The following is a 526,445-nucleotide window of genomic DNA, read 5'->3' as shown; positions in this document are numbered from 1 at the left end:
TCTCAGGGGGTAGGTGAGGAAAGTGCAGGAACTTTGCAGTCTTATAAATTACTCATTGTGGAAGCTATCACCACACCTGGCAGTTACGTATAAAATGCATTACCAAAAATGAGGAGAAGGTGAATTTTAAGGCCCGGTATAGATAACCGGCCCGGCAGGTATTGTCTGTGTTGGTGACTGGGTCGAGCTCCCATAATGGACAGCACGACGTCGAAACGGCTAATTTTGGATCGGTTCGACATCTAAGCGCCACGATGACTAGGAACATTGCTCCGTCTGCTGCAGCTGTTTAGGAGGAGGAGGATATGAAGCTCTTTATCATCCGCTCCTACGGCGAAATAATGGGGGCAGGTATAACATCTTGTTGCACCAGAGATTCGTCGAGCGTTTACCACAATTAAATGTGCAGCGAGTTGCAGACCAGCACCGCTTTATTACTCGCAGCGACACAATCTCGACCATCATCAGGGAGCGTGTTCGACTTGAGATTATCGCAGAAACTGGTCACAAAGAGTCAATGGAGGCAGAAGCGGTATCAAAAACACCACGCCGCACTGCAGGCAACAGTTTTAGTACTCGCCGAAGCACTCTCGTTCACCGTCCCACTGAAGTCTCCGCTGAGGTTCGGGACAAATTCCGAAGAGCCTGTATAGAACTCTCGGAAATTTATGCTTTGCATAGAACATGTATTCCTAGGTTCTATGCATCTCCCGCAGCTCCGAGAATTCTATCTCAGATCAATGCATCTCGACTGTGTATGCCGCTGCTGCAACTACATTACTTGTGTATTATGGTGCAGTTGTAGCAGTCAAATCGCACGGCCAAAAGATTCGCTTTCGCGTTATTGGTTTGTGTGACCGAAGAGATCCACAATGGAAAATTCGTTCGGAGCGTCGGGATTCACTAAGGCAGGACATTGCTAGAGTGATTCAAATCAACACTGGCAATGCCAGTAAGCAGGTGAGGAATGCAGGGTCTACAATACCATCCCCAGTGGAACAGTCGTAGTTAAAATTCTGGACACACTAAAACACAGGCTTTCTATCGTCTGCAGTCGGTTACGACGGTATGACGGAAGTCACTCCAGATATGTCTAGAATGCAACTTACGCGAGGAACCAGCGGAGTTTTTTCAGACCACTCAACGAATCCGAACAGAGCGTCCAGACAGTTCAGTTTCCGGGGACGGAAGCGAGAGAATATTGGGGTGGACTTTGGGTGGATTACCGCCGAAAGTATCCGCCATGCCAGTACGCCTGGAAGTTCGACGAGCAATAAACAGCTCGGAGTAATGGAGGGGCCCTGGTCTGGATCGGGTGCAGGATTTCTGGTATAACGAATTTACCAGTATACATAGTCCATTGGCACGGACTATAGCATAGCATAGCATAGCCTAGCATTGATGATCTCCACATCCAAGCTATGACCGAGATAGACTTCTACAAATACCTAGGAATTCTGCAACGAAGTAATGTTCGAGTTGGTGATCTGAAGGATGCTCTGCTATCCGAATTTCTATGACGTATAAAGCTGGTACTGAAATCGCATCTCTCGGGGAAGATTAAAATAAGCGGATTGATGTATTCGCTATCCCTTCATTGGCTTATGCATTCGAAATATTGTGGTGGACAAAAACCGATCTAGAAAACGTCCAAAATTCCGAATGTATCATCCAAACTCTGGCGTTAAGCGGATGACCCTGCCTCGTGACATCAGAGGTAGGGCATGGTTGGCCCAACAATAGTAGTCCAAGTCAATTTGCTAGGCGCTTATTTTTACAGTAAAAAGCAGGTGAGTCCATTGCATGCGGCTGTCTGTAAGGCAGACTTAACTTAAGGATCGATCTTTTAATCCTCTGAGAGGGGTTAAGTCGGACCAAAAGCGGATCATGAATTGGCTTTGACAGCCATTTGTTGATTTGCTTTTGTCGATTAGATGGCTGTGTGCTGGGGAGCTCCTTACTGAGACGAAGGGACCATCTCATTTCTGGCTGCACTGTAATGGAACCGGTGCAATACACGAACAGAAATAAAGCTAAAACTCTTGATATAACTCATATGCGTATACACTATTCAAACTGCCGGCGACTTTTAGTTGACACGCAGTCCAAGCAACGATAAATTAACACAAAGTTGTCGAGCGAAACAATTTGGAATCAACTTCAAGTTCCGACCATTCTTATAATTTTTTAATGAAGTACTGTCATCTCACTGTCAAATCTTCCTAATTGATTGTACTTAGATAAATAGTCCGTCCACAATGCGCTGGAGGTAATTAAGAACAACATATAGGGCATCAATTATAGATTCAACATTATATCGACGGCGGTTAAAGGGTATTATAGATTTCAGAGCGAAAAGGTGACTTGGTACCCACGATGGAGCACAAAACCTGGGAAACGCTTGTTGAACTAACACTACCTGCTCTACCACCAAACCCTACCTTCACCTCCACGTTCGCTGGGAGTTTTTTCTTAGCAAAAAGCTGGAGACGTACAAGGATGAAAATCGGTCTCCCGCGCTTAAAAACGAGACAGGTGGGGGTTGGGTAGGGCTGACAATCCTAAATGGAAAACAATTTGTTACGAAGCCAGAAAACGAGCCTCGGTCTGGTTGGATATTACAACGACAAACCTGGCCTTGTGAAACGTGCACACCATGTACAGGTTGAATGCTGTTGTTACACGAGATTCACTCGACAGGAACCGGTTCCCTGGGGAAGAGCCTAGACCATATATTATTGTGGCCATCCAATAGACCATGTGTTACCATTGCTGCCGAAACGTAAAATAACTTGAAGAATTGTCCATTAAAGCATCAATTTCCCACTTTCATGTTAAAAACTGATTGATTACTTGAAAAATAACAAGTAACAAACACACAACCGGATGCCTTCACGTAGATAAGATTCAAATTGCTCGCTCGAAGACGTCACCGCGTTTTCCTTTCAGCCTTATGGGAATTCAATTTTTAAACCATTATAATTAACAAATGAGCGTTCCGAATTGGTTTTTTTAACGGATATGGTAATTTAGCAGGTGAAACTACTATTTCGGCGTAAAAAAACTTATAGTCATTTTCTAATACAAGGAGTCTATTAAGAAGGCTGTGAAGTAGCAAAAGAATTGCAGAAGCTAAGAAGTGAAGGAACGCTGCCGAAAAAAGATAACCTGAGCTACGTAAAAACAGCTCGGCGCGCGTTGTTAAATCTGAAAAAATAAAATATCTGCGCTAATCAAAAATAATGACAATGGTAATCAAATGGTGACCACTATTTTAGAAAGAACACTTGACGAACAACAAATAGTAAACAAACAAATTTTTGAAAAATTTACGCAGTACAACGTGAGGAGACCAAAAAATAATAAGAAAACCAATTGACAAATGTCCGGTAACAGCACCTACAAGAGGTAGAAGCCTTTCTTAATATTGAGAAGATAGACACATGTCCTATTTCAGAAAGCCAACTTACAGGATCCCAATGGTAAACTTCACTGTTTTTGTTTATACCACGCAACACGGGGACTACAATCTTTGTTAAAGAAGATATCAGACACCACGACTAACCGAAAAGTCAAGCTGACAAAATTCAGCTTCTGACTATTGTTGGACAACTTTTTAACAAAGATGTAACGATCTCCTCAATATGTTATCCGCCCCGATCTAGTGTAAGTCGAGAGCCGAAAGCTCGGCGCTTCAGGTATGAAAGGTTTTGTTGATCTTGATCGATGGTTCCATTTAAATACAACTAGTATTGTATATCAGGTGAATATATCTGATAATCAATTGGATCTCGTATTGATATTTTATCTCTAAGGGGCAGTAATTTGACAAAAAAGAGACAACTTTGACCTACTATAACTTTGTTAATATTAGTATAATTTCCAAAAAACTTTCCGATATGATGCAGCATATATATAAATGCAATTTTACGAATCTATGATGAACTTAAGAGAGGTTTGCAGTAAATTTTCAAAATATAATAAAATGCTATTATTAACTTCATTTGGGCAGATATCGTAACGAAGGGTATTTTGAGGCCTATATACCATGCAAAGCGACCACCATATTTTTTTTTCAGATTTTTCGGGTGGGTACTTTCTGAGAACGAGTACTTGAAGTAATTGACATCCCAACTTTGTAATCAATGTTAAAACTAAGGTTTGCTTCGGAAAGTACTAACCGAATCCTATCATTTGATGCTCATGTGGCTATATTTGGTGAAAAAAAATGTTGTAACTTTTCCTTTAAGTTCAACGTGGAACAATGTAATTCACAGTTCCAACTTTTTTGCATGAGGTAGACCGACAGGCAGACGGAAATTAAGAGGTGCAATCTTCCTAATGAGCCGGAAAAAGAAGAAAGGAGAAGCCCATACCGGCGCAATCTTGGAAATCAGTTGATGGGAGCTTATCTGGTCATGCGGAAAAGGCCACTAACAGCACCGAAGACTTCATTTGGACGAAAGTCGAATCTATTGAAAGATTGCAAAAGAAACCAAGGTTGGACACACTGATCTATACAAAAACCAACTACCTGACGTGCACGGAAATCTTACGCAAAGCCGAAGTAAATGCCTCCCCGGCTGATCTAAGTGGAAATGTTACGCGAGTAAGACGTATACAGAAAGGCTGTTGCTAGAACTTAAAACTGGTAAAGATTGTGGTGAAGACCCACGGAAGAAAATCGAAGCGACCCTAGGTGATACTGCGGCGGTAAAAATGAGTAAGGATTGTGATCGATTGAAAGGACCTGGATGAAATCACCACAAAGTCCGAGATCCGCAAAGCCCTCCAGGCCCAATTAGGGTTATAATCAGTGCACTTGTTGGTTGTAACTAATGTGCTAATGTGGCGATTGCAGCACGCAAAGTAGGCATTGGATGGACAAAGTATGCATTGGATGGCTGGCAGGAAGCAGTGAATGCCCAGTATTCAGATAGGCACTTATAAATAAGTTCAAATGAAGTTTGTACAACTAAATCTGAGTCATTGTCGCAGAGCTCAAGACCTTATTTCTCAAAGCGAGTTCGAAAGCAATGTATTGGCTGCATATCGTGTACGAACAATGCAAGCATCTGCATAGCAGAGTATGAATAACAGAAAAACAGTGAGGCAGGATATGAAGCCGCGGAAGTTGAGCTACAGAATATGCGAAAAACATCCGGCGGCAGCTTTCCACATGCCAAGATACGAGGGATATATATCTATAGCTGTTACGTAGTACCGAACCTTACATTATCCCAACTTATGTCATGGAAAAACTATCCTTCAATGCAAATTGCTACAATCCAAAAGGAATATCGGGCGACTTCAACACATCGGCAGAAGAATGAGGTAGCAGAGAAAACAGCGAAGAGGTCTAATACTGCTGGAGGCATTCTCGCGCTCGAATGTGGCACCTGCCAGCTCTGGGCAAGTCAATACATTTCCGAGGGGAGAATTACAATCCATTGTAGACCTCACCTTCGTCAGTGATACCCTAATCAAGAACTCACAGTGGCGTATCAGCGGATGAAATTCCTAATATTGCCCTGAAAGTGGCCGCCAAGACAGGGCCAATTATGTTTGCTTTCATGGCATGCCTTAGAGAAGAAGAATTCCCCGAGGAATAGAAGCTGCAAAAGCTGAGCGGGGTGACTCCTCCTCATATAGACCGAAGTGTTTGCTCAATACCATTGGTAAACTATTTCAATGAGTATTATACAACAGACTGCTCGTAATTGGGGAAAAAGAAAGGAGGCCTTTCTGACAAGCAATTTAAATTTCATAAGGCGAAATACGTAAAAAAATGCATTCAAACCTACAAAATTGAAAAAACAAATTCGTTGAGACACTCGTCAAACTAAAGGTACTTAAATACATTGTACGCGTTGTTGAATTTCTCCTTACGAGAAGACTGTACTGCTACTCAGACGATGGACTGAAAGTACTCTTGACCTGTCTGTCCTAGGCCCTTTATCGTGGCTAGTTATGAATGATGGAGTGCTGGTGCGACTGCCTGACAACGTGACAATCACTGGCTTTGCGGAGTTTATAACAATAATTGCAAAACCCTACGACTAGATCGAGATCTACGTAAATGAAGTGATATGGGAGATAAAAAATCTCTGCCTCTCACTTGCTGAACATAAAACAGAAGTAATTCCCATCAGAAAAAGCAAAAAAGGACAAAACCGTCAAAATTAAAGTAGGCACAACACATTGAGTGAGCAACGACTAAAGCGTCTTCCATCGCTGTAATGCTCTCGGGAATACCATCGAGCATTGGTGGGCCAGGACAAAATCGACGTCTTATTATTTCAAGGATAGTTAGTTTAAAATCCTAAAATCTTATGGATCCGAGTGTCTATTCAGAGTGAAATACGAAGAAACATACTCTCAATTGGAAAAAAAATTAAACCTAGAAAAAGCTATTGACTCCATAACAGAATGAACTAAGAAATGAAAAATCGAATTCAACTAACATTAGCTTCGCTATTAAAAAAGAGAATTCAGCTAAAATCATCAACGGACAAGAGGTGTCACATGCGAATGACGTTAAATATTTAGGTATCACACTAAGCTAAGCTAAGCTCAGCTAGAAAAGATACATTAAAAAAAAACAAAGAAGAAAATGCCAGATTTAGACAAATGTACTGGTTGTTGGGGAGAAATTTCCAGCTCACCGTCAGCAACAAGTTGCTAATTTACAAGCAGATCTTAAGGCCCATATGGACGCACGGCCTACAGCTCTGGGGCTGTGTCAAGGAAACAAACTTGAAATTTATGCAACTTTTTTAAAAATAGGTGCATAAAAGTGTAGTAGATCCTTCCTGGTACATTGGAAATGAAGATATGCATTGGGATCTGGTTGCTGGTTAGTGAGGTTATCAATGAACGTGCAATTAAGCATAAACAGCAACTACGTCCAGATGAGAATAATGCAGTCCGAAAATTGACCGATACTTCAACTAAGACCAGACGGGGAAAAGAGTAAAACCCAATGACTTACTTCTTAAAGGATAAACTACCTAAGTACATAAGTTTTTAAGGAGCAGGTGGTTCCTCAGTATATCTAACTAAGGTGCTGGGATTAACCACAAGAAACTGACATTTACGAAGGAACCTGTTGGATGGGGAAATTTCAATCCTAGTTAGCGAGAGGTTCATAAAATCTAAAGGACGTGACCCCTTACCTGCCATTTTAATGATTCCCACCTCATAACAACAAGATTATAGAAAGTGAGCATGCTGTAAATTGTTTCCAGCTCTTCCCAATGACCCTCTGCTTAATTCAGTTTTCCAGGAATGTGGTTAATACTTATTAGGGTAGATAATGATTATTGATGAATCAATGTTTCAATGTTATAGCTGTACTAAACCATGTGTGGTTAGATTTACGACTTACTATTGAAAATCGACTGTAATTGCTTTTTGAAATGTACGCGCGAGTTATGTCCCCATAACAAATCGCATAGACACCTAATTTCCCACAATCAAATGTAATCAAATACACCAAATGCACCTAAATTCAAATGTAATCAAATACACCAAATGCACCTAATAAAAGCAATATTGCACTTTAACAGTAATGAAATAAAATACATTCATTCCGGCTAACAAACTCTATGTAGCACATGCCGGATGTGCATTATCAAAATCAGCATAATCATGTTATAAAATATTGTAAAGAATGAAATGAAAGACACTAGTCTTTTTATCACGGGAATAAACGGTTCTTTTTCTGAACAAAATTCTGTTTCATTTATTTTTTTACTCGACGTGTCTATCAGACACATAACTCGCGCTCCTGAAAAACGGGAGCGAGGGTCTTCAGAATGCTCGCTATCTCCAACTCAAGCGGGAATTCCAACTATATAAACTGGACATACTGGGTCTAGGCGAAGTAAGATGGTGGGATTCTGGCGAGTACCCCTCTCTCTTGTGGCAAGGTGCTTTTGTACTCTGGAAAGCAAAGTGGTAGCAGACGCGAATCCGGTGTTAGGTTATTTCCGACAGACTTCTGACTGCAAAATTTTGGTCCAGATTAAGGATCATCACAATTGTACAGTGCTCTGAACCAACGGAGACGATATAGTGGAGAAGGATGCTTGCTACGAACAATTATATGCAGTTCAGGGGAGGCTTCCTAAATGTGACTTGTGATCCTGATCTGAATGTAAAGGTGGGCTCTGACAACACCTTGTGTACACTTGGTCCAGAAGAGTAGAGGAGGAGTGCAAGCGCCTCAGGAAATCGTGCGATTAGTTCAAGCGCATTTCGGGCAACAGCGAACGATGGCACGTATGATTGACGTACAATACCTCGTCAAAGAGTAAATGGCAACCATGTATTAGTATAGGCAATTGAATGTGCCAGCCAAAGGAGACCCTGCGATGTACAACTCCAATATTCAAATTGACAATTTTAGTTCAAATGCCTAACTTCTGTTAAGTATAATATATTTATTCAAAGCAGTCTTGAAAACACACAAATCAACTGTAGTGACAGTATAAACACCAAACAAACAAAAAATTTAGTTAAACTTGCATATTATAATAACTATGGATAATAATTAACGGCTATTTCCATTTGCAGCAACATTTGATTTCTGATTAGCGATTATGAAGCCAAGCAAATTTTTGGATGTCACTACTCCAATGAGATCTGAAAATATGTAATAGTTTAGTTGCAGGTAAAGGTATAATATCAATGGACCTTACCATCTTTTTGTGAAAGGATGAAAACAAAAGGTTCAGTTTCTAGAATGCGTCCTACTTTACCCAGATTTACATCTTCGTATACTTTAATAGATTTTTTGTAGACAGCCTTTTTCACGGAATCAGATGGTTGCATATTTTGGCTAACAATTTGGGACGTTAAGGCTGAGAGTGTAACAGCACCCATAATTGCTCTGGAAAGATAAGTTTTCATTAAACCCGTAATTGCAAGATGCCTCAAGAACTTACCCGTCATCCTTAAGAATTGGGATTTGTTCCAAATCGTTTTCCTTCATGTATTGCAAAGCTTCCGCACAGGTGAGAGCTGTTGTGAATGTTTTTGGAACTTTCGGGCTCAATTCAGTTACTTTATGATCCCACCACCACGAATTGAATGTGTTAACCGGTTCTTTGTAACCACGAGCTTCCATCCAGTTATCTGTGACGAATTTAGTCATGTAGTTACGAATGCCATCAGGGAGCAATACAACACATGTTTGATCTTCGTTTAATTCTTTTGCCGCTTCGATGGCAGCGTGCATTGCAGATCCGCTACTACCACCACAAAGCAAACCTTCTTCAAGGTTCAATCGCCGAGCCATTAAAAATGATTCCTTGTCTCCGACCTTGATCCATTGATCAACAACGCTACGGTCAAGAACGTCAGGCAAGAAATCATAGCCGATGCCTTCAACTTCATAGAATGGTAGTTCCATGTGGTTCAAATGGTCAGGTTCGGCAAGGATTGAACCATGTGGGTCAACTGATACGATCTTACAATTAGGGAGGGCCTCTTTAATCCTCCTACCAGTTCCCGTTACAGTTCCTCCAGTGCCTGCTCCCATTACGACCATATCGACATTATTATCGCATTGCCATAAAATTTCAGGACCAGTTCCATCGTAATGAGCCAATGGGTTACCACAGTTTGTGTACTGATTCAGGATCACTGCATTTGGTATTGTTTTTTGGAGACTGTAAGCAACAGAAAGCAAACTTTCTGGATGATCGTGCGGAACTTCAGTAGGTGTTCGAATGATTTCAGCGCCAAGGACACGAAGAGCGGCTACTTTTTCGTTAGACATTTTATCGGGCATGACAATGATACATCTGTAGCCCTTCACTGCACAAGCCATTGCCAACCCGATGCCTGTGTTTCCCGATGTAGGTTCGATAACAGTAGAGCCAGGCTTCAAAATTCCTCTTGACTCCGCTTCTAAAACCATTCGGAATCCAATGCGATCCTTGACCGATCCACCGGGATTCAGGAATTCACATTTTGCAACTGAAATAGTGAAGGTTTATTAAATGGAAATTAAATGACCTTTCTATCATAATTATTAAAATTTATCATTTTCTTGCATTGGTCGGTTTGACAAAAACACCTTCAAATGCTTGGTAATAATTCTGAATTACTTACACATGCGGCATTTTATCCCTTCCTCCTTTGGGATTTTCTTCAGTTCAACAAGGGGTGTGTTTCCAATAGTATGCAGAATGTCGGGATAAACTTTCACGCGTTCTGCCCTGTAATTCGTAAATAAGACGTCACATAGTTAAATGTAAGAAAAAAATGAACGCTATCAGTGCAGACGACACAACCCAAATGATATTTTTTGCTGTTGATCTTTACGCGTCAGTTCATTTCCTTGTACACATTAATTATTTGAATCTTAGGAAAAAATATCGGGGTTGTGCGACCCCACGCGAATTTGATAATGGTCAGTGATTGCGGAATTTTTTTTTTAAATTGTTACAGAAAAACTTTGTCATTTTCTGAAACTTACATTTGTTTGGTATCAACAGGGTCTTTATTCCAGCTGCAGTGTGCAAGCCTGTCCGAAAGCCTTTCAACATTTTTTTTATCTTCGGGGATTGTATTTGGACCCGAACTGGCTTCTTTGGTTGCTGGCATGTTTCACTCTAAGGTGCAATTGGCGATGATTAAGCGGGTATTCCGTCTGTTGCTGAGTTGGTTATCTATATAGGAAGAAAAAAATTAATTTAGATTATTCCGCTAGAAAATACCATTAGACGCAATCAGCAATATTAAAAAAAAAGAGTTGGAAACGTGTCTTTAGCGCCAGTTTTTTGTTGTTGTTGATGAGCTACTGAACAACCAGAACATCGGCGAGTTGGAGGTCCCGCCAACTGAAGACGACGGACAAATACTGCCACCACCAAGTTTAGGAGAAACAGTCCGTGCAATTCATCGGCTAAAAAATCATAAGTCGCCAGGAGTCGATGGAATTACAGCCGAATTGGTTAAATATGGAGGCGACCAGTTACACCAAGTGGTTCATCAACTTGTGCTCAAGGTATGGGACAGCGAATCAATGCCTGACGATTGGCAGCGAGGCATAATCTGTCTCATACATAAAAAGGGAGATATCACACAGTGCAGCAATTATAGAGGTATCACGTTGCTGAGTACCATCTATAAGATATTCTCCACTATCTTGCTAGGCCGGATAGCCCCATACGCCCAGAACATCATTGGCCCATACCAAAGAGGCTTCACTCCAGGCAAATCAGCAACAGATCAGATTTTCTCTCTGCGGCAGGCGATGGAAAAACTGTTGGAATATGGACAACAGTTGCACCATCTGTTCATCGACTTTAAAGCCGCCTATGATAGCATAGCCAGGGTAAAACTGTACACGGCCATGAGAGAATTCGGTATCCCGACGAAATTAATAAGACTGACTAGGCTGACCCTGACCAATGTGCGAGGCCAGATAAAAGCAGCAGGATCACTCTCAAGACCATTCGACATCAACAACGGTCTACGACAAGGGGATGCGCTATCATGCGTCCTCTTTAACCTGGCCCTCGAGAAGGTGATCCGTGATGCTGAGGTGAATGCAAGAGGTACGATCCTCTTCAAGTCCACCCAACTACTGGCCTATGCTGACGATATCGACATCATGGGAAGAACCACCCGAGACGTTCAAACTGCCTTCATCCAGATCGAGCAGGCGGCGCGAGATCTTGGGCTGCACATCAATGAAGGCAAGACAAAATACATGGTGGCAACGTCAGCACCGAAGACGAATCAACCAACAACATCAAACCGCACTGGTCAAACACAAGCACGAACAAGAATAAGGATAGGGGAATACAACTTTGAGACCGTTGACAATTTCTCCTATCTAGGGTCGAAAATCACAACCGATAACAACTACGATGAGGAAATCCGCGCACGGTTGTTGTCAGCCAACAGAGCCTACTTCAGCTTACAAAGACTGTTCCGCTCGAAACGTCTCACCATAGGGTCAAAGCTCTTACTGTACAAGACTATGATCTTGCCAGTCCTCATGTATTCCTCGGAAACTTGGGTTCTTAGCAAGAAAAATTGCGAACTCTTGGCCGCGTTCGAGAGAAGAATCCTCCGAAGAATTTTTGGCCCCCTACATGAGGATGGACGATTCCGTAGCCTACACAATGACGAAATCTATGAGCGATACCATGACCGTACGGTTGTGGATAAAATCCGGCTCAATAGGTTACGGTGGGCGGGTCACTTAATCCGTATGGATGAAGATGATCCCACCCGGAAAGTCTATAAGGGCAATATCTATGGTAGGAAAAGAAGACGAGGCAGACCCTGCCTAAGATGGAGCGATGGCGTGGGCCAGGACGCCAGACAGCTTTTAGGGATATCGAATTGGTGGAACTCGGCGCAAAACCGGGATGTCTGGAGTTCCTTATTAAGGCAGGCCTAGACCGGATACCGGTTGTTGCGCCGTTGATGATGATGATGATGATTTTTGTTACCAACTTAATCAACAAAGTGAAGTGTAACTCCATAATTACGTAAGATTGGGGGATCTGAAGAATTACGAATAAATATAATTCTTATCTAGGATTTTTTCATAGCTTGATGCTGATACTGTTCTTATAGGGCTACGTAAGGATTTCCACATGATAACGCCAGCAGCAATGAATTCTGGGCAAGGTGGAAAATGGCCCCAAACTGAACCTCCGGAAAAAAGTGTTCCGATTACTTTTAACTATTGGTATCGTTAATTTGGCATTAAATCTAGTAACGCTTGTATTGTTGATCTTTTATTAGTTGTTGTCAACTTTTGTGTAACAGATGGGTTTTGAATTGCCGCTATTAACTTGCTATATTTTGATAGTCGGCAAAGGCCACTAGAGGTTCAAATGTAACTTAAAAGTTTGCAACAGTCGACAACAAGTGGGCAACTCGTACTGGGCATAGTGCATGCAAATGTTTATACAGAAACATCAGTTAAGGAAGAAAGAGACGTTTTAAATAATCGGCAATGAAATGATTCAAAAACATGTATTTTATACTGGGAAATAATTTTTCCAGTCATAAATTATTATTTCACTTTAAATCATTCATCTGTACGAATTACTACCATTGCCGAGCAAAAAGGTTAAAATTTAGAGAATTCGGCAAAGGAAACGAGTTTAAGCCTTGACGAGCCATGACTTAGAGGAGCCATCTTGGGCTGCTATATATTCCTTTGACAATATCCTGAAATCGTTATAACTGGAGCTCTAATTTTTCGGTTCAAATTTCATTGGTGACAAAAGAATTTCTATTAAATCAAGTGAATACCTGAGTCAAATTGAAGTAATAATCTTGGGCAAGCGCAGTGCAGACAGAATTTCTGTTTGCTGGGTAATATAGGTAACTTAGGCAAACTGATGAGACTTTTGCTCGTAGGCGCAATCCTGACAAGAAGATAGCCTCCAAAAAATGCTGTACTAAATCTTCCTCTAATGCAGTTAACGTTTTTAGTCAGTTGAGGCTTATAAACTCTAATAAGGACAATGGGTTCTAGATCATCCTGCTTTGCAGCTTACAAAAAAAATTTATGACTTTTACGCTTCTCTTCAGAGCGAATTTTTATGTTTTCTATTTAGTCCTTCAAGCGAAGGAAGTTCTGACGAACGAGAGGGGAGGAGGCAGGATTGAATATTTCTCAAAGGTCCGGCAAAGAGACTTTAAAACGATTAGGTTTATTTAACAATATAGAAGGATTTGTATTTACTTCGGGCTGGGATTTTCTCTGTACAGTCATGCACGCACTTCACGGAAGTATATAAAAGGATACTAATCGGTTTGATTGAAGCAGAAGCAATCCTGATTTAGGTCACATTGTGAAAGAGTGCGGCAGGATCTCAAATTCATGTTGTGAGAAGGAATGGAGGGTTTACATAATTGTTACATTGAAGAGGGCACCTAGAATTGAGATAGATATTAACTGGAACGGAAAAATAAAATTAACGAAGTTAACTCAACTCTTGAAGAGTCACTCAGGATTTGAATTTACAAACCGTGTCCGTAGTCGACTCTATAGAAGCCCTTTGAAGAATATATGGATCACGGATTAGAATGTGATGTACATTCTCTCTCAAAAAACCTAAATACTCATAGAATAGATGATTGTCCAGGAGGTGACAGTTTAGACTGCACGAAGTAGGACCTCAGGCTAGCTGCGCAACGAAGTAAATGGCACGCTTGGAGGGGCTCTGCTGAGAGATGAACATAAGTTTTTCGAAATCATAAAATTGGTTACTTGGTTTGGTTGAAACAATATATGTGCATTTGAGAAATACTTTAAATTCGACCAACTAGAATCAAATTGTGTTTGGTTGATATTCCAGTCCTTCGTTGATCTTTTCGACAGTCGCTCAGGGGAAAAAAAAGCTTTGGTACGACACTGATGATGGACTCATCGCGTAATTTAAGCCCGGGCCTGGATTTTCTCTCCACGGCCATGCTTAACACAAATATATGAAGTTGCTACTTTTTCTCATTCCTTTGAAGGTTTTTCGTAAAACACAATCTTGTTAAAATCGGTTCATTGTCTGAGGATATCGTCCCAGCTTGGCTAGTTTAAGCTCATGCAGGCATCTGAATTATCCTCCATGCGTCGTGACAAATTGAACTAGCTTTTGGCGTTCGGCATATTACGAACGACTCCAAAACATGCAGCGCCTCAACTTTATGGCTGGCCTGAGGGATATTGGGTATTTCGTTGAGAGTCAGTGCTTTGTTGTCTCCAAGTCCTGCCTAAAATACCTGACAGTTGCTCCTTTCTCATTGCAACATTTAAGGATCCCTGGAGGCGGTCGTCGAGGCATGTAATCTTTGAATCACGTCATTACAATTCTATAAGCGCTTCCCTATATTGGTCTCTAAACAGAGTTTTCTGATACTATATAATTGGCGGTTTTGGAGGCTCCTTGTACTCCGTCTGGTCAGTCTCGGCCACTCATATAGTACGGTGGCATGTGGATCGAAAGTTGGCCAATTTCATATTCCAAACTAGGCCCAAATCGTACTTCATTAGGAAGATAGTGCTAAAGAAGGATGCAATTCGTTGCCGTTTTCAGTATCGCGAATTCCGAGCTAGTGCAGACGATTGAGTAGCTTATTTTTATTTCAATTTTATTGGTTCCGTCCAAACCGGCCCATTCATTCATTTTACGTCGGATATAAGGCAATAAGGTGCTAAAGATTCTGTGCAACTTTCAGAACTTGCTGTAAGGGCATGTTTACGATTGGTGACCGTTGACATCAACAACGGTCTACGACAAGGGAGGCCCTATCATGTGTCCTCTTTAACCTGGTCCTCGAGAAAGTGATCCGTGATGCTGAGGTAAATGCAAGAGGTACGATCCTCTTTAAGTCCACCCAACTACTAGCCTGTGCTGACGATATCGACATCATGGGAAGCATGACCCAAGACGTACAAACTGCCTTCATCCAGATCGGGGGGCTACACATCAATGAAGGCAAGACAAAGTATATGGTGGCAACTTCAGCACCAAAAACAAACCAACCAACAACATCAAACCGCACTGGTCAAACGGGAAGAATAAAGATAGGAGAATACAACTTTGAGACCGTTGATAATTTCTTCTATCTAGGGTCGAAATTCACAACCGATAACAGCTACGCCGATGACATCCGCCCACGGTTGTTGTCAGCCAACAGAGCCTATTTCAGCTTACACAAACTGTTCCGCTCGAAACGTCTCACCATAGGGTCAAGGTCTTACTGTACAAGACAATGATCTTGCCAGTCCTCATGTATTCCTCGGAGATTTGGGTTCTTAGCAAGAAAAATTGCGAACTCTTGGCCGCGTTCGAGAGAAGAATCCTCCGAAGAATTTTTGGCCCCTTACATGAGGATGGACGATTCCGTAGCCTACATAATGACGAAATCTATGACCGATACCATGACCGTCCGATTGTGGATAAAATCCGGCTCAATAGGTTACGGTGGGCGGGTCACTTAATCCGTATGGATGAGGATGATCCCACCCGGAAAGTCTATAAGGGCAATATCTATGGTAGAGAAAGAAGACGAGGCAGACCCTGCCTAAGATGGAGCGATGGCGTAGGCCAGGACGCCAGACAGCTTTTAGGGATATCGGATTGGTGGACCTCGGCGCAAAACCGGGATGTCTGGAGTTCCTTATTAAGGCAGGCCTAGACCGGATACCGGTTGTTGCGCCGTTGATGATGATGATGAGGATACCCTACAAATTATTAATTGACAGTATGTTTGTAACTACCAGTAATTTTAAAAACTATTATTAAATGTGTAGGCAGACTTTTTTCGCCTAATTTTCAATGTTTGTTGTAAAATTTAACGATTTTTTAAAAACTGTTAAAGTTAAATTAATAAAATTCTGCCCACAGGCAGTAATTTAAGTATGTAGTAAATGTATTCAACTAAATCTGGAAAAAATTGATTTCGTGTTGGTTTTTTAACAGTATGATTCTATTGAAAGCAGGTGTACACAGACTTTTTCTGCTAAATGTACGAACCAAACGTTACTACTTAATGATATTTTTCGCTTTGTTAGAGGTAATGCTAGTCATATAATTCTAGTCTTATATATGCCCTTTTGTCCAGCTTGTTTTTAGTAAGAAAGACTAAAAAGAAAAGACTAAATTTTCGTGAATTGCCGAGTAAGAATTTATATTTTTAGTTACCGATATGGCTGCGTATCCTTTCCTTCCCAAGGATTAAATTGAATTGTGGAAACAAACTAGTCAACAATTATCCTGGATTATCCAATTCTAATAAATAATTTGGTAAGAGACGGTCAATTAAGTTGCATACAAATGTAGGGAAATGAGTAATCCAGGAGCCAACTAACGAGACCTTATTTTGATATTAAAATATATACTCAATTTGGCATTTGAGAGGGGGTCTTACTTTCAATTAATGATTCAATTAATTTTTCTCAAATTATCACTGCTTTCCTGAATAAACCTAATTATTGGTACCCTTCATATAGTTCCCCGATTTTTAAACCACATGGGGACAATCTAATCTTTTCTTTGACATCTCTTCCATTTGTCTACTAAAAATGGAAAAATTAGCATCTAAAAGAAGTGACTACATAGATAAGATATTGCCATTGTATCTGGCGACTTCCAAACTGTAATCACCTGATCGGAACGAGTACTTTCCCCGAGCGATTTGCAACGTGACGGTAGTGATAACGTGGCGGAAAATCTGTTTTCATTCGTTATGGAAATGAAAATGATTAACTATCTACGCTACATATAAACATCCTAAACATCATTAGATTTGCATGTTTGGTTATCAGTTGTTACCTGTCGAATAAGAGCGAATGATCGAAACTTTACGGTAGGTTGCTATTAATAGAACTATCGTGTTCTATTTGAATGAACAATGTGTTATGTCAACATTCGTTAATAAGAGAGAGAATATTTACTTTTTGTGCTCAAATGAAAGCGGTTCTAAAACCGATCAACAGCCTTAAATGGTGTTACTGGATAGGCAATTATACGAGTACATGTCAATTTAGTTGCAAGTTGTATCCACATAATACAATGCAATACAATACAATGTATATATTAATACAATAGGCAGATGGAGGTTGGGTGCAGTTAAACAGGGTCTCTGACTGTCAACTAAAAAAGCATGTCGAGATCAAATAATAATAGAACTAGTAGACTTAGGAATGCATTGAAATCAGATTAAAAAAAACAAAAAAAAAATAAAAAGTTGAACTATTGTTAAATGTTAAGATTTCCGCGAAATACCTACCTACTCAGGTAATTCAATTATATCAAAACTTTCGCTTTCCAAAGTATACAAACAAATTGACCAGTATAGCAGCACTTCTTATGTGAGAAACTTTGGGCGCTCCAATATTCTATTTGTATATAGATTGTGCATTATTATCAAAAACCCATAAATTCCACGAGCTCGTTCTAAATTTACACGAAAAACTTTTGAGACATTGTAATTTCGTTAAGGAAAGTATGATATTCATTAAACTTTCTAGTAATATGCTCTATGTTATGATATACTCCTAGAGTTGCTGCCAAATTTAGTGCTTCGAGGTTCAACTTTAGTCTTTTTAACTAGCAATATGCATTTCAAGGAAGAAGTGGTCAAAACTTGTTTTTCGACAATTATTTTCCAGCACTCCAGCGGTTTTAATAGAAAAATCGATAACGCACCTGGAATAGTTAGTGCCAATCCACCTCCTTCAGATACCAAAGCGATAGCTAGCTTTTATTGGTTTAACAACGAGGTAGTCAATTTTGCTTCTAACTTGATCTGGTTATCATTGCTGGTTGGATGGAATGTGTAGGAAGCCTCGTTGCTCATCATGCGCATTTTGGATTCAATGATATACCAACCACACACATGTATGTACAATATACATTGTACATATGTCAAGCGGAAAACTGACGCATCCAGCTAACGTAAGATCGCTCAACGTTCTTTTTAGATACTTCACCAAACGTCACCATAAATACGAGCGCCAACGCTGAATAAGCAGTGAAGGGAATCGAATGACTCCTCGTGCGTTTCACCAATTAGGAAGAAAGAAGATCACCCAACCATGCTTGAGAAAAAGGTGCGAACATACAACACCATGCAGCAAATGTAAAAAGTCGAAATTGAAACCTCACTCTTTTAGAAAACGCTTTGTTTTATGAAAGAATATGTGACTGCTGGACCTTCCAGGTAGAAAGGTTTGGTGTTCATCTTGCGTGAGAAATATTTCGCGTATACCTCCAATTCAAGATATTCCTTGATATACATATGTATTTCATCTCATATGATAATGACGTCATACACGTCTTCTGACTTTCAATAACTTCACTGATAATAGTTAGATTTTTTCCATGATTGCGAACTATATTATTGCTTATAACCATACCAAATTTTGTACTTCTAGCATGAACTTCAGGGGGGTTTTCGGATAAATTTCTAAAATATGGTAATATTCTATTATTAATTTTATTTAATTAGATATAAGAAAGGGGATTATTTTGAGGCATATATTTTGTATGGATGTGTTGTGATTTTTTTCAGATTTTCTGGAGGACACATTTTAGTTCCCCACTCCCCTATGTATCATGTATGTATGGGGAGCCCCCTTAAATTCAACAGAAAATGGTGGACCTCGCTGTATATAAAGGGATTTACAGACCACATGTTCTCACCAAATTTCATGACAATTGGTTTAGCCATTTTCGAGTAAATCGACAGACACGCAACCTTGAAAAGAGTGGAGAACTGACAACGCATTTATTTAAAGAACCAGTGTCATGGAAGCAGGATAGAATCCTCAGATCGAAGTGAACCACTGGTAAAGACTGCGGCGACGGAAATTGAACTAGTCTTTCGCAGCTGAAAAGTTAGACCATTAAATATAGTGTGTTCGGTGAAAAAAACACTTTCGCTAAGTACTGTGTTTGCATTTGAAGAAATGAACGGCACAGTTGGGAAATCGATGATATTGGACCATACACAATTTTTACCAATGGAAAACAATTCGGTTAAATGGAATTCGGATTCACCTTTATAATGGATAGCATATTCTAGCTATAAGTGATTATATCAATTCTTGCGCCTACTTACGATAACGTAGATTTTAACCTAGAATGGATGAATTTTATTCCATCTAAAGACAACAACGGAAAAATATTGTCTGCATATGAATGCAAATGGTGAAGGACAGCATCTTATCGATTTCACTTCTAATTCGATAATCGGCTCTACTGGCTCCAGATTATAGCTACCACAAAGGGACATGATCATACTTAGATGGGACTACTTTCAGTCGTTCATGTTACAGTTGGAAAAAGGGCAGAAGGCCAGTATCACAAATGTTACGTCTCTTCGCTGACAAAATTGCAATGCTGGCCAGTAGTCCATCAAAAACAACCGTCGATGTAGCTGAAGAGAAGCCGGGCTTCCCAGATTCAATATGTCAAATTTTCAAGAGGATGAGGTATTAAATAATTACTCGTCTACATTAGGTCAGAGTAGTTAGAACATCATTTTAACATCGGCGAACTTAAAACTCATTATGCGGAGGATTAAAGACGGAGTCAAAATGATGGCTGAAGTAACAAGATTGGGATACCAAAACATGGGGAAATCCAATGAATGCTGACACTTTTTACACGTTCGTAACGTGAACGCATTTAGTACGTTAAACTATTCATTATAATGTGGTACGGATATTTACGCGATGGAGACAACTATGCCTTACTATAATTATGGTAGTAATAGTAGGATTTTTAGCGAACTTCATTAACTAATTATTAATTAAAGCCCATACCACTGCATTTCTATGATTCATTTCTCGCCCATGTCTCCGTGGTAAAGCATGTTCCGCCCGCAGCCATCAGCAAAATACCTGAGAGGGCTGTTTGACTTAAATCTGAGTTTCAGATCCCATTTGAAAGATGTTGTACATATAGTGTGTACCATAAGCTCAACGGGAGTGAGGAAGCTACATATTCAGCAACTGCTTCTATCACGGGTTGCTAGCTCAATTCTTTCATATGTAATATGGATGCCATTGTTCAGAATCCTAGCCAGTCTAGTCAGTCGCAGGTGTCAAGATCAGATTAAGCTCACTGGGAGTATCCCGGTGGGTTTAGACAGTACCACCACTGATTTAACTTGGGTGACATGCCACTCTGTCCTACTTCAGAAAGTGTGGAGGAATATGGAAATTATGTTTTCTTTATATGCCGAAAGTTTGGAGTCATAACAAGAAACTTTGACAAGGAATTAGGATTCTGCCTTTATGCGACCACATGGTGTATTGTATGATGATGTGACGAAATCAATAAACCATCTATGAAGTAACTTGAAATTGAATGGAGACGTTCAAGGGAGAGTGCAGCAAACAGTTCCATGCAAGACGTCTCAAAGATTGGGTACTTATAAAGAAGCTAATCCTGCGGGAATTCCTTGGAGAGGTTGAAGCCCGTAGGAGTATGACATGCGTGCGCATGACTACTTATATGTATCCATGAAGGATTATCTCCTCCTATGTATCCTTGCAGTAAAGTCAGAACAGAGAAATAGTTTCCAAATAAAAATGACTTTTCTCTTACTTTTCAAGTTTTAGCATATGTACTAAAGTATCCTTTCTTTAGAATGTGCTGGTTCCTTTGAAAATAAAACCTTTTAAAGTAATAATGTCATCTACTCAACTGAAAAATCTTTTTAAGCACTCCACTAAAATGTAATTTTAATGGGGGAATACAGTGTAAAAGGCCAAGTCGATTTTTTTGGTCCTAAAAAAATCTTCGTTTTCCGAACAAAGCGCGGGCACTCTGGGCGCTGAATTCGAAACATTCCCGCCGCTACAGTCGTTTGTTTGCAAGCGCGGGTTGTCTGCTTTGATCTTTCTGCTTGTCAGCTGGTCCGCTGTGGATTAGCTGGCGGGCACTTGCTTCCCTTGAGTAGGGGATTGAAGGACGGGAACTTGGTGGTGGGAATTCTACACCTCTTGTAAAGCAAAACTAACCGAACTAGGTGTTCGTGCTATTTATTGAAAGGCTGCTATTATTGTTTATTGACAACTGTTTGGTTACGTTGTTAACGCTTGTAAAGTACCTTCGTTTTGGCAAATTTTTATTATTCCGCGAATAATAAAAATGTTCCAAGGAAATAAAATAAGCAAGCAGTGCTCCAAAAAAAAAGAAAATTCTCCTGGAATTAACATTCCAAGGATGACGAGAAAGAAACTAACCAAGTTCAAACTTCAACCTCTGCAAGAAAACTTCATATAAGCAAAGAATTTGTTCCTTCTCACAGAACTTTGTGTATCTCATTTTTGGGTTCTTCTCGGTGTTTAGTGTACTTTTGGAAGCAGTTTGTTGTGGAAAGTGTCTTGAAAAAGTGCAGTTCGTGATGTCTCAAGAATATGGACTAGAATTTAAAATAAACGTTCAGTGAGTTTTGCTATGAGGTTGCTTGGAATAGGTCATGCTAGTGTTACTTTGTTTTGTGGAATTATGGACATGCACATGCCAGTCGCGAGGTAACTACGAAGATATGAGAAACTTCTAGTGTAGTTGCAGATTATTGTAGGAACAAAGCTGCTACAGAGGAAAAGGAGGAAACTGTACTCAGACCAGGTTATAAGCTAGTAGACATTGCAATTTCAATTGACGGATCCTGCATCAGGAGAGGATTTTCTTCTTTATTTGGTGTTGTTGCTATTATAGGAGTGCGTTCCAGTGACTAGCATGTTTTGCAAAGCATGTGAAATTTGGGAAAAGAAATTTGGCACTGAAGAATATAAGGACTTCATGGATACCCATTGACCTGAGTGCAATGCTAACTTTGAAGAGAGCAGTGGAGGAATGGAGGTCAAAGGCATTCTTGTAATTTTTAAAAGGTGGACTTGGACTTGAGAGCTGTTCGCTATCTGGACTACACAGCTGATGGTGGCATAAAAATCATAAAGCAATCTTTGTGGCTAAACCATATGGAGAAGAGCATCCTGTTAAAAAAAAAGAATGTGTTAACCATGTTAGCAAAAGAATGGGCTCGAGACTAAGGAATTTCACTTTTCACCTTTCTTTGAAAGGAAAAGTAAATTGATTGGAGCGCAGATAGGCAAGTTGTCCAAATATTATGGAAATGCAATTTTGTGGTAGAAGAAATGAGGAAGGATCTAATACCCACCTATTACCACTGTGCTCCAACTGACAATGGCCCTTAGCACTTTTAGTGTTTGCAAGGTGAAATTTCATGGTGTGGCTGGCAGCAGGCTGTGGCAAAAAAAAGAAAAATACAAGCATCAAGATGTCCTTCCCTATGAAGTTGAAACTGCTTGCAATATTACTATCTGCCTGTTCGATGAAGAGCACTTCAGTCTCATGAAGATCATTAGAAAATATGTGGTGAAAAAATGGTATTTGTATCTCTATCCAGTTCTTCACAAAAAATTTCTAAAAACAGCAAAAAAAATGGCCTTCACACGGGATGGGGGAGTTAAATGGAAAGTTTACACGATATTCACAAGTGTCCTGAGTACTCAGAGGGCTGTAATCATATCCGCCAATGGACGCCGTTTTTTACACACCAAACGGTTTTATGATGTAGAGGGGGCTAAGGAGAGGCTAAGAAGGCCTTTTTTTTCTAAAATTCAAGCCAAAGATATGGTCAATAATGCTATTTAAAGAACAGATACCTAATTTGCCAATTTTAGCTTTGATTTACTTGCGAAAATATACCTCATTTGGACCCTTCTACGCTGTATTCCCGCCGTAACGAATATTCACAACCCCGTGAATAATCTATCTGATTTTTGGCAAAGAATGTGAGGGTATATGTTACAAGATGAAATCAGGCTTTTTATGAGTGTGAGTACATCTTTAGAAATATGATACAATTTCTTCGATAATTTTTTGTCCCAGCACTGGCTATTCTAATAAAGGTGAGCTGAGACCAAAAGAAAAAAATATTATAAAAAAATATTTATTAAAATAAATCCAACGTTTTGCCAAATTGCCAAGTTTCCCTGATGATGTCTCGGCAACTTGGCCAAACCTTAGATATTTTTTATAAAAAATTGTTTCTTTTGATAACATTACCTTTATTAGAATAAATATGGTGCCGATGTAAATAATGCGACTCAAAAAGGATTACAAAGTAATAATTTTCCTTTCTCTAGGCATTTGTGCCTTCCACGAAAATACCGGAGTACTATTCCTGATTATAAACATTATATAGTTTGAGGTTTTGATATTTATATTGATGATATTGAAGCTGTTTTCCCGGCCAAATAACAATTCCGTTAAGATTGACGTAGCTCAGTAATGGGTAATCAGATTTGTATGACCAGCTATCAATGAATCAAACTTTTATTAATTCACAGTAAATACGCGGCTTATTTTCGTATTTACTGGTCAAAACATTAGCAATCACGCGTTCCATTCAAATTATACGGACATACATATTTGCACACATCAGTGTTCACGTTGATATTCGCTCTGCCAATTTAGCGCAATCTTGGGACATAATTTCAGTAACTTTGCGCATGATATAAGATATAAATTCATGTGTGATCATTTAAATGTTGGATGTTAATTAGATTCATGTGTATAATTCGCCGGTGGAAAACTTTTATTGTTAATATGATATGAGATATATCACGAACGTGTGCCGTATTTTACGTGTAATCCAACTAAGGGTAGTTGTCGGCGGCTGGTATTTCTACTCCACCACTGAGTTCTTACTCAATCTATACAACTTTTGGAGAATTAAAACGTCCACTTGGTCCAGTTCAATGCCCTTATGTCAATCATCACTCAATCCGGTTCTCAATCATTCGATCTGATGTATATAGTAAGGCAGCTGTATTATAAATAATAATACCCTTTTCCGAGACCAATGCATTCGTGGTATCACGGCTCACAGAGAAACGTTCATACGTGTGCAACATATGGTGTACTTTATAAGTTACGATATCTTAATACTGGCAAGCACATGGTTAACGTATTATTAATGGATTCATTTCACTAAGTGTAGCTTTAATTTAGTACCCTAGATTTACGGATAGATGGAACAAACGAACTCACTTTACCAATTTCACTATCTCGATCTTGTCACACGGTTTTTCCCTCCTGGCACTAACTTTCGAGCGAATAATTTGCTATGAACGTAACTATTATAAAACAGTTTTCACACTCTCCTATTGACGGGTAGGGTAGTACTGATCCACGTTCTGTTCTGCTGGAAATTTATATTTATATGACGGAGGGCACTGTCGACTATATCACAGCAGTAATGTGTTTCCTAATGAAAAAAAACCTGTTGGAAAATTTGGCTGTGATTTGACCACAACCACAATTCCTCATGAATTGAGAACACACTGTAGATACAATAATTTATGTTGGGAGCATAAAAGATAAGTTGATAATGGCTAAGTTGGGGAATGGTGGCTAGCGCTCTTTCTGATAAAGAGACATCACCACGTTGGAGTACTCTTCGAGTGTGAGGGAATCTTAACGTGCTAGAATTAGCTAGAATTACTTCAGCCGCGCTAGAATGAAAGTTAGTTCAGAAGAGATTTCCACAGCCACAGATGTGCATAGTGGTTCTCTTACCTTGAGGCATATATATGTACATAAGTATCTTATATACCCATTCATCATTCTACCTGCGATGATGGAACCCGAGTGCACATCGAATGCACTCCCACATGGCAGAGGAAAATAGAACGCATGCTCTGAAAATACTCAAGAACGTTTCAGAAAATTTCCCTCTGCCACGATCGCAATGGAAATATACTTTTTGTTGCAAAACGCAGGTAGGTCTGGAAACGAGATGCAATTTCCGAAAAGGTGCTAGAAGAGAGGTTGAAATTAACGTAATTATAGTCTATATATTTGTTGAGCCAAGCCTGTTTGATTTGGCTCTTCTAAGTAAATTCTCCTTTCTAAATTTCACCCTTGAATACTGACTAATTCAGAGCATTGATTAACAAGTTCTGCAACTTCACAGTTTGACTGGAACTTACTTTCATCTTTTGCTTGTGGATAATTGATCCGGGAAGAAACAATTTCTTACTGTTCTTTCAAATTCAAATTCCGGAAGAAGCCTGAGCATTTCAGCTATGTATTTTCTAAGGCTGATCAAAATTAGTGCAAACAGACGTCAACTCTGGATTCGAAGTTAGAATCTGAAAATGATGTGATTAGAAGATTGTCAGAAACTTATACGTAGATGAAGTAAGATAATGCGTTAAATCTGCATTTTCGATTAATTAAGTATTTTGCTCGAAACGAAACCCAATACATTTTGAAACTTTAACTCCGGTAACATAATCTCCAAAGGAACAAGTCAGTTAGTTTAGTGGTGGGAGCCGCAGATCCAAGCACTCAGACCTTTGTTAGGCCCATTGTACTATCCCCGGAGATCGCCTATTCATCGGCCTCTCGTCTTCGGCGTTTGCAGGCTTTCGCAGATTCTTCGTTCAAGAAAACCTTACCAAGGTATCTTCGTTTAAGGTCTCAGGAGGCCGGGTAGCTGCATACGAAGTGCAGGACTGTCAATTCATCCTCCTTACATTGGCTGCATATGACCTAGTCCAACACTCTGATTTTTTCCATGTGGTAGTTTAAAGAGCAGTGTCCCCTCAAAAGTCCTACTAGGAACAAAAATGCCGCATTAGCGGCTCCGATTCCCTTCACAAAGAGAATCCTTGCCATTTCTCCCTTCAGAGTAGACTTGGCAGTAGATGGCCGGATGCCAAAAGCAGGTTATAGCGTCACTATTGGGGATCAAGAACCTTGGCGAACCAGTCTGTCAGCTTTCCCATTACCAGCGATGTTTGAGTGCCTTGGCACCCACATCAGCAATGTTATATTATGTTATGTCATTCCTGTTTAGTATTGATAATGCTGCCTGTCTGTCGGAACAGATTTGACTAGTGCGACTCCCCCCCCCCTCCCACATTTTCGTTGCAAACCTTCTTCTGCTGCCAATAAAATGGCATATATCTTCGCCTGAAATGTGGTGGGAGGGGGAGGTCGACCCATAAACGGATTCCCCGAAAACACCTCTGCGCCCGATCCATTTTCCATGATTGACCGATTATTAAGTCTAGAATCCGATTATTAAGTCTATCGAACATTCTTCTCTGTGATTACGACGGAATATGTCTTTTCGAAGACGAATCTGGAAACCATATGATCGGCGAGCATCAGAGCGACTAATGTTTGCCAATCAATTTTCAAATGAACGTATGATCGCCTTTGCACGCACCAATAGTATTTATCCTATATGCGTCGTTAGCTGCTTTCTGTTTCATCTACAAATGGATTGGGGGTAAATTTAGATAGCTTCAAGTGCCGCGGTCGGCGTATTACTCATTGATTGAGTAATACTTAGGCAACCGAGCCTCTAAATCTGCGACAGCAACTTCCTGCTGTTATCAGGGCACAGTCTCGACCACTAGACGATGGGTAGCATTTAGCTGCCCCACCTGACGCTCTTAGCGAACATAACTAGTCCAGTCTTCCTAACGTTCACCCTGAGTTCACTGCGGAGGCACTAACAATGCGCAAAAGTGTGAAACGATTCTGTTTCGAAATTCCTTGGCGTATGCCAGTAGGAACTTGAAAAGGAATTGGAGAGATTTCCACATTGTCGCGAACGAGGATAGTTCTGAGCGCATTCCTCATAAGAAGTGCGTTAGATACCTGGGTGTGCGTCTTGACGAGCGTCTCCAATTTAATGAGCACGTTAAAGTCGCGCTAGAGAGCGCTCGCAAGGCATTCATGTCTCTTCGAAGACTTTTTTATGCTCCACATCTTAGCCGGAAGGTTAAGATTATTTACTATCTTACTTTGGTTAGACCGGTGCTCACCTACGGGTGTGCTATCTGGCTTAATTTGAGTGCTAGCCAAATGGAGACAATAAGGATCTTTGAAAGAAAATGTCTGTTTGCTTGCACGGGGCTTAATAAGACTGCTTCGTCAAACTATGAGCACTATGTAACTAATGAAGTGATGTATGCAGCTGCTGCTGTGCCGAGAATCGACACAGTTATCGTCAGATTGATTCGGAATCATATAGTGCAATCTGCTTTGCATGGTGTGAACCCTTGGGTTTCGCAGCCGTTCTACCCAAATGATGGGTATTTTGAGAAAACTCTCACAACAGGCTTCATTCCTCCCGAAGTGTTCGTATATCTTGACAGGAATGGTCTAATTCTTGATTCTGCCGGTGATCCGGTTATGTATCATATACATAGACGGGCCACGGACAAAAGGATAGAATACCCCCCGAATTTGGCAGTGGTGGCTCCGGGATTCGACTGCAGATACTCCATAGCGAGAGCAATTGATATTAAGCGGGATGAAAAAGAGAAATGCTGGTACTGGTGGCTGCGGGATGACGGTTAGCGGTGGCCGTGCTCAGTTCTGCCATTTGTTTCTTGGTGGGCTTTGTAAATATGTACATATTAAACGGGTGCTGTTTTTGCCTCCAGTTGTAACTTATACATATAATAATAATAATCGTTGGCGCAACAATCCATATTGGATCTAGGCCTTGAAGTGGGTTAGAGCACTTCATTCAAGACCGTAACGGTACACTACAGTAGACTGTAGGAGGCAATGTGGTCAGCATTGCGCTCGCCCGAGATTATTACCCTGATTTGACTCAGGTACTCATTCACAGCTGAGTCGACTGGTATCCGACGTCAAATCACGATACAAATTCCACTGTCACCAGTGAGATTTGAACCGCGATCTTCCGTACGGTAGCCTAGTGCTCTAACCACTCAGCTACCCGGACCCAAACTTATACATACATACGTTATTATTCTTTTTTTCTTTGTGAATATTAGAACTGTTATTATTACCTTTTCTCCCTATGAATGTTATTGTAAAAAAAGAAAAAATATATAATATAAAATATATAATTATGATAGTTTTAAGAACAATAATTTAAGTTAAAAGTATCTTTTGAAGCGATCAAATATTTGTTATTACTTTTATATTTCTTTATTTGCCACTAAGGCCAAGTGAATTCTGTTGGCATTTCGACCATTCCCCGACAACTTATTGTAAAATTAGATTTTTATTTCTTAATGTTTCTCTTCTCTGCCTGAAAATCGTTATTCGAAAACTTTGAGAGCCCACAGTGGCCATTAGATTTAAGTTATTTTTGTTACTTTGCTTTTTATTGTTCATTTTTCCAATCTATATATTATTCTTACCTATATCTTAAAAATAAAAAATGATTTTAAAAAACAAAAACAAGGTACCTTCGATGTCCATGAATGCGCCTAACGTGTATTCTATGTCGAACTTCGTCTTTTCAATTTTTGCCGTTAGTTCATGGAGGAGCTGTCTTCGTGAATTTACCTTTCTGGTAGGCATGTTGCCTACAGTTAAGTATCCCTTATGAACCAATCCATTCCAGTCCCTTTAACAGAAATGAATTTTTGCGTCTGTGTAGGTGGGTTTCCCTGGTTTGGGAATAAATTACCTTCACACGCCAGCTGGTTGGAATATAAGCGGGTGCTAGGTAAGCAAGTTATGTATACGCCAGCACCTATAACAAATAAAGTACACATGCCTGCATACTCCGCTAGATACAGAAACTTTAGACTTAAAGAAAGAAAACACCGTCTGGAAAGAATTTGCCGCATTTTTGGAAAAATGTAAGCAGCCAGACGCTTAGTCAGCATTTATGAATGCATAAATAGAAGTATCCAATAACATCTGGCCCAATTGTGGCGAATTACCCGTTTCGAGAGTTGATATAACTTAATTATTGTCTGCCGTGTAAATTAAAAAGTAATAAACCAGATTGTACACTAAAATTCTGGGCGTTTCCTCTAAAAATCAACGTGTTGAAAGATAAAAGAAATATTTTTTTTGTCCCTGCTCGGAGCCCGGGACTTAATTAGCATCATTTTTATTCCGAATGTCTAGACCCAGGGCATCCATTCCCTCTATTACTAGAGCAGGAGTAATGTCATCCGGACCTGCAGACTTGCAGTTAAATGCCCACTTCACTCGTTCCCGTGAAACTACTTTGCATGCCAGAGTCCAATCATCCGGTTGAGGGTGTATGTATCTGTCGGTCCCAAGATGAGATTTTTAATGCGGCCTAGAAAGTGGACTTCAAGCAAATGGTTTGCCATTTCTTTATCGCTTCCTGTGTACCTCCCGCTCTGTAAATATAGATAACCCAATTGTCGGCTACATTCTTTGGCAAGGATCCGCTTTAGCTTTGAGGTTGCCTCAAGAGAGTTGGTCCCTTCGCAAAAGCGTCATCATTTCGTCGACCTTATTCTCTTCTTTAGAGCTTTTTAGCCTCTTTGTACCGATTCCAGCAAGCGGCTGATTAGGAGTTTAGAGCTCGGTTGAGGAGTACCACCTCTAGTTTGTTTTCTTAATTTCAGCAACGGATTTGAACCATCTCCCAGGGGTCGTAACTCAGGCGCTCAGTTTTGTTTTGTACGTTGCCCAATCTGTATTATGTAGACTCCGAAATGAAATCAACGCGCCTGTGATTCGAGAGCGTGATATTGTTTGATATTCTCCACTCTCGGACAAGAGCCGCAATGCCAGGTGATGCCATTGTGACATCGATGACCTCTCGCCTGACCACGTTGAAGAAAGTGGGTTCATCACCCATCCATTTAGGATGTGCAATTCGGTTCCTACCAGATATTGCAGTAGTCTCGATCCACTTGCTTGATGTTGGAACTCCCATAGCATATATGGTGAGGGTTAACATCACATCCTGCTATTATTCCCGTGCGTTTACTTTTGACATAGTGGTTAGCTCTGATGTGTTCCACCGGGAACTTCGTCTACATCATAAAGGAAATAAACAAACAACCATAGAATTTCCTTATCTACCTGTTGGCTTTTTATGATTAGTTTGATTCTTGTGGTGTCGGCATTATATAGGTTGGAGGTCTTTTGAAAGCGCCTTGCAGGAGCCGGGTCTATTACTTCCATTGGCCTTCAAAGTCAGCGTGTCGGAGTTTTAGGCCCCTAATTTCCCCACCTACCGCTCATGTTTCTTGCATGAGGTATATACATGTCATGCATGATAAGTGCAGTTACCGCTTTACAATGAGGCAAATTTATCTGAGAGATATGGCACCTCATCTACGGTTCAAATGAAGATGCGGTGGGCTGCACGTCCGCTTCAATGATTTTAGGAGCCGATACTTGCACGGTCCCAAGCCCATAGTAGAACCGGTAGCCAGTTTATTCCCGAACCTTCTTAATATCCGGTTCAGGAACGTCGATAGTGAGGAAAGTTCCTGGCCTATTGGCTCTTCATCCTGCTGCACATCGTTGAAGCAGGAGTACTGTCTGAACCACTCGTTCATGCTTTCATCGGCAAAGTTTATCCGGAACGGTATACACCTACCGACTCATAGCGTAGTCTACGTTAGTTTCTTCCTAAGCTGCTCACACTGTTATGTATCGTATCTGGAAGCATTGGTGCCATCATACAAGATCCATCCAACGGCTTCGATAGCCTTGGCTGCAAATGAGCGCCGAGCCTTGTTTGCAGCCATTTGAGCCGAAGGACTGACCGCTACCGCTTTGGTTTGTCCTTTGCGCAGATGCCCCAGACGAACCTTTCCCTTCAGCATTGGCACAATCCGGGGATTGTGTTTTGCCCGGAGGCGGTTTGCCCAACGGCTTTTTGCCCAGAGCCTTTTTTTTCGGAACGCCGTTTGCCCGGAGGCTGTTTGCTGCCCGAAGGCAGATGCTTACACGTAGGTAAGATTTAGCCTCAGCAGCCCAGGGTTAGGAGTGCTGACAGAAGGAGACTTCTTCGGCTTGTCCATTAAGGTCTAGGTCCCAAAAGGGTTGGTTTACATTTGAATAAGTGGAGAATCTGAGAGCTGAAGAGCTCAGGCGTTGGATCTTCATGACCGAAATGCTGTTGTTTTATTTTGTATATTAGGTTTTTAATTTCTTCATAGCTGGCTGCCATGGGTTTGCTTTACCGGGGAATCGATCTCGGCAGAGTCCTTTTTTGCCGGGGACGCCGGGTATCCAGAGTTCACCGTTCGCTGCCACATCTTAACTCCTGTGACTATTTAGCCCTCAGTACGGTAGTTGCACCCTGGTTTGGAGTTTTGATTACCCCTTAGCTTTGGGTGTCACCTCTGATTTCCCGGAGGATCTTCCTTAATGACTTCCCTTACCACGTCAAGGTAGGTAATCGTCAAGGGAGTCCAAAGGGACAAACGTAAATGGACTGAGCTAAATGTTACAGCGAAGTCCGTCATTCGCAGAAGATAGCCATATGTTAAAGAAAGACTTATTTCTCCTCTTCATCAGTAACTCCTAGTCTAGTAACAGTAACTCTTAGTCTATATCATATGTATGTTAGCTTAATATGTAGTTTGTCACAAAAAGCAGAGACCTCCTCCCCAAAGAGTTTGCTGTTTTATACATATAGTTGCCATTTTTCCTAAACAGGATAAAGCGGAAATGTGTTCAGTTCAGCCCTTCCAAGGTCTTCCCCGGAATCCGCCAAAATCATGTAACTCTAGGACCAAACACCTATCAATCATCCTGGGATAACCTTTTCATAATGAGTGACTCAACCTTCGCTATTTCTGCCTTCTGATCAATATATCTGGTACGCCGACATAGTTCTTAATTTCAGATTGTATCGAGCAAGAGTAATCCGATGTTTTTTGTTTTCTTGTGCCGAGCTGGTGAAGAAATTCATTTAATTGTATCCGTCATTGCTATATTCTTCTTACGTAGCATTTTTCTTTATAGTTATAATCCCCACCTCCCTCAATTTCCCATATTCCATTCAGATTTTATAATATTAAAAAGTAACATCTCTAAAATACTAAAAATGATGAAACTAACGTTTTTTTTTTTAAATTTTACCCAAAACTCATCAACTTCAAATGAAATGAAATGATCATTAAACTTTCTTCTAGTGTGTAATTGAATGCTTTTTGCCTAACAGATCGGCATAAGTAATGGATACATTTTGTGGTATTGGACTTTTGAGGAGAGAAAGGTATAATAGCTTTCTGCAAAGCTCGTGATGTGGGCTCTGAATTGAGCGTCCTATCTCGCTTTTCTTGGGCCATTGTGTGTTTGGTGGACAATTGGGGCTCAGTTAACAGTTATTCTGAGATAGGTATCAAATTATTGCTTACATTGATTTAATTTGAGACCAATAATATCGGCATCGCCTCGGTTCATTTAACTCTACGCTTTAGACTTTGCAGTCCTAGATCACGCACTTTCATAAATCCCTCCGTCCCAGCAAAAAGCTTTCCAGCACCTAGCCATCTGTTCGGCAAATGGCTGTCGTCATGAATTCGACTTCCAGTCATCGATCCTTTCTTGGTCTGACTTCATTCCGCTCAGAATATTGGAAGATCGATTTTTCAATATAAGTGGAATCTGCTTTACAAATACCCGCATGCAATGGACTCCTTTGCTCCTTGTTATAAAAATAAACGCATGGTAAGTCGACATCGCGTTAATGTTGTACCGCAACCCCTGCTTCCAATGCTACAAGACAGATTCATCCACTCCACGGCAGAATTTGGGTTATACATTCAATATTCCGGATTCGTTAACGTATCGCAGGATTTCCGTTAGTAGATGTGATGCTACCCGTCACAATGGGAGAACATCGGCACCAAAGATCTGATGCCTGATGCGTCCATAGGCGGGGCATTCACATAGGAAATGCTCGGTAGATTCCGTTTCCTCATTATAGGAGGGACACGTATCATCTTGAGTAATTTCTATTCTGAACATATGCCCAGCTAGTGAATTATGGCCTGTCAGAATGCCGACAATACACCTGCAAGTCCTCCTGATTTTCGACAGGATAAACTTTGCGGTACGTATGTTCGGTTGTGGTAGGAAAAGTTTGGTGTGACGAGCAGCATTTAGGCTCTGCTACCTGTCGTTATGGGAAGCTTGTTCCCAGTTTTTGAAAACAGACTTAGCCAATGCTACTGATACTTCAATTGCTGGCTCCGGTCCAAGCATAGGGGACATTGACCCCTCTTTTGCTAAAGCATCCGAGATTTCATTTCCCTCTACGCCACAGTGACCAGGTCCCAGAGTAGTTCCACCGCATTGAATCTAGAGATAGAGTTCAAACGGTTTCTGCATTCCTGAACGATTTTCGAGCTATCGTATAAACTTCGCCTTGAAAAACCGTTGCATATTGCCCCAAAGGAAAAGCCCACTTCTCGTTTTTATTCGAGAGGTAGACTCCGGCTCCAGAACCCTCTTCTGTTTTTGAGCCATCGGTGTAGAAGACTTCCGTATATCCCGCCACGCATTCCTCTGGGTCTTCCCAGTCCTCTCTACGCTTCAGGGTAACTTCATATCTTCTACCAAACAAATGTATGGGGACACGAGAATCGGAAGGCATTGTAAGAACTGGTTTCAGTCCTCCCAGTTGCTCTTCCAATATTTTGTGCTTCTCATATCCGTTGTTTCCTCATAGATCTAATCGAATTAGTCTATGAGCTGCACTCAATGCAAATATATCCAGGGGCTGCAAATTGAGTAGTGCATTCAGAGCTGTGCCGGGTGTGGTGCTCATGGCACCAGTGATACCCAGACACACAGTTCTTTGCAGTGCGGCTAGTTTACGGTGAAAACCTTTTTGTCTCACCTTAACCCACCACAATACGGATGCATATACGAAGATCGGCCTAATGATGGCAACGTATATCCACATTACCACATGAGGCCTGAGTCCCCATGTCGAGGCAGGTCGGTCTTCGTCCAAGCAATATTCCAAATCTATAAGTCAGTGAAGGGATAGTGAATATATTCGCCGAATTCATTCTTTCCTGAGAGATGCGGTTGCGGGACCAGTTTAACATTCGACACTTATCTAAACCAAATTTTATCCGAAAATTACGGCTAAACATGGCAACTACACTGCAGACTTGTAAGATGGTCATCAATACTAGCTTACAACTTGTCATTTAAGTACATCAAGTGTATCAGCTCGCACTTAGCACCTATGTTATATTTTATTGCAAAACCATAACTTCAAGCATCATTCAGTTGTCATGAAAAGGGATTCATTGTCATACAAAACCGAAGAAGATTCTATTAATTTGCCTCTCGAAGACAACTTTGTAGCCTTATGGTCATCTACTTAAATTCCTATAAAAGAGCGCATTTGAATATTTAAGATTGAAGGCTCACTTGAAAGTCAAAAACTCAGGTCATTACGGAAGTTGGGGTCCTGACGGCCTGCAAAATCTTTTTTTAGAAAATGTTAGCCTTAAATTTCCCTTCCCCTTTCTATCATTTTTAACAAGAGTTTGTCCGAAGGTATTTTCCCGGATAAGTAGAAGCAGGCTCGTATCATCCCTTTACACAAAAAGGATGATGCTATATCCGCCTTCTCGATTTCAAAGGTTCACGAGAATTATGTAAAGACTGCCTTTCTTGTCATATTGGGTACTTTATTGTCAAGGAACCGCATGGATTTCAATCGAAGTGCCCAACTGTCACTAATTTGCTTGAATTTTCTAAGTTTATCGCGAAATCTCCGAACGATAGGAAAGATGTCCAGACAGTTTATGCTGACTGCTACAAAGCCCTTGATTCCGTTGCTCATTCTCTACTTCTCCACAAACTCCGATCGTAAGACTTCCCTTTAACAATTCTCTCTTGGTTGCGATCATACCTAAGTAGCAGGTTATGCACAGTCTCCTTCAATGTTTTTGTCTTGACTCCTCACTCCCTTATCCAGAGTTCCCAAAGCTCCATTTTTGGCCTATTACTATTTTCATTCTTTATTTAGTTGTCCCTGTTTTCTATACGCAGACGATCTAAAATTATTTTCTATCGTTGATTCCCTTATTATTATGGTGACCACCAGACAAAAGAGTTACTTCAAAAAAAGTTTACTGGTTCTCTCTTCCTCAAAGAGAACGCGATACAAACGTAGGACATCAATTAGCCAGGAGCGTGGGATGTTGCCGAAAGTCTTAACGAAATCGATAAAGCAACTATGATAAAAAGATTTCGCTGGTTTCTAGTTACCTGTGCTACAACTTCCGAGCTGATATTGAGTTGCTCTTTGCAATCCGCCGATCTAACTCGACAACCTTTGTGTTCGTCGGGCAGGATGTCATAGTCTCGAGATGCGCATTGATCCTGCTTCTAGGATATATGCAAAGGATCCATTTCTGAGAATTTCTTACACGTTCTTTGGAGGTTGTCCAGAACCTCAGTGGAGACTTCAGCTATACGGTGAAGAAGTTTGCTTCGGTGGGTAATGAAACTGTTACCTGATGTCGTCCCTTCTCCGACTCTTGGTCACCAGTTTCCGCAATGACCTCAAATCGAAAACGCTCCCTGATGACGACTGCGATTGTGTCGCTGCGTGTAATGAAGCAGTATTGCTATGCAACCTGCTCGACAGTCGCGTGACCATATTCCGAAAATTATTCGACGAATCTTTGCTGCAATAATAAGCGGTAAGATGTTGCACTTGCTCGCGTTGTTATAATTTCGTAGTAGGAGCGGATGATACAGAGGTTAATTTTTTTAGTCCATTTGGCTCGCTGCCTACTAAAACCTGCTGAAGTGGTCATCACCGACTGTGGTGAAACGGCTGCAGCAGACGGCGCCATGCTCCTGGTGTTCGTAGCACCTAGAGATCGAATCAGGGACGAAAATGGCCAACGTTTTCGTTCAGGGCATATGCAACTTACCAGACGCTGCCTTACTTTGCTCTTGGAACAATTTGACCGAAGCGGTTCGCACAAACAACAATTAAACAACAATTTTTATTTCCTATAGTGCGTGAATATAAACTTATAGCTAACTTAGGGACTACCTTAACAGTTAAACTTAATCTAAGGTATAACATAGGGCTTAACTTCACTTATTACTAACAAGATATGTACAGAAAATATTTACATTGCATTTTGGAGGAAAAGTTGGAAAAAACCTCCACTCGTTGAGCATATATATTAAAAAAGGGGGGGGGGGGTTGGGGGGGAAAAAGGACTGGGGTAGGATGGGTGAGGTGTGGGGGAGGGATGGTAATTAAAAGCTGGGAGGGGTGCTAATGATGGGGAGGTTTAAAAAATTGGGAGTCGGAGAAGTTGCCGGTGTAGAAGACTACTCTGCCTAGGGAATCGAACAGACGGTTCTGTGATTGGAGGGAAAGGAAGATCTGGGGAAACAGATGAGTCCGGAGAAGGTTATCTTCCACGATCTCAATCTGCATGGCATTGGCGACAAGAGGATTGGGATGGGATTGGCACTTGGTCAGGAAGTTGAGGGCAAGACGGGCAAGGAAGGCATCGATGCGTGGGGTTTGGCAGGATTCATAGAGGATCTGGTTGGAAATGTACTTGGAGCGGTCCTCGTTCTTAAAGATGTTGGCGCAGTGGCGAAGGATCCTGCGCTCTCTGAGGCGGAGTCGCTCCATTTCGGATGGGGAGCAATCGGACCAGAAGATGAAGCCGAAGATGAGGAGTGGGCGGATGAGCTGTTTATAGCACCGAAGCGGTTCGCAGATGTCAACGTTCGTTTTTATATATTTGTAAAACATCACATGAATACGAATTATAACCAGTGTAAGTCACCATAGTTCGCTCAAAATTTGGCGGAAGCTAGATTTTTTGTTTCAGTATTGAGGGGTCCTAAGTCTGCTTTCACTTAATATGCGATCAAATGAGGAACAGCCTAATCCCATTTTGTTGGTCCACAAACCGTCCCACATCCGCCCCCACCGGATTGACCATTGTTGGAACACGACCGAGTCCCCAGGTCAAACAACTCTTTCTTCTCCACATTTAATGAATAGGCACTTTATACCTAACTGCCAGATGTGGTGTTAGATTCCCCAGCGAATAATCTGCAAGGCCACAAAGTTCCGTGATTTGCCTTACTTACGGTTTGAAATGCCGCGGTGGCTTGCATTTTATTATTATTTAGTTTATTTTATTTTCTTTTCATAATTTAATTCTTTTATTATTTTCTTTCTTTTATTCCGGTGATATACATATATGACGGAACTAGCGCTGTTAATGCTTCGAATGACATTGAGTTTGGTGATAACGATACCTGGATATACGAATTGATTAACCCCTTCAATACTTTGTCCATTAATGCAGACAGGAAAAGTATGATGGCCTGGCAGCCTAAGAACTTTAGTTTTGTTGATATATACTTCAGTCCAACTTTGCAATACTACAGGAGGAAGATGTGTTTTCGGCTCGGTCCGGTTCCCTGCAGGTCATAAAGTACAGCGCCTCAAGAGGGGGAGCAGTGTTCCTGTGAGTCCCACAAGAACATTCTGGGGAGCCTCAACATCACCATCGAGGAGCGTTTGTTCTTTCAGGATTTGAGTATAAATCGTTGACGAAAGCAAAAGGTTGTAGCCGAATAATCAGTCCACCTTCGGAAGCTTATTCGAGATTTGCGGACTGTTAGTCCTTGAATATGTATAGAGCCCCTCAGATTACATACTTCTACTAAGTTACAGTATGCGCGACGAGAGAATGCTTTTGTTAATATGTAGCATTTTTTCTTTTTTCTAGTTTTATGACCTCTTAGCTTCTCCAATACACTCCTTCCATATCTCCATATCTCCATATCTTGATATTCATTTATACAAATAAGTTAATTTATTTTTTTTTATAATTTTATTTTTTTATTTTTTTTTCACAATTTTGTTTACGACAGCTTATCACCTAAGTTTTCAATTTTGATGTAAAAATGTTCTAATATTCGAAAACGATCATCAACCTTTTTGTTATTGCTTTCACATAGGCCTGGCCATGGTGTATATTATTAGAGGCATCCCTAATGATTAAAACGAAATGCGCGCGTATATAAATAATTTTTTTCGGTTTAATTAGGCTAGTTCGGGGCATACAATTTATGGAAAAATTTAAGGCAGATTTTGCTATTGTCCGGATTATTTTGGTCGAGTTGAGCTCAGTTGAGGGGTATCTATTAGGTATCGGTTTTTTGTATAAGTGCGAACTTTGAAAAAATAGGCACTAAGATGAAGATGAGATGTAAACCAATCCTTTAAGAGGTCTGAATAGAGAGGACATTTTATTTTCCTTGGTATTTTATTACTTTATTTCAATTTTTTTTAAGTTTTCATTTTTTTAAAGTGCTGTTTAAAACAAAACCTTATTAAAATCGGTTTACAGTCGGTTTGTCTTTCTGTAACACCTATTATCTCAAAAATGGTTACTCCTAATGACACGAAATTTAGTGGAAAGGTGGCATATGTGAATTCCATTCCATGCAGTAAGTAATATAGTTACATGTTGAGTTTAAGTCGGGGAGGGGTCATACATATACAAGGGGGTGTAAAATTTGTTTTCACCGAGTACGTTCATGTGCAGTATCATATGCTAGGTCTCGATTAGTACTTTCCGAGACCGATATTAGTTACAAAGGGGAGAAGTGTGGGGGTCCGAAATGGGTCAATTAATTCAAGGACACGTTATCAGGTCCATGCACATAGTATCTAGGTCCCAGAATGCTCTCTATACCGATATCTGTTTAAATAAAGTTAATAATAGTCTATTGCCACAATCATTATAATTATAGCTTTTTGAAATTAGCTGACCCTTAAGTTTACCCAGGAATCACCACGTTTTGTAGGAATAAAGCATAATACTATCAAGTTTGGTGCAAATCGTGTACTAACACAGTTATAATGGGTCAAAGTTGTCACCCTTAATTCCCCTTAATTCAATGTATTCTAAGCCTTCAAATGTCAATATCATACTAAAGTGAATGGTCTCACAAACTAAATGTATAAACATTTCGAGCAAGGTACAAAGGGAGAAACTTTCACTCAAATATGCTTATATAAGCAGTACACAAAACCTTTAATTCCTGAACCATTATACTTTTTGTTTCCCGAACGGAATTAGAAAAGGAAGACCTCCATTTTTCTTTTACATATCCTCGCCATCCTCTCTCGATCACCGGGTAGGATTGAAAATTTAAAATTTATCATGATGATTATAAAAAAAAACCCACTTTGAGGAGCCATAACCTCTTAGGCGGGGTGATCACCACGAGTTTTCATCGTTGGGGTTTAACAAAAGGGGGGGGGGGGCAACCTCTTTTTCTCTCCATACGCTCTTCACTTCCTCAACCTTTTTCTGAATCAGAATATCTATATTCGCTGTTGTTCCTTCACGCATTTCGCAGCATAGTAAGGGTCGTGGGAACGCATAATTGTGGTAGCCACAATTTCAGTTATGAACCTCAACTTTTAGCGCCCATTTCCAACATGGCGTTGACTTCTTCCAGAAAGAGCATTGTATAAGCGCTGCCTATTCTGGGCAAAGTTTCATGTCGAACAGAGCCAGCCTGTGAAATATTCAAAAAAGATAACTAGGCCTAATTGTATGTAAGTCGTTTGTGGTTTCATAAAATTAAAGGTTCTGCTCTCTTCTACCATTCTATGTAAGTAAATTATCATTTACTTGTGGTCGGAGCTCGCATATCAGATAATGATGCAATATTTTTTATAATGCAGCCATTCGATATCATATCTATTTTACTTACAATTTTTTTAACCTTGTGTTAGTATCAACTTTGTGGTTTGGTTATCTATTCCAATGAGAAACGGAACAGTGAGAAAATAAAAGAGAAAGTGAAATTTCCTGGCGTTATTTCAATATATAAAAGCTACAGTTCAGAATATGGTCAGAATTGAATGTTAATTTGTCAAAAAATGGTTATGTGGAGCATAACTGAACAATTGACTTTAAATTGAATCATGTTTAACATTTGGTCCTAATTACCCTTTGTAATAAATAGCGTACCAATCACACCTGGTTGCCATCGTTGCAGGTTCGCTGAAATGTGTTTCAGTTCCCTGTAGGACTTCCTGAGAAGGTTACATTCCTATTTCACAGTGATGCGCCATGTAACTTTACAACGACCCTATCGGCCTTCCTGGGGTGGTGGATTTACGCGACACTTTATCAAGTGGATCATCAATTAGGGTTGAAAGTATAGACATCGAATCAATGCAGGCATTATTTGCCTCATATACAGGAAAAAAGTATTATATTACCAAGTGGAGCAATAGCAGCGGGTACTGCCTACAATAAGTCTATAGTCTGTCTAGCGGTATACCAAGTCTGCTAACTCTCGTCCCCTGTGACTAGAAAATCATCAACCGACATGATATCCTCCATGCTGCAGTCGATGAAACACAAAGAAAGAAAAAGATCAGTAATTGCACCACTTTTTCATCAACTTCGGGACTGCCCATAATAGCACTGCACTGATGATATTCATATTATGTAAAGGAATAAATGCGCCTTAAAGAAAGCTTTCGTTCAGACTGAGCAGACTACACAACATCTGGGACTGTGCGTAAATGAAAACAAAATCAAATTTTAGCCTGAAAACTGAGCACTCCCACAAAATTTTACATGCTAAAGGAAGGCATGCAAACTCAACATAACATACATAAAATTAGTTGATTTACTGTATTAAGCATGGGACAATGTTTGGGTTCGTTGAGTATTTGTCTCTTGATTTCATTGACCCTGGTTCGGATTTGTTTTCGTTTTCTCCCTCGACAATTATCTATAATACCTGGTCGTGATAAGGAAGCTCAGTAAGGAAGAGCTTCTAGGGAAGAGAGAGGTGACACATGGAGCTAACGGTAGTCAAAACCCCAAGCCAGGTACCAGGCGGCCAGTTTCAAACCGCCTCGGCACAAAGGGTCTTTGTCGAGAGCGATTTTTTCCCCGGTAAAACGATACCAACTATGACAAACTTGAAAACACAAAACAAGAGCAAAAATTAAATTTCGATCATCGCGATCCAATCCTGAGTGAAGGGGCAACCCTGAGCTCATCGGGGTTCTTCACCGAGTTTAGACTCAAATTCTCCACTTATTCAGGTGTGAACCAATCCTATTGGAACCCAGTCCTTAATGGACGAGTCTAAGCCCCTTCTGTGAAGACTCCTGACCCGGCGCCCCAGTAAATACCATTCGATGAGGTTTAAGTCTTGCCTAAGGGAAAGCAACTGCCTTCGACCAGCAAACAGCCAACTCCATTTTAGAACTCGGATCTGGTAAAACAGAGGTGAACTGCAAGGGTGCTCCTCAATCGAGTTCAAAAATCTGATTCAGCCGCTAGCTGGGATCATTACGAAGAGGCTCAGAGAGCTTTAAACAAGAGCATAAGGTCGGCTAAAAGATCATCATGGAGATGCTTTTGCGGACAGACGAAGTCTCTCGAGCAACCTCAAAACTAAAGCGGATCCTTTTCAATGAACGTAGCCAGTAGCTGTATTTTGTATCTTTATAGAGCGAAACGTACACCCAAGCCAATGAAGAAATGGCAACTCATTTACTTTAAGGGGGTCATCCCGTGTGAAGGCCGTTTTTTTACAAATTTTTTGTGAAGAATTGGAGAAAGATACAAATACGAATTTTTCACCATACATTTATTAATATCTTGAGCGTGCATAGTAATTTTTCCGGCCCGATCACATAGTTCGTTATTGAAATACAGAGCAATTTATACACCCATCTCCAAAAAAAGGCGCTTTGATCATCTTAGAGACAAAAAGTAAACGGCATTTTAACGTACAGACTTTACTACAGTCCGTAAACTAGGATTTTTAAAAAATATTAAAAAATAAATTTTTGGTTAGTTGTTAAGCTTTTTTTTTTGAATTTTAGTGTTTTTTTACGGCTTCTTCAATGAATAAAAAAAACATCGATCGACATAAATCTGGGATGTGACTTATCACGTGTTTAACACTAGAATTTCCGAACGACTCCGAATATAAAAAAATCACTTTACCCATATATTCTACACTATATCTAGATACAATTCATGCCGAAAAAAAATTCCATTCCGCGGATCCGACACACGGGATGACCCCCTTAAGTGGATTTCCCAGGAAGTATCCAAAATCTCATCTCAGCCTTCAATAGAAAGATTGCACTCTGGCATGCAAAGTGGTATCATTGGAACGAGTGAAATGTCCAACTAATTCATTTCATAATTACAAACGCATGTTTATATTCCAATTAATTGGCATGATATGAAGGTGATATTTATTGCGTTCACTCTAATCTTCTTTCTACCAAAAGGATTGGAAAGACTAGTAGATCGGTTGATAAGAGATATATGTATCGGTAGGTGGGTATATCATTGCCGAAGAAGAAAGAAGACAAATTTACGGAGCAAGCGCTCCACGAGTACACGCCAAAAATTCAGAAGGTGATGTCCTATAAAGAGTATACCGTAGACATATTCCTTCACATTGAAGGTGCCTTCAATTACGCCTCATTCTTGGGGATTTGTGACGCGGCAAAAAAGCATCACATATTGGTCGGACAGAAGTCTATTGAGGCAGGATGCCTTAGGGATTTCCCACAGAGAGGAGTTCTCTCTCCTCTGTTATGAACACCTTGCTATGCCTTCTGGAGGACACAAAGGTTTTCGCACTAGCATTTGCACACGATTAGGCGTGATATTTATTGGCAAGTTTGCGGTCATAGTAGGTGACCGCTTGAATGCAACTCTGCATGTAATCCACAGTTGATGCCTCCGTAACGAACTCATGGTAAACGCTAGGAAGACTGGGCTGGCGAAGTTCACTAGGAACGTCAGGTGGGGCCGCTACACGCAGCTATATTTAGGAGTACATTTCGGCTCTAAGCTAATGTTGAAGTACCGTATCCAGGAACAATGCTAGAAATCCTGCAGATTCCGCTGGTGGTGTGGGATTGCGATAGGTAAGATCGGGGGACTTTCACCAAAGTTTGCTGGATGTACACATCTAATATAATAAAACCTATTTTAATATACGCGTGCATTGACTGGTGGCCGAAAATAAACTTTGCTCGATGCAGGAAGCTGCTGACGCAGATTCAGTGGCTCGGTTGCCCAAGTATTACTAGAGCAATGAGATGAAACAGAAAGCAGCTAACAACGCATATAGACTCGATACCATTGGCACGTGGACAGGTCAATTATACGACGATACGTCCACTTGCAAATTCCCTGGCAAACATCAGGTGGCTCATGCCGACCGATCAGATGGTTTTCAGATTTGTCTTTGAAAAGATATACTCCGTTGTAATCACCAAAAAGGATCATCGATGCAAACTTGTTTTCTTGTTTGTTTTCTTTTTTCTACGCCTTATAAAGAGTACCAATTCCGTCTTGTGTTCGGCAAGTTTCAGCCCGAAGTTTCCCACCCAAGACTTGATCGTCCGTTTAGTCTCGTTCGTATGGATCTCTACTTCGTCGGGGTGATTGGATGTTATGACCACTCTAACGTCACTTACGAATCCGACGACATCGGCTTATTTATGGTACCTTCAGTTCCATAACAGGGGAGCCACAACAGACCCATGCCGATATATTGTATGCCTTTGTCCTTTCGCCTGAATCGTAAGGTAACTTCCGCTGCCGGAACTAGTCGAAGATTACATTTAATATATAGTTTGATTTTTATACTGCGATGGGCATTTCGATGATACCATTCTATCTGGCAGAATTGAATGCGTTATTAATGCGGAGACAAAGGTTTTCCAGGCTAGCTCAAAAACCATTTTGGTGTCATTAACCATTGACCGAGCTTTCCGGAAGCCAAACTACCTATTTGATAAATAATCGCCACTACGAATTATTTAAGTGCGTGGATAGCTGAGTGGTTAGAGCACAAGTCTTCACTTCAGGACCATAATCCAATTGGATTGTTGTCCCAACGATTATTATTATTAAGAATTATTCGATATAACCGGTTATAGATTATCCGCTCGAGGATCTTGCTTATTATATTCAGAAGACAGATACGTCTATAGGATGTTGGTTCACCTATCGGCCTACTTGGCTTCAGCATTAATACAAGCTCTTGTATTTTCCATTCTGCGGGGACATCATCATCATCATCAACGGCGCCACAACCTGTATCCGGTCTAGGCCTGCCTTAATAAGGAACTCTAGACATCCCGGTTTTGCGCCGAGGTCCACCAATTCAATATCCCTAAAAGCTGCGGGGACATACCCTTTTTTAAGGTAGTCTATGAATATTTGTGCGAATATGCTTGATACCATTCTAATTCTAAATTTCAGTTCCCTGTTGGCAATTCGATCAATACTGGGGGATGTGGTATCCTGGTCCCTTTTTACTGTCGTCCAGAACTCTGTCTGCAGTTACTGGAGGAACATTTTGGGCGTCCATTAGTTTCGTTGGGAAGGTAGTTTTCGGATGTTGGAGAAACAATGTCGAAACTATCTTCCACAACAATCTAAGGCACTTTTTATCGCCAACCGATTTGTACGCGCCTCTCCATGGGTCAGAATCTGCCTTATTGCAAAGTCGTTTTAAGTATACTTTTTACTTCTCGTAAAAATATGTAAGTTTATCCTAGATCCGTAAAATTCAGTAATATAGGTTTTTAATATGAAACAGCATATTGGAATGTTTGGTAGAAATCCCTATTATTAACAAAGTTATAGTAGGTCAAAGCTGCCACTCTCGCATCAAAATTCTACTTCCTAAGAGATCAAATGTCAGTTTCACGTCGAATTCAATGTCGGGTATATTCAACGTATACAAACTACAACCTATATATAAATGAAACCATCGTGTACCCAAATATTCTTACATAACAAATCAAGCGCCTAGCTTCCGGTTTCTAATTTGCTTATATGTCGCTGTAATTTTTAAGGAATAATACTACCTTGTGTGCAAGATATGAAGGGCAATTTTCTACGATTTATAAAAGAAAAACGCATTAATATTTTTTAGTTCTACTATTTGTTCAACTGAAGAATTTGCTCATCCTCCACTTCCACAATCATTTGGATCAGTTCTACTTGCCAGCGCAACTGAAGTCGAGGAGGTAATAAAACAAATGAAATCGGGGAAAGCCACAGGACCTGACGACATCGCATCTGAGCTCTGGAAAGCGAGGAGTCGGGACCCAACACTGTGGCTCAGTGAATTCTTTAATCGGGTTATTCAGGAAGGAAGGACACGATCTGACTGGCAAGAAAGTACCACTGTTCCAATATGGAAAAAGAAAGGTAGTCCAGTAGAATGTTCAAATTACCGTCCGATCCGGTTACTTTCCCATACCATGAAGATTTTTGAACGCATTCTTGACAACCGTATTCGCGATATCGTTGAAATAACCGTGAATCAAGCCGGATTTGTCAACTGCGGAATTACTGAGGCAATACACGCTGCGTGGTTACTCATGAAGAAACACCGTGAGAAACATCGCCCTCTTTACATTGCATTTCTGGATCTAGAGAAAACGTTTGACTGTGTGCCGCACGACTTCATCTGGTGTGCTTTACGACAAGACTTAGTACCAGAAGAACTCGTGAGCTGGGTTCAATTGCTCTACCACGATCCGAAAAGTAAAGTTCGAAATATGGCGGATGTATCAAAACCGCTTCGTGTCTTTATTGGTGTTCATCAAGGAAGCGCCCTCACACCACTCCTCTTTGTTCTTGTTATGAACACCGTCACACGGGATATCCAACATCCAGCGCCCTACACACTGCTTTATGTAGATGATGTTTTCCTAGCATCACATAGCAAAAATGATCTCGAGCAACTTGTCCAAAAATGGATTGATCGCCTCATGCAACATGGTCCCAGATTGAATCTAAACAAAATTGAATTTTTGACGACTGATCCCCGTGAAACAGGCACAATCACTGTCAGCAGTAGTGATCCAGAACTGAGCGAGAACTGCGTTATGAAATTGCTTCACGCATTAATGCAACCTGGATGAAGTGGTCTTCTACAACTGGTGTTCTTTGTGATCGACGTATCAACGAACGTCTCAAATCTAAAATTTACCCCAATGTCGTCCGTCCTGTCGCTCTCTATGGTTCTGAGTGTTGGTCGACTATAAAAGACAATGAACAGCGTCTTGCAGTAATGGAGACGAACATGTTGCGTTGGACTAGTGGCGTGACACGATTTGACCACATTCAAAATGAGGATATCCGCGATCCTTATAGGGTTGCACCGATCGTGGAAAAGTTACGAGAGAGGCGTCTTCGATGGTACGGTCATGTAATTTTTGCTAACGAGAATTCACTTGCCAAGATTGGTCTGAATATCGAAGTCGATGGTAAACATCCAAAAGGGAGGCCGAACCAACGGTGGCTTGATACGCTGGAATGGGCTTTAAAAGGCTCAAGATTGCACCCAGATCAGACATTCGATAGAGCTAAATGGCAAAACCGATCACGACGAGCCGACCCCGTTTGTGAACGGGACAAAGGCTGAAGAAAAAGAAGCAGAAGATTTGTTAATGTTAATGTAAAGCTCAATGCATATGAAAAACATTATTTTAAAATAAAATGGCGGCATTGAAGTCTCTTTTTCTTTAAATGGTCTCCATGGGCAAAAGTCTGCAGGACATCATTTTTTATTTAGAGCAAAAATTTAAAAAGTTTCCTAATGTAAAAAGTCAGTGAAGTACACACGATTTTTTGACAATACTGATTTTCAACAAAATGGCGTTAATCTGAAATAAAACATTTTTTACGAAAAAATTGGTCTAAAATCGGCCATTAAATAGTTAAATTTTAGTCAATCGGAAAAATCTACCTACTTCACTAGGAAACGTCGCTATAGAGCTGAAGTATAAATTTGGATTCGATTGGTAGAAAACTGGAAGCGCCAGTTTTTGGTGGTTTCATGAAAAAGGCGTTTATAGGTTCGAATGTTGTTACGAGGTTTTTGAAACGAACATGTTTATGCTTCTCATTCTTCCTTGCTGAAAACATGCTCTAGAGGCCTCGCAAGCTTGTTCAGTGTGGGGGCGCTCAGACTGCACTATGCGCGTGTTTTATAATAAAATGCCATTGCAATAGTTCATTCATAACATTCATTATACCATTATACCTAGACATCATTGAGATAAATTACTGGAAGGTTCGCAGCAATATTGGGGACAGTTTTGCTATTGGAAGCAGATTTAGGACCCATTGTCCTTTTATCCTAGTTTTGAGTAAATCCGCTCAAGCATCGCATTAGTAACTCATCTTTGTTTAACCAATTTACAATGAGATTTTACTGCCCTAGATATTATTATATATTTGGCATTGTTGGACCATGCTCGCAAATACTTTCATCTTCTTTGATTGGTTCTCAAGCACACCATGAACTCCTCCCTTGAGATATAAATGATTTTGGGGCTTCTTTTAGAAATTTTACGATATCTTCAATTGAGTTGCTGTTTCTACTATAGTTCCTCTCATTTTTATAAAATATTAAAATATAGCTGAGCCGGATAGCTGAGTGGTTAAAACACAAGGCTGTCGTATGGAAGGTCGTGGTTCAAATCTCACTGGTGGCAGTGAAATTTGTATCGTGATTTGACGTCGGATACCAGTCGACTCAGCTGTGAATGGGTACCTGACTCAAATCAGCGTAATAACCTCGGGCGAGCGCAATGCTGACCACATTGGCTCCTACAGTGTATTGAAGTGTACCGTTACGGTCTTGACTGAAGTGCTCTAACACACTTCAAGACCCTGATCCAATATGGATTGTTGCACCAACAATTATTATTATTATTTTCGAGTTGTCACAAACTCGGCAGATGCCGGATTTGAACTAATACTAGCACTAAGTGCCAAGCATTTAGGCTCGGACGATCCTACCGACTTATAAACTAAAGGTCAATGGGAGAATTCGTCGAGTATTCCCCGCAACATCGAGCATGAATGGTGTACTTCCGCATGGTTTGAACCAGACCGTGCGAAAGTCTCAGGACATCACGGGAAGCCGTGAGGGATTTAGGTACAATACCTGTAGCAGACAATATTATGGGAACTACAACCACCCGCTTGAGACGCCAAATTTCTTTGATTTCCCGAGCCAATGGCTCATACTTCACTTTCTTCTCCACGTATTTCCGTTCAATGTTGCTATTATGGGGGATAGCAACATCAATAATATACGCGGAGCGACCTGTCGTGTCAACTGACAGTACGTCAGGCTTGTTGTGTGGAGTATGACGATCAGTCAGAATTTGCCGGTCCCAATACATGCTGTAAGCAGAAGTATCAAGTACTGCTTGCGGCTCATATCGGTAAACTAGACATGTTCCCGTGATCGGCCCATGCTTGTATGCAAGGTTTTGATGGATAACCTTACATACAGCATTATGCCTGGTGATGTATTGCACCGGTGCCATAACAGTACAGCTAGAAATGAGATGGTCCAACGTCTTTAGCGCCGAACCACACATTCTGCACTGGTCGTTCTCCACCCGTTCTTCCATGATGAGCTTTATATAAGCTCGGGTGGCGACCACCCGACCACACATGGACCCCTCCGTCTCAACAAAGACCTCCCCAGCACACAGCCATTTGTTCGACAAATGGCTGCCAAGGACAATTCACGTATTTACCGTGCATTGCCTTCGACTTCCATTCATCGATCCGCTCTTGGTCCGACTTCATCCCACTGACAGGATTGAAAGATCGATCCTTCAAGATAAGTGTAGTCAGCCCAAAGTCTGCTTTATAGACAGCCGCATGCAAGGGACTCCCGTGCCATTTGCTGTAAAAATAAGCGCGCAGCGAGTCGATGTGGCGATGATGTTGTACCGCCACTTCAATCACGCCTATACCTCCAATGTTGCGAGGCGGGTTCATCCGCTCCACAGCAGACTTTGGATGATGCATTTCGAATTTGGACATAGTTGTCCGTATCCGCCGCTGGACTTTTTCCAGATCGGTCTTCGTCACCGGCAATATTTCAAATGCATAATCCATAATAATCCGTAATAAAGGGATAGCGAATACATTCAATGCGCTTATATTATTCTTCCTTGAGAGATACGATTTCAGCACCAGCTTTACATGCCGCAGTAATTCGGACAGCAGAGCATCCTTCAGATCACCAACTCAAGCATGGGTTCCTAGGTACTTGTAGAAGTCTGTCTCGGTCATAGCTGCGATGTGGATGACCTTTGCGGATGGCTTGGATTCGACACTTGTCTAATACAAACCCCATCTGCATATCACGGCTGATCATGTCTATTATTCGCAACAGACTTCTAAGATGGTCAGTACCAGCATACAGATGTCATCTAAGTACATCAAGTGTGTCAGTTCGCACTTAGCACGTAGGTCATACTTTATTGCAAAACTATGCCCTCTAGCATCATTCAGTAGCAATGAAAGGGGGTTCAGTGCCAAACAAAACTAAAGGGGAGTCAACAAATCCGCCTGGTAGACGCCACTGCCAACTGGTGTCTGGCGTCCTGGCCTACGCCATCGCTTTATCTTAGGCAGGGTCTGCCTCGTCTTCTTTTTCTACCATAGATATTGCCCTTATCGACTTTCCGGGCTGGATATCCTCATCAATACGGATTAAGTGACCCACCCACCCTAACCTATTGAGCCGGATTTTATCTACAACCGGACGGTCATGGTATCGCTCATAGATTTCTTCGTTATGTAGGCTACGGAATAGTCCATCCTCATGCAGGGGGCCAAAAATTCTTCGGAGAATTTTTCTCTCGAACGCGGTCAAGAGTTCGCAATTTTTCTTGCTAAGAACCCAAATCTCCGAGGACTGGCAAGATCATTGTCTTGTACAGTAAGAGGTTTGACCCTATGGTGAGACGTTTCGAGCGGAACAGTTTTTGTAAGCTGAAATAGGCTCTGTTGGCTGACAATAACCGTGCGCGGATTTCATCATCGTAGCTGTTATCGGTTTTGATTTTCGACCCTAAATAGGAGAAATTGTCAACGGTCTGAAAGTTGTAGTCTCCTATCCTTATTCTTCCTCTTTGACCAGTTTGATGTTGTTGGCTAGTTGGTTTTCGGTGCTGACGTTGCCACCATATATTTGGTGTTGCCTTCATTGATGTGCAGTCCAAGATCTTGCGCCGCCTGCTCGATCTGGATAATGGCAGTTTGTACATCTCAAAACTGTAAATCTACACCAAGGCTTTATTCACAAAGTGCACTTTTTCTACCTTTTAAAAAATCTCCTTACAGAAATACTTTTTTTTTACTCTTTTACTTTTTTTACTTTTAAATTTTCAAACAAAAAATTACAAGGTGGTATTAAAGAAACGACTCAACCAATCATCATCCATCATCCAAACTTGAACCATGTATTCTACGCACATATTGCTATCATAAGAACTTAAAAAGCCTCCAATTTTTCAAAATGCAGATGTTTTGTGTCAAAATACCACAAAAAAAGAATAACCCTTTTCTCCAAATCTCTTAAGTATCCTTCATTTTGGTATTTTTGAATTTAAATTTATAATTATGGATCGAACGGTACTCACTAACATGACATGAAGCCGTTTGACTCTTTTATTTCAGATTCACCTTTTCCAGAAAATCATTAACACCATAAAGACGTGTATTTCCAAGACATTCTGTTTAAAGCTGCTTTTTGTAAAGAAAACCTTTGAAAAAGAAAAAAAAAATATTTATGTGACCCAATAAGAACTACATACATTAATATATTGTATTACAATTGCTAAAAAGTTATAGTAATAACCCATTTCTAAAGCCTCCTAAATTTGATTCCTCAAAATTGTTCTTGAATTATCCTTTGAGAAATATTTAGACTCTACTATAGTTTCATTTATGCTTTTTTTCATTCAGATACTACGTAGATGCTCTCAATCCCAAAAGTTCAAATTAACCAGTAAAAAGGGGTGGCTTTGGTGTCTATTGATTTCACATATTGGTTTGTGTAAGTGCTCTTTGTTGAAGAACATTTGTAAATAATTTAATTAAATTAAGCCTGAGAAAAAGCGGTTACAAGTATAGAAAAGAACTATGCAGAAGAAAGTTTAATGCTTCTCTGGTCGTCATTCAACCTCTGGTAAATAAAATAATGCGCACAAAGAGACTTAGATTTTCTTTTATCTCTAGTTATTGTAAATTCATTTGATCGGACTGCAATCCAATAACATGACATTTGTTACCAGATTCTTTTCATCAATGCATGTGCAATGTTTTCATCAAATTTTTTCCATAAATACCAGTAAGAATTGATATTATCCTATGATACTATATTATTATTTATATTTGAATTTTGTTTATTTAATTACAAAAATTCAATTTATGTTGTTCGAGAGTTGCAATCGCATCTAACGTGAGAACTTTACCTGAAGATTGCATTTGTCTATACAAAAAATTTAGAATTAGTAAGAGAATAAAGGGAGTCTGTAAGACAGACAGACAGCAGTCGAGAAAAAATCAAATAAACCAGTATTTGATATATACATATGTATTTCTGGCCACAATGAATACAAATAACTTGTTTATTTACTACGATGGAAGAACAGTGATATTCGTTTGCAGGAACTTGAAACTTCACCCTATAACCATGCCCAAATATAATTCTTTCTTGATAATATAGTACTATCTTAATTTCTTGAAATTCCCTTATTGAATTCATCAATCATAAATAAAACCCGATGCCCTTAAATATAATATTTGTGTGTAGCGAAATAAGAGGATTCCATCTAATTCCAACAATTTAAAAGCAAAATTTAATAACTTGAAGAGTCATATAGAGCGTGGGTAAAAGTGCTAATATGAATGATAAAAACCGCGCTGGTTGCGGGATCACAATAACAGCATAAACGAACGTGTGGATTATCCTTGAAATTCCCACAAGTCGGAATAAGTTAATTGCTAGCCAAGGTTCCGGATCAGTTAAGCAATAGAAAAAACCGATAGTGAGGAATGGCAAAATGTTTTCCAAATCATTGCGATGAGCCCTGTAAGAAAAAACACGAAAGTACTTTTTTTTCATTTTTGTATTTGTAAGCTCCATTACCTCCTCACTCTCTCAATATCGTCATCGTCATACTTTACTTTGGATTTTTTGGAAAACAGATCTTCTGGTGAGATAAATGTCTAGAAATTAAAAACAAAACTGTTATCAATAATAAAATGAGAAATTTAGTGCGGAAATGATAATGGGAAATTATTTGTATCTCGAATCACGAGATTTTCTTATCGGCGCGGATGAGTTCATGATCACAAGAAATACGTACGTTTTCTATGTCCAAATTACAACTTTGAGATAGACTGCACGTGTGTTTTAAGGAGCGTTTACACTTGACATTTTTCTCTAGAAATAAATCCCGAATGGCAGACAACAAATACTTTGACTGTTTAAATTACAATTTCTATTAAGGATAAGTATATGAGATAAATTCCTGCAGTACATTTATTTCGAAAATCTTTGAATAGAAAGATGACAGCACTTTGGGTATGAGAGGTTTTGCATACTTTTTTATGTAACAGTATTTAATTTAATGACTATTTTACTTGAACATACATACGTTGTCTCATACATAAAAAGGGAGAGGAGGAAGAGGAGTGCAGCATATATGGAGATATCACGTTGCTGAGTATCATCTATAAGATATTCTCCGCTATCTTGCTAGGTCGGATAGCCCCATACACCCAGAACATCATTGGCCCATACCAAAGAGGCTTCACTCCAGGCAAATCAGCAACAGATCAGATTTTCTCTCTGCGACAAGCGATGGAAAAACTGTTGGAATATGGAAATCAGTTGCACCATCTTTTCATCGTCTTTAAAGCCGCCTATGATAGCATAGCTAGGGTAAAACTAAACGCGATGAAATTGATAAGACTGACTAGGCTGACCCTGACCAATGTGCGAGGCCAGACAAAAGCAGCAGGTTACTCTCAAGACCATTCGATATCAACAACGGTCTAAGACAAGGGAATGCCCTACCATGCGTCCTCTTTAACCTGGCCCTCAAGAAAGTGATCCGTGATTCTGAGGTAAATGAGAGGGATACGATCCCCTTTAAATCCACTCAACTAGTAGCCTATGCTGACGATATCGACATCATGGGAGGAACGACCCGAGACATGGAAACTGCCTTCATCCAGATCGAGCAGGCGACGCGAGATCTTGGACTGCATATCAATGAAGGCAAGACAAAATATCTGGTAGCAACATCAGCACCGAAAACCACCCAACCAACACCATCAAACCGCACTGGCCAAACAGAAAGAATAAGGATAGGAGACTACAACTTTGAGACCGTTGACAATTTCTCCTATCTAGGGTCGAAAATCAAAACCGATAGCAGCTACGATGATGAAATCCGCGCACGGTTATTGTCAGCCAACAGAGCCTATTTCAGCTTACAAAAACTGTTCCGCTCGAAACGTCTCACCATGGGGTCAAAGCTGCACAAGACTATGATCTTGCCAGTCCTCATGTATTCCTCGGAAACTTGGGTTCTTAGCAAGAAAAATTGCGAACTCTTGGCTGCGTTCGACAGAAGAATCCTCCAAAGAATTGTTGGCCCTCTACATGAGGATGGACGATTCCGTAGCCTACATACCATGACCGTCCGGTTGTGGATAAAATCAATAGGTTACGCTGGGTCTCAATAGGTTACGCTGGGTGGGTCACTTAATCCATATGGATGAGGATGATCCAGCCCGGAAAGTCTATAGGCGCAACATCTCTGGTAGAAAAAGGAGACGAGACAGAGTCTGCCTAAGATGGAGCGATGGCGTAGGACAGGACGCCAGGGAGCTTTTAGGGATATCGAATTGGTGGACCTCGACGTAAAACCGGAATGTCTGGAGTTTCTTATTAAGGCAGGCTTAGACCGGATACCAGTTGTTGCGCCGTTGATGATGATGATACATACGTTGCACTATATTTACATTCAGTGAATAACCTCCAGGCAGAAAACTTTAACTTTACTCTATTATAATTTTGTCCTTAGCCTGGTATGAATATGCTTCGCCTTAAGGTTGTGTAATTCGGTAAGTCCTCACACAACTTCCCCGCAGTGACCGCTGGAAACTATTTTCTTAAGGCGTGTATCGCCGGGTTGGGAGTAGGTTCATCCTAGGGCTACGTGCCAATTAGGAGTTGTGTCTCTAGTATGCGGAATCAGAATATCTTGGGCACCTTTAGTATCAAGTTAGACACTTCCCTGTGGGGAAAAAATTTTCCCCGGATTAGCCGTGGGACTAGGACATGGGCTCAACAAACACAAACGAAAATGGGCGACGATAGAGGAAGAAGACGTGGTGATGCCAGACGCATCATCGGACGCGGAGCTCCTGACATCCAGTCAGGAATTAGTTTTCGTCAGTAGAGTCTGTGCTGAAACTAACAACAGGGACCTCCAGGAGCAACGTGGCAGACGAACTTGCTGTTTCCAGCCTGAAAACTACTGTCAACGAAATCAGCATAGTGAGTATCAGCCTACTATCCCGAAACCGGACAGAGGTCAGAGATTCATCAAGGAACAAGGCGGGCAGGGTAAGAATACCACAGGAAGCCAGCGATCAAACGAAAGTTCACTGTTGTCCTGCTTAAAAGCCAGTACTAGTTTAATAACAAATCAAAAGTACATTTCATTTGCATTTGAGTAAAATATAAAATCTTTACTTTAACCGCGCAATTGCACATTTTGCTAATCATGAATTTTTGCTGAAGTAATTGAATGGGTCAATGATTTTGTTTATGGTGTCTTTGCAAATACTTTTAAAAATAATAATTTCTACTTCTGCTAAGCTATGCGTTTTTTTGACCTTGTGATATTTGTATAACACATCATTTGCGATAGTTAATAAACTTGATAGTACATTAGTAGCAACCATAGCGTTTTAATCGTTGCCCGTTCAAAATTTGAGGATTGGTAACGGCTGCCATCAACTATTTGAGAATTCTTGATCTAATTTCCAATAACAATTTTCGGATTGTTTCCAATAATACATATTCTGAACAGAATCGCGACAAATAAGGAGACCGCTACTGTCAACGGGCAGGATGAAAAGGATTTTGCCAAATACCAGGCGATTGTAGAGGAATTCAATAACCAAGGCCTACAAAATCAGCAGCAGGCGAAACGTATGGCCCTCGTGCGCAATTGTTCTCAAGATGAGGTCGGACAAAGAAACAAAAGAAGTAGAGTGTAAAAGGGCTTGAACCCCAAGCAACTTTTGCAAGCAGTGGAACGGTAGCGACCGGCTAACGAGGCATGTACTGCGAAGCACTTTAGCAATGTGGGCAGGAGTCATTTAAGGGAAGCCCTAGTGCATGGTAACTTCGCTAGCGGTAAACCGGCATCGGAGGTATGAACCAATGTTGAGACCAGTGTTCGGAGGTGGTCATCGAGCATCTCCTCGCCGGCAAGGGAAACATGCGGGACGCGTCTCCTGCTTTAATTTCCCACATCGGTTCTACGTAATGGCATACGAGAACTAATTGTACAGAGTTCGTGCGTCGCTATCGTCAGCGACGCCTGCGAGGGCATAAAAGTCGAGGTTGTCCCATATGACGAGATTCCCAGCAGACCGTTTGCTCGTATCTGTTTATCGAAGATCTGTATGAATAACGACAAGCTAGTCCAATCCGTGCATCTTCAAAGCCTCAAGAATTCCAGGTGTACAGCCAATCTTTTCTATTTCGAATAAAAATAAAGTGCCTGGAGACACTGTAAAAGGCCGGCTTACATAGTGCGTTTTGGAATCAAGAACACAAGAGTGAAAATATTCCGTTCTGCGAAACCGAACGACCACCTGCATTCAGTCAACGCTGCCAACAAGCTGCTGGAGAAGATGAAAATCAAGCAGAACATGTTGAGGGTAGCTTAGATCAATTTACAGCATTCAAGGCGCGGCTCAGCTAATCTACTGATCTCCTGCAAAAGGAAGACATCGTCGTCGGAGGAGGCCGAACCATCAAAGAGCTGCAAAGTAAATACTACAATTTATTTCACGGCACAGATCTGGAACCAGAAGGAGATTCCATACCTTTCTTTGTCCAAATCTGAGTTGCAACATCCTAACCGTGGTCATACTGGAACAAATGCGAGCGGCCAACGTGTATATCTCCTCGGCTTACATGGCGCACCACCGAACAGCTTTACCAGAATAACTACAACTTTGAAGGCCAAGGCCATCCTGTTGATAGGCTGCTATGCCAATGCAAGGTATACGCTTTGGAGCAGCTCGGAAAATTATGTCTTTGGTATCCCTATGACAATGTGAATTTCAAGGTGGAGAACTGGAGAAAGTCTGACCAGAGATCGTTCTCAGATCATAGTGGGATACTTTTCAGTGTACATATCATTGTAGAGGTTTTCATTCTTTTAAAATACCTTCGAGGGAGCGACTAGAGTAAAGTTCGGTCAAGTTGTCAAGAACAAACTCTTCGCTGTGTGAATCGGTAACATTGGCGCGAAGGACGAACTGGAGACAAAGGTCGCCGATCTGTAAAACGTATTTGAAACCGCCTTCAAAATCTCGCGCTCTGCTAAATACAGCAAGTAGATAGTGCCACCGTCGTGGAATGAAGATCTGTCCAGCGACAGGAAGATCTACAACATCTGCAACATGCACAAATATTGGTAGCCATATGAGCATTGCCTGAAAAAATACAAATCGCCCATTAAGACTGCCAGGAGGCGGCCTTGGTTGGACTATTGTCAAAATATCGAAAGCACGAGCAAACTTGCGAGATTCACTAAGATTCTGTCAAAGGAAGATAGGAGCCTATTCTTTCTTAAAAAGTCAGAAGGCTCTGGTGAAACCGTCGAGCTGCTTCTTGGATATGAAAGGAGCATTTGAGAATGTTAGTACCAAACCGATTGAGGGGAGAAACATGTAAATTTTCAAAAGCAAGCCAATTTTCAGAATTTTTTTTTAAGGAAATGTTATGTTTTCAATATTTTAAACAATGTGATCATAATATATTTAATATTGAATTCCATTTTTGTTTTGCACTTAAAGTATAAAGAGATCTTGGGCTGCACATCAATGAAGGCTAGACAAAATATATGGTGGCAACGTCAGCACCGAAGACGAACCAACCAACAACATCAAACCGCACTGGTCAAACAGAAAGAATAAGGATAGGAGACTACAACTTTGAGACCGTTGACAATTTCCCCTACCTAGGGTCGAAAATCACAACCGATAACAGATACGATGATGAAATCCGCGCACGGTTGTTGTCAGCCAACAGAGCCTATTTCAGCTTACAAAAACTGTTCCGCTCGAAACGTCTCACCATAGGAGAAGTCTATAAGGGCAATATCTATGGTAGAAAAAGAAGACGAAGCAGACCCTGCCTAAGATGGAGCGATGGCGTAGGCCCGGACGCAAGACAGCTTTTAGGGATATCGAATTGATGGACCTCGACGCAAAACCGGGATGTCTGGAGTTCCTTATTAAGGCAGGCCTAGACCGGATACCGGTTACTGCGCCGTTGATGATTATGATGATGACTTAAAGTATAAAACAAAATGGCGGTAATATTCGCACTCTCTAAGGATATCGCAGTCAGAATGCCAAATCGGTGTACAACTAGTGTTCTTAATAGTTATCCTAAAAAATTTTTAAAAATTCACATTTTGTTATAAACATGTATAATATTATTTCTAATTGAAGCTATAAAATGTGGGGCATGGGCGACGACAAAATGGCCATTGGGGCTTTGCACTCGAGGCTGGTGGAGCAGTGTAATAGTCCGGGCGACATGCTCATAGCCACATTCTTCTGGGTTTTCAGGCACAGGAGCGAAGAGGGGAATGAGCAGACTGAAGGACTTGCCAGGAGCGACTCTGCTCTTGGCAGTCCCTCGGTGGGCGCAGTCTGTGTCCCGTTGGCAACTGTGAATGGTGGATTCGCACAGTCGCTGATTGCGCTGAGTGCGGATGAGGGTTACGGGGGTCTGCGCAGGGCTCTGGCCTATAGAGAACCTTGTCATTGGACTCAGTATACTTTACGATTTGCGTTGCCGAAGCTGCAGAGAGGAGGAAGAAATCCTCACAGACACTAGGTTAACAATTTTTTGAGAATATCAGGGTTTGGGAGTTGTTATCTATTATGAATGTTACGGGCTGGCTTTGGAGATCTGAGCCGATTAGACTTTGCACCCCTTGCTCTTCCCACAGCAGTCATGATCTTAAGAGTTTGTCCCATCAAACCAAGGCAACACAGCGCTAATTGGTCTATGGTCTATGTTATTCCAAGATTTTTGGAACTTAAGGGAGGTCCCAACTAATTCCCAAAAAATAGAGTAACATAGGACTTTTTTTGAACAAATATCAGTTCGGGGTATATTTTGATGCTTACATATATGGATAGTTTCTGGGTCTGAAACCATAACAGTACCCCCGCTCCCTTCCCTTTTCAACCAATTCAAAAACTTTGACCCGTATCGTACTAATAAAGACTTTTCATTTAATATTCCATATGACTATATTCGGAACAAAAGAATTATAACCCGTTCTCCGTGTGTACCTGAACAGGAGTTCGCAATTCCAAATTTCCCATCCGATTTTTTGGGAAAGGTATAACCGTTTTCGAATAAAACGCATTTTCGTGACAGAAAGACATTCAGACAGACAACAACCGTGTGTAGAATTGCCAGACCTCCCACCAGGCACGCCCTTCGTGCATATAAAGAAGTGGTCGGCGGATGCATATGAACATGGAAGAAGGAAGCAAATTGGAAACTCACGTAATTCGAAATTTGAGTCCAGTGGTTTTTGTGAGCAGCAAACAAGCGGTCGCCGATATCCCTCGACTGCAGGGCTCGGTGGTTTACTTAACCACTGATATTACAAGTTGTTTGGAAAAAGAGGCTTTGCAATGAAATAAAATCACTCCCGAGAGCACCTGTGCAAAGACACAGGAAGATGCCTCACATACAGGACATTCATCAGCTCACGGTGGTGTAAAAATATCTGGTCAGCTGATATTGTAGAAACTAGCTCTGGACCCATTTAGGAAAAATTCGGTGATCCAATGTCGAAAAGTTTAAGTCCAGGAAGTTGCCGGAAAACAAATAAATACGGAAGTGCCCAGATGGGAAACTAAGTGGAGGAGCAGAGTGAATGGTGTCTTCCCAGCGCTAGACCTGAATATACCAACGGTTTGTGAATTAGTCGTCATTACAAAAGCGGAGAAAAGCATCCTTATCACCATAAATCTTTTCAGATTGATTTGCTTGACATCCTCCGTATTGGAAAGTCTTGGACAATTGCATTAAAACTAACGTTCTAGTAGATAATCCCCTACATCTATATAAATATATATATATCCTTTATATCTATATATATATATTCTGTATGAACTCGTAAATGTGTTAGTTTTTGAATATCGATGGTGCTTTTGACATCACACACGCGTGCAGCAATATAAAATGCCCTAATCGGTGTGGTAGCGGGGAACATTCTGTCCTTCTGGAGGGGAAGGTGCACGGCGCAGACATATGTAGGGGAGCTACTAAAGTTTTGACGGTTTTCAGATGCATGGTAAAGAAGAGATGAGGGTGCATTCCGAGAATACTACTCTGGATATATACTACAATAATAAGGCCATGGATTGGGGTGGTAATCTAGACAGACAAAAACGAACCTCGGCACAACACTTAAGGAGTTACACAAACTTTAAAGACTGGCTTTGAGTATATTAATAGGGCCATGCTCAAAGGCTTTACTGGAGGTCCCATGTGACTGATTCTTCTCCATAATCCTACAGAGATGCAAACAAGGAACGTAATCCTTAGTTTATCCGGGGTTATCAGCAAGACCGAAGCTGCAGAAATTGAAAGCAGATTGACATTCTTTTTAAGCAGGATATATTGATACAGAGGAATAACAATGAAAACTCATTTCGATAATAAATTTGAAACCCGATGGAATAACGGGGCGTCTAGGAGGGGGTGGCAGTCGTTTTTCTCCTCGGGGTTCCCGCATGTATTGGTTTAGAAGGCAATAAGAGCCCGTATGGCCGTATGGTTAAGAGGTACTCGACTATGATGGTAAGAAGTGGGGATATTCACGGATGACTGAAGGCTAAATTATCAGAAGTTGATACTGCCTGTTGAAAATGAATGAATGAAACCGCCGTTCATATTCTAGGGAAGTATCCGGTACTCGTACAAAGAAGATCAATGCACCAGGTAGAATACTTATCAGACCCAAGCCTAAGACAATTAGAAGCAGGAGACATCCGCAAATTCCTGTCCTTTATGAGATTGATTGACGTGCTATTATTAATAAGCACACTATACCCATCAAAGGGGTAAAATAGTTCTTTAGGACACAGTGCAACTTCTCTTGATATTATAATATAATGTTATTATCTATTAATTAGAAACTTGTTTAGAAGTTATTAGAAAGTTTATTCTTTATTGAACTATTTGGTATATTTATATGTAACACAATTTTGATTGAATTACTATTATTGATTTGGCTATGAAGTTAGTTGCAACAAAATAAAGCAGAATATAGGATATGACACTGGATAGTTTGGTATAGGAACGTCATTTTATCAGTGGATATGTGCTTTTTAAGGTTTTGTGAAAACCAAAAAACCTTATAAACATCGATTTACTGTCTGTCTGTCCGTCTATCTTTCTGTTACACTTGTTACCTCAGAAATGGTTACTCCTAAAGTGAATAGCCTGACAAACTAAATGGATAGTTTCGATGCTTAATAAAAATAAAATCAAATTTTTAAGCAAAGATCACATAAAACTTTGGTGATCATTCTAAAATACTTGAATTTTAATATCCAAGTTAAGATAATCTCTATATCAATTACATGAACCGGTTCTACAGTTGATTTTCAGTATAATTACATGGCAATTACCTTGCATATTGAAGTAGAATGCACAGTTACTGCACCTATTCATTTCCATCCACATGTATATCCAATTTATTTGAAAATTTCTTCAATTTAATTCAAACTCATAATCGTAGAAATATGCATATAAAATCAACACAAAATAAAGATCCACTTCTCCATATTTTCTGCGAACTTCAATGAAATTATTTAATTTATATATTATGTTAACCAGTCATAGATTTTCACTTAGAAACAAGGTATCCTTGATTATGACATGGAAATGATGGTAATTAAAAATTTATAAGATTTGCGATTAATAAGAGCTTTGTTTTGTTATTCTCTTCAAAGCTGTAAATATCAGTTAGAATACAATTGTATAGTTACCATCTTTCTCCAGCGTTGATTTCCAGTCAATATAACCATAGCAAATAGCTTCAAAACCAATATTGCTGACCAGAAGAGATAAGTTATGAAAACTGGGTTCTGAGGAGATATGAGGGTAAACGCTTTTGTAGTCATTTTAAGCGGTGCACTCTCTATTGATACGTTATAACAGAGGATAGTTAAAATTTTAAATACTTATATGAAGGCTGCTTGAAACAAACTAACTTTATTCCAATCCCATTTGCAATTACCCCCATGCCGACTTTAATGATAGCGATACAATGCTGAAGTTCATACAGAGATCTGTGAGCTACTTCAATTCTATAATAGATATGCTACTGGGTTGGGAAAAAAGTAATGTCGTATTTGTGATCGAATTCTAACGTTTTATTTAACATACTTAGAATTATCCGATTTAAGTCAAATATGCGCTGTTTTGTTCGCAAACTTGTTGCCATTTAGAAGGCAACTCCATTATCACCCTCTTATATAACCCCCCTCCTTATTTGCAAAAAACTCAGACAGCCAGTTTTCGCAAGCCTCTTTTGAAGCGAACTTAGTAGCACCAAGAGCGTTTTGCATGGACCGGAAGAGATGGTAATCACTTGGTGCCAGGTCCGGACTATACGGTGGATGCGATAGGATATCCTATCCTAGTTCTCTTAGCTTCTGACGGGTCATTAAAGATGTGTGAGGCCGAGCGTTGTCCTGGTGGAACAGAAGACCATTCCTATTGACCAATCCTGGTCGCTTCTGGTCAAACGCCCTTCAAACGGTCGAGTTGCTCACAGTAGAGGAGCGAATTGAGGGCCTGGCCATAGTTGAGCAGCTCATAGTGGATGACTCTCTTCCAATCTCACCAAACCGGCTCGCCGCGTTTCGACCACGATCTTTTTCGCTTGAGATTTTTGTACGTGATCCACTTTTCATCACCAGTCACCATCCGTTTCAAAAATGGGTCGAATTCGTTCCGTTTCAGCAGTGCATCGCAGGCGTTGATTCGGTCCAAGAGATTTTTTTCCGTCAACTCGTGTGGCACCCAAACATCCAGCTTTTTTTGGAATCCAATCTTCTGCAAATGGTTCCGAACGGTTTTATGGTCCTTACCCAGTTCCTGGCCAATCGAGCAAATGCTCACATGCCGGTCTACTTGGATGATTTCGACGATTTTATCGGTTTCTACGGCGATTGGCCTACCAGTACGGGGTGTATCTTCGACATCCACTACACCAGAACGAAATCGATCGAACCAATGCTGTGCTGTGCGAATCGTTGCAGTATCGGACCCATAAACTTCACAAATTTTTTTGGCCGCCTTCGTTGCATTTTTACCTCTCAGGTAGTAAAAATGTAAAATATGACGAATTAATTCCTTGATGGACTCCATCTTTGACGCTCTATAACTTGAGATTGAAACGTACGATCATAAAACTGTCAAAGAGACACCTGTAGCCCAGATTGTCGTCTTCAAATCGCCGTATAGTATGACCCGATGCGATATGTACAACATAAGATATGTTTAAGTGTCGCCATCTATTGACAAAATACGACATTACTTTTTCCCCAACCTAATATTATGCATAACATTATTGCCAGGTGGTTAAGCTTGAATATATTATCACGACATCTCACGACACGAAACCAACAAACATTTTCATATTATGTTGAACTAGTGGCGTAACACGCCTTGAATACATTTGAAATGAGGATATCTGCGATCGCAATGGGGTTGCATTGATCGTGGAAAAATTGCGAAAGAGGCATATTTATGGTATGGTCATGTAATTCTCGCTAAGGAGAAGTAATTTACTTTCCAAGATTGGTTTGAACTTCAAAGTCGCTGGTAAACGACCAAAAAGCCGGCCGAAACAATGCTGGCTTGATGTGCTGGATGGGGTTAAAAAAACTTCGCGACTGCATCCAGTTCAGGTCAAAATGGCGGAACCGATGGCGATGAGCCGACCAAGGTTATGAACGGGACAAAGAACGGGTAAAGAAAAAGAAGATTATTCAAACAATAACAATATTTTGAGATTTTTGCCGCTTACCATCTGCGTATGCGAATTTCAAATTCCCGTGACTTGTCTGTCCTATGGTTGTGGCGAACAACCTGATATCCACGACATAGGACGGCTACGACAAAATATTAGGAGATCGTTAATTGGCACGAGCCGTGTTTGACACCCTTCATTATTTTTGTACATACAGTATATTTTATATATATCCTCTTCAAAAATGTTGACTGACAGGTTTCGTCCAGAGCAGAGACAACTCATCAGACGATGTCTCACCTCTGCTCTGGCAGCAATGTAAACGAAAGTGGCGACAGGTGATAATCGCTGCGTTTATGTATAATATAATCGCAAACACGGTATGAGTGCGAATTATAGTGAAGTGTAATCCGTCGTATGTTCAGACTTGAACTAGTCCGAACTGATTTTTTTTAGGAAGCAGGTAGTCGTTCCACTCCACTCTGCATCCACTTGATGACAGACCCAAGGCAGAGATGAGGCAGCGTCTGATGAGTTGCCTCTGCCCCGGACGAAACCGACAGTTAACTTTTTTGAAAAACTTGGTTGTTTAATCCAAAAAAGAGGGATCCATGGACCACAAGTGTGGAAGTACGTTGCTGCCGAAGTGGTCCGGTCCGTTATCACGTGGGTGCGGCCACAGGACTCACTGCTTTATCAACCAAAAAGTATTTTATATGTTCAGTGGAAACGCCAATAGCAATGATTATCATATTGTGAAAATATAAAATAATAAAATGTATATGCATACATATGTACTTATGTACGATTAAATTTTACCGCTTCTTTCTTTGAAAATAACAGAAAAGTGTTCCAATAATAGTATTCAAAAAAAAGAAAACTTCTAATTGTTGATTAAAAAAAAATGAAACAAAGTATCAACAGTTTTCTAAATCGAACGCTCAAAAAAATAACAAATTAAAATATTTTTTGAATACACTTAAATTTTATTATATTCAATGAAAAGAAAATGTCAGATTCTAGTTAATATTTCGTTGCATGACCATCACTTTCGATTACGCCCTTAAATCGATTGCTTTTTGAGTAGGCAAGTCGATGGCATCGCTTTGCAAGAATGGCACTCCTTGATTCTTGTAGCGTTAAAATTTCTTGTTTTTAGGTTTTCCAAAAGGAAATGCATGCTTAACCCATAAGCTTTTAATAGAATCAAGGTCTCGTGATTGCGCTGGTCATTTTAACAACTTCAACTTATTATAGTTATCGTTCCGATGCTTGTAGTTCTTCTAAGGTAGCTTAAGTACTGAGGAAGAAAGTAAGTAGCTTTCGAAATACGTATATACTAACTATTCAAATATATTGTAGTAGGAGCAAGCTACCTAGTTTTATTTTTATTCAACTTATTGTTCTCGTTTTTTGGATTTTTGGACCGATACCATAGAATGAAAAGAAACCCCACACCATATTACTTGAATCGCTTAAGGGGTAATACTAGTTGTGGATTCGAGCGGCAAGGGGATTAAAAAAAAAACAAAGGAAAGACACAAGTTCTTACTTTTAAATCGTTTATTGCAATGTTACGTGTCTAATGGCTAATCACGGACTGAGAGAGATGGGCGGATCATATTTCCCTTTTTATGTTAATTTGAAAAAGGAATGAAGTAGAGAATAATGCTGACTATGCGTCTGGCACTGTTGGGTGTAGTATTTCGGTCACGTTGTGGATCAACGTGTTATAATCAACCGTGGGAATATGCGTAACTTACTACTTACTACTTTGTGGGCAAGAAATCAAGAGTTATTTTCTAGGATTTACAAAAGAAAAACGAGTTAATATTTTTTAGTTCTGTTTTTGATTAATATTAACGTAAGCCTTAGCGTATAAGAAAAAAATTTCACATTATTTTAAAACAAAATGACAGCGGAATAGCTGATTCAATGAAGCCCCTTTTTTTGAATGACCTCCATGCGCGAAAGTCTGCAATTTTTTATCAAGAGCAAAAAACTATAAAGTTACTTATAGTGAACATAAAAACCTAGTTAAGTATGCAGAACTATTTGAAAATATTGATTTGTAACAAAATGGCGTCAATTTGAAATTAAAATTTGGTTTTGTTATGAAAAAAATGGTCTAAAATGGATCATAAAATAGGTCACTTTGTGTCAATCGAAGAAAAACTCTAAGTACTCCACTAGAAAATTTTACTATAAAGCTAAAGATCGAATTTTGAGTAGATTTTCACCCAATTCGAAAAGGCTGTTTTCGAGAAAAACGCGTTTAAAGTTTCGATTATTTCAATTTTAAGGAAATTCATATTCTACTTCTAATCTAAAATGCCTAAACCATATATTGTATGGTCTTCAAAAGGAACAAGGAAGGGGGTGCCTTAAGGGGGAAAACCACTTAAGAAAGGTTAATTTCACGTATTTTTTCATTAATTTCATCTTTGTTGACCAGATGATGTAGATTTTAATGTAGTGAGTATAGAATAGTAATTTTAAAGAAAAGGAAAGGGTAAATATAATAAGAAATGCACGGTTGAGTATTTTTTTCAATGAATTATCGTGATATAAAAATTTTCGACGAGAAATTTTAAACTGAAAATGATTAAGAAATATAACAAATGATTTTTTTCTCTATTTGCTTATTGCATTGTTGTTGGTTTTTATTAGTTAGATACATCTATCAGAAATTAATAATGACAATATTTTGCGGTCTTCCCATCAGATAGCAGATATGAACAAACAGTGACTAATCCCTCGCCGAATTGATAGTAATTCTGTTTTGGACGGAGAGCTGGCTACATGAAAATTTACATGACTTGTTTCACGAAAATTTTAACTATAAAGGGTTGAAATGTTGTCGGTGAAACAACAGCCGGACAGTCGGAAGGCCTACTGGAAGACTAAGGTTTTCAAACCTGTCAAATTTTGGTCAGAAACAAACTGACTCTTACATGGCTGAATTTTTGCATACACATAGAGTGAAGACCCACAAATACAGGACAAATATTGTCAGAAGGTTAGGTGGAAGATAAAGGCTGCCAGGAAAGCTTAAAATTGCAAAAAACACATGAAATTTGTATATTAAAAAGTACTCTGACAATGCCCATTTATTTCTCTCAGGTACGCAGGGTGTTTTTTTACCGGACAAACTGTATGTCAACTCTTAGACTATTTCATATTATAATAGATTCTTTATCTAAGTACATTAGGTATCTACTCCGTCCTCATAAAATTTCTTCTGATTTTAAAACCGTGTTTTTCAGTAAACGTATTTTTCTGGACCAGTTTTGTACTATTTCTGCTTCTTTCATTTCATGATATTTCTAAACGAGGACAAGATTATCTTCTCCTTTTATCTTTTTAAGCGGAGAGTGTATCTATGTTAGAACTTAATTAACTATCCATTTGGTGAGTTTTCTGCTTAAATTTCCTTGTATTGTGATATTTGTTACTCGTTCTCCAAATTTTAAAATGAACGGTTCATCGGTTTTTAAGTAGAATTCCCGCAATTGTAAACAAGTCGGGAAACCGGAAGCTTGACGCTTCAGGTATAAAAGGTTTTGTGTTTCCCTATGTGAGGAGCATAATGTAGTCCTCCATTGGCTTATAGCATTGACCCGAGATATTTAAATCACTCAGTTCTTTGGCAGGTTACCGCCATTGCCAGAACTCAGCGATTTAAATATCTGGAGGGGCAGATTACTGCCATTGAAAGAACTGAGCGATTTAAATATTTCGAGTCAATGCTACCAGCCAATGGAGAACTGCATAATGAAATGTTTCAAGCATGAACGCCACCTGGATGAAGTGGCATTCCGCAACTGGTGTTCTTTGTGATCGACGTATCAGCGCACGTCCCAAATCTAAAATTTATTGCAATATCGTCCGTCTGCCGCTCTCTATAGTTTAAGTGTTGACTATTAAGGACAATGAACGGCGTCTTGCGGTGATGGGGACGAAGATGTTGCATTGCACTGGTGGCGTGACACGTTTTGATCATGTCTGAAATGAGAATATCTGCGATCTATATGGATTAGCACCGATCGTGGAAAAACTGCAAGAGAGGCGTTTTCGATGGTGTGGTCACGTAATTCACGCTAACGAGAATTCAAGAACCAGTATTGGTCAGAACATCGAAGTCAATGGTAAGCAACCAAAAAGCCAGCCAAAACAAGGGTTGCATGATACACTGGATGGGGATTTGAAGGTCTCGCGATTACATCCTGATCAGGCATTTGATAAAATAAAATGACGGAACCGATCACGACGAGCCGACCCCGCTTGTGAACTGAAGGCTGAAGAAAAAGAAGAAGATGTGAGGAGCGATGACCCTGACAGTTCCGTGTCACATAGTTAAAAATTCTATTGGCATCTATTTTTTAGAAAGTAATTTAAATAAATCATTTAATGGAAAGCCCTGTATTGAAATAGTCAACCTCATACGCTTCACACTCTGAGTTTAATATTATTAGCAAATGCCAACAATTTAACCAACATCAAATATAAAACAAGTCGGGAAGCCGGAAGCTGGACGCTTCAGGTACGAAAGGTTTTGTGTATTTCTTAGTACGTGGCATGTAATATATGCATATATTACATGAGAATATCCACTTTCGGATGATATTGACATTCACAGTCTTGAATTTGCAAAGAAGCGACAACTTTGACGTATTATAACTTTGTTAGTAATGATGCGATTTCCACCAAACTTGGTAAGATCATGCTCTATGTTATACTCTATATTGCTGCGAAATTTCGTGGTCCTAGCATGAACTTAAGGGGGGTTTCGAAGCGAATTACTAAAAATTATAGTAATATACTATTATTAACTTTATTTGTGCAGATAACAGTATGGAAGGTATTTCGGAGCCCAGGCACCATATAGTGGCAGCCTCTTGATTTTTTTCAGATTTTTCGGTTGAGTGATTTCTGAGAATGGCTCCCGTAAAGGAATGGTCACTTTCAACCCCCCGCACTCCCCACCTTTCCAACAAATGTCAAAACTAAGACCAGCTTCGCAAAGTACTAACCGAGACCTTTAATTTGATACCCCACATGACTATATTTGATGAAAAAAAAATTTACACTCCCCTTTTGCATGTATGGGGACCCCGCCTTAAATTCGTTGTAAAAGGATGTAATTCACTGTATGCGTGAGCGTTCACAGTTCCCATCTTTCCACCAAATTTGGTGTCAATCGCTGCAACCGTCTCCGAAAAAAATGCGTGTGACGGACAGACAGACAGACAGACAGACAGACAGACAGACAGACGGACAGACAGACAGACAGACAGTAAACCGATTTTAATAAGGTTTTGTGTTTGTGATAAATTTGAACTGCTATAACTTTCCCAATAATAGTGGGATTTTCATGAAAGTTGGCATGTGTATGCACGAGGCTGTCCTCTATGTCGTTGCAAAATTTAGTACACTTAGGATGATCTTAAGGGGAGTTTTTTAGTCAATTTCTAAAAGCTGATAATATACTATTAGTAAATTTTTTGAGCAGATACCGGAATAGGACATCTCTCGAAGATTAGATTTCACAGCAGTGTTTAATACAAAATCTTAAAAAGTGCTGCAGATAAGTAGATTCTTCATAAATGCGACTTTAATATTTCACGCGAACGTCAATTATTCCGGGTAATTATGACGTCAGCATCTGATTTGCATAGCTTTGGAAGCGGTAAATTCGCGCGAAATTGCTAAGTTTGAACTGCTATAACTTTGGCGTTAATTGCCAGATTTCTACGAAATTTTGCATGTACATACAAAATATTGTCCTCTATGCTGGTACAAAATTCGGAAGTCCTAGGATGAATTTAAGAGGAGTTTTCCAGTAAATTTCTATAAAGTAGTAATATACTATTAGTAAGTTTATTTGAGCAGATATCGAAATGGCACATATTTTGAGGCCTAGATTTCATTTAGGCGCACCACTCCGATTTTTTCCGGATTTTTAGGTTGAGTAGTTTCCGAAAATGAGTCCTGTCTCACTTCAAGTGCGTACATTTTGACTCATTACTCACGCACTTTGCAATTTATGCCAAAACTAATACTATTAATTACAAACAAAATACAGTTACAACAAACACGACTAGCTCCTGGGCGCTCGAACCTAAGCCTGTACCCAATAATCCCTCCGTTCTACACTTATAAATCTATAGGAACACGAATTTTCCCTTGAAATTTCTGCAGCATATTTTGAGATAGCTGACTTAATGATTTATCCAATAAAAAAATTATATTTTGAAAAGTAGCTGTGTCTGCCACCAAACAACATTCTCATCAGACCATAAAATGTTTCATTTCTCGGTATCCCAAGGGGATTTCAGTTTCGGTCTCTCTGACAAACTGCAGACGTTCGGTAATGTTTTTTGTGAAAAGCAGAATTTTTCTCGGACTTTGGGTTTTTAAATTACTGTCTCTCAACCTGCGGAGAATAGTTTGAACAGTGGCTGTCACATCCAGTCCGCTTTTTAGTTCGTTTGCCGAAGGGGTTCCTCGTTCCCGTTTCTTGGCGATAACAACGCTGTTCTTTTCCAAAGAGGAGTTTTCGGCTTGCATTAAAACTTAGAAGCATTTTCAATCATTTTTGCCGGATACTGCAAAAGATCTGGAATTTCCTTTTGTTCTTCTTTCTTTAATAATTTTCAATATTTTCCTTTCTTCCGGTGTGCACTTCCCATGTCCCACTATTGAAAAAGTAATAATACTTTTTAGTCCTAAATCAATCATTAAATATTTTTACTTTTGTAGTTAAAATCAAATTCTTAAACAAAATATAAATCCAAATGTTAGAAAACGTAAGCGCGGCTGTTATTTTGATCGCTGTTATTTGAAATGACATTTCTCAGAAACCCAGAGCATTATGTATCAAAGTATTGCTCATTGAATCAGGTAGTGGTAGGAACTCCGCCATGCTATTAACATAGTATGCTGGTCCCAAGCCCAGGTAAAGGAGGAGGGTTTGAGGCAACGTACTCTGTACTGTCCTCAGTAAAACAAAAATTAAATGCTGAGACCAGGGAAAGAGATAAATAGAGTATAGTTGGAGTTATTCTACTATGCTAAATCCTACCTGATCTCTCTTGGTGACAGGCCCCGCGACAGGTCGACCAAGAAAATGCAAACAATGTCGTTACAAACATGATGATCGGATTGAGTCACAAGCCTCGGAGAAATGCTAGGGCGTCCACCTCAGCCGACGCGGCAGGACGGGCCCCGGTCCTGTCGAAAAATGGGCAAGGGTTCTTGACGCATAGACGGCGTCAGGACGTAAGCAAGTTAGTCCGCACACAACGAACAAAACAAATACGTGTCTGCACGCTAAATGTTGGTACCTTAACTGGAAAGACCGAGGAACTCGCAAGAACCCTTCGGAAAAGGCGCATTGATATCTGCGCTCTGCAAGAAATCCGATGGTCTGGTGCCAAAAGCTGCGACATTGAACGCGAACGCGGTAAAAATGGCTACAAACTTCTCTATTTTGGTAACCCACACACTCAATATGGTGTTGGCATTGCCATCTCAGAGGGTTTCCGTGATGCCATTAAAGAAGTCGAACGATTTGATGATCGGCTGATGAAGCTCACCATTATATTAGCTGATCGCACTATTCACTTCTTCACCGCGTATGCACCACAGACAGGTCGATGAAAAGACTTGTCACGTGCCTGCTGACGATTATATAATCATTGCCGGCGACCTTAATGGTCATCTGGGTGAAAAGGCAGACGGTAACAGGTGCCATGGGGGAAAGGGGTTTGGAGCGCGCAATGAGGATGGCGAGCGTATAATCGATTTTGCGGACACCCATGACCTTGTACTTATGAATACATGGTTCATCAAAGGATTGTCTCATCTTCCTACATTTTATAGTGGGAACAGTAAAACGCAAATCGATTATATTCTCATAAGACGCCAACATTTTACCACTGTCACTGATTGCAAAGTCGTTCCCTATGAGACCATCGCACCTCAACATCGGCCGTTGATTGCCGTCCTGCGAATTAAGCCACCGGTAAAACAGCGTGAAGAACGCACTGGCCCGCCGCGCATTAAATGGTGGCGATTTGGTGAGAAGAAAGAAGAAAGGGTCTCACTCATACGATTGCCGACCATTTCGAATGTGGAAGAATCATGGAACCAAATGAAAGACACGATCCACAAAGCGGCCTCCGCAACCCTCTGGGTAACCAAGCCGAGTAAGCGGTACATCTACCGAGTTACTTGGCTTTGGAATGATGATGTTGAAATTAAGGTCCGTGAAAAGAAACGCCTCTACCACAAATTTCTCGACGATAAAACGCCTGCTAATTGGCAAATTTATAAGAATGCCAACCGGGAAGCAAAGAAAGCGGCCGCTATCACCCGAGCGAACCATTTCAAAAATCTTTACGATAAACTGGACACTCGGGATGGCGAGAGAGATCTGTATTGACTTGTTAAAAGCCGTAATGAGCGCACACAGGATATCGAACACTTCTGTTGCGTTAATGACAAAAACGGTACTTTGCTTACCAACCGTCGAGCCGCAACGGATAGATGGCGAGAATACTTCGAGCAGTTTTCAACTGAAGAATTTGCTCATCCTCCACTTCCAAAATCATTGCCGACATTTGGAGCAGTTCCACCAGTCAGCGCAACTGAAGTCGAGGAGGCAATAAAACAAATGAAATCGGGGAAAGCAACAGGACCTGACGACATCGCATCTGAGCTCTGGAAAGTGAAGAGCTGGGACCCAACACTGTGGCTCAGTGAATTCTTTAACCGGGTTATTCAGGAAGGAAGAACACCATCTGACTGGCAAGAAAGTACCACTGTTCCAATATGGAAAAAGAAAGGTAGCCCAGCAGAATGTTCAAATTACCATCCATGAAGATTTTTGAACGCATTCTTGACAACCGTATTCGCGAAATCGTGAATCAAGCCGGATTTGTGAAGAACTGCGGAACTACTGACGCAATACACGCTGCGCGGTTACTCATGGAGAAACACCGTGAGAAGCATCGCCCTCTTTACATTGCCTTTCTGGATCTAGAGAAAGCGTTTGACCGTGTACCATACGAACTCATCTGGTATGCTTTACGACAACACTTCGTGCCAGAAGAACTCGTGCGCTAGGTTCAATTGCTCTACCACCATCCGAAAAGTAAAATTCGAAGTATGGCGGGTGTATCAAAACCACTTCGTGTCTCTGTTGGTGTTCATCAAGGAAGCGCCCTCTCACCACTCCTCTTTGTTCTTGTTATGGACACCGTCACACGGGATATCCAACGTCCAGCGCCCTACACACTGCTTTATGCAGATGATGTTTTCCAAGCATCTGATAGCAAAAATGATCTCGAGCAACTTGTACAAAAATGGAATGATCGCCTCATGCAACACGGTCTCAGATTGAATTTAAACAAAACTGAATTTTTGACGACCGATCCCCATGAAATAGGCACAATCACTGTCAGCGGCAGTGATCTGCCCAGAACTGAGCGATTTAAATACCTCGGGTCAACGCTATCAGTCAATGGAGAACTGCGTTATGAAATTGCTTCACGCATTAACGCAAGCTGGATGAAGTGGCGTTCCACAACTGATGTTCTTTGTGATCGACGTATCAACGAACGTCTCAAATCTAAAATTTACCGCAATGTCGTCCGTCCAATCGCTCTCTATGGTTCTGAGTGTTGGCCGACTATAAAAGACAATGAACGGCGTCTTACGGTAATGGAAATGAAGATGCTACGTTGGACTAGTGGCGTCACACGTTTAGATAACATCCGAAATAAGGATATCCGTGAGCGTTATGGGGTTGCACCGATCGTGGAAAAGTTGCGAGAGAGGCGGCTTCGATGGTATGGTCACGCCATTCGTGCCAACGAGAATTCACTTGCCAAGATTGTTCTGAACATCGAAGTCGATGGTAAACGACCAAAAGGCAGACCTAAACAACGGTGGCTTGACACGCTGGATGGGGATTTGAAAGCCTGGAGATTGCACCCAGATCAGGCATTCGATAGAGCCAAATGGCGAAGCCGATCACAACGAGCCGACCCCGCTTGTAAACGGGACAAAGGCTGAAGAAAAAAAGAATCAGGTAGTGGTAGGAAGAAATATTGAATTAATCTGTAAAAGTAATAACTATCCAAACTTCCTCGAAATTTTGCCGCTTAATCCAATTTTTCTTGAATTTTAAATACACAATGTACGAATTTTCTTACAAAAAATTGATCACCTTCACTGTGATAAAATTCATCAACATCATTTTATGCTTAGTACTCAATTTGTGGTAGCTAGAGTAGATTAAATGGAAATCCACTCATTGAAAAAAACATGATTGAAGCTAAGGACATAAAATATGTAAAAATTCATTTAAAAGTTTTTGTGTGAAACAAAATCTTATTAAAATCCAGTCAATGTCTGTCTGTCTGTCACAACCGATTTACCCGGAAACTGCTGAACCAAATTCGGTGAGGAGGTGTGGTCTGTGAACCCCTTTACATATGGCAGCTGGCGCCATTTAATGTTGAGTTTGAAGAGAGGCTCCCCATGCATACGAAAGGAGGGTGTAGCACTCGCTACTCTGTTATGGTTTCAGTTAATGCTCTTATAGGACATAGCACGTTTCAGGTTATTAGTAATGTGTTTTACTTCATTCAGGCAAGCCTACATTCCCTCTTTACCACTACACAGTACATAGCTTTGGGATGGTCGGCCTGTAGACTATCCTACGTTAGTGGTTTTCGCTAATACACGATGGAGCATAAAACCGTCTGCTGAACTAACACCAACAGCTCTACTACCAAACCCTATGTCCACCTACACGTGGTGATCGCTGGGAGTTCTTTCTTAGTAAAAAACTTCAGATGGAGGGGGATGAGGGCGGGTCTCCCGCGACTAAAAAAATTGTATATGTAAAAATGTTCAAATTGTACCAACTGGTCCTCCAGGTTAAGGGAAAGCACGGAAAACTGAAGTTATGGAGCCACGAAAGGAGGCACCGACTGAACGGATTTTACACAACGGACTCGGCATCAGAAACTGACTAAAGATTTGCGCATTTTTTCATTCTCCCAGTACACATTGAATGCTGTCCAGCAGCTAGCCGACACCCTGCCTCAACATAAGGCTGATGTAATGTAGTGTTGCAAGAGATGTCCTGGATAGGGATCGATTTCCTAGAGAAGAGCCACTACATCATATATTAAATTGTCCATATAGTAAACCATGCTCTTAACTTTATTAATATTTTTACATAATTAAATAATATAACGTATGCGAATCGACGTCAATTGACTCAAATAACGAGGATATGGAGGCATTTGATGATGTTCCGTCAAGCACATAAAAATAATATGCAAGTGCAACCCGGGAATTGAAATAACGGTTAATGAAGGCAAGGTGAATACATAGTGGCAACGTCAGCGCCCCAACCAACCAACCAAGAACCGACAGCATCAAATGGCATTCGTACAGTGAGAACAATAAAAAATAGACTACAACTTTCAGACGATGAAATCGGCGTACGGTTGTTGGCTGCCAACAGAATCTATTTCAGCTAACAAACACTTTTTCGCTGGAAATGTCCCACCATAGGGTAAAAGCTCTTACTTTACAAGACAATGATGAGCCAGTTCTCAGCGCAGATCTCGGAGACCTGGGTTTTTAGCAAGAAACCTAGCTAACTCTTGGTCGCGCTAGAGAGAATAATCCTTTGAAGAATTTTTGGCCCCCAACATGTGAATGAACGAGCGATACCACAACCATCAGGACTCATATGGGTCATGATAATCCACCCCAGAAAATTTATAAGGGCAATATCTATGGTAGAAAAGGAAGACTTGGCAGACGCTCCAATAGATAGAACGATGGTGTAGGCCAGGATGTCAGACAGCTTTTAGGAATTATGGATTTGGTGAACCTCGGCGTAAAACCGGGATATATGGTGCTCCTTACTCAGGCAGGTCTAGACGGGATACCGGCTGTTGCGCCGTTGGTGATGATGAAAAGAGGATAATTTCACTTCTACTATTGTTGCATTTTGTGTCATACCCACGGATATCGTATAATATTGTTAATTTTGTTGGTATACTGGTTCTAGGTTCTAGGAGAGTGGAGGTGCGCACATCTAGGCCTACATGAGAAGATATAATGAAAAGACTAAAACATTTATTGAAGAAAGTGAATGTAACCGAGTGTAATAACAGCAAAAAAAAATAAAAGGATTCTGATTAAAAACCAGCCAAATTCAAACTTCCACTCCAATTTGATTATTTGCAACAAACAGTTGCACAACGATACATGGAATTAGAACTACGGTATACCACCCGTTAAGGCCTTGAATGAAGACCCTAATCCAAATGGATTGTCGCACCAGCGATTATTATTATTTTTTGGTAGGTTCACACTTCGATTGAACAGTATCTTTCGTAAAACACTTGTAATAATGTACCCCACGGTGGGTCGTAGTGAAGAAAAATTGGGCCTAGGATGAAATCATGCAGGTCTTTCTGAAATTGCCCAATGATTTAATTTTGTTAAAGTCCTTCTATTCCGAACCTCAAGAAAATGTCTACCTTAGCCAAGTTATAAGCCACCGAGCACTGAGGCACTACGTTCCAGAGATATCGACAACCGGGAAACCACTTGCACACTCCCAGGATTCCGAGCCCCTGTACCATAAGCTTACTGGTTCGCTTGTCCTTCATGTTAATATATTCTGGGCCATTTTCCCACGGTCATTTTTGTTTACACATTAAAGACATACAACACCTTGCATGCATCTGAGACACATATATACACATCAATAGGTATGCCTCTATCCAACACCTCGGGTCGTGTTTAATAGGAGATTTGGCAACCCCTAACGGGAGAAGGTTTTTCCCACTGTTTAACAGAGGGAAATTAAGAAATTGAAATGCTGATAAAACCAAGCTTCTTGAAAATATGTACATAGATTTGATTTTTGTTAGCACATTCTTAAATAGTTAACCACAAACTATTTTTTACTGTATTATTCATTACTTTTCGGTCTTCTTTTTGTGTTGAGATTTGAACACGACGACCTCGACGGTTTAGAACCACCTGACCTTAACGCGACTGCCTCGTCCTCGTATCCTTCGCCTATTTTCTTTAATCGTTGCATTTCGGCCCAACTGCAGTCTTTTTCAAAAGAATTTCATTCAAATAGATCAGTTCAAAGGGATCCTTTTTGTGGAAGAGGTGAAAAATTGTAGTCGATCCTTATTACAAGGCTATGATTTCCAACAAATATACTGAAGCTAGAAAATTCTCTTTATTCTGGTCTTTTCTTTGGTAAGAATAAATAAAATTGATCATAGAAAATAAAAAAAATTGAGGACAGATTAAGAATTTTCCTGTGTAGCTTTCTCCAGCAGGATCTGCTTGAATCTACCTATTTAACGATTTGCGTCGTTGAGCTGGATAGGAAAAATAACAAAGACTTCATTTTTCTATGTTGTGATTTTGTCACTCCTGCTTAATAGCTGATACTCAGAAATCAATAGCTACGGCTCCAAGATGCAGTCTGCGCGCTACTCCAATCTAATGGTGTTCCTCAGCCGTTAGCAAATATCGTTTTAATATTAACAACTAGCAACGAGGGTTTAGGTCAAATCTACGATTATCAAAACTAATCAATTCCTCTCCACGGTATTATCAAATATATTGTTCAAAAATATGTTGTACAACTAAATTCTCATTAACCACAATTTATGGAAACAAATTACAAGCAAAACAGGACGACCCTGACTGCCATGTAGGCTGTTGGCAGAAGTCCAAAGAAGAATGCCAAGGCACGTGCAGGTTGTGGGATAACTACAACAGCATAAACAAGCGTGTGAGCAATTCGGGCAACTGCTACCAAACGGAACAGGTTGATGGCAATCCAAGGTTCGGGATTAATGAGGCAATAGAGGAATCCAGCTGCGAAGAATGGCAAAATATTCTCCAAATCATTCCGATGTGCCCTGAAATTATTTTTATTTAATGTGTTTTCCTATGAGGGAAAGGGAAATAATTTACCTTCTAACTCGTTCTACATCTGGATCGTCAAATTTAACTTTGAGCTTTTTAGACGGAAGATCCTCTGGATTTGCGAATGTCTGGAAAATATAATACAACTTAGCCAAATGACTGCTTTTAAAAATTAATGTAAGATTTTATTTAAGACAGAAAAAGATAAGCGATTAGCAAGTAGAGGAAATCTTTTATACTGTATCCGCTTATAAAGTAAAGTATGTACACATAAATTAAATACAGACTAAAGCTTTTCAACTGTCCAGCCCATATCCTTTATCATTTGATTTACTTCTGTAGGAGCTGATCCCTGGAACTTTGATGGAGGAAGCAATTCAATGGATCAGGAGCGATAAAAATTAAGTAAGAAGAAAAGTGAAAGTGAAAAGTGATTTTTTGATCGGTAGCGTATTAGCTTCCACGTTAGAAGCTAACAAGGAGCTTAAAAAGTATAAGTATTTATATACATAAGTATAATAGCAGTTTCCTTTGGCAAAAAGTAGTGAACTTTTCAGTCGACAGGAAAATGTGACGTTGCAAGGAACATGTAAAATATTACGAGGAACTCACTTGAAGGCATCAAAAGTTCAGGCTCAAAACGCAAATAAGTAGTATAAGTAGTATAAGGATATTGATATGGAGGGTATTTTGAGGCGTGGAAACCATTAGGGGCAAATTCGTGATATTTCCTCACTTTTCAACAAATGTCAAAATTAAAATCGACTTTTGAAAGTATTAATCGAGACCTTTCATTTAATATCCCACACGACTATCTTTGATGAAAAAAAATGTACCGCGCCTTCCATATATGGGGACCTCCCTCAACGTATAACGATGTAACTAACTACATGCGTGGGCGTTCACAGTCTCCACCTTCGCACTGAATTTTGGTCAAACGACATAACCGGTTCTGTGAAAAGTGGGCGTGGACAGACAGACAGTGTGGCGGTAGGCAAATTAGTCTCTAGACGTTGAATTATTAAACAACTAAGTAATTAACCCGGAGTAGAGACGTTTGTCTGAACGCACTTTAGGGAAAGACTGAAAGGAACCCCGGGGTTCAGTTAGGAACTGAGAGAGTCTAATAGAGAAGCGGAATCTCCTCATCGCAGCCAGAAGAGAAAAATGGAGAAATCGTCTCCACGGCAAATAAGTAAAAAAACTGTCAGTTTCAACATTGAAAGACGGTAAGTGTACTGAAGGTTCCACTTGAACTAAGGTGGAAAACAAAGAGAGCTGCTAATGAGAGGCCCAACCCGCTAACGATAACCAAAAAAGAGAACTTACATATCATGATATTCTGCATCAAGTCAAAACAGACACCGCATTGGTAGGTCTAGATGAAGGTGTGAACCGCATAAGGCGAACGCAGAAGGGTTGATTAATTTCCAGAGTTCAAACCAAGTAAGGGTAAGAACTTGGACTTGGCCTTAGGCGGACGTATGGCGGCACACAAACTGCACCGATTTGTCTTACTAAATGGCAAAAAGAACTACCACTTCCACCAAAGTTCGGATCCGTTGGGTTGTCTGCAAAATACGAGCGCTGCTTTTGGGGTTTACAATTTAGGCACATGGCATAAAACTGCACACGTGCACACCACAGATCCGAGCTGTGCCGCAAATGTGTAAAAATAGGCCACATTGCTATGAATTACGAAGAAAGACCCAATTGCTTGCTCTAGAGGCAAATAAATGACCTCGATAGCGCCCATATTCAGAGTTTAGAGAGAGTTTGTCTGCAAACACTTCGAAGATTAAACAGTGGAATTTTTGTTACGGAAGAGTGGCGATATGGACATGCGGAAATCTAACTATAGAAGAAACAACCAAAACCCTCGATAGTAACTTCCCGCGAACGAAAATAGATATGTATATCTACCTGTATTTGCTAAGCGGCCTGAAGCCTTACTAGAGAGGAGTTCTAATCTATGGTGGAGAGGCTAGCGTTGGATGTTTGGATGTAAACGACCATAACCCTATGATTGCAGCTGGCGAGCAGGGTAGCGAAGAAACGAACGCAAGAGGACGTGTACTCCTCGAAGCTTTTTTCGCCTGAGTGATGGGGAAATCTCAGAAGCTGCGAAGAAAATAATCGAAAATAAAGCGCGTGGCATGACTAGCATGCGAAACAAAGTTTTTAGGACAACAGCTATAATAGTAATAAAATATTAAAAGAGGGACGAAGACGGCTACGGTTTCGTACCAGGGCAGATGCAACTCATCACACGCTGCCTCATCTCTGCCTTGAGAGCAGTGTGACCGAACCGGCTAGCAGGTGTAACATGCTCCTTTTTTATAATTCACAAAACACAAGAACGGTGCGAATTATATTGCATAAAAATCCGCCCACAGTCTGAACTGTTCCGTAGCCGTCTTCGTAAGAGGAGTCCGTGGACCGTAAACAGTGGGAGCAAATTGCTCTCCATTTGGCTCGGTCCGACATTAAGTGGATGCGGACTTAGGACTCCCCAATCCTTAACCAAAAACAAAAAAAAAACAAAAGTAACCAAATATGTGCATCAAAGCATTTACCACATGTCATAGAGATGGAGCATTTCCCACACAATGGAGAAACAGAAACTAATTCTTAGGCCAAACAACCTGGATCTGAACTTTTATCCTACAGATGCGTTGTCTATGCTGCTTTATCGCTCGCTGCTCGAAAAGATGATAGCAGCCATCCATAAGAAGGTTAGGCAGGAAGAAGAAATCTGTCGGAAAAAGGGACACACGTGTGGAAAGAAGTCTAATCCAGCCCGCCATCATATGGGAGTCCCGAAAGAAGAGTGAAAGGAGAAGGAGGTGGTTTAATGGGTAAGGGTTCCGCATAACCATCTGGCAGGAGCCAACGGTAGCTTTTAAAGCTTTCCACCTTTCATCGTTAAGAAAACAGAAAGACAGACAAACAGACATTGAACCGAATTTAATAAAGTTCAATAGGCCTGACGAGAAAAAGCAGAGGAAAAGGGGAATCTATTGCGTCCTTAGTTAAAATTACTTTAAGAAAGCATGCAAGTGGTATTGATCGGCAGAAGTTGTGGGGGAAAATCAAGTAACCATGCTGTGCCTAGGAAAAGGGAAGGTTCGCATGATTGCTGCTAGCGACAAATATTCAAAACTGCCGTAGGCTTTGACTGAAACGAAAAAAATAAAATCAATTCGTCGTTAACCTTTGACAAGTCGTTCAAGATTTGAATGCTACGCTCTTCTGATTTTCATTTTGACAGAGTTCAAAAAAATATATTTGCAGCCTGTTTTCCTTCAGTCGCAAGACTTGATGACTAGCGAAATCCTTGGGTTTTTCGTGTTCATTGTTAGGTTTTTACGCGCTCATGGTATTAGCCAACGAGAATGATAATAAGTACTGCGAAGCGCCTATTTGTGCGACTGCCTTTCATTAGCTCTCCGCGGGGCATAACATGTCTTAGTACTTCAATGAGGATTATTTGTAGAGCGTCCACAAGGGAATTTTATTTCTGCTAAGGAGGGAGCTTGCAGGGAATCTACTGATACAAGGCTCAAAAGCTAGAGAGCATCAAGCTATTCAACGAGAACGACAGTCCAGTAAAATTTTGTAAAAGTGTGGTTAAATCAGATATCCGAACCGACGAAGCTTTCTATAGAGTAAAATGCAACATTCTAAATCTAACTATTAGTAGAAAAGTTAATTATCTAACCTTCACTGGGCCAACGTCGAACTGAACAACTGCTCAGACAACGGTAGGTAAAACTGATTAAGAAGAAAAGAATAAGTCGGTAAAAAAGCCTAAAGAAACTGGAAGTAATGTAGGTTTCTAGATTTTAAGGAAATTTCGATTAATATAGGTTTCTAGAGATCTATTCTCCAAAAAGCTATATGAAGGATCGCGTGCATACATTTTATCATTATATAACAAAGGAGGTACCATGATTGCCATAAGAAACTTAGGAGATAATAGTAATATCAGTAGTAACCAGAGTAGTGCTACTGGAGGATATTTGTAGGATGTGTGGAAGCAAAAGTTTGGGCCCGGAAGACAAATGTTAGGAATGAATCAAACTCGGCCAACTTGAATCGAAATGGGAGGTTCTTCTATTGACAACTACCTTGAAGAAAAACGCCTCTGGTACGACACTGATGATTTTGATGTTCTTCGCAAGTATCAAATAGGACTCTGCCCTAAGCCCTTTGTTGTGTGGCCTCGTATACAATCACGTACCCAACCTTCAGGAAAGCCACGGTCGTGGTTCCCGTCAACGATTGTATTAGTTATAGTTCCGAAATATCTTAAGTATGTTTAATTGTACTTTATTGTGTATAGCGGAATAGGCAAAAGATAAATAGCTAAAACTGAGATGATAATAGAGGGACCTTATAATTTGAGGGGGAGGGGTTCTCTCTGCGGCCCTGGAAACGGCTGCTGAACGAGTACAGGCATGATATAGTGATTTGGCTATATTAAGATGCCCGGCTGTGAAAAATTACTTGGAAATGAAATATTTCGATATTAAGGCCTACCTCACCAATTTATCCGGATGGCACAGGTCACAGGGCCTGATTGCAACTCATTTCCATTCTTAGAAAGATGCAACAAAATGGATAGTTTCATAGACGTATCATTTTTAAGACACGAAATTGAAATGCTAGCTAGTAGCTAGCAATGGTCAATACTTCTCAAGACCTTTCTCAAGACAAGAGCATTGGAAGAGCTACTGAGAGGACTGAATCCAGTTCTTACAATGCCCTCCGATTCTCGAGTCCCCATACATCTGTTTGGTAGAAGATATGAAGTTACCCTGAAGCATAGAGAGGACTGGGAAGACCCAGAGGAATGCGTGGCGGGATATACGGAAGTCTTCTACATCGATGGCTCAAAAACAGAAGAAGGTTCTGGAGCCGGAGTCTACCTCTCGAATAAAAACGAGAAGTGGGGTAAACTGGGTAATTGACGAGCGGTTGAAGGGCAGACGCATCCCAATCTGCAGTAACAGCCAAGCTGCATTGAGGGCATTGAGTAGTCCTTTGATCACCTCGAAAATCGTTCAGGAATGCAGAAACCGTTTGAACTCTATCTCTAGATTCAATGCGGTGGAACTACTCTGGGTACCTTGTCACTGTGGCGTAGAGGGAAATGGAATCTCAGATGCTTTAGCGAAAAAGGGGTCAATCTCCCCTATACCGGGACCGGAGCCAGCAATTGGAGTATCAGTAGCTTTGGCTAAGTCTGTTTTCAAAAACTAGGAACAAGCATGCCACATGCCTATGTGAATGCCCTGCCTAAGGACGCATCAGGCATCAGATCTTTGGTGTCGATATTCTCCAATTGCGACAGGTAGCATTACATCCACTAACGGAAATCCTGCGATACGTTAACGAATCCGGAATATTCCGTTAGATAGGGGTAGCGAGTGCAATGGGCCAACACGGCCTGAGTGCTCAGAAGCTGCAATTGGCTCGAATATTCGTTAGCAATGTGCCCTACTATTAGATATAATGTTTTCAAACACAATAATGAATTTCCCCAGAAATTGTTTTCTGAATTGCAGCAAATTTTTGTGACAACAATGAATCTTCACGAAAGTTTGATATGCCATGACCAAGTTAACTGAGCATCAGCCTCTCAGTTGCTTTAGTGATGTGTGTGCTTGGCTTTATTCCTTTCTCTTTGGTGTGGATTTATTACTTGTACAACGTTCAGCATAATGGTAATGGAACTGAAGCACTACCTTATAGAAAATGAAATGACTGTGGGGGTGCAAAGTACACCATAAAGGAGTAGACCGCTACGAACAAAAATCAGATTATGACTCCCATTGGTGTCCTAGATAATAAGCAATCGCAAAGATAATAGCTAAAATAATACTGGAACGCATCAAATAATGCTTAGCAATCTTGATCGATGGCCTGGGTTCCACTCCTTCCCTCAGTATGCGGAGTTTAGATAATCCTTCCACCCATTCTTTATCGATTTCAAGGAAGCATTTTGTTGCCAATATTATTCGTTTTCGTTATTGGCGGCGTTCTGAACCATGACATGTTCCATAGAATAAATAGCTCGACTATGTTAACGATATGGGCAACGAGTAAAGCACCGCGGCTCTTTGCCATAAAACTTAATAAAATTGGTTAAGAAACAGATGAGGGAGAGGCTAATATATTTTCGCTAAAAAAAAACAGTCAAAATATAATGAGGCGGTACTACATTAGCTGGAACTAAAAATGAAACCACAACACAAAACAAAGAAACTGCTATCTTAGCCTCGATGAATATAAAAAGCGCTCTCCAATAACACCTGCTTTGAATCCATGGTATTAACCGCCAAGAAGTACGATATAGAAGAAGCAATATCTTTGATGGAAGCCAGATTAGCTCAAGTATATTTGTGTGGTGATTAAGACGGAAAGAATAGGTCTGCAAGGTGGTCCACAGGAGTCCTATTACCTCTATTGTATTCGCCGTAGACGAGCTGCTAGTCTTCCTAAACAGAGGACAGCACGACCAATGTTAGGCTGATGATGCCAGTGTACTTATATCCGCAAAATTCTTGCTAACAGAGAGAGCTCAAAATTGGCACAGCAAGTTCTGAGCCTAGTAGAAAGATGGTGTAAACGGGTGAATCTCATGATAAATCCAAATAAGAATATTCTTCTAGCGTTCACCACAAAAAAAAGGCAGATGAACTCAAACGCACTATCCCATTGGTGAACAGCTTCATCTAATAAATCAAGCAAAATATCTCGAGTACGATATATAATTAACAAAGGCAAACGACCACTTTTCGTCACAGATATTTCCGTAGACCTTAGGAATTGAAACCAAGCATTATATATAGAATATATCAAGTTGTGGCAGAGGCCGTCCTTACCAATGGAGCACTATAATAGTCAAAGGTAGACCGGACATATACTGTCAACAAATTTTTGTTGGTCTAAAGACTCGTATGTCTCTGCATTATCGCTGCTCTGAAGACGCTGCCATCTTAGACCTTGTGGTAAAAGGTAACCCTGAAGGTGGGTAGTGATTTTACGCCGCTCTAATACTGGAAACAGGATCCCAAACACAATTTGAGCGTGCATGCATTTGGAACCAACAAGCTGAGAGCTAAATCAATTTGCCAACCTATGTGAAACATATTGGACTATAAGGATAGTAAATTAAAACTACAAGATGGAAGGTAGACACAGTCAAAACCCTTAAAGTAAGTAAAGTGGGACTGAGGACATTGGTAAGTCTAATAAGTGGTTACTATCCTCTACGAAAACAATTACACACTGTGGGAATCTATAATAAAAATCCAATATGCAGACTTTACAATAAAGAGGACTTTCAAACTTAGCAATGAAGAGAACACAACAGCCTCCCACATCCCGGTGGATCAGTGAATTACTCCTTAGCCTCGCGACTAGGACGGGATTTTTCATATAAATGAGCTTTGGTAGGATACAATAAGCAACAGATTATATAATAGTATGGGTCAATATATAAATATCAAGCACCCCCTTCCATTATTCTTTCAAACTTCTCGGGATGCTCTAGCGGCTGGAGGGGGGTCTGCCGGGTATTTATGGAAGCCGTCTGCAGGGGAGGTTGGGGAACAACGACAGCCATACATAAATAATAAGGAATTATTTATTTTCTGGGTATTAGAGTCTAAAGTTTCTGTTTTTTGGTGCCCATTAACCAAGAAATGATGATTGGAGAGAAAACGACTTTCATGTTTTTACCGGACTTTCTACTAAAGTAATGTAAAATTATGCACAATTTAAATTTGATAATTTTCAAAAAAGCCGGCTTCATGGAAACAGGTAGGCAGTGAATCAATTCAGAAAAAGCTTTGTCTTGCAAAGAAAGGAAGGATAATCGGTATCGATTTTAAACATAGAATATAGGCTCTTATGGGGTTAGAACAAGTACGATTGTTTTATTCATTTTCCCATTATCACAGGAAAGGGACATGAGCGTAATAGTGCTTAGCGAATAATAACCCAAACATAATAAGCATTACAGGTACCTTCTGGCTAATAAATTAATGGGTAAACTACGACGTTTCAAACGGTCACGCAGTTGAAATAAAATAGTGAGCTGACTTAGAGTATCTCTAACCTCAAGAATGCATTCTTTCAAGAGCCCATTTGCATTGAATAGAGAATTTTTTCTGTACCACAAACTGTGTCATTGAGTCACAATTGTTGATGTTGCATCAGCATACCTGACAGTTATGTCCACTGGAAACTGCAAGCAAATTAATATCTAATAGCCCATAAACTTGTGACAGAACCCTCAACTACCCGATTCCAATGAAGATAGCAAAGTGAAAGTTATAGCAATTACCTTCGTTCTGAAGCGTTGCATTGCTGTTAGCAGCGACATGAAAAGCATTTTCAGGACCAAGACTGCAGACCAGAATAAATACGCCTTCAGCACTGGATTTTCAGTGGATAATAAATCAACAACTGCTTTTGCCATTTTGACACTTTCTAATTTTTTCTAGCACTTTAAATATCGATTTCTCCCAACAAGCAAGCTACACTCCCAACACAGTGGCCGGTCTTTCAGATACTGATAGCCAGAAAAGATACTTTGCACTCTGCCCTCAGTATGGCGACGCTACATGGAGAATAAAATTATGAGTGAGAATCGTTAAGCATGAGGAGTTACGTATATAATCGTGGAGTGACTTGGGAGTTTAGTGCTGTAATCAGTTAGCTTTCTATTCAGATTATTGCTGTATTATTTTTTTAATATTGAGAGCTTCGGAAAATTAATCTGAGCCCACATTCCCGAAACTTTCAATCAGGTCTATGTGTACTGAACGGGAGAAATATTCTCAACTAACACATTTCATTTAAGATTCTCAATAATTTGGAGAGATAACCGAAAAGATTTGAAATAGATGAGAAGGGGGCAATTTCGTCTAACAGATGACGTGGATTATAGTGAAGAACTGGATCAGGCGCTGTGTGACTTATTGGATTTTCAATGAAAACTCAAAAATCCTAATTTTTTTCACTTCATCCAGAATTAATAATAGAGTAGTAGTTAGTAATAGAGTTATTTCAGGTTAAATTTGCATGCTTTTAGAGTAACATGATATCATGATATAGAACTGGAAGCAGAACTTCCGCTTATCACCAGTTAAGCCTGCAAAGATTTTATCTTCTGTGTCACTTAAACAGTCAAATCCTGTATATCTGAACTTATATAGATTATGTAGATAGGATTCGTACGAACTCCGACTCTATGCATAAGATAGCAACGATAGGACTTCTACTACTTTTAAGCACTTTTCTCTCTATACGCTTCCAAACTTTTAACTACAGTAGTCCGTTCTTATACAAACCAAAAATTTCAACTTATGGGTATTGCACAGGTTGATAGAGAGAAAATCTTTGGCCGGGGGTGAACAATATGTGGAAAAATCGGGTGCGGTTTAAAAATAATGCTGATCCTGTATTTAACTGGCATCCCTATTCGGGGCCTCCTGAAAATGCCAGGTCCGCGGGGCATTCCTCCAGGCTAGTTTGATCTTTATATGAAGACCTTTATCCAGCATACTTAGACAGCAAATATCTCGTTTTAGTAACTGGCGTCATGTTCCCCACCTTAACTGCTTCTTCAATTTATATTAATCTACCAATCTCGTTCTTTTCAATAATTGATATTTCTTTCCCGAACTACATTTCCAACTATTATTTTTTTTATTTTCTCTACTAAAGCCTAGCCGGCTCCACTTGTGAACGGGACAAAGGCTGAAGAAAATGAAGATTTTCGCTACTAAAGCAAAACCATGCAAACGACAAATAATTCTTTCAAATACCTCTTTGCGATGCATTATTTGATTCTCATTTTCCTATGTAGATATTGTAGTCAACTAGTGGTTATATAACACATTGAAACGTTTTCAGCCATCGCAGATAGCAGAAAGCTTCTTATATTTGGGCGGCATACTCCCGGCACTCCATATGATTGCGTTTGCTGTTTGGCTCCAAGTTCAAGATCACTGAAATTGCTTACTCAATGAACTTGAAAGCTTTCCAACTTAGTGGGCCGCATATCAGGCTTCCATGGCCCCGCTGGCTGCTTGAAATTTCTAGTAATAGGAAACGCCAATATTTATAATTTTGGGGAGGTATAATGTGTTATATGCAGGAAAGAGTGGAGATGCTCAACTGCTCATTCGCCCAGAAATACTCTTTAGAGAAGACAATCACAACCGGTTTAACTATTTACAGCAAATCTATTGACCCCAGGAAAAACCTGAAATGTTCGGGTCATCTATTTTTTGGACAAATCAGGTGTAGCTAATTCATAGAAGACCCAAATAGGATAGGATGCTGGATGTAAATTATCTCATAGGAATATGGTTGGTGGCATGGTGTAGTGTAGTATACTTATGTATGTATTTTTGTCCCCACAAGTCCTCTCTTGGGATACGTGGAGGAGATAATTCACTTTTATTTCATTTTCGTGTAACGATCTGACCTTGCCTCCCATAACCACCTTGCTCAGAATTGTATCGATTTGCGTTGCCGAACCAACACCGAAATTATCGGTTATCAGTAGTCAAAAACAATGATATTGCGAAAATTACGCGCATACGTGTTGAAAATATTTTCTGAATCATAAAGGTAGAATAAATTTATCATTCTACGGTATATCTAATATTTAAAAACACGTATGCTCAGCATTTTTTGTCAAATCATTGCTTATAACTACTGATAACTGATGATTTCAACCTTGGCTCGGTGAGAGCAAAACTTGATAAGATTCTGAATGAACTTGGAGTTTTGTGCCGAAAATAGAGCAGATAAGCAATTAAAGAGGTTAACTCATGAGGTTTGTAGCTAAAAATGAATCTATTACAAAATTTAAAACTATCTAAACTTTGAAGCGAAATACAGACGGTCAGTGCAGGCCGCAATAGCGACAGTCTTGCAGGAATCTGTCCGGAATTCTGACGATAACTTGAATTCCATCAAATTCAAATAAATTGGATCCAAACGATTCCTGCTGGTTACAACTGGAGGAATTAACTAGCATAACAAATAGAAAAATAAAAGCTCGACGTAGGTATGCAAGATTTTGTATATTTCAGGATATTTGAGTTTATGTTTGCTCCATTTGCATCTGAGCTCATAATGTTTGTGTTTAGCATCTGAGACTATTCACTTTAGTATGATACTGACATTCAGCCTTAGATTGCAGTAAATTTGCAGAAAAAGGACATTTTCGACCTTTGATAACTTTGTTAGTAATAGTGTAGATTATAACCTATAATAAATTTCTAAAAAATATAGCAACTTACTATTATTAACTTTTTTAAACAGTTATCGGTATGGAAAGTCTTTTGCGCTGTGAGTTGGGACTTGAAAATACAATAAAAGTTTTCCCTGCTTGTCGCAAAAGGCGACTAAAACTCCTCGGCAACGGTAGCAGGGGTCCCCAGAATGTTCATTTTCTTTAGCCCGAGCGAGAATTTCAACAATATTAAGGTGGATATTCTGGGCCTAAGCGAAATAATATGGTGGGACTCTGAAGAGTTTCTATCTCCATCTTGGGGCAATGAGTTTTCATACTCTGGAAAGCCGATGTAAATTTGGTATCGGATTGTTACTGACCTGGTAGCCGGTTTCAGACTGACCTCTGACTACAAGATTCCTATCCACGTTAAGGAACATCACAGTTTTACAGTGCTATGAACCACCGGAGATTTCCGATATTGTTGAAAAGGATGCTTTCTACGAGCAATTGTATGCAGGTTAGGAGAGGCTTTCTAAAGGTAACATTGTGATGATAATGAGTGATCTGAATGTCAAGGTGGGCTCTGACAAGAATTGTACAGGGTGCGGCAGCATAACTTCCTTTTTTCAAAACTCAATAAAGACTATTGTACGCATCGGAAAATATTTATTTATTTTTTATAATGTAGGTACATGTCTAAAGTTTTTATTTACATTGTTTTGAAGATCAAATCTGTTAGGTGACGTCCCCCATTCTCGATACATTGCGTAAACCGATTTCTGGCGTTTGTCATGACTCTTATTAGCATAGCAGGTGTTATGTTGGCAATTTCTTCGTGGATGTCGGTCTTCAAATCTTGTAGGGTTCTTGGACGGTTCACATAAACACGGGATTTCAAAAAACCCCATAGAAAAAAATCACAAGGGGACAGATCGGGAGAGCGTGCCGGCCATTCCAAATCGCCTCTAATTGAGATAAGGTGCTCTGGAAAGTGTTCCCTCAAAACAGCCATCGATGCTCTTGAAGTGTGTGCTGTTGCACCGTCTTGTTGGAACCAAGTGTCCCCCAAATCCAAATTTTCTAGCCGTGGGAAAAAAAATTCTGTAGCATGTTTACATACCGGTCCGAATTCACTGTCACTGTGACCTCATTTTCCTCAAAAAACCAGGGACCAATAATTCCACCTGAGGAAATTGCACACCACACTGTGACTTTGGGTGAATGCAAAGGCTTTTGATGCAATTCTCGAGGGTTGGTGTCAGCCCAGTAGCGCATGTTTTGTTTGCTAACCGACCCACACAAATGAAAATGGGCTTCATCGTTAAAAAAAACAATAGTACCCTCGGGAACGACATCAAGAAGAAGCTCACACGCGTTCATCCGAGAATTGAAGTCACGTTCTGAAAGTTCCTGCACTATCGCCATCTTATAGGGATGAAAATGAAGATCATCACGAAGAATTCTTCTCACAGAACGATCGGATAGTCCAAGGGCAGATGCGTGTTTGCGCGCAGAACGCCATGGAGATCGCAACATTGACGCTCTCACTGCTTCAATGTTCTCAGGTGATCTAACGGGCCGAGGGACTCCAGTTCTTCCTTTTGTCGCACTTGCAGTTTGTCTGAATGTAGTGACCCATGTAACAATTGATTTGCGGTCTGGGACGGGAGCCAACGGGGCTAAATTAAAGCGATTCCGAAATGCACGCTGTGTTGCAATAACCGAACATCCGCTTGAAAAGTAAACCTCAACGACAAAGGCACGCTCCTCACTATTCCAACGCATGATGGCGACTGAACCGTGTCGGGACAAAACTTTACAGTATCCCCTCTTGAACGAGACCACTAGCGCTCCGCTATGACATAAACTAACTGAGTGGCGCGCATTTTAAAAAAGAAAGTTATGCTGCCGCACCCTCTATGATCCAGCTTTGGCTCGACAGTGGGCAGATACACTGAGGTTGTCGTCCACGTTTCGAAGGGGCGTCGACTGCAGAATTGTGGAAACGGATCGTTGAACAAAATGAATTGAAAGCTCTATAGTCCGCTGCGAGTGATGGCAGGAGTGACGGACTCGAGCTCCAATATCGAACAAAATCCCGCGCGGAAATTCGTTATTGCGCTAGTCAGGGAAGCCGAAGGTCCCGCAGAAAGCAATAATTTCTGAAGTATATGTCACATCACGAGAGAGCTTGCATATAATCGTAAATATTACGATGATATTGTGAAGGGTGTTAAAGGTCGATTCCTCATCTACGATGACGGGCAGCTGAAGAGGTATAAAGGACACTTCATTACGGTTCTTTGCCCTATCACATCTGGTGAAGTTCTTCCTCTTGTGGAGAAATGGTTTGTCACCGTAATATGCTAATACAGACTGATTCTCCAAGCAAAAGAGAAATCATTTCGGCCAATAATACATTCAAATGGAGTAAAGCCGCTGGGCTCGAGGTTCTCTCCGCAGAGTATTCCGGTGCAACATGTATCACAACATGGAGTGGTAAACGGGGGCCACCAGTGTTGCATATTATTCCTGATATTATTTCTTCTTGTTACCGGAGACGTTCTTAATGCATCCGGTGTTCGGTGGACGTAGGGTAGTTCAATGGTCATCTTTCCTCAAACACCTCAACTACGCTAATAATTGTCCTTTTGCTGGGTCATGGACCTTGGCTAAATGACTCTGGTTTTGGAAAGGGAGGCAAGTAGAACTGAACTGAAGATAAATACCAATAAAATTATTTTGGGGAGTCATCCCACCTATTTGGGTAGAGCATTGAAGGTGTCAATCAATTTTTATAAAATATATACTAAACATGGTTTCTGCCGACGGTGGCACTGGACTGAATGTTGCTCGACGCATTAATAGCGCTCGATCTGGTTTCGCTGCCTTGCCTATATAGGAGTAATATATAGAAACTGACCAGCAATGCCACTCAAAAGCTCCAAGCCTTCGTGAATACCTATCTGCGTCGCATCACCGGAGTACGCTGGTTTGATGCTATTTTAAACGAAGAAATTGGTCATTCTACAGGCTTGTTATTTATATGAGATGTTTTCGAAAGGTGGAAGTGGCAGTCGATAGGTCGCATATTAAGGAGGGATGACAATTTTATTTCTGGTTGCGCAATGCAGTGGAACCCACTCTCCCAAGATGACTGAAGAATGGAGCACGACTGTCCCGGGAAGTCGTTGGGGGAACTGAAGCGCATTTCAGGTGACTGCAAGCGATCGCACGTGACTGACACGCTATACTATAAATGGTAACCATATGTACCCACATGACTATGCAGGGTGTCCCGTTTATGATGGCACAAATTTTAATAGTGGATAGTACAACTTATTCGAGGAAAATTGGTCTATGGAATTGGCACTTCATCTTTTACCGTTACAGGGCTATAGCGTATTTTGTAAATAGTATCAAAAAGGTTCACCTTTTCAAAAAAATTACAATTTCCCACTCCTTTAATCATTTAATCCCAGATTTGATACCATTTTCGGAAACTACATAAAATTTCTTATAAATAGACATTTTTTTAATTGCAAAGCCATGATAATTTCGAAGATATAACAGTTAACATTTGAAAAAAAAAATTAAAATCGATTTTTCATTTAAATTTCAATATGCATTATTGTAACGGTATTTTAAACTTACAAATCTGCATAGTTGATTAAAGTTGCTTAGTTATTTTAGTTTTCAAATGACGTGTAATAATGATGAGCTTAATTATAAAAATTATAGTGTTAACCACGTAATAAGTCATATGCCAGATTTATGTCGTTCGCCGTAATAAAGCGCGTATTTATCGGTCCGAATGACATTTGAGTGACTTCGCTAAAAGGACAAGAATTAAAGCCAAGGCTGTACATGTGAAACCTAAGATTAAGGACTCGCTATAGCAGATTAATGATCAGTTAAGATATCACAGCTAAAAATCACATTCTACTTTCTAAATGCGTTTTTCTCGAAACTGCGTATTGAAAATCTGCTGTCACCATAGCCCAAAATCTATCCAACGAAATTCTTTGAAATTTTTACAACTTATTCAGAACATATTTCTACGGTTCGCAAATTAGGATAATTGCGATTTATTCTGTAGTTTTTTTTTATTCATTAAAGAAGCCTTGAAAAAACACCAAAATTCACAAAAAAAACAACCATGACGAGGGATGACCACCTTAAGCCCATTATTTTTACAAGTCATTTGAAAGCTAACTAAAATTAAGCAACTTTTATCAACTTTGTAGATCTGTAAGTTTAAAGTACCGTTACAAAAATGCATATTGGAATTTAGAGGACAAATCGATTCTGAAATTTCTTCAAGGTTTGAACTGTTATATCTTCAAAGTATCCAAGAAATATTCATTTTTGTTTTAAATCATTACGAGTTTACGAGTTTATCGCTGGTGTGCACGAACTACACTTTTTTGGGAAAATAACCATTGTTTTTCACAAAAGTCAATGACCAATTTGTTTTCGTTCTTACACTTATAAAAAGTGAGTGGTTCGTGCACTAGAATAAAGGTGGCAATTGCTCCTCAAAATCGGTGCAGTCTGCCATCAAGAGGCGACCACTCAATTCTCAAACGAAAACGAATGAAATCGGGGAAAGCCACAGGAACTGACGGCACAGCAGTTGAGCTCTGGAAAGCAAAGAGCTCGGACCCTACACTGTGGTTCAGTGAATTCTTCAATCGAACTACTGAGGAGGGTAGAATACCAACTGACTGGGAAGAAAGTACCACCGTTCCAATATGGGAAAAGAAAGGTACTCTAGCTCTCTCTTGACAAACTTATTCAGGACATGGTTGAAATAAACGTCAATGAAGCTGCGTGTGTCAAGAACTACCGACACAAAGCACGTCGCGCGATTATTCATGGAGAAACACCGTGAGAAGTATCGCCCTCTCTAACTGCAAAGTAAAGATTGAAGTGTAGCAGATATATCGTGCCTCTATTGGTGTTCATCAAGGAAGCGTTTTCTTACCACTCTTCTTTCCTCTTGTAATGAACGCTGCCACATGGGGAATCAAAGTCCAGCACTTTATACGCTTTGTCATGCAGATTATGTTTCCTAGCGTCTCGTTGCAAAGCTGATCTCGAGAAACTTGTTCAAAAGTGAAATGACCGCCTCATGCAATACGGTTTCAAACTCAATCTGATTAAAACAGAATTTTTGTCGACGACTCCAGTGAAACAGACATTATCACTATCAGTGCCAATAGTGCGTTAAGAAGTTCCTTCACGCATGAGCGCAACAAATACAAAGTTAGAGACAGAGGTATTGCTTTGGACCAGCGGCGTAACAAGCCATGACCACATTAGAACTGAGGACATCTGCGGTGGCAGATGTGCACCGATCGTGGAAAAATCTTCAATGATATGAGCATGTAAATCGCACTTGCCAAGATTAGTCTAATTCGATGGCAAGCAACAAAAAGTCCGGCCGAACCAATATTGAGAGCCTTTCGACTCCATTCATATCATCCACATGACCGAGTAAAATAGCAAAACTGGTCAAGACGGTCCGACCTCGTTTCTGAACGGTCCGGAAGAGAAAGAAGAAGGGTGAAAATGATCCAGCTCGGATAATCTAGAAGGACAAGATTCATGATAGGAAAGGAATATGAAGCAGACCCTACCTGAAATAGATTGAGAGGCTATAAAATATATCTAATTTGTGGACGTCCTCACAAAATCGGGATATTTGGAGTGCCCTAAACTGGTTATTGTGCCGATGATGATGATGATGATACATATAAATCTATGGTTGCTAAACCCATAGCATATAATATATAATAGTATAGTACTCAACAGTATTTGAAATAACTCCCTCGCCAATCGAGCATTTATTTATATAGATTCTTTTCTTGGGCAATAAAATCATTTTCAAGAAATTCAGTTCCGAGAATAATCGCAATAGAGTAGATTATAAAACATACTTCAATGGCAGTATTCAACATCCAAATATTGACTTCGAGATTACCTTACGCTTCGAATCATTGAGGACTTATTCTGCCAGAAATGTACGATAGCAACAGCAAAACCTATGCTATTATATTATATTATCTGTCATGCTATGGCAGTTAATGTGGATGATTACTCGCTCCAAACTCGTGCCTATATTTCACCGAACAGTTATCATGACTATGGTCATTCAAATTTAGAAAATTTCTCCTGTCTTTCCACTGAAGAAAGGAGCAACTGATGCTCTTCTTTAATTATTTCACTTGGAATATTGACTACCAAACAACTCTAAAGTGATAAGTATGGTCGTAGGGAATAAGGTTTCAAGAAAGCAATCCACCACGGATCAACCCGAAAAAAGCAGTAGTTTGGAAACGGATGTTTTTACGTGTTTCGCGAATGTGTTTTATTATTTTTTTATAAGGAACAGGAAATGGAAGTGGTAATCAAATAACCACTGCAAAACGCATTCGAAAATTGGTGACTAGTGACGTTTCAGATTGGTCGGCATAAGTTTGTGTCACTAAACTAGCTAGTTCGGGAAAGTGGATAAGGTTTTTGATATTTCCACTCTTCATACAGGGATGGGCCTGAAAACTCAAATACAACTGCAATCATGGCAGTTGTAAACGGTTTGACTCGGAAACGGAAAGATGGAAAAAAATATACGACTTCGCCATGTGCTTGCTATGAACGAGAAGTAATGTAATGAAAAAATATAAAGGAAAATCAATATTAAACTAATTGAAAAAAATCACCTTAATCCCTAGAATTCTAGAAACGAATATCTACCAAAAGTGACACCGTAAATTCAGAAAGAAAAATACATCCAGGTTGACTATTATAAATCCAGCAAGCAGAGAATGCCAAAAAGTTGCTTTATCTCAAGCGTTAAAGAAGCTGTCGGCCACCCCTTAAAAGGGGCGGCATAAGAACTGACTGACTGCGCAAACGGTAGGATGTGAATGAGTGTAAGCAGCTGTGAACCCTGATGATTGCTATGAAGAGAGGCAAACACGACCCATTAGAGGCAACGCAAATCCCCCATAGCTATCCAGGGAGGCAAACGTTGTCACAAATAAACATAATTTCCGAAATACGCTAAGTCAAGAAAAATCTGGCCCTCCGTCAACAGAACCCGAATACAAGAGCAGTAGGGCCAGACAAGGTATACCACGGTATTCATTCGCATTGTCGAAGTTATGAAAATTATGGAGAGATCTTCAGCCACTTCCTTTACGATTATTCAACTTTAGTTAGAGTTAGGCTGCGGAGAGTAGGTAAACCATTCTATGAGGACCTTAAAGAAATTTGTGGTTGTAGGGTAGCACAGATTCTAACCTTTGTAAACGCTATGGACTGAAAATTTCAACCAGCTTAATTTGCTCCCCTTATTCTTACAGCAATTACGGTCTCACATAGGGCTTCGTGGCATTTAAAGGACGCACCACAGCCCTAATGGATCCTATCTTCTAATTTGTCAACTAGTTTCAACTTCTAAGACTCGCAGATGGCAAAGTGCTGTCTCAATCCCTAAATTTGGCGTATTTCCATCAATAACTCACACTCATCTGTAAATCCAGAGATTTCTGGAAGACGTGTGTGTGTGGGTGGGCGTGTAACCCATAACCCCACATGCAAGCCAACTTTCCAAAAAGGATAACTCGACACAATATTGAGGCCTTTCTTTAAAACTGAATGCTGGTAATTCCGGAAATCGGTGTGAGGTGATTGGTAATTGGTAGAAACGCAGATGATGGTGCTGAATACTCAATTTCATCCACCATATTAACTAAAGGCTCGACAAGAGAGAAGGATACAAACGGTTCCTTATACAGTTCCTCATCCGACTCTGCAGTTTTGTAGTATATCTGAACTGCGCCTAATAGGTTTCGGAAGAATGAAGCGGGTACGAATGTTATGAATAATGTTTCCTTGCAGGCAAGAATTAAGTTGCCTGCAAAATTACCACCAATTTCTAATAATATTCTTTCTTTTTTTAATTTAAATAATTTTAGTTCTCTAACCGCAAACTAAATACCCAACTCTCATGAGTAACACGATGAGTTTACGTAAACGATTTTTTACTAATATAAACTTTTCTATGAAACAGAATACACTAACCTGATTACTCATTCGGGATTTTCCTGTCAAGAAAGACATAGCCAGCATTTTAATAACCAAGACAGCTGACCAGAATACATAAGCCCTGAAAACAGGATTCTCAAAGTCGATCAAACTTTTCGCTGCTTCGACCTCCATGTTTCCGCTCTATAGAATTTTCTTCTGAACCTCACCGGCACCACTTTAAACACAACTGCCTTATGCCAACTAAAAGCTCTTCTGAAGAACGATTCATGGGCCTCCCCATGAAGCTCCAAACTGGCCACTACACACCCAGATCTTGATCGTTCTCGCAAGTCATCATTACATGTGGAATTTATTTATCTACTGATAAGAAAAGATAGACCGAGTCACTGAGAACTGAATGATTTATCAGGTTGAAAGCTTAAAATAAAAACATAATCAGCTTCTGGGATAATTGAGATTCAAACATCTTTAATCGATCGGCAGAAACGAATTTCGAATGAGTATATCAAGTCCCATATTTTGTATCTATTTTGCTATTAACAATACACAATGTCTACATTTTTTGTGGACAGCAGATGGGATAAAATGACCTGGAAGCATCTTTTTACACTTGACCAATTAGTATGCAACAAGATATAAACAACAGCGTGTATTTTAAGTGTTTATTTTTATTGTATGTTCATAAGAGAGAGGTCACAATCACTACATGTATGATAAATGAGTAAACTTATTAACAAAATTAACAGTGAAATTGAGGAATAAATACAGGGGGATGACTATGGAAACTGTGAGGTTGATTTCTATTATTACTGAAAGCGGGCGGAACTGTTGTACTAATTTCAATTCATTGGCGAAAGGGGATAATTGAGCGTCTTCTGTTTCATTCCCTCTGGTCTTCCTAAAACGGTTTGTTATCGAACCACTGCCAGCTTTTAGCTCTCGTATCGTCTACAACATAATTCAAGCACCTTCCATCAAACCTGTGTATGACAATTTTAAGTTTTATTATTTGAGTATTACCAGAAAACTTAAAGAAATTCCAACATTGTTTTGAATAGCAATAGATAAAATTATAATAACACATCCTACAATGGTGCTGCAAAGAGTATTTCCTTATTCTACTTACATATATTTCTTAATCGGAGGGACACAGGAAGAGCTGTAAACAGTCGGCTAAATATGAGAGAAGAATTAAATTGACTTTACTTAACACTTACATTTCCAGACCCATACTTTCCAATTCTATTCATTCCTCAGGGTATCGTGTGAAACTATTTGACTCGATCAACGCACAATAATATGCACCATTTAACTCTAAATTAAATCGAATTATCCGAAAGTGGAGTCCATGTGCTTTATTACTCCATCAAAGTTCTCCGCCCCTCTCTCCGCCAACGATGAATTAAACGTTTTTCACACCTAATGTCTCATCGATCGAATCTAGCTCCTTTCCCCAGAAAGTAAGGATTTAAGAATACACTCGAAAAATTCCCTGAATCTCATAAAAGGAGATTAAAACGGATAGAAATTAATTGACTGTATGGCGACCAGTATCTTCTACATGGAGCTTATCGCGTCTACCACGCCTACGCACTATCATGGGCTCCTGTGCCTGAGAAATCTTCTCAGGTCATAACACACCGATGACATGGTGGAGGGGAGTGTCAACAAATGCTTGTAACTTTAGATTAACCATCATTATCATCATCAACGGCGCAACAACCGGTATCCGGTCTAGGCCTGCCTTAATAAGGAACTCCAGACATCTCGGTTTTGCGCCGAGGTCCACCAATTCGATATCCTTAAAAGCTGTCTGGCGTCCTGACCTACGCCATCGCGCCATCTTAGGCAGGATCTGCCTCGTCTTCTTTTTCTATCATAGATATTGCCCTTATAGGCTTTCCGGGGGGGATCATCCTCATCCATACGGATTAAGTGACCCGCCCACCGTAACCTATTGAATCGGATTTTATCCACAACCGGACGGTCATGGTATGGCTCATAGATTTCGTCGTTATGTAGGCTACGGAATCTCCCATCCTCATGTAGGGGGCCAAAAATTCTTCTGAGGATTCTTCTCTCGAACGCGGCCGAGATTTCACAATTTTTCTTGCTAAGAACCCAAATTTCCGAGGAATACATGAGACCTGGCAAGATCATTTTCTTGTACAGTAAGAGCTTTGACTCTATGGTGAGAAGTTTCGAGAGGAACAGTTTTTGTAAGCTGAAATAGGCTCAGTTGGCTGTCAACCACCGTGCGCGGATTCCATCATCGTAGCTAGCCGATATGTTTTCTAAATAATACTGGCAAACTATTGGAACGAATAATCTATAACAGATTAATTCGAATTACCGAAAAGGATGGCGGTCTCTCCGAAAATCAGCTCGGTTTTCGAAAGAGAAGGTCTACCTATCCTAGTAGCTAACACAGCTAGGACCGCAACTTGACGAGGGCAAATGTTGTGCAGTGATTATACTTGATGTGAAGAATGCCTTCAATTCCGCTAGATGGAGCAAGGTACTTGAGTCCCTAATCAACTTAGTCGTGGCAAAGTACCTGGTGCGTATCGTTGCAGACTTCCTAATCGATAGGATTCTGTGCTGCGAATCAGATGAAGGAATGAAATCATACCAAACGACATGTGGAATTCCACAAGGGTCTGTCCTAGGGTCACTCTTGTGGATTATTATGTATAATGGAGTACTGACTAGACCTTCCTACTGGTGTGGCCTCCATTGGTGTGACGGTGTGACGGTTGTTGCACGCCTCCTCGAAGAAGTCGAACTTTATGCAAATGAAGCAGTCTATGAGATTAAATTCTGGTTAGAAAATGCTGGTCTACAGCTCGCAGAGCATAAGACGGAAGTAGTACTTATTACCAAGCGGAGAAAGTGCACCTCCATGAAGATCAAAGTTGGAACGCAAACAATTCATTCAAAGCCCGCACTTAAGTACTTAGGTGTAATGATTGACCAGAGGTTAAACTTCAGATTGCATGTGGAGGGTGCAGCAACCAAGGCATATAACATCGGAGCGCTGGTTGCGAGAATGTAGGTGGCCCAAGGCCGCGCTGTCGATTTCTTATTTCGAAGGTGGTCAGTTCGATCCTACTGTATGCAGCCCCAGTATGGGCAGCTGCACTGAAAAATATAGCAAATAAGAGAAAGATTGGAACTGCGTATCGGATAAGTGTACTCCGAACATGTTGCGCTTACAGAACAATATCCAATGAAGCAGCTTGCGTGATAGCAGGAATGATCCCGATTGAGATCCTGACGAAAAAAATACAACGACTTTACGAGCGAACGTATCTCACCGGAGAATCTCCATATCGATTTGGCGTGATGATTCCCCATGTTGCCCAAAGTGCCCAAATATTGCAGAGGACGCAAAACACATCTTTTTTCATTACCCCAGATTCGAAGCCCAAAGGGCTACATTAAAAACTACAACCGGGAAGCACTTTACACCCGAAAATATAGTGGAACTTATGGTGAAAACAAAGAGGATATGGACCGAAGTCGAAAAAGTGATTGCAGCCATCGGAAAGAAGCTTAGGCAGGAAGAAATCATCCGAAAAAATGAACGCGAGAGAAACACGAATATTAACATGAGCGTAGAATAAATTCTGACCCAGCACCGCGGCGAAATACCAAATGGGAGTCCCGCGGGGAGAGTGGAAGGAGAAGGAGGTGGTTTTAGTGGGTAAGAGTCCCAGAGGCCTGCTGTAGCTTTTGAGGCTTTCCACCTTCCATCGGCAGAAAAAAGACAGACAGATAGACAGAGAGTAAATCGATTTTAATAAGGTTTTGTTTTACACAAAACGAATAACGAATTGACTGCAACCATGAGTTGTACGAATTAGCTCCCACACCGGGCATCAGAACCTGCTAAGTATCCCAAGTTGAAATGGGATGCGCATATCGAGTAAATTCCAGAAAGCAAAATTACAAAATGAGTGTTAAATGGTTTCCCTCATCCCCTAAATAGGGCATAGCGTGCTCGGCTTGGTAAAATGCTCCAACCCCTTTATAATTTTAAAATCATAATTAAATATGACAATTTTAGAATGGAATCTCGAATGCTTGATTACAAGGGCCGAGAGTCGTCAGGTAATACCAATCTACAGAAAAATTATTTTAATTTCAAAGTATACTATTGTTTTTTGTTTGCAAGCCAGTATAGTATCCTAAGGGTTGGAATACAAAATCAACTTTTTTCCAGGTTGTAAGTAAATAGTTATGTAGATTGAATTAAAGCGAAATGATCGACAGTAGTAGCAATGAAAAGCGTTATATAATATTCTATTGGACTTAAATTGGATAACGGACTAGAATTAGTGGTATAAGGGGGGGGCTAGAATTGGGGTGATAAACTTTCACGTCTATTAAAAGGTGAAAGTAACCTCTTCTTCCAAGTGCCCTGTTTATATCTAATTTAACTAACAAAACAGCACCTAAGTCAGTCTACCACAAAATGTCCTCAAACCTAACATTGCTACTTATCTTAACTTAAAAACATTTATGAAAGTCATAGTTACCATATCCAACAATACATGATTGGGAACTCCTTGCGAAAACATTGCGGTCTTAGAATATTAAAGTAAGCCATTCCTATCTTTCTCGAAACGAAGGAATTATCGAATTTTAAACATCGATAAAACTTTCGATCGCAATCGCAGTGTGATCTCGTGAAAAACCCAGGATTTCGCAAACCATGTTTTATCGCCTTCGGTGGAATTGAATCTCGACACAAATCGTGGTCGCGACAGCACCTATCCGTTGAGCTAAAATAGCCTATCGATGATTCATCCTGGGCTTGATTGCCTACGCCACACCATATTGTTCCTAATTCATTAAAAAGGTAAAGGTTTAGTTTTATAATCGTAAGTTCCAAGGCTGCCTACCTGGATAAACCGTGTAGATCCGACCACTTACGCCACTCAGAATTCGTTCCAAAAACGGAACATAAATGATAGTATCTAGTCCTTGGTCATGGGTTATGTTGTATAAGTAGTGATGAGTTCGAGCGATATGTTTATTTCCTACTTCGTCTGTAAGATACATTTTATGTACATAATACACCTACCTCCATATAAGAAAGTCCAACCCAAATAACAGGAGAGGACGAAGGCATTACTCACTAGTTGTACTATCCACTTCTTCCTCATTATTTGTTAAAGCTAATTGCGACTCCGGTGACACCTCCGGAAACAGTGGGTTGTCCAGATCTTCGTAATCCTAGAAATGAGCAGAACCCTTAATGTTTTATATTTCAAAGATTTCGGTCCCATACCTCATCGACAATTTCATTGTATGCTCGATCTATTTGGAATTTCTTTGGTCGTGATTGTTTCAAAGGTTTCTTCCGTATGAAAACGTCTGCATAATTATTTCCCTGAGTTGGCTCAATTTCTATTATTAATGACAGCACAACATCTTGGATAAGTGAACAACATATGATTATAACTAAAATCTTCGTTACTCTTAGTGACTGAGTCCCTTTAGATTTTATCTTCCTCATAACCGTGTAACAAAGCAATAATCCCAGTCATTGTTCAAATCACAGGATCTGTAAAAGAGGATCATTAGTTCAGTTGATGCATTTGGACGATCTATTTATTGCTATTGAATATAAATAATAATCTCAATACCTGGCAGCTAGGGATAAAATGCACCCCCAAAAATGAGAAGAAGGAGAAATTTGAGGTCCGGTACGGATAACCGGTGGGAGTCGTCTGGCTTGGTGACTGGGTCGGGCTCTCGTAATGGACAGTACGGCGTCGAAACCGCTAGTCGTGGAGCGGTTCGACGTCTAGGCGCCACGACGACCAGGAGCGTAGCTCCGCTTGCTGCAGCTGTTTCGCCACAATCTGTGGCGACCACTTCAGCAGGTTCGCGTAGGAAGCGGATGAAATGGACTGAAGAAATGAACCTCTTCATCATCCGCTCCTACTACGAAATAACGGCGGGGGCGGGTACAACATCTTACCGCCCCTTGTTGCACCAGAGATTCGTCGAGCGTTTCCCGCAATTCGCGCACGTGACTGTGCAGCGAGTCGCAGACCAGTACCGCTTTATTACTCGCAGCGACATAATCCCGGCCACCATCAGGGAACGTGTTCGACTTGAGGTCATCGGGGAAACTAGTGACCGAGAGCCGATGGGGCCGAGGCGGCGGCATCAACAACACCACGCCGCACTGCAGGTAACAGTTTCAGTAATCGCCGAAGCACTCTTCTCCACCGTCCAGCTGAGGTTTCCACTGAGGTTCGGGACGAATTCCAAAGAACGTGTATAGAATTCTCGGATATGGATCCTTTGCATAGACCAGGTATTTCCAGGCTCTGTGCATCTCCAGCAACTTCGGGAATTCTATCTCAACTCAATGATGAGATTGCATCTTGACTGTGTGCTGATATGTCGCTGCTGCAACTACAATCACTTGTGTATTGTGGTGCAGTTGCGGCTATCAGATTGCACGGTCAGAAGGTTCGCTTTCGTGTTATTGGTTTGAGTGACAAAAGAGATCCACCATGGAAAATTTGTCTGGAACATCGGCGGGACTCACTAAGGCAGGACATTGCTAGGCTGATTCAGATCAGCACTGGCAGTGCCAGCCGACGGGTGAGAAATAAAGTGCAGAGGGTTTACCGGAACTATGCCATCCCCAGTGAGACACCCGTAGTTGAAATTCTGGACACACTAAAACAGAAACTTTCTGTCATATGTAGTCGGTTACGACGGTATGGCGAAAGTTATTCCAGACGTGTCCAGAATGTAACATACGCGAGGAACGAGCGGAGCTTTTTCAGATCTCTCAACGAATCCCAACAGAGCGCCCAGACAATACAGTTCTCGGTGACGGGAGCGAAAGAGTATTGGGGTGGACTTTGGGGGTTACCCGCCCAGCATGCTGAGTGGATCACCGCCGAAGGCACCCGTCATGCCAATACACCTGGCATGAATTTTGCTGATGTTACCGAAGAGGAAGTTCCACGAGCCATAAACAGCTCGAAGAACTGTAGAGGCCCAGGTCTGGATCGGGTGCAGAATTTCTGGTATAAGAAATTTACCAGCATACACTGCCGGTTGGCAAACAGTATAAATGAGGTCATGAGTCGGCCGGAGGAATTTCCACCTTTCCTCATTGCGGGGATTACCTACCTTATCCCTAAGAAGGACACGATGCAGGACCCCGCAGACACAAGACCGATTACTTGCTTGCCAACCCTCTACAAATTCATAACGTCCATTATTAGCGGAAGGATCAATGCGCACCTCGAGACCAACAACATTCTGTCCGAGGAGCAGAAGGGCTGCCGAGTTGGGTCAACGGGTTGCAAAGAGCAACTCATTATCGACTCGGTAGTTGTAGGACAAGCAACTAGAGGCCAAAGAAACCTCTTCAGTTGCTATATCGATTATGCCAAGGCTTTTCATAGCGTTCCGCATACCTGGCTAATCGACATCCTACATCTGTATCGCATTGATCGGAAACTAATAAAGTTTTTGGCGACAGTCATGGAAGGGTGGCATACCACCTTATCGGTGCGTACATCTGAGGGTGCTAATACCTCAGAGCCCATCCGTATTCGGAGGGGCATCTTCCAGGGGGTTCGTTGAGTCCCCTTTGGTTTTGTATGACACTGAACCCCCTTTCATGGCTACTGAATGATGCTAGAGCGCATGGTTTTGCAATAGAGTATAGCCTACGTGCTAAGTGCGAACTGACACACTTGATGTACCTAGATGACATCAACCTGTATGCTGGTACTGACGACCATCTTAGAAGTCTGTTGCGAATAAGAGACATGTTCAGCCGTGATATTTGGATGGAGTTTGGATTAGACAAGTGTCGAATCCAAGCCATCCGCAAAGGTCTTCACGAGCAGAATGCCGGACATAGCATTGGTGACCTCCACATCGAAGCTATGACCGAGACAGACTTCTACAAGTACCTAGGAATTCTGCAAAGAACCCATGCTCGAGTTGGTGATCTGAAGGATGCTCTGCTGTCCAAATTCCTGCGACGTGTAAAGCTGGTGCTGAAATCGCATCCTTAAGGAAGCATAAGATAAGCGCTATCCCTTCACTGGCTTATGCATTCGGAATATTGCCGTGGCCGAAGACCGACCTGGAAAACGTCCAGCGGCGGATACGGACAACTATGTCCAAATTCCGAATGCATCACCCAAAGTCTGCCGTGGAGCAGATGAACCTGCCTCGTGACATCGGAGGTAGGGGCGTGGTTGACGTGGCGGCACAACATCATCGCCAAGTCGACTAGCTGCGCGCTTATTTTTACAGCAAAGAGCAGGCGAGTCCCTTGCATACGACTGTCTGTAAGGCAGACTGTGGACTGACTCCACTTAACTTGAAGGATCGATCTTTCAATCCTCTGAGTGAGGTTAAGTCGGACCAAGAGCGGATCGATGAATGGAAGTCGATGGCAATACACGGTAAACACGTAAATTGTCTTTGGCTGCCATTTGTCGATTTGCATTTGTCGAACAGATGGCTGTGTGCTGGAGAGCTCTTTGCTGAGACGGAGGGGTTCATGTGTGCCATTCAGGATGGCGTGGTCGCCTCCCGAGCTTATAAAACTCTCATCATGAAAGAACGGGTGGAGAACGACCAGTGCAGAATGTGTGGTTCGGCGTTAGAGATGTTGGACCATCTCATTTCTGGCTGTACTGTTATGGCACCGGTGCAATACATCACCAGGCATAATGCTGTATGTAAGGTTATCCATCAAAACCTTGCATACAAGCATGGGCTGATCACGGGAACATGTCCGGTTTACCGATATGAACCGCAAGCAGTACTTGATAGTTCTGCTTACAGCATGTGTTGGGACTGGCAAGTTCTGACTGATCGCCACACTCTACACAACAAGCCTGACGTACTGTGACGTACTGTTGACAAGACGGGTCTCTCCGCGTATATTATTGATGTTGCTATCCCCCATAATAGCAACATTGAACGGAAATACGTGGAGAAGAAGGTGAACTATGAGCCATTGGCTTGGCAAATCAAAGAAATTTGGCGTCTCGAGCTGGTGGTTGTAGTTCCCATAATATTTTCAGCTGCAGGTATTGTACCTAAATCCCTCACGGCTTCCCTTGAAGTCCTGGGACTTTCGCATAGTCTGGTTCAAACCATACAGAAGTACACCATTCTGCATACGTGCTCAATGTTGCGGGGAGTTCTCGACGGATTCTGCCATTGACCTACCACCGGCCACCACCACCAGCGCCCCTTTAGTTTTTAAGTAGATAGGATCGTCCGAGCCTAAATGGTTGGCACTTAGTGCTAGTATTAGGTAAAATCCGGCATCTGCCGAGATTGTGATAACTCAGAAAATAATTGAATATAAAAGATTCTTATTTGTATTAAAAACTAATTCCACTTGTATCAAAAATTCATTACAAACTCGGAATAGTAATCTAATTACCTTTGGAATCGATCTCTACTTTATGATCACAACTTTCTACTTCAATTCTCATTCCATGTTTACGATAGAAACTCACAATTCTTAATTTCACAAAAATCGTAAAAATTTTAGGTTTACAGCCTGATTAGTGTCTTTCCAACATCAACACAAAATTGGTTCATTAAACCTATAATGCTGTTTATGTAAATATATTTGTTCGCCGTTTAAATTACTTTATGGAGGCTATTTTATTGCTTGCAGATACTTCCGCCAAATTTCGCTTAACCAATGGTTACCTTCTTTTGATCTATTCAGCTTATTTTAATATTACGAAAAAGTAAAATTTATATCGTATAGATGCCATGGTTTTGTGCTGAATTCAGGTAATATTTGCTTCATCAAACTGCAAGCTTCATGAAACGGAACGTGGAACTCTCTCTCTCTATAAGCTTCATCCTTTATATTACGTCAATAGTCCTCTACCAGTCATTTGAATAAAATAATTAAGATTTAGCCCTTTGAGAACATTTAGTTTCGTTTATTGGGCCGAGTCACCTTCTTTTGGCCCATTGTGCTTTCCCTTAAAATTGTCTATTTAACCGCCGCCCGCCTTTCGGCGTGCGCAGGCTTCTCCGAATCTGAGAACACCTTGCAGAGGTAGAGAAAAAAGCTCTGAAATAAAACGTTATCTCGGTACCTTCATCTGTGGCGGTAGGGATAGTTGCTTTCATTGGCTGCATGTAGCCGAGACCACCCTGTGGTAACTTCACAAGCTGTGTCTTGTCAAAAGCCCAACCAGGGTTTTCACGTACCGTTCTAGAAATTTTCAGCTGCCGGCAGGAATTCAAATTTCTTCATTCGACTGCATGAACCCTTCAAACGTCACCCTTCAGACTAGACTTGACAATGGATATCGACTGCTCACTCTGGTTCCACCATTGTAAAGTCGGGACGTTAGCGGGTCCGTCTGTGAGCTTACTCATCACCAGAATCCGTCGTGGTGGAAGCCGCTACTCTTACCTATCGCAGTCTCACAAGACCACAACAATCTGCAGGATTTCTGATACCTTACGTTCATATTGAGCATAACTAGTCCAGCATACCTAGTTAGTTAGTTTAGTTTACAGCAAAATGCCGCTCTAGTGGCCCTAGGCTTTTTCAGAAGAATTTTCGCCTGTCGCAAGAGTCCAAATTTCTTCACTCGGCTGCGTGAATCCTCGCAATTTCACCCTTCAGAGTAGACTTGACAGTAGATGGTCGGATTCCAAGAGCTGGTCCGTGCCCCACCATTGTGGATCCCGACCCTCGGCAAGCCAGTCTGTCAGCCTTCTAATTACCAGCGATGTTAGAGTGCCCCGGCACCCACATCAGGAATGTTTCGTTCAATCGGCCAAGTTTCAGCAGCACCTGATGACAACTCCACACCAACTGGCTTGATATGTTGTTGCCATTTAGCGCTGATAATGCCGCCCGACTGTCGGAACAGATTCGAATGGTGCGACCCCTCCATTTTTGTCGCAGACATTCTTCTGCTACCAATGAAATGGCATATGTCTCCGCCTAGAATATGGTCGTCATTTTTCCGAGGCGTCGGGCCAGTTCTATAATCGGATTCTCTGAGAACACCCCTGCGCCCGATCCACCCTCCATGACCGACCCGTCGGTGAAGATTATTAGGTCTGTAATCTGAAAAGACTCATGGCCATTTGTCCACCATTCTTCTCTTTCGGTGATTACGATAGTGTATGTCTTTTCAAAGACGAATTTGGAAACCATATGATCGGTTGGCATCAGGGCTACTGGATTTTTTCAAGGAATTTCCAGATAGACGCATGTCCGTGTGATTGGCCGCCTTTCCACCCCCCCCCCCCAATGGTGTCGAGCCTATATGCGTCGTTGGATGCTTTCCGTTTCACAACAGCTTCCTGCTGTTAACAAAGTTCAGTCTTGGCCACCAGACGATGCATGCATACATCAAAATAGGTTTTATTATGGATGTATACATCCAGTATATTCGTTTGGGTGAAAGTCCCCAGGTCTTACCTACCGCATTCCTACAGCATCAGAGCAATCTGCACGATTTCTGATATTGTTCCTGGATATGATGCTTCCACGGTAACTTGGAGTCAAAATGTACTCCTAAATAATCGACTGTTTGTGCCAGCTGGGTCTCCGCCCCTGCTAAGGTAGGTATTGTATAGCTACCCCACCTGACGTTCATAACTAGTCCAGTCTCCATAGCGTTCACCGGATTTTATGCAGAGTTACATTCAAGCGGTCACATACTGTGTCCGCAAACTTGCCGGTAATTATTACGACTAGGTCGTCCGCAAATACTTGCGCGAAGACTTTTTTATCCTCCAGGAGCCACGGCAGGGTATCCATTACCAAGAGCCATGACAGTGGAGAGAGAACCCCTCCCTGTGGCAACCCCTGAGACATCCTGCTTCAATAGACTTCTGGCCGACCGACATGTGGATTTTTCTCCACTCTAGCATGTGAAGGATCCAACTGATTAGCAGCGGTTCGATTCCATGCTGTCTTTCCGCATCACAAATTGACGCGAATGAGGCATAATTGACGGCACCTTCGATGTCCACGAATGCGCCTAAGACGTATTCTTTTCCAACATCGCTTTTTCAATTTTTACGGTGAGTTCATGGAGTAGTGTCTCCGTGGATTTGCCTTTCTGGTAGGCGTGTTGCCTATGGTGAAGTGGCCACTTAGGGATGTGTGTATCCCTTATGAACCGATCTACTAGTCTTTCTAGTCCTTTTAGCAGAAAGGACGTTAGACTGATCGGTCAAAAACTTTTTGCGTTTGTGTAGGGCGGGTTTCATGGTTTGGGAATGAATAACACTTTCACATCACATCATTTAGTTGGAATATAAGCGTGTGCTAGACATGCGCGATATATATTCCGAATATGTAGACCCAGGGCATCCATTCCCTCTATTACTAGCGCAGGTATGATGCCATCTGGACCTGCAGACTTGTATCTATGGAACGAGTCAAATGCCCATTTTACTCGCTGCAGTGATACTACTTTGCATGCCAGATTCCAGTCTCTCGATTGAAGGCTGTATGCACCTGTTGGCCCCGAGATTAGATTTTGGATGCTGCGCTTCTCTCATGCTAGTTGTGATCATCTGGGTTGTCTTGTCAATTCAAGCAATGGATTTGATGCGCTTCCCAGGGATCGTGACTCGGGCGCTCAATTCTATTTTATACATCACCCAATCTGTCTTCCGTGGATTCCGAAATGGAGTGGGTGGAGGTCGAGTACACTGTGAGTTTGTTACGAAAGCGCCATTGTGGATTATCTGCAGAATTATATTGATTTATTATATAATATTACTCACATAGTATCAGGCGGAGTTTTCTCGGAACCCGGAGTAGATATTTCTATGGAAAAACAATAGGGGAGCCTTCGTAATTTTTCCTGCATAATTTTCACTCCGATTTATATGACCCTGGGGATTTAATGTGAGTACCTATTGTGTAAGCATAATCCTACGGTATTATTCCCACACAATCAATACGACTACAACATAGCACAACTCAACGGTTGAATTCATAAACAGCTCTGGCCACAATATGCGCACAACCACCATGAAACTCCCACAAGGGAGCCATGCACAAATAACCGACCCGAGAATATATCTCCCAGGAATCCTCCTGGAACATATGCTCTCAGAGACCCATCTCGTTTCGTATGGGGACGGATAGTTTCCGATGAGGTGTCTTGGCAAAAGCCACTTCATAGAAGTCCCATCACAAACCCGGGTCTGGTTCCCTTCCTTGAAACGTAGGGAGCGCACACCTTAGATCTGCAGAACCGAATTTGCGGAATACAGAATACGGGAATACTTTTGGATGTAAGCTGCTAGGTATCGACAAATCGTTAGAATCAATACAGAGGCCATATTATGGATAGAATTTAGTAAAGATTTTGGCGGAATTACGTTGCGGTTAATCCGAGTCAACTACCGGAGAAACGCAGATTGATTTGAAGGAAAATAATTTGGTGCCAGTAGGAGTTCCAAACTTGGGATAGATCGTCGAAATTATTAAAAGCAAATCGGAAACGGGAACCTCAGCGCTTCAAGTATGACAGGTTTTGTTTATCTTTTGTGTAAGAATATTTGGGTATGGGGGGGGGGGAGGATGTATGGGATGTTTCCATTTATACATAGTTTATAGCGTGTATACCTTGAACATACCCGATAACCAATTCAATATGGTGCTGATATTTTATCTTTTATGAAATAATAATTTAACGCAAAGGAGGCAAATTTAACCTCCTACAACTTTGTAAATAAATAATAATAAATAATATTTCTACCAAATTTTCCAGTACACTGCCCAACAAATCTAGGATGAACTTAGGGGGGTTGGCTGTAAATTTGTAAAATATAATAGTACACTATTATTAATTTTATTTGAGCAGATATTATAACAGAGAGTATTTGTGGGCGGACCACCACATTTTCTCAAATTTTTTCTTTGGGCTGTTTCCGAAAGCGGATCCTTGAATTAATTGACCGAAGAAATGACCGTTGTTACCCGAACGGTTCTTTACGAAGATCGTTATGATAAACTGGAAACTCGGGACAGCGAATGTTACGTTACACCACGTTGATGTTACAGGAGATGCACGGCTTACCACTCACTATCACTACCAAAGCGTCTCTATTCTTTTAAATAGATAGGATGGGCCTAACTGCTTGGCACTTTGTGCTAGTATTAGGTAAAATCCGGCATCTACCGAGATTGTGATAACTCAGGAATAATAATCGTTGGCGCGATTATCCAACTGGATGTTTCCGTTAAGGCATGTTAAAGCACTTCATTCAAGACCGTAACTGCACACTAAAAATTGAATGAATTTAATACTAGTAGCACCCACTTTTCAGCTCAACTGTTAATATCACCTAACATTACCGCATTACCACATTACAAAAGTGATGTTGTAATATAGTATCACCTAGCATTACCGCTCTTCGTAGCGATGCCGACACTTAGTATCAGGCATTGCTTTAGCCTGTGTTCGGGCTGACTTTTAGGCTGGTCTCCGGCTGGCTTTGGGCTAGAAAATGATTTTGGGTGCATGTGAATATGGAGATTCTTAGCTTTAAATAATTGATTTGTAATGTTATGGACTGGAATGAATGTCGGCTTCTGGTTGATGTGTGTATGGCGTTGGTCTCGTAATATTTCCTAGTACAACCTGCCGAGGCGACAATCGAGTGCGACTAATGGTTGCGAAAAGGTGATTTCGTTTTTGTGTGTGATATATTCATTAATTATTCATTGATACCCATTTGGCGTTGTCGGATACTTTGCGTGGTAAATGTAATAAATGCAGGGAAAATTATTTTAGCAAAAATTTTAGCAAATACTTGGTACTATTGGCGGCCGAGTATTAATATTTGATGTTGATTATATAACAGCATATGTACGGTTAGGGTAAAGTGGTAAATTGTAAATGTGCAATGTGTAAATGATGAAGAAGGAGATCAGGGTATACTTTGATGGGTAGACCACACTACATCTAATAGGCATACCCCAAGAAAACTATGTACAAATAGAAGATTCGACTCCTAGCACATTCTTTAAAATTTTATGGAGATCGAAAATCCTTGCATATTTTTGACCGCGATGGGAGTTTCGAGAACGAAATTCCGCGCATAAGGGCTGGTGTTAGCGTCGTGTATGTGACGTAGTGTATTGTAATGCGCCCGCGTAGTTGCGAGTTGCTGCGAGCACGTGGCAACATCTTTCATAACAATAGACATTGCACAGCTGTTTATGGCTTCGCACATCCCAGCGAGAACCAAAGGCAGAGCTTCCTTAAAGAATCATTTCCAATTACCGGTAATAGATCTTAATAGAAACACTGAACGAACGATGCTTCAAAATTCCTCTATTGGAAGCAAACACGCGCAACATTCTCGGCAATGGATCTATGTTTGCTCTTCTAGGAACTGAAGGGGAAATAAGTAGATGCCGGGTTAAGATGAGTAAACACACACATGAAAACCATCTAGGCAACATCGCCACTTACTTACCTCGTCCCTACCCAAAAGGTACACAATGAGATTCAGCACCCGTTTGCTGCTGGAGTTGCTCCTCTTGTGTATATATAGCCTTCATGGCATACCCAAATTCAATGGTCCAGGCAAATTATATTCCGGTAGCTTATTCGTAAACAACATAGGCTTTACACTTCTGACAGTATCTACCTGTGGTTTAGTGCCTATTATTTATACGAATAAGCCTCCCCAATACATTCACAGCATTGAGTGTGGGTACTACCCATTAGATGTACTGTGGCTTATACTTGAGGTACACGAAAATCCATGTGCGAGGGAAATGCCCAAGTCCCACCGCAGACAAGCCAACTTGCTGCAATTGTGCCAAGTCCGGACATTCCGCCGACTACCGCGGATGCCCGGCAGAGAAGCTGGCAGGGCAAAAAAAATGCCGAGGCCATGAAAGCCAAACAGGCGGTAACTCAGATGTGACAAAGCTTGGCCGTACCAGGCGTTTCGCGCTCAAGCAGCTAGGAATACTCTTCCTAGAGTTGTAGCCCCCCAAACTCCTCTTATGCAAGCAACTTGGAATACCATTCCTAGAACTGCAGATCCTCAAGTCCCTCAAGGCAAACAAGTTGGCCTTCAAAAACTTGGTCGAAACGCTCGCTTCGGCCCAAACAAATGAACAGAGGACAATTAGCCGCTATCCAACTTTTAATGAGTTTATCGTCACATTTAACTCCAAGTTCTTGATCTCACACACCCAACGTGCCACCGAAAAAGCAGGCACATTTTTAATTTTACCAGATACAACATTATACGGAACGACACCCAACTGCGATACCGCCCTTTTAGTCAGAAAAGACTATGCATTTGAGGAAGTCTCCATCAAAAACCTGAAAACCTGTTCCGCGGCAGCGGCCTTAGTTAAAACTAACGACAGTAGACGCATCTTAATAGCTGCAGTCTACATAAAATGTAACTCTCCTTCTGAACAACTGGGCCAAGGCTTACAAATCTTGCACTTAATCTAAGCTCTATACAAAGTCCTCATAAGACCGATTCTTTGCTACGGAGCCCCTACATGGATCTCTCGCTCGACCAAAACTACGAAGAAGTGCGAATCCTTCGAGTGCAGAATTTTGAGACATTGCGTCGGCTTGTCGTACAATTGGAAAACCAAGAAGTGCGGCCGCAACGCCGAAGTATACAGGTGAGAAAAAGTTAAACCTCTTCGAGAGTTCACTCTCAACCTGTTAGAAAAATTCTTCGAAAGAACGGAGAATCATCCCAATCGACTCATGAGGCAACTTTATCTGGAAGGTAACTCCACCCCATTGGCCACATTCTTAAGGCCTTGCCAAATTGTGAGCACTGCATTAAAACCCACCATTGTCTCTCTCTTTGATACTGCTTGCCTGGTAGGGGTGCATAGAAGTTAAGCGCAGAATTGTGAGCGCTGTTAAAACATTAGATATAAGCAGATATAAGCATTAGATTTAAGTATTATTTCTTAGATTAGATTAAGTTAGAACAAGTAAGTAGATAAGCCTTCTCACGCTCTAGGTGCAGGGGCAGTTTTTTTTCAAATATATGTCCATTTTTTTTAATCATAAATTGTCAAGATCAATTTGGTGTATTTACATAAAAAGTAATGTCAGATAAGGTCGGACAGGCCAAACATTGTAATAGCCACCTGTTTTTTTAATATTTAATTATGATACATGAGCTACATTTAGGCTAGAAATAAGAAACAAACGCTATGTATTAAATGTAAGTCATTGGTTTTTCAATAAATGATTTTAAGACGAAAACGAAAAATACTTTAGATATAGAGACCATTTCTCAGATATTGCGGCTGAGTACTTTCCAAGAATGAGTTGCATCGCATTTCAAATGTATTCTTTCCTTCTGTCGACTACTTTGCAACCAATATCATATCTGAAATATATTTTGTAAAATACTTAGCGAGACCTATTATTTGACTCCTACACAGTCAGATTCGGAAAAAGATAATTTGCACCTACTCTTCCCTCTTGAATTCTATTCAAAATCAGGACTCATATGGTATAGACTGGTTATAGGGAGTATTTGCATTGCCTCAGGTAGGATGATCCTCGCGAATTTTCCGAATGCCGCTCAATACCCGGCTATAGATTACCTAAGGTTTCATTGGCTGAAGCCCATAGTATAGTTACGATGTGTTCATGGGGTGAGGTAGGCCAAAAGTGTGGATGCGTTAACATAGCTCAGGCTAGAATTACGGTTAATCATTTAAAAAAATATAAATAATATATGTATTGTAAAGGCAGGCGAACCAAGATATGACGGAGTTTGCTATTTGCGATTTTGATGACAACGATGTGGATAAGTTGAAAGCGAGACCATTTCAATGCTTCAATTTCTAGAAGTTTTCCTTGGGTCGAGAAATGCGCGAGGTTAATCATTTGATATGAATGAATGAAAATATCTGTCTAATCGAAGGTACTTATCAAGTGTGAACCCTAAACTCAAATTACTTAAACCTTAGATATACCAAAACCAATGAAGAAGTTCCTAATATACAGTCAGATTGATTGATTGATTTTCATATTGTGAATGAGCGAGAAAGTTGTATTTCAAAGTGATTCCAGTTAAGGATTTTTTTTATTGCCGACTTCAATAAATCAAAAAACACAATTTCATGGCGGCTATTAATTTTGGTAGGTTTACCTATTAGGAAAAAATACCACCAATCCATCCAATCAACCTGGAACTATATTTTGATGAATATCTAAACACATATCAGAAAAGTGTCACCAGAGAGTAAAAAAAACAAACATGGCAAACTACATTGAAAGATACACAAAAATATTTAATCCGACGATTTATTTCATTCGAAATTTCACTGGAATCTGCTGAATTAACTTTTCTTTCATACTTCACAATCACACGAGACATTTCCTTTTCGAGTAGTTGCTCCAGATAATGGGAGCTCAAATTACCTTTTACATACTTGATGCCATACTAGATATACTAAATTGTCTTTTTCGCTTTTCGCATTCACATTTATGAAGATGCTTAAGATATTTTCTATTGTTGTGCGAAAGCAATTCATTATATTTATTAAGGTCAAGTATAACACTTTCTACTGAAGATTTGCATCTTAGCAAATTTTTGACTTAAATCTTGCCCATTGTGTGAAGGTTTAGAGGGAAGAAATGGGTTTCGTAAATACTTTAGTTTCGATTTATTCTTGAAATGCGGGGTTGCGGATTTGTGCGCACGTTGGAGTGAAAGAAGCAGGTTTGAGGACGGTTCCGCAATAGGGTGGGACCTTTCGTCCTTTCCTTAGAGCCAGGTTTCCCCTTTCTAGATACCTTAGTAATTTAAACAAGAATACCACATACTGAATAAATCACCAGTTCCTATAACTTTTCTGAACACTGAAATTCGAAATAGAAGTTGCCAAATTTAGACTGTACCCGGGAAAGCACATTCAAAAAAGCAAGAACTTCATGCACAAATTTAATCACTTAATCACTTGGGGTCACTTCACTTTTCAGCCGATGTTGTATATCCAACGTAGATCTATCAACTAAAATCTTGATTGCACATTGTTGACTGGCGCCGCTCTTCCCCATCTCCTTCGGAGAAAGCATTCTTGAACTCCGCGGAGAATTATGAGACCTCGGTAGATGGTTAAAGTTGGTTTTTTCGGTTCGCCAGCAAACCATGACTGAGATCTCGCTTCTTTTCTTCTCGTAGTACCCAAACAATTTTTTTGGGAAAATATGGAAAAAAAACGCGATAACCGTTATTACTATAATTTGACCGGCTCAGATACTTTTGCACTTGTACCGGTTTCGCGAAAAAGTTGAAGCCTCTAATGTTTATAGAAAATATACTAAGAAATGTGAGACAGGTAGAAGGAAGCTATGAGTGCCTCAAGAAGCTTTTACAAAGAAGAGCAACAATGGTTCCAAGACACAACAGACCATAACGAACTTTCATTAATTTGAATAGATTTTACACGTAGATAATGTTGGTAATTGCAATGAGATAATGTCGTTTCAATGGATGGTCGAGAAAGCAAGAAAATGAAAACTGTGCAAATGGACTCGTTTCAGTTTATAATGTGTAATCGATACCAGGTGATGTTGGACCGCGGAACACACGATCGTTATGCAACTAAGAATATGTAATACGAGGTAATGAAAGTGTTTCTGCAGGCAATATGCCTAATTCCGTGTGTTTCTTCTAATTCTATTCCACACCTCGGAGTGTTAAACCCCTGTGGCCTCTCAAGTTTGTGCATACATATATATTCCATCATATAAAACACGCAACAAATCATATCTTGAAATAAAAGTAATAAGCTCCCGAAGGCTGACGACTTGAGGTACTCTTTTAATTGGCGACACATTAGACTACTGCATTCAGTAAGCAAGATTTTTGACCCTAGTTCTCGGAAAAACACAACTTGTGTATGATTAGATTTTGTGGCCCCATATTGTAGTCTGTCGACTTATTGTATGTCGAGATATTCCACACGAATACTACTAGTAACTACACCTGATCAAGCCTCTTTTCTGAGTTTGTTATACACATATTATACCTCGACTTTAAGAAATAGGTAACAATAATATATAGATTGGAAAAATGAACAGTAAAAAACAATCTTTTAAAATAACAAAAATAACTTAAATCTAATGGCCACTGCGGGCTCTCAAAGTTTTCGATTAGCAAGAGAAAAAGTGCTTTCTCTGGCTTCGAGAAGAGCAGCGTAATGATGCTGGAGCAACTCGCAGTCCAGAATAACATCAACACCAACACCTGGATGCTATTAGGCAGCAAAGCAGGAGGAAGAACCGATAAGCAGGAATTTTCCTCACTATCGCCGTTCCTAAACCGGATATTAAGAACGTTCGGGAACAAACTGGTTACCAGTTCTACTATAGGCTTGGGACCGTCACATTGCCAGTGTCGGTTCCTAAAACCATCGAAGCGGACGTGCAGCCCACCGCATCTTCATTTGAAATTTACAACACTGTAAAACGGTGACTGCACTTATCATGCATGACATGAATATACCTCATGCAAGAAACATGGGCGGTTGGTGGGGAAATTAGGGGCTTAAAATTCCGACATGCTAACTTTCAATGCCAATGGAAGTGATAGACCCTGCTCCTGCATGGTGACTTCAAAATACCTCCAACCTATATAATGCCGACAACACATCTAACGAATCATAGAAAGCCAACAGGGAGATAAGGAAAGTCTATGGTTGTCTGTTTATTTTGTTTATGACGTAGACGAAGTTCCTGGTGGAACATTCATCAAAGCTAACCACTATGTCAAAAGTAAAGGCACGGGAATAATAGCAGGATGTGATGTTAATCCTCACCATATGTGCTATGGGAGTTCCAACATCATAGCAAGTGGATCGAGACTACTACAATATCTGGTAGGAACCAAATTGCAGATCCTCAATAGATGGGTGATGAACCCACTTTCTTCAACGTGGTCAGGTGAGAGGTTATCGACATCACGATGGCATCCCCTGGCATTGTGGCTCTAGTCCGAGAGTGGAGAATATCAAACGATATCACGCTCTTGAATCACAAGCGCGTTGATTTCCGCCTCCACCCACTTCATTTCGGAATCCACGTAAGACAAATTGTGCAACGTACAAAGCCACACTGAGCGCCTGAGTTTCGGCCCCTGGGAGAGGCTTCAAATCCATTGCTAGAATTGAGCAAACAAACCAGATGATCACAACTAGCATGAGAAAAGTATTCGAAGAGAGCTGTCCACTCGTGATGGCAAAGAAGGGTAAAACACCATTGTGGAAGTCGAGTTTGGCGAAACAGAGGAGAACGACAAGGGTGCTCCTCAATCGAGCTCTACACTCAGGCGCTTGCTGGAATCGGTACAAGGAGGCTCAAAAAGCTCTAAAGAAGAGCATAAGGTCGGCGAAATGATCATCATGAAGACGCTTTTGCGAAGGGAGCCAATCCCTTGAGGCGACCTCAAAGCTAAAGCGGATCCTTGTCAAAGAACGTAGCCAACAGTTGGGTTATCTACATTTACAGAGCGGGAGGTACACAGGAAGCGATAAAGAAATGGTAAACCATTTGCTTGAAGTCCACTTCCCAGGCCTCATTAAAAATCTCATCTTGGAACCGACAGATACATATACACTCAACCGGATGATTGGACTCTGGCATGCAAAGTAGTTTCACGGGAACCAGTGAAGTGGGCATTTAACTGCAAGTCTGCAGCTCCGGATGACATTACTTCTGCTCTAGTAATAGAGGGAATGGATGCCCTAGGTCTAGACATTCGGAATAAAAATCATGCTAATTAAGTCCCGAGCTCCGAGCGGGGACAAAAAAAATATTTCTTTTATCTTTCAACACGTTGATTTTTAGAGGAAACGCACAGAATTTTAGTGTACAATCTAGTTTATTACTTTTTAATTTACACGGCAGACAATAATTAAGTTATATCAACTCTCGAAACGGGTAATTCGCCACAATTGGGCCAGATGTTATTGGATACTTCTATTTATGCATTCATAAATGCTGACTAAGCGTCTGGCTGCTTACATTTTTCCAAAAATGCGGCAAATTCTTTCCAGACGGTGTTTTCTTTCTTTAAGTCTAAAGTTTCTGTATCTAGCAGAGTATGCAGGCACGTGTACTTTATTTGTTATAGGTGCTGGCGCTTACATAACTTGCTTGCCTAGCACCCACTTATATTCCAACCAGCTGGCGTGATGTAAAGGTAATTTATTCCTAAACCAGAGAAACCCACCTACACAGACGCAAAAAGGTTTGGACCGGTCACTGTAAATTCCTTTCTGTTAAAAGGACTGGAAAGGCTAATAGATTGGTTCATAAGGGATACATATATCCCTAGGTGGCCACTTAACTGTAGGCAACATGCCTACCAGAAAGGTAAATCCACTAAGACAGCACTCCATGAGCTAACGGCAAAAATTGAAAAGGCTATGTTCGACAAAGAATACACCTTAGGACATCGAAGGTGCCTTGTTTTGGTTTTTGTTTTTTAAAATCAATTTTTATTTTTAAGAAATAGGTAACAATAATATATAGATTGGAAAAATGAACAATAAAAACAATCTTTTAAAATAACAAAAATAACTTAAATCTAATGGCCACTGTGGGCTCTCAAAGTTTTCGAATAACGATTTACAGGCAGAAAAGAGAAACATTAAGAAATAAAAATCTAATTTTACAATAAGTTGTCGGGAAATGGTCAAAAACCCGACAGAATTCACTTGGCCTTAGTGGCAAATAGAGAAATATAAAAGTAATAATAGTAATAAATATTTGATCGCTTCAAAAGATACTTTAAACTTAAATTATTGTTCTTAAAACTATCATAATTATATATTTTATATTATATATTTTTTCTTTTTTTTACAATAACATTCATAGGGAGAAAAGGTAATAATAACAGTTCTAATATTTACAAAGAAACAAACAATAGTAACGTATGTATGTATAAGTTACAACTGGAGACGAAAGGAGCACCCGTTTAATATGTACATATTTACAAAGCCCCACCAAGAAACAAATGGCAGAACTGAGCACAGCCACCGCAGACCGGCATCCCGCAGCCACCAGTTCCAGAATTTCTGTTTTTCATCCCGCTTAATATCAATTGCTCTCGCTCTGGAGTATCTCCAGTCGAATCCCGGAGCCCACACTGTCAAATTCGGGGGGTATTCTATCCTTTTGTCCGTGGCCCGTCTATGTATATGATACATAACTGGATCACCGCCAGAATCAAGAATTAGACCATTCCTGTTAAGATACACGAACGCTTCGGGAGGAATGAAGCCTGTCTTAAGAGTTTTCTCAAAATACCCATCATTTGGGTAGAACGGCTGCGAAACCCAAGGGTTCTCACCATGCAAAGCAGATCGCACTATATGATTCCGAATCAATCTGATCATAACTGTGTCGATTCTCGGCACACCAGCAGCTGCATGCATCACTTCATTCGTTACATAGTGCTCATAGTTAGACGAAGCAGTCATATTAAGCCCCGTGCAAGCACGCAGACATTTTCTTTCAAAGATCCTTATTTTCTCCATTTGGCTAGCACTCAAATTAAACCAGATAGCACACCCGTAGGTGAGCATCGGTCTAACCAAAGTAAGATAGCAAATAATCTTAAGCTTCCGGCTAAGATGTGGAGCATAAAAAAGTCTTCGAAGAGACATGAATGCCTTGCGAGCGCTTTCTAGCGCGACTTTAACGTGCTCGTTAAATTGGAGACGTTCGTCAAGACGCACATCCAGGTACCTAACGCACTTCTTATGAGGAATGTGCTCAGTACTATTCTCGTTCGCGACAATGTGGAAATCTCTCCAATTTCTTTTCAAGTTCCTACTGGCATACGCCAAGGAATTTCGAAACAGAATCGTTTCACACTTTTGCGCATTGATTTTCATCCGCCAACTATTCGTGATGGCTCAAGTGGTTAGACCGCTAGGCTGTCGTAGCGGAAGGTCGCGGTTCAAATCTCGCTGGGGGCAGAGGAGTTTGTTATCGTGATTGGATGTCGGACACCAGTCGACTCAGCTGTGAATGAGTACCTGAGTCAAATCAGGGTAATAATCTCGGGCGAGCGCAATGCTGACCACATTGCCTCCTAGTGTACCGTTACGGTCTTGAATGAAGTGCTCTAACACACTTGAAGGCCTTGATCCAATATGGATTGTTGCGCCAACGATTATTATTATTATTAACTGTTCGTGAAGAACTTAATATCATTGAACATCTTCTGAAAAAAAAAAAAAAAAAAAAAAAAAAAAAAAAAAAAAAAAAAAAAAAATAAATAAAAATAAAAATAAAACAAAAGAAAAAAAAAAACAAAAATTGGGCTGCACATCAATGAAGGCAAGACAAAATACATGGTGGCAACGTCAGCACCGAAGACGAATCAACCAACAACATCAAACCGCACTGGTCAAACACAAGCACGAACAAGAATAAGGATAGGGGAATACAACTTTGAGACCGTTGACAATTTCTCCTATCTAGGGTCGAAAATCACAACCGATAACAACTACGATGAGGAAATCCGCGCACGGTTGTTGTCAGCCAACAGAGCCTACTTCAGCTTACAAAGACTGTTCCGCTCGAAACGTCTCACCATAGGGTCAAAGCTCTTACTGTACAAGACTATGATCTTGCCAGTCCTCATGTATTCCTCGGAAACTTGGGTTCTTAGCAAGAAAAATTGCGAACTCTTGGCCGCGTTCGAGAGAAGAATCCTCCGAAGAATTTTTGGCCCCCTACATGAGGATGGACGATTCCGTAGCCTACACAATGACGAAATCTATGAGCGATACCATGACCGTACGGTTGTGGATAAAATCCGGCTCAATAGGTTACGGTGGGCGGGTCACTTAATCCGTATGGATGAAGATGATCCCACCCGGAAAGTCTATAAGGGCAATATCTATGGTAGGAAAAGAAGACGAGGCAGGCCCTGCCTAAGATGGAGCGATGGCGTGGGCCAGGACGCCAGACAGCTTTTAGGGATATCGAATTGGTGGACCTCGGCGCAAAACCGGGATGTCTGGAGTTCCTTATTAAGGCAGGCCTAGACCGGATACCGGTTGTTGCGCCGTTGATGAGTAGTGAGATTTCTGTCCGTAATGACAAAGCACTTGCCACACAGCATACTACACATCATCGCTACGAGGTGGCTGGGAAACTCATTCTTCAGGAGCCTGAAAATCAGTCCATCCAACCAGACGGTATCAAAGGCTTTCTCCATGTCTATAAGGCAAGCGCCTACGCACTCACCATTGTTAATCCGCCAGCAAATATCAGACGTTACCTTCGTTATTGCATTCATTGTCGAACGTCCAGATCGAAATCCGAATTGCGCATTCGACAATAATTCCTTCCTCTTGATATGCCCGCTCAAGGCTTTGAATACGAAAATATCAAACACTTTGCTGATGTTAGGCAGCAAACTGATTGGGCGGTAGCTTTGAGGGCTGGATGAATCCTTCCCTCTCTTTAAAATCGGGAATACTCGGGCTTTCTTCCATTGTCCTGGAAAGAAGGAATTGTTCAATAAATTATTGAACAAAATGCAATAATTACGAATGGCAATGTCTGGTAAATGCCTGAGGACCACGTTGGGAATGCCATCCATACCGGATGATCTCTTATTGTTTACTCTTCTGAATATGGAAGTTAACTCAACACATGAGACAAAGTAATCAAGCAGATTATCACTCGGTATGAGATCAGCCTGCAACGCAGAGCTAAATTGGAGAACTGTGGTGTCGTTCAGGCTATATTTGAAATTGTGGACATCTCGTTCTACAATTTCCGAAAGTCGCGTTGGCTCTAAGTCCGTTCTGGGCCGATGCACCGATTCAAAGTGCTCCCCTATAAGTTCAAGTTTCAGAGCATCATCCATCTCCATGTAATTGCCTTGCACATCAGCAGTTAGACTATTCGTGTCTATACCTGAGCCAATAAGGTGTTGTATCCCGCTGCCACCGATTTTAATTCGCGGCACAGTTACTCGTGACTTCTTCCGGAATAACGTATTTATCTTAGTAGACATGAAATCTGAATCGCTTGATGAAATACCCTTTAACTTCTCCCGCCATTGGGAGTTCACTTCATTTACGTAATATTGATGGATAAGATCCCGCGCGATCTTTAGAAGTGATTTGAACTCAACCAATATGGGATGATGATAGTCCCCATATCTCCAATAGATTTTGTTGACGCGAGTGAGCAGAAGGCTTTTCACTTTTCTGATCCGTTTTATGGCTGGAGTTTCATATCCTTCCATATTATTGCGAGGTTTAATCTTAGGGACAACTTGTTCAATTGTTTCCAGCGTGAAGTTCTCCAGCTTGAGAAGATACTGAAGTATTTCCTCGTTGCTCAAGTTCCTGTCACCTGGTGCAATTGTACTATCGTTTTCCCCCATTAAGAGGTGAGCATTTCTCTTGAAATCCCCGAATAAACCTCTCTTGGAATTTCTTCCAATTTATTTGTTTAAAGTTCAGCCTGTGGACGCCAATGTCCATCGGCAGAAGGCCAACTCTTCGTCCATCAAACAGAACTTCAATAAGAATAGCGTTATGATCGCTATCGTAAGGAAGAGTCTGTAGTTTCCGTTGAGGATTCCTAAAATTAAAGTTCAAGCACGCATCAGCAATGCACAAATCCAGATAGGAATTTGCCCTGGGCCAGGTTGGACTCTCTGACTATATAATTCGCATTTATACTCTATCTGGTATTGCTCTATCCAAGATTTGAGGAATACCCCTCTGGGATTGTTTGTGGCGTTTAGCCACGAGGTATGCTTAGCATTCAAGTCGCCAGCTATAATATAATAATTATGCAGCCTATTCAGTTCGAGTATCGTAAACAGAGAATGGAATTCCTCCTTGAACTTGCCTCGGTTGTTTCCCACTACATAGACTGACAGAATATATAAATTCCCTCCTCTAGGCAGTGAAAACAGAATACAAGAGACTTCGGTACACTCAAAGGTTTCAAATTCAGGCCTATTAATATGCCTGAAACGATAATGGCGACCCACAAGTATTCCGGTATCACCTCCCCCATCACAATTTCGTCTATCGTTCCTCAGGAATTCAGAATCCATGAATGTTATCGAATGCCTCGGACTGAGGTGGGTTTCTGAAATCAAGACTATGTCAGGCTGTTGCCTGGCAGCGAAATCAAGGAGCTCCGCTCTTCGATGGATTCCTACGATGGAATTCATATTAATCGCGATGATCCGGAGACCATCCAGTGGTACCGCTGTGACTACGGACCTAGCAGCGGGCATGCTGTTTTTGTAAATATTCTGTTATGCTGTTTATTTTTGTATTGTGTACGTGTAGCGTATGCTGCACGTTTTTACACATGGTTAGTATTTTATTGAGGATGGTGTTTATCCCGCCACTTGCATCTTGTTGGGGCTTCTTAGCTCCCCCTTGTCGAACTACTTCTGCAAATAGGATCCCCGAGATGATTGTTGCCGAAGGGACGGCACCGTTCGTTCAACGCCGCTGATATAAGAAGCTCTCTCGTCCTCTTCATTCCAAAGTCTGTGTATTGTGTCCCCAGTAAAGATTTACACAGCGGGCAGATACTTCCGGAGAAACAGTAACTAGTTACTAGCATCCAGCGTCTTCATTTTGAACTTATCAATCTCAGTAATTCAGCCGTTTTATTTTCCATAAATTTACAGTACTGTCACTTGGTTTGCCAGCCATCATCATCATCAACGGCGCAACAACCGGTATCCGGTCTAGGCCTGTCTTAATAAAGAACTCCAGACATCCCGGTTTTGCGCCGAGATCCACCAATTCGATATCCGTAAAAACTGTCTGACGTCCTGGCTTACGCCATCGCTCCATCTCAGGCAGGGTCTGGCTCGTCTTCTTTTTCTACCATAGATATTGCCCTTATAGACTTTTTGGGCTGGATTATCCATACTGATTAAATGAAATGTGCACCGCAATCTATCTACCTGACGGCTGTGGTATCACTCATAGAGCTCGTCTTTATGTAGGCTACGGAATCGTCCATCCTCATGTAGAGGGCCAACAATTCTTCGGAGGATTCTTCTCTCGGACGCGGCCAAGAGTTCGCAATTTGTTTGCCAGTGCTCTCTGTTTTAACAGTTTGCAGATTTTTTATTCTCAAGTAAAGGTTTTGATCTTACAAATGTTGATTAAGATTAATTTCCTGCAAGTGTTTCTACTTTTTCATTATTTTTATGTTGAAAATTATTTCATTTTACAGTGAGTGCTCCGGATCGCACTAATTTTGAGGAGGACTTACTCCTTTTGTCTACTGCAAGGACCGTAAATACCAAATTTTTCAAAAAAATATTTGCTGACTGTTTCCTTCTCAACAGTAGAAGCAAATTCTCGTTTAAGTTCTTCCTGTAATGTTGAAGTAATATAGGCTATGAAGTGGAGCACCAAGTTTTCGTGAAAATCCAACTATTAATAATAAAGCTATAATTCACTAAAATCGAATAAAATACCGAAGACATAAAACGTCAGTTTCAAATTGAAGGGAATAGTCGGAAATAATACATGCATATGCACCACTAGTCATATGTGTATAAATGGAACCATCGTGCACCCAACGATTTTTAGCTAAAATATCTTAGAAACTTTTCGCAGATTTCCCACTTCCTTTTTAAGGTTTTGTGTAAACACAAAACCTTATTAAAATCGGTTTACTGTCTGTCTGTCTGTCTTTTTTTTTTTTTTTTTCCCCCGATGGAAGGTGGAAAGCTTCAAAAGCTACCGCAGGCTCCTGCCACACGGTTATATGGGACTCTTACCCACTAAAACCACCTCCTTCTCCTTCCACTCTCCCCGCGGGACTCCCATTTGGTATTACGTCGCGGGGCTGGATCAGAATTTATTCTGCGCTCATGTCAACATTCGTGTTCCTCTCGCGTTCATTCTTTCGGATGACTTCCTCCTGCCTAAGCTTCTTTCCGATGGCTGTAGTAACTTTTTCAACTTCGGTCCATATCCCCTTGGCTTTCACCATAAGCTCCATGATATTTTCGGGTGTAAAGTGCTCCCCGGTTGTAGCTTCTAATGTAGCCCTTTGGGTTTCGAATCTGGGGCAGTGAAAAAAGACGTGTTCTGCGTCCTCTGGAATGTTTGCACACTGTGGGCAATATGGCGAATCATCACGCCCAAATCGATACAGATATGCTCGATAGCCTCCGTGTCCGCTCAAGAATTGAGTTAGGTCGAAACCTACTTCGCCGTGAGGTCGTTCGATCCATTTCCGGATATTCCATATGATTTTGTGAGTCCAACGGCCTTTTTCTGACTCGTCCCACTTCTCTTGCCATTCCGCGACAGTTTCACCTCGTGCGAACTGTCGCCGACGGGAAGGAGATTCTCCGGTGAGGTACGTTCGATCGTAAAGTCGTTGTGTTTCTTTCGCCAGAATCTCAATCGGGATCATTCCTGCTATCACGCAAGCTGCTTCAGTAGAAATTGTTCTGTAAGCGCAACATGTTCGGAGTACACTTATGCGATACGCAGCTCCAATCTTTTTCTTATTTATTGTATTTTCCAGTGCATCTGCCCATACTGGGGCTGCATACAGTAGGATCGAACTGACCACCCTTGAAATAAGGAGTCGACGGCTCGGCCTTGGGCCACCTATATTTGGTAGCATTCTCGCAACCAGCGCTCCGATGTTATATGCCTTGGTTGCTGCACCCTCCACATGCAATCTGAAATTCAACCTCTGGTCAATCATTACACCTAAGTACTTAAGTGCAGGCTTGGAATAAATTGTTTGCGTTCCAACTTTGATCTTCATGGAAGTGCACTTTCTCCGCTTGGTAATAAGTACTACTTCCGTCTTATGCTCTGCGAGCTGTAGACCAGCATTCTTTAACCAGGATTTAATCTCATAGACTGCTTCATTTGCATAGAGCTCGGCTTCCTCGAGAAGGCGTGCAACAACCGTCACACCAATATCGTCCGCGAAACCAATGGAAGCCACACCAGTAGGAAGGTCTAGGGTCAGTACCCCGTTATACATAATAATCCACAAGAGTGGCCCTAGGACAGACCCTTGTGGAACTCCGCATGTCGTTTGGTAGGATTTCATTCCTTCATCTGACTCGCAGCACAGAGTCCTATCGATTAGGAAGTCGGCAACAATACGCACCAGGTACTTCGCCACGCCTAAGTTCATTAGGGACTCAAGTATCTTGCTCCATCTAGCGGAATTAAAGGCATTCTTCACATCAAGTGTAATCACTGCACAACATTTGCCCTCGTCAAGTGCGGTCTTAGCTGTGTTAGCTACTAGGGCAAGTGCATCGGTTATAGACCTCCCCTTTCGAAAACCGAACTGATTTTCGGAGAGACCGCCATCCTTTTCGGCAATTCGAATTAATCTGTTATAGATTACTCGTTCGAATAGTATACCAGTATTATTAAGAAGGCATATCGGCCTGTAGGACGAAGCTTCACCCAAAGGTTTGTTTGGCTTGGGGACTAGAATTAATTTCTGCTTCTTCCATTGTGTAGGAAATACTCCTTCTTTAAGGCATGTGGTGAACGCCTCGGCAAACATATTTGGAGCTATTTTTACTGCTGCCTTCAGAGCTTTATTGGGGACGCTATCCAAGCCAGGTGCTTTGTTTCCAACAATTTTATCTGCAGCTTCGAGGACCTCCTTTTCGCTTACCATTGGAACTTCGGCGATGTCTATCTCGACAGTGGGAAGGTCAGCGGTACTCACATTCTGCGGGAAAAGATCCGTTACTATCTCATCAAGCAGAGTAGGGGAAGAGATCGGTGGAGAGCGTTTGCCTTTAACTTTCGATATTACGGTTTTATAGGCGCCACCCCAGGGGTTCGTATCAGCTTCATTACACAGTCGCCTAAAGTGTTCGCTTTTACTTTTCATGATGGCCACATGTAGTTTCTTCCGAGCGTTTTTATATTCTTCATGTAATTGCTCGTATCCAGATCGGTTTCTATTTCGCTGACTGCGCCTTCTGGCCTTGAGGCAGGCCTTGCGGCATTCTCCGATTTCAGAATTCCACCAAAAGTTCGGAGCTCGCTTCTGTGATACAACATACCTTGGCATGGATGCGTCACATGCCCGTCGCAACTTCTCGCCAATCTGCAGAGCTTTATTTTCTGCGCTTCCTTCAAGCGCTGTATTTTGCTGCAGAACCTCTACGAAAATCTCCTCGTCAAACCTATTAGCTGCCCACCTTTCAGCTCTCGTCCGAGACCGTTTCAATCGTTTTCCATGTCTGATTTCAAAAATGATGGCCTGGTGGTCGCTATGTGTATATTCGTCACTGACATACCACTGCAGATCCTTAGCTAAAACATCGCTAACAAAAGTCACATCTATCACGGACCCCATTTCTCTCTTACGAAAAGTGTTCACGCATCCAGTGTTAGCCACTACAAGATTCAGACGAGAAAGAGCTTCGAGTAATATTCGTCCTCTTGCGTTCGTTTCTCGGCTGCCCCATTCGTCAGCCCATGCGTTGAAATCTCCAGCCACTATCTTAGGACTATGGTTTTGTGCGTCTGTTACTAGCCTCTCCACCAAAGAATGGAACTCCTCTGTCGTAAGGCTTGGAGCCGCATAACAGCTGTAAATAGATATTCCGCCTATTTTTGCTCTAGTGAAGCCATTCTCGAGGATCTTGGTGGTTCCTTCTATGGCCCGATTTCCGCATGTCCATATCGCTGCCTTTCCGCTCTTATCCGCGACCCATACTCCACTGTCTAGGTTTTTGTACTGCTCGCAGATAATAGCAACGTCGATTTTGCTTTCGAATATCGTCTGGGAGAGCAGGTCCTGAGCCGCTTGGCAATGGTTCAGGTTTAGCTGTAGGAACCTCATTTGCGCATAGTGTTGATCGCCTTCCTATACACCGGACACGTGCTGCTGCCTGTGACATGGGCGCTGTCAATGTCGTTTATTTGCCTGCAGAACAGACAATTGGGTTTTTCTTCGCAGGCTTTTGCAATGTGGCCTTTATTTCCGCATTTACGACACAGGTCGGACCTATCGTGAACGCTAGCACATTTCTTCGCCACGTGCCCAAATTCCAAACACCTGAAGCATCTTTTTAGAGTTATCTGCTCTCGTAGTCGGCAGACGACCCAGCCAATCCGAACTTTACTGGCTGTGATAGCCTTTTTGGCCGCTTCAAGTGTTAGGCTTATGGACGCAGTTTGTGTGCCGCCATATGCCTTCCTCAGCCGTAGAATATCTCGCTCCTGGACCGACTGTATTCCCAACTGGGATCGTACCGCTTGACAAATTTCGTCCTTCGTTGTGATCTCGTCCAAGTCTTTACACTCAATGACCACACGATTTTGACTGAGCTTCACTTCTGCCGCCTCACCCAGTGACGACTCGATTTTTTTCTGCAAGTCTTCTGACTTGTTTTCGCCTGGTTTGAATTCCAGCAATAGGTCGCCCTTCTGTGTTCGCCTTATGCGGTTCACACTTTCACCTAGCTCTATTAACGAGGTGTCTGTTTTGACCTTGCGCAGAATATCAGCGTACGTAAGCTCACTTGTTTTTGTTATTATTAGCGCATCGGGCCTGCTTCTCTTCTGCAGCTTTTTCTTCTTTTCCACCTTAGTCCAAGTAGAACCTTGATTGGAGTTACCGTCTTTCGCCGTAGGCTCTGGTAGTCTTTCGCGAATTTGCCGTGGAGGCGTTTTCCCCATTTTGCGTTTTTGGCTACGTCGAGGAGATTCCGGTTCCCCATTAGCCTCTCTCGGTCTTTTACGGAGCTCCGCAGTTTCCTTAATAGTGAAGGGGTTGCCCCTAGATGGAAGCAGCACTCTAGGCGTTGACTGCAGTGCTGCAGTTTCTCCCTGTTTCTTCCCTTCACTACTTTGTTTTAGTTCTTCTCGTACTTCAAGATACGCAGCTCTAATAGCACGCACTTGGTCTTTAATCGCGTGATGGACATTATGTCTGTCTGTCTGTCTGTCCGTCTGTCTGTCTGTCCGTTTGTCTGTCTGTCTGTCTGTCTGTCTGTCTGTCCGTCACACGCATTTTTCTCGGAGACGGTTATAGCGATTGACACCAAATTTGGTTGAAAGGTGGGAACTGTGAACGCTCACGCATACAGTGAATTACATCCTTTTACGTCGAATTTAAGGGGGGGTCCCCATACATGCAAAAGGGGGGTGTAAAATTTTTTTTCATCAAATATAGTCATGTGGGGTATCAAATTAAAGGTCTCGATTAGTACTTTCCAAAGCTGATCTTAGTTTTGTCATTCGTTGGAAGGGTGGGAAGCGCAGGGGGTTGAAAGTGATCACTTCTTTAAGGGGGCCATTCTCAGAAACTACCAAACCAAAAAATTTGAAAAAAATCAGGAGGCTGCCACTATACGGTGTCTTGGCTCCGAAATACCTTCCATGCCGATATCTGTTTAAATAAAGTTAATAATAGTATATTACTACAATTTTTTGTAATTGGTTAGAAACCCCCCTTAAGTGCATCCTAGTACCATGAAATTTTGCAGTGATATAGGCTATAATATAGAGCATGATCTTACCAAGTTTGGTGGAAATTGCACTATTACTAACAAAGTTATCATACCTCAAATTTGTTGCTTCTTTGAAAATTGAAGACTATGAATGTCAATATCACCCGAAAGTGGATGCTCTCACATAATATATGGATATATTACCTGCTACGTACTAAGAAATACACAAAACCTTTCGTACCTGAAGCGTCCAGCTTCCGGTTTCCCGACTTGTTATAGGCTTAAACACTTTCAACCTATCTAAGAATGATTTATAATAATGATGATAGCCGGTCCCAAGCCCGGTTGTGAAAGGAGGAGGGATGGATAGCTTCAGTCTGAATAGCTGTAGGCCACCGTAGCGTCTCAGGGGGTAGGGGAGGAAAGTGCAGGAACTTTGCAGTCTTGCAGATTACTCACTAAGGAAGCTATCCCCTGACAGTTAGGTATGAAATGCATATCCATCTATGAGAAGAAGAAGGAATTTAAGGTCCGGTACGGATAACCGGCGGGAGTCGTCGTAATGGACAGCACGGCGTCGAAACAGCTAGTCCTGGGCAGTTCGACGTCTAGGCGCCACGACGACCAGGAGCATTACTCCGCCTGTTGCAGCTGTTTCTTCACAATCTGTGGCGACCATTTCAGCAGGTTCGCGTAGGCAGCGGATGAAGTGGGCTGAAGAAATGAACCTCTTCATAATCCACTCCTACTACGAAGTAACGGAGGGGACGGGTACAACATCTTACCGCCCCTTGTTGCCCCAGAGTTTCGTCGAGCGTTTCTCGAGTGCAGACCAGTACCGCTTTATTACCCGCAGCGATACAATCCCGGCCACCATCAGGGAGCGGGTTCGATGTGAGGTCATCGGGGAAACTAGCGACCGAGAGTAGATGGGGGCAGAGGCGGCGGGATCAACAACACCACGCCGCACTGCAGGTAACAGGTTCAGTACTCGCCGAAGCACTTTTCTCCACCGTCTAGATGAGGTTTCGCTGAGGTTCGAAACGAATTCCAAAGAGCGTATAGACCAGGTACTTCCAGGCTCTATACATCTCCGGCAACTCCGGGAATTTTATCTCAAATCAATGATGAGATTGCATCTCGGCTGTGTGCTGATATGTCGCTGCTGCAACTACAATCACTTGTGTATTGTGGTGCAGTTGCGGCTATCAGATTGCACCGTCAGAAGATTCGCTTTCGTGTTATTGGTTTGAGTGGCCAAAGAGATCCACCATGGAAAATTCGTCTGGAACTTCGCCGGAACTCACTAAGGCAGGACGTTGCTAGACTGATTCAGATAAGCACTGGCAATGCCAGCAGACGGGTGAGAAATAAAGTGCAGAGGCTTTACCGGAACTATGCCATCCTCAGTGAGATACCCGTAGTTGAAATTCTGGACACACTAAAACAGAAACTTTCTGTCATATGCAGTCGGTTACGACGGTATGGCGAAAGTCATTCCAGACGTGTCCAGAATGCAACATACGCGAGGAACGAGCGGAGCATTTTCAGATCTCAACGAATCCCAACAGAGCGTTAAGACAGTGCAGTTTTCGGTGACGGAAGCGAAAAAGTATTGGGGTGGACTTTGGGGGTTACCTGCCCAGCATGCTGAGCATGCTGAGTGGATCACCGCCGAAGGCACCCGTCATGCCAATACACCTGGCATGAATTTTGCGGATGTTACCGAAGAGGAAGTTCGACGAGCCATAAACAGTTCGAAGAACTGGAGGGGTCCAGGTCTGGATCGGGTGCAGAATTTCTGGTATAAGAAATTTACCAGCATACACAGTCGGTTGGCAAGCAGTATAAATGAGGTCATGAGTCGGCCGGAGGAATTTCCACCCTTCCTCACTGCGGGGATTACCTACCTTATCCCTAAGAAGGACACGGTGCAGGACCCCGCAGATACAAGACCGATTACTTGCTTACCAACCCTCTACAAATTCATAACGTCCATTATTAGTGGAAGGATCAATACGCACCTCGAGACCAACAAATTCTGTCCGAGGAGCAGAAGGGCTGCCGAGTTGGGTCAAGGGGTTATAAAGAGCAACTCATTCTCGACTCGGTAGTTGTATGTCATGGTTCATTGAAGTCCTCCACGTCTTGCGGATAAGACAATATGTAGAACGTGACAGATAACATGAAAAAAACATCGACACAACCTTGCCACTCTTAGCTTTGGAGAGCGAATTTTTTTGATATTTACCTCAATGCAACACGTGACATTTTGTCCTGTCATATGTCGCTCAGATAATGGTTGTTAGTTTCTCCGGAAGCGATGATTTAAACTCCGCACATTGCCCCACAATGAGCCGCAAAGTTTTAGTGTGACCAATGTAGAGAGAACAAAAAAACTAGCACAATTTATGAAGCTGTCAAGGTGTTCCTTGATACATTCGAGGATGATTTAAGGCAACATCTTCGCGACAGGAGGAAGCACGCAAATATATCAGATTTTCAGCATTTACAAATGAGTGGAACTAACAGCTCTGCAGAGAACGCAGGAGTTTTACGGAAGAGTTCAGCAGGGGGACCGTGAATGGGTTGATGGCACGGCTTGAACAATGTTTTTTTCGCGGTAACGTTCACCATTGTTGCTTCCGTTACTAAGATCCTGCTTTCTCATAAGGCGATGCCGAACGATAACAATGTCATCTTTCATTGCCTCTCCTAGATCGTGTCTATGAACAACTATAGAAAACATCTTCCTCCACTATGTCGGTAATCTGCGTTTGCACATAGTACTGCCCAACTGTGATCCTCCCAACCTGGATCAGATCAGTCAGATGGGAGAATGTAGAGAGCTTCTTCTGGACACTGTAACCCCTTTTACACCATTCATAAAAAATCATGTCTTTAAACCGATAGGGAAACTGCACTAGAACCTGAAATACAAAATATGGAATATTGCGAGTATTTAACATGAATAAGAAAGCGGAGCTGAAAATGGGAAAGTAAAAATAAAAAAAACTATACATTGAGCCGCAAAACTGGAACTCCGAGTCCCGCGACCGAAAGGGCAAATCCATGTCGAATCACATCCTTAATCGATGTTTCTGTTCCTCTTCAGGCGGCGTTCGTCGCCCCTGCATCCTCTACACACAGGATCTTTCCTCCTTGCGTTCTACCACCAACAAATACCGCGTGTGCCATCGAGTCGAACTCAAAAGAGCCCGAATGACTCGGTAAAGGAAAGGCGACATCGATCCGGTAAAAAAAAAATATCAAGTTCTAGAGCGCTACTGGAGAAAAGTCCTTGAAGAAAAGATTATGTCCACAACTGAGGAAACCGTATTCAAAATGGAGACCAAAAATTACGAAAATTTAACCTAGAAAAAAAATGTGAATTCCAAACAAACCAAACTACAAATGGTATTGCAGAAAACAATATAAAATTACCCCTTGAGTTGGGGCTTAAGAATACACTTAAAGTATTCCCTGCTTGTAGTAAAAAGTGAGAAAAAGGATAGAAATTTGTGGGCTAGTAACTGGCTTATTTCCAAACTTTACTGTTACCGAAACGTAAATAACGTCTTGGATCGCCGTCGACTGTGGCTATTGAAAACGGACCATGATTGGTCTCTGGAATGTGTGCACATTCGTCAACGGTATCGAAGGTCCTCAGAATGCTCACTTTCTCCAACTCGGGCCAAGATTACGATATAAGTTAGGCATTCTGCGCCTAAGCGAGGTAAGATGATGGGGGAGTACTCCTTTCCCTCTTACGGTAACGTGCTTTTCTATTTTGGAAAACCGAGTGGTAGGAGACGAGAATCCAATGCTGACTTGTTTCTGACGGCTACCGCAAAGCACGCTCTCTTGACCTGGGAGTCGGTTTCCGACAGACTTCTGACTGTAAGATTCCAGTTTAGATTGTACATAGCAATGTACCCGCCAACGGGGATTTATAGTAGAAATGGATTCTTTTTACGAGCGATTACACGCAGTTCAGGCGAGGCTTCTTTTAGATGACATTATGATCGTGATGGATGATCTCAACGCTAAGGTGGGTTCTGCCAACAACTCGCTTACACTTGTGATGTAAAGTACAGACTTGGTGACCGTCACGATAATGGTCGATAATGGTGGGAGGTTTGCGGATTTCTATAACTTCCACGACATCGTCTTTGTGATGGTCAGGAAAGCAGAGGATGCCACAGAACGCCATGACTTCAGAAGTGTATACCTCATCATGAAAGAACTTGCATGTGGTGGCAAATCTTTTGATGGTCCTGTAAACTACGTTAACGGCCCTCATCCACGATGATGAGCAGCTATAGGATTAGAATATTCTTTCCCACTGTTGGATTGACAACACAACGACGAACCCGGCAACAAAAACGGGACAGACCGAATGCTGCTCTACAGTTAGTCGATACCCTCTCCCAATATAAGGCTGATGTAGCAGTGTTGCAAGAGATGCGTTGGACAGGGACCGATTTCCTGGAGAAGAGCTACTATACCATATATTATAGCGGCCATCCAGTAAACCATCTGCTCGGAGTAGCGAACGGCTATATACTCTGCGTTTGCAAGGCAAATTTAGAAATATAAGCCTCATTAACTTTCACGCCCCTACAGAGGAAACTGTAGAGTCAAAGAGAACACCTTTTACGAGGCAGTTTAGCGGGCCCGCGAAGCCTGTCCCAAGTATGATTTCAAAATCATACTTTTAATAGCCAATTAGGGACGGAGCCCGTATTCAGGCGATACGCCGGCTCCATAGCTTATTTAAAAACACAAATGATAATGGACTGCGGATTATTCAGTTAGCTATATCGTACGAAATGGTTGTTGGAAGTACCTGGTTTTCCCGGAAACCAGTTCACAATCATCCATGGGGCTCTCCAGACGGGACCATTTTTAACAAAATTGGCCACGTGTTAATTAAGCGCCGCCACCTCTCAGCCTTGATGAATGTCAGAACATAATGATCTTCACAACCACCTGAAGAACGTTATTGATACGACCACAAAGATACTTGACCCCAGCCGCAAAAAAATCGGAACGGCTGGTTTGACGATGAATGTAAGCTAGCAACGGAACGCAAGAATGCTGCATACCGGGCAATGCTGCACTCTCAAAGAACTCGGGCACACGCAGATTCCTATCACGAACTCAGTCGAATGGAGAAGTAACTTCACAGAAACAATAAGGAAGCCTGGGAGAACCAACATTTTGTTTGAGAATCGAGGGATTCCTAAGCCCGCCATCCACTGGGAGAACCAACAAGTCTGTGAACTCGAAATGTGCAGGGAGCAACCGTACCAGGCGCGCAAGTTTCATCAACAAGTCCGAAGGATGAAGCCTAATACATATTGATGCCCATCCTGTCGAGATAAAGAAGAAAATCTAATTTCCGACAGAAAGGGCATATTGAAGCGATGAGTTGAGTACTTTGATGAACTGCTCAACAATCCATCAACTGAAGATGATGGACAAATGCTGCCACTATCAGGCATGAAACAAACAGTCCGTATAAGTCGTCGGCTGAAACACCATAAAGGGCCAGAAGCCGATGGAATTACAGCCGAATTTGGTAAATATGATAAATATGGAGGCGACCAATTACCCCAAGCGGTTCATCAATTGGTGCTCAAATTATGGGACAGCAAATCGATGCGTGACGATTGGCAAAGAGGCGTTATCTGTCCCATACATAAAAAAGAGGACATTAGGCAGAGGTATCACACTACTGAGTACTATCTATAAGATATTTCTCGCTATCTTGTTGGCCGGATAGCCCCATACGCCCAGAATATCATCCGACCTTACCAAACGGGCTTCACTTCAGACAAATCAGCAATAGATCAGATTTTCTGTCTGCGACAAGCGATGGAAAAATTGTTGGAATATGGCCATCAGTAGCATCATCTTTTCATCGACTTTAAGGGTAAAAACTGTAGACGACCATGAGAGAATTCGGTATTTCATCGAAATTGATTACACTGATTACGCTGGCCCTGAGCAATTTGCGAGGCCAGATAAAAACAGCAGGATCGCTTTAGAGACCATTCAACATCAAAACCGATTTAAGAAAAGGGGATGCCCTGTTATGGGTCCTCTTTAAAATGGCCATGGAACAAAGTGATCCACGATGCAGATGTTAATGCCAGAAGTATCATTTTCTTCAAGTCCATCCAACATCCAACTGACATCATGAGAAGAACGACCCGAGACGTACAAACTGCCTTGATCCAGATTGAGTAGGCGGCGCGAGATCTTAAGCTGCCCATTAGTGAAGGCAAGACAAAGTACATGGTGGCCATGTCAGCGCCAAAAACCAAAGAACCAACAACAACGAATGATCTTGCCAGTCTTTATGTATTCATCGGAGACCTGGATTCATAGCAAAAAAAATTGCGAACTCTTGGCCGCGGTCGAGAGAAGAATCCTCCGAAGAATGTTCGGCCTCCTATATGAGGATGGACGATTCCGTAGCCTACATAGCGTCAATAAATTGTGGTGGGCGGGTCGCCTAATCCGTATGGGTGTGGACGATCCAGCCCGAAAGGTCTATAAGAGCAATATCTATGGTGGAAAAAGAAGACGTGGCGGACCCTGTCTGACATGGAGCTATGGCGTAGAGGACAGCTTTTAGGGATATCGAATTTATTTATTTATTTATGGACCTTGGTCAAATGACTCTGGTTTTGAAAAGAGAAACAAGTAGAGTTGGACTGGACATAAACACCAACAAATCCAAGGTCTGATGGGTCATCGCACCCTCTTTATCTGTATTAATCGAAAGAACATCGAAAGCCTCAACAGTTTGTATATTTGGCGACGAAGATACTGGAACTGGATCCGCCTTCGCTGTCTTGTCTAAAGTTTGGAAATGCAGTTATCTCAACAGAGACTGTCCTTTGCTAATGTTTTTTCTGTGTTGCTCGTCTGATAGCGGGAGTGCATCGCTAGGTCCGCCATGTAGTGGAATCTGCTCTCTCAGAATGGCCGACGAGTGGTTCGCCGTTCTTCTCGGGAAGTCCTGGGGGAGCTGAAATCCATTTGCGCAAGCCGCAAAGATGGTCCGTAGGTGTGGTTGACGCGCTATACAGCACCGAGAAGGTAAATGGCAACCATACATATTAAAGGAAAAATCACGTATTGTGGACTCCTCTCCCCAAATTTTTCAACTCCGTAAATATTCTCTCTGCAGAATTCATACGACAAATACCATCTTAACGCCAAAATATGTGTACTCTTATGTACTAGCAAACTCGCGTACACCGTGCATTGTCAAACAGAATAACATCAACCGAGTTAGTTTCCGTCGTAAAGTTGACCAATCAAATCAAAAGGGAATTGCATAAATTCAACCATTCCATCATACGCATCGTAGTATTTTAGTGTACTGTTAACAGTCTTGAATGAAGTGTTTCAAAGCCCTAATCCACTTGGATTGTCGCGCCAATAGTTATTGTTTTTCAGCTTTGAATCCGTTACTTCGCGCTTCGCGAGATATCCCTTTTGCTTTGCGGGTCTTGATGCAGTCTTAACGCACTGAATAGCGCGTGATATTTTGTTAATGTCGTGAGAGCGACTGTAGTGTCCAAACAAAAAATTAGTGACGATAACGCGCTGTAACCATCTAGGGGTTACCGGAATCACTCATACACTCCTATGCTCCCGATGTTATTAATCAAGGATTAGTGTTTTCGTTTCACTCCTTAGTGGAGTTTCTTTATCATCACACTCAACGCCGATAAGCTCACAGCACACACACAACACAAAACGAACATAGACGCCCACATGACTGGGATTCGAATCCAGAGCAACGAGATTGAGTGGCTGACGTTCAACGCCGTCAACGATCGCGCCGTCGAATACTACTCTTAACCAAAATCATGGAAAAATTCAACAAATCCAAATCAAATCGATTTTATCTGGAAATTTATATTAATCTCCGGTTAACCGCAAAGTAAGGTTACCCCTTACATTACATTTACATTTTTGAGTGATTAGTAAACCTATTAAATTATTAGTCACAACAGGAATAAAAAAAAATGTAACATACATTTTTGCAATGCATGAGCATCAAAAACGAACTTCTTTCTTTTCTTCAGCCTTTGTCCCGTTCACAATTGAGGTCGGCTCATCGTGATCGGTTTCGCCATTTGGCTCTATCGTATGCCTGATCTGGGTGCAATCTCGAGGCTTGTAAATCCCCATCCAGCGTATCAAGCCACCATTGTTTCGGCCGGCCTTTTGTTCGTTTCCCATCGACTTCGATGGTCAGACCAATCTTGGCAAGTGAATACGCAAAGCTTTTCAATGCATTGAGGACTTTAATTACGAGATGGTCTCACCCTCATGTTTTTTTTAACATGACCCTCTAGTACGTCATCAAGGCTATTTCGAAGAAGGCCAAAAGCAAGAGTCAGTCAGGGAAGTAGGACTCAGGGTTAATGAGTCGAAAACTAAGAGCAGATACACTCAATTGATGCAGATAGTAGATCACTTCTGAGGGTTTCAAATACAAGACCAACGCTCAACTTGGGCTTCTGCATCATCGTGATGAAAGCGAAATACAGAAGAAGTACAGTCGAAATGAAAGTGAATATATCTTCGATATCAAATAATTTATTACCAATACACTCATAAAACTTGGACAATATACGATAAAAACATTTTTCCTATATTAATACTTCCCAAAATCGGACAGTTTAATTACAATTATTTCAATACCCAGCATTTTATCTGGTAATCGTTCTTTTCTCTGCCAGCTGTGATTACAAGTTGCTTTCGTTCATCATAGCACACGCAGGAAAGTGGTCCTAAAGGAAAAAATCATTGAATAACTTAGGTTATGGTTATAATCCAATAAAAATTACCATCTGTAGCAGTGATATCACATTTTAAATTTCCTTCGAGGAGATTCCAAATCGCCAAGTGCCCACTCACATCAACTATCAGTATAAATTCGCTCTCGCCGCACCAACTCAACGACGTTGGTGAATTCTCTAAGCCCTTGCTAAACAGATTCATCCCAGTGACTACATCCGTTACACAGAACATTTTATCTACACTACAAGATGCTAGCTTGGTTGCGGTGGAATTGAAAGCCAGACTAGTGATTTCAGTTTTATGTTTGGCCAGTCGTTTTGGCTCTGTACTGGGTATTTCACAAGTCTTGCTTTTAACTATATTCTGAGCATCAATTTCCCAAACGAAAATTTCACCAGTCGCTGTCGCAGCGGCAATATTCACTAGAAAGTCTTTTCTTCTGCTGTCAAGACAAGTTATTTTTTCATCGAATGAGCAATACCCGATCATTGATTCCGATAAGCGAAAGCTTTTGTATTCCATGTCGGTGAATCCCTTCCATATTCTGAAATGATTATGATTGCGTTATTTTTCTTCATTTTCTCTGCTACTATTTCACTTGAACATGTTAAGTAACAATTGAAATGGAAAGGCAAAAGAACTAAATTGGAATTATCACTTTATCAGCTTAACTGCTGGTCCCTATCTTTTACTATTACTCTATAACGCATAGTAAATGAGCTTCTTATTTCCATTGATGACTAAATTGGTGGACAATTTAACTAATACAGTGTCAAATCTTACTTCACGCTACAATCCCAGCTACCGGATATGAGTATTCCTAGGTCAGACACGAGGCTCAAAGCAGAAACAGCATCATCATGCGCTGGAATAACATCTGAGATTCGGCCATAATCACAGTTATACAATAAACTGAAAGGCAAAACTGTTAAAACTTGAACAGGAAAGAAAATATTCACCAATTACATTGTATCATCCCACGAGGCAATGACAAGCACACTCGAATTTGCAATTTTAAAACAGGCGCTTAGAGGAACATCCGCAATTGCTAAGTTTCTATGGACGAAAGACAGCAGTTGATCAATTTTATTTTTCATTTGCTGGTTACAAACGTTACCGAATTTGTTTGTTAGTTTCGATATTGTAGAGTTTCAGAACGCCATCTCTCCCTGTGGAAATGATACAGTCACCGTCTATGGATAACGAAGTAATTGGTTCCTTGTGAGCGGGATAGGAACCTTTCAATTCCAGTCCAAATGAGGTATTCGCACCTTCAAAGGCTCTCCGGTTAGTAACCAAAGTGAAATTTTAAATTTACAAGTACCTAGACTTCTTCTTTTAGGACTCTCAATTTGTAAGGAACTTTCTGTGTCTCGAGATACATGAGGCCTGGTAAAAAGCTGCTTTGGAATTTGTCCGAATTCCGAAATTTGAATTTCCAATGCGTGCCGAGCATTTGCATCTTTAACAGTGTCCAAATCGACAGCACCTTCATAACACAAATGGTAGAATACTGGAGAAAAAAATTACGTAATAAAGTATAAATTTATATAATTTGCAATCATTACGGTTATTTGCTTTGAGCGCCTCCTCGCCCCGTTGCTTATATCCAAATATCAAATCGATCCAATGATTGAGGTTCTTCGAAACATAATCACTTTCTAAAGCTTCTCTGAAAATCACATATTAGGTCTCAATACAAACAGATTATTGCAATCTGTTACCTTAAAGTTCGTACAAACTGTTCTGGAGAGTTTTTTGCCCACGGTGGTAAAGTTACATGGTTGACAGGCGTACCATCTGACCGAAACCCAAAATTAATTTTATGTAAATTGACCAAAAAGTCACCATTCTGTGATACATCATAAAACTCGGGAACTAGTTCCTGGTCAGCAGAAACATAAGCAACTGTCTTAAGTGTGGCGTGAAAAAATTTACCTTAAAATCAGACATGTTGTTTAAGCAGTTACTGAATGTATCCGACAATTTGTTAAACATTCGATCTGGATGGTCGAACCTTCCATTTTGTAAGCACAGCATCAGATGAGGATATTTTCGAACCTTTACAAATAAACATCATTCTATGACTTCCGTTACCAGTTGCAGCTTAATACACCTTACCAAGTAAAATAAGACGAAGCCAGGAGCTGAATAATGTGATCCATATAAGAATCTAAATAGAAAAAAAAAGATATACGAAAAACTGAATGCACTGCAACTCAAGCTGATGTTTCACATTACGCACTTTGGATTTCCCATCTCTTCGCATCGCTCTTTCAGGCGTTCCAGCCTTTCCGGATTTAAGGCACCCATTGGTTTCGAAAGATCTCTATAAATGCTTTCATCATTAACGTCTATCTTATTGGAAGTGTAGTCGGTAAGGACCCAAGGAAATACTGGATATTGTGTTAGGTCTTCAACCGTGCGATCTGCTAAACTTTTGTTTCAGAAAAAATGTTTGAAATTGTCAAGTTGAGTTCAACAAACATCTATAAATCCAGCCAAGAAGTAGAATATGCGCATATTATTTACATTCCAAGCCTTACCTATTTAAGTAGACAAGATAATCGTAATTGGATATTAAACGATTCTGCCATTTTAACATCATACTTTCTGGTTCTTCATTCGTGGGGTTGTACGACGATTGTTCTCCCAATAAACCGCAAAAGTTATTGCGCTCATCTAGGTTACGAAACGACACGTAGAGGTGCTTCGAATCCTCCCATCTTATTTCAAGGCCCTTAAAAAGTTTTCGAGTTATAGATGTAGCAGATAAAGTTAAATGTATAATTTACCGTATGTCGGAGTAAGAATCGCCTTTTTATTGTATTGGTAATGCTGCTTAACTTTATTTTTATCACTGGGTACTATAATAAAGAAAATTGGTGAATTTTTTAAAATTAGTGAAATATTTTATTATTTCTGAGAAACTTGCTAATTGATATGTGGGAGGATTTGCCAACTGTGTTGGTGGCGCCTTGGGAACAGCGATGTGTAACTAGACCAACATCAGATTCAGAGAGAATGATGGGCGGTTGAAACCCGTAATTTTTTATAAAAATTCTGTTATCGGTGAAAGGTCTGTGTGGCGTTCTCAACGGCAACGGAAATATAATCAGATCGACCATATCGCAGTCAACGCTAGATCTAAAACCTGCCTTCTGATTGGGCGCAAAAGAGACGCTAATATCAGCCTCGAAAGAGATCACCTACTCACAGGAGCCGGGAACTCCGACTTCCCAAGCTTAACACTGACCACTTTCTTGATCCCGCTATCATTCGGCAGTGAGAGAATGACCTTTCTAAGGCCACGCCTCATGGGCACCTGAGGCAGGAAAAGCATTGATTGAGGTTGTCATCCATCGCGGATCTTCCCTCTCGATCGCGGCATTTGGGTCCGAAGTTTTACGGCTTCACGCGCGTTTTTTTTTCTTTTTTCTTATTTCCCGCTTGTTATGTTCCGTTAAGTTCACGCAATATCCCGGCGTTTATTTGCTTTTCAGGTTACAGTGAAGACCCACGCATCAGCTTAAGACACGTGAAGTTTCGTTAAACGAGACGTGAAGGACTGGAGTTTTCTAAGGGCCGCCCACGTTCCTCAGCCTTAATTTCAAACAAATAAGCAAGCGCGTATCAACGGAATGACGCTTCAATAGCTACGGGCGAACATTTACGATCAATTTCGCTCATTCGCAAAAATCACGATTCCCAGCCATTTAATAGTAATCGTCGGCGCAGCAATCCATATTGGATCAGGGCCTTGAAGTGTATTAGAGCACTTCATTCAAGGCCATAACGGTACACTGCAGTACACTGTAGGAGACAATGTGGTCAGTATTGCGTTCGCCCGAGATTATTACCCTGGCTCAGGTACTCATTCACAGCTGAGCCAATTGGTATCCAACATCCAGTCGCGATAACAAATCCCTCTGCCACCAGTGAGATTTGAACCGCGAACTTCCGCTGCGACAGCCCATAGACCACTTGAGCCATCGGGGCACACAGCCTTTTGGTTTAGAAAATATCTGACAGTATATGGGATCTTTTGTTTACGGCTTTATGTAAAACAAAACCATATTAAAATTGGTTTACTGTCTGTCTGTCCTTCTGTCTATCTGTCACACGTACTTTTTTCAGGAACAGTTACTCCAATTGATATGCAATTTATTGGGAAGATACAAACCGTGAACCCCAAAGGATACAGTAAGTAATATCGTTCTACGTTAAGATTAAGGGGGAGGCGTGCAAAAGAAGGGTCTAAATTTTGTTTTTTCATCGAATATACAGCTTGGGCCATTTACATGCGATCCGTAGAAGTCCGTAATAACTTTGACATATGTTGTCGAATGGACAAGTGTCAAAGTATGTTTGATGCATTTTTGAGGAGAATAACCATACTACTATACGCCGCCCGAGCGTGCCGAAATTGTTGTTGAATATCCAGAACAATTTTTCAATTGGGGCCACTCAATTTGCATTCCTTCCCGCAAAAAGTACTATAAATCATCTGTGCGAAAAGTTCACAGTAAGCTGTAATCTAGGCAACTCCAAGCGTCTAAAAAAACTGCGTCCAAGGTATTCTAACGAAAAGTATCGCGATTGCACGGGCTACCTTTGCAAAAACGTGGCCGCGAATGATGGTGATTTTTGACGGCAAACCATCATATCCCACGAGGCACATTTCTCACTGAATGGAGCAGTGAACAAACAAAATTGCCACCAATACGCTAGTGAAAATCCACAATTTATGCACGAAGAGCCTCTCTATGACCGAGGAGTGACCTTTCTGCTAAGTTTGTGATTGCGCCGTACTTCTTCGAGGACGAGCGATCGAAGCCAGTTGCTGTCAACTGTGAGCCTTATCGAGCTCTGATAACCGATGCCAATTGTATGACGAAAACGAATGCATAACTTTTGATTCCAACAAAGTGGCGCGCCATGCCATCCTCTGGGCGCCATTATCAATTTATTGAGGACATTTTTCCCTGCTGGCTTCGAAAAATGGCGGTTTTGACTGGCCATCGCGTTCACTAAACGTGTCTTCACTAGACTTCTATTTATGGGGATATTTGAAATCGAAAGTTTACATTGACAAATCACAGACTCTGGCTCAACTGAAAACCAGCATCGAACGTGAAATAGCAGCTATACCGAAATCAACCTTCGAGAAAGTGATGAAAAATGCGGATCAACCAACCCATTATGTCGTCAGGACAAACGGCGAGCATTTAGATCTCCTTAAATATTAATTTTAAAAACAAACCAGTCATATGTAAATGGCTCACCCTGTAGTCATGTCGAGGATCAAATGAAAGGTCCAGGTTAATGTTTTCCAAAACTGACCTCAGTTCTGCCAGTTGATGCAAAAAAATGGAGTTCGGGGGCTGGAAATTGGCCATTTCTTTCAGAGACAGTCTCAAAATCTACTCAACCAAAAAATCTGAAAAAAATCATGAAGTTGCCACTATCTGGTGTCTAGGCTCCGAAATACTTTCCACACCAACATCGATTCAAATAGAGTTAAGTAAGTAATAGAATAGTATCGCGAAGCTTTAGAGTCGCGAGGTATTAATGTTGAGGAATGTGAATTCCAGTGTGAGCCTACAACGTCTGTTGAGAATCGCGAAGAAGCAGTTGAAACGACCACGATAAATGATAACATTATTGCAACTCTAATGCAAGCTATCTCCAAAACACAAGAAAAGATGGAAACATTTATGGAAGAGTTGACTAGAAAGCAACAAGAAGAATTTAGAAAGCATGTAGAAGAATCTAGAAAACGTCAAGAGGAATGGGTAAGACGTCAAGATGACGAATTCAAGCAATGGTTGGAAGATTTTTTCATAGTGCTATAGGCGAAGTGAAAATAATACTGACTCTGCTGAGTCGACTCAGCTAAGTGAGTGATTCGAAATGAGCCAACTCACCGAAAAGAGTCATATTTTTAGGAAGATTTTGATTTTCAATCTGGGATTTTGACTGATCATTTTCAATATATAATACTTTCGAAATACTACTACTTGAAGGAGGGGGGACCGCCGCAATTATCAAACGGGATTAAAAAGTGGGGGAGGCGAGGAGTGATCAAAGGGTAGTATTGGTCCCAGGGCGAAACGTGGATTGGTACCCACGATGGAGCATAAAGCCTGGGAGACGCCTGCTGAACCAACACCAACAGCTCTACTACCAAACCCTATCTCCACTTCCACGTGGCGACCGCTGGGAGCTCTTTCTTAACGAAAAGCTCTAGACGGAGAAAGATAAAGGCGAGCCTCCCGCGCCTGAAAACGGAACTAATTGTACCAACTGGTGCTCCAGGTTGAAGGTTTGGTAGAACTGACAACCCTATACGGAAAACAAAACGTTACGAAGCCACAAAAGGAGCCTCGGACTGGATTGACTATACAACGACAAATGCAGCAACGACAAGGGAATAACGATTTGCGCATTTTCTCATGGATCGTGCGCTCCCTGTACAAAGATGGAGCTGCCAAGCAGTTACCCGATACCCTGCCCCAATATAAGGCTGATGTAACAGCGTTGCTGGAGATGCGTTGGACAGGAACGAGTTTCCTGGAGAAGAGCCACTACACCATATATTATAGTTGCCATCCAGTAAACCATGTGCTCGGAGTAGGTTTCTTAGTCAGCCAAAAAATGAAATCGGCTTTGAAAATATAAGCTATGCGGCTATGCAAGCTGCGTTTGCGAGGCAAATTTAGAAATATACGCCTCATAAACGTTCACGCCTCTACAGAGGAGACTGCAAAGTCGGAGAAGGATACCTTCTACGAGGCAGTTGAGCGGGCCCTCGAAGCCTGTCCCAAGTATGATATCAAAATCGTACTTGGAGATTTCAATAGTCAAGTAGGGATGGAGCCGGTATTCAGGTGGTATGTCGGTTCCCATAGCGTACATAGGGATACCAATGATAACGGACTGTGGATTATTCAATTAGCAGTATCGCACGAAATGGATGTTGAAAGTACCTGCTTTGTGCGGAAAATGGTCCACAAGCATACGTGGGCCTCTCCAGATGCGACCACTTTCAACCAAATTGACCACGTGCTGATCGAACGCCGCCACCTCTCAGCCTTGATGAATATAAGAACATATCAGCCAATATAGACTCGGATCACTATCTCGTTGGCTCCGAACTCGAATTACAACACCACGTACAATCCCCTCTGACAATCAGGTGAGCGTGAATACTGAAGCCATTCCCAACACAGTCCTCCGTAACACTTATAAGGTGGAAATGAATGCCGCAGCTAACAGATGTCCTGGAGATGAAGCATCAACAAATGATCTTCACAATCACCTGAAGAACGTTATCATAAATACGATAAGCGTGGTTCGACGACGAATGTAAACTAGCAACGGAATGGAAGAATGCTGCATTCTCAAAAGACGTGGGCACGCGCAGAGGCTTACCAGGAATTCCAGCGAACGGAGAAGCGACCACACAGACGGAAAAGGAAGTCTGGGAGAACCAACAGGTCGGGGAATTCGAAAAGTACAGGGGGCAATTGCACCAGGCGGGAAGTTTTACTAACAAGTCAGCCGGATGAAGCCTTATACACTTCAATGCTCATCCTGCCGAGACAACGAGGGAAGATGAGAGAGGAGAGGGAAGAGAAGCGATCGGAGAGAAGAGAGCAGAGGGAGGGGATCGGAGAGAGAAGAGAGCAGATTTCCGACAGAATGGGGATATTGGAGCGATAGGTTGAGTACTTTGATGAACTGCTCAACAACCAGAACATCGACGAGTTGTAGGTCCCACCAACTGAAGGCGCCGGACAAATACTGCCACCACGAAGTATAGCAGAAACAGTCCGTACAATTCATCGGCTTAAAAATCATAAGTCGCCAGGAGCCGGTGGAATTACAGCCGAATTGGTTAAATATGGAGGCGACCAGTTACACCAAGTGGTTCACCAACTTATGCTCAAGGTATGGGACAGCGAATCAATGCCTGACGATTGGCAACGAGGCATTATCTGTCTCGTACATAAAAAGTGGGATATCACACAGTGCAGCAATTATAGAGATATCACATTGCTGAGTACCATCTATAAGATATTCTCCGCTATCTGGCTAGGTTGGATAGCCCAATACGCCCAGAACATCATTGGTCCATACCAAAGAGGCTTCACTCCAAGAAAATCAGCAACAGATCAGATTTTCTCTCTGCGGCAAGCGATGGCAAAAATGTTGGAAAATGGACATCAGTTGCACTATCTTTTCATCGGCTTTAAGGTCGCCTATGATAGCATAACTAGGGTGAAACTGTACACGGCCATGAGAGAATTCGGTATCCCGATGAAATTAATAACACTGACTAGGCTGACCAACGTGCGAGGCCAAATAAAAGCAACAGGATCACTCTCGAGGCAAACAACGGTCTAAGACAAGGGGATGTCCTATCATGCGACCTCTTCAACCTGACCCTGGAGAAAGTGATCCTTGATAAAAAAATGTCAGGCGATGATGGCTTTACGATTTCTTACCAGGGCAGGGGCAAATCGTCAGACGCTGCCTCACCTCTGCCTTGGGAGCAGCGTACTCGAAGCGACTCGCAGATGTTAAGTGCTGCACAACAAGACTACGAATTAAAATAATAATAACAATCGTTGGCGCAACATTCCATATTGGATCAGGGCCTTGAAGTGTGTTAGAGCACTTCATTCAAAACCTTAACGGTACACTACAGGCAATGTAGGAGGCAATGTGATCAGAATTGCCATCGCCCGAGATTATTACCCTGATTTGACTCAGGTACTCATTCACAGCTGAGTCGACTGATATCCGACATCAAATCATAATACAAATCCCACTGCCACCAGTGAGATCTGAACCGCGACCTTCCGTACGACAGCCTTGTGCTCTAACCACTCAGCTATCCGGACACTACGACTACGAATTATATTGAGCGCAAATCCGCCTTATTGACCAGAGCTTGGCCAGAGCTAAATAAATTCGAGGGGTGCGATCCTCTTTAAGTTCATCCCACTACTGGCCTATGCTGACGATATCGACATCATGGGAAGACCGACCCGACACGTACAAACTACAGCCTTGTGCTCTAACCACTCAGCTATCCGGACACTACGACTACGAATTATATTGAGCGCAAATCCGCCTTATTGACCAGAGCTTGGCCAGAGCTAAATAAATTCGAGGGGTGCGATCCTCTTTAAGTTCATCCCACTACTGGCCTATGCTGACGATATCGACATCATGGGAAGACCGACCCGACACGTACAAACTCCCTTCATCCAGATCGGGCAGACGGCGCGAGATCTTCGGCTGCACATTAATGAAAGTAAGACAAAATATATGGTGGCAACATCAGCACCAGAAACCAACCAACCAACAACATCAAACCGCACTGGTCAAACGGGAAGAATAAAGATAAAAGACCAAAATTTTTAGATCGTTGAACATTTCTCCTATCTAGGGTCGAAAATCACACCCGATAACAACTACGATGGTGAAATCCACGCACGATTATTGGCAGCCAACAGAGCTCTTTTCAGTTTACAAAAACTGTTTCGCTCGAAATGTCTCACCATAGGGTCAAAGCTCTTACTGTATAAGACTATGATCTTGCCAGCCTTTATGTATTCCTCGGAGACCTTCTTCTTAGCCAGAAAAATTGCGAACTCTTGGCCGTGTTCGAGAGAAGAATCCTATGAAGATTTTCTGGCTCCCTACATGAGGATAGATGATTTCGTAGCTTACATAACGACGAAAATTATAAGCGATACCATGCCATCCGGTTGTGGATAAAATCCGGCCCAATAGGTTACGGTGGGCGGGTCACTTAATCCGTATGGATGAGGATGATCCCACCCGGAAAGTCTATAAGGGCAATATCTACGGTAAAAAAGAAAACAAGACCGACCCTGTCTGAGATGGAACGATGGCGTAGATCAGGATGCCAGACAACTTTTAGGGATAGCGAATTGGTGGACCTCGGCGCAAAACAAGGGTACCTGGAGTTCTTTATTAAGACCATATACCAGTTGTTGCGCCGTTGGTGATGATTAAAAAGGAAGAGCTTCCTCTTTCTTTTACATATCCTTCCGATCTTCTTCCCCTCGCAGACGGGAGTTGAAAATTCAACGCTTTCCCATGAAGACATCAAAAAAGCCCAGTTTGAGGGCCATAACTTATTAAGGTCGGGCGACTACCACGAGTTTTTATTAGGGTTGAAGAGAAGAGCCTCCCTCTCCCCCTTCCCATAAACTCCTCATCCCCTCATCCACCAATTTAACTGTCGAAAACTTGTCACTCAAAACTGCGATCACGCTGTATTTTAGGTATACCAAAAAATGATAACAATATTGTTCGCGCAAACAAAATAATTTAAAGATATTAAGAATTGCTTGGCACATTGTTACCCACATATAATACAAGACAAAAACTGGAAACCTCACATCATATATCAAAACAAATCTTTAGATTGTTTACCAACGCGTTTCTATCCAGGAAAAAGAGTTCACACTCTGCAAATCATGACACCAATTTAGTAATTTCATTTTAATTATACTCTTTTGAAGCATTGAGCCGGATGCTAGCTTAACTGAGTAATTTCAAGCACGCGTTACTACAGTTAAAAATGAAAAACAATGACCAGCATAAACAATATTAAGTTTGTTTTTGCAGAAGGTAGTGAAAAACGAAGGCAAAACATTGTTTCCCTTTAACTATGATCGAAAAAGGGAGAATAACTTCTACTCACCGGTTGGATATTATTGTACGGTTGGAAGTAAATGCACGTGTCTGTTAAAACTAGTTTGCCTGGATTGAAAATCAACGGTTTAATCTCATCCACTTTGCACTCCAACAAGATTTTCTCGTAAATGCTCTCTAGCCACAAAGGGTTGAATTTGGTTCGATTGTGCCTCGAGAAGACAATCGTGGCTATCTGCAATTATTACATCCATTACTCCCTAGTTCACTCGGCATATGAGAAAGTTACCATGTCGGCTTGATCCAGGGCATGGAGACTCGAAGCTCTATGCAACTGCTGACATAGCTGCAAGAAGTAATCGTTGACATTTGCATAGTGGAAGAGAAAAAGAAAGGTTTTCCTCTCAACTACGAACTCGTACGGAGCCAGAACGTTGCCTTCCAGCATCTTAATGTACTGCGAGCACCTTTTAAAAAACAAATGCTCAGTTGAGTGTAAATTGCTGTTTACCTGTTTATCTAGTCGCGCGTGCTTAAATGCTGAAATTTTTTGTTTACCTGATCAAAAGTTGATTTTCCGGCCTGATTAGAGGCCACGTAGTTATTTCTGTGCAATCCTTGAAGGGGATTTTCAGAATTGGTGACTTGATGTCCTTCGGGTCGAAAACAAGCGACTTGGAGCACAATTTGAGCCGCCCCATAACAGGTCTGCAGTTCTCGGCATTAATGGGCTCCTCTGGGTTCGGCAGCAAATCTACTGAAAAGTCTTCGAAGTAGATCTCATTGGGCTCGAGGAGGAGTAGAGAAAATCTGAAAGAAACACAATTTCACAACGAATTTCCTGATAACAAACACAGCCCCGTACCGTTCCTTGTCCATTGTGACGAGCTGTGAGTAAAATCCCCTTAAGCAAAGATAATTAAGTGAGTCATTTTAACTAAAATTCAACGGGAACCCAAATAAACCAAAAAAGTCAGTGAAGAAGCGACCGAACCGCAACACGTCTGGCGCCTTTGACATTGGAAGTCACACGCATAACAACGAATGAGTACATGGTGCTCGAGGTTCCCATCGGAGCAACTGACAGCCTAAGCTTATCAAATCCAACAACCGCCAACCGGCGGATAAGATTTTTAAATTTTAACCGATGTATAACTTATTGGTAATTGAGGTAGAGTTGATATTGCACAGTAAGCATGTAATTTACATTACGTACAGACATGTGAAAAAAAAATCAATACTGTGGGCCATTAAAATTGTTTGCTAACAGATAACCAACTATATTTTATTTTGTCAAAAACACAATCATGAGTTCGCAGACATTTGATGACGGACCGGACCATGGAGAACCTAGACTGCCTAGCTTAGCCCCCTTAGCAATAGGTTAGATTGAATATTTCTAGCCTATAGAAGACGTCAACATTGGCAACCAGCACCAGTTAAGAGGTTCTAGGCATAACCAGGTCTGACAAGATGGGGGCGGAAAGGGTGGGATTCCCCCAGGCCCGAAGTTTCCTTGGGGGCTCGGAAGGGATATTTCAATGGACAAAGGGGATAATAGCCGCATAATTTTCGTTGCAGACAAGTATAATTTCCACCTCAGACCCTTGTTTTCCGTATACTTTTATGAAATTACCTCGTATGACAGTGTGACCTGGATAAAGGCGTGTCAAGAAGTTATAGTAAAGTCAAGCTAAATAGAGGTGATCGTAACAGGTAGCCTAACCGACCAAAACGGCGATAATATGCCACGTTAGATAATGATTTGTAAAGTTTACAATCGAAGAGAAGTAGAAAATCGATTTCAGACTGAATGGTATATATTGTTAGCTCCAACGAAGTAATTCTACTGATTTTTTCATTTGTTGCTCAGTCAGATACTATCTTTGTTGTCCTCGAGCTCTTCTTTTGATTAGATTTACTTATCCTTGCTTTGAATCTTGTTAATGTTAATGTTTCTACGTTTCGTTGAGAATAAACGAGTATTACGCATTAGAAAATAAAGAAGATGACTGAAGAAGACTCACTTCTTGCTCACAAAACTCAGTTTGAAGAGATATTCCTAGGCAGTGTTATCGTACCCTCTGCCATCCAAATCCAAATCTCTACCCTAACTCCGAATACTACGTTCCTCAAGTTACTATTATTCCCAACTAGCGTTTTATCTCCATTTGAATAACAAAGTAGTTATTTTAATTAGGCTCTAACTTCTTAAGAAAGAGAAAATTATCTTAATGAATTCTATGCAAAATAAAATTGAAAGTAGTATGAATACAAGGATTCTAGCCTAGACGAACCTAATCTATGAGAGGAGCCAACCTCCATCATCATCAACGGCGCAACAACCGGTATCTGGTCAATATCCTTAAAAGCTGTCTGGTATCCTGACCGCTACCGCTCCATCTCAGGCAGGGTCTGCCTCCTCTTCTTTTTCTACCGTAGATATTGCCGTTAAAGACCATACGGATTAGGTGACCTACCCACCGCAACCTTTTAAGGTGGATTTGATCCACAACCAGACGATCACGGTATTGCTCAAAGATTTCATCGTTATATAATCTACCGAATAGTCCATCCTCCTGTAGGGGGTGAAAAAGTCTTCGGAGAATTCATCTCTCGAACACAGCCAAGAGTTCACAATTTTTCTTGCTAAGAACCCAGGTCTCCGAGAAATATACAAAGGCTGGCAAGATCATTGTCTTGCACAGTAAAAGCATTGACCCTATGGCGAAAAGTTTTGAGTCAAACACTTTTTGTAAACTGAAATAGGCTCTGTTGCTGCCAACAATCGTGCGCAGATTTCGTTATGGCTGCTATCGGTTGTGATTTTCGACATTAAATAGGAGAATTTATGAACAGTTTCAAGGTTGTAGTGTCCTATTTTTATTATTTTCGTTTGACCAGTGCGATTTGATGTTGTTGGTTGGTTGGTTTTTGGTGCAGATGTTGCAACCATATATTTACTCTTGCCTTCATGGATGTGCAGCCCAAGATTTCGCGCCGCCTACTCGATCTGGATGAATTCAGTTTGTACGTCTCGGGTCGTTCTTCCCATGATGTCAATATCGTCAGCGTAGGCCAGTAGTAGGGTGGACTAGAAGAGGATGGCGGCTCTCGCATTTACATCTGCATCACGAATCACATTCTCCAGTGCCAGGTTAAAGAGGACACATGATAGGGCATCCTCTTGTTTTAGATCGTTGTGGATGTCGAATGGTCTTGAGAGTGATCCTGCTGCTTTTATCTGGCCTCGCACACTAGCCAGGGTCAGCCTAGTCAGTCTTATCAATTTCGTCGAGATACCGAAATCTCTCTTGGCCATGTACAGTTTTACCCTGTTAGCATAGGCGGCTTTAAAGTCGATGAAAAGATAGTGGAACTGATATCCATATTCCAACAGTTTTTCCATCGCTTGCCGCAGAGAGAAAATCTGATCTGCTGTTGATTTGCGTGGAGTGAAGCCCGTTTGGTATGGGCCAATGATGTTCGGAGCGTATGGGGCTATCCGCCTAGCAAGATAGCCTAGAATATCTTATATATGGTAATTAGCAACGTGATACCTCTATAATTGCTGCACTGCGTGATTTACCCATTTTTATGTATGGAACAGATAATGCCTCGTTGCCAATCGTCAGGCATTGATTCGCTGTCCCATACTTTGAGCATCAGTTGATGAACCGCTTGGTGTAATTGGTCGTCTCCATATTTAACTAATTCGGCTGTAATTCCATCGGCTCATGGCGAATTATGGTTTTTAAGTTGATGAATTGCACGGACTGTTTCTTCTATGGTTGTTGGTGGCAGCATTTGTCCGGCGTCTTTAGTTAGCCGGACTTCCAACTCGCCGATATTTTGGTTGTTGCGCAGTTCATCGAAATACTCAACCCATCGCTCCAATATGCCCATTCTGTCAGAAATCAGATTTCCCTCTTTGTTTCGCCAGGATGAGCATCGAAGTGTGTATGACTTCATCCTGCTGACTTATTGGTAAAACTTCCGCGCCTGGCATGGTTGCTCCCTGTACTTTTCTAGTCCAAAGACTTGTTGGTTCTCCCAGGCTTCCTTTTTCCGTCTGAGAAGTTGTTTCTCCGCTCTATAGAGTTCGTGATAAGTCTCTGCGCGTGCCCGTGTCAATGATAACGTTCTTCAGGTGGTTGAAAGATCATTTGTTGATGCTTCATCTCCAGGACATCTGTTAGCTATGGTTATTTCCTCCTTGAAAGTGGTCCCGTCTGGAGAGACCCACGTATGTTTGTGGACTGGTACTTCCAACAACCATATCGTGCGATACTGCTAACTGAAGTAATGTAAGCTATGGGAGCCGATGTATCGCCTGAATACGGGCTCCGTCCATACTTGACTATTGAAATCTGCAAGTATGATTTTGATATCATACTTGGAACAGGCTTCGATGGCCCGCTCAACTGTCTCGAAGAAGATATCCTTCTCCTCTGTAGAGGCGTAAACGATTATGAGGCTCATATTTCTAAATTCGCTTCGCAAGCGCAGAGTGCATAGCCTTATGTTTTCAAAGCCTATAACAGCAGGTTCATTTTTTGGCTGACTGAGAAACCTACTCCGATGGCCACTATAATATATGGTGTAGTGGCTTCTCTCCAGGAAACGCGTCCCTGTCCATATTGGGATAGGGCTAGCTGCTCAGCAGCATTCAGTCTGTACACGGAGCGCACGCTCCATGAGAAAATGCGCGAATCGTTATTCCTTTGTCATTCCCGGGTTCGTCGTTTTGAGATCCATCCTGTCCGAGGCTCTTTCCGTGGCTTCGTAATTCTGGTTTTCCATGTAGGGTTGTCAGTGCTACCCAACTCCCAACCTAGTGGACCAGTTGGTGCATTTTGTCCCGTGTTTAGGCATGGGAAACTCGCATTCAGTCCGTCTGCAGTTTTTCATGAAGAAAGAATTCCCAGCGATCACCACGTGGAGGTGGAGATAGGGTTTCCCAGGTTTTATGTTCCATTGTGGGTGCCACGTTTCGCCCTGGGACCTATACTGCTCTTTTATCGCCAGTCAACCTTGGACTGCTATTTATTCCTTTGGCAATATCCGGATGACGTTATGGTTAGAGTTTTAATTTTTCACACTAAGAAGATCATAGTTCAAAATTCATCTGAGGCAAAAAGATTTTTATCATACGCCGGATTTCAGGTTTAAATTAACTCAATTGCGAATAAGTACCTGAGTCAAATTGAAGAAATAATCCCGAGCAATCCCAGTACAGACCACATTGCTTCAAAATAATAGTTAGTTAGATTTTCTACACGGAGATAATTGCAGGAATTTCTGTTTGTAGAATTGGTATAGTTGACTTAGGCAAACTGATGACACTCTGACAAGAGCGTGAGTTTCAAAACTGTTAAGTTAAGCCTTCCTCTAACGCAGTTAATGTATTCAGCCAATTGAGGCTTATAAACTCTAATAAGGATAATGCATTCTAAGCCACTCCGCTTTGTAGCTTGGAAAAAATTTTACGACTTTCACGCTTCTCTTCACAGCCAACTTCTATGTCTTCTATCTGTTTAGTCCTTCGTGAATAGTAGGCCGACCTGACTAGGAGGAAGAGTTGATTCTCCCCTGGCGTGGAGATTTCTCAAAGGCCTGGAAAATAAATTTTAAAACGACGACAAGTTAACTCAACTCTTAATGAGTCGCTCGTGCACTACCAGACCACCTCGGAAGTCAACCTTATAGAAGCCATCTTCAGTATACTCGTATATACAGATTAGACTGAGATGTACATTTCCTCCCAAAAAACCTAACTACTCATCGAAGAAGTTATTGTCCAGAAGGTGGCAGTTTAGACTGAATGAAGTAGGACTTCATGTTAGCTGTGTGACGAAGTAAATGGAAAACTAGGAAGGACTCTGCTCAGATATGAACATGAAGTTTCTCGTGAATTTCTTAAGGGTTGTGATAGGACAAGTCAAAAGTCATATTTTCTCACGGATCATGTGGACTAATCTCCAACTGAAAATCATTTAAGAATTTTACCTTCCGCAGAAATGATGTGGTGGCTGTCATCAGAGACTTAGGAGATGGGTATTACCTATAGGAATCAGAGAAGAGTTATTGGAAATTTGCAGAACCAAAGCCTTAGGCAGACTTAATAAGGACTTTCAGTTCGTGGTAAAGGCAAGGTTGCATACGTTTGCTGAGTTGTCCGAAGCATACTTTGCAGAGAACATCTTCCCTATATTGTGGTGGTGGCAGTCAATTATTTTGGCATTGTCTTAGTGACCAATATACATATAATAACAGTTCTGGATTTCAGATGGCTTAGAAATGTTTGAGATTGGCAATCTGATTTCCGAAAATCGATTTCATTTTCGAAATCATAAAATTGGTTGACTGATACTATGTAGATTTGAGAAATGTATCAAATTAGGCCAACTAAAATCAATTCCTCATTGGCTTTCTCGACAGAGGAAACACGACTTTGGTAAGACACTGATGATGGGCTCAGAGAGCATTACCTCCCCAGGTATCTCAATGGAACGTCATCGTTAAGAACATCATTATACACTTAAAGGTCAACAAGCAGATAATGCCAAAGGTAACACTGATTGTGGTGGAAGATCATCTTAAGGATGTCAACTTGTGCTCAAGTGAAGGTTTAGAAATTCCCGGGGCAAAAAGTGTAAGCAATAATTATCACCACAAAGCACGATGAATGAACTTAGATTTTCGTTAGTAGTAATCGTAAGGAGGAAGAAAGAAGGTAATTGCCCTTTAATTGGGCTGTGACTAACGCTAAAGTGATAATAGAGGGGCCGGCGTAATTTTCACCCTGGGGCCCGGATTTTCTCTCTACGGCCCTGGACATAACTCTAGGGAATATCCATTCATCAGGTATTCCCTAGAGTTATGTCCTACCAGATCATAGAATAATCAGACTTGACATTGAAGGCAACTCTGACGTAGAAGGTAAAGTCAGGAATCCCAAGAGAAGAGATTGGGACCCCTATATAAGATACCTAAGCAATAATATGGTGCATCTAGAGATGAACAGTGATATCAGGGACGAACTGGAACTAAAGATTGTAAGGGGCAGCATAGCCTTGGAATAATGAAGGTGGACAAAAGTGGTGTCTATTCCGAAAGCGGGTAAAAAAGATCATTTTCACTCTAAAACATTCAGACCAATTTCCCTGACATCGTTTGTACTGAAAACAGTGGAGAAGGTCGCAGACAACTATATTAGGATGAACGTTCTGATGTATAATACCCTACATCCACGTGAACGCGCTTACCGGACATGACGATGAACCGAAACAGCCTTGTATCAGTTGGTGGATGTACTACGGGATAAGGTAGAAACAAAACAAATAGCACGATGTACTTTTTTGGACATGGAAAGAACGTTGGACTCGGTAGGAATCACACCATTTTCTTTTCTTCTCGATAGACTAGTTTCCAAACAACCTTCAACATTTGTTCTTGTTTTTCGACCAGTTGCTAAATTTTCTTCCTAGGATCACGACTGTGCCGATTTATGTTATCTAAATTTAGCAAATGTGTGACACTTTTCTAACCGTTTGTCACATCTGGATGAATTTATTTTATTGTCTCCTACACATAAGCAGCATAAGTCCTCAGGCTCGGAGGCCTTTGGGAATCTGCAATAGAGGTTTTCGTGAAATCAAGGAATAATTGGTGGACCCGCGTAATTGATGATCCCCTTACGGCTTTTTCTGTCTTGATAAGAAATTGGAAGTGGCAATAAATTCACATATTAATTAATGGGCGACAACTCCATTGCGGGAGTCAAGTAATTGAATTTGCACTTCAAATTTGTTAGAGTTGATTAGAGATCGGCGGGTGCTAGACGAAGTCGCACTCTCTGATCTACGTTATTTAGGACAATTTACTCTGATTATTGCAGGCAAACAGATTGTAATACAAAGACGGAATCCTAGAAAAAAATGGACAAAGTTCAATGAAGCTAACTAAGCGGCTAAGAACTATTTGGTCCATTTAAGGTCAATTGGAAAGTCTGAATGGTGCACATTTCTGGAGTGCTTTGGAGAGATTTGTCCTATTATCCGGGGCAGAACGATAAAACGGTTCCCTGGTGGATCTGAGAACTGCAAAAACGAAACGAACGAAATAAACCAGACGACTTCTGAATTATGCTTGTAATAGGAATAAGAATAAAAGCTAGTTAAACTTCCGGAAGAGGCTCGTAAAACGTTCGAAGCGAGACTCCCTTAAGGGATGCTGTGAAGCTCTCGAAGGCGAAAGAGGGACTTCAAGGCTGCTCCCCTTCAGGGGACGAGTAAACATCAGGGGAATAGTTGACAAAAGTGGGAGGGAGAGAATAATCGGTTTCCGAAAACCCTTCAACAAGAAAGTAGCAGTGGCAAGGAAAATTGGAATACTGCAAGAGCGGTGGTTACCAATGAAAAAGCAGGAGGTACTATAATGTATTCCTTTCCGATCCCGCGGAGAATTAGGATTGCCGATGGCGATCGTCATTCTCGGTGATGACATACCAAACCTGGAGCTCATTGGAAAAGATTCGGTGTGGATATCCATTCCACTGTTGTAAAACACTTTACTTTTTTAACATTAATAATGAGGATTTATAAATCATAATTTGTATAAATATTGATTTAAACGTTGTGCGGAGTCTGACCGCCGCAATGAGAAGCAACTTATAAAACGGTGTTCTTTACGCAAATTACTCCACCACACCACTATTATCTCTGGTAGCGATATATGGCACGGCTGCCTAGTTTCCGAGGCTCGGCAATCTGGCATGGATGGAATCTATCCAGTGATGTTAAAGGAAGGTATAAAGTCCTTGGAGGAACTACTAAAAGTACTGCTTCCGAACTTTTCCGATGTGGATTCCAGCATTACCTTGATGAAAAAGAAAGCATTTCCATGGGGGACTGCTTATTTTCGAGTTTTTGACTGTTTGTTGTATCCCATAGTAGTCTAAACTAATACACTTCCGAAACCATTCTGCCTCTTGCCCGCAATTTTCGTTTCTTTCTTTAAACCATCTATAAAGAAATGATAACTGGAACCATCAGGCTCGCTGAAATCATTATTTGTTTCGTCCATCAAAATATTATATCATATTATAACAATATTATATTATTATATTTTTTCTTTCAATGCAAGTAGCTTTCAGCAAAGGCTATTTTGGACATTTTATGCTTTTTAATATGCGCCTCGGTGAGTAGGGACTGCTTATTGTAAAAGACGGGGTTGAAAGGAATGGATACGTTAACAACGACTCTTAAAGGGACTGACCTCACGCCGCAGACATTTGGCTAACCAAAGCGGATTATGGTTGGTTTCTGGAATGTGCGCACGCCTTGGCAACGGTATCGAGGGTCCCGGGATTTGTCGCTTTATGGTTTGTGAATTTCTGAAGATTCCACCCCTTGACCACTTTGCGATCAGCAGTAAATTTAGAAACTATCTTGTGAATTTACGTCACAAGAGAAGTGCTGACATCGGTCTCGAAAAGGGTCACTATCTAATATTTAATATGGTCGTTTACGTGCTGTATTCTCTACTGCAGGCAGGGTTGAAGAGTGGCGGCCCTCCGAGTTCAAAATCGACCGCTTGTATGATCCAGCTGTCGTTCGACAGTCAGGGAACTATCTTACTGATTGGATGCAAGTTAACCTGAGTAACATATTTGAGAATACTGATGAGCATTTTGCCACCATCAAAAATGTTCTTTTCTCGGGTGCTACAGGTCGTCGGCCTTGTCTCGAAGGGTAGGTAAAAAATTTGACTGACTGAAGAGTCGTGGAAGCGGATTGATAAACGGAACTCATTAAAGGCCCTTTTGGTCGCTGCGAGTGATGGTGGGCGTGACGCACTCCAACTTCTACCGTCCGAAATCCCAAGAAGTTCAGCGTAGTGCGCGCCGTGACAAATTGGGATTTTTTGCGCTGGGCAGGGAAGCGGAAAATGGCATAGAATGCAATGATTTCAGAAGTGTATACTCCATCAGTAAAGAATTTGCATGTGGTCGCAAACGATCGACTCCACATGCACGATGACGAGCAGTTGAAGAACTGAAAGGAGCACTTCACCATGGTTTTCTCCGTATCGCATCCAGTGAAGCCTCTTCTGGATGAAATGGTTAGTCACTGTAGAATGCGGAAGAGAAATCATTTCGGCCACCAAACTACTCGCACGAAATGAGGCCACTGGGCTCGATGGTCTTCCCGCTGCACCTGCAATTTCTGCAAACCTACTAGTTCGACTGGTACAGAAATACTGGGAATCCGAGACCTTTCCCAGAGAGTCGAAGAAGGGCATCCATTGTGAGTGTGACAATTGAAGGGAGTATCTACGTGTTCCCAGTGTTCGCAAAGATAATAACTAAAATAATCCTGTAACGCATCAAGAACACCTCGAAAGCTTGATAAACAGAGAGAGGCCGGTTTTCGATCTGGATCCGCCTACATTGACCAAATCAACACCCTGTGGATCATTGTGGAGCAGTGCGTGGAGTTTAGAAATCATTGAAAACCTAAGGTTTAACACATTAAACAGTATCTTTATTGTAATTTTGCACATTTCTCCTTTTACTTGAATATTCCGAGCGTTTTATTCAAAACCGCTTCACATACAAAGTACCGTTTCGACACCTTAACACATTACATCTGCCGTTATACATATCTTATTTTTATCCATATATTGTCTTAACGATATAAATACATAAATATATATCTTAGCCTTAATATACATACATTGAAGAGAATAGAGGAATTCAGGGGAAAATTGAAGTATAAAAACAAAGACCTAATCAGTTATTTTATTGGATTTCCGTTAGTTTAAATTAGAATTATCTTTAATGTGCCGAATGTCCTGGAATATCAGGAAAATTAATGTTCAATTAAATTCTAAGCCGCTCATCAGAATTTATTTACTACATGAAAAAATATTTTATTTCCTCTGGAATATCCTTGTAATTTGATGCAATAGCAATGTGAGGGCGCGAAGCTCCCCACAATGAAATAATGAAGACTAATGACCAGCATCAGTCACAGAATGAGAGTTATTAGATGCAATATATACGTATGTCCATATTTTAAAAATAATTTCATTGCATTTGTTCGTTTTTGGTTCTTTTTATCCATTTTCAGGTAATTTCAATACTAGCGAAAATTATTTTACTTCTCAGCTGAGAATGTATCCATATCTTTAAATACTAAGTCATCGTTATCAGAGTCTCTGAATTCCATGGGAAATTTCGATAAAACGGGGAAAATTATAATAGATTTCATGTTTGAGTAAATGGTTCATATTCAATATATTGGACTTATTGGTTGTTACAATGTTCAGTTTACAATTCAATTGTTACTACAAAGGTCTATTAGGTCGTCCAATCTGTATATCTCCGAGTACTATTGTTTGCCAACATGCACTTACAGGAGTAACAAATTATGTTTTTTTCTGATCATATCAGGTTTGATTGCGGGAAGTTTTGCATGTTTTTCTCTCGTATAAAGTTTGATTGCAAAAGAATCGAAAGGTTTCAGGGTTTCTTTCTCAAATCTAATGAAACACCTCTAATAGTATTTTTTTGTCAATATTCCCTTGTGAATACGATCTGCATATGTATCTGTATAACAAATTTCCAAGTAAATTTAGATTATTCTTTGCAATAAATTATATGAAATACATTTAAACCTTCTTGGTGGATATTTCTGGACTTTAAAGGGTGATTCCGAGTGAAGGCGGTTTTTTCGGTTTTCCGGGAATTTTTTATGAAGATCTGAATAGAGGTACAAATGCGATTTTTTCACCATATATTTACTAATATCTTGAGCACACCTAACAATTTTTCACGGCTTCTTTAATGTATTGTAAAAACGGCCCACTGAATCGCAATTATCCTAGTTTGCGAACCGTTATATTTTCTGAATAAGTGGTGAAAATTTCAAAGAATTTCATTGGACAGAATTTGCGCTATGGTGGCACCCGACTTTCAACAGTTTCGATATAAACGCATTTGAAAATAATGTGATTATTAACCATAAAATCTTAACTGACCATTAATCTGCTACACCTAGTCTTCATTTTCTTGATGAAGTCATTTAACGTCGTTCGGACCGATAAATTCGCACTTCATTACGGAGATTGACATAAACCTGACATATGACACTTTACCTGTTAACACTGTAATTTTCGAACGACTCAGAATATCGATAAATCAATTTGCCCAAATATTCTGTACTATATCTAGATGCAATTGATGCAAAAAACCAGAAATAAAAAATCGACGCTTCGGGTCCAACCCACGTGTGGCCTTTTCAGAGCCGATATCGTTATCGTTCCTCGATGGCCCCCAATGTTGACTTTCTGAAGAAAGGTACAATTGGTTTTAGAAGAATGACGTGGACGGACTGCATATTTTACATTTGCAACGTTTATCTATAAGGTGATGAGTGTGGCGACCTTTTTCGAATGCTTTTCATTCAATTGTCCGAATAAAGTTTTATATTTTAATTAAAATGAATAATGATAACTTTCACGAATTCAAAATCTCAAAATAAATAAAAACGGTTTGATTTAAAGTAAACACCGAATAGACAAAAACCTTCATAGTTCGTTGGTCCATCTCTCACTGCGTAACATTCGTAGCCGAAAAAGAAAAAAAAAACAGTCTTTCCTCCAAAAGTTACTCCAGATTCGACTAAGCAGGTGACATTTCCTCAAGACATGCTAGGTGAGGAAGGGGAAACAAAATAGATAAGGTATTACTAAGCTATTTGGGTTCTAACAAGAGGCCGAGAAGAAAACCGTCTCTTCATCGCGGTAAGATGTCTGCATTTCGCTAAAGGAACGATTTAATAGCAGAATGCTAAGATAAGGAAGGCATATGGGGGTACATAAACCGGCGCAGAAGGACAAGGTAGAAATAGTTAGGGTCATGTGGTGACTCAAGGAGCAAGTGTCTCTAAAGAGTTACTTCGGATGCCTCGATTTTGATCATTTTCCAACAACATGCACGAATCAGTACGATAGATCGACAGAGTACAGGATGTTTGGGAAGAGAAGCATCCCATCGCAGATTGTACTGGAGATTCACGATACATCTTGTACAACGGTAGCAGGTATCAGATACAAGAACCAAATCATATGGCTAAGGTTGATACAAATCAACTTAACCACTGCGGGGCACCTCAAGACCTGCTCTCACAAACCATTCGAGAATCAACAGAAAATGTGGCAGTAATTACGACCGTATGGCGCTATGTGGGTGAAGAGTATCGATCGACATATCTCACTACCTCGTTAGTGAGAAGCATGATTGGATGATCGTAAACTAGAAGCACAGTGGCAACAGCGGGAAGTACAAAAACTAGGATATTTGGCTGTTGTCCTGGGGATTTTGAGAAGACGGTATTCCTCATGGCTGTAGAAGAAGGTCACGATCCGAAGGGAACAGGAATGGAGAAGTTGAGTCAGTTGTGTCAGTTCTTGACTGAGATATGTGAAGCTACATTGCCATGGTGGCGTTTGCACCAACGTAGGAAATCAAACTACTGCTGTAACTAAGCATCCTCGATGTTGAGATTATCTTGTCTGCAAGCGAGAAGACTTTGACAAAAGGTAAGGGAGAAGTCGAAACACCAGGAGCCTCAAAAGATCTATCCGGAAAAGCATTTGCTACAGGCAACTATGCCTTGATGTTAATACGAACCCGGGGGTGCTGACTATAAACTCGTAATGAGAAAGATACGTAAAAAAACCCACATTAACTGACGTACCACCAGCTCTTGTTCAAAATGATAACAACTCTTTCCTCGCAAAAACAAGCGAACTTCGGTCGATGGATTAACAGAATATCTTCTTGATAGCCGTGGTTACAGAGAAAAAACTACTAAAGATCTGTGGATGTATTTAGGAAAACAAGATTCTGGGATTGGGTGTAATTCCGAACAAAGCCTTTAAGTTGGCCGTTAAGACTGGGCTCAAATGGTTCATAAGTACACATGAGCCGTGTTTGGTGGAAGGACTGTTTCCCATCCAGTGGACGAGACAGTATGATGACAGTATGATGATGTTGTGTTGAGCTAGTTTTCGCCAAGCCCATTCTATGGTCGATGCGTTAATACCATTAGTAAGTGCTGAGCGGTGGGACGCTAAAGGCAGCATTAGCTCGATCAACCTAGTGTTACGTCTCGCAGAGGTTTTTCTGTGCAACATCATGTATGATGCAGAGCTCAGCCTTGTGTCAGACATAGCAATTTTGACTAGTTTTATGCACGACCTGGCGACGGTTGGAGTACCCCAGAGACGAGGAACTTTGTGGAGGTGAAACCATCAAGTCATAATTACGAACGGGTAACAGGACCTGACAAATGAAAAGACAGGGGCGGTCTTAATTGCCAACCGTAAAAAAACAATACTATTAAAATACAAAATACATGCTGCTTTCAAAATCGATCATTAAATAGCTGAGGGTGATGAACGATGTCGAGTTAAGTTTCAAAGGCCAGTTGAACTAGGCGCAAGAAAAGAGGAGAACAGGCGCCCAATATCGGGGGGCCAAAATATAGTCGAAGGATGCTTGTCACGGAGGAGTTGCTTTTTTTTATCAACCGCACTGCACATATATATTACAGTATCGGGTGAGGCAGTATATACCATTCTGGAAATATCTTTTGGCTCTTGTAGCGAATGAGGTGCACTGTCACTACCAGAAGAGTGAATCCGTCCGAGTTAATTGCGAAAAACCATCTGTCTAGCTTTTCTTCCTTGTCCACCCATTTTAAATATTCAAGTATAGTTGGAATATGATATATACACGAAACCTTGCTGCCAGTTCTTTGCGAAGTGTCAGCTTCTAACCCGGCTCTTAATTCACCAGAGAAATCAGAGAACAAGTGATAACAAATTCTACCAGAGAGGAAATTATTTTACTTTTCAAAGTACTAGTAGTACAAAGCAGTCTGAATTGGGCATGATATTCGCAAAACATTTTACACGATACAGGTAACCAGCAAGCTAGCTGAAGTGAACTTTCTGCTGTTGGGCACTACAGGTTTAGGCACAACTATTGGGTCAAATCGGGCAGTAAACCTCATTCCTATGCGCTCGGAATTCACCTCACTTGCCATGAACCCTTCTACTTCAATAGAGGTTGTCGAGAGCCAAGGAGGCATTTCAGATCGACAGTATGGGTTCTGTAGAGCCAGATAAACCATTACCGCCATAAAATTGGTTACCGGCTTGCCGAGCTGTACTTCAAATATTGCGTGGTGGTAAAAAATGCGTTCAATTCAGCCAATTGGAACCTAATACGGAATGCCTGGCAATGATTGATATTCCTACCTATCTCGCTGCTATTGTCGATAACTATTTACAATAGCAAAAGAAATTATATCCGCATTCAAATTGGGGATTATATCATCACTTCCAAGCCAACCATCAAATACTTGAGAGTGTTGATAGACGCGAAGATCAGTTATAAACAACACGTGCAGTATGTTTACGGCAAAACAACTGCTGCAAATATGGCTTTGTCAAGGATGATGTCGAAAGTGGGGTGGGGATTTTGATTTCGTTCTTTGCACCCCTAGATCTCAACTAAAGCTCATAAATTGAGTGCAATCTATAGGAGGACCCCTAAGGGTGTGTTCTGCCTTTAGTCTGTCTCAGATGATGCAGCGTTCATCATCTCGTGAATGATGCCGGTTGACATCTTGGCAATGAAATGACGAACATATACAATTTAAAGTCAATGTCTCCCTTGTCGTAGACGAAGAACGCCGAAAGGGAGAGATCTGTAAACAGATTGCAAGAGCGTTGGGAGCGCTCGGGAAAGGGTCGATGGACGCACAGGCTCATCTCTGCCATCAGGAAGTGGTTGGAGAGACGGCACGGTGAGATTAATTATATTATATATTATTATATCCAGGAGGATATCGCCAGTACCAGTATAGGTTTAAACTGGATACCTTTTCCGATTGTCAAAACCGCGATGGATTCGACTGTCCAAGATTTGTGGAAGAAAGGAGGAATCTAAAAGACTCTAGGAAGAGGTGTTGGTACCAGAAAATCTGGTGTTGAGAATGCTAGTTGGGAGGGTTGGGATGGGGCCACCTTCACTATCGCATTTGCCCACAGCAAATTTCGACTGCAAAGGAGACGAGAAAAGCGCGGTTACCTACACTGGGTAGAGAAAAAAAGTGACAGCTAGATTAAGCTGACTACGCCCCATGATGTAATACCTTATGATGGTTCACTGGGGCTTGGCGCAGAGTTGGTGGCCGCATGCTCACATGTCTAGGATTGCGCTTTTTGAAGTTTTCCACCTCCGCAGAAAAAGATAGACAGACAAGCAGTAAACCGATTTTAATAGGGTCCTTATAAAAAGGGAGGGGGAGCATTATCGTGGGGTGATATTTCAACATAATAATAGCTCTAACCATCCAGAAAAAATCGTAAAGGAATGGATCAGCAACCAAGAATTTGAAGTCTTAAAGTGGCTAGAATCGAGGCCGGATTTAAATCTGGTTGAAAATTGTTGGAATTATCTTAGTTACTCCTTAGCGCTATCGACTCTGGGTATCTTTGTGGAATCACTCAACCCTGCAAAGAGTACAAGAGGAGTGGCAAAATATTTTGGCAGAGTATATGTTATCTCAAAATTATACACTTCCATGTCAAACTGCATAAATCTGTCAATAAAAAGTAAAAAATCATTGAACAAAATACTAGGTTTCACGAAATTTTTGCTTGGTGCAAAAATGAGTCAATGATATTTGGTATTTAAATGAATGTTTCACTAGTTCATAAAATTATTAACTTTGATTTCGTTTTTTAATACTTTAATACTAAACGAAAACAATTTAATACTAATAGTTCAATAAAATAGAAAAAAAGTTTGATTAATGGAATTTTTAATTAGCATTTTTTTTTCATTTTAGTAAGCTCTTTGACTATGGCATTGCTACACAACTCATTTGCTCAAAACGAATCCTTCAAATTAGTAGTAATAAAATTTCACCTCGATTGTATAAAAATTGGAAAAGAAATCACTCCTTTGTGGAGTACAGGACATTCACAGTCTCTGTTGTTATCGTTCTTTTCCTATTTGATTTTCATTGAGACTGCACTTCACTTTTGTTATCATCACACTTAATGCTGTACAAGTGATAAGTTCAAAGCAGCGAGACAGATGCAAGACGAACACAAGCATCCATGACGATTGGGATACGAGGGGATATTTCTACATGGGTTGAAACTTTCCGCGGATTTTTATTCATCATCATCAACGGCGCAAAAACCGGTATCCGGTCTATGCCGTCTTTAATAAGGAACTCCAGACATCCCGGTTTTGCGCCAAGGTCCACCAATTCGATATCCCTAAAAGCGGTCTGGCGTCCTGGCCTACGCCATCGCACCATCTTAGGCAGCGTCTGCCTCGTCTTCTTTTTCTATCATGGATATTGCCCTTATAGACTTTCCGGGTGGCATCATCTTCATCCATACGGATTAAGTGACCCGCCCACCGTAACCTATTGAGTCGGATTTTATCCGCAACTGGACGGTCAAGATATCGCTCATAGATTTCGTCATTGTGTAGGTTACGGAATCGTAGGGGGCAAAAATTCTTCGGAGGATTCTTCTCTCAAACGCGGCCAAGAGTTCGCAATTTTTCTTGCTAAGAACCCAAGTTTCCGAGGAATACATGAGTACTGTAGATCATTGTCTTGTACAGTAAGAGCTTTGACCCTATGGTGAGACGTTTCGAGCGGAACAGTTTTTGTAAGCTGAAATAGGCTCTGTTGACTGACAACAACCGTGCGCGGATTTCATCATCGTAGCTGTTATCGGTTGTGATTTTCGACCCTAGATAGGAGAAATTGTCAACGGTCTCCAAGTTGTATTCTCCTACCCTTATTCTTCCTGTTTGACCACGGTTTGATGTTGTTGGTTAGTTGGATTTCGTTAATTCAAAAATTAAGAACCAAAAAAGCCAATTGCTGTTGCTTCTGTATTCATAGAATTAGACATAATGTAACATAGGAAGTCTCTAAAAATGTTCGTCTTCCTATTCGAGCTTGTAACTTGTAAACAGTTGTAGCAGCATCGTAGGGAGAACACATTGACCCGGGGTGAATATTTTGCATCGCCTCTCTTGAAATTCAACAAGAAGTTTAATTTCGCTAAGGTCCTTATTTTGCTGCCCTAGAAGAAAACTCCAGGCCCGAAAAGGAATTACCCTATTTCCCTCCCGACCGGTCTTACCCGTGTATTAGAATTTTTGGGTATTTAATCAAATTGTAAATGTTATTCATTTTGGGAATGGAAGCGGAAAGTAATTTCGTTTTAAACAACTTTTTATTCAACGCAACGGGAAAATTGGGTCCTATTAATTTTTGTGAGGAAAAAATGCACGTCTCGTAAAATATCCACTATTAGAAGGTTTCACGGTATACATATATCTTTGCTATATGAGAGAATATTAAATTAAATGAATATCAAATCCAGTGCATATGGAGCAAAAGTAGAGATTGAACAGGGTTTTCACATTTCAAGTTAATGATTCAAGAATGATAGTTTCAACTTTTTTCCATATCAACGGGTTGGATAGGCAATATTGAGCAGTTACTTTTTTCAACCATTAATTCAATGTTTTTCAAGTTTTCGTTGGTATACATTAAGGTCACTGAACATGTATGCATTACATTTATCTACAATTTTAGTTTTCACATAATTTTACTCCTTTATTTAGGATTTTACATTTGTTTCAGTTATCACTTTTTTCTAAAAGTAATTTGTAATATGTTTTAAAGCTTCACAATTTTTTTGTAGAATATTTTTTCTAGCCAAGACAATATTCTGTTATACAGAAAGTGCCTGTTTCGAAGAACGGATATTTTTATTGTTTTACTTAGACATCTTTAATATTGGAGATAAAGTTACAATAGAAAAATAATTTGTTTCTATGGTTTATTGTTTATGGTTTCTTATTTGCCCCAAATATTAATAGAAGAAGATCGGGTTTTTGGTTTTATGGGCAAACGCTTTTACAGTGCTTATATAGGGTATTGTAGAAATAACCTTGCCAACTGATCCTTTGAGCTTATTGGATTACAAATCAATACTGTCGTAAATATATCAGGATTGTTTGTTTAAAGTACAAACTAATCTTTGTAATCTAACCTTGAAAAGATTGCAATTAAAATTAATTATTTAAAAATGCGTAACAATACTCAATCATGTAGTTGTGTGTAATTAAAAAAAACAAAGGAAATTAAAAATATTGTTCAATAATTCATTTTCATTCCCCTCAAATTTACAAACAGGAAAAAGCGCTCTGGAGCCCTATGTAATGAATTTATTAATACATTGTTTTTCAGCTCGTCAAACACTGCTAAATTGGTAAATTTAAAATCATGAACTGTGTGTGAGCGTTTTGTTTTTAAAACAATCTTCCAGAACTTCGACTGATACAAATTGGAGCACTATCTTCTTGAAAACGAAAATAATGCCATCGTGCTTCTCAAATATGAGAATAAAATGCCAGCTAATACATTTTGCTACTTTTCTGGGTTAACTTCGCACGAGATAAAAGCAATGAATCCATGTTATCACCATTTTGGCGAGACATATCAGAGCATCCTTGCTAAAATCATGCTCATCTGGACCAATAAGACTCCACTTTTTCCCATTACTTTAGAATAATCAAGTGAATGAAACAGAAATATTGATCAGTGTAGGTGCACTTTACATACTTAGTATCCTGAGCACAATTCGTGCTGATACTTCAATCAGTAAATTTGTGTTTCTTGTGCATTGTTCTTATCGATGATGTTTCTGTTTAAACTGCAATTCTGGAAGTTTACCATAGTATAAAAAATATATAATTATATCAGGAAATGGAAGGAAGCGGAGCTGGGCATCAGTAGACCCAAGCAAAATGCCCAAACATGACAGCGCGGATACTTCATAGTTTTCAAACGGATTCAAATTACTCGCAGAAGAAGATGATAGCGGATTACCCCCGAATGCTATGGGGCAATATATATGACTCCTCCTCAACTCCTTTGTGGAGTATAGACACCCACATATTCTCTTCCTACTTATTGTTACTCCCCCCTGCCCCACACTTTCCATTGTCACTAGACTATCCTCTAGTTTCACTATCATGACACTGCGGTTCAAGTGGTAAGCCTACAGTGGGGAAATAAGGCAAATACGAACACAAAGCTCCATGACGAGGCAGAGAAATTCACAGGCAATACCAACCCTAATGTCAATTTATCAAATAACTCGATAAAATTGATATCGATTGGACGTGATTTGGTGTTAGAAAACAATTCGGATTATGACAGCAAGATGTAGAACACGTCGAAGGACATATGTACGCCCATTGACCTTTCCGGAATGTACGACATTGCGAAAAATTGTGCTATCTAATGTACGTATTTCGAATGCAGAATGAAATTATCGACCCTTAGAGACATAAAGCTGTAATTCGTACTGTGATACAATGGGAATAACATTCGAACAAGAAATGAGTCTTAGTTATCGTTTCCGATGCTTGAAAAGTCGTTGCAGAACTTAAACCCTCTGCACTGATGAATGGAACAAGTGGTTCCCGAAATATCGCTATTTGCAAGACCAATAAATAACAATAGAAAAACCAAGTTTTTGCTAAAATAAAATCTACTTGTATAAAGGACAAGCTATGCGTTTAAGTTCAAGAAATTAGGACCTATAGAAAGCAGGAACTGCCAAATGTTTGGCCATGGTTCCTCCCGCTGCCATTTATCTGCTAATTGCGATAAAAATCATTCATTTAGTGCTCGTCCCTTAAATGAAGATCAAATTTATGTTATTAAATGTACGAGTTGTAGACCAAATCGTTAATTTGAAGTTTTCATGGCTAACGTAGATCATACTTCATACAAATAAAGTTCAGCTAAACATAAAGCACAATCGACAAAAAAAAAGTACGCCAGTCTGAATACAAACCTGATGTCACTTTGGATACTAATTATCCAGGGGTTATTTAGTCAACACTAAGTGTTGCAGAAGCTCAGAAAGTTTAGAGTACGAAATGAAATATGCTCTTATTGAAAATCAAACATGAAAAAATGACAATAATACAGAGAGAGTGTGGGTGTCCTTTACCACAAAAAAGAGTGAACAAGAGACACATAATTGCTAACGAACAAAACCAATCCTTTATGCTATATAAGAAGATAAATAGGGAAACTTTCGTGAGACTCTAAATATTTTAGTTTCTCTTAATTCGTCAAATTTGGCTCTATTCGAAAATTCGACTCCAATTGATAAAATGATAACCTATTTGACCGATGGTTTATGGGAGGCGATAAACCTGGATACATCAAGGAAAACTATGTATACAAATTGCAGTAACTATAATCTGGACAAGAAAACTAGGAAATTTATCCGGGAGAGAAACACTTTTAGATGAAACTGGCAAAGACCTCTCGATTCAAATCTTAAAATTAATAGCCTATTGAAAATAATCCACACCAAAAATATCTCCTTGCGAAACACGAGTTGAAACTCTATCCTCTATGGTATTCTTTAAAAGAAAACACAAATATTAGTTTCCTTGGTTAAGTTAATTCCCAGATACTTTACTCGACCATGAATCAAACTAAACTTATTTGTGATATCCTCCACTAATTTCGTACAATTTCTTAACATGTAGATAACTCACTTCATAGCGGCCTTATTAAAAATAACGTAGAGAAAATGAAATATGAAATGAAACTGAAAATACGGTAGAGAAAACGTTCAGAAAATCTAAATTGCCTGTAATGGCATCTTTTGCACCACGTTAGATAACGAAAATATTTAAAATGCTAGAGAACAATAAGGGGTTGGATCAAATTGCTAGTGGAACCGTCAAAAAGTATACCTAGAAATGAAATTACTTACACAGATGGGTTGAAAAAATGGATTTATTTTTCTTTACATATTTCGAAAGTCTAAGATATTGTAAATTGTAATTGTCAAAATTTCAGATTGGAAAGTATTTCGAAAGTTATAGTTTAAAGAATGGAGGGCGCCGCAGTAGGAATAGGTCCATACTACGATTGAAAGATCACTTTCCGAACATATTTAAGCTTTTTTAACCGTTATTGGATCACCAAAACAAAACACCGCCAAGCAGGAGTCAATTAAGGCTATTGCCATTTGTGTGGTAGACTTGAAATAGATCGCGTTTATAAAAATAGTGACAAATGCTGGTCAAAATAACAACCGTGCATTCGATTAGTTGTGTGAGTTTCAAATGCGTCAAAATTTCGGGTATATTTTGAAAAGCTTCCTTCCGTTTTTGGCTAAAAACTTTCTTTGAATATTTGTCAAGCATTTTTGACTCAACAACAGTTTTTACTGCCGCAGTACAAAATTATGCGACCGATTAGGACTGGTGATGAAAAAAATACTGTTACAATGAAGCAAAAGTCTACAACAGGACGATAATGCTAATAGTAGTATAGAAATAATGCAAAGGTACAGACATTTTACTATAGAAATCTGGGAGAGTGTTACTTTTTCAGGCGAAATAAAAATAAATAGGTTGAGATCGAAGGGACGTGAGTGAACATTGCGTGCTACGGGAGAAAAATTGGCACCACATTCTGTTAAGGAAACGCTTAAGTTTGGTGGGAGTAAGGTAATGATGTGGGGTCACATGACGTCAGAGGGGGTCGATATGTGTGTTGTTTGAAATGAGGTCTTCGAAAATGGGGATGAAGTGTTTCAGGCATTATATTCTAACACGATAATGATCCCGAAGCATTCTGCTAGGGTGATGAAAAAATTCCAGCAAAGTCAATCCTTTGAATGTTTCAACTGACCATCTCAATAACCGGATTTACATCCGGTCGATCACCTTTAGCAACAGCTAAAACGCAAAACAGTACTTTATCCTGATCCTCCAAGAAATTTGGGTGGAATTTATGCTCGCACTGTTACAAAGTGGAAGAAAATTCAGATTCAGATGATTGCAGGAATTTATTTCACAGCATGCCCCGCCGAACGGAAGCGACTTTAAAAGCAAAATGCGACCATAGAAAATATGAAGGCAGTATTACACCAAATTTAAGGCAAAGTCAAACATGTATATAATATCGTCGACCCTATATTGTTAGGTTTGCATATTTGAAGTTGCGTAAACCTGTAGAATATGCACAATAGAAAGAAATATTTTTTATTTAATTTTTACCTCCACAGAAGGTTATGTATTTCCCTGAGTGACACCATATTTTTTCCAAGGAGTGGATGGCTAAAGAATGAATGTTCGTGATTTGAAAGGAACAACGAAGGAAGAAGGTAGGCATTTTAGAGGCTCGGCTGGGAACGTCGACATAATGAAGCTTAAAATGCAGCTCACTGTCAAACGTCACACACAGAAGTTATCTCTATCCAAGGCTTGCTATCAACTGGGGACTGGGAGAACTTTTCAGAGAATAACGAAACCAATGGCATTTGCTTGCCGCTGAAGAACACAGCAAGTGGCTGTTGAAATACGTATTCGCGGAAATAAACTAAACTAAATTCATTGACTAAAAGGAAAGTAGAATGAGTTTGTTTGTTTGAATTTATCGGGGTTAGATTGAAGGCAGTTTTGTTCAATAGATGAATCAACAACAGAAAATAGTTTTATATCGTTTCCATACAGAATAAGGAAGCAAAGCCCCGTATGAAGGATGCATGCAAGAAAGAATAAGGGACCCTGGGAGACTCCAGAAGGAAACTGAAACGCTAGCGTTGGAAGAAACATGACATACTTTATGAGGCAGAACTTGAAGCAAGTGAGGTTAGTCATATAATCGGAGTTTATTGGGAAGAACAAATGATCAACGGAATCGAAAGCTTTAGAGAAGTCAGTATAATGGGTAACTTTTCTTTCATTTAAGAGGAGGCCGATTTAAGGTGGGGTGAGGTCAATTCAATTTCCATATAATAATGAAACATTTGAACAATTTTTCCCAAAATTTCTATTGGGAAAATATTTAAATTGCACGACTGGCGGTGAATCTCCAGAGGTAGAAATAGTTATAAATAGTTGCTTTACGGTGTACACGATATCTCGCAATAGAATCATCGGAAACACAAAAACCAAAATGCATTCGTTATAGGATTTTACTTTTCTGTCGATTTTTACATTTTTCGTAGCACATGGGAACCAAAAATTCGGTTTTTGGTAAAAAATCGGCTAATTTAAACAGATTTAAAATTAAACAAAAAAATAGCAAGTTTCAAAAAAGCGATTTTTAAATCGCACACAAAAGAACCGGGCCTTGAAATACTCATAACTTTATCAATTTTACTATGATTGACTTGAGATGTTTTGCATTCATCAAAAAAAAAAAATACTCTATCCACCCCTAAAGACTTCGCAAGAGAGTTGGTAAACTTCAAAAAATTGGTGACAGTCTAGCGTTTCCGCTGCAACCCAATCATTACAGTGCCTCTCGAGAATTTAGAAGATAGAGGAAGTGACACGGAGCGATAATTTTTAGCCAGAATAATGTCAGCTTTTTTGTGTAAGAAAGTGATTCGGGCCTGTTTCCGCCTATTTGGAAAGGTAACTTGGGACAACATATTGTTAGAAATTATGGAAAGGGGAAGAGAAATATAAATTTTATATTTTTTAAGGAAGAGATTTAAAAGGCCATCGGAACTAATACAGTCATTAACATCGGCCCTGTCGATAAGAAATTTGACCATAGAAGGCTGTATCGCAAGAAGAGTGAAACGAATGAGTAGGAGCCAAAACTGAAAAAAAAGTTCTCAGGCTTTTAATTTGCAACAGAAGGAACGGCAGAAGAGCGGAAAGTTCAAGAATATGGAGCCAAAAAAGTTTGAACTCTCGCCGCCGTAGTCAGACTTCAATGCTCGAAAAATATTGGGAATATGCATCTTTGGCTAAAGCTATTGGTGAATGTAAAATTAAAAGGTTAACACAATCTTCGCTACTTCTCGGGGTACGAAATCTCATCCAAGAAAGGTTTTTGCACGTGGGGCGTCACGAATTTCTCTAGAGAACGGAATCGGGTATTCCTGCAAAGCGAGGAAAGAAAATTGTAAAATCCGAAGACAACCAGATCACACACTAGTCAATTGTAAAAAGAAACTTATTCAGATTGGAAACTCGTACGTTATATCGATTCAAATAAAAATCAGGCTGATGGAGACATCAATTTTTAGGTAAACGATTGTTAGGTATGTTTCAGCGGAAGGACCGTAGGACCAGGGGGACCAGGTCATTAATGTGATTTAATGAAAGGGTAATTAAAGGCTTCACAGATGGCGAAAGACAGACCAGGATATTTAAGTGAATGTACATTTGGCAGTGAAACAAGAAACTTTTCGACAAGTGAGCCTGGCAGGAGGACGGAAAGTAGACACAAGATACAATCAACGAATTGTAGTCGAGAAGTGAAATGCAAACAGTGAGAGACTCGTAGGGACCTTACGGCAACTAAGCACTCCCGCCTGAGAGTTTACGAGATAGCAGGGTATGTCAATAACAATGAAAAATCAATATTGCAACCATCTAATAGCCCTGCATTAAGTATTTAAAAGCCGAGCTAAGTTTCAGTTATAACATGACATCAAGTACTGAAGATTCAGTATAAATTCGAGACTCTAACAGCTTGATCCTGAGGTCTTTCACATTTTGATAAAATGACATACGCGGCATTAAGTGCGTTGCTGAAGGCGTTAATTTCTTCAACAATTTTCGGGACAGCTTCAATAAAAATCTTTAACCAAAACCGACCCTTTCAAATGATGCGAGTATGTGATTTTGAAGGGGGCTATAATACGCCCAACATTGTTGTCCTTTATCAATTTGGAAAAGGTAAGAGGTGTATGCAAATAACTTAGTTATCATTCGATGTACATCAGAAGCTCATCAAATGAGATGTTGAATATCAACCGATACAAATAATCGTTTGGAGGTATGTTACTATGCATACGCAAGTGAGAAACTGTCGTTGAATTTATTCGCAAAAGTCACTGACTCTGCGCCGTAGAGCCAGTAACAGCACTAGTAGTTCTACAATACAATAATTGAAAGATAATTTACAATTCAAAATAAAAAAAAACTTTGAGCAAGGTTTTTGCTTAGTTGAAAAATTTGAATTTGCAGATATTTGAATGCATTAAGCTTATAAAGGGATTAAGTTTATTTTGGTCAGAAATTAATTTGATATTACCTTTAATGATACCACTGAAAAATATTTAATAAAATTTTGCATTTCAAAGCTAATAACTCTAAAAATTTCAGTTTATTTGTCCGACACTGTATGCTTATTAAAATTGCACGAAATTGAGAAATTCATTGCATTGGAGGCTTTGCCCGCCGAAGCACATTTGCTCATAAAACCAAACACATTTTTGTTTTGTTTATTTATTTTTTTTCCTAGTTAGACTGAAAGAAAATTTCATGCTTTAATCGAGTACAAAGTCATCTTCATTTTCGTTTCTAAATACAATTTGCAAATTAGATTAGTTCTCATTACATTTACTGTTAAGTTTCATCTAGGAATCTCAAGTACTCGTAGCATGAAGGTACGATAGGTAGTGCAATGTAATCTAGGGCTTTCAAATATCAAATGGTTCCTTTACTGAGCTAAAAATGTTGTAATTTTATTAATAATAAGTTTTTAAGGAGGCAGCAGGATAGATAGCACAGATTTAAACCTTGCTGTTAACATTAGCACATAAATACATTATAGGGCGGATGGTAGATAAATCTCTACAATTCTATAATATCAAAGAGTTCCCATCTCCAATTTTATTTAATTCAGATCGTGATCATAGTTTACAGCAAGAAAACTTCGATTGAACCCACGTCAAAATGGATAGCTTTATTCATCGCATAAGAGGTTAAATAAGGAGACAATTTTTCTTCTTTCCTTTTCATTGGAGTACAATAAGCGAGCAGAAGTCTTGAAGAAAGTAAAATTTGCCAACCAAATCAATCTATAATAAAAGGGGTTAAATTGTAATATGCGTCTCAGGGACCTGAAGTGAGCTACGAGGCATTTTTCTGAACCGGTAACGATGGCACGTAGTGTTGTTGGACGCGCCATGTTCCCACCATACGACGCCTTGCAGATTCTGTACTCCACTTCAGTATTAAAACCTGAATAGGGTGTGATGATCTAATATCGTCAGCTGTACTACCAAATCCTGTTTTCAATTCAACAGCGGCAACTTCTATAATAGCAATGTGAAGCAGCAGACGAGCATATGTGAACCGCGGGCACTATGCGCCGCAAAGAATAGAGGTTGCAGATTGCCCAATAGACATAAACTGTTAAAAAAAATCGATTGTGATGAAACTCGAAAAGGAGTTTCGGATCGGGTCGGAAACACCACGAATATGAAAGTCGAAAATAGACTCCGAATTTGAAATCTTGAACGTATATTGCTCGTTCAGGTCTGAGCATCTCAGGACTGTCATCAGTAGGTGTACAAGATCGACGTCATATTAACTTACAAAATAAACCTATTAGGCAGCGAGGAGTTTAATTTCCGTAGGCACAGTATTTTCAATTCTGGAAGAAAGTCTGGAAAACGAGAAAAAAAGTGTGTGAAATGTGGAAATATTGGTTCACGGGCAAACGAAAAAGTATGTAAACATGATGTTAGATTGGAAATTTTTGGTGCAAGCAACGATTGTATCATGGTTCATGTGATACGAAACTGTTTGACAAGTAATGCTACTTTTCTAGGCGATGGCGATAGTCCAAAGAGTTCGGCAATGATATTAAAGAGAATGGAACATTTGCTGCTCTGGTCGTCATTTCTTTATGGAGTATGGGACATCCACGCAGTTTGAGCTTCAGTTCCGTTATCAGTACACTAATTGTGCGCAAGTCATAAGTCTACAGCAACAGAGCTAAGAGAGCGAAATCGAGGGGCTAATGGTTAACCAACTCAACTATCGTACCGTCTCTCTAAATCACTGGAAATGTTAATATTGTTTGGAGTAGTTCCTCATCAATATTATTGCTTTTAATATGTGATTTATCAATCTCTGGTAGCCTGGGTAATTAAAAGCGGAGATACCACTATTTAAACTGAAAAGACTTGCTGTGGAGAGAATGGACCGTTTAGATTGCGGGAGGGATTTTATTAACATTCCTAAGAGAGAGAAAATGGACAAGTTGCGTCCATGTTTGAGTCATAGAAGTTTCAATTAAGACTTCGACAATAGACACATTTTTTATTTCAGCTATTTCATTGTGTGTCCGGGTAGCTAAGTGGTTGGAGCACAAGACTATCGTACGGAAGGTCGCGGTTCAAGTCTCACTGGTGACAGTGGAATTTGTATCGTGATTTGCCGTCGAATACCAGTCGACTCAGCTGTGAATGAGTACCTGAGTCAAATCAGGGTAATAATCTCGGTCGAGCGCAATGCTGACCACATTGCCTCCTACAGGCTATTCTGTAGTGTACCGTTACGGTCTTGAATGAAGTGCTCTAACACACTTCAAGGCCCTGATCCAATATGGATTGTTACGCCAACGATTATTATTATTATTATATTTCATTGTGTCCAATGTATTCAATTCATTTAGGGCATATCTTGTACATACTTTAGTACACACTGGATATCACCGCATTTCAAGTGTTTTTCCTGCGTTGCTTTGCAGGGATTGGAATATTATATCGTTTACATAGCCTCCTAAATCTTTCATGTCGTATGACCTATCAGACTACTTTTTCTGGTAGGTTAGACTCCTCAAAGATAAACTGTATTATGTTGATGGAAGAAATTTCCCCGAATTATCTGGATTTCTTTAACTGGGGACGTAGTACTATTAAGGATTTCTTCCTCTTTTCAGAATTCTAAAGCAAAACACATAATTGAATGGAATCAAGCCTGTTAGGCCATTCTCCTTCATCTTTTCATTAGTCACGAGACCATTCAAATTTTTGATGATATCAAAAATGACACGAAAACCTGGGATGCCTACTTCTTCCGCATTAGTAATGCCACTTATTTTAAGTTTTATCGATGGCTTCAAAAAAATGACGACCGTCTAATGCATCTGGGCAAAAAAATTTGTCGACTAAAACTAGAGAGTCCTTTTTCAAGAATTGTTTATCATAAATAACATCTTCCAGTTTGAGAAACCTGTGGTAGAGGTAGCAAATAACACTGCAGATTTTTGTTATTTTGGACGCATATATTGAGGACGGGAACTGGCACTAAGTAATAATTTAGACTTAAGCGTCTGCCTGGAAGCGATTGAAATGAACAAATTACGTCAAACGCAACATGTTGGCTTAACTATGTCGTCAAAATTTAAGAAACACACGGGCATATTATGAAATACAGTCAGATACCACTAAAGACACAATTTTTCAGCACAGTAGAAACACCACGATACATGTCCCATGGCCATGGTTGTCTTTTTGGAGCTCATGAATACCTCCTTATTTTTTCCCATTTTTCAAAGGACTAAATAGAGGAAAATTTGAACTGACAATGAAGCAGCGAATACCAACATTTAAGGAAAACGTACGTATTTAGCATAAAGTGTCTAAGGGGCGTAGGGGAGGGAGGTGAATCAAGAAAGAATAGGCATAATGACACACAACAGTAAAGATGTTGAAATATAAAGGATGACGTAAACAACGAAGAAAGTAGTAATATAGTCATTCAAGGGAGAAGAAGGTACCGCAAGCAAAAAAACAGGGTCCCAACCGACACAAGTACAAAACTGAAAGGAAAGGAATTCTTAAAGAATGGTCACGTGAGAACAATATTTTTTTAGGAGACAGGTCAGAACTACCCAAAAATCAGAAAAAATTAAATGTTTTCGATGGATGTAGTTTGTCATATCATAGAAAATTTAGAATAATCTATTAAATTGGAGGGAATGAAATATGCTCGAATATGCAACTATCAAGCATGGTATCGTGAGTCAGTAATATGGAGCTTTACGGCCAGAGGAAATGGGCACCAATTTGATGCCTCGTTATCTCACTGCTACAAGTGCCGTCAAGGGCATGTATACAAACATCAAATTTAAACGATTTTTACTGTATATATGACATGGCAGTAGTCAGTCGTCTAGAGGACTAGACACAAGAGGTGAAATTTGAAAGAATAAATCATCCGGTTTGAAGCCGGGTCAAGTTCTATGCATCTGTTAATGTATTGTGCATCGTGTTTATGTAACACTTTTGGGTGTGTGAATCCATGCAATCAGACAACTAGTTACAAACAACCGATAGGGAAATTGATAAAGCGACATCGCGATATTATTCGGATTGCCGCCTTCTACGATTGATTTTGGCACCAAGTTGGAAAATTTCCATAACAAATGCAGCCACGTGCACTGACGGCATCACATAAATGGAAACTATGATCTTAACTGAAAAACCTCGCACATCGGACGCTATCTACTTTGCACTGTAAAAATTGAAGGCTTGCTAGGTAGTTTCACCTCCTGTTGATAGCCTTTTTGTAAGCGCTACTACATGCATTCATAAGAATAACACCGAATGCAACAATAGAAGACCCCTTTTTTGCTTGCACCCAAATACGCTCCTATAAAGAGACCAAGTAGTGTCTTGCTGCCGCATTTTTTTAAATCAAATTTTTGTTTTTTTTTTCCGTAACACTGACCAAGGTGATTGGATGTTTATTTTAAATTGCAATTCAAATTTGTTTCAGCATATATATAAATAAATTTTTACCTTGTTTGCCTTTGTAACTCAAAAAGCTGCATAAATATGAGATTTTCTAATGTTATGCCTGCTTTGGCTTGTATATATTACAACGTGTTGCAGATCAAGGCGATATATTAGCTGTGTGCTATTTGTTATCTAAAATTTGGCAAAAAACCCGGAAAAAAAATGCATTCGGGGGGTTGATGATGCTTTCAACAAACCGGCAGATTAACCTACATGCAGATAGGCAGAAGATAATCGATTATAATAGAATTTTTCCCATAAAGCTCTAATGAGATAAAAAAAAATGAAATTTGCAAACTTACTCCTCTCTCTCATTCCAAATTTTCCCGTGTCTCGAATAATACCATACCTATCCTTAGGTATTTATACACTTTGAAATATACACCAACAACTGCAACAGCGTCTGATATATAAGAGCCTTTTACCACATACCTTATTTAGAATATAATACAAAGAAGTATTGATTCCAATGTGGAAGCCGCGGTAATTGAACCAGGAAATAAGAGCTGTGAAAAAAGGAATGGCTGGAACTCTACATCAAAGTATTATCGGGACCGTATTACCTTCCCTATTTTGCACTACCTCCAATGATGTTACAAATGTTCTCTTTGCGTCTACCAATAGTATAAACATGATTTCTATTACGGCTTTTAATCCATTGGGGCTTTTGTTTTAAATTCAAATGTTATTTTCGGTTAATTCGCTGTTTTACAAAAAACGTATGTGTTTTAAAATCACACTACACATTTTGAAATATTTATTATTTCCAAAGCAATTTGCACATTTTACCATGCAAATTTTACTTATTGAGATTGTTCTCTTCAAGATTGGTTGTACAGTAGCAAGTATTGAAACATACTTCTTTGTTTTCAATTTTATTATTCGTTTTTATTTCTTTTAACTATATGCATATAGTTTCTATCATATTCAAATCTTAACGTTAAATTTTCTGTTTTACTTCAATTTTATTGAATATCAAATACACAAAACATTTTAATTTTTTAAACGTATTTTTTACTTCCTGTTGCTTGATTTCCGTTTTTCTTTTTCTTCAAGGTATCCCTTAATCTTTAGACTTCAGTTTATCAACAAATAAATATATATCAGGGTTTCATTTCTTTTAATTTATATTTAATTTACTATATAACTGCTCTCTGCTTTGTTTTGTAAATATACATTAATATTTTTGTTCTCTTTTACGTATAAATTCTGTAACTACATGTTCATAAACATAACAAATTTTCTCTTACTTCATATACACATATGTATGTATGCAACTAATATTCATGTACTCCATAAAAAACAGTGAACATCAATGTCCATTTTAGTGTTTGTTCTTAAAATGAACAATATAAAAAATAGAAAAATACCAAAAAAATTACGCCTACTGCCAGAGTAGGTCCTTCTTATTACGAAAAACTGAAAATTATACACTTACTTTTAAATATATTAGTTTTCATCATATACATTTATATTCACTTTCCTCCATTTACCTAGCAAATATATTCCACTTTTTGTCAAAATTTTAGGTTTTCCATTTTGTATTACGCCCTAAATGTACATAAATTTATCTATCATTATTAACGATTAGCTAAAAGGTATACCTTCTTTCAAATATGACCTACACCCACCAAAGGCTGAGCCATTTAAAATTCACAAAACAAACTGAGGAACACAAAATTTGTATACGCGTAGATGTGTTAGATTACTTGCTCGTTATGCCGAGCGGACTGAAGATACAAGATCTATTCAGCCCGAATTTATTCCATTATATTATTGTTCTGATGAATTGAGTTTCATTGGAGAATAGTGTACAGAGTTTCGTTTCGCAATTCGCAAAGTTTTACCAACAATTGTGTTCCTTAGTTGAAAATAATGGCCAACAACTGAATGTAGTCGTTGAAGCCATTCTTATGAGTTATCCAAAACTTACTTATTATTATCAAAACTATAATAACATCTTTACTATCGATTGTACTTCTTTATAAGCACAGTCACTGGAACTATTTTCAAATTTTTAGTTGCCAGACATTCAGGTTTTACGTTTCTAGCCAGCCGATGTGCTCTGCCAGTTGATGTATAGTAAGAATACGTCGTTGAATGGCATCACATACGTAGAATTAAGAATATTTCAAAATTTTATCTGACGGGCCAGCTATTCACTTTGATTCGTCTTGTTCCATCGGTTCTTCGGAATCGTCACGCGATAAGTTTCGTCTGAAAAAATTAAAAAAGAACATTGAATGAAAATGATTCATTAATGATTGGTCTATTTTTAGTTATATTTATTTGGTAATTTCTATAACTTATTTCGTCAAAGATGAATTCAAACCCGATTGCAAAAGAAGGTAAGAGTTTCTTGCAAAGCATATATGGATGGAAACGTTCCCTTCAAGTCACTTACACCAACCAACCAAAGGTCTAAATTCATTTTATTAGCTAGGGAGTCTCAGCTGTTCCAATTCGGAATGCTCAACATACTTTTTCTATTCCATCCCTTATTCCTTGCAAGATTTTGATGTTTAACAGTTATACAGAGCATCAATTACGAATTCCGCTAAGCGTACAAAATGAAATTTTGAATTTCAAACTGATTTAGAACTGTTTCGCCGTTCTTTATTTTTTTTCAGAAGAGCTTTCCATTTGAGTGGCATTTCAGATACCTTGAATAGTATTAGTATAATAGATTGTAGACTGAGCCAAATGAAGTGAGATGAGAGAGGGAATTCACCGATGACAAACGTTGAAGACACACAAAGAGGTGTTTGGTGTTTGATGAGGCAGCGAAAGAAAATGAAGCCAAAGTCTTGAACAAACTAGAAAGAAGACGGTCATCAGACAAAATATTACATTAAAAGACGATGATTTCGAATGATCCATAAAAATCAACAAAATGGACGAAATGCAAGTACAGATCATGCTTGCAAGCAAAGCCTGTTTACTGACAATACTAAAAAGGGAACAGGACATGCACAATGATCCAGAGACCATGCTTTTAAATTAGATACAAAAACTAATTGTATCTTTAAGGTATATAAAACGAACCAGAAGCTACCACCATTATCACGATTCTAAAGTTACAGTGCGTAGGTCATTTAATGCGGATTTATGAAAGAGAATTCTCAGACGGCTATTCAAAAAGAAGTGGTAATGGATAAGTTACACATTAAAGATGACAACTCCATGCTGAATATGGCACGCAGTGGAATTAACTCTCCCAGAATAGCCGGCGAGTGGTTCGCCTCAGAAACAGTGGCGCAGAGTGGTCAAGGAGTATAGGTTTCCCGGGAAGTTCTAGGAGGAGCTGAAGCTCAGGAAACCGACAACGACGTGTGTGTTTGACGCAGTATACCTCATTTAGGAGACAATAATAACCATGTACAATGAAATGACAACAAAAAGACTGTGCGGATGCCCTATACGTAAACAGGGGACCGACAAGTTAGCCGAAAAATTCAGAATCAGTAAGAGCTAAGTGCAGAAAATACTAAAATCTGAAAGCGAGGTTAATAAATGGTTGTACAATATCCTCTAATCGAATGCCCCGTTGGTTCAGTGGTTAGAGCGCTGGGCCGTCCTTACGGGTGGCAGAGAAATTCGTATCATAACGGGATGTTGGATCAGTCGACTCAGCTGTAAAAGAGTACCTCAGAGTAATTATTACGAGCCAGCACAATGCTGACCACATTGCCTCCTACAGTTTACTTTAGTGTTCCGTTACCGTCTTGAATGGATTGTCACACCAACAATTATTATTATTATCGATAGAATATGATTGAACTCTTTTGGTGTGGCCACCAAAGTTGACCAGTACGCATATGAATGGTTTCGTTTAGCTCGTTCAATATCTGAGGTACTTATCGTGTTTACAGCTAAAAAAGGCTAGAAAAAATTGGAATACTTCATAAGTTTTTCACGCTCTAAACAGTGACCGACGTTGTGACCAATTTTAAGCAAACCTTAACACTGGTTTTTATGTGATAACATTTATAATATGGACGATAACCCCATAATCTTATTGAGAAACAGCGACTTCTGCTTAAAAATGAAAAAAAAAATCAATTTGAAATTCCTTCGAACTAACAGTTCTAAAGTGCAGTCTTTCGCTCAAGTGTTATTAAAAACTTCAAATCACAGTATCGTAAACGGCTAATAGATATATGATTGCCATAAACTTCTATATGCGGTATAGTGTATCAGCCAAACACACGCGTCAACGCTGTCCGTTTCTTTAAATGTGCTTTAACTTCCTCCACAATTTTTCAAGAAGCTTGCATTTCTTCTCCACTCTTCTACGCTGCGTAGTGCTAGGCGATTCACTCACCGGTCATCCTGGGATTGTTGGTTGCACTACATGACATAATCCGCAATTGAGTTGTCTTCATTTCTCAATGAGTGACTTATCCACTTTCGCCTTCTTATCAACAAGTTCACGAGTATATTGACCCGCACGCCGACAAAATTCTTTATCAATTATTATCGTAGGTGAAAGTACCCCGATGACAACGCAGACATAAGTTGCTGAAGGTTTGCAGCTTTCGAGTGTTGGTTGGGGGCCGTTTTTGATGTACTACTCTCATATAGTAGCACAGAGAGAAAATTGTTACGAAACAACCTCAACGAAGGCGGATTTAGCGCCACAATCGGCAGTAACAACGTTTACTCTTTCTCTTATATTAAACATGTGACATTTTGCGCTATGATATGTTGCTCTGATAATGGCAGTTAGTCTCTACAGAAGGACCCTCACCCTACGCAGAGCAATCTATAATAGATACACTCCCTGTTCACGCATGGAAATTTTTTAGAAACAATTGAAGAGCAGATGGAACAGTAATCTAAACTCCGCACGCTGCGCCACAATGATCCGAAGGGTGTTAATGTGAGTGGTAGAAGAAGATTCAAAACGGAAAGCAATCTCCCCTTTGTCAATCAAGCTTTCAAGATTTTCCTTGATGCGTTCCAAGATTATTTTATGTGTTATATTCGCAGCATCAAAAAGCCGAAAATGCCCTTCCAATTAACATGGATGACCTTCTTCTGAATTTTAACGTCTTCTTCCACTCGATGGGAAAGATTTCTGATTCCCAAGATTTACGAAGATGAAGTAGCAGCTCTGTAGGGACTGTAGAAGGAATAATCCGGACTATCGAATTCGGAAGGTCGACGTTCAGTTCCCCTACGAGCAGACGCAGGAGCGATACGCAAGCAAAAGTATAGTCCTTTTCGGAGCCGATGTCAGCACCATTTTTGTTACACACATTCAGGGCAACTCCTGAATTTACTGCTAGATATTCGTAACCGTTCAGTCGAAACCCACCTCGCGGTCTTATTGCAGGCCCTGTGTGTTACTATCATCAAGACCACATATCCGAGCAAAATTGTGTCAGAACTTACCTTCGCATTCAGATCCCCCATTGCGATCACCGTGAGACCGGATTCGCATCTGTTATCAATAGGCTTTCCACAATGCCGGAAGAGAGAAGAATACTCTCGCCGCTCTAGTTTCGAATTCCAGTCGTCATGGGTACCTGTGTTCTTCTTGTGTTTGTCTCGGTGCTGTGGCTTAACCACAGATGATAGTGAACCTGAAGCGTAAGAACACAAGGGAATACTTTGGTTGCATTCTGAAATCCCAAATTTAGCATGAGCTATGACCAAAGCGCCTGCTTGGCTATGTATAAAAAGGAGGAGAATGAATTATCATAATTGAATTCAAAGCAAATCGATGTTGGGTTAACCGATTCAAAAGTTATTTCGTCTTTCACTGTCAAGGACGAAACAGAGTTGCTGTGGAAAGAATTACCTTCACATAATTTTGTTTCTAAAAACGAATGGCAGACGCCTCGCTTCATAGCGGCTAAGAATTGACTAACGTTTCTTTTGGGGATTAATAAACCATAGATTTTAAATTAAGACCTCTTTTGAGGGCGGAACTATCGCATTTACACAAAGCCCGTTATGTGTATGCATTTAGCATTTCAGATTAGTCACTTTAGTGTGATATTGACATTTAGTGGCAGTAAATTAACAGGTAAAGTCAACTTTGAGCTATTGTAACTTTCTTAGTAAAAGTATGATTCTGATCAAACTTGGGGATAACATGCTTCATGCCATAGTCTATATTACTACAGAGTTTTTACTCAATTTCCCCAAAAATATAGTAATATACCATTGTTAATTTAATTTGAGCAGATATTGATATGGAGAGTATTTTCAGCCCTGGATACCGTACCGAGGCAGTTTCGCGATTTTTCGGTTGGGTAGTTTCTGAGAATGGGTCTGTTAAAGAAATTATCACTTTCGACCCCTCCCACTCCCCGCTTTTCCAACAAATGTCAAAAATAAAACCGGCATCGGAAAGTGCTAATCAAGACTTTTCATTTAATATCCAACATATTTATTATATTTGGTGAAAAAGTGAAACGAAAAATTTCACACCCCTTCTTTTGCATGTATGAGGATCCTCCCTTAATCTCAACGTAGAAAGATGTCACTCACTACATGTCTAGGCGGGCGTTCACAGTTTCCATCTTTTCACCAAATTTCGTGTCAATGGGTATAACTGTTTCTGAGAAAAGTGCGTGTAACAGACAGACATTAAACCAATTTTAATAAGGTTTTGTTTTGCAAAGAAAATCTTAAAAAGGCTTCGGTGATATCTAGAACATTTCTTTGTTGCCCTAGGAAGATACTGTGAAAAGAACGGCTTAGAGCATAAAGTCGGGGATTGTACTGCTTTGGGGAGCCTTGAAACAGATTTTCCTGTAGATGCTACGTTTTTTTTGCTCCCAAAACGGGAGTTCAATTAATTCGTGAAATAGATTCACCTAGAAAACCATTGGAAACATTGACTGGTGAAGACAGAAACACAAGTGAACAATTAATGGAAAGACAAGACACCATCGAATTAATAAAATACAACGAGAAGCAAAGACAGAAAAATGCCTCGCAACTGACGGAACACCTTTACTTTTATCCACATAGAAATCAACGTAGATTTGAAGAGGATTAGAAAAGTGAAAAAAATGTCAATGATGGAATAAATTTTTATTAACAGCTATTCAATGAAAGAGAACAATTCGGGAAACCGGAAGCTATAAAAGGTTTTGTGTTTCCCTATGTGAGGAACGATGCGTGCATAACAGTTCCGCGTGTACATAGTTAAATATTCAACTGTGCCTATCTTTCAAAGATCCATTTACACAAATAATTTGACTTGGAAAGCACTATATTAATAAACCTTATACGCTTCACACTAGTAGTTTAATATTATCAGCAAATGTGAAGAAGTTAACCTACAAAAGTTCAAACAAGTCGGAATAGTGGAAACTGGGCGCTTCGGGTATAAAGATTTTGTGTTCATCTTATGTGAGAAACTTCTACGCACATTTTTCCAACCGTATATAGCTAGAAATTCAACATATTGATATGCAAATGACCCAAAAACTTAAAATAAAATATTTCTTTGTGACCCCCCATTCATGTGAGTTCACTTGATTGTGATATTGACGAATTGATATGGGATGATGACGTCATACACGTTGTAAAATGCACGAAATTCACTACAAATGGCAAAGTTTCACCCTCTATAACTTTGTTAATAATAGTTGGATTTTCTTCAAACTTGACCAAACTGTGCCTTATGTAGTCCTTTATACAAATTTAGTAGTTCTAGAAAGAACTTAAGGGGGTTTCCGGCCCAATTTCTACAATATACTAATATACCATTATTAACTTTATTTGTGCAGATATCGGAACGGGATGTATTTTGAGATCTAGATTTCGTTTAGATACATCACTGTGATTTTTTTTGAGATTTTTCCGTTGGATGGTTCTGAGAACCGAGACCTGTTACACTTTTTGTCGGTCATATTTTAAGCCCTCACTCCCCTACTTTTCCGTCGATATTAAATACGGGGCCAGTTTCGAAAAGTAATAATTCTGTAAAAAAAACTTGCACTCTCCATTCACTTAAACTTAACACAAAATGCCGCCACTTACAATATGTAAAGGTAACATCAGACCACACGCTTTTCGTGACAATCGGTCTAGTCGTTTCCGAATAAATCGGGTGTGACAGACCGACAGACAGACATCGAATCGATTCTAATACGGTTTCGTTTCACATAGCTTGTAGTAGACAAGTTATTGAAGCGTGCATTTCCGAGCGGATCTTTCTTGAATGATTGAACCGGCAGAAGCTGGTACTGCTACTTAAGGTGAACCATCTTCCTATAGATCCATATATTCTACATTCTAGACACTTTAGGGAAAACGTTGGTTGTCGAGAGGCAAGGAGGCCTTTAAAATCGACAGTATGGACTCCGTAAATTCAGATGAATCATTGCTATCATCAAATTGGTTACTGGCTTGGCCGAAAAAGCAATTCACGGAAAGGGTAGTAACAGCAAATATTGCGTGGTGCATACCCTGGACGTGAGGAAAGCTTTCAATTTGGCCAATTGGAACCTTATACAAAATTCTCTATCGAAGTTTGGTGTTCCCGGCCATCTTGCTGCTATTGTCGATAGATGTTTGCGAGAACGGACGCTCTGGTATGACAGCGATGACGGACCCGAGAAGTATGTTGTCTCCATGGGTATCGCACAGGACTCCCAATATGGAGCCCGTGCAATATAATGTATAACGATGTATCTAATCTTTCTGTTCCGAAGGGGACAAAGAGGGTTGATTACGCTAACCACATATGTAGCACCTCGAAGACGCTGAGTTGCAATGAGGCGAAGCAATTGGTGCTGTTAAGGCTTGGTTAAAGAGCGTTGGACTGACACACGCCGAGAAAATGACGGAAGCGGTCCTCATCACTAAGCACCGTAAAAGAAACTACGATCTCATTAGAATTGAAACTCATAACTTTCAAATCGATCATCAAATACTTGGGAGCGATGATAGGTGCAAAACTCAATTTTAACTTGCGAAAAAGCATCCACGACAAATGTTGTTCCAGTAAGAATACCCACCTACTGATGAAGGTAGCAAGTTAAAAGGAATAATTTTGGTTTTTCTAAAAAACGGTTAGTGCAAATAAGCCGGCTCCACTTAATATTGACATATATATATGTCTTCCATCAAATTGAAGAGAACGCTAAAAGCGCCGCATTGATTTTATGGGCAACAGAACAGGATTACATTCACGTAAGCGTAAACCATATTTACTCAGATTTGTCTGAATGGACCTTTAGTCTGACTGCATACACATTACCATTCAACCTGAACATTTTCTTATACCTATCATCTTATTGGGATAAGCAAAGATGTAAGCCAGCTAGCATAGTTATCTTTCTTTGGTGCAGAAGCGAAGATTATCGTAAAAGTTTCGTTAAAAGCGAGTACGTTTAACTTTCTACAAATTTGACCGTGTTTGAATTCAATCCTACACTATTTTTGTGAATGAGTGGAAGAGTACCTTACGACGTCAGTCTGAAATAAAAATTTCAATCATCCTTTAGGAACTGATAAACATGGTCGTTTTATAACTCCAAATGCCGATACGGAGAAGCAGGGACACTGTATCGAGAGATATGACTTTTTATGAAACAAATACCATTATTGCCATATTCCTATCATATTTATATTAGGCGGAGACCTCTCCAAGTTTCTGTCGTGCGTAAATAATATGTATTCTATCGTAGGAGGTCCAAGCCAGCCGAATTAACGAAATAACACACACTTATAAATATGCAATTACCTTTTAACTTGATTCCCAAAACTTATAACAGATGCTTCCTTGTATTTAAAATTGCAAGGAGCACGAAAAGATAGAAGAGAAAATTACATTTTAAAATGTGAAGACTGTCAAAATTTGATGCAGTTTAAAGAACAAATATTTGACGAGGTGACGCAGTGTTATGAAAAATTATTTCAAAGCATCTCGTATGAGTTTAAGGTGGGAACTAAAACTTGAAAATTGTCCAAAACGTGCGTATTGCGCAGTTCGTCACTGTTTTATTCGCGTAGTATCCAGTTCTTTGCGGTATTTACTATCACTTTTCTAATGCGAGGCATTCTTAGTATTTTGAAATATAAGAAGGATTTAAGTATAGATTTCATACCTTAGTGGAGGTTGCATTGACAATCCCGCCATGGCAGTAACTGTTTCTGACTCCTCACGTTCGGCTTTCAAGGCATGCATGGCAGACATACCTACGGTGTGGGCAAGGCGTCTAACGCAGGGCCAATGTGACATCTGCAAGGTGAGCGCAAAGAGCGAATGCGTTAATTAAAACAAATACTTAGATATCCACTTAGTCAACATACCTGAATGGCAATAGTCTTTTGTAGAGTATCAATAGCATTCTGGCAAGGAGGCCGGGCCAACTCTGAATCAACAATTGCTGCCGGCTCATCACCAAGCAACGCCTTCACACATTCCTGAGCAGAATCACAAATAGCTGGTAGATCATATCCACCTTCCAATGCTAAAACTACTTTTCCATCAGCCAGTTGCATAAGTTCCCTTGTCATATAACCAAAACATGCGGGAGATACCAAGTAACCACCGAGTGGAGCTGGATGTCCGGCTGCTGCGTCGAAACCAGCCGACACAAGGACTATATCCGGACAAAATTCCTTTGCAATTGGCATCACAATTGTACGAAATGCCGCCAAATATTCAGCATCGCCTAGGGGTGGATTCAATCCACCTGACCATGAGACGTTAACGTTGAACCCGAGACCAGCTCCGGTACCACACTGTAAGAATGTGAAAAAGGAATTAATAAGTTGTAAAACGCAATCGTACATTTACTTCACTTACCTCAGTAGGTCCTCCCGTACCTGGGAAGAAGTTACCATCATCATGGCGATGTATCGATAAATAGAGAACATTGGGATTATCATAGAAAACTTGCTGTGTGCCATTTCCATGGTGGACATCCTAGAGAATAACAAAATTGTAGTCATTGCAGGTTTCTTTGTCAGGAGCTAGTGCTTACCCAATCTACTATCAAAATTCTGCGAATTTCAGGTAAACGTTGACGCAGTAATTTAGCAGCGACTGCAATCGAGTTGAAGAAACAGAAACCCATTGCCAAATTAGCTTCGGCATGATGACCTGGTGGCCGAACCACAGCAAATCCATTCTTAATATCACCCTTCGCCGTCTTCAACGCTAAATCTACAACACAGCCCACAGCCATTCTGGCAGCAGCAGCAGTATGATGTTCATTCCAGGTAGTGTCTAAATCTACTCCAACGCCACCGCAAGACAGTCGAACGAAACTAACTGCCGGTGAGGCTTCCAATTTCTGCCGATTCAATTGATTAGATCCGAATAGCATAGCGTGAGCTTCCGAGTGGACAGTTTGCAATTCTTCCTGTGAGGCTTTCCGTGACCGCAGACGATCACAACGTGATGCCAGGCCGGTTTCGAAAAGCCTTGCCCAAACGCTTTGTAATCGGCCACTGTGTTCAGGGTGTGAGACATTATTGCCGCATATGCAGCCATGCTTCAACATGAGATTATCGTAAGCTAATCCAGTCGTAATTTTATGTGGACTATCTGACGAGAGACTGCGACGATTTGTGACAGACAAATTAACCGGAGGTGGAACTTGTTCAGATGGTGAAGTGAGGGGTTGGCCTGTGTCGGGGATTTGATGCGAACCCAATTGTACTAATGGGCTAGACAGTGTCCTAGATAGAGGATGTATTAGACCGCGTGCTAAAGCTTCGTCAAGCTGCAATGATTGAAAGCGTAAAGTATATATTAGAGAGATAACCATTTGTTTCAAAATTTTCTTATGTATATCCTAGAAAAGCATTAAAACTCCAGAACGAACATCAACAAAAACTGATTTTTCATCCATTAAAATCCTAGTTAACGTTAATATCGAAACATTTATACAATGGTTAGAAGATTTATGATTGAAATCAAAGTAAGAACCTACCATTTACCTTTTTTCCTCCTCCTCCAAATACTAAAAATGTTTAATTGTCTATAAAAGAAAAATTTTGAGGACATTGAACTCACATTGAGCAAAAATATTTAGATCAACGTTTGTTTGCTTTCGGAAGATATGCTTGAAGGGTTTTAATAGTAAGCAAGTATAAATGTCATTGCCTAACGGTGGATGTAGGCCTCAAGTTGTATTTCATCACACCAAGTTAATCCAGTAATTGATAGTGTGTAATCAGAATTATTCATTTAAGTAAAATCCGCAGTCTTTTATGTAGTAAGTAAGTGCGCATTGATTAAACTCTAGATTAAGGAGGAGGTGAATCTTTTCTATCTTCGACTTCTAAGCGATTATGGAAGTTATTTAGTATTGCATGAATGAAATGAAGTAATGAAAAGAGGAGTACTGTCTTAAACACAAACAACTAACTTAGGATTAACAAAATTTCATTCTAATAAAAGTTAAATGATTTGTTTCGAAACCCAAACCACCAAAGAAACTTACATTGAGGGACTGCTTGAAGATAAGTTCACGTTGTTGCTGTAGATATTCTTGATCCTTTCTTAATCGGGACATTGCATCCTCCGGAATAATTTGAGATGTATTTGTTATCACAGTGCTAGTTAAAACCGTTTTGGGAGGTTGTTTCTTGTCTGTAAGATCGATCACTTCAGCAGGCTCTTCCTCCTTGAGTTGTGGTTCGCGACCGCTTCTTGTAAGAACAGTTTGTCGAATTTTTTGTGTGAGTATATGATGTTGTTCGTATGCTTGTCTTTCGGCCTTCAATGGAATGGGAGAAATTTGATGAATAACGCGAAACATTTTCGATATTATAAGAGTGTGAAGGCACAAGCAGTCATATTAAAAAATATATTCATACATTGTTTAAATTGCGCCTTCTGTTCGATTGAATTGAAGCTTGTGCCTTCATATTTATGTTATAGGATCCTTATACTTACATCACTGTTTTCGTAATGAGTTTGAGCGATGGTCACGGTACCGGTTCCAGTCAACATTGGATGTCCAAGCGGCAATGGGGCAGATTGTGTTCGTCCTAAGGGTCGATGTCCCTGCTTATTCAGACGAGCATGAGCAACTTGTGCGTCCGTTATTGGCTGTCCGTACACCGGCATCTGATGCATTCCTAAATGACTCAATGGTATTGTGGCGGCATGAGCTTGCGGTGGTAACTCTGATGTAGGAGCCGGTGGTCGAGCATGATCAATGGACAATAAGGACGGATAATATGCAGGCGCGCCAGCTGTAATGAGTGGCACTGCTGCAGCAGCGACTGCTTGCTGTTGTAGGGCTAGGTAACTAGCGAGACTAGCGGCAGGATTATGTGCATTTGTTATGTGCGGACGACCAAGTGATATATTCGGCATTGATGGCGAACTAAATAGCGATAAATCGTTTATACTACCACGGGTACCTTGATACTGAGGATCTTCGTTCTCTTCCTGTATGGGTGCACTTGTCGGTGATCCACGACTACCAGCCATTGCTGGTGGCGAATTAGGGCCGGAATCTGATGCATTGCTGGAGCAGTCTGTTGTAGAGATAGGTTAGAGTACATGTTTTCGATTTAGTATTAAGAGATATGGAAATATAAATGAAGTTTGATGAATTTGGTGAGGGAATTGGAATGAATATTAGTTTCAATTTGTTTATTGTTTTATTGAAAATTAAGAGTTCCATCGATGGATCGTAGGCTTTTGTCATGTCATTAATACCAACTTATCAGAAGATTTAACCATAGCAGAAAAATTTCTGGCAGCATCATTAAAAAGAGACAATTCATCAAATATTGTTTACGAGTTTCTATTTCCCTCTATCGACTTTCCTATGTTTATGTAATGCTGTTATCGTCATTGTGCTTGTATCGCTGTTGTAGGCTTCTTCTACAGCACAAAGAAAAGTAATAATAAAAGCGAAGCACGATCTCATTCAAAATTAAATAGGAGAAACTATCAATAGTACAAAAGAGGCCGCGTGAATGTCCTAAAGTAGTTTAGCAGACATATATTGATGAAACTGCTATCTGCAAGAATGAGGGTAATTTGCATAGAAAGCTATTATAATTTGAAAATATATAAAAAAATCAACATGACTGGGAGTTTTGATGGTGCTTGGCTAAAATAGGATCCGCTGCTTACTATGAACTGAGTCATGTCGTAGAATAGATCGGAAAGTGAAAGATGAGTCTTTTGGATTTTAAATGCTTTCTGATTCTCTTGAGTAAATCGTCTCGGACGAACAGCTTGCTATCCTATTCAATGGTCAGTTATACGAACCACCGTAGAGTAATACTATCATTCAAGGTGTTATTGGGGATTGAAACAATTTCCCAAAGATTTTAGGAGTACTTTGGCCTATTGTCCTTCTATTAACAATAGTAGCATTCGCATTAAATTTTCCAGTTTTATGATTTATAGTAAGTAATTCCACTTCTATAAAAGTCTATATGTCCCAAGCTGCATACAATGCTGATAGTGTATTTTGCGTTAAAAATAGGGAACGGTCCAGCTGTTATTCCCATATCGTCATGGTAAATACAATGTTCTGGTAGCAAACGAGAAATAATGATTTATGGATAACCTGCAATGTAAAACACACCAAATTCGGGAACGGGAATTTACTTCTAAAAGTTGGAAGGAGAAGCCGCCAGCGATAAACTGGAAATGGCTAACTTAGTTCCAATGGCAAATTTTCTAGTTAACGGGAAAGTGGAAAACTCTTTCCGGAGCTGGTCACTGAAGACACCAATGAAATCGAGTGAACAGAGTAAAAGGTGGATGCTTTCTCCAAGCATCGAATCGAATCAAAATTGCCAGTGAATCCTAATGAAATGAAAATGACAAGGCAGAAGCTGTTAACTTCCACCGAGAGCAGCAACACAGATATTCCTAATATATAACATAATCTGGAGACATCTAACAGTCCTCGAAAAGGTATTAAGCTCAAGTTGAAGCACAACTGTATTTATAGTAAGCGAGTAGATTGCAAACAAGAATCAATGAGAACAATGACGAAGATGGACATTATCTCGAAGAAACCTCTTACATTAAGAAAATGAATGGAAGAGAATGCTGTTGAAACCTGGATTTGGTTTGATGAAAAAAAAATCTACCAGAAGGATATGATAATAAGCTTGATCAAGGAAAACATCTCGTATATTGATAAGTGAAAAACCTGGGTCTCGAGGCAAAGTGATATAGAATGTCTATCGTCGCAGCACTTAACTCCCTGGTGTAAGTTAAAGTATTAAACAGGAATAATATGGAAAAGTTGCAGAGCAAATAATGAAGTCCTTGGATGGAAAAGACCGGGCAGGAAAAACGCGGAAGGTTACAAAAGCAGATTGGGAACGTTTTGAATGGGAAAGCTAAAATCAAAATCCGGTGCAATGTAATGAAAAATGTAACTAGAATTCCATATGAAATTATAAGCAAGAAGATATGCGTGACATTTGTCGACAAGTTCAAATTACACGACTTGAAAGCCAAAACAATGGTCTCATTAGGAAAGCACATGGCGCAATATAAGCAGCTATAATTGACCTTGCAGTAGTACAAGCAAAAGTGATGTTAACAACAAGGAAAGCGCGTTGTGTTCTATGTAGACTAACGGAGTAAATGCAATTGAAAAGATACTTTAGTTGCTTGGAATATGGTAACTTCGCAATGCAAAATCGACCATGGCATTTCAGAAGTTGGTAGATGCTGCCATGAAAAGGGTCGTGTCGTCGAAGGGTGTCAGAAGGTTTAAAATTATTCTATATTCATCAAAGGAAGACAATCACAGACATGTGGTTGGCAGCGGCTCAGGTCCTGTGCTCAAGAAAGCGCAAAGATATCTTAAAAGCGGCAGCACAGGACTCGCTTTCCAAAAATACCTAGGAAATGAAAGTGAACATAGTGATATTATGTGATTAGAACCAAAATGATGTATCATAGGTAGAGCAGGTAGAACATCGATTTTGACATGTGAAAAAAATAACATTCCAAAAACCATGACTGAATGTGAAGACAATTTTGTTTGAGATGAAGGTTCACCATTCAGATCAGGTTTATGAACGAGGAAAATGAAGCAATCTATCGAGACCAGCCGATACTGATTCTAAACGAAACACAGGTCCAACGAGAAGAGGGATAAAGTTTCTGACTGCTAAGTATATAGTCAAGTTACTCATAAGAAGTCTAAAATTCCAAACAAAACAATTGAAGGCTGGCGTTTTCCTAAGGGAGGAAGAAGACAAAAGTTAGTTTCCTTGCCGAAACTGAATGAAGCCGTATAATTTATTGACTGGATGGGCTAGGTAAAGTTCTGTGGCAAGATATTTACAAAAATTTCCACGAGTGTAAATTAACAACGGATACGTGCTTCAATTTGATTTTCGTAAAGCGCGCTTAACAGTTGAAGCGATAAAAGAACTTATGGAACTGGTAAAGCTAGTTTATTTGAGGGTTAGAATATTGCGGTATGGTTCCAATGGCGATCTAAACCACTAGCGTTTTGTAAGGATACATTTCGGGGTCAGTATTTTGAACTACCGAAGAGTTGAAATATTGGCGAAGGTGTGAACCTGGAAAAACCAAAAACTAGAATTGCCTGCCAACAAAGTCGGTGCGATGGTAGATTTAGTTGAGCGTTTGTCCCTCGTCCTGGTTGTCTCGGTTTTGCCATAGACGTTTGTGTCAGTCTTTGTGTAATACTCTGCATTAAATTCAGTTGCACATGATAATGAAATTAAAGGACATTTTGATTGAACATCAAAATTGGATAACAATACGAAAATAAGAGATTGTCTGGATATACCATATCTGCAAAAGAATAAGCAAGAGTCAAGTAAGTTACTAACTAAATGCACTTTGAAGCTACCAAAGTAGAGCGACACAAATTGTGTCGTAGTAAGAGTGAGAGATGTTGAAATGGTAGGATCCGAGATACTGGCACCCCGCAAAACCGAAAGCTAGATCACAAGACAGAACAGCGAACATCCAAGGAAGAATATCAAAGAAAATGTAAGGAATGTTCAACTTATAGATGGGCTTTTAAGCATATCCTCCTTATCGTAAACTCAGTTTTTAACTGGTTTTTGCCAATTCTTCCATTTCTCCACACTGAGTCGAAGAGAATCCATAGTATATTCTAGGCCATTAGTGGCGATATGTCCGATTCAAGAGCCAATTGCAAAAATTTGCCCAACCAAAGCGAATATGATTTCGTCATCTAAAGAGATTTGGATGGTGACGGGGAAATGCGGCAGTGAAAAAGTATGTAGTGACCAGCTAAAAACCGATCCTTCCTGTAGAGTAATATCTAGGGATATTTTCAGTTTCAGTGGAGCTATAAAGGAGCAAAAAGACGTGGGATTGATAGTTTCGCAATTTTTGCAATATCACGGTATTCCGTATCAATTGAATTGAATAAATTATGTGCTGTAGATAAATACAGACAAAGTTTCTGTCTGTATTTATATAATCTAAAACCTAAAACAATCACGATCCTGTTGAAAGTACTCAGAGGACGAGCGGGTGGCACTGTTCGATTTGATTGAAATTGTTCACTACTTTGATTATAGCTTTCTGCTAGAAAGCTGTTCTGAACAACAAATATTCATTTCAAGCTTCCCTCTAAATAATAAGCACACTCTTAATAAAATCAAATTTACAACGAAAAATTATTGAGAAATTATCAAAATAAAATTCCAAACAAAACTTCAACACGAGCGAACATTAGACAATGAAAACAACATTCGCTTCATTAAAGATTAGTAAAAACACATTAGTAAATTGTAATAAACACAGCAATTACTCTCACTTGAACTGAGCAAACTACTTCGTTCGAATTACTTTCTAATTTAATAAAATGAAAGAAGAGTGTTTCGGCATATTGACAACGTAAAACTGAACGCAATCAAGACATAGTTAAATTAAGCTACTGCGTTTATATAACATATACAAATAAAATAACATTTTTTCATATATTTTACGCTTTGCTTCCTGGAAAATGACACATTTTCCAATCTTCACAGTAACAAATTAGATCGAATTCAGAAAAAAGAAAATGTGTACAGAAACTAACAATAGTTTTGATGAAGATGATATAAATTGATATGTTGTTAATTTTGTTTCACTTTGGTTTGATTTGGTAGGGTACGTACTTGCCAATGCTGAGTTCTGCTTTTGTTGGCGTCTCTGTGCAGCATGCAGTAGCCTTTCGTGACGACGAGCTGCCAAAGGACCAATTCTGGTCTTACGTTCAATTACACTCTGTTTCAAACGAATCTTCAGCAAGTTCGGTTCGGACGCTGTGAGCCATAACATAATTTACATATAATTATTTGCAATACTACTCTGTTTTCTTTTGATTGTTAGGACACTTTTTAGTTGCAAGTCCTTCCTAACCATTTGTCGTATTTAGGGTGTTCTTAACGCAAGTATGTAATGGAGTTGTTTATCTTTTAAATTTAGCTTATTACCTGATTTTCTTAATAACAAACGGAAAAAAATCCAAAATGGCTTAGCCAATGCATACTTCGCATTCAATTATTATATTTTGCACTTATGGAGTTTTAATATGATACCAAGAAAATTCGAGACATGTTCCCCCCTTTACTAAGCCTTTTAACATAAACACTGAAGCGTATTCACTCAAATTTTCAATATTTTATCTAGTTGGGTGTTCGTAGAAGCATCTTACTCTCACTAAATTAGTTTAGTTTGTTTATTGCGAAAAAAGTATGAGACATGATCGTAAAAAATAGCTAGCTAAAAGGCAACAATCTTAAATGAAAAAAGATTAATGCTCCATTAGTTGTCTTAAGTTTTAGTACTCTCAATTGGCTTCCAAACAAAAACTAAACAAACAAGTTATTGTTGATAAATATACGTTGTTTTAGTCAAACAAAATACTTCTAGCAAATTTTTACCCCAAATCAAAATGGATATTTCAAATTTTTCTGGTTGTTATGATTCCTTCTAAAGGGATTTTTTCTCAATTCATTTATATTATTTGAATTAATCAAAATATTCAAAACTTTTTATCACAGTCATGCAAAAAAAGCGAGCTACTTGGGGTCAATTAAATTAAACCAAAAATTATAAAAATAACTAAAAAATTGATTGGTCTCGCGCTTTGATCTATGACTAATTTCAATGCTTGCGAGAAATAGTACAAAATTACCTGTTTTTCGTAGCGGAAAATCGGAATCGTATTTTGCTATTGATGGAGGTTGAGGAATTTTATATGGGTGTGAACTAGGTACGGTACCAGCCGGCAATGATTCACCCGATGAACTTTTCACGACACTTCTGAAAAGAAATGAGAGAATTAGGATTGGATTTAGTTTGTAATACTAGGTCTAGGGTTGAATTTAGAGTCACATGGTGCTACATACTAGCTTTTTTTAAAACTTTATTATCAATTTTACAGATTATCACTTTGGATACAAGTAGCCATAAGAGAGAACCTAAACTTTTAGATCTTCTTGCCTAATTTTGAATTTTTAGAATTGAAAAAATACTCTGAAGAACTACCCAGCGAGTCCGATATCGAAAATGTTATTGCGGAAAATAATCTTCGAACTCTGCTGGACATATTCTTGCAGTTGTTTACAGAAGAATTGATATCTAATATCGTTTTTCAAACCGCAATTTGCAAAAAGCTGGCTATAGCATTAATTTAATGCCGACATAAGTTTTAGGACATTTTGTAAGTTCTGTTATGACATGCACCAATATTGAGTAACCTACATTTAAAGATAACTCAATGCAGTAAAGAAGACATTATCCAAATTTGAACAAATTATTTAAAGTAAGACCATCGCTCACAGATCTGTCGCAGACATGTAATGTCCGCGGTTTTGTTACATGTGGAACATTTCACTCGCCTTACACAGTGACAATCTGATGAGAGAGTCCATTTCCTATTATGCAGCATTTTTTTCTCACGTTTTAGCACCCCTCTGTCTCTCTAATATATTCATTCCAATTTCCTAATCCCCATCACGATCTTCATTTATATAAAAAAATTATATTTTAATTGACTAATTAAATTTTCATTTTCGAAATTGCATTTGCAAAACCTGCCTTTGATACTTTTCCTCAAAAACCGATTTTCATATAATTATAATACATAGCATAGCGAAAAAATCATCGAACTTTTGCTTCCATCGAATCTTGCTAATACTGCATATTTTTCATAGTCTAGCCATCGTTTGTTTCTGGCTGGGGCGCTGTTAATGTTTTTACAAAGGGACACATTTTATGTGATTTTCTTCTTTAAATAAGAAGTTCAAGGTTGGGGTAGACGAAAGTAAAAATTGCTTTAGTACGATCCAGCTGGACCGCTGGCTGAGGAAAACTGTTTTGAGGGGGACAATGATGTGAGTGCAGGTGTACGTGCGGGGTCACGATAGATGAGATTGATTTTATCCTCGCGGAAGTGTTTTCCGATCGCTTCTTGATGATCATTCTCGTCGTTAGATGGTCATTTTGTGTGAGAGTGTTGTGCTAGTTTGGACAGCAGGATGTACATCCCGGCCAACATAAAATACACAGAACAGGACCCAATTCATTGATTTCAAGAAGGCTAAGTTATTCAATCTAACCAACTGAATATTTTATCTCTGAAGTTAATTGTATGATAGTTGATTTGTTTTGAAACAAGTGGATCAAGGAATTTTGAATATTCATACTGGTGTTGAGATTTTTGAATTTTGAAGTGAGTGACAATTTGAGTGATTCAAACTAAGGTAGATGAGACATTGCAGATTAGATGTCTTTTCACCTAATTATTTCAAGAAGGATGTCGGCAACATCATAGTATTAAATTAGAGGAGTGTTTCGAAAGGTATCGAATAATTCAGTGCTTTTAACGAGCAGAAAGTCAGAGATAGCAAATGAAATTTAGTTCATAGTTGGAAAATGCAGAATGAATGGAGTTAAGCAGAGAATGATTTTATGGTAAAGTAGTGGGGTAGTCGTTTAATTGTTGTGACTTGAGAGAACCTACGAGCGTGGCCTAATCCTGCGATCCCATCGTGATGTGATTATGGGCGAAAAGCAACGTTAAATAGATACGTAGTCGCCGAAATCGTCGAAGAGTGTATTCATATTTATTATAAGTTTATCATCTCTTTGTAGTCGCATGGTTTTAATTTGTTCCTTTATTTCTCTAATTGTTGAACGTGTGAAACTGATTTTTATAGCTTTAAAGTGTATGGATCGATGAAGTATGTTATTTCTGAGGAATTATCATGTTTCCTCTATTGTGGACAATGTTGCAAGGAAACCCAAAAATGATACGACGGGAGGAATTAAATAAATTAAATTAAATGGAAAAAGAATATAACCTCCATATGGGATTGTAGGCAAACACGATATGCTAAAAAGCCTATATGTGTCTATAGGAAATCACATAAATGGTTAGACAGAATTTTCTTTTACTTTCATGACGGTTGCATTGTAAATGTGTTTGTTCTTTGCCAGTATATATAGGACGATGAAAGTATGAAATTAAAGCAATTTGGAGAAGCATTTACTAAAGGAGTTAGTGACTCCAAAAAGAAATGAAGCGGACGTTTTATAAAATTACAAAAAAAAGACCGTCCTATTCGTTATCATCAAGCCAAACATACCTACTATAAAATAAATCGGACATATTGGAAATGGGCAACCTATAACGTCAGCCTTTGCATAGGACAGAAACTATTCCCTTGATTATCACACTCAAAAAATCGTTAGTGCCAAATGGTCACAACACCGAATCATGCCTTGAAAGACAATGTATAGTTTTTTCAAATAAAATATTCAACCCTTCTTAACACTGTGCCCGATCTAAAACTTTGTGTTCGTATGCTTATTTCAGAAGTTGAAACCTTTTTTGTGAAACCCTTTTCATACCAACAATCCAAGTCTACTAAAAACGAACCAAATCGAAACACAGAAACTGGATTTTTCGGAAATGCAAGGCTTGTTGTCCTTCCATGTAAGATTGAATAAGATTTTAGAGTGATTGTTCAATCATTTATAGTTAGGAGAATGCTGACCGACTGCATAATGGTGGGAATTTGAATTTAAACTTCTGAATCTTCTGCCTGCTAAAAACAGGAGACAATCGGATCATGTTATGCATTGTCGCACTACCCAAAAGATTGAAATGGAAACTTCCAAAGGTTATGCGACATTAAGAACCTACAAAATTTGGTAAAAATGAGAAGAAAACAACGCAGTATTGACAAAATAAATTATTTGCAGAATTTTAGTCAATTTTACTAGAAAAACTTAGTGTGCCTTTGAAAATTGCAGGTTTATCGATGAGAAATACAGGTTTGTCTGATATCCTCATGTTCGACGTCCTTGAAAGAAACCAATAACAACAACCAATGTTGAAAAAAACATCGGTCTGCTCAAGAACATTTGAATTGAGTGAGTAATGATTGGAGCAAAGTGTTATGGCCGGACAAAACTAGGTATAACCATTTCTCTGATAGATGATCAACAAGCGAGTCAATTAGAAGTATAACAATGTGTTGGCTAAGTATGATAAGGATAATAGGGTAATAAGGGACTCAATCCTGATTGGACAACAACCAATGAAGAAAATAAAACTGGTATCAGCGAATATGAAACTCAAAGCAAGAATACCACGTTATTGGGATTCCAGGCAGGCAGAATGTCAAAATTTGCCCACCGGATAGACTAAACAATGTAAAGAGAAAAACTAATAAGCTAATAATTTCTCAACAAAATCGATCTCCTCGAAAATAAACTAACAAAACGATAGAATCATTCGAAACAACCACCAGCAATGCTCAGTAAATCCTCCAACCCGATGACAACAATTTTTTTATTTAGAAAATGCAATTAAACCAACAATCTTAAAATCAACAATACTAACAACAGTAATAGAGATAACTGTAATACCTGCACTGTGAACTCAACCAGCAACGGTAGTATCTACGTCAAAAAGCCAAGATATGTGGGAAAACAAACCTACATGGTAAACCCACTCGAATGCTTTAAAGAAGTAAAATAAAATATTTCTCGCACTTTCCCTTATAATTATCAGATCAAGGTAATTTACCATGAATTTTACTGATAACTTTACGATGAAAATATTCGTGGGAAACAGCACTAAGTTCCTCAGATATACTCTGTATTGCCTCTAGTCATGAGAAAGCTCAATATAACCTTATCTCTCCAAAAAGCCACTGAAGACCTGAATGCACAAGATGCCTCCAATGCCATAACTCACGAGCCTTTCATCATAATTTTGGCAAACACTGCGAGCTGGCCCATTGGTAGTGAAGTGTATCGATGTTGAATTGGATTTCTTAATAGAACCCGTTAGGAGAAAAAGGCTATCGGAAGAGAGTGAAGGTGTTTTTTCCGCATCTAATGATAGGCACACCAATAAAGATCGCGCTTATGAAGTAGAGATCGCGCACAATGCCGACCCTTCCTGTAAAACTTCAAATGTGTTATGGAACCTACAGTAAACTTTCGGATTGGAACTGCAGAAATGACCCCGCAAACGAAGAATGGATCACGCAATCTGGTTGGTATTATGCAACAAATAATGCTAGATGATTTCAACGCAAAAATTAACAAGAAAAAATATGTTAGGTGAATGCTGGAGGAAACAAACTCCATAAACAACAATAGCGATCAACGCCTGATTGACTTGACATTACAATTCAATATAAAATATTTAGAAAAATTTTAGAAAATAGAAGCAAAAGGTGCGTTAACAAAGTGAGAAGAGGTATTAGGAAGACTTTCGAGCTGAACGATTGACTGCATATCAATGGTTTACGAGAGTTTAAAATTGGTGTCCATTAAATTTTCGTAGACTTTAAGCGGATACACGACAATAGTGATCGAAAAATACTATATCAAATGATGCTTCTTTTCTTTTATACATCCCAGCAAAACTGATCCATAACAACAAGAACAAATAACGAATAGATACAAAACGGATAGCATGGGAACAACACAACAATCAAAGGGGCCCAGAATTGAATGTTCAGACGCTCAACAGAACGGTTGCACTGATAATACTTTTTCAGGAAGTTCTAGGATATAATATCAATATCCTAGCGGAAATAACGAAATGGCTTGGATGCATGATAAATGATATGTTATCGCACATTATTATCGTCAAGTGGAAAGGACTTGAGAAGCAGAGAGTTTGAAGTGGCGTTTATTACCCACAACTTTTAAAACATCTCAATACAGGCCTCAAACCCAACAGCAAGCGACAATATACGTCTAAAGCTAAAATTGTTAGCTGATAGGTTGTCATGTCTCAGCTGATGGCAAGAATGAAACAACCAAGGACGAATGTAGTACTACTCTAGTATGGGATGGAAGCAGAAATTTTGTTATAGGCTAGAAATGCTTCCCACAACGAGATAAACCAAACAGATTACATCCTAATTGGAAAACAATTGCCACCAGCATATTGGATATCAGAACTTTTCGCGACTCATCATCATCATCAACGGCGCAACTGGCATCAAATCTAGGCCTGCCTTAATAAAGAACTCCAGACATTCCGGTTTTGCGTCGAGGCGCACCAATTCGGTACCATTGAAAACTGTCTGGCGTCCTGGCCTACGCCATCGCTTCATCTCAGGCAGGGTAGGTATCTAGGTAGCAACGGAATATGAGTCAAAACAACACACTTCGGAGGAATCTCCTGATGGAGACAGGCATCATTGAAACGTGGACGCATATGAGATAAGACAAGAGCGAAGGTGATCGTAGAATTTGTTGGTAAACGACAAATTGACTGACTTGACGAGGAGTGTACCGATTCTATAAGTAACGATGTATACAAAAAGTATATAGAACGATCATCGATATATAAAATCTGCAGATGAGAGCCAAGAAGATGATTGTATGAAAAAGAATGACGTACATATAGTATTTGTCACTGTTGATCATATGACGCTTGATCTATGGGAAAAAGCAGAACATACTTGACACTCGTCTACACAAGTTGATTATGATACTGACTGGAGAAAAAATACTTGAAGACTGGCGAGAGTATTACATTTCCACTATATAAGAAGTGAAATATACTACGCTGTGATAATTCTAGAAGGTTTTGGCCATTGTTTTCGTCCTATAAAGTCCTGACGAAAACTGATCGTGATCGAAAACTGAACGTGAAATAGGGCTTTGGATTTGAGTAGTCCACAACAGATTAATTATTCTCAGTAAAATTAATGCTTGAGAAATGATGGGAATTTAAAATCATAGTGAACTAAATCATCCATTTACAATAGTATAGATCGTAACATGTGTACCATTTAAGTAGTGCCCGGGTTTGAAATCCTAACAGAAATGATGCGAATGACGAAACTGATCATAGCTAAGATCGAATGCCAGATCAAGATAAAAGAAGAGTTAACAAAAATGTTCAGCATATGCTCAGGCTTGTAACAAGGAGACGGCTTTGCTCCCACTCTTTTCAATGCAGCTCTGGAGCATGTAATTCCAAGAAAACGGGCACTACTAGCAAAATCAACCTAGCTAGTAGCATAATCGGATGATGTTAGCACCATGGCAAGCTTAATACTCAAAGCAACCTCGATAGATCTGCAGGCTGCAGCAAAGGATATTGGAATAACAGTTAACGAAAGCAAAATAAAAACGCCAACACGACAAAATATGACAACAGGGGTATAAAACTTCGGAAGTACGGACAATTTCATATATCTTGGATTAAACCTGAAAAAGAACCGCAGGAAGTCGAGGAAATTTTAAAGCGAATAAAGCTAACAAACAAGAATTTTTACTCGATCCTTCCGATTCTTAAAGCAAGACAGGTACTCAGGAAGAGCAAATTCCACATGTACCATATATTCAGGATTATCGACAGACCTGTGTAAATGTTTGGCTATGAAATCTGGATTATGACAAAGCATCTGAAAATACCATTAATATCCTTGAGCGCTTAATGCTACGAAGCATATTTGGTCCGATATATGAGGAATTATACTGAAGAATCAGGAACAACGCTGAGTTGATCGATATATTTGATGATCTCACTATATCTATTTAAGGATACGATATATGTACAACTGCAGCAGATCGTTGTTAGGATTTAGCAATTGAAAGGAGCGAACAGCGAACCTTGAGTTTTAGGCGAATTGTATTTTGGAAGCCAGGGCTCGATTTAAGCTGCCGCGTCATTGGTAATTAGGGGAACATATCAAACAGAATAGTATAGAATAATATCAATTCAATGAGCAGGAGGATAGGATAGGATAAGTCCACTTCTGGCAATACTTCGATTGAAAGTCCCTTTTCTCTGATTTGAATTTTCCAACGCAATATGTAAGCAAACTGCAAAAAAGCTCGCTGTGTACGATAACCTTTCACGTTTCATTCTAATAGCCCACAGCGTAATACAGCAGACAGTGTCAGACGTACACTTTACGTTAGTTTTAGTTTCGGGTGAATTAGGTATCCATCTCTCTAAAGAGCCTGAAAATGTCGGTTAAGTCATCATACTGATATATCGGATAACTAAATCTCATGAAATGGATATTCGAATTTAATCTAGAGTGCGGTACATGGATTGCTTCACCAAACACTTCTGAAGGACGAAGCCACTTACTATTCAAGCGTGACATTTTTAGACTGACTCAATTTTATTCAAAGTATTGCTCTTTTGTTGATATGATTCTGGTGTTCTGTTAAACATTTTAAGCACAATAATTGTCACATCATTTTCTTTTTAATGACGATGAACATGCCGAAAAAGCAATGGAACTTCTAGGTAGGTTATTAGTGGCTTTTTGGTCACTAACGTCATTGTCCACATTCGTACGTTACGTTTTGACTTTCTGTTTCCGACAAAGTCAGGCATGATCTGCAATTGAAGAACTGTCAAGAATTACCGTAATTTGGGATGAAGTAGTTATCATAGCAATTAGAAGTGGATCGATAGATCCCTTGAACCATTTAAGAAAAGATATATACTTGTATATGTGTGAATTGGTCTCAGAACGAATGATCATCTAGCGGTTAATAAGGCAACTTTTTATATTCTTACAATTGCAAAATTTCAAAATCCTGTTTTATCTGCAATGCGTTGATCAAATCGTTCTTATGAAAAGAGGCAATGAAGGTTTCTTAATGTTTGCAGTACTGCGTACAAGGCGAACTACACCGGAACTTTCTCCGTTCCAAAGAACTTGTCAATCTTCGAATTTAATATAGTATACAGGACTTCTTCAGAGACGTTATTAAATATTAAATAAGCTCTTGATGACCCTACTATGTTTTAATGGAGGGATTATACTCTAATTTTTTCTCTGAGGAGAAAGTGAAGTAAATAAAACGAAGATGGAAACTTCACAAATTCTGAATAATTTTTGCATACCTGTTCCTATACGGTGATGATGTGGTCATACCATTTGCCGACTGATTCTTCTTGTTCATTATAAAGCTCTACAATAAAAACAAAACAATTAAAATGTTTCCAAGCAAATTGTTAAAAAGGCGTCGTCGTACCATCAAAATTTGTTTGACTTCGGGGCTGGCATTTGCACTGCAATCCTTTCGTTTCATCGCCTCACGTTCGCGCCGTTCACGTGCTTGTTGTTCTTCGGCTGCGACCCGTTGTTGTTCACGTAGTTCCTGGAATACGCCATTTGAAAGCGCCGCAGACTATATAGATAATGTTCAAAGGATTTGTTGACAGAAAAAAAATCAAACCAAAATTTATAGAAACGGAGAAAAGAGCTAACTCAAAAATGAAAGAATTTTGAAATGGAATATCTGGATTTCAGTTTATATACTTTATCTTGCAATTTATGCTTTTTTAAGGATCCTTTTCTCGTTTTCTTTTGAAAGTGCATTTTAATTGTTATGTTTTTACTTTTGGTATTAATTTCAAAACCTTCGTTGGTGTTAAAATATGAAATTTATACTTTCATATTGGCATATTCCAATCAGATTTATTTGTTTAGATAATCCTGAAATTGGTGATCGTAGTCTGTTACAAAGAACGAATTGGATTCAGGGTTTTTCTAAAACAATTTTAGAATCTTTTGACAAAATATGGACTGGTCTAGTACTGATGCCACATATAAAGTGAAAACTTGGAGCCGCGTGTTTCAGGCTCCCTGTGACCAAGTTACTTGTTGTCTTTACGAAAAAAACAGTGAAAAAACTGAACTTTGGAAATAGTGTAGAACTTGAGAAGGAACCCAAAGATATCTTCAAATTTTACGGATATTTAGATGTAGCTTCATGATTGGAACTGCAGTCAATTACAGAAAAGTGTCGAGCATTTTGAAATTATTATTAATAGAAGCCTCAAATAATTCAAAACATAACGGAAATTTTCTTACCTGATATTTGTGTTCTAATTCCATTTTGTGCTGTTTTTCCAGGAGCTTATTTTTCTCTTGAAATGATTTCCATAACATTTGCTTCTGATGTTCTTGCTCCTTCCGCAGCTGAAACAAAACGAAGAATTAGTCAATTTATCGCTTGGTATGACTTAATACAATCAAAAATGTACAACGTCTAATAAATCAAACTATGCACTAATGCTGCACGCAGAGCATTCTCGGTTCACTTGACGTTGAGGACTATATTTAAACAACCTTTTACAACTTTATTGAATTACGATATGGTGCAAGCACGACTCAATCGATACTGTCGCTATTATTACCGTCAGTGTAAGCACATGGGATAGACTGGCTGACTTCGCGACACGTTCCCTGCAACAATGCACGTGCATTTGTGCATACCTGACGAAAATGTTGTGTCTTTATTGAATTTCTTTAAAGAAAACAAGAAATATGTAAATACATATTTCAACTTGGTCACGTAACTGGTCGTCATGCTGAAAGCCAAGACGCTGAAGAAATTATCTTCTTCCACCCAAGAATAGATTTTCAAGATGACGATGGCAGTGTTTCAAGTTCAAGAACGCATTTGACGACAAAATTTTTATTTTTGATTTATCAATTGCGATAGTGGGTTGGGATGTGATACAGACCATGCTACGACAGCGGCATGGGGTACGTGTCGATTGCTATGGTTCCAAGGGAAATATAGCTTTCTGCATGGACTTGTAGTCGCTGTTTGTTATTTTTCGCTTTAGGAAGGAGGATCAAATCTAAGCAGTTCACTTCGCAGCGAAAGATTTCTGTTGTGATTGGGGAGCTGCCCAGCAGTGTCAGGCATTCATTCACACTATTCGAACAGACGATCTTACGCTAACGCTTTCTTAAGAATTATTTTCATGTTGAAATGGTTTCCCACCTGTATATATATCCAAGTTTAGACTTTATTCTTCGTTTTGGTAGCTTTGTAAACAAACCGTGGTGTAAATTGCCAATCAAGCATCATTTGACACCAAGTCCTCGAGAGTTGCATTTGATTGATCGATTAGTGGGTTCAGAAATGATGTTATTTCATGACAAGGTTATATTTTCAAACTAAAAGTTAACCAGCTTCCATCTTTAAGAGAGCGCTTCGTTTAGTGGTTAGCAGTTAGTGGGGCTGAAATGGGGTCTCACTAGGGTATTTTAAAACGAAGACTTCACAAAACATTGCGGAACATAATTCATTGCCTTGCATCCCATCCCTCCCCAAAGTTCTTCGACGGAAAAAATGATCAACGTCACAATACCAACAAATTGGGTTTTAACGATGTGAATGAAAAAAGCAAAATTGTAGCCAACTGACGTCCATCTCTTATTGAAGATGTTAACAGCAAATAATATGCAATGTAAAACAAAAGCTTAATAAAATGGGGCTTCTGACTAAAATTAAGGTGAGACAGGACTCATTTGCAAGAACTACTCAATTGAAATATCTGAATAACCTAGGATTGAAAATATCCTTTTTGATATAAGTAGAAATAGATTGGGAAACTCTCTAGAAGTATGAAATTGAACAACAACATAAAAAAAAGTAAAATTTTGGGTCGCAGAAATAATATGATTTGCTAACAAAATTATAATAGACAATAGTTTCCATTTTCGTATGAATTTACTAAACTGTTAATCAAGGTGATTTGCTACTTAGAGCCCTAGGCTATCAAAACAGAAAGTTCCGATTAAAATCTCACTAGTGGCAGAAAGATTTGTCTCAGCAGGATGTCGGATCGGTGTTTGTACTAACCGCGTCTGTGTTGATCCTCAGCTGTCTTTCCTTGAATAGATGCCGGAAACCCAGCAGTCCAGCGGTATGCAGACTCTGATAATTCTTTATTTGCTGGTGCCGAGCTTAGCATTTTTATTACAGTCATCGCCCTAAATTATCCTGCATTTTAAACCAAAAATGATCGTTGGACTGATATTTCTAACAGCATCGAAGTTTTATATGCATGCCCATGCTCACGTGTAATTGGATGCATTTAGCCTGGGCGGATCCATGTCGATAATGGAGAAGCATTTGTTTGGAGTATTGTGGAGCGGGGCCAAGGATTAACGGGTTTGGGCTTTTTGCCCTTTGGTTTTAGAGTGATAATGCGATTACCTGAGCAGGCAGTTGAAGAGTGCCGAATAAGAATGGGCGACATTATATCTATGTGTGAAACGAATTTTTTGATTGTTTGGACAAGGGAGAATTTCCGTTTTTTTCATCGTCATTATCAAGGGCGCAACAATCGGTATCCGATCTAGGCCTGCCTTTGTAGGGAATTCCAGATATCCCCGGTTTTCTCTAAAAGCTATTTGTCGTCCTGGCCAACGCTCCATCTGAGACAGGATCTGCCAGGTCTTCCCGTTGAATGTTGCGCGAAATTTCTAATGAACAGATTTACAATCGAGCAAGCTGTAATTAGGGGCTGGTTGGACTTTATTTATGAATCGATATTGCAGTAGGTGACAATTTACGACTTTTATGGCTGGGAATCCAAATGCTGGAGTGAAGGGGTTGTGAAGTATAGGACATTCATACAAGATAAGTTTTCAATCAGACTGTGTTTCAGTTTTATTATCATCACACTTAATGCTGATGCTGTGGAACTGATAAGTGAGACAACCCAAAGATTCGCGTACATATGGCTACCAGGAATTGACCCCAGGATCACGAGATCGATAGGTTAGTGCTCAACCAAGTCGGTCAAATTCTTTTATTATCATTTTATTGTCAGCATTGAATTTTGATTTCTTTTTGGTGAAAAAACTATTATGGATTCTTTTAAGTAATTTTTGGATTTGCGAATTCCTAAATCACCGTGGAACACACCACACCACAGATTTTTCCTTTTTCATGTTTTGTGACCCATTAAAACTGCCTATCATTTTGATTCTATTCACTCAAAATTTCGATCATTTTTTTAAAATAACTTCGCGGGATTTTTGATAAGATTAATGTAAAAATATTTATTAGCAAATTAAATTAGTCTTCTGCCGGTCTAAAATTGATCTTTTCCGTCAACTGTCTACCAATTACACAAACATTCGCTACATATTTCTCTAGCTATACTAATGTAAATTGATAAGAAATGTTTGATTAAGTTTAACTTTGCGACATGTAACGAACGTGAATGTTGGAAGTTGGATTTTGCCAATATTCGATCCGAAGATATAAAACGGTTCCATAACCCCCATACCCAAGGGATTATACAGTTTGGTTGGTTGGTGATTAAAGGGATGGAAGTACCCGATCGTTTGGTTGTTTCGATACACGAACTATTTTGCATCGAAACAGCTCTTGCACTAGGACTTGAAAACATTGGAAAGATCACACGTGTGACAAAAACAAGCTCCTTTCCTTCAGGTACTCTTAATAGGTGTCCGGATAGCTGAGTGTTTGGAGCACAAGGCTGCCGTACGGAAAGTCCCGGTTCAAATCTCACTGCTGGCAATGTGATTTGTATCGTGATTTGACGTCGGATATCAGTCGACTCAGCTATCAATGAGTACCTGAGTTAAATCAGGGTAATCTTCTTGGGCGAGCGCAATGCTGACCACATTGCCCCCTACATTGAACTCCTCCTTGGTGATTAAAAAAGGAACGACGACTCCAAACCAAAAAAATGGTGCCATGATTCAACAAGAGTAGCATACAATGGTCATCAAACCGTAATGGAATATCTCATCATATAGATCTTTATGAGAAGTGAATCGCCAGAATTGAATCTTAATCGTTTAGAACCAGAGAACAGCCTGACGGTGAACTATTGAACATAGAATGGGCACAGTTTGGGCCGATTGGCACCGTATTTGAATTAAAATCTCAAACTCACTTAACTCTTCTTTCCCATGAAAAAGAAAGAATATAAAAGCTTTCAATTGATTGCACGAAAAGATCGTCTTTTCACACATAAGTAGGGGAGGACACTTCTCAAAAGCTGAGAGGTATATAAAGGCTGGTATTTCCAGAGATTTTTGGAAGGCAATCACTTACGAGATGATGAGTCATGAAATGAACACAAACATGGCAAGATTTCTGGTATGTTATCGAAGGAAAGGAAAGGCGAATTCTTCTTGACAGGGTGGGAAGGGGACGAGACATAGGAACACTTGGGTTGTTGAGAAAAGGTGTGGAACAAGAAACTTAGCAGATTAACATAAGTGTACATGAAACCTAGCCAGGAAGAAATTTGAGGGGCTGATGTCATCTTAATCCGGAACATTAACACCAAGCGTGAAATCAGAATAGGCTGTCTTCCTTAGGTCTACAATCACGAAAGCTAACGAATGTTTATTTTCTCGCGACGGGAATAGCACTCTCCTGAGATGTGGAACAGTATAACTCTAAACAGAACAGGTACACCTAAATAGGTTTCGAGAAACTTCAAACTATAAAAAAAATATTGGTGATGATTTCGTTCATTAGAGCAGAGGCAAACTCATCGGTCGCTGCTTCACTTTTGCTCGGGGTAAAGCGTGATCATGTCGCAATTTGCTGCCGATGGAAAACGAACGTGCACTAAAAAAATAGGCCGCGATAAGGATATTGTGCTGGTGACAAGTGGAGTTCGACCTGCCTGGGGATGACTTATTACTTGCCGTAGATAGATCATACAAGTCGTAAATGATCAGTCGAATACAAATTGAATGACTGTCAGTGAACCAATAAAAAAATATGGGTTGAAGCATTCGCCTTTGCAAACACTATCTTAAATCAGGGGGGTCTAAGATAATCATTTTGAGGTTTTCGTAAAAATCTATACCTAAAAACGCAAGCAATGGCGATATTTTACCAAATAAAATTGACAATAGTACCAAGAAACGTTTTCGAACTATATTTCACGCCGAAACCTACGTTGATGATGTGATTGCTCCAGCGATAGTGGAAAATTTTAGAGTATTTTGCAGTAGAGCCACGTTTATAGTGATCGTGAGAAGTTTCTGAATTGATGGCATCCACAGTTGATTTCAAAGGTGATAACTTGAAAACGGGGCTTGGATTTTGACGGGATCATTCAACAATGTAAAAGAAGAAGAATAACAAGTCGGGAAACTGGAAACTGAGTGTTTCAGGTAGGAAAGGTTTTGTATATTTCTTTAATAAGGAATGTGCATTTGCCCTATTAATGAGTAGCGCGTAATATAGGTATATATTGTGGGAGAATATAAACTTTCAGGTGATATTGACAATTGGGTAGAATCATAATCATCATCAAATTGCAAACAAGCGACAACTTTGACCTATTATAACTTCGTTAATAATAGTGCGATTTCCACAAAACTGGGTAAAATCATGCTCTATATCATAGTTTACATTGCTGCATTCCGTGGTGATAGGATAAACTTAAGGGGGGTTTTGCAGCCAATTACTAGAAATTATAGTAAAATACTATTATCAACTTTAATTGAAAGGATACCGGTAAGAAGGGTATTCCCGATTGGAGTCTAGGCACCATATAGTGACAGCCTCTCGATTTTTTTCAGATTTTTGGGTTGGATAATTTCTGAGAATGGGTCCGTTAAAGAGATGATCACTCTCGACCCCCCGCCCTCTCCACCTTTCCAACAAATGTCAAAACTAAGATCGACTTCGGAAAGTACTAATCCTTCATTTGATACCCAACATGACTATATACGGTGAAAAAATCTAACTGGCCAAATGCGTTCCCGCTTTCCATCAAATTCGGTGTCAATCGCTAAAACCGTCTCCGAGAAAAATGCGTCTGACAGACAGACACAAAACCTTAAAAGGGATCAGTATTGGGAAGGAATTTATTACCAATAAGAACCATAAGTTCTCAGATCTGGTACCGTAAGACTTTTAAGGGCTTTCATGAATAAAAAAATTATAGGAAGAAGAATGTCCAATAACAATGAAAAGGTATTTAATTTAATTGATGTTGTTGTTCACTATGTTACACGATTATATTAGGGGAAAGAATTTCACATTACCCCCACTGCAAGCCTGGGATTCAATAATTTTCATATGTCCACCAAATCTCGCTTGAATGGATGTAACCGTTTTGGAGATAAATGCGTGTTGTAGACAGACAAAAAGACAGAGGGCGTCTGCGTCAAAAGCAAACGCTTTTCAACGATTTTCCACCGTAACGCGCTTGACGAACTTTTTCCCAAAAAGGTAAGTACCGAAGTTCCCATGGTCAGTAGGAGGTCCTAGAAGCTTGGAAGGAAATAGCCGAAAATAAAGCCCCTGACTTGGATAGCATCCCCAACAAAGCTCTTAAGGCTATAGCGCCAAATATGTTTGCCGAGGCATTTACTACATGTTTTAAAGAATAAATATTGTGCACTCACTCGATGGCAAGAATGCCTTCAATTCTGCGAGATTGGGTAAAATACTAGAGTCCCCAGTAAAGTACCTTATGAGTATCGTCGCCGACTTCTTAATCGAACTTTTTAGGCTCACGATTGCGGATAATCACGTATAACGGAGTACTGACTCTAGATCTCCCTACTGGTGTGGCCGACATTGGAGTGACGAATGAATAAGTTTATGACATTAAGTCCTGAGTAGAGAACGCTGATCTGTCATTTGAAGAACCTAAGACGGAAGTATTACTCATTACCTGGCGGGGAAAGTGCACATCTATGAAGGTGAAAGTGGGAACACAAACAATACATTTCCAGCGCTCAAGTATTTAGGCGTAATGATCGACCAGAGGTTAAACTGCAAATCACATGCACAGTGTGCAACAGCCAAGGCATATAACACAGCACTGATTCTTAGAATGATATATAATATAGGTGGCCAAACAAATTCCTTATTTCAAGGGTGATCAGCTCAATTCTTCTATATGCATCACCGGTGTGGGCATATGCATTGGATAATAAAGCAAATATGAGAAAAAATGCTGCTGCATATAAATACACTTCGAAAGTTGCGCTAACAGAACAATATCCAAGGATCGAGAGTATCTCATCGGAGAATCTTCTACCCGGAGTTAAGCTAGACCCACAACAAATTTTATTTCAATGCCAGAGATTCGTAGCTCAGAGGGCCGCATTAGATGCTACAACCGGATAGCGGAAAATATCATGTAATATACAGTAAAATCGAAAGTAATATGGACTGGAGTCGAACAGGAGCTATCAATAAGCAGCTTAGGCAAGGAGAGAGGACCACGAACGTGAACACGAGTACAGAATAAGCCCCGCATAGTAATATCGTATGAGAGTTTCGTAAGGAGAGTGAAAAGAGAAGGAGGCAGTTTTAAGGGGTAAGAATACAACACAACCGTCTGGTAGGAGCCAACGGTAGTTTTTGAAGCTTTCCATCTTCCATCGAAAAAAAGGCAGACATTAAACCAATTTTGATAAAATTTTGATTTACACAAAAGTTGAAAATTGATGACTTACTACTGTTAGTTCCTATCTATATTTTCTTGACAGTCCTCCATGCATCAGTTGCTTCTAACTTGCAAACATCCTTCGATTTAGGAAGAAATAAAATCCTCAAAACTGATCAATTTAGAGGAATATCAGAATTCTTTCATAAAAAGATATTATGTCTTTTATAGTTCACCCAGAAATATGAAAATTTAAGATTCATATCTTTGATAAAAGTATCATGCTGTCTTTTCCAAGTTCGATATGCTTAGAGCAATATTATTGTAGGTTGTCTTGTGACGATTTGGTTTCCGTCGAAGTATTTGGTGTAGTTAATGAACTGCTTGGTTTCCCCATTCTTGACGAAATTTCTGACTTATAGGAAAGTTTTCAACTTCAAAAATATAAGGCAGTCTCGAAAAGTGAAGGCCGCTGAATAGACTGCATGCAAAATATGTTAGTTGGTGTATAATAAAAACATATTAGCCTTGACCCCATTTCTCCATGAACTTTGCCTTCAATTTGCACAAAAAATATCTGAGTGTAATTATGCGGTGTTTCCAACGATAAATTATCGGAAATAATAAAAAACTTGTTTCTTTTTCGTTGGTGTGGATATTTATTCTTCCAAATACCGATATTTCGGGAACCACTTGTTCCCGTCGTCAGTGCTAACAAGTCTGCCTGGAGCAAACTTGTTAGCACTGATGAAGGAAACAAGTGGTTCCCGCACTGATGACTTGTTAGCACTGATGAAGGGAACAAGTGGTTCCCGAAATATCGGCATTTGCAAGAATAAATATCCACACCAACGAGAAAGAAACAACAAGTTTTTTATTATTTCAGACAAAAAAGATGATTTTTCGCCTCGTGAGATACTTTATAAAAGGAAGCAAGTGGCGAATCAAGTAGAAAGCCTTCTCTAGATAAGATTTGAAAATGCATCAACTCAATGTGTGAATCTGCAATTGACTGATCAGTGCTTCCTTATAATCTCCCTTTCCAAACAGTACCTATCATCGAATAGACCACAATAATATATGTTGGTACAGCATATGAATACGATTGGGTGAGCAAATGCGCAAATTCTCTTGGCAACAAAATAAAATTTGAAACGGTATAAGCAATTCACTTCTATACAGAGCATACCGAATAAATTATTTCGAGAGATTTAAATATAGCGCTTTTGTTATTTCATTCATAAAATAAACCGAATTAAATGATACGATCCAAAGATAGAATCAACAGCCAAATGTTTTCATTTGAATTTGCAATTCGCCTCTAAATATATCTTTATGCTAAGTGGGATACCTAGGGGGTTGCAAGAGACACATGGAATATTACACTTTATGAATTCTAATTGTGCTGCGGCAATTGGGCTAACTCTTTTCAACCACACACCATTTCGGCCGAACTCAATCGTCACATTGTCCATATTCAGGTGTTGATCGGCAGAATCTACAACTGATTTCCTACTTGCTATGGCACTTCATAATGTACGTAACGTTCGTTATTTGTTGTTAGGATGGAGTTAAGCTACGTGATAGAAGGAAGGTAGGTTGTGGTAATTGTTAGTAGGCAGGTGTCCATTCTGCTGTATTAATATGATTTGAGTCCGTGTTGTTTTATTCTGGAAGCGGAGAATAATGGGAAGCAGTCGAATAAGCTCGTAAAATAGGTAATGCGATTTTGATTACAGTGTGGGGAGTCAAGTGAATACATAAGAGCCTTGCTTAGGCAGTTGAGCTCGGCCCTGCCTCTTCTACAATCAGAGCGCCTTTGTATGATTCAGTCCTTTGATTGTGATCAGTCAATTGCACCTTACGAGTATGCAGGGTTCGTACATAACATATCTACTGCTATTGGACTAATATCGGATATGACTAATGCGATCAACAATTGCGTGAAGTATTTATCATGAATAACATACTCCCTTCTAAACCGTAGTGCAAAGTTCCCTTCATTTCACATAGCAAAATTATAGTTTTATGCACATTACATCAATATTCATAGCATAATAATAACGAACAACTGGAAGGGGATGTCGAGCTTCAACAACCCAAGAAAATGTGTTTACTTGCATTGTAATTCTGGTTCACTATAAACAAACAGATACTCGTATTAATTCACTTGGGGGATTTTTATTTTTCTAGTCGTCATAACCAAGTATTATTGTTATTGGGATTTACTCCCAAACAAATGATTTTTTTTCATGCTTGATTGTCTGACGTCTTTTTTCAATATGATCTTCTCGGAAATTTCTATCTTATTATCTATTACACAGAAAACTACGAAGAAAAGAGTGAGTCAACATTGAATTTAGCTATTTCTTCGCCTTCTCCAGACCACATCAGCGCTTAAGGTTAATTAATTCAATGAAGTGTTTATTTCTGTATTTCTTCATTCATTGTATTTTTTCCATGTTTAGGTTTTCAGTATTTTGCTTAAATCGCGTAACAAATGTAGTAATTAAGATCCACCGGATGAAAGTAGTTTGGATTCGAATGGACGGAATTATATCAGTTGAAATTCCGAATGAGGTCGTTGAATATATATATGACCTGATCTTGCTATAGTTATTTTTTCAATTTTTCACAGTTTGAATTTTTGGAATTTAATGGATAATATATTGTAGTAAAAGAACATTTAGTTGTCCAGATATTTATGGAGAAATAAGAGCACGTGTTCGTATAGATGCGCTGCTTTAAGTGTTATACTATATTTTTATTTTTGTTTATTTAGCATATTGCCATCACGTTCCGCTTTTTATTTTTTATGAGTTCACATACGTTTTCATTCCGTACCAAAAATATTAACATTAGAATTAAGTATCTGTTCCTTTTTGTATCTTAATGCGGCAGTTTGTGCTATAACTGTTGAGATTTGTATAATTTTTTTTATTTCCCATTCTCTGATTTGATGAATATGAAGCTGATTGGAGTCTGTTATTGGTTACACGTGCCTTTTATGAAAGTTTTTTTTCCCTGATGTTCGGTCAAGTATTGTTTGCCAAAAACATTAATAAAACACATTCCTGAATATTATTAATTTGATAAATTACTTTTATGCCTGGAAGTTCGGTTCAATCCATCTTACGATGCAATACTTTTTAAGGTATATTTCTTGTGGATCTTTTTATTGGATACTGTGCCAACATATGAAATTAAGCTTTCTAATTACGTGGAATTGCTTTGTGATCTAACAACGTACATGGTGGACATGTTGGAACTTGCTTTTGCGCTGACCTTGTCTCTGAAGTACTCTTTCAGTTCTGAATTTTCCTGTATCGCTTTTATAGTCGAACTTCTACATACCTTGTCCAGTTGACGGGTATTGGAATGTAATGATAAGAATTTCAAACATTTGTTTTGACACGTATTCGAAGCGCCAATTAAGGGGTTAATCCCACTTGTAACTTTGACAAAAAAACAATAGATTTTTTTTTGCATTTTTTAAAATATAACAATCTGAGAATACTTCTTTAAAATTCCAAGTCGATCCGAATAAAAGTGTTATGATCGTTGAAAGAGAAGAATCGGTTCCGTAAACGACCTGAAGTTGAAACTTTAAACGGGCTTTTCTGCAAATTATTATTATTATTTGTAATGTTAGTAGTTTCTTAAGGTTTTGTGTGAAACAAAACCTTATCAAAATCGATTCACTGTTTGTCACACGAACTTTTCCCTAAAACGGCTAAACCGATATGAACGAAATTTGGTGGACATATGGGAACTATGATATCCCACGCATATAGTGAGTGATATAAATTTGGAGATTAAAAGGGATGTGAACATTTTTGTCATCGAATATAGTCATGAAAAGTCTCGTAAATTCTAAAGTGCACGAGGAGTCAAAAGGTGTACACTTAAAGAGAGACCGGGCTCATATTCAGAAACCATACAAACCAAAAATCCGAAAAAAATCAGGACGGTGCCCTTATATGAAATCTAGCCCCCGAAATTTGTCCCATTCTAAATAAACATACTAATAGTATATCACCAACTTTTAGAAATTGATTAAAACCATCGCCTTCGCTCCTAAGTTCATTTTAAAATCCGGCCATTACCGCTAAAGTTATAGCAGTTCAATCTTATCAATTTCGCGCCAATTTACTGCATCTAGAGTCATGCAAATAAGATGCTGACGTCATAATTAACAACAATAATTGACATTCGAGTGGAATATTAAAGTCCCATATTGGGAAGTTATCACTTGCAATTTGCTTTTGTCATCTTTGAAAAATGAAAGCTACTGAAGCATAACGTTTTTTCTGATGAATAAGTTTTTACCGTGAATGCCATATTCAACTGCGGATATGACCGCTGGTTCACCAACGACAAGAACTGCCGGTTCCCTTTAACCGAAGTAAATTTCTAATAAATATTCAGGTGCTTGCTGGACGCAAGAGAGATCTATTGTCACTGCATTTCTTCGAAAAAGCAGTTTGTCAATTTACTTGTGGACGCTATAGCTCCCAGAAAGCTACATCCTTTTTCAACGGAACACAACATTGGCCCACAAATGCAACTCGTTCCAAAGCTTTTTATTTAATAATCTTATATTTTAATTCAAAGGGTCGGGCTACTAATAGCGCAGATTTGAATTCACTATACTCTATAAAGTGCAGAATCTCCCATAAAGATGAACATAAATTTATTCATTCATTCAAATCTCGGTTCGTCATAGATATTTGGGTTCGCCTCCGTTGTGCTCCGCTATTTCAGGTTTATAATCTGCACATTCTCATTGAAAGGCAAATAGGAAAAACAAGTCGGGAAATCGGCGCTTCAGATATGAAAGGTTCTGTTTGTTTCTTCTGTGAGTGTATTTGAGAGCAGAACTATCCCATTTGTGCGTAACCCGTTATGTATATGCATTTAGCATGTCAGACTACTTACTTTAGTGTTATATTGATATCTAGTTGCAATAAATTTACATGGTAAAGTCAACTTTGAGTTACTGTAACTTTATTAGTAATAGTATGATTTTGATCAAACTTGGGGATAATATTGCTATTATATTCCATACTAGTACACTAACTACTACTATAACTCTAGGATAAAAAAGGGGGTTTTTACTCAATTTCCCCAAAAATATGATAATGAACTATTATTAACTTAATTTGAGCAGATATGGAGAGTATTTTGAGGCCATAGAGGTAGCTTCATATTTTTTTTCAGATTTTTTGGTTATGCAGTTTCTGAGAATGAGTCCGTTAAAGAAATCATCACTTTTCACCCCTCCGACTCCCCGTCTTTCTAACAAATGACAAAACTTGTCGACGTTGAACAGTACTAATCGAGACCTTTCATTTGATACCCAACAAGACTACATTCGGTGAAAAAAAATTGTATACCCCCCTTTTGGATGTTTGGGGGCCCCCCTTAATCTCACTCGTTGCATGTCTGAGCGTTCATAGTTTCCACCTTCTCACCAAATTTCGTGCCAATCGTTATAGCCGTTTCTGAGAAAGGTGCGTATGACAGACAGACAGACCACATTGAACCGATTTTAGCAAGGTTTTGTTTTGCAAACAAACCTTACATAAGAAGGTTGCAGATGCTATATATAGTAGCGCCCTGATATCTGCGCAGTAACTTTTCACGTAAAAATCAAGAAGCCCGTTGAGTTGATCCTGAACTTTTTTTCTTTTATTTCATAATACTGCATCTACAGAACTATTTGTATGGAAGCTTTACAGATGATTTCAAAACTGCCAGAAATAGCTCTGAAGTGGTCAGAACTGCTCTCAACTAGATAATACTTGGCTATCGAATAAGTCAAACAATCGACTAAAGCTGGTGGGAAAGGTTGAAATGGTCTATTGAAGCCTTCCACGCTCCTCGGCCAAACCTGCATAAAGGACATCACGGCGACATGCCGAAAAGAAATAGTATCGGCGACAGAATACACCTCTGTCGGACTCCGCTTAGATCCTCAAATTCTTCAGAACGGTTTATGTCTGGTTGATCAGTTGATGGTCATGATGGAAAATTAGAAGGATATGTTGCCCGCGGTGCTTGGTTGGTAGTGAGGTTGGATTTTTCTGCCGCATTTAACCTCGTAAGTTTTGTATGTCGATTTTCAACGGGATATTCACGAGCTGTTACCTTCTGTTGTATCCTACCTACCCTCTGGTAGGCGTTCGTGCCAAAAACTACTCCAGATGAGTCCCTTGCGGACTCGGATCTAATCACCACCAGGTACATGGGGACGGCACTTCGGCACTGTTTTCGCAATGTTAAACTTAAACTACATAAGTATGTCCCTGTTTGATCGTTTCTGGAGTATAAAGCATCCACACAGGCTAATTTTCGTTCGTTTTCTCGGTGTTTGATTTGCGGCGGTGCTTTCGTTTCATTATGACCACACTTACACTGTACAAGTGATAGGCCTATAGAACGAAACAGCAAAAAATCAGAAACAAACATCCATGGCAAACCTGGATTTGAATCTGGCGCAATGAAATCTCATTCAACCATCGCGCCGTCAGCCGAAGCAATTTTTGAAAAATGTCTGTTTTCGAATAGGGACGACCTTATTAATTGCCCCAAAGATTCGGTAAATACAACAAACTGCAGATAGACAGACAGTGAACTGATTTTAGTAAAGTTTTATTTGATAGTAAGAACGTTAAATCCTCATATCTCAGTGTGATTTATAGATAATAATTTGTAAATGCCATGCATATCTTTATTTAATAATATACTCCCCTTCAGTTCTCGAGCATACTATTGTTTCCTGCCTTTTCAGCTTAAAACGTATCGATTTCAATTGTTTTTTTATTATTTTAACATTCATTCATTCATTCATAGAGCACGAGATACCATATGGGAACAACGCATTCTTGCAGTATATTCGTAAAAGGATTCCGAGGGGGAACAAAATTCCTGAATTTATCGTTTTTAGTGCCTAATACATCCAAAATTTTGTATATTTATGTATCTACGAGTTATAAGATGAAAATTCAAAATCGTATCTAGGAAAAATGTTCTAATTTCGTACCGGAAATTTACTTGAAAACAGAAATTAAATTTAACCTATTTTTAGATGAATCCGATATACATACATAACACATCTACATAGAAATTAAAATGGCGCATAGAAGAAAATATTTGGATATTTTCGTTTTCCAATTCGATTTAGAGAATTAAACGATTCCGTTGGGAATCGAGATGTAAATTTAATGTTTTACAAACAAATTCAGCGTCTTTGTCAATAGCTTCCCAATTAATTACGAGATAAAAATAAGGGGAAAAGGTAATCAAGATTGTAGAATTGATATTCAATCGAAACCGTTTGCTGATAATGAGCAAATAAGTTACTAAAAAATCAAATGCGTTTAAAACAGTACATTTTTACAATTTTAAGGACCGGCGATCATTTGGCAGCTCGAAATATCGATACTGCTGAAAATAAACCGCGTCTGTTTTTTAAAATAAATCTTTTAATTCCTGCAATTAGCTAGAAAACGGCTGGTTTAACCTTTCGTTGCAATCTAAACAAAATAACATTTTTTTCTAAAATCTTTGTTAAAACTGCTCCATAAAATTGAATGGATAATATAATGGGAAATTAATAAATATCCGAATTTCGAGCCGGTTAACAAGTTTGAAAATTCGCTTTCTCCCACTATCAACAAACTTTTGGGCAAATTAGAGTTCCGCACTCACGTAAATCAGGGTTCATTAGAGAGGAGTTATATGAATGATCCAACTGGAAAGATGCAAGACGTAAACTTTGAGTATGAAAAAACCTTTAGCGAAATAAAGTTTGAACAATTGCGGACATTGTAAAAATGACAGTTTAGTGTAAGAAAAGTAGGTGGAAAATATGTAGGATGTATTTAGCTACTAGATTAACGAAGCTAACCTTGATTAATATACACTTTTAATTTCGGTAATGATAGGAATTTTTTGTTACTTTTTGAGGAATAATTTGAGTTTAGAATGTGGTTGTTTTCGAATTCACTACCGAAAAATCTGAAAAAAAATTATGGTGGTCCGCGTATATAGAATCAAGGCCTCAAAATACTTTCCGTTACGATATTAGGAGGACAACCCCCCCCTAAATTCATCCTAGGTTCGTAAAATTGTGTAATAGGATAGGTTTTTTATAGAAAACATTATACTGGAAAGTTTGGTGGAAATACGACTATCATTAACAAAGTCATAGCAGGTAAAAGTGGCTCCTTCCGCGCCAAATAACTACTTGCTAAGAGATAAGAGAGAATATACACTACCTTATTTACAGAGTTTTTTGAAAAATCGCTGTTGCTATAGTTCAAACACTATTTACAATATCGAAGATGTTTTAATGCCATTTTAAAGAAGGAAATGGAAGTTTTTGTTTAATTAGGAAAGCACACTGTATAAGAGCTAGAAAACGTGAAAACCAAAACAAGAACAGCTTATTTGATACAGTTTCAAATTATTTTTAAATAAAACATGTGTGCTAATAATTATTAGTTTGATATTCTTTCGCTTTAATAACAGCCTGGAGCCTATTTGGCATTGAGTTAACCAGCTTTTGTGTAAAATCATGAGTAATTTTTGCCATTCTGCCAGCAAGACTTTCTTATGTTATTGTCCGAAATTATTCATAAATTTTCGATGACGTTTATATAATTATTACGTGTGACCAGTTCCAAATCAGGCAAGTTTGCACATTTCTGGACTTATGCTTCGGATCATTATCTTATCAGCAGAAATCTCACTCCCATCCCAGGAGTAAATTTTTCTTCAGTATAGTTTCATTGTTCCCCCAACAAAGACTAGGCTATCAACTCCGGTTACGGACATTCAAGCCCAAATCATAATAAGACCACTCCCATGCAGACCACTACCATGCATCACAGTTGTTTTGAAGTTCTCTTTGTTCAGCTAAGTAGTTACTTTGCGCCAGTCATAGGAGCCGAAAACGTCAAACTTTGATACCTTCGCAAAAATTACGATATTTTAAGACGTAGGATAATTATTCATGTGCTCCCTGTAAAAGCAAATCGGCTTTTCGTTTTTATTGTTGGAGTACTAGGCGAGCTACTCGGCCGTATAAATTACGGTCGCGCAGCACTGGTCGGACTGTTTCAGAACAGCACGACTTTTCTGATTCATCAGGAACCTCACTAGCCAATTTCGGAGCAGATAGCTTGGGGTTTACTTTGATGGCTCGCTAAAAAATTTATTTAAGAGGTACTTAAATTGACAATTTCAGCAATTTTGAGAACATCGTTTTTAAAGCGATGAATTACCAGTTCATGTCGATTGATTGTTGTAGGGCAAACCAAATACAACAAAAAATACGAAAAACAAAAAATACTTCTGAAGTGCGCGACAAATGAAAGCTTTTTGACACTGGAGAACACAATAAAACCTTCAAAATTGTACTTTACCTTACCAACCAGTTGACTTCAATAATCATTAGCTTTTTCTTAGCCAGATAGAATCACAAACAGATACTAAATATCAGGAAGTGGACCATGTCAGGTAACAAGAAACTCAGTAATCTTTGGACGAGACCTTAAGCGATAACAAGGAAAAAACAGGAAAAGAGATTGCTGCATGACTAGCGGATATCAGAGAAGAATAATGTGAGTCCCATAGCATAAAGGAGAAAAAGCAAACATGAAGACTCTACTCAAAACGTTAAAAAAATTCCACCATAACATGTAGGGACAAGCTCCTAGATAGCAGCAGACAAAGTACGGTTTTCTAAAAATATTTGTTTGGGTGATTGAAAATTTCCAACCCATAGTCAGAAATCGAAGGATTTTAATAAAGCGGCAAGCGATTATATGCTCGTTAGCGCAACAATCCAATTGGATCAAGACGATGAGTTGTGTTAGAGCACTTTATTCAAGACCGTAAAAGTACACTGTACGGGGCAATATGATCAGTATTGCACTCGTCCGTGATTATAACTTTGATTTTGCTTAGGTATACAGTTGAGTCGACTGGTATCCGACATGCAGATACGATACAAATCCCACTGCAACCAGTGAGATTTGAACCGCGATCTTTCGTACAACAACCTACTGCTCTTCCCACTGAGTCAACCGAGACACATACAAACATATCATGTTGTGCTTAGGTATATGCGGACTTGCACTGTTTGTCAAATTTCACAGTATGGTAAACCCCTGTGTTTGTGGAAACTCAACTCAGATCATGAACCATACACCAAAGACTGAAAGCCAACTTGCGGCAATTCATCATTGAAAACTTGCTATCTGGTCTGAACATAGAAGTTCTTGGGAAACCATCGGGCCTACCGACACAACGAAGGCCTGATACTAAGTGGTGATATGAGAACCTTTCGGGCCCCCCCGGGTCGAGCCTAGGAACTACTATGGCGAATTCAATCTAGACGACCGTACCCCACTACTGAACGGGACAAAGACTAAAGAGGAGAAAGAAGAAGAAGAAGAAAGCACCACATCTATGACATACGCAACTAGCGATCGTCATCCGATATCAAGGATACCCTTGACAGTGATAGGATAGAAAGCGGAATAATAAATAATAAATTAGAGACATGTTATATGCTCATAGATTCTGGAGTGTAAAGGCTACGTATATTAACTTTTATAGGTTTCGAAGTAGTACGATTATTTGAACAATTTCCTTCATAGCATTGATATTCGAGGGTTGCATCATTTTCTTCCCATATGCCAGGAGTGGCCTAATATAATGGATGTAGTATGAATCGCTGCGTTACCGAATAAAAGTCAAATAACTAATAGAATTGCCGTTCATCGACTCACCTAATAATTATGTTCGAATGCTGAAATTCTATTCCAGATAAGTTACAACATCGAAGCGGTGTCATTCTGCTATTAACAGAATTTTGGCCCATATCAATGTTCTAACTTATCCTGAAACATACCAGTCTTAATTTATTCCCTCGGATCCGTCCAAGCCAATTGGTTTTCCATTCGACAAAAAAAACCTCCCTAATTACCCGTTTTTTAAGTACATTTTCGCACAATGCTTCCGCATTTGTATATTTTACTTCACCTGAAATATCAACGTTTGGGGAAAAGTGGATAAATCCTCGTTTTCAAAAGCACAAGCCACACTTCCGCACTCATTTGGTTTGCTGTGACATAATGAAAGAACACTTAGCGTGGAATTCAGGTTTGTTGATTTTCCTTCATTGCTTGGTTGACGTTTTTTTAGTAAATTTCCCACAGTTTTATAATCTTATGTATGACATCGTGGGATCGACTGAATTTTTGCTGAATATAATGTAGAGGAAGCACCGAATTTTTTTATTCCTTTTTTCAAGCGATCAGTTTAAATTATATAAATTAGTTAAAATAGCGGAGATCATACATTATTCTATGAGAACACACACAGCGTATAGAAATGATTTTAATCAATATCTGAAATATGGTCCAATTTCATTCTAACATTCGTTGGCATCTCACCCTCTAATTCTTCTATAATGATCTTTTTTATTGGTGATATTTTGATATTTAAATTAATTCCAATTTGATGAAAATAAACTTTTCACAGAGACAATGCAACTGAATATCTGTATCTGAATTAATTAGATTAACGGTATAGATGGTTCTCAAGATTCTGGACGACGCAGATAGTGATAGAGAACAGATGATCTGATTATTCAAACATTTGAGAAAGAATTTTGACTGTAGAAACACTGGTCTATGCCGAAAATAACATTTATTCTAATTAATTAAAAACAAGCTCAACTTTGGACAAATCGATGAGCCGTGAACACTCGACTAAAATTAGGAATTGCTTAATGCTGGGGGGGGCTTAAATTTTATTCCGAAAATAATAGTTCTTAAAAAAATCAGATTCAGGTTGTTTGCCTATAAACTGACAACACACATTCATAACAGTAACCGGGAAAACCCAACTGATATCCGCGCAAAGTTATGAATATTCAACCAGTGTTTTATTCCTGGACTTTAACCACAACCATTGTATTTTTATCGTAATAAAATACCTTTATATTTTGAATATTTACCTCCAGTATTTCTTGGTCTATATCACCAGACGGTACAGGGTGATGCTGTACGGCAGAGTCTCGTGCCATATCTGAAACAAAAAAATACACACGTCAGACACTTTTCAATTTAATAAGTAAATAAATATTCAAAATTATATATTCCAAAGTCTAAAAACTTGAATTCCAGTACGTTAAGCTTACATAGCAATAAATTGGCTCTTCCCTCATGGAAGAATCGTTATAGAGAATATTGCTTTTGTCTGAAATGCTCACGTGTTGCTTTTTTGTCCAAGTTGTTTTTATTTTTAGCTACGCTAATTCTTCTTACCTTTCATTTTGCTGTTATATCATGTTTTTTTCCTGAGCGTTTAGGTAGTAGCGCTGAGTTCATTTTATGACTCACTAAAACGTACTTACATTCCAAACGTACCGGTTATGTATTTTGGGGCTAAAAATAGTCACCAGGTAATTGGTGTTTAAAATGAAATGGCCACTATCTACAAATACGCTTTTAGTTTACTTCTCTTTTTCTTAAAAAATCCCAAAATAGATTTCGTCAGGTTGCGGATCCATGGAAAATACATAGTAGAATGATTATAGTAAGTGCTGTATGGGTGGGAGCAAGTTTTTATTTAAAAACGCAATTAAGAAAACGTTGCTCGAACACAAAGATACTTTGATCGAAAATGGAAAGATGATAACACAATTGTTACTCATTATTCTAAAACTAAATATAATGTGATCATATAGTTCTATAATAAAAAGAAACCTGATATGGAAATATTGGGTGTAAATGGTGACAACAGAAATTGCTTTGATGTTTAATAAAATAATATATACACATGTCCCGGTCGAATTTTTAATATGAGATGTTCCACTCAATTGCCCAGACTTGATAATATAATATTGTGAAAATTCGTAAGATAGAGGAGGATGTGGAGACGTTCTGACGGTGAACTTAAGGGGTAATACCACCTTCCGATTTTTTTCATAATTCAAAAATTATATCCAACAATATTTTTGTGAAGGAAATTTTTTTAAATGGCGAAAGTGTATTTTTGATGGTGTCGATTTCCAAGCAATTTTGGGAGCAAATTGCGCCATTTAACTTTAGAGTGATATTGTTATATTTTATAACTAGTCGGGAAAAGGGAAGCTGGACGCTTCAGGTACGAAACGTTTTGTGTATTTCTTAGTACGTAGCACGTAATATATCCATATATTATGTGAGAGTATCCACTTTCGGGTCATTCATAGTCTTCAATTTTCAAAGAGGCAACAACTTTGACGTATTATAACTTTGTTAAAAATAGTGCGATTTCCACCAAACTTGGTAATATCATGCTCTACATTATAGCCTACTTCGTGGTGCTAGGATCAACTTAAGGGGGGTTTTTAGCCAATCACAAAAAATTATAGCAATATACTATTATTAACTTTATTTGATATCGGTATGGAAGGTATTTTGGAGCCCAGGCACCATAGAGCGGCAGCCTCCTGATTTTTTTTCAGATTTTTCAGTTTGGTAGTTTCTGAGAATGGCCTCCTTAAAGAAATGATCACTTTCAACCCCCCGCACTCCCACCTTTCCAAAAAATATCAAAACCTTTAATTTGATACCCCACATGACTATATTTGATGGAAAATTTTTTTTTTTGTATGTATGGGGACCCCCTCCTTAAATTCGACTTAAAAGGATGTAACCCACTGTATGCGTGAGCGTTCACAGTTCCCACCTTGGTACCAAATTTAGTGTCAATCGCTATAGCCGTCTCCGAGAAAAATGCGTGTGACGGACAGACAGCAAAAAAAGACAGACAAATGGACAGACAGACAGACAGTGTTTACACAACCTTAAAAATGAGTGGAACTATACGCAAAAACAGAAACTCAATTGAAAATATGAAAAACAAAAAACGTATTTACGCGACGCTTCAACATCACTTATGTCCTGAGAGAGTTCATGGTGTACTTGGCATGAAAGGCAAGCAAAGGAGATGGAAGTAATTGTGAGCATGGTCCAGTAGTGTCAAATATAGTATCTCAGGCAGTAAAACCTCATTTTAAATTGATTAAAGAAAGATGAGTTACAAACGGGATGCTTGAGCGGATTTACTTAAAACTAAGAAAAAAGTGTTAATGCGATGGTATAATCAATGAGTCCTAAATCTGCTTCCAGTAGCAAAACTCTCCCCGAGCCTAGCCATAATTTATCCCAATGATACCTACAACGGTGTCCTGCAAGTTCTGAATCAGTTTAGTATTAAAATGGCATTTAATTGTTATAAATTTTGCTCAGAAGCTGACTCAACGCGCATAGCGCAGTCGGAGCGTTTTCTCACTGAAGAAGCTAGAGAAGCCCGTAGAGTACGTTTCTCGCCAAGGAAGGATGAGAGGGATAAAAATATGCTTCTTGAAGATCTACTGTATAGTCCAGGCATTGTAGATTAGAGGTACAAAATGAATTTCCTTAAAATGTTAACTCTCGAAAATTTAAAGGCGTTTTTTTCGAAACCACGTTTTTCGAATTGCGCGAATATCTAGCGTTTCAATTTTCAACCGATAAAATAAAATAAAATAAGGACGTAGGATTTTTTCGATCGAGAAAAATTCAATTATTTCATGACCAATTTTAGGACAACTTTTTCTTAAAAAACCAATTTTTTCTCTTAAATTTACGCCGTTTCGAAGTCGTTGAAAAGTTACCGCCGTTAATCGGAGGAATTGGTTATAAATAACAACTATCAAGCGCATTTTGTCGCAAGGCTTTCGAATAATTATGCAGCGTACGAAGCTACCGTTGTTTTGACCGGCCTCTTGGTCACTTACATTGACTTCAATGTTCAAACCAATCTTAGCAAGTGAATTGCCGTTAGCGCGAATTATGTGAAGATACCATCGAAGACGCCTCTCTCGTAATTTTTCCACGATCGATGTAGTGAGGAACGTGGGTCATCTCCGAAGTTTTAGTGGATTTTCTGTTCAGTTTAAACTCCTTGACCAAGCGTGCAACTGTGGGATATGGAGAAGTAGAAATCCTTAATGTATGTCTATGCTTAACATTTCTTAAGCAAAAGGTATTTGATGTCTAAGCTGGCCTAGTGGATATACAAGCAAGTAGGATTTGAGCTGGAAACGACCCATTGTCACTACTTTTGGATTACCCTTCTTACTCGTATGAAATTCCGATTTCACCCAAAGAAACTACTGTGGGTACTGTGGGATGAGTTTTGAGACTATATTTTACCGAATAAGCAACAAAATTAACAAGAGACTCGATGGTGTGCTTAAAATCGAACCCTCCATCTTAGTTTGATATGGCCGTACTCGTTTGATACCGTCTTCGGCCTATGGACTTAAACAAAAAAATTAAAATAATTCGCTGCACCCACGCAATCGTAGTAGTAGTCGATCATACAAGTCAATCTGATAGAAAAGTCCAAGCATGAAGAAAATCGAGTTTTACACAAAATTAAGTTGCTTATCAAACAAGAAAAAACTCTGGAAGTCATTTTGGAAGAGATCTCATCTCTTTGCGGGGACTTTTGTCCATGACACGACTTTTTAAGCCAGAGATTCGCTGGAAGAACAATTCGAGGCCGGGGCGTCCCGGGGAGGTAACCATTGAAAGATTTGAAAACTTAATATTAATAATGTCCGTTTGAAGAAGAAACAGCTCGCAGAAATGATTATCACCTACAACTATTTTGACAATCCTGCAAGGCCATCTTGGCATGTCAAAGGTCTGCGCCAAATGGGTACCAAAGGCGCCCATGCCGCATCAAAAACAGCGGCGAGTGAGAACAGATGTTTTGGACTGAATTGTTACTGGATATGAACATTGGATTCATCACTATGAATCTGAGTTTAAATAAGACTCTATGCAATGTCACAGAAGAGCACACCGTACCCAAAGAAAGTCAAGTTGTCCCAGATAGCTGGAAAACTTATGGCTACATTATTTTGGGATTCACAATTAATCATATTGATCGCCTTCAAAGAATAAGATGTCTATAACTGCGGGATACGCTGGGCTATTCGAAACATTTAAAGATGCTGTGATGGAGAAAAGGCGATGAAAGTGGACCAAAAATGTGCTGGTTTTGCACAGTAACGGACCTGTGTACACAGCACGCGTTGCGATGGTTGCGGCAGAGTATAGCCTCACCCTCCATGTAGTCCAGATTTAGCTATGAGCGATAATTATTTATCCCCGAAAATGAAGGAAGAATTTTGCACGAACAAAATTTTCAAGTGAGGATAAAATGAAGGCCGCGATTTCGGTTAATTTCAGAGACAAGGAGAAAGTATTTTTTTTTCGAAGGAATAAACTTATTTCAAACTGTGCAGACATTTAAATAAGGGGCGGTGAGTATAAGGATCTTTTGTGTCAATGTCGAAACTGAGCACCATCACCGAGGGCCGATTGCCAGTGGATCAGTTTTCGAAAAAAAAAGGATTTAGTTTTTGGCAAAAGGAATAACGACAACGAGCTCCTATATGAGAGATTGAACGTTTCAGGATGCAACCTAGGCAAAACTATACTTTTCTAGTCGTCGAATTGCTTTATGTGTCTGTAAAGTTAATTGCGATCATAAAGCATTCAGGGAGTGGGGTATAATAATTCGATTATACACGTCTTTCTAAGTCTAGGTTCGGGCGCAAGAACGTAACTATGCTCATCATCCAAACTAGGAGAAAGGCACTAAGCAGAAAAAATATGACTGTAGGAGCACCAGACTTGCCAAGATGCCTGAAGATTTTTGGGGGAATAGGGACTTTAACAATAATAATACAGAAAATCCCTATATATACAAAACCGGGGTGTAATTGCTAAATGCATATATGTACAGCTACATACGAGCTACCAACAAATGGAACTATCTTGCATACGGAGATTCAACACAAATACATAAATCCTTTCAGATCTGTAAAGCCGTTTTTTTACACTGACATTGTCTAGGAAATATCACTCCTACTGATTTTTGATTTTGGTTCCCTCGGAGGCCCTAAAGGTTTTAAATTGTTCCAAGTTTATGAGGAACATTATCTCGGTACAAACTGTCCTGTACCTTGGCATTGAAGAGGCTAAGGAAAGCACGGCATAAAAACATGATAACTGCTCACAACAAACAGTCGATATATGCATCAACTTCAGTAGAAAAGTCATAGGCCAAAAAAAGGAACATATATTTTATGCTTGCCAGAATGGATTTACATAAGTTTATTTTCACTGATCAAAACTAATGTAAAAATAAATACAGTTTACCTAAAAATTATCATTGGACCGTTAATTCAACGGCCATCCGGGTCAAAGAAACTTTTTACAAAATAATCACACCACATTGATTCCAATTTGCTTTGATTCAAATTGAAAAATAGTTCATCTGTCTCGTGAATATCATCTGGATCATCTAATTCTCTCGATTTTTTAATTAACATCGATTATGCACGTGCCATAGAAGCCCCACATACAGGTACATATACCATCACTTGAAAGATTGGGGCACCCTATAATTAAGAAATAACATCTAACTTGTTATTTTTTTTGGGCTATTCTACTCTGTAACTTCACATCTGATAAAAACGCAAATATTTGCAATAAACAACTGGTCCGATTCGAATCACATGTTTTCTTCGAAATTAGCTGTATAGTAGCTGTGAGCAATAGAAAGATACTTTTTTTCATACAAACCAGTTGATCTTAAGAAGTTAGTTTTATATTAGCACTGGTCGAAAAATCTGCGTTTGTAGGCACTAATAACTGTCGGGAGATAATCAATTGTTGACTCCATATGAATAATCGAGCAAAAATAACTCATTGGAATGATCCGTAGAAGTACATTGGAATAGCTTCGCTGAATTTTTTTTTAATAATAAAAAATGTTCCATATCCAACGCGGTTGTCCAAGGTTATCAAAATTTACTACTGAAAATCGTTATTGCCTTATGTGTTAGGAAAATCTAATCAATGTTTACATGTTGGCCATGCGAATTCATTTTTTTAGGATTTTAACTTAATTCTATTGAACAATGTTATTCATGTTAAGGAAAGCAAGGCCACCGAGTATAATGTGAAGAAAGAGTAAGCAAGTTTTGCAAAGAAATTTATTTTATTTTTGACTTAATGCCATATGACGACATACTGTCAATCTGCTACTTGATGAACAATAAATGATAATGTATGTCTTTGCTGTGCTCTCCACAGGCCCATTAATCTTAATCTGCATAATGCGAACTGTTACGAAATACATATAGACATACAGAGTCTAGCAAATTTTGCTTTATATTGGTCCCAAAGGGACGCAATTTTCGTGAATTTCCTCCTTGAATTATTTTTGACCATCATTAAATCTTGGATTAGCTTATTAGGCAATCTATTCATGTAAGTCAGGGGATTCCAAATTTTTGTCTAAAAATTTTTCTTAGAAATACCGCATTTTAGAGACCATTTGTTCCCTGCTTCAGTGTAAGTTTATGGGTTTAATTAATTAGAAAACGAATTGAAAAATATATACATTTATCAACATACAGCAAAATTCGATCATACTTAAAGGTGTTGATCGCCAAAGTTGGAAATGGTAGTGGTGGTGGAAGACAAGTGTAAAAGAAGACATTTGCTTTCTTAAGGGGAGATACTTGTAACCTGTTCAGCGAAGTCACATTTTTTTTCATCTGAATATGATGATAATCTTCCGTATAATAAACCCTGAAAATTTTAAATCGAAATTGGGAATAATTTTGAAGTTATAGCCTTCGAAGTATCTATGCCCCTGTAAGAGAATGCCGGCCTTCTCATAATCTCTGACATTCTGAATCGTTTTTAGACGACTAACTATTATAGATATGGATAGGAAACGGAATATAGCTAAATACTGTAAGTCCTTTCAATTATCGCCTTTTCATTTAAACACATTTTTTTCAAGATGGTATTTTTCAAATTGGTGTGCCAGATAATAATTTTTTGATCTTGCTAAAATGTTGCACACACCCTTGAAGCACTACTATCTATACTAAAAATTAAGGACGCCATTGGAGTAGCACACCGATTTGGCATTCCGATTGCGACGTCTTTGAAACAAGTCCGAATATTACCACCATTTTAAGTTTTTGAGAGTAAAACAAAATTGAAATATTTCATTTGAACATATATAATTAAGATTGTTAAAACGTTACATTTACATAAGAAAAAACATGAAAATTGACTTGTTTTTGGCAGTTTACAGGCATCTCTCCCTTTAACTAAAGGTTTTATTAATTCTACTTATACAGGCTTCTCTAGAAGATTGCCCACATAAGAAGGCTACAAATGATTCCCGAAATATTGTATATTCGCTAAATCGAAAAACTGGCGCGTATCGGTGTCATTTTTAGTTAGTCGCATATCTTGAAAGAACACACTTTTCTGTCAGATAGGTATGTTTCTTTGTGTTTGGCATTCGTTTGAATCGAAGAAGTCGAGTGATTTTCAAAAAATGGACGAAAAAGAATTTCGTTTGGTAATAAAACTTTACTTGATGAAATGCAAAACAACGAGATAAAGCAAGGTTTAAGGGCAGAAATAACAGTTTCGAAACCGAGCCACAAAAAAGTCCTTTTCTATCACGACAACGCACTAGATCACACCTTAGCAATTGTGGTTGTAAAATTAATAGAAATAGGGTTCCAACTGATTTCCCCCATCAGGCGTCTCTGATTTAATTTCTTTGTTTTCTTCGCTACAAACAGCGTGGAAAAAATACTACAAAATAAAAACATGTCTAAAATTTAATAAAAATATCTATTTCGGATTTTTTTTTAAACATGTTAATTTCCTGTAAGCCAAATGAAGAAAAACTCTTATGAGATAAGAACGTTACATTTGACTTTATATAAATTTTTGCAAAACCGAGTGAGTCATATCTTTCATTTCCAGTTGTCGGAAAATTATTCTAATTATACCAAGAAATGATAAAAGTTAAAGTTCCCACTAAATCCACATAAGCATGACAAACAAACAAATATGCGTGAATACTTTGATTGGGGGCTCGATTTGCCATAAGATCATTCGGAATGTTGGCTATTTATCTAGGCAGCTACCAAGTCGACAAAATTGTTACTAATTAATGCAATGGAAAACTCCATGTTAATTTTTTGAGAAATGGTTTCTTTATTTTTATTCTAAAATGCTTAAATTTCCCTCACGGTACTCATTATTAGGGTAAAATGTGTAATTTAATATCTTGCTTATAATATTGAGACAACATAAAGTAACAAAAAATGAACTCCGATAATACCCTATTAATAGGCGTTCTCAAAGTCAGATATGTAAAACGAAATTATCACAGCTCACGGCATTATTGAGAAAGAAGAATGCAAGGCCAGCCTACAGATGGCTGAAAAAGAGACTGCGAATATGAGGAATACAGACTACCATAATCAATACAAAACCACAATTAGGAGACTGCAATCAATCAGGGATGGTATACCAACGGTTTCCAGGATACATCAATGAAGTGATAAAGGTTTAATAAATAACACACAAGGAAAAACGTACCATACTACGCAAAGGTCACAAAAAAGCAAATAATTCTAGAAAATAAGATTTAGCCACTACATCTTCGAGTTACCGCGAAAGACTTGAAATAATACAGTTACAAAATAAAAGTATATATATTTAAGAAAATAGTCTGAAAAATTTATTTCAAGATGGTAAGGAATACAATAAATTAACGAAAAGGAAATATCTATTGACTTTTGCTATACTTATACATAGATTCAATGATGATCATTGGGAATAGAGTGAAGGTTAACAAATTAAAATGTTTAGTAGAAAACTCAGTACCGAATACGTGACCTTAGCACGTTTTACGCGGTTGCAAATCACGGTAACAAAATGACCCCCCTCTCCAAGGAACAATTATGAGGCTGGTTTGAAAACTTTGAAGGCGTGCACTATACGACAAATTGATCGTCAACTAGCTGTGAACGTTTTGAAAGTTTCGTGTATCTTTTTTTTATTATCAGATATGTCAAAATAGTTTAAAGCTGACCAAATTGCTTCTTAGTTCTTTACGATCTACAGGCAAAATGGCTTCTAAGGGTTTATGTGAAACATAACCTTATTAAAATCGATTCAATGTCCTCTGTATGTCCATTTGTCAAACGATATTTACTCCGAAACGACTGAAGCAACCATCACGAAATTTTGTGAAAACATATGGTCTGCGAATTGCTTCATGAGTGGCAGAGGAGTAAGAGGGGGGGCTTCCCTTATATGCGGAAAGAGGGGCAATTTTTCCCACAGAACATGGCCATGTACGGTATCAAACGAAAGGGCTCAATTAGTATTTTTCTTTTTTATATTGATTGAAACAGATAAGAATGAGATTTGCTCCAAAAAATGAAACAGGTCCCGTTCTCAGAACCTATCTAACCGAAAAATCTGAAAAAATCACAGTACATGGAATTACGGTATTTGCTCAAACAAAACTAATAATAGCCTATACGGTAAAAACTCTCTTAGCGGACACTCCTCTTGGGCGGACAATTTTTCTCTGATTATGAGTTTTTTTGTATATGTCAGAAAAATTTGCCTCTCTTGGGCGGACACTCCTTTTTCTCGGATGTGGACAATAGATTATATATTTTTAAAATAAATCCTCATAGCAGGACACGAACCTCTTAAAAGCGTACACGACGCACAAAATTGTGCATAGGAATTCAAACTTAAGTCCACAAACTAATTTGGGGACTCCCCTGATAAGAAATGTGTTTGCTAATTTCGTTTATGAGCACAACATTGTCTCATTCAATCCCAGCAAATTAAAGTGAAAAGTCGAAAAGGTGAAATAATTAATAATGTCAGAGAGGAAAATGCTTTCTTTAAAAGAGAAAATAGATATTCTCAACGTATATTGAAATGAAAACACATCAGCGCGTGTGAAACTATAGATAGATAATCTAAAACAGTTTCAGTATTGATAAAATCAAAACGCAGCTTGGATTAAGGTGCAGCCAGTAGTAATTATAAATTGCTTTAGCCAAGCTAGATTTGATAAAAATGATTCAGAATGAGAAGAATTCAACCCTGAGGATGACTTGCCTTAGCAACGCTGTCTTCTATTTTTCAGTTGGCAAAAACACTTGGGGAGGGCTATTCCGACGCAATAGAATTCCTCGAAATCGATAAAGAATTAGCCACTAAGCTCCTATCAACACTCCCAGAGCTTGAGATCGACTGTTGCAGTAGCGAAATCTGCTTAGATGAAGAGGGTTGCGACACTGAACAGCCTGAGGAAGCATCAGAGGTGTTGTCAAATGAGGCTGCTTTGAAAACAATTTCAATCTTAAAGTTTTTTTGTACAATAAAAACGACTATATTAGCTTCCAGAATTAAAATAATTTAAAGGGACATATTCAAACGCGGTTTTTAGAAGAAAATCAGAAAATGTTACGTCAGTTAAAAATTTCCGAGTTTTTTGAATAATGTAATGTAAATAAAAATTGAATAAATCTTTAGTTGAAGTTTAGCTTAGTAAAGGATGGAATAAAAATTTTGTCATATCTTTGCTTACAAAGGTGACCTTCCTCGATAGAATTTTTTCGACAAATTGTTTTATTCCTTCTTATGAACGGACGCCTCTCTTGAGCGGACAAAAATTGCTCGACGGTCGGTGTCCGCCCATGAGAGTTTCCACTGTAACTATATTTTGAAAATTTACGCGAAAACCCCTCTTAGATTCATTCTAGAATTCATTGTACTCCAGGACGTGTGTGACGCAAACACAGCACGCTGTGGTTAACCTTTTCAATTGACAAATCGCGAATGGATGGCTGCTTGATATTCGACCATTGATTTAAGCTTCAAGTGATAGCAGAAATCCTGAACATGACGAAAACACATTTATCCATCCCCCCCCAAGCGTTTACCGACAAACAAAATGACATGCGCAGTGCCAAGAAGCGTATATTTGAAAACGATTTCAATTTTTTAAATTCAGCTATCAACGGTGATGAGTCATGCATTTTTAAAACAACAAGGGTGAACCCCTTTCCTATTTTGCTCATTTTTATATATGTACAGTACATATGTTGCCAAGGTCATTACCCTGATCATTTATCAATATACAATACATACAGTTTAATAAAAAACACTATCAACTGGTTATAGATAAGGCAATAATTTTTTAAATTAATTTTTTATTCATTTCTGATAATATTAAGTTTCGTTTTGATAATTAAGTAACATTTACGATTTTTATTTTCGCCTACATCTCCTGGCGTGAAAGAAAGCCATAACATTTTTAATAGAATAATGAGCTGGTTGGTTGTTTTAAAAATTTCCATAGCCATTCGGAGCTTTATTAAAGAATAAAAATTGTCTATTCAGTTGGTATCTGATCGTTGAAATCTTTTTCCAACATACACAGAAGCTTCATATAGAAACTCCATCTCAATTGGTTTGAGCCATACAGGTTTTTATCAGATTTTTAGATTTATATAATTTTCAGGATAGCAAATCAACTGACCAAGAGTTTATGTCGAGGGATATTCATATGCATGGAATGTTTTGCGGTATGTTGGAACAATCTTTTACATTTCTTATCCCTTATACGTATATATAGACGATTCATTTGTAAAATTAACTTGGAGCTAGTTGTAATCGATATATTTTTGGGCCAGCTGCAACTTCCATTTCTCTTAGAGTACAAATTTTCTAAGAGTCCTTTTTTGAAGCATTTTATTTTCAAGAAGTCGATGGCTCATTGTATTTAGGGTGCGTCCAAATCATGTTCTGATAGTGCATCTCAGATTCGCCGCATCGTCATTAGGCTATTTTTCAAAAATAATATATCGATTCACCTCTCCCAGGGTTTTTGCAGCCGTTTGTCTTTTGCCCACTTCCTACCGCTTCTATGACGTTCCCTGCTTGCTAGCGTAGCCAACGTATAACTTTTGCCTCTTAAAGTGTGTACAATCAAGTGCTACTTCATCTTCTGATCAATACGTCCACTGGTATCTAACCCTTAAATCGACATAGCAACACGTTCTAACTTTCTCCGGTTAGAAAACCCCGCTGGCATTGCGAAGGTTTTGGAGGTTCGGCATTGCAATCCTTAATAAATACCTAGCAACACATGTTAATTTAACAACTACAGCCCTTCCACCAAATCATACTCTCACTTTCCTAGTAATCCCTGGACAACGCAAATTAGCAGGCGAGTGTGGTTGAACAGGGAGCTCTTTGCGCCGCAAAACAGAGGTGATTCGACTAGTTATCCAGGCTAATGACCTGTTCGCAATATAATATTGTTTTGGAACCTGATACTGGGCTCTGGATCGAAACCAAAAAATACTACTACGACTATGGTAACACAAAAACGATTATGAGTTTAGAACGCGAAATTTTTGTTCCCTGTTCAGAATTAGCGCTCTTAAAACGTTAAAGAGAGCGAAAAAAATAAAATATACGTTTTGGCGGTCCAGGAAAGGGAAGCATTAGGTAGTAAGGAATTCAGCTCTAGAATGCATACTATTTTTAAAAACGGAAAAAATTCTGGAACGCAAGACTATGGTACAACTTTTGACATCCATAAAAATGTCACCCATAACATCACAGACTCAAGACCAATCAATGAAAGAATCGATACGTTAATCAACGTATAACGGATGACGAATCAGTGAAAGGCGAATTTGGTAGTCACCCTGAGACGCTATTTGATTCACTGCCCTCGAATGGCGTGAAGTTAGTACGACTTCAGCGTAAATATCCCCCTTGAACTACTGGGGGCCATAATCTTCACAATATAACTAACAAGAACGCAAGTAGGCTCAGGCAGCAGAAACATGACATTCTGATCGATTTACTTTTCTCACCCTAGGATCCACAAAGGAAGGTGGGCCTCACCAAATGATGTTCAGATTGATCACGCTATCATTAATGAACGAGCTGCATTAAGCATGCATGATGTAAGTTTATATCACGGAGTAAATTGTGTCATCGATCACTATTTCGTCAAAGCAAGATACCGGTAGCGGTAGTAAATACTGGAAGTAGCAGGCTTAACCCAGCTATTAACTACGATAAAAATAAAAAAACTTCAGAACGAAGGAATGATATCGGAGAGTTAGCAGAACAAATCCTGCAAGCGTTGAACCGACACTATCAAGCCGATCACTGATGGGGAGTGGAATCAGCTGAAAAACACAATCAAGACGGCTGCAGACTGACTTATCGAACACGAACCTCAGTGCAAAAGGAATGTATAGTTGGAGCAGGGAAAGAATGCTGCATACAATCAGTATCAGGAGCGATCCACAAGAGCCAAACGACATACATTTTTAGAATTAAAATTTGCTGCTCATAAGACCTTACGAAAAAAACGCAAGCATTAAATGATGAGAACTGCAGAATGAACGATAAAGATACATAATTTAAAATCCATTTACAAGTTGATGAAAAGAATAACGGCAGGGATCTGACCCAAATCCGAATTTTATAGGGACGCAGCGGAGAATTTTATTGGCTATTCAATATCACAGCACAGTCTCCGCACATCCACGGAGCAGAGACCATGCAGGTAGCTATCCCCCAACAAGAAGTGTGGGGATAACTATCAAACTCCGTGAGCTGGTGAATCTATGCCGGAAAATTGGCGCAAAATTGTAATTGCCTTATTCACAAACTGACAAACTCCACTGCGAAAACTATAGAGGAAATCCTTGTGGTATACACCTTACAAAATGTTTCCAAAAATAGAAAAAAACCCGAACTCTTCTCAGTAAAGCATTTCCAGCGAAGATTATTAGCTAACAAAACGCTTCGCCACAAACTCCGCATTAAAGCAAGTCGATGGCCTGGCCTTAATATTCTTCAACATCGTCCTGGTTTGCATGATTCAAAAGATGCCAATTGATCTAAATTGCGCGCTACTGTGCAAACCATCCTAGATAGTATCTTAGCACAATCGAAACAGCGCGCGAAAGAAGTCCTGTAAAACCTTGACACAAACTAGAAGAAAGACTCCAATTGGACAAAGAGTGACCCTAAAAGAGCACAATTTCGAGCAAGTCGAAAGTTACAGCCCTTAAAAAGGATAACAAAGAAATAAACGAAATCAACAGACGAATCATGCTTTCTAACAAAACATTTCTACTTTCTTCTGTCATTTCTTGTAGAACAAAAATGTGCACAGAAAAATATATTGACAAATTAATAAAAAATTGATTCGTATAGTTTTATGTTCCAGCGGCGAGACGTGGACAATGAACCAGGCCGCAGAACAAAAAATCAACGTCGAGTCCTCAGGACCTCAGGTCCAGTGAAAGTGGACAGCGGATGGCGAATGAGAGACAGCAATGAGTTGTACCTGTTATGACAAACCAGAAGTTGCGGTGCATTTTAAGACTCCAGAGGGCAGTCCATATAGAGAGTTTAGATAACAGAAAAAACCCCAGGCCCTTACCCAGGGTGAATTGGAAGGGAAACGCGAGGAATCAGTGGGCAATGCCAGTTGCACGCTGTACACTTAATATAGAGATCGCGGTTGTTTCTCCGAGATGAGTTTAGACGAAAATTTTGGGAGGTCAAGTGTGGACATCGAACTTTACCCCAATCGAAAAAGAAGATAGAATCCATATAAGAGTTGATGAAAGTTTGAAACTCGGGCGGTACCGTGGCGATCACTCTCCACGTCCTACTGCCGTATAGCAACACAGGAGGAATAGTCCACCCAAATTTCTGTTCAAATGAAGTTAATAATAATATATTTTAAAATATTGAGTTCCCTCCACTTCCTCCTTTAAGGTTCATCCCAGATGTACATAGAATAGGACACCGAAACAGTAAAAATAGGAGTTAAGCATTCTCGGCAGTGGTTAGTACTTGGATGAGGGTTAAGTGGAAATATCTTATTTTCATTTCTTTATATTTTTGAGTTAACTTTAAAAGAAATAGCTGCCCTTTCCATTCGTTTTCTCAATAATGTTATTAAGGAATGTTCAATTCTTGCCATGAAGGCAAATACTAATGTAAGTGGACTGTAAAATTACTCTCCAGAGAGAACACCTTTAGCCAACGAGTCTTGAAAAATAATTAAAATTGAATTTTTAGCCAACTACAAGTAAAAAACACAAACCTTAGCGTATACTTTCGGGTTTTTAAGGAATTGCTTTCAATTAAAAAATATTTTAAAAAAATATTATAATAAATAGTTAACTGGCTACTGAACCACGGGGTCAACGGACTTTTTTACCAAGTCGGTATGGAACGATCACAGAGCCTGAAATTCGAAGATAAAAATGAAATATTTATAGTTCACAAGGCTCTAATTCCTAGTATTTGCCAGCGCGACCGCTGGCTATGTGTGCACTAAATATTCAATCCAGCAGATACCTTAAGACCACATGTAAGAATCATTAAAATTGGAAGGCTCCTTTCCAAATAATAACATTTTAGACCTTGTTTTTTGAAAAGAACACACGATTTCTCCCAAAACATTCTCATTGAAATGACAAATATCTGATCTAAATGTAAACATCCACCATCAAGCGGAACATTATGTACTAACATAAACCATGCAGCTATACCAGTTACATGAAAAACAATAATGGCTTGTCAATAAGCGCGAAACGGCTGAATTTTTTTGTTGAACAATCAAATTATGAGCGCCAGTTCCATTATACACGTGTCTTGTGTTGTCAATTTAGCGTTGGCACGTGCGCACATGTTATTATTATCAATTTTCTTCGATAATTTCAACTAAGTATGTTTATCAGATCTGGAGGCATGCAATTATCGGCTGGCCGAGAATAATAGACACGGAATGATTACTTATCCTTACCTCATTCAATACATGTATCTATTTTCCAAGTTGTTTGCATACTGAAGAGTTTGTTTAGTAAATTTGTCGGCACTGCTTTTCCATTGGATATAAATTCATTCGAATTATCATCAGCGACTGTAATGCTCTATAAATCCTGAGAAGTTGGGTACATCTCAATTTTCTTGAAACCATTTCTTAAAGAGCTGCCCCATCGTAGAGCAATTACCCACAATTGATGAGCAACAATAAAGTTGGAAACCATTCTGCGAAGCTTTTCTCCGTATTCTACGTACTTGGCGAATTATGTATTTTTGCATTTGCAACAGAATAATTTTATGTTTACTTTGCAAATTATAAAAGACTTGCCGAAGAAGCAAAGTATTAGCAATAAAACTGTTTTCAAGTTCATAGCTCGGATTATCTAAACAAATCTCTCGCCGGCGTGACATTGAAAACGTCGTAGCCCTCCTTCTGCACGAAGCAAAAGTGAAACTTGGTGAAGACAGAAAATATTTGGGTAAGGTTCCACCCTGGTATATCGACCAGAAAAGATAGTCGTGGAGTAGCATATCAAGCGACAACTTTATGGTTATTGAGTTTCTCGATAGTTATAGGTGTAGGAGGTGAAGGGTGGAATACCGAATACACAATATATAGACAAACAGGAGCAGAATAGATTGAATGGAGTGTATATAAACTCAGTCCACGTGCCTGTCAAACTTTTCAGTGCTAACATGGATTACGGGGACAATTTTTGAAAACGTAATTTCTTCCGCGTGCGTTTGGGATTCAGACAAGATTTATTTAAATTCCCTCTGCCATACTCGATGAGCAAATAAAGACCCCCTAGAAGAAGGGGAGCAATTCCTAAGCAACCATTCACAGAAACCGTTGCCTGGGATATTGTAGATATACCATTATCAACAGATCCATTCCAAACGTACAAATTAGTCTAATGACAGGAGAATTGTTTCTCAGTACGTCATACCAATTACAGGTCTGGCAGTTTCATGGCGGATTGGTTATGAGGAATGAGTAAAATTGAATGCCATATTCCACACGGAATGGACGTCTATGGAAGTAACAACACCAACAGCGAAAAATCAGAAATACGATATATGTACGTATTATACTAATTATTCAAACATCAGGATATCGATTTCAATATATTTAAGGGCGTTGCAGGGCACATATTATACCTATTACAAAATGGAACATTAAAAAACGATATATATTCCTAATTACAAGGAAAACTTTGTGTGCTTTTGTGGTTTATTTACGGCTTTCATTCAGGTGAAGCAGAGAACCGTAATGACAAGAAAGTTGAAGTTGTGCCTTAAAGCGTTTGTTATCTTTGAACTCGTAGAAAGTAAATGAAAACTGGGAGTACAGCCAATCATGCATCATGGCACTGGCATATCCTTCAAGGCGCTCTCATTATGACAGTTGAGGTTATTGTAGTTTGTGGAAGCGCGCCACTGATAATTTCGAGCGGAAGAAGACCAATTCGAAATATTCAATTCATCAGAAGGTAATTATAGTCATTCACACAAAAAACAAATTTCCCGAACTCACAGAGTTTTCCACTCAATTAAAATCGTATTTTGGTTTGTACTTTATTCGATGTAAAGATAATTCAAAAGTAATTGCGCTCCACATAGCAACTAATGTAGTGCAATTGAAGAGTGAACAGGAAATATGTGGACATTAATCCCCGCCTATTGTTGCCGCGATTTACAATGATTTCATTCTGAAAGTCATAGTCCCCAATTCAGGATAACTATAATAAAAGCGGAAATGACAGAGCAGGTTTCAAAACAAACGAGTCTGCAAATTGTGATGTAACGTTCCCAATTTTCTGAAGAGGTATAATCTCTTTCCACCTAAATCTATGCATCCCAATTTTCAGCTTCCTAGATAGCCGCTCCACTTAAGTTTTTATCGACGATGGTCTGTTATTTCATTTAATTAATTTATTTAATTAGAGAAAATATACAGTAAAGTAAATTCCTAATTATATATTGTTCTCAGAGGAAGGAGAAAGTAAAGGGGTAAACATGCGCTTGAAGTTAATTAAGAAGACAAAGGGCCCAAGTTGTAAGGCGTTGGCGTAGTCTCGGGATCGGAGAATGAAAGTAAATATGTCCATACTACGTGCACTACGAGAGGCGGTGCGGGAAATAATATCGGAGTTGGCAGAGCAGTCCATCAGATAAATACAGATTTTGAAAAGAGTACACATATCAAGGAAAACGAAGCATTGCTGTAGGAAAGGAGATTGAGGGTGCAGAGCCTTGACGGATTCGGGTGAATTTACGTTGTACAGCTTCAAAAGCGCGACAATCACGATTGCGGAAAGGAGACCAGGATGTTTCTGACAAGACTATGGAAAACTGTTAAGGAGGACTGAATTGAGACAAAGTGGGAGGCGGAATGTAGGATAAAACCAGACATTTCGGAAGCACAATTGATGATATCAATGAAGTGGGAACTGAAACGAAGTTTGTCATCGAAGATTTTACCCAAGTTTTGAAGGGAGGTCAGTAGTCAAAGGGGTTGTCCGCTAAAAGTAGAGAAAGGATGTTGGGGTTCAACTGGAACTAGATTAACTTGGAGTAGCTATTAACTCTAAATCTCTTCACATTTGCAAAGTAATTTGACGTGTTGATGATACCTTTCAATTCCGACGTCATATTATCTACCCTAGGATCTGCACTCCTAGTGCACATAGAATGTCTTAGCGACAAAAGAAGACGCATCTTACGCCACCTGATGTGGTTGATGTGGAAAAAACAGCAATGAACCCAAGAAAATATTAATTGGGCGAAACTTCTTTGATGAGTTGCCCTTTTTAACTATCCATAGCAAGGAAACGTATAAGGCATAAGAAAAGTGAGGATTATTCCAAAGCATCGTAAAATTGATTGGGAAGGTCTGGATCCCTCTGCTTTGGATAGTCGAATTGCTTCAACAAAACATTAGACACAGAACTACTGGTTCAATTAAACACATTTAATTTGGTGAAGTCTACAATAAAGCTGTATGAAAAAACAATTAAAATTGGATTGTTCGACAAGACAATACTTTTAATTATCGAACAGAAACTGAATAAAATGAAAGGAGGGGAAATTTGTTAACAGTCAGCCAGGTGTGAATATTGCTTGGTCATGGATATTGGTGCTCGTCTTTGTTGCTTCGCACTGCTGTAGGCTCGTCACTTGTGCAATGTTCAGTGTAATAGTAATGAGTCTGAAGCGATCTCACTGAAAATCTAACAGGGCAAAAATAACACTAGAATGGAGTGGTCACCTCACTCACCAAATACTATCCCAAATGAAAATATTTGAGTTTTAATGAAGATCTGAATTGTTGAAAAAAAATATTAACATCGCAAGAATGAGTTGGTTATTTCTGATCTAGACCATAGAGCCAATAGTAATTATTCGTTCTGGGAAGTTTCTAAAAATTATAAAAACAAAAACAAACTGAAACTCACATCAAATACAGACATGGTAATTGAATAATAATAATCGCTAGCGCAAAAATCCATATTGGATCAGGGCATTGAAATGTGTTAGACCACTTCATTCAAGACGCTAATGGTACACTACAGGATACAGTACCCTATAGGAGGCAATGTGGCCAGCATTGCCCTCGCCCGAGATTATTATCGTGATCAAATCACGTACTCAGGTACTCATTCACAGCTGAGTCGACTGGTGTCCGACATGCAGTCAAGATAACAAATCTCTCTGTCACCATTGAGATTTGAATCGCGATCTTCTGCTACGATAGCCCAACGCTCTAACCATTAGAGCCATCCGGTAATTGAATGGCTGACCCAAAGTCCAAGACTGAAGCCTTCGTCCAATTTCTTGAAGCATCTTTCTCTCTAAACGGAACCGGTACTGAATTTCGTTCTCCCATTCCATCCACCTAGACAAGTATGAAACCTGAAATTCACACGAAAAGTATACTCTACAACCATTAGGAGGAAAAGAGTAATTCTGAACCACCACTTTGATTTTTAAGAGCAAACACAGCACAATCAAACAAATACATAAAAAATGGGTACTAAGTAAAGTATTATTTTGCGTTGTTTGTAGATGTTGCCCAGGCTTTTGTTAAAGTTTGGCACCTAGACCTTCAACACAAAGCATAATTTGCTCTCCTTCTCTTGCATTACACAATATTCTCTACCTAGATGACAGATGTGTTAAGGTGACATACAACTGTTCTGTCTCATAGAAACTATTATAATATACCTCGGAGCAGTGTCCTCAGACCGATACTACATAGTCTATACGGCCGACAGACGAATAAATGACCACCAGTACATTTACCAATGATACAGCTTTGCTTTTTTCTAATAAATATCCCTATACAGAGCGCAGAATACTACAACATGTTACCATGGTCAGTGAATGCAATAATAAATAGTGGATTGAGATAAATGAAAACAAAACAAAACAACTTACGTCCAGACCCAGAAAATACTGCAAGCCATTCCTAATCAACAACAAGAAAGTCTGTAATACCGAGGTAGTAAAATATCTTCCGATGCTATTGCAAAAAAAATTAAATTGGAGAACCCATGTTGAAATAAAAACAACAAATTCGGTCAACGTCGAAGCTTCAATGGCCAACAGTCGCTAAATGAAAAGGTAATGTGTTAATATTGGCTGTTGCTGGCACCAGAGACAACTAGATGTGCCGTTAAACATGTTGAGTCAGCTATATGAGAGTCGAGTTCCATATACACATGTCATTTCTGCGGCAGGGTGGTACGAGAACGCAGGTGATCCTTTGGAAACAGATATTCTATGAGGGATCTGTTTTTAACTAATAATTAAAACGATGCAAGCATTTTCTTTTGGAACTGTGTAGGGTGAATATTAATTGCACGTTCCCTATTTGACAGCTAATTTTTTTTTGTACTTTATTGAGTGAGCCCTGATCCACTTGCTAACGGATCAAGGAAGATTGCCATCCAATTATTTTTAGTGCATGGAGCTAAGAGATGGTTCCGTGCAAGCTAATGCAGTTAGGATCTTAGAGGTTTTCGGTGGTAAGTGTGAGTTCTAAAACATCATATTCTGTGCTCCTTTCACCGAATAATAACTAAAACACTCTTATAGGCGCGCAACTAGTATATGAATATACTGAATGGGATCGACCCTGCTCTTTGGGGAACAGTTTCGAAAATACATCTGGGGTTATTCACGAAGCCTTTCTAGAAAAGCGTAGAGTATCTTTCCCAAAGACCTTTTTTTCACAGTATGAGCATTTGACAAAGAAATTATAGTTCTCATTACTTCTCATAAGAAGCTCACTATATTCCTCTCATAATGAATATCGAGTTTAAACCATAATTTACTCCGGTATCTTTAAGCCACCGCAACTAAGCTAGAACGAGTAAATTCAATCTGAGAGCTTAGCCTTGAGCACAAATAACTATTATATGTAAAAAAGACGCTAAATTCGATGTGTAATCTTTTATTACTAGACACAGTTATAGAACACTGAAATTTTGGAGCTCTGTTGCAGGTTTGACTTATTCCTTATAATTCGTGGGAACCAAACCCCAGTGATAACAAGACAATATCCGGTACGGTTAATAGTCGTTCAATAACGCTGGAGAAGCTTTTGGCCCTTACGACGTTTTGACGATTATGCATTCAACTACCAGGAATGCAAGACTTAGAAGCATGGTTTGCATGGTTTCGTGAATGTTGAGATGGCAAATAGAGCATTGAATGGGCACAATAGAGGTGTTGGAAGGAGATAGACGAAAAGGAATTATGCTCCATACAAGGAAATGAGTTTATCATTAGCTCGTCAAGGGACAAAGGGAACTAAATGATGCGGATGCTGTGAAGCCATAGACACTATAAATGGTTGCCTAATAGTGTACTTTTCACAATGTTGCGTTCCCAACAAATAATTATAAGCGATATATTTTTCATTACTCCTCAATTACTAGCTACTTTCTTGGGTATATGCAATTGTAAAGAGGAGACACACGCTGTAATAACTTCGCCTGCAGGATTCTTCATCAAAATCTTGCGTCAGTACAAAGTCTTGAAGAATGATCACACCAAACTACTGTGAATCCACACCAATGCCGCCGATTATAGTGTTGATCACCATAGTTCTGCTTCTCAAAGAGGCTACGGCCTCTTGGGGAGGGACGATTTGAAGCAAACGTAGAGACTACAAAAGATTAAAGTAGTCCCCTCTGTGATTTAATCAACAAGATCTGTACATGTTTACCGCTGGCGCAAACTTCATACCTCCACAAGCGTTTGGTGGACCCAACATTCCCATCCGCATGTATGTAAGTGCGTTTCTGTTTTCTGAACAGGCAAGCAAATTCCCTTCGATTTGTCAAAAAAAAAACCGATACTTGATCGGTTCGGTAGCAAGGGTTCGTTGAGATTTGACAAACATGGGATGCAGTATAATAGCCGGTCTAACAATCGGGACACCAAAAGCCGTCATCCTTGCAACTTGTGCTATAGTGCGAAAAATCTGTACTGTCTTTTAATTATCACCAATTTGTTTCCGTAAATTTGAAACATTGCTGAAAGCGCTTTACGTTAAAACGTCACTGTGATGCAGGCCTTTGGAAATACTCTTCAAGCTGGAACCGAGATGATTTCACACAACTTAATTTATTTGGACTTGTTTTAATAAAGACTTGGTTCCATATCTACATAAAAATAATTTAAAAATATAATTTCGAAGATTAGGTTCGAATATCTCTACAAATATCTAGCCAGGGACTCCTTGAAATCCCGTCACACATGCTTCATGCTCCGAAGCTTGTTTGTTATATAAACACCAATAGAATAAATTCAAACAAAATGTAAACATAACAAATAATAAACTAAAACATACATATACTGGGTGGTCCGAAAGTTTTTGTTCTGCTGCCTGCAACTGGTAGGAAACTTGAGGTATTTAAAACCAACTGTCATTGAATGAGGTGGAAAAGTATATAGCGGTGTGGCAGATCACCCAAGAAACGGTCACAAAAAGAGGGATTTGCTGTAGACAACAAGTATGGGACAAATAATCTATCCGTACACTTTTCATCGATAAACCGCCTGTAGAATTGCTTGGAAAATTTGATCAACAAAAGATAGGAATAAGTGATCCCAGCGCAATAAAACCTGCGCGAAAACTAAAACAAGGCGCTCATTACTGGAAGAATAAGTACGCGCAGTAAGTCGGTTTATGAAAGTGTTGCAAAGATAAAATTAAATGTTCAGAGCGATTGGCGTAAAGTGGGCACCATATAGGATGGGACCAGACGCCATATCACGAAGACAAGCAGCTATGTTGGAGAGTTGTAAACGCATTGACCTGAAAATTCGTCAGACATGAATCCAATAGAAAATGTTTGGCCTAACATTCAATATTCAATGTTTAAACACCCAAAACCAAAAATAGAGACTCATTAATTTTCAGGGACATAACAAAGTCTCACATTAAGAATAAATTGATGGCGACAAAATGTTAATATTTTTTAACTGTATTGCGTTTGTTATTTTAAATTAATTACATATATGATTCACATTTCGGACCACCCTGCAGATATTCAGGAAGATTTTATTTTGAAGCGTCAGTAAAGTCGGCTAGCTGTATCAGCTATAAAAATGTCATTACAAATATTTAAATAAATTTGGTTCTCTTTATTCAACTAATAAAAAAATTCTAGATCCTGTATTATAAATTAAAATAAAATAAAAAAATTAAAAAAAAAAAAATTCTTAGAGGACAAAAACCCCTGAACTAAAAGCTATTTTCTGTTATTCTTTTCTCGGAAATCTAGTTCGGTGAAGTATCAGTCGGAAAGCCTACCTAGTCTGATAATCATATGTAAAATCATGCTAAAACCAATGTTTATGTCTGTTTCGCATTAGCAATTTTGAAAAGCGAAACCTGAGAATGTATGGGAGTCACGCTCAGTCTATTTCTTGCGATAAAGTTGAAATCAAAATACGATTATCGCGTACCATGTAATAAACTGGAACTTATAACGTGCGTATGTGTGTACAGAGGAATAGTTTACAACCAACTATTTATACACCTCACAACGCGAAATCAGCCCCGAGTCGCTACTCAACATATGAAAATTGCATACCTACGACTAAATAATTTTCTAAATATAGAACATTATTATGCGTATTTTGAACGAGTATTACTAAAAGTATCTAATGCTGTTGAAGGTCTTTCTGATGAAATTATCCGTTCTGGGGGTTACTATAAATACACTCGTGATTATACGCTTTGAAAAGTCGTCTGTGCGGTCTAGTAGGCCATGTTAAGTTCGAAATTGTTATATCATAAATCTAGAAATGGTTTCAACATGATTTCAGAGCGTTTCATCCTTGAGCTTTGTGTTTATTTATTGGGAAAGTGGCAAGTGTGCAGCTCAAAGAACCTAAGGAGGCCTTAGATGGCATTTACATTGTTTGTCGGTCGAAAATATCCATAGAATTCTAAGATGGAAGTTTGCAATGCCTTAAAGTCCGGGGCAATTGTTGATGCATGTTTATCTTGCGGAAAGTATTAGAATGAAATTGAGCGATGTTCATCCACTCCATTCGAACCTCAGACGCTAAAGGTGTCCAAAATCTTAACCCTAGTATTCTGACCACATTAAAAAAACGAATTTGGAAGAAAAGTAACTTTAGCCTAGGTGAAAGAATCTTATTAAGAAATTACATATTCGAACATGCATATTGTTAACTATATAGTCACAAACGGTATCGGCTTAAATTCCCTCGTAGTAGTCAGAATATTTCAAAGTATGTATAAGATTTCGATGATACAGAATCTACTAATCAATCCCAAAGTGTCCACTTCCATTTAAAGAAACTGAGATATATATATAAGCAATCTTAATACCAACTGTGAATTCCAAGAAGATAATTTAATTGAGCCGGCGCTCACAGAGAGCGGTCAGACGGTCTGAGTTCCGCGTTCAAAGTTCTGCGTTCTCTTTAATATGGACTTCAGTTACGGTTTCCCCGCTGGCAGTGTGCATTGTTTCATAAGGAAGTCGATATTACAAAGACTGCAGAGCTCGGAACGACTGACCACGCATTGTATGCACCACCTCTAGACATCTACTATATGCTGCTGCAGCGTGAAAAAAAAAAGATCCTTTTCGAAGAGAATAATATCTCTTGATGGGAAGTAGATTGTTTACAATCATCTGGAATACGTCTTAGTACCAACTGTCACAAACCACTTCAAAAAACTGAAACACGTAAAATCTTTTAGAGCAACTTGCTTTGGATCGTTCGTAATCAAAACAGGGTAGAAGGACCTGGACAATTATATTCAAACGAACGTGCTAATACGTAATCCCTTACATCCACGCCAATATTGTTACTGGGCAGAATGATCCACCGAGTTTGTCCTATATTAGTTCACGGATGTAATATATGTAGAGACTCAACCGCATCATACTCACACAATTTATATTAACCTAGCCGAGAGTGCCTCTCCACGAAAGGTGGTGACTACGTTACGACAGTCGCGGAAAGACCTCGTCAATTCAAGACCGAACGATTACAGATTGCGAAATTTGATGGTGAAAATGGGTAATTGTCACCTATCCAACCGTCCTTGGCCCAGCCCCTAAAAAAGAACATGGAGACCATACGCACTTCGCACTAGACGGAAAACGTCCATCTCTCGATGGAACTTGACAGCGCGTTCCACCAAATACTGATTGTAGACGTACACGTCGCAAAAACCGCTGTCACATCCGGTCTTGGGAATGCAGTTCAGACGTTTCAGCCCTCAATGTACAAAGTGTTGCGGAGATCGAACGCCCATTAGTTGGTTTTCACTGACTGAGAATGCATTTAATGCATGCAGTACCGTGAATGAAGCGCTACTGGTGCATTTACAGCCTAACTTGCCAATAGCGTTTGTGACCAAGGCTTTGGACGTGAACAACAACACAGCAACCATTGGTTTCGAGTAGCGTTCTTTCAGCGGAAACTACCAACCGCCGAATGTGTATAGCACATACAACACAGAGCTACTAGCGATCTAGGGCAATATTCGTCACTTGCGACATTTTTTGAAAGATTTGATTTCATTTACGATCAAAACGGATCATAAACCCCTGGCGTATAGAGCCTCCCCCGGCAAATTTGCTGACTTTCATAGTGAGGAGAAGCCAACGTAGCAGCTGATGTCCTGTCTCGAGTGAATGCGATCTGCTCAAACGGCATTCGACAGTGAGAAGTTGATAGCTGGACAGGTTAAGGATCAACATCTCCAACAATTCAAACAAGTTGGCAAACTTGCAACGCTTCCCATTCGCTCGTTTGACCTTCTTTGCCAGCCTCCTTACGAAGACATATTTTCGAGGTAGCTCACAACGCTTCGCACCCTGGAGGCTGTGCCACGCTCAATGCAATCAACAGGAAGTTTATGAGGTCCAACATGTATAAAGACGTTATGCAATGCACTCATAACTGCATACGTTGTCAGCTGGCCAAAGTTGGTGGACCAACAAGCTTTATCAGCGGTTCGAAGTACCCGACAAGATATTTCAGGAAGTCAAATTGGGCATCGTTGGATCCCTTCCACCCTCACGTGCGAACAGATATTGTCAGACCACGCTGGACAGGTTCTCCCGTTGGACAGAATATATGTCGCTGGTTGGCCAATGTTATAGAACACCGAATCAACCTCTTTCCCAGCCTCGTCGAACCTTCTTGGATGCAAACCAACCAGGTCTTCATGGTATCGCCCTACATCGAACGTGCAATTGAATTCTGACGGTTTTGTTCGTTCATGCCCAATCAGATGCATCATTGTCGACGTTATGGGCAGGACATAAAGCTCAGTATTCACTCCCTATCTTTCTACCACCGCTGAACCCTCGTCCGCTACACAATCTGCACGTTTATCCGTCGAAACCTCAACAATCGGAAATGACGTTTCTCATGTGACGCGACTCCCTCACTTTAGAAGGACTGATGTATAGACTCAACAACATCACACTCATACCAGTTTTATAAACCTAGCCGAGAATGTCTCACGACAAGAGGGGTTGACTTCGTTACGAAGATAGACAACGAGGGCAGTCGTCAAGCAGCCAACCACGGCATACGACACTTAATTTCAGTTTTTGTATATTTACCATCTCAAGGTATGCAATGTGGCAAACACCGCCTCTGGATACTCAAGGTGCTTTCGACAACAAATCGCATGTAAAAATACAAAATGTCTTTATCCGAAAAGGAGTCAGGAATGCACTTGTCTTCTGGATAGTCAGAAATAAAAAACAAATAGACAAGTAAAAATACCAACGTGTAACTCTATTGTCATGAATAAAATCGAAAGCTGTCAATAGGGTGGAGTACTTATACCGCTAATGTGGAGTGTAGTAGTTGACAGGTTTAGAAAAGCTAAGTAATACTGGAATAAAAGCCCACGCAGCTTGGTCAATCAAAATTACGCCAAATCAAAAATTGCTCTGTAAGCTGTAAGTTATGTAAAGCTACAACACCTTTGATAATTTGCAGGGCCACAGCAGGGAAGAAATGGGATTGTTGACGAAAAGTTGTCTAAACTGAAAGAAGAATGTTAAATCTTTCTAACCAGTTTTTCGAATAACTGATACCGTGGGACAGAATGACAATGTCATTTCATTTCGCAAAGCAATTTGACAACCGATTGAGGAATACATATACTTAGCTTAAATCAGTAACTGATTATTTGATATGTCGACGGGTCCCTCACAGCAGAGGGAGCGAAAGCAGGGATCGTTGGTCCTAGGAAAAAGTACTTTAAACCAATGGTTAAACGTAGCACTGTTTCAGGCAGAAATATACACCGTAGACACGTCTGCATATTTTAACTTCAAAAAGAAAAATAGTGAACAATAGGCTAAAAATGTAGATATATTAGGTAGATATATTACTAAAATGTAGATATATTAGGTATGATTACATTATACTATACTATAAGGGACACAATATTTCTTTAAGATGCGTTGCGGTGAAAATAATCCGAAAGAAAATGGAAATCTGCAAGTATCAATGCGCAATGCGCATTCACAGTAGGCTAGCCAATTGAAACTTTTCACTCCTTAAAGAAAAAAATAGTCCGGGGTCTAAGCGGGAGTCAAATTTTTTAAAACAGGTTTTAGATCCTCTCCCTTCTTCTGCTTCAGAGCTTTTCATAGTTTACTTCTAGTCGTTGATGAACTGTACCATAAAATCGCTTCACACATCAGCGCAGCCTGAATGAAAGAACGTTAGAAAATTGGCGTTCTTTGTGATCGACGCATTAACGAAAGTCCCAAATCCTCTATGTGGCTATTTACTGGCCGACTTCTAAAGGTAATGAACGTCGCCTCGCGGTAATGGATAGAAGATGTTGCATTGGATCAATCCACCCCACGGACGATCACATTTCAAATCGGTATCACAATCGATATAGGGTTGCACCTATCGTGTCGAAATTTGGAAAAAATGCCTTCGATGGTATGGTCTGATCATTGAAATCGATGGGAAACGATCAAAAGAGCAATTGTTTGATATTCTAGAGGGCGAGGGAGCTTCATGATTCTATCCGGATCAGGCTTATTGGTCATGGGAGTTATGAGGCGATCGAGAGAAAAATATTCCAATACTGAACAGAACAAAGGCTTAACAAGAATAAGAAGAAAGTGCTAAAACATATGAATCTTAAATATATTTATTAGGGAAACAGCGACACCTATAGACTGACCTTTGCCAGACATGGCCCCATGATTGGCCGGGTGACAATACTTCCCACTAAAATATTTTTAATTTACACTTATGTAAACTTTTTAATTTTTTTTCGTTCAGAAAATATTATAACATTTTGATTACTTACGCTGTAAACACTGCATAACCTATGAAAATGCGGCTCGACTTACCTGTAAAGACAAAAAAATAAAAATTATGTTTCGCTTTCACTCTAAATAAATAAAAAACAAATGTTTTTAAAGATTTATATAGAATAGCTCATTTAAAAATTTCGATATCTGGTTGTCTGTCGTCCGTCTATTTGTCACAGAAATTTACTCGAGAACAACTAAAGCTATTGTCACGAATTATGCCGGAGAGAATTGCATCAGATGGTGAAGGCTTACATGCAAACAAGGGTGATAACCAGACCGTGTACCACCGAAATAATGATCGGACGGCGCAATATCTAGGAAATATAGCGAGTGGGGTAGGACTTCCGGTTTCGGTGCCTCTATGTGGATTCTAACAGGTTTGGCAACAAAAGGCCGAGCGTTGCTATGCAGTAGAATTACTCTTTTGTGTCTCTGTTCGTATTGTAGCCGTTTTTTGGGCACTGCTCGGCTCCGTAGCATTAACTAAAGTCGACACCGTTTCACAGTGATGGTTTCGCCGACCGACCTGGTCCAACCAAATACATAGCATAACCTTGACAGCGTGTATATTCGGCCTAGTCGACGACGTAGAAGCATGACCGGGTAGTAACCATGACTTTCTTTTCTTAGGGTTGCTGAAATGAATACATTTTTCACCACCCGTCACGATACGATGAAGAAAACCCTTCCTTTTATGGCCCTGGAACAGTCGTTCATAAGCAAAGATGACTCTCCCTTGGTTTCAAATCATAAGAAACTCAAATTCCATGCTTTTGAAACGTTCTCGAGGAACTCCTAATACTGGAGCATGTTGTTCCTGCGTGTGACACGGATGCTCATCGAGCAATTCCTCCAATGTCGCGTCTTCCAAGGTTTTTGATCTTCCTTCATGTCGACGGTCATCAAAATCGAAATCACCGTATTTAAAGCGATAATCTGGTTGTAGATTAAATCCAGCTCAAGAGGTTGTGATGGGCGAATCACTTAATCCACAGCCGGGAATGCTGGAGCGAATAATCTACAATAGAAAACTACTTGTTGTGAAAAGTCTAGCAGACTTGTCGAATCGACTACTCGGCTTCTATATGGTCACGCCGACCATCCGCGCCAGAAAACTTGTTACGGCTTGGCTGAAAATTCAATACACAGAAAAGGTAGTACTAATAAGGATAGCGCAGTAATTACCCTTGATGTGTAGAATTCAATCCAAACAATTGGAATCTAATAAGTGTTCTTGACCGCAGCTATCTAACAGGAAGAAAGCTTTTGTATGACACGGACGAAAGACCTAGGGAATACAATGTCTCCGCGGGTGCTCCATAGGGCTGTGTGTTGGGTTTCTATTTTGGAACATTATGTATATTGATGTTACCAACGTCGTTACTTGAATGGTTAGGCCGCTGACAGAGCAGTTATCGTTGTTGCAAACCATCTCAAGGATGTGGAGTTCCATTCATTGGAAACAAAAAGTAGTAGTAGTATTTGCAACATAATTGCACTAAGGTGAGCAATGTCAGCATGGCCTTGCTAAAGAGGATACCAAATGATGGAGGACCGCGATGCACCCGTAAGCTACTTATAGTCAGAATAGTGAGCTCTATACTGCTCTACGCAGTGTCAATTTGGAGACCTATGTACAGGAGGGCCACCTTTAGAATGTGTTATGATTCAGAACCATCTTAAACAATGCAGCTTACGCGATAGCTGAAATGGTAGCGATTGATTGCCTGACGAGATGCCTCGCCAACTGAAAAACAGATAATGGGAAGGACAATAGCGCCGGAGAATTTAATTAGGGAAATCATAGCTGCGTCACAGGAGAATTAGAATGCAGTTAAACACATGGTAGAGCAAATTCAGTGTGGGGTGGTAGGAGCAGGAGAGTTGCGAAAGGCACGGTTGCTAATGCGATCATTGGACGAAGGGGGATGTACATAGTTCGCACTGTATCCACGCTGCCATGTCATAATTCGGTACGGTTCCACGGGGAAGGGAACAGGATATAAGGAGGGGTTTTCGTAGGTAAAAATTCCATACGCTGGAATCTAGGTGCTAGTGCATTTTGAAAACGTCATCTCCGGAAAAAAGACAGACAAACAAACAATAAACGGATTTTAATAAGGTTTTGTATTTACACAAAATAATAAAGTAATAATGATTATTTTTGGATGATAAACCGAAGTCCGTATTATTCAAATAATGAACTAGAGAAATCAAATTTACGATGTATCTTATTTCTGTTTTGTATATCTGGTCTGTTCTCTCCTTAATTCTAAAATGTAGAAAGTTTGTCTTCCACTTATCCTGTCAAATTCACAAGCCTAACATAAATTTTCTACTGAACAGTAGCAAAATGAGAATGTGGTACGTTTGCTGCCACGAGCGGCAAAAGATATGGTTGTATGTCGGAGAAGTCTTATATTTACAAACATATTCACGATTTCCACTATATTCATTGTACATTTTTGCGATGCAGATAGAGAAAATTTGACGCTTTTCAAATACTCAAAAATATATTTTGAAAGCTTGCAAAGTTCGGAAAATTGCTCCGAATGTTTTTTGCCTCATGAATTTGCTCACCTTTATTGTAGTGGATTCAATGATAACACTTCGCATGTACCCCATTATATGCAAATAATCTTATAGGTAAGGCACGTGGAGCTATAGATTTACTTATTTTTAGCTTCTGATAACATTTCGAATAAAATTCGGTATGTGACTGTAGGACTAAAGTGTAGTGAATTGTATGAACTCGCCTTGTACCAACGTAGAGAGTATGCAAAAAGATGCTCTGAATTATTGATGTTTATTCGTAGGGGACAACTTCTTTCCCATTCATTTAGTGCTTTTTATTCGTCATCAAAATCAAATCAGATATGTATGTTTGCGTTTATGATGGGGCTATAAATATATTTCCGGCATCAGCGCCGAGATAAATAATAACATCATTCCAAAAGATGTTCAGGGAAAATGGAAAATTGGCGCCACGGTTAATTTTCCACTCTACTATTCATAATAATTGATGAATGATGGACCTATTATTGGATCTGAGGAAACTTAGGAGGTTTTAGTTTGGGATTTCAGAGGCAAGAGGATGATTGGTGTCTTTTTGAAACTATTTATTGACGAATTTGGAATCCTTCTAGACAAATAGTAACATAACTGCAAATTTGAAAAATAGTGACTATTTTATTGAAAAAAAAAAACTATTTGAAAAAATTACCTAGAAACGGTATCAAATAAATATTTGGATTAATGCCCATGGAGTACAGTATTTATATTGGAATAAAACACTTACGACATAAACAAAAAAATTCTCCAAATTCATTTTCATTACCTTTCATTGATAGTTTCAATTGACCGATTTTCCTGCATGACAATATTTTATCATGGAGGCGAAATCAAACCAGCTGATATCGGAATAATTGCCTGTTTTCCGCTCAAACATGCATTCACATTTGCAAACACATGTATTATAGATAGTTATTTTGCTATGGTTTTAAAACAGATACGTTTGCAGTTAGGGTTTTCATTTGCAAATGAATCACGTTTAAAATTATTAAAATTTCCTGCAAATACATTTTCTGTCCGGGGATTGGCGTCAATACAAAACAATTTTATAATTCAAACTAATCCAGGGCAACGACTTCATTAAAAAATAAAATCTAGAAAACTTTTAGAACAATCCAATTACCAGATAGGCATTTCTTTGGCGCTACTGCTCCCAATAAATACTTTAGATAAAAACTGTGCTTTATTGAATGACGCATTTTCGTATAATGCTTCTTCTAGGAAGATATTTTTATATGATCGGCGTAAATATGCGTAAATATCTCGAGATTGTAGAATATTTTTATAATTAAGTCGCCTACTTCATATTTTTTTGGGAAGACGTAGAGTTTTTATAATAGCTAAAATTGAAAATAGCTACGACTACGCACATGCCATGCATTGTAGGACTTTTATCTTTATTCAATTTCCAATAAAAAATAAACGTTCTCTACGCATTCGAAGCAGCACCATTAGTCATGTTGATATTTCTAAACAAAACACCAGTTTTCAGTTATTACTTGAGTTTGATTGATATACATCTGAAATTTTAAAAGCTTCCTTTTGCTCAGCAGATTTTTTTCTTTTGCATCAAATAGGAATGCTGATACGAATATACGTGTTTCGCAGAATATTCATATTTCATACAAGAAGTATCTTATAAACATAGCTGTGAGTTGGAAGGAACACATCACCCCATCAGAGACACTTATGACGAAACAAAAATAGAAATTTTTGAAACGCAAATGATAAAATTTTGCACGATTCATCTAAAAATAAAATTTAACCCAGACACTGTTCTATCCGAAATAAATTCTACAAATGTATGGGTACACGTATATTCACCTAGCTTAGGCCGAAGATTCTTTGATGGATTTTATAAAGCCAACACATGTAAATATAGACGCATGGCAAGATAGCGAAAATAAATTGAGATTCAGAAATAATAGAAAGCAGAGGAATAAAAATATTATTTTTCATGGAGATAAGAAAGTTGTATATTTAGGAATATTTTAAGTACTTCTCGTCTGTATAAATAATTATATTGTATATGAAATAAAAATCTTGACTGAATTTTACACAGTAAAATAAATAAATGAAAATTCTCAAAGTAGAAGGTATTGCACTGTAAATAACAACAAAATTTTCAGAAGTGTAGCCTTTAGAACGTAATTTTCTTGTGAAATTTCATCAGAAAATCATTTGCATTAATATGCGAAAATAGCATTATATTTTTAAGATCAGAAATTCAAAGTATGAAAATATCTCAAAGCAGAATAATAAAAATAAACTTTGGAATTGTTGCCGCCTAGGATGTTACAAAGTCTAAAAGTTCTCACTTTTTCATACTTTAAAAATATAAATATATTTGGTAAATATAAGGCCTCAAGTATAAGTAAATGCTGATAAAATACACATAACATAATCAAATTATAAGCGGTGAAATATATGCTTTTTTTCATTTCTTTCATTCGGGCGGAGGATATCTAGGCAGCCACTCTTTCCTAATTGTATCTTTTTTATTACATTTTTACCTGTTTTAAAAGTGATAAACCTTCCGCAGTGGAACAAGCGCAAAAACAAACGCGAACGGCTAGGAATATGTAGGAACCAGTATTCAATTCAGGCTGCGACATCGAGAAGTTGATGTCCAACCACCACTAGCGGAGGTAGAATGGAAAACACCAAAGTGTGGTATAGAGAGCTGACATTTAACGCGTTATAAATGCTGCACACCCAGTTCGCCCAAGGTAAACTCATTGAGAAGTGGAACGCTCAAAAACTGGCCCCAAAACAAGCCGTAATTATCATAAACAAGTTTAATGGCATTGATGATGATCCTGAAGCGTCTACTCCCCCGCTTACGAAAACTACGGCCAAACAAACTGGTATCAACCGCTACATCGCCACCGCTAAAAGACGATACAGCCAATGTAGCCTCGGATCGACAACACAAAGAACTCGTCCAGTTAAAAGCTTGATAAGGCCTCGGGAATTGTGTTAACAAATTTGATAACCTCGACCTCAGGATGAGATTGAGATAAAATTCTAATAAGTCCTTTATAACTTCATGGCTAAGAAGCATGGATTCTCCCTGATCCGTCCTAAGAAACTATTGAGATAAAGTTCTAGTAGATCCTTTGCATGTTGAAAGACGAAGCTTTTATGACGATCCAGAGGCGTCAGTAGTTACTAGATTGCGGAAATTACCGTGGCCAAATCAATGTCAGCGAATAGATAAAAGAGTAAATGTGAGATCCACCCGAACGAAATACGAAAGTAAGTAGGCTCAATTTGGATAGACGTCAAAAAAATGTATTTAAAAACAAGTCGGGAAACTGGAAGCTAAACGCTGCAGGCGTGAAAGGTTTTGTTATTGCTTATCTAGGCATATTTGAGTGGGCGATTGTCTTATTTGTATCTAGCTTGTAATGTTTATGTACTTAGTTTCTTAGACTATTCACTTTGGTATGATCGTGACATTCAAAGTCTTAGAATGCATGAAATTTACACAAAAGTGACAACTTTGACGTATTATAACTCTGTTAGTAATAGTGCGATTTCCACCACTTAATAGTACCGTGCTCTATAACATAGCCTATATTACTGAAAAATTTGATAATTCTAACATAAATTTAAAAGGTTCCGACTCAATTTCTCAAAACTATACTTATACTGAATATGATAATATACTATTAACTTCATTTAAACCGATATCGGCATGGAAAGTATTTTGAGGCGTAAATACCATGTGGATGGATCATCATATTTTTTGTTAAGATATTTGGGCTTATTAGTTTATCCTAGTAGATCTTTAAAGTAACTGACCCGTTCAGGACCCCCACTCCTCCTGTTTACAATCACTAATAAAATCGGCTTCGTAAAATACTAACCGAGGGCTTTCATCTGATACCCCACACGACTATACGTCTTGAAACAAACGTGGAACTATGTTACTCCCTGCATACAATGGGATTCAGAGGTACCACCTTTCTACTAAATTTTGTATCAATAGGTGTAACCGTTTCTGAGACATAAGGGGACAGACTGTAAACCGAGACAGTGGATAATTTTTTTACGCCTGACTTGAAAAAGTCTCCTGCCAGCTCCATCGATCATTTCACAATCTTTCGCTTCACCTTTCCATTGAAAATATTTTTCCACCTATGTGCACCATCAAGGAAGTGAAAAAATGGTAAACTGAAGGAAAAGTCAGGGGAATACGGAGGGTTGTTAAAAAAAAGTCCAATCTAAACGAGTACAGGAGTTGCTTTGTGGCATTGCCCATGTGAGGCTTGGCACCATCGTCTAGCAGACAGATTCCCTTTGTCAGCACGCCTCTTTCCTTATTGTGAACATCCATTTCAATTTTTTCATAGTCTCACAAAATTTTGCCGCGAAATCAAAATTATGCCTCTATGGTCGGAAAATACGAATGTCATAATTTTTTGAAAATATAAATTGATGTTGAATTTTTTGGCAGAGGGAAAAGAGTATTACGCTCCCATTGAGACTGCCTTCTAGTTTCAGACGTGTGATGGACAACCAAAGCTTGATTTCTAGTAAAGACGGAGTGGAGGATGCCACCGCCTTCAAGTTTCTAACGCTCCAAAAATGCTTTGGAGGCCTGCACTCGATACAACTTGTATTGTTCTGTCAGCTGTTTAGACACCTATCTCGCAGATAGTTATAATAGTTATAATATTTGTGGTTTTTATCTAAAGTCAATCTGCGATGGTGACGAATCACATCTGATTTTTTACAGAAGTTCATCTGTCACAATTGAAGATCTTTCGCTCGTCGTGCACGAAAATACTGTCATTTGTAAACTCGCAGAACCACTTCTATAGCTCAAAGCTCTATGGTCATAAACATTAAAGATTTCAACTCATTTCAACTCCCTCCACAAGGAGGTAGTGGGTGGCGACGCAGATTTCCTACTTGGCGGGAGAATGGGCTCTTTTAGCAGAATGGATGTACCCAAACGTCAGTTTGACTTCTTCACTGGGCTAAAGCTTTAAAAAAAATCAATAAATTTAAGGCTGATTTTCTCGAATTGAGTTACTTGGACAGGACTGTAGTATTCTCTAGGATTATGCTGAAACTCTAAGGAGCGCTTTGAATCATCTACACGTTGGTGTTTTTGATTGGTAGTTAGAGAGAGCGACATTTAGTTATTCCACCCACGTTCTTTTGAAATCTTCGGTCCTTTAGGGTGATGCGTTAGATTTCATCGATTTCTGTTGAAGTTGTACCCCAATTCCGCCGTCCAAAATGTTTAGCATGATCGATGCTTGAATTATTACATTTTAAGTAACTAAACAACTTGCAAATCATTGCTTCCAAGGAGGGAGACTCCCCGAAACATTTTTCAAGCAATTTTTTGGTTCGAAAAGTGTCCTTTCTCATCCAAAAATAGTGTTGAATTAGTACACAAAACTTTTTCTTTATGTTTCAAACATTAACGAAAGTGACACCACGCAAACGGGTGTACCTTTAGAAATAGCCAACATCATGTTGTCAAACTTTATAAGGACTTTTTAAAGGTTGGCACTGGTGGATATCATATCGATTTTTTTTTCTTGTACCGCGGACTTATCACCTCATATAGTACGCTGATGACGGTTCGGTGACCCATTTGGTTGAGTATCAGCCTTTCGATTTAGTTGTCAAGAGTTCGAATCCCGGTTACGCCACAGATTTTCTTGGCCATTTTTGTGTTGTTCCGGTACTGTAGACATTGAAATTAAAATAAGAAGACAATAACGAAAATCAAAATAGACCGTGTAATCGCCAATGTTCTACAAAAAATGAGTAGAAAGGATACTATACATTTGCATAAACGACAATAAAGACATTCAGTAAAGGTATGACTTTCCATGTAAATGTTAGCAAAAGGGGAAAAACCACATTAGGAGGTTTTCAGAATCAACTTTTTTTATTGAATAAATCGTTAACTTAGCTATCCCAGAACATTCTGCAAGAATTTCAACGCGAAATCCGTCTTCCTTTAGATTGTATGAGCGTGGAACTGAGCGCTTATCGGTTAGAGGATTAGATTTGAGCGTGCAGGATTTAGTCCCTTTATGTCCTTATGTAATCTTGTAGCCCCAGAAAAATAGCGTATTTATCAATACTTGGCGTCAATCCTTTCTACGACTGCATTTGGATTGGTTACAACTGTATTTTGTTTGATATTAAGAGTGACAGATATCTTCATATCCAACAAAATTTTCCAAGCCCGTTTTTCTCAAAATGACCTTTTTACATTTGCGGCTCAAAAAATAATAAACCAACAATTATGAAATTTGGTGGCATGATTCTTTACAAAATTTCAAAGAATATGAATCAACATTATCATTTCTTAAGGTGGTTTCTTGTCTAGCGCCATTTCTGAAATAGTTGTGGAATTTGAAAAAAAAAATCGACACTGCAAAATTTTTGAATTTATTTTCGCCCGCATTGAGGTTCATATTCTTCGAAAATAAGTTAATAATCTAAAATGAAAAGTTTTTTGCTTTCAAATAAAAATTGGAGTTACTGCACGTCCCGCAGTTGGGGAACTCTAGTTACGACCTTCGGCGTAACTTTTTTGTTCTTGGCTCAAAAAAAAACGCGATAGTCGCTCGGAATATGTCCAATATAATGTCAAAATTTGATTGAATTCCAATTATTTTTCCCTACTAAAAAATATCCAAAAGCATACATGATAATGGGCCTTCTAATGTGGTTTTCCCCTTAAGGGGATCATTCCGTGGGTCGGATCCGAGGCATCGATTTTTTTTGGCATCAATTGTATCTAGATATAGAGAATATAGGCGAAGTGATTTTTTGGTATTCAGAGTAATGTCACATGCCAGATTTATGACGATCGGCGTAATAAAGCGCGTATTTATCGGTCCGAATGACTTCGCTAAGAGGACAAGAAATGAAGCCAAGGCTGTCCATGTGTTTCTTGAAAAAAACCTAAGGTTTATGGACTAGGTATAGCAGATTAACGGTCAGTTCAGATTTTATGGCTAAAAATCACATTCTACTTTTTAAATGAGTTTTTCTCGAAACTGCATATTGAAAATCGGCTGCCACCATAGTTCAAAATCTATCCAACGAAATTCATTCAAATTTTCACGACTTATTTAGAACATATTTCTACGGTCCTCAAAAGTAGGATAATTGCGATTCCTTCGGTATTTTTTTTCTATTAAGGCTTCTTTAAGCCTTAAAAAACACCAAAATTCACAAAAAAAAAGTTTAACACGGCGCCAAAAATTTAGTTATGAATATTTTTTAATAATTCTAGCTTGCGGACAGTAGTTAAGTATGTACTTTAAAATGCCATTTACTTTTTTTTAAAGATGATCGCAGCACCCTCTAGCGTGGCAGCAGAAAAACACCTTTTTTTGGAGAAGGGTGTATAAATAGCTCTGTGTTTCAATAAGGAACTATGCGCTCGGGCTGGAAAAATTACTATGGACGCTCAAGATATTAATAAATCTATCGTGAAAAACTCATATTTATATCTTTATCCAGTTCTTCACAAAAAATTTTGGAAAAAAAAGGGTAAAAACCGGCCTTCGCACGGGATGACCCCCTTAAACGGGAAATTTTTTTTCCAGAATCGCTAGTCAGCAAATCGCAAATCTTCGATCTATATCTTAATTCTAGGTTGTTTGAGGTAGAAAGGTCCATAAATATAAGTGATTTTTGACGTATTCTTAGGTAAAAGACTAGATCATCCCTCATTTAGGTCAACTGATGCCAACGAAATCACCCTTGGTTTATCTGGTTTATGTGGAAACTTTTTTCTCCGTTCTGCTACACCTCAGAGTGTTAATTAAATGCTATTTGCTTCCGAAGTTTCCATTATCGAATATAGAAGCTCACATGATATTTAATTCTGTATTTCGCTTGTTAGCAGTATTTCGCCGTCTATTTAAGGAATCATACCGTGCTGACAGTTTCATCTAAGGTTTTTCCAACTCACCTTGCCGACCTTCGTGCACATTAAGTAATTACAGAAAGAAGTATTCAAGTCATTTCCATAACTTGGGAAATAGGTACGTGAAAATTTCATTCAGCACCAAGAGCGGACGAAATTATATTAAAACCAGAGAAAAACCCACGACATCTGTTTCCGTGTTACTTCATGTCGTGCACTGTGCTCACACACACCATCGGCCCAATGTACAATACATTTCACGTTATCTATGTGTGAGCATGGATGAATTGTAGGTGAGCAGTGGGGTAGGCAGGCGAACGAGGAATTTATAAATAACCAGCACTCCTATCGCCGTGGCATTGAGCTTATCGATCGATTGCTATTTTTAGAGCTTTTTCGTTTTACCTGTGTAGGAGAGCATTTTTCTGCCACACTCGTCAGAACGTTGTTGCTTGCCGCTTGTAGCTCTTTATTTTTCTCTGGACTATATTTTCGTTTGATTTCATTTCAATGTGCTCGTACTTATGCTGGCTCGTGCCCCTTCTTGGCAGGGCCCCCCGGCTGTTTGGTGGAGTATTATGCCGGTCGTAAGATGTACTGGCAAGCCAGCAAGCAGGCAAGCATCAGACACACCGTAAAGCAAGCGGCGTAGCTGGCAAACAAACAGGCATACCAGCAACAAGGATACACGGGAATGTGTGCATATTACTTATTCCGACGGTTGGGAGGACTGCTTTCGGTGATACTGTGCCTGGCATTGTTGCTACTATTATATTTGTTGCCCAGCAAGTTACGATCTATTTTTGTAATTTGATGGAGAAAATCATGAAAGCAGAGACGAAGAAATGCAAAAACCAACTTACCATTCCAATGAGTTCTTTCTGGAGTCGGGCGAGATGGGGTTTGGAGTGGAATCCATATGAAAGCGAATACAAAGCGTGCAAAATTATACAAGCCCCATTACATTCGTACATACGTTTCAGAGAAATGATAATTTGCTTATTATAATTTGACCTTGATATCCTGCAGGCATGCGGAGTAAGCAATTTAACATGATATGGAAATGAGGAGTAATGCTTGTAGATGGTGGTATGGTCAAGGAGTGACAAACGTTCTCTTCCGTGTACACGTTGTAAAGACGACTTGGAAGTGATAATTGACCCTAATTGAAATGTCCCTCATGCAGGGTCCAGAATAATCTGAAATCACATAGGAATCGGGATGGAAGAGAAATTTTCCGTATATATCTCCGTTATTAGGTGAATCTTATGGAAACAGGGCGTGCCGGTAAGTTCGGAAATATATCAAAACTCGACCAATATTCAGCGAAAATTCTATCGTAAACATCCCTTTTGTTAACTGAAATTTAGGGAAAAAAATGTCATTTGCGATCATGGATTTCATAATAAAATTGAAGATATGTAAGTTTTCGCGAAATTGCTAAAGTAAATTTCGGATTTCGGATGATATATAACTTTCGAGCAGAAATGGAATAAGGAGTTACATTTTAGACTGGTTCTAGAAGGTGACAAAAATTCATGAAAGCTAAAACCAGACAAGCCTCCCTACATGTGGTTCATTATTGTATTGGATTTCCTATCCTTTTCTTCTTCAATCTTTGTCTAGCGGATAGCGAGGTCGATTGGTTTGGATCGGAGCCGTTCCCCCCAGTTTTATCCGTGGCTAGGTGGAATTAAATGATTTTCATGTATTCCAAGCTCCAGACCACAAATATTGCTCTGAGTAAAACCCAATTGTTTCTATTGATCACTTTTAGTAAAATTACTTTTACTTTCGAAAATAAAATTTAGAGAGTGATGATATCATTCCCGAATTTGCGCACTTCTGGTTCAACAGTTGTGGGACTCAAGGTCCCTTTCGTTTCGAAATTCAGTAGTAACAGGCATCTGAAACTTTCTGGAATATAATGTCGTGAAGATATAGAAACATGGAAATTCCTTACCAAATTCTTGAATTGCAAGTAAATGTAGATAGACATTTTTGTGGAGCTGCATTTGGATGACCCCGGCGATTACATTTCGCCAGTTACCAATTAGCCCCTGGGAACCCAAGCCAAAAGCCAGTGGCTTATAATAAGCTTGAAATGTACGAATGGCTATAAGAACCAATGCGAGTTGACTTTCGTCAGCGACTGGAACAGAACAACATATATCCGAACCCAACATTATTCAATATGCCTCTTTTTTGATTGAACTAATTTTTTTATCACTTTGGCCACCATTTTACAAAGAAAAAAGTTCAATCACGCGTGATTTTCTAGGGACGATTCATGCGCTTTTGTTCGTTACAGAAATCGTCAAACGTTCCGATACCATCACAGCAATTCCACTCAGTCTGAAGCCGGATAGACAGAGATTCCATAATTGTTAGCACATTTTTACTCTAAGGTACGGAATTTTCTTTTTTTCCCCTGGATTTCATACATTTGACCTCAATGACGATGGAGAAATTTAAGAACAAAGCGGAAACTCAATTCTATGCCAAAATATTAAAATAAACGGCGATTTCAGTTGTACGTGCTAGTAAGTCATAGTGTACATAAATTTATTAAGCTAGGCTATTGTAATCGTAATATAAATTTGAGGGGGTTTTCCAGTAAAATGTGAAAATATAGTAACATACTATTGTTAACCTTATTTGAACAAAAATCGATGTGGGTTGTAATTTGAGGCCTAGGGGAATCCTCAGATTTTTCAGTTATGTTCAGTTTCTGAGAATGAATCCTGTCTCATTTTGAGTTCATACTTCTTAGTCCCTCACTCCTCTACTTTGCAACCCATGTCAAATCTAATATCTGCTTCGTAAAGTACTAACCAGGAACTTCCGTTTGATACCGCAGGTGGCTATTTTTGGAGAAAACAATTACCTCCTTAAACTATACCAAAATGAATCCTTTCATTGTAAGCGTGGTATTTAAATCTGCATATGTCCATCAAATGCTAGCTCAAAAGGTGTAGTTATTTTTGAGAAAAGTGCGTGTAACAGACAGACAGAAAAACAGACACAAAACCTTAAAAGATACAATTTCTTGTAACAATCTTATGTGAAGCCCAGGCTAATAACTGGAAACCTTATTTGCCCAAGAATTCCACTCAAAATGTTACCAAATCCAATTCATTATAACGCTATTTCCAAGAAAATCTGTTAAGCTGGGTTAACAGCAGAAGTCCGAGATATGTTCACTTTGGTCAACATCCCCACTGAACGTGAGCTGAGCTGATTTGCGTGAATATAATGCATCCAGAGTTTGACCTAAGCTTACATGTGCCGCTCGTTTAACTACAGGTAAAGAATGCGGTAACGAACATCTTTATTGTACGTTTTTTGCCGACTAATTGACTATTGATGAGTAAAATACAGCAATTTGTCTTCACTTTCAATTGGTAGCAGACAAAAGATAATTTTGCAAACTAATCAGACGGTAATTATGAATTCCTTATCAACTAAGCCTCACTCTCCAAACTACACGATAGGAGTATTTAACTATTTGATTTTTCAGAAAAAAAATGCTTTGCTGTTTCTGCTCCCCGAAAAACATAGAAATACCAAATCTTCAAAACTCTACATTTGCAAAGCATCTATTAAGTTTAGATAAACATTTAGGAAAATTATCTAAGCAAAAATGATACAGCAGCTTGGCATACATGGAGGCGAGTAGCTGCGTAAGGCTCGAGAGTATCTTTGGCATAGTAACTGGAATAGACATGATAATTGTTATTAAAATATTTCGCAAGCTTCAAGAGCTATTTCTCTGCATATCATACACGCAAGCAACTACCGAATAAATTGAGAGCACGTAAATTTCGAAGTGTGAATCGAATGGAAAATTACTAAATGCATTTTGTAATAGAGAAAACAATTGTCTTATATAAACAAAGACTTCTTGTAGATTTGCAGAGCACGTTTTTAGGGTTTTGTAGTACAATACTGAGTATTAAGTACACTATATCCGATAAACAGAAGACAACAGAAATTTGGCAGAATATGGGGAATTTTAGCCTCATTCATTCATTCATTCGAAAGTATTTAATTACTACATATTAGTTTTTAATATAAGAGAAATAGACACAATATTTTTTTCTTAAAAACGGGTAGAGCATCCTCCAAGATCACCTAAATTGCAGGTAAGTTTCCTCCATTTATTTAACAAATTATCTCACAGAGGTCAGCTTATCTGCCGAGTACCTTTATCTAATCTCAAACAACTGAATCTGTTTCCCAGCATATTCACATGAAAAAGCAAATTTTGAATTGATATATTTTTGTTAATAATAGTGGGACTGCCACAAAACTTTAAAATTAACTGGAAAAGAAAAAAAAGTTAGATTTTTACTGGGACTCCTATCTAAGTGTTAGCTATTCCCTAACAACGCTTAACCTTGTCGATTGGACGATCACCGTTTAACCATTAAACTAATTTTCAATTGAACGAATTGTTTTAGTAATAGGGGATGTAATGTTATGCCATATGGTGGACTTGTACGTCATGTGAATATGCGGTTAGTAATTATAACAATGCTTAATAAATAAATTCAATCCTGGAAATGATGGGTTGCACCAGCAACATCGTTGTTTATACTTATACTAGGAACAATGATAAAGTGAAGATTTTTTTTTCCCCGATATTCCAAATCATTTAGCAATTAAAGCGTTAAATAGGTAAGGGGTTGTCGGGTCCGCTCGTGCATCTGACGACTTTTAAACGCGCTATGGACTTTTCAAATCAAATGAAATTCTTTAAAATTTGAATAACTTATTCATGATACATTTCTATCGTTCGTAGACTAGGATAATTTTGATTCATCGAGGCGCTTTTTTTACATGGGAGCTGAAACGACTGAAATGTGGTACCTCGAAAAAATTCCCGAAAATGGGAAACTGGAATGGAAAGTCTGATTTTTTTCACATTTAAAGGTTGGATACGTTTTTTGAGCGAGACTTGTTTCACTTTACACTGCATACATTCAACGCCTTAACTCCTCAACTGATGTTAAAAATTAAAACAGACCAAATTACTAATTGAACCCTTTCATTTGATGTCTCATATGACCATATTCTAAGAAAAATAATTTTACACCCCCCTCAAACTCAACAGAAAATGTCACTACTTGTTGCATGTAAAGGGTTTCATATGCTACATCTTTCTAGCAAGTTTCATAATAAATGGTTTCGCCGATTTTCAGGAAATTAAGTATAACAGAGGGAGAGACAGTATTGACAGTAATCACCACAATAATAATATAATAATAGCCTCAATGCTTGGACCGAAAATTAAGAAAGTTGTGAAACAAACGCAAAAGGCCGCATATTCCTGGATGCATTTTCCTGTCTAAAGGTAGTTTTGACAAATACTGGCGGAGTCAACACTGCTGATATTTGGGAAAGGATATGGGGTCGATAATAGACATTTTGTTTGTTGCAGACGAGTGAGGAATATACGCACAGTGACCATCAGGCTATAACTGGAGGCGGAGCGTAGCAGCAGGACAAAATATACCAAGAGAACTGCAGTAGCAGTTTAGACCATCAGAAAATTCGATTAGTTCTTGCAGGAGACGATGATGATAGGAAACACAGAAGAAAAGCTGTTATAAATTATTGAAAAAATACAACGCTTCCATACTAAGAAGCGAATGCTCAATTTCTAGTGGAAATATAGTGAAGAATACCGCAAAGATTGCCTTAAAGTCAGGAAGAGTTGCAGAACAATATAAAAAGTCAAGAAAAGAGCATTAACGTGTCATTTCGAGAAGTAGGATTGGGCACTTCAAGATCCATGCAAGAAAGCCGACCTCGACCAAACAGGCGGTGCATATAATGCGATCAACTCATCAATCAAAAGTAAACGCTCAGCGCCGACCGTCAACCCCCTGTTACATTGCGGGATATTATTAGTACTCTTTTCTCATAAGATTGAAATGAAGCAAACCCACTTTTCAGACAGATCCCGATGTCAAGGATTTTGACATAACTGCGAAAAAAGTCGTAGAGGATGCAAAAATAAAGCGCCAGGGTGAGACGACATCCTATATAAGTCTCTGTTAGTGAGAGTCAAGGCAGTTCCGAATTGGTTCGTTCAAATATTGACAGCGCAATTGCAAAAAGGGAGCGGAAGCAATAGAAGCTAATGTTAATTCCGACGACAAATAAGCCTCTGGGCGTATGCCTATTAAACTAAATCGTCAAACTAATCGAACGTGGGGCTTATGCCAATCGTAAAAAGATGGTGGTCTTTCACATAAGCAATTTGAATTCGGGAAGGCGAACGAAAATTGCGGAGGCAGCAATGGAGGTTTATAAATCTTGCACGGCCTTTACTTCTGCTAGATGGAGCAAAATTAAAGCAAGGTCTAACCAAAGTAGGTGTCTTCAAGTATTTTTTATTATTTACTCCTTGGAGGGCTGTTGTGCTACGGTTCGGGCGAGGACTTAAATGGCCTGGGGTTTCAAAAGGATCAGTTGTCGATTCTCCCCTGCGGGTAATAATGTAGTACGGTATTTTGAGGTTACAATTCTACAATCGGGACACTTTTTAAAGGGTTCCCGTACGTCTTCTATGGGATTGTTGGAAGACGATGTCTGAAGCGTTCAATTCCACCTTTTTTGAAAATGCCCGGAATTTGGTTCTCAAATCTGTTAGTCAGTTTTTCGACTATTCCGTGGTGGGTTCCAACGCATATGGTCATTAGAAGTATGGAACTACTGGGAGTTTTTCATATCCACTCGTGATCATCCCATCCCAAACAGTTGATTTTGGACTCGTCGGACCCCAACACTTTTCCTCAATCCCGGACAGTCCATTGCAAATACTTTTCTTTAAATTTGACTTTTCCTCGTAAGCCTGAGCTTTGCAAAGTTCGGCATTGCTTCAGCTGAAATTTAAGTCTGAATTGATGAAGTGTTTGATTTGAACTACATTTTCGAACTTTTTGTTTCGCAGATCACACAAAATTTTTCATTCCCGACTTCAAGAAATAATTTTTGCTCCGTCGTTTTTTATTTTCGGGTGGAACATTATCCATTTTTTAGCGAATTTTACTTATGAAACCCATGAATACGCTTTTCAAAGATGAAATTCTTCGGTGGGAAATACCATTTTTTTAAATTTCTAATTTGTTAGTATGTTGAATGATTTCAACCGTACACTTCCATACAATACAGACCCTCGGCAAAAGCACGTAATCGATTTTAAGAGTAACTGTAGAACTGAGGCAGTTATAATCATGAAAAGAAAAAAGGAACATCTATAAATGCTAAAATTGGCGTACAAGCATATGTTCGGAACCAGGCTTTCAAATACCTAGGACTAATGGTTGACCAAAAGCTAAACTTCAAACCATATTCTGAGTACTTAACAAAAGCACTTAGAGTAAATACATTGCTGATGAAAATGGTGCCGACTAAACGTGGCTCAAGGCAAAGCCGTCAACCACTTGCTAGCTTGCTTTTGCTTTATGCAGCACCGGAAAAAAATAGGCCTCTATATGCATTAATTGTATTACGAACATGTGCTTACCGTACAATATCTGACAAAACAGTATGTGCGATAGCTAGCAGGGTTCCCCCAGGGTTATTAGAGAGTCGAAAGGCTCTATATTTTCCCACACATTCCGTCTGATTTTCTCCATTAAACTTACGAACTAACCCAATTCCTACCGGAGACGGGGGTCTCGCGCATATCTTCGGAAATGCCATCTCCCAATATAGTGAAGGTGAAAACTGTCACCGAGCCACTGTTGTCCTCCAAGAATGTCGTGGACTATATACCAGTTTCAAAAACAATTTCGAGTGCGTTAGCAAAATTCATGAAAGCGATCCAAAAGATGCTCAGGAAGGAGGAGCTTCATAGAAAACTAATAAATAAAAACAGGAGCCGTTGTTAGTAGTTAGTATCACTAAAAATCTTAAGATACTATCAAAATTTTTATAATTTCTGTCATATTCCTTAAAATGAGTTAAACTTTGGCTTGTAAGCATTTGATGCATTAAAGGAATGTAATATTCAGGGAACATTTGAAGAGAAATTTTCTCAATAAACCAACATTAACTGAATATCAAGAATTAAGTAATTCCATATAAGGATAGGAAGGAAGACGAATCAACCAACAACATCAAACCGCACTGGTCAAACACAAACACGAAGAAGAATAAGGATAGGAGAATACAACTTTGAGACCGTTGACAATTTCTCCTATCTAGGGTCGAAAATCACAACCGATAACAACTACGCTGATGAAATCCGCGCACGGTTGTTGTCAGCCAACAGACTCTATTTCAGCTTACAAAGACTGTTCCGCTCGAAACGTCTCACCATAGGGCCAAAGCTCTTACTGTACAAGACTATGATCTTGCCAGTCCTCATGTATTCCTCGGAAACTTGGATTCTTAGCAAGAAAAATTGCGAACTCTTGGCCGCGTTCGAGAGAAGAATCCTCCGAAGAATTTTTGGCCCCCTACATGAGGATGGACGATTCCGTAGCCTACACAATGACGAAATCTATGAGCGATACCATGACCGTCCGGTTGTGGATAAAATCCGGCTCAATAGGTTACGGTGGGCGGGTCACTTAATCCGTATGGATGAGGATGATCCCACCCAGAAAGTCTATAAGGGCAATATCTATGGTAGAAAAAGAAGACGAGGCAGACCCTGCCTAAGATGGAGCGATGGCGTGGGTCAGGACGCCAGACAGCTTTTAGGGATATCGAATTGGTGGACCTCGGCGCAAAACCGGGATGTCTGGAGTTCCTTATTAAGGCAGGCCTAGACCGGATACCGGTTGTTGCGCCGTTGATGATGATGATGATATAAGGATATTAAATTAGAGGCCCCGTTTCCGATCTTATGAGGATGTGAATAAGTGGCTCCCGCAATATCGATGTGTCCTAATGAAAATTCTACTAGCGACAGGAACAGCGTTTCTAATTGAAGCTCCTGAGCTTTTTCACTAAAACCACATTGGTAGCATATATACCTGCTAGAACTACAGCTAAGCGATGGTTAGTATCCTGTTTTCGTCACGACAATATATTATCATTAATGATTAAAAGATAATAATTGGAAAATTTTATGGTAACAGAATAGAAAAATTTGTTTAAATATTAAAACTGATGTTTTTTTGTTTTGTATAATTGACTTCGTCGAATCGCAAAACATCGCAAAACTAGGAGAATTATGCGCATGAACAGTTGGCATATAATTTTTACTGTCCACATGAGAACTCTACCATACCCTACATCACCGTGGCACGCCACTTGCTTGTTTAGATTTTGTTTATCCAGTTTGCTGGTAATCTTTCAATTTCCTATTGTTTGGGTGGATTCTAAAATGGTTTACGATCCAGTTTCAACTGGTCAAATGAGAAATGTTTTTTGTCTAGCAAAAACCAATAAATTATTTTCCTTTTTTGGAAACTTTATCATATTTAATTACGACGATTTGATTTGAGTGCTTTCATTTTTCTGCTATAAAAGCACTGCATATATAAAAAAAGCTAATATTGAAAGGTAAATTGATAAATTTTCCAAATCGAAATTCCAACCTGATTGGAATAGCATTGCTTATATTTGTATTCAGATACTAAATAATCTCGGGATGTTTAAAAATAATAAACTTTATCATTGCCTTTATGTTTTCATATTGTAAATTATACCTTTATCATCAATTAAAGATAACCAAATAATTTTTCACGGAATATTTGAACGAAAAACAATTTATATATTTCATTTTAAACAAATAAATGATTAATATTAAATCCAATGGATTGACATGATCGATTGGATACTATACCAAATTGCTCTTTATATGACATATTGGTAAACAAATCATTATATCGAAAAAAAAAGAGTTTCAATAAAAAATATCAATTATTGACCAATTATTGGAAAGAACGTTTAATCAATATGCTCGTAAATATAAATCAACTTACCTAACTTTAAGACATGCATGGTGCCATAGAAATTTTATAAGTTTACGTCCAACATTGAAAAGGGTTCTATTTTATAAAATTATAGGTATATATATTTCACACCTTCTTTTACACCTTTAACTGTTGTTTACTTAGTTTTAATTCTGGAACCGTAGTTGTCAGTTCTTTCTAGAGGTAATATCTTTTTTTCTCTTCTTAATTTAAACAAAGAAATAATAAAATATGAAGACTTCAGCAAATGCTCACATTCATTTATAATTATTTTTTTGAACTCATTTACTGTTACTAACACTGGAATTTTTACGACTGTATTGCACTGTAAATATTTGAAATGTTATCAGAGAGGAGCGCCAACACTTGGACAGAACAACAAGAGTTTATTGTCATTAGTAACTAGTATTTCTGTTTCTTCTCTTTATTGTAGTTTTTCATATTTCACTAGCACACTTTAGAAGATTTTTGGTTTTTGCAATCGACTGTACTGTTAGGAAAAGATAAAATATTATTTAAATATTTATTTTTTTTTATTTACGAAAATTTCGTAATTTGCCCATATTAGATTCTGTTACATTCTATTATTGTTAGTTTTTAGCATTAGGTAATAGTTATATTTGAGTGACATGTGATTAAACCCAATAATTTCATTTCCAGCCGCGACTGTTTTTTTTTAATAAAGAATTTTACAACCACTAAACGATGAATACCACTGAGCGTCAAACAATTGGAAAAAGATACAAATAAAGTGCATAGATATGCGATATGAAATGGTTACAGCAGTTCGTTTAATGGCATTTGTTTCATCCTAATTTGGGCTCTAAGTAATAACTTTATATTAAAAAAATACCAATAGAAGGCATTGAAGTTCTGATATTTCTTCATTTGCAAATGCTGAGCTGCTGGAAAAATTTATTAAATTGCACGCGGCAATTCTTTTTCTACCCTACTTAGAATTTTTATTAAATTCACCTTTCTGTCTCCAATTTCCTAGTATGAAAAATTAAAGTTTCAAAATATATATTTACTTCAAATTGTTAAAATACTTAGCTTCGAAATTTTCCCGAAGCCTAAATCCGATGATTATATATGACACATGTTCAAACTAAAACTGACCATTTACACCTCATGTTTGAAATAATTAGCACCTTAATATTATGTTATGTACATGCCCATGCCGACGTGTAATTAAGTGCATTGCTACTTAATTAATCGATAACAACTGTGGAGAACAATTTGAACTTATAATATTCTCACACTGCCTACGGCCAAACTTGTAGATTTTTTGTACCAGCTGGTAATCGAAACAAACGGATATCAAGTTTACTTTTTGTCGACCTTTCCTGACCACTGGAGGGAAAAAGGTTGGGATGGGTGCGAGGGCATATCTGTCTGTCAACGGAAGGAATCGCCGTGGCCGGCATGTCGGTTGTCTTCGTTCGCACTACTAACGGAGGATTTCCTGGGAATTGTCCGTCTTAACTAGGATATTCGTACAGGTGTCGAGATCCTTGCACACTTCGGCCACGTTTCTCCCGTGGTTGGCGTTTTTAAGGAAATGCAACAATCAGGCTGTGGTAAGGTTCGACCTACTGTCAAGTACAGGGTCACTGGGGAGTCCCACAACTAGCGATCGAGAGGAGTTATCTTGGGCCACTATAGCGGCTTTCAGCGACATCTTTCAAATATGCCATTGGACTGCAGTTGATACGCGGTTGTCCCGTGACGAGGAAAGGGAGGACTCGAATTGTATTCCCTGGTCGGTGATTATAACTGTCGCACCCTTGACAGAGGGCCTCAGCACAAGATTGCGCAGAAATATATCCGTATCGCCTCAGGCCACCACGTAAACCAATCGATAAATGTGTGGTAATACTTGAAATCGTGCGAGTCTTGCTAAGCAACGGCTAAATCGAAATAAATTGTGTAGAAACTCTTGGTGATTCAAGGGAAAACGCCTACCTCTTTCCTCACATGTTTTGTAGCCTTGTACTTCTGACCCAAGAATTAATGTCCTTAGTTTGCGATGACTAACCGATTCATTGTCCAGATGTCTGTGTGCACTAGATCATGAATGGTATGAAGAGCTCCATTACGGAAATCGACCGGAATATATGGATTTTGTGCCATGTCTAAAGTCTCGCATTAGATACTGGACGTTGAATGGAAGATAGGAAACTCGCTAAATGTGTATTTGAAGTCGGTCCGGGCACTACGAAGAATTGTGTCATCCTTCTAGGCCTACCCGTTTGCCGGAAAATTGACGGTGGGGAAAATTTGGATCTCTGCAGTATGTGATAAAGCGTCGGCAACTACTTTATTTTAAATGCTGCTGGCCGATAAAGCTCATGTGATGAAGTTGGCGAGGGAACGCTTTGTCGGACTTCTGTTTCAAAGCAAAGGTGAGTGGCGTATGGCTCGTGAATACTGTGAACGGCCTGCCTTCAATAAAATATCTGAAGTATTTAACTGCGAGGTACGCGGAGAATAATTGTTTTCAGAAGTGGGAAGCTCGAAATCGCTTGCGCTTTGACTGGGTCTGCTTGAATGACGAATGGACGCAACTGTGAACGAGTCAGTTATGATTTGGAAAAAAAAATTTGCCGCTGAAAGAATAATTGTTTCTTGAAGTCTGCAATGATGATATGAGAGAAACTGAAGTGTCAAAAGTGCCCCCATATTTTTGAATTTGGTTAGTGCAAAAGCGTGTAAACATATATCGGTGTGGCACTTCAACAGAGAAATTCCTTAGTTACCTGCACGATTGTCTTCACCACTTTTCTGTAAATTTAGGAGAGTTTTACCCCCGCATAGCCCCTAAAAACCACTGACTATTCCGCAATATCCAAAGTTATTGATAACTCCATGTTGAACTCACAAATTTATTAGAAGAGCATCTCCAAATCAAGATGTCCGGTAAAATGCAAGGTATGGTAGGAGGTCTCGCCTCCTTAACATCAAAGGCTAGAAGGACTTTCATTGAGAATGCGATCCTTCGTGGATCTCTCCGGATCCGGCCAGCAGTTTCCAGGCTCCACACGGATGGTCATCCTAGCAATCCCGATTTTAATTTAGATCAAACCTACCTACTGTACAGTATATTTTAGGGTAGTGGTTAATGAAAATAAGGAAGCAGTTTAAATTACTTCATATGCGTCACATATGATAGCTACAATAGATTATTTCTTTTGAACTGAAAGCTTGCTCATCGTTTGATTTTAAGATTCGTAAGCACAGTGATTTTCATAGTCAATTAGACTTTTTTTGCGGTAAATATTGGTGGTCTGCATCTTCGAAAATTTCTATTTTTTATTCAAGATGCACAGAATTATCTCTAATCTATTCTTGAATAGAACAGATAAAATAGATACCATAAGCTATGAAAAGAACAAAAAGACCTCTGCTCTTTGAGGAATTAATTTAATGGAGTACAAAAATAAAAATCTTAGAAATTTCTATCAACATTCAAGTAAATAAAACTCTTATTTGTTTATATCATGAATGTATTATACCGATATCAAATCTCCACTCTGGATTTGATAAAGTAAGCGAGTGGGTTACGGGAACAAAAATTCGCAAGATAAAAGCAACATCTTCGTTTTATTGGAATTGTGACATGAAATAAAGTAGGATATGTTTATGTGATTGCTATTGAATTAGTGTTAATAATTATCATTTTGAAATTCCGCTGAAAAGGTAAACGTCTTAAGTGAGAACATTCTCAAAAATTTATGTAGGAAACATGAATGATAAATTCACTATTTATTATTCATCTATTATTTATTATTTTGAATATATCTATGCATTCTTTTGAAGAAGATATGCAGTTGAAGTTGATAACCAATGGTGGTAATATATTGACATAATATATATATATATATAATATTTAAATGTTATTTGAAATAATTCATATTTTTTATAAATTCTTCCATTATCATTTTTACAAATATTTTTTGCTCGGGAGATTTATTTTTCCTATTCCGTGAATAATGGGTGGTCGGTTCTTTCGATGAAAGGCAATGACGGCGGTGAATTTAGAAAAAGATTTCGATTTGCTTGTCATCTATAAAGTGAAAAAATGGTGATACATAAAATGTATTATTTTAACAGTTTCTAGAATTTAGTTTCATGAAATTCTTAACTGTTAGTTGCTTAGGTGTCTCTTGTAAATTAGTATTATATAATATCGGCTGATTACATTACGCCAATATTTTATAAAAGAAATAACGTCCAGAAACTAATCAATATGATAGAAATTTGGGCGAATTGTTTGCCACACAACAGCGAGTACGTTAAATTGATCAAGACCACAGCGCACTTGGGGCGGAACGGTGGAGAAGGGTCGTAGGCTTCTCGGGAAACTGAAGCCCATTTCAGGCAAGCCAAAAATATTACAGACCCGTTTCTTTTCTAAAAGTTAGCATCACAATGTTATATGCATGCCCATGCCAGTGTGCAATTAGGTGGACTTTCCAGTGAAAGGTTGTGAAAGCGATCCATCATTATTTTTTGAGGTTGTCCAGTTTTGCCGAATTTTCGGATTATTGAGAGTTTGAACGTTAGGAACAATAATTGAAATAAAAATTTTGTTGCCCGGACGTCTCAAAGATTCTTGAGTCGTTCCCAAGTTTAGAGAAAATCGTTTCAAAAATATGTAGTTTGATTACAAAATAAGATCACCGTTTATAGCTTTAAAAAAATCCTCCAATTTTCCATGCATCATTTATAAAATAGTCTTTTTCTTCTTTAAGTGATCATGAATTTCGTTTCCTCCAAATTTTCAATATTAAATGAAATATCGGCACTTAGGGTTTTACACAGTATTCCTCTAATTTGGGTCGATTTTCCTAGTCTTATACTAACTACTTTATTCACCTGCACTGATATCATGTGATTTTTATCTGTTCTTCAAGATCAAATCTGCATTAAGACGCATAAAAGTGTAGTTATAGTGCGTTGAGCTCACAGATATAGCAAACAATGGAAAATTGGCATGAGGCGCTGTAGGGATCGATGGGTTATTGAACTTAATTAAATATGTATAAATATAAAATAAAATGATTTACTGCTATTGTCCTGACATTTTATAGCCAAACCTCGTATCTATTGAAATCCATTCATGGCCCAGAAACAAACTGGTTCAAGCGGGTAAGGTTATCTTTAAATATTCGAATTGAATCGATTTGGAATCTTTCCATTAGAGTGATAATGCATGATAAGATTCCATTTTTATCATTTGTGAATGGGGACCGTTGAAATATTTTCGGAATCTATGGCGAACGAAGAGACAATTGAAAAAATTCAGAAGGCATGAACGTTAGCACTTGAGAAGGGCAGTTTGCTTGTCATAGATGTAGATGAAATAATGGTAGACTCCTTAAAAATATAAGAAGAGGAAAAGAGTTAATAACATGTTCTAAGAAAATAAATATAGGGTTGCCATGGACCTCTAAATGGGGCATAGTGCCTCAACTATATCGTCGATAGTTCGCTGAAATGTATTTTAGCTCCCTTCAGGACTCCCAAAGGAGCCAAGAAGAATAAAGGCGTACCAAATAATAGTCTATGTCGAGCTGAAATGAACCATAAAAAGGCTCAGGGTAATTTCTTAGTTTGAAAAAAATCACTGATAGGTCTAAATTAGAAGGACTTAATGTTCTGTAACAAACAAAGGGTTCTGTTCCTGTTTTTATCTAAATAGATAAAAAAAACAGCAGACGACCAGGATGGAAATGCAATGGGTGAAATAATATAATACAACAAACAACGAATCGGGAGATGATACCTGCTTCTCCTAGAATGTCTGCAAGACTTGATTCGGAACCCCAATGTACAAATATGTGAAGATGCGACAATTTTTATATTATTAATGAAAGTGGACTACTTGGCAATAGACCGATCCTTCTTCCAAAATAATTATCTTTGTATCACAATTCAGTGAGTCTCCTATGAAATAGCTTTCTTCCTTCTCGGGTGACTAAGGCCAAAAATAAAGAGATCGTGTATTTTGAGGGTTTCGATCCCATCCGAATGATTATGATTAGGATGACAATCTCATGAATCTGAATGAAACTCATGATTTCATTAGCTATTCCATTCGATTTTATTAGCAATTCCATTCGAATTGATCATAGATGACCTTTGGCAACCCATGCACCTTGCACTTGGCACCTAAGGCACAAAATTGCCATTTCTGTGGAATTAGCATTCACCTCGGTGATGAAAAAATCATTCCCAAGAAACACGAATACATATGCATGAATAATATAATAAAATGCCCTCAGGATAATGAAAATTTATATAACTTTTATTCAGGCATTTTTATGCTAGCAGACGCTTTAGTGCGCGATACGTTCGGCAACCAATCTTTTGAATTAAAGATGGTAAAAACTAACAGGAAATAATGATAGCCCGCATGCAAGAAAACTACACACAGGGGGCACGGAAAAACTTTTCTTATTCGTGGAGTAGGTACGAGGTAGCTAACTATCCCACTGTCCTTGTGGTTCACGTGAAAGTGTGGCGGTGTGTCAATGATGCCTAGTTGGTTTTCTTGTGTGTATTTCCCCATCCCATGTGACAAGCCATAAACAGCTGTGCTCACAATCAAGTGACGCTCACTAATACACGAGCAAATCCGAGAAATTTTTCACGTGAAAGTTATCGAAGAACGTCGAATATGTGGAATGTTTTCTTTCTAACATACAAATTCAAGCAATGCGCCGGGAGATGAATCTTCTTGCCCACACGTAAGACAATGGAAACAAGGGGAATCACTTAGGATACAAAGATCACACATTTTTCAAAAGGAAGGATAAATAAAGGATACATTTTACAAGTGATATCATAATCAAAGAAATCGATTATGATACTCAGTCCATTATTGTAGTCAGGCGTTTTTATTGTACGTGCTTTTTGCCTCCTTACCTTCCTTAATCTTTATGACTCTTCACTTCCTCACTTACTTTCTTCCCCTCACTCTTATTCCCATCTCTCTAGCATTTGCCAAACAAGGGTGAACAGGTTCCATTCTACTGTTTTCCCCAATATTCGTCAAAGGATCATTGTGGTTGCCCCGTTTAGGACCTAACGTTATACCTCTTTGATTTGTTGATGAGTTTTTGAGACAAAGCCGCTCGTCTTCGACGAATGGAAATTTAATGGTAATTTCATCGTCAAATTGTTGAAATTTCAATTGAATCACTTTCGCTAATACATTTTTATAATATACTGAGTGCTCTGGCTAGCGCACCTTCTTGGCATGTTGATGCTAGAGTTCGTTAGCATGTTGAGCACTTTCTAGTGACGATTTGGACAGTAAACTTTTTAATTTTTTAGCATCGGACAGGTTTCATCACAAGGTCTTGGATCTACGCCTTGCAATCTGAGTGATATCAACCTAAGTCATCAAAATCGATGATCTCGTTCCGCAAAAATTGTCCGGCCTTGTGTCGGGTAGGTGTTGAATCAGTTTTTGGGGTTCTCTTCATTGGCAAAAGTATCTCTCTGGCTCAAAACCTGAATATGGTGGGTGATCAAGAGTCTTCCAGTCAAGTTTGTCTTACCGCTTGTGCAACATCAGGCCTAAGGTTGTCGTGAAGCAGTATGGTTTGTTCTTACCGGAGTAGTGTCTTCAGCTGAATTGCTTCATTTATTCGTTGCAGCTGGATAATTTACAGCTTATTTCCGAAGACTTCTTTCTTCGTTTTCTTCGTTGAGTTGAGCTTTTTGGCAAGTCTTATCGAGTGAAGATGGTTGAGCACTGTTACATGGCCGCAGCCCCCAATTCTAAAACAGTTTGGCGACCGTCCTTCTTCAAAAGTGGTTGAGGTTGAAGACTCTATTTTTGAATTTCGGCAACCATTCCCTTGCTGTTGATGTACCCGTGATGCTATTCCCGCAAAGGTCACAAATATTCCGAGTAACTGCATCAAATGTAAAAAAGATCATTTCTACCGAAGGCAAAGGCACCACTGTAACTGTACACGGCCATGCTACCGACAAGCAATCATTAAGAACAATTTGGGGTAATTTCGGAAGGGCTACAGTTTTTCTTAGAGGTTTGTCAAACAATTTCGGGAGAATCCGTGTTGTTTCTTGCCGTGTGGGGACGATGTCCCATGTATCGCGTTCGGGGCAGAACAGAACCCTTCGCCATCCATAACCACTGCACCTTTTTCGAAGGTGGCGTTGAAAATTGAAATTTTACACTTTTATATACACATATGTACATATGTAAAGGGTTTTCGAAAAGAGTTTTCAAAATAAAATAAAGCAGAGAATTTCGATGAAAATGATTAAAATTTTTATTATATTAGAAAGAGTAAGGTTTGGAAATTATAAATGAAAAATTATTTTGGACCGATGTCCGCCATGTCCACGCCGAAAGATGTCTTTCAGCACAAGTTTCACTTTTTGACAAAATTGCGAGTTTATTTAGTTTTTGAGCTTTAAGGATGTAATCGATTCGATTGGCTTCATAAAGACTATGTATTACTGACAGAGTCACAGGTATTAAATCGAGGCTAATTAAGAGGTGAATTTCGTAAAATTATTCGATGGAGAAATTTGGTTTGCAATGAATTCATTGCTTCGATGGCTGTGGGATATATGGCACCGTCCAGACCAAAATTTAGTTGTGAACATCTCTCGATAGCGTAATACATTGAACGTAACCGCATTTTCCAACCGAATTTTCCAAAAAAGGCCCAATCATTTAATTAATTATTCTTTCAGAAAAACTAGCACGTTGTTCTTGAATGAATTGAGCGAATTTACTTCATAGTAAATGGTAGGCCGGCCTCAATTCTTGTACCAGTTGCACCTTGCTTCAAAGCCACACGCTTACACAAGATTTGCCATGCGGTCGTTGTGGATAGCCCGAAATGCCGAGAACATTGAGGAAATGACAAATTCGGATCTTCATCAATACGGCAATATAGCTCACGGCTGCGACTCAAATCGACCAAGATTTAGCGGTCTCAGAAGGACAATTATCACGATTTAGGGACATATGGAAAAATTCCTTTTGATCCTTTATAAACAGTTACAGATACCTTCAACATTGGTCACTCGCTTACTATTGTCTGCATCTTCCTGAGAAACGAAGACATATAGTGCAACAACGTCACAGAAATTGAGTTGCCTGGCATGGCTTTTTATCGAAATTGACTTTTGGTTAACTGCGTGTGCAGTGTCGTAGGGAACGTTTTAAATAAGAATTGAAACCACTGCAGAAATTATTTCATCCAGCACCCCCGGAATTCAGGTAGAAGTGTATCGTGATACTGCGAACAATATCGCCGTATTAAGCCACAAATGAGTCATCCCCATTTGAAATTCAGTCAAATATATAAATTAACAAAAAAAAATCTCAAATGTGATCCTCCAAATAAATTGCAAATATCATCAAAAGTAACTCCAAAATGCTACTGGTCAAAGGTTGACAAAAAAACAACACTTTCCGACCAAACAATGTCTAGGAATTTAAGGTTAACTCCAATTCCCAAAACAAAAAAATCCCCTAGGCCTTTTCAATATCTTTTCTTCGTCCACAAAAACAAAATATAAATATTAATTAAGCTGTGCATGATACACACTCCCATTTCCCGGAATTCGTAAATGCGTCAGACACTCGGAAAATATGTGGGAGACCGAGGCTCGTACATATCGTACCAAAGTCATTGCCATCCACAAGAAGTTGGTTTTGAGGCTAATGATCTAAAACGCAAAATGCGAGAAAAAATGGATCCCTGTGGCTGATGATGTACGGCCCAATGCACTGAATGATGATGGAGGATGGATAGTTATCTGGAGTTGTATAATTTCACTAGAACGCACGATTTGACAGGAACTTTCTACCTGAATTCCGGAGGCGAGATCGCGATTTTTTCTGGCAAATATGTTTTTGTTTTGAATTCACCTTGAGGATCGTAGCTGGTCTCCCTAGCGAGAGATGATATACGCGCATAGCATTGATATTTCACGCACATATCACTTGGCCCGTCTAAGTTCTCTAAATTCATTTTCACCTTGAGATAAATTCAAGATGACAAAGATATCGCATATTATCTTCATTAATTCTATTTGCGGAGGTCCACGAAAAACGTCATCAAGACGAAAATATACAAACGATGAATGGAGAATGAGAGGAACATTTTAAAATATCTCGTGAGCAATGACAAAGGGAGGATGGAATCGGAAGCGGGGAAGAATCTATATTCTATTTTAAAAAAATATCTTTGTGTTCCAAAATTGAAGAAAAAAGAACAGAAATTAAATGAAATAAACCAGCGTCAACAGCGATACGCGGAAAACAAGATGAACCTGTTTCACTGTTCTGAGCTTCCATATAGAATCTGTTCTCCCCTTCTCTGTACAGCGAACAACGGAAAATCTTTTAACGACAAGAAAAGATATTAATAAACCACATGGCGATCGGTTGATAGGTCCACAAGTGGTGTATATTTTTGTCATTTATTGGCCTAAAATTAAATTTAGCATCGGTGGCGTGCGAGATATGCATTTATATGTGGTAGTTCAGCAGTCAATCTGTACATACGACTGAGTGATTTAATGGCGATCGCCATTGCCCAGGGGGCGACAGAGGCGTCTGGGCGCTTGTCTTCACTAACTAACGCAATTTCTTCCTCCTTTCGCTAGGTATGTGCCCGCGCTCCCGCTTTCCTGCGCTGTCAGCTCCGTTTTACATAGTAGCCCCATTAGATTCTATTGGGAACCAATACTTGTATGCTGCTCTCTTGGTTTTGTTGTGATGCTGAAAATCGCAGATGACATCAAGGACAAGATGTTTAGATGTGCCACCATCACCATCGTGTTTTTGTAGAAATGCAACAGGTTTGTTTACCTATATTATGAGTTCATCATTTTAATTACAAACTTCTCGTTCTTTTGGGAGCGAAACGTGGAAAGTTGAGATTATGTCTGTGACTGACATTTAAATGGTAACCCAGCGTGAGCTCTTGAATGTCTAAAAAAATTGAAAATTATTATTATGAGGAATCTAAAGGATCGCTGCTCAGTTGGATTAATACCCTTCTAAAAGTTGTAATAGTTCATATTATTCTACACCCAAGCATTTAGGTCAGCCTCAGGTCGGTTAAGGATTTGTGTAAAGCAAGGCCCTAATCAAGTCGATCCCTTGCATATCCGCCACTGGCATTTTTTTCGGAAACGGATGAATCCCAAAGGAATTGGATAGAAATGTGAAAGTTGCGAAATCTCACACCCACAGGTATTGACATTTTTAGGTTGAAGAAGCAGCGGTAGTTTTCTCCTAGTGAATCCAGTCATGTGGGCACGCAAATGAAAGGTTTTGAAGGGTTTTTAAAATTGGTCTCCGATTTGACATTTGTTAGAAAATAAAAAGGAGAAAGAGGCATCGAAAATTGAGTCGACACTAAGATAACAGGGCAAAATCTAAAGAAGATATGTAAAGTAACGACAAACCCCATTGTCAGAAACAACTTCACCGAAAAAAAAGAGTCACAAAGCCTTTTTTAATTGAAGCTCTCGGATTACAGGAAATACTTGCACGTTTGAAATACTCGTACTTTGCTAACAAGAAATTTAAAAATTAGTTTGGACTTCACCTAAAAGAAAAGCAGTTCGTCAAACGCTAGCACATTTCCATAGAACGTGCCTATGTTTGTTAGCCAACTGTTTATTGTTCCCTTTCTATCGATGCGGAAACACACTATGGCTGTAAATTATAGTGAACGGTCCACCTAGTTCGGGCCAAAGCTGACCCAAGCAGGATCATTTCCTTCAAGTCAGTGAGGGAGTCCTGAGTTTTTATCCAATTGATGTAGACTGTGGTTTTAGGCAGAATGTAGGAGAAAGTCATGTGTTATGGATAGAAAAGATGCTGAAAAGTTATATTTGAAGAAGTAAATGAAATCAAACGGAAAAAAAACATTCCATCTTCCGTTTCTTGAAAATTTTGGAATTTCGGCTGATCAATGTAGCTCAGCAAGGGAGTGACCATGTAGTTGTTGACCGGCTACAAATTGAAAGTGACCCTAAAGTATGAAGTATGACTAATGGTACGTCTTGGTACAAGAATTATTTTGGTCGTATTACCTTACGCTCCAAGAAAGCTCTTGAAAATGAAGGCATCAATTGCTTTGGCAATATTCGTAGCTATACTACTTGAAAAGAAATATTATACATCTGAATGTTTTTCCTTTCAACATTTTTTATGAATCCCAGGAGTGTATCCTGGATCGAAAACAGTTCGTGCTACGACCGCCCACGAAGATAGGTGCAATTTAGTGCGCCCTCTAATTTCACTGCGACGAACAGATTACGTCGGACAACTGTTACCCTCATTTGACCAGCATACAAACTGACAAGGACTCGTTAAAATCTTAAATTGACCCCGGTTTGCTGAATTAGGGTACTGCGGCTTTTCAGACTTACACCGAGCAGATTGGTCAGGCCAGATGGCACTCCATTCTCACAACGACCGGTGGACGCTTTCATCTTCATGCATACGATAATTCACAACCACGCCAACCGTCCTTCAGGTCAATCTTCAGGTCATAGCGTGGCCTCATCTGAACCCTTATTTTGTTCTGAAGAGTATACATAGAGAGATGATAATGATATTCAGTTCCAATCCACTTTTACTGAAGTAAAAGGTTACGAAAATATTGTCCCGCCTTCAAAAACATGAAGAGGCCATTGATAGAAACCTAACATGAAAAGGTAATTGTGGCTGAAAATCTTGAAGGCTGTTTTTGACGGAAAGAGGGAATGGATATCTTGCTTCCCTATTTACTGAACATGGGTTTGCCATGTGGCTGGCGAATCTTTTTTCGTTTCAGTTCAGCCAGTTGAAGATATCAATGTTGACAGAAATCTATGATAGAGACCGTTTTAGAATTGGTAGTAATTTTATGAGCATCTTATTTATTACATGTGGATAAAATAAGATGTTTATTTGCAAGAAAAAAGACGTATGTCATAAAAGCAAGTTTTATTCCCGAGTTTTGAGTACTTTTGACATAAAAAGTTTTAATAGGGGTTACAATAAAATTGTCACCAAAAGGTTTCACAGGAACATAATGGAAGGTAACAGTCTCTATAACGAAACGAGCGACAAGGATTGTTGACTCCGCTAGCAACGAAAACCTAGCCGTAATGTTCACCTGTTTCTCACATCGGCATATACTCAAAATAATGCTGGTGTCATCTGATGGGCATATACTCAGCCAAATTGATAATATAAGTATTTTCAGAGTGTATCCAACATCTTGGAGGCCAAAATTCTTCATTGGATTCCAGACTCGGGCAACTTCCTCGTTCGAGATAAATATCGATGCCACATAGCCAAAACAGTTATACATGATATTCGAAACCGTTCGGGCGTTAGCTTTCCGACTGTATACAGGCGATAGATATGTAGTGCAATTGAGCTCTTCAAACACCAGTGTTATCCCATTCGAACTAGTTTCATTAGGTAGCTACACACCAATGGAGACATTGTTCTCACTTTTAATAACAGAGCTGGAAGTCTTCAAATGGTATGGTCTTCGGCACGTCCCTTACGCTCTGTTGCATGTTTTCTAAAGTCTGGAAATGACGTCCTTTGAGGGAATTTTCCAGTTTACAAAAAAGGAGAAAGTCACGTCGATTGAGGTCAGGTGAATAGAGGGGCTGAGGAACCACAGGAATGCCTTTTGAGGTCAAACATTCTACCTGTCTGCAATGTGCCTATGTATGATACAGGCATTTCATATTTGGTGTCAAGGTGCAGTGAATTTATTTGAAAGGAACAACTTCAACCTACTATAACTTTGTTGATAATAGTAGCATTTCCATCAAATTTTTCAGTAAATATTACAATATTGCTTTCATTGAAGTAGATATCGGAGTGGAGTGTATTTTGAAGTTTAGAATTTATACAAGAGCGTCATTATGACTTTTTTCCTATTTTTTTTTTCAGATGGATAGTTGGACCTTTTCAATCTTGCATTCCCTCTGATAATGTTCGAAGATGAAGAATTTGTAAGCATCCTCGATGAATATCCGTGCTAAACAATTTCAAAATTATCCGAATCGCTTGAAGTTGACTTATCGAATGATGCAAAATAAGAAACGTTAATCCCATATAGGTTGAAGCCAAGGGGCGTCGAACGGCGCTTAGTCATCTGTGAAAAGATACTCTAACAGCAGGCAGGGGACAGGAGTTTAGTCTTTACCTAAAACATTCCTCAACCATGATGCACTTGTGAGATCATCAGAGTCATTGGATACCTCTAGAGGCGTCAATTTATGCGTTTGACCCGATTAATAAAGGAAAAGCGCACAATTTGAGAATGCCACAACAAGGCGATTTTGCCTGAAAATTTATATGAAAAAGCTGAAATGGAATGTTCTGTCCTTAACGGGATATTCATAAAATATCGTGCCGCCTGATTTCCACTTGCTTCACTGCAAGCCTCGAGACTTTTCAGAGCAGCACTTTGGCAACTGCGTACCAAGAACGATATAGATTAATTCATGGAATCTAAAGGTAAAGAATTCCTTTGATATGGTATCCGTGCTCTGTCAGAAAGTAGTGGAAACAACGAGCAACACTCTGAGTAATAGAAGAATGAACAAAAGTAAAAGGTTCGAATCCCAAAAGTTGTTAAAATTGGTATACTCCGATATTTGATCCCAACCTTACCACTGAGTCAATTCATTCATCCAAGGATATATAAGCTCAAAACTACGAAAATGCGGAAAAAAGAGCCAATTTATTTTTTAGCATTCAGCAAAAAACAACGTAAACATCATCATTCCTTTGCAATTTTCTTATTAGTCATTGAGGAACTAAATGAATAATTTACCATATTGGCGTCTTAAATGAATGGTCACGGTCATTCGAAATAAACTTTCTTGATTGTAATGAAGATGATGATCAACCATGTAAACAATGAAAACGACAATACAATTGTTCCAAGCATACTGCAGACGATTAAATAGAAATTTTCCAAAGAACAGCAAAGAATCTCACCAAAATCGGATTCCTTTTTAAAGGCATATGCATAATTGTAATTTAATATTTATAAGCTCTTATAGACTAAACATAAGAAATAAATTTGAAGAGAACTTCCGTATTTCGGGAACCAGCTATTAACTATCTTCATCAGTGTGTGCCAACTTCGGAAATTCTCTTCAAATTTGATTTTTTTCTTGAACTTTAAAACTTTAACTATGATTTTTCCTTAAGAAATAAGGGAGTCGCTGACGAAGAGTCGGACCCAGTGGGAAAAAACTTTCTCCTACTGCTCTGGTCCATGGGCCCCTGGTGATATTAAGCAATCTCGTCCAGGACAGGGGAATCTAAAATCGAATATGTCTCGACCGGGGTTGAATTCACTACGCGGTTTTTATCATCAATATAATTTATGACGTGTTTATGAATGTATTAATTGTATATAAGAGGGCAAACAACACCCGGTAACCACTTCGGGCACGCTGCTCCTATGGGCGCGTCCTGACGAAATCGCATGTCATCTGGATTTTTTTTTCAACTATGACAAATACTTAGACATCATATATGTATTAGGCCAATTGCATGCCTCGATGTTCGCAGGCTTTTGCAAATTTGAGAGGTCAGAGGAAGCCTGGCGCGCGTATATGAAATGTAAGGCTCTCTTTTCCTCTGATAGTATTATAATTGGTAACAGCTGAAAACACCACTCAGATTTTCTCCAGGTGATAGTTTAGGAAGCAGAGTCACATTAGAAGTCCTACTAGGATGGCCTCCTTCTTAAGGGGGCATTAGAATGACAGCAATAAGCTTGTTGATCGGGCTCCTAATATAAATAAAAGTAACTCCTCCCTTCTTTCTTCCCTCATTCCTCTTCCTAACATTCGAACCTACAGTCAAAAGCAATATCTATGGAAATTAATCATGTTTTCAGCTCCTGAAAAATTGTTACTAAACGAGCTGAGGTTTAGCTCTCGGAATAATGAAACCTTGCGCGGGAAGATTTTGATTTGATGATGGAGACATCAGGGTAAAAGACTCCAATAAGATCCACGAACCATTTGGCTGGTTTCCATTAGAATCATACACAATCTAGTACATGTTTTGTAATAAATAGGATTCTAGCATTAGAAGACATCGGAAGAACTAGTCTCCTATTTCAGTTAATTATTTCAATGTTCTAGGTTGTAACTCCCCGGACCAAGGATAATAAATAGTCGAGGATATTTATAGCGACATTAGCGATGTATCGACATTCGCTCACTCGATATTAAAAAAAAAAAATTCATGTAGATCAAAATTTGCGTACAATGAAAAGCTTCAAGCGTTTCAGGGAAGAAATTGGAAACCTGGACAGACATAATACTGAACTTCATGGGAGTTATACTCGGTTTACGTTACAGAACCCACATTCTCCCTATCCAAATTAGTTATCCAACAAACTTAACTTTCCTGAAAACTCGGTTCTAGGAAAATCCAATCAAGATAAAAAGGCCTCACATTTGATACTTTTTGGGAATAGTATCTTAGGAAGTTTTCGTTTTTTTTGTTCCATATAAGAATGGGGACCTCCTTTAGGGTTTGTATAATTTTATACTTGATTAATTCCGAAAATATCCATTTATCCCTTATAATGAGGGGAGCATTCCACGTGTCATTGAGAGAATAGGCTTGTATGGCACGTCCAAAAATGAGATTTTCATTCTATTGAAATACGTAATTCCTTTGGGAGATATTTCCACTCTAATTGTGTTCGACGGTAAGAGATATTCTATCAAATGTCAAAGTTAAGATCAATTGTGAATTTTATAAAATTTACAAACTTTATTTATTTATCACCAGACAATAAACAGAGTAAACTACAAGTACATCTTAACCTATGCTTAAAACTACCGGAGGAAGAAAAATTTAAGGGACCAAGCTGTTGTGCGTTATTGCTTCGACAAAGTCGATTTCCATGAAGAGCTCATTTACAATCTCGGCAGAACAGTCCATCAATCCAGATAGATTCTATCTGGGAGGCAAGGCAATCACAATTATGGGAGGGTGACCAAATTATGGAGTAGTACTCGAGGGCACGTCACATGAGGGCGTTGGAAAGAGGGTTGGATGGAGTCAAAATCAAAGGGGGAGCGAAGTAGGCGCAACAATTTTGCAGCCCGAATGATGACTTCGATGCAGCGGGTGAACAAGCGGAGCTTATTGCCGAAGCTGACTCCGAGATCTTCAGTTCAGTTTTGATTTCATATCCGTCAAGAGAGTAGGAAAAGGAAGTGAATGAGGATTTGAGCGAATAGCACATAGAATGACACTTTCTGACGTTTGGCGCTAAAAAATCAACAGAGCACTAACGAATCGAAGTGTCTAGGTTTAATTGAAGGGAGACACAGGCCTTAGACGATAATATAATGTACAACAGGTATAGAGGCAGAGCAAGTACGGAGAGGAAAAAAGTCGTTGATAAAGCATAAACCTGATAAAGAGCGCAGAATAGAGCCGTGGGGGATTGTAGAGGAAGGGATAAAAATGGTATGTGCGACCATCAAAAGAGACGCGGCAGGATCGGTTTGAAAAGTAAGAGGCAAGCCACGACTGTCTTTTCATCTTAGGCGTATAATGAACCAGGTAGGTTTCATCTCTAGTTATACCCGAGGTTAAAATGTCTTCACTTTCAATTTAAATCGCTCAACGGAGTCACGTTAGCTTTTCGGCTTAATCAACTTTGCATTTGACTTTTGGAACCCCAGCATTTCCTTAATTGTTTCGTGTAAGGGAGATAACGAGAATTGTGGGAACATCGCAAAAATAGCGTGGACTATGAATCGCTGGTCCTTACGTGCAGTTTTCTCAACTTTGCATCAATTTATCAATCAAAATGAAATATCTTTCACACATCGGATCATCAACGTTCGTTCTACTTTCATTATTTCATTCATCACACCTTCGCCATAAATCGTTTTAACCTTTGAAAAAAAAAAATTAATCAGTGTTTTGCCTTCGGCGAAAAGAGACCAGTGCGGATCTCACCCTTAGCGGGATTTCTTGCTGATATATTTTACACGCACGGTTACTAGGTGGTAAGTTTTCATACTAACCCAATACCACATAATGTGAGTGAAAAACAATCTATCGAGTCGTCTCGCTGCCCGTCATTTGGGGCAAAATCGGAATATACCGATATGGGCATGATTTTCTCATAGAAGAAGATGAAGGAATACACCTTGAAGTTGATGACAGGGCACAATGTTCTTCAGAAAATTTGGAAGGCTTAGGCGAGCTCTGAATCTTGAGAAGGCAAACACCAGACGAACCAAGACCAATCCTCGGCTACCTTTATTCTTGGTTAATTGCGCCTAAATGCCTTGAAAAAAGGATAGAATCCCTCACGGCTGCCTTGCTGAGAATATATCCTGGCCTCGCCAGGTTACCGCCTAAACACTCAGTTGTTTTCCGTTAGTTAATGATTTTCTCCCCTGCTTAAGAAGAACCCTTCTGGTAACAAGGGCAATCATTAACTATAAAGGCAACAACCGCTTTTTATACTGGTCTTCGGTAAAGTGCGCATCATAGAAAACATGAAAATGACAGGATCCCCAAGGATATCACATTCCTTGTTCGAAAAAAATCCATAAAGAGCGCAGTACCCATACAACATTTAGTCGACTAGGTCTCTCCTTGTGCGAAGCTCGGTCTCCGATTAGCGTTTAAGGGTTACTCAATCCTTGCGACTGATGCCTCTGCAAATCAAGGGTTCGCTACCTATGCGATTTATTCCATGTAATAGGACCTTATTGCTCAACTTAAGACATTCCCTTGATAAGTTCTATCGGGAATGCTGTTTGCCATCTGTCAGACCACAATGACAATGATCCATTGAAACTGCGAGATTGGCTCGGATACGAGGCAAGTCTACTTGCCTCCCTCCAGCGGCGTCAAGTGTGGTGCATAAGTTACTCTAAACAGTCGAAACAGGACTACATATAGCCAGATCTTGATAACGAAAGGCAATCTCTTCGCAGAATTTTACACGTACATACCCTGCAGACCTTAGTACCACAATCTCATTTCAAATTCTGCGGATGCATAGACACTGAATAGGTTAGTTACAATTTTTTCCTATTGGAAACTGTATTTGCCCAAAGTAGGTGCGGTTCGATCAACGGATTGCGCCTACCTAGATAAAACACAGGTTTAGCTTTAGCTGAGTGAAGAATTAGAATTGGTTAGTCTCTTTGCAGAGGGGAGCTTAACCCTATAGAAGTATCTAGCCAGGCCCATTCGGAGTGCTGAAATCCGATTTTAGATTCAGATCGCCTATTGTTTTCTTTTCTGCATCGGAATAAGAACTTTTTATCTTGTTTACTTCTGCTTCCGGTGCTTTCAAAACCAGATACACATAACAGTGCGGAAGTGTAAAGTAAAATCACTGAAAAATGAAAAAAGAATATTTACTTTATATTCTAGTATTCACCGATTACAGTAGAAACTTGATGAATAAAGACGAAAACAAACATCCTTGATGACCAGGATTCGAACTCAGAGCAATAAGAGGGAAAGGCTGGCGTTCAACCCAATGCCAACGCGTTGATCTATTCAGGATTGTAAACATTTTTTAAATATAGTTTCTTGTGATCCTCGAGAACAGTTTCATTGAAAAATGGAAATTATACATTAATATAAGAAATACGTAGTCAGGAGGCTATGAGGCGACTCCGCTATCAAATGGTGCAAGAAAAAAAATATATATACAGATTAGCCACGTGGAGAATAATAAAATACAAATTTTTTGGAGGACAGAAAGAGCTTCGACAAGAATTGACCAAACAGTTCTGAACTTTGTGAAAGTGCTTACTAAGCTAGAGTTCGGCGAAATTTAAAAGTCCGTAAAAACAGTATTGGAAAAAAAAGGAAAGTTCTCGAAAAGTAAACCGAAATTTTAATATCATTTCTCCCAAGACAACCTATCTGAAAACCAGAATCTGTTTCATAGAAAATTCGCTATATATACCACTTTTCCATTAGCCTTTATTCCCCTCAAGGTTTTCTATTTAATGGATTCGCATCATTACGCATATGTATATAATTTTCAAGTTGAAATTTTAGCAAAAAAATAAATGCAAATTCATTCAAAGGCAGAAAAAGAAAACATCAACCACAATACCATATATCTAACTAACGAACAACATCACACCATATGCGGATGAAAGATTCAAAAATCTTTTGAATATTAATATCGTGAATAAGCAAATAGACGGTAACGGTGAGAAATGGCTACCTTGAGGGATGCCAGACGTACTCATGAAATGGATCAGACTTAACCTTTTCGGAAGAATTCAACCTAGAATTTGTAAATATTTTGAATTAGCAAACCGGGCGGAGAACAAACAGTACATGTTGTCGGGTGCTACTAATTGAGTCCTTGAGTGGCATTTTGGAAATTTATATTTAGAACTGAAATTCGTATGGATTTGAAGATATGGGCACGAGTTTGATGAATCTGATTACAACAAAAGTTTTCTTGACAAATATTGACTTTTCAAGTAAATGTAAGCGCGATTGATTTTTGACAAGAATATTTAAAAAAATTAAAATTTGATTGGCTTTTGGAAATTGGAGTTGAAATGCTACAGCAATCCATGTTCTTTTCTGACCAAATTGGTGCTCACCAAATGTTTCAGTAAGATATACGCTTCAGGTATGAAAGGTTTTGTCGTTTTTCTATGCAAGAATATTCGAGTGTACGATGATTCCCTTTCTGTATCGACGTAGTATAGTATGTCGGGTTATTCATTTCAATATGATGTTGGCTTTTTATGTCTCAGGACGCAGTAATTTCACGCGAATGAGGCAGCTGGGTAGCTTCTGAAATTCGGTCCTTGAAAAAAGTGACCACTTTTTAACATCCCCCTCCCTTTAACAACAAATCTAAGAAAACTAAGACCTATTTCAGAAAGTACTAATCGAGACCCTTCATTTGGTGTTCCACGTGATCCTATTTGATAAACAAAATTGTACATTGTTTGGCATACATGAGGAACCCACCCCCCTTAAACTCAACGTACAATGATATTAGTCGCTGCATGTGGGGGTTTCCAGTTCCAACCTTTGCACGAATTTTTTTGTCTACCCTTCGCTCAATGCAGGATACTATTGTGAAACTTCCCAGAACGCTTTTTGTTCCTGACGTTACAAAGTGCGCAAAATTTTTTTTAGAATATTTGTTGAGCCTGTCCTCCGCGTTTTATAACTGACAATATGTAGATGATTTCTATTACCAGACTTTAGAATAATCGGCATGCTAAAAGAAAGCAGTTGGGAAGAGGTGATGTAACTTTCAAACTGGCTCAAGATGGCATACCTTGTGACCTTGTAGCCAGAGAGGAAAATATCCATGCGTTCGCTGGGTATGCTGAGCGGCAGATTCGATGGATCAAATCCAATATCAGCATTATGTTGGAGAATGGGGTGGGTATTTCTTGTCTTTTATGGGTAAGTACTCTCCATAACCGCCATCATAAAGACAAATTCCGGAATCAGGGTAAACATAATGCGGCTCTTTCCAATTTGAAAATTAATCTAAGTTTTTAATGTCTCTGTTCCAAGGTCTCTTGAGAAAATTCTTGATCTAGGGGGAACCATTCCTCTCTTAATGAGCCAGCCAGCAAAATCAAGTCTCCGTGATCGCGCAGAAGTGCTTAAAAGCGATGGGTGTCTACCGATAATGTTTGCGTCGGGTTCACACTTCATCAATCCTGCCAATATTGGCCTTTCTAGTGTTTCATGTAACACGTAACACTCCACATGTTAAAACGCTGGGAACAATCTTTAGTTACTCCGGAGAGTAGTTTGTTGATGATCATTGGCTATTCTGCTAGAGATTTACCACGATGTGACTGTAACTAGGGGCTCTAATACACGTTAAAAGGGATTACAAACAATTTTTTCGTAACTAAATCGTGAAAATGTTGGAACGATGCTGAGAGGACGTGCTTGACTGTCACAAGAATCGGGCTGATGCATGCTTCACTTAAGGGCTCATTCTTTGACATATCTTACAACAAAGGCTCACACTTCTGAATTTCAAACTGAATCTTGTAGAGAATGATGCTACTAAGCAAATGAAGCTATGTCGCCAAACACTTGTGTGCCTGGGTAGGGCAGCATGGGAAAATACGGGGTAACAATTATGCGCCTCCCCCCCTAAATTGCCTAAGTCTAACAATGTTAGTTTTTCTATTCCAGCTCTGAGAAAACTCCGAGGACAGGAAGAATCTCCCAGGTTCTGCCTTTCCAGATAGATCTACTTCCAAAGAATCTTTTCGATTTTGAATGGTTTTTTTAAGGAATTGCTGTTTGATTTTCTTCCAGCGAACGTTACTGACCATCGAATTATGTTTTCTAACGTCAATAAATATTTGAATGCGTTGACCAAATCTCACTGGTGTTCTTTTGCCTCCTATTACACAGTTTTCTCTCCTCAAAACAGTCCAGGTTTCTTATCTCAAGAATGCAATTGGGAAATAGACTTAATACCACAATCACGTCTAAAATGCTTTCTTCTGGGAATCATGAGGTCGCTTCAAAATCGATCATTAGATACTTGGGGGTAATGATCGATGCCAAGTGGAACTTCAAGGGGCACTTGGATTATGCTCGCGAAAAGGCAGCAAAGGCTAGTTCATCTCTAACAAGGATGATGTCAAATATTGGAGGGCCAAAATCTAGTCACCGGCTGCTTATCATAGCGGTGGTGGAAACCATCCTGCTATACTAGGAAAGAAGAAGGGAAATGAGGTAATTCTCCAACTTCTGACGTTTCCGCGAAAGCCAAGAATATAGGTTTTATTGAAATAAAGCAATAATAGGCGAGTTTGCATAATTTGGAAAAAACCCCGCGCTCAAATTTCCACTCTACATTCCTGGTCTTATTACAAGATTGCTTTATGCTATTTACCGCCAAGACAAGAATATCTTTTATACCTAATTCCATCTTCCGCGGCTAAATGCACAAAGATAGGCACTTTCCTCCGAAGTAGAATTCAGGACTAAGAAAGCTCTGTAAGGCGCCTCGAACAATCCCTGCGCAATCAAACGGAATCTTCATTCGAGGATGGTTGTTCCTTGTATGTACTATTCCTTGTATAAACTTGTGGTTCATCTCTTCGTGTGGTAGCTGATGCTGAGCGAAAAATTCGATAGAGGCAACTTGAATACAATTCAAAAAACCGTGAGCAAGTGCTACTGGGGGTTTGCAGTCCTACACGGTGTATGCCCTCAATGCCCTCCCAACACTGCCTTTCCCTGAACCTTCATATTAAATAGGCTGTAAAATTTTGTGAATGTAAATATTGGAGGTCCAAGCCCATAGTAGCATCCTAAACAATGTACTTCGGGAATTCTGGGCATCATCAACAGACTGCGTCACATGCAAGCCGCGATTAAAGAACCATTTTTTTGGACTTTCCAACTAAAACAGAATGCAAGGCCCGCGATTTGGTGTGAGATGATGACAGTGTTCTTTACTAACAGATCAAAGATGGTCTGTGGAGTTGTTGCAGAAGCAAGTCTTCCAGGATTTGTTAATGTGTTCCAAGCGGAGGTTATGGCGATACCGGGGCCTATTGATAGTTGAGTCATGATCTGAACTGTTAGGGCTCTGTACTCAGTGGGAACACCCTCCAGACTGGTGGCCAGTACAAAGACTCGCTGAACCGTCTGGGAGGTATTCTCAAAGTCTTCCTCCCCTGGGTTCCCGGTTATAGGAACCTAGAGGAGAATAAGCAGATGGACAGACGGGCGAAACCGGTACTTTTCCTGACAACGCCTTGGTGGGCGCAGTCGGCATTCCATTGGCAAACGTGAAGGATGGAATCTACTTGAACTGCTTCACAGCATCTGACTTCAAGTGGCGAAGGCTTACCACTTTAGCTAAGTTAAACGAGGATGTGACCGTACTACAACCAGACTAGACCATGGGATATGCGATTTCCAGCTCTAACTAGAGCCATCCTGAAGAACCTCAAACAGATCTCTAATTGTGAGGTGGGAGAGTTGCTATCCTCCGTAAATGCTATGCCTAGCCAACTGGCTAGATTTTGCTCCCCTTGCCCTTTCCACAGCAGTCACGATCTTAAGGAACGGCTACTGTTACCTACCTACCCATAGCCATAATAAATCGGGCTACAAATTATCCATTAAATCCCGTCAATTGTGCAACACTTTCTATCATCTCTTCAGATAGTTGAGCCGATTATGAAATTCAAAGTAAGTGGAAAATAGCATTTTCAAAGGTTATAGGCACCATCATAATTCTAATTCGGTTATTCGTCAAAATAAAGTCTTTAATACAGAACACACACACAATCTCTCTTATTCTTATTGTTATATATCCATTAAGATTTCATCAGACTTAATAATGTGACACTGATAAGCCTACAGCAAACAGGGCATGCCCAAAGTAGATCGACCATAAATATCCATGGCAGACAGAGATTTGAACGAGAGGCAAAAAACTTTATAAGCTGACGCCTAGTTTATTCGGTCATCGCAGGTTTAAAAAGGTTTTCAAAGTAATGAATGCAATTTGCCTGCAGCTGAAAATGCTTACGTCATGGGAAAGTATGACGTATGAGTAGCAGTGTTCCCGGATATTGCTTACAAGCGTTAATAAACTATCGCACCAACAGAGCCGTAAAAAAAAATTTGGGTCCGAGGTGAAAAATATGTATGCCTATTATTCCTCCGTTTTATTAAACTAAAAGCCTTTATTCGGAGCAGCCACGAAAACTTCGGGCCTCCAAATAATGTCCAGGCCCAGTGGAATAACTCCTTTTCCCTTCTCCTCTCGGCATGCTTGAGTATCCCGGATTGTTAAATCCGCTCCTTTGGAAAGAGGTATGAAAAGTATCATTTAGAGCAGACATAAGATACTATAGGATCTAAGGAATTTTCTTCCTTCCTACTACCAAAAGAGCTTACTATATTTCTTCCTAGACCTAGTAAAACCAAGTGACGAGTCTACACAATGTGACAACCTGAATTGAAAATGAATTTACTGATGAACGGAAACAGTTACGAATGACACTGCTACTCTAACAATAGGGGACAATGAAACAGAAATTCATTCTAGTTGAGAAGAGCTATCTTAGAAGTAAACATAGACTGACGGGGCGTACTACGGTCAAGTTAAGTTCTTAGATACGACACTTGATGCTAAAATAATTCCCAAGAAGCCCAGTAAGGAGAAAAAGGACGAACTAACTTCAAAACCAAGCGAAGACGTTTATGTGTTGATTGACGGAAACCACCAAACCATTTTATCGTAGATCGAATCTTTGAATCAAAAATAACAATTGCCTTCCTCTTTGGCCTAACGAAAAGATCAACATCTATCACGCAGTCACTGAAACTCCATAAATAATCTTGATTCAATTGAGTGTGCACGGAAGCAAGAAATAAAGCCTTTGCATGATTGAATCTTTATAGGATAATTAGCATTGAGACACGCACGTGCTTCCATGATAAATATATTATGGTACATAATAGAATATATGTATGAGCTTCACAAAAGGAAATAGGTAACACGAAATCATGTGGAAAATGTATCAAGGGATGAGTATATTAACGCAATGAAATTCTGTGTCAAATTTGGCGTTCCTTAGGAAAGGAATAATTCTTGATGTCAGTTCATTAGCTTCTTGACACTCAGCGTTCTTAGTTGTGCAAGTGTTTTTTTATTGTAAGGTAGATTGTAAAATAGATATTAGATTAATATATAAGATATTCAGTCTAACCGAATCAAGGATTAGGAGAATTCTCTGTTTTGATGAAATCATATATGAACTTCTTTTGATGTTCGAATCTCGTCAACGTCCCATCTTGCTGTTTGAGTTATTTTTGTTAAGACATTATTAAATCGTATCCTGACACAGAAAAGTACTCAGATCAAATTATATATAAGATAAGGCGGAGTCACACGGAACAAACAAAATTGATATCTGGTAGAAGGTTTGAATTGGTAACAACGAAACAGGGATGCCTCCCTAAAAGTTAATTTCCCCGAATTCGCCTTCCCTGACGGGAATTTTTCGTTGAGTGCAATTGTTGCCTAAAGTCAGAGTTCTTTCGATTCAACGTTGAGTTACACTTTTTTTAAGTTCAAAGCCTCATATTTACTGAATTAATATCCGGCATGCACCTAGCATAGACCTATAAAGTAAAGAGCCCTGCGGGACGATCCCCTTCATATTTTTATTCTATTAAGGGAAGTTGCACTACGTCTATAAAGAACTATTGTGCCCCTTTTACTGACTATAGTGTATCTATTAACTATAGTACGTCAAGCAAGCCTATAACCGTCAGGAATTTGACATCTGGTACTAAGTATTCTCCCAGGTGCACTAGTGCTAGACAGATAAGCACGGTTAAAAATGAAATGGTTTTGTTTAATGTACAGGTATTGCGTCGCATTCTGAATAATGATTTTGATATAGCAATGAAGTTGCACCTCTTTGTTAGGCCCAGGACATGTAACATGCTTCTACTGGGGCCACTGAGCCGTTTCTGGATTGTACCCATACTTCCAAGTCATATCACCAGTGATCACTAGGTTCCGAAAGTTGGCGTTATTGTTCGCAGTCTCGGATCCTGAGAGGAATTGTGAGACAGACTTTGTTGAAATCCTTTTGTGGGAATATAGTGCAAGCTTCGTGATCTTTCACGATTAAATATTTCCTGCGAACGGGTCCATGGAAAAAAAAATTATTTTCTAGTCCCCGCCTCCACCGATCTTGCATTAAATGTCAAAAGAAAGTTCCAATCGAGACCTTTCATTTGATAGCCCACATAAAATGTTCGATGCAAAAAAAATATACTCCCTTTTGCATGTAACCGGGCTCCCTCAATGCATGCGAGGAGATTCAGAGACCCCAACTTTCCACCAAATTTCGTAACAATAGGAGTAACTGTTTTTATTATAAGGTTTTGTTTTACACAAAATCTTAAAAATACTGTCTTTATAGGAATCATGGAGAATTTGAATAGGGAGAAAAGTTAGTTAACAACGCCAAAAAGCCAATGAAGTTGCTCGGAGAACAATTTTTTGACCTTGGAGAAAAGGGCGCATCAATTATCCATCAAGGATCCATGTCCAGGAAAATCGAGAACCTCCGGCTTTCCGCTTTAAAGCTGACTTAATCATCTGCATTTCCTGGGTATCTGAATTTCATCATGAATTTCTACTATAAACTAAAGCGGATATCTATATAGCTAAGGACACGAAGCAAGGAAGTCCTTTTTTCAGGAAGCAGACCTCCTGGCTGTATATAGATTTTGCAAGGCAGTTTCAGAATTTTCCAAACCAAATCCGAAATTTTCCAAATCAATTTCAGACATTTATAAAACAAATTCAGAATTTTTCATTTCAAATTCAGAATATTCCATTTCAAATCCAAAATTTTCCATTTCAAATTCAGACTTTTCCATTCCAAATTTAGAATTTTGTTTATACATATAAAGTGTTATCGCAACTTTTTACTCCTGGGTAACTATTGAGGTGAAATTCTCTCAGAGAAGTATGCACACCTCACAGTTACTTTTCCAGAGCTCCATTGTAGTATCGCGGACACAGTTAGCGCAGTCAGTCGGATCTATTGAAGTTACAACCTCTTTGATAATATTGTATAGTATTTCAATTCGAGTGTGCAATTCCCGGGTTGCATTACAATTTCCTGTAGTGACGATTTTAAAGTGGATTTTTGGCTATTGATCGTTCCTCGTTCTTGGCAAGTACCCAAATTGCAAGAGTGATGCGATTTGCTGCTCCCAGGGCAGAGGTGAGGCAGCGTATGATGAGTTGTCTCTGCCATGAATGAAACCGCAAGTCACATCGTCTATGGATTGAGCTTTTCCCAGCATAGACCTCCTTTTTTTGCTCTCCTCCAGGAGGCTGTCAGCCTTTTCTTACTCTTTGAAAATACAATATGTGGTTTTCGGATTCAATCCTGGAATCACTGCCACCTCCTTGAGACTACGGTCATCTTCATAAACCCCAAGGATCATATCTTTGTATTTTCTCAATATTGTGGAGGAATGGAATGAACGAATTCAACTGATGAGCTTTCTGAAGGGTGCAAATAGCGAGAGGGGTCAACCCCTTCATTATAACTGTTTGAGTTTATATGCGATAACCGATTCATTGTCAATGAGGCGGGAATAGTGGGAAACACTCCCGTCAAGACAAATATTATATTAATGTTAAGGGTTTTTTCGAAGAAAACTGCTATTTTATTAAGTAAACAAGCTTCAAACATTATCATATTGTTATCGTCTAGCCGAACTTTCGAATTGATGATGAAAGAAACTGTCTCCCACTTTTCTAGTACTTTTTTGGACTAACATCCAAAGTTAAAAATTTTTTAAAAATTTTACAGGCGACTACGGTTTTTTTTTCCAGAACAACTCATTAGACGCTATCTCTGTCTCTGACCTGGGAGCAGTGTGACCAAAGTGGCTATCAGATGTAGCTTGATCCGTTATATCAATCTGCAAACACCTCAGGGGTACGAAATATATCCACGGAAACACTGCCTAATATTTCTGGCCTAAATCTGCCACAGTTGAAATAATTTTTGTTTGGAATTTAAAGAGCCTTCAATCCGCCATCCACATGATGGTGCACCAGAGTAATTAGAATATCATTTGTATCTGTGGTGCGTTTGCGAATTGATATAAGGGACTGAACTACATCTGATAACAACTTTGGTCATGCTAGTCCTAGGGCAGAGGTAGCTTCTGATGTAGTCATTCCGTTTATAAAAATAATGAAAGAGGTTAAGGCTTCTTTCTTGTTTTGGGTAAGCCGCAATTTGAATTTGTTAATTCTTGATAAGTCGTCTTGATTCCCAATGGATATTAATGACGTTCTGAAGGAAGCGTTGGAATTAAATGCAATCATGTACAGAATTTTATATCTAGAATTCAGCAAACATTGAAGGGGTTTACATAATGCAAATATTGATGCAAAATTGATGAGACATTCAGATCCTTTGTAAAAAATCGTAGCTTTATCCTTATCTAGTGGTAAAAAGTTGGTAAGAAACTTTTTAGTAAAATATTGAAATATATCTGAATTTGAAATGGAAAATTCTAAAATTGGTTTGGAAAAGTCTGAAATTGGTTTGGAACGATCCCAATTTAATTTGAGAAATTTTGAATTTGACTTGCAAAACTCGAGTTACTGGGCGATAAAAGAATTCGTTAAATTGAAAGGCACGGCAGAGATTCATCAACGCTGTGAAAGCTAGAAAGAAGGGAGTAGCATGTGAGCATGGGTAGAGCGAGGTAGGAAAATTGAAGACCCTCGGCAAAATATCGAAAAATTCTACAACTAAAGCAGGTAAACACGAACATGGAAAATGATGGATGGGGCGGAATTCAGATGTGCACAGCGAACAGTGATTGACTCATAGGGACAAATGCTTAAGAAGATATTAGAGATAACAGGATCACACTCTTTCACAGCAACTAAAACTCCTATGAGATTCATCCAAAATCAGAATTGTATATCCATCGAGTTTTGAATTAAATATTCTACTGTCCAAAAAAAGCTTCAATAAGATAGTTAACACTTTGTATTGCATTTTCACCGGATATTTGAAACTTTAGCAGCCTAGTCTTATGGTCTCTCATTTTTATTAGAATAATACAAACGGAATTAAGTAGGCGGTTATGTAGAGCAAGGGAACTTGTTTACGTACTATCTGTGACTGTAAATAAATTAAATAAAACGTATTTTATTTATCACCGAAACAACCCATTTTCGTTGATTTCGACGTAAATGTGCCGGAAAAGTGAGTTATCGGTAACCGAATTATTTTGCGCATTGGATGGTCCAAATTTGAAACATCTGAGTTATTCTGCTATATAAAGAAATGATTTTAGTCAGTTTAGGTTATGAGTAGTCGGGCGTGAAGATAACCAATTTTACATCATAATTTCTATGGGTTTTTCGCAGATAAATATGGTGAATGGAATTCAAAGACCCTAGTTGCTTTGAGTTCAATTCAGGCCCTTTGCTTCTCCAACGGATATTCATTAAGTGGCCAATAATTGTCAGATTTAGACAATATATATTTATAATGAAATTTAAGGCAACATTACTTTTTAAATGAGGAATAAAGCGCAAGATGCTTTTCAGGAGTATTAAAGTATAATCCAAGTTCTACAAAGGGATTCGATGTCGGTAAAGTTGCGAAATTTTAACAGAACCAGAACTGTTAATCAAGTCTCATGAGAATTTATGCAAGGATACATAATGAATCGCGAAAAAGTATGTAATTATAGATAAGTTGTATACAAATTTCTATGTGTAAGAGAAATTGTGTGTCGTTGAATAAAATTGTTACGGAGCAATCATATACATCATCATCGATTCAGGTAGTTAAATTCTCCTATTGTTTGTCAAAACGGAGATGCTCGCAAACACCATCAGTATTCTCTTATATTCTGAATGAAATTCAAATCAAAAAATAATTAAGAGAACCGTAAGGAACTTGCGTGGTCCTTATCACTGCTGTCATATTAAAGAACACCTGTTTGCACTCTCTGTGAGAATTCAGCCAATTCTATAAAATCTTCTATCTTCTAACCATTCTGCGAAGACATATTCAGTCGGAAGACAAACAGAGTGTTGAAATTCGATTTGATTCCTACGCACAAGTTCAATGAATTATTGGTTCGCCAAACCATCCCTATTGCGGGATGACTGTAATTCCAACAATTGACACTCCTCTGGAAAGTTCTCAATCTGAATCAGTACAAACTTTACAAACGAAGAATCTTCCATTCTATCAAGCCCGTTTTAATGTCATCTGATAATTACAATACCGTAAAAATAAACAACTTACGAACAAGAAAAGCGCCAACAGAAGTAGTAGTTGTAATACGAGTTACAATAAATAGTAATAAAGTTTAATCACATATTACAACAGTGAAAACTAACAATAATAGAACGCAAATAGCGACTATTCAATTATTTGCGGCGTGTGTATTTGTAGTAAGATCACAATTATCATCATTTCCATTTATAGAATATAATATGATTACACACATATTTTTCTTACTTTTCAGATTATCAAACTATTTTTAGACACTTTTATCAGCACTTGTTTATTCCGCTTTTATACAACCCACGGACTTGTGCCGATAAATTTGGTTAATTTCCTCAGAAATTACTGGGAATTATGATTTCTCAACTTCTATTTCCATCTATTGTTGATAACTTTTTATTAAGATTTATTTAAACCAGATTTTTACACTAATTATGCAGTTTAGACACTGAAACTAGACAAACACTATTTTTCTCTTTATTTAGATCGCACTAAATGTATGATTCACGTAATTCCAGAGCGATTCACATCACTTTCGACCGGTTGGGGTTATTTTATTGTCGCAATCAAATTTCATTAAACCCAATGAAATCTATCGTGTTTTCGAGATACACATTCCCGTGCACACACTTGGAACCAATTTTCAATATTGAATTCCAAACTGTTATAGCAGCACACCAGATCTCAGTAGAAACGGTAACCTTTCCTTCACGAAATCCACTTTTTTGCAAGTTTCGCTCAGATAGATACGTCTTACCGATAAGATACTAAACTACCGACTGTTTGTTCATCAAAATAACTTGCAAATGCTTTGCCGCTCTAGTGAGCGCTAGAGTGTACATCGTGTATATACACTGTAGCTTGCTAACAACAATTAGCGGACCAGCTAGCGTGCGAGAGTGTGTTTACTTCTATTCTAGGCGGCTTTCTGAGAGTTCGGGCCACTGCGAGAAAGGACGAGCGTATCCGAACGACATCCGGATGTGAAGAACGTGGGAATGGATTGCGACCTAACAGTCATGCTCGAAATGAGAGCATCCATGGGAAAATACCACTGGCAGAATGTCAGATATTGATTTATTCAAGAGCATGCTTGAAACGAAGGAAATGATCTGTTCCTTGAAGTTATTGCAACCACTGGTAATTCGTCTATTGATTAAGAAAATCATTGATGACAAATTTGAGAATTTTCATGCATATCGGATCATATTTGGCTTATGAGTCTTGTCCGTAGTACTGAACGAAACAACCGGTCAAATTTTTGGTAAAAGAATGCAATTTTTGATTAAAATCTATGCGTCGGAGTTTGGATGACATTTTTCATGTTTTGTGTTTTTTTAAAATCGGTTTACTGTCTGTCTGTCTGTCCGTCCCACGCATTTTTCTCGGAGACGGATGTAGCGATTGACACCAAATTTGGTAGAAAGGTGGGAACTGTGAACGCTCACGCATGTAGTGAGTTGCATCCTTTTACGTCGAATTTGCGGGGAGTCCCCATACATGCAAAAGGGGGCGTACATTTTACAAATTAAAGGTCTCAGTTAGTACTTTTCGAAGCCGGTTAGTTTTGACATTTGTTGGAAAGGTGAGGAGTGCGAGGGGTTGAAAGTGATCATTTCTTTAACGGAACCATCCTCAGAAATTACTTAACGGAAACAGGCTCGAAATACCCTCCATACCGATACCTGTTCAAATAAAGTTAATAATAGTACTTTCCTATAATTTTTAGTAATTGACAGGAAAACCCCCCTGAAGTTCCTCCTAGAATCACTACATTTTGCAGTAATGTAGGCTACAACAAACAGCATTATCCTACCAAATTTGATGAAAATCGCTGTCGCTTATATGCAAATTCAAGATTTTGAATGTCAATATCACTTGAAAGTGGATATTTTCACATAATATATACAGATACGAGAGAGGACCCATAAGTTCCGGGAATTGCGCTGTGATGGGGAGGAAGAGTGGGGGAACCTATTGTTTGACCACATGTTCGTTAGTGTTACGCCACCTGCGTCAATGTGCGAAGTTGTAGCGCTGTGTGTGCATCAGTTTGCCTGTGAAATTTTTTTTAATAAAACAAATTTTTACATTTCGGCGAATACGTAATGGCAGATTGTCGAGAATAACGCGCGGCTATGAAATTTTGTTTCCTGTTGGGGAAATCGGGCGCGGAAACTATTGTAATACTAAACACTGCTTATGTGGGTGCTGCCTTAAGTAAAACCAGAGTTTACGATTGATTTTCACGTTTCAAAAATGGAGAAATGTCTATTGAAGACCAACTTCGTTCAGGACGCCCCTCAACGTCAAAAACTGATGAAAACGTCGACAAAATCAATGCCCTCGTTCGTAAAGACCGTCGCCGAACCATTGATCAACTCTGTGAGATGTCGGGAATGTCATGGAGTTCAATTCAGAGAATTTTATCCGAAGATTTGCACATGAGAAGGGTTGCAGTTAGATTCATCCCGCGCTCTCACAGACGAACAAAGGGAGCGTCGACTTCAGGCATGTTTTGAGCTACAAAATCAGCTCGAAGAGAACCCTGAATTTTTTTCCAAGGTGATAACTGGTGAGGAATCGTGGTACTATGGATACGACCCCGAAACAAAACAGCAATCAAGCCAGTGGAAGACAGAAGGCCCTCTTCGTCCCAAAAAGCATGCCAAGTGAAGTTAAACATCAAGACAATACTCATTTGTTTCTTCGATTGCAGAGGTGTTGTGCACGCGGAGTTCGTTCCCCGGGTCAAATTGTCAACCAGAAGTTCTACTTGGAGGTTTTGAAAAGATTGACAGAGAGTATCCGGAAGAAAAGAGCAGATCTTTGGCCCACAGGCGACTGGTTCTTCCATCATGACAACGCGCCGGTCCACACCGCCCTTTCCGTGAAGCAATTTTTGACCAAAAACGGCATGACACCGATTGTGCACCCCCCATACTCACCGGTTCTAGCCCCCTGTGACTTCTTTTTGTTCCCCAGACTCATGAAATATGAATATGAAAGGAAAGGGTTTTGCCACTGTGGAGGAGTTGAAACAAAAATCGCTGGAAGGCTTAAAAGACACCCCGATGAATGAATTTAGAAAATGTTTTGAACAATATAAGAATCGTTTAGAGAAGTGCGTTGTAGTCAAAGGCGAATACTTTGAAGGTGATCAAAATTTGGTGTAAAAATATTGAGAAATAAAGCAGTTATGACGGGTCCCCCTTTGTATTACGTGCTACGTACTAATGGGACAAATGCACACTCAAATCTCTTCATAAAAGAAATACACAAAACCTTTCATACCTGAAGCGTCCAGCTTTCTGGTTTCCCGATTTGTTTTTATAATTCATATCCATGTCATGTTTCATGAGTTATATTATGCCAAATGCAGCTCATAACGACGATATGGTTGGGTACGCCAAATAACTGTAATAATCTCTCATTGAAATAAAACTAAAGATAATAAACTATGGATAAAGTAAAATTAATTACAAATATTATTTAATAGTAAGCCACCTAGTGATTAACGGCGGTTGTGCTACTTACGTTACCACTAAGAGTTAGCACCTGACGAGTATGGCCAATGTGTTAAATATGTTTTATTTACGAAACCATAAATCCTGCGACGCCCTAGAGAAATCTATCTTTAAATATGAGAAATTTACACTATCTTTTCATCCTTAACTGTAATTCCCATTTCTCTTGTGAGCATATAAACAAATTTCGTACACTTAAAGAGCAACACATACTACAAACAGCGCAAGCCGAGAACTATAAAGAAATATCTTGGGGTCTCTCACACTAGATTTATTATTTAGATTCGGATTTCTTTCAGTTTTTTTCCTTCGTTAAGCGAAATTTTTCAGATACTGTACACCCGCATGTATGCATAAGTATTCCGAGTGTTGTTGGTGAATGTGGCAAGATGTCTTACATTTGGTTATATTTCTAGCAGGTGATTTATTACAATATATAGAATTTGGTTGCGATTGTATCACGCTCGAATGTTTTTATGGGAATGCCTATGTTATGCCTATGTTAATCTCTGTTTTTGGGTATTCTGTTTACCACTTCTTGCGAATAGTTTTTGACCACGGCAAAGATAGATTTTATTGAGGCAAGTATACCTTTCTTGTAAAGTGGCTCTATGAGCCTCAGCAGAACTCTATTTATGGTTACTATGCAAAGAACAATTCAGAAATGTCTTGTTTGAATTGTTTTTGGGGGGAAACGCTTAGCCCCACAAAATTACTTCAGACGTGTTAGATAACTTACAAATGCCAAAGGCTCGAAAGTTTACTACTTTGTGGAATTAAGTCGGAAATAGAATGTTGGAACTTAGGTATAGCAGTGGCGAGTTATTTTCAAGATTACCGACAATCATTGCACTTTTGTTCTTAGTCGTTCGATTAATATTCAAACAAATGTACCTCGTCAGAAGTGCACTTCCTCGTAAGTCTTTTGCAATGAGTGAGTTGTTTTCCGGTGGATAGAATGTCCATTAGGGCTGACTACAGTCAACGATGACAGTGAACCTTCGAAAGATAGCATTCTCCCAAATTTGCTCCCGGCATGCAGGTGACTCCTTTCCTAAGCCTTTCGTTACATGTCTTCGCTCCCTTCGCGTCATTCTAATCGCATCTTCTTTAGTAGAATATAACATTTTGTGTCTCTCTTCCCAGATCTTTGCTGGGCGGTAGTTGTGAAGTGTCTGCGGTCTGCAACGTTCCTCCAGAACAACGTCAGCAAAGGGGTGAAAATGGGCTGATGGTACTGGAGGAACTCCCGCATAGAATTTCGTACTACAGGGGACATGGAGAATAACAGAAGATGCGCGACAAGCAGAAACAACTGGGCCCCCCGATGAAACGAGCGCCAAATGGATTGCAGACAACCCGTTGCAGAGCGAAGAAGGAAGGAGACTTCACTCAGGTACTCTCTAAGGCCCAAAAGAAAAAGGCGAAGAGGGATTAAAGGTAACAACATGTCCCGTTATTAGAAAAACTTATGTCTAAAATAATGTAAAATGTCTAAAAGATGAAGCACCAGAAGAAAAAGTGGGGAGACAAAGGAGGACTAGACTAGAGGGCAACATTCCGCAAATGCGACCAGACAGGCCATAAAACGAATACTTGCAACGGAAAGAAGAGTTACCTTCTATGCAGGAATCGTGTTGCATCTGATGAAAGCGTTGCGCACAGTGTAGGTTCAGGGCGAAATCCTTAAAGACTTTTAGAGCATAACTGGAAAGAGCTAGGACGCGGTCGACATGATCCGCATTCAAGAGATATTCACCGGAGTGCAACCATTCACGAATTGCTAGCGCAATTCGGTGCGGAGGCCAAAGCTGATCTAGTGCTCATCAGTGAATACTACCGAATTAAAGACCAATATTCATGGCACCTCGACATATCAGGTACCGCTGCCAGCTGAGCGCGGGATGGAACTCACCTTAGAGTTCTTGCCTAAGGCCGAAGGGACGACTTTGTCCGGACTCGCTGTTTAGGGGTAATGAGGCATTGACGGACTTTCGACGCAGGCTTTATACTTTGAAGGACGTTATCCTGGGCTTAGAGGGGCGGATCCTAGTGGAGGGTGGCTTCAATGCTATGGCACCTCAATGAGGCATGCCTCACCTAGACTCCAAAGAGAAAAGAATTGTCGAAATGGCGGCGAGAACAGAACTTGCATTCTTAAACACTGAATCCATCTCAACGTTTCGACGTCCAGACTGCGAGTTTTCCCGACATTCGTGTCGCTGGTGGACGGGTGCGAGTTCTGGAAGACTTTCGGCAAGCGAGCATCAATACACAAAGTCTCGGTGTACGTCACCCAGCACTCTTTCTGTGCGTGGAACGTCATGGAAATGAATACAGCGAGGTTTGTCGAAACTTTTGGAGTAGGTAGCGCCACGCTGGAAGGCAATCCTGTAGGCGCTGCAGCGGACACGGTCGTAAATTCAGTTATGAACCTGATAACGACGGCCTGCGATGCTTCCATGCCCAGAAGATCATCGAGACATCGCAAGGAGTCTATGCATTGGTGGACGACGGAAATTGCAGAGTCCGGAAGGAGTATCACAATCTCCCCCGTTTGACACAACGTTTAAACGACCGGAAGGAAGCATGTACCATAATCACAGAGTACAGATCAGCCAAAAGGAGATTCTGCAGCGCGATAAACAGGAGCAAAGCTCGCTGTTCGTAAAATCTGGTGAATGAGGTGAATGTGGACCAGTGGAGACTCGGTTACAAACTGGTAGCCTGAAAAATCGGGGCTCTGCGCAAACCCTGTTCACTTAAGTCCGAGCAAATGAAGCGCATTTTGCGAGCACTATTTTTTGCCCAAACCGTATGGAATGATGACGGCAGCGTGGAGAGCGCCGAGGACTGCCCACTTTCCTCTATAAAAGAGTTGGAAGAGGTACTCCTTTTTATGAACAAGTTGGGGAACCGGAAGCTCGACGCTTCAGGTATCAAAGGTTTTAATGGTTTCGTCTGTGAGTATATTTGATTGTTGATTGTCCGGATAGATGAGTGGTTAGAGCATAAGGGTGTCGCACGGAAGAGTCGCGGTTCGAACCTGAATGGTAGCAGTGGAATTTGTATGGTGATTTGACATCGGATACCAGTCGACTCAACCGTGAAAGAGTACCTGAGTCAAATCAGGGTAATAATTTCGGGATAGCGTAATGCTGACCATATTGTCTCCTTCAGGGCACTGTAACCTTGTAGTGTATCGTTACGGTCTTGAATAAAGTGCTCTAACACACTTGAAGGCCCTGATCCAATTGAATTGTTGCGCCAACTATTATTATTATTATTATATTTGCAGAACTACCCCTTTGGTACGTATCCGTAATGGATATGCATTTAGCATGTCAAACTACTCACTTTAGTATGATATTGATATTTAGTACTTTGGGTTGCAGTAAATTTACTCGAAAAAGATAACTTTGAACTACTGTAACTTCAGTAAAAGCTTGAATCAAACTTGGGGATAACATGCTTCATACTGTAGTTTATATTACTACTCGAAGATAAACTCGAATAACAACATCGCCTAGAATCCCTACTGACAATCAGGTCAGAGTCAACATTGAAGTTATCCACAGCAAAGCCCTCTATAGGAAGGACGTTATCACTGATATGGTCACAAAAAAATGGCCTCGTCGACAATGAATATAAGCTAGCAACGGAAAAGAAGCATGATGCATACCGGACAATGCTCCACTTCCAAAGAATGCAGGCACGGGGAGAGGCCTAGTTTTACAAACAAGTCAGCAGGGTGAAGCCAAATACACCTCGATGCTCATCCTGCCGAGAAAAAACTGGGAAATCTAATTTCTCGGAGTACACGTAGCACGGACGTTTTTGATCCGGAGGGAATGTCGGTTCTACAGCTCAGTCTCCTTCCTTAGCTTTAAGCGCATGTCAAGTCATTTACTTCACCAGGAGCCAATTCAATTACTGCCGAATTGGTTAAATATAGAGGCGACCAACTACCCTAAGCGCTTCATCAGCTGATGCTCAAGGTGTGGCACAGCGAATCAATGCCTGACGATTGGCAACGCAGCATTTCTGTCCCACATATAAAAAGGCGGATATCACGCAGTTCAGCAATTATAGAGATATCACGTTGCTGAGAACTATCTAGAGATATTCTTCGCTGTCCTGCCCATACCAGAGACTTTACTTCAGGAAATCTACAACTCCTGCAATATGGCCATCAGTTGACCCATTTTTTCATCAAGTTCAAGGCCGGTTATAATAACATAACCAGGATAAAGCTGTGCACGGCCATGAGAGAGTTTGGTATCCCGACGAAATTGGTAAGACTGAGCCTGACTCACGTGTGAGGCCAGATACAGGCCGCAGGATCACTTTCGAGCTGCTAATGTAAATACGAGATGTATCACCTTCTAGAAGTCCATCCAACTACTGGACTATGCTGACGATATTGGTTGAGAAGAACAACTCGAGATGTACAATCTACTTTCATCTAGATCGAACAGACCTCGTGAGATCTTGGGTTGCACATTAATGAAGGCTAGACGAAGTACATGGTGACAGCCTCAGCAGCAAAAGTCAAAGAAGCAAGAAGATCAAATGGCGCGGGTTAAATAAAAACAATAAAGGTAAGAGACTACAACTTTCAGACTGTTGATAATTTCTCGATGACAGCTACGATAACGAAATCCGCGGATAGTTCTTGGCAACCAATATAGCCTACAAAAATTGTTCCGGTGGTGAAAGTTCTTACTGTACAAGATAATGCTCCTGCTAGTCTCCATGTATTCCTCAGATATTTGGGTTCCTAACAAAAGAAATTGCGAACTCTTAGCCATGCGAGACGAGAATAATTCTTCAATGAATTTTTTTCCGATAAGGATGCACGATTCCGTGGCCTAAGGGCGAAACTTACAAGCGACCATCTGGTTGTGGATAAAATCGGGCTCACTAGATTGCAGTGGGCAGATCACTTAATCCGTATGGTTGATGATGGTTAACCCCGGAAAGTATTATATGTAGGGGCATTATCTATGGTAGAAAAAGAAGACCTGGCAGACCTTGTTTCAGATAGAGGGATGGCGTAGGCCAGGACACCAGAACGCTTCTACGGATATGGAATTGGTGGGCCTGGGCACAAAACTGTGATGTCTTGAGTTTCTTACTAAGGCAGGTCTAGACCGGATACCGGTTGTTGCGCCGTTGATGATAAATTGGTTTACTGTGCCACCGATTATTATTTGGTGATAATGAAAATGTATTAACTAGACTTATGCTGGTCTAGGCAGCATCAGTTTGGTGAACTGAATATCAGATACCACATAATAGTGCCCCCTTCTTCAAAACTGTCTCAGAAGATGCAGTTTACGTTATAGTTATATATATACTGCGATGGTATCCCGGCACATATCTTCTTTCATTGTCCTAGATTTACAGAGGAAATGAAGAATTTGAAGGAGCCATTGGGAAGGGCGGTAGCATAGAAAAGTCTATTTGGAATAACGCTTTCATGTTAAGGAAACTGAAATGCAGTTAACCACATGGTGGGACGGAATGTGCGAGGAAGGCGCAATTGCGATCACAATTGATGGACTAAGGGAGAGGTAGCTAAAACTATGTCCACCACGCGTCGTTATCCTTTGCGTTGAATCAGGGGAGAACAGGACAGGATTTATCAGGTGGTACGACGCTGATAAAAAATGTGCCAGTGCCTTCTGAGGAGCTAAGAAAAAAAACAGAAACAGACTGACTGAATCGATTTTAATAAAGTTGTATTTTCCACAAAACATTCTAAAGTTTCTGTTCACAGATATGTTATTAAATAGGGCTATTTGCTGGAAATTGAATCTAGTGAACATGACATGTTAAGGTTCAGGATTAAGGTGAAAACCGATCACTTCGAAGCAGGTTTCCAATAACTTTGAACACCATTACTCTGCGATGACAAATGTTCAGAAATATGCAAAGTTGTTGACATCTAACATCTTGAAAAGAAAGTCCAATTAATTAACAAACGTTCGAAATCCGCTGAAGCACAAGTACCTGTTGTTTCTGATAAAACAGTTACGTATTCACTTACACCGTGATTATAAAGGTAAAATCCCCATAGCGCAGAAAGAACAATTCAATTCCATCCAATCCGCAGATAATATTAACCAATACGCCTGTATAATAGATAGCGATTATATTCGTATCTCTCTATGACGTCCGTTTCTATTTAGAATAAACAGACAATATTTACGTCATTACAATGTAATAACTTTTTCAACTTTGTCAATCTCGTTCATTGCTTCTTAGCAGGAAGATTTATTTTGAATTGACAGATTAAATGACGGCTTCAGCTAAAAATAGAAGTATCTTTTGAATCAATACAACTTGCGAGAGCGTCGTAAAAAGTTTTATGATCATTCGAAGTTTAATCGATTGGTTAGCTAACCGAAATGTCGCCTTTTTTCAATGAGGTTTTTACGGGACAACTATTGTTGATATTGAATTGAAGAAGTGGATTGCACTCGTAATACCATATGTAGTGCTAAGAGGAAAAGAACAACCTTTTAAAATAATAATTGGGTTGGCAACTGAACTCGTTTGTTATCTGATCCAGCCTTATTATTTGTGTACACATGTCGATAAGGCGATTTCCACCTATTAAATATAGTATCAATAAAGCAAAAAGTGATATTAATAAAATGGAAATATTGATATTAATTGAACGAAAAAAAGAAACACTGCTATTGTATATTTTTTACAGATTTGGGCTTTATCAACGCCCGAGTTCTGTAAACAGCTTAAGATAGGCGAAATTCGAGAAAATTTTCCTACAATACTCTGGGCTATTAAAAATATATCAGTTCGTGGCTAATTTTGATAACATTTTATTTTCAGTTCAAAAGGAAGCAGCTCTGTTTCGGTCACATATATACATACTCATGTGCGACTGCTATTCGAGATTTTCAATCTTATCTTAAATGAAAAAAATTATCTAACTATGTATGAACAGAAGTACGCTAGCTTCAACTATTTGTTCAATATTCAGAAAGGTTGGGACAACAGTGCCGGGGATCCGTTGAATTTCTTTCTCCCCAAAGTATTTATTCTTGATTGGGTAATCAGTATTACTCCCGTTTCTCTTCCTTTCCATTTCTAATGCTGTTATTATTTCAAAACAAATACAGCCAAGTACTATTTACACTTCTCTCTGTTAACTCGAGATAACGACCGTAACGTCACAAGAAACACTTTCTTGTCGTGGTTGTTATCACTTCACTTTTGTCATTTTCTGCGCACGCTTTAAGAACTTTGTGGATGTTGTCTAAATGATCGGGAAAAATTGAAAAGAAAGTTCTTGTATTATTATCTTGCGCTGGTTGTCATAGTTCACTCTTTTTAGTGTTGCTCGGATCTTTAAGACAGACCGCCTTCCAGTTGATAATGAACTGTACTTTGTACCAAAGTGGGAGGACATAAATTGTTATTATCAAAACAGCCGCATGTTTTTAGCGAAGCAAGAACACTTGATATAAATAAAATATTCGCAATCCGCAATGAATTTAATCTATTCCATAAAACATTTATTTTTCATTACAATTTCGGTAAAATTAAAAGCGAAGGAATGCAGTGGGTTTACTCGTTATAAGTTTGCATTTTCTGGGGATGCAAATTATATCAATTTTTAAACTTTGACGTCAAAAAAGATACCTTATTTGAACTATTGATTATCGCATGATTTAAGGAATATTATGAGTTTTGCAGCAAATGATCCATCGGTTGCAACGGTAATGGGAAAACCAAAGAAATGGGTTCAACTTAACTCGTTTAGTAGACGCCAACAGAAACTTGGTAAGCAAAAATTATCTGTCAAGATTTCGGGTTAATGTCACAATAGCTGTCGGAATGATTTCACAGTTCCCACAACAAATCCTAAATCAAATTTTTGTTTTATAGGCTACAAAGATATTCAATCGTAATTGTAATCTTTTATCCATCATCATCAACGGCGCAACAACCGATATCCGACCTGCTTTAGTAAGGTGGTATCGTTCATAGATTTCGTCGTTATGCAGTATATATTCTTCGGAGAATTCTTCTCTCGAACGTGGCAAAGAGTTCGCAGTTTTTCTTGCCAAGAACGCAGGTTTCCGAGGAATACATAAGGACTGGCAAGATCATAGTCTTGTACAATAAGAGCTTTGATCCTGTGGTGAGCAGTTTCGAGCGAAACAATTTTTGAGGGCTGAAATAAGCTTTGTTCGCAGCCAACAACCGTGTGCGGTTTTCATCGTCATAGCTGTTATCGGTTGAACTCCGCCATGCTATTAACATAGTATGCTGGTCCCAAACCCAGGTAAAGGGGGGATAATTTAAGACAACGTACTCTGTACTATGCGAAATCCTACCTGATTTCTCTTGACAGGTTCTGCGACATGCTGACCAAGAAAATGCATCCAATGTCGTTAGAAACAAGATGATCGGATCGAGTAACAAGCCTTGGAAAATGCAAGGGCATCGGCCTCAGTCGACGCGGCAGGACGAGCCCTGGTCCTGTCGGGAAGTGTATCAGCTGATCGCACTACTCACTTCTTCACCCCGTACGCACCACAGGCAGGTCGACTTGATACCGTCTGGCAAATTCTCGATGAAAAGACTTGTCACGTGCCTGCTGACGACTATATCATCATTGCCGGCGACCTTAATGGCCATGTGGATGAAAAGGCAGACGGCAACAGGTGCCATGGAAAACGCGGGGAGGGGGGGTATTGAAGGGGAAAGGGCTTTAGAGCGCGCAATAAGACACCAATCACCTTATACTTATGAGTTCATAGTTCAACAAACGATTATCTCATCTTCCTACGTTTTATAGTGGGAACAGTAAAGCGCAAATTGATTACATTCTCATAAGACGCCACTGTCACTGAACGTAAAGTTGTTCCCTATGAGATCATCGCACCTCAATAACGGCCGTTGATTGCCGTCCTGCGAATTAAGCCACCGATAAAACAGCGTGAGGAATGCACTGGTTAGCCGCGCATTAAATGGTGGCGCGATTTCGTAAGAAGACAGAAGAAATCATCTCACTCACGCGAATCGTGGAACCAAATGAAAGATACGATCCACAAAGCGACCTGTGCAACTCTCGGGGTCACCAAGCTAGGTAGACGGTACATCAACCGAGATACTTCGCTTTGGAATGACGATGTTGAAATGAAGGTCCGTGAAAAGAAACGCTTCTACCACAAGTTTCTCGACGATAAAACGCTCGTCAATTGGCAAATTGTTAAGAATGCCAACCGGGAAGCAAAGAATGCGATCGCTGTCAGTCGAGCGGACCATTACAAAAATCTTGACGATAAACTGGACACTCGGGATGACGAAAGAGATCTGTATCGACTTGCTAAAAGCCGTAATGAACGTACACAGGATATCGAACACTTCTGTTGCGTTAATGACAAGAACGGTACTTTGCTTACCGATCGTTGAGCCGCGACGGATAGATAGTGAGAATACTTCGAGCAGATTTCAACTGAAGAATTTGTTAATCCTCCACTTCAGCAGTTCCACCTGTTAGCGCAACTGAAGTCGAGGAGGCAATGAAACGAATGAAATCGAAAAAAGCAGCATGGCATCTGAGCTCTGAAAAGCGAAGAACTGGTAGCCAACACCGTGACTAAGTGAATTCTTTAATTAGATTATTAAGGAAGGTAGAACACCTTCGGACTGGCAGGAAAGTACCACAATATAGAAAAAGAAAGGTAATCCAGCGGAATGTTCAAATTACCGTCCGAGCCGGTTATTATCCCATACGATGAAGATTTTGGAACGCAATCTTCACAACCGTATTATTTGATTTATCAAGAACTGTGGAACTACTGACGCAATATACGCTGCGCGGTTACTCAGAAAGAAACACCGTGAGAAGCATCGCACTCTTTACATTGCATTTTTGGCTTTAGACCGTGTGCCATACGAACTCATCTGGTATGCTCTACGACAACACTTGCTGCCAGAAGAACTTGTGCGCTGGGTTCAATTGCGCCCCATACACTGCTTTATGCAGATGATGTTTTCCTAGCATTTGATAGCAAAAATGATCTCGAGCAACTTGTCCAAAAATGGAATGATCGCCTCATGCAACACGGTCTCAGAATGAATCGAAACAAAACTAAATTTTCGACGATCGATTCCCACAATTACTGTCAGCGGCAGTGATCTCCCCAGAACTGAACGATTTAAATATCTCGGGTCAACGCTATCAGCCAATGGAGAACTGCGTTATGAAATTGCTTCACGCATTTACGCAACCTGGATGATGTGGCGTTCCACAATAGGCGTTCTTTGTGATCGACGTATAAACGAACGTCTCAAATCTAAAATTTACCACAAAGTCGTCCGTCCTGTCGCTCTCTATGATTCTGAGTCTTGGCCGACTATAAAGGACAATGAACGGCGCCTTGCGGTAATGGAGACAAAGATGTTGTGTTGGACTAAGGCGTGACACGCTCTGATTACATCTGAAATGAGGATATCCGCGATCGATTTGGGGTTGCACCGATCGTGGAAGAACTGCGAGAGACGCGTCTTCGATGGTATGGTTACGTAATTCGCGCTAACGAGAATTCACTTGCCAAGATTGGTCTGAACATCGAAGTCGAAGGTAAATGACCAACAAGCCGGCCGAAACAACTGTGGGTTGATACGCTGGATGCGGATTTAAAAGCCTCGAGATTGCATCCAGATCAGGCATAAATGATAAAATAAAATGGTGAAAGCGATCACGACGAGCCGACCCTGCTTATGAACAGGACAAAGGTTGAAAAAAAAAGAAGAAAAAAAGAATCTGTTATCGGTTGTGATTTTCGACCAAAGATAGGAGAAATTATCAATGGTCTTAAAGTTGTGCGATCGGTACGCTAAGAAGACGGAAGACCGATGTCGAAATGAAAGTTCGAAAAAAGAAATGCCTCTACCATAAGTTTTTCGACGATAAAACCCTGACCAATTGGAAAATTTACAAAAATGCCATCGCTGTTACCCGAGCGGTCCAATACAGACATCTCTTTATGATAAACTGGATACTCGGGAAGGCAGGAGGGATTCGTCACGACTCATCAAAAGCCAACACTAACGCACGCAGGATAGCGAACATCTCTGTTGTGTTAATAACAAGGACGGTATTTTGGTTACCGATGGACGAACCGCAACGGATAGATGGTAGGAACATTCCGAACAGATTTCAACAGAAAGATTTGTTCGTCTTCCACTAGCTCTCCCTCTACCGGCTTGTCAAAGACAAAGAAGTCGAGGAAACAAATAAGCGAATGGAAACGGGGAGAGCAGGACCTGACGATATTGTATCAGGGATGCGGAAAGCGAAGAGCTGGAACCCAACACTGTGGTTCACTAAGTTCTTCAGTCGGGTTATTGAGAAGGGTAGGCACCATTTGACTAGCAAGAAAATACAGCCATTCCAATATGGAAAAGAAAGATAGTTCAGCAAATTGTTTAAATTAGTGTCCGATCTGGTTGTTGTTCTATATCATGAAGATATTTGAACGTATTCTTGACAACCGTATTTGCGACATCGTTCAAATAACCGCGAATCAAGGTGAAAGCTAATGACGAAATGCACGCTGCACGGTTACTCGTGGAGAAACACCATAAGAAGCAACGCGTCAAACGAACTCATCCGGTATATTCTGCGGCAACACCTAGTACCTGAAGAACGCACGCTGGTTTAAATTACTCTACCACGATCCGAAAAATAAAGTCCGAAGTGTGGCGGGTATATTAAGGTCGCTTTGTGCATCAAGAAAGCACCCTCTCACCATTCCTTTTTTTTCTTTTTATGTCAAGCGCCCTATACATTTCTGCTTACGTCTGAAAATAAACCAACAGGTTCAAAAATGGAATGGTCGCCTCACACGCGATATCAGACTGAATCGGAGTCAGAGTTTTTGATAATCATCCCAATGAAACCACCACAGAAACCGCCCTTCACGAGTTAATTACCAAGGTTAAGCGGTCGCTACAGTACAAGTAACATATATGGAGGGATTGTTCGTCGACGATAATATCAAAGCACCTTCTCCCCTGAAGCTTCAAATTAAATACGTCGCAGTGTGCAGCGCTGACAGATTATGTGAGTTCGGATGTTGAACAGCAGCCTTAACTTCTTAGACGGAGTAACCTTGCGTCACACCAAAGCCGAGCTGTAAGAGGAATTTTGCTGTATGCTTTCCAATTAGGCCAGAATAGAAGGTCGACAACGTTTTGCAAGGTTATGACACCGTATTCTTCTCCGACGGGCCAGTCATGTAGACCTCTCCTCTTGAAAACCCCTGGGTGGCGACTGTCAAGAGTGGAATCTACTTGCACCTTAGAAAAAGACCGATCACGAGAGCTTTTGGGCCAGATGTGTATAAATGCGTACCGGGTGGATTTATAGGGGATTATGCCTTCAGGCTCGGTATACCTTACAATTAACATCACTGAAGTTACATAGAGGAAGGAGAAACCATCGAGAACTCCCATTACGATTGCCCAGCTCTAGCCAGAATCAGGCTGTAGACCATTCCTTGAAAATATCGAAGTGACTTCTAGTTGTAAGGTGGGGGAGCTGCTATCCTTTGTGAATGCTAGGAACCAGTTCCGAAAGGTTGGCTGGATTCTGATTCCCTTGCTCTTCCCATAGCAGTCATGGCCTTAGGAGTCTGTGGCATCAAAATGAAGCACAGCAGCGCTAGTTGGATTCCTCGGAGCGGGCACTGATACCTACCTACCCTATGGATGATGGTATTAGGTCTGGCAGTTCAATGTTCGATTGGAGAAGGCGGGACGATTCAGATTATTGAGTGAATGAAATTGGTGGTGATGTAGATTGTAGTGCACACTTTTCTCACTCGCCCTGTGAATTACGTGAAGGGTGCCACTGCAGGAAATATTGAAATAATTGAAAGCTTAATCAGAAATCAATAAATCACCACCTACAAATATTTTGTTAACTCTGCATGAGCATCTTAGCATGTCTAAACTCTACGCCAAATCGTTACCAGAAATGCTCACACGGCATAAGAAACAATGGTGACTGCGTATTGTCGTGACCTTTTGGAGTGGACGGTGAAGAAAGCACTCGGTTTCTGTTTACTTTAGGGACAAAAGGGAATTACTTTTTTTCGGAAAGCAGAAAAAAAAAGTTATTGAAAAATATGCAAAAGGTTTTAGGTTCAAGGGACAATATATAGATTATGAATAATAACTGTTAGTCTCATCTTAGTTTCCTTAGTCACTATTTCGCAAAATCCTCGACGCCTCTCGTAATTTAAAGAAATATTTCTGATTAAATTCGCCTCATTCCCCATCCTTCCAGTTATTATATGACCCGCCTTCTCTTCTGCAAAATACCTTTCGATATTTCCGCTTTAATGCTTTGTAAATAAGTTATTACTAAGCTTTAGTAAATACTGGTTGATTTCTTAGCCGCCCGAATCCTCAGGACAATTCTTATCATATTTGAATTAACTTAGGGGCACAACATTCATAAGTTCCGCTTCAATTACTTTTTCTCTGATTTCGTCAATCATGCTTCAACAATGTTTGGTTTTACCCTGCCTTTCTTCTCTTTCTGAGGTATTGGTTATATAAATTAATTTTAAGCATTTTACGAAAGACAGCGTTCATGTTAACAAATCTCATCAAGCTATACTACAACCAACTTCATGACGAAGCGCCATCATCAGACTTCAAATTTCAGTATATTTTTTTATACGTGTCAAGCTTTGAACCAACGAAAAGCAATATGTGGGAAGGTTTACTTCTTTGTTTTATTTGGAAGAAAAAAGCAGCTGAAAGTTATCGATTACTGTTTGAAGTTCATGGGGTATTGCGAATGAAAACGGAGATTTGGAACGATTATTGCTCGAAAATTCGTGCCAAACTCAAGAACAACTTGAAAAATCACTCGGAATGGCCCAACCAGCCATTGCAAGGCTTTTGAAAGCATTGGGAATGATCCAAAAGGAAGGAAATTAGGTACCATGTGAACCAAAACCAAGAGACATGGAAAGACGCTTTTTCACATGGGAAAAACTGCTTTAACGGCAAAAAAAGAAAGGGTCTTTTGAATCGCATCGTAACTGACGATGAAAAGCGAAAAAAATCATATGGTTATCCAGGACAAGCATCAACATCGAAGGTAAAGCCGAAGCTCATGCTCTGAATTTGGTTGAATCAGAAGGGAATCGTGTACTATAAGTTGCTTTATTGGAACGAAATCATCATGAGGCGTTACCAGCAACAATTGATGAACATTTTAAGTAACCGCATTGCAACCATTTTTTCAAAATAAAAGTTAAATTTTACGAGAACAATCCTTAAAATTAATTTATACTCCCAATACCAAAAAACCGACCGAAACAACCAAGGATTGATGATGATTCGAGAGCCTCTCGATTTCATCCAAATCATGCCTATGGCCGAGCAAAATAACGCAACTGAGCAAAATAAGCTGACCCTGCTTCTGAATGGAACAAAGGCTGAAGAAGAAGAAGATGGCGGACATGAATTTATGTCGCTGAGATTTCATCCAAATCATGCCTATGGCCGAGCAAAATAACGCAACTGAACAAGATAAGCTGACCCTGCCTCTGAATGGAACAAAGGCTGAAGAAGAAGAAGATGGCGGACATGAATTTATGTCGCTGAGATTAGTTTGCTTCCGTTTGACGTCCATGTGTCAAGAGGCCATTTTGGTTTGTCAAAAGTACCGAGGTCTGCCTTGCCGCATCAGCTGAAGTCGATGCCCTAGTATTTTGACAGAGTTTGGAATTGTTGATTAGCATGATCTAACAGTCAGTTTATTTTGCTGATTGGCCTGTTTTAGGACCTGCTACCGGGAGAAAGAGTAGCTGGATTTTCCCATAGTGAAGTAACTCCAACTATACTTAATTTATCTTTTTACCTGATCTCAGCATTTTGTTTTTATTTTACTGGAAATAATAGTGAGTACATTTCCTGAAACCATCTCCCTTTGTCTGGACTTTGGATCATTATGTTATGTTCTATTGCACTTTTATAGTAGCAATCATCGACTGTAACGTATTACTTGATTGAATTTTCGAAATATTTCTTATATTCGGCGTTTGGTTTCGTTTTTCGACTTTTTGCTCCCCCCACATCTTTGAAAACGTAGGGGAGGATTCAGCGCTAGAAATCATGTTTTTGTCATACAAATTTAAAACAAACTGGTTGTTGCAGATTAGATAGCACTTTCAAAAGTGTAGAAAATAAGCACACAGACTGTCACTTTCACGACTGTTAAGCTGTAATGCTGAAATTTGGAAGGAATCTCGGCAACAGATGTGACAACCTAACAAACAAGTCGGGAAACCGGAAGCTGGGCGCTTCAGATATGAAAGGTTTTGTTTGCTTCTTCTGTGAGTATATTTGTGTAGAAGTGTAGAACTATCCCATTTGTAAGTATGGTAGCCCGTTATGTTTATGCATTTAACATGTCAGATTTAGTACTTTGGGTTGTAAATTTACACGGTAAAGACAAATTTGAGCTACTGTAACTTGGTTACTAATAGTATGATTTTGATCAAACTTGGAGATAATCTGCTTCATAAAAATATATAAAATATACTACTACCAACTTTCATAACTCTGACATAACTTAATGTGGGTTTTACTCAATTCTCCCAAAAATATGATAATATACTATTATTAACTTAATCTGAATAGATGGTACCCTAACTGGAAAGACCGAGGAACTCGCAAGAGCCCTTCGGAAAAGGTGCATTGACATCTGCGCTCTGCAAGAAACCCGATGGTCTGGTGCCAAAAGCTGCGACATTGAACGCGAACGCGGTAAAAATGGCTACAAACTTCTCTATTTTGGTAACCCACACACTCAATATGGTGTTGGCATTGCCATCTCAGAGGGTTTCCGTGATGTCATTAAAGAAGTCGAACGATTTGATGATCGGCTGATGAAGCTCACCATTATATCAGCTGATCGCACTATACACTTCTTCACCGCGTATGCACCACAGGCAGGTCGACCTGATGCCGAGAAAGATGCCTTCTGGCAACTTCTCGATGAAAAGACTTGTCACGTGCCTGCTGATGATTACATAATCATTGCCGGCGACCTTAATGGTCATGTGGGTGAAAAGGCAGACGGTAACAGGTGCCATGGGGGAAAGGGGTTCGGAGCGCGCAATGAAGGTGGCGAACGTATAATCGATTTTGCGGACACCCATGACCTTGTACTTATGAATACATGGTTCATCAAACGATTGTCTCATCTTCCCACATTTTATAGTGGGAACAATAAAACGCAAATCGACTATATTCTCATAAGACGCCAACATTTTACCACTGTCACTGATTGCAAAGTCGTTCCCTATGAGACCATCGCACCTCAACATCGGCCATTGATTGCTGTCTTGCGAATTAAGCCACCGATAAAACGGCGTGAGGAACGCACTGGCCCGCCGCGCATTAAATGGTGGCGATTTGGTGAGAAGAACGAAGAAACGGTCTCACTCATACGATTGCCAACCATTACGAATGTGGAAGAATCATGGAACCAAATGAAAGACACGATCCACAAAGCGGCCTCTGCAACCCTCGGGGTCACCAAGCCGGGTAAGCGGTACATCAACCGAGATACTTGGCTTTGGAATGATGATGTTGAAATGAAGGTCCGTGAAAAGAAACGCCTCTACCACAAATTTCTCGACGATAAAACGCCTGCTAATTGGCAAATTTATAAGAATGCCAACCGGGAAGCAAAGAAAGCGGTCGCTGTCACCCGAGCGAACCATTTCAAAAATCTTTACGATAAACTGGACACTCGGGATGGCGAGAAAGATCTGTACCGACTTGCTAAAAGCCGTGATGAACGCACACAGGATATCGAACACTTCTGTTGTGTTAATGACAAGAACGGTACTTTGCTTACTGATCGTCGAGCCGCGACGGATAGATGGCGAGAATACTTCGAGCAGATTTCAACTGAAGAATTTGCTCATCCTCCACTTCCACAATCATTGCCGACATTTGGAGCAGTTCCACCAGTCAGCGCAACTGAAGTCGAGGAGGCAATAAAACAAATGAAATCGGGGAAAGCAACAGGACCTGACGACATCGCATCTGAGCTCTGGAAAGCAAAGAGCTGGGACCCAACACCGTGGCTCAGTGAATTCTTTAACCGGGTTATTCAGGAACGAAGAACACCATCTGACTGGCAAGAAAGTACCACTGTTCCAATATGGAAAAAGAAAGGTAGCCCAGCAGAATGTTCAAATTACCGTCCGATCCGGTTACTTTCCCATACCATCAAGATTTTTGAACGCATTCTTGACAACCGTATTCGCGAAATCGTTGAAATAACCGTGAATCAAGCCGGATTTGTCAAGAACTGCGGAACTACTGACGCAATACACACTGCGCGGTTACTCATGGAGAAACACCGTGAGAAGCATCGCCCTCTTTACATTGCCTTTCTGGATCTTGAGAAAGCGTTTGACCGTGTGCCACACGAACTCATCTGGTATGCTTTACGACAACACTTCGTGCCAGAAGAACTCGTGCGCTGGGTTCAATTGCTCTACCACGATCCGAAAAGTAAAGTTCCAAGTATGGCGGGTGTATCAAAACCGCTTCGTGTCTCTGTTGGAGTTCATCAAGGAAGTGCCCTCTCACCACTCCTCTTTGTCCTTGTTATGGACACCGTCACACGGGATATCCAACGTCCAGCGCCCTACACACTGCTTTATGCAGATGATGTTTTCCTAGCATCTGATAGCAAAAATGATCTCGAGCAACTTGTTCAAAAATGGAATGATCGCCTCATGCAACACGGTCTCAGATTGAATTTAAACAAAACTGAATTTTTGACGACCGATCCCCATGAAACAGGCACAATCACTGTCAGCGGCAGTGATCTGCCCAGAACTGAGCGATTTAAATACCTCGGGTCAACGTTATCAGCCAATGGAGAGCTGCGTTATGAAATTGCTTCACGCATTAACGCAACCTGGATGAAGTGGCGTTCCACAACTGGTGTCCTTTGTGATCGACGTATCAACGAACGTCTCAAATCTAAAATTTACCGCAATGTCGTCCGTCCAGTCGCTCTCTATGGTTCTGAGTGTTGGCCGACCATAAAAGACAATGAACGGCGTCTTGCGGTAATGGAGACGAAGATGCTACGTTGGACTAGTGGCGTCACACGTTTAGATCACATCCGAAATGAGGATATCCGCGATCGTTATGGGGTTGCACCGATCGTGGAAAAGTTGCGAGAGAGGCGTCTTCGATGGTATGGTCACGCAATTCGTGCAAACGAGAATTCACTTGCAAAGATTGGTCTGAACATCGAAGTCGATGGTAAACGACCAAAAGGCAGACCTAAGCAACGGTGGCTTGATACGCTGGACGGGGATTTGAAAGCCTCGAGATTGCACCCAGATCAGGCATTCGATAGAGCCAAATGGCGAAGCCGATCACGACGAGCCGACCCCGCTTGTGAACGGGACAAAGGCTGAAGAAAAAGAAGAAGAACTTAATCTGAATAGATATCAATATGGAGAGTATTTTGAGGCCTGGGCACCACAGCTTCATGCATTTTTTCGAATTTTTCGGTTGGGTAGCTTCTGAGAATGAGTCCGTTAAAGAAATCATCACTTTCCACCCCCCCCCCCATTTCCCCCCCTTTCTAACAAATCTTAAAACTAAAACCGGCTTCGAAAAGTACTAATCGAGACCTTCCATTTGGTACCACACATGACTATATTCCGTGGAAAAAATGTTTACAACCCCTTTTACATGTATGGGCACCCCCCCCTAAATCGCAACGTAGAAGGATGTCACTCATTGCAAGTCTGGGCACCCACAGTTCCCACCTTCTCTCCAAATTTGTCAATCGGTATAGCCGTTTCTGAGAAAAGTGCATGTGACAGACAGACAGACAGACATTGAACCGATTTTAATAAAGTTTTGTTTTGCAAACAAAACCTTACACCTTTTGCAAACAAAACCTTAAAAACAGAGCTATCGAGTCAATAGAGTATTAACCTGTGGTAATTAAGGGAAGTTTTTGATTAGCATAGCATACTCTATACAAGGATGTAAACATACAAATATTAAAAGAAAAAAAACACCAGACCACTACCTTTGCGAATATCTTTATTTCTAATTTATATTCATCAAGAACCAAATAATTTAATAAAATTAAGAGGAATCCGCTGTCTTGATCTCCCATAAAATTAAGACCCATGATCTATGAAATATTTTTTTAACGTAAAGGTGTAGGCAGCATGAATATTAAATTAAAAACTTCCCACGAAGATTAAGTATAACATTACTGTACATACCATGCCTGCTTTCGAAATTAACCTCTATATCACTGCCTTTATAGCTTCGTGTATGCTTCGTCAAATCCAGTGATTCGCCTGCAAAAAAAGAAATAAAATTCTCAAAAGCGGGTTTACAACCTTTAACATTTAAGTGCTCTTGTTCCAGCGTGCGGCTGATTTACGAGCGCAATAAATACTTGCTACATATATTATACAAATTTGGTTAAATTTCCTACAGAGCATAATTAAACGCTTCTAAAACTCCTTAATAGGAAAGAAATGTAGAAATATCATCGCGTAATATTTAACAAATTCAATGAATCCTGTTTTTTTGAAAAGGTCAGGAGCAAAGCAGTTAAACGACGAATAATGGAGTTTCCTATTCAGCACTTTGCGTTGTTTTGAGCGAGGGTGAAAATTCTGATTAGGGGCTTATTGTTTGTATTTGAAATTGTAATGATCTGAATAGTTGTTACAATGGAAGCAATTGTGGGCGTGTAACAGCGATTCTACCCTGTTCCAATCCGAGAGTAAATATTTATGCAGCCAAATTTAGTTCCTGCTCATAAATTTTATTCATAAAATGAAACCAGCCATTCACAAAATATATGCAGTAGTAAAGCAAAGCAAGAATGCAGTAAACCAGGACTCTAAACTAAAGGAAAATGGAAATTGGTTTTCGTTTAGTGTTTCTTAAATTCTAAAGGAATTTCAACATTTTATGATGATAAATAGTTTGTAGTTTTTAATTATCTGATTTGTGGTTTTGACAAATGAGAAAGTGTTTAACATGTAGAAATTCATTTGTTAAACAGAAGAGTTTGCCTGTATATTTTGCGGATATCATATCCTTCTCGATGCACGGATTTCACTTAAATTTCCAGAATGCCAGCTGAATGGGATGGGCGCTAAGTCGTCCAGTAAGTTCGCATAGTATCTGCGCATGACTATTTTCCCTTTGTAAGGAAGGATGGATGGTTGCCATTCATCCTTGTGGGGCATAGCGTGCCAAGTAAACATTTCATCAACAAGAGGTGGAGCTTCAGTCGCACAGTTAAGAAGTGTGGTGAACTGTTCCTCCCACCTTTTCAGTTGCTCGTCATCGTGGATGAAGAGCCGACCGTGAACGTCCCTTATAGGGACATCGAAAGATTTGTGACCACAATTCGCAGCGTTCAGTAGAGCCTTCAACCCCTTTTGTTCATCGACCCGCTTACCCTTCGGGACGTCACCGAAGATCTGCGTGGTACCCGAGAAAAAAACAGTTTTGATAACGATCCCATGCTCATAAATGTCCTCAGACGAATTACTCAGGACACGAGCGATCTTTGGACCGTATGAGCGGTCGATGTTGAACTTAGCAATCGACGCTCTCTAATCCTGCAAAAAGTGGTGGATGCAACACGCAAGCGAAGACAAGAGACAATCGGTGATCCGTTTCGAGGTCGATGTCAGCGTCTTTCTTGCTACGCACATCCAGAAGACAACTCCTAAATCTACTGCTGATCAAAAAGTGAAACCCACCTGAATTTATAGTAAAGTTGGCGGTCCAAGAATGTGTCACCAATGAGGAGCCGGTGGCAGTTGCAAAAATCAATCAATCGTTACGCTCCGAAAGACCAAGTTTCTCCATCATATGTCTGAGTAAGGTGTTGTTAGAACCTACCTGGGAGTTCAGATCACCCATCACGACCACAATGTGACTTCAAGGAAGCCTCTCCTGAACTGTAATTTCTCATAAGAAGCATTCCTCGCCGATCAGAAACCGGAATCAAGAGAGCGTATCTTACGGCAACCGTCAGTAACAATCCGCCATCGGATTTGCGCCTGTTATCACTTGGCCTTCCAGAATACAAAATGTGGCAAGAGCCAAAGGAATACTCTACAGAATTTCATCATCTTGCCTCATATAGGCCCAGTTTACATCGTTGGAATTCTCGCTAGGGTTGGACAAGGCGACCCTAGATCCCGTTATCTAGGAGCGTGCGAATATTCTAGGGCGGCTTGGTCTGATTATCCCATGACCTCTTCGCGGTGCACGCTGGAAACCGTCTTCGGACGGGCCAAGAGTAAGTAGGGGCGGGTTGGTAGTAAGCTAATCTAACTGGTGGATCTGTTTGCCTGCTGGCAATGCGTAGGAGCAAGTGGATCTGGCGGGGAATAAGCAGAAGCAACAGCAGTACAGTTGGTGTCAGTGCCGTAGCACCGCCGTGCGGAAACCAACTACAGGGACCTCCACGAGCGAGACGACAGACGGACCAGTGGTTTCCTGCTTGAGATCCACTGCCCTCCAGCTGGATGTAGCAAGTACGAGCCATAACACTAACCGTCGACGTCGAAGCCCCCTCAAAAGCAAAAACTGACAAGAATGTCCTGGAAACCGGCCAAGAAGCGAATATGTATTAGAGCACTGCTCAAGAGCAGTACAAGAAGGCCAATCATATTGTGAGCAAGATTGCGAAAAATAAGGAGGCCGGTACTGTCGACGAATGGAATGAAATGGACCTCGTTAAATAGTAGGCGATTGTTAAAGAATATAACAGTGAACGCTTGGCAGACGAACAAAAAGCAAAGCCCGAACAATTTCGCTAGCGGGAAACTAGCGCCGGAGTACACCTCCGACCAGTGTTGAGACCAGGTTGTCGGAGATGATCATTGAGCATCTCCTGTATGCCAAAGGCGAACAGACGGGATTCATTCCCCCGCTTTGGTTCCTCTCAGGTAGCCCGAACCAATTCTCAGTAAAGATAAAAGTCACGATGAGATACGCAGGAGAACCGTCGCTCGCATCTAGTTGCCGAAGATCCGCATGGATAAAGCTCGTTAAATCCCTGCGCCTTCAAAACCCCAAGATTCCCTTGGACGACTGGGCAGTTTTCAAGGAGGAAGCCAAAGCGAACAGCCAGCCTCTCCTGCTCTGTATAAACGGAGAGTGCCTGGAAGCATTGGGAAAGGTAGACTACAAAGTACGGTTCGGAGTCAGGAATGCAAAGGTGAAAGTGCTCCACTTCGCGGACGACGACCTGGGTCCAGTCGACACTGCCAACGAGCTGTTGCAGGATATGAAGATCGACGGTCCGACGGAAACTGAGGTACCCTATACGCAATAGGATCATGCTGAGGGGCGTGCAGATAAACCTGCAGCACTTAAAGGGCGCCTCGGCTAATCTGCTTATCTTTCTACTAAAGGAATACATCGACATCGTACTAGTACAGGAGCCATGAATCGGAGGCGACCGAGGCAAATATCATAATTTATTCCATAGCATAAGAGACGCTGATTGGGACAAATTTAGAGCATGTATCCTCGCGAGGAAGAATCTGCTTGCTTTTCTGCGCCCGGACCAGAGTTCTAGTGACCTAGTTCCGGCTAAACTGAAGTAGGCGGGGGCAGAGAAGGTGGCTATTTCCCCGGCTACACAGGTCACACACACAGCTCCGCCAGAGGAGTTGCAACATTTGCCGACCTCCACAGCAGCAAAGAAAGCCAACCTTCCATTTTCCCAGTTAGGCGAACTGTGATGATTGAGACGGGGTCCTTGATGGGATTCTTAGGGTGGAGAATTAAAAAGAGTCTTATCGGAGATCTTTTTCAGATTAAAGTTGGATACTTTCTAGTGTAGATCTCGCCGAAGAGGTTTCCAACTGGTAAGATTGGCACGACAGCTGAATTTGAGTCAAAGTATTGCAAAAGGTAACTCGCCTTTAAAGTCTCGTGCCCTGCTGAATACAGCAAAAAGATACTGCCATGGTGGTGGAATCAAGATCTGTCCAGTCTCAGGAAACTGAACAGGAGATCATCAACAATTGTTACAGGCACAAATATTGGTAGCCATACAAGGACTGCCTCACGAAGTACAGTTGTCGGGGATACAATCGGCTGGGGTATAAACAACTTCTCCGCACATAAAACTCCGGGGCCAGATGGTATAATGCCAGTCATGCTACAGAAACAACAAGAAAGGGTTATGCCGTGATTTACCGAGATTCACCGGGACTGTATCTCTATGTACGACTGTATCGATGCATACCACAGTCTTGAAGACACGCAAAACTTTTTTTCATACCGAAAGCGGGTAGACGCGGTCATGAGTCCGCGAAGGACTTTCGACTAGTCAGGCTTACCTCTTTCGCGTTGAAGACCCTAGAGCGCGTCCTGAACATCTATTCAAGGACGATCTCTAAGTCCCAGTAGGCCTACCTCAAAAGCAAATCCGCAGACACCGCTTTCCACAAAGTAATTGGCAGGGTTGGGCGATCACTGCAGTAGAAGCAGTATACTCTAGCTGCCTTCCTGGATATAGAGGGGGTATTCAACAACGTTAGTACTAATGCGATCAAGGAAGCCTTGGGCAGCATTGGACTGGAGGGATAACTTACGCATTGGATGATATCTATGCTAAGAACCAGGATAATCTAATTGAATTTGAGAGGTAGCCACTTGACTTAGTCCTAGGCTGGCGCCATATATCCAGCGCTCTGGTTAATAATGATGGTCAAAATTATATTATATAGGCGGCTTCCCATAACGAGGACTTAGTGATATTAGGGTGAGAGATGTTTCCCTCCATTATGAGTGACATCATGGAAGGAGCGTTTGGAAAGGTGCCTGTGTGAGCCGCAAGATGCGGACTCGGAATAAATCCAAACAAAACGGAACTGATCCCATGCACCACCACGACAAGGGTTTCTGAATTTCACCGCCCGGGGCTGAATGAGCAAAGATTGGTTGCTTCCTCCAATGTTAACTATCTGGGTGTAATCCTGGATCCGAAGCTAATTTGGAGATTGAATATAAAACTGCGGGTTAAGAAGACCTGTTTAAACTTCTATGTCTGCAAAATTACCAAGGATGATGGGCATTCCTCGCGCCCCAAGCTAAACTTCACGAGAAACTTGTCTGTGGACTTCCCATCCAAGGCAAAGGCCAAGATCGGCGGCCTGTTGCAAGCTATGTCACAATATTCTTCACCGACGGGTTAAAAATGCTCTGTGGAGCCCGTGCGGGAGTTCTTTCGAATACACACAGTGTATCCGAGTCGTACGGCCTTCCAGGTTTCACCAGCGTATTGCAGATGGAAGTACCGCCGAATCGGGGCTGGGTTGGATACTCAGCAGCAACATCCTCAAGGCTGATGGGGTAATGCAGTGCTCAAGGTCCCTATCCTCTGGGTTCCCAATCATAGGAACTTAGAGAGGAATGAGGGGGCTGACGGACTGGCCAGGCGAGGCTCTGCTCTTGGCAATCCTTTGGCGGGTACAGTTCGTGTCCCGCTGGTGACTGTCAAGGGTGGAATGTACTCGTACTCGCGAAGGGCCACGCCTATGCCGAATCAAGGAGTATTTGGTCTGTTTATAACAAAACCCGATGACGAAAGCTCATGTGACAAACGTGCGCAACTGCATAAAGCTAAGGGTCTCTGTGAGGTCCTTAAAGAATGATTTGCCTAGTGTTCGTAGTTTGGCTCTAGCTAAGGAAGTGCTTGAAGATTTTTCATTCTTCTCAACAGCTTCGGCAATGCGCCGCCGAACGCCGGTATATTAGGGGCACTGGTATATAGGAGAACATGCCGCCAGGCTCGGCATATCCGACAATTCGCATTGCCGAAGCTGTAGAGAAGAATGAAAAATCCTCAAGCACTTCCTTAGCTAGAGCCAAACTACGAACACTAGGCAAATCATTCTTTAAGAACATCACAGAGACCCTTAGTTTTTACTGGCTGGTTATGATGGTCTAAACCGGCTGGAGTTTGCCCTACTGGTACCTATCTATCTGCACCTCATGTCTATGAGGTAGTCAGCTAGAAAAAGCAGCATAGTAACTGCCATAATGGACCAACTAGATACCCGATTATGACTAGTTCTATGCTTCTTTATAGCTTCAATGTTTCAGAAAACGGAGAAGAAAGGCACGGCAGAAGAAAACTTGTCAGAACTTTCTACCCCGTCTCTAGCAGATAAAATAGAAGGAGGGATTAGTGGAAAGGCTGACAATGTACATTTCTGAAACTTCTTACGACTGTGGTACCTTAGGTATTTATCCGGCAAGTGCAAGTTCATTTTTTATTTCCGGCGTATATTCTCCCTATGTTGCCCTCTCGCATCTGTTTTCAACAGATTAGCTCTTTCTCCTTCACTCTTTGTGGTGCCTTTAAACACTGCATACTCAACTAACCTAACGTTCTCAGCTCTCTTCTCCTTCCTAATAACTCCTTTCAGGCACATACGAGTTTTCCTACCTTAACAGTACCAAATTTCGGACTCCTTTTATACTAATTTATCTTATCTACTTCCTTCTTTAATCCTTTCTTCCTCCTTTTGGTTCATTACTGAGACCCATAGAAATTCCCGTCTGAAACTTGCAGCAAAGGAAAAATGTAAGTCTTCCGGAAACTACGCTGATTTCCCTCATTTTAAAGCTCTGCGAACTTTACTGTCAACTAACTCCAGATAGAAATATCTGACAGTGTTGAGGCCGCACTGGCATGCAAAAACTTCAAGCGGCTTTTGTTTTACATCTGTAGCGCCCGTAACCGCGTCTAGCCCTCCTCCAAGTTCATCAAGTATGTGGTAATTTATTCCGCAATAACTTTTCCACTATGTGATTCTCCACTCACGCTTTTGGATGCAGACTGCCTCCCATCTTTGGTAATCCCTTTTTTACCCATTTCTTAGTTGAGTTAATGTTAGATCGGATCCCGATGGTCTTCCAAACCGTTTCCTATTAAAAATCAATCAATACAGTATCGTCGCACCTTCCATAATTTTTAATAAGACACTCGAAATTTGTCCTATGACTAACGTGTGGAAAGGATCTGGTCATTTTGGACACCTTGTAGTTCAAGAGCAACATTGCATTGAAAAACTTCCATCCACTACTACCAACCTGCTAGACTTCATAGACTAAATGTTTAAATTCTAGGCATAAAGTGCAATTTACCCACACGGATTCCTCAAAGAACTTTGACTTTCAGTCTTTGCCTCACACAGCATTGCATTGGTTTTTTTGATGGTTGTATGTAAGGTTCTTTTTTATTTGCCTTTGGTGTATCATAGGGATCCATTCTGGGTCCATTACAATTTTTATTTTCAATTGTTCCTCTCTGTTTGTTCTCATTTCCTCTGTAGCTAGATACTTTGATTCACTGGTGTTCTGTTAATAGATTGACAGTAAATGCTAGCAAATACAATTCGACGTGTTATTCGCTTAAATCCTATCCCATCCTGGTAGCCATATTCAACTTGATTCACTCTACATGTTGTCCTTTTTCAATAAGTAAATAAACAATAAAGCATCTTAGATTGTTACTTGCTCACTTATGTGGAAGAGAACCTCTGATATTTCAAGTGATTGTTATTTTATTCCAGAAAACATTTATGTTTACATTAACATTAACCTTAGTTCGTAGAAAGCCTGCCCAATGTCCTTCCAGATAATTTATTTAGAATTCGGGAATCTTGTTTGAAAACCAGAACTGAATTTAGCACGTGCATAAAAATGTGCAAACTCAATATCTTAGTATACAAAGCGTTCAATGGTCGCTCATCCCAAAATTATAAAAATTCATCATGAGGCATATGACCTTTAACATTTCTTATTTTTAAAATATTCCACTGTGCTTGTTCTTCTTCAATTTCGGTTCAGTAGGTGTGTTTGAAAAGGTCATTCACAAATGTATACGGTTTACTCTTGCAATATTCCGGAGCTCGAAAAAAACCATTCGATTAAATTGAATTTATTCCATGCAGACAGGAATGGATACCATAATAAAGAAAGATTATTGAAAATGCTCTGAAAAGCGTCTACCCCCACTTGAAGCTACCTAAAAAGTATTGGCACTGGTCCAAAATGCTGAACTTTACAATTGAATGGTGAAAACTTAAATACACCCGGATTTTCCATGGAGGCATATTGAACGCAGAGAGCTTATCATTTAATACAGACAATTGTTAATGTTCCTGTGTTTATCATAACTTCGTGAGAAATTCCGCTTAGTAATATCCGGTGATTATGTTAATTATAGAACATTTATTTCTTTTGGTATTGATCTTGGCGGGAGATCAGATGAATATTAGATAAAGGGGTGTATTGGAGGCACACTTTTTCTTTCAAAGAGTCCAAGCTTTTATCGCAAGGCCATTTGGTGATATTTAAAGGAGTTACAATTAACAAAATAGTAATGCGGTCGTGCGCTTCATAGTATACGAAGTGGGCACATCTCCCAATCGTGCCAATCAAATAAATAGTAAAAGTCCGCCATAGCCGGTCCAAGCCCGGTTGTAAAAGGAGAAGGAATGGATAGCTACAGTTTGAATGACTGTATGCGCAGCACCGCAGGGTCTCAGGGGGAAAGGTGAGAAAAGTACAGTAAGTTGGTAGTCTGAACCCCTTTATCATTCGCTTCTGCTACAAAGTAACGGTAGAAGCAGGGTTGCAGCCGCCCGTCATCAGGGAGCGTACGACTTAAGGTCATCGCGAGAAGTGGCGAGCAAGAGTCGATGAGGGCAGAGGCGGCGGCATCAACAATACCACACCGTACTGTGAGCAATAGTTCCAGTACTCGCCGAAATACGCTTCTTCACCTCCAGCTGAGGACAAATTCCAAGGAGCATGTATAGAATTCTAGGAAATGGATCTATTGCATAGGCCAGGTATTCCCAGGCCCAATGAATCTCTAGCCACTCTGAGAATTCTATTTCAAATCAATGATGAGACTGCATCTCGATTGTGCACTGATACGTTGCTACTGGAACTACAATCACTTGTGTATTGTGGTGTAGTTGCGACTGTCAGTTTGCAAAGTCAGAAGGTTTACTTTCGGGTCGTTGGTTTGAGTGATTGAAGAAGTCCACCGTGGAAAATTCGTCTGGAACATCGGCATGACTCATTAAGGCAAAACATTGACAAGGTGACTTAAATCACCATTGCCAGTGCCAGCTAATGAATGAAAAACAAAGTGTAGAGTATTTACCGCAACTATGTTATTCCAGTGAGACACCTCAAATCCACAGAGGTAGCACTCCAAGAGCTTACGGCAAAAATAGAGAAGGCATGGACTTCAAAAGTGCCTTCAATTACTCGTACCTATGCTTTACTCGCGGCAATTTGTCAGGCGCAAGGTCATAATAAAACCCATTTAGATATATGCGTGAATCGTCTGGTGGACGAGATTGAACTTTGCTGGCTTGGTTGTCTAAGCATTACTGGAGCAATGAGTGCTATACCAGCCGCGGCAAATGAAGCTATCCCGAATCTACCCCTATTCATTTGGAGGTGAAACGGAGAGCAGCTAACGAGACACATAGGCTGGTACCATTGGTCCGTGGAAAGGTGGTAAATCATACAGTCATGCGACCAACTAGAAATTCCTTGGCAAACATATAGATTCGTCTTTGAAAAGACATACTCTGTCGTAGTCACCAAAAGAGAAGAATGGTCGATAAATGACCACGAATCCTTGAGGATGATAAACCTAATAATGACGGACGACGGATCAGTCATGGCATACGGATCGGACATAGGGTTGTACTCGGGAAATCCGATTATGGAACTGGCCCGACGTTTCACAAAAATGGAGACCATATCCCACGTGGAGATATATACCATTTCAGAAAAGCATTTTACAAGGAAAATGACGGAGTCACATTATTCGGAACTCTTCCAACAGTCGGGCAGCATTATCAGCACTAAACGATATATCAAGCCAGTTGGTGTGAAGTTGTCACCAGGTTCTGCTGAAACTTGGCCGATTGAACGAAACATTCCTTATGTGGGTGCCAGAGCACTCGAACATCGCCAAGGGTTTGGACCTGCAATTATGGGGCATCCGGTCATTCACTGCCAAGTCCACTCTGACGGATGAAATTGCAATGCAAGGATTGACGCAGCCGAATGAAGAAATTTGCTGCAGGCGAAACTCATTTTGAAAGAACCCAAGGCCGCTGGAGCGGGATTTTTGTTGTCCCTTAAGAAGTGAGACGGGACACTGCTCCTTAAACAATTACATAGAAAAATTAGAATGGTGGTCTCGGATGTATCTAGCCAATGTGATGAGAAGAAAGAATTATTACCCTAACTTTCGCCACAGATTACATATTATTGAATGCATTCCGGCGGATTGATTTTGACAGAGGGAAATGATTTGCCGCATCTATAGGTGCACGCGCATGTTGTATGTTGCGGTGGGTAGCTGATCAACGGCCGGTGGGATGTAAAAATTTCATTTTTTTTGCTGGGGCCGTTGAGAGTGGAGTTCAATCGCGTACGTTTGAAGTATTTTCTTGGTCTCCTAAATTTCAGCTTCGGTCGTTACGAGGTAGGTTTTCTTTTCAAAATTCTTATAAGTAATTTACTGGCTCGAAAAATGCATTCCACACGCGTAATAGGTGGATCCCAGTGGAGAAGAGAAGAAGAAGAGAATTGAAAAACGCTGGGATTCTAAAAGGAAGTTAGCCAGCAAAGGGGTGGATGTCGTGGAGGCGTAGACGGAAAGCCAGGGAACTAGTTTTATGAGCTAGCAGTGCATAGTTTTCGATGTTGTAACGACTTTAATCAAGTTCTGGTAAATTTGTGCATGAGCACGATGCGGCAGAATGAAAAGCAACAGAAAACCTAGTTTGCCAAGAGGGCGCGATTAATGAATGGCAAAATGTTTGTCAAAGAGGAGCTTGCTTTCCTGCCGCTGATGTGAATTTCCTCAGATTCTCACTGGAACAATCGTGTAGTGATTTTGTGGTGAAGTTTTAGTTTCGAACTGCAGGAGACCTTCCCCATTGAGTGTGCGACATCTATAGAATACGGCATTTGTAGCCTCCAAGAATTTCTGGTCCGAGTGTGTGCGAGAATTTTCCCACTCGTGTGTGCGCCGCTGGGAGGACCCCGGAAAGAAAACAAGGAAAAGAAAAACAAAAATATTGCGGTATATTTGTGCCTTAAATTCAGTACGTTCTTACATTTCCGTATGCCAATATTTTCTATCTTTCTTTATGAGACAAATCATTTCCTTCTTAAAAAGGAAACAACAGATACACGACACGCCGAGCTCGGAGTGTAAAAACGTGTAACTTTTTCTTTCATTTCATTTTTCTCTTGTATTTTTCTTTTTTTGTTTATATTTATTCTTCTTAAAGCATTTTATCTTATGATTTATTCATTTTATGGTTGAAATTTAGCTCTTAGTTCATAATTATTTTTCTCCCGATTTGTTTTCGATCATACTGAATTTATAATATAGTATGCCATGAATTTGAGCTACATTTGTTTTTAATTCTCCTCTCTTCCTCCTCCTCCTCCTTGACCCCGCAAAACCTTTATAAGGAAATCTTCTAAATAATAGCTTGAGAATGTCAAGGATAAGAGAGAATCTCAGGGGCGACGCCTCAATAACTATCTGAGGCAGAAGAAGCAATTATCGGAACTGTGATCCGTCGTGGATCTTCCCTATCGATCGCGGTAATCGGGTTCGGAGATTTACGGCTCCACGAGAACGGTCGAGACGGTTTTTTTTACTTTCCAGGTTTAGCTCGGGTTCTGCTTTTTCTTTGGTTAGGCCGTCGCGAATTCCTTTGTTGGTTGTCTCATTTTTAGATCCGATGCGGACATACAAATGACTCGTGAAGAATCAAAGCGTTCAAAGGATCCCCTACAAGTCCCCAAGTCTCGCTAGCACAGTGGCGTGCAAGAACGTGTCAACCGAGCACTTTGATGGAGCTTCAGTCTTTGCGGGTGGACCTTCACGGTCAATTTCGCCAACTTTTTAGGTTTCTGGGGTACCTCTTCCCTCTAGGTCGTCTTCGGCCACTCATTATGGTCATTTGATCATCCTATTTTCCTTAGGTTCATTTCAAAAAATCTGTCTATTCTCCATCTGTGGAGAATGTTCCCAGATGCGCAAGAGCGGACGAGTGGCTATTGAATAGGCGATGTCCGATTATAGTTCAATAGGCTTAACAAAGACATCAGTGCTACCAAATTAAACTAGACTCCCGTATATATTATATTTACACCCCCTTTCAAAGGAACGCGCCACTTATTATAGTTAGGTGTTTCACAGAGCACACATCTTCACCAGATTTCGTGACAATAAGTTTAGTTGTCAGCCAGAGACAGACAAATATTGCATAGATTTTAAAAAAAATTTGTTTCATACAAAATATAAAAAGGAAGTATCATAATAGGCAGCTTCATGCTATTCGTTTCTCATGACATACATACCCTTACGAATCTTCTTTTCGTATCTCCCGTTTCCAGTCAGAAATAACTCCCAATTAGATTCCTAGATTTGTTTAGCTTATGTTCGGGGCAAGCCTAGAAAAATCTAGCTTGACCCCCTTGTCAATGTTTTAGTTACAGTCGCCCTTGCTAGTCATTTCGGTAAAGACGCCAGAAGAACAGGGACATATAATTTATGACCGACTGAGATTCAAACCCTCCAAAAAAAGGTAGAATTGCTGACCTCAATTTCCAGGCTGCACCTTTTAAAATTATGATAGCATCAACACAATTAATGGCGTCAAAGTTATGCAGACTCGTATCTGTCTAGGCTGAACCTAGACTTTTCGGAACGACAAACTTATCTATGGCAACGCTAGTCGACTAGATTATTCTAGATAAAATTCTACCCGGGTTAGTATATGTTGCTTATTATTGGATATTAAAGTAATTGAATTTTCTCTGCAGAAACTCTAATAGTCTCGTTGAAGATCCATTGACCCAGCCAACTATTTAGTATTTCACTACGTCCGCTTTAACAATGATTCATTCTTTACTTAGCACACATTGTAATTTTTGCTCATTGACTAGCCTCGAAATTAGACATGTTATTGGCAGCAACATCTCCGGAGAAGCGGTCAAAGTCTTGACTACATTCGTACTTAAAAGCAGCCAAAGATCTGGAATTATCAGTTAATCAGTTGAGCGGAAATTCGTTTCGTAGGCGTGAACGGATCATATTGTGGTCCATGAATGCACAAAAGCAACGAATTTATTCCAAGAAGCTTGAGATATGTGAAATTCCTCAGAATGTGCATCATAAGACGGCGACGTAAATGCTACCCACTTTTCGAAAATGTGCCAAAAGCTGGTCAAAGACGTCCTGAAATTTACCCATGATGAAAACAGTGACAAACAATCAAAGGTTTGTACCATGAATCACCTAACTATCATTTTTCCTAGTAAAGCCAATGGTTGTACACCAATCAAGCCTTGCATTTGAATTAGCGCACTTCAGTGACGACAATAATGCGTAATGTTGTTTGTACGTTATTACTTGCTATCTTTCCTCTGTTCTCTTTTTGAATGGAAAATTTCACTTGATATACGCACAAGTACAGCGAGTGCTAACCATAATCAAGTCTGGAAATTATTGAATGAATGCAAAAAACAGTAAATACCTCAATTAAGGGCGACTTGGCTGGTTGTTAATCGGTGCCATCGGATCATGTACACAAATGGCGGAATCTACTACTAAAGAGAATGACGTAATGGAAACGGCATCCATTCTGTTAGAGTTAGTTAACAGGGTGGAGGTGAAAACATAACTATTGGAATGTTCCGGGAGCGTGCCATTATACATTTTCTTTATTGCGAAATTGGCAGTTAATTTCCCGTCATGTCCCCCCTTCTTTTTTAATGGTCCAAATATCAAATCGATCCTTAGTTACTGGAAGCAGGATAGGATTCCTACAGCGGTCTTTTCTCCAGCTGGGTAGTTTCCAACCGATTCTTCTCTCCTTTTGCATGTAGTTCTTTCTTCTTTCTTCTTTCTTCCGTCTTTTATATATGTACATGCATTCCTGGTGATTCTGCACTTACACTGTACGTCCTTAGTCCACTACAGGTTTTGTGTTTTCATAAGATTCGCAGATGGTTCTCGGTGAATCTGTGCAGTTCAGAATTAGATTGTATACCCCATCCGGTGTCCTTCTTTAGTGATTCTAGGATTTGTCGAAAAATATGGGAATCCTTCCGCGTATTAATGAATGTTCAAAGAAGCACCCTTTCCCCTCTTCTCTTCGATCTTGTCGTGGACATTGCTCACCGGACATTTAACGTTTTGTACACTGCATAAATCATGTCTATACGGTTCCAAGTAGTCGAATAGGCACCGAATTGAAACCGAAACTTCGTTTCACCTTGTGTCACCGAAACAGAAGCGAAAACGGATCGAATCGAATGGAACCGTATATGTGTCAAACGAGCCTTAGCATTGCGATGCCGCACAGAACCGAACAATGTAGTCTAACTAAACGGCATTTTAATGTGGACAGTATACCACGGTCCCCAAACTAGGATAATTAGAAAATATTAAAAGGTAAATTTTTGGTGGGCTTTTAAATTTAAATTCTTGGATTTTGGTGTTTTTTATGACTTTTTTTATGAATAAAAAAAAACGACCCGTCCGATTTCAATTATCGTAGTTTGCGGACCGTAGAAATATGTATTAAAGAAGTCGTGAAAATTTCAAAGAATTTGGTTGGATAGATTTTGAGCTATGGTGGCAGCCGATTTTTAAGATGCAGTTTCGAGAAAAACGCATTTGAAAATTTAAATGTGATTATCAACAGCAAAATTTTCACTGACCATTAATCTGCTACACCTGGTCTATAGAGAGCACCCTCCGTTTCTTCAAAAAAGTCTTGTAAGGCTGATTGTTGCTCTCTGGTTTCAATACTGGCTCTTTTAGCGAGATCAGTCGATCGTCGTTCGGATCGCCAAATTCGCGCTTCATTACGGCGGTCGACATAAACCTGACATATGTGACCAACTTGACATCCCATTGTCACTAGGATTTTGAGAATGCCATTGAATCCTTCATTGAAAATAATTACAGCCAGAAAAGTGGCTATTTCTACGACCTTGGCCCCAGAATGAAGATGTTTAGGAGCGAAAGTCCAGGTCAATGCATTTAACGACTCATTGTTATTCTGGGCCTCTGCTCCTAAACATCTGTTCAAGAGATCATGTCGTGACAAATCTTTGTAGATTGCTTTGATGACTGTTTGACCTTCTTCAGTCAAAGGTGCCTTCTCGTGGTGGAAACTATTCAGTTCTCCTTTAGCTTCCGCTTTGTGTCATTTGCACCAACTGTTCTCGCCCGCTGGACAATTTTGATGCTGAGGATTTTCGTCTGTAGAACATTTATGGAAGAAAGTTGCCCAAATTTCTTGCTTTATTCCTTCTATCGAATTTGCGTGTCGACGAATAGCTAGCCCAAAAAATGTGGTGAGGTCGTTAATAACCTTATCAATAAGTTTTCCAGCCCCTTTTCCACCAATGCCTTTGTGATTTTTCTTTGCATTTCTAAGCCGTGTTCCCATTCTTTTCTCGACATGTCCTAAGCATTCCTTTCTTACTACTACGTATATTTTATTATTTGCAGAAATTTGCAGAAATCCCGGAGGAAAATCCAGCAAAATCCAATAAACAATATACAAAACTTGTCCTAATTGGAACATCCATGTTCATGCTTGATAAAAGTTTCTTTGCTGATGTTGATGCGAAGTCCTTTTTCTTCTCTGATAAGTATCGATTCCCATGAAATACTCGTTTTTTAGTGCGAGCGTGACGTTGAACTTTAAAGCGATCTCCCTTCGTACGATCTATTTAAAAAAATCACTGAACACACAAACAGCACAATACTTACAACAAATTATAACTGAGTATAGTTTGAAAGCCTTTCAGTGCTCACTCTAGACTGGATTATCCTTTTTATTCCAAACAGCAAATAAGTTTAGACGATTGGTTTTCCATCTTTTTATATTTATACTTGTGTTCCAATTTATAAGGCTCAAGTAAAAGACTAACAGTTAAAAAAAGATTCGATGCTCTTTCTCATCGAGTACTCTAGCCGCGGCTGCAAACTCCTTACCTGTTTAACACTGTAATTTCTGAACCACTCGGAATATCGGAAAATCCCTTTGCCCACATATTCTCCACTATATATAGATACAATTCATGCAAAAAAAATCGATTTCTCCAACGCGACACACGGGATGACCCCCTTAAACCAATCAAACAATCACTTAGTAGCCATAGTAATTTTTTTTCTTTTTCTAATCCACAGAACTTTAGACAGATCAGATTGGTCGAGCGTCATATTCGTGGAAACGAACTTAGGTCGCACCCACTTAATGAAAACCAACATGCTTACCAGCGTGGAAAGTCCTGTGAGCCTGTTCTTCATTCTTTGGTTACGAAGATAGAGGATGCAACTTTGAATGGTGAGTACGCGATGGGGGTGTTCGTGGATAGTGAAGGGGCTTTTGATTGTGCGCCTTTTCAAAAAATATACAACGTGCCGTTGATTTGGTAGACAGATTTGGTATCTCAGACATAGCCTTTCAGTTAATCCAAATAAAACCGCAATGGTATTATTCACAAAAAGGAGAAAACTGGATGAACTTTGACTCCCTCAGATGAGGGTTACTACTCTTCCAACTCTCCGGAGAAGTGAAATATCTGGGAGTCACTCTAGATAAAAAACTTCTTTAGAACAAACCGGTAGAGGTAAGGATGAAACGCGCTCCCACAGTTTATGGGCTGTGCATAGGAACCTTTGCCTCGATATGGGGACTCAGGCAGCATGTGGTAATGTGGATATACGTTGCTATCATTAGGCCGATGTTCGTTTATCCATCGGTAGTATGGTGGATTAAAGTGAGACAAAAAGGGCTTCACCGTAAACTAGCCGCACTGCAAATAACTGTGTGTCTGTGTAACACTGGTGCCATGAGCACGACGTCCAGCCCAGCTCTGAATGCATTGCTCAATTTGCAGCTCCTGGATATATTTATTCAGAGCACTACAATGAGAGCAGCTCATAGACAAATTCGATTAGATCTATGGAGAAACAACGGATGTGGGGGGCACAGAGCACTGGAAGAGTTACTGGGAGTACTGAATCCAGTTCTTAGAATGCTTTCCGATTCTCGTGTCCCCATACATCTGTTTGGTAGAAAATATGAAGTTACTCTGAAGCGTAGAGAGAACTGGGAAGTCCCAGAGGAATGCGTGGCTTACGGAAGTCTTCTACACCAATGTCTCAAAAACAGAACAGGGCTCGGGAGCCGGAGTCTATCTCTCGAATAAAAACGAGAAATGGGCTTTTTCTGTGGGACAATATGCAAAGGTTTTTCAAGCCGAAGTTTACGCGATCCTAAGGGCGATCTGGGTGATTGACGAGCGATTGAAAGGGCAGGCGCATCGCAATCTGCAGGGATAGCCAAGCTGCATTGAGGGCGTTGAGTATTCCTTTGACCGCCTCGAAAATCGTTCAGGAGTGCAGAAACCGTTTGAACTCTATCTCTAGATTCAATACGGTGGAACTACTCTGGATACCTGACTATGTGGCGTAGAGGCAAATGAAATCTCGGATGCTTTAGCGAAAGAGGGGTCAATCTCCCTTATGCCGGGACCGGAACCAGCAATTGGAGTATCAGTAGCATTGGCTAAGTGTGGCTTCAAAAACCGGCAACAAGCTTCCCACAATGACAGGTGGCAGATCCTAAATGCTGCTCGACACACCAAACTTTTCCTGTCAGAACCGAACAGGCATAGCGCAAAGTTCATCCTGTCGAAAAGCAGGAGGACTTGTAGGAGTATTGTGGGCATTCTCATAGGCCATAATTCACTAACTGGCCAATGTCCAGAATAGGAATTATTTAAGATGATGCGTGCCCCTTCTGTAATGAGGAAGCAGAATCCACGGAACGAAATAACTCGTTTATACATAGTATGCTCTAGTAAGTTTCCTTGATCCATTCTATGTCTGTTTGTAGACTACATTCGTTTGATTGAGCATTGATATCTGATTCTTTAATCTTGGAAAGAATCGTTCCATCTTGCACCGAGTTTTGAAACAATCTTATACACATAAAGCTGGTAGTGAATGGCAACAAATTTTATGACCCCAACTACAACAGGAAAGCGTATCAAGCCATTGTTGTTTCCATCATTTCCCATTGACTTCGATGTTTAGACCAACCTTGGCCCGTCAATTCTCGACGCCTCTCTCGTACTTTTTTCACGATCGTTGGAACCACATATCGCCTGTGATTTAGAGGCTCGAAATTTTTTGTAGTTGATCAAGGGTAGGTGAAATGTCCAATGGTTAATCATACATTCCCGAGTCTGGCTAACATAGAGACTTGCCAGCGCGTGTCATCAAAACATTTCCTTTACGGTGCACAAAGATGCCGGTGGATCTGCACGATCAATATTCAGCAATTTCCGTGTATCTTGAAGCTCTGCCTTTCTGAAACTCGATCAGCCCAAAGGGCATTAGTTTCAATTTTCCAGCGCGATAATTTTACTACGCAGTCGCGCAAGTGAGATCTGTCCTTTCCTTTCCTCGTGAAATCGCCACCATTGAATTTGTATCGAGCTACTACTGCGTACCCCATGTTGTATAGATGGTGGCTTGATTTGCAGATTCTGAGGTTGACATGTGATAACCCCATAGGGCATAGCGTCTTTGCCACTGTCTGCACCTGAGGCTTCACTTAACCGCCTTTTCGCAAAATTCCCATTGAGACTGTTCGTAATGATGATATAGTAGTTGCCAGAAAGCGTCTTTGTCAGGATTGGGTTGACCTGTCTGTAGCGCACGAGCGTGTTTGTTTTGTACTTTTGTAGAACGTGGAGTGATGAAATTAGCACAATCAACAGCAATAGCAGAATACTACAATTTAAGTCAGAATTTATGTTTAGCAGCATAGATATTAACGAAGAATCAAACGGGATAATTTCGCGACTACGGATGGCACAACTGAGAAGGCACTACATCAGGAAGGAGGGCAGCCTTCTTAATTGGGGCGGTGCGGCGTGAAATGGACTCAGGGCTCCTTCAAACCCAATATAAATAAGTCGGGAAACCGATAGTAGAACACTCCAGGTATGAAAGGTTTCGAGTATTGCTTATAGAAGAATATTTGAGCAGGCATTTGTCCCATTTGTACTTAGTTCTTAATGATTATGCATTTAGTTTGTCTAGCCATTGACTTTAGTATGATACTTACATTCAAAGTCCTAGAATGTAACAAATTTGACCTAATATAACTGTTAGTAATAGTGCGATTTTTACGAAAAGGTAGTATCAAGCTGATGATTCTAGGGTATAGTTAAGGGGAGGTTCGCAGTCAATTTCTAAACCATATACTAATTTTAATTTATTTTAATATATTGCATATATTTAACTTTATTTAAATAGGTATCAGTATGAAGAGCATTTTGAGGCCTAGATGCCATATGCGTGGACCACAACGTTTTTTTTCAGATATTTGGCTTGGGTAATTTCTGAGAACGAGTGTTTGACGTAACTGACCCTTTTCGGATCCCCGCACTCCTCAAAACTAAACTACTATTTTCGAGAAAAAAACTGTTAAGGTTAACATATTTTATAAATATTTCCTAACGATATTCTGATTACGCTAATACAGTAGAATCCCGATAATTCGTATAGACAAGGGGCTGACGATTTGGTAAGAAATTTCGAGAATACCAATTATCCGGAGTGGAAAATAAAACAAGTCGGGAAACCGGAAGCTGGGCGCTTCAGGCATGAAAGGTTTTGTTTGTTTCTTCTGTGAGTATATTTGAGTGTAGAATTATCCCATTTGTACGTAGCCCGTTATATATATGCATTTAGCATGTCAGAATTAGTACTTCGAGTTGTAAATTTACACAGTAAAGAGTAACTTTGTTACTAATAGTATGATGATCAAACTTGGGGATAATATGCTTCATATTATATTTTATACTACTACCAACTTTTATAACTCTGGAATAAACTTAAGGGGGGTTTTACTGAATTTACCCAAAAATATGATAATATACTATTATTAACTTAATTTGAACAGATATCGATGTGGAAAGTATTTTGAGGCCTGGGCACCATATAGAGGCAGCTTAATGAATTTTTTCAGATTTTTCGGTTGGGTAGTTTCTGAGAATGCGTCCGTTAAAGAAATCGTGACTTTCCACCCCTCCTACTCCCCGGCTTTCTAACAAATCTCAAAACTAAGACCAGCTTCGAGAAGTACTAATCGAGGCCTTTCATTTGATACTCCAGATGACTATGTTCGGTGAAAAAAAATTGCACCGTCCCCATAAATCTGGAGGTCCACAGGTCCCACCTTCTCACCAAATTTCGTGTCAATCGGTATAGCCGTTTCTGAGAAAAGTGCTTGTGACAGACAGACAGACGGACAGATAGACAGATATTGAACCGATTTTAATAAGGTTTTGTTTTACAAACAAAACCTTAAAAATTAACTCTAAGGATCGGCAAATTCGTACGAATTAGCAGAAAATACGAATAATCGATATATGAATTATAGCGATTCCACTGTATTTTTAATATCGTTTTTTTGCGCATAAAGTTATATAGAGTCAGTAAGTCAATTAAAAAGAAGTCGAAGGTAAATGGAGGAAACCATCTAAAACGTATTACAGAGTAGTCTTCTGTGAAACATGATAGCCAGAGTTGGAAATATCCAAAGAGTTAGTTGGACATCTGTCTATCGTAGTAATTAATCATTCATTTATTCCTTTATGTAGTTATCGATTTAGTGATTAGAATAGTTGTAAACATTTGAACCGGTCGCCATTTATTAAAAGTATAGTAAACATTTATTGTGTCTTGTGAAATAAACAAGCCAGTAGTGTGCCCTCCCTACTCTCATTCGAATGACGAAAGCATGTGAAATTCTCAAAAGTCACCCTACGCCCAGAACTCAACAAAATAAACTTGTAACGATGTATTCACTTTCAAATCAATTGTGTGCTTCATAGTCAGATCAGCATAAAAGCAAGATTAATCAGCAATAATATTTTATTAATTTCCCAACACTCACTTTATGTATTTCTATCTTCCTTGGACGTAATTAGGTTGAGGGTTTTGTAGGAGATATCACCTTAAGAACGATCTTAGAAATATTTAGTCTTCGCTCGAAGTTGGAATTAATAAAATAGATTAAATGTATCTCTTCCAGCCAGGTCAACCAGGGGTTTGCTAAGATAAGAGAGATTTCCTTTTATATCTATGGTTCTACAAATTAGATCTTTTACACTTTTAAGAAACAGAAAGTTCAATGAATGAATGAATGAATGTCTTAGAAAAGAGTTGAGGTATTCATAATCTTTTCTATTCAAATAGTTGCACTAACCTTTCATGCAGCTCTTGGATTTCGGTAGGTCACCAAATAGCAAAACCCCTTTATGGCCGAATCCACTCACATAGCTTTCCGCTCATTGTTATTGGAAAGATTCAAGCTATTTATAAAATCGATCATTATTGTATCACGTGAAAGGCATCTAGTTTTTGTCTGCTGCTTATTCTGACCCCCACAGACTAATTGCTGATACATTACTGCTATAAAACGAGGAGTGAGACTGAATATTGTAGTATAATACGCTCCATTATTACTACTTACTCGCCTAGTGCAGCAGAAGCTGCTCCTCGCATCAGGCGATAATATATGCTGCTATAATGCTGCAATGATAAATTCATACACTTGAGTGCAGCAGCAAATGTGCACAACTTTGAATGCATTGTTGTTGGCAGTGACGACGACGAGGTAATTGACTTTTTATGCAGCTAGTCATGATTATTTCCACATATAATCTAGTATGTACGCTCTTGCATGTGAGTCATGAAACGAGTGACTTTTGCGACATCCACTTTCGATTATGTGCTTACAAGTCCAAGCTCATAGCATTTAGAGTGAACTTCTTTTTGAATCTGGAGACCTTTAGCCTTCCCACAAGTGTATGCATATGCACATGCATAGTTCTGCATTTACCATACAAACTCAACGACTGGAAGAACGACCTTTAAACTCTTGAATGGTTCGTTATTTGCTCACGTTCAATATATAAATTTTTAGAATATGTAATTCATACGTACAAGGGGGTGGGGGACTATTGTTAGTTGAAAATTATCTCATTGGAAAGAGAAATTTTTTGTGGGCGGAAGAGGGAACGGGAAAGGGGACCAATGGCCTTTGATTGACCAACAGGAAGGGTAGATTCGCGTTCTATGTAGCTTCGAAAATAGTGGTTGAATTACACATCAAATGCATTCCTTACAAATTGGAGTATTGCGAGAAAAGGTTTTTGATTGTGATCCCTCGCATTTTTGAGTTCTCGGAGATGTCGTTTAACGATGAGTCAAGCGCATAGCGAATCCTAAGCAACAAGAGGTACATAAGGTCAATGAGCTCGTCCATAAGAAATAAGCAACTTCACCGATCGATCGAAGTAAAAATATGTAGTGGATTTTTTGTATTTGAGATAGAAGAGATCCTAAGTCCACATGTACTTGATATCAGACTGGACCAGATGGAGAGCAACTTACTCTCACGTGTAGCAGTCGCAGATTAAATCAAATTTCGTAACTATAGCTCCAGCCGTGTCCGAGTAAATCTCGAGTGACAGACGGACAGACAAACATGGAATCGACTTGAATACGTTTTGTTTCACACAAAACCTTGAAAACAACAACCATTCGCTTTCCTGCCAACTACCGCCCAATTTCAATCTTCAACAGTCCCTCGAAAATTTTCGAACATATCCTGCACGACATTATCCAACACAATATAACCCCCCCCCTCCCTCATTCCAGTTTGCCAACGGGCAAGGCCATGACATCTCCCACCCCCTTCTAGTACTTAGAACCGGGATCCTAATCAACCTCAACAACAATATTCCCAACTCCGCCTGCCTCCTTCATATCCAGAAAGCCTTCTATGCAATCTGACACGAAGTTTCATCTACAAACTTACGTGACCTTCGAATTCCACCCACAATTGTGCAGATTAATTCTGAATTATTTATCTGATCGGCAGACACATGTCCGCATTAACGAAATCCTGTCTGACTTTTACAGTTCTCCAACAGGCATTCCACAAAGTTCAGTATTGTCAGCAACACTGTTTTCCATATACACCGCCGACATTATACTTAAAAACTCAATCAATTCCTATCATGCTGTCAAAGCCATCCAATACGCTGATGACCTGACCCGAAGCATACGAGGTGCACAAACCCGAATAAACAGTTTTACATTTCTGAAAACTCCTCCTCAATACCAATAAGTGCGAAGCTATCATCTTCCGTGGTAGAACCACCTTTACCCGCAAAATGCCAGCTAAAACAAGTAACTTACAAATAAAGTTCCCACATTCCCACTGTCTAATCCCTCCAGGAAACCCCATCCTCTCCAAAACCCTTACTGGTATCACGATATGGCCTATCCTGGAAAAAGAATACGTATAGTTTCGTCGCAATTTACAAAGCGACTCCACAAGCCTCTACTACCGACATCTTGCCTACAGGCCTCCTAACCCTATTCAACTAGAGCTGCAGTCATCGTGACAAGCTGAAACTATTCAACCGCCCTTGCAATCGAAATCGCCCTGGCCTCGTCTATCCAACAGCCATGCTTCTCTAAATGTATGCCTCCTCCTCCAACTCACGATTCCTCCGTCAACTGTCAAATAAAGAGAGGTTTGCCCTCACTTTTTAAATTAAGTCTAAAATTAAGCAACATGTTGGCCTCTAGGTAAAACTATGCTGTTAAATATGAATTCTAGTGTAAAATCTTAGTCATAGGCTATTTGAATAATTGGGCAAGTCCTCATACAAGCTTCTCGCGCTATCTTGGGATGGAACAAGAGTAGGCTACTAGGAACGTTCACCTGAAGAGGATTTTACCTGCTGACTGTTTTTCGAAGGTAAGCAGCTCTGCCGAGGGTGTACCTAAGCAACAGTCCGGGGACCATCCTACCTGAACTGTAAAAGGTATCAATAGGACCACAAGCCAAGGTGTGGGAGCATGGTCTCTAGTATGCGGATTTTGAATGCAGTGGATAATGTATCCTAATGAGCCAGGGTGAATATTTCCCCAGACTACTTCGGCGATCAAGACGTAGACTCAAATTCCAACAAAAAAAAAACGGAAGGCGACGGAAGAAGGAGAAGTTTTAATCTCATGCGTATCATCGGAGGAACTGCCGGCATTCAGCTAGAAGACAGCAGCTGTCGAAGGCAATGCAGCCGATGAAAGCCACAGTGCCGCTGTGTTGGAACCAGCAGAAAAACTACCGCCTTCAAGTACCTCAGGATGAGGCTGAACAGGAAAGCAAGAGCTCGGACGCCAAGCAACCGCTGCAGACAGCGAACCAGCACTTCGAAACCCATTAGCAATGTAGCCAGAAATTACTTATGGGTGTTGTTGACGGGTGAAAATTCGCTAGCAGCAAACTGATGCTGGAGATTCGACCAGTATCGGCGCAACTCCTGGATGGCGAGGGCGAACAGGAGGAATGTTTGATGTCTTGATTCTTTCCAGGTACCACTTAATAGCATGCGAGGATCAGTTCTTCAGAGACTTTCTCATTTCGTGGATCGCTAAGATTAGCGATACCTAGGAGGAGGTGAAGTTCAAAATTATCCCATGTCCCACACGATAAGATTCGCAGGAGATCGGTTGTTGTCGAAGATCCGCATGGAAAAGGACAAGCTCATTAAATCACTGCTCCTTCAAAACCTGAGGATCTCCATGAATGGCTGGATGGTGATTAGAGACGAAAAATCCCTGATGAACAGCCAGTGTATCCTACTGTGCATACATGGAGAATGCCTGGAACCACTGGAAAAGGCATACTATAGAGCGCCGTTCGAAATTAGGAAAGCGAAAATCATACATACTCTTCCGCTCCGCGTAACCGACGATGACGAAGACATCGTCATCACATTGCTACGGGAGCCCTCATGAGAGAAGGCGGAATCATGAAAGGGCGTCAGAATTCTATTCCATAGCACAATAGATACTCATCGACACTGGCCTAGACTACGTAACTTCCCCAGCTTACATGCTTTTTGTGGCTGGACCTGAGTTCTGAGGCTTATGAAGCTCGAGCTAGTTTAGGATAGTACATGATTTTGGTGTTGAACTTGTAGGTAGCCCTAAGCATATAAAGAAAAAAATGGAGACCTTTTTTAGGGTCAAACCCGGCATAGTCCTGTAAATGCCGATAGTACGGGAGCCAGTTGCTCCCTTATCGTCCTCTGTATTTTTGCTTAAGGGCTTACGCCTGATAATATACTATTTGATTGGGCAGATATCGGAATGGCACATATTTTGAAAATGACTTTTGTCTCAGATTTTGCGTTTCACATCAAAACCGATACCAGTTTCGAAAAGTACAAATCGAGATCTATTATTTGGCACGCGTGACTATATTCGCTGAAAAAAAATTTTAAATTCCCCTTTACATGTATGAGAAGCCCCCTTTACACTCCACATAAATTTATGCCACTCGCTGTATGCATGGGATTTCACAGCCCCCGAATTTTGATTCAATCGGTGAAGCGGGGAAAGTGCGTATGACAGACAGATATTGAATTCATTTTAATAAGGTTTTGTTTTACACAAACAGCCAATTCACCAGAGCTGTGACTAGAAGGATACCTGAGGGTGGCGCTTTCCGTCCAACGCTTTAATTGATAGCGATGGAACTGATTTTACGAGTACTGCCCATGAGCGGCGTAAATGTAATGGCGTACGCCGATGACTTGCTTATATTTCTGTCCATGTTGCTTCCCTCCGATATAAGTGAAGTTATGGATAAGACATTGGAAAAGGGGTGCCTGTGGGTTGCAAGATGCCGACTCGGCATACATCCAGCCAAAATAATAATAACAATCGTTGGTGCAACAATCCATATTGGATCAGGGCCTCGAAGTGTGTTAGAGCACTTCATTCAAGACCGTAACGGTACGCTACAGGATTACAGTACTCTATAGGAGGCAATGTGGTCAGCATCGCGCTCGCTCGAGATTATTATCCTGATTTGACTCAGGTACTCATTCACAGCTGAGTCGACTGGTATCCGACGTCAAATCACGATACAAATTCCACTGCCACCAGTAAGATTTGAACCGCGACCTTCCGTACGACAGCCTTGTGCTCTAATCACTCACTATACAAGGGTATCTGAATGCCACTTACCTAACTGGACGACGATTGCCGCTTTCTTCCAATGTAAAGTATCTGGGTGTGATCTTGGATCGCAAGTTAACTTGGGGATGAAACGGGAATTAAGGATTTGTGCAGGGTAGCCTTCTACGCCTGCAAGAAGACTTTCACACACGTAGTGCATTAGCGATTTATAAGAGTAGCACATCGAGTGTCATTTGCTAATATTTTCATTAAGAGAGCAACAGAGAATCAGAGTGTCTAATTTAGGCACACGGGCTATTGGGGGAGCTACAGAAGGTGATAGCTTCCTCTACGCCAAGGCAAGTGATGAGAGGTACGATCGTTGATAAAGAAAATAAAATAGGTGTGGGGCAAAAAGGGAACATTGTTACACAGTACACCAGGGGGGGCGAAGGAAAGACATATAACTAACAGGGTAGACGCTGTAGGAACGGTAGAAAGGTGTGGGGTGGGCCATTTAATGGATAATAATGGGACCTTAAATAAGGCAAATTTGGACAGAAGTAAAGCGTGATTACTGCAGCCAATGTATGTTTTCTATTCACTTGTGGACACAGAGCATTGAAAGGGGGCAGCAGAGCAGCTTGCAAACTTGATGAAAATGGGAAGGGGTTGGGGATGCTGTAGGTGTGAGATCAGAAGAGAATGAAATTTTCATTTGCTAATGGGGTCTCGACAGTAGCCAGATATTCCTTTCTGAGCTTGGTTATTATATTAGTAACTTCACTGAAATTTGCTGAGTTCTTATATGAGCGAAGTCAACGTTTCTGGAAAACTTATGTATTTCCCTTGCTGGGAGTTTCAGGCGAAGATGTTTAGGGACTTCAGTGGTGAACCCGAATGGATATGAACGCAGAGATCTGAGGGTTGACGGGATTAACAAGGAAATAGGTTAAATGGAATTGTCTAAAACGAAACGGAGCCTTGGGCTTATGCCAAGGGAATGATGATGAGATCCCCATTGATAGTCGCCAGTGCTGAATTCAGACCTTCGAGGCTGACCTTTCGAAAGTTGAATTTAGAAGAGCAGGATGATGAGCATCACGAGCGAAATAAGGAGAAACATCTGGAGACCACCGAATTTCTCATATAAGTGAAAGGAACCAAGCCAGGAGAAATCTACACAGTCAATAACAAACTGGCTTTTCCTTTATGGAGAAATACTTTACGTATTATATATAGTCGTAAGAGAAAGTCGAAGAGGAGAAGATAGATACAATACACACTACAGGTTTATAGTACTCTTTAAGAGGCAATTCGACCAGCATTGCGTTCGCCCGTGATTATTACTCTAATTTGAGTCAGATACTCATTCATAGCTGAGTCGAGCGGATAGTAGTCCGGCACAGGTCACAACACCAATCCTATTGCCACAAATGAGATTTGAACCGCCACCTTCCGTACGACAGCCTATTGCTCTAACTGGTCTATTCGGTCACACACAAAGCTTAGGTGACAACATTGATGTTATGGGAGTACATCACCTTGAAGGAAGATATAATTCAATCAGGGCGCCATCCTTTACACACGAAAAAAGGGCGATGTAGGCAACAGTATCGTTGGAAGGGGTGGAATAAGGCAGTCTGGCATGTGATTTTTGAAATACTACGATAGCGAGCAGATTTATGGGCTTGTAATATGTTCCTTTGGTGTGAATCTACCAACATTTAGGGATCATTTTAATTTTTCGAATATTCTAACCCTTGGAGTAGAAGGCGAAACATAAAATTGCGTGAAATATGGGGATTACGTAAGTGTCTTCGGAGACTCAAGTCAGTTGATGCACTAGACGACAACTTCGTACGTAACTTTGTAACTCCTGTTCCCGTTGATATTTGAGGGTTTGATGGAGTGATCGAGTTGCTTTGACAAGCTGTTTTTAGATCTACTTACGATCGGTGTTCTTTAGAGAACTGTTGATTTGTAAATGAGCACTTATGTACTTTAGGAAGTTCGTGAATTTGGCTGTTCATCTCTCACCTTTAGTCTTTGTTATACTCTTCTGAAAATAACTTTTAGTACAGTTCGTTCATTATGAGCTGACGTTTCACATTTTTAGTAACCTAAATGAATTAGGTCCGTAATTTTCCCGGATCTCCTGGCCGGCAATTAGCCTGCCCCGAGGAGATGATATCCACTTTAGTGGGCCATCTCTAGGCCATCACGTCCACAATCGGCTTACTTTACAAGTGTTGTATAATAAAATCAATTATTCTAATTGATGCCAGTGGCATATTTTTAGTAGTTCCATTTACTTCTGACAAGGACCAGTGAGATTTGAGTCTAATTACGGAATATTTCTTGCGTCATGTTTTGCATGAAGACCATAAATTGGTTCACTGTATGCGTTAAGAAGAAACACTTCCAGATAGTGGGGTGGGGGACTTGTAGTTGGATTCGAGATACGGATTTCAAAATGGTAACACATCTTGCCGGGTAATCTCTGTGGGATATTCGTTAGCCGCCCTTCAGATTCAGAGGCTTCTCATCGCGTTACAGTGGACGAAGGAATGCGCCAACTTCTTTTCAACTTAGAACCGGACGATCGCAAGAGGCCAGAGGCCACTTCCGCCCTTAAAGAATCATTGGCAAAACTTCTTACGCCTCGCCCCGAAAAAAGTGGTTCTTGGCACTCATGCGCCTGCATTAAAAAGCCCACCACGGTGAAAGACTTCCGACGATCCCTCGGGACCAGCAACTTTTATCGATGTTTTGCCCGTTGCTACACTATAAGCTCTTCTCAACAAGTACGTCATCGTGCGGACATTAAAAACTGAGGATGCTGCGACGTGCATCTCCAAGCAAATTCATCCCTTCGGCTTGTTATTGACGCGTCCAAAGTTACAATCGGGGCAGTCCTGGAGTAGAAGTAGAATAACCAATGGTTTCCATCAGCTTTCTATTAAAGGAAGCTGTTCGGCCCGGAATCAAGATACAGTGTGAATGACAGCGAGTTCTTGGCTATATACTGCAATGTCCCTCATTTTCGCCAATATCTACAAGGTTTCGACTTCTTCGTGTTGATAGACCATAAATCGCTTATGTACGTCAGCCAACAAAGCCTCGCCACGTCAATTGAGGCCCCTCAGCTATTTTTCTCAATTGACTTCGAACTTTCCTTTTATTCCAGGTGAGGCAAAGAACTAGCAGACATCTTTTCCCGAATTGAACCGAATGAAACGCCGGGCTTTATCAGCGAAAACGAGCTATTCCACAAGCAATCCCTGGACCCTGAGTTGAGAATATATATATTAGCAAAGCCACACCCCTAAAGCTGATACGGAAACGTCGAGCCTCAGGCAAGGAAATCGTCTGCGATGTTATTTTCGGGTATTTCCGCCCTTTCGTCCCTACTACTGTTGTGCAGGGAAATATTTCCATAAACCGGAAAACCCCAGTGGCCAGCCGCACAGCATGTCAAACTCGAAAAAATGTCACCCGTTCCCAAACAAATTCCCCACGCACGACAAAGGTTCCCAGTATATTCGTCTGGACGTTGTAGGTCCCCTGACCCCGCATCTCAACAATAACAATAATAAGTGTTTCATTATGAAATTTCTCATGAAATGTCACCCAGGAGGAAGTACTGTACCGACGTGAAAATGTTGCTAGGATAATGTCAATTACTGTTCACACCACCAGACGCTTCGAAACTAGTGCTACTACGGAGAAGAAGCCACTCTGATAGTCGATCAATAAAATTCTTTGTCTTTTTTGTGTAAGGCAAAACCTTATTAAAAACGGTTTACTGCCTGTCTGTCTGTCCGTCACATGCAGAGACTGTAGCAGCGATTGACACCACATTTTGTTGAAAGGTGGGAGCTGTAAACGCTCGCGGATATAGTGAGTTACAAAAGGGGGGTGTAATTTTTTTTCCACCAAATATAGTCATGTGGGGTATCAAATGAAAGGTCCCGGTTAGTACTTTCCAAGGCTGGTCTTAATTTTGGCATTTGCTGGAGAGGTGGGGAGTGCGGGGGGTCGAAATTGATAATTTATTTAACGGGGTCATTCTCAGAAACTGATTTATATACAGGAAAGGAAAGCTCCGAGTATACAAAATGACGATAAGACCTATGGTATGATACGGATATGAAATATGCACCTTAACACAAACTTTCGAAAAACTGGTCAATACCTTCGAGAGGAGAGTCCTGAGGAAAATAATAGGAGCTAAACGAGAGGACGACCTATGGCGAAACGGATGCAACCAAGAGTTGTATTTAACGACCGAGAGGTTTCTAAATTAACCAACCTGCAGAAGTTGCAATGAGCTTGGCCATGTTTAGCGCATGGACGACGCACGGATACGTAAAACGATATTTGAAAACAAAGCAGAAGGACGAAGACTGGTAGGAAAACCTCGAAAGTGCCGGTCACAAGACGCATCACTGCTCAGATCGGATTGGAGGGCGCGATGTATGGATTGAGAAATTTGGAGGAATGACTCCTAAGGCCGAGGTCCAAAATGGGTTGTAGAGCCTCGACAAGGACGAAGATAGGCTGATGTCGATTCCCTAACTATAGGCTACTAAAATGGAAGATATGAGCGATAATGATCAAGGATCAAATCCGGTTTATTAAATAGAGATGGACGGGTAACCTAATGCGTATGATCCAACAGCTTGGGTAGGCTATAGGGGGAATATCTATCGCCTAAAATGAAGCAATCGCTTGAGCCAGAACGCCAGACAAAAGACAGCACTAAGTAAGAGTCGTTTACGGAATTCTTCAAATAAATTCGTCTCTTAAGTGCCGAGCTGGACCTCCTTTTTTATCGGTCTGTGGAACCCAGTTGGGATCTCGTAATCAGATTGAATTTTTGATGGTCTGGTTGAACTTTTTAACATTTATCCATGACTTAAGGTGTACCTCCTTCTCATTCAAAGTTTTACAGAAGTGATGACCGGAATGGCTGTCACTTTCGCCTTTATAACAAAAAAAATATCAATTGCTTTGGGTCATTTCGGAGCCGGGGAAACTTAGATATTTGACGAATTGGATGGAATGTTTGGATATCGAGCATTAAAAATTGAAAGGGTTGTCAGTCAAGCCAAAATAAGCTTCAATTATGAATTTTTCAGTTTCCTTTCCTCAAACCCAACCCACTAACATTCAAGTTATCAATATCTTTATGTGTACGAGGAAATTGGTTTCATTGACCTTTCTGATAACGCAATTATCAGAGACGATTGAAAGCGAATGAATTCAATACATTTTTATGAGGAAAACTCATTTTAGGTGAAATGACATAAATCCAAAACCAATACAAATATTACACGAGAGATATGAAGAGTTGAAGATAAAAATGGTAACAAGGTGTCAATCGTAATAACATTTAGATCAAATTATAGGTTGGCGTGCGTACTTTGAATTCGCAGAAATTGCGGAGGAAGTGGCGAATGCACCCAATCCTAGTTTTTTTTTCGCAGTTGGAAATGTGTTGTTATGGACGGCACTTCCCCGGCAGTTTCTCTAACCCTCATTGGAAAATTACCAACCATCCAATCAATACCTCTGAACGAATCAGAAACGCAAATAAAAGCGTCTGCAAAAACAAAAACGATATTCCTCCTACTACGGAAATTAAAAAGTAAATGTGGTACATTCCGAGCTCTGTGTGTTTCCAGAGATAGAACATTCGTGGATATTTAGCCTTTAACCAATTTACTTTTGACTTTTGAACGGCATCAACAGCAAAAGCATTTGGTTAAAATTCTCAAGTGTCAATGAAGATGAATCTATTTTTAGCGTTTATTTGTTTGCATTACGGATTGGAAATTGCTTGACTTGGGTGGAACATGTATGCATGAGGATTTGTGGCGTGTATTGGAACTTTAAATGTGCTCTATTTTTAAAACGAAATTATTAATAAAATTCTGTTTATTTTAGCATTCCCGCCGAATGAGATATAAATGTTGCTTGAGATATTCTTCAAACGATTTAATTTGTTCGATTCTCCATGTTCTTTCTTCCTTCGTTGTTTCTCACAAAATGTTTTTCTTTTCGGACAGGAAAAAATTAAAATAGTTTTTTTTGGAAAACATCCGTTTTTGTGTTATTCCGGTTAGCTTGTAGGATTCCATCTCACTCTGATAGAATGATGACTTTGAATGGTAAATAGACGAATGGAAAAAAGAGTAATTACCGAATGGAAAGAATAAATTTCGATAATTTTTGATTCTATTTAGGGGATTTGTTTATCCGGTAATTATCTGAATGTATTTGTAATTGTGTTCAAGGGCTGTTTTCGGAGGAAAGTGCTTTTGAATCTTGGGGAGCATATCCCAATATTTATATTCATGCAGGCGGATAAGGAATGAAGCAACATCTTTCCATGGTTACATAGGCTAGCCTGCACTTAACGACTCCATCTGAGGTGTCTTTTTCATTAAATGAAGTCATTTCTCCTTTCCTCCATTTTTCAATAATATTTTGATTGTAGTATTAACATGACATTTGCTGAGGATGATGCAACTATAAGCTCCCACGCACATAGTGGATGCCATTATTTTACGCTTGTGCTGGCCTCACACACGTGGGCAAATTTTCAATTCGAATAGAGTCATGTAAAATTGCGAAATATAAGCTGCCCTCTCAAAAAAGAAGAACAATACATCCCATTTTAATATCTGCTCAAATTAGGTTGATAACACCATATTACTACATTTTGAATAATTGGTGGTGAATATCCTTCAAACCGATTAGTGCTTTGGGGGATGGTGACTACTTATATGGAGGACTCTTGAAATTATCTTTTTATTAAAATTTCAAAATTCATTTACTAAGCAATGTCAAAGTTAATGTTTACATACATTCATAGGAGTACATTCCTGTAAAAATAATTAGAAAAAAATACCAACAGATCTTTTAGAGTGGCGGGAACCAAAATCAATACTAGCCGAATCATAGAAGCTAAGCATTGCTAGAAGTGGTTAGTACTTAGGTGGGGGCCCTTTAAGAATACATTACTTAATTGTAAAAATTATTCGAGAGTTGATAAAGCACAGTAGCAATTTTCTTCCATGTATTTTTATTATTTAATTTTAAACTCATAATGAGATGGGTCAAATCTTGTCGTCAAGGCAAACTCTAAAGCAAGGGGGTCTTATAGTCTATTCCAGATATAGTACTCGAGCCATATACCTTCGAATCGAATTGTACACCCAAATATTTCTACCCAATTTTATCCTACATCAACCGAAATCAAAATGTCTGCCATATCCTAACTTTGCGGTTTCTAACTTAAGGGGACGTGACGGATTCAATTTTTGTAATTTTTTTTTACTATTATTGATTTTGTTTGAAAATACATTTGAAAATATTTGGTAAGAATATGAAATTCAAATTGAGTAGCCAGTGTATAAAGTGCGGCAGATCACAGTCGCATTTTACCCTCCGACTTCTTGTATCGTACCTTTCTCTTCAAAACGTCTACAGTACAGGTAAAAATGATAAGACACCCCATGTTTTCCATGAAATCTTAAAATAATAAAACAATTCCAAGATAATGGCGTCGAATTACATTCTCCTTAGTAATTAGCTAGGAGATTCCCCGAAAACATATCAAGTGATTGAAGAAATTCGAATTTCAGGTAAGTAAAAAAGATAAGGCAGCAAGGAAAAATCATTCTCTGGTCATTTGAGTGTGTATATTTGGCCAGTAAAGAAGACGTAAGGTATTAATAGAATTGGCTTTTAGCATTTGAAGGTGATTTTCAGTAAATTTTGTTTAATAAATACGTGATAATGGATAGAGGAAAGCGGTTGACTACGACGGAATCAAAGATTAAACAAACATTACATGATGAAGGTAAGCTCATAGCGGAAATTGCTCGGATTACGAAGCGCAGCAGATGTGTCGTCCGCAAAGTTATTTGGGATCCCGAAAATTATGGGAAGAAAAGGTCTACAGGGCGGTAAAGAGGAATAAATCCTCGGCCAGAACGGAGGATTATTAGATTAGCATCCAATTCTACGCTAACCGCACAGCAATTAGAAATGTCCGAAACATTATCGCACCAGCATCTTAAGCGGAAATTACAGAGAAAACCGCCTTTCACAGAAAAGCCTAGTTTGCGCTAGAATGGCTTTTGCAGAAAATCAGTTGCGTTGGAAGAAAAAATGGTGCGGTGGAATTTCTAGAGACAAGAAAAAATTTAACCTCGACGGATCCGACGGTTTCAGCTATTACTTCCATGACTTAAGGAAGAAAGAGAGAGAGTGTTAAGGGAGTCATCCCGTGTGTCGGATCCGCGATCCAGTCCTTAACGGACGAGCCAAAGCAGGCCCCTTCTGTCAGTACTCCTGACCCCAGGCTCCAATCGGCGCCACCTGCTGAGGCTAAAGTCTTGCTCATGGGTAAGCACCTGTCCATGGACAGCAAACTGCCTCCGGGCAACGCACAACCCAAGAGTTGTGCCAAGGTTGAGGGGAAGGAGCGTTCGGGACACCTGCGGCTAAGGGGAAACCGAAGCGGCAGCGGTCCTCGGACGATCTAACTCTTCGACACAAAAGGCAACAAAGAGGGCTCGGCCGGCAACGGCTAGGCCTTCATTTGCAGTCAAGGCTATCGAAGCCAATGGATGGGTCCTGTATGACGACTCTAATCCATCCGGCTATAATACTGAGCAGTGCGAACAGCTTAGGAGGAAACTCCTCCTAGCTGTAAGGACTGCGTCCGCGCAAGGCATTAAACTTTGCTTTGAGTCGGTAGGTGTATACCGTAAAATGTTACGGCTGAACTTTGCCGACGAAAACACGAACGAGTGGCTCAGGCAGTACTGCTCCTCCCTTAACGATGTGTGGGAGGGTACGCGACTAACCTTGAAAAGGGTCTCTGAGCTTCCATCAATCAAAAAGTGCTTTCTCTGGCTTCCAGAAGAAGAGCGAAATGGTGTTGGGGTTCTGGAACAACTTGGTGTACAGAACAATCTTCACACTTCCACCTGGTTGCTGCTAGGTAGCAAAACAGGAGAGAGAGCCGATAGGCCGGGAACTTTTCTCACTATCGGTGTTCCCGAACCCAATGTTAAGAAGGTTCGGGAAAAATCGGATTGCCGGCTCTACTATGGGCTGGGGACCGTCACGTTGCAAGTGTCGGCTCCCATCATTGAAGGGGACATGCAGCCCCCGGCATCTACATCTGAAACGTAGATGAGGTGCCACATTTCCCAAGTAAATTTGCAGCATTGTAATGCGGTGGCTGCACTTATCAATCGTCCGATCAATAGCTGCAAGACATTTATATACCTCATACAAGAACCGTGGGTTGTTGGTGTATTGTATGCCAATGGAAGCACCTGCATGGTAGTCTCCAAAGACTTTCAGGCTAACCTGGTTAACGACCTATGTGATGGCGATACCACATCGGCTAAGCTAACCATAAAAAGTCAACAGGGAGATAAAGAGATACTATGGTGCTCCGCATATTTCCCCTACGACGCAGAAGACGTTCCCAATATGCCAAAAATAGAGGCATGGGGGTAATAGCAGGATGTCATGTCAACGCTCGCCACATATGCTGGGGAAGTTCGAACATCAATGCAAGAGGATCGAGATTACTGGAGTATCTACTAGGAACCGATTTGCAGATCCTAAATGTGGGTAATGAACCCACTTTCTTCAACGTGGTCAGACGAGAGGGCATCGACATCATGATGGCATTTCCTGGCATTGCGGCTCTGATCGGAGAGTGGAGAGTATTAAACGATATCACACTCTCGGATCACAGACGCATTGATTTCGTTATGGGCATGGATCCACCTCCACCCACTCCATTTCGGAATCTACGGAAGACAGATTGCATGAAGTATAAAATAGGATTAAGCACCCGAGTCACGATCCCTGGGAAGCGCATCAAATCCATCGCTGGAATTGAGAAGACAACCCAGATGATCACAACTAGCATGAGAGAAGCTTTCGAAGAAAGCTGTCCACTCAAGATGCCAAAGAAGGGTAAAACACCATGGTGGAACTCGGAAGTACACAGGAAGCGGTGAAGAAATGGCAAATCATTTGCTGAAGTACACTTCCCAGGCAGCATCCAAAATCTAATCTCGGGGCCAACAGGTGCACACAGTCCTCAACCGAGAGACTGGAATCTGGCATGCAAAGTAGTATCACTGAAGCGAGTGAAATGGGCATTTAACTCGTTCCATAGATACAAGTCTGCACGTCCGGATGGCATCATCCCTGCGCTAGTAATAGAAGGAATGGATGCCCTGGGTCTACACATTCGGAATATATGTCGTGCATGCACACGCTTATATTCCAATTAAATGGCGGGATGTGAAGGTGTTGTTCATTCCCAAACCAGGAAAACCCACCTACACAGACGCAAAAAGCTTTCGACCGATCAGCCCAACGTCCTTTCTGTCAAAAGGACTAGAAAGACTAGTAGATCGGTTCATAAGAGACACACACATTCCTAAGTAGCCACTTCACCATAGGCAACACGCCTACCAGAAAGGCAAATCCACGGAGACAGCACTCCATGAATTTACGGCAAAAATTGAAAAGGCGATATCCGAAAAAGAATACGCATTAGGCGCATTCATGAACATCGAAGGTGCCTTCAATTATGCCTCATTCGCGGCAATTTGTGATGTGGCAAGACAGCATGGAATCGAACCGCTGCTAATCAGTTGGATCCTTCACATGCTAGAGTGGAGAAAAATCCACATATCGGTCGGCCACAAGTCTATTGAAGCAGGATGTCTCAGGGGCTGTCCACAGGGAGGGGTTCTCTCTCCACTGTTATGGCTCTTGGTGATGGATACCCTGCTGTGGCTCCTGGAGGACAAAAAAGTCTTCGCGCAAGCATTTGCGGACGACCTAGCCGTAATAATTACCGGCAAGTTTGCGGACACAGTATGTGACCGCTTGAATGCAACTCTGCATGTAATCCACAGCTGGTGCTTCCGCAATGGACTCACGGTGAACGCTAGGAAGACTGGACTAGTTATGTTCACGAGGAACGTCAGATAGGGCAGCTATACGCTACCCACCTTAGTAGGGGCGGAACAGTCGAGTACTTAGGAGTACATTTCGACTCCAAGTTAACGTGGAAGCATCATATCCAGGAATAATATCAGAAATCCTGCAGATTGCTCTGGTGCTGTAGGAATGCGATAGGTAAGACCTGGGGACTTTCACCTAAACGGATATACTGGATGTATACATCCATAATAAAACCCATTTTGATGTATGCATGCATCGTCTGGTGGCCAAGACTGAACTTTGCTAACAGCAGGAAGCTGCTAACGCAGATTCAGAGATTGGTTGCCTAAGTATTACTGGAACAATGAGTACTACGCCGACTGCGGCACTTGAAGCTATCCTAAATTTATCCCCCATTCACTTGGAGGTGAAACGGAAAGCGACCAATGACGCATATAGGCTCGATACCATTGGGGTGTGGAAAGGCGGGCCAATCAAACGGTCATGCGTCTATCTGGAAATTCCTTGAAAAACATCCGATAGCCCTGATGCCGACCGATCATATGGTTTCCAGATCTTGTCTTTGAAAAGACATACACTGTCGCAATCACCGAAAGAGAAGAATGGTCAACAAGTGGCCATGAGTCTTTTCAGATTACAGACCTAACAATCTTCACCGACGGGTCAGTCATGGAGGATGGATCGGGCACAGGGGTGTTCTCGGAGAATCCGATTATAGAACTGGCCCGACCCTTCGGAAAAATGACAACCATATTCCAGGTGGAGATATATGCCATTTCATTGGCAACAGAAGAATGTCTGCGACAAAAATGGAGGGGTCGCACCATTCGAATCTGTTCCGACAGTCGGACGGCATTATCAGCGCTAAATGGCAACGACATATCAAGCTAGTTGGTGTGGAGTTGTTATCAGGTGCTGCTAAAACTTGGCCGAGTGAACGAAACATTCCTGATGCGGGTGCCGGGGCACTCTAACATCGCCGCAGGCAGACTGGCTCGCCAAGGGTCTGTATATATCGACTAAAACAAGTAAGTACTAGAGTACTAGAATAGGGCCTGGTCGTCATATTCTTTTTCTTTAGCATTTATCCCGGTTGCGCCATTCTATTTTATCAAAGGCCTAATCTAGATGTAGCCGTGAAGCCTTCGAATCACCATCCAACGTAACAACCCACCGTTGTTTCGGCCGACCTTTTGGTCGCTTACCATTGACTTCAATGTTCCGACCAATGTTGTAGAGTGAATTCTCGTTAGCGCGAGTTACATGATACCAGCGAAAACGTCTCTCTTGGTCGTTATATACATATGTCTATAGTTAATTTATTTTTGAAGGTTTCAACTGAGGCAACTGATGATGATGATATTGGAGTTGGCGGCTAGGTGCAATTTGCGCACATAATAAGGCAAACTTGGAAAACACTGAAGTATATGTCAAACCTATTCGGCGGACTCTGACCGGCAGTATACTTGTCAAACTTGAATCGAGGATTGACAAAAAAGCCAGTTCTGTGAAGCAATTGAAAACTTCTCAGGGATGGAAGCGGTAATTATCTGCTTCAAACCGACGTCCACTTGACTGTTTTGTGAACAATGAAGAAGTGGAGGTAGCCACCAGACGGGAATATTCAGATGTAACCAACCTCAAGGTAGGATCGGAGTCACATTTACCAACTCTAGAGGACACTTCATAACCAGTGTGCTCTTGAAAACAGTGGAACAACTTCTTGAGAGTGGGAAAATAGAGACTGTGTCAAGTCCGGATCTAAAGAATGCTGTGATCTCTGCAAGGGGAGTGGTATGCGTACCAGGTTCAAAGTCATGTCAAGTCTTCAGAAAACTACACAAAGTAAAAAGCCGAGCAGAATGATCCATATCTTAAAAACAAATATGCATTGGAGTGCGACAAGTGTTCAAGAATTGATGTGACAGATGGGAAATGGAAGAATAGTTCGTTCCCATTTGGATTCAAGGTACCGCAAATTTACCAGTGTGGTGACATGACCGAGAAAATAGTTTCTACTGGGTTCCTTCTGCAGGAATAACCTCTTCCAGCGTTTCCTTCACACTGAGCCTGTTTTTCGGAAAAAGATTGACAACTTGGAGGACGAGGTCCGAAATGCAAACGACTTTAATGTCAGAACCCTTGAAAGGGGCGCGAACCAACCAAACTCTCGGGAATTTTAAAAATAACTGTCAGAATGGAACTTATTATCTAAAAAATCGGTAGTACTGGAGGATGACACTGCCAGTGATCGCCAGTATATTTCCATCGGAATGGTGGATAGCTCCTCTTAATGTTGTCATATCATGCGAACATCTGCTAGATGGAATTTTGGGAAACACTAGCAATGAGGATTATCACAACCGACTGCAATGCATCAGCGCTCAAAAGGAAACTTTGCTGTGGAAAGTCACCCGGGTGCTGCCGGCAGGGGCTAATGAGCGATAGGAATCCATGGAACCTTGCGTATAAGCCGACGCCCAGACAATGTGGGTTAGGAGTTCGAAAAGCGCATTAGGCCAAGATTGGCTGGCGCGATTCCTGCTACGTGGAACCTGTTCCCAAAATAATAAGTATTCTCATCCCATGGCAGCAATCTTAGGGGGGCGAATCGGGGGGTACTTGAATAGTTCAACTCCACAGCCAAGGTGAAATTGATTATTACCTAACCCATCTAGTCAGTGCATATGGGTATTTTCAATTCTACCTATTCAAAATTGGGAAATCACGGTCGCTCAACTGCATTTATTATAAGGGGTGTCTGACGATGCCTCCCACAATTTTCGCTTCTATAGACAATAAGACCTATAAGGACAACTCTTCTTTGCAGGTAATTGAGGCATTAAATAAAAGTTAGAAACCGCAAAGCTTTCCATGGCCTGATAAAGCACCCTAACGGCAGTCCTCTCACCCACGTGGAGGAATGGTTTAAATGTGGAAGAAAGCATTCTTATGGCTATTATTAATTAGAGCAGTATATGACAATGTAAACGTAAGGTGTGCTGCTTCGAGTAAGAAGTTGTAAATGGAGAAACTATTATAGAAATTTAAGGTAAATCGAATCAAAAAAATGCTATGCATTCGGTGGAGAAGATGGTGAATACAACGACGACAAAAAGGTAGGGGTAGTGCGATGATCCTCAAAGGTCGCGAATGAGGCAGAAATGATAGATTCAAGAAAATTTTCGAATGTTTTAACTCATGTTGTTGGTGCAAAAACATTCTATATAAGTTTTATTTTATTGTTTCCTGGATGGCCTCAGTTTGAAATTTTAGTTAGAGAAGTGATCCAGGGGTTTTTTTAGATCTTTCACTTGTCGAAATTAGGTGTACCGCAAGTGATAGCTTCAGAAATTTGCTGGAAACATGATTGCTATGGAGGAGTGAGATGCACGATGACATTTTTAGACCCGGGAGTCTATTACACGTAAGATGTTGGCCTCACCCAATGCAGACAGTGTTACTCAAATAACTATAAAGTCGAAGGAGAATACCAAACCACAATATTAAAAGACAATATGAACAGAGCCGCTCGATCGGGCTGTTTATTTTTTTCTTTTTTTACACGTCCTGTGAGTTGGGAGTTAAGAATACACTCATAGCCTTCCCTGCTTGATAGCAGCCGCAAATTTTGAGACTTTAAACCTCAACAATCCTACAGATATGGCACCTCACGGAAATAACCGTTGTACGCACGCTCCTCAGAATGCTCCCTTTCTCAAACGAGCGGGAATTCTAGCGATATAAGCTGGACATTCTAGGCATACACGAAGTGGGGGGATTTTGGAGAGTACTCCTCTCTCTCTTGCGGCAATGTGCTTTTGTACTCTGTAAAGTCAAGTGGTAATAGACGTATTGTCGGGTTGCTGCTGACAACTACCGCAAGGTTTATTCTCTTGACCTGGGGAGTCGGTTTCTGACAAACTTTTAACTGCAAGATTTCGGCTCAGGTTAAGTAGCTACTATGATACGCACCAATAGAGATTGCCGATATAGTTAGAGAAGGATGCTTGCTCCGAGCAATTAAACGCAGATCAGGGAAGGTTTTCGAAAAGTGGTATTGTGATCGTGATGGGCGATTTGAATGCCAAGGTGGTATCTGACAACACCTTGTTCCGACATATAATGGGGAAACACTATCTTGGCGACCGCAACGTTAATGGTGGGAGGTTTGTGAATTTCTGCAACTTCCAACGCCTCGTAATTGGTGGCACCTTATACAGAGCCTGTCATAAGGTCAGTTGGATTTCAACTTACCGACACCGTAGGAGCAATCAGATTGCCTATTTCGCGATCAGCAGTAGATTTACCTTCACTTGCATGTTGCGCCCGCCACTTCTTGCAGGGTTAGGGAGTTGCGACTTCCTAAGTTCAACATGGACCGTTTGTATGACCCAGCTGCCGCTCAACAGTGGGAGAGTTATCACCGCAACAAGAGGGAATTTGCTACCGTGCTGGTCAGGGTAGCGGAACGTGCGGCAGATAGCAGTGATTTCAGAACTGTATGCCGCTGGGCTTGACGATCTCCCCGCAGAGTTATTTAACGCTCTATCTGCAGTTACTACAGATTTGCTGCTTCCGCTCGTACGAAAATCTTAGGAATCCCAGACCTTTCCCAAAGAGTGGAAGAAGGGAATGGTCGTCGGAAAGAAGGGGACCCGCTTTGAATGTGATAATTGGAGGGGTATCTGTGCGCTTCCTGCCGTCGCAAATATGGAAGAGTGCGCAGAGTTTAGTTTCAAGAAGGCTCTCGATAGCGTGAAGAGAAAGTGTATCCAGAGTGCTCTACGTAGGATGGACATCCCGGAGAAACTTGACAAGATGTCAGTTGCTGCGCCGAGGTAAAATTTCGGATGATTTTGAGGTCTAAGGGTAAGTCCGCTAGAGTTGCATTGTGTCACCGATATTATTTCTTCTTATTATCGGTGATGTTCTTTATGCTGCCTTGTCCGGAAGACCTGGAGGAATCCAATGGATGATGACATCTGTTTGCTCTCTCACCGGGTTATAAACCTTGGACAAATGGCTCTGGATTTGGAAAGAGAGACAAGTAGAGTTGATCTGAAGATAAACACCAACAAAACCAAATCGAATTTCTGAGACCTGCTCTGCTTCGCGTGATATGTTTTCGTTAGTCGACATCGAAACTTCGTCCTTACTAATATGAAGTCAAAAACACAATTGGCCCCACGTAGTGACCTTACAACCGTAATGCTGGTTGCAGCCCGTTTATCGATAAGAACATGATCAATTTGATTGCCCTATGCGAACATCTGGCGATGCCCATATCATTTTGTGGATGTCGCGATGTGGGAAGCAAGTAGAGTTTACGGTCATGTTTTCACTGCTAGGGAAATCAATAAGACGCTGCCCGCTGTCATGTGTGTCTTCATGGTGGCTGCGCCTACCAGTTACTCCTCGATGAGACTTCTCTCGTCGAACCTGGGCGTTGAAAGCCACTAACACTATTTTTATGTCGTTAAAAGGCAGTGCGTCATAGATTCGTTCCAGGGTATTGTAGAACTCGCCCGTGACAGCGTCGTCTTTTTTTCCATTGGTTACCACGCACCACTAGCCATACGTTAAAAAATGTTTCTTTGGCACGGATCGCACATAGTCGTTTATTGCTTCAAGGGGATCATTCCGTGTGTCGGATCCGAGGAATTAATTTTTTTCTGTCATCAATTGTATCTAGATATAGTGTAGAATATATGAGGAAAGTGATTTTTTGATATTCGGAGTGTTTCGGAAATTACAGTGTTAAACAAGTGAAATATCACATGCCAAGTTTATATCGATAGCAAACAAACAAAGCGCCTATTTATCCATGTCCAAATGACGTTCGAATGACTTCGCTAAAATCATAAGAATTGAAACCAAGGCTTTATATGTGTTTCTTCAGAAAATTTAGGGTTAATGGACTAGGTATAGCAGATTAATGGTCAGTTATGACTTTATGGTTAAAAATCCTATTCTAGTTTTTAAATGCGTTTTTCTCGAAACAGCAAGTTGAAGCCCAAAATTTATCCAACGAAATTTTTTGAAATTTTCACGACTTATTCAGAACATATTTTTATGAGCCGGAAACTAGGATAATAAGGGGTTCTGGCAGAGCTCCGGTTCTATTTAGAGTGCCAACATTCCAAGTTCCAAAAGAGTAAACCATATTAGGTTGCTGAAGGCGTTGCCATTAAATCCGTCCGATCCGAAACTGTTGTCCTGGTTGCGTGGAAAAAGGATATTGCCAGGAGGGGTTGTCAGCAACATAATTAACTCAATTAATAACTAATAAGGGAGGATGATTGCTGTGCCACGAAATTAGAACAGAATGGCTGGTCTACCATCGAATTTTGATTTGGTCAAATCGAGGAAATTTCCTTCCTGGATGAAAAAATTATTTTAATGGTAAGAGCAAATCCTTCTTAGAAAGGAAATAACATTTTGGGAAATCGGCTAATAAGTTAGCGATTCAAATCCATACAATATAAAAATATACAAAATTTTTGTATAGGACAAATTTTCATGCAATGATAATATGACAGGATTTACCAGAATACATATTTTCTCCTTCCTGCATTCTATTCTCCCGTGAAATGACATAATATTGAAGGACATCGCCCAGCCAAATTTTTCCAATACAAAAATACGCTAATTAAGCAAGAAACTGAGGTACTTTGTTGTATTTTATTTTTAATACATTTTATTGTTTGTTTTCTCGATTTTTATTTCTTCCTCTCGAAGCATATATTTATAAACCTAATTTACGGCAATCATAAAAATAGATTTTTGTTACTTTGCCAATATTTAAAAATAAAAAGAAGTTTATTGTGCATATTTCCGATATCGTTTCTTGCTCTGCTTTAATGTTTAGCGGTTTTATATATCTGCGCACAGTCGAGGATTGGGTTGCATGTTGAAATGTGGCAGAAAATCCCATTCTTTAGCCAAGAGGATTTGTGAAATTGCCTCAAAGATATTTCTGAATGTTTCCCATAAAACAAAAACCTCAGCATCCAATGAAAAATTGGATGGTTTCAGAATCCGTTGTGTTTATAGTAAACATAATGCCTCGCCGATGGGAACTATTAGCAGAACTGCTGAATTTTGCATCTCTCACTGGACCTATTTGTGCCGGTTCGAGTTCAGATGAATTCGACTATGAAGTAAGATATTATCGAATGAATCTTGGATATCAACGGCATAGTCCGCATATAATAAGTACTTTTCTTTCTAAGCCGTATGCCACTATCTATATTTACTAAACTAGAATAAACTGCGGAAGTGTATAAAGTTAGAGCGGAATTTATGTTTTCCTAAACATCTTTCTCCTTCCTCAAGTTTATTCCGACGCTGCAAATCAATCTTGCCATTTTTAGCCAATTATGTCATTCACAACTACCTATGACTCTCTCCGACAATTTCGCTGTTTATATTTAGGATATTTCAATATCATCATCAACATCATCAACATATTTGGAATTCTATTTTCAGCTTTTGAGCAAAGCATGAACGGTCGGTCCTGTTGTGGCTGTTATGTTTCTGAAGTCGGCTCTGCCCGTCCTAGTTGGTTGCTGTTACTGGTTACTTGAGGTTATTTCAAGTCTTCTCTGCCCTTGCCGCGGTCTTTGAATTAGCACATGCCGCATCAAGTCACAAAACTACATATAAACCAAAATTTCCGCCAATGCTAGAGGTTTCGTGCAGGAAAGTGAATCCTAAAAATAAAATACTTTCAAGGCTTATAACATATCGAGACTAAAATTATCTGGATAAAATGCCAGAAGGCAACACGCTATACCATTGTGGTTATAAAAAAATCTAGGCTTTGTTTGAGTATAAAGCCTGCTGTTTATATGATGCTTGCGAACAGGAAATGAGAGGGAGACTGCTTTCATGCTTTGATTCTGGCTCCTTGCGGGGAACAAGTCCTTATCGAAGCTGACATAACAAGGATAAGAATCAAGTATTCTTGTCTATTTCTAGAAATGGCACGAACATTTAGGCTTCGTCGCTTTTGATACAAAATTTATAATAAATAGCACACATTTCTCGTACTGAGCGATGGAGCACCCACACGAACGCTTCTACTATGGTCGTACTGCGCAATAAACCACGTAATTCAAAATTTTGTACGTGCGAGGCCCTTTCAAATCATCCTAGAAAGAGAACTGAACTTTTACTCAAATTTCAGGATGAAAAGAATCTAAAAATATAAAGACAAACACTTCAGCAGAAGTTCAGGAATAGAAAATTAATTTTTCTATTTATAGGTAAAATTTGATGGAACACGTATCCCAAATTTTTGTTCCTTTTTGTTTAGCTTCGCTGTGAATGGTGACTCCGATTATTTGAAGAGCAAGAAACATATCAGTCCGAAATAAATTGAACAAATAAGGAACCGGACTGAAGGCATATACCAACAAAATCATGGATTTCTGTTTAATTCCTTAATGAGCGGACAGGATAATGATGCTTCTGCAAGCGGAGGCACAAAGGTTGAAGTCGAAAACCACCTCGAAAGGCGAGTTTTCGGACCAGTGGCATTTGAGGAGAACGGATAGTTTACACATTAAGGAAAGGTGACAGATAGATAGATAGGAAACGTGACAGTTCTAGTAGTATAGATGGGAAAGCATTGAAGAAAATCAAGCGCACCGCCAGGAGCCGCAACACAAAATACGCCCAACAATATAACACCTCTTCATTCTGAAGCAAGTGCTCTAAAAGTGCTACGAGTTCTACGTAGATGTCTACCAAATATCCATTGACTTCAAAGAAGTCTACGACAGTATTGATCGCAATGTACTCTGCGGAATCACATTCCAGTAAGACTGGTTCGTTTTAGAAAAGCAATCATAACTGGCTTAATTTCAGAGGAGCGAACTCCAAATTGATTGCCTAATCCGTTTTTGACACGGAATGATCCCAGGCAAGGGAAGGGTTGGCTCCAATGCTGTTCAACTAGGCCTTTGAACACATTGAAAAATCCCTGTTGATCCCAAAGGTACGCTGTTCTTCAAGTCAAAGCGGGTGGTAGCGTCCGTCGATGAGATCAACATCTTATCACACTCCCTAATCGATGTTAAAGAAACTTTCGTAAAACTTAGTCAATGAAAAAAAGTGTAGGTAAACTAGAAAACAGATACCAGCTAGACAAAATACGACAATTGGTGAATACAACTAGAAGAACATCGACAGCTTTAGATATTTGGGGAGTATTACCGAAGGATGCATACACAACATATGAAACAAATCGGAATACCGGAAGCTGGGCGTTTTGGGCACAAATGTTTTGTGTTCATCTTGTGTGAGAACGTTTCTCCATTCGTACTTAGCTAAAAATTCAAAGTATTCCTTGATATATATTGACTTCCTATAATTTTGTTACTAATAATTGCATTCCCTTCAAATTTTCGAAAATTGTATATTACTGTATATGTGTACTATATTATATATTATAAGCGTTTCATTGTGTACTTCTATGATTAACTTTCCGTCAGCGGCCAGATTTGCTACTCGGAGCATTCAACGCTTGCTTGAAGGAGGGCATTTTTCCTTGTCACTGGAAGGTGGCGAGACTCGCACCCATTAGCTAGGAAAAAGGAGACTTGGAGTTGCCATCTGCATACTGACCACTGTGTATGCTTGACATGATGAGATGGGGCCGATCTCGATGGATAATGCTCCTCATAACGCTTGATGTCAGAAATGCCTTTAATTCCGTAAGATGAACCGATATGCTAGGCACATTAGAAAACTCATTCCACGTGCCAAACCATCTCTTGCGGATATTTAGGGATTATCTGAAAGACCGCTTTGTTTTATAAGACGAGGATGGAAATCATGTCGGGAGTAGCACAGGGATCCAACCAATCTACTGATACAGAAGAGTCACGCCTGGTCGGTTATGCAGACGTTGCGGCACTTGGTGGCGCTGTTGTACACGCGAAAAGCCGGTTTGGTATATTGATGCGACGAGTAAGCGGATGGTTTCAGCCTTGTGTTAGAAAAACCGAAGTAGTCATCTTGATCAAAAAGAGAATCCCGGCTCTGTGTCCCATAGCGATCGACGAGTTGCCTGTAGACCCAAAATCAGCTGTCGAATACCTTGGTTTAACGGGAGCTTTGCGGGTGGCGTCTGATAATCACACTGTCTCAGAACCGGCTGTGATTGCGATCGTGGGAGTGATCCCCGTCGCCCTTTTTGCTAAGGAGCGGAAACCTATCTACAGTCGCAAGGGCGGAAACTTAAGAAAGGTGGTTGTCCGTGAAGAACGTCAACGCACTCTTACCTAGTGGTAACTGTCTTGGCAGATAGACTGACCGGCTCATCGACAATTTAGATCCGTGGTCGAACCTAACACAACTTCTAATTGGGCATCGAGGTTTTCAGTCTTACCTGCACAGGATTGGGAAGGCGCGAGCTCCTGATTGTGTGTTCTGCAATGGACTGGCGGATAACGCTGAATACACCTTTTTCTCTTGGGAAAAGTGGCACGGCTTTTGTGAGCAGCTTTATGCAATCACAGATCTCTCCAGACAACATTGTGCATTATGTTCGGGCTTTTCTTATTGTGAAGAAGATTGAACTCGACCGTCTGAGGGACCGGATGGCAAGAGGTTCCCTGAACTAATAACTCCCTCCCTCCGCTCCCGTCCCGGAAAGGAATTCCTTGACCTGAAGGCTCCCAAACCCGGGAGAGCGGGAGGGCCAGCCCGAAGTAGTGTGTCTAACGGTTCTAGGCTAGTTCTCTAATGACAGGGAGGTATTTAGTTGGTAGTCCGACGCGTACTGTTGTGGGAGTTCAATACCCTGTACGTAAACCCAACGTACCTTACTCCAAAAGAAAACAAGTCGGGAAATCAGAAGCTGGACGCTTCAAATATGAAAGGTTTTGGGTATTTATTTTATAAAAACATTTGAGTGGACATTTGCCCCATTAGTACCTAGCACGTAATATATGCATACATTATATGAGAATATAAACTTCCGCGTGATACTGACATTCAAAGTCTTGAATTTTTACAGAGCGACAACTTTGACGTATTATAACGTTGTTACTGTTACACTGCGATTTCCACCACATTGCCTACATTTTAGCAAAATTTCGTGTTTCTAGGATGAACTTAAGAGGAGTTTTCCAGCCAATTATTAAAAATTATAGCAATATACAATTGTTGATTTTATTTGAACAGATATCGGTATGGAGAGCATTTCGGAGCCTAGGCACCGTATAGTGGCAGCCTCTTGATTTTTTTAAGATTTTTCGGTTAGGTAATTTCTGAGAATGGGTTCGTTAAAGAAATTATCGTTTTCGACTCCCCGCACTCCCCACCACCCCAACTAATGTCAAAAATAAGACCGGCTTCGGAAAGTACTCACCGAGACCTTTCATTTAATACCCCTCATAATTATTTTTGGGAAAAAAATGTACACCCCGTTTTGCATGTGTGGGGATCTTCTTCAAAATTCGACAAAGAATGATGTAACTCACGAGCCCCGATGAGCCCTGGATTTTGTATAGGTGCACCACTGTAAATTTTTCAGTCGGATAGGTTCTGATAATGAGACCGGTTACACTTTATATTTTGAGCGTTCGCTCCCCTATATACCATTCAATATCAGAAGATCAGCTTCGAAAAGTACTAATTGGGCCATAGTGAATGAAAAGAAAATCCCCCTTTAAACTCGACAGAAAATGACGTCACTTGCTACATGTTAAGGGATTCAGAAACGGTATGCTCTCACCGAATTTCAAATAGCCTTAGGCGTTTCCTAACAACACGAGTGTGACAGACAGACAGATGGCTGACATTGAATCGACTCTAATAAGATTTTGTTTTACACAAAAAGGAGAAGACTTGGAACCATATTATTCAGTGCTACATATCATGTTGGACGTCATACATATACAGGAAGACGAACCTCTGTGTCTATAAAACAATCGGACTTGTGTTAGTTTAGTGATGCGATACTTGGGCTTTGCACAGGATGATTCTGAAAAAATGCTAAACGCCTTTCAGAAGATAGAGAGAGATTCGATTCAAGTATAAGAGACAGCTGTATGGTATACGAAGTATGTTCGATAAATTAAGTTAATTTTGATTGTACAATTTTTAAAAAAATATTTATTTATTCATTAACATGTATATTGCTCGCCTTAAAGCAATGCCCATGAGATATTATATACTTGCGCGAGCGCTTTTTCCAACCCTTGAAACACTTTTCATAGGCGGTTTTCGATATAGCCTTTAGTGATTCGGTTATTTGCCGAATTTTCGAAAATCTATGAACTTTGAGGATGATTTTAAGTTTTGGTTATAAAGAAAACAGCGGGCTAGCCAGGGCAGTACTTGATATTGTCACTTCATCACATGTAACCTACATAGCAGGACGTGTGTCATCTCTTAGAATCGATTTTCAGTCCAGGTTTCGATGAGTAATCAAGTTTTTCGCATATGAACACTCTTTGCAAGGTTTCGAAGTTTGACAATCGTGCAGAGTACCAGAGCTGAATACCAAAGGTTCAAATTATGATGTTTTTCTGAATTGTAATTTCTCAAGACGATCCTTTCGCCAAAATTTGGATCCGCTTCAAACTGTTTAGGACCTCAACCAGCCAACGAAAAACAAGCTGAATGCTGTCGGAATTTCAGTTGAGTGTCAACTGGATTTAATACGGATGCACGCTGAAATCTTTTTGTAAAATTCGTTTAGATGAAGTCACAGAAAGATTAATTTCTTGTGCCTTATGAAAAATCGAGAGTTTGAGTTCTTCAAACAACAAGGGCAAGATTCTCGATTGGTTGATTATTTTGGCTATAAATATTTCGCAGTCTGCGAAAATCTTGGCGAGCAAACAGACATTCAAATTTTGTGTATTTCCAGACCTTCCCTTGGTGGGGTATAGTGCGTCAGCCACACGAACGCGTCATCTTTCACGGTTACCTGCAATGCGCTTCAGTTTCCCCACAACTATTCGAGGCGCGCACTCCACCTCTACTGTTCTACGCCAAGTGCTCTTGGGACAATCCACTCGTCGGCAATCATGGGAGAGTGGATTCAATTGCATGGCGTCTGCAATGCAACTATCGTCCCTTAATTTGTAACCTAACCACTGCCACTTCCGTCTTTCGATCACAGTGCGTACGAGTACGAACCCTGAGTTCCGACCAAGTTCTTCGTTTGAAATAGTGTCAGACCAGCGCACTCCGTCTCCGCACGACGCAGACAGGCATTGATGAAAGCTTGGAGCTTTTAGGTGACAGTCGAGTGTACTTTCCGTGTGCTACTTCCGTATAGCAACACAGAAAAAACATCAGCACAGAACAGTCTTAATTTGATCTTGGTGTTGAGATGACTGCATTCCCAGATTTTAGGCAGGGCAGCGAAAGCGGATCTAGCGTCTGTTAATGCATCGGGCAACATCGTCCATAGAAACCACGCTTCCTAGATCGACGCTTTTGATGCTCTGCCCATTAATGTAGATAAGGAAAGTACGTTGACCCGTCAGACTGAGAACCATGGTTTTGTTCAGTCCGACCCTACATGCCTTTCTCTTGAAATCTGGAGCTATTTGGTGAGAAAGGAAGCAGATGTCATCGGCATTGTCGAGGTGTTTGAGGAAAGATGTCATTGTCCATTGAACTCCTCCATGTCCACCAGGCAAGGCAGCATGAAGGGCGTCACCTATAACAAAAAGAAACCATATCGATGACACGCCGCAACCCTGGCGGACTCCGTTTTGGACTTCAAACTTCTCCGAGATCATACCTTAGCGAGCAGTAAATTTACAAGAAAGAGATCACTTTGACCTACTATAGCTTCGTTGTATTGGTAAGATTTCCACCAAACTTTCCAATTTTGTGCTTATATTACTGAACATTTTTGTCATTTCAGGTCACACATGATGAGGGTACCCAGTATATTTCCAAATAATGGTATTACACTATTACTAAATTTAGTTGACCAAATATCGCTACAGATATTTTAAGACTTAAATAATTTTTTTCAAATTCAGAAAGACAAACAGCCATTGAATCGATACTCATGCAGCCGCTAATTTGAGCGAAGTAGTAAGCATAACGAGGGCAGCACGTGACTGTATGGCATTCAAGTCAAAATATTGTTATAGTAAGTATTCGGATAGCTGAGTGGTTAGAGCACAAGGCTGTCGTACGGAAGGTCGCAGTTTAAATCTCACTGGTGGCGGTGGGATTCGCATCGTGATTTGACGTCGGATACCTGTCGAGTCAGCTGAAAATGAGTACCTGAGTCAAATCAGGGTAATAATCTCGGGCGAGTGCAATGTTGACCACATTCCCTCCTACAGCATACTGTAGTGTACCGTTACGGTCTTGAATGAAGTGCAATCATGGGAGCTATTAGGCTCTAACTAGATCACTAAACAGCGCCTGTTTTTTCAGCATAGAGTCCGTATTCAAATTAAAGGGTATATAGCCAAGCAAAATTGTCGGGTTTAGGCTTCTTTAAAGCCAACAGTTTAGGGGTTTAGGACTAGGAAGTAAAGGCGGTTGTAGTGGACATTTGTTCGACATTGTTTTTCACTTATAAATAATAAAGTCTTTGTAACATGCTTTAAAAAAGAAACAAAATATGTGTTATTTTTCATACAAAATATGAAACTCCTGATTCATAGAAACCACACACAAATCAATTCAATGCTCTTCTCCACAGTTTGTGAGACAGAAGTACTATAAGTCTTTCATAAAAGAAAGGACTGAATAATGATCAATTAACATTCCACATTGTACAAACTCCTGGTACATACGCAGATTTGCCTGACGGTTCCATGCTGCTTAAAGTTGAAAATCATATCTTTTTATGTAGTTTTCAAATTGAAAACGAATAAAAATAGATTTTCCAGAAAAAATCGTTGTCCATATTGACAACAAAGCGAAACCATTTTGAACTCATATCAAACCTAAACTATTCCAAAATTATCCCAAGAAAACGAATATTTCGAAGAAATGCATATCTGAAAATGGAGCAAGTGCCCTAGCAGCACTTGTGCGTCGCGTTTTTCATGTGTTTCTTCGAATATCCAAAAATACTAGCATCGAGCATAAGAAAGAAATAAAAACTATGAAAACCATCTAGTATCTGCTTTTAATACATCTGTAGAGCACAATTTCACTAAAATCTGAAGACTTACAATATCATCTGGGTAACAAGAGTACCACAGCATCTCAGCGATTCTTCTCTAGCACAAGAGCAAAACGCAAATCGCACTCGCCGGTTCTTATGTGTGGCTTCAAACCATATGACAAAAGGCACCATCATCATCAGCACATTAAGGAACGGGCGGCAGGGATGTGGGGGCGGAACCAACTTCAAATAGGACAGAATTTGCTGTGCAGACCAGGCCCTAAAACTCCTACACATTTGTGTTATCTATGTTTAGATAATGTGGTGCAGCGTACAAGTTGCGCTCTGGATATAGTTCCATCTAAAAATAGATTTTCCAGCAATGGTGATGCTCTATAAAAGTATTTTTTCCAGACTAAAAATAGAACGAATGCTAACCATTCCAGAAATAGGATTAGATTTGAGAATAGCCAGTGCTGCGCTGGCGGCGTGTGTTGTTGGTGTACGGGAGATGTTTTTCTCCTGGCGTTTTATGATGAAATGCAGGCTAGATGTTATTTACGTCGTAATTCCATTTTATTTTATTTCGATAGTGGAATGATTTTCAGGTTTCTTTGTTCTTCTTTACAGTATTCTTATACCCATGGAGATTTTGAGAAACTTGGCAATGCAAAGGGAAAAAATCAAAGATAGAATATACGTATCGGAAACCAATGTTCTCCGGAAAGCGAGTTTATCAACATTCTTTGGAATGCAGTTTTATTGGGTTCAGCATTTAAAAAACTACAAATATAAATTTAGAATTTATAACGATTTTCAAGGAAAATGAAATCATGTTTGATCGTTTAACATAGCCCGAATATAAGTAAAGTTAGATTGCGGTTGACACATGTCTGTTCGTATCTTTCCTAGTCATTTCGGTAAAGTGAAGGCGATGTCAAGTGTTTTACCTCTGCATGTGATTGCTATTGTTCGAGCTTCAACTACACTCACGTCTCATCGTTGTCGGTTTCCGCAAATGTCTTTCACCTCCCTCAAGAACTCCTCTATTGTTCTGCGTCATATGGTTCTAAACCGATTCACACGCTAGTCTCCCTGGAATAGTGCGGGCGATTGCATAGTTAGCAATGGAATTGGCACCCCTTTTTAATCTGTGACCCTTTCACTGCCACATCCGTCTCCTGATCAACACGTCTACGGGTGCCCAACTCCTACGCAAGGCGCAGAATAACCTCAGCTTGATGCTGGTTTCGAAGTTCTTGCATTTCCAGATTTTAGATTAAAGAGCGAAGGCGGCTCTATCGTTGTTAATGCATCGAGAAACAACGGTTTCGGTGCATCCATTAGCTGGATTCCGCTCTGAATCACTTCTGAATCAACAACATTAGCCTCTCCGATTATTGTGGATTAGTGGGCGGAGTTTATATTACCACTTTACCTGCTCTTTGCCGATTTCGAAAAATCTTCCGACAGTGTCAGAAGGGTTTCTGAAACACTTCTCTGAAAATACTCCGAATTAACTGATAACTATTATCAGAGCGATTTCTGGCGGCGCAAATTGTCACACACTTCATCGAAGTTCGAAGCAAAGTCAGTGGGGTTGCATCCTGTCATTAATATTATTTCTTCACGTTATTTATGAAGTTCTTGCTGCCTTGGCCAGAGAACTTGAAGGGAGCAACTTCAATTGACTATGACATTTATTCGGTATCAAAATAGAAATGCACATTTTCCTACTGTTGCCGGACATCGCGACTTGTCAATAAACATTTAGGCTATCTGTGTTCACCAGTTTTCAGTTCTCTTTTGTTTTGAGGAACAAACAAATGCTTTTTAAAATAAATATTAACAATTCCAAGCAATGAGTACGGCCAAAAGTACATCTAAGCACCCAAACGAAACTGCAACGAATTAAGGGAGGACGACAAACAACATATTTACGATGTTTTTGAGTATGACGCGGGGTCGAAGTTACCCATGCCATCCGACGATAAAATTAACAATGACTCCGAATCACCGCAATAAATCCTTACGGACACCAGTAAGCCCGCCAAAATGTGAGCTAAATATGATGTTATACGGCGTCAAAATGAGAATCAGCGCACACAAATCGAGCTGATGACAGGAAACTATCGAAAAGCTTAGGGGCACCGTGAAGTCCCTGTAATCTATACCAACAGCGGTATTTCCAGCTATGAACTAGAAACAGCACACTGCAACGCTAATGAAGGCAACAGAATTACCAGCTGATTTTGCTCCACTGCGCGAGCCACGCCAAGCAGGGACTTTTGATTCTGTTCATTGCGGGAGGGGCCGGTAGTTGAACCAAAGAAGGGACCGGCATACAAGTAGATGCGCCCTGAGGTCCTTAAGGAGCTTCATCTGTAGGCGGAAAAAGAAGCAATAGGTGAATGCTCAAAATTTAAGTGCTTCCCAAGTGCCAAGTGTTAGCGCCTCCTCAGCTTCCAGTGTCCATGAGGGAAGCTTTTTTCAATCACGTCGTACAATATTAATTTCCCGGAGTCGCTAAATTCGCTCAAGGCAAGGACACGAGGAATGATAGAATCCCGGCTTTATGCGGGATTCCACAGAGTGCTTAACACTACTAGAAGGACCCCTCCATCCCTAAGGAATCAGTCTATAATTATTTGTGTTTTCAGAAAAACCTGATCCCGGGGGATTATGGCGGAACTCGCTTCGGACCACCCACTTTTGAAAGTTCGCCCGGTTGTAGATTTTATGACCAGAAAAAAAGTTCTGCAAAGAAAAAATCCCGTTCCGTACCAAATCGTCTTCCAACAGCTAAGTGAAATTTTCAAGGTACATCCTTCATCAAAAGGTTACTCTCGATTAATATTTAACACCACAATATTATGTGCATACCGATGCTTGCATTGCTGCCTAACGGATCAATGCTGACAAAGGAGAGCACGTTGTAAAGATTATGCGGCAATATTTTTTTTTTAATACTTTACTGGGCGACGATGAGCAATAAAGGATTTACGGCGGATTCTGGCGTTTTATCTTAGAATTTTGCCTGGACCCTTACCCAACCTTTCTTGATTTCGCCTTAATTAAGAAGGAGGAAATTTCTGTTGCCTCGAGGGAAAATATGAAACAAACTCGTGGAAATTTGATGTCTGTCAGACCACAGAGATCCAGATGACATTCTCACAGGTAAAGAAATAGATGAAAAAGTGAAAATCGCTTGCAAGCAACGGGTTCGTGTTATCTATATGACATTGACGATTTGATTGTTGGGCTTTTGCACCTTTGATATCTTTGTGCTGATTACGCGATAGCGTTCACGAATATTTTGATACTTGGCAATGTGTAATTTCACCAATTGTACTTTGTGTGCGGTTTATAAGGGATTTACGAAGGCTGGCTTTCAGACCTGTAAAATGATTATATATTACGTGGAATATATCTTCTCTTTGTGTTCAGAGTGATCCTGGAAGTCAAGTCTGTTGTCCTGTTTGTACAAGCGAATTCAGTCACTTCCGAAGTTGGTGTCGCTTGGAGGCAGTTTCGAAGTAGAGTTCACTCACCCACTACCGCTGAATTCGGAGATATAACATCCTCTTTTGCATCGCTCCTTCCTTCATTGACGTACAAAAAAAAATCTAAAGAGTTCGTTCTTTGATTAAGTTAATTCGCGCGACTACCAGATAGGATAGTGTCCACTGTATGAATTACATATACTCCCGTGGTTCCTCGTCGTAAAAGAAAGCGGAAATTAATATTAAAATTGAATCAAAAGCTGAAAAAATGATCGCAAGAATTGCAGTAATGTAGTTGACAAATAATATAATATAATAGTTCAGTTTGAAAATCAATGATCCATATCTCATCCCGAATGATACTAATCTGAGAGGATTGGAGGAGTTAGCCAATTTGATTTGTTTTTTGTTTTACATAAAATTATGCATACATGCATCTTTAACTATATTCCCCACTTCCTCCAAATTTACCGCAGTAAATGCCAGCGTGTTAACTATACATACATACGGTACACTGAAATATATCTCGGCTCTCCAGGTCTTCCCAAGAAGTCGACCTTTCTCCACCACCCTTCTGTGACTCACTCGTTGGTCATCCTAAGGTATTGGGTTCCGTTGAATGACATTAATGTGAGTGTGTAATGAAGCTCCTGCTGTTTCTTAAAGAGGGACCTAGGCATCGTCACTTTCGCTTTCTAACTAGCATATCGCTAACTTGTCTGTTTGCCGACCAGGTTCTTTATCCGAGATTGTGTCGGACTAAAGTACTTTAACGATACTGTTCCTGCTCCCATATAACAGCACAATGATGCGGTAATACATAAATTTGACGGTAGCTTTTGAAGGCGGATCTAGTGCTCTGAATGTGTCGGATGACATCAATTTTGGAGTCAAAGAAATTGATTAATAATAATAATAATAATCGTTGGCGCAACAATCCATATTGGATCAGCGCCTTGAAGTGTGTTGGAGCACTTCATTCAAGACCGAAACGGTACACTACAGTATACTGTAGGAGGCAATGTGGTCAGCATTGCGCTCGCCCGAGATTATTACCCTGATTTGACTCAGGTACTCATTCACAGCTGAGTCGACTGGTACCCGATGTCAAATCACGATACAAATCCCACTGCCACCAGTGAGATTTGAACCGCGACCTTCCGTACAGCTTGTGCTCTAACCACTCAGCTATCCGGACAGAAATTGATTGACACTCTTAATGTTCCGCTCATAATGCAAATAGGAAGAGTGTGATGACCAAGTAGACCAAATATGAACTTGATTTTGCTTATGTTGCAGTAGCCCAAATTAGAAAAAGCATTGTGCCATCTAATCTATCATGTGCCAAAAACGTAGAAAACGCTATTCCAAAAACGTGCTAATTATTCAATATCGGTAGATTTTCTAAAACAGCTAATAGCTATTTGCAGCGCCAAGCTGTTGCCCTTATAAATTAAACAAATTTATTGAATTAAATGTCTCCATATTGAACTTTGATTCACCGGCCACCATCCATTCACCAGCAAACTTGAGATGTTTGCTAAAACTGAAACTGGTCGGTGTAAATTCAATTCAAGGTGCACCTTCTGAGACCATGTCATAGGCTTGGGAAGCAAACCAATGCGACTCTTCTGGATAAAATGGTGTATTATAATCCAGGAATGAATGAACTGATTAAGACAAGTAATGGAGACGGAGTCTATCTGTGACAATCCAAAGAAATACAAATCCTGGCAGAAGCTCTCAACCCGCCACTAAACACCGTTCCACTTTAAAAAAAAATCTCTGATAATCCGTGGCACGCGAAAAGTGATGAAGCAGTTGAATGTATCTGCGTGACTTATTAAGGGTCGATGTGTATCCGCTCAAACAAATGAGGACGGCAGGCTTATGGACATCTAGGATTGCTTGAACTTATGTCAAAATTTTAAAAAAAAGAATCTTTTTGACTATTGAGGAAAAAGATTAGGCCGTATTTCAAATTATCTAACGCATGAATTATTCAACATTATTTTATCGCTAAATGAGAATACAGGGGGGGATATTTCGGATAGCTGCAGGAACTCAACCATGTACTAAGGGAGCATCACACTTGCACTTGTTCCATTTCCCCTTAAATCAATGTCCTATACTTTTTTTGGCGGGGTCCACTCACTTCTTTAGTAATCCTTATTGAAAATGACGAGAGATGGTTGAGTAAGTGTTTATGGTAATGACAACATGGCGAACAGGGTGCAAGGAGTAGTTGTCATTTAGAATTTTGATGTAGGGAGTTAATGCTAGAAAGGCGATTTCTAGTATGTGGTATGGGAATCCCTTTTCTTGAAGAATCTCCCGAAGTAGACGTTATGCCATACGACGATCGCCGTGTTATAAAGAAGGTGTGAAGTACTCTTCAATCACGTCGGACAACTGCTTAAGTTCAATATCCAAATATTTCGTAATAATCATGATTCTTGTCGTACCTAGCAAAGCCCATGTAGCAATACTTTGCCACTGAATGACACCCGCATCTGTGGCATCTGAACATCCATCCAACTATTATAAAAGATGGCTAAAGTAAGCTTTTTAAGTTTTTGTTTGCAAAACAAAACCTTATTAAAATCGGTTCAATGTCTGTCTGCCTGTCCGTCTGTCTGTCACAAGCACTTTTCTCAGAAACGGTTATACCGATTGACACGAAATGAGAAGGTGGGAACTGTGGACCCCCAGACATGCAGTGAGTGATATCCTTCTAGGTTAAATTTAGGAAGGGGTCCCCATACATGTAAAAGGGGAGTGTACATTTTTTTTCACCGAATGTAGTCATATGGGGTATCAAATGAAAGGTATCGATTGTACTTTTCGAAGCCGGTCTTACTTTTGAGATTTATTAAAAAGGCGAGGAGTGAGAGGGGTGGAAAATGGTGATTTCTTTAACGGACCCATTCTCAGAAACTACCCAACTGAAAAATCTAAAAAAATTCATGAAGCTGCCTCTATATGGTGCCCAGGCCTCAAAATACTCTCCATATCGATATCTATTCAAATTAAGTTAATAATAGTATCTACGTACCGTAGCAATGAGGACACCATCCGATGTTTTGTTAAAATCTGGCAAACTGCTATCGCAATACATGAACTTGAGGTCGTTTCGCCCAATGTTTTTCTATCCTGTGATCCCCGTACGGTGAGGAATTATATGCGCATGGTATGCCACATGGCGAAATAAGAGAATGTCACGAAAGTTCAGTTTGAAAATTACAGCTATATCGAAATTTCAGGTCCTGAATCTGATGGAGGTAACTGTTATAGAATTAGTGGCCATTCCGTTGCTACTTTGGCATTGGCATTGAAAGGCGTTGCAGTAAAAGTACTACAAGCGTGAAGAGCGATAAAAATAAGTAACAAGATAAAATATCTGTTTGCGGTTTCCTGATGAGCAGATTGTTAAAAACATTAGATGGTGGACATAACTAGACGAATCAGAAGTGACGGTTCATTGAATTAAAAAATCATTGGACTTTGAACGTGGGGATAGTAAATATTCTATTGTGGTAGAAAAGAGTAAGTCAAAGATGGTGAGTTGACTTGAATAATGATTACTGTTGAGGGAAAGAATTCAAATGAACAAAAATAAAAGACGAATGTGAACTATTGGGAATCATAACACTGGTCGACAAATTTGGACTTCATCTTTCGTAATCGAAAGTTTAATTTGATGTTCTGATGAAAAAAAAAATTGTTTTTTTTTCGCCCGTGCAGTTTCTTTCACAATAAATGGTTAATTTATGATTATTTGGGGTACGATTTCAATTGAAATGACCTGTAGGAGGAACACCTAGTCCAATTTCGGCAATTACCATTTCATTAGAAAGAAAACTAAATTATCTTTCAAACCATGTACCATTTGTGTAGATCTGATAAAAAGTGACTGGTACCAAAGTTCAAGTTTCATGCAAATTTCGGTATTTTTTGATGCTTGCTCCGTTTTGGAATTTTTTTTCGAAGCAACCAATAAAAGAAAATTGTTTTATTTTTTATACGAAAATTTTGAGTCCAGTCGAACCAAAATTGCAAGAAAAATGGCAGCTAGGGTAGAGGACACAAGGGCTTATTTTTGCATTTCTTAATTTTGAAACTTTGTCTCCTTCCTTGCTGTGAACTTTCAAAAAGTTGTGTAAGCGCTCATAGAACCTTATTTTCATGCCTCGTAATTGAGAAGCAATGATTACAATCCAATCCAACCCATCCACAATACATTCAAAAGTGTGCTCCTGACAGTTGAACGGAACACAAGTTCTGAATGGGATTGAGATACGGGCTTTGAGTGAACCCCCCGCAGAATGTGTTTGGGGTCATTGTCGTGCTGGAAAATATATTTAATTGGCATGAACTCGAACACATAGGGCTCCACCATCTTTTTTAAAATGTTGTTATATTTAATCTAATCTATACTCCTGTCGATTCGAACAATAGGAGTTATGCCACGCGTACAAAATGCTACGCACACCATGGCTTTTCCTCCCCGGGTTTGACAATTTCTTACGCAAATTGTCAATTTGTATATAAACACAATGTCGGAATATTGCATGACTAATCACAAGGGAATATCGGGAACTTAACCGTTTCATATACAATATTTCAGAATGCAGGCCTAATGGTTGGTTTGGTTTAGACGAATAAGGATGCATTTTTTTACAAAAAGTTTAGCGAGACCGGGGACCGGCTGATTAGAAGCACAATTGATAAGCTGGCCGGCAATCTTTAATAATAACGGAAAGAATTCCCCGCACAAAATTTAGCGGAAAGTAAAAGTGCAGATTCGCATAGTTTTCCACACTCGAGCGTGCAGTGGCAAAAATTGCACCTTCGCCTACTTATACCTGAATTGAATTTTCTGTGCTGTTCTGTGTCTAAGACTATCAGCCCTCGGCTCCGTCCAGAAATAGTCACCAGCAGTGCGAACTGGATATTTCCGCATTGATTTCAGAAGAAATCCCAGTAACGTAAGGACTCACAAGGAGCAGTTTAGTCCCTCTAATCTGATGTAACTGTGCCGCTAGCAAAACTGCGTCGTGTTCGCCACGACCTGTCTGTCCTGATAGGCACCGAAAATTGTTTTTTTTTAACGTGTTTCGTGTTGAATTCACATTTTAAAGAAATTCAATAAATAAGCGTCAAACAAACAAACAAAACAAAAAATATGGAAACATCCTCCGAGAACTTAACCACAGCGATTCAGACTGAAATATCCAAATTGGAGGATTAATAAATTTAAGTGTTTTCATGTGAACGTATAGTAGTCAACAGAAAAGGCCAGAAGTAAATATAGGAATTTCTGGGATAATATTTGCGCCATAAAAGTCAGCTTTTGCTATTTGTTTTTTGGGGTTATTCTTGATTTATTTTCCTTTTGAAGGAAAGTTCTGGCTGAGTTTTAATTTTTTTATCCGATTGTGTTGGGTAGGGCTGTCAACCCTACACGGAAAACCAATGCTACGAAGCCACAGAAGGAGTCTCGAACAAGATGGATTTCAAAACGATGAACCAGACAACGAAAACGGAATAACGATTTGGGCATTTTCTCATGGAACGTGTGTTCCCTGTACAGAAATGGAACTGCCAAGCTGCTAACCGATACCTTCTTCCAAAATAAGGCTGATGTAACAGCGTTGCAGGAAATGCTTTGGACAGGGTCCGGTCAGGTTAATGGAACCTGCTGGTATCGGCTTTCAAAATATAAGAGAAAGGCCATGCACACTGCGTTTGCGAGGCAAATTTAGAAATATAAGCCTTATAAACGTGCAAGCCTCTAAAGAGGAGACTGCAGAGTCGGAAAAGAATACCTTCTACGAGGCAGGTGAACGGACCCTCGAAGCTTGTTCTAAGTATAATATCAAAATCATACTTGAAGATTTCAACAGTCAAGTAGGGACGGATCCCGTATTCAGGCGATACCTCGGCCCCATACTTACATAGGGATACCAATGATAACCGACTGCGGATTATTCAGTTAGCAGACTCGCACGGAATGGTTGTTGAAAGTACTAGGTTTGCGCGGAAAACGGTCCAAAAACATACGTGGGCCTTTCCAGAACATATAGGGGGGGGGGGCCAATTTAGACTGGGATCACTATCTCGTTCACATGGTGCTCCGAGCCCGAATTACAACACCACCTAGAATCCCCTCTGACAATCAGGTGAGAGTGAATACTGAAGCCATTCACAACATAATAATAATAATAATAATGCCGCAATAACCGCAGCAAACAGATGTCCTGGAGGCATCAACAAATGATCTTCACAACCACCTGAAGAACGTTATCATTGATACGGCCACAAACATACTTGGCCCCAGCTGCAAAAGGAGTCGGAACGGCTGGTTTGACAATGAATGTAAGCTACCAACGGAATGGAAGAATGCCGCACATCGAGCTCTCAAAGAACGCGGGCACGCACAGACACCTACCAGGAACTCCGTCGAGCGGAGAAGCGACTTCACAAGCGGAAAAAGGAAGCCTGGGAGAACCAACCAGCCTATGAATTCGAAAAGTACAGGGAGCAACCGCACGGGGTACGGAAGTTTTACCAACAAGTCAGCAGGATGATACCTTACACACCTCAATGCTCATCCTGCTGACATAAAAAGGGAAATCTGATTTGCGATAGAATGGGCATATTGGAGCCATGAGTTGAGTATTTTAATGAACTGCTCAACAACCAAAATATCGGCGAGTTGGAGGTCCCGCCAACTGAAAACGACGGACAAATGCTGCCACCACCAAGCATAGAAGAAACAGTCCGCTTAAGTTACCGGTTGAAAACCCATAAGTCGCCAGGAGCCGACCGATGGAATTACAGCCGAATTGGTTAAATATGGAGGCGACCAGTTACACCAAGTGGTTCATCAACTTATGCTCAAGGTATGGGACAGCGAATCAATGCGTGACGACTGGCAAAGAGGCATTATCTGTCTCATACATTAAAAGGCAAGGATATCACGCAGTGCAGCAATTATGGAGGTATCACGCTGCCGAGTATCATCTATAAGATATTCTCCCCTATCTTGCTAGGTCGGGTAGCCCCATACGTCCAGAACATCATTGGCCCACACCAAAGAGGCTTCAGTCCAGGCAAATCAGCAGCACATTAGATTTTCTCTGTGCGGCAAGCGATGGAAAAACTGTTGGAATATGGACATCAGTAGCACCATCTTTTGATCGACTTTAAAGCCGCTAATGATAGCATAACCAGACTAAAACTTTACATGGGCATGAGAGAATTCGGTATCCCGACGAAGTTCATGCGTCCTCTTCAACTTGGCCCTGGAGAAAGTTATTCGCGGCGCAGACGTATATGCGATAGGCACCATCCTCTTCCAGTACACCCAACTACTAGCCTACACTGACGATATTGACATTATGGGAAGAACAACTCGAGATGTACAGTCTACCTTTATCCAGATCGAGCAGCCGGCGCGAGATCTCAGAATGGACATTAATGAAGACAAGACAAAGTACATGATGGCAACGGCAACCCCAAAAATCAAAGAACCAACAACTCGAAACGTACTGATCAAACGAAAACAATAAAGATAGGAGACTACAACTTTGAGACCGTTGAACATTTCTCTTATCTAGGGTCGAAAATCACAACCGATAGCAGCTATGACGATGAAATCCGCGCACAGTTGTTGTCACCTAACAGAGCGTTTTTCAGCTTGCGAGAACTGTTTCGCTCGAAAGGTCTCACCATGAGGTCAAAGCTCTTACTAAACAAGACTGTGATCTTGCCAGTCCTTATGTATTCGTCGGAGACCTAAGTTCTTAGCAAGAAAAATTGCAAATACTTAGCAGCGTTCAAGAGAAGAATCCTCCGAAGAATTTTTGGTCACCTACTCGAGGATGGACGATTCTGTAGCCTACATAACGATGAAATCTATGAGCGATACCATGACCGTCTCGTTGCGGATAAAATCAAGCTCAACAGGTTGCGGTGGGCGGGTCACTTAATCCGTATGGATGAGGATGATCCAGCCCGAAAAATCTATAAGGGCAATATCTATGGTAGAAAAAGAAGACGAGGCAGACTCTGCCTAAGACGGGGCGATGGCGTAGGTCAGGACGCCAGACAGCTTTTATAGATATCGAATTGATGGAGCTCGTCGCAAAACCGAGGTGTCTAGAGTTCCTTATTAAGGCAGGCCTAGACCGGATACTGGTTGTTGCGCCATTGATGATGATTAAATATGTCTGAATATTTTTTTTAGTATCGCATGTAGGAAATTATTGGAAAAAAAAGTGCGATCACACAGAGCTCTGGGTGAGGTATGTTATGTTGTCCTTTATTCATTTATCTTTTTCTTTCAATATAAGTATTTCCCTTTATTTTGTTTATGCTATTTTATTTTTTTATTTTCTTTTCATACCAGTTTAGTTTACTTTTCATTTATATTTTTTTATAGAATTTATCCATATTATATTTGGTTCTCTTATTTTTCTTTTTAAGATCGAAGTGATGATTTTGATGATGAAGTGATGATTTTGAGTATGAATTTTAATAATTCTCTCTTTAATTTGAGGACTCCCTTCTTCCCTCCGCCCCCTTCACCACATAGAACTCTTTTTTTTATAAGGGAAAGTGTCATGGCCTGAGGATGTCAAGGCAGGACAGGAACCTCAGAGGCCGCGGCTCACATTACATCTGAGGCAGGGGAAACATTGATTGAAGGTGTGATTTATCGTGGATTCTCCTTTTCGATCGCGGCACTCGGCTCCGGAATTTTATGGCTCCATGCGTGCGATCGAGCCGTTTTCTTTTTGTATTTCATTTCCAGAACAACACACGAGTTCACTTCGGTAGGGGCACGCAAATCCCCATGTTTTTTTAGAATCTAGTGCGGGCCCACGCATCGGAAAGGATACGTGAATTTCGATGAAATAGCACGTGAGGGATCCAGGTGCTCGAAGGGCCCTCTTTACATTCCGCAGCCTGGCTAGCACAGAGGCGTGGAAGCACCTGTCGAAGGAGCTTTGATATTGTGGGCAGACCTCCACGGTCAATTTCGCCATCTTTTTAGGTATTTGAGATAGCTCTTCCATCTTGGTTGTTTCCAGCCACTCAGGATGGTCGTCAGATTATCGCAATTTCTTTTTGTCATTACACCTCTGCAAATCTTTTTAAGTGACATCGTACCCTAAATTATTGTTTTTTTCCATCAGAACACTAAAACAACAAACAACAAAACACTAACACTAATCAAGGGAGAAGATAACGATAATATTACGGTAAAATGCAACAAACAATATTATCGTTTCGTTCATTTATAATAGGAGATTGTAAGATGTACACAGAAAGCTCTAACAGGATAAAAAGGGGATATTTTACAACAGCCCCAGCGGGATTCCCCAAATATCCAAAATATTAGAAAATAGAATATTGTACCAACGAAACCGTTGGGGTTGCCCCAACTACAGGTGATACCTCCCCGAACTAAATTTACCTCAACGTGTACAATTTCATTTAACAAAATGAACGAGCAAGGAAACGAACAAATACGAAAACTGAATATACATTTTCCTCAAAAACAGAATATCATCGAAACTACGTTTTGTTTATGAACCTGTTGACAACATCAAACTAAATTGAATTCTCCCGTAATGTAGCTGAAACCGATTTGTCAATGATATTCCCCCGCCGATTTCCGTCACGTTGACAATGGAGATGTCGATGCTATTTTTCTTTCTTTTGAGGTCACAGAGGGATGGGAGAAGCGAAGATGTGTACCACTTGCCTGGTATTAATTTTAGATTGATGTCACTCCTTGGGGATTGTTGTTTTAATGACGTCATTTCAATCCTATTTCGTTGAATTGATATCGTATATTATTTATATTTGTTTTACAGGCGAACAACACGTAAGGAAAATTTCCCATTTCCTCAATACGATTTTCACTGTACGCAATGTCTGTGAACTTTTACATTTTCGGTATTCTGTATTCGGTATACTCGTATATTGTACCGAACGATGACGACACATATGGCGTGTTTCTCAATAGTAATTTCACTTTCAAGGTCTGCAATCCAAAATAATGAAATTTTCGGAGGTGAAAGTGGACATGGAACAAACTGTTTGGGTAAGTTTTATTTTGGGTTGTATGAATTACTGGTTACTATGTCTCGGGTTGGATTCAATGTAAAGTGGTTAGTGCGTATATCAATGGGAACACCAATTGAATCAACTTTATTTCGGAATCATTATTCATTCAATGATTTGATCAATATTGTACGCTACTAAGGAAGACCGACCCGTAAAGGATACAAACAAAACTATATGAAAGTTGGAGTAATATAGAACGTTGCACAAACTTTTCTCTTTGTTTTTCTAATTTCTATAAATGACAATGTCAAATACGGAAAAACAAGCTTGAATTATTATTTAATACACACTTAACACCTTGATGCGAAATATATCTCTCCACGGATTGATATATATTTCGTTGGGATATATACAGCTCCGGAAAGTTTTTCGCCGAGACCACTAGCGTATGGCGACAAGCACACCCTGCTATTTATTAACAAGATGACCCTATTGTTATTGATACCTATTGTTATAAATACCTGTAAGATATTATCCGCATCGTGCCGATTGGATGGGTTGCAATCGGGACTGACTGCATTTGAAAGGAGCCTAACAGATACCTGGTCGTCCAGATGAGTAAACCTGACCATTTCGCGTGGCTGGGGCTTTGGCACGTCGGACCTTTGACCTCCTCTACCTCGTAAAAATCAAAAAAGTATTGTAAATAATAAAAACGGTAACAAATAAACGGGCCCTACATTGCAGCCAAATACGGCAATACTGATAACCAGGTGACAACATCCAATAAGGGAAAAACTTGGAAGCCAGGCAGCAGAGCGAAGATCCACCCAGGACTGCCACACCACCACCACAACGAATGAAGATTTATAATTGGAAGGCTGGGACCAGCAGGAGTATATGCAAGAATGGCGTATCAGACGTCAGAAAGAAAACAGGCACCGGTTGCTCAAGAGCTCACAAGAAGGCTTAGTTTGGACCTAAGCCTTCAGCGAAGAGTAATGCTGTCGAGGAACTCAAATCCGAACCTGACGACGAAAACTTGAGTAGAATATCTCTCAAGTAAGGTAGGTAGGAGCTACACTACAGGCCAAAGATATTTCACTGGCTATACTTTATAAAAATCATGATTTTTTTGTTTTAAATAAAATAAATCAGGATTTTTTTTTCTTTATAGCAAATTTATCTTAATTCAGAGATAATTGGTAGATTTGAACTTTATTAACTGCCAACTCTCTAAGAAAACCAGTATTTTTTACAACAGTAACAATCAAGTCAACGTTGCATGCAATGTAGTCGCATTGAAACGGGAAAGTTGTTGCGCGAAGTGATGGATAAAATATTTTTGAAACCACTCTTGCGGACCACCAATAAAAGTCTGGCTTTATTCAAGATTCTTCCTAACAAACTTTTCTGTTCCGCCGCGAAGCTGTTTCATGGGACGTTGGCTTCACACGGCAAAATCGACTGACAAATTTCTAAGAAAAACAGCTTCACTAAACTGCACTAAACTGTCATCATTGAGTAAATATTGCGTCGCGCGCATACCTTGGACAGTTACGCACAACCGTCTCTTCGTTTGTATCTGTAGAAAAGATATTTCCTAAATTTGATCTGTCCAATCTAATTAGAAAAAGGTTGGATCATGAAAGGGGGAAAATGGACGACATGTGTGGGAGATGGTACATCAGCGGCCCATATTTTCAGCGTTCATTGCTTTCAAAAACCGCAACGATAGAGACCGGGGAGCTTTTAAAACTTATGATTGCAGATGCTGTGTGTGCTCAGAAACAAATCAAAAGGCAAAGCAAAGTTACTTGACCGATTTGAGAAGACAATTAAAATTAAGTGTTATATTACCCACAGATTCAATAATATTCTGAAGGATTCTTCAGAGGATAAATCGACTAGTTGCTGCTTGTAGTCCAACCTAAAATTAATAGACAAGGGGTAGTTTCCCCAAACTAAAATTTTTGGTTTTAAATCAGCAGAGAGCTACTGGCTTTAAAACCAAAAATTGTAGTTTGGAGGAAGCTACCCGTTGTCTATTAATTTCCTAAGTTTCAAGGTAGATAGCGAACCACAGACGTATGTCAAAAGAGGAAGACGACGCCCCAATCACCCAATGGCCATATCAGGCACAAACAACAAACAAACAATGATGACATTGAAATAGTTCTGACTCAAGAACCCTTGGCTGGTCGACGGTCTACAACGAAGAAATATCCAGGTAATTTGAGACTCTTCTTATGAGAAACCAACAGCTTGCATTATTCTTAAATGCAACCCGAAGTATATATATTCTTTAAGAGTTCTTGACTGCAGACCTTGAGATTTGGGGAAGCACCGACATCAGCTGAAGAACCGAGTACCCTCTTGAATTTGTGCTTACAAAATACGTTAACATTTATGACTAGTACCATGTAAAAGGCTCTAGACATAAACCTGGGAAATGTTCTTATTAGCAAGGAGTTAGGAATTGGAGAGCTTCGGAGGAACCATCTGCGTCGGATCACAGAATTATCAAATTTGACGTTGAAGGCTACTTTGAAAATCTATTTCGAAAAGTAAGGAATTACATATTAAGTCACATCAGGAATGAACTAAAACTGGGAACAATGAATATGATATAAAGATGTGAAGATTTTAACATAGTCATCATTGACAGGTTTGAAGTCAGTTGTCCAATTGAAATAGTGATTTCATCAGAGGACGTACCCTGGCGGACCAGGAACTCAAAAAGGATGAAGACAGAGGTCTGAAATTTCTTCAGCCGGGCAAAAAGGCACTGCAGGCTGATGAATATATGAAAGCACATTAACAACGTATCGCAACACGACCAGGGAAGCAAAGCGGAGGAACAGCATTTTGTAGAGGGACTGACCACAGAAGAATTCAGGCTATACAAGGCTTTAGCAAAGGGATGGAGGACTGAAAGGAGAATAAAGAACATTTTTCAAAAATGAGAAGAATACGGTGCACCATCTTCTCAAAACTCATTTAATGGAATCCTACCTCACGATAGAGGATAGTATGGTGGATAGTAACAGACAGGGGAAAGAGAGAGGAAAACTGAAAGATAGCTACCACCTGGAACGCATGCTCTCATTTCACCACTATTCTGAAAATGTTTAGAAAACAATTAAAGCTCACCTTCTGGTGGTATTTAGGGGGATGGTAGCCTTGGTATACATACCAAGGGCATGGAGATGAGCAAAAGTGGATTTTCTTCCGAACAAGGGCGAAAGGGATCACTTTCACCCTAAATCCTTCAGACGAATTTGCCTGACATCCGTTAGACATACTGAAAGCAATAGCAGAGAGTGATGAAATCTCTTAGAAAGATATCATGCTTATCAAGCAGGATGATGAACCGAAATTGCCCTACATCAGCAGATGAATGTACTATGCGACGCTTTCTGGATATCGAAGGTATTTTTGATCGGACGAAGTTCAGGAACACCCAGAGACACGGAGGTAAAATATTTGGAAGTTAATGAATTAAGTTACTCTGGAATACGCATGTTGGAAATATATGCAACAAAGCTGGAATAGCTTTGATGATTTGCAAGTGAATTAGCAAGAAAGAAGTAGGGTGCAGCACGCAAAATACTACATTGGATATACACTGCAAAACAGTAAGGCCAACAATTGTCAATGTCACAGTAATCTTGGCAAGCTCCAATGATAAGAACATGATCAACAGCATCTTTGGAAATTATCCTGGGATTAACTTTTCTTCCAGGGAGGTATTGACGAACCAGAGAGCTACTTGAACCATAAGAAGATTGTCATTCGTACTAGGCGGTATCTTGAATTATTGATACCAAGGAATTGCGTCACAATTAAATTTTATTCCGATAGAGAATTTGAAACACGATTGAACAACAGAGCAGTGAAATCCTGTTAAGTAGTAACTTATAGCCTGATATACCGTCGGGAAACCCAGAGGAGAAAGAGCAGGCGGAAGAAAGCATACTAGTATATGTATTTCAGCTGGAAATATACGCAATAGGTAGGTTTGCCTACTCTAATCTTCGAAACGGAATATGGGGAATCTAACTGGCAGCCAGGCGATTATCAAGGCATTCACATCCAACGAGGTGAAGTCTAGATTAGTATAAGAATGACTTGGTAAATTAAATGCGCTTGGTTTGTAGAATGTCTAGTTATTCTGGGTTAGAAGGTAATTAGAGAGCGCGACTATAAAGACTACAGCCTTCCTGTGAATTGAGAAGGAAGGAGGAAAGGAAAGAAACGAGTGCTAATGGCGAAATATGAACGAAAGTCTTCGCGAGATTGGTTGAATCTTAACAAGAAGATTTTAGAAAGATAGTCACTGCAGATTAATCTACCACCTGTGGAGAGAGCAATGAAACTTCCACACATATTTTGGGAAATTGAATTATCATAATTTCTTCATTTTAGATGAATAAGATACGAAATACAAGTAAACAATATAGTGATTTAGATAAAAAGAAAATAAGTGAACATCCTAAAGAACGATAATGAGAAATGTTCTGCCCGGATAAGGTTTTGAAAGGCCACTTTATGTTGCCTGAACCAGCGTCAAGCGGGACAAAGGGTCTTGCTTCTCCAGTAGTTAAGGAAAAAGACTTTTTGAAGTGACTAATGTCAATAGAAATATTTTTATATTTATACTCACAACATAAAGTTTGTGTATGTATATATTTCATTGTTAAATATTGATGCTTACCTGGAAAGATAAAAAGAATGATTTATTAGAAAATTACTTACATTACAAATGTTTTAATATTTTATTTACATTTATTTATATACATTTCATTACTAACTTAAATTTGGGTATTTTGCACGCGGGCGCATTCCCTCCTGCGCGAGAAAGTGAAATGAATCATCAAATTTTAATTTCTTAAAAGAATCCTATCATCTTCACTAGAAAATTTTATTTTGAAGCCAGAATTAAAGTTTTAATTCAGTCGTATAAAATTTGCCAGATTCGAAAAATATATATGGTTCCAAAAAACGGATTCGTAACTACGCTTGCAAATGAAATTTGTTTTTTTCTGCATGGTTTTTGGCAGGCATTGATAAATTGATAAAACTTATAATAAAAATGACGGTTCTACTGCTCTCAAGTGCATTAAAAATACCTGCTTATTTAATTGATTGGGAAGTTTTTATATTATTTTTGGATAGTTCAGAGAGTGCTTAAGCTAAGAAAAAAGTAAAAAGAAATCAAGAGGTATTATTACCCCTGAATCGTGAGATATAATGAAAGAGCCTGACTGGACTAAATTGACGAAGATAAAGTTAGCAGTGCTCTTTCAATGCTTGGAGTGGAGTTAGGTTCATATGTGAAAATATCTCAAACTAGTCCCAATAATGCCGATATCATATTTCCGACAAAAAGGTACCCATATTTTACATTTGACCACACTCTGACGAAATATTGAAACTAAAAGAAAAATATGCCAAAAGTAGAGTTTTTTTTGAAAGGTCATTTTCAATGTTAAGAAAAGATTTAATTCCAATATCATAGTTAAAATTGGGAGGATTTTGAAGAAATATGTAACGACCCCCTGAAATTAAGTGAGGTCTGAAAATCACCTTATATTCATTATTCTGAAAATTTCCTCAACAATTTTTTCTTGTCACGTTGGAATATGAACGAAATAAATAATAGAGCGGTGAAGTTCACCTTTTTTACGTATAAACTACGTTACTTTTTGTGAAGACACGTCCCAATCGAAGCAGCCCATTGGAATCGAGGTCACAGGCCCGGTGTTCCAAAAAAGTTATTGTTGCTTGTAAAATTATTTTTGGAAGAGACAGGAGGCTGCCCTAACGATGAAAAGGACAAGAAATGTATAAATTACTGGCTAGCCTACACAGCTAACTACAGATGAAGTGTTATTTACAACTCTTTCAAGCACTCACTCGACGCGTCAAACAATGTATACCTCCCGAGACTTGATCAGAAGCCACAAATAACTCATGCAGTTTTCGCTGACGAAAAATTAGTACTTTAAAGATTCTTCATTGGAATGTTGGCGATGTAATTCAACACAAAAATCAAATTGCCATTCTCTTAGTCAACAAGGATATATATACTCGTATAAAACTACTATTGGCTTCTAAGATGCATCTAACAATTCCACTATTTTTGAGCACAGAGTCTACGACACGAGCATCCCGACATCCTCTAAATCGACCAACTGACTCAGATTAGAAAAACAATGAAGGGGAAACCACATTAAAAGGCTTAACTAACGGCAATTGGGTTGCCGGGGGGAAGGAAAGTGGGTGAACCTATTGTTCGACCCGGTGTCCATTATGGTCACGCGACCTGAGGCAGTAGGTGAAGTTGTGTCGCTGTAAGTGCATCGATTTGCCAGTGATAATTTTTTCGGCGAAAACATGATGGCGGTTGTAAAATTTTGTTCCTGATAGGAAAATCGACCGCGGAAACGATTGTAATGCTTAAGACTGCTTATGGGAATACCCCTCTAAGTAAAACCAGCGTCCATGAGTGGTTTTGACGTTTTAAAAATGGAGAAATGTCAGTTGAAACCAACCCCGTTCTAGATGAGAGAGATTCGTGAATATCGTCTCCGAACAATTAATCAGCTCTGTAAGATGTCTCGAATATCTTGGCAGTTCAATTCGGGGGATTTTATCCGAAGATTTGCACATAAGAAGCGTTGCAGGCAAAGGTGGCCTTCACCTTTTCACAGACAAGCAAAATGAGCGTCGACTTCAGGCAAGTTTTGAAGTCAAGAAGACAATGTTCAGTTTTTTCTTCGATTCCAGATGTATTGTGCACGTGGCGTTCGTTATCTCGGGTTTAACTGTCAACTAAACGTTGCACTTGAAGGTTTTGAAAAGATTGAGAGAGAAATGGGCAGATCTTTGACAAACAGGCGACTGGTTTTGTCAACCCGTCGGCCAACACACTCCTCTCCGTAATTCAGCTTTTGATTACAAACGACATTATATCAATTGTGATTTTTTTATTCCGCAGACTCAAAAGGGTGATGGAAGAAAAGCGTTTTGCCACTGTGGAGAAGGTAAAATAAAAATTGCTGGAAGACATAATGAAATCCCAATAAGTCTACATACCGTATCCATTCCCCACGCCTTATGTTGTTGGATGCCATTTTCTTCTCTAAGTTAGTCATAGATATCTCATTTATCAGAGGTGATTATCCATGGTTGTCCCTTTGTTTGTTTTATAGAAGTGGCCCCTGAAGGTGAAGTAATTTTCTGGCGTGCATACAGCTGCCAGTTTCTTCAGTAGTTTGGCCTTTTTACCCCTTCCTGTGTTATGTCCAGTGAGACTAACCAATCTTCTAGATTCGCTTCTAGAGCTTCCTTTATAAGTAAACTGGGGAATAGTGCCGTTACGTCTTACGAAACAATTATTTCGTCGTTCTGTAATTCTTTATTAGAATTCTTCACTGATGTTTCGTTATGGATGTTTCCTAGTTTGTTGATTTCTTTAATTACACATACCTATGGGAACATAGATGGAAATGAGCGGGCTGATGGATTATCCAGGCGGGCTTCTGCTGTTGGCAGTCCCCCGGTGGGCACAATCAAGGTCCCGGCGCCGACTATTAAAGGACTTACTCGCAACATTTAGCAGAATTTCAGGTGGCGGAAGCCTACGACCAGCGTCAAGTCAAAGAGGATTTGGATCGCCTATAACAAAACCCGATTGAAAAAGTTCTTGTATCAGACGCGTGCAAATGCATACGAGATTATAGCGGTCTCCACACTGCACTGGGAACTATAGGAGAAGAGGCAAGCGCAAAGGGAGGATGTTATCCTTTATGAATGTTCCGGGCAGGCTCTGAAGATCAGAGCCGACTGAACTCTGCCGCATTGCTCTTCCCACAGTAGCCATGGTCTTAGGAGTTTAGGAATCGAAACGGTGCACCACAGCGCTAATTTGGCTTTGGTGAGTACCATCTATAAGATATTCTCTGCCATCTTGCTAGGCCGGATAGTCCAATACGCCCACAACATTATCGGCCCACACGACTCCAGGGAAATTAGCAACAGATCAGATTTTTTCAGTGCGGCAAGCGACCATCGACTTCCAGACCGCTTATGATAGCATAACTAGAGTAAAACTGTACATCGCCATGAGAGAAATAGATATTGCAAATTGATAAGACTGGCCCCGACCAATGTGCTGTCAGGTCAGATAAAACCAACATGATCACTCCCGAGACAATTCAACAAGGGGATACCCAATCGTGCATCATTTTAAACCTGGCCCTGGAAAAAGTAAACGCGAGAAGTATCATCCTCATCAAGTCTACACAACTACTGGCCTATACTGACAATATTGACATTATGAGAAAAACAACCCGAGGTGTACAATCTAGCTTCATCCAGATTGAGCAATAGGCGCGAGATGTTGGGCTGCACATTAATGAGGGAAAGATGAAGTACATGGTCTCAATATCAGCACCAAAAACCAAAGAAGCAATAACATCAAGTGGCACTGGTCAAATGAGAACAATAAAGGTAGATGAATATACCTTTAAGATCGTTCATAATTTGTCCGATCTATGGTTGAAAATCTCATCCGATGAAATCCGTGAACGGTTATTGCCAGCCAATTTCCGCTTATAAAACTTTGTTGTACTCGAAACGTTTGACCACTGGGTACCTTTAAAGCAATGATCTTGCCAGTCCTCATGTATTCATCGGAGACTTGGGTTATTAACAAGAAAAATATCGAGCTCTTATCCACGTTGGAGAGAAGAATTATTTGAAGACGATACCGTAGCCTATAAAACGACCCTGTAGCCAATAAAAAATACCAGGAGCTTCTGGCTGTGAATGAAATCCGGCTCAATAGGTTGCGATGGGCGGGTTACTGAACCCGCATGGGTGAAGATAATCTAGCCCGGAAAGTCTATAAGGACAATATCTATGGTAGAGAAATAAGAGGTAACAAACCCAGCCTGAGATCGAGCGATAGCGAGTGAACCAAAGTACTTGGTAATTTAGTTTGACGAAAGTTCAAGAATTCAAAACTGAAAGCCATAAGAGGCTGATAGGCAGATAGTCGAAACTCAAACTCGAGTTTAGATTGCTTTTATATGAGTTGTATTATATGTCTTAATCTATCATCAGGCGGACATCAGCCAATTCCAATTCCACATTACACAGGACTGGTTACTCCAATATAATAGTGTATCGGTCCATCAGTTTCGGCGGGATTCTCACATAATTCAGTGATGCTAAACCGAGAGATTGATTTTGTTGCCCGTAACCCTGGGGCTGGACTTTAGCGGCAAATATGAACCTGGGCTACCGTGGTATATGAAGAATGCCAACATCAATTTGAATCAACCACAAGTTTTTTAACTCCAGGGCGGTTTCATGGCAACAGGCGTCCGAGGAATTGATGTAAAACAATAGCAATTTTTGAGGTTTTTTTTGTTACACTTCTTTCGTGGAATATAGCGCTATAGAGGGTCTAATTTCATTGTCATCACACCTACTGCTTCTAGTTATAATTTCCCATTTTGTCAACCATGGTCAAAAATTTTGAAAATTGCTAATTCAATCAATTCAATAATTTGCCTAACTAGGAGTGTACTTAGACAAGTAAAATGCTATTCATTGCTCCGTAGTTAGCATACTTCCACTAAACTGCGTCACATTAGGTTTAGTTTTTTTACTCTGTCATATCTGTCGGGACGAACAAAGGTAATTTATGCAATCAACTGAATCCATGTATTATTTAAGCAAATTTCTAACTTTTCCATTAACATTTCATATTTATTTTACTGACAGAGTAGAAAAATGCATCACTTAGATTCCCTACAAAAGTCCCATAAAAATGCAGGAGTAATTTCTACAAGATACTCACACCAGGATAACCGAGCTCAGATAAATTGAGGCTACTCTCCTGGGCGGGTTGTTCCTAGGTGATAGACGTGTTCGAAGTTCGCTTGAGAAAGGCAACGTTATTTTTAGATATCGATGGAGCTCGAGGATTCCCCAAGTATGATTGTCGCTCTTTCCTGAAGACTACATCTACCCATTTTCACTTTGCTTCTTTCTCCTTTCGTTTTTCCTGGGATCCACTCAACCAAAGAGTCGTAATTTTTCTGATTTTATTTTTCAGAATGTTTTTGATTATCCCGAGAAATGAATTGCGATTTTGTCTCGATCAATAATGTATGCTTCAGATGGATGTACAAAAGATACTACAGGTATGAGTAAAGAATGTTTTTTGTTACGTATAGATATGATTGGCGCGATGAATCTTTCATTTTATGACTTCTGGCTTTTGTGTGGATACATTTTTTAGTAACATTTTAATCTTAGTATAATGTTGGAGTGTAAACAATTTTTTGTGTATTACAAAGTATTTGTTGCTGACTCATGCTAGATACGAGTACAAAATACGCCTAAATCAAACATTTTATGATGGCGCAGTTTATTGTTTAGAGGTCATGTTATTTTTATAACGCGTTACTGGCAAATCAATTTAAAATGTATCGCACGAATAATATTGAGGATGTTGGAGTTGAGTTTTTCAACAAATTTCACCATTTTTATTGTAGATTTATTGAAAAGAATACACGAAATCTTTTTTCAACTCCATAAAAGGCGTTCATCCGTTTCCTTAGATTGTATGTTCTTCATTAGACCCTTGCTCTTTTTTAAGATTTTATCTAAAAGAAAACTTTATTCAAATCATTTTATAATGTATCTACTTGTATCTGTATGTCTCATTGACTTGAACCGAAAGGGGCTGTATGGATTGAAGCAAAATGTTGAACATATCCAAACTGTAATCCCACGCATGAAATGTATTCGTATGGGGGTCCGAAATGAATAACTTTAATTATTAGAATCCCCACACATATTCATTTTGATATTAGTTGTAAAATTGGGATAAATGGGGATGTTGATGGTAAATTCTACAAACTGAGTTGAGTCGGTACATTCGCTCTGAAAAGTACATGATCCTGTAGAACAAGTGATTAAATTGGTGGTTCCTGAAAATATTTCAGGAACCGCTATTACGAAAATCTTGCAAAAGAAATTGGAACGTTGTAAAAGCGTTGATTTCCAGTGAAAAAGGAAGAGCTGCCAAGGTATCTTTTGAACATTTTAAAGCACCATGAGCATTTCCCCAGCGATGCTAAAAAAGGGTATAGAGCACCTAAAGCGGCCTTTAAATGCAAAAAATCGATTTATAAGCAGTTTTGAAAGACGAATACGCGATCGGGGTGGCGTTGATATTGAAGCGGCTTTTGGCTGTCTGCCCTTCCAAGGACTTTATGATACTGCTCACTGGCAGCATTGGATTTATGTTATGCTACCAAAAATTGCTTTGCGTACAAGTTGGTAGCAATGAAAGGCTGCGCCCAAGGAAGTGTGCTATCTCCATTTCTGTGAAATATGTTAATCGACTCACTGTTATGTGAATTAATTAGGAGTGCAGAACTTGTTAGAACTCTATATCCACATTAAATATGGTTGAACTATCATACTCTGGGTATGTGGTTATTGTGGGGAAAAGGGAAAAGAAATCATTGAGCAAACGAAGGTTCAATTCCTTACCAGGACCGGGACCAACAGTTCGAGTGATAACGGCACTGACTAATGCTATCGAAAACTGAGAACAGGTTCCCCATAAGGACAAACAAACAGATAAACGGAAAACATTCAGAATCTGAAATAATAAAAAAACTTGTTGTTTGTTTTTCTTTGGTGTGGATATTTACTCTTGCAAATACCGATATTTCGGGAACCACTTGTTCCTTTCATCAGTGAACTTTACAACAAATCCCTGCTCCCTCTCAACACTGATGAAGGGAACAAATGGTTCCCGAAATATCGGTATTTGCAAGAATAAATATCCACAACGAAAAAGAGACAACAAGTTTTTTATTATTTCAGATAATTAATCGTTGGAAACACCGCATAATTACACTCAGATAAACATTCATAAGTATTATGGATCATTCAGAATAGCAATAATTTACTAACTGGGCATATACTTAGAAGATGAATTCGAGAAGATGATTTATGTTCATCCTGTAGTGGAATACTTCGGACGCAGAGTATATGAACGTCAAATTTGTGGTGCTGTTTGTACTGCGGCTATAGAGGGAAGCATCACATCCACCAATGAAAATCCTGCGGTATATAAATGAATCCTGGATACTTCGCTACGTGAGGATGCCGAGCACAGAGAACCGCTGCGACCCAAGTGCTCAGAGTCTGAGCTTTTCACATGACCTGTGTAGGGGTAACCTTGGGTAATTCATTTTCCCACCAGCACAAAAACCTAACTACATGTTTCTCTAGCAAAGATATATACGGATGCCATTTACCCCTCGGTGGTGTATAGGGCGTCAATCACACCTGCGGTCCATTGTTCGCGGTTATCTGAAATGCACTTCAGTTTCCCCCAGGATTGCTCGAGACGTTCGCACTCCCTCTCCACTGTTCTGCGCCAAGCGCCCTTGAGGCTGCCCACTCGTTGGCAACTTTGCAAGACTGGATTCCACTGCATGGCATAGCCAGCAATTTGAATTGTCACCCTTCTTTAATATGTGCCCGACCGACTGCTAATTTCGCCTTTCGATCACATCACTTACGGGTAAAAGCCTTGTTGTGATATGGAAAGTCCCCGCCAAAAGCTTCAGACACTTTCTGTACGTGGCAGTAGAAAAGCACTATCCTGAAGCGAGCCAGGGTAGAGAGCAAATGAATCTCCTATGCTGCTTCGCTCTAAGTAGTCACACGACCACCAGTTCTCTCCATGTCTTTCGAGTAATCACTGTTTTGTATGTATACATGTTTATGCACTTCATTCACATTGACGAAAAGCGTTTTTTATTGCTACGGAAGACTGATATCACACTCAATTGCAAAATTGGCGGTCAAAGGGTAATATAGGTCCTAGGGCGAAACGTAGATTGGTACCCACGATGGAGCATAAAACCCGGGAAATGCCTGCTGAACCAATACCAACAGCTCTACTGCCAAACCCTCTCTCCACCTCCACGTGGTGATCGCTAGGACTTCTTTGTTTAAGAAAAACTACAGACGGAGAAGGATGAAAGCGAGTCTCCCGTGCCTAAAAACGGGACAAAATGTACTGGTCCTCCAGGTTGGGGGTTGCGTAGGGTTGGCAACCCTATATGGAAAACAACTTGTTACGAAGCCACAACAGGAGCCTCGGACTAGACGAATTACAAAACGATGAACCCGGCAACGACAACGGATTAACCATTTGCGCATTTTCTCATGGAACGTGCGGTCCCTGTACAGACCGAATGTTGCTGAGCAGCTAGCCGATGCCCTGTCCCAATATAGGGCTGATATAACAGCGTTAAAAGAAATGCGATGGACAGGGACCGGTTTCCTGGAGAAGAGCCACTACACCATATATTATAGTGGCCATCCAGTAAACCATGTGCTCGGAGTAGGTTTCTTAGCCAGCCAAAAAATTAAACCTGCTGTTATCAGCTTTGAAAATATAAGCGAAAGGCTATGTACTCTGCGTTTGTGAGGGTAGTTTAGAACTATAAGCCTCATTAACGTTCACGCCCGTACAGAGGAGACTGCACAGTCGGAGAAGGATACCTTCTACGAGGCAGTAGAACGAACCCTGGAAGCCTGTCCCAGATATGATATCAAAATCATACTTGGGGATTTTAGCAGCCAAGTAGAGACGGAGCCCGTATTCAGGCGATACGTTGGCTCCCATAGCTTACATAGGGACACCAATGATAACGGATTGCGCATTATCCAGTTAGCAGTATCACACGAAATATTTGTTAGAAGTACCTGGTTTGCGTGGAAAGCGATTCACAAACATACGTGGGCCTCTTCAGACGGGACCACTTTCAACCAAATTGACCACGTGCTGATTGAACGCCGCTACCTCCCAGCCTTGATGAATGTCAGAACATATAGGGGGACCAATATAGACTCGGACCACTATCCCGTTGGCATGGTGCTCCGAGCTCGAATTGCGACACCATCTACAATCCCCTCTGACAATCAGGTGAGAGTGCATACTGAAGCCAGCCACAACACAGCCCTCCGCGACACCTATAAGAGGGAAATGGATGCCGCAATAACCGCAGTCAACAGAGATCCTAGAGATGAAGCATCAACAAATGATCTTCACAACCATCTGAAGACCGTTATCATTGATACGACCACAAAGATACTTGGCCCCAGCCGCAAAAAAAGTCGGAACGGCTGGTTTGACGATGAATGTAAGCTAGTAATGGAACGGAAGAATGCTGTATACCGAGTAATGTTGCATTCTCAAAGAACGCGGGCACACACAAAGGCCCACCAAGAACTCCGTCGAGCGACTTTACAGACGGAAAAATGAAGCCTGGGAGAACTAACAAGTCTATGAACTGGAAAAGTACAGGGAGCAACCACACCAGCCGCGCAAGTTTTACCAACAAGTCAGCAAGATGAAGCCTTACACCTCTATGCTCATCTTGCCGAGGCAAAGAGGGAAATTTGATTTCCATCAGAATGCGTATATTGGAGCGATGGGTTGAGTATTTTGATGAGCTACTGAACAACCAGAACATCGGTGAGTTGGAGGTCCCACCAATTGAAGACGACGGACAAATACTGCCACCACCAAGTATAGGAGAAGCAGTCCGTGCAATTCATCGGCTTAAAGTCGCCAGGAGCCGATAGAATTACAGCCGAATTAGTTAAATATGATGGCGACCAGTTATACCAAGTGGTTCATCAACTTGTGCTCAAGGTATGGGACAGCGAATCAATACCTGAGGATTGGCAAAGAGGCATTATCTGTCTCATACATAAAAAGGGAGAGGAGGGAGGAGAGTGCGGCAATTATAGATGTATCACGTTGCTGAGTACCATCTATAAGATATTCTCCGCTATCTCGCTAGGCCCGATAACCCCATATGCCCAGAACATCATTGGCCTATACCAAAGAGGCTTCACTCCAGGGAAACTAGCAACAGAAAGTGATCCGTGATGCTGAGGTAAATGCAAGAGGTACGAGCCTCTTTAAGTCCACCCAACAACTGGCCTATGCTGACGATATCGACATCATGGGAAGAACCACCCGAGACGTATTATACAAACTGCCTTCATCCAGATCGAGCAGGCGCCGCGAGATCGTGGGCTGCACATCAATGACGGCAGGAGAAAGTATATGGTGGTAACGTCAGCACCAAAAACCATCCAACCAACAACATCAAACCGCACTGGTCAAACGGGAAGAATAAGGATAAGAGAATACAACTTTGAGACCGTTGATAATTTCTCCTATCTTGGGTCGAAAATCACAATCGATAACAACTACGATGATGAAATCCGCGCACGATTGTTGTCAGCCAACAGAGCCTATTTCAGCTTACAAAAACTGTTCCCCCCGAAACTCTGCTCACTATAGGGTCAAAGCTCTTACTGCACAAGACAATGATCTTGCCAGTCCTCAGGGTTTCCTCGGAAACTTGGGTTCTTAGCAAGAAAAATTGCGAACTCTTAGCCGCGTTCAAGAGAAGAATCCTCCGAAGAATTTTTGGCCAGCTACATGAGGATGGACGATTCCGTAGCCTACATAATGACGAAATCTATGAGCGATACCATGACCGTCAGATTGTGGATAAAATCCGGCTGAATAGGTTACGGTGGGCGGGTCACTTAATCCGTATGGATGAGGATGATCCCACTCGCAAAGTCTATAAGAGCAATATCTATGCTAGAAAAAGGAGACGAGGCAGACCCTCGCTAAGATGGAGCGATGGCGTAGGCCAGGACGCCAGACAGCTTTTAGGGATATCGAATTGGTGGACCTCGGCGCAAAACCGGGATGTCTGGAGTTTCTTATTAAGGCAGGACTAGACCGGATACCGGTTGTTGCGCCGTTGATGATGATGAATTGCAGAATCGGCAATTAGGGATTTTTACCAATTGTGGGAAACACAAAATAGAGAATAGAAAAGGTGTCTGTCTTAGTTTCTACACTAAGCGGATCTTGACGGTCATTAGGATAGAGTTCTGCTGACTTCATGCCTAAGATTCAATGAATAGAGAACTATCTTCTAGATTCAGTTCTTGCTCCATTTGGTCTAAGAGTAACCACAACGTATGGAGTAGAATCCAAATGATGCTCGGGGCTACCAGGTGAGGGAGCAGACAGATGTCATTGGCGTAGTCGAGATGTTTGAGTAAAGATGTCATAGTCCATTGAATTTTTCCATGTTCTCCGGACAGGACAGCATGGAGAAGGTCACCGATACCTCCACTTCTGACCTCAAATTCCTGTGAGATTTTACCTCGATGCGGACAAAGTTGTCAACTAGGTCCTAGAAAAAGATTACAAGACCTAGAGGACGACAGAAACGTGCAAGTGGAATAATTAACGTATGGAGCGGGGAGCTCTGTTGATGACTACGAGAGGGGCTGAACGTGGCCACTAGAGTTCCGCTACCGTGAAACATGCAGCGTAATGTGCGTCGTGACAAAATAACCACCGTTGCGTTGATGTGGGAAGCAGAAGCTCTTCCAAATAGCAACGATTTCGTTATCGTATACCGCATCAGGAAATAGTTTTCAGGTGGTCGCGAGTCTTTCATGGTTCCTGTGGGGGACGTTAATGCTAGGTTTCTCATTCGTGATGGTGAGCAACTGAGGACAATCGTATAACAACCGGTGAAGTTCCATTTTTGTGCATGATATGGCGACGAAAGATGCGAATACGGAGTGTTCCTCGAAACAAAACCAAAATTATCTTTCCCAACAACGGATTGAAAAGGAGTCAAGGCGCGGGATGTGACTGTCTTCTTGCGGAACTGACCTTCGCAACTTATGCAGTCTCCGCAAAATTTTCACTTGAACTAAAATCATAAATGCTGAAAACCTATTATCTCTCTCGAGGAAGGACGGGATGATCATTAAAATTCCGAAGAAGGGTACCTGTCTTTGGTGCGACAATAGGAGCGGTATTTGCTGATGTCGCGAAAATATTAGGTGAAATTATTTTGGGATGTATTTAAGAAGTGTGCGATCACCGCTCCACATGCTTCTCATCGATTTCGAGAAAGTGTCTAACATTCCAGAGAAACTATTACCTATTACCTAGAGTGAGATATGACGGCGCAAATGCGCGTATTGTATTGAAGTAAAATCTCCAAGGAATCTAAAGTCTAAAGTGGAGTCCACCAGGATTATCTCTTGTAATCGATAATTTTTCCTCTCTTTAACCATCACATTTACTCAAAAGATAGAAGCTTTCACCAGTTTGTGTCTGTTTTGTGACATCGTCGCATTTTGGCCTGAGACTTACGTCAGCGTGCCGGCCAGATGAGATTACAAGAGTAGAAGGTGGCAATGGACAGGTTTCACCCCCATTTCGAGTTATGCCGTGCTATCAAGCCCGCTATTTCAGAATAGTCGGCGAGTAATTTGTGGTAACTACGTGGCATAGAACAGTAGAGCAGCGCCAATTTCTCGGAAAATCGTATATCGGGTTGAGGCACAGTACCAAAAACTGACAACAGCGCGTAGGTGTAATTATCGCGCTCTGCTCCATATAGACGTTTATGGCAACCATATATTCACGAGAAAATGGAGTGTTTTCTGGGTTCTACAACATCAGCATCCTAATCAGAAAATGAAGGAACACCTGACATGTTTGAGCACGAAGAGATAGCCGTAAATGTGCGTAGCAATGAAACGAATGAAATCCGGGAAAGCAACAGGACCTGACGACATCGCACCAGAGCTCTGGAAAACGAAGAGTTGGGACTCAACACGGTTGCTCAGTAAATTCGTGCCGCTGTCGGTGTTCATTAACGAAGCGCCCTCTCCCCACTTCTCTTTGTTCTTGTTGTGTACACTCTCACACAGGACCTCCAACGTCCGCCACCCTATACACTGCTTTATGGAGATGTTTTTGTTGTGGGGTCTCATAGCAAAACTGATCTCGAGCAACTTGTTCAAAAATAGAATAATCGCCTCATTCAACACGATCTCGGATTGAATCTGAATAAAACTGAATTGGCGTTCTTTGTGATCGTTGATACGTCGATCACAAAGAATGCCAGAACGTCTTAAATGTAACATTTGCCGCCGTCTACAAAAGGCAATGAATGACGGCTCACGGTAATGAAGAAGAAAAGTTCAAAATAGAGACATCCTTGATCCAAATCGGGTTACACCAATCGTGGAAAAATTGTACAAGAGGCATCCTGGATGGTATGGAAATGTAATTCGCGCTAAAGGAAATTCACTTGTCAAAATTGTCTAGGTCGATGGTAAACGATCAAAAGGCCGACCGAAATAACGGTGGCTTGATATGCTGGATGAGGATTTGAAAGCCGTGCGACGTCCAACTACAAATGAATTTGTCATGCACCCAAAATTCCCATCATAACAAAACAAAAAACGTTTTCTAGATAAAGGGCCCCCTTTGGATTTCCCCGACTTGTTTTATGCTTCCTTTTTACAAATTGATGGGGGTGTTCCATTGTGGCGGGTCGGAATTAATGCGAATTCTTACATGACATTCACACAGTGTCCCTCTTGTGAGACAAGGGGAAAATGTTCAATAGTTTTTTAAAAAGACCAGGACTTATTCTTCCAACAGCGGAAAATATCAAAAGCACGAGCGAAAAATATAGCGTTCTAACCGATATTAAGTGCAAATATACTAACCTTTTATCACTTTTGCTAACCGGATAGATACCACTATTTGCGGTAATCACAATTTTTTGCATTTATCCTTAGCTACGCATATGTAGATTTTCCTGAATGTTACCATCTCTCCTTCGTACATATTTACAAAATTCATTTTCACACGTATGCACTGTCGTCGGGGGCTATACGTGTTGTAACATAAATTGAAGCCCAAACTTCAGCAGCAACAGGAGATAAGCATTTTGGCATACGAAGAGCCTTCTTAGCAGGCTCTAAAATTAGCTACAGAAACTTCCCCGTTCTTCCCAATTATGGGTGTAATGCTCATATTCCGACTATGAAATATGCCTGACCTTCTTATTCCGAAATCTGCTGAAGGTTCCTAAGGGATACAGAGGATACGGTTGCTGTTTGTTATTGATAAGCTTTTCGCTCAAATGAAAATAAAATGAATCCTACACAGAATATGCCTGAATATCATGTAGCCACGAGAAATTCCAAATTGACTATTAGGATTGATGAAATTTAATGGTTAGGGGGCACATATCTACATGGTAAATATGAAACTAAATGCCATACACCCACTTTATCTGGAAGTCCTTGGGAAAAAAGTTTGATTCAGTACCGAGAGAATATTTAAAGTTGTAAATTTAATGATTCTTGAATTACATTCACCTTTTCTATGCTGCGATTATAAAACTCCATTAGACACTAGAAGACAATTATATTAAAGAAGCGGAAACTCACCTTCACCTGCTTTTGAAATAAAAAAAAATACTAAGGCATAAATAGAACTAAAACTTATTGCACCACTTGTTTCCCTCGTTGTACCTGCCAATAATATTTTTATTATTTATGCTACCTTAAGAACAAAAGGATTGTGTAGGGAAAACCTGGGGAATTATTTTGAGCCCATAGAATGTGAGGAAGTTACAAGAGCCTTAGAGGAATTCGATGGTGTGGTGCCAAAAGCTACGAAATAGAAAGTGTATGCAGTGAATATAGCTATAAACATTAAGGACTGTAACGTGCCTACCGACGACAGCATCGTTATTGTCAGTAATATTAACGACAGACAGCCACAGGTATCATACACATTTTTTTTATAAAACGGTTTTATCATCTTCCTACATTTTACAGGAGGGATGATGAGACGTAAATTGACTATTTTCTATCCGTCATGGACAGAAAAGATCATCGCACCTCAACATCGACCGTTGGTTTTCGTTCTGCCGATCACCACCAATAAGACATGGCGAGGAGCGCGTTGGCTTGCGGCGAATTAAATGGTACTAGTTTCACAAGAGGAGAGATGCAATCATCTCACTTATGCGACGATCGATCACTAGATGCATCGAAAAATGTGGAATCAAGCAGTGGACTGCAGGACAGACAGGAATATACTTTTCTCGAGTTGTCATGTGGCGCTCCAGAAGCCAAGAGGGTGTTGACAATCACACCCTGTACGGGGCCAGTACTATTAACAAAACGCTATGGATCATGATAGCTGAGTGGTTAGAGCATAAGGCTGTTGTACGGAAGGTCGCGGTTCAAATCTCGCTGGTGGCAGTGGGATTTGTATCGTGATTTGACGTCCGACATCAGTCGATTCAGCTGTGAATGAGTACCTGAGTTAAATCAGGGTAATAATCTCGGGCGAGCGCAACGCTGACCACATTGCCTCCTGCAGTGTACTGTAGTGTACCGTTACCGTGAATGAAGTGCTCTAACACACTTCAAGACCCTGATCCAATATGGATTGTTGCGCCAACGATTATTATTATTATGGATCTAGATAAAGAAGTTGAAAAGCCCAACCCCTAATTGAGGGTGCTACACGAATCAGGGCCATCAGATAGTTTGTAATCGGGGGAACTGCCTGTATTCCAACGAAGCCTCGTTGATACTTGGTCGCCTCAGTAAATAAGATTGATCTTATCGTGCTATGAGGGGAGGAGAGGAGAGGAGGTATGGTACAGCGGCCCCCTAATCTCCATACTCGTAGGAACTATATCAATACTAGAGTAAAACAAATCAAGAAACAACAAACAAGTGGGCTTCCGAACCACTTTCAAACTGAGAAGTGAATAGTGATGTCAAAGTCACCTTTGGCGTACTGCGAAGACCGCAACTAAAAAAGATCCCCGCTCAAGAAGCAGGGATGAGCAAGAGTACGTCAGAAGTCAGCATATCAAAAGTTAGGAAGGCTTTAGTGGTTTAGGTGTTAAATTTTATCTGCGCTGTTTGAAGTAAGATTTGTGAATTGAAGAGGCCCTTAAGAAAACTGGAGACAGACGCCTTCAGTATCTGAACGAAGAAAGCGAGGAGCAGCGAAAATCAGCCCGCAGAGGTCCCAAAAATTCCAAACCACAGTCCAGGAAACCGCAGGGAGGTCTGAGAGGAGAATAAGAGCCAGAAAAGCCGCCGTCAACTATGCTAACGTAGAGAAGACCATTTGACTGCCCATACTGCCGAAAGTATTTCCGGAGTAAATACGGGACAATCATGAGCAAGAAATAATTAAGGAGCTCATCGTCATGAAGATGAGTGACGGATGGAGTAAGAAGTTCGTGTTCATGAGTATACCCTTTCGACCAGGTCTGCGCGGTGGAGTACACGACGGACTAGCTTAAGACTACATTCCCCGAGTTGTCAGGATAGAAGAGAATGGAACTGTCGACATGTGCTGGGGATGATATACCAGAGGTCCACATGGTGACGGTCTACCCTCCCAAAACTGGACGGAAACGGGAAAGCTTCTGTGTCGTCTCACCTCTCAAAATAAAGATCTGCACACATTGTAATGGATAGTAAGGAAACGCTGTAACTGCCTCATCAATCATAGAATTGACAACACACTTGGGCAAATGCACAGGTAGAAACCAAGGAGGGAAACTTCGATCTCCAATCACTAACGGAGCCATACACCACAGAAAAGCTGTATATGCGTCAATTGCAAAAGCAAGTTCTAAGGAGAACATTGGAATAGTGCTGGTTCAAGAACCCTATGTGTACCGGGGGCGGGATCGCGGAATCCTCTTGTGAAAAACCAACATCTTGCATCATTCTCAAACGAAACTTAAAATATATATATATATCTTTCAGAGTTTGTAACTCTCCTGCTCACCAAGTCTCACTGGAAGGCAGGGGAGGAACTCTAGAGATACTTCTCGGGAGACAACACCCGGTTCCCAACGTAATTGGTCATTAGACTGACAAAAATCTGCGAGAGAAAGGCGCTATCACTTTTCTTCGGCTGCAATGCCAGCGCCCACCATGAGATCTGGGGAAGCAGCAACATTTACTGAAAAGGTGCGCACATCTTTAGTTACCAGCACGAGGAAAGAGATACTATACATAACTCTAGGGAACATTCTGATGAGCGGCTTAGTCAAGAATTGAAGAGTGCCGTATGTCAGAATAATCAAATTTGAAACCGGAGGTAACTCGGAAATAGAATAAAATGTGAGCGGTGACATCGGGAGTGAAATGTGCAACAATGGTGGAAGGCCTGAACAGAGTCGTTATTGGCGTATGTGAGGCCAGTTATCCGGCTAAGAAAGTTAAATCATCAAGGGATGTACCTCGGTGGAAATGCGAAAACTCTTTAATCGGCTGAAACAAACCGGGGACTAGCAGAGATACAAAAGAGCACTAGCGACATATGAGAAGACGACCAGCGAAGCAAAACGGAACAGCTTCAGGGAATTCTGTGAAAGGATAAAACAAACCGCAGAAGATCCCGGCTGTACAAAACTACAGCCAAAGACATATTCTGTCTGTCTGAAGAAGGCAGATGGAAGGTTTACCGAAAATGAGAAAGCTTGCTTTTCTCATTTTCATCAGCCTCTGAAAACTCATTTCTCGTGGTCTTACTCCACAGCAGGAGGTGACATCATTGTGCCTGTCAACCTAACAGCAGACAGAAGGGGGAAGAAGGTTGATTGGAAATTACCAAAAAAGGCTCGTTCAAAAATTAAAGGAAGAAAGGTAGTGGGAACCTTTGAACCGCTGAAATCACCCGAAGTGGATGGCATTTTCCCAGCACTACTCCAGAGAGGCCTAAGAACCATCTAAAGATCTCTCCTAAATATGATAAGGAGCACCATTGCCTTGGGATATATTTCAAGAACATGGAGGTAGGCAAGGGTGGTTTTTATTCCGAAAGCTGGTAAATCTTGCAAACCAATTTACCTGGCATTGTTTGTACTTGAAACCGTGACGAAGGTCGTAGACAACTATATTAATAATAATAATCGTTGGCGCAACAATCCATATTGGATCAAGGCCTAGACAACTATATTAAATAGAATTAATGTTGTAATGCGGATGGTCAATCGAAACTGCACTGTATCAACATTCCTCATATTAATAAGATTCTAAACCGTATAAATGGCGCCTTCAGATAACTACACCCCATATTCCGCTTTAATAAGCCCACTAAACCAAAAGTCGAGACACCTCTTCTTATCAGATGGAGAGGTTGCGCCTCAAGCAAAGACAAATCTTTCGCCATTGTGCTGACATATTTATAAGGGATTATGGTATAAAGTATGTATCCATACGGATCCGCTACGAAATCTCTAAACACCACACATTGACGAGAGTCCTGGCCAGATATGCAGTCAAATTCCTTGAAAGTATGTTACATGCTAACCCTTTAGGTGCTGAGTGTTTTAGGAATGAGATTAGCGAGGAATACCTCCCCCGTTCGAACCACTTCTCATAAATTCTCCTTCTCCGTTCCTTCAGAAGTCACAACTGTCTTTCGGACAGGCAAGGCACTCCTACGGCCAATACGTTCATCCACCCAAACATAACGACTTTCCTAATCCTTTTCCCATCCTTGTCTCTATCCTCCCGCCTCTGTCCTACCCTATTTTAGAATTGCTGACGATAACGACTCGAGGGTTTTTATAACCTTTCTCCAGGTACCCATTCATCTGCAAATAACAGCAACAATAACAGCAACAAAAATTATTAGGTTATCTTCCATAGTTTTAACCATAGAATTAAACTAGCTTCCTGTTAGCTTAGGTACGAATTGTAATACTCATATAACATGTTATGTTGTTATTAACAAGTTGAGAAACCTGAGGCTGGACGCTTTAGGTATGAACGGTTTTGTGTATTTCTTTTATAAAATGTTTTGAGTGGACATGTATCCCATTAGTACCTAGCACGTAATTTATATGCATATATTACTGACATTCAAAGTCTTAGAATTTGCACAGAAGTGACAACTTTGACCATTTGATTATAACTTTAATAACAACAGTGCGATTGCCACCAAACTTGGTAGTTGTACATTATAGCTTGTATTGCTATGAAATTTCATGATTCTAGGATGAACTTAAGGGGGTTTTGCAATCAATTACTAAAAAATAATAGTAATATCCTATTATTAACTTTATTTGAACAGATATCGGTATGGGGTTATCTCGGAGCCTAAGTACCGTATAGTGATAACTTCATGATTTTTTAGCAAATTTTTGAGTTGAGTTGGTTCTGGGAATAAGTCCGTGATGGGAGTGACCACTTCTTCGTTAATCGTTAATCCCCCCCGAACCCTCCATCAAATGTGAAAAGAACTAATCGACACCTTTCCTTTGATACCCCACATGACTATTTTTGCTGAAAAAATTGTTATTTCAAAAACCTCCAGGTCTAAGAAATTCAAATAGCCTAACCGAGCTCCAACATCACACTCTGTATTTGTTGGAATGAGCCTAGTATAGTGCATCACCAGCTGTTAAAACTGTGGAATAATCTTACGCGGTCGGTATCAAATCCAACTAATGGGTTTAGTCTGAGCGTTGAGAGACAAACGGCCGTAGTACAACGGGGAACGAGACAAAATATTTCTGCAGCATGGCAATACTCGACTCTATTTTACGAAATTAAGACGACCAGATGTCTAGATGTTTAAGTAAAGTTATTTGTTGGTAAAAACAAAAAATCCAAACCCGTTTTCTTTAACTTTTCTCTACTACCCTTATTTTTTAATCCTTAGCTTTCAAAAAGCAGTACATTGGCTTATGAAATGCTCTTTGACCTTCTAAGTCATGACCACATGCAGAAAAGCGGATGAGACTTGAGGGATTAACTACCAGATTATCCTGCCTAATGACATTCAGAACGAACTTCAACATTTTCCAGGAAAATATTTCTTATCTTCTATATAAAAACACGTCCCTTAAAACCCCATGACATATGTTACAGGATATACCGTAGAGAATGTTTGAAGAAATTTGATGCATCAAATGTACATAAGTAATATAGTCAAGTTAGCACCTGGTAATAATTCTCAACATTAAATATGTAAATATTGGTAATAACTGAAAAATAGTTCATTTCTAAGTTGCACGTTTAAGTAATTATAGAGCGAAATTTATTTTGATAATGAATGAGGATGAAATTGAAATAAAAACAATTATTTTACATCGGGGAACGAAACCAATCAATACATTAATAAATTAAGATTTGATTATATTCAGCCCAGGTTTTTTATTATGAAATCATGCCACATATAAACTCCCAAGCAATCCGCAAAGTCGATATATTTATAAAACAGCATGCCCAGAAGACGCTTATGAATGGAATCTTATTGAAACAGATATGGTCAGAAATAAACAGAATTTACACATGTATACCGAATATAATTAAGGCTCTCACTGACCAGAATATAAATACTGCCACGAATAAAAGCTACAATAAGATTATTGCAATTAAAAAACTAAAGACAAATTTTCATATGAGTATATGTGGAAGCTCCCAAAGACGACATTCGTGAGAGTGACTTTAGAATTTTAGATAAGCAGAAATGGATAGTGTTAGACTTAGTAGAAAACAAAGGAGCGACTAATAGAAAAGAAAGCAATCCACTCATGTAGAAAGCTTCCACTACGAGCACTTACCGCTTCAGTATAAATTGAGACATAATGTCACCAATCGAGATGAATGATATTCTTCACATAAGCGGACGAAAACCCAGTAGGAAAGTCGAATATACATTCCAAGGAACCACTTATCTATAATCATAAGGGGTAATTAAATGTAATGCAAGTGCCCAGGAGTTTCAGGTATGAAAGGTTTCGTTTGTACGTATTTGTGAATATCCTTAAATATATTAAACTATTCCTAATATCGTTAATAAAAATTGACTTGCACCAAAGTTCCCAATATTGTGATTTCGTATTATGGCCTTATTAAAGCAAAATTCTATCTAGAATGCTCACCTTTACTTTCACAACCAGTGCCAAAATTTTGCATCGTAAAATACTATTTGAGATTTTTAATTTAATAATATACATGACTATATGCATACTTTCCGTTTGAGTGAAAGGGTCCCTATTCACGGCTATTTTGCTTTAGACTTTCCACCTCGCAAGCGAAACCGACACGAAAATACGAGCCTTACCTAAGTCCTTCCGCTCTAAAATTGTCTTTTCTCTGCTTCATGTCGAATGGCCATTCCTATTTTTGTTTATTGAATTTTTAGTCATCTTTTTTCTAATCAATAAGAAGAAACGGATGGATTTGGTTTTGGTTGGAGGTACCGAGGTAATCGGCTAATGCTATTTCCTTACCTTCTTTGAAATTTCGTTTTCGCCTTTGATTTCAGACTTTTCCAATCATCGTTTTAGAGTTCGAAAGTTTTGAGCGTGTATCCTTTTCAGACTTTTTCAGAAATTATACTGCTTTCTTATTTTAGACTTTGCTCGTACTTTTGCCATTTATAATTTTTAGCAAAATCGTAGATTTCGAACTATTTTCTCTAGATTTTTTTTGTAATCCATCCGTTCCGCTGTTAAAGTTCGTAGACGCCAGGCTTAAATACCTGGCATATTATAATTAACATATACCCTATAACTATTAAAGGGGCACAATAGTTCTTCAAGAACGCAGTGCAACTCTTCTTGATACCATTATTACTAAACTATTTACTTTGATCAAGTGCATACATAAAATCTACATACATGTATAACTGTTTGTAATTTACTCCTTGGTGGAGTATAGCGGGTCCACTGCGATCGCTCGTGGTTACCCGAAATGTCCTTCAGGTCATCCCAGGATTTTCGATGCGTTTGTACTTCTCCATTACTGTTCTGTGGCAAGTATTCTCGAGGCGACCCACTACTCGGCCATCTTAGGAGAGTGGATTCTATTGCATGGCGTAGTCAGCAATGCAATTTCTACCCCTTCTTAATGTGTGATCCACTCATATTCACTTCCATCTCCTACGGGTGAAAGACCTGGGCGCTAGCACAGAACAGTCTCAACTTGATCTTGGTGTTCAAATAATTGTATTCCCAGATTTTAGACAAGGTAGCGAAAGCGATTCTAGTGCTGATAATACGCCGGACAGCATCTAGTTCGGTCCCACCGTCGATAGAACTCAACTGCCTCGGTGCTCTGCCCATTAATACAGATATGGAGAATACAATGATCCGGCAGGTTGAGAACCTTGGTTTTGTTGGTGTTTATCTTCAGTCCCACTCTACTTTTCCCGCTTTCTAAAATCAGAGCCATTTGGCCAAGGTCTTTTATCTTGTGAAAGAGGAAACAGATTTCATCAGCGTAGTCGAGGTGTTTGAGAAAAGATTTCATCGTTCATTGGACTCCTCCACATTCCACATTCTCACTTTGATACACCGCGTCATAGTTTACACCATCATGTTTAGCCCTGATAATATTTGTTTGTTCCTGTTTACGCTGTCAAAAGCTTTCTCGAAGTCTATGAAGACCAGGTACTGTTGGCACTGTTCCAAAATAATCCATAGTGAGTGCAGTAATGTCAAAGCGGGTGGATTCGGAGCGAAAAGCAGTCAGCTCCTTGTCGATCAAGCGTTCGGGATTACAACGTCGCAGATACTACTCCAATTGTCACACTCAAAACGAATACCCCTCTTTGTAATCTCAACGATCGTGGCCTTTTTCATTCTCTCGGAAAGGTCTCGGTTTCCCGAGATTTCCGTATGAGTGTAAGTAGCAGACCTGCAGTAACTGCAGGTACAGCGATAAATAACACTGCGGGAGATCGTCAAGCGGCTTTACTCTGTTTGAGTGCACTGATGGCCGAAATGATTTCTTTTCTGCTTGAAGGAACAGTCCGTATCCGCATGTCACGGTGGCTAATCATTTCATCCACAAAAGAAGGAATCTCACCGGTGGATGATCAGATCTCAGATCAGGTAGCCGCTATTTACTGCATAGTCATTCCACTGTATCTTTCGCTGGTGCTTTGCGACATTTTTTTGTTTTTTGAATTCCATTCCGCCACTGAAAATCGGCCTACCTTGATGTGATCTCATCCGAAACGTTGCACCATGAATGGCGCTTCTGTTCGATCATGAACCTTTCACCATCACCAAGGATAAGCATTCCTTACTAATTTGCACGTAGCTTTTTCGAAAGAAACTGTGTTAGCGTTCATTGATTCGCTTGTGTAAGGCAGGGTTGGCTCAATCTATCTATCACTCCTTACCCTTATCGTAGCAATCAATATTAGAGTTATTTTCTTTAATTAAAGCCGTCCTTTCATCTGTCTTATCAGAGAAGCATTTGTCATTACATGAAAACCTAGATATAGTGCATATGCTTTTTACCCATAGAGTTGCCAGCATAATCATCTTTCTTTGACACGTTGAATCAGATGGCCTGGAAATTCGCCTTCGCATTGCGTATAGGCGAGATATTACGGAGAAGATAGCTTTCGTTTATTTAGCGGGCCACCCTTCAGCAAAAACTAGTTCAGCGGTCCGAGAACGTGGAATGGCAGCTGGGCGGTCTGAGATCTGCGCAGACTACACCACCGTGACAACAGTAGATTGACTTGGATTCCGCCCAATTGGGCTATATACTAGACAACAAAAATGGCAAAAATACGTTGGTAATATTCCATTAGGACGTATCCAGCTTTTGGGCAATTGAACAGATAGTAGCCAATGAGGATAATGTAAACACATATCAAAAAGGGAAGTCTGGTTTAGTTGTAGAGCTGACTCTTCGTATAATAGTATTAATTTCGGGTATATTCGGTACAAAAATTAATTTTAAGGATTTTACGAAAGATAGTGTTCAGGCTATTAAAATGCGTCAGTCAATATACTGAAACCAACTTCATGACGAAGTGTCATCGACACACTCCAGATTGCAGTATATGCCACTGCGTGTGTGAACACAGTGTAAACAACACATCTCTTTGTGCTTGAAATATGTCAAATTTTGTGCCAACTAAACGCAATTTGCGGGAAGCTTTACTTTTTAAGGTTTTGTGTAAACATAAAAGACTCGAAGAAATCAAAAAAAAAAAATGGATCGATTCGTGAATCACATGAAAAACCGAGGTGTTATTTTCGTGGCCAGGCACATACAATGTAAGGTCAAAAAGGCAAGAGAGTTGAAAAATTACAAAGGTTGCTATTGGAAAGTAAGCTTCTTGCGGCGTACTCCTTACTCATCCAATTATGATCACTCCTATTTTTTCCAATGTTTCAAAAATGTATGCCCCTAGTTTCATAATGACATGGTTTTATCTCCAGTTCCAAATTTGTTTGCTTAATTTTGTCGTCTCCTAATTGCTCACCTATACTACGCAAATCAGCGTTCAGGTAAAGATGCTTTTCGTACACTTAGAGGTATCTATGATGGACATCATCGGCACATTTCTGATGAGATGAGAGATACCTTAGTAAACAAAATTATTGATTTCGGGTAATGAACAGCCCAAATAGTTTCAAGAGAACGATTTGGTGTGGTTTATGAGCGCATAGATAGAACGTAACTGTCAATTATGACCTCTATCAAACCATGATATTGAAAGTCAGCATTACTCGCGATATTCGTAAGTGCTATCCTTGAATGCATTGTCCAAAATTAGACCATAGGGATGGACCATTTGAAACGTATTCGCAGGCAGCATTTAAACCAGATAAATTTTATATAATTAGTACCATAGATTATTCTTTCTAATCGTGACAACATTTTCACTATAAAATTCGATTTCATGTCTTTCAGCAGCACCGAAGGGGCGAATGAAATTGGGGAAAGCAACAAGAGCTGACAACATTGCAGGTGAGCTTTAAAAGAGCTGGGAGCAAACAATCTAGCTCAGTGGGTTCCTATGTGGACGAGAACAGAACAGCATTTTGTTAAGAAGAAAGCATAGCCGTTTCAATATAGAAAAGGAAAAGCGGTTAAACAGATTGATCTTTTATGGAATTATTTTCCAATTTGATTATTATCCCACATCGTGAGAAATTTTCAGTGTTTTCTTCACAACCACTTCACGATATCGTTCCAATTTCCAGATTTTACGAGAACTACCAAAACTGCCTAACTACTGATTACATATTCGATCTGGAGAAGGCGTTTGATCTTGTACCGCACAAACCGAGCTGATATGCCCTACCATAATACCTAGTGCCAGATGAACTCGTTTGTTGGAATAAATTGTCGTAATGCAATTTGAAGAGCCAAACTCGATGTGTGGTAAGCTTATCCGTTTCTTTGTCGGTGTTCATCAAGGAAACACCCCCTTTGACACTCCTTTCTTGTCATGGACACTGTCGCAGAGAACGTCAAACATTCAGTGTCTGCTTTTGCACACCTTGCCTAACAAGTTGACATCGAGCAACCTGCCGAAAAGTGGAATAATCGTCTTCAGCAGTATGCTACGCTACTGGTGCAACAAATTAATTTATATCTAGGCCTTACAGCGTGGTAGAGCACTTTATTGCAACGGTAACGGCAATGATGATTGGACTCATGTACTCATTCAGAGCTGAGTCGAAAGGCATCAGGTCAAGCCATAAACCCCTCTGTCGCCAGCGGAATTTAAACGGCGTCCATCCGTTGCGTCTGCAATACGAGTAGTATGCCATCCAGATCACAGTAGATCTACTATAGGCAGTACCCTTACAAAAATGACCCCACTTGCAAATGTGCTTGCAGAAGCTTATCTGTACACATCAGAGACGCTAAACAAGGAAAAGGCATAATCTTCGTCAAATCGTATCGGTAAGAGAGAGATCGGTGAGCTTTTGCTATTCTGGTACTACGGCGTGCTCACGCATATAGCAAAAAGTTGTTTCACGTACTCACGTATACATAAGCAAAAACTTGCCAATCTCACCAATACATTGGCAAGTCCGGGCGGTATGTCAAACACAGCTGATCGGGTTTTCGGTGCATCTCGCTCATGCTCAAGGGCAAAACAATTTGAAATCGTGTGTACTCGCACTGATTTCCCCCCTTGAGGGGCAAAGGGGAGTGAGGTAGCTGTCTAGTATCTAACTGTGATCCAGATATCTAAAGATCGACCGACACAGCGATGACTTGATGTACAGGGTGGGCATAGGTCTCTCCTACAGTGCCATTTATCTTAGGCGACGTGTGTGGTTTCAAAAGTGTGCACCCTAATGTGTTTTCTGGGGTTAGTTTAGTAGTGATCATGCAATGGACAAGAGGAGAGCGTGCGTTCGCCGTGGCGACTTACTTTTCTAATGGTTTGATTATTGCAACTCAGCGTGCATTTGAAAAAAAATTAAAATCGCGCGTGCAGGTCCCGTTCCTGATCGGTTCAGTGAATGGACACGTTTATGGATACTGGCAGTGTGTGTAAAAAAAGTTTAGCCCATCAAAAACCACCACGACACCAGGGAAAGTCGAGAAGGCACGCAAGGCGATTTTGAAATCCCCCAAGCGATCTGCATGCAAATATTCAGTTGCTTTTAGGATTAGCGTGGCAGCAGAAAAACACCTTTTTTTGGAGATGCGTGTGTAAATTGCTCTGTATTTCAATAACGAACTGAAAACTAGGCTGGAAAAATAACTATGCACGATCAAGATATCAATAAATCTATGGTGAAAAATTCATATTTGTATCTTTATCCAGTTCTTCACAAAAAATTTCTAAAAAAGCCGAAAAAAAACGAAACATGCTATATTGGAGTGGCACGAACCCCCGAGAACTTTACGAGCAGCCCCTACATGTAGAGCGTGTGACTGTTTGGTGTACATTATCGGGAGCTGGCATTATTGGACTCTGTTGTTTTTTTTTAAGAAAACGATAAGGCAATTACAGTTACTTCTGATGTTTTCCTTCCCAGACTTAACGAAATGAATCTGAGGGATGCGTGGTTCCAACAAGACGGTGCCACCGCTCACACGGCACGAACATCAATGGCTCTCTTTCTCAAACATTTTCTTGAACGTTTAATCTCTTTCACGGGTGATCTTGAATGGTCAATACGCTCGCCAGCCTTAGCACTCTCGGATTTTTTGTATGGGGAGATCTCAAATCCTTGGTGTATACTAATCATCCCAAGACCTTGGATATGCTGAAGACTAATATTCGTGCTGCTATTGCTCACATCGACACGGGTACAGTGGGCAAAGTGGAAAAAACTTTCGATTTTGACTCTCTCAATATATTGACCAGAATGGAGGGTCATCTTCAAGATATTATTTTCAAAAAGTAATTAAAAAAGAAACTTTAAATGTACCTTTATATAAAAGTAGAAAGATTAAAATGACATTTGCAATAACTATTGTTTCATGATCTTTTCAAATAAGAAAGTTTTTGCGCTGCACCCTATATCTAAGGATGATTCTAGTCATCCCATAACAAGCGTATGAATAACCGAGAAAAGTTTTGAAGCCGGCCTAGATACGTTTGACCGATATCGAACGGAATCAACGCTGAAGGAGAAATGATAACAGGAGGTGCCAATTTGCTCGAAGGAGGCTATTCAGGGTATACAACTGATATTGCAGAGTGAAGACTGAAAAAAAATCAATCAGCGACAATGCATCTCCTTATACCAAAAATTCTGGGATATCTCGAGGTACTGTCCTGTCTCCCAGCCTCTTTCGCATTTTCATTAATGACTTATTAAGTTGCACTTTCAATTCAATCCTCAGCTTTGATGATGACGGCACCCATGACTGCGTATTCGTTTGATTCGCTGGCTGACACTCGTTGTAGTACATTGCCTCTCAACCGGGAGCGCATGTTTGAGTCATTGATTGAGGACATATCGTCTATTATTTGTGATAAAGCAAATCGTGGTCAGTTCAATGTTTCTAAAACCCAGTGCTGTTTTATTTCGAATAAACTACGTGCCCCCACCCTCACAATCTATTCTTGTCCCTTATACTTCCCTTATACTGGATATTAACATCTCTAGTAAGCTCAGCTGGATCGACCACACCTTTGGCATTGCGAAAAATACGATGAAATGTTTGGGGTTTCTGAATCGTTGGAAAAAATATTTTCCCCCATTCGACCTAGCGCAGATCTACAAGACTCACATTAGACCTAGACTTGAATACAACTCTCACATTTTGGGCGGGTGTAGGTATAACGGCACCGCCTGCTCTTGATAAAGTTTAACGAAGAGCTTTTAAGTTCATCGCTGATGTGAGCATTACATCACAAATTGGGCCTCTTGAGCCCAGACGAAATGTTGTATTCCTTTCTCTCCTCTATCGTTATTATATCGGTCACTACTCCCAGGAAATATCAGGTTTTATCCCTTATAGAGTGTCTCTCTCAAACGCAAAACCCGGATAAGTAGCCGCTCCATCCCCATACGCTAAGGGTCAGTGCTAGTTGCACCGTGAAATACCACGAATCCTTCTTATTTCGAACTATAACGAATGTGGAACAGACTACCATCTTCTGTCTTCACGCTCAACCCCTTCCCCATTCCAATCCCTAACTTCCTTCCTCCTCGCCAAGGCTGTCCTACAGCTTTATGGCATAAAAGGGCATCCCCTGAGTTTTGGCATCATCCTAAAAAAAAATCTCAGCTAGTAAAGCTGAACTAGTGATGAATCGTATCTTAATTCCTCGCTTACTTTATCCTTGGGATGAGCTGAACTGTGAGCTTGTGAACACTTTTATAACAAAAATAAAGCCATTTTGTCTTGGCGGGATATTTCTCCCACCTTAATTCAGTTGGGAATGTCTGCAGCCTCTTGATATTATGGATATGCTGCTTTTGGTCCTACCAAAATGGCCTATCCAGGAAAATAACGCAGCAAAATTAAATAATTAAGCAAATAAAAAGTGCAAAAATTAACAATTAAACCACAAGAATTTATATTCACCTAAGATAAATACTAAACACTCAAAATTCCCACTGGACCGTTGTCTAAATTTGTCAGACAATAGAAAAATTCTCAGGTGTGACATGCGTACAGAGGTCATAACGTTAAATGAATACCTCACCACAAAACCAGACATGATATTTATAGAATGATTGCGACGAAAGAGTATTATTTATTTCGAATTTTAATAGTTGATCAATAGTCACGTCAGAACACTAACTTATCTCGTAAATAAAGATGAGCGTTGTTTCTCTGAATGAAACAAAAGGTTTCCTCCTTACACCGAACCAACCATGCGCAGGCACCTTAATTTTAAAACTTATTACTAATAAGCGCAAAGAAATATAACAACAATATATCTATGGCAGTGCAGTGCATTTAAGGATGCGCATATCTATATCTTTTATAAGTATGGAGACATCTAATAAAAATAATCATTCGAAAAGTGGATACGAACGGGCATATTTTGTCAGCGCTGTAACGCGATTTATAATAATTCACCTTGAAATGAACAATGGCAATAATATAAGCATTTATTTTGAGATTGGAATCATTTTTGTTTGGTAGACAAACTGCGGCCATTGCAGTCAAGTTTTTTGGCGCGTTGCAAATAATTCAGTGTTGTAAATGTTTTGTTATGTGACGGTTTAATGTGTGAAGGTATAAGAATGTAATTTATTTTTATTTGAAGATCTGACTTCAGAGGGAATACAATGTAGAATACATGATAATGTTAGCTGAATATAGGGAAGAATAATTCAAGAATTTAGCTACAACTTGAAATATTATCAAAGAATACAGAAAATCTTAGATTGGGTTAATCATCTTGAAGTGGATGCACAGAAGAAATGGACATCACTTTTTAGACTTGTTACTTAACACTACTTAAGATTGTATATAGCATGCTCGTTCTAAGCCCACGTAAAGGAGGATATGTGGCAGTTTAACACATACCCCTTCCACCTCCCCCACTGCGCTGTTTCCCGTATTTTTACAATCTGAAAACAGTATGAAAGGGATCAAGACAAAGTTAAAGTCGTTCTTTTCCTTCAGCCTTTGTCCCATTCACAAGCGGGGTTGGCTCGTCGTGATCGGTTTCGCCATTTAGCTCTATCAAATACCTGATTTGAGTGCAATCTCGAGGCTTTTAAATAACCATCCAGCGTATCAAACCACCGTTGTTTCGGCCTGCCTTTTGTTTTACCATCGACTTCGATGTTCAGACCAATCTTGGCAAGTGAATTCTCGTTAGCACGAATTACATGATCATCCCATCGAGTACGCCTCCACGATCGGTGCAATCGCATAATGATCGCGGATATCCTCATTTCGGATGTGATCAAACAGTGTCACGCCACTAATCCAACGCAATATCTTCGTCTCCATTGCCGCAAGACGTCGTTCATTGTCTTTTATAGTCGGCCAACACTCAGAACCATAGAGAGCGACAGGACGCACGACATTCCGGTAAATTTTAGATTTGAGATGTTCGTTGATACGTCGATCACAAAGAACACCAATTGTGTAACGCCACTTCATCTAGGTTAGGTTAATGCGTGAAGCAATTTCATAACGCAATTCCCCATTGGCTGATAGCGTTGATACGAAGTATTTAAATCGCTCAGTTCCGGGCAGATCACTGCTGCTGACAGTAATTGTCCCAGTTTCGTGGAGATCGGTCGTCAAAAATTCAGTTTTGTTTAGATTCAATCTGAGACCGTGTTGTATGAGGCGATCATTCAACTTTTGGACAAGTTGCGCGATATCATTTTTGCTATCAGATGCTAGGGAAATATCATCTACATAAAGCAGTGTATATGGCGCTGGACGTTGGATATCCCGTGTAACGGTGTCCATAACAAGAACAAAGAGGAGTCGTGAGAGAGCGCTTCCTTGACATGATGGACACCAACAGAGACACGAAGCGATTTTGATACACCCGCCATACTTCGAACTTTACTTTTCGAGTCATGGTAGAGCAATTGAACCCAGCGCAGGAGTTTTCCTGGCACTAAGTGTTGTCGTAAAGAATACTAGATGAGTTCGTGTGGCACACGGTCAAACTCTTTCTCTAGATCCAAAAATACAATGTAAAGAGTGCGATGCTTCGCACAGTGTTTCTCCATGAGTAACCGTGCAGCGTGTATTGCGTCAGTAGTTCCTCAGTTTTTGACAAACCCGGCTTGATTCACGGTTATTTCAACGATTGTGCGGATTCGGTTTTCAAGAATGCGTTCAAAAATCTTCATGGTATGGGAGAATAATCGGATCAGAGGGTAATTTGATCATTCTGCTGGACTCCCTTTTCTTTTTCCATATTGGAAGAGTGGTACTCTGTTGCCAGTCAGATGGTGTTCTTCCTTCATGAATAACCCGATTAAAGAATTCACTGAGCTACACTGTTGGGTCCAAGCTCTTCGCTTTCCAGAGCCCAGATGCGATGTCGTCAGGTCCTGTGGCTTTCCCCGATTTCATTTGTTTTATTGCCTCCTCGACTTCAGTTGCGCTGACAAGTGGAACTGGTCCAAATGTCGGCAATGATTGTGAAGTGGAGGATGGGCAAATTCTTCAGTTTAAATCTGCTCGAGGTATTCTCGCCATCTATCCGTTGCGGCTCAACGGTTGGTAAGCAAATGTTCAATATCCTGTGCACGTTCGTTACGGCTTTTAGCAAGTCGATACAGATCTCTCTCGCCATCCCGAGTGCCCAGTCTATCGTAAAGATTTTTGTAATGGTTCGCTCGGGTGACAGCGACCGCTTTCTTTGCTTCCCGGTTGGCATTCTTATAAATTTGCCAATAGGCCGGTGTTTTATCATCGAGAAATTTGTGATAGAGGCGTTTCTTTTCACGGACCTTCCTTTCAACATCGTCATTGCAAAGCCAAGTATTTCGGTTGATGTACCGCTTACCCGGCTTGGTGACTTTTGGTGCGTTTCTCAAGCTGTTTTATCGGTGGCTTAATTCGCAGGACGGCAAACAATGGCCGATGTTGAGGTACTATGGTCTCACAGGGAACGGCTTTGCAATCAGTGACAGTGGTAAAGTGTCGGCGTCTTATGAGAATATCGTCGATTTGCGTTTTACTGTTCCCATTATAAAATGTAGGAAGATGAGACAATCGTTTGATGAACCATGTATTCATAAGTATAAGGTCATGGTTGTCCGCAAAATCAATTATACGCTCGCCACCCTCATTGCGCGCTCCGAACGGGGAAGGGTTCCCCCATGGGACCTGTTACCGTTGCCTTTTCACCCAAATGACCACTAAGATCGCCGACAATGAATCGAAATAAAACAGATTTTTTGACGACCGATCCCAAAGAAACAGGCAATATTACTGTCAATGGCAGTGATCTACTCGGAACTGAGCGAATTCAATATTTCGGATCACTGTCATCAGCTAATCGTGAATTATGAAATTTCTTCAACTTGCATGAAGTTGAAATTCACCGTAGTATCGTTCGACCTGCCCCTTTGTGATTCTGAGTGTTGGCCGACTATCAAAGACAATGAACGGCGGCTCGCGATAATGGACACGGCGATCTTGCATTGGACCAGCAGCATAACAGGCCATGATGACATCCGAACGGAGGATATCCGCGAACCAATGGTATAGTTATGTAATTTGCGTTAACCAGAACTTACATGCAGAGATTGGTCTGAACAGCTGACTCGATTAAACACAACCAGGCCGACTATTTAGTGGCCTGAGAGCCTCTCGAGTCCATGCAAATCAAACTTTTGACTCAGCAAAATGGCACAACCTACCAAGACGAGCCCACTCCGTTTCAGAGAGGAAAAAGATATATAACGGCTATAGACGAAACGGCATGCCAAGACCGTGCCCCTCATTAGATCTGAGGGTGATAATGAATTAGATGAGGGGCAACTTGTCGTATGCCAGTATCATCGTCTGGGTTTTGGAAGTAATTCTGCCCTCTGCTCGTTGCGTATTTCAAAAATATTTAGAGCTGTGGATTCACCCATTTTACAAACTGGCTAGCATTGCTTTTGTTTGCCTGAGCTAAGCGTATGGGATTTTCGTTTAGTGGAAACCGCTGAATTGCTCGGGTCACAGATGAAGGATCTTCACCTACGTACTATACACAGGGGAAGACTCCCTGCTGCGACACGGTAGTAAATAGGATCTTCATTACTCGGTTATTCCAGTTCTCCGTCGATGCAGCAGCTAGTCACAATGTTCTTCAGAGAATGCGTTCTGATGAATGATCAGTTTAGCTAACATTCATCCCATCCAAAGTGAACACTTTACAATACTTTCCAGACCCCCGGCGCCATTTTCCGCTTTTTAATGCAGCAGCTGCAGGGTACACTACCACCTGGACTGCATCGACGATGAAGCGAGCCAGCCGTATTCAGATAGCAGGGATATGATGGGGAATCTTCAGTTAATTTATTTCCTTTTGGCAAAATTCGATACTATTACAATATCTAGTGGAATTTTGCTAGCACAATACAAACTTTTAACCCAGCAGTAGTCAACTATGTGGATATGTTCGGCCCCCAAAGCTAAACGGCACAACTATTTTTTCCGAACAGAATGACTTTACTCCCACCTATTTCACAGTTTGATATTTATATTAAACATACAATCACATGATATATTTGTCCAATTCTTTATCATTTTCTAGTTCATTCCCCTTTGTGTTCTATAAGACTTTGACTTTTTATTTCAATTGTTCGTAAACTCATTCAAAGATGTGAAAGATAGGACAATGCCCGAAGGTAACCTGTTCCTAAGTAACCAGCATAATCATACCTGGACAATCTGTGCCAAGTTTTTGAGCCGGGAATTACACTGTAAGGTTTTTCATCTTGAAATTCGCTCTGGCCTTTAGGAGCGATTAGACCAACACGTTGACCCTTATTGAAAGGTAGCTCTGGGTTACAATGGATACACTCCATTTAAATGAAAAGCTGGGGCAAAATTGCGAGAAAGCATGGAAGGAAAACATCGAGGGAGAGATACTTACATGTTATAGAATTTGCCTTTGAACTCAATTGTCTCCATAAGAACAGTTGTCGAATGCGTACACGTCCGTAGTAGTCATCTTCTCGATACAACCGAACTTTCGCAATGATGACTATAAACATCGATAAAAGGAATCGTATCTAGAATACCTGGAATTTGTAAACTTTTTACAAATATCTAAAATGAGAGACGCAGCAGTCGCAAAGGAAACTTTTCTCAACACCAATTACTTGTTGATATTTTTAGCTTGGGTCGTAAACAATTCTGAAAAAAGGTTCGTTCGATCTTGAAGCGCAATTAAATGAGTTTTCTCCATTTTATTTTCAAATCACCTTGAAAACGAGCCCTTCCACCCTCCGAACTTAATAGCTGCTACTACATTATTAAGCCCAAGTCCCAAGGAGAAAGCCATGTATTTATATACTGAGCAAGCAAAGAACTTGAAATCGTGTCTCTACGACGAATACACGAGTGTAAACTATGTATATATACTACTGCCTTCTATTGAAACTCAACTCTCATGGGCCAGGACACACGAGCGACGAATGGACGGGTTCGGTAGTCGATATGAAAGAAAAATCCTTGTTTATCGATTTCGTCTATTTTTAGCTTAAACCCGCCGCGCGTACATATTTTGTTTTCCATTTTCCCACTACACCATGAAACGTTATGATTTTTCCTTTCAAGGTCTTTCGACTCGATCTCTCTTCTTCTGGCCGCCTCTGTTCGGCCACCCCCCCACAATCGGGTTCCACATAGAAATTTTGGAATAAACTTTGTCTGAAAAGATTGGAGTTACCGTCATTGGTTGCGACTTATATAGATTTCCTGAGTGAAATGTGGTAACGACATGATAAAGTGATTTTCAAAGCTCAGGAATCGATATACTATTCGAAGGACACTGGGCTGCAGGGAAATCCAAGTGGATAAGAGCATTTAGATAGTTCTCATCCAAATTGAGATAGCACGTTAAAATTTCACAAGAAACTCATACTAATTTCACAGGATGACTGTTCGACTGCAGCAACCGCCCCCATCAGCTTATTTGCAGTAGCATCCCTATTGGTAACTCTCTTGCCCAACGGTTGATGGCACGTGGATTGATTGAGGTAGGCCGATAAAATTTCGTTCTGCTCCTTCGCTTCGCTCCATCCTCGCCCCCCGATTCCAGAAGGAGCTCCTTAATTTATAGCAACACAAGGCATAAGGCAGCGTTGGTCATGGAGAAAACATTGCTTACAGCCTTCTTCCTTTTAAGCATACACAATGGTATATATACATAGCGCGGAGCGAAGCTATAGAATTTTTGGCACATGTCGTTTCTTAATAATGGAAGAGTCTCTTCAGCGTGAATTGTAATCATTATTGTATATATTAGGGAAGCTCTTAATAGATTTATTATTTCGAAAAATGTTTTTGTTTGTTGCGTCTTGATATGGACCGACAGCTTCAAGTGTTCCTTACATTTCTGCTATGTACTGTATTTATATATCCGAATATCGTTGTGTGCCTACTCGGTTGTTAGGAGAGTAAGGTTGGAAACACGAGATTGGGAAGGACTCGTCTCCATTGTATGTGAGGTTGTGTAATTTCTGAGAATTTCTAAAAATAGCCTCATCACCTTCTTCAATGTACTGCGCAGCAGATATCAGGTTACTGCGTTATATTTTGATTTTTGATGGATATGAGTAAGGTAGTCGCTTCGTTGGATGTGAGAGAAGAAGTTTGTCAATTCTATAAAGGACATTAATCCATGCTCTGTGAGTTCTTGCCCTATTGACTCAAGGATTTATTTTTTATGAAAATGACAGCTGAAAATATTTCTACAGAATCATAGAAATTTATTCAAATCTTCTTACAGACAATAGCGACGGGAGCTTTAAATTTCCCAAAATTATGTACTTAGAATAAAGCGTCTTTGAGATGTTATTCTTTAAGTCAAATTCTCAGAACATGACTTCATGAAAATTGAGGCCAGTTCCAAACAGTAGCGCCTTAGGGTTTACCGAACATAAACTTAAGAAAATATCTGTTCAACCGAATCGGTTGCACGTACTTTATCTCAAAGGAACAAACTTCGAAACTCTAATATTCAGTAGAGATATTTATTTACAGAAGTTGGTCGATTTCGAATTGAACGACATCGGTTTCCAGCAACTAATTACGGAGCATCGACATTGCGAAGGCAGAGTTAGTTGTGCAAAAGGACCCAGTTTGCTGGCTTCAAATTTAGGCTTCCATTTATTATTATGCTAACCCTGTTGTTGTAGACTTATTACATGCAGGAGTCTCCCTCGGATACCACCTTCTTGTGGTGGAGGAGCCTGTAGTAGTTTACTCCAAAACGCATGAAGATGGAATGGATTCTCACCCTCCAAGTGGTAAGGAGTCACAGACTTCGAATCCATCCGCAACTGTGAGAAATCAGATCGTGGCCAAGGCACGGATTTTGGAGAACTCACCAGATTCACGTTCCCCCACGGAAAAATCTGTGGAAGGCACGCTCTCTACTTTAGTAGAAAACTTGCATCCAGTGTCTATGGCGCGGTCAGCCAGAAAGTATAGCACAGCAACTCCCTTAATGAGAGAAACTGGAAACCTGACCACGGCCGGTCTGTCGGTGAAATTGGTGCCAAACTATTCGAAAAAATTGGAGAGGAAATCTCGCAAAGCTGCAAAGGAAAAGGGTTGCCTCTCAGAACTTTCTCCTCTGCCTTTACCAGGAAAAGCGGAAGAAAAGGAAGTAGGTGATGTGAACGCAAAGGGTCTAATCCCGCTACGCAGAAACCATGCAGCCCGGGACACCGTGAACCTGGGAATGCTCCCAGTCGACGAGAACAGAAGGTACTGCGAGAGAAGGAGAATAAGGACATAGGTGTTGTTATACTACGAAGGATGGCGATGTCGAGAGAAATCGGACGGAAGAAAGCAGAGTTTCCGGCGGAAGGTGAGGACAAGCTAGTAACTCCGGTGAGATCCACATTGGACGCCGCTTCAATTAGCAGCGGGTTTTATATTAGACTACACTTATGTCTACGAACATAAAGGTTATTGAAATTAACCTGAGATTAACATATTTACCGGTAGCAAGGCTGGTAAAGTCGGATAATCGCGAACGTTACATGCGTTCCTACGTCCGTGGGGCCAAGAAGAAGTGAGGTAATTGACCTAGCAATCTGCACTACAGCGTTATTAGAGTTGATTAGCGATTGAATGCTAGATGAAGTCTCAGTCTTAGATCACCGTTACATAAAATTGATTATTGTGGGCAAACAGTCTGTAATACAAAGACGGAATCCTAGGAAAACGTACCGGACAAAGTTCAATTAACGCGCTGCTCCCTAGGCGACTAAAAACACCTTTGCCCATAGAATATCAATTGCAAATTCGGAATGTCTTACTTTTAGGGTGATATGAAGAGGCTTGTCAGTTTCCCGAGGTCAAAGCGGTAAAAGGCTTCTATGGTAGAACCGAGAACTGCAAAGAACCAGGAAATCAATTCGATGATTCTTAAATTGTGCTTGTAAAAGCAATAAAAATGAAGACTGGTTAAACTTCCAGAACTCACAACGTGAATATAAGAGGCTTGTACATCGCTCGAAGTGAGATTTCTTTAGAGAATACTGTGAGGAAATGGAAGGAGAAAGGGAGACTTCCAGGCTGTAGAGATTCTTGAAAAGGACCATTCAGCCAACTTCGACTATCTTAGAAAATTGGATGGATCTTTCACGACTTCCAAAGTTGAGTCTGTACAGACTGGAAATGCACCAACCGGGAGAACAAGTAATAAAAGTTAGAGGGAAATAATTGACGTTTTTCGCAAATCTTTGGGAACTGGGACCGAGCGGTTGATACTAATGGAAAGGCAAATGCTGCCATACTATTCTTTGAAAACTTCAAATGATCTGAGATGGATGGCATCTATCCAGCAATACTAAAGGAAGGTATAGAGCACTTAGAGCAACTTCTAAGAAATATTTTTCGAGTATGTCTGGCTCTTGGCAGAAAGTTAAGATAATTTTCATACCTAAGTCTGTGAAAGATGACTATCTAAATCCAAAGAGCTTTAGACAAATCAGTTTAACAACATGAAATGTCTGGAGAGACTGGTTGAACGTCACATTCGTGAGAAAACATTAATGTCGTACCCACTAAATGAAAAATTGATAGACCAGCAACTTCCTCTAAACTACAATTTTTATTTTTCAGTGTAGATATATATTTCAGGAGCAACTTAACATAAGAAAAATAAAAATTCTACTTTGGAGGAATTTTAGGCTAGACTAAAAATAGCAGACAATATCTAATCCCATACTAAACGAAAACCAACCGCTTATGAGTGTGCTCTTCACTCTTTGTTCCAAAGATAAAGGACGCAACTCCCAAAGGCGAGTACGCGATGAGGGTCTTCGTGGACATTGAATAGGCGTTAAACTGTGCGTTCTGTTCCAAAAGCTCTGTGATGCCGCCAGAGAGGATGGTGTTGATGGAACTTAAATTAATTGGATCTATACTATGCTAACGTAGAGATTGCTATATGCCCAAGTGGGGGTTGATCACTACCTAACAACGGAAGGAGGTGGTCTATCGCCAATTTCGTGGATTATGTTGATCGATTCACTACTAAGCGAACTGCAAAATGTGCTAATGCACACTCAAACTTATGCGGATGACGTTGTTGGTCGAGATCTCAGAACTCTGTGTTGAAATATACAACGCGTCGTTGATTTAATTAACAGTTGATCCCTCAGGCACGGACTTTTAGTTAACCCAAAGAAAACCATAATAATATTACTTCCAAAAAGGAAGAAACTGAATGGACTTTATTTCTATAAATGAGGTTTACAACCCTTCAACTCTCCGAAAAAACGAAATATCGGGGAGTTATACTAGGCTTTTTTGGATTAAGGGGATCCCGTGTGAAAGCCGTTTTTTTCGGCATTTTTTTAGAAATTTTTTGTGAAGAACTGGATAAGGATACAAATTCGAACTTTCCACCATAGATTTAACAATGTCGAGCGTGCATAGTAATTTTTCCACCTTGACCGCATAGTTGGTTATTGAAATACAGGGCAATTTATACACCCATCTCCAAAAAAAGGTGTTTTTCTGCTGCCACGCTAGAGGGCGCTGTGATCATCTTAAAGAAAAAAACTAGACGACATTTTAACGTACAGACTTAACTACAGTCCGCAAACTAGGATTATTAAAAATATTAAAAGGTAAATTTTTGGTGCTTTGTTAAACTTTTTTTTTGTAAATTTTGGTGTTTTTTCACGGCTTCTTCAATGAATAAAAAAAAAACTACTGAACGAATCGCAATTATCCTAGTTTGCGGACCGTAGAAGTATGTTCTGAATAAGTCCTGAAAATTTCAAAGAGTTTCGTTGGATTGATTTTGGGCTATGCTGGCAGCCGATTTTCAACATGTAGTTTCGAGAAAAACGCATTTAAAAAGTAGAGTGCGATTTTTAGCAATAAAACCTTAACTGACCATTAATCTGGTATACCTAATGCACAAACCTTAGGTTTCTTGAAGAAGCACATGTACAGCCTGGGCTTCAATTTTTGTCCTTTTAGCGAAGTCATTCGAACGTCATTCGGATCGCTAAATACGAGCTTTATTACGGCGATCGATATAAATCTGGCATGTTACTTATCACGTGTTCGACACTATAATTTCCGACAAGGAAACTTATGTCTCAGGTATTAATTTAGATATATGTTACAATTTTTAGGCTGAGCTCGAAATCCATTACTCAATTTGCAGCCCTTGGATTTGTTAATTCAGAGCACTGCTATGAGAGCAGTTCATAACTAATTCGATTTGATCTATCTGGAAACAATGTGCGTGGGGACATTGGAAGAACTGAATCCTGTTTTTGCCAATGCCTTCTAGGTTCCCCATACATTTGTTTGGTAGAAAATATGAAGTCATCTTGAAACGTAGAGAAAAACAAAACAGAGTTTTAGAGAAGGAGTCTACCTCTCGAATAAAAACGGGAAGTGGGATTTTCTTCTGGGACAATATGCAGCAGCCTTTCAGGCGGAAGTGTATGCGATTCTAAGAGCGGCAACCTGGGTGATGGACGAGCGGTTGAAGGGCAAGCGCATTACAATCTGTAACGATAGTCAAGCTACATTGAGGACGTTGAACATCACTTCAAAAATCGTTCAGGAATATAGAAAGATTCAATACGGTGGAACTACTCCGGATACCCGGTCATTGTGATGTAGATGCTAATAAAATCTCGAATTGTTTTGCAAAAGAAGGGACCGGAACAAGCAGTTGGAGTATCGATGGCATTGACTAATGCTGCTCTCCAAAGCTGGGACCAAGCTTCCCATAATAGCAGGTGGCAGAGACTTAGTGCTGCGGTATCCCCCTTTCTCACCCTACACCCAAACTCATACACTCACACAACATTCCTTTTTTATGGAGCTAATTGAAAATTAAATAGAAAAAAATAGAAAATGGTAATAAAAAACTGCTGAACATAGAAATGAACAGTATTAAATATGATATCAGGTGTAGTAAAAAGAAATCCACTAATTTTCGAATAGACTGCTTCAATAATTTGATAATCACGTTTTATAAGTCTAATCGGGATGCACTAGGTGGCGTTTGAAAGATAATATTTCGTACTGAAAATATTTAGCAACTACCAGCTCATTGCAGCGGATGCTGTTGAACTTTGAAGTTTGAAGTCGCTGTCATGATTCAAGGTGGCATCGTCAGCATCGAAAACCAACCAACCAACAACATCAAACCGCACTGATCAAACAGGAAGAATAAGGAGAGGAAAATAAAACTTTGAGACCGTTAACAATTTCTCCTATCTAGGGTCGAAAATCACAACCGATAACAGCTACGATGAGGAAATTTGCGCACGGTTGTCAGCCAATAGAACCTTACAAAAACTGTTCCGCTCGAAACGTCTCACCATAGGGTGAAAGCTCTTACTGTGCAAGACAATGATCTTGCCAGCCCTCATGTATTCCTAGGAGACTTGGGTTCTTAGCAAGAAGAATTGCGAACTCTTGGCCGCGTTCGAGAGAAGAATCCTCAGAAGAATTTTTGGCCCCCTACATGAAGATGGACGATTCCGTAGTCTACATAACGACGAAATCTATGAGCGATACCATGACAGTCCGGTTGTGGATAAAATCCGGCTCAATAGCTTATGGTGGGCGGGTCACTTAATCCGTATGGATGAGGATGATTCCACCCGGAAAGTCTATAAGGGAAATATTTATGGTAGAAAAAGAAGACGAGGCTGACCCTGCCTAAGATGGAGCGATGGCGTAGGTCAGGACGCCAGATAGCTTTTAGAGATATCGAATTGGTGGACCTCGGCGCGAAACCGGGATGTCTGGAGTTCCTTATTAAGGCAGGCCTGGACGGAATACCGGTTTTTGCGCGGTTCATGATGATGGTGTCATGATTCATCCTTCCGCTAGCAATGAACGACCTCAAGTTCGACAAAGTGCTTAACGGAAAAGTTGTGTTTGAGCGATTACTAGCCACCCTTAGTATTTCTGAAACGTCTTACCAGCTTACCAGCCGTGTGTGCTTCACCATCACTTTCGCAGTATTTGATAAGGTTTGTCGCTTGATAAACTCCAGTGCGATAGATCAGAGTCGGAGCCCTTCCAGGTCACTCAAACGAATGCCATCGCGAAAAGCTAAAGACGCTTCACGGTATTACAATCATAATATTCTTGGAATTGTCCAGGATCCATGATCACGGCAGGCGGACCAGCCAAAAACTTGAGCCAATGCTATCAAATTCGGCGGTCAACAGTAAGCCACCAAAAAACAGTTAACCAGCATTTTTCAGCCAGCAAACTTTAAAAAATTTGGCCAGGGAGCTCTGACATTCGATTTAGCATGTCAACAAATTCAAATTGCTGAATCTACATTCCTACTACAGCCGTGGTCACGGCGTTTGGTCTTTTTGGATTTAGTGTTATGACATTCGGTTTCCGGGACGCCGCCCGTTCATTTTATATCATTTTATGAATAAAATACTCCGAAGGTTAGCATTTGAAAATGCTGAACAAAACATGGTATACCTTCGAGTGCTGTTCGAACCTCTTGAAAAGTTAGTAGTGACAGCAATGAAATCGAATATCTTGCCTACAATATCAATCAATTCGATATTGCTTCACCGGCTTGGCAAGCAGAAGCGATTAGGGGTTATAAACGCTCCCCTTTTTGAACGAATTGCTGTGCCAGTCTAAGAACGAGGATATTATACGATCAACCGAAGCTGACGAGCCATTCCTGCGATGTAAAGATTTACCAGCTGAAGTAATGTCGCTCGTTCATTGCAGACAGAATGCACCCTTAGCTGTTTTTGCATTTAATGTGGCAATAGGAGCAGTACTCGAACAGAAACCCAATGAAAGATGATTGCCCTTGGTGTGCTTTTAGTAGAAACTGACTCGAGCAGAGAAGCTATATAGCACGCGAATTCTCGCCATTTTCGATATTTACTTGTAGGCGATGATTTCATGTTGAAAACAAACGAAAAACCGTTGGTTTATGCCTTTCACCAGAGAGCTGATAAGGCTTCTGACACGCAAAGTTGGCATTTCTCATCTACTACGCAATCTACAGCCAACTGCGCATGTCTTCGATGAAATGAACATCACTGCCGATGCTTTGTCCAGAGTAGAATCAATTCCCCCCATCAACGCTTATTAAATCTACTGCAACACATCTACTGCAGTAGTCAAACTTCGTTAGGGCTGACTTCGTTAAAAAGAACAACAAAAATGAGAAAATACATCATATTTTAGTTTCTCTTCAATAAAAACGAAAACGGAAACCAAGTGACCGCAAATCTGAATAGTGTTTGTAGTTCTGATACTTTAACAGACAACTACGCACAATTTCGATTTCATCAATTCCGCGTCAATTCGAAATCACGCTCTGGAAGGCCAATTGTCGAAAATCACAATCATAATCATGGAACTTGTCGAATCCGATTTTATATAAGTCCTGTTTTGATTGCCCAGGAGCTAAAAATCGTACAAAAAACCGTTGAATTATGTTGGATTAAAAAAAAACAATCGCTGTCAGGAATTCGTACCTTCCAAACCCGGTTCAGGTGAAATTGAAACAGAATCCTTAGATACTTTTAAACAAGTAATCTATCCCACCATATTTCCAATTCAGCCATAGACCAAAATTCCGGATAATCCGTGCGGTCTCACTGACTCTTGTCACTCATTTGGTGATGTTATTCTTTACGAGCAGCCTCCTCCCTTGAGGGTCTCCCTTGCGCTTGTATAAGGTCGTCCGTTCCTTAGCAAGGAATGTAAAGGAGATAATTTCGGCTATCGGCTAGCATTACAGCCGATTCTGAAACAGAGCGGTATGCAGATGCTACCCGCAAAGCTTCCCATCACTGTACATGCGCAAGACGCTTTCGATACGCCTACTTTCCAAGAGCATCAACCTATAGGGCAAACTGTTTCGGCAGCAGTGTACTCATCATGAGCTTTTCGAGCATTTTTCCGGCCGTGTCAGGCATATGATCGGTATGTAGATGACCGCGCAGTCTCCAACGACAACAAAAAATCTCCAGAATAGACTGCTGGCTTCTTCTTAATTTTTCCAGAAATGAAGACTTCTTCCAACACTTTCATAGTGAGAAGTGGATGCGACCGCCCTTCCTCCTTCTGCAGTTCGGTAGCTTCCGCTATTCAACATAACATAGCAGGCCGGGTACACTATTTAAAACTACGAGTTACAATCCTCAAAGCTATTATGTTTTTAGGAGTCCGATTCGGATTAAGTATTTCAAACTGTACTGCAATCGAGTTGGAAGTAACTTTTGGATCACTTTGCCGATAGTATTGTCATGAATATGGCCGAGAAAAGTAACTTTTAAAATGAAGATCATAGTCAATCTGCTATTCTACGGCTTAGACAGGAAGAATGGATACCTCGGTTCCATGAGTCATGAGCTTTTCGAATGGCAGAATCCACAATGTAAGGATGTCGAGCTCTGGAATGGAATGGCGGCATTATTGCCCAAAAATGAAATCCATCGAGTAGCTGGATTCCAAGGATGAGGAATTGAACATACAGGTCTCCTATGCCGAGCTCTTATGAACTCGACTAAGTAGAACAATTTATCAGCGTCCAAAAATATTGCCGTACAAGATGTTAGAGACAAACCATGTCTGTCAAAGCTGGTAATCTATGAAATGATGATGATTTCTTCACTCCCTGATTTTCGTGATTAACTTTCGTCATTATTTTCATTATTTAACACATTATAAATCTTTTGAATCCATGTGCATAATTAATTTTGTAAGAAATTCTTTTGAAATGTAGTCACGGACCGGTTTTTGACATTATTGAAAACAAAAAATCGAAAATAGAAATTATAAGAGATTAGAATTAGCCTAACCTTTTTTTTCTGTTTTTCAAGCTGATACTGGAAGATGCTATCATTGCCCTTATTTGAGTAGACATCGGTATGGGGAGAATTTTGAAGTTTAGACACCTATACGAGGCGATTTTGTGATTTTTTTCAGATTTTTGAGCTGTGCTGTGTGTGAATGCGCCCGTAAAGCACACTCCCCTTCAAAACTCACAACTCACAAGTTGAAAAATCGGAAGCTAAACGCTTCATATATGAAACGTTATGTATATTGCTTATATAAGTATACTTGAGTGGGCATTTATCCCATTCCTCAGTGTCCGGATAGCCGAGTGGTTAGAGCACAAGGCTGTCGTACGGAAGGTCGCGGTTCGAATCTCACTATTGGCATCGAGATTTGTGTCGTGATTTAACGTCGGATACCAGTCGACTCAGCTGTGAAAGAATACCTGAGTCAAATCAGGGTAATAATCTCGGGCGAGCGCAATGCTGACCAACTTTCCTCCTACAGTGTACTGTAGTGTGCCGTTACGGTCTTGAATGAAATACCCTAACACACTTCAAAGCCCTGATCCAATATGGATTGTTGCGCCAACGATTATTATTATTTATCCCATTTGTATGTACTTAGCTCGTAATGTATATGCATTTAGTTTATAAGACCATTCACTTCAGCATGATACTGAAAAAGTCTCAGAATGAAATTAGCACAAAAGTGACAATTTTGACGTACCATAACTCTGCTAGTAATAGTGCGATTTCCACCAGACTTGGTAGTATTACGTTCTACAGTATAGCCTATTTTACTTGGTGATTCTAAGAGAAACCGGGGCTCGTCATTTTAAATATAAATATACACTCATAGTAAATATGGTAATAACATATACTACTAATAACTTGTATCACGTATTGATATGGAGAGTATTTTGAAGTCTAGGTACCATGTGCATGGACCAACATACTTTTTTCAGATTTTTGAGTTAGATAGTTTCTGAGAGCGGGCTTTTGAAGTAACTGGCCGTGATCAAAGGGTGGTATAGGTCCCAGGGCGAAACGTGGATTGGAGATGGAGCATAAAACCTGGGAAATGCCTGCTGAACCAACACCAACAGCTCTACTACCAAACTCTATCTCCAACTTCACGTGGTGAACACTCTTTCTTAACGAAAAGCTGCAGACGGAGAAAGATGAAGGCGAGTCTCCCGCCCCTAAAAACGGGACAAATTGTACCAACTGGTCCTCCCAGTCGGGGGTTGGGTAGGGCTGACAACCCTACACGGAAAACAACTTGTTACGAAGCCACAACACACAACGACGAACACGGCAACGACAAGGGAATAACGATTTGCGCATTTTCTCATGGAACGTGCACTCTGCGCTTGCGAGGCAAGTTTAGAAATATAAGCCGCATTAACGTTCACGCCCCTACAGAGGAGACTGCAGAGTCGGAGGAGGATACCTTCTACGAGGCAGTAGAACGAACCCTCGAAGCCTGTCATACTTGGCGATTTTAACAGCCAAGTAGGGAAGGAACCTGTATTCAGGCGATACGTTGCTCCCATAGCTTACACGAAAATGCAAATGATAACGAACTGCAGAATCATTTAATTAGTAGGGTCAAACGAAATGGATGTTTGAAGTACCTGGTTTGCGCGAAAAGCGGTTCACAAACATACATGGGCCTCTCCAGACGGGACGACTTTCAACCAAATTGACCACGTGTTGATCGAATGCCGCCACCTCTCAGCCTTGATGAATGGCAGAACATATAGGGGGGCCAATATAGACTCGGATCACTATCTCGATGGCACGGTGCTCCGAGCTGGAATAACAACACCACCCAGAATCCCCCCTGACAATCAGGTCAGAGCTAACCTCCATCCACAACACAGCCCTCCGCGACACCTATAAGAGGGAAATGGATGCCGCAATGACCGCAGTCAACAGAAGACCTGGAGACGAAGCATCACTAAATGATCTTCACAACTTCACAGACAGAAGAAGCCTGGGAGAACCAACGGGTCTGTGAACTCGAAAAGTACAGGGAGCAACCGCACCAGGCGCGAAAATTTTACCAACAAGTCAGCAGGATTAAGCTTTACAGATCTTCATGCTCATCCTGCCCAGACAAAGTGTGAAATCTGATTTCCGACAGAATGGGCATATTGGAGCGATGGATTGAGTACGTTGATGAGCTACTGAACAACCAGAACCAGAACAACAGAAATAGGAGAATGTAAATTTGAGACCGTTGATAATTTCTCCTATCTAGGTTCGAAAATCACAATCAATAACAGTTACGATGATGAAATCCGTGCACGGTTGTTGTCAGCCAATAGAGCCTATTTGAACTTACAAAAACTGTTCCGCTCGAAAGTCTCACCACAGGGTCAAAGCTCTCACTGTACAAGACAATGATCTTGCCAGTCCTCATGTATTCCTCGGAGACTTGTCTTCTTAGCAGGAGAGAGAGTTGATGATGATGACCGTTTTTGGACGCCCGCACTCCTCCCCTTTGTAACTAATGTCCAAACGAATGGAATGGAATGTAGTAATCCAGACCTTTCGTTTGATACTCCATATGACTATACTCGGTGAAAATGTACATCTCCTCCCTTAAACTCAACGTAAAACTTTATTATTCACTGCATTCACAAGTCCCACCTTTCATTTCATATTAATAGGAGGCGATATAAGGTGACAGACAGACAGACGGACGGATGGACAGACAATAAACCGATTTTAGTATGGTTGGTTTTAAATCGGCTGCGTACTACTCAACCCTATATCCTGGGGAGAAAAAGATTATCTAGTCCTTTTTTGGGTTTTTGATCTCAGTATTACGTTTTTTAGCTCTGGGCGAATTTCAATTTAGCCTTCGAAAATATAGTTTCTTTCGTAATTCGCCCTCAGTAAGGGTGTTATTTTACCCCGTTTCGTTAATTTTCTTCGCTTTGCATCCAACGTTGCGTTCTTGCAAAAAAAAAAAAAGAAAATACCAAAACTCCTTTTACCCCTTTTCTGAACACATATCTTTTTTTTACGACGGTGTCCAAATTTAAATTTGGCTCGCTGCAAATACATTCAACAAAAGTTATCAAATGGTTCCAGTTTCATCAGTACGCTGTCAGACCGATTCATCTTTTAGGTGCCGATGTAGTTTTTCCCGAATGATCAACTTTATAGTTTGCAACAGTTGAATAGATAAAAATAAATCAGACTCACCATGAGAAGCAATCCTCCCTTCCGGACTGGCCATTTTCATCACCTCTCATGTGCGAAACGGAAGTAAAAAAATCTGTAAAGAGAAAAGCAAAAAATGTACCAAACTGAAACCCACTTTACGGAAAATCGAGCGGCTCAAAAAAACATTCGGTCTAAACAAATTAACACAAATCTTCAAACATCTCGTCGACATTCAAGTTTTTTGTTCTTCTAATGATTCTAAGTCTCGCCAACTGAACTTATGGCAGCCACTTTCTTGCGGCGCATAGGCGACAACGGGAAAATTACTCATAATACTTAGAATAAAGTCGGACAAAAAATAAAGCATGAAATAATTTGTAATAGGGAATTTCCCAGTTTGATATAAAAATAGATTGAATCGCAAAAAAAGTGGTGAAAAATCGACGGCAGAAACGCAGACGACGCACAATCATCACACGATTGTGGCATTAATTCATGTTTAATGTGAGATTTCTCATTGGGAATGATTTTCGCAAATCGACAACGGACTGAAAATAAAACACGTTCAGACTAGAGTAAACAAAGAAAAATGAATTAAGGAAAATCATAGACTTTGCATTGTCATGCTTAAAAGCAAAATTAGGATTGGAAATTAGATACACGTTCACAAATCAGAGTTCTGGATAGAGGCATACCCTATTTCTTTCTATAGAGGAGAGGGAGAGGTTTCTACATGAGAGGCCGTAACACTATACTACCCTGCGGCAATCTTTTCTTGAGTGACTTCTCCAATTTACAAGAAGGAATCCACCTTTTTCTCCACTACAAAAACCGGCCATGTCTGATCTGGCGATAAGACCGCCTTTCAAGACCTCACATAGATAGTGACATCCATTTGAGTTGCGGATTAAGTATGGTTCCTTCCTTATTATCCTTTCCTTAGTATCAGAACGTGCGTATGCTCTTCGACAACGGTATCAAAGTCCTCCACGGGGCTCCCTTTCTCCAACTTCAGTGAAAATTTGAATGCTTCAAGCGTAACATCTTATGCGGTGCTGCGCTTTTGTACTCCAGAATAGCTAGTGGAGGTTAGTCTAAATCCGATGTTGGACAAATGCTTAGGGCATCTACAAGGTATGCTTTCATGGCCGCACCAGAAGGACAGAATATCTCAAAAACACAGGATTACATGATTTGGAGGAGAAGGAGCCTTTCTATGAGCAACAGTAAGCAGTCTAAGACAGGCTACTTAAGGATGAAATTGCGATAGTATTGGGTTATCTAGATGCCACCGTGGAAGGTGAGCTTTGATAACACCTCGGTCAGATACGTGATGAGAAAACAAGATTTCGGTGGCCATAAGACCATTTGAATTTCAACTGTCCGGCAAGGTACGAGAAATCAGATTAACCACATTGTGGATGTGCCTAACAAGTGGGGAGCTGGCATGGGCCCCGGAAAGGGATCATCACTTGAGGGTCACTGTCCTTCGTCTGGGTATAGCGCCACCTGCCTTTCGCAGGGATAGATACCTTAATGTATTGAATAGTTCACAATTACATTTTCATTCTTCTTGAACGCTACGTGCTCGACCATACCCCAAAATGGGGCCATAGAACCTACCTCACCGTAAAATTGTGAAAGCTGACCTATGAATCTATTGATGGTTCTGAATAGTGGTGAAAGTGACGCGCTCGAGTTGCTATATCATCTTAAATCTCGGAAAGTGTAGTATAACGAGCGCCGTCACAAAAGGCCAGCATTGCGATAGTTAGGGAAGCAGAAACTGCCGTAAAAAATAATCCTAGATGTGTATACCGTATCACGGCGGAAGCCGCAAGGGGGTGGCGGATCCTTCGCTGGAATAGTTGTGAACATTCACGATGATGACCATTTCAAGAGGTGGAAGTAGACCTTTAGTAGAACGTTCCGGAGAACCTTACCGGTTGAGAATGAAATGGCTAATAACTAGACCATGTGGATATTGACTGCTCCTTCAAATAGAAGTGATATCATTTCTGCCATCGATGCGCTCAATCGGAGTAAGGTAGTCGGGCTTGATAATCTTCCGGTGGAATTATTTATCCCAACTGCTGCATTTTCAGCATAGTTATTACTTGCACTTATTCAGAAATCTTGGGAATCCGAAATCTTTCCAGAAAGTTGAATGAGCAAATGATCGGTTATGGATAACGTTTTTAATGCTGCCTTGCCTGATGAACGGAGAGACGTTCAATGGACCATAAAATCACTCTTTGAGTATCCCGACTATAATGATGATATCCGTTTGTACCTTAGCCAAATAGCTCTGGATTTGACGGAAACAAAGTCAGTCGAACTTAACGAAAAGATCGCCCCAAAAAGATAGGGCATAGAGTAGTGGATCAGGAGTGCAAGTTATTTAAGGGCCTTGGGGAGAGTTGAAACACATTTTAGCAAACCGATTTCGCTGAAACGTAGCCATATTTGAGGCGCTATACCACCTTCTTTGGCAGAAGTGATAGCCATATATTATGCAAAATCGGCAAAAAACACACGGTGAAAAGAAAGGGGAAAAAGTTGAATTATGCAAAGGTACCTAGGATTGCCGGGCGCCTCTATCGAGTATTGTGGAAGTTGATTCTTTCCGACCTGCCCTGAAAATTTTCATTACCAAATTATTCGTTTGTTTCTGCATTACCCGACCAGCCTCGAAGATGTCACTACTCAGTCCAAAACCTTGATGGACAGTTGCCTGTCGGTTAGAATTACTATGTTACGTTTGAGGGTTGGATCATGTCCTAGCCATCAACAGCCCTCTATGGTGGACCTCGCAACGCATCGCCGCTTCGCTGTACAACATCGGGACTCAAGGGGTCTGTTAGCATTGTACGCTCCAGCGTATTTAATATGAAGGTCCAGGGGGAGAAGATGGAGTGCATAGGATTCGTCAGGAAGGACTTTCCCACTAGAATCTGCATAAACAGCTCTCTCAACGCCGCCCAAGGCACAATACAACTGTACGTTAAGATGGGACGAACCAGGGCCACGTACATCCAAAGAGGCATCTTTGGGCAGATATTCCATTTATTTAAAAAGGTTTTTATGCAGTCATCCCAGTTCTATATTTAGTCTTCAATTTAGTCCAAGAGCACAACCAGATGCTTTACGTAGGAGGAAAGTGCCAATCCTCATCCAATTAGCCACAAGAGGTGGAATTCGGGTCCTTTGTCTTGGTGATAAACAGTATCAGCTAGTTTGGTTGAATTTATACCGAGTCCAGATATTCCAGTCAACAGATACACCTTTCCTAACGCTTCCTTCCATAATCTCATTCATCATACTGGTTCATAGCATGGATACCATCTATCCCGCAAGACACCCCCGCCAATCCTATTCTGCTTAGATAGTCCTTGATACTCTTGATACCCACGTTGTTAAATAGTCTCTATGTGTCCAGGAATGCAGCTAAGTATGCTGTTTTTAATGTAACGTTGTCTTCAACGCGCAAGAGATGAGGCTGATAGTACGAAAATCCACCTCTGACCGAATAAAATACAGCTCCGACTACTCTATACAACCCACTTGCTGCTTCTGAAGTATGCTTGGCAATATACCTTCTTGGGTTGGTGATTTATAGGCGGTGAAGCTATTTAAAGCTCAACTGATTTTATCTTCAGTGATCACCAATTCGATTATCTAAAACGACTGGGGCTACATTACCCCGATGTGGGGTTCTGACTCCCACTGTTCTTCGCAGTTCAAGGGTCTCATGAGAAGCCCTTCGACTTTTTAAAAAAGGATGGATTCCTATTCTGCATTGCGAGAGCCAGAATCTCGCATAGGACCCTTTCCTGGTTGTCCTTATAACTCTACAGGTAATAAACTTAGTTGTATTCGAGTCAACTGGGTGTGACATGCAGACAAACAGATGGATAGATATAGGATAAATGAAAATGATTTGAAGAAGATTTTGTTTTATCCAAAAGTAAACGAAAATAACTTAAAATGAAAGTGAGAAAGGAAATACTTGAAATAACGAATCGTTAATCGCAATAAAAAGGGTATGTGTCTAAGGGTGAGTACTGTAACACATAAAAATAATTGAAGGAAGAAAATTGAAAGGAGTGGAAAACAAGAGGCAAGAAGTAAATGGTCTGAGGAGATTGACTGCTTTTGTTTTTCAAAATTTACAGCAGAGAAAAAGCAGAATCACGCACAAATATGAGAATCCCAGAGGTATGATGCAAAACAAGAGGAGCTAATTAATCTTGAGGACCAGACTTGAAAAGTAACCTGCAGCGAAATAACAGGTGGTAATTGAATTTCAAAGGGTTATTAGACACAAAAGCAGAGTCCCCGGCTTGAGAGTTGATGGCTATGGAAAATCTGGAAAGGAGCAGGCGGTAAGAATTTGGGTATCAAGGAAGCTACGGAGGAGTCATCAAAACTTCCTTCAAAATAGGCGAGTGATACAGTAAATTCTTGCGAAAAAGCGAAAATAACTCCGGGGAATGTTGACAAAATTGTATCAAAAATTAATTCTGAAATCATGAGTTGTAGAGTTCAAAGAATTTTGCAAGAAAATCCTTTTGACGTACGCAGAAGAAAACCAAAGAGATGCCCGCGGATGAAACAGCAGCGCAAGGACGCCCGTCTTGATTTTGGAAGGTGGCAATAAAAAAAAATTTATCTGGACGGGGCAACGGTTTTTAGTAGCCATCGGCATGATTTGCTGATAGAAAATTTACCGAGAACAAGACGAAAGTTTGAAGGAAGAAGTGTGATGATGTGGGGACCCTCTGACCCTCTTCATACTTTAGAAAGGCCTACAAAAATGACCTCTTAAAAATATGAAAAAGAACATTGGAAGCCGCGTTGGTGCCAATTCAATTTAGCATTTTATTGAATCTGGAGATCCTATTCGAACCCAATTTCCCCTTCCTTCTAACCGGCCATATCCTTCTTTGATGAGGCCTCTAGTGTGTTTGTCAATCACAGAAAGAATATGAGAATACCGAACAGATTAAATGGCCCATAATGTCAATGAGTGCGTGGCCGAAACGATTATAGAGAATTTCAATGTGATGCTAAGGTCTTCTGACAAAGACTGAAGCAGCCAGTCTACCTAATGATGTCTTTCATCATCGACGGACGGATTTGCTTTCAATTTTCCAAGGGCTGAGGGACGTGTCCGCTAAGATGTGATAAGCCAAATGTCATGCCAAAAATAATCTTGGTCACCAGCAGCAGTATGTGACGTAAACTGCTATTGCTTCATCCAAGCAAAATTTGCTCAGCTTGAAATCTGAATCCAACTTGAAGATTTTTTAGAGCTCATCATCCGCCAGTTGAGCTGCAGTGATGTCCTCGCCTAATATTCCAATATTCTCATTTTAAAAGCTGGTTCGTCGGAAGGAAAAACAGAGATCGGGATGAAAATTACGAGGATTTTTTTAAATCTAATTTTGTTAGTTTCTCTATTCTGTACCCCGGTTTTAGCATGATGATTAGGTTTCGGCCTTCAATCATGATTTGAAAAAATTTAATGCGCTACAAAGGCCTTCAATCTCCTGCTGCATGTACTGCACCAAGTCTGAACTTTTTTGAAAATAGCTGAGAGAAGAAGTGCTTACTAATTACTGCTGCAGAATCGTTCGAGCACTAGCTCCCAAAGAGCCCTTCGGGTCGTATTATTTGAGCAGTCTTCTACCCAAAGAAAAAGCCTTGTGTAGCATTGCCCAACTCAAAATCTAAAAGTCCGAACGCATTATCCTGCCCATCTTCGGACAAGCAAATAACAGTTGGGATCATATTGTAACTATATAACTTGAGTTTAGATTCACAATATTTATCAAAGACAGTGACGTCACCCTTGCGTCTGCAGTTTCCGCAAGGGCTTCAAAGAGGGCTGACAAATTCCTCGCGGCATCATGATTGAATTCAAAATTTGTCAGTCTTTCGGTAAACTAATCGCAGGGAAGGCTCTGGTACTACAACAAAATAACTCTAACCCCGCTCCCCCTCTATAAAATTGTTTGCTTCACCATAGCGACTGTGGAAGTCTAACTCGAAATTCACCGATGTCTGAGGTCGAGTGCAAGGCCCTTTCCCGCACGAGGATTGAAAATCTGATATCTAGCTGGATAAAAGAGGAGCTTAGTGAGCTTTTGCAATTCTGTGGCCCTTTGGCGAGGAAGCTCTGCTATCGTGAAGAAGGAAAAGTAGTCTAGTTTTCAATTCAATAAGGTTAGACGATATTGAGTTTCCAGTAATCTACGATCGTCCGATGCGAGGGGGGCAGTAACTAGGCTTCCGGCTCCGTTTGCTTCCTGATAACCACGTGAGAAATACTGTGTCCAGAAAACACATTCTAGAAACACTAAGAACAGGTCCATGAAATTTCCAGCAGCGAAAATGTCCGCGTTACCTACCTTACGAGAAACAATGCGGAAGACAGGAGGAGGCAAAGCTCTCTATCAGGTAAAAGAAAAAAGGAATCTGCAAGCGTTTAAAAAGTATGTACTTATCAAGGGAAATTCGATGTTATGCAGGTAAGCGAGATTGAAAGTTGGAGGCGGAAAATATTGTCACCACAGAGAAAATAATTTTTAAGGAAGAAGCCAATATGAGTGAGTCAGTGTGCGTTGCATAGCTTCAAGAGTAAGATAGTTACAATTCGCTTATGCATCCGTAGTGTGGTGGGTTAATAACATTAATAATAGTCGTTGGCGCGACAATTCAGTTGGATCAGGGACTTGAAGTGTGTTAGAGCCAAGACCGTAACGGAACACTGTAGTACACTGTGGGAGGCAATGTGGTCAGTATTGCACTCGCCCAAGGTTATTAACCTGATTTGACTCAAGTACTCATTCATAGCTAAGTCGACTGGTATCGGACATCCAGTCATGATAACATATCTCTCGGCTACCAGTGAGATTTGGACCGACCTTCCGCTACGACAGCCCAGCGCTCTAACCCCTGTTAGTGAGTTAAGGTGAACTAACTACACTCCAAGCAACTGTCTGTCTGGGTTCGGTGCCATGAGCACGACATCGTAGCTCTAAATGGATAGATTTGTTTATTCAGAACATTGCAATGAGAGCAGCTCATACGCTAATTCGATTATGAGGAAACAATGGACATGGGGACACAGAGCATTGGAAGAGTTGTTGGAAGATCTGAATCCAGTTTTCGCAATGCCTTCTGATTTTCGGATCCCCATATATTTGTTTGGTAGAAAATATGAAGACATCTTGAAACAAAGAGAAAACTAGAACGCAGCAGAAGAATGCGGGACAGGATATACTCACGTCTTCTCCACCACTGGCTTAAAAACAGAACAGGGTTCTGGAACAGGAATCTACCTCTCGAAAAAAACGAGAGTGGGCTCTTCTTTCGGGAGAATATGTAACGTTCTTTCAAGTTAAAGTGTATGCGATCCTAAGAGAGGAAACCTGGATCATTGACGAGCGCAATCTGCAGCGATGGTCAAGCTGCATTGAAGGCGATGAGCAGTCCTTTGATCACTTCAAAAATCAAATCGTTCAGATATGTAGAAACCGAACTCTGTTTCTAGATTCAACACGGTGACGTTACTCTGGATACCCCGTCATTGTGGTGTAGACGGAAGTGGAATCTCAGATACTTCAGCAAAAGAGGATTAAATTTCCTCCATGGCCAGACTGGAGCCAGTCATTGGGGTTGTTGGTAGAATTGGATAATGGTGTTACCAACAAATGAGAAGAGATTTCCCGTAATGACATTTCTGATGGAATTCAGAAATTGAGGAATGTGGGGAAAACTGCTTCAGAGCTAGGAGATGGTCCCAGCGTAGAAGAAATCAACTTGAATTCGTTGAGCTGCACGAGCAATACAAATACGGGACGAAAAAATTGCAAGTAGCTATCTCGAAGAACAAATCCTAACATTTCAGCTTCAGTACAGCTGACTCTGATCCATGGGGTGGCGCCTACAGGCCGGCATTGTCATCACTGAAAGGCAAACGCTCTCCACCGATTACCTGTCCTAAATTACTATGAAACATAGTGGACACTCTCTTCCCAGAAGATGTGAACTACACAAATCTGCCTAAAGTCTATGTAAACCCCGACGAAATTCATGTAGTAGTAGAAGACGAGATTCTAGATGCAGCAAGGAAATTCGCTGAAAATAAGACCCCAGGGCCAGTTGGAACCTCGAATATCGCCCTGAAAATGGCAGCCAGGGCAGCACCCGGTATTTTTGCCCAAATTTTTACAGCATGCCTTAGCTGATACTTATTCCAAAGCTAGGTAAACCATTGGTTGACCCCTCCTCATATCGACCGATATGTTTGGTCAATACCATTGGTAAACTATTTGATCGTGTATTATACAACAGGCTGCTCGCTGTTACGGAAAAGGAAGGAGGCCTATCCGACAAGCAATTCGGATTTCGCAAGGAGAAATAAACCGTCGATGCAATCAACATGGTGACTGATCTGGCTCGCGCTGCAATACAAGATGACAAATGCTGCGCAGTGGTGACATTCGATGTAAAAAATGCATTCAACACTGCAAAGTGGACGAAAATCGTACAGGCTCTAACCAAACTACAGGCTCCGAAGTACATTGTACGCATCGTTGTTGCATTTCTTCTAGGAAGATTATACTGCGACTCGAACGATGAACTAAAATTATTCCCGATGATGTGCGGCGTACCACAGGGATCTGTCTTATGTCCCTTACTGTGGTTAATTATGTATGATGGAGTGTTGACGCTACGCCTTCCTATCGGCGTGACAACCATTTGCCATGCGGACGATATCGGGGTAAAAGTAGTTGCAAAACGCTTAGACGAGATCGAAATTCACGCAAATGAAGGAATATGAGAGATCAATTCTTGTTTAAAAAAGTTCGGTCTATCAGTTGCTGAACATAAAACTAATAAGCAAAAGAAGGACGGATACAACCGTGAAAATTAAAGTTGATGAAAAAACAATTTACTCTCAAGAGTCATTTAATGATTGACAAAAGGCTCAACTTTAAAAAACACATTGAGTGCGCTACAACTAAAGCGTCTTTCATCGCTGTAACGATCTCGAGGATACTACCGAACATTGGTGGACCAAGACAAAGTCGACGTTGTCTTATTTCAATGGTAGTTAGTTTCGTGCTACTCTACGCAGCTCCAGTTTGGGCAACTGTTCTGGAAAACAAATCAAACTGCGGAAAACTAGGAATGGCGTATCGACTAACTGTACTTCGGATATGTAGTGCTTATCGAACAACATCAGGAGAAGCAGCATATGTACTGGCAGGGACAATCCCTACAGACATATTAGCGAATGAAGGTCGACGTCTCCACGACAAAATGTATGCAATCGGGAAGTCATCGCAGAATGGCAAAAGAGATGAAACGAGGCACAAACTGACCGCTGGACGTGGGGCATCATTCCACACATTCGAAGATGGATTGAAAGGAATCACGGGGAACTAAGCTATAAGCTAACACAGTTTTTAAGTGGATATGAAGGTTATCGGGATTATCTACATCGGTTTGGACACGACGAGTCACCATGCTGCCCAAGATGTGGTAACGTGGCTGAGAATGCGGAGCATGTTGTATTTGAGTGCCCAACGTTCACAGCGCACCGAACTAGGCCGGAGGCGATTGCAGACAGACGCTTAACACCTGAAAATATAGCGGAGTTTATGTTGGAGTCAACGAAAGTTTGGAATCAAGTTGTAATTCACGTAATTCAATGATTCATCAACAGATAAGGCATGAAGAACTGCGAAAAAGGCAAGAAACGCTGAGAACAATAATGAGCCGCAGTTAAGAACTGATCCAGCCCTGCGATGCAATGCTTATATCCCGTGGAGAGAGTGCAAGAAGGAAGTGGTTCTAGTGATAAGGAATCTCAAATAACTGCAGGGCAGGAGTCAGCAGTAAGTTTTTGAACCTTTCCACCTTCCAACAATGAAAAAAAAACAGACAGACGGACAGACCGATAGACAGACAGTAAACCGATTTTAATAAGATTTTCTTTTACACAAAACCTTCAAAATAAGAACAAAATTTTCTTTGTATATAAAATAAGTGCGAAACAAGACATATCCCAGGATGGCATGGCAATAGGTACGTTGCTTCAGATCCTTTATCTGTGCTTGAATCAACATGTTATATGAATTACAGATTTAAGTTTTAATGTGCTTCTCTGCGGTTTATTACTTTGAGATTTGCGACATTTAAGCCGTAAATCACTGATTATATTAAAAGTCTCCCAAGAAAAAAATATCTTGATCTTATAGGATTGAAAGCCGTATTTTTGCTTTGCCTTTTAATTTTCAAAATGAAAAAAAGTCGAACGGCATAGAAGACCAAAAAATATTTTGGAAATCCGAATCAACTTTCTATCTATAATATTTATACAATAAAGGCCCATCTCAGTGCTATCTTTAATCTTTAATTTCACTAGAATTTTCTATATTCTACTTAATAATACCTATACCCATTTATAGATGTGAATAGCTGGATTGACCAGTATTCGAGTAATGAAAGGAAAATTCATAAAGAAAGTGACACAAAGCAATATGAACAGGTTTTGCATTTAAGGCAAAGTTAAATGCAATCAAATTTGAAATTCGAGAATTCGCAGCATCCATGGGAATTTCACTAGATTTTTTTAGATTCTGCTTCTTACCTTGAGAATATAACCAGCATTCGTGTAATGAGATGGATTTCCGTAGAAAAAGTGACGCAATGCAATTTAAGCATTTAAGGCATTCCAATTCTTTGACGCATTTCAACTAGCAAAGGAAGAGCAATAAAGTCTAAAATACGAGGTCTCGCTGCATCTATTTTTTAATTTTAATTAGCATATTCAAAAGCTATTAATCTTCTTTCTTGAGTGATAATGATTTTGGAAGATTTCGACTCCTGACGTCCATAAGCAATCCAGTTGTGATGTGATGTGATGCAACACAAGGATTAAAGAATATTGCAACAGGTATTCGCTATTAGGAGCTCTGGTATAAATTTTAAGTCAAAGAACAAACGTTTGGCGTCAAAGTGAATGCCATTTAATTTATCGATCTGATGAATTCGAATTCCGGCACTGCCAGCTCAAAAATCATATTTTATTTTCGATCATTAGATTCTTGATCTTTCCATTCCGTAATAGTAACAAGCCATCAGATGCTCGCCTTGATCTTACCGTGGGTGGCACGATGGCACGGGGTCGATACTACAATCTTACTATTATTAAGTTGAGAAGACTGTCCATCATAAAAGGAAAAGGTTGGTCGCAGCCGCAAACATTTTTTTGTAGTTTTCAAAGGTACATTTATAAAATAGGGTAGAACCTTATTATGACATTTACTTTCTAATGATGATAACAGCCATTAGGTTGCTGCAGATAAAATGTCAGATTTCACAATCAAGTGAAATTAGTTACGATTTTGATGTGTTAAACTGCCGCCAGATGGCGCTGGTGGTATTCAATAATAAATGGTCCTAAATTTGGTCAAGATGTCATTTTAGTTTTATTTCTAGTTTTTCACAAAAATAAAAAGGAAAAAAATGGAAGCAGGTGAAAAACGCTTACTTTTCCTTTGTGAGTTTAAACTTGGTCACAACGCAGCGGAGGCGACCAAAAACGTTTGCAGGGCATTCGGAGCTGATACGGTAAACGATCGAACCGGCTGGACCACATGAGTCGTTAAAGTGGATCACGAGGATATCTAGGATCATCGATAGACACGACTAGCTGCGCTTGGTGGTGGAATCTGATGCACATGCATTTGTAAGTGATATTGCAGAGAAATTGGACGTACCCTATTCGACAGTTTCCCGGCACATACAACTGCTTGGAAAGGTGAAGAAGTTTGATTAGTGGATTCCGCATGAACTTACGGAGCAAAAGATGGCGTTTTGAATGGAAATCTGCAGTTCTCTGCACTCTCCTTTCTGCAGAGAATAGTGCAATGTGATAAAATTATCTGAAAGTAATTATGCGGTGTTTCCAAGTCCTGACTTGTTAGCACTGACGAAGGGAACAAGTACCTCCCGCAATATCGGTATTTGCAAGAATAAATATCTACACCAACGAAAAAGAAACAACAAGTTTTTTATTATTTCAAAGTGATAAAATTGTCACAAATCAATACAAGGGCTAGATATCAGTAAGGCACCAAAACACATTCCAAAACCGAGCCTTTATCCGATAAAGGCAATGGTGACGGGTGGTCGGCAGTCGGAGTTATCTACTATCGGAAATTGCAATTCAACGGCCTAGATTGTTTAACAGAGATGAAGTGATACTGCTTCATAACAACGCACGCATCTATCTAGAATAACCCAACAATTAAATGAATTGCAGTATAAGCCCCTGACTCATCTACCATATTCACCCGACCTCTCGCCACCCGACTACCGTTCTTTTAAGCATTTGGATCACCTTTTGATGGAAGCAATTGTCAAAATTGCCTTCCAGGAGTTTCTTCACTCTAGAAAGTCAGACAACGATATTGGCATAAATGCTCTTGCATCTCGCCTTGAGAGTTGGTGCTTACTTTGATTAACAAAATTTATTTTCATAAAAGTTACAGTTGTTCGAAATTTTACAAGCAAATCTGACATTTCATCTGCAACAATCTACTAATGTCATAAATATTTAAAAAAAAAAAACCATTGAAATTTGAATTGAATCCCACCGATAAAAGGACTTGCAAAAGATGCAGCATGTGCAGTAAAGCATTACAGCAGTCGTGAAAAATTGAATCCAGTTATAGTGATATCTTCTAATCCTCGGATCCCCAGACATGTGTATAAGTGAGCCTCAAGCACAGGGAAAACTCGAGCGGACCAGAGGAGTACGTAGCAAGATGCCCTGGGGCCTTTTACACCGATGCCACAAAAAAAAGTCTACTTCTCAGATAAAAATGGAACAGTGTAGAACAATCTTCCAGGCTAAAATTTATGCGACCCTAAAATCCACAACCTGACTGATGAATGACCGATTGAAGCACATTAAATCGATTTTTGCCTTGAGGTTGTTTGCTCACCTTAAAGATCGTTCAGGAATATGGAACCCGTTTGAACTCTTTGTCTAGATTTAATTCGATAAAACTACACCGCCTACTTAGTCACTGTGGCGTATAAGGAAATCCACTTTCTATTACCTACGCCAGGACAGGAGCTACCAACATTTGGGAATATAGATAGAATAGTTGCCAACAAATTAGTTTATTTTGATGTATTTATAAATAAATCATGAAGGCGACCAATTTTTCCTCTTTAGGCGATGGTAATGAATTTTATGGGATAAGTTAGTGCTAAGCTGATGCAACTGATGCTATTCACCACCAAGACAAGAATACCTGAATTCCATCTACCACGGCTGAATGAACAAAGATTGGTTCTTTCCTCTAATGTGAAGTATTTGGGTGTAATCCTGGATCCTAAGCTAAATTGGAGGTTGAACATAGAATTGAGGGTTAAGAAGGCCTGTATAGCCTTCTATGCCTGTAAGAGAACCTTTGCCAAGAAATGGGGTCTCCGGCCGAGGATGGTTCTCTGGATGTACACCGCTGTAGTGCGTCCGATCCTGACGTACGGATCTATTGTATGGTGGCAGGCTTTGAAGAAGAAATACAATAGAACGAAGCTTAATAGGATTCAAAGAACCGCGTGTGCAGGTGCTACGGGGGCTCTGCAGTCTTGCCCGGCAGATGCTCTCAATGTACTCCTGCATCTCCTCCCCCTTGACCGCCACATCAAATATGTTGCAGCGTGCAGTGCCGTAAGACTGCGTGAGTCCGGATGCTGGGCAGCGAAGTCCTACGGCCACAGCAACATTCTAGATGAAATACCTCGAGAAATCTGGGCATCCCCCACGGACTATGTCACACGCAAGCTGAACTTCACGAGAAACTTTGCTGTGGACCTTCCAACCAGGGCAAAGTGGAAGACCGGCGGCGTGTTGCAAGACTATGACACGGTATTCTTTACGGACGGATCAAAGATGGCCTATGGAGTCGGCGCGGGGGTTTTCTCGAATACACACGGTGTATCCAAGTCGTATGGTCTCCCAGGTTTCGCCAGCGTATTCCAGGCGGAAGTACTGGCGATATTGGAAGTCTGCCGATGGCTGGAGCGTGATTCGAGTCCCAAGCGTAACATAGCCATTCTGACCGGCAGCCAAGCGGCCATCAAGGCCTTGTACTCAACGACGACATCTTCCCGGTTGGTGGGGCAGTGCAGAGACACGCTCAACCATCTGGGCGGCACGCTCAAGATCACTCTCCTCTGGGTTCCCGGGCATAGGAACATAGAAGGGAATGAGCGGGCTGACGGATTGGCCAGGCAAGGCTCTGCTCTTGGCAGTCCCTCGGGGAACACAGTCGGTGTTCCGCTGGCGGCTGTCGGGGGCCGAGTCTACTCGCACTACCTAGCAGCCGCGGGCCTGAGATGGCGAAGGCTTACTAGCTGTGCCAAATCAAGGAGAATTTGGCCCGCTTCTAACATAGCCCGATCACGAGAGCTCCTGTGCCAGACGCGTGCAAATGCATTCAAGATTACGGCGGTCTGCACGGGGCACTGGCCCATAGGGGACCATGCCGCTAGGCTCGGCTTACCCTACAACTCGCATTGCCGAAGCTGCGGAGAAGGAAGGGAAACCCTCATGCACTTTCTCTGCGATTGCCCGGCTCTGGCTCGAGTCAGGCTGCGGACACTGGGTAAACCATTCTTTAGGGACCTCAGTGAGATTTCTAGTTACAGGGTCGGAGAGCTGCTTTCCTTCGTGAGTGCTACGGGCTGGCTCTGAAGATCCGAGCCAGCTGGACTCCGCTTCCCTGTTCCTATAACAACAGTCACGGTCTTAGGAGTTTGTGGCATCAAAACGGCGCACCAAAGCGCTAATTGGGCTCCTCGGAGCGGCCACTGATACCTACCTACCTACCTAGTGCTAAGCTACTTGAATGTGAAGCAAGTTTATCAAAGTATGTTAGCTTTAGCTGATTAATTTCGTTGTTTATTTGTAAGATCCCCAATTCACGGTAGATATTGTAGTTTCTGATGTACCACGGTGCGGAAGTAATAGTTCTCAATATTTTAGACTGCATTCTTTGAAGAATTTTTATGTTGGATGTGCGAACAGATCCTCAAAGTTGTCAACCATAAGTCCAGATTGGCTTTATCGCTGCGTTGTGTATCAGCACTTTGAATTCCAAGGGCAGCTTAGAAAATTTTTTTAGTAGCCAGTGCAAGTTTTTGAGTCTTAGGTTTACCTGAGTTTTTTATGCCTCAATAGGTTTTTTCCAATGAAATCTTCTATCTAGGTGTATTTCTAGATATTTTACTTCCTTAGACTGAGAAATGGAAACGCCGTTAAACTTAACTAGGGGACACGTTCGTTTCTTCGATGGAAAAGTAACAAGTAAGTTGACTAAACTTTGTTTCATTTACTTTGATTCTCCAGCGGGCCAACCATTGCTCAACCTCTTTCATGTGATTCTAGAGGTCTCCAGATGCAATGTTTGAACGTGTGCAGAGTATCGCGGTTTCGTCAGCGAAGGTAAAAGGCGCTCGTTTTTGGGCAAATCTGCAGTATATATCAAATAAAGTAGAGGGGCTAGGAGATTACCTTGGGGTACTCCCGCTTTGATGTTACATTTTCGCGATGTGAAGATGTTTTTGTTTAATAACAAATCTCCTGCCAGTCAGATACGACTCGAGAATTTTATGGGTATTCTTAGGTAGCTTTTCCTTGATTTTGTAGATGAGACCTTCAGGCCAGACCTTGTCAAATGCTTGTGCAATGTGAAGGAATACAACTGAGCAGTACTTCCAAAGCACAGCTTATCCCGGAGAGAGATTAGATTTTTGTCTGCTACGTGTAGTCTATTAACATAGTATGCTGGTCCCAAGCCCAGGTAAAGGAGGAGGGTTTGAGGCAACGTACTCTGTACTATCCTCAGTAAAACAAAAATAAAAATGCTGAGATCAGGGAAAGAGATAAATAGAGTATAGTTGGAGTTATTCTACTATGCTAAATCCTACCTGATCTCTCTTGGTGACAGGCCCCGCGACAGGTCGACCAAGAAAATGCATAGAATGTCGTTACAAACATGATGATCGGATTAAGTCACAGGCCTCGGAGAAATGCTAGGGCGTCCACCTCAGTCGACGCGGCAGGACGGGCCCCGGTCCTGTCGAGAAATGGGCAAGGGTTCTTGACGCATGGACGACGTCAGGACGTAAGCAAGTTAGTCCGCACACAACGAACAAAACAAATACGTGTCTGCACGCTAAATGTTGGTACCCTAACTGGAAAGACCGAGGAACTCGCAAGAGCCCTTCGGAAAAGGTGCATTGACATCTGCGCTCTGCAAGAAACCCGATGGTCTGGTTCCAAAAGCTGCGACATTGAACGCGAACGCGGTAAAAATGGCTACAAACTTCTCTATTTTGGTAACCCACACACTCAATATGGTGTTGGCATTGCCATCTCAGAAGGTTTCCGTGATGCTATTAAAGAAGTCGAACGATTTGATGATCGGCTGATGAAGCTCACCATTATATCAGCTGATCGCACTATTCACTTCTTCACCGCGTATGCACCACAGACAGGCCGACCTGATGCCGAGAAAGATGCCTTCTGGCAACTTCTCGATGAAAAGACTTGTCATGTGCCTGCTGACGATTACATAATCATTGCCGGCGACCTTAATGGTCATGTGGGTGAAAAGGCAGACGGTAACAGGTGCCATGGGGGAAAGGGGTTCGGAGCGCGCAACGAAGGTGGCGAGCGTATAATCGATTTTGCGGACACCCATGACCTTGTACTTATGAATACATGGTTCATCAAACGATTGTCTCATCTTCCCACATTTTATAGTGGGAACAATAAAACGCAAATCGACTATATTCTCATAAGACGTCAACATTTTACCACTGTCATTGATTGCAAAGTCGTTCCCTATGAGACCATCGCACCTCAACATCGGCCGTTGATTGCTGTCCTGCGAATTAAGCCACCGATAAAACGGCGTGAGGAACGCACTGGCCCGCCGCGCATTAAATGGTGGCGATTTGGTGAGAAGAACGAAGAAACGGTCTCACTCATACGATTGCCAACCATTACGAATGTGGAAGAATCATGGAACCAAATTAAAGACACGATCCACAAAGCGGCCTCTGCAACCCTCGGGGTCACCAAGCCGGGTAAGCGGTACATCAACCGAGATACTTGGCTTTGGAATGATGATGTTGAAATGAAGGTCCGTGAAAAGAAACGCCTCTACCACAAATTTCTCGACGATAAAACGCCTGCTAATTGGCAAATTTATAAGAATGCCAACCGGGAAGCAAAGAAAGCGGTCGCTGTCACCCGAGCGAACCATTTCAAAAATCTTTACGATAAACTGGACACTCGGGATGGCGAGAGAGATCTATACCGACTTGCTAAAAGCCGTGATGAACGCACACAGGATATCGAACACTTCTGTTGTGTTAATGACAAGAACGGTACTTTGCTTACTGATCGTCGAGCCGCGACGGATAGATGGCGAGAATACTTCGAGCAGATTTCAACTGAAGAATTTGCTCATCCTCCACTTCCACAATCATTGCCGACGTTTGGAGCAGTTCCACCAGTCAGCGCAACTGAAGTCGAGGAGGCAATAAAACAAATGAAATCGGGGAAAGCAACAGGACCTGACGACATCGCATCTGAGCTCTGGAAAGCAAAGAGCTGGGACCCAACACCGTGGCTGAGTGAATTCTTTAACCGGGTTATTCAGGAAGGAAGAACACCATCTGACTGGCAAGAAAGTACCACTGTTCCAATATGGAAAAAGAAAGGTAGTCCAGCAGAATGTTCAAATTACCGTCCGATCCGGTTACTTTCCCATACCATGAAGATTTTTGAACGCATTCTTGACAACCGTATTCGCGAAATCGTTGAAATAACCGTGAATCAAGCCGGATTTGTCAAGAACTGCGGAACTACTGACGCAATACACGCTGCGCGGTTACTCATGGAGAAACACCGTGAGAAGCATCGCCCTCTTTACATTGCCTTTCTGGATCTAGAGAAAGCGTTTGACCGTGTACCACACGAACTCATCTGGTATGCTTTACGACAACACTTCGTGCCAGAAGAACTCGTGCGCTGGGTTCAATTGCTCTACCACGATCCGAAAAGTAAAGTTCGAAGTATGGCGGGTGTATCAAAACCGCTCCGCGTCTCTGTTGGAGTTCATCAAGGAAGCGCCCTCTCACCACTCCTCTTTGTCCTTGTTATGGACACCGTCACACGGGATATCCAACGTCCAGCGCCCTACACACTGCTTTATGCAGATGATGTTTTCCTAGCATCTGATAGCAAAAATGATCTCGAGCAACTTGTTCAAAAATGGAATGATCGCCTCATGCAACACGGTCTCAGATTGAATTTAAACAAAACTGAATTTTTGACGACCGATCCCCATGAAACAGGCACAATCACTGTCAGCGGCAGTGATCTGCCCAGATCTGAGCGATTTAAATACCTCGGGTCAACGCTATCAGCCAATGGAGAGCTGCGTTATGAAATTGCTTCACGCATTAACGCAACCTGGGTGAAGTGGCGTTCCACAACTGGTGTCCTTTGTGATCGACGTATCAACGAACGTCTCAAATCTAAAATTTATCGCAATGTTGTCCGTCCAGTCGCTCTCTATGGTTCTGAGTGTTGGCCGACCATAAAAGACAATGAACGGCGTCTCGCGGTAATGGAGACGAAGATGCTACGTTGGACTAGCGGCGTCACACGTTTAGATCACATCCGAAATGAGGATATCCGCGATCGTTATGGCGTTGCACCGATCGTGGAAAAGTTGCGAGAGAGGCGTCTTCGATGGTATGGTCACGCAATTCGTGCAAACGAGAATTCACTTGCAAAGATTGGTCTGAACATCGAAGTCGATGGTAAACGACCAAAAGGCAGACCTAAGCAACGGTGGCTTGATACGCTGGATGGGGATTTGAAAGCCTCGAGATTGCACCCAGATCAGGCATTCGATAGAGCCAAATGGCGAAACCGATCACGACGAGCCGACCCCGCTTGTGAACGGGACAAAGGCTGAAGAAAAAGAAGAAGTGTAGTCTAGTCTAAAATTGATAGATAAGGGGTAGCTTTATCCATACTACAATTTTTAGTTTTAAATGTAAATATATATTTCGGGAGCGATTTACCCCTTTCATTGGTACAAAGCTCCTCCTACTTCTCGGAGGCTAGTCGATAAACTTATTCAACAGCTTAATATCTTTTGCTGATTCCGAACTGATGAGGAGTAATCCCTTTTTCGTACAAGTATTGTTGTAGCTTTGGTAGTAGAAGTTTCTTGAATCGTTTCGTAGGATTTTTACCTTCCTTCGGGATGGTAGTTATTTGCGACAATTTCCAGCATTTCGGAAAGTAGCCAAGGCGTAAGACACCATTAAATATGTGTGTCAGTTGAGTGAATGCAGGTTTCGGCAGTTCATCATTTTGATCGAGTGTTAGAAGTATTGGAAAATGCGTAGAACACTTCCCATGTGAGTGCACCGCATGACACGTCCGATTGTTGGTGCTGATATATTCCAGTTGAAGCAATAGTAATGAGCAAGAGAGGTCATTTAAAATTTTTATAACATTTTTGAACCGTTATTGCGGTGAAACTTGACAAGTACTAGTAAAATGTAAGTCGGTTTTCAGATATGGGCTTATATACAGTATGCATCTTGGAAATGGATGACCAAGGCCATGATTTTTTACAAAAAAGTATTCTGAAAGATGGCTGATTTCCATCTGTCTGGATATGTACATAAGCAAGAGTGTTATATTGCTATTGCGTTTCGAGCTGTTGACCTGATAAGATCGCCTAAAAGCAAAATAAATAGAATTTTGCTTTATAAAAAAAGAGAAAACTCTGTTTGGATTCCCAAAACAGGAAATTATTCATCTTTCATAATTTTCTTCTAAACTTATTATATATTTCCAGATTAGCTTAAAGATGGATTGGTGGCAGCATATATCCGTCAAGAGGACAAAGACAGGAGCCTCCTCAGAAAAGGAAGGAAATTCCGACCCTGGAAAGCTAAGTGACGATGACAACGAATGCCGCAGTGAAGGAGTAGCTGGAGGCGCAGGGCCAGCTTATAAGACCACTTCAAATTCAACTCAACTCAGATCGGGAAAAGCTTGAGGCAACAAAGTGTGCATTAGCGACGCTGGAAAATGGTGTTCCGTGGCAGCGAAAATTGTTAAAATTGAATTTAAAAAGAAACTCCTTTTCGTGTCACTTGACATTGTGGCGGACTGAGCAACTTGCTGTTGGACGCACGCAAGTGTAAATCGTGGTGGCCATGACATTGAAAAACAAATTTTGACAGCCAAAATTGGTTCTCCGTGTCAGTTCGAGCACAGAATCGAGCGAGGAGAAAGACTCCTCTCTGAGGGGTTTTCACAATAAAATTTATGAATTTTACAAACATAATAATTTGTAGAGGGACCATCACGTTACAAGCATCGGCCCCTAAAACCATCGAAGCAAACGTGCAATCCACGGCATCTTCATCTGAATCTTAGATAAAGTGTCATATTTCTCAAAAAAAATTCCAGCATTGTAAAGCGGCGACTGAACTTATCATCCATCGGATCGATAGCTGCAAAACATGAATATTCCTCATAGAAGAACCATGGATTGTTGGTGGGGAAATTAGGAGCTTAAAGTGTCGACATGCAGACCTGCTGTATGCCAATGGAAGTGATAGACCCCGCAAAATACCTCCAAGGTATCTTGGTTAATGGCCTATGTGAAGACGGGATCACAACGATTAAACTGACCATAAAAAGTCAACAGGGAGATAAGAACACTGTTTTATGCTCTGATTATTTGCCTCATAACGTGAACATTCATCAGAAATAACCAATATGCCAAAGTAAATGGGGGTTATGGCAGGATGTGGTGTTAGCGTCCAAGCGAGAGGATCCAGACTACTGGACTATCTGGTAAGAATCGAACTGCAAATATTCAATACATGCTTGTATTTCAATTAATTAGCGTGATATGAAGGTTATACTGATTCCCAAACCATTGAAACCCAACCAACGTGGATGCACCATATAAATGAATAATACCAGAAATCCTGCAGATCACTCTGGTGTATCGAGTTTTGGCTCTTCTCGTAGTTTGCGTACCCATCCGTTATAATGATGTGGTTACGACCATTTCCACGTCTTTCATACTTTTCTTGGAACTGACGATTAGACTCGATTTTTTTGAAATTATTTTAAAAGACTTGATAACTATTAATTTTTACAGTTTTAGTGCTATGCATAAAAGAAGGCTTGTTTGTACTGAATTAATCAGAGAAACACAGCGAGCATTGGTAATCAAGTAACAAAGAAAAATAAGTTGCAAACCGGCTGTTTTATCTGAGCATTGCATGTGCAACTTTGTGTATACACGGAATAATGCGCATTCCACACAATCTATCTACTGAACTTTAACTGTTATCTGAAAGTGAAATTGAAAGTAGGCTTTTGACCTATGTAAAATTGTTATTCTTACGATATGCATCCAACAAACCGGCTGTATGCAATTATTGGTTCTGGATTGGGAAAAATGAACTTAAGGGGTTCTCTTTCAAATATAATTATCAACTTTATTGGAAAAAATAGCGGGGGTTCAGACATATTTTAGATTTACCACCATTATTTTCAGATTATTTTTATTGGATATCTTCTGAGAATCATACTCGTCATACTTTAGGTCTGTATTTTACGACCCTTGCACGCGACCAGCTAGTGTTGATAGTCACATTCGTTTCAATCACATTTCCCTTTTCACCCCAAATGATATTTCAACATCCCTCTTGCATGCAAGTCAACGTCAAATCGAATTAGATTGTTTTAAACAAACAGAACAATAGACATACAACGTACCGGTAGATAGTAAGGTGTTGGGAGTGAAGATCACCAGCGATGGTTTGGGACATACATAGTGCTTCAAACAAAAAAATACCCGAGATTGAGTTCGAAAAATAGAACTTGCCAGGCCAAAATCTTGAAGGACAGTGCAGAAAAGTCATTTTAAATCACCAATTAAAAGGTGGCATCTAATTATACCATTCACCTTCTTCGTATAATCAGAAAGATGTGCAGGAAAGGGAAGAATCATCTAAGCAAATAATAGGTAATTAAAAGACGAAAATATAAGCAAACTAAAGCCGAAACACAGACGACAGATACAGGACAACCATGAAAATGCAAAGAAAAAAGGCAAAAAGAAAGAATAGTTCTGTAGGTGGAAAACTAAGGCCCTGAAAACAAGACTTAACCAGTGAGATAAAACCGGTAGTCATGCATGTCGTTGTAGGATTGCCAAGATAGTACCTGTGGACCTTCGCCATAATGCGTTCACCGAAAGTATACTACCATAGTCTTCTGGTGGCCAAGTCTAAAGTTTGTTAACACGAAGAAACTAAAGAAGCTATTTGCAAAACTTGAAAGGTTCGGTTGCTTGTGGTACTGAAATAAAATTTAAAGTAGTAAACAACAAGGAGAATGGTTCCCAAAATAATCTTCATCACCGGGTTAGAAATGAAAAGAGCATCCGGCTTCAGAAAATTTGGCTGATTTGATTATGGAACGGACAGTTGGCTCTAAGCTACCAAAAGTTAAGTCTAGTCTGAAGGTTTAAAGCGAAGATTCACTCGGACGAATGAAGAAATTTGAACCCATGCCGGCAAACGAAAATCTTTGTGAAATAATACGTAGCTGCTAGAGAGACAGAGACAGAGAGCATACATTCTTGGAGAATTTCTGGAAGCTATGCCTAGAAGGATTTCATGGTGATTGTACTCATATCGCGGGTAGAGCTCCTTGTGACTCAAGCGCGAAGTTGCGTTGTAGAACTCGGTCGCCGTACCTCTCAGTTACAGCAGAAGTGTGAGGTAGGCCTCGCTTCCACTTCCAACACTATAAACCAGTACGGCTGTGCCAGTCATGGCGGTACTTTGATTGTGGTCTCCAAATTACTACGCGTCCGAACAAGACCGCGGCATTATGCCTTCAGTAGAGTTATCGTTGTCAAATCAGCATGCCTTGCTCATCTCATGCCGAATCTGAAAAACACCTGGTGTACATATTATTCTTGTATCCCAAGGGGATCTGAATGGGTGCAGAATGAAAGTTTTTTGGATCGAACATTTGAAAGACAACGACTTTGAAGAAGCCATGAGCTCAAGAGAAAAAATGCTTGGACCGCATTTTTCGAGATGAGGTGAAGTGATTCTTCCTTGATATGTGACGTAACCACTGCAACTTCCGCCGTCTCATTAACACGTCCCCAGGCAACTGGACGTAGTCCTCGATTTAGGCTGGAATATCCCGATAATACGAGGTAGACAAGTAACAGTGGGCATCACGTGTTACTTTCGTATACCAACAAAGAAAGAACCTTAGCTCGGATAAGTTTCAACTTTGAAGGTTTCATAGCGAATCGCAATTTCTCCTATCTAGGGTCGAAAATCACAACCGATAATAGCTATGACGATGAAATCCGCGCAACAGAGCGCTTTTCAGCTTACAAAAACTGTTTCCCTCGAAGCGCCTCATCATAGAATCAAAGTTCTTATTCTACAAGACTATGATTTTGCCAGTCCTTATGTATTCCTCGGAAACCTGGGCTCTTAGCAAAAAAAAACTCTTGGCCGTGTTCGCGAGAAGAATCCTCTGAAGAATGTTTGGCCCCGTACATGAGGACGGAAGATTCCGTAGCCTACATAACGACGAAATCTATGAGCGATACAATGACCATTTGATTGTGAATAAAATCCGGCTCAACCAGTTGTGGTGAGCGGGTTACTTAATCCGTATGGATGAGGATGATCAAGCTCGGAAAGTCTATAAGGGCAATATCTATGGTAGAAAAAGAAGGCGAGGCAGACCCTGCTTTTAGGGATATCGAATTGGTGGAGCTCGGCGCAAAACCGTCTGGAGTGTCTGGAGTTCCTTATTGGAGCAGGCCTCGACCGGATACCGGTTGTTGCGCCGTTGATGATGATGATGATATCATGGTGATCAAATCCACCATGTCCTCCGAGCAGGGCAGTATTAAAAACGCCACCGCTAACAAAATCAGATAACATCGGTGACAAGATGCAATCCTAGCAGACTCTGCTTTGGAACTCAAACTATCCTCAGATTTTACCTCGATGAAGCACGTGTTGTTCTTCCTGCGTAGAACACTTCAGATACACTCCCTCTTGATGCAATCGAAGGCCGCCTCGAGACGGGCATTTTGTTGCAAAATTATCCGCAGTGCATTGATGTACCAAGTGCAGGAAAATCTAGAGCGTAAACTAGCTTGCTCCCTGCCAATCCAGCCTTCCTGGTGTGAACGTGATGCGATGCAAGATTATTTGAACTATTATCTTTAAGTTCACTTTTATGCCAACGGTTCATTATATAGATCTTTCTGACAAGTTGATGAGTAACTGAATTTGTGATTACTAGTTTAGAGAAGAATTAAACCTGCAAAATGATATATGGTGAGTGGTCTGTGGCCGGAAAGTGAAGGAATCTTTTGAAAAACTTTAAATTAACGTTTATCTGTTTATATTGAGAATTTTAAGAAAAGGAGCTTATTCCGTGATACTAGTTTAGACCTGATAATGGTATAAGTTTGCGGGGGGAGGGGTCTTTTTACTCGGAAAATGGCCGTGTAGTTGACGAATCTTTTGAGCAACTTTAAACGACCCTATCTCCATTGATATTGAGAATTTCGAGAAAAGGTGCGGACTTCTATGGTTTGGGTCGCCTACGTGCTGGAAAAATGGCTAAAAAGTGGAGGAATCCACTCGAGAGACGACAAAGATCTGTATCGACTTATCCAAAGTTGTAATCAACGCACACATGATATCAAACACTTCTCTTGCGTTAATGACAAGCACGGAACTTTTCTCACCAATTGGCGAACCACAACGGACAGATGGTGGGGATATTTCGGCAAGATTTCAACGGAAGGCTTTGTTCATCCTCCACTTTTACAAGCACTGCCGACATTTAGACTAAATCCACTTGTCACTGAAATCAAGGAAGCAACGTAATAACGAGACCTGACAACATCGCAACTGAGCCCTGGAAAGCGAAGAGCTAGGAGCCAACACTTTAGCTCAGTGAGTTCTTCAATCAGATTATTTAGGATGGTATTACTTTACTTGACTGGTAAGAAAGGCCGCTCCAATATGGAAAAAGAAAGGCAGTCCAGCCGAATGTCTAAAATATTGTTCGAATAACCGATCGATCCCAATAAAACAGGAACTGTCACTGTCAGTAGCAATGACCTGCCTCGAACTGACCGCGGTTTAGGTAACTTGGATCAATGTTATCAGTCAATGGTGAACTGCGTTATGAAATTGTTCATGCTTCAGCACAACTTGCAGAAAGGGGCGTTCCGCAACAAGTGTTCTTTGTGATCGACGGATCAACGAATGTCTCAAATTCAAAATTTACTGCAGTGTTTAAAGCTGGCCGAAATAACGATGACTTCATACGATAGATGGTGATTTGAACGATTCCAGTCAGATCAAGCAGCTAAATAGAACAATTATACAGAAAGGTGCTCCAAAATTTTGTTTAAAATATCGACGTCCATGAACTTGATCGTCTTGGACGTTCGCACACATTATTTTTTTGTTGAGATCTGACAAAGTCTTCACAACGTGCTTTAACAAAATCTTATAGAATCTTCATACAATATGCATTGCTCCTAAAATTTAAAAACAGTCCTTTTTTTGGGTAGATCATATATAAAACTCCTGAGATAAAAAGAGACATGCAACAGTATTAAAAGGTTGAATGTCACCACTTAGATCATCATCAAGTATTTGGAATTTTTTTCAAAAACGTTACTCATAGTCGGTCGAGGTGATGTTGAAAAATATTGACAAACCAAGATAGCCATCAAGTGTCTGAGTGATGGGCTTGGTTTTTTATCCGCAGCATCCGAATGAGAAGGCCCTGAACTTTGGATAGAATTTGAGGAGAATTAGGGAGGGGTGAACAATTCGCCGTTTATTTCTCCTTCCCCATTGACTACATTAGAAAGGAAAAAATTCATAACTATAACATCTATATTTATTTTTGAAAATTTAAATTTATCGTATTTTAAGGAAATTCGCTTCTGAAAAATGTGGTTTGAGCTTTGAAGCATTGTCCTGTTCAGTATAAAACAAACTATTAGGTACGAACTCTTAAAGTCTATCGTGCTGCAAACCTTCCAGTAAAATTATTTAAATTAATTCAATATTCAAAGAACTTGGACACTCATTAATATCTATTATTTCTATAGACACATTGTTCGTGTTTAAGCCGATTTGACGTTCACGCTTAATTTTGTGGGAAGCTGTCTACCACTGCAGCAAAATATTTAAAAAGATTGTTATCAGGTTTTTTGCGTATTTACGGGGGAAAAAAATAGATTCACTGTCGCTACTTTGCACCACATGAAACCTGATCCGCAAAATTATTTACATCTATGTATATAAAAAAAGAATCAGGTTTTTCATCTTTGTAAGCAAACTCCTACATTGGCAGTGGTTGTTCAGCTCTGTTCTTGCCTTTTTTAAGTTCATTGGACTTACATATCATAAGAACCATCTTACCAACTCGTAGTTCATTCTATACTTCTGACCAACCTCAATCCCAAATATGTAAACCTTAAAACGAACGCAGTAAACTTTTTGATAGAAGCATACCAGGAGATATGTCGGATATTCCAGATCTTAAGAACTTTTAAGAACGCATAGATGAAGATATGTACACAAAAACTAAGGAGATTGTTTCTTAGTTTGTCTAATACTCTCATGATCATACGCCTTGGACAAGCTTACAAATTCGGATCCTACAACCATTTGATTAGGCTTAACAAATTTAACGGGGCGAAATGCTAGACAAAGATGCTTTATTTAAATTGCGATGTAAATTTGGCGCAGACCGGGAAGATAACACTGTACGATTTATGACGTCTAGAACATTGAATATTGATTACAATATATGTAAAAATATAAATATTGTGGATAATATGCGTAACGTATGTGACAACCTCCTAAAGTAGTGGGAAGTTTCCATATGAAATGAATAAAAACATAATTAGATGGTCTAGACATGTTAATATTCTAGTAGAAGGCCAGAGTAACTACATAATTTAGAGTAAAACAAGAATGGGAGATGCCATTTTAAGCGTCTGGAATTTCTTAGAAAAAAAAGACAAAGTGTCATGTGGCAAAAAAAAGTTTGCATAAATAGAAAATTTACATATTCGCATAATCTGGTAATTATTTACTAAAGGGTTCGACTCTTGGTTTTATTGATTTTCGGATATGTTATGCAGGTCATCGCCCTGAGAATTTATATATAGTCTGCTTGAAGATTAATGATGATCTAATGCGCCACCCCTCACAGCACAGGAAGTTTTATCGTGCCTCAAATTCCTTTATCAAGTCGCTTTTGTGGGACGCAACAATTCGGAAACTGGAAAATCGTCTTTAAATCCACTCCTTAATACGGGGAATCAATTTGTTTGCCTATCGAACATTTTATGTAACAACGGTGGTTACCACCTTTCCCGTGGTTCTTGCCTCGATATTCTATATCCTCTTCAGGGAGATTCGCTCTTCTTTTCTCATACAGACGCATCGCCTCACTTACCAAAGGAAGGAACTATTCCAGCAAAGCCACTGAGCTCGTCCTAAAAGTCACTAAGCCATAGATCATGTCTACCCTACTCTGGCGGCTCTCACACGCTAGTGTTGCCGCTCAAATTGCCACCCAGCATTTCCTCTTATAGTGCGGTCGTCGCGCCACTCTGTTGATATGATAATAGCAGGATTCTAACCAAAGTTTCCATCCATATGATGACCAATATTTCTGTAAAATTTTGTACTTCTACTTAACTTTCCAAAATGCGGGAACAGAGGATGCTGTACTCGTTATTCTACTATAGTTTTAGCCTTCGTCTACAGTTTTAAACCCAACAGGTAGCCCGTTATTCAAAGCGTACTTTCAATAATAGCAAACAGGAAAATATTTTACATGAGAAGGGCAATAGATAGGCGACTAGACGTGAAAAGGCATGCAACGGCGGGGAGAGATTACGAAATTTCCGACAACAATATACGGATACGGACTGTTCGAATTAGAAGAGAAATCACCCAGGACATCAATTTCCGAGAAATGATCAAAATTGAAGGGAGTTTAAGTCGAAAAGGTTTTCTGTTTCCCAATGTGAAGAGTGTCCGGGTAGCTGAGTGGTTAGAGCACAAAGCTGTCGTACGGAAGGTCGCGGTTAAAATTTCACTGGTGGCAGTGGAATTTGTATCGTGATTTGACGTCGGATACCAGTCGACTCAGTTCAATTAGAGTAATAATCTCGGGCGAGCGCAATGCTGACCACATTGCCTCCTACAGGGTACTGTAATCCTGTAGTGTACCGTTACGGTCTTGAATGAAGTGCTCTAACACACTTCAAGTCCCTGATCCAATATAGATTATTGTACCAATGATTATTATTATTATTAATGTGATGAGCGATGAATGCATTACAATTCTTAATGTACATAGGCATACGAACGCCAGGCTGCGTTCAAGAGAAGAATCCTCCGAAGAATCATTGGCCGCCTACATGAGGACGCCCGATTTCGTAGCCTACATAACGACGAAATCTATGAGCGATACCTTGACCGTCAGGTTGTGGTTAAAATCCGACTCAATACGTTGCGGTGGGCGGGTCACCTAATCCGTATGGGTGAGGATGCTGCATATCTATGGTAGAAAAAAAAGACATGGCAGATCCTGCCTCAGATGGAGCGATGATGCAGGCCGAGACCCAAATCAGCTTTTAGGGATGTCGAATTGGCAAGACCGAGCAGGGAAGTATGCCTATTGCCCCAGAAGAGGAGCTGGACGTTCCAGACCTAGACCTAGAGCTCAAGCCTGACAGCAAAATGAAGGAAGTACCGCATCTGCAGCAATTGTAAGTGCAACCTCCAAGGGTAACATTGGAATAGTACTGGCTCAAGAAGCCTGAGTGTACCGGTGGTAGATTCGCAGTTTGAAAGGAGAAGGTATACACGTAATTTGGGATTCCTCTTGCGAAAAACCAAGCGCTTACATCATTCTTAAGCGAAACTAAACTATAATATATATGGCTGCCCAAATCTCACTGGAAGTCGAGTAAAGGACTCGCAAAACAGAAGTGGCATCCAGGATACTTCCCAGGAGACGACACTCGGAACCCACCGGAATTAGGCGTTAGACTGACGAAATTCTGCGAGAACTGCTTCTTCCGCTACGACGCCACCGCCCACCATAACATTAGGGGAAGCAGCGACATCAATATAAGAGGATTCATCCTTAGTGATAATTTAGAAATACATAACATAGAGAAAACGCCAACTTTCGTGACCAGCATCAAGAAAGACGTACTGGGCATAACTTTAGGCCACACTCTGATAAGCTCTCTACGTTGGACCAAAAAGTAATCAGATTCGCCATTGAGGGCAACTCGAAAGTAGATAGAATAATGAGGAATCACAGGAGAACAGACTTGGAATATTACACAAAACACCTAAGTGAAAAAAATCATCTACAGGTGAGCGCTGACATGAAGAGCAAATTAGAGCTGGAACAGTGGGGGAAAAACTCAAGGGGCGTAACCTGTTGGAACAGGAATGTATTCAGAGTGATAATGGACATTCGAAAACTCTGCCATCGGTTAAAACACACCAAGGATTGCCAGAGGTACCAAAGAGAACTGACGATGTGTAGCAACGCAATCAAGCAAGCAAACCAAAACAACTTCAAGGCGATTGAACAAACCCCACCAAGCATCCAAGCGATACAAAGTAATAGACGAAGACAAGGCGATATCTTCTGTCTGCCTGCATTTTGTCTAACACTCCAATAACGGACAGAAGGGGGTCAAAAGTGAATTGGAAACTATCGAAATACGTATGCTAGAGAGCTAGAGTAAGCAGCAGTGGGAACCTTTAAGTCACTGAAATCACCTGGAGTAGATGGCAGCACTACTCCAGAAAGTCCTAGGAATCATCTTAGATTATCTCCTATGAGTGGTAAGGGGCAACACAGCCTTGGGATATATACCAAGGGCATGGAGGCCGGCAAGAGTGTTTTCGAAAGCGAGTAAAAAGGATCCTTTTTACCTTATATCTTTCAGACCAATCTGCCTGATTTCGTTCCTACTTAAAACGATAGAGAAGATCATAGACAACTATATTAGAATAAACATTGTAATGCGTAATCCCCTACATCCATGTCAATACGCTTACTGGGCAGGACATTCAACCGAAACTGGGCAGGACATTCAACCGAAACTGACGTATGTAGTATGGGATGCTATAGAAACAAAAGAAAAATCACTTCGTGCATTTTTGGATATTTAAAGACCGTTCAATAACAGATCGCAAACAGAGATAAGAGACGCCTTAAGTGGGAAACACCATGGTCTTCTGAATGGGCAAAATATTAAAGACTTAGGTAAATAGAAGTGCCTAATGTGGAGCACGGTGTTTGATCAGCACCTAGGAGAGCTAACATACACTGGGATACAGATCTAAGGTTACGCTAATGACATTGATCTCATCTATAGCGGCAAACATTATAGACCCCATAGGACAGAATCCAAACTGGACAGCGAATCACTAGTAACTGGTGGAGAAAGGAGGGACTGTGTATAAATCCAACCAAGGCGAATATAATAGTATTCACTAGGAAGCACAAACTGAGAGCCATTAGATTATACAGCATGTAGGTGAAACGAATAGCGAAGGTCAAATATTTAGGAATAGCACTAGACCGAAAACTACTCAGGAAGACATTTGTTGAAAGCATACATCAAAAAGCTACGAGACTTCTGATGGGGTTCATAGCAGGGGTAAAATGGGGATGCGCCCTGAAAGTGTTGCACTGGATATGCACTGCAATAGTAAGGCCAATAATTATCTATCTGAGCAGACAGAATGGAATTCAGTATAACAGCCAGAGAAAGACTGGTTTGAATGTGTATTAGTGGGGCAATGAGAACATACCAAGCGGTATGCTTAGAGGTCCCTCGGGGGTTTGATTCCCATCACAGATATAGGCAAGGAGAGCGATCATCAGAATGACCGCGAATATCAGAAAATTGATATTCTTTCTAGGCGAATTACTGATACCAAAAGATAACATGATAATGAGGTTTCATTTCGATAAGTTTGAAACACGTTGGAGGTCTCTGTTCCAAGGAAAACGTACTTTGAACCAATAGGTAAACACACTAGTATATATACGCTATTGGCAGACGTGCCTTCTTTAACCTCCAGAAGATATAACCGAGTGGCTATCAAGCACTTGGGTCGAACCAGGTGAAATCCAAATTGGTATGGGAACGCTTTCGATCTTCCGAATAATGGGAAGTACCCATAAGGTGGGAAGCTGACTAAATCGAAAGAAGATTGATATTCTTCTAGGCGGCATGGAAGTGACCTACGCTTAAACCAGCATGGATTATCTCGAACACTGCTGGCTCCTTCAATTTCGAAGGAGGGCGGAAGCTGCTATTAAGCCACTTAGCTCTTACTGATGATTTTGAAACTGGTATGGCAATGCTTTAACAGACTAAACAGGCTCGGGTCGTTCAATAAGGTTTGGAGACTCTGGGTTCCAGAACACTCTATGGAATCAGAAATGGGTTCATGGCTACTATGCGAAAAACCGAAGAGGGCTAAGGGGACTGTACTGGGCGAACTTACCAGGAATGGGCAGTCCATGGTGCTCATAGGGAGATACGAACGCAAGCGGTTGAAAGATTGTTTAAACCTCACCACCCAATCATAGTGGGAATTCTTACTGGTCACTGCGGGCTGATTACTTGGAAAGCTGCGGATATCTATGTGAACTATTTGTAGTTTCTCTGGAGACACACATGTTCTGGGAGAGTGTCCGGCACTTGTGCAAAGTAGGTTCAGGCACCTGGGAAAATTCTTAATACCAGATTAAAGGTTGAAAAACTTGAAAGTAGGGAACTTAATAAACTTCCTGTCGATTACAGGTTTAAACCACAGTCTAAAGGGCTACAATAGTTCCTTCAGCATACAGTACAAGACAATATTACTATTATTAGGATCAAACTAGCCTAACAGATTCCCCCTAAACTTGCCAAATTGCTGAAAGGCTTTTGCTAGATAAGTTACTATCAGTCCTGGCAAGCAGTGAATTGATTCCCGACCACCACCACAGCCTTATTGAACAAGTCCACAAGATATTCGATCAGATAAGGAATGCAGACAATTATACAATTTTAAGCAATCTATACGAAAACCAGGCTAGTCAACAAAAATATGCTTCAAGATTGCGTAACCGTACAAACGCTTCAGCAAAATTTTAAAAACCGCTCCTTAGGCCACATTATAGTAAAGCTCTCCCAGACAACAATAGGCGCAATTTAAAAAATATTTTATTTCTAGACCTGGCTGACATATAGGACTAAAATTTATTAGAATTTTAATGGTTTGTTTTCAAACTTCGCAATCGGGTTTGGGTCTTTGAAAATATTGAGGTTGGAAGAGAGCTGATTTGGAACCTGCTTCCCAATCCTTTTGAGTATCATTTTGTTTTCTTTAAGATCAATCGAATGCAATATATTATTGTTAATTTGCATATCAATTTAACTCAAAGTCCTTATAATGCTGATTACTTTTGCAATGATGTACCAAATTCCATCCAGTTTTTGATCATGCTGACTCGGAGTTCACTTTCTAGCAGTTGACGAAATCTAGAATGCTTGTAAAAAAGATACAAATTTTCATTCACCATGAAAAGGAAATGGCTTTTGAATGATAAATTTACACTGGTTTTCAGACTCGGCCTATTAATAGATCGTTACTCTATCGATGTTGCAAAATGAATATTTAAAACCAATACGGATGCGGCAGGTGAAATACCATGCAAAGAAGTTAGGCTCACTTGACTTAAAGAAGTCATTTGAATTTTTAACGCATTACCAATTTAAAATAGAAATCACATTAAGATTTATGTCCTGAGATAATTCCTAAATTTAAATGTTCCTACATAAAAGAAGAACATCGTTCACGGATTATAGTGCAATTAAATCCACGGAAGCCCCATTGCAATACGGACTTAGATCCTTTTTCCGCCTCAGGAAAGGAGCAAGTTAGCAGGTGCAGGTGATTACCAAAAGTATTCTGAATGCTCGCTATAGAAAATTAAGATTTTAAAATCTGCATTCTTTCAATAGAAGAGACACTTAATTGGTTCTAAAAAATATAGTTAATTGCTCAATAGAGTTCGTTGCTATTTGAATCATATGCAATGAAACATCTGCCAATTGTTAATCAATCCCTATACCATCAAAAAGCAGCTCTGCATCGGATCCTTACTTCGAAAAGAACTGGATGACAATTTGCGTAGATAGAATCAACTCAACATTGTGTTTCAAAAAACTAAAGAAACAGATCCTTGTTGAAATTTCGAATCACGTTCTTGATACTGAGAGATACAAGTTGAAATACATCAATTAAAGCATTACAGACCAAATCGGAAACATGGCGGAAGCACATAAATAACTAACAAGGACATCGCGGAAAGATACTAGAGCCAGTATTCAAAGGTTAGTCAGCAGTAAATAGATTGATCTTTATTCTGTTCCCTTCTGATGAAATAAAACATTCCCTAAAACTAAGGAATAAAACGAATACTGTAAACTCGCGCTCAAACCTCTTACTAGAAACAAGATAACCGGGAGCATTTGAGCCTTGGTGTTTTGGAGCAAAGTTTCTGGCGAAATACTGCGGGGGAACACGAACAACTATCATTAATTTCCCGGCGGAAGCCACGTGTGCATTGATAATAGCAGGGAGGGTAAAGATAGGTTGAGTCGTGCCAGAAGGAGCAAATATCGCTAAAGAGACAAGGCGGACAATAATACAAGAGTTGTTATGAACAAGGTGCATAAGCAAAAGTCACTTGATGTTTTGTGCGGGGCGATAATGGACAATCGGAGGGAGAACGCGGTCGGCCAAGAAACCCGTTAGAAAGAGCGGAACTACTTCATACAGAGTAATCGAGTAATCAGTCCTGCCCGCCTCAACGCCCATTGTAACTTACGGCAATAGGCAAGTGGACGTGAGTCTTGGCTTGCGTCTGACCTTTTCGTGACGCTAGTAGGCGCAGACTTGTATCACTATGGGCTGCTGTTACATATGCAGCATAGGTTCCTGATAGACCCCACAACCTCTTTTCGGTCGTCAGAGAAATCTCAACCTGCCCGAACAACCAACCTCGCCCGCTCCTCCAAAAATATCGCAGCATTGCTAGTGACTGTAGTCTCTCTCAGCCAGTTAAGCATGATGTTCAGCACCACTTCAACACTACTTGTTCCCCCACTCTTCCCGAAGACGCATTCTCCACCACACCCGAACTTCCTACAGCAGTTGGTCAAATCCTCTCCATTTGATTCCCAAGTCCAACGGCGAATGGCGATCTTGTGCACATTATAGACGCATGGATACTCAGACGATTCCTGACCGGTACCCATCGTTTTTCCTCGTCAAGGCCTACAATCAAATCCCTGCAGCTCCCGAATATATGCCAAAGACAGCAATTTGCAGACCTTTCAGACTCTTCGAGTTCACACGGATGACTTTTCATCATCATCATCATTAACGACGCAACAACCGGTATCCGGTCTAGGCCTGCCTTAATAAGGAACTCCAGATATCCCGGTTTTGCGCCGAGGTCCACCAATTCGATATCCCTAAAAGCTCTCTGACGTCCTGGCCATCGCTCCATCTTAGGCAGGGTCTGCCTCGTCTTCTTTTTCTACCATAGATATTGCCCTTATTGACTCTTCGGGTGGGATCACCCTCATCCATACGGACTAAGTGACCCGCCCACCGTAAATTTTTAGGCCATTCCATCATCCCTGACAGCATTCAACCCAACCCATACAAGGTGCAACCAGAGTCCTAGGGGTTTTACGTGAGTACCTGTCTCGTAGATTTTAGTCCCACGGTCTTCTTAAGACACAAATTGATTTTGTGACCACAATCAGAGCCCCTCAGAAGCTACTACGATGGCACCAGTTCATACCGAGTGCATGGCGCAGCATTAACGCTGGTGGATGCAAGACCTACCGAACTATGGAGTACGGCACCCGTGTTGAAACGCAAACACTACGGTGAGATCCAAAGGTCTCTGTTCGCTTGAACACAACCAGAACTCCCATGAAACTCTAGAGGGCCAACCACAAACATCCGAGCTGAACACACATACAACAAGAATTCTCTTGAAGTGTGTGAGTCCAGGGGCAATCCCAGTTCCCATGGTACCAGTATACCCCTGGTAAGGTTTCGTTACTATTGCCACTTTAGATGACTCCCCGTGCAGACTCGGGTCTGATCGCTCTAATTAGGCCTTTGGAGCATTCGCCTACTGAATCCCGGCCGGCAAGCCAATGAGATACAGCGTGCCACCACTATGGAGGTTCTCCTCGGCCACTTGGATTTGGTTCGGTCGACAGGGTTGCCGCCCCGTTTTCCTCCCCGCCACCTCTAAGCACCCAGACAAGGTGCAAACGATCGCGAGCTTTCCGCTGCCAAAAACGGCCAAAGACCTTGGAAGGTTCTTGGGAACGGTAAAATTCTACCATCGGCAAGGCATTCGGACAACAAACCGACTAGTCCCCAGCAAGTATTTATGGCCATCCGTATGTGGGACGTCAACTCTTGGGCCAAAGAGTGCATCGCATGCTAAAAATATAAAGTCACTAGACATGCTAGTAAGGAAGTAGGAGGCACTTTCACACTATACACCTCGATATTATAGACATTTGCGAGAATCATACAGCTACACGTATTGCTTTACGATCATTGATTGTTTTACGTGGTGGCCTGAGGCAATACCTCTGAAGGACATAACATCATAGTAATGTGCTGATACCGTCTGTCGAGAGTGGATGCCGCGCTTTGGTGTCCCCATCATCATCATCACAAACTAGGGAATGCAATTTATATCATTCATATTCAAACGTCAGTGGACAACTGCATACCATTTGCAGTCAAATGTGATGCTACAACGTTTACATCGGATGGTGAAGACAACCATTATAGCACACGATGAGCCGTCCTGTTCGCAGGTAGTGACTTTCGTTCTGCTTGGTCTCCGTACAGCCGACCACGAACAGTTTGCTGTCAGCCCTGCAGGGCTCGTATACGAGGAGAACCTTCGACTCCCTGACAACCTGATCTTCGACAGGAGAGACGGCCTTGTATTGACCGGACTGTTGCGTTTACTATAAGAGGGCGTTCCCAGATTAAAGCCACCTGCACCATCTCGCAACATGCAGCCACCGGTCCACACCCCTGGGAAACTTGAAGTTTGTACCCACGTTGTGGTGAGGACAGATGAACTTCGGAAGCCGCTACAGCCACCATACTAGGGCCCTTATTAGGTCAGTCTGAATGTCGGTGACAAGCCTAAAAAAATCTGTCTGGACAGACTGAAGATTTTCTTCTAAGAAACAGACGGCACTGGAATGGAAGCGATAGCACCGTGTTCATTTGGACGTCCGCCAGTCGAATAGCCTCACCGCGGGTTCTCATCGTCGAAACCCCTAAATTTCAGCTGGAGGCGGAGAGTGCGGCCGAACAAGAAGCCGGTTAAAAAGAGAGGGACTATTTCACAAACGTAATTGTGTGAAGTAAGCAGTGCGTTTTCATTTTGGACATTTCAGAAAGTTTTAAAAAAATAATGAATGAATTCGAAATCAAGAAATCATAGTTACTAAGAAATGAATCATTTTGTATGTTGGTTTAATATATTGTTCTTTTCCTCTTTCTGCAACATTTATCGTTAGTTTTGGTTTTAGTTAGCATTTATAATAAGATGCTTTGTTCAGATGAACAATTAAACCACCAGTTGTTTTCTATAATAGGAGAAGAATGAACTTCAACAAATTAACTGTTTAGACCCAGTTGGCTTATTTACAATTTTGATTCGCACATGATGAAAGGATGATTTCCCGCCTAGGTGAAAAGGCACTGGTTTTGGTAATGAAACTCCCCACTTCAGTCTAACCTATCTGTCCATATACAGGAGGCGGTAATATACTAAAGGCTACTTCCTTTCGTTGGGAAACTGGTGTTTTGCCAATGACAATGGGCCTAGCTCTGGATAGGATAACAATCAAAAAATGTTCGGAGGTGATGACATTCACCGTTACAAATGTTTTTAATTCGGCTAATTGAATCTGCATTACGGACACGCTAGCAAAACTGAATGCTCCTAAATACTTAGCCCGACTCGAAAAGGCTTCTACGCTTTTTGGTTATGGACAATGGCGATCACACTCTTTTTTCTTGAGGAAGGTGGGATAGAATTCGTCAACAACTATATTTAAACACAGGGGAGCTGTCCTAAGACAACATTGTCGGGGAGATGCTGAAGAGCGCTGACAGTTGGAGTCGTGTTATGCATTACATTTGGATTCTTTTTATTGTGAAGAAGATTGAGCTCGATCGGTGGAGGACCCGGATGGCAAGGAGCTTCATGAACTGACAACTCCAGTCTCCCTCTCTCCTGCCGTTAGTGAAAGAAATTCCCTGACTTGTAAGTTTGTAATGTGTCAAATGATTCCAGGTTAGTTCCCTGATGACGAGGAGGTGTTTCGGCGGTGTTGACATATCACGCAAAAAAAACAACAGCTTACGGTAGCTAGCAACTCGAGGAGAAACTGAGGACTGCACCATCAGCCATCAAGCTTTGCTTTGAGTCGATAGATATATGTGGTAAAATGTTTCGGCTAAACTTCACCGGGAGCAGAAGCTTATTGTTGTTAAAAAAAGTCAAATATTTGGGAGTGAATCTTACCTCCAAGCTAACCTGGAAGCAACATATTCAGGAACAAACTCTAGAGGTTCTGTGCTGTAAACTGCGATTGGTAAGAAGTAAGAACTTTCACGACAACGGGTTCAGTGGATGTACACACATGCGTTCATCGTCTGGTGGCCGAGGCTGAATTTTGCAACAGCAGGAAACAGGCTCAGATAACTAAATATTATTGGAGCGATGAGTACTACGAGGTTCGTGGCTCTTGAAGCTATCCTAAATCTATCTCCGAGCCATTCGAAGGTGAAGCGAAAAGCAGCTGACACGCAATATGGCTTCGAAAAATGTCTGGGCAAATAAAAGGTGGTTCTGATCCCTGATCATATGGTTCCAGATTTGTCTTTGAGAAGACATATATAATTGGCATTTACCCCTAGGTGTGACATAGCGCGTCAACCACACCAACGTGCCATCGTTCACGATCACATGAAATGCCATTCAGGTCCCCCACGATTCCCGAAAAGCCTGCAATCCTCCTCTACTGTTCTGCGCCAAGTGCTCTTAGGGGCGACCCACTGGTCGGCCATCTTGGGAGCATAGATTCAATTGCATGGCGTAGCAAGTAATACAATTGTCACCCTTCCTTAATATGTGACCTATCCACTGCCACTTCTGCCTTCCAATCAGAGTGCATCCGGGTGCAAAACTTGTGAGGCGAAAAAGTTTTTCATGTGTATTAGGTCAACATACTCCGATGATACAGACAAGTATTGACGAAGGCCGTTCTTATTTCTTTGGTTGTGTGTCTCTTTTTTTGGCTTATTTTATAAAGGAAAAAAAAGACAAATTTTATTTTTTAAATGCCGAATAGTGAGTTTTTTATTTCTCATTTACCGGTATTTCCAGGACCAGTTGTCCTCTTTCTCAATGAGTTTTTGTCTGAACTGCTTATGATCCAGCCATTAAATACATAAATCCAGGCCTTAATTGCTAGTTCATTTTATTACCTAATTAACACAAAAAACCAATTGTTGTCGTTTCCTAAACCACTGTTAATTTTTTTTTCATCCCGTATCTTGTGGATCATGGAACTCTCTAATGCGGAAGTCATTAACTTCATTAATTATGCTTAGGTTATCCTCCGTTATTGTATGTTTGGTTGACTGGCTCGATAAAGGTGGAATCAGAGCTAGCGTTTGGCATTAAGACATCCACTATCAAGTCTACCCTGAAGAGTGAACTTGCAAGAGGTCACGGAGCCGAATGGAGAAGTCTAAATTGCTGCCAGCAAGTGAACATTTTTGCGAAACAACCCGAGGCCTTTACAGCGGTATTTATTGTCCCTTAAGAAGGGAATATGCAGCTGGTCAACTTCCTCAGTTTTAAACAAAGATATGTATCTATTATCATAATCTGTGCACTTTCTGCCTTTAAAGTAATTCCCGTATTCGCAAAAGTTTGCAAATGTCGCAGAAAATTTTAGGAGTCTGTGTAGGATTGGAGCTGCAGCACTCTCAGTCTATCAACCTAACCTACCTCCGCACATATACGGCCTGACATTCCCCATTCGTGTTTTCTCGGCACGGTATCTTCTCTGAGCCTTTGAGTCTCGCGGAGTTCTGTAGCATATTTGTGTGTCTACAAAGTCTTGCAGGATTCCCCATCTTTATTTCGAAATCCATGGCGCGTTTTTGGTTGGGGGATTGATGTTGATGCGTCCTTGTGGTTCCTTTGAACATATTGTCAAGGGCCTTCCGCATCATCGTTTAAAATCTTTTTTTCGAACAATCAATCTTCTTTTGTATTCCAACCATCCCGCTATTACTGTCGCCATAAAACTTCACGTCACTCACTGTAAGTGTTCTGAGTACTTGATTGTAAGCTTCATTCACTTTCTAACTCCTGGGATGGAAGGATAAGGAGCGAACTGATAATTCTGGTTCCATTTGTGTTTGGCGTAAATTTAACTTTATGAATTTCGCCTCCGGTATGAAAAACGTATCTAAGAATTCTAGTTAGTGGTTGGATTCCATTTCTACAGTGACCTGTAATTAATTTTACAAAATTGTATTTCTTCATCCAAGGGGAGAATTACATGGTTGTTTTCGTACGTGTTTTTGCCATAATATGTTCTTCAGAGTTTGTGATAAAAGGTATTTTGAATATCGTTTTTTAGTACTGTGGTCACTTCAATTTTGTTTTCTATAAAGCTTGAGCAAAAAACATCCAATCTCATGGAGAAGATGTGGTGTATTCTCCATGAGCTTTTCTATATACCCACTCCCAAGTCTGCCGAGAAGCTGCTTGTTGATGTACGCATTCTTAATCACGACCTTGAGAGGCGCGTGATAAGCTGATAGTCTTATTCAAAGCTTGCTCAGAAGTCTACCCAAACTGTAAAGCTCTTCATGTTAAAAAATATCAAAAATTCACTTCATTTTCCCGATGCTCACCTCAACAGTTTTAGTGAAAGATTTTGATTCCGGAGTCTCGTTTCTCAGAAACCAATCACTATAAATTATCTGATTATCTGGTGGGAGGCGTTGTCCGTTTCCTGGCAACTATGCCGACAACAGTCAATATTTCATGACATCCATTTCCAAATATCCATCTCTTCTAGGCACGCACAAATTTAGAAGCCTCCAGCAACAGAATCGCATAGTTCCAGTTCAATACCCAGAACATATTGGGTTCTACCTCCGAAATTTACGTCCCAAATTTAAACCGTACCTCAAAGGCCGAAAATTGTTGGAAAGTATACAAATCCACCGAACGCCCCTCCACGCAATCATCGTTTAATGGAATTAAACCATTTCTGGATTAAATTGGTATCTGCCAGATGTGCGAACAGAATCCATTCCATCATTTCCACCCAATTCTACTTACTTAGTGAGCAGAACAACCACGGAACCAGTTAAAGGAGGCATTGCAAGAAAACAAAGGTATTAACCAGCGGACCAATCCGAAAATAAGAGTAATTTCCTTATTATGGAATGAACGTTTTATCGTCGTAATTAATATGATAGAACAGGTTTCGAATTATTCAAAGTACCACCGTCCTCGTGCCGTTCCAAGATACTTTGAGATGGAATAGAAATTCGGAATCTGTTGTGACTGTCGACTATGTCTGCATTTCACTATTGTGTTGCGGAAATCGGGCACGTGCCATCTTTGTTTACGTTGTTGTTAGCGGAGGGTGAAATTTCTGTGAATATTGTGATAATTGTTTTTCTTGGTGGTTTGCTATCACCAAGATAATCAGATCAAGATTGCGAGCTGGAGTATAAACGTTAGTTTGATAAACCTGTAAGGGGTTATCATCGGAATACTTTCGAAAAAAATAACTGGCATTTCCCAAGGATGTGAAGCCAATATCCAGCAAATGAAACACATTACGGTGCACGTATTTCGAAGCGTATAACTTACCTAGAACAATTCGGAAAAATGCAACCTCGTGGAACATCATCATCATCAACGGCGCAACAAACGGTATCCGACCTAGGCTTGCCTTAATAAGGAACTCGAGACATCCCGGTTTTGCGCTGAGGTCCACGAATTCGATATCCCTAACAGCTATTTGGCGTCCTGACCTACGCCATCGCTCCATCTTAAGCAGGGTCTGCTTCGCCTTCTTTTTCTACCATAGATATTGCCCTTATAGACTTTCCGGGTGGGATCATCCTCATACATACGAATTACGCCCACCGTAACCTATTGAGCCGAATTTTATCCACAACCGGACGTCGTCATTGTGTAGGCTATGGAATCGTCCATCCTCATATAGGGGGCCAAAAATTCGTCAGAGAATTCTTCTCTCGAACGCGGCCAAGAGTTCGCAATTTTTCTTGCTAAGAACCCAAGTTTCTGAGGAATACATGAGGACTGGCAAGATCATAGGCTTGTATAGTAAGAGCTTTGACCCTATGGTGAGACGTTTCGAGCGAAACAGTCTTTGTAGGTTGGAATAGGCTCTGTTGTCTGACAATAACCGTGCGCGATTTCATCATCGTAGCTGTTATCGGTTGTGATTTTCGACCCTAGATAGGAGAAATTGCCAACGGTCTCAAAGTTGTATTCTCCTATCCTTGTTCTTCTTCGTGTTTGACCAGTCCGGTTTGGTGTTCTTGGTTGATTCGTCTTCGGTGCGGACGTTGCCACCATATATTTTGTCTTGCCTTCATTGATGTGCAGCCCAAGATCGATGAATTGCAGGGACTGTTTCTACTAAACTTGGCGGTGGTAGTATTTGTCCGTCGTCTTCAGTTGGCGGGACCTCCAACTCGCCGATGTTCTGGTTGTTCAGTAGCTCATCAAAGTACTCAACCCATCGCTCTAATATGCCCATTCTGTCGGAAATCAGATTTCCCTCTTTGTCTCAGCAGGATGAGCATCGAAGTGTGTGCTTCATCCTGCTGACTTGTTGGTAAAACTTCCGCGCCTGGTGCAGTTGCCCCCTGTACTTTTCTAGTTCACAGACTTGTTCACAGACTTGTTGGTTCTCCCAGGCTTCCTTTTTCCGTCTGTGTAGTCGCTTCTCCGCTCGACGGAGTTCGTGATAAGTCTCCGCGCGTGCCCGCGTTCTTTGAGAATGCAACATTACTCGGTATGCGGCATTCTTCCGTTCCATTGCTAGCATGATAACGTTCTTCAGGTGGTTGTGAAGATCATTTGTTGATGCTTCATCTCCAGGTCCTCTGTGTATTTCTTATATAAAGATATTTGAGTGTGCATTTGCCCCATTAGTACGTAGCACATAATATAGCATATATTTTACGAGAATATCCACATTCAGTATTGAATTTGCAAAGAAGCGACAACTTTGACCTATTATAACTTTGTTAGTAATAGTAGGATCATACTCTATACTATAGCCAACATTACTGCAAAATTTCGTGGTGCTAGAATGAACTTAAGGGGGGTTTTGCAGTCAATTACTAAAAATTATAATATTATACTATTATTAACTTTATTTGAAAGGATATCAGTATGGGGGATATTTCGAAGGCCTGGCACTATATAGTGATAGACTCCTGATTTTTTTCCCGATTTTTCTGTTGGGTAGTTTCTGAAAATGGGTCCGTTAGAAAGATTACCACTTTTGACCCCCCGCGCTCCCCACCTTTCCAATAAACGGCAAAACTAAGACCGGCTTCGGAAAGTACTCATCGAGACCTTTCATTTGATACCCCACATGACTATATTTGGCGAAAAAAAATGTTATACCCCCCTTTTGTGTGTATGGGAGTCAAATCAGGGTAATAATCACGGACGAGCGCAATGATGAGTAATGATAATGTCCGTGATCGTCGTGGGCGGTTTCACCGTGTGGATCGATCAAATGCCTGATCTGAATGTAATCGCGAGTTTTTCATATCCCCATCCATCGTATCAAGTGATAGTTATTTCGGCCCGCCAACTTCGATGTTCAGACCAATCTTTGCAAGTAAATTCTCGATAGCGTTAATTACGTGATCATTGAAGACGTTTCTCTCTCTCTCGCAATTTTTCCACGATCGATGCAACAATCTATCAGTCTCGGATGTGATCAAAACGTGTCACGCCACTAATCCAACGCAACATCTTCGTCTCCATTACCGCAAGACGCCGTTCATTGTTTTTTAGTCGTCCAACACTCAGAACCGTAGAGAAAGACAAGACGGACGACATGGTGGTAAATTTTAGACTTGGGACGTTCATTGATACGTCAATCACAAAGAACACCAGTTGTGGAACGCCAATTCATCCAAGTTACGCTAATGCATGAAGCAATTTCACAAGGCAATTCTCCATTGACTGACAGCATGGACCCGAGATATTTAAATCGCTCATTTCTGGGCAGGTCACTGCCACTGACAGTGATTGTGCCCATTTCATTGGAATCGGTCGTCAAAAGTTCAGTTTTATTTAGATTCAATTTCAGACCGTGTTGTATGAGGACAAGTTGCTCTAGATCATTTTTGCTATTAGATGCCAGGAAAACATTATCTGCATAAAGCAGTGTATAAAGCGCTGGACTCGGATGTTCCGTGTGACAGTATCCATAACAAGAACAAAGAGGAGTGGTTAAAGAGCGCTTCCTTGATGAACACCAACAGAGACACGAAGCGGTTTTGATAAACCCGTCATATTTCGAACTTTACCTTTCGGGTCGTGGTAGAGTAATTGAATTCAGGCCACGAGTTCTTCTGCCGTTAAGTGGTGTCATAGAGCATACCAGATGAGTTTGTGTGGTACACGGTCAAATGCTTTTTCTAGATCCATAAATGCAATGAAAAGAGGACGATGCTTCTCATGGTGTTACTCCACGAGAAACCACGGAGCGTGTATTGCCTTAGTAGTTCCGCAGTTCTTGACAAACCCGGCTTGATTCATGGTTCTTTCAACGATTTCGTGTTAAGAAATCTCCATGGAATGGGAAAGTAACCGGATCGGACGGTTATTTGAACATTCTGCTAGACTACCTTTCTTTTTCTTGGAACTGTGATACTTTCTTGCCAGTGAGATGGTATTCTAGCTTCCTGAATAGCCTGATTAAAGAATTCACTGAGCCACAGTGTTGGGTCCCAGTTCTTCGCTTTCTAGAGCTCAAGTGCGATGTTGTCAGCTCCTGTTGCGTTCCCTGTTTTATTGCTTCCTCGACTTCTGGTGCATTGGCAGGTGGAACTGCTCCAAATGGCGGCAATGATTTTGGAAGTGGAAAAGGAACAAATTCTTCAGTTGAAATCTGCTCGAAATATTCTCATCGTCGCAGCTCGACGGTCGGTAAGCAAAGTACCGTTTTTGTCATTAACGCAACACATGTATTCGATATCCTGTGTGCATTCATGTCGGTTTTTGGCAAGTCGATACAGATCTTTCCCGCCATCCCGAGTGTCCAATTTATCAAGATCTTTGTAATGGACCGCTCGGGTGACAGCGATCGTTTTCTTTGCTTTCCGGTAGGCATTCCTATAAATTTGCCAATTGGCGAGCGTTTTATAGTCGACAAACTTGGAGGCGTTTCTTTGCATGACCTTCATTTCAGCATCGGTATCTCGATTGATGTACCGCTTAACTGGCTTGATGACCCGAGAATTGCAGAAGCTACTTTATGGATTGTGTCTTTAATTTGGTTCCACGATTCTTCCACATTCGTGATGGTTGGTAATCGCGCATTTCTCCTTTCTTCCGATGAAATCGCGACAATTTAATGCGCGGCGGGCCAGTGCGTTTCTCACGCAGTTTTATCGGTAACTTGATTCGCAGGGCGACAATCAATGGCCGATGTCGAGGTGCGATGGTTTCATAGGCTGCGGCTTTGGAATCAGTGACGGTGGCAAAATGTCGGTGTCTTATGAGAATATAGTCGATTTTGTGTTTTACTATTCTCATATAATGGTAAGCTTCATCAGCCGGTCATCAAATCATTCGACTTCTCTAATGGCATCCCGGCAACCCTACGAGACGACAATGCCAACACCGTAGAGAGTGAGTGAGGTACCAATATAGAAAAGTTTATAGCTACTTTTTCGCGTTCTAAGTCGCACCTTTTGGCACCAAACCATCGGGTTTCTGGCAGAGCGCAGATATTAATGCACCTTTTCCGAAGGCTCTTGCGAGTTCCTCGGTCTTTCCAGTTAAGGTGCCGATATTTAGCGTGCAGACACGTATTTGTTTTGCTCGGATCAACTTACTTATGTCCTGATGCAGTCCATACGTCAACAACCCTTGCCCATTTCTCGACAGGACCTGGGTCCGGTCTCACACTCTACTCTTTTAGCTGGACTTTGGACAAGCATGCTATGTTAATAGCATGGCGGATAAAGGTACAGCGAGTTATAGCGTACATTCCACTCAGCTGGGAATGAGTACCTGAGTCAAATCAGGGTAATAATCTCGGGCGAGCGCAATGCTGACCCCTTTGCCTCCTACGGGGTACTGTTATCCTGTAGTGTACCGTTACGGTCTTGAATGAAGTCCTGTAGCACACTTCAAGGCCCCAATTGGATTGTGCGGCAACGGTTATTATTATTAAATTGCGGGTGGTGTTTGTCATGTCGGCTACCACCTGGACCTTCCTCCAAAACAATGTTTTTACTAGTTTTGGATGTCCCCCGTCGAAAATTTTGATTGTACTCCCAAATAAAGTTGAATCAAGAGATTGGGAGATTCCAACCAAAATTCTGCAGCTTGAGGATCTTAAGGATAAGACTTATTGGAACAATTTTGGATCATGAAAAGATGGAAGCTTTTGTGAATTCTTGTTAGAGAACGATGCATTTTTAGCGTTAGTTGCACACGTTAGTTAGCGCTTTAGACAGCCAAATGCAAATTAAACAAGCGAAAGTCTCATCTGGTCTTCCAAAATTTCAAAACAAAAATCAAAGCAATGTGAACAAGAAATATTCGTTTTGGTCAGAACACCACTAATCTGCCATTACCCCAATTATAATTTTAAATTAAAATCATTCAACATCAAATTATTTTTTTGCCATTGAACAGATAATTCTAACGCCTCTGAGCCAGCGGAAAGGCGAAAGAGTGCCAAATTTCTTACGTGATTGATGTTTCACACGAGCATCGTTTGGCATATATAGCGACCGCATCATAAACGACGCTAGAAATTTTGCATATAGAGTTTATCATTTAACTGAGATACCTTTATAGGAAGTTTGACGTGACCCTTTATTGCCTTCATATGCAAATGATATTAATGAGCACCATCTGTAGTCACGTTTTCTTTTTACTTTCAAAAATCAGAAGTAATTTGCATTTAACCCCAATTTCTGTGTTGTGATTTACATCACCATCGTTGGAGATAATTTTTGAAATACGACTCATAAAACTATCAAATATTGCAGATGATATGCAAATAATAATCCCATTAGGTTCTATTTGGTTTATCTCCTAGAATAGCATATCAAAGACAAGATAAAAAAATTCAAACAACGGGGCCCATAGTGAAACTAGGTTGCAGCCTCTACCTTGGCATAGAGAAATCAAAGCACCAGTTTTATCTATTATGCCCTGAGTGCGAAACGAGATACCATCATCAGGAATTTAACTGAAGGTATGTGAAAAATTTAAATAAAAAAAGAGAAATCAAAGCTTGAATGACGCAAAGCTAAGTAGATCAACACAATTAAAGCAGCCACTGATATGGGATGGAAATTTGAAGGAATTCAGATAGCTAAGACCACCCCGCGATTACCTTAGTACGATAAGTCAAGTGTAATCCAAGCCTAGCTATAATCAAAAGTCCCACCTAATGTGCTAATAGGTTGATAGCACTGTGGATAAAGAATTTCGAGGGCGAAGCTTCTGGGCTGCCGAGTCTGGAGCAATTAGCCTTACCCGTCTATAGAGATGATTGGAAAAGTGAACCACTAATCAATGCGATACTCGTGGAAACAAATATGGACAATAAAATGAAATGAAAAATAAAAATAAAATCCAAACCAGTATGGGAAAATTGATGCGAGGGTAGAACCAAGTCAACCTCTGAACATCGAGATGGTGGGGTATAGCACGACATCACACTTACGCGCCACCGCTCGCGGCTTGCTGAGATGCATTTTAACTCAACTTTAGGATTCCCCGAGGTTCCTGCACTGCTTCTCTACTGTTCAATGCGACCCACTGTGGGTCCCACTGCATGGCGAAACCAGCAATGCAACTGCCCCCCCCCCCCCCTTTATGGTCCTTCCGGTAAAATCATATGCGGATGACAGGCCTGTACGCCGACCAACCTCTTCGTTCGAAAGAGTATCAAGCCAGCATACTCCGATGATACGGTGCAGACAGGTGTTCACGGCGGACAAGGCAGCATGAGGAACGTCACCGATAATAAGGAGAAATAGTATTGGTGACGAGATGCAACCCTGACAAGCTTCACTTTTCACCTCAAATTTCTTTAAAATTTTAACTCGGTGGAGCAAGTGACATTCTGCGCCATCATATGTCGCTGTGATCTTAGTTTCTTCGGAAAGCCCTTGCAGTGTAGAATACTCTAGATACACTCCCTGTTCACGCTGTTCAAAGCTTTTTCAAAATCGATGAAGTATAGATCTAAACTCCATTAACTGTTCCAAAATCATTCGTAGGGTCTTAATGTCGCCAATGAAGGAGGATCCAGAGTAGAAACCAATATGTTTTCTGTCGATAAAGCTTTTGAGATATCGTTTGATGCGTTACAGTATTATTGAATCAACCAACAACATCAAACCGCACTGGTCAAACACAAGCACGAACAAGAATAAGGATAGGGGAATACAACTTTGAGACCGTTGACAATTTCTCCTATCTAGGGTCGAAAATCACAACCGATAACAACTACGATGATGAAATCCGCGCACGGTTGTTGTCAGCCAACAGAGCCTACTTCAGCTTACAAAGACTGTTCCGCTCGAAACGTCTCACCATAGGGTCAAAGCTCTTACTGTACAAGACTATGATCTTGCCAGTCCTCATGTATTCCTCGGAAACTTGGGTTCTTAGCAAGAAAAATTGCGAACTCTTGGCCGCGTTCGAGAGAAAAATCCTCCGAAGAATTTTTGGTCCCCTACATGAGGATGGACGATTCCGTAGCCTACACAATGACGAAATCTATGAGCGATACCATGACCGTCCGGTTGTGGATAAAATCCGGCTCAATAGGTTACGGTGGGCGGGTCACTTAATCCGTATGGATGAAGATGATCCCACCCGGAAAGTCTATAAGGGCAATATCTATGGTAGGAAAAGAAGACGAGGCAGACCCTGCCTAAGATGGAGCGATGGCGTGGGCCATGACGCCAGACAGCTTTTAGGGATATCGAATTGGTGGACCTCGGCGCAAAACCGGGATGTCTGGAGTTCCTTATTAAGGCAGGCTTAGACCGGATACCGGTTGTTGCGCCGTTGATGATGATGATTATCTTTGCGACGGCAGAGAGCAAGCAGACACCTTCCAATTCTGACACTCAAAACGTGCGCCGTTCTTTGGAATCTTAACGACCACCCCCTTATTCCAATCTCTGAAAAAGGGATTCCCTACAACCTCTTCCGTTCATCGATTCCTTTCCAAGATTACGCAGATCTTACGACGCCCATTCGAGACGCGGTCAACGAACTTTGTAGCGGCCGAGAAAAGAGCAGTTTTGATGGTGGCAAAATACTCATCGAAATTATCAGGTCGGTTACTTAGTGTATCAGCCCTCCGATCAGCAAGATAGCTCGCCCACTGTCGAGTGACATCTGCCGCATACAAGCGGTCGATGTTGAACTTGGGAGTTAGCAGCTCTCCAACCTTACAAGAAGTGACAGACGCAATATATAAGTGAACGTAAGCGACCAAGAAAGACGGTGATACCTTTCGAAAACTTTGGCAGCTCCTAAATCTACTGCTGATCTACTGCAAAGTGATGCTGCATCCACAAAGCATCAGCTATTATCATTACAGTCACCAAGGCTGTATTTCCCCATCACATGTCCGAGTAAGGTGTTATTAAAACCCACCTTGGCATTCAGATCGCCCACCAGGAAAAGAAGCCTCTCCTGAACTGCTTGTAATTTATTTGAAATAATTAAAACTTGCTTTTTCAATTCGCTAGTGTTATTTATTGGTCCTGCAAATACCGATATTTCGGGGACCACTTATTCCCTTTATCAGTGCTAAGACTTGTTAGCAAATTTACACCCCCCTTTTGCACGTATGGGGACCCCCCTTAAATTGTAACACACTGTATGCATAAGCACTTAGGAAGGGAATAACTGGCTCACGAAATATCGATATCTATGATTAAATACACTAGGATTGTCCGCAGTCAAAAACAATCTTTCCGTTTCACTCAAACTTAACAACAAAAAACAGTGCGTTGAGAGAAATATAACCAAACTTAGAATAATTAAGGCATTCAGAAAAGCAAAGGGGTCTCATGCATGGTATTCTGTGAGGAGATTAAATCACTTAAAGAAGTATTGTTACTCCAAAAAACTGTAACTAAAGATGCGGCAATTGGATTAAGCTATTGAAGAGATCCGATGAAGTATACACAGAAATTGGAAACGAAACCTTAGGAAGAACCCCACTTTGCAAACCCTGAAATAAGAAGAGTAGCGAAATCCAGTTGGATGAAGGCGGGCTCCTAGCGTCGACATCCAACACTACAGTAGTCGGTACTTTGACTATGTGTCAAAAAACTTTTATTTGTCGCACGCTTAAGGGGTATTTTTTGTTTTACGAATTTTTTGCCGTGTTTAGGTATAATACCACACTTTTTGAGTAATTTTGGAACTCCAAGTGCGGCTAATATTAAATTTTTCTAAAATGGATCGTCTTAAAATTATGGTACAGCATGAACTGGGCCTGAGTGGGGCCACTCTATAAAAGGACATAGTGTTCGCAAAATTACTGAAATTGTAAATTTAAGTGACTCCACGGTCCAACACATAATTGAGTGTTCTCTACATGAAAATCTATTGGAAAATAAGGGCAGAAAAATGTCAGATAAAATTTTCAGTGTGTCAGACGAGCGACGCATTATCCGAAAAATCAAAGCAAGCCCTAAGGTATCTGCTCCAAAGTTGACTATTGAGGTCCGTGGTGAACTGGGAAAGTCATGAAGTGCTGCAACAGTTCGACGTGTACTGCGCGGCCACCATTTCATCAGCGGAAGTTCGAGCTCGAAAGAAGCCTGTTATCTCAACAAGAAAGTCGCAAAGCTGAATTGCCTTTGCCAGGGAATGTGTGTGTATGAGGTGGATAAGAGGGAAAGCCTCTGAACACATAAACTCTAGAGGTCCATTATACTCGATTCCCCGTCTAACGGAATATCCCGGATTCGTTTATGTATTGCAGCATTTCCGTTAGTGGATGTGATGCAACCGGCTGCTTTTGAAGCATATCGGCACCAAAAATTTGAGGTCTGACACATCCGCAGGCAAGGCAAATACATAGAAAATCTTCCGTGGATACCGGTTCTTCATTACAGTATGGACACGTTTCATCTTGAAGAATCCCTATTCTCAATATATGGCCAGTTAGCGAATCATGGTCAGTCAGAATACATACAATACCTCTGGAAGGCTCCCTGCTTTTCGAAAGGATCAACTTTGTCGTATGTTGTTGGTTCTGACGTGAAAATTTTGAGGTGTTTAGCAAAATTAAGGTTCGGCTACTTGTCATTATGGGAAGCTTGCTCCCAGTTTTTGACTGCAGCGTTAGTTTGTTTACCAATGCTACTCATACCTCAATTGCTGGTTCTGGTCAGGGTACGGGGGAAATTGAACCCTCTTTTGCTAAAACATTCGACATTTCAGTTCCCTCTACATTACAATGACCGGATACCCAGAGTAGTTCCACCATATTGAATCTAGAAACATCGGTTTCTACATGATTTTTGAAGTGATGAAAGGACTGCACGACGCCCCCAAATGCAGCTTGAATATCGCTGCACATCGCGATGCGTTTGCCCTTCAACTGCTCGTAAATCGTCCAGGTTGCCGCCCTTAGGATCGCATAGATTTCCACCTCAAAGACGATTGTATATTGTCCGAAGGGAAAAGCCAACTTCTCATTTTTATTCGAGAGATAGACTCCTGCTCCAGAAGCCTATTCCGTTTTTGAGCCATCGATGTAAAAAACGTACTGAACTCAGCACACAAGCCAGGGAGTTACACAAACCCCAAAGACTGGCTTGCGTGTATATCAGTGGAGCATTAAGACATGTCCAACGGTATCCCTGGAGGTTCTTCTGGGATTAACCCTTCTCCATCTCCACATACAGATGCAGGCAATGATGTCAATATTCAGGATGGCCGGGAGCTGCCTAAATCGAAGGAAGATTGACATGCTTTCCAGGCGGTATCCCCAATTATTGATAATAATAATAATAATCGTTGGCACAACAATCCATATTGGACCAAGGCCTTGTAGTGTGTTAGAGCACTTCATTCAAGACCGTAACGATACACTACAGTACGCTGTAGGAGTCAATGTGGTCAGCATTGCGCTCGCCCGAGATTATTACCCTGATTTGACTCAGGTACTCATTCACAGCTGAGTCGACTGGTATCCGACGTCAAGTCACGATACAAATCCCACTACTACCAGCGAGATTTGAACCGCGGCCTTCCGTATTATAACCCAGTGCTCTAACCGCTCAGCTATTCGGATCAATTATTGATGACAAGAGATAACATGACAACGAGGTTTCACTTTGATAAGAAGTTTGAAACACGTTGAAATAACAAGGCAAACTGGGAAATTGTGGCTGTGACATACGACTTAAACCAGCAACTGATTACTTGGTACACTGGCAGATCCCTCACAGCAGAGGGAGCGGGTGCCGGTGTCATTAGTCCAAGGAAAATATACTTGGAGTCAATGGGCAGGTACACTAGCATATTCCAAAGGAATTACAGGGTGCAGAGCATTGCTATTGTCACCGACAGCCAAGCAGCGATTAAGACACTTAGGTCCAACCAAGTGAACTCTACGCTGATAAGGGAATGCCTTGAGAGACTGAATACGCCCGGCTCGTCCAACAAGGTTTGGATACTCTGGGTTCCAGGCCATGTTGGGGTGGAAGGCAGTGAGTCAGCGAACGAACTAGCAAGGAGGGGGCAAGAACGACTTCGCACAGACCAGAACCCTTCTGTTGAATCGGCAACGGGTTTATGGCTATAAAAAAATGAAGAGGAACGGCTGAGGGAACTATACTGGGTGGGCCTATCAAGAATGGAGCATTCCTGCGTGCTTATTGGGGGATGTGAAATCAAGGGCGCAAAGGATAAAACGCATAATGGGAATGCATAGGGAAGCTAGGGTTATCTACGGAGACACTCTGCAAGTTCTGTGCGGAATGTAATGAAACCTCTATAGACGTCCTCGGATAGTGTCCGGCACTTGTGCAAAGTAGGGCGAGGCATTTGGGAGAGCACTTAGTACCAGATACAAAATTGAAAGATCAGGAAGTAGGCAATATACTGAAATTCCTAACGATTATAGACTTGCTTGAGTTACTATGATTAATAGATACACTATAACCAGCAAAAGGAGCACAATAGTTCTTCAAGGACGCCGTGGGTCTTCCCCTTAACAGAATAATAATAATATACCCTCCTTTAGCATCGCTGGATAGATACCATCCATACCAGATGCTTTGAAGTGTTCAACGGATGGTATAACAGTTCTCGTCTTGCACTTGTAGTGTCCCAATTCCTCTTGCACCACCTTTGTGTTGAAAAGTTTACAAAAAATCAATTCTTTTCCTCCCACTTCTGAGACCTGTTCTCCCGGGTGGTGTACTTCCAAGGAAGCGGTTTTCTAAGAGAGATCAACTTGGCGTACTCATCCTTATTGAGGACTCTGCACAGCCTGCAACCCCTTTCTATTTGAATTTGAGTGACGTTCAGAAAAAGCTGCTTAGATGTCGCATTCTCATCTTTCTGTCAACCCCTTGCTCATGCAAGTTACTGTGAAACTCAGTGTCGGGGGCATCATTGGTGCCATATGATTCGTTTAGGTCAGTTGAGTACCGACTGACCGAAAATCAAAATATGAGGAACGCTGAAGACAGCTCCCGGACACAACAAGGCAGGAGTACCAACGGTCAAAATGAGTACGGCTTGATGGCCAATATCACATATCGCCAATTAACCGCCAAAAATATTGATAAGCGTTGAGCGATAATAAAAATTAAAAATGTTATCTCTGGAGCAAATCATTTTCCCGGTCATTAGCGCAAAGAGTGGAGAACGACATAGCTGGACACCGAGACGGTCCGGATCGATGAACACAAGGAGCTAAGGGCTCTGCTGAACCAGATTGATTGGATAGCACCGAGGCATAGACCGGACACCGGCTATTGACCCATTAATGATGACTTAGAGCCAATAGACCGTGTTTCCACCGATTGGGTTCGCATATACCGATATTTCGGGAACCACTTCTTCCTTTCTTCAGTGCTATACGTCGATACGTATTGCGACATTCAACAAATGCGGCTCGGGCACCGTGGAATCCGAAAGCCTAAAAAGCGGAGGCGGGAATCGATTTTTCGCCTGCAAACATTTCATCTTCAGTTCACTTGGGAGCTTCAATGTCAAAAACGTTTGATTGGTGCCACATAGCATTATCATTAGGTTCCCCAAAGCACCCGCAATTCATTGAGATTCCACCGGCAACAAGCCTACCCCAAGCGAAAACCAGAAACACTCTAACAACACAAGCGAGCGCCCATCCATCATGCCAGCTGTCAACGTGACATTCACCTCCATCCCATCAACTGTCATCCCGCCGCTGGCAGGCGGAGCGGACCGACGTAAGCGGACGAAACAAATCAGATCGAACAGAATATTTCCAATTGCAAAAGTCACGCGGTGACGCACGACAAGCCAAAACAAAGCGCAAAACAGTAAATAAATGCAAACATTTGGCGTAACCAACCTCGGACACGGTTTCCCTGCTGCGTTGCCGTTCGAGTCTGCCGTGGCCGGAGCGCGGCGTTCTCGCCAAGCTTTGGGCTTTCTACAAAATTAGAACTCGCCGCGGCGGCGGCCAAAAAACTGGATTCGGATTGGAATTGATAATTTCTTGTTTTTCCTGTTGTTTTTGTTAATTCCGCGCGAACACACCACCACACTCCGCACACGTCGCATGTACACACGCGTGACTGGCGTCAATACACTCACGCACGGGACGACCTGCGTCCCGCGGGATTCCAGGGGCCGCGCCGTACCAGTCCCGGGAGATCGGAAGCCCAACTGTCCTCCGCCCTCGCGGCTGCGGGCGCACAATCCACTGCCACCAACACAACACCCGAAATTCGCGGAATTCCCGAGGAACGTCCAGAATTTTTTGCACAACCGCCACACACACGCACGCAGCGCGATCGGGTGTTATTTGCGCGGAGCGAGTCCGCGACGGCAACCACTTTTCCTTCTCACGAGATTTTTCGCATGCAATTTTCCGCGATCTTGTTCACTGGTCGATGCTGGGCTCCTGGGGCCACTGTCAACTTGGGGTTTTTGCGGGACCGAGTTCTCATGCCGTACTCACGCCTGGCGCGCCCCTCGGCACTTTCCTAACACGACCTGCACAACCGGGACGGACGGTGCACGCAATGACAAACATCCGGAGCACCTGTTCATAGGCTTTCCACTTGTTTTTCCGCAATGAAAACACACGCAAGAAAGTCACTTGGGAGCCGAGCCGAGTTGAACAGACCAACGGGAACTCGCCGCAGTCGTCACCGGTCGGATTCCCGAAGAATGACAAGAACTTTCTGAGCGAAATTGAGCGAAAATTCAATGGAATTCTGTCGCCCAAATTGCGGGTAATTCATTTGGTTATGTGGATTGGCGATTCCCAAAGTACCCGTAAATGTGATAAAGAATTTTAGGTTCATACTTAAAATTTGAGATGGGAAGAGAAAATGCACGAAACGGTTGATACCGTTGCTCATTTACTGCTTGATTTATTGAAGAGTTTCCTGGATAAACTCCATTTTCAATTGGTTAACCTTTTTCGATCTGGCAATTCTAGGAAATTTCCCTAAAAGGAGTCTTGCCAATAGAAAATGTTAATAAAGCGGTGATTCCCCTCATGTGATCGTTGGTGAAGCCCCAACGGTTTTTGTTTATTGCCATCAATTAGTGTTAATTAATTTAGATTTTGCTCTCAAATCGTAATTAGAAATTGAATCGCAGTAAAACCCTCGTGGTAACTGAATGAAGTAGATAAATTACGCATTCCTAATAAGGTTCAGATGCGTTCTCGTTGTAATCAGAAATGATTGCATGTGAGGAACCTGGATTTACGACGTCATGTACGCTGCCATCGCGACGCAAGGAAAAGCTTAAATTGTAACCAGTTTTCTCAGTCGAAGCTATTTACTCCGCCAGGAAGCAGCAACACTCGTCGCCGCCATTAAGTGAATGCGTTTACGCACCGAGTGTTGAACTCTCGCAACAGTACGCTGCCGGGCTATCAACTAAACACCTCTCTTCCTTTGGAGTAGCCCTCCCGCTCTCCTGGCTTTGGGAGCCTTTAAGACAGGGAATTCCTGTTACTAACGCAAGGGAAAGGGACGAAGGGAACTGTTAGTTCAGGTAACCTCTTGCCATCCAGTCCTTTCGCCGGTCGAACTCAATCTTCTTCTCAATAAGAAAAGCCCGAACATAATCCATAACACGACTCCACTTGCCAGTCCTCCTCAACCCTCTCTGGAAATGTTGTCTGGAGAGAACTCCCGTGTGTCTGCATAAAGCTGCAGACGAAAGCCGTGCCACTTTTCACGATGTCGTCTAGTGGATATATGGCCCACAACATTCGCCGTTAGCCGACTCAAGGCCAGGTCTCCAATTGTAACCTTGTCCGCTGCTGCTCTGATTTGCTTCGAGTTGAACATTAAACTAAAGTATTTAATTGCTGGTTTTGACTCTATAGTCAAATCGCCGATCGATATAGGACGTAGAGTCGAGATTCTCTTTCTGGTTAAGATGACTACTTCGGTTTTTTCCAGCGCAAGGCGGAAACCATTGACCGAAGATAGCCGAGTGGTTAGAGCACAAAATATCGTAAGGAAATCAAATCTCATTGGTGGCAGTGGGATTTATATCGTGATTTGACGTCGGATACCAGTCGACTCAGCTGTGAATGAGTACCTGAGTCAAATCAGGGTAATAATCTCGAGCGAGCACAGTGCTTACCACATTGCCTTCTGTAGGGTACTATAATCCTATAGTGTACCGTTACATTCTTGAATGAAATGCTCTAACACACCTTAAGACCCTGAGCACTCATCCATCCGCTTATACACGCAACAATATGCCAAGTCTCCTTTGTCCCTGCCCAACAGTGCGTCCGGCAATAAGTGCCGCAACGTCTGCATAACCGAGCAGGCACAACTCTTCTGGCATATCGAGTCTCAGCAGACTATTGTAGGAAGCTTTCCAGAAGCCCGGCCCAAGGATGGATCCCTGTGCTACTCTCGACGTAATCTCCATCCTCCTCTGGCCATTTAGCTTTTCATAGAGCAAAGAGCGGTTTTTCAGGTAATCCCTCAATATCCGCAAGGGATAGCTTGACACGTGAAATGAGTTTTCTAATGTGCCTAGCATATCTATCCACCTTAAGCAATTAAAGGCACTTCTGACATCAAGCGTTATAAGGAGCACTATCCGTCGAGATCGGCGGCTGTGTGCCTCGGTTCGATGAACTGCATCTACGACCTCCATAACAGTATCCACGGTGGATCTCCCTGTTTTGAACTTGAACTGTCTTAAAGATAAATCCCCGCAAGCGCGGATCACTTCAGCTAATCTACTCCTGATGAACTTTTCGAGCACTGTCACGGCCGCCTCAAAGATACACAACGATCGGTATGCAGACGGTAGCTCCGGGTTCCTTTTCTTCTGGCGACCTGGTGAGTCTCGCTACCTTCCAGCAACAAAGAAAAGTGCCTCTCTTCAAACAAGCTTTGAATGCCCCGAGTAGCAAGTCTAGCCGTTGACGGAACACCAGTTTGTAAACTTCAGCCGGAATACCATCAGGACCTGGCGCCTTCTTGTTTTTCATGGTGAGAACCAGTTCTTCGAGCTCTCTTATTGTGAAAAGGGGGAAATCCTCGACGCTTTCCGCGCTATTGACATCAACCTGCACGGGATGTGTGGGGAAAATGCCATAAATTCTGGTCGGTACTTAGTATGCAGGGCTTCCGCACAGCCCCGATTTTCCAGGTGAAAAGTTTTATGTTGCATGCCTCCTCGCTGGCGTGCAAACTTTGTGCCAAACGGCGGAGCTTATGACACTTCTTCTGTAGGTCGGCAATTTCTGTCGTCCACCAGTGGATAGAAGGCTTGTCAGGGCTGGGGCCCCTCCGCAGCATGGAAACTTCACGCTGTCACCATCAAGTGACACTGAGTTTACGACAGTGTCAGGTGCAACGCTACCACCCCTCCGAAGCGCCCTCCAGCGCGACTCTGCCTGTTCCAAGAACTTCAACGAACTTTCCGATGTTCACCCTCGCAGCATTATACACGCAAGGGGAGCGCCGGGTTGGTGCACGCCGGCAAGTAGCGTCAACCACTTTGAACGTGATGTACTGGTGATCATTTGCCGAGAAGTCTTCCAGAACTCGCCACTCGTCCACCGATGGTGCCTTTGCCTTTTTGGCCTCGGAAACTACTAGAATAAAGTCTCCTTCAGGCATACCGTCCTCATTCCGCCTTTTTCCTATTTCGCTTTGTAGTTGGCTATCTGCGCTCTATTTGACGCTGGCAGTGTTCTCAGCAAGAAGTGCGGTCCCAGCGTCTTCCGATGCTCTCCATAGTTGCCTACAGAAGGAAATGCGGTCCAGTGGTTTCTCCAGTTACATCATTTTCTGATGAGCCTTTCCTGTTCAGCTTTAGCTAGGATGGTCGACTCGACTTTTACTCGGTTCGCGTCCAAATCCAACTGCTCAGCACTATCGTTCCTGACTGGGCTTTTTCGGAACACGGACACTACAGGTATTGGAGTGGCCATCCCCGCAGCGCCAGTTGCGCCCCATTTGCGGTTCGCTCTTCACCGAAAGGCATTTTCAAGGCTACTACCTAGGACGCAGGTATACTGCGAGCTGAGGGGGTAAAAACTATTTGCGCGGGCACCTCGAAGACGTCTCTCCCTATGTAGCAAGCGACCCATAAAAGGTCACTGATGAGCCCTGGGGACGGTAACTGTCATGTCGGTAATACCGCACGTCTTATAACTTGGGCTTCATGCATTAACATTTTATGGACCGTTCCGGTGATCCTGGAAGACCTTTCTGAATTTTCAAAAACTCTTCATGATGTGTCACCATCATTGATATTTCCAAACCCAGCTTCTGGGACATCCACCAAATTCTATTTGAACTTTTTTTACTTCTTCAGAAAACGGAATCGTCACATAGAGAACAGACAAGCCAAACTTCAATGCTTCTGGATTAAAGTATATACACCCTTTATTCAACTTATTGAAGTAATGGAATTAAGGAAGTTTGAAGTTTGTTAACGTCGCTATCGGTGATGTTCTTAAATTTGTATTTATATTGCGATTGTTGGAACCCTTTGCACCTTAAATTAAAAATTAATTCCAAACTTTCAAGGACATCAATCAACGCGATATTGTATGGTCGAGCAATGCCTTCAGCTGAACCTCCATACATGCTTCAGTAGCATGGATTGATTCTGCCTAGGATAACTATAGAATAACAGAATTAGAATATCTTGGCACATCACTTCCGAGGAATGAATCAAAACTCCGACACAAAAGATCAGTCTATCGAGAGTTTCCGGAAGCCTGAGTTCGCCCCGAGCTTTGTCGTTTTCTTCCCAAGGAAGGTTCGTTTAGCGTGACGGCATTCCAGCGAAGCAAAGCAGACGCCACGACCATATTCTTGGTACCAGATGCTCTGTTGTCTTCGAGTGCTTCCAATATGCCATGCGACACTTGAGCAGGAGTTGGATTTTTACAGCAAGTCTCGTTGCATGGCGTTAAGAGGGGGGTCAACATCATCACTGATACTCATTTGCGAACATGTACCGCTGCAATAATTAGCCACGAAGCTGTTGGTAAGGCACAATCGGGTGATGCGGCGATTTTTAGTTCTACATCACTAAACCTTCAACGGTTAAGTATCGACGCCTATTCCATTTTGTATGACAAATCAACCAATGAAGCTACAGCTCGTCTTATGAGCCGAGATTCCTCTGGAAGGATGCTGAAAGGGACATCGCACGAGTACGCCAAGACCTTATAAAGCTTCCGTTAGTGCAGGAGTATCAATACTATCTCACGATAATCGACAGATAGTTCAGATAGCCAACAGCCATCCCAGTACCCAACCGACAAGCTTCAACAATGGACCGGCGTTTTCGGCTCACCACTTACTTTTACGTTGGACCAGGGCGCGCAATTCAAATCAGTGGTGTTCACCGAGTTCGCCAAACTCCCGAGTGCTAATCGGATTCAGGCGGGGTGCTTTATTTCAACAGAAAAAGTATACTCAAAGTGATACGAATTATGTACCATCAATACGGCAAGTCCTCACATGAACTTCCGGTGGTCACTGAAAACTGTCTTCGGACCGGTCAAGTGTGTAAAGAGTCGGGACATACCTTGGGCTAGACGAGCTAATCTGGATGATCATTTTTTCTCGGATTACTTGTGCAGTCACTACATACATTTAAATTAAAAAACAAAAACCGACTTCAACAGAAAAAGTAGAGGTGTTGGTTCCAGGCTTATCGTCGGATCATTGAACTGCTGCATCAATAAGGAGACAGCAGTCGTCGAACTTACAGTCGGCGCTAGCCAATGACAGCTGGGTGTTGATCAAGGAGGAGGAGGAGGAGTCAAACTTTTCTCGGTTTAGAGTCAGGAACGCAAAAACAAAAGTGTTACGAAACTGGACGATGACCTGGACGGAGTCGATGCGGCCAACCACCTATTGAAGAACATGAAGAACAACGGTTTGATGAAGACTGACATTCTGTCCACGTAAGCTGATCATGCTGAGGGTAGCACAGAAAAATCAGGAGCACTCGAAATGTACCTCAATTAAACTGTTAGTCTTGCTCTTAGAGGAAGAAATCGAAACACAATAATACTGGAGCCCTGTATCTGCATTGCAATTCCAGTATCCTGTAGTGCTTTAGTTCCAGGAATGAAGGCCAGGAAAAATTGAAACTCAGGTGGATTTGGATAGAAGCCGAGTGGGGGTCCAGCCGACTGTACTTGTTAGAGCCGAAGAAGAGAGGCTTATCGGGAAATGCGCAGGAATTGTAAAGCGCATGTCCTCTGCAATTTTCCTTTAGAAAAACGTCAGAAAAGGCGTGAAAAACGGGCTGATGCTGCTCCGAAATGAACGAAAGAGATGGGACTTAGTTAGACTTTATTTGGAACATAAATTTATCGGTGTGTGGTAGGAGCCCGTACTTAAGCTTTCTATTTTTCCAGCTCATAGAACTAAGTGTCCGGATAGCTGAGTGGTTAGAGCACAAGGCTGTCGTACGGAAGGTCGCGGTTCAAATCTCACTGGTGGCAGCGGGATTTGTATCGTGATTTGACGTCGAATACCAGTCGACTCAGCTGTGAATGATACCAGTGTCAAATCAGGCTAATAATCTAGGGCGAACGCAATGCTGACCACATTGCCTCCTACAGTGTACTACTGTAGTGTACCGTTACGGTCTTGAATGAAGTGCTCTAACATACTTCAAGGCCCTGATCCAATATGGATTGTTGCGCCAACGATTATTATTATTATAGAAGTGTGACGAATTAGGCGCATGATATCACCGTACTAATCGACAATGGGGTTTTCAGAGTAAAGATCTGAGGTTGAGGTCCCCCCGAAAGGATCGACTAGAGGAAATTTGATCAAATTATCAAGAACAACTCTCCAGTACTATCAACTCTGAAAAAGGCATTCAAATCTGCCTTTAAAGCACCGTACCCTGCAAATGCGCCGTGGTGGAATGAAGATCTGTCCAATTTCAGAAAGTTGACCAGGGAGGTCTTCAACATTTGCTGCAAGCGTAAATACTGGCGGTCAAAAATGGTCTGTCTGAATAGATACAAGTTACCGATCATCACTCCCAGTAATTATCCCTGGCTGGACTATTGCCAGAACATAGAAAAAGCCCCAGGAAGTCTATGAGAATCAGATAGATTCTGGACCTTAGAATCTCCTGATGGAACCTACTGCCACGCCAGCGAAAAGGACGGTGACCTTGCTTTGAGAGTACAAAGCCACAATCACAAAATCAGTTAGACGATAAACAGTGTCTGTCGCCCGTTATCCTGCAGAAATAAAAAGAAAAAGTGATGCCACAGCTTCTAGAAATTTACCGTTCGGAGCTGATGATATTTGCCACCAACGCACGAGTGCCCGAATTTCACCTCCCACGGCTAAATAAATAGAGATTTGCTCTTTCCTTCGACGTAAAGCATCTAGACGTGATGCTGAGTCCTAAGTTAAATTGGAGACTGAAGATAGAACTGGGGCTTGACAAAAGCTACTTCTCGGCCTGCAACAAAATGGAGTCTTCTGCGAAGATAATCTGCATATACATAGCCGCGGTTCGTTCTATCCTAACGTGCAGTTCTATTATATGACACTGAACAGTCCAAGTGTCATGCTCTATGTCACCCGCCTCACCGAAGGTTATCTGGTACCACGGGAACCGGGATGGCCCTCTGAGGGCATATGCTCCAGGAGAATTCCTGGAGGATGTTCTCGGCCATGTTATTTGCGGTTGGCCCCCTAGTGGGAGTTTCATGGCGGTTGTGGTTATGCCTACATTGCGAGCAGAGCTCCTCGGAGCTCAAGCGTGGACTTGCGCTGCACAACTCGGGTGCCGCACCCCTTAGTTGCGGCAGAAGTGTTAGATAGGCCTCGCATCCACTGGTATGAATGCTGAGCCTGCACTCAGTATAAACCAGGACCGCTGTGCTTACATGGCGGGGCTCTGATTGTGGTCCCAAAATCAATCCGGTCCGAAGAGGACCGTGGGATTATGCCTATGCGGCAGGTACTCACGTTAAGCCCCCCCCCCCTTTCATGCACCACCTAACAACCGCTGACTTCAAATGACTAAATGCAGCAAGTCGATGAGGATCTGACTAGCCTATAAGAAAACCCGACCGCGAGAGCTTTTGAGCGACACGCGTGTAAATGTGTACAGGTTAGCGGGCTATAGTGAACCATATCACCAGACTCAGCATACCCTACCCCGCATTGCCTAAGTTGCTGGGAGGAAGGAGGAACCCTTAGGCACTTCCTTTGTGATTGCCCACCTTTAGCTAGAGCCAGTTTGTGGACACTAGGTGAACAATTCTTTTGGGGACTACAAAGAAATTATTAATTGCAAGGTGGGAACGCTGCTTTCATTCGTAAATGCTATGAGTTGGCTCTAAAGATCCGTGTTGACTGGATTTTGCTCCTCTTATCTTTCAGCAGTCACGACCTTAGGAGTTTTTAGTATCAAAACGGCGCATCACAGCGATGCAACTATTTCGGCGTTGTCGATTGTCCGCGTTGGTACACAGTATAGAAGTTCGCTTATGTCATTCAACATTTGCGCAGTTTGTCGTCGTTGTTTATCTCTTTACAATCCACCGCGGAAGCTATTGTTATGGTGTCAATGCGGAATGATGCGTGTTGAGGGGGTGCAAATAAAGCAACTTAAGCAATCATATACTCGTTTGTTTTACGCTCTTATAATGCTTCACTTTTCCAGTTGATTTTCTTTTTACAATTTCAGCAAGTTCAAGTAGAGGCGAAGAAATTAATGACACCAACCCCATTAACGCGAAAATCACATGGTATTAGTGTAGTTGAGATGTTTGAGTCAAGATATCATTTCATATCGAATTGGTGGATGGCGTCGTAAATCCGCAATATCGGGAGTTCCGTACTAAGGCAGGCCTAGCCCGGATATCGGTTGTTATGTCATTGAGCATGATGATGAAATCAAAAGTTAGGTCCACCAGGGTTGCATCTGGTTTGGCACATTCCCGATTATGGCTGGCACAGAGGGATACAAGCACGTGTCTACGGAACACTTCGATGGAGCTCCAACATTTGCGGGAAAACCTTCACGGTCAATTTCGTCGTGTGGCAATTCCAATTTTTATATGAAAGCAAAAATATTTTAATTTGCATTAGTAATAATATGAACATGCAGGTAAATATAGTTAAAATTAAAAATTTTGCAAGTGTTCCCCAAAAAATTCAATTTTCACCATTTTTCCACTGATTATGCAAAAAAGGCACCCTTGAAAATATAAGATCATTTCAAATGTTGGTTCATATTCTTTTCTTTCTTTCTTTGAGTTAGAATTCTCGCAAACGTGAAAATAGTCATTTTGAGAAAAACACGTTTGAAAAAAAATCCTTGAAAAATCTCTTTTCGGATATGAAGACATTCCTCACTCTCTCGCTCGTTCAAGGGAGTAACACCAAAATTACGTAAGGACATAAAGCGAGCGCATTTTGGGCGGTTGTGTCTGAACCGGTACCCGATAATAACTGAGTTCTAGGCTTGTAAAATCTAAAAGAGCTCGAATTTCCTTTTGAAATCTTTGCAGCATATTTAGGGATAACTAAGTTCACGATCTATCGAACAAAATAAATTAGTTTAATTCTGAAAACCTTTTCCGTTTTAAACCATAAAAGCAAAGACTATAGAAACTCAGATTATTGGCTTTGGAGAGACAATTTGTCCGAAAAAATTATTGTTTTGAATTAATTGGACTGTTCAAAACAATTGATTGATTGTCATTGAAAAATTAATTTTATTGTTGAATCGTGTACAAAACGGCACTTTGAAATACGTTTCCTGACAAATTGGAATATGTTCCCCGGAACCAGAAGCATTTTGTCAGAGATTCAAACGAGGAATAGTTTGTTGTAAAATAATTATTGGAAACTTTATTTTGAAATTTAGCCGCCGTACGTACTTCACTCCATAAAGGGAAATTCGTCATTATTTCCAGCCTCTCATCTGGTCTTCTTGGAAGGGAACAACTTTCCAGATGTCACCCCACTGTCAAAACAATAAACTTGACATTCACAGTAGCGTAGGAAGTTGTACAGAAATCAATCTACGTAGTTAACTAGTTTTAACTTATTCCAGAACCTTTTTCTACTTATCAGTCAAAGTACTCTAGAAAATCAGAATGTTCGCGGCTATATTTGGGAAGAAGAAAAGTCCTGACACACCTCCCGAAGAAGCAGATCCGATTCCATCCCACAACGTCCCACAACCTGCATCTGGGGGCGACGAGTTCATCTTTGTTGAGAAGAAAGATCCCGCGGAACCGCAGCCGCCTCCGTCAGGAAGCATGTACCCTACCATTCCGCCAGGACCTTTTCACCCAGGCCACCATGGTCATGGTGGCTTGCCGCGGCAGGACACGCTTCCACCGCCCTATCTACAGGGAGTTCCCTTCAAATTGTCCCCGGAATTGAGCAGCGGCGATTCCTACGAAACAATCCAAATGGAGCTGGACGGAATTCTAGCGATGATGACGCGACAATTGCACTTCAATACAGAATACGATTTTACTCTTGAAAGGAGCCTCACAGGGTAGTAGGCGAGGAACATGTGGTTGTGCATCGAGGGAAACTCAAGTACGAAATTTGCGATAGTTCCATTGATTCTGTAGTTTCTTAGCAACTCGTTTTGCACAAGACAAAGAAGCTTTAATATTTTTTGGCGAACTGTTTGTAAGATATACATAATAAAGTCTGTTGATTTCATAGAATACGAAACCTGTTTTCTTGATGCAGCTCTTCTGGGGTGAGTCATTTGCTGCGGGTCAGCGGCCCTGAAGGCAATAAATAATCGTGGCTTGGGCAGGTATACAGTAGCAAAGAGAACACTTTTTCGAGCTCACTTCTCTAGGCTCTGAAGGTAGCACGGGGGTCGATTGATGAATAGTTGATATTCTCTCCGGATATCGCGGAACTCATTTAATTCGAAGGAATAATACTCGAAGTTGAATTTTTTAAGTGAAGAAGGCGATTCTTTGTTTATTTCATTCCTTTTCCGGTTGTACACCAAACTTGAGTCGGCGGATTTCAATAAAATAAATTGGAATTATTAGTCTCCATCGTAATCAGCAGCTTGGCTAATATCTCCAGTGAGAATTGACCTTGAACTCTAGTCATCATCGCCAAATGCTTACGAAACTCTGAAGAAGAAAAATACCTTCCGTGATATCACTTTGCTAGAAGTCGTCACGGTGTTTTATGTATTTAAATTTGTCGCATGTATGCAAAATGTAATCGCCTCGAGTAAAAAAGAATCTTCAGCACTAATGAGAAAACAAATCTACCCCAACAAGGGATAAACACAAGATGGAAGAGCGCCTAACTCTAGCTTTATACGAGCAGGGATTATGTAAGAAGGAGAAACATTATCAGTCGAAGCGGGAGAACTAAGTATGCAGGCAATGCAGGGCTGTAGAAAGGAAATCCGGGTCCAGGGTGTCAAATAAATGAGAATACCGGGTCCAGAATGAGAATTATACAGTTCTGGGATAAACATTATGCGGGCCCCCTTGTTTTCACTGAAATTATCTCCCCTTTCCACCCCCCTCTCGTAAGGTTTCGGACAAACTAAAATAATAAGGCTGGCCTATGATTCCAAGCAACACCCTCGATAAGAAGGGACTATCCCACTAATCCTAATTGTCGTCGTCGGGGATTTACAGCCCACTTGGAGCTTCGATATTCAGGCGTTCTTTCTCCAGCCATCTCGATGGATCGATCAGGTCCTCCGGTTTTGAAATCCGAGCTGTGGTACACTGTCTTTGTCAACAGAATCTGTCGAACGCTTTGGGGGCTCTCTCACTGATCTTCGTTTTTAAGGTTTTTTGTAAAACAAAACCTTATTAAATCGATTCGGTGTCTGTCTGTCTGGCACACCCTTTTTTTTCCAAAACGGCTAAATCGATCTGACCGAAATTTAGGTGGAGTTTAAAGGGGAAACGGAAAGTAAATTTGTTTCCACCTAATGCGATCATGTGGGGTATCAAATTAAAGGTCTCAATTACTACTTTCCGAATCTGATATTAATTTTGATGTGGAATGTAAAATTATTTTCGGGAACTACCCAACCCAAAACTCTGCAAAAAAAACATGGTGGTGCGCTTATATTAAATCTAGGCCTCAAAATATGTCCGATTACGATATCTGCTCAAATAAACTTACTAATAGTATGTTACCAACTTTTAAAAATTGGCTGAAAAATCATATTGGGAATACTAAATTTCGCACCGCCATAGAGGTCAGTTTTGCACATACATATGCCAAGTCATGGAAATCCGACCATTAGTGCCAAAGTTATAGCAGTTCAAAGTTTCAATTTTGCCCGAATTTACTGCATCTTAAGCTATGCAAATAAGATATTGACGTCATAATTAACATTCGAGTGAAAGTCCAATATATACGAAAAAGTTACTTTCTCTCAGCATTTTTACATTTTGCTGCTATTAGGTGAGCCCTTTTTAAGGTTCTGTGTGAGACAAAGCCAAATTAAAATCGATTTTTTTCATCGTTGTTATGTCGTTATGTGGGACTCTTACTCACCATCATAAAACCATCTCCTTCTTTTTCCACTCTCCCCACGGGACTACTATAAAGGAGTACATCGCCGGGCTGGGTCAGTTCTTAACTGCGGCTCATTGTGGTTTCCCCATTTCTTGTTTTTTCACAACACTTCTTGCATAAGCGGTTTATGAATAGTTTTCAACCCCTTTACAACTTGATTCCAAGTCTCCGTTGACTTCAGCATGAACTCCACAATACTTTCGGGTGTCAAGTGCCTGACGAGGACCGTTTCTAGTTTAGTTCGGTTCGTGAGAAACCTGAGGCAATCAAATACAACATGCTTTGCATTCTCGACCACGTTAGTTAGTTTTTGGGTTAGTTAGTTTTTGGGCAGCATGGTGACTCGTCGTGACCAAATCGATATGGATAGGGGTAGGTAGGTAAGTATCAGCGACCGCTCCTCGGAGCGCTCAATTAGCGCTGTGGTGCGCCGTTTTGATGCCACAGACTACTAAGACCGTGACTGCTGCTATGGGCGCAGGGAGGCAAAGTCTAGCCGGTTCGGATCTGCAGAGCTAGCCCGTAGCATTCGCGAAGGAAAGCAGATCTCCCAACCTGCTGCTAGAAATCTCTCTGAAGTCCTGGTGGCATGGTCCCCTATGGGCCAGCGCCTCGTGTAGACCGCCGTAATCTTGAATGCATTTGCACGCGTCTGGCACAGGAGCTCTCGTTAACGGCCTATGTTATAAGCGGGCCAAATTCTCCTTGACTTAGCACAGCTCGTAAGCCTTCGCCATCTTAGCCCCGCAGCTGCTAGGTAGTGCGAGTAGACTCGGCCCCCGACATCCGCCAGCGGAACACCGACTGTATTCATCGAAGGGCTGCAAAGAGCAGAGCCTGGCCTGGCCAATCCGCCAGCCCGCTCATTCCCCTCTATATTCCCATGCCTGGGAGCCCAGAGGAGGGTGATCTTGAGCCTGCCGCCCAGACGGGTGGGGTCCTGAAGGGTTTGGAGACCTCTGAAAAGTATCCAACTGTGATCAGAGGAGGATCTCTGGTCAGACACTCACCAGTCCTCCACCCTAAGAATCCCATTGTCGGTTATTAGGGTGATATCAAGGACCTCCTCCCAACCGTCACAGTTCTCCGAGCAGGGGAAATGGAAGGTTGGTGTACTGCCCCTGTTACACACCGGTAGGTTTGAAGTAATAATAAATTCAAAGAATGACTCAACTCTCTTTTTGACTTCCGAGCTGCCCCAAAGCATATGCCTTGCATTGGCATCGCAGCGTATCAACAGGTAGGCTTTCTTTGTTGCTCGCCAGATGTTGTAGTTCTTCTGGCGAAGCTGATCGGTTGTGAGCCATGTAGACCGAGAAAATATACACGTTCTCTGCCCCGCCTGCTCCGGCTTGGCCACGACTAGGTCGCTGGAACTCAGGTCCGGACACAGAAAAGCGTGCAGACTCTTCCTCGCGAGAATCTATCCTGATCAACGTCTCCTGTGCTGTGGAATAATTTAAAATATTTGCTTTGGAGCCCTTTGATGGTTCGGTCGCCTCCGACCCAGGGCTCCTGTATTAGTGCGTGTGGGGTTCGTCAGTCCCCGTCGGACCGTTGATCGTCATATCCACCAACAGCCCCTTGGCGGTGTCGATTGGATCTAGCTCGTCGTCCGGCTGTGCAGCGCGGAACACTTTTACCTTTGCATTCCTGACTTCGAACTGTACTTTTCAGTCGGCCTTTTTCAGTGCCTCCAGGCACTCTTCGTTTATACAGAGTAGTAAAGGTTGGCTGTTTGTTTGAGGTTCCTCCTCCTTGATAACAACCCAGTCGTCCATAGGAATCCCGGGTTTTGAAGGCGCAGGAATTGGACAAGCTTGTCCTTATCCATGCGGATCTTCGGCAACCAGATGCAAGCGACCGTCTCTTGGGAATCTCGTCGTAAAGGATAACCTTGAGCTTTACGCCCTCCCAGGCGTCGCTGATCCTAGCAACGCACGAACCGAGAAGGAGAGAACTGGTCCACGCAAGCTATAACGTGGAACCGACGGACCACTTGAGAGGAATCAAAGCGGCGGATTAGTCCCGCGTGTTTGCTTTCAGTGTCCAGGAAATGCTCAAAGATCATCCTCGACAGCCTGGCCTCAACACTGGTCCACAACTCCGGCGCTAGCTTGCCGCTAGCAGAATTACCAAACGCCAGCGCCACACGTAAGTGGCTCCTGGCCATGTCGCTGAAGGGTTTCGCAGTTCGTGGCCCGTTGGCTCACTGTTGCTGCGCAATTTTCTTCGGATGTTGCTTAGCGTCTGAGCTCTTGCCCACTCTGCTCCGCTTTTTATCTTGATCGACCTCGTCTTGAGATCGATTGCGTTTCAGAGCGATGGGCTTTGCCTTCTGCTTGTCTGCCAGGCGTTTGCTATTGTATTCCTCAACAATCGCCACGTATTTAGTGAGGTCTTTTTCATCTCACTCGTCAACAGTACCGGCCTCCTTATACTTAGCAATCTTGTTGAGGATATGCATGGCCTTCTGATACTTGTTCTTGAGCAGGACACTAGTCGACCTCCGCTTTTTAGCCGGTTTCCGGCGACCGACGTTCTTGTCGACTTTCACTTTCGAGGTATCTCCCGACGTTGAGGATTTGGGGTTAGGAGTACTATGTCTGGTACTCGTTACACCCAGTTTGATGGCAGTGGATTCCAGGCTGGAAGCCACTAATCCGTCTGCCACCTCGCTCCGGGAGGTCCCTGCGGTTGGTTTCAGCGCAGGGGTGCTACGGCCGGCACTGAGTTTACTGCTCTCGACGGCTACTACGGCTGGAGGCCAGCAGCTCGTCCTCCGATGATGCGTTTTTTGTTTTTTAAAAATTGAGTCCATGTCTTGGTCCCACGAGTAGTCCAGGAAGAGTGTCCAAGCTGGCTGGTCCACCAGGGTAAGGGTCTTATTTGAAACTGAAGGTGCCCAAGGTATTCAGAGTTTGCATACCAAAGACCAAGCCAATGGGGCCAATGGGGGCCACGCAGCCCTCGACATATGCTGTTCCATCTTGGCTTGCGGTCCTATTAGCACTTTCTCCGATGCAGGGAGCACGATTCCCGAGCTGTTGCTTCGGTCCATCCCCCCGCCAGATCTACTTGCCCCTAACACATGACCAGCAGAGAAGTAGATTCTCTTTAGTTGGATGAGCCTACTCCCAGCCCGGCCCTATACATTCTTGGCCCGTCCGAAGATGGTTTCCAGAGGCTACTACGAGGATGTCGTGTGAGGACTTGCTGAATTATGTAACTTTAACCTGAAGCATAATCAGACCAGGCCGCCCGATATGGATAAGCCCGAAAACTTCCTTGACCACTTAAGAACTGCGTTAGCTCGTAGTTTGATGAGTTGCTTTCAATTCATTTTTAAATGTACGGAATGATTCTCATTTTGTTCGGTAAGTCCTGCAAACCGGAGTGCACTTGGTCGATACGCCATTCCTAGTTTTTCGCAGTTTGATCTGTTTTCTAGAACAATTGCTCAAACTGGAGCTGCGTAGAGTAGCACGGAACTAACTACGCTTCCACCCTTCCACCAGTGTTCGGTAGTATTTTCGAGATCCTTACTTCGATCGAAAATACTTCAGTTGTAGCGCACTCAATGTGTTTTTTGAACTTGAACGTTTTGTCAATCATTACTCGCAAGTTGGGAATGGGTGGGAGGAAATTGATTGTTTTGTCCTTTCTTCTTTTGCTGTTAACACTATTTTCGTTTTATGTTCAGCAAGCGATAGGCTGGACTTTTTCAAACAGGAATCTCCCATATCACTTCGTTTGCGTAGATCTCGAATTCTTCTAGTAGTTTTGCAACTACTGTTATCGCGATATCATCCGCAAAGCCAATGGTTGTCACGTTGTTGGGAAGGCGTAGCGTCGACACTTCATTGTACATAATTAACCACAGTAAGGGACTTAAGACAGAACCCTGTAGCACCCCACACTTCATCGTTATCGCAGTACAATCTTCTCCCAAGAAGAAATTTAACAACGATGCGTATAATATATTTCGGAACGTGTAGTTTGGCTAGAGTCTCTAGAATTTTCGTCCGCTTTGCAGTGTTGAACGCGTTTTTACATTGAGGATCAACCACCATGTTGATTGCGTCAACGGTTGATTTTCCCTTACGAAATCTGAATTGCTTGTCAGAAAGCCTTCCTTCCTTTTCTGCAATAGTGAGCAGTCTATTGTATATTACTCGTTCAAATAGCTTTCAAATGGTATTCACCAAACATATCGGTCGATATGAGGATGATTCACTTGGCTTCGGAATAAGTATCAGCTTCTGTGGCTTCCATTGCTCGGGGAATTCTCCTCCTCGAAGGCATGCTATAAAAACTTGGGCAAGCATACATGGTGCTATCCTGGCTCCCACCTTCAAGGCGATATTCCGGATTCCATCTGACCCTGGGGTCTTATTTCCAGAGAATTTTCATGCTGCATCTAGAACTTCCTCTTCGACCACTACAGGAATTTCGTCGGTACATGTACTGCAGGGAGACTTGTATCGTTCACATCCTCTGGGAAGAGAGCGTTCAATATATTCTGGGAGCGTTTGCCTTTCAGTGATGATATTACCAACCAGTACCCTATGGATCAGAGTCAGTCTCAGTACACGTCCGCTTGCAATGTTCAGATTTGTTCTTCGTGATAGCAACTTGTATTTTTTTCCTCGCGTTTTTGCATTGTAAGTGTAGTTCCATGAATTCGGTCGACTTCTTCTGTACTGGGAGCACCTTCTAGCTTTAAGGCAGTTTTCCCGTCATTCCCCAATTTCTGAATTCCATCGCAAATTGCGATTTTGTCTTCGGAAAGCGCTACGCCGACGCATTGAGACATCGCTTTTTCTTGTGCGCTTCCCGATAATAATGTGTCATCGAGAAGTACCTCTTTGAACATTTCTGCATTTAATTTGTTAGTTACCCAGTTCAACGTTATTCTGTTTAATGGCTTCATATATAATTGATCTTTGTGTGTGTTCTCCTCGCTGACATGCTAATGCAAGTCTTTGATAAGGGTGTCGCTGATGAAAATAAAGTCTACAATCGATTGTAATTCTCCCCTCCGATATGTGTTAACTCCCTCAGAATTCGCAATTACCACATTCAATTCCAAGAATGTTTGTAACAACATTCGTCCCTTTGCATTTGCTTCTATGCTTGCTCATTCTTCTGCCGGCTATTACTTTGGGATTCTAGCGGCTTGCATTGAAGTATATTTTCTTCAACAATGAGGTGAATTCCTCTAATATGAGGCTCGGTGGGCTATGGATCCACGTATATATACCTCCTACCTTGACACGGTTAAATCCGTCCTCTGGATGTTTTTTTTGCATCTTCTATAGCTCGAATTCCGGAGCTCTATATTGCTGCCTTGCTGTTTTTGTCTGCTACCCATACTGCGCTCACCAGATTTTCATATTGTTCAGTTACGATAGCTATAGCCAAATTGTTTTTTAATACGCTATGGGAATGTAGGTCTATCAATCTGTGATACCCCATTTACTCGGAAATGGCTGAACCAATTCTGACGAAATTTGATGAGAAGATGTGGTATATGAATCTCTTTATATTTACCATAAGCACTTAATATTTGTCTTGCACAGAAGGTATTCCCTATATTCATCTTCTGAAATTGGCAATCAATGACTTTTTCATCGTCAACCGTACAAAGTTCTGGAAGGCTTCCATTATTCAAATTCTCGAACCCTGCCAATTTTGAAACTATTCTGAAATTGACAAACATTCTGTTTATTTTATTGCAGTTTGCGTTGACCACTTTAAGCAATTTCATTAATAGATGGTGTAGAGACATGTCGACAAAGTACTTCGATGGAGCTTCAAAATTTGCGGTCGGACCTTCACAGTAATTTTTTTTAGGTTTTTGGAATAGTTCTCCTCGCTTGGTCACCTTCGTATTTGACGGTCCTAATCTTATTTATGTCTCTACAGGAGGCAACTTTCAGTATAACCTGCTCCAGTGCCAGGTTGAATGGTAGAGATCCCAGTCCATTTCTTTGCTTGAACCCAACGTTTGTCTCCAGCGCATCTGTCAGACAATTATTGATTCTGATCTGCGTCGTTCAGTGCAATATTGCCATTCTAGTAATGGTTGCTAGTTTTCCTGGAATTGTCAAGTCAACGAACGAACGAATAATAAAGGGACGTCAATGTAAATATAATAATCGTTGCCGCAACAATCCATATTGGATCAGGGCCTTGAAGTGTGTTAGAGCACTTCATTCAAGACCGTAACGGTACAATACAGGATTACAGTACCCCGTAGAAGGCAATGTGGTCACCATTGCGCTCTCCCGCGATTATTACCCTGATTTGACTCAGATACTCATTTACAGCTGAGTCGACTGGTATTCAACTTCAAATCACGATACAAATCTTACTGTCACCAGTGAGATTCAAACCGTGACCTTCCGTACATCAGGCTTGTGCTCTAACCACGCAGCTATCCGGACACGAGTCAATGTAAATAGTTGGTCAACTGTCGACCTTTTAGTCCGAAAAACCTCCTTACTAATCACCAATCATTTTATCGCCGTACCGTGCAAGGCGTGAGATGCCTCTGTAATTTTCACACGTCAATTTGCCACTTTTTTGACCACTATTGCGGAATCTGTACGTGAACCCAAATGGAAAGAACCAAATTATAGGTGGTCTTCAAAGTTCATGGACCGCCTGAATTGATGAATTCAGCGGGAATGTCATCTATTTTTTAACATTTGATTGTTGACTCTATTATTTCGAACGTTGGCGACTCAATGTTCTCATAATGCTCGACCAAACCCATCACTTTGAACCTCAAACTTGGAGCACCAGGTTAATAACTGTAGATCCACTTGATAAAAGGGGTCTGATCAAGTCGGAAACCGTATGGAGGAGTTATCCCAAATAAGCTGGACGACCACCGTTACTTTTTTTGTTACCTTCCTCGATCACTAATTTTTACGAAGGATAGTGCACAGTATGTTGCCACGAGCCCCCCTTGTTTACCTGTGGTTGGGACCAGCAAGCTACTGGGAACAGAGAAAGAGGTAAATAAGGTATAGTTGGAGTTACTCCAATGCTACACGGTCATCTCTGGAAAGACGGATGAACTCACCAGAGTCCTACGAAAGAGGCACAAGAAACTTAGTGATACCGGTCCAAAAGCTGCGACATGAGACTACAACGCGGTAAAAATGGCTATAAACTCGTCTATTTTGGTAGCTCACGCATGGAATATGGTGCTGGAATTGCCATTTGTGAGGGTTTCCGTGATGACAGTAAAGAAGTCCAACGAATTGTTGACCGGCTGATGAAGCTCACTGCATAATTCATTTATTTACCGCATACGCACCGCAGACATGTCGACCCGAGGTCGGGAAATATGCCTTCTTGCAGCTACTTGACGCAAAGACCCGTAATGTGCCTGCCGATGACTGTATAATCTTTTCCGCTGATCTTAATGGATACGTGGGTTGAAAGGCAGACGGCAATAGCGGCCACAGGCAAAAGGATTTGATGCAATGCATGCATGCAATGAGGGTGGCGAGGGTATTGTCGATTTTGCGGGCACTCATGCCCTTGTACTTGTAAATACACTGTTCATCAAACAAGGTTCAACAAGGGAGTAAAACGCAAATAGACTATATTCTCATACTATATGGTTGCCCTTCACCCCTCTGTGGAGTATAGCGCGTCAACCATACCTACTCGCCATAGTTCGCATTACCTGAAATATCCTTCAGCACACCCACGACTTTGCCAGGTGCTCGCATTCATTCTCTACTGTTCTGCGCCAAGTGCTTTGGGGCGACCCACCCGTTGGCCATCTTGGGAGAGCGCAGCCAGTAATGCAATTGTCGCCCTTCCTTATGTGTGGCCTACACACTGCCACTTCCGCCTTCCTTTCACAATGCTTATGAGTGCTAGGTCTGTGGGCCGATAAAGTTCTTCGTTTGAGACTGTGTCAGGCCAGCGTACTCCGATGACGCAGACAAGTATTGATGAAAGCTTGGAGTATTTGAGTAACAGTGGAGTTCGCTTTCCATGTGCTACTCCCACATAGCAACACAGAAAGGACACTAACAAAAACGCTTCCTAGATATGTAAATTGATCGACGCCTGCGATGCTCTGCCCATTAATGCAGATAGGGAGAGTGCGATGACCCTTTACACCGAAAACCTTCAGTTCAAATCTACATGCTTCTCTTTCCAAATTCAGATCCATTTGGTCAAGGTCCATGACCTGTGAGAGACCAAACATATGCCATCAGCGTAGTCGAGGTGTTTGAGGAAAGATGTCTTGGAGTATGTGCTCACAACCGTTTCTTATGGAGAATCCCAGGCTACATTCCTGTCCGTCAGAATGTTGTTGCAGCTTCCCGAAGATGAGGAGGCGAAGTTCCCACTTGCGGCAAAGAACTTAAGGACAGATTTTTATGTCGACAATTTGCTAAGTAGTGCAAACGCTAGACAAGAGGTAAGAGTTTTCATCAAACAAATGTCGTACATTTTAGGGTCCAGTGGATTTAACCTACACAAGTGGGCATCAAATGATCCCAGCCTTTTGAGCGATATTCCTGAGGAATCCAAGGAAATAGGGTTGCATGAGTTCATATAAAAACCAGCAATTGACACTCTTGGTCTGATATGGAAAACTAAGAAGGACGACTTTCGCTTAAAACTATTGAAGCGGACCCCCTCAAGGAAGCTGACAAATCGATACCTTGTATCAAGTATTGCAGGGATTTTCGACCATCTTCAATCACCCGCACCGATAACAATTTCGGCCAAGATATTGATGCAGAAAATTTGGCAGTCAGAAATTCGTTGGGATGAAGTTCCTTCAGATGCGATTTTATCGCAATGGAAACGCCTTGACAAGGAACTACCGATCTTGAAATCTATCCGAATTCCCCGATGGATTTATTATTCTATGGATCATCATTGCGAGCTTTATTGATTTTGTAATACTTCCGAGGCAGCATACGTTGCGGTAATATACTGTAAGGTCATAGACTCCAGTGGTAAATCAACTATATTTCTATTCTGCGTCAAGACCAGGGTGAAGCCGCTGAAGGCGAAAGTGACTTTGCCTAAACTAGAGCTGAATGGTGCTTTGCTGTTTGCCGAACTAATGCATCTGGTGAGGATGACGTTACTACTAGACAAGTCTATAATAACATTGACGTGGATAAGGAAGGAGCTGTTGCGACTAGAATCCTAGTTGGCGAACCGGGTTGTAAAGGCTTGCAAACTCAGTGTGCAACCCTGGGTTTGGGGTAACATCAGGTCGAAAGATAATCTTGCGGACTGTGCTTGTATCTCCCCTACCAAGTTCTTAAATCATTGATTATGGTGGCAGGAGGACGAGCATCCTAGGAAGTGGTGTGCTTCACGGGCATTGCAGACCATGGAAATCTGTTGGAGCGATACACAACGTTTTCAAGGCTAGTAAAGGTCGTGGCATACATGTCCCGTTTCATCATTCGAATGAAGGGGGCAATCCGCTCCGTAGAATACAAGCAAAGTCGGCCCAGAATCCTGTGGTTACTCAAAGAGGTTGCGTTTGCTAAGGAGATCTTGCATCCCTTCCTTGACCATCAAGGTTTGCTCTGGGTTGGCGGCAGACTGCGGAATGCGGACACGCCCGGCGATCATAAACATCCGATTCTCTTGCCGAGCGACCATTATGTTACTTACCTTATTATACGGGAAGTTCATCGCAATACTTTGCATGATCGTTTTTCCACTGTGCGAAGCTATTTGAGGATTCGGTATTGGATCTTCAACGGTTAAAAGGTGATTCGTAACGAGTTGCACAGACGCGTTACATGTGTGAAGTATTCGAATCAGCGCAGTCAACAGTTGATGCCTGATCTGCTTGCAGTCCGCATCTCTCCGAGCCCCTCCTTTTTGCACTGTGGAGTGGATTATGCAGGCCTATTCAGAACGCGGACGTCGAAAGGCGAAGCTTCCAATACTTTGAAGGGGTATGATTGCGTCTTAGTATATATGGTCACACAGTTGTTGAGTGATCTTTCAACCGAGGCATTTCTGACTACTTTTAAGGGGTTCATTGCGAGACGAGGCCTGTGCTCTCCAGTGATCACGGAACTAGGTAGCCTATATAATGACGAAATTTATGACCGCCAGATTGTGGATAAAATCCGGCTGAATAGGTTGTGGTGGGCAGGTCACTTAATGCGTATGGATGAGGAGGATCCAGCCCGAAAAGTCTATAATAGAAAAAGAGA

General features: G+C 40.4%; 7 protein-coding genes and 1 long non-coding RNA gene across 19 annotated transcripts; 1 reads left to right on the top strand and 7 right to left on the bottom strand.

Moving 5' to 3' along the window:
- Positions 1-8,424: 8,424 nt before the first annotated feature.
- Positions 8,425-24,856, bottom strand: LOC119656726 (cystathionine beta-synthase-like protein). Of its 2 annotated transcripts, none has more exons than XM_038063253.1 (6): positions 24,579-24,856; positions 10,487-10,679; positions 10,120-10,226; positions 8,949-9,984; positions 8,703-8,893; positions 8,425-8,646 (listed from the first exon to the last, which is right to left on the bottom strand). In XM_038063253.1, exons 2-6 carry the CDS (start codon positions 10,612-10,614, stop codon positions 8,555-8,557), a joined length of 1,554 nt encoding a protein of 517 aa, XP_037919181.1. In that variant the 5' UTR covers positions 10,615-10,679; positions 24,579-24,856; the 3' UTR covers positions 8,425-8,554. The 2 variants fall into 2 exon arrangements, with proteins under 2 accessions (XP_037919181.1, XP_037919182.1); XM_038063254.1 differs by having other exon boundaries at positions 24,584-24,856.
- A 26,919-nt stretch (positions 24,857-51,775) lies between these two features.
- On the bottom strand, positions 51,776-61,789 carry LOC119658236 (prostaglandin E synthase-like). Its single transcript, XM_038065513.1, has 3 exons — positions 61,547-61,789; positions 52,347-52,426; positions 51,776-52,287 (listed from the first exon to the last, which is right to left on the bottom strand). Exons 1-3 carry the CDS (start codon positions 61,679-61,681, stop codon positions 52,044-52,046), a joined length of 459 nt encoding a protein of 152 aa, XP_037921441.1. The 5' UTR covers positions 61,682-61,789; the 3' UTR covers positions 51,776-52,043.
- Positions 61,790-77,196: 15,407 nt separating this feature from the next.
- Positions 77,197-97,116, bottom strand: LOC119657417 (microsomal glutathione S-transferase 1-like). 2 transcript variants are annotated; one of them, XM_038064314.1, is made up of 3 exons: positions 96,890-97,116; positions 77,581-77,660; positions 77,197-77,525 (listed from the first exon to the last, which is right to left on the bottom strand). In XM_038064314.1, the coding sequence occupies exons 1-3, from the start codon at positions 97,025-97,027 to the stop codon at positions 77,282-77,284; spliced, it is 462 nt and encodes a 153-aa protein (XP_037920242.1). In that variant the 5' UTR covers positions 97,028-97,116; the 3' UTR covers positions 77,197-77,281. The 2 variants fall into 2 exon arrangements, with proteins under 2 accessions (XP_037920242.1, XP_037920243.1); XM_038064315.1 differs by lacking the exon at positions 96,890-97,116 and adding an exon at positions 85,889-86,163.
- A 373-nt stretch (positions 97,117-97,489) lies between these two features.
- Positions 97,490-106,365, bottom strand: LOC119658155 (phospholipase A2-like). Its single transcript, XM_038065422.1, has 7 exons — positions 106,314-106,365; positions 102,342-102,350; positions 102,153-102,271; positions 102,001-102,097; positions 101,764-101,910; positions 101,398-101,704; positions 97,490-97,836 (listed from the first exon to the last, which is right to left on the bottom strand). Exons 1-7 carry the CDS (start codon positions 106,363-106,365, stop codon positions 97,755-97,757), a joined length of 813 nt encoding a protein of 270 aa, XP_037921350.1. The 3' UTR covers positions 97,490-97,754.
- Positions 106,366-138,990: 32,625 nt separating this feature from the next.
- On the bottom strand, positions 138,991-151,076 carry LOC119658015 (protein FAN-like). Its single transcript, XM_038065244.1, has 17 exons — positions 150,774-151,076; positions 150,467-150,718; positions 150,198-150,375; positions 149,958-150,143; positions 142,006-142,077; positions 141,757-141,950; positions 141,456-141,647; positions 141,332-141,383; positions 141,149-141,271; positions 140,935-141,095; positions 140,779-140,882; positions 140,535-140,723; positions 140,328-140,481; positions 140,177-140,266; positions 139,994-140,122; positions 139,258-139,754; positions 138,991-139,200 (listed from the first exon to the last, which is right to left on the bottom strand). Exons 1-17 carry the CDS (start codon positions 150,785-150,787, stop codon positions 139,100-139,102), a joined length of 2,688 nt encoding a protein of 895 aa, XP_037921172.1. The 5' UTR covers positions 150,788-151,076; the 3' UTR covers positions 138,991-139,099.
- Positions 151,077-181,998: 30,922 nt separating this feature from the next.
- LOC119658055 (histone deacetylase 4) lies at positions 181,999-504,314 on the bottom strand. 8 transcript variants are annotated; one of them, XM_038065300.1, is made up of 16 exons: positions 503,517-504,314; positions 449,248-449,320; positions 331,194-331,271; positions 228,299-228,369; positions 208,931-209,038; positions 208,089-208,244; positions 207,958-208,025; positions 199,741-199,868; positions 198,719-198,865; positions 193,512-194,101; positions 193,057-193,332; positions 191,590-192,333; positions 191,412-191,531; positions 190,913-191,347; positions 190,708-190,841; positions 181,999-182,848 (listed from the first exon to the last, which is right to left on the bottom strand). In XM_038065300.1, the coding sequence occupies exons 2-16, from the start codon at positions 449,285-449,287 to the stop codon at positions 182,791-182,793; spliced, it is 3,153 nt and encodes a 1,050-aa protein (XP_037921228.1). In that variant the 5' UTR covers positions 449,288-449,320; positions 503,517-504,314; the 3' UTR covers positions 181,999-182,790. The 8 variants fall into 8 exon arrangements, with proteins under 8 accessions (XP_037921228.1, XP_037921229.1, XP_037921230.1 ...); XM_038065301.1 differs by having other exon boundaries at positions 199,741-199,865; XM_038065302.1 differs by having other exon boundaries at positions 208,089-208,214.
- On the bottom strand, positions 317,572-318,399 carry LOC119658057. Of its 3 annotated transcripts, none has more exons than XR_005250199.1 (3): positions 318,254-318,399; positions 317,860-318,158; positions 317,572-317,801 (listed from the first exon to the last, which is right to left on the bottom strand). It is a non-coding gene; the product is annotated as an uncharacterized LOC119658057 (long non-coding RNA). The 3 variants fall into 3 exon arrangements; XR_005250200.1 differs by having other exon boundaries at positions 318,287-318,383; XR_005250198.1 differs by having other exon boundaries at positions 317,860-318,399.
- Positions 504,315-513,641: 9,327 nt separating the features above from the next.
- Positions 513,642-514,366, top strand: LOC119658056. Its single transcript, XM_038065309.1, has one exon. It carries the CDS (start codon positions 513,777-513,779, stop codon positions 514,188-514,190), a length of 414 nt encoding a protein of 137 aa, XP_037921237.1. The 5' UTR covers positions 513,642-513,776; the 3' UTR covers positions 514,191-514,366.
- The last annotated feature ends 12,079 nt before the right edge of the window (positions 514,367-526,445 follow it).

This window comes from Hermetia illucens, chromosome 5 (genome assembly GCF_905115235.1).
Source record: "Hermetia illucens chromosome 5, iHerIll2.2.curated.20191125, whole genome shotgun sequence".
NCBI classification, from domain to species: domain Eukaryota; kingdom Metazoa; phylum Arthropoda; class Insecta; order Diptera; family Stratiomyidae; genus Hermetia; species Hermetia illucens.
This window is presented reverse-complemented; position numbering and strand designations above follow the sequence as displayed.

Coding starts and splice junctions, on each gene's coding strand:
- LOC119656726 (XM_038063253.1), bottom strand. CDS start 10,614: ATGCCAGCAACCAAAGAAGCCAGTTCGGGTCCAAATACAATCCCCGAA. Junction 10,227..10,486: donor CCTGTTGATACCAAACAAAT/GTAAGTTTCAGA, acceptor TACGAATTACAG/GGCAGAACGCGTGAAAGTTT. Junction 8,894..8,948: donor CCAATTCTTAAGGATGACGG/GTAAGTTCTTGA, acceptor TTATCTTTCCAG/AGCAATTATGGGTGCTGTTA.
- LOC119658236 (XM_038065513.1), bottom strand. CDS start 61,681: ATGACTACAAAAGCGTTTACCCTCATATCTCCTCAGAACCCAGTTTTC. Junction 52,427..61,546: donor ATCAACGCTGGAGAAAGATG/GTAACTATACAA, acceptor TTTAATTTCTAG/ACATTTATCTCACCAGAAGA. Junction 52,288..52,346: donor GATATTGAGAGAGTGAGGAG/GTAATGGAGCTT, acceptor TTTTTCTTACAG/GGCTCATCGCAATGATTTGG.
- LOC119657417 (XM_038064314.1), bottom strand. CDS start 97,027: ATGGAGGTCGAAGCAGCGAAAAGTTTGATCGACTTTGAGAATCCTGTT. Junction 77,661..96,889: donor AATCCCGAATGAGTAATCAG/GTTAGTGTATTC, acceptor TATATTTTCCAG/ACATTCGCAAATCCAGAGGA. Junction 77,526..77,580: donor GATGTAGAACGAGTTAGAAG/GTAAATTATTTC, acceptor AAATAATTTCAG/GGCACATCGGAATGATTTGG.
- LOC119658155 (XM_038065422.1), bottom strand. CDS start 106,365: ATGAGAATTGAAGTAGAAAGTTGTGATCATAAAGTAGAGATCGATTCC. Junction 102,098..102,152: donor ACAATGAAATTGTCGATGAG/GTATGGGACCGA, acceptor GCTCATTTCTAG/GATTACGAAGATCTGGACAA. Junction 101,705..101,763: donor GATCTACACGGTTTATCCAG/GTAGGCAGCCTT, acceptor TTAATGAATTAG/GAACAATATGGTGTGGCGTA.
- LOC119658015 (XM_038065244.1), bottom strand. Junction 140,883..140,934: donor CAGTTTGTACGAACTTTAAG/GTAACAGATTGC, acceptor TGTGATTTTCAG/AGAAGCTTTAGAAAGTGATT. Junction 140,123..140,176: donor GCCTCGTGGGATGATACAAT/GTAATTGGTGAA, acceptor TTTGCCTTTCAG/TTTATTGTATAACTGTGATT.
- LOC119658055 (XM_038065300.1), bottom strand. CDS start 449,287: ATGAAAATGGCCAGTCCGGAAGGGAGGATTGCTTCTCATG. Junction 193,333..193,511: donor CTCATTACGAAAACAGTGAT/GTAAGTATAAGG, acceptor ATTCCATTGAAG/GCCGAAAGACAAGCATACGA. Junction 190,842..190,912: donor AAAAGACTATTGCCATTCAG/GTATGTTGACTA, acceptor CTCACCTTGCAG/ATGTCACATTGGCCCTGCGT.
- LOC119658056 (XM_038065309.1), top strand. CDS start 513,777: ATGTTCGCGGCTATATTTGGGAAGAAGAAAAGTCCTGACACACCTCCC.